This window comes from Anthonomus grandis, chromosome 10 (assembly GCF_022605725.1).
Source record: "Anthonomus grandis grandis chromosome 10, icAntGran1.3, whole genome shotgun sequence".
NCBI classification, from domain to species: Eukaryota; Metazoa; Arthropoda; class Insecta; order Coleoptera; family Curculionidae; genus Anthonomus; species Anthonomus grandis.
The window spans coordinates 16,913,279-17,433,430 of NC_065555.1; the positions used below are offsets into that span (position 1 = coordinate 16,913,279).

A 520,152-nucleotide genomic window follows, 5' to 3' on the forward strand; every position below is an offset into this window, starting at 1 on the left:
AGCAATTCATATGCGCAAGTGGATATAATATATTACATAAAAGATATTACTATAGTTGATGGGCAATAACGTTTTTGCTTTAAAATAAGTAAAGTTATTTGGTCTATTAAAAGTATTACTCGATTACAAATGTCACTATCTTTTTCATCCTCTAAGTTGTGTGAATTAGACCTTTCCAATAAATTTAACGCCTGTTTTACGAAATCTGAATTTCGGTTATTGAAGTCATGAAACTTCTATAGAGATGAAGAGTATGGTTTATTAAGCTCACAATAATCAGAAGACTTATACCTTAATTAATAGATTTTCGAGTTGAGACTACCTACTTAATTTCAATTCAAAAGGTAAAATTCATTTTAGGTCATTTTGGGACAACTCATTGTTTTTAAAAAGACTTTAATATGTAGGTCAATACCTATTGATAGTTAATTAATAATATTTCAAGCATCATTCAAGTTTAAAGTATAGAAATATAGTTTTGTATTCTCAACAATTTTTACATGCCACAGGTCAAATATTAGAATTTTTTGGGAATAATTACTCATAAGATCTTGAAAATTTGTTATGAAATCAAGTTGCTCAAAGGCTTCATTGGCAAGTTCATTACGTTTTTGTTGTTCACTATTTCTTTCGTCTCAACTTTCTCTAGAAAGAGGCACTGTTTTTGTTAAATATGCAGGTTATTTTGGGAACATTTGAGGCAATGGTGAGCAAACTAATCTTGCTTCAACTTTAATCTTAGTAAGTGTGCGATCAGGTAAAAAATCCACAAACTACTCAATATTCTGTGGCACAAACCACAGAATATTGAGTAGGAACCCAATTATCTCTAGGTATGTCTTTTAGCCATTTAATTTTAAGTTGTTCATCTTTGGGGAAGCCAAAAACAGAAATACTTGCCTTCCTTGCTCTTAAACTACTTTTGTAAATAGATTTACATCCGGAAACACAGCAGGGACTTGGCATATGTTTCAAAAAGCAAAAAAATTCTTCAATCAATTCCTATATATAAATAAAGCTAATAGATTTACCTATACTTACTAATACTACATTTTTTGATGTGAATGAAGCATTAACCTTGGCTTTTAAGCATAAGTGTCTAGTTTTAGTGACAAATCACACAGTTCTGTTTACAAACAAGGTGTTTATCTTTATAACCATTTATCACAGTTTTTATAGTAAATAACACACCGACACTGGCTGGGAGATGTTACTAAGACTTAGTAAGTTTTTAATAATAACTACATTCATTTTCCTTTCCGAAATTTCACTTAAAAACTCAAATTTAAAAGAGGAATTCAAACGATCCATTAGGTCTATGATTAAGTCCCATGAGAACTGAAATGAAAACGGATCTGAAAGCCATGTTGCCGATGTTATCATTTCGTGGCTTGAGTAAAGTCGGCTGTGTAAGAGTTTTTTTCATAAACTGACCGGAGAAATATGATTTTAACTTTAAATCGCTTTTTTATTTATTGTTTAGATAAATAAATTAATGCCTGAATTGATTAATACGCTATTGCTTTTCTGGGCTTTAAAATTAAACTTTTTATATAAGGCGCCTACAGACGGATGAACATACCTTGAGATATGTATGCGCGTAGAAGTATGCGCGTACATATACGTTTTGTCGAAGTTCCCTACACACGTAAAGATAATTTACTATTTAGTTTGTTTTTAATCATGTGGACCGTCAGTAATAATGATATAAATTTATTAGCAGTGGCGTGTGTGTGCATAATAAAGAAAAAACAAAAACAATTAGTGTATAAACGAAAGCCAAGAAGTAAATGGGTGAAGAAATGGTTGTTAGGGCGTGATCGATGTTCACATATAAAGCTACTAGAAGAACTTCGTTTAGAACCGGATGATTATCGAAATTATTTCCGCATGGATGAAGAAAGCTACGTATTACTTTTAAAATTAGTAATCCAGAAACAAGACACGTGCATGACGTCTGCCATATCACCACATGAAAGACTATCAGTTACATTTCTGGCGCGCAATTGGTGCAGCCAGACATGACATGTTTGAGTGGCTTTCCCTGTTGATCCCACCACTAGTGCGCCAGCTGACACACACAAGACTTCACTTCACTTAAGACCCCCATAAAGCGTTCTCCAAGACATCAGCCGGCAGGAAATTGAACACCCAAACCTGTTACTGGCTCCCGTACCAATAGAATATATTCCAAGCCAAAACTGTCTTAATAATTACTTATATAGGTTCAAGTATCATGGTTTAAATTTAGTTATAAAGCTGATAACGCTATCCGTTTCGCACACTTTGTCAAACTGTTGTAGATCGTTATTCTTAGAAGAACGTGTCTGAAGTGACTGAACAGTAGGTATCTGTTTTATTGGTTGCATATCTTGAGGTTGTGGTGTTTGAAATGAATAGGTATTAAATAAATTTTGTGACACATTTTGCTGGGGTGGAGCAATCTGCGATAGATAAGTATAACTCTGAGGATAATAATAAGTACTAGTGGAGGTACTTGTGTTTAAGTTAACATTGGAATTATTTTCTGCTGAATCAAGAAGCAAAACAATTTTTGTTGCTTTGGTAACATGACCCATTTCTGCTTCAAACAATAGGTCATTAATAAACTTTTCTGTATATAACTTAGTCTCTCTTGGAAGAGTTCTCAATTTCGCTGCAACATTATTTCCGAAAATCGTGCATTGACCCTCATTATTGCGACTTAGCCTTTCAGTAACAAGAGCAAGAACTTCGTCTGTCTGAGCATCTGTTTTAGCTTTACGTTTCTTCATAGAAGAAGGTGTAGGTGGAATTAACGACTTATTTCCACCTGTACGGGACCTACTACGAGTACTACTTGCTGTGGAATTCAAGGTGCTCTGTACCGAACTACTAAATTCTTCAGTATCACGATCCGGTCCGTGAGTTCCATAATTAGTACCTGGTCGGGAATCCAATGGACTTTGTTATGAACTACTAAATCCTTCGCTTTCTGGTTCTAATACGATTCCAATTTCCTGAAATAAAAACGTAATAAATTGCTTGAAACAGTTTCTATTTTTTGAGACTTTAAGGATAAGGTATATAAATAAAACTAGATTTTAATGCATCAATCTTCTAAAGAAAAAAAAGTATTTGCTTATACTTATTGGTAAATGCTTATCCATTGATCTAATGTAAAATAATAAGTATTTGCTTAAATAAACCCGAGTATTTACTTACTAAAATGCATTTTTTTTTAATACCACCCATTGTTGCATCATATAAATAAATTTTATTAAAAAAGCTAATACTCAAAATCTCAAAAACAGTTTATTTTATCAGTTTGGAACAGTTGTTTTTTAAACACAATCAATTATGCCTGTATGCACCGCCAATCAGTAAGCACAGCTTAAGGCTTAAGCCATGATTTTTGTATGTAAAATAGCGTCGCTTGTTTACATACGGTGCATACGCAGGTTTGAATGACAAAAAGAGTGTTAATTAATTTATTTTTTTGCAGTTTCCTACAACAGAGAATGAATGGAATATAATTGCAAATGATTATGAAACAAAATGTAACTTCCCAAACTGCGTGGGAGCCGTTGACGGGAGATATGTTAATATCCTTCCCCCTGCTAGAAGTGGTTCATACTTGAATTGAATTGACGAAACAGTGGGCTGCCAAGGCAGTTGTGCATATAGGTCTCCTGATGGACCCGTCATGCCCCACCGGGGGTTATTAGAGCCCAACGGCCTTAGAGAAACCTATAAGGCTCTCTGGTCTGAAAGACTTAAAGTCGCTCTGTACACTGTGTTACCCAAGTAAAGTGTTACCCAAGTATTTGAACCTGGCGCGCGTGAGTGCTGGGCACTCCCCGACTACATGGTCAACGGTTTCATCCTCCTCACAGCACCATCGGCATTCCGGGTTGTCCGCAATACCGATAGTATGGAGATGACTTCTTAAGTGCCAGTGACCGGTTAAAAGACCTGTCACTAGCCGAATTTTGCGTCTTCTTAGGCGTAGTAGATTTTTGGTGAGACAGGCAGAGGGCCCACCTATGTGCGCTTTGGCCTGTCTCATACCAGGGGACTCAGTCCATCTTCGGTGGGTCCACTTGTCCAGCAGACCCTGACGCGACCGCAACGCATTTGGCGATACCAACTATGGGTTCCGGCCCCATCGGCACATTCGCGGATCCCAGTCTGGCGAGAGAGTCCGCTTCCTCATTACCTGCATGGCCTGCGTGGCCAGGTATCCAGACGAGCTGGACCCTGCATCCAACCTGTACCAGTTTTTTCAGGACTTTTATGTACTCTAGTACAAGCTTGGAGCTTACCTTTGCGGCAGTGATAGCCTTAATGGCAGCTCTGCTGTCCGAGCATATTGATACGACTGTATTGCGGTGTCCGTAGCTTAGGATTTTCTGTCCGCATTTTAATACAGCGAATACTTCGGCCTGGAAGACAGTGGCGTGCTCCCCCAGCGAGTATGCCCTACTGGTATGTGGGATCCCACCAATAAGCCCTGATCCAGCTCTGTTATTCATTCTGGAGCCATCTGTGTACCAGATGGCCCCCCTATTTAGCAATGCAGGTCTGTTGGAATGCTGCCACTCCTCTCTGCCTGCAATATGCGTCACGAATCCCTCGCAGGCCACAGTCACTGGAGCCATGCAGTCACTGCCCATCAGAAGGAGAGGACATACCTGTATGGCCCGTGACCATGGTTCATACTTCTATAATTACAAAGGAGGGCACAGTTTAGTGCTTATGGCTATAGTCAACGCAAATTATGAGTTCATTATGGTTGATTTTGGGGTCGAATATCTGACGGAGGAGTTATTGACCACACTATATTTTACCAGAAACTAAAAAATGGAAAATTATCTTTACCACCTAAAACAAAACCTAAAGGCAGTAAAAATACAATGCCATTTGTTTTTATAGGCGACGAAGCATTTTCCTTGCGCTGCGAAACCATTTGGACAGAACGAACTTAATTATGACCGAAAAATTTTTAATTATCGGCTTTCGCGAGCTAAGATGTAGAGTTGAAAATACTTTTGGCATACTGAGTGCCCGTTTTAGAATATTCCAAGGAGCAATTTCCATTAGTTTAGAAAGCATCGAAAAAGCAGTCTGCATATGTACCGGAAGATAACGTTTATAGGGAAAATGTACAGGATGGCAAAATAGATATAGGATTAGAAACTACTGGAATGACAAAACTGCAGCGCGGCTACAATCGAAGAAGTAATAATTATGCAAAAGAAGTAAGGCTATTGTTCACAAATTATTTCTATCAAGAGGGTGCTCTGTCCTGGCAAGAAAAAATGATACTGTTACAGTAGTATAAAACAATACCCCTGTACTTCTTATCAATCAAATATTACAATGTTACCTACATAGTTCATTTTTTACTTACCTCTCCTTGGTCTTAATCAAACTGTTCATTTATCACTTTATCTGGTACGTTTGATACAGATGATCTGGGCTCCTCTTGATCTTTTAAAAAAAGCAACAAATCATAATACCATAAATGGGGCGTATATATGTCGTCCTGCCCGGCTCCTGACCTTTTGGACTCTGCAATCTTTTTTGCTTCTCTGCGGAATCCAGCACGTAGACTATATATTTTAGTTTTTACCGTTTCCTTTGTAGCTGTTTTTTCTATTTCTTTCCACTTATCTACCAGTATCTTATAGGCATCGTTTTTTCTATTCCTATTCATGTAGTCCTTGGATTTAGTTTTCCATAAACAGGGGTAAGATTTATAAAGCTCAATAAACTCAATTAAAAATTCTTTTGAATAATTTCTGCTATCGGCCATGATTAGACACACACAGTTACACCACGAACTGCACTGATTTTATTCCTGATGCGTAAGCCCGTTTAATCTCGTTTCAGATGGACGTCGAGTATTATAATTCAAATGTAAGTTTTCACATGGACCCGTAGAGCGTATGGCTGTGAGCGCGCGTTTATTCTTGCGCGCGGGAGTCGACACTGCCCGTGCGCCCCGCGTAGGAACGCGAGGCTCAAATTGCTCGGATTCAATCAGTTGCTTTCAGACGGTACGACGCGTACTGTCTTTTATCTGTGTTCATAGTTGCCGATACCGACAAATATTTTGTTTCTGGAAAACAGAAAATGGCTCATAATAATATGGATACTGAACTTCTTATTGGAGAAGTCGAACAGAGACCTAAATCGTGGGATGTTTCAAACGAAGGGTACAAAAACAGAGACCTAAGGCAAAAATCTTGTGAAGATATAGGAACAAGTTTAATTGATGGTTTCAATAACTTATCACAGGCAGAAAAAAAACAGATATGTAAGTATAAAATATTTTTATTAACATAGCTTCTGGTATTCAAATACAAAAACTTATATGCTCAGATTTAATGTATTTTACTATCTTGCCAAGAAACCTTTCCATCACCTATGAAATAATTAGCAAACACGTCTCTAACTGTATTGCTAATAACAGGATTTTGAGATAATACTGGTTGTGCAGTATCCAGAAATCCGTTTACTGTTAATGTATCTTCAAATTTAAAACCGTCTCTTAATCGAACCACATTGTGTAAAATACAACAAGCCTTTACTATTTTCACCGCAAGAGAAACTTTAACGTTTAGTGGCCTGTGAAATATTCTCCACTTATTTGAAAGTATTCCAAATGAGCATTCGATATACCTTCTAGCACGGGTTAATCTATAGTTGAATATCTTTTTTTTATAATTAAGATTCTTTCTTGCATATGGACGTAATAATTGTTTTGTTAACGGAAAGGCTTCATCACCTACTATAATGTATGGCAATTTAGTGTCGTCAGAACCAGGTAATGATTTTCCACTAGGAATATTTAAAGAATTATCGTTAAGTTTTTTCATGAAAGATCCACTTTTGAATACTGTCGAATCCGAAAACTTGCCATATGCCCCAACATCAATAAAAGTAAAACAATAGTTTGCATCACAAATTGCCAACAAAAGAATAGAAAAAAAGTGTTTGTAATTGAAACACAGCGACCCACTTTTTATTGGCTTGATTATTCTTACATGCTTCCCATCAACGGCTCCGATGCAATTGGGAAAATTGGCACGTATTTCAAACTCCATAGACATCTCCTCCCATTTTTCTTCAGATGGCATTCCCATAAACTCGTTTTTCAGTTGTTTCCAGATAACAGTACAAACTTCATTAACAATTGTACTTATGGTTGATATACCCAGTCTATATGAATAGTGTAAATCCGTGAAAGTATTCCCACTTGCTAAGTACCTGAAATAAATATTTTATTATAAAATATCTCCTTTTTCCTTTAAGTGGAAAAGCTGCAAAAACGATGGAAAACATCCAGAGATGCATTTATACGATGCCGCAATAAAGGCAAGACTTTAAAGAGTGGTTCAGCGGCCAAGAAGCTGAGTAAATATATCTATTACGAGAATTTGAAATTTTTGGAGAAAAGTTTAGATCTAAATAAGTAAGATATTTTCTCATTGTTATTTTGTTGTGAACTTTAATACGTGTATTGTTTTAGCACTCAGACAAATTTGGAAAATTCTGAAGATGAGGAGCCAAATGAAGTTGAGAACGATGAGGTTGATGCAGATCTAGAAGAAACTGACAGAGTTGAGCAAGTGGAACGCGCTGAAACAACGAAGCGAAAAAAAAAATCAGATAAGCTTGAAGAATGCGATTTTTGGAGAGGAGTCAAAATCAACACTTTGATGAAGATAAGTCGTTTCTAGAGTCTTTTTTAACAATACTAAAAAAAATTTGACGACAACCAAAAACTAGAGTTTCGAATAGGAGTTCTAAATCTAATTAAAAAAATTACAAAACCTCTGCCAACGATACCACAATGGGAATATACATATAATTATCAACAACCTTATAACAACTACGGCAATTGGCAACAGGCTTCCGGATCCAGATCCACAACAACAATATCAACGCCCGCGGTTTCACCCTCATCTGGAAGTTATACATCGATTCCACGTTCTCCTGCGCCTCCCTATCAAAATACTGTTCTTGGTGATAATGAGAATCAATTTAATGACTTGATTGAATATAGACAGTTGAGGTCTGCATCTCGGATTTTCTATTTCCTATTAAAATTTTGTTAAAAACTACTTGTAATAAGTACAAATATATTTGTGTAAATACGCAAAACCCATATGCTTTTCTTATTTTAATCGACACCACTTTATCACACTATTTATCATACTTTTGCGAATGACATGATACTAATAAATATAGAAAAATAAATGTATAGTAAATTTTTACTTGCCTTAGAGTCACACATAGCCTTTCCCTTGTTGAAATTGACAGTCGAACCACATTTGGATGCTTCAAATTATTTTCTATTTTACTATGTAATTCATCAAACGTTGTTATTGACATACGAAAATAATTAAAGAACTTTTTTGGATGTTCACGTAATTCCGAATACATTGTAACGAATGCACCTTTAAGTAATCGCTTTTCAACAATGGGGTGTACCCATATCTTTTTCTTTTTTTTACGCTTTTTTAAAAGGTAATATGCAGCAATGGCAAAAACGCTAGATGTTTCCTCTTGCATGTTCATTTTTGTACTGCCGTCAGCGCTAGTCGTTACGCGCCATGTGAAATTAAAAACGACGCGTAGTCATACGTGTGACCTTAAGACGCGCGCGTACCAATACGCTCCATGTGAAACGGCACTTAGTGTACACACAGAGAGATATGTACGCGCAACTCGTACGCGCGTGCAAAAATTCAAATAGGAATACATCTTCTGAATATACTGAATACATCTTCGACGGATTTTTTAGAGAGATTTTGTCTACACACCGGCGGATATGTACGCGCGTACATATCTCAAGGTATGTTCGTCCGTCTGTAAGCGCCTTATGAAAGCAGATCGTCGTCTGAGTCAGCTGTCACATGTCAAATTGTCGGCCATTTTGTTTGTTTACATTTTATGTGATTATCTTATTTTTTTTTGAAAAAATAAATAAAAACCTTAAAATGACCCTTTAAGGTTTTTTTTTTTATCTTAAAGTAGCTCTCTTACTACAAAAAAAACTTCGTATGTACCTTCTCAGTCAAAACACACTCTTTAAAAACATTTTTAGGACCTAATTCATATTTTTTTTAAAACTCATATCTTTAGTTTTAATTATATGTTTAGCTCTCAAGCATGGATCCTTATAAGAAATTATCCTCTCTACAAGAAATCTCAAAAGCCCAATTATCAAAAATATTCTCTATAAGTACAAACAAAAAGTTTTTAGTGATCGAGACTGCTTTGATAAAACCTCTCGAAAGAGTATGTGGATTGCAATGGCTTAAGTGAGTACAATTACATTTCCTTTATTTATTTATCAGAAATCACACAGTAGTAAGACCTGTCTTCTCTAGTATTAAAAACTATCTGGTCAAGGATACACCAATAGAATTTAAAGGTTATTATGGTCACATCTGGCAACATGAATTACATCAACTGTGGGATACATAAATTAAAATAACAATTTTTAATTTTAGAGCAAACATTAAAGGGCAGATTACAGGAACTTTATAGAAGATTATTCTTGTGAATTTGTGACCAGACATTTCATATTAGAAGTGGTATATTGTGGGTGTATTGGTCAATTGCTGAAGAAAACTATTTATTTCTAGCCAACATTTTGAAATATTAATTAATTCATCTTCAGGGATTTAAAATAGATGGAAAGATATGGTGTTCAACATTTTTTCTTTTTTTTTTAATTTGTCAAGCTCTATGCATATAATAGAGCTTCAAGAAGAGAGGGAAAAGTAAAACTTTCAAAAACACTTACTGAAGTCGTAGTTCTCTCTCTTCAAATTAAAAAAATACATTTCTTAGGGATAAAAATGTACAAGTAAAAGTATTTGCCCACATATGACTGTTTTAAAGTTATAACTAAAAATAATAAACCCATCAGTTATTCTTATGAAACGGTTTATTTATAACAAAATTAACATAAACAATACATTTTTCAATTAATTAAATTTAAAAAAATCAAATTTTGGATTCATCTACCTCCTCATCCACCTCGATTTTTAATAGCAGCTTCACAGAGTTTCGGTAGTCTTCTAATTAATTTGTCCAAAGTTTCCTGAGGTATCTTGTGCCACTCGTCTTGGATGATCCTCCACAAGCCTTTTGATGTGGGGCATGATTTTCGCACTTGTCTATCCAGTTCATCCCACAGTAATTCGATAGGATTGAGGTCCGGTGATTGTGGGGGCCATACCATAACTTTCAGAAGATGTTGCCTTCGTAATTGACCTAAATATTGCTTGCACAATGTCGACGTGTGCTTGGGGTCATTGTCATGTTCAAAGATGAAGTTTTCCCCAATTATTCGAGTATCAGAAGGAAGTACATTGTCACTTAAAATTGTTTTGTAAGCCTCTTTTCGAAGAATTCCCTCTATTCTAATTAGATTGGTCCATTCTTTGTGTGATTGGGCCCACTCAAGTCTTTTCTAAATCTTTTCTAATCTCTTTTGTTAATAAGAAACAAGCTGTTTTGATACAGCTAAACGTCCTTTAAGACCAGCATCATAAAGTCGTCGTTTTATTGTCGAAACACTGACCGCTTTTTTACGGTCCTTGTTGATTTTTGCTGTGATTTCAGGGGCGGTAAGGCGTCTATTGCGTTTGCTTGTAATTATAATATTTAAATCCTCCTTTGAACTTGTTGCCTTTGGCCTTCCCGATCGAGGTTTGTTGCTAATAGTCCCTTCTCTGGTGAATTTCCTAACATTATAATCGACAGTCCGCCTTGGAATTCCCAAATCCGTCGAAATTTGACAGTTGAAGTCCAATGATAACTCTTTTGTTTTAGCCATTTTAAAGAATGTTGAAAAACCAGCAAAGAAACGGTGACAATCGTCAATAAGCAAGTGAAATTATTTACCAATGTTACACAAAATCAACTCTTGAAGACTAAACACCTTTAAATGTTTCAAATTTCATCGGAAATGAGAAGTGCATATTTTCACTACATTGTTTGTTATTTGCAAGACTATTTTTAAATACTCAGTGTTTTTCAACGAACCATAGTTGATAGGTATGCTGTTTAAGCATATATGCAATTTACAAAAGAGATACAATCTAAATATAGGTATAAAGATAAGATTTTTGTATCTAATTTAAAATATTAAAAAGAATACATGGTGGGCAAATACTTTTGAGCGGTAGTGTAGATAACATTAAAGGGAGGTTACATAGAAAATCTGATAAAATATATAAAATGGAACAAACCGGTAGACTATAGAATTCTACTATAAGTGTAAAAACTACAGAAGAGAAATGTGTCTTTATATATATATATATATACATACATGTGTTAATGAAAGGGTCGCTGAGAACTGTACGGTGGCCTCAGTTAAACACGGTGGTGGTTCGGTGATGGTGTGGGGTTGTTTCGGAGGATCTGCAGTGGGCGATCTAATTAGAATAGAGGGAATTCTTCGAAAAGAGGCTTACAAATAAGGTTTTCAATGTCGCATCTAAAGTTGAGAGTATTATGTTTTTTTTGCCTTTTCTTTTTTTTCAGTTTTATCTTTGATGATATGAAATATGCTCCTATGTACAAAAGGGATTCTGTATCCTGTTTTAAGCTTAACCAAATAACTACTAGTATTGTAAATTCTAGGAAGCTTTCAGCACAAGTATGTAAACTTAGGAAATAAAGTATATTTTGACTTTGACTTAATATGTAGCATTTTTTTTTAAATTTGACAAGAGGGAACTGCGAGTGTTTTTGAAAGTTTTCCTTTTTCCCTCTTCTTAAAACTCTATGATATGCATACTGTCATTGTATGTTAACTTATATTTTTTATAATTTTTTGACAAAATATAAGAAAAAATGTTAAACACCATTTTTTTCTATCGATTTTAGAGCCCTGAAATGAATTAAATATAATTCTGTTGTTTTTTAACAAAAATCAAATCTAAATATTTTTCTACCGAAGTTAAACTAACAATGATCTTAAAAAGACATACCTAAATAACATAAACATAAATAGTTAAACTAATAATGTAAATAAACATAAAATTTCTAAACAAAAAATAATTTCTAGATGATCTTAGATGAATTAAAATAAAATCAATAAAAATAAAACACTGAATAACTAAATAAAAACTTCAGTTTCTAGTAAATTATAAAAAAAAAATATTTAGTCAGTGTCGCTAGAATCTTCGTCTTCGCTATTTAGGGTAAAAGAACTGAAGTTATCAGAAAAACCTAAATCATTGAGACACTCGTCAATAACGTATTCTTCAATTTCTGAATAATCACACCTTTTTTTCAATTGATTTAATTTGTCTCAGTGATGCTAGTTCCGGGTCCGAAGACATTAAAAGATTTCTTAATATGTCTCTATTAGCGTCTATTCTAGAAGATTTTCGGTTGTTATGTAGTCGGATTTTTTGCATATCTTTATGCCTTCTTCCTTTACTTACCATGATTTAATTGGTAAATCATGGTAAGTAAAGGAAGTAAAGTAAGTATCCAGCAATGTAAAGTAGAAATGCCAAAACGATAGTTTGCAACTTTAGGAGATTTGGCTAAAACCTTGGTTTATTTCTTTAATGATGTGGCTCCACAAATAATGCATTTTGCAGATGAATTTGTTTCAGACAATATATTAGCGTAATGTTGCTAATATCTTGTCTCAAACAAAAAAATCAAAATCTTGTATCAAACATGGTAAAGAGCATCTCAAAAGATATTTTAAAATATGCATCCTCTACCAAAATTTCATGCTATTTGAGAGCTTTAATTGATTCAACGATGTGTTTTTCCTCTTGACGAATCATGTCAGCACATGATAAACAGCTCTTTTATAAATGAAAATGTTATGGGTCTACCAGTAAAATGTTGATGAAGCTTTAAAGTTAGACCACACAATATTATTTCTGCTATCGATCAGTTGAATCGGAACCATAGCTGTTAAAAATATGTATTCATCAGTAGCGGAAGATAATGCAAATTTTTGCTTGTATTGATTGTGTCCAGAGCTACCGTCAAACCCCCACTTACAAATAAGTTTTAATTCACCAGTTAAACATTTAGTTATATCTGAAATATTTAATATACTATTTGTTGTTTTTTCTAAAAGTTCTTGAAGTTGAACTTCAGCTGATATCTCCGTTACAAAAATATTAACAGGCAAATATTATTTTTCTGTTTTAAGTAGGGAACGATAACTTGAGAAACACTCAGGATGTATTACGTTTACAACGGAACGTAACAAATTGGACAGTCAAATTCTTCAAATGCTTTTTGGGGTCTTCCCATTGAACTACAGGGTTCCTCTAGATCAGTTGGGAGTTTATTTAAACTAATAGTTATATTCCCACTAAGCCAAACAGCATGGTCTTTTTTAATTTTTTTGCGTGACTGGGAACATTCTTGCCACCATCTATTAACTAGACGACAAAAACAAATTCAAATTTATTAGTATACAATACATCTTGTTTACAAATTGAAGGTTAAATCACTACCTAACAGTATTTACCAACACAATGAATTTTTAAAAATTTGTGCGTATTGGTTATCTACCTATTCTAGTTAATTTCTTCTTTTATTTAAAGTTACAGCTTATCTTATAAATAATATTTGTACTTTTTTGTATTGAACATGTAAACATTATAAATTAGCAATCAAAACATACCCACAAGAAAACAGTCTAAAAATTCAAGCAAAAGCTACTTTCCAATATCCACTTACCTATTTTGTGTTTGACAACCTTAAATGGTTTATTCGTAATGAAGCCAGGCAACACATTGTAGACCGCAGGACCATTATAACTAATATGCCTCTGAGTTGCAGAATTTCTGGAGAATGTCAATTTTAGATTTTGGTTCTTAGCATTACGAGTATTTTGATTATGCGTCATTGTTTGTCTGTAATACTGAGTATTAAGCATAAAGCGTATTACAGCCTTTATGTATAACTGTTCTAATGTCAAGATTCTCCTGAAAGAGTAGGTTCGTGGTTCTTAAACATGTTCGTTATTCTTAAACATCATGATCTTTATAATGTATTTTTGAGCTATAAAGAGGTTAGAATTTGTTATTTTACTTGCACTGCCCCATATTATTATTCCATAATTTATAATTGATTTAACCAATGAATAATAAACCATTTTAAACATTTTAAGGGTCAACACATTTCTAAGCTCATTAAATTTTTAAATGAGTTTTCTAATCTTTTATGTGACATAATCGACATGTTTTCCAGTTAAGATTTTCATCTAGAAAAATACCTAAATATTTTAAAGACATTACCCTCTCAATTTTGTCAGAACAGGCATACTGCATTACATCTAAACAGCTATTGCTGTGAATCCTAAGAGTCTGCACACTAGGAAGAGTTCTTGCTGTTAACCCAAATGTGATGAACTTTGTCTTTTCGATGTTTAGTGACAATAGGCTGTGATCTAATCAACACTTAATTTTTTTAATAGCAGCTTTTGCATTCCTTACCACAGCTTCCCAGGACTCACCCTGCACTATTATTGCAGTATCGTCAGCAAAACAAAACACTATATCCTCATTGGTGCTAAGAATAGACTAAATATCATTTATGTAGGAGTGGACCCAGCACCGTCCCCTGTGGAACGCCACAAACCACCGTTAGAGACTCACTTACAATATCTCCAATCTTAAGACATTGTGTTCTATCATTTAAGTAGCTTTCTATTAATTTATATGCAATACCTCTAATACCTATTTTATAGAGTCTCTGCAGTAGTATGTGATGCACCACAGTGTCGAATGCTTTCTTTAGATCCAGGAAAATCCCCAAAACTCTTTTTCCATCATCCAAGCCCCTTAGGATCAACTCTGTGACTGAACTCAATGCATATTGATTCCTATAAAGTAAGTTTTTATCATCAAGGAAAGACTGTAGCTTGACTTATATGCATTTTTCAACTAATTTACTAATTGTACTTATTAAATTATATTAATTGGTCTATAATTGGAAAGTAATTTTCTATTACCACTTTTAAAGACTGGGACTATATTTGCTTTTTTTAGAATCTTTGGAAAGACTTCCGTACCAAGAATGCAATTAATAACATGCAGTAAAGGTGGAATCAAGTAATTGTGATTCTGTTTTAAGACTTCTGAAGTAATGTGATCCTCCCCGCTCTTTACATTATTTCTTAGTGAGTTGATTATGCTGATTAGGTCATTTGCGGTTACTAGTGTAAAATAGCAAGACTTGACTTAGTGGCTACATGAACATTTGTATCAGGAGATTTTATTTTTTCTGCCAACTCGGGACCTACGTTTTAAAAAAAATTGTTATACTCAGTGAATAATCTCGGATGGTCTGATTTTCTTTGTTTACTATTGTCTTAAGGTTATGTCCCATATTTTCTTGAAATTATTAATGGTATTGTGCAATTAAACTTTATAAAAATCATATTTTGTTTTTTTTTATTAGTTTGGACAAAAGGCTTCGATTTTCAATATTGTTAGGATTCTGAGTACATTGTTTTCATATTTGATTTTAAGAGACCATCCAAGGGTTCAATTTATATTTCCTGTTACTAGTTTTAACATGCTTAGTGGATTTTTGAATAGCACTGCTTAAACAGACAACAAAATTTTTCAGTACAAGTTTCAGCGTCATTCACATTTAGGACACTATCCCATTCTAATTTTGATATAAGATTAGAGAGCTTAGCATAATCAATTATCTGCGTTTGTTTTTTTTTTGTGGTGACTTAGTCTCATAAGCATTAGGTTAAGGAGAATGGGATAGTGGTCTGTAAGGTCAAATTTTAGAATTCTGGGATCTATTGTATTAAAGCATTTGTCTTTACACTTAATAAAGAGATGATCAATACAAGTTGCAGTATTATTTGTTTCCCTTGTTATGTCGTTAATTAAACTAGTAAAACCTAGGCTATTCATAACAGTTAAGTAGTAATTAACCTTGGCGCAACTTTCATCCAACAGGTTGATGTTTACATCACCTGAAAAAGTACAAATTTTACCAGGATCAGATGAAATATTTCCTAACAAGATTTGTAAGCTGACTATGAAGCTATCTATGCAGGGAGACCGATATAAGGCCAATAGATCAATCAAGTTATTGCACTTAACTACAGTGACTTTTAGGCACTTCACTTCATTATCTTCCAGAATGACACATTCCTGGAAAATATCTTCTTTGACATAAACTGCATAGCCATCAAAACTAGTATTTATGCTTTGGTTCCAAAAGGCGCAATACCCAGGTATGCTAAAATTTCCAATGTCATGGATTGTATGAGTCTCTGATAGTACTATAAGATCAAAACTTTTCTCAATAGATTCCAGGAACAAAATTTTTGTAAATACTACGAATATTAATATGAATGATCTTCAGATCACAAGAGTTACCACAAAATAAGGGGATTTGGCTAAGGATATCACATATCTTTATTTTTTCAAAATGATGCTATTTTCTTCTATTTTATATTCCACATTTTCGACTACATCTAATAGGCAGGTACGATTTTATTTTCAACAAAACTTTGATCAGTCGTTCATTTTTTTCGCAAGAACACCACTCTTCAAATAAAGCGCTCCTTGGTATCTCATAGGAGATAACTAAAAAAATACCATATTTTAATTCATTGCAGATATTTTATAAAACAATGGAAACTATAATAGGTCAAGTACTTATTTAAAAATCTTGGATAACATACGATCACTTTTTTTTAAACAGCATAGCTTTCAAATTTTAGTAACCAAATTTTTATAAATCGTTTACATATAAAAGTAAAGTGACTCGAGAAGGAAAATGAAAACCAATAAAATAGTTGTATTAAATTAAATTAAAGCATCTCTCTTTTTATTGCTGCTATTTACCTAAGTCAACTTTTAATACTGATAAGGTCATTTATTTAAATTCTCCTGGTCTAAAAATACGAACAGGCAAAGAATGACCAAATATTGTAAGATAAAACAAATACATATTTTGTTATAGATTTATATATTTGAAAGCATACAAATAATATCTGCATTTGGGACTTTTGTCCATTGCTTGCAACATTGTGCGTTGGCTAAAAACAAATAAGTTTTCTTTAACAATTGACCAATGCACCCACAATACAGCTATTTTTTTCCCAACATGCAGATTATTAAACATTATTAAATAATTGTAATAAAACTAATATTTCTAGACGTCCATATTCATAATATATTCTAATCCACCACAACCCAACTATTTACGTAATTGAAATTAAAAAAAAAAAATAAAAAATTCTTTTGTGCTTTGCATTATTTCAGATCCTCCGGTGTAGACCGAATCTTCAAGCTAGAACCTTTAGCACCAAACTTTGAGGAAAAAGCTGTGTTTTACATGATTTCATCAAATCTCCAATCCTTCACTTATGTACTAGAACAAATAAGAGCCCAAGTAGATATTCTAAATAACCCTCCAGCAAACAAGTTCCATATTATAGTAATTCCTCGATACATTCATCTATTTGAAGAAGAACTGGAGCAATATGGTCTGCTGGAAAGTGCAGTAAAGCTCCACTCATTTCAATGGATGCCTCTTCATTTGGACACCGGAATTCTGAGCCTTGAAATGCCTTTACTGTATAAGACTGTTTTTGTGGAAGAAAGTTACAATTTGTTCCCCGAGCTGCCAAAAGTCTTATGGCAATTAATGCATGTAATAGGTATAACCAAATAATAGGAGAAGCTTTAATGAGTTTCTGTTTAAAATACTTTTTACCTAGGAATTTCAATCATTTGTAGGTACACCAAATGTTACCATAAGCCTGGGACAACATTCAAACAACATACTGAAACTTCTCGATGATATGTGGGATTCTAAGGGCAACACTGATGTAATCAACTCTGATTTTGGGGCCTTAGTAATTATTGATAGAAACATTGATTATCCCAGTGCCTTACTGACACCTGGAATATATTCTGGACTGCTTAGTGAAATCTACTCAGTAAGATCTGGAATATGTGATGCCAAAAACCTTAAGGAAGCTGAAACTGGTACTGAGCAAATACTGGATGAAAAATACATCCCTATCAAGAAAAAACAACCTGTTAATATTACTTTAAATAGCCAGCAAGATCCTGTATATGGAGACATAAAGAATAGATACTTCACACAAGTAACTGCTGTACTTAGTAGTTTGACAAAACAACTTAAGAGTGAACAGTTAAGTTCACAAGAGATGGCATTAGATGAGATCAAAAGGTACGTACAGACCCAACTGCAGGCCACAAAATCGAGAAAACAGTTTATAACAAACCATTTGCTGGCCGCCGAGAGTATTATAAACATCTTGGGACACAAATATGAGCGGCAAAAGGACGTGGAGATTAATCTGATGAAGAACTCCAATAAAAATTCCAATTGGAGTTATTTAAATGAGATTCTTCTCAGTGAGAATGATATGCTCTCTTCATTAAGGCTCTTTTGCCTCATTTCTATCACTCAAACTTTATCAGAAAAGGAAGTGAATAGTTTTAGGCGTAAGTTTATACATCAGTTCGGGTTTTATGGTTTCGCTTTTAAAACGCTCGAGAAATTGGGGATTTTAAATGAGCCAAATCTCTCATTAGGATCTATCAATATTTCTGGCAAATTGAATTTGAAACTTCCAAAGTTTATCTCTAGTAACTTTTATGTAAATGCGAAAAATTTGAGGCAAATACCCACTGATCCGGATAATATCAATTTGCACCATCCAACGTGTGCCAGTTACGTTTTTGGAGGTGCTTATATCCCCCTTATCACTCAAATTGCTGGTTTGCTACTGAACTCTGTCCCACTAGAAGAAATTAGGCTAAAGCTGGAAAATGTTGGGCCATTAATTTTGAGAAACGATAAGGGTTATCCTTTGCTTTGTAGGAATATATTGATTTTTATGGTGGGCGGGGTGACGTATGCCGAAATTGCCGCCTGCAATTTGCTAGAGACTCTTATGGGAAGTAAAATTTGCATTTTGAGTGACAGAGTAATTACAGGCAATGATCTGATGGCTGACATTTTAAGTGTATGAATGATTTATCTTAAAGCACGGGAGTAACAAAAAATATTTATGTAAGAATGGCTGTGATAAAGAAGCTTATAAGTAGAAAAAGATATTTTATATTGTGAGGTACCTTTATATAGATTTCATTAAAAATTATGTTAAAAGATTCAGAAGTGTTTGTTTCCGGCGAGTTTGGTTGTTTCGCCTTATAAAGCATGTCCCAATAAGAGCGCACGTTTTGATTGGTAAATAAAAGTCATCATTTATTTTAAACTGAGTGTTATTTATATTTTAATGTAAAGCTAATACACTGCAATTAAACGTGAAAAATAATATCTACCAAAAGGCCGCCTCGACTTTCGTGACAGACTCTCATTCGTTTTGAGAAATTTTCAATTACATTTTCACATAATTGCGGCCCAATTTCGCTAATAATACGTCTAATTTCGTTTTTCAACTGTGGAATTGTTGTTGGGTTATTAGCGTATACGAGGGATTTTAAAAAACCCCAAAGAAAAAAGTCACAAGGCGTTAAATCGCATGATCTTGCGGGCCAGTTCTGGTCTCCATACCGTGAAATGACACGACCGGGAAACTTTCTTTGCAACAATTGAATTGCTTCACGTGTAGTGTGACATGTCGCACCATCGTGTTGGTACCACATACCGCCCGTATCCATACCATCCAATTGAGGCCATAAAAACTCAGTGAGCATATTACGATAGCATTCGCTGTTCACGGTAACTGCATTTTCAGCCTCGTCCTCGAAGAAGTACGGTCCAATTACTCCACCTGTCCAAAGTCCGCACCAAACAGTGACTCTTAATGGATGCATTTTCTTCTCATGAATGACTCTAGGATTTTCTTCGCCCCGAATTCGGCAATTTTGTTTATTAACAAAGCCATTAAGGTGAAAGTGTGCCTCATCGGCAAACAATTTTTTTTTCGAAAAATCGACATCCATTTGTTGTTTTTGCAATACCCAAGAAGAAAATGTACGGCGCGTCGCATGGTCCACTGGCTTTAATTCTTGGGTCAATTAAATCTTATAGGCATGTTAATGAAGATCTTTTGTTAGAATTCGGTGGGTAGTGCTCTTCGAAATGTGCAACTGCTGTGCACGATGACGGATAGATGTTCCCGGATTCTCGCCAACACTTTCACGCGCAATATTTTCAACAGAACGGCTAGTACGGTGACGCACTGGTGTTTTTACATCCACGACAGAACCATTTTGTTCAAATTTATCAATTAGTCTTAACAATAATATGTTTTAACAATAATAAATCGTTGTTCGACCGTATATCGTTCCATGGCTACTAATCGCAAACTGTTTACATTATTCTTTTCAGTTTTTTTTTTGACATACTGCGATAAAAAAAGAATGCTGCGCAATTCAAAACGTGCGTTCCTATTGGGACACCCTTTATATAACCCAAATCCTTAAACAAAAACGTCTCGAACGATAGCGAGCTAAATTTACCCAACCTCTTTTTCCCCCTTTAAAATAAAATAATTTTATTTAGAAAATGACCTATCGGCTCATGTGGAAGAACAATATCCTCTCGCTTTTTATTAAATTGTTTAAGCTACCTACCCAAGCAACACACGATAGTTAAATAAATGTTTATTTTTGGTTTACACCAGGTGTACATTTTTGGTTGAAGTTGTGATAAATATCGGATAAAATGACCGCGTGATTTACGTTGAGGAGTTTAATATTACGTTTATGTTATTCACGTTTAACAAGAAGGCTTATTACATGTTAATAATATATAATTATTACTTCGTAAAAATTAAAAGTTTCAGTAGTATATTGTATACTATTTAAAGACATTTAGAAAATACGTTTAATAGAATGAACTTCTACACAAATATACTTACCATCAACCAAAATTGAATTTTTAGTATAGAAAACCAGTATAAACACTTTATTTGAATCGTTTTATATAGTTGTTGACATGGAATTTACAATAAATGTATCTATCTAAGCTTAAATTGTGGTAATATACCACAATTTATACCGGATATCCAGGAACTCTACCGACAAACATTACAGGGTGATTCTGCAACAAAAAATTAGATATTTTTTTATATGAATGTATGTTCTAAACATCTTACTTTCGGATCTACAGAGTGTTATACAACTTAAAAGTTTTTTTTTTAAAGAACTACTACCAATGTAGATATTTTTTTTGTTAAATTTGCAGACGTGTTTTATGCATCAGGGGGCATTTTTCGACGTACAAAAAAAAATTAATTTTAACTAGGGGGTTATCGTAAATATTTTTTAAATCATTAGTTTTGACAAAATTTATATTGAGTTTTTTATATTTGTATATCTTATTTGACATAATTATTGTATTATTCATACACGTTAATGTATTTCCTACTTTCTTCTAAATAAACTTTTTCTAGATTTCCCTATGTATGATATTCCATTATTATACTATATATATATAACTGTATGAAAAGTATATTGTATGCTACACAGTGGCATATAAGTGATATCGGTATCGTTTCATCAAATATTTGTAGTAATCGAGTTTAAAAACTAGATATCTAAATACCTTGTCAATATTTTCAAACGGCATAAATATAGCAAAACCAAAAATTTACTAAAAAATCGTCGAATAAACATATACTCTATATAACTCTCCCAAGCCGACTCGCCGACTTGGTTCGCGGACCTCTCCGCGACCTTAAGACTTTGCCTATTTGGGGTTTTGTTGCTTCATTTTAAAATAATTTAGGGGTGCCTTTTTTGGCAATTACCGCTTTCAATATGTACTTCTGATGATAAGATTATGCTAAATGTTTCAATTGATTTTATTGAAAATACGTAACACATAAAAATAAAACAAACAAATGTTAAATCTTTACTCATTTTCCTAAAAATCACTATATTTACAGTCTAAGACAAAGTACCACTTAGTACTTTTTGTATATCATAATAAAATTTATTGATTCATAACATTAATGTCTGATAGCTCTTATCTTCTATAGTCATTCCTGTAAAGTCCATTTTAGAACCGAAGATGAGGTTTATGTTGGAGAATATGCCTGAAAACATTTTTTTTAAATAAAATATTGAAATGGAATGAAACAAGACTATACGAACCGATCTAATTTTTCCCAAAATACCATTAAATGAGCCCTATCTAAATGCCTTTTTGTCCTCGACAACTGGATAACGGTTACATTCCACTTTTCCACGTTCGGATCTAACTTCATTTCGTCATACTTGATATGGAAGGCAGAGATTTTATCGAAGATTTCCACAGGCGATTCCCACGGGTATCTAAAATAATTATAAATTATGATTCCAGATTTATGGAAAATAAAAAATACAGAGTTCATTTTACTTATGTGCAGTACAAATAATAATCTATCACCCTATGTCCAACGGATTTTACCACCTTATTAAAATTATTCTAACATAAAATACAAAATTAGCCACTTGAAAGTAAAAGATTTTTAACAGTTGATGAAGTAGTTCTGTAGAATATTTGCGTCTTTAAAGAGGTCAGTAGTAGAAAAATATTTACTTTTTTACGTATTACCTTTAATATATATTTTTGGCTTATAATTAGTGGGTATCAAATATCCCAAGATACCTGTACCCGTTAGTACATTTAATTTCCAGAGAACATTTGCATTGCAGAGCACCATGACCTTTGCACTGACGAACCTTTAACCGACTGACTGACTTCTACCAATTTTGATAAGTTAGTGGTGAGCGCCACTGGTCGATAGTTACTTAAGACCTCCTTGTTTCAATTCCTTTATTCTCTAAGGATCTCTGTATTTCTTTTTTCCTCACTATATGCTTCATCAGTATTTTGTATTGTGCTAATCTTCTTTAATTTATTTCTTCTTCTAATTGAATTTGAAATTCCTTGTGTTATCCAAGGCTTCAACTTTCTACTTTTTATAATTCAATATATTTTTCTTCTTTTGCTAATTCAATATTCTATTTTATTTTACTAACAAGAAGATCAGTACAACCGTCAACCTCTGCGCACTGCAAAATGTCCGACCAATCTTCCTGCTTTATCAATAAGTCTAGACGAAAAGTTAAACTAAAAAGAGGATTTAAAATATGTGACATATCAGAAAATGAATCTTTAAGTCTTGTGAATTGAGAAATATATTACCATTGATAACCTTTTAGAGTTAGTTTAGAGAACGATTTACTACGCACTTGTTAAGTCTGTGATCTCTTATGGGATTGTAGTTTGAGGTAATGCAGGACCTACAGTACATAATTTCCAAATTACAAGCTGTAAAAAAGTGGATAATTAAAATAATGCTTTTTAAAAGCAAAAGGTATCCATCTGAACTACTGTTTAGAGTAATTAGTTTATTAAATATTAACCAAATATACATAAAAGCGGTAGTTCGATTTATGCTGAAATCCAATTACTATAAAGAAATGTTGAGCCATTTCAAAAACACAAGAAATACCGCAAAAAAAGATAGCTCTGCAAAATCCCAGGCATGCTCTCTATCAGAATCATACTTATTGTGTGGGGCCAAAAATATTTAATGATCTCCCAATTAATATTAAAACCAATAAATACTTTAAAGTAAAAAGAGAAGTAAATAAAAGGATAATTATTAATAATTATGCAATATCATATTTAATATAATTAATAGAAAATATAATCTCTAGTTATGACTAGAAAGAGGTATATTTTATTTATTGTTTTGTTTTTGAGGGCTATTTTGTTTTGTTTGATTTATAAACGATTATTATTATTAACTAACCTCAATTAACCATTCTGCATCGAGTGGTTAGCAATAACGCAGGGTATTGATATTAAAATGACTGTTGAACCGATTACTGATTGAGTATTTACATTAAGTTGGAATTTTGGACTTAGTGCTCTGATTTGTGATTGGAATATAAGAAGTTATTTATTTCATTATTTGAGAAAATGTTTATTTAATTTATGGGTATATGTTTCTATGATTGTAAACGATTGAAATGATATTTATTGCTAATAAATTTACTATTATTATTGTTATTATCATTATTATACCCGTTGTTGTTGCCCTGTAAGAGAGTTTATAAAAAAAACTTACATGATACCTCATCAAGACCTTGATATTTTAATTTTGCACGTAGCAGGTCGTATGTTATAATTGTTACATTTTTAATAAATTCATACTAAAAATTAAATCAAAAGCTTTTGAAATGGATGGTCTGAATATAACATTAATTTCAGATCATCCATTGCTGTCCTTTTATTATTCCATTCTTGACCCATATCATGAACTGCTGTTTGAGCAAATCATATTTTCCCAAGACTTGGAAGCTTGCAAATGTGCTTCCTTTACCCAAGGTAGCTAAACCGACTGAATTTAGCCATTTTCGATCCATTTCAATTTTGCCTGTACTCTCAAAAGTATTAGAAAAAATAATGGAATATCAAATCAATTTATTTTTAAACAGAAATAGAATTCTTCCAGAGAAACAATCTGGTTTTAGATTGGGACTTTAGATTGGAACTGCTCCTTGTGACATAATAGATGATATAGTCAGTGCTCATGATCAAAACAAGCAACTGCTTTGGTTCTATTAGATTATACTAAAGCGTTGTAATATGATAAATCACAAGTTGCTACTCGCGATTTTAAAATATGTTGGTTTTGAGGAAACTGCTTAAAATCTTGTTTCTTCATATTTAACTGATAAGTTTCAAAGGGTAGTTGTAGAGGATATATTTTCTGACTTAGAGCGGGTAACGGTAGGCGTTCCTCAGGGTTCAATATTGGAACCTTTGTTTTATAGTATCTTTAGCTCAAATATCGTAAAATCCCTGCAATACTGTCAGTATCATCTATACGCTGATGACACGCAAATATACAAGTTTTTTCCCATTAGTAACTCTATTAATGCAAATGCTGATATCAATTATGTTTTAAACAAATTAACTGTGTCAAATAATAATTTAATGATTAAAATAAATCCCAGCAAAAGCGTGGCTATATTATTTTGTCCTGCAAATTATCGCACGATTCTCATGGATAGACTGAGCATTAAATTAGGGGATGATTATACAGGGTGTTCATTTGAAAACTTTCCACCACGGATTTATCGAAAACCACTGTTTAAAAAAAAAGCCGAAATACGTCAAAAGGTTTGTCAAGGGGGACAACTTTCTAAGCTAAAATTACTTCACCCCCCTTTCACCGAATCTTCTATCTTTATCTTTATTTTCCTTAGCAACTATAAAAAACTAAGCAGGTATAACAACAAATCCAGTTCGCCCAGGATATCTGTGTTGATGAAAAGAATGCGGAAAAAAATTCAGGTTGTTATTTAGTTTTTTCCACGTCTAATCTTCGGAATTGCTGTTTATGTTGGTAGTTTCCGTTTTAAATTATAAATGAATTGTAGATTTGGCAAACCCTAATGGGCAACATTTTAGACACTTAATGAAATAAATTGATATTTTCATGTTTTTGTTTTCTATCTGAACAAATTAAGATAAACAAAGATTTTTCTAATTTTCTCGAAAACGAATCGACCGATTTAAAATAATCAAACGTCAAAATAAGACTTCGAAAGACCTTTTAAACAAGCTATTACTCTATACCCCTTGCCACTTAAAATTTTTAAGAGGATGACCCTGGGGGGTAATGGGTGAAAGAGGGTGAAGTAATTTTAGGTTAAAAAGTTGTCCCCCTTGACAAACCTTTTGACGTATTTCGGCGTTTTTTTTTTTAACAATGGTTTTCGAGAAATCCGTGGTGGGAAGTTTTCAAATGAACACCCTGTATATCTTTTAAGGATTCTGCGAGGAACCTAGGGCTCATCTTAGATAACCGACTTAAATTTAAGGAACATGTGAGTCTCTGCTTAAAAAAAGCATTTTCAAAAATAAAATTAATTTATGCACAGTCATTCATTGACTTCTAAGACTAAAGCCTTTTTATTTGAATCTCTAATACTATCAAATTTTAATTTTGCGGATTTGGTCTATGGTCCTTTTTTGGATGCCGTTGATATAAACCGTATTGAAAAAATGGAAAAATCTTGCTTACGTCTTATATATGGAATACGACGAAGACAACCCATCTCTTATAAGCTAAAAGAATTGGGGTGGCTGAGCATGGTTAAAAGACGCCTTTTGCACTATTTGTGTTTATTTTTAAAATAATAAAATTTAAAAGTACTTGTATAATAAGATTAGATTTCGGACGGATGTTCAAAATTTTAAGTATTCGACGACAATACATTTTAACAGTGCCAAATCATAAAAAACAACTTTTTAAGAAGTCCTATTCGCATCAGCCATCAAATTTAAAATACATGATTTTGCTGGATCTTCAGGGTGTTTTAAAACTATATGAAACAAAACCTTCCCTCTGGTCCCTGAGAAGTAGTTTAGATTTATGATTATTATTTTCTTAATAATTTTTTTTAGCCCTTATTATGTATTAATTTATATTAATAGTATCTAGTGTTTAAAATTTTATAGTGCTAATTTCCATAAAGTATTATTAAATATTCTATAGCCTTTTCTTGTCCCAATATTTGATCAGCAGTGCCAATGTATATACCGTTATTTATAGAATCTTGTCAATTCAAGGCTTCAACAGCCCTTTCTTTGTGTAAAGAATGGAAGCTGAAATTGCCTTTTATTCCATGGAATTTTGTTTTTGTTTTTTTTTTGTATACAGTGTATTATTATTATTGTTGTAATATTGCATTGTTTTTATGGAATAATAAAAGTATTATTATTATTATTATTATTCATGAGGAAAATTCGGATCATTGTTCGAGTTGAAAATATTATTCCAATTATAATTATTCAGTGAATTTGGAGTGTTTTAAACGTTAATTTATATTTACAATAATGATAATATCTAAACCGTATTCTTACCCTTTAAATTGCCATGCGGGTCCCATTACGAAAACGGCCACGACCCTGTCCCAGTCGCTGGGGCTGAGCTTGGCAGGATTGTCCACAACTCTATACGGTACCGTCTGATTTCCCTTTTGACGTTGGATTAGTACTTCGTTGTCTCTTTTACCGCCCAAGGCTTTTTTCTGTTCTTGCGTCACGAATTTCATATCTTGTAAGATATCCTTTACGTTGTACATTGAGATTAAGCAATTTGTACCTGTAAGGGTTAAAAAAGGAGATTAAGTTAGCTTTTTGGAACGTTACTATATATTATTAAAATCAAAAGGCCAGTAGCTATCTTAATATGTAGGGCCAGTAAATATAGTACAGTACTGAGAAAATTTGAATGAGAATTGGAAACAACTGTTGAGTTTGTTTTAAAATTATTATTAATTTATTAACGCAGTCCATTTACATTGTAATTATAAAAATATAAGTTACATCCAAGTTTAGTAAAAAGTATCACACATCATATCACTCAATATAAAACAAAATATACATCATTTAATGCGGCCACAAATTACTAACAAGACTACGATTGAAGAAATAATAATTTACAAAATTTGTTTCACTTCTTGCTTAATAGTGCTAAATTTAATTTAGAGTCAGATTTACTTGTCCTAGCAGGCCACTAGCGCTGCAAACCAGTCCTGCCGTAGTTGATTCATTCGTGCCATAGTTAATGTGGTGAAATTATATCAGAAAAGTTTCAAACTCTCTGATATTTCGACAAGGAATTCTAAGTTTAAAAAGTGACAACAACCTGCTGCTATAGTCTATAGCAGCATTTATTACTTTATGTAGAAACCATAAATCTAGTAAAATTCTTCTTAGCTCTAGAGTAGGCAAATTTAGACTATCCCTCACCCAATGATAGTTATATTCGTCACTGTAATATCTTTTTTGAGCTACTTAATGTAACATTTGTAAGATGGGAATCAAACAACTAACCCTTACTCCAAAATTGGTCTAAGAAGGATAAGAGGAATAAAGTGTTCTAAACGCAAAACATAGGCAATTCAATGCTTCCCTCTAAATCAAACCAAGCACCTTCATTGCCCTATCAGTTAAATGACTGATGTGGTTCTCAACTAATAATTTTGAGTCCATCCAGATTATCAAGTCTGAATCGTCTTTTTTAAAGCTAATTGGAAGGTTATTTATTGAGTAAATAAAATATATAGATTTTTTTTAAACATTCTTTAAAATCATTTGCCATAATGTTTTTATCTTGGACTTCTCTAAAATTTTTGTCAACAATATAACATATTTTACCTTCAGATTCGTTCAAATTGCCTGAAATTTTGATTAATTCCCAGATTTTTTTAGGGTTATTTTTATTATCTTGAAATTTATTGTTAAAATGGTCTGCTTTAGCCTTAATTACCACTTTACATTTTTTAGGATATTCTTGAAAGTGAATTCTTGGTTATAGTTGATGTGCTTATCATACAATTTAAAAAAGCAGATTTATTAACACCGGTAGTTTCATTCACTTCCCCATTGGAGAATCCAAACTCTCTAATAATTTTAATATAATATTATATTCTAGTTTCTTAAGATATTTATTTTCAATGTCATAATTTTTGATAACTTCTAAATTAACATTTATGATTATTGGAGAGCGATCTGTCAAGTCATAATCCATCTATACAAGGACCTGTAGAGTTGCTAATTTTCGGGTTACTTTTTACTCATGAAATTCAGATAGTTCCCCACTAACAGATTGTCCTTTTCCAGATTCCCAGAAGATTCATGTTTGTATCCCCAAAAACAAAATGTCCGGCTTTAATTCTTTGTCGGTCAATAACTGCTCAAGAGCTTTAAGAAATACATCAGCATTCAGAACAGGAGATCTGTATGTACATATCAAGCCAACATTCGTTCCACCATTTACCAGTAAAATATTAAAAAATTTAAATAAAGCATATTCTTTAATATAAACCAAACAACCATAACACGTATTGTACTTGTACTCCTTGTATACAATTTTATAATGGTTGATATTAACATTTTCAGCATATGTATAACAAAATATTGATTTCTGCGCACTATAATATCAGAAGATTTGTCTAGAGATTCCAAAAGGAACATCAGATCATCAAAGTTCTTGTTTAAACCTTTAATATTTACATGTATTAATTTTAAATCTAAAAGAGTTGTCAACTTGATCTATATTATCACATAATTTTAGATCATCACATATTGTGTTTAAAGCTATTTTAAATTCAGAACCACAAAAAGAAAATACAAAATATCCACATATCAAAAATCTAAGAGTAGGAAAAAGAAAATATATACATTTATAGCCTGTCCAAGCGTTAGTCTGGTAAGAACCAAAGGTTACTGTCAAAAATGTCAAATGACGTCATGGTTAAGGCTATCGCTTGGATGGGATGTTTTAAAATTGCGGTCAATCGGTTATTTTATTTATTTACATGTTGATTTTGTGGCGCTGGATTGTGCTCATGGACGTTGTTCTGAAAACTTCATTATTCCTTTGGATGGAATTTGAACAAAACCCACTTGTGGTTTTACAATTCCTAAAAAAATTGGGCCTAATACATTTTTGTATATTTTGACAAATATATACAGGGTGATTTTTAAGTAGATACTTTTTTTTAACTGTGTATAGAACTCGGTAAAATATAAATTTTTTGCAAATAACTTTTTTCGATACACTCAAAAACAAGGGACATACAGAATAAAAAAAGTGAATATGGGTTTGTTTTTCATCGTCTGTTTATGTTTAGTTTTTGCTCGAATTTTTGTATTATCGATCACGCATTGTACGGATCAGTTAGTCTTAGACACTTTTGGTTTATTGTTGTTAATTTTAAATTTGCAAATCCTAAAAATGGCACATCATTATGAAAACAATGAAGGATATGTTGCTTATTTATGGAGAGTGTCTTCAAAGTGCTGCTGCTGCTTCGGTATTATACGCAGACCGCTTTCCTTTGCGGAATCATCCTACACCCAGAAGTTTCATAAATCTTATTCAACGGGCTAGGGATACTGGCGATTTACGGGAACATCGTGGAGGGCATGCAGAAAGAGGAAGGAGACCTGAAAATGTTCATAGGGAAGAACAAGTTTTAAATCTCATCGAAGAAGATCCAACAACAAGTACTCTAGTTGTTGCAGGGCAGGTCGGATTAAGTCAAACAAAAGTATGGACAGCATTGCGCGAGAATCAATTTAATCCCTTTCACGTTCAACGTGTCCAAGCGCTACTGCCTGAAGACTTCCCCCGCAGAGTTCAGTTTTGTGAATGGTTCCTACAACAACATGAAAATGATCAACATTTTTCGAACAAAATTTTAGCCATGGACGAGGCAACATTCACCCGAAACGGAATTAACAATTCTCGAAATACGCATGTTTGGTCTGTTGATAATCCCATGCAATTCGCAGAACCAATTTTCAACATCGCTTTTTGCTAATGTACCATTTATCTTACCAGACCGTTTGACGGGCGATGTTTATTTGGACTTTTTGCAAAATAATCTGCCTGTTCTGTTAGAAGACGTGCCACTGAATATCAGACAAGCTATGTGGCTCCTGCAGGATGGAGCACCTGCCCATTTTAGACGAGAAGTGAGCGAATTTTTGGATATAAGTTACCCAAATCGGTGGATTGGCCGAAATGGACCAGTTGCATGGCCACCAAGGTCGCCAGACCTAAATCCATGTGACTTTTTTTTGTAGGGGTATATGAAAAGTTTAGTTTTCAAGACGCCTATCGACACACAAGAAGAACTAATAGCACATATTGAGCAGGCTGCGGCAACAGTTAGACAAAAACCGATTTCTCTATTGCGTGCCGTTACGGAACAGTGGTTACGTCGAGCAAATCGTTGTGTTGAAGTTAATGGTGACAACTTTGAACAACTTATTTAAATTAGAGAGGACCGTATTGGACTCATTTTATAACATTTTGGCAATGCAATTTTTTTATTTTTCGGTTTTTTGAATAAAGTTATTTGAAAAAAATGTTTATTTTACCGAGTTCTATATACAGTTAAAAAAAAAGTATCAACTTAAATATCACCCTGTATATTATTATAAATATATATATATATATATTTTGACGGCCGGGCCATTCTAGTATGTCAGTGTGTATGAACTGTAGTTTTTGTTTGTTTATACAATCCGTTTTCGATTTTTTTTATTTGTCAGCTGTCAACTGCTATAACAATTTTTGTCCTAAGCAGGGTTACTGGCGGTTAAACCGACGACGTCATTTGACGTTTCTCGGTAAATACCAAATGTCGCTTGTATGAAGCAGTATTTACTTTTGGTTTTAACCACCCCTTGCTTGGGCAGGCTATTAGGAGGAAAGTTATAGTGGTTAAGTTATAGTGGTTGAAAGTTATAGCTGAGAAATAAAAAAATTCGGAAACGGATTATATAAACAAACAAAAATTACTATAATATTATACATATTTGTCAAAATATACAAAAAGGTATTGAGCCTAATATTTTTAAAGAACTGTGAAACCACAAGTGGGTTTTGTTCAAACTCCATCCAAAAGAATAATAAAGTTTTAATAACAAGGTCCATGTACACAATACAGCGTCACAGAATATACATGTAAAGAAATAATCGCTCGACTGCAATATTAAAACATCCCATCTAAGCGATAGCCTTAACCGTGATGTCATTTAACATTTTTGACAGTAACCGTTGGTTCTTACCAGACTAACGCTTGGATAGGCTATTAGTTATAACTTAGCCGCTGAAGGTCAAGTATATCTTTAATCTTATTAGCAATCTGCCTTTCTATTTTTGACCCTCTCAAAATAGATTATATGAAAATATAGTTATCTCCTCGTTATTTCCACCTTGTATACCACAGTAGTTACTAATAATTCAACGCTTGTCGCTTTTTCTTCGTCATGAGTCGTGAGATTTTTGTATTGAGCATATTCAGAGTTACTGTCATTAGAGGTTTCATTTCATTTCGTTTTATTTTACACTTTCCTCCATAGAGTTTAATATCTTCAGTGCAATTCTCAGATAATCCACCTACCACAACATTATCTTTAATTTTCTGTGTCTCCTCCTCCAGATTTAATTGCCTCTTAATATGATCAAAATTCATCTTCAATCCTAGATATTCCTTCTTAATCTCATCCATCATACTGTTGCGAGTTTTCATCATCATTTCAATGAGAACATTAAAAAAATGTTCATCTCTTGTATCTCCTGTCTTATAGTCAAGTTTGAATCTTTTAATTCCTTCTACATTTATCTCCAAACCACCACTGGCTTCTTTTGTTGATGTATGATTGAATTGACTAACTAAATTTTTGCCTAGTGATTGAATTGTTCCAGATGGCCGGCAATTGATCTAGGCGAGCAACTGATGCATGTCCATGATTTTTTTATTTTCTTGATGAATCATCTTCAAATCAATTTCGTCAAGTCCTACACACTTAAAATGGAATCATATTTTGCACACCTGAATTTAGTATTAAGATTTTGGAATATTTTTAGAACATTCTCCGCAATTTTTTTTGGATCCACCCATTATTTTAAAATCGTAAAAATATCGACAACGCACAAAACTAACACAAGCCGGCAGTATCGTTTCGATTTCATTATCGAGCTATTCTTTTCAATACAAAACAAGGTTCAGCCCAATTCAGCTACAACATTTAGATCATTGCGATCGAAGCCGAATTTTTGACCGTGTTCAAGTTGACGAAAACAAAGAAAATACAAAGTCACGGTCTCACAACATATAATTACAGGCTACACGTGTTTCGCTCTAGCTAGAGCATCATCAGGCCTAAAATAAAGTATTAGTCAAAACGAAACTAAGAATTTAAATAAAAAACACTAAGAAATCTTTAAAAGCCATAAAAAAACAGAAAATAAAAATTAAAAAGTAGACGCAACATAGACTCATTAAGAATCGAACCCGGTACCACAAGATTAGAAGTATGGTTCTAAAACGTATCGACTAAGTAGACCAAATACTAAATCACTTAAATGTCAACAAGTTAACCAATATAAGCTGAAGATTGTGATTAAATAATAAATAATGGTAGGAAAATGATAAAAAATAAATACTTAAAATTAAATTTGGTTCGAAAATAAAAACGTGGTTCACACACGAGAACAGGACTCTTTTTTGGCATTGTAATTTCCATTTTCTCCAGAAGGTTTTGGAGAAAATTTATTACCTTTAGGGCACTCGTGAAGCAGTTCAGTTCCCACCCAAGTCCCCATATAGGCTGCATCAGAACGTTTAAATTCGACTATTTTTAAATTTATTCATTTTTACAGGAAGAACATTTTTTTATATCATTAGGTAAAAACCTAGTTAGTAGCCTAAACAGGAAATGGTTTATACAATTAAATCCAATTAAATATTTAAAAAATTGTATAATTTATAGTGATCAAAACAGAACCATTTAGGCAACGTAACTAAAACGCAAATAAATTAATTATTATATTATAATGTGCAAACAGAACATTGGAATTTTTAAAATAATGTTTCAACAAATCAATTAAGAAGAGGTAAAACAAAACAAGGCCACATTGGAAACACACTTGAGTTCTACTTCCAACAAACTCAGATATACACTTAAGAAGAGGATTAGCAATACCAAAAGCCTTCAGTTTCCCCATGACCCGATCAAAAGCTCTAGAGAAATCTGTATAGATCGAGTCAACAGGGAATCCTCTTAATAAAATAAAAAATTATAAATAAATTATTAAAATGATTATCCACTTACCAGCTGGTATAATAATAATGGGAGTCCTAGACACTTTTTTCTGCATACCACCGGACGGAGGTCTCGCTTGGCTCACCGGCAACGGCGTCTGAGTGGGATGTTGTGGGGTCATATTGGGTTTAGCCTTGGCCTGACCTTCCGTTACAGACTTCAACGTCATACCGTGGTACGTGCCCATGGTGTCAATTTTGAAGCCTTCGGTTTCCTCTTTTTGTCTGTTAAAACGTTCCTGATCGTAACGATTGTAAACCGACTGTTGGGCCGGTATCGGACGTTGGATCGCCGGACGAGGTGTTGTTATTGGGGGTTGAGCTGGTTGAGGCCTTTGTCTACCTGTTTTATTTATTTATTTACATTATTTATTAATTTATTACATTACATTTTATCTATACAGAAGTACAAAAAACATAAAATGAAATGACGTCCAAATAAGAGTTGCATCAAACCTCAGTATAAGCTAAAATTGATATATACCAGTGTTACTCAAACTTTTTTCGTGACAGAACCCTTTAAAAAAACTAAATTTTCAACGGAACCCTAAACTAAAAGCAAAAGCAGTTATATGTGAATTGTTTATTAATAATCATACAAAAAAAGATAGATACAGTAAGTAGTGAGTTAGTAAGCAAATGATAACACTAAGTTCATTTAATGCGAGGCATGTAATTGTTTTTAATTCCTCATCAACTGGGTAATGTCAGGCTTGATAGAAGAAAGTTGAATTCTCATGTCTGGTTCGGCATCCAGTCTATTGCGGTATTTTGTTTTTGTAGCTGTATATGCTGAAAATCCGGTTTCACACAAATACGTTGTTGGGAACGGCAGAAGAACATTCAAAGCTTCTGTGGCAAGTTGTGGATATTCATCACGAACCCTGCACCAAAAATCATTTAGTGAAATTGTTTTAAACAATGATTCCATGCTTGTATCCGATGGCATTTCTAGAAATGATTCATAAATCTGATTTGACATATTTTCAGGCTTCTGCAATTTAGATGAAAAAGGGTTTTGAATCCATGAGTTTATTTTCAGTTTTGTATTCTGTTCTTCAGGAAAGTAAGATTCAAAAGTCCCTTGCAGATCATTGAGATATTGCACCAATTCAAAAAATATTTCATTTTGGAATATTTCTGTATCACTAAGACTATGGTGACTAAGGAACTCATTTAGCAATGAAAAGATGAAAAAATCTAATTTCTTTTAAAGACAGTAATTTTGTTGCTAACATTGAAAACTGTTGTCTGTTTTCCTGGTAGTGACAGATTTAATTCGTTAAGTTTTCCAAACTGACTTGATAAAATTAATTATTTTTACTGACTCATAAAGAACCGCTTTTAGATTTTGTGGCATTTTCTTAACCGCGAGTGATTGTTTATGCAGGATGCAGTGGCTGGAACTACAATTTTTCGCTTTTATTTATTATTCGTGATATTGCTCCTGCTGTTCTACCTGTCATTGCCTTGGCTCCATCGGTACAAATATCAATACAATCATTCCAATCGAGTTGGTTTTCTTCAAAAAATATGTTAATCGTGTTAAAAATTTCTTCTCCGGTTGTGTTAGTAGGCAGACATAAGCAAGTCTTCTTCGAGTGAATGTTTATATGGATATCGTACAATTACTAGCAAGATGGCCAGTCCAGCAACGGTAACTAACCAAATACGATGCCTCCGTGGCCTTTTCATTCACAGTCTATGAATGAAAATCGAGTCGCATAGTCATAGTTTTTTGGCTTCTTAATAATTGTTCTATTTTACATAGAAAAAAATCTTTACTTTTGTTTTTGAAGTCGGGATGTACAGTTTCTAAATGTCGGCGCATCTTAGCAGGTACCATCGAATTTTATGACAAATATTATAGTATCTCTGGATGCACGAAATACAAGATTTTACAACCACTACGAAAAACAACAAGACAAGCGAACATAAAATACTGAGCGTGGTGTGAGTAAATTTTGCGGTACGTTGCTTGATTAATAAATTCTCCGCGCCAAACAATCCTCCTTTATATTATAGCAGCAACCATCGAATCATCTCGAATTCCTCAGAAACTTCGGAGAGTCAGACGATTTTTCCGAAGTACGCGTCGACGAACCAGCTCGAGAAACAGCGCGACGATCCGAGGTCATTCGATTGCTTATAGTCCGGGGGCGAATGGTGGCGTACGAGTAACGCTGTAACATTTCGATGTAATAGGTCGGACATTTTACTTAATAATACATATATTAAATTTTCGTATATATACCAATAACACCTATAAGTAGGCGTTTCGTTTTGGTTGTTTATTTTTATCTTAGGCAACTTTATTCTTATAGGGTCCACTTTAATACATGCATTTATTATGACTCCTGGCGGAGCCCTACCGGAGGTTTCGTGGAGCACCGGGCCTCCGCGGAGCACACTTTGAGTAACGCTGATATATACAATGCATAGTTAACTAGTGTTTAAGACTCTAAATCGATCGTATACTTCTTTAATTTCTGTTAAAAATGCTCTTCAATGGTCATACTTTTAAAATTATTGTCTAAATTGTTATATAATCGCATTCCCATAAAATAAGCACCTTGTTCATACAGTGTTAATCTATGTCGTGGGTAAGTAAGGCACTGAGTTCCTGTCGTATTATAATTATGATTAAGATGGAGATTTTCAAATTTATTATTGTTCTTAAAAACAAATAAAATTACTTCAAATATGTATTTATTTCTATATGTTCCTTTGTCCTAAAAATACTTCTACATGATTGAATTCTGAACATTATTATAAATTGTTCTTAAGATACGTTTCTGTATTACACCAATATTTTGTTCCTCTAATACTAGACCAAAAAATTATGGCATAAAGTCCAGTGCAACTATGTATTAGAATGGTCACCCGTCAAAACACCAGCATTCCACCTGCCAAACAATGTCATCCACCTTCTATTTACATTGTTTGAGAAGTAAAATGCTGGTGTTTTGACGGGTGGCCATTCTAATATATCGTTGCACTGGACTTTACCCAGCTATTCCTTCCAAAGTCTGCAAAGTACAGGGTTCTCAAAGCTGTTACATCAAGATAATTTGAACTGTACGCAAACAGTAACAGATTTTATTACAAAGATATGAAATATGCAGAAGTACACAAATTCATCTATATAAATACCTAGGAATTTAATGCTATTTAATATATTAAAGTGACTGTTATAGTATAGATTCTGGTTTTTGAATTTCATTAAGTTTTATTTATTATTTTGTTATTCATTATAGTGTTAAATTTACTCTTATTTAGGGAAAGCTGGTGTTGTATAAACCAATTATCAATTGATGAAAATATTATGCATGCAGTTTTAGTTAATTCAGAAAAAACTGAGAAGCCCACTAGCAAATTTGTATCATCAGCATACTCTGTGATGCAAAAATTAGGATGATTTAATTAAATAATATTTACATCATTTAAAAAAATTTTAAACAAAATTGGTCCCAGAATACTGCCCTGAGGAACACCCAATGCACTTTTCAACATATCTGATTTATAACAAACAGCTTCCTTATATACAACTACTTGCTGAGTTCAGTCACTTAAATAAGGTTTAAATAACTAGCATGTCCCTTAACTTTATAAAGCCAGAGCTTTCTAAAAGGAATATTTCTATCTAAGAAGTAAAATGCCTTTGATAAATCCAGGAATATACCTAGTGCAATGTGGCCGTTTTCGAAGTGCTTGAAATAGCCTGAGTAAACTAGAATATAGCCGTTTGTGTAGATCTTTTTCTTTAGAAGATAACCATGCTGATTGTTAGAAAAGAGATTACAATCGTTCAAAAATTCAATTAGTCTAAGACTCATTACAATCTCAAATATTTTGGAAACAGATCTATAAGACTTCTTATAGGTCTGTAACTATTAAAGGAATTAATATCTTCCTTATTTTTATAAAAAAGTCTAATGACTGATAACTTTAACTGATTTGGGAACAAGCCCTCCGTTAATGAATTATTTATTAAACAACAAATGACATCCACAATATCCGGGGCAGCCTGAGGAACAAGACTTTCGCAGGAATTTCTGTTTCTTTATTCTTCTTTATTGTTTCTCATTTACATCAACGACCTAGCGTCTATCAGTATTAATGGATCCTTTACGTTATTTGCTGATGACACTACTATTTTGTGGCTAGGAACAAAGAACAATACATTGGAAGAAATAGTAAACAATGATATTAAACGTATTAAAAATTGGTGTGACGCAAACAAACTTTCTTTTAATATTTACAAAACGAATATTGTGACATTTAAGGGTATTACTACAAATCCTTCATTGAATGGGGAGCCTATAATGAATAGAGATTGCTCCAAATTTCTAGCAGTTTTTATTGACTCAAAATTGAAATTTAAGACCCACATTGTTGCTTTGAAGGGGAAGATTGCCTCTGCTTGTTATGCTGGTCCGCATTGAGGTGGGTATAGAGGTGGCTAGAAGTGTGTACTTTGCCCTAGTAGAGTCCCACTTAAGACATGGAATTCAATTTTGGGGCTCAGCGGGGTCTGGTTCAATCACTTTTTGTCTTACAGAAGCGTGCTGTGAGATATTTGTATGCAGTAGGCCTTAGAGACCACTGCAGGCCGCTATTTGCTAGGGAGTGAATACTCACATTAACTTGTATTTTCATACTGATGACGGTAGAAATGACTCATAGAAAATACGAGAGTACAAAGAGTACCCTTACAAAATATTCAATTATATATGAGGGTATTAAAATGTATCTATCTATTAAAATGTATCACTTGCCCCTGGAATGCAAAGTCGTGAGTAGTAGCAAGCAGCTTAGCTGTTCTGTGCAGGATTTATTAATTAAAAAAGTATATTACTGCCTAGAAGAGTTTTATAGGGATGTTTTGTAAGTCTTGAATATTTGACATAGTTTTTTTTTTATCGGATCTTTTAACACCTGCATTTTAAATTGTATATATTATTGTCCATTATTATGCATTTGTTTTTGGTTGACATATTGTTACTTTATACTAAAACCTTTATTTTAGCGACTTTTATTTCTTGTGACTATATCCGTGAAATTTTTTTTCTTAGATGTAATTTTTTTTTCTGTATTATTATATTTTTGCTTTGTTTATAACTCAAAAACAATAAAAATTTAATTTCATTATTACCAAAACTATTCTTGTTACTGATTTTTAATACGAATAGTTCTAGGGTTTTTTTTTAGTATTTATTTCAGCAGTGATATTAAGAATATCCCTAAGTGACTTTGGTATTGAGTATAAGTGTTTACTATATTCGCTTGCCAGCTAGTCAGGTCACCCAACATCAATGTGTCATACAGTTAACATGACAATTGGCCACATACATTTATTTTGATTATCACTACTTTTAAGTCTCTGTTTATAATTTTCTGACATCACCTTAATCAATAATTGATTATACTCTGTTTTAACAGTCTTTTACTAAACATTATAATTATTACTGTAGATTTTAAATACTATAACCTTATAAGTGTACAGCAGTTTGGCTTTCAGGCATCCCTAAGCACGACTGATGCTATTTTCGATTTTTTTGAAAAGTTATATCTTGGACTAAACAATGGTGATTGTGCTGCCGCAGTTTTCTGTGACTTTTCTAAAGCCTTTGACTGCGTCAGCCACGGTACACACTGGTTAAAGCCTAACGAAGGTTTCTTAATATCTGATTATATTCCTATATCAATTGTTTGTCGGCAACACTCCATCTATGGAGGAACAGCTATTTTAGTTAAACAAACAATTGAAGTTTTTGTCTGTAAAATTAATAAGTATGATAGCTTTCTGTTGGAGAAGGTTTTTGAATTCTCCCTTTGTTTTTGTAAGCGATTTAATTTATATGTTCTTTGTGTTTATAGACCACCCACAGGAGATATTGGTATGTTCCTGGACAAACTTGATTCTCTATTATCCCAATTGTCTCTACACTCCATGGTTATATTGACTGGTGACTTTAATATTAACTTCACTGATGTAAGCTTGCTTTCATATCATACATCCCTTTTAAGTATATTGGAATCTTATGACTTAAAGATGCATGTTCTTTTACCCACACGTATAACATCCTCATCTGCAACTACTAATTGATTATATGTGTACAATTAATTTAAATGATGTGTCATGTAGTGTACTCTCATCTGGTATTTCTGACCATGAAGCCATTCTCGCTAGGATTCCATACAACACTGTATTTCCTTCATCTCATTATATAGGAAGAATTTTCAGCAGAGCAAATTTCAATGCTTTTTCTTCTACTACACTTTGGTTAATTGGAATGCAGTTGAAATGGCTCCTGACCCGTTTACTTTGTTATTTCATGTGCTATGTGACAAGATCAATCAGTGTTTTCCTAAAAAGAGGCTTAAAATGAAACATAGAAAACCATGGGTCACAGCAGGCCTCAGAACTTCAGCTAAAAACCTCCGTTTTTTGGCTAAGTTGTGCAAGTATACAACTAATGCAAACATTATTCTTTATCATCAGAAATATCGTAGTCTATACAGAAAGACGATAAAAGCAGCAAAGGTTAAATATATATAGTTAAATATTATATATAGGCAGAGCAACATTCTGGTCAATTATAAATTACTTCAGGCATTCTCACAAGAAAGTTCCAGAACCAGAAGTAAGACCAAATAGTTTAAATGATTATTACTGTAATACAAGGATGTGAATACTAATATTGATCCTTTGCATTATATTCAACAGGTGTCAGTTCAAAATTCTTTTTTCTTTTATCCTGTTAGCCTTACTGGCGTTAAAGATGCAATTAAAAGCTTAAAAAACCAAAAATCAGCTGGAGCTGATGGAATATCATCAAAATTACTACTCCTTCTGCCTGACTCAGCATTGAGTGCCTTAGCTTCTGCCATAAACAATTTTTTTCATAATGGCATCTTTCCAGCATGTTTGAAAGAGGCATTGGTTATCCCTCTTTATAAGGGTGGAGATTTGAGTGAGCCTTGTAATTTCCGTCCAATTTCTATATTATCTACCCTCTCCAAGATAGTTGAAAAACTTGGAAAAATCAGAATTTCAAACGGGAAAAGGGACTCATGACGCTGTTTTCGGCTTTTTGGAGAGTGTCTACGTGTCCTTAAATTCTGGAGAGTCCGCGGCGGCAGTGTTTTGCGATTTATCCAAGGCATTTGATTGTGTAGATCATGGAATACTGCTGTCTAAGCTCAATAATTATGGCTTTAGAGGTGTGGCATTGCAATGGCTAGAATCCTATCTGTCTAATCGTACCCAAAGAGTTACAGTATCTGGATGTTTATCCAATTCCAGATTCATTAAAACTGGAGTACCTCAGGGTTCAGTGTTAGGACCACTATTATTTTTGCTCTATGTAAATGATTTGGGTTCATTAAAACTGCAGGGCAAAGTGGTTCAGTTTGCTGATGATACCACCATTTTATGGAATCATAGAGATTCTGATAATGTTAGAGCCCAGGTTTTTAAGGATCTTAAGATTTTATCGGAGTGGTGTGCTGCAAAAAGGCTTGTATTTAATGTGGGCAAAACCTTTATTATGGGATTTAAGTATGACGTTCAGGGCCTTATGTTTAGTGAAAACTCCCCCTTGCAATACAAAGAAAGCTGTAAGTTCCTTGGTATTACCATTGATGGTCGCCTTCGCTTCGAAGATCATATCCTAAATCTTGCATCAAAATTATCCTCTGAATGCTTTGCAGCAAGAATGCCGGGGCATGAGCTGGGAGGGGTAGTTGCACGTTCAGTGTACTTTTATCTTATTGAGTCCCATCTTCGTTATGGCTTGCCTTTTTGGGGTTTAAGCAACAAGGGATTATTAAACATAATTTTTGTGATTCAAAAAAAGGTAGTTAGATACCTATGTTCCGCTGGATTAAGAGATTCTTGCAAGCCTCTCTTTTTATCTCAAAAAATCCTAACTCTTTTTTCTCTTTTTATCTTAGAAACAGCTACTCTTATTCATAAATATCCTAAACCTCCCTCTAACACTGGTCATATAACTCGCCAGGTAAACGATTTTCCCTTACCAATCCCTACATCCTCCCTCACCAAGAACTCACTTATATACCTTAGCCTTAAAAAAATTTACAACCATGTTCCTCTATGTATCAGACAAATTTTAGAAGTTAAGAAATTCAAAAAGAAATTAAAATCACTTTTATTATCCAGGGCATATTATAGCCTTGACGATTTTTTTAATGATACCTTTTGACCTGTGCTCTGACATCATTTTAGTGGAGGGTTTTAGTAGGAGAATTTATATTAACAAATTTAGATAAGTTTTGCTGTTCCTTTAATGCACAAATATCGGAATAGCAAGGATCTTTTTCAACTTCCAACACCTTTATATACTGGATCATATTCTTATTCATCTTAGTATGTCTTTAATAAGGTATTTATGTTGCAAAAGAGGGCTATTAGATGTTTATTTAGGGTTGGTCCTCGAGAGACTTGTCGTCCCTTATTTGTTAGACATAAAATTCTTACTTTGTACTGTATTTTTATTTTGGAAACAGTCAGTTTGGAAATAACAGTTTTAAAAAACATAATGGTGAACTCTCAGGTGAACTAAATGTGGAGAATATAGGTTATAATTCCCGGCATGCCTCTTATATCAGATGCCAATGAATGCCAATACCCCAGTCTGAACAAGTAAAAAAATCAGTGGTGTATAATAGAAAGAAAATATTCAATCATCTATCCTTATCCATGCGCTAAAGTAACAGCAGCTTGGAATTTAGGAGCTCTACCAAAGCTTTTTTGTTAAAAAAGGGCTACTAGAGCCTCACAGAATACTTTTCTGAAGTATTTTAATACAACTTATTAAATAGGTTTGCAATTCAAATCTTTCAAATTTAATTTTATTATCTTTATTTCAATGTATTCATGTATTATTTTTTTAGTATAACATTATAATTTTATTATTTTATGGAACTAAAATTTTTAAGTATGTATATTTTATGACCCTTCACTCTGGTGATGGTTTTACCTGTGTTTGTTTTATGACTGGCTATTTGTAGCTTGTTTTTTTGTTGTATATATCAACTAGAACAATTTTTGTAACACCTTTATTTTATTTTATTTTAACTGTATTTCTTAGGCTTTGTTAACAACAATGCATATTTTGTTTTGACATTAAAGCATATTTTGAATTTGATTTGGAGTTAAAAGGATAGGTAACCAATTTACTCTCTTAAAATTACAGAGCATATTTGTAATAAGATTTTATTGTATACTTTTTGATTTTGATTGAACAATTTTCTGCGAAAACATTAAAATTTTTATTTGGTTAAAAATAAGTAGAAACGTATTCATAAAATTTGACCATTGTTCATTTAGATCTGATGTTTCAAAAATGTGTTGTTAAAAAAAACTCTTCTCTACTCATTTTCTCAAAAGATCATTTATAATATAATGGTTTTAAAGCATCAACCTTGCAATCATAAATAATTTTTTTGAGCTGAATGATTAGATAACACTATATGAATTAAAACATGACATATTAACTCTTACAAATAATACGAACAAAGCTTTTTGATGTAGGTCTGATTCTGAAATATTCAGAATAGAATAGAATTGTTGGGTATATATTAAAAGAGTCACTCAATACACGCATATTCAAAAATATCTTGAACTGACAGTTCCTCTATTTTTCTACCCCTTGTTAACTTCATATTTTTATGTAAATAAATAGTGAACCCCTTATAACCTTCGACTCAACAAAGGTATGATGCTAGTTTAATATTATTTATAGTACTGTACTAAATGTTACTAACTATAAGTGTTAATTAGCGCTTAACTAAGTAAAATAACTGTTTAAATGACCATAAAAAGGCTAACCCCAAAATGTTAAGAGTCAAGTCCCTTACCTTCTTCTCTAGCTTTAATGCTAGTTAACATTGCCAATATATTTTTGGCAAAATTCTTTCCTGTGCTCTGTAAAATGGTTGTCCTTGTACGCCACTGTCGCTCTCTACTAATGATATCTTTAGTAATATCCACATCTAAGTCAATGATTGCCCTTATATCATATTCTTGTCCAATATCATCTATTCCTGCAGGCCAAATTTAATTTATTTTATGTATTGTTTGACTCTAAGTTTCCTATTTTACCTTTAATGGTGTTTCTTTTCTTGGCCAAACGTTTTGCTTTAATAGCGGCGATTTTTTCAACCGACATGGCCTCAGAAAGGGACTTTATATTGTCCACGGTCACGGAGGCTTCTTTTGGGGCATCCAGTCTAGCAGCGAGTTTTTCTCTGACTTTTTGGACATGAGTGTCTTCAAATCTCGGCTTCTTGGCAATGACTTCTGAGCCATCATATTCTGCTGATCTTTTAACCTGGAATTTAATAAAATAAGTCTAACTGGTTAGATTGGTTATTGTGTGTTTTTTCGCTTATTTTTTAGCTCTGTGATTGTTAATTAGTATTGAAGAGCCATTTACTTTTTGATGACACCAACACTTCATAAAGAATATTGGTTATTGTTAATGCATTGCTGCAAAAATCATATTTAAATTGTGCATTTATGTACTCTGAAACATTTTTCAGAAATTTTATGGAATAGTAAAGGTTTGGATGTTGGAACATAATTTTGTTTCCACTTCTTTTTTTTTAACTGGTGTCATGTAACTTGTTTTCCAGTTTTTGGGAAAAGTGCAAAATAGTATTGATAATTTTTGCATTTTTCAGCAGGATACAATTACAGGTGAGAACTATTCTCATTACAGTAGTAAAGACGCATGGAGGTGGGATATTGATTGCTGTGAGAAAGAACATATCTACTAAGGTAAAAGTTCCTTCTGTAGACACATATATTTATTAGGTTTATGTAACTTTTCAGCTAAAAGTTCAGAATATTATTGTCGGCTGCATATACATACTATCTCCATCATCTCTGCAGGCCTATGGAGACCATTGTAAAACACTTGAATTTTTATATGATCAGTTACCTGGAGGTTCCTTTGTCTTGGTAGGGGACTACAACTTACCTAGGGCTAAATGGAATAATGTTAGTTTGGGGTTGATTGTGGAGTGTCCAGAAAATGATTTGTGACTATGCTCAGTGTATACCAAATAATTTTAGCTTTTATAACCTTTTCCAAAAAAAAATCTGTATTGAATAGTAATGGTGTTCAGTTAGACTTGGTTTTTTGTAAGTTTGAAAACCTTGAAATTTACCCAGCTGTAGATCAAATCTTTGATAATAGCTTACCTCATTTTTGAACTTTTGCAAGATTCATTAAAGTCACTGAAATATGAGGAATACTCTTACAATTTTAGAAATGGGGATTATATTTCAATTAATAATTAATTAGCCTCTGTCAACTGGTATGACGTATTTCTGGAAAGATCTGTTGATATGGTTAATCAGTTTTATAAGATACTTTGTGTTGATTGAGACATTTATTCCATTAAAGAGGTATCCCTCATCTACGTTTCCAGTGTGGTTTAGTTCTGAACTCCGTAAATTAATTATTAACAAAAAGCTAGCTTATAAAAAATTTAAAGAAAATAAAAATCAAGCTGAATATATTCATTTTTCAAATCTAAGAAAACAATGTGAGTTACATAAGACCTGTCATCAACAACCTATAAATAAAATTAAAAATAACTTGACAACATCTATGACAACCTTTGTGGTGGTCATACATAGTCTTTGTGTCTGGTTATACATTAATCGTAAGAGGAAGGGTAGTGATTTTCCACAGAGGATGATCTTATGCAGATCGAGCGGGTAACAACCCAGAGAGTGTCGCAAATTTATTTGCTGAGTATTTCTCTTCTGTTTATGTGCCGTATTATGGGGGATCAGTTGCCAACTTTCAATTTTGAAACTTCAGTGGGTTTGAGGAAAATTCACTTAACATTGGAGGAGATTTCTAAGTCCATTGAGGGCTGCAAGGGTAATATCAGTGCTGCACCAGATGAGATCTCTGCATTTTTTTAATGTGTACTAACCCCACCCATCTCTCCGATATTCAACAAATCTCTGGACACTTGTTATTTTGAAACTTTCTAAGCTTTTTAAAACCAATATTTAAGTCTAGTTCCAGGGAGGAGGCTACTAATTACCGAGTAGTTTGTAATCAGTTAGAGATACCTAAATTATTCGACTTCTAAGTCAGTAAAAAACTTTCTTGCTCTTTTCGAAATATTAATAATCCAGAGCAGTTCGGCTTAATTAAGGGTAGATCTGCTGATTCAAACTTGCTTTTATTTGTTAATTTCATTTTTAAAAGCTTGAAGGGGGGCTCTCAGGTTGATTCGGTTTATGCAGATTTTGCTAAAGCATTTGACCGGGTCAATCATGATTTCAATTCAGTTTATTGATGTCAGGATACAAAGTATTCACATAAGTCAGATCGGATAAAATACCTAGTTAAACTTAACTCTATACATATACAATAATACACATATTAAAATGTAAAACATTACATATAAAATACTTAAAATATTACAGCATTAGAACAATTACTTTACTTAATGGTTGAGATCTATCTAGGAGTTTCATCATTTAAAAAAATATATATGAAATTATAAAACACAGGAAAGGAGAACAGAATATCATTAAGAGCTGGCAGACCATCACAACAAGGAAGCACAAAGATACTCTTCCTGGGAATAACATGCTTCAAGCAATCAAAGCAAGCAAAGTTCTTTGGCTTTTATTTTAAATTTAGATATGGGCAGTTGTCGAATTATTAGGTGTAATTTGTTAAAGAAATGTACACCTAGACATGATGGGCCATCTCCACATCTCTCCAGTCTATGATAATTCGGGGCTATGTTCTCTCTAAAGCGTGTGTTGATATTATGTATACCTTCATGGGTTTGAAATTTGTGCTCATTGCATTTCACATAAACAAGATTAGTATAAATATACTGACAGGATGTTAATATTTTGTTAATTTTTGACCTGTCTGCAGTCTGCTCTGTATGGTAGACCTGCCACAATACAAACAGCCCTTCTCTGCAGTCTGAAAACGTCCCCTCCTCCCCTACTATGGCCCCAAGCAAGAATGGCATAGAAGATGTGTGAAAAATATGCCCATTTTAAAATGAAAATGGAGACACAGGATGAAAGCCCACGAAGCAAGAATGTGTTGCTTGAGAGCTTTGCCACTAAGAAGGTGGTATGAGTATCCCACAGCAGACCAGGATCCAGCAGAACACCCAGGAATTTAGCACTGGAGGCATTTTCAAAATCTTCAGGAATATTTCTGGTTGAAAAAAGGAAGGACCGGGTTTTGGCTGTATTAAGGAACAACCTATCTGAATGGAACCACTGCTCTGCCTCCAATACTGAGGCACACGATCCACCCACCACTGTTACCAAATCTTTATTGCTGCATGATTGTTGTGTCATCAGCAAAGAGAGTGAAATAATGGTGCCTGTGGATCATGGTAATTGTGGATGGTGCCCTTTCAAGGGAGCAGCTTGTGACTCATGGTGTTCCTCAGGGTTCAGTTCTTGGGCCACTTCTATTCCTCATTTATATTAATGACATGGCCAATCTTAGGATCTCAGGTAAATTCATTCAGTTTGCGGATGATTCAACAATTTTATGGCGTGACACGAGTATGATGAATCTAAATACCACAGTTAACAGAAATATTGTTGAAATCAAGAAATGGTGTGATTCCAACAAACTGTGTTTAAATATTTCAGAAACTAGTGTTATGAATTTTAAATGCAATTTAAATAATGTGTTTTTGGAAAATTACATTCTAAACAACTTAGACGAAAATAAATTTTTAGGTTTATTTATTGATAATAAACTAAAATTTGAGGGCCATATCACGCAATTGTGTAGAAAAATATCAGCAAATTGTTATGCTCTTAAAGTGGTCGCAGGAGAGGTTGACTTTGACATGGCGAGAAATTATTATTTTTCTTTAATTTAATTGAGTCCCATTTAAGGTATGGTTTGTGTTTCTGGGGTGCATGCACACATTACTTATTTAATAGTGTTTTTGTTTTGCAAAAGAGAGCGATCCGACGTCTGTGTAATGTGAGTATGAGAGAGTCTTGCAAACAGCTATTTATCACTCATAAAATCCTAACCCTTCCTGCCTTATTTATAGTGGCGGCTTGCTAATAGGAGCGCAAGGGCGCGCGCCCCCCCAGTAATTTCATTAAAAATTACTTATTTTAAATTTCAATCTCGTGTGCAGTAATTATTAATTATATTAGATATATTTTTTTATCAACCCGTGTTTAAACGTATAACACAAGCGCCCGTACTATAGGAGATAATGCGATATTAAATCAACAACCAAAGTGCTCCTGGCATCCTACGTATACCGCTCTCTGTCTCGCGCAAGGTACAGCTCATCTATCTTCCTCTATTTGTCGTGGGGCGCGCTCACATCCGCGTCCATAATTTGGCCGAAAAGCTACTCTCGACGACCCATCGTCTCGGCTTTTATCACGCTCGTTACCGATAGCAAGGCGCGCAAAAATTTAGCGCCCCAGTTTTATCGTGGATTCGGCTTTTGTTTTAATGTTTTGTAAATTGGACCGCAGGCGGCAGGAAGACGTTTTTTGTTGTTTATTCGGCAAAATTTTGTTTTTAATCGGTTCCGTGATCGGTGGTTTGTGTGTGTGTGTGAGTATTTCGAGAGTGAACAATACAATAATTATTATTGAAACTTAATAATGTTAATGAATCGTGTAAGCTTTTTAGTTAACTGTAATTTTTCAAATCTTTTACTGGAAGAAAAAGTAAACATTAAGACTTAGGCAGATCTTTGCCGGATTTAAATATTACTCTCTAAGATCTGTCGATATTTGAATCAAGCATTGCCAAAATAAGAAACGACACCGATAATATTAAGGCTAATGTAGAATTAAACTTTAAAAGTGCCAAAAGAAGAAGAACTGACGATAACTTGAGAAGTATTATTGCAAAAGAGGTATGTGATACAGTTGTTACCCAAGGGAAGGACAGATTTTCCTATCGAGGTCATCTTCAAGCAGCTAACTTGTTCGATAAAGATGCATATCCAAAATATAACAAGACCTTTCCAGTGGATATTTTAGATAATGTAGTTACTTTTTATCCAATGTTATGTAAAATTAGATTAAGAACTGGACTAGCAGTCATTTACTCAAGACCAGATTTCTCACAAAATATTGGAGCTATGAAATTGCTTTCATTTACTTTAGAAAACAATCTTGGCGAAACATTTGCCGAAACAATAAAATTATTAAATATCATTGTGACGACCCCAATGACAACTGCAGAGGCCGAGAGCAATTTTTCCACCCTTAAGCGAATAAAGACCTTCCTGCGAAGTACTATGCTTAATGAAAGACTTAATGCTTTAGCCATGATCTCCATCAATAGAAATTTAGTAATGGAAATAAACAATTTTGATGAAAAAGTAATGGAAAGATTTATAAATATGAAAGACCGTCAAGCACTTTTTACTTTTAAGAAGTAGCTTAAGTACCTATTGAACATTTATTAATAAGTATAATTTTTCTTCACGTTTTAAAGTTACTTGTTATTGTTTTTAAAACCGCAGAGAGGTGGCAAAAATATTTTCGTGCGAGGTTTCGTGATGTGTAAATGCGATTGTTTTGTAACAATGTTCTTTATTTTTGATTGCCAAATTAAGACATTTATGTGCAAACTTTTTGTGATTGTACCATGATGACTGCAAACCGTCATGTCTCAGATATTATAACATATACTTAGGTACGTCCAGTTATATTTTTTTATTTATTAGTAAGTATATATTTATTTGGATTTGCGCGCCCCTCCATAGTCAAATGTCACGAGCGGCCACTGCTTATTTATATTCGAATCTGTTTGCCTCGTTCATAAGAAATTTAGAAATGTGAACACAACTAATAAGCATGAATATAGCAGTCAACGAGCTAATGATGTGCTTTTGCCTATGCCTACAAGTTCACTGATCAAAAGAACTTTTATATTTGATGGTAAAAAACTCTTTAATCATCTTCCTGCAGTTTTGAAAGGTATAGGTAGCTGGAAACTTTTTAGAAAATGTGTTAAAAAACTCTTAGTTGCAAAGGGCTATTATGAAATAATTGAATTTTTGTCGGATAGATTTTAGTCATTTTTACCTTTTTCTTGCAGGACTTTAGGTATATTCTTAATATTTTTTACACCATATCATTTCGCCTAATTTATTTCTGTGATTCATTTTTTTTACAGTTTTACATTTAATAAAATTGTATATTTCGGGAGTGAATAATATCTGTTTGTGTTATACATATTGATACTCTTGACATTACATTAGCTTTGTATGTTTTGGTTCAGAGTCTTGGAGGAGTATTTCTGAAGAATGGGGATGTTGTTGGTTTTACCGGTATAGGTAAACCATATTCATGGAAGCAGAATGCCTTTAGGATGATGGACCATAGCATGCTAAATAACCTTTTTACATGTTTGTGTATATGTTTTCCTTTTTTACAGCTTTGTCAACAAATTTACTTTTATGACAATAAAGCATAAAAAAAAAGAAATGTGCAGTTTGACATGATATTTTTTTTATTTTTATTTTATTTGTTTCCTAGAAGAAACTTCTAGAAAATATATTTATTTTCAGAATATATCAGTTATTACAATAGAATGATATTATTTAATTATTTCAAAAATTAAACTATAGCTATATCTAATACAAGTCTTAGTACTCAACACCTAGATGTAAAAACATCTGTATGTGCGTAGTAAAGTTTTCTAATAATTTGTTACATTTATTTGTAATATTATTCTACACCGTGAAAACCAAAACAAAAACAATTCTACTATAACAATTTGCATATACAATCAAAAGATTAGTAATGTTAACATCATAGATCTCCTAAATCTACCCAAATAGACATAAAATCACAAAAACTAGTTAAAAATCCTTACAAATTGATGGTGATTTTCAAAGATTACATTCTTTGTTAGTAATTTAAATCTTTTCATTCTAGAACATATTTTTACCTCTCTTGGTAATAAGTTATAAAGTTTTGGACCAAAGTAGTTTATATACCTCAGATTAAGATTATTTAAACTTGTCGGAATTTTTATGTGCTCGTGATATCTAGCTCTTGTTTCATAGGAATGATCTATCAAAATCTTTAAGTTAGGTTGAGTGTGTATATAGGAACATGTTGTAAGTATATATAACGATCTAATATCTAGAATATCTTTATTAAAAAGCAAATGAGAAGGATATAAACGGTTTTTCTTAAGAATTATTTTTAAAATGTACTTCTGTATTATATTTAACTTATATAAGCTGTTATTATAAAGTCCTCCCCACACCAGTATTCCGTATTTTAAAATTGACTCTACAAATGCTTTATAAATGATAGTGAGTGTTTTTTTATTCAAAAATTCTCTTAGCAAGTAAAATTTATGAACAAGTTTTCGGACTTTGTTGGAGACATGATCAATATGTGTTTTCCACTTTAAATTTTTGTCGATTATAATACCGAGATATTTTGTAGATGAGGTCTCCTTAATGCAATCATCATTAAATAAAATCGAGGTATACTCAGGTCTATTTACACTAGTCAAAGAAAAAGCTATGTAATTAGTTTTTGTTAAATTCAAAGTTAGTTTAGAAGTTTCTAGCCAGTTTTTTATTTCTACCAATATGTTCATGGATTTGTCCCTTATGCTTTCCCAAGAATCTCCCGAAACAACAATTGCCGTGTCATCAGCATAAGATACTATTAACCCATCAATCTGTAATTTTAAAAGGGAGTTTAAATATGTTATAAATAATATCGGGCCTAAGACCGTTCCTTGAGGAATGCCAATTTTTATTTTTCGTTTTTCACTCAACACATTATTTAACCTTACCATCTGATATCGCTCCGACAGATAACTAGAGAAGAGCTGAAGGGCTCTTCCCCTTATTCCATATCTTTCAAGTACATTGAGAAGATCCCTATGAGGGACGGTATCAAATGCCTTGGCAAGATCCAAAAATACCGCTAAACACCTTTTATTTGAGTTTAAATTATTTACAACCTCAGTTATTAACCTATGCATCGCATCTTCTGTACTACATGCCTCAACAAATCCAAATTGGTTTGTGGATAAAACATTGTTTAGTTTAAAAAAGTTTATTATTCTATGTTTTATGCATTTTTCACAAATGTTTGAAAAGTTACTAATGAGGCTGACAGGTCGATAATTATTTATTAAGGTTTTGGTACCTTTTTTGTGAATGGGAGTTACAATTGTAATTTTAAATTGTGAAGGTATTTCACCTGTTTCTAAAATTAAATTTAGTATATGTAAAAGTGGGTTTATAATTTCTAAATGGGTCTTTTTTATAAGATCGGCCCTTATACCATCATGTCCAGGGGAGCTATTCGTTTTTAGTTCTGAGATGTATTTTATTAGTTCATTTTTTGTTATTGGGATTAGGTAAACGGAGTTTGTTATTGGAGGCTCCAATTGTTGAACATATTGTGGTGGTGGAATTGCTTTTTCCATGTCAACCCCTATATTAATGTAGTACTCGTTACAATAATTAGATGCCTCAAGTGGACTACTGAAATTTGCATTATTTTTATTCTTTATATTTAGAAAAGTGTCTTTGTTATTACAATTTTCATAAGTGGCATCTTTGATTATTTCGTAAAGTTTTTTCATGTTATTTTTGTTAATTTCTATTTGATTTTTGTAATATTGATTTTTTTGTTTATGTATAAGTTTGTTTAAAATATTTCTGTAGTCTTTATATGTTTTTTCTAGAATGGGACAATAATTTTTTGATAATTTTTTCTTCATTTTATCCCTTGTTCTGATTGAGGTAATAATACCATTAGTAATCCATGCTTTAATTTTTTTGTATTTTGGTTTTTTTAGAATGTAAGTTTTTGTTGCATCTGCTAACAACTGTTGGTATTTTTCTAAAAAAATGTTTGTAGCAATTTCAGAGTTATTTTCATTTAATACAATTGACCAATCAAAATTCTGTAGAAGCTGTTTAAATTTAGAGATATCAATTTTACTTCTTTTTTTCTGTGTTGATGTTAAATTTTCCTTTGGTTCTTTTTGGCTTATATGAAGCATTATTGGGCTATGATCTGTGATGTCCTCTTCTATAATATAAGATTCAAAACATAATATATTGGACTTTAATTTTTGATTTATAAACAAATGATCAAGGCAACTTTTTGAAATATTTCTTGTTACTGAATTAATGTATGACTGAAAACCAAGAGCATTCATCATAGCATGATAACTTGCTACTTGGTTATCATCTTTTTCTAATAAATTTATATTAATGTCTCCCACAAAAATCTCTATGTTCGAAAATTTTATTGTTTCCAGAAAACAGTGTAAATCACTTATAAAATTAGACTTAGGAATAGGGGGTGGTTTATATGTTGCTGTTAGGCCAATAGAATAACCATTTATTTCAAAATTTATTCGGCTTACTGTTGCCATAGAATTCGGCAATAGAGTAAAAGAAAACTCCACATTGAAATGTTCTTTGACAAGTATAACCACACCATCATTTTTATTGTAGTTTGCTTCATTATAAAAAACATTATACCCCGGAATGTTACAATGGTCTACTGTTGCGATTTGATAGGTTTCAGTTAGTACAATGACATCTATATTTTGCAATTTATAAGTTTCTAAAAAAGTAATTAGGTTGTCAATATTCTTATATAGGCTTCTAATATTAAAATGAATTAAACTTATTAGACATTTTTTATTTTTAAGACATTCTAACCTCTTTTCGTCCACCATTTCCCCTTGAATGTCACTTTCCATACTTAGTTCCTCTAAAATAGCATCTTGGTTGTTAAGTACCATTTATTTATGAATAGTCAATTTTACTTCTCAAAATTCCTATTTGATATTTCAAAGTTGGGCATTCCTGGTCGAGAGCTGAGTGATCCGTTTTGAGTTTAAGTTTGTATTTCTGGTTAGCAACCATCCAATTTATACATAGTTTTAACTGTTGGTTACATTCCCGTGTGCTATGGTTTCCAGCACATTTTCCACACACTTCGTTTGTGGTGCATTTGGTGCTTTTATGCTGAAAACCCTGGCACCTGTAGCAATGTGAAACGGTCAGATCTTCATATACTGGCAGACGCTGCCAATCCATGAATATTTTCCCATAATGTATCATTTTGTCCAACAATCCCCCTGAGCATTCCGCATAAATTACACTATCCTTTTCTTGATTGTTGTTCTGCCTGATGTATGTTACTTTTAAATGGTCGTTTGCGTCTATCCATTTATTTTGCTTCCGAATTTTGGCTTCCACTTGGTCCAGTACTTGTCCACCAGTGTATCCCACAATTTTTATCCTGGGTGAAATTTTTTTTGGAAGCTCAACAGTAAATTGTTCCTTGAGCTTTTCTTCCATCTCGTTTTTCAAACGTTTAATGTCTTTCTCTGTGTCGCATTTTACCACAATATTTCCGTGTTTGGCCTCTTTAATGTTTCTTATACCAACCCTTAACTTTGAAGGGTCTATTAAAGTTTGAATGTCCTTCCGGCTTTGTTCCGAACTTTGTTTTTTTTTGGGCTTCATAACAATTGCAGGTAATCCTGCTCTACTGCTGCTTTTAACTATGGGCTTGTGTTGTAGAATTGCTGCATATGATTCTGCTTTGGGTGATTCTATTTGCGATTTTATTGTTTCTATGTCTTTTCTCATTTCCTCTATTGTTTTAATCATAAAAGGCATTCTGGCAATAAATACCCTACAATCATCACATATTAGTAGTAAAACTCTTTTTTGGAGGGGCATGCATTTTACGTCCGATGGTGTAATATTTACGCATTTTTTATGGATTCGATTTAAACACGAATCACATTTATAATATTCTTCTGAACATTTCTGTTTTCATTTTATGCAATTTTCCTCCATAAGGTTCGTCCTCCTCGGCTTCTGCCATACCGGAGTATTTATTTATTTCACTGTGACATTCCTCACAATAAAAACAAACACACAGAAAAAAAAACTCACTTGCCGGCGTCGATAGTATGGAATTTCGGAATTTTACCTATTGTCTCTGCTATTGTTTAGACATTTATGTCGTTTTAAATCAGTTATATTAGATTTAGTGATTTAATTTTTTCAAAGTTCTATAGAATAGTACACAACACTCAACTGTACCAAAAATTACAATTCTCCGTGCACAAAAACACTAAAATATTTCGGTCTTCATCAGGAGCAAAAACAAATACGCGTTTACGAACTCGGTTTATATGAAATTCCATATATATTGACATTCATCATTGATATATATCAAAAATATTTGATTTGAGGGTTTTGGATCCTTTTCTTTCCTGGATCTATGATTATATAAGAGGCTACCTGTTATATACCACCTACCAGGTGGTGAAAATGGGAGAGGTTCTTTCTGGGGAGATAGAGGTTGCTTCTGGGTGCCCCAGAGTTCCCATTGCAGTCCTGTACTTTCTTGCATTTTCCTGACGGATTTAAGTAAGAGAAGTAAAAACAGTACTTCCTAAGGTCTGCTAATGATGTGAAGCTTTTCAGGGAGGTTAGGTCCCTCAATGATACTATTGACCTCCAGGAAGATGTTAAGGTATTTTTTGAACGATGTGTAGAGAATAAAATGACTTTAAATGTTGGGAAGTGCCATAAAATCACATTTTCAAGACGAATAATCCGATTAACTTTGTGTACTCTGTGGATGATACTCCACTCAATATTAAAATGGAGACCTCTGATATTGGCGTCCTGATGGATTCTAAGATTACTTTTTCTAGTCACATAAACCAAATTACTTTAAAGGCTATGAAGGTAGTGGGATTTATCCAAAGATCTTCGGCCAATTTTTCAATATTTACATTTAGGAGGTTATACTGTTCTCTTGTATGTCCCATTTTGGAATACTCTTCTGTTGTGTGGTCTCCTTCATATCACTATTATGTCCATCAAATTGAGAGAGTGCAGAATAAATTTTTAAGAATTGTGGCTTTTAGGTGTGGTTATCAGACAGAGGAATATGATTATGAGTGGGTTAGATCAAGTCTGAATTTACATACTTTGGTAACAAGGAGAACCCTGATTGACATTTTGGGTACTTGTTTTAAATTATGAATTATTATTGCCTGCTTCTGCAATTTTTTTTACTAATAAAAATGATGCATTTCTTGCTTAACGTGATTTTAAATGAAATGAGATGGAGTTTAAATATAGAGTGATAAGTAGTGTGATATTTTTCACAAGTTTAGATATAATTTATTATACAGGGTGTCCGGAAGCTAGATGCAATCCTTTAAGGGGGTGATAGCTGACTTAATTTCAAACATTTTAAGCTAAATATGTGTAGGTCGAAATTTGTTTATAAATTTTTTATGAATGGTTATTTAGAAATAACCATTCATGCGAGTCGGCCCTACAGTATATTTGTGCGAAGTGGAGAAAAGAAATAAACGATGAAAATGTTGTGCTTAGTGTTTTTATTGACTTAAAACGGGCATTTGAGACTATAGATCGGGATATCCTCTTTAAGAAATTAAAGTTATATGGAGTTAAGAGTATTGTTTTAAAATGGATTAAGGATTTTCTAAGTAACAGGTGTATGAGAACTAAAGTAGGTGATAGATTTTCAAATAAGGTTCCAAGTAAACTGGGTGTGCCACAGGGCAGTGTTCTTGGGCCCTTATTATTTATAATTTACGTAAATGATATAAACACAGTTCTGCGAAATTCATTTATTAACTTGTTTGCGGATGATACTGTAGTATGCGTGGTAGGTAGGAACTTCAAAAATATTACCAGAATAATGAACTCTGAGATGCATATTTTGTATGATTGGTTGTGCAAAAATAAATTAAAATTAAATATAAGGAAAACAAAGTGTATTGTGTTGGGGTCAAAGACAAATTGTAATAAATTTTATGAATCAGGCTGTACAGTAAATATAAACGGAGATCAAGTAGATTTTGTTTCGGAAATTAAATACTTAGGAATAATTATTGATCCACAGTTGAATTTTTCATTGCACATAGATTATGTTTGTAGAAAATTAGGTAAAAAAATTTCATTCTTATCTCGTATTTCAAGTTCTCTGTCATTATGGTCTAAAAAGTTAATATTTAACACTATTATATTGCCTCATTTTAATTATTGTTCTGCTTTACTCATATCCTGTACACAAGAAAACATAAATAGGCTTCAATTACAACTAAATAAAGCTATGAGGGTTATTTTGAACTGTAGTAAATATACACCAATTGAATATATGCTTTCTACATTAAATTGGTTATCGGTAGAAAAAAATATTAAAAAGGCAAATTTAACATTAATTTTTAAAATCGAACATGGTCTTTTACCAAACTATTTATCAACGTTTTTGGAAAAAAGAGAAAATTTCTATCAATACAACATTCGGTTAAAGCAGAACTATAATATTCAACATGTTAAAACCACTGCTTTACAAAAATCACTGTTTTTTGAGGGAATTCGAATGTTTAATAACCTACCAGTAGAGATTAAAGAAGCAACATCACTGAAAATGTTTAATAGAAAGGTGTTTAATTTCTTAAAGAATCAATTATAATTTAATTTTAAGGAATTTATTATATTACACACATGTATATTAAATGTTTGTTATAGTATTATGTACTAGCCAGGTGCTAAATAAAGGATTATTATTATTATTATATTATTATTATTATGGCAATTTTTGCATTTTTCTTAAGAAATACAAAAATTTCACACTTAAATGATAATAGAGCGCAAGTTACAATTAGTATCGGAGTTTCAAAGTTTATTTTCTTTTGTCTAATGTGTATTAATAAAAATACGATCAATTTCAAGCTTCTGTATAAACTTATTAGAAAAAATAGAGATACTGAAACGTAAAAAATAAATATGGAGTTAAAATAAAAATGTTTTGTTTTGTTTAAATAATTGTTATGAAAATGCTTTCGTCGTTCAAACCTCTCTAAAAATATGCCTAGCTTCTGCCCTTTATTTTAAGATATCACTCATGCCGATGCCTGGCCAATTCTCAGAATTATGGCCTCTTTTGTGCGGCAGGTCATGTAAAAAAAACTTACTGGATTGGTTTTCTATTATGGGACAGTTCAGGTAAATAAAAAGTAATAAAAACAAAATTAAGCAGAGGTACCTAATAGTAGATACTGTAGGGTAAGGGGTACCTAGTAGGTACTTTGGGGTAGGGGTTACAAGTTAGGTACACGCTTAATAAATAAAAACGTGTGATTTTAGCCTCTCGTTGTTTAGTTTCACTCTCGCCTCTAATTTTGTAAGATTATCAACTTCGTACTGACTGCATCCACTGTTTTTTTAAATCGAGTTTCTGCCTGTTTTATTAAACAGTATTGTAAAATGGAATTTACCAACCAAGAGTACGCTGACATTGTCTTCACATATGGACGCGCTAACGGTAATGGAGCTTTAGCAAGACGCTTGTACCAGGAACGTTATCCAGATCGGAGGTTACCAAACTTCAGGGTGTTTCAAAACACCTTTCATCGTCTTACTGAAGTTGGCATTGGGAATAATCCGGCACGTGGAGTCAACCCTGGCCATAATAATGTAGAGATTGAGGAGCAAATACTGGAAGCTTTTACCGCAGACCCTACTGTAAGCGTCAGAAAAGTAGCTGAAGACCTTGGCCTTTCTAGATGGAAGGTGTGGACGACCATGAAGAAAGATGGACAGTATCCCTTTCATGGTACGGGGTGCAGGGCTTACAAGAAGACGACCCTGCAAGACGAATTCAGTTCTGCCGCTTTTTATTGAACATGGAAATCGAGGACCCGTTATTCTTAAGAAGTATCTTGTGGACAGACGAGTCCAATTTTTCAAGGAAGGGTATTACCAACTTCCACAACCTCCACCAATGGGCTGCCAAAGATGCAAATCTGCACTGGAAACAGCAAAAATCATTTCAGAACAAATTTTCGGTCAATGTGTGGGCCGGAGTAATAGGCAGGACTATTATTGGGCCACATTTCCTACCAGAGAATTTAAATGGTGCCAACTATTTAGATTTTCTACAAAATGATATCCCCCAGTCTTCTAGACGAAGCTGGATTATTGGAACGAGAAAGACCAATAATCTTTCAACAAGATGGTTGTCCAGCGCATTGGTCCTTGGCTGTCAGGAATTACTTAGACGACTGTTTTCCGGACGGTTGGATCGGTAGAGGCGGAACCTTTCCTTGGCCTTCTCGATCGCCTGACCTAACTGCGTTAGATTTTTTCATATGGGGCCAGGCAAAGGAGCTTGTATACACCACCGAAATAAGAACAAGAGAAGAGTTGATTCGCAAAATAAATGAATCATTTGACAGGATGAAAGAAGATATGACCATAAGAGTAACCACCACCGAGGTAGCAAAAAGGGCTCGGGCCTGTATTAGAAATAATGGATTGCATTTTGAACATGAACAATAAATAGTTTAAACAAAATTGTGTTTTATTTAAAATTAAAACCTAAAATAACCCCACAATTGGGGCTCTAATGCTTAGTAGGCTTATGAGAGGTCTCAGTCTAATAATTTTTGTTTACATGACCTGCCGCACAAAAGAGGCCATAATTCTGAGAATTGGCGGGGCATCTACATGAGTGATATCTAAAAATAAAGGGCGTTTCAATGTCTCTATTTTTTCTATAAGTTTACACAGAAGCTTGGAAATTGATCGTATTTTTATTAATACACATTAGATAAAACAAAATAAACTTTGAAACTCCGATACTAATTGTATCTTGCGCTCTATTACCGTTTAAGTGTGAAATTTTGGTATTTCTTAAGAAAAATGCAAAAATTGCCATAAAAAATTTATAAACAAATTTCGACCTACACATATTTAGCTTAAAATGTTTGAAATTAAGTCAGCTATCACCCCCTTAAAGGATTGCATCTAGCTTCCGGACACCCTGTATATTTTCTATAACTACAAAGTACATGGATTCTATGGATAAATAAATAAATAAATTAAAGCATTGTACATTTAAATATAATACTCCTAGCATCACAATCTAGTTCCAAGACTTGAAGCTTTAAATTTTTAATAGTAAAAACTCCAAATGAGATCTCAAATTTATTGTAATATAAGGTCAAAGGATTTATTTCTGTATTTACTAATAAAAAAGGAAAAAGCCAAAAATAACTCTAAATGATAGTAAAGGTAGAAATTAAAAGCTAAAATGGATAAAATAGGATATAGACTAGTTACTATACCTTATATTATAATATATTTGAGACCAATGACTTGAAATTTAATTGATCACTATTTAATTTAAATCAGTTGCTTTCAGAAAAAATTGATAATTTATTATTGAGTTTAAATTGCCAATTCAAAATGTCCCTTAAATTAATTTGTACACTAAGAATATTTATGAAATAAATAAGTTATCTTGAGAATTACACCTGGAATAAATCTTAACTCCACACTATCCTAGATGTTAAAGAGGGAATCAAAATAATAATTATATTCAAGGCTATTCTAGAAGAATTTGCATAAGAAGATAATTACATTCAGCAACTCAGTAACTACCATCCTTGTCCTTTGAAAAGTGGTAATGGCAACCTAATTTGGGGGCATCATCTCACACTGGAGATTTTATGATGGCAAACAGTAATTCAGACTTGGACAATATTTATCTATGTATTAGATCAATGTTAATATAAAACATTTGATGAGTAATAACATGCAATAAAGCTAACCTAATTTGATGATTGTGCATTTCTTGATTTTTCCAGCTTATTGCAAAAGTGATGAAAATAATCTCTTAAACTATTAACAGTTGCAGAGATTCTATTAATTAGTTTATTTAGCAGCTGTTGTTTAACAAAAGGGAATATGCTGAGAATAATTATTTCTTGTTAAAGATCATTTTCGTAAAGTATAATATTAGTTTTAAAACCTATGAAACATATTTCATAGTCCCAACTATATCATTCGTAAAAAAAAAATTACCTGTGTGGGAAGCTCTAATGGGGCACTTTTATCAATAGCTGGACAACTTGCAGTTTCTCCATTGAGATATGCTAATAACTCTTTTCTGTCAGGACGTCGCACCACTGGGATATTTTCAGCAGCTGCTTGTCTTACATACACAGGATGGGTAAGGGAGACATTTTTTAATATAAATAGTAAACATTCCAATGTATAATATTCTTTAGCTGTCCCATCTTTACCAGACCTAAAATTGTAGAGATATTAAATAAGCATTAGGTTAAGGGTGATAACAGGAATATAGGAATGTTTGTTGGGTTTTGGCTGGAATTATAATTTTAGTTTAGAACAGCGTATTTTGCTGAGTAGAATGCTAAAAATGCTAAATTTGTTTCAAAATCTGGGCACTTTCAAAACGCCATAAGCTCGAGCGTAAATCTAGTTTTTTGCGTTAATTACCCACTACTTACCCCCACATAAGGTAGTTCGTTTTAACATTTTTCGGCCAGGAAAACTCTCCGAATATAATTTGTCCATCCCTTTCGATAATTTCCTTTTTGTTTACGTTATATTGACGAAGTAAACTCAACGGGTCCGCCATGTTTACATCACTATTAACACCAGAGTGAAGTTCGCACCTTGACACCTGCCAAACAGATGATGGATGAAACAAAAGGGTAGGGGTTGAAAGATGATAGCAACCGGTGTTGTTATATACATCTGCAAGGTAAATATGCAGCAACAATATAATTTAGAATCGCTAGATATCAAAAGCCAATTTTGTGGAAGATAGCCTAAACATCCTGTTGAAATAAATATAAGAAGATATTGCTCAAAAAGTGTTTCTTTCACATTAGTTCTTGTCTAGGAAAAATTCATTTAATTTAATTTAGAGAGGTGGCAGAAGTGATGAGCAATTAAGTGGATATATTTTGCAATCGTTTGACCCTTAAGGGTATAAAATTACTTCAAGAAATACCGTTGCTAAGTACTATAAGCCAATTTGTTGCTGTAATACTTACTTCCTACAATGTAGGTTAAACATCCTTTTAAAATAAAAGAAGATATTGTTCAAATACTGTTTCCTTCACGTCACCGATAGGTCTTTGTCTAAAGGCGCGTTTAGACGGTTCAATTTGGGTGATCATTTCGGATGAATCAACCAAAGTGATTTTGACAACAATGTTTACAGGAATCGACCAAATTGAATTATTCAGTTCACTAAAAAATGGCGCCAAATGAAGTTGTACGTACAGGCATTGTGATAATCAGTGAATGTCTCTTAAGTTATTTAAGAAAAATAAAACGTAGAAAAATAAGAAGATGGTGGATACGGCCATGGATAAATCGACGAAATATAATAGGTGCGTCAACTTGTTTGTTACAAGAATGGATTGCCAAAGATCAACCAATGTTTAAAAATCATTTAAGAATGTCTGCAGCTCAATTTGAACAGCTACTTGAAAAAGTGGCGCCACTAATTCAAAAAGAAAATACAAATATGAGAGAAAGTCTTTGCCCCAGGCTAAAACTGCACATTGTACTTAGATATCTTGCAGCAGGCGATTGCTTTGCAACACTAGAAGCATTATATCGTGTACCAAAATGTTCTATCACTCAGTATTTACCAGAAGTATTGGACGCTATTTACAAAGTTCTTAAAGTATATTTAAAGGTAAGTAGTAGTTAAAATATAATATAATAAAAAATATAATATTATAGCTATAATATGGTTATTTTACATTAAAATAATAAGGCACATACTTTAAATATAATCTGTGAATATAATGAATATTTATTTACTGGTAATCAATAGTAGACAAGGCTTGTGACAATATATCCTGGGATGACTGTTCTGGGTTAGTTTTGTTTTGGACAGCACTTTCTACAGAGTTCGGCAGGTTAGGCGATTGTAATAGGGAAGGAATGGGGGTGGCAGAATAGGAATTTAAATAAATAAATAAATAAATAACGCCTTTATTCAAGTATTTCTTTGCACATACAATGCAAAAATATATAAAAATGTACACTCACATCATATGCACAAGAATAGCGCAACTGGCGAAGTTTAGCCTCCTGGCCATTCTTCCACTCAACCAATTCTCCGGATATTAAGTTCACCATCTTTAAATGTTAACAGAGAAAGTCCAATAGAATGCTTTTAAGAGATAACACTGAGGATAAAACAGTTTTAACCAACCATAACAATACAACAATGCAGTACATATATACATACAATATATCTGTCACTAAAAAATTTCTAAAAATCTACTGCACATCTAATAAATACCTCTTGTACTTAGACCTTAAATAACCAGTATTGCATACCTTAAATTGAAGAGGTAAGTTATTATATAAGTTAACACAATTATAACTGAAGCTCTTTTTAAAAAAAGAAGTTCTATGTTATGGCATTGTTACATAATTTTTATCTCGCAAAAAGCGATTATGCACAGCCTCCCTATAAATTAGTTTTTTAAACAAATATACTGGTGGTTGACACATATTTAATTTTCTAGAAAAGTTAGAATTATACCAGTTATCACACTTGAGCCAACCCAACTCTTTTATATTTTCTGAGACATGATCAAATTTTCTTAATTTATAAACAAATCTACAGCATGTGTTCTGAACGTATTGTATCCGTTTTTTATTTACAACATGTAAGAATGGATAATATACTATGAAACAATACGAATAAATAGACATAATAAGTGACTCACATAATTTTTTTTCTGGTTTTAAAATTTAAAAGGTGTCTGCTAGCATATAAAAGCTTCATTCTCACATAACTTAACTTCTTTTTAGTAAAGAATTTAAATGTTGTTCAAAATTAAGCTATATATCTAAACACAAACCCAAATTTTTACCGCAGTTAGCAAAAGTCAACCGAGTATTTTCAATCTGAATATTAAGTCGATTCATGAGTATGCCCCTTTTCTTTTCAGAACAAAACAGTAACATTGTAGTTTTTGCAGGATTAATTGTCAGATTATGTTCCGTTGAGTATCGCAAAATATTAGTTAAATCTGAATTTAAAATCTCAGCAGCATTATCAGGACAGACAACAAGAAATCAGGACAGAAACAATAACATACAACAAAGGGCCAAGTATGGAGCCTTGTGGCACTCCCGAAATAATGTTTCTACTCTGCGATGTCTCACCACCTATCCTAACTACCTGCCTTCGACCTGTTAAATATGACCTAAAGAACAGTATTTCAACCTTCCCAAAACCATAATATGATAGCTTGGCACACATCAACTCATGATCAATAACATCAAAGGCTTTAGAGTAGTCTTTCAAAATCAATATAGCAGCCATTTGCCTATCTTGAATTTTTACAATGTCGTCAGTAATATTTAGAAGTGCAGCTGTTGTACTATGACTAGCTCTAAAGCCCGATTGATGCACAGGAAAAAAGCCATTTGTATTAAAGTAATCAGTGATCCGAACATGAACCACTCTTTCCAGAACTTTTGATATTACAGGAAGCAGACTAACAGGCCTCAAATCTGTAAAACTGACAGGATCATGTTTTTTAGGTAGTGGGGTAACAAGAGATTCTTTCCAGCAATTTGGGAAATGACCATATTCAAGACAACTATTGACAATATGAGTTATATGTAATATTATCACATGCAAACACAGTTTCACCATCTGAAGTGTTATGCCATCAATATCTGCAGCATTTGACCTAATACTCTGCACATATTTAAGCACATCAGAGGGATCGACTAATTTAAAAGTAAATTGTATGACTTCCCTTATTTTATTATTATTATAATATGCTACTTTATTATCACAGTTGTTTGATTTTTTAAAAACGCTGCAGAAATATGTATTTATCTCTTCCACATTTACCAATTCAGGAGGAATCTGACTAACTGTATTTGTAGGAACATAAACATTGAGGTCTCTTAAAGTTTGCCAAACTTTTCGTTGAGCCTTTTTGGTCTCCAAATATTGCAAATAAGCCAACTTTTCCTTACATAAAGAATTCTTAGTAAGATTTCGAAGCATTTTATAATGTCCAAAATTTTCTGTAGAGTTGTTTCATTTACATTTGAGCCTTGCCTTGTCCCTTTCCCTCATTAAACCTCTTATTGCATAAGTCAACCATGGTGCATAAGGCTTAGTCACTCTAATGGACCTTACGGGAGCATGCTTATCAAATAAATACTTTATATTATGAGTCAAATACTCAACTTTACTATCTATATCATGAAGGTAGAACAATTCATCCCACCATACTTCAGACTGAAGATCAAGTAAAAATTCAGGTTCATCGAAATGCTTAAAACCCCTTATAGTCAAAAATTTTTCAGTTTTTATAACACATGTTATGTTTATATAGCAAAATGTCAATAGGTGATCACTTATCCCATTTGAATCTAATGTCCCACTCTGAGTTACTATATTTTTATCATTAATAAAAATTGGGTCTAGTAAAGTGGCTGTTGTATCAGACGAGTTGGTTCATCAATTACCTGAGAAAAGTCATAGCTATCAAATAATTTGCTGACTGGGTTTTGAATATTCATTATATTGATTTCAGATAATATTCTATCCAAGATATTTATTTATAACATCCTATGTAATAAATTAATTTAATTAATTTATTACATAGGATGTTGTCGAGTTTAACATCTGACTATTCGGCGAAGGCGAGAAGGTCCATTGTGGAGCATATGGGGAAACATCTGTGGGAGTATTTTGCAATCGGAATAAATACATGCGCTCTTCAGTCATAACTTTTTGCAGCTTTTCCTGACAAAGTAAGGCACGATCCAGGGGCATCCGTTTCAGTTGTGTTGACAGACTTTTACAGAAGTGATCAAATTCATACCTACTCACTTTCTGTGGCAGAATTATATGCAGAAAGTGCAGATAATTTATCAATCGCCCTTTCTACATTCTCAACTTTAGAAAAAAGGCTCTTTTTTGAAGATGGAGCTTTCCAGTCTCTCTGGGTGTGACTCTGTATCTTTTGTGACTCTTTTATGTGCATCGTCATTTGCTAATGCTTCTACAGGTGTGGCATCTGAATCGTCAATATCTTGAGTCGGGCTTGATTTGCGTTGTGGAATCTGAAATAAATAGATATTGTTTATTAAATTGAATGGTACCTTTCACACACGTTCACACACATTTTTTCATTCATGCACAATTTTTTTTTAAAGTACAACATTTTTTACATCATTTATTCATTGTAGGTTGGCACTACAACGGCGTAGTGGGAAAAAGTAATGAAGGATTACTACACTCTTTGGAATTTTTCTAATTGCTGCGGGACTATGGATGGCAAACATGTTGCGATACGTTGCCCTAAGAAGAGCGGTTCTTATTTTTTTAACTATAAAAAAACGTTTAGTTTCATTCTTTTTGCAATTGTAGAAGCTAACTACAACTTTTTTTATATTGATGTCGGTACGAATTGTAGAGCAAACGATGCACTAGTATTTTCCAAATGCACATTTAATGAAGCTTTAGAGAATAATTGGCTAAACATACCAAATAATGGTGTCTTTGTGGGTGACGACGCTTTTCCTCTTAAAACCTTACAGCAAAAAATCATTATCCGACGAAGAAAAGATGTTTAATTACCGGCTATCCAGGGTGCGTCGCGTGGTAGAAAATGCGTTTGGCATTCTCGTATTGCGTTTTCGAATATTTGAAAAGGCCATTCCGCTGAAAGTAGAAACAACTGAACTATTAGTGAAAACAACACGTGTTCTTCATAACTGGCTCAGGACAACTCCTTCCCGACAAAACCCATATTTTTCAACTCATCTTGCGATCCTCCTAGCTGTTCTCGGGCTCCGATTCGCTTAGAGTTCGAGACTGCTAGAAGAATAATTACCTACGAGAGGGTGAAATGGGCAATCACGACATCCCCCCCTTCAAACCTCCGGGCATGGATGGATTATATCCATGCCTTTTGCAAAACAGGTTAGAAGCACTAACCCCACACATAGTCAGACTATTCAGGTCGTCCCTTGCTCAGGGCTACGTCCCAAAGTTATGGCGTCAAGTGAAAGTCGTCTTCATTCCGAAACCCGGAAAAAGCGATTTTACAGATCCCAAATCGTACCGACCTATCAGCCTTACCAGCTTTATGCTGAAGGCAATAGAGAGGCTGATTGATCGATACCTTAAGGAAAGCATCCTGGTCAACAAACCACTGCATGTGCACCTATACGCCTATCAGGCGGGCAAATCCACGGACCTGGCCCTACACCACCTCGTTAGGAAGGTGGAGGGTGCTCTGGGTAGTGGCAAGGCCTGTCTGGGTGCGTTTCTAGACATTGAAGGGATTCTAGACACCCCTTTTGCATTAATCTGCCAAGCACTCGAGAGCCGCGGCTCAGAATCCTGTTTGGTTAGCTGGATAGAGGCCATGCTCTCGAAACGTCATGTATTTGCCCAGCTCAACAACGAAATTGTCGAAACGTTGGCGGCTAGGGGCTGCCCGCAGGGAGGGGTATTGTCCCCTACCTTGTGGTGCCTTGTGGTCGACAGCCTGATAAATCTTTTAAACAATGCTGGCCTATACACACATGCCTACGCTGATGTTCGGGTAATCCTTTGCCCAGGGAAAGACGCCATCTCAATGCGGGGCCCTATGATGAGAGTCCTGCGTATGGTGGACATATGGTACCTCTCGGGGGGTCTCAGGATTAACGCCAAAAAAGCAGAGCTCCTACTATTCACGAGGAGACGTAGACTCCTGGCACGATCATGAAGACACCAGAATGAAGAAAGCCACCTGCGCGCTATGAGCCTGCAGGCGGGCTTTTGGCAATACCTGGGGTCTGTCTCCTAAGATCCTCCACTGGATCTACTCGCGCATTGTGAGACCTCTTCTCACATATGGGGCTATCGTTTGCTGGCCATGTACGGAGAAAGCGAAAATTCGTGCTCAACTGGACAGAGTCCAACGTCTTGCATGTCTCAGCATAACGGGTTCCATGCGGACGGCGCCAACTAGAGCGCTTGAGACTCTGCTGAGCCTTCCGCCTCTGGACCTCGTTGTGCAATTCGAGGCAATGAGGACTGCGTACAGGCTATACGTACTCGGCGAACTACGTGCTGGCGAGACCGGTCACGAAAAAATTTGGTCACGGGCCATACAGGAATGTCCTCTCCTTCTGATGGGCAGTGACTGCATGGTTCCAGTGACTGTGGACTGCGAGGGATTCGTGACGCACATTGCAGGTAGAGAGGAGTGGCAGCATTCCAACAGACCTGCATTGCTAAATAGGGGGACCATCTGGTACACAGATGGCTCCAGAATGAATAACAGAGCTAGATCAGGGCTTTGTGGTGGGATCCCACATATCAGTAGGGCATACTCGCTGGGGGAGCACGTCACTGTCTTCCAGACCGAAGTATTCGCTGTATTAAAATGCGGACAGAAAATCCTAAGCTGCGGACACCGCAATACAGTCGTATCAATATTCTCGGACAGCAGAGCTGCCATTAAGGCTATCACGGCCGCAAAGGTAAGCTCCAAGCTTGTACTAGAGTGCATAAAAGTCCTGAAAAAACTGGTACAGGTTGGATGCAGGGTCCAGCTCGTCTGGATACCTGGCCATGCAGGTAATGAGCAAGCGGACTCTCTTGCCAGACTGGGATCCGCGAATGTGCCGATGGGGCCGGAATCCATAGTTGGTATCGCCAAATGCATTGCGGTCGCGTCAATGAAGGGTCTGCTGGACAAATGGACCCACCGAAGATGGACTGAGTCCCCTGGTATGAGACAGGCCGAAGCGCACATAGGTGGGCTATCTTCCTGTCTCACCAAAAATCTACTACGCCTAAAAAGACGCGAAATTCGGCTAGTGACAGGTCTTTTAACCGGTCACTGGCACTTAAGAAGTCATCTCCATACTATCGGTATTGCGGACAACCCGGAATGCCGATGGTGCTATGAGGAGGATGAAACCGTTGACCATGTAGTCCGGGAGTGCCCAGCACTCACGCGCGCCGATTGCAGGCCATGCAGGTTCAAATACTTGGGTAACACTTTCAGTGTACCGAGCGACTTTAAGTCCTTCAGAACAGAGAGCCTTATCGGTTTAAGCTAATAAGTCTAAGGCCGTTGGGCTCTGGTAACCCCCGGTGGGGCATGACGGGTCCATCAGGAGACCTATATGCACAACTGCCTTGGCAGCCCACTGTTTCGTCAATTCAATTCAATTCAAACCCATATTTTAATGCAGAATTGGTTGATGCTAAACTATGGGAGCAAGGCAAGATTTTACCTGGAAATTGGCGGCAGCATGATGGTCTTAGAGATATTAAACTCACAATAAGTAACAACTCCAAGAGATCTGCTACAGACTTGCGTGATGATTAGGCAAAACAGTTTTGTTCCACAAAAATTGTTTCGTGGCGATGGAAAATGATTTAAACATTTCTTTATGATTTACGTTGCTAATATAGTTATTTAAGAATGAATGGTAGAGATTTTATTGGAAATCTCCGATAATCACACCTCTTATTTTGGAAATATTGAGTAGATAAAATATCATACTTACTTTAGTTGCTGTGCTACTCCTTGATACACATACTGCATTTAAAAAAGAATCTGCTAGTTTATACCAAAAAAGTTTTGGTACGTAAATATCATCTGACCCAACTCCACTCTTTGTTGACTGATTTACTTTAGCCAGCTCGGATGAGTATCTTGTACGGATTGTTTTTATTTTTAATTTAACATCTTCAACTGTGACCTCTTCGATACTTAACTCGTCGACGATTTCCTTCAAAGATCTTTCTCGGGCAGTTTTACTTTTATACTCTTCTATTTTCGTATTCCACAAGCACTGTCGGTTTTTAAGTAAGTTCAAAATGAACGGAGTCAAATAGAAGGAAGCGACTTGAAAACCATGTTTAATAATTTTACGTTGTAGAACGCTGATAAAAATGCTACAAACAACTATCCGCAGTAAATAACAGCCACCAATCGTCCTAAATTTTCAACCATTCACTAATCACTGTACGCCGCGCTGCGCCGCCGGGAATGTTTACATGAAACAAAGTAGAGCGGGTTCAATTTTATTTCATCTTCATCTTGGATGATCACTCGATGAATACTAGTTTCGACGATTTGCTTGTATTTCACTTTGGATGATTCATCCGAAATGATCACCCAAATTTAACCGTCTAAACGCGCCTTAAATTAACTCAGTTCATTTTATGATTGGGCGAAGGAAGGGATTTATTTGAGTCGATTTATCTCGCAATCGCACGACCCTTTAGTACGGGTATAAAATTACTTTATTTCAATATCGAATTCTTTATAGGTATATATTAATATTTCTAACCAATATCTCACGTTTAATATTTAATAATAGTTATTTTTTAATTTTTGTTAGAAGAATATAAATTACAATAAAAATGTAGCAGGAGGGATCTTGGAGAAATATTTTTGTTTAAAACTGTCATCAGCGCTCCCTGGCTTGACTCTACGAGTATATACACTCTTTACAAGGAGCGATCAAGCAAAACCAGATTTATCTGTTTTTGCTTCAGTTAAATATATATCGGATATTTTATAATGTAAAAGTGCTTGTTTTATTATGGGTATGTAGTTATTCACATTTATTAAGCTAAATATAATGTATTTATTAATTTATTTATTTAAAAAAAAACAAATTTTTTTATTACAAAAATGAAAGAATAATAAAAAATTGGGTTTTTAAATTTACTTGTCTTCGTAATGATACAAAAGTTAACACGTTTATTTTTTATTTTCTAAACACCACAAAAAACAGGGAAATTTTAAATATGCATTCCTTCGTCATCCTCGAGGCAATCACAAGCTTCGCTTTCATCTTGTTTTGGTATTTCTCTTTCGATAGCATCAGCGACTGGTTCAAGCAATATATTTTTGTACCACACTAGACTTTCATCATTTTCCCAGGTTGGTCCAAACTGTTGTGTCATCAGGTGAGCTAGGGATTTTTTCTTTTTTTCAGGTAGAGATCGCGATAAACATGAATAATTAAGAGGAAAAGCTTTTCAAAACAATAAAAAGACAGGAAAGTCTTTATCTGAAACTGGGGCGGAAATCACATCCAGCAAAACAAGCAATAAAAAGAGGCCAAACAGTTGAGCAGGCAAAAAAAGGCTGGTGTACCTGATCAAAAAGGGCATTAGTAAGGGGAGGCATATAGCTCTACACCCAATGGCTACAGACCAAGGGGCTGAGGCAGGACATGTCGCCCGGCAAAGTTCTGAAGAGGAGACGCCACCTGAACCACAGCCAAAAAGAGGGCCAAGGATGAAAAATCATCAACTTCGCGAGCTACAAAATCGCAGCAAACAAGCAAACCGGTGTCCACTCATAGGCGGCCCCACTGCCTCATACAAAGACATCACAAAGGGAGCCAAAACTGCGTTTCTAACAAAGGGCTATTCAAATAAGTCCCTCACGCCCTTACAAATTACCTCTATTCAGATTACTCTGGACAAAATTGTAGCTGGCAAGGATCAGGCTACAAAACCTGCTTTTCTGGAATGTGCCTACTTATAAGGCAGGATACCTAGCCCTGCATTGTAAGGATAGCGCGTTAGCTGAATGTGTGAAAGTAAATATCACCTCAAATCTTCCGACATGACACCATGGGAGGATGTCTTGCCGAATGCCATAGAGAAACACAAAATTCCTCAATCTCGCGTTGCAGTGGAATACTTTCCAAACTCGACTGCGCTAGTGACGAGCAAGATCTTGGATGTGCTAGAGCGGCAAAATCAAGTCATCTTCGTAGAAAAAAAGGCTCTCTTATTACATTGGTCCTTTTGATGGACCAAAAATTAGCAGCCAGTGATACAAAGTCAAACGGGAATCTAAACTTCCGGTTTGGCCAAATTATCTTCAGGCTCACTAGATATATGTACAGAAACATTAGTTCAGGAAATGGAGGCGGTAGTGTTGCGGAAGAAGAGAACGAGCCCCCTCCTTCCAACTCGGAGGTAACCAAATGAGGTGTGTCCAGGCAAATCTTCATCACGCTAAGGCTGCATCGATTGAAATTAGCAGAAGCTTTGCTGATTGCACCATCAACATAGGGCTTAAAAAAGAACTCTGGATATCAGAAGGCCGTATACGAGGCCTCAATGTATAAAACACTCAGATAATTCATGATACAGGAGCCCTTGGCTTGCAAGCAGGAGGAGGCAAAATTGCATCTAGATAGATATTTCCAATGGGACATTCCTTGAACTAGGTTTCGTCCTAGAGCCCACTTTCCTAACTGCAGGTTGGGAAACTTTGGATACTGCACTTAAGTAGCAGGGCCACATGTTCGGCGAAGGGCGACAGTGAAGGGGAACAGCGAGGAACCAGGTAGCGATCTTTAAAAGAGTGGAATGGGCTGTGAATTCATTCAGACCTTACAAGTCATCAGGGCCAGACGGCATTATTCCGGCACTTTTGTCAAGAGAAACTACTATAATCCATCGGGAAATGGTCAACATCTTCCAATCAAGCCTAATATTGGGATATGTTCCAAGGATTTGGAGGGCGGTAACGGTCATATTATACATACCCAATACATAATACATATTACATACCCAAGGGTGGGAACAGATAGTGAAGACCTTGGAGAAACTATTGGATTGGTACCTCACGATGGAAGTACTCTCCATGACACCGTTGCATTGCCTCTAATTTGCCTATCAGAAGGGCAAATCAACTGTTTCGGTATTGCATAAAATAGTTCAGGATATAGAAAAAGCCTTGGAATTCAAGGAAATAGCCCTGTGTGCATTTATGGACATTGAGCCTTCGATAATGCGGACGTCCTCGCAATGGAAACAGCACTCTCTAATAAAGGAGCTGATCCGGCCATAGTACAGCCAATCGGTTCTTAGCGCCCTGAGCGGTTGCACATACAGGTCCAGACTACCACTGGAATGCCGCAGACTACCACTTAACGACCTGGCTATTGCGAATCAGATAAAGACTGATCTGATTCCGACTCGTCGTACGCCGTAGTACCCAGACCCTTTTCTCTGGTACCCAGACCCCCTGGTTCAGGCCATGAGGAGTACGCCGGTATTGAGATGGACAACATCTACGCAAAAAAGGGGTTGAAGGGAACTCTATTGGCCCTAGCCCATCTTGTAGGTTTAACAAAGATATCCCTAAAGGAGTGATCGCGAAATGGACATCGTCCACGTGACATGACACCAATGGGTTGGTTCAGTCCAAAAAGTTCTCGAGCTTTGACTCTCAAAGGGCGGATCTAGCTCTAGGACTGGACAGGAAAAGCCTAAGGACGCTGAAAGCCTATAGGTGCGCTCACAGGCCACTGCACCTGCAATGGTCACCTATTATACAGAATGGGCTTATGCGGCACATACACCCGTAGATTCTGCGGCGAGGAAGAGGAGTCCATAAGATGGTCCATTTGATTGCAAATTGTAGAGCACTGGGCCACAGGAGATACAGGATTCTACACACATATCAATAAATCAGCAATGGTCGCCAGTGCAAAAGGCCACTCTGGGCCAGACTTCATTGCGCTATAAAATCACTTTATTTTGATATCAAATTTTTGAGGTATATATTAATATTCTTAATCAATTTCTCACGTTTAATATTAAATAATGCTTATTTTTTAATCTTTTGCTAGAGAGATATAAATTACAATAAAAAAGTATCAGAATGAATCTTGACCCTGACTTGTTCCTACGCGTATCTGTACATGTATTAAATGCCAACTTGTTGCTATGTAGTTTAAACATTCATTTAAAGTAAAAGCAGATATTGCTCAAATACTTAGAATATCTGCTCCTCAGTCAGCTGTCTGATTGGGGAATTAGATGGTCATTGGTCAACGATAAGTTGAATTTACAGCTTAGTTTGTGAATAAACGATTAATTAAACTGTGTGTGTATGCCTTATTTCACTCGCCGTATACCGCAAAGGCCCACATTGGTGACCCCGACGTCCACTGAAGTGCCCGACTGCTTTAGTGACTAATAATTGTGAATCGCTTTGAAATTCGACTAAAAATATCGAAATCATGCCTGACACCGAATCATCAGCAACCAAGACTTCTGCTACGCCTAGCCAAGCCGACAACTCATCAGATCAAACTATAATTACACGAGTTGGGATTAAAGCCCCGGAATTTTGGAGCACTGAACCCGAACAATGGTTTTTACGTTTAGAGGCGCAATTTCGTCAAGCTAAAATTACCTCAGATGACTAAGTTTGATCATACTGTTGCTAGTGCTAATAGTGATATTCTTTCGGAGGTTGCTGTGTTGCTGATATTGTAAAAACCCGAATACCGTTGACCATCTAATTCCCCAATCAGACAGCCAACAGCTGACTGAGGAGCCGATAGTCTAAGCTTCGCACCAACGTTGCCACACCGTCATATGTGGGGCGGATGATGTACGTAAGTCCGCCACAACTTCTTCCTTCACATCAGTCGATGGGGCCTAAATATAATCTGTCAATAAACACTGTTGTTAGTGTTGTTACGTATCAAATGGTTGCTAGGTAGCTTAAACATCCTTTTAGAATAAAAGAAGATATTGCTCAAATATTTCTTTCTTCACGTTAGCTGATGGGTTTCTGTCTAATGTCTGTGAAGCTAGCGTCTGATATCCAGCAACCAAAATTGAGAACGCAGCATATGTCGTTTGCTAATAACCTTTTTATTAATTACTTATTTTGCTTGGTATTACGACACTATTAATAAAAGGAATTAAATTGCAATTAAACTTCTAATTTACAAGGGATGTATATTGCAACAAAAATAATATAAAAAATACCTAAAAATGTCTTTATTCAACTTAGTTGCGTAGACAATGAGCTAAATCTAATCACACTGCCATACAAAAGCGGCGAATCCGTACAACAAAAATATAAATTTTTCCACTATATATGTAACAGCCCCACAGGGCAGTCTACAGGATCTTTATATGATGGATTATTATAGAAAATTATTGAAAAATTGGCAATGTGACGACATGCAACTAAAATGTTTTAATAGTTTCCGCAATTATTATATTGGAAGTAGATATCAAAGAAACCGTCAACGAAGTTCTTCCGATATAACCAAAAAGATATTTTAGTTGTGTGTGTCCAACCAACGCTGCTTTTTTTTTGCAAATTTTCAATATTATCCCATAAATTAATTGATGTATTTCCCTGAGGACCACCGTGGAAGCTGTACATAAATTGAAATTTTTTACTTATAATATGGTTAAGATCCTTTACTTATAATATCCTTAAGATGCTTATTGACTAAATTTACTACTAATAAGAATGAGAATATTACTTGAATCTCTATTTAACCTACAGCAATATTGTGGGAAAGCAATAATAATAAATATATAGGAGATACTAGATTTTTTTGGTGTTTATCCTGAGTGAGAATTTGACAGTATACAGACCTTAAAGATAAAAGTAGATAGTAAAGTATAGTAATATAGAATAAGCCTACAAATAAGATTATATAGTTATACTATTTATGCTGAGCTATATCTAGAAACAAAAAACATTGAAAACTACTTGTGTGCCATTTGTATAAAAATATGAACCTATTCTTAAATATGTAACTAAATTTGTGACACGTTTAAGAACTTACTGGAAATATAGGACGGTTGTAGATCGAACACACTCAAATTAATTTAAAAAATGAACCAAATAATGCTGTACTGTATTTAATTCTAAAAAGATAATGCTGAAGCAGTACTTAGTTATCACATCTTTTTAAATAATAATATATAATATATTATATTGCTTAATTTCGAAATAAAAAACAATAATTTTCGAAAGCTGCACAACTAAAGCTCGATCACAATTTTCCACATTCAAAAGCCCGCCTTAAGACTACAATAAAAAATTTTGGTTTAACGAAATACTGAAATTTTCCATGAAAAAACTTAACGGTTGATATGGTACGAAATATCACAACTATCATTGATACTTTGTGAAAATGAAAACTAACAAAAATTCCCCCTATCAAAATGATTAAGTCATTATCGGTAAACCCTTAATGGTTTTCCACGTCGTTTCCACCGCCGGCGCAGCACGACAGTCTACTATCTCCACTTTTTTTGGTGAGATCGACGGTGTCATTTATTACTGTTTCATTTTTATCTGCCCTGGATTCCAATCTGCAATATTTGAAATGATTAATAAATGTTTATGTAACTTTCATATATTTTAAAAACTCCCTAATATATTACTAAATACTTTATTTAAATTAATTCCAAAAAATCTCCTAAAGATACCTAAAAAAGAACATGTTTAAGCTGCTCACTTTTTTTTAGGATAGTCGTAGATAGTCAATGTTATTCACGAAGATCAACTTATTTATTACTCCTATGTGATAACTAATTTCAATTAAAAAAAATTGAAAATTTCTGGTCTACAGTAAGAATCGCCTCCTGGTATATATTTTCATATCAAAGACAGTTAAAAAACTGGACTAATTATGAGAACTTTTACAGTGTCTGTCCTTTTTTTGAATTATTAACTTGCAAAGTTTTCAATGTACGAAGAGGAATATTGTAGTTGACTCTGTCATGCTTTAAATAAGTCTGTATAAATCAAGTCAACTTACAACTTACAGGGCATGTAATATGTCTACAATATCAAGATAGCACTAACTTAACAACCAAACAATTTTGGTATTTTAGATTGTGAACATACAGCAATGTAGTTTCCACATCATCTGTGCTCTTTTAATTTTTTTTTTGTTTTTTTCGAGAGAGACTTTTACATAAGAGATTTATTTAAAAAAATAACCGTCTATATTTCCCGTAGAAAACAGCATCACACAATATTAATGAAAAAATTGTGAAAAGAGCTATGGTCAAAAATGGTGTTTTTGAGAATTTTCAAAGTGCTCTTATCCCTACAGATTAGCTAATACCCTATCATAACCCAGTATTTTTGTGATATACAGGGTGTCCGGAGAGTCTACGATAATGCTGAAGGGGCTGATGGAGCAACTCATAAGCACCCAGAAAAACATAAAATGGTTTTCGAGATGTTGGCATTTTAGTGCAAGTCACCAAAATCCTACTCATGTATCAGATTTTCAATTGTCACACCTTAAAAATTCATAATTTTTATATGTTTTTTTCTTAGCTTTTCAACACTGAATAGCATTTTACTGATCAAAGACAAACATTAAACTAAACAGCCAAAACATTTAATAGGACTATTCCAAAATGAAGTATTACTTATTTTTGTCTTTAATATCTCAACTTTGACCCCTCATACTGGACCAAAAAATTGTATTGCAACTTGGCTAATACCTTATAAAGGTGGCGGATTTAATCTACTTTTAAAGTTACCCAATATATTTAAAAAAAACGGTTTATTATTATTGTGATGGAGTGAAAGATAAATCTGATCTACATTATGAAAAAAATAAAACAAATTTATAATTATGTTATGTTCAAAAAGTATTTTTATTTAACTTTAAATTTGTAAAAACTCATATAATACGTTCGAACTGTCTACCACCAACACGAATGCAGGTGATGGTGACATCTTTTAATAAACGACCTTGATCCATCTTGCATTCCTGGCAGCATTAAGATCTTGGGCTGCATCATTTATTCGCTGCCGTAATTCAGCAATATTATTTATTGGCCTTGCATAAACAATTTATGCAACCCCAGTAAAAAAAATTAGGAGGTTTAGGTCTGGAGACCTGGGAGGCCATAAAATTTGACCATGTCGGCCGATCCATCTGTTGGGGTAGGTTTGGTTTAAATATCGACGAACTTCATGGGCATAATGTGCCGGGCAACCATCGTACTAGAACCACATTATTCGGCGATTGGCCAAAGAAACATGTTCTAAAAGAATTGGTAGATCGTTTCAACAAAAACCTAAGTTAGCCTGCGAGTTCAAATTTTTTTTCTGGTAATTCGAATGAGCCAATTAAACGTCCGTTCAAGATACCGGTTCACAAGTTTACTTTAAATCGGTACTGCGACCTTTTATCTCGAATAGAGTGGGGATTTTCCAACGCATAGGTGTGCAAATTGTGCATGTTCATAAAGCCATCCTTTTTGAAAGTCTCATCCGACCACAGTATATTATCTAAAAAATTCGGATCCTCTTGATTTTTTTGCAACATTCTGCGGCAAAATTGCAGGCATGGTTCGTACTCTCGAGGCAGTAGGCTTTGCATCCTTGAACATGATATGGGTGATATTGAAATCGCCTAGTGATGTCGTTTACTAGTTTCGGTGTCCCTGTTCTTCTTTCGATTGCTCGTGCCGAAGTAGCCGGATCATTTTCAATTTCTTCTAAAACTTGGTCAACATAACCAAAAAGAGGTCTTCTATTGCCAGGTACATATTTTAAAACTATATTTGGGGAATCTCTGAGCAACCCTCCTGATTATAAGTTTGATTACAGTCTGGATTTAAAATGCATTTCTTTTTTTTTGTTAAACATACTTGATGAAATTTTACGCCTTCCTAACAGAAACTCTTTTGACCCTGATGGTCATTGCAATACTCAACATGTGTGTGTTCAGTCTGTAATTCCCAAGCACTGTAAGAGATTGCTTAGTGATCATCAACATGGTCTTTCTCAGGGTAGATCTACGGTGACTAACTTGTTGACTTACCAATATGATTTGATCGGTGCTTTTGATAGGTCTGTACAGGTTGATACTGTGAATACAGACTTCTCAAGGGCCTTTGATAGGGTTTGTCATGATCATCTGGTTAGGGAGTTTGGGGCTATCGGCCTTGACTTTAGTCGAATTTCGTCATAGTTTTTTGATCTGATGTACACAGTTAGGATAAATAGTTATTTTTCAAATGGTATTGAAGTATCTTCAGGTGTGCCTCATGATGTTCATAAGAGATTCGAGGGATGTGATTTTGCTGATGATTTTAAACTGGGTAAACCCATTGAGTCATATCTTAGCGGTGAGCTACTTCAATTGGATTTAACTAATATTGAGTGGTGTAATAGCAATAATCTGCAACTGAGTGAAGAAAGAGTGAAGAAGAGATTACGAATTCTTCTGGTTTCAAGATTTGGGTAGTTAGAGCAGTTTTTGTGAAATCATTTATTTCTCTAATTTCCTTAGCAATTTTCAAGAGTTTTGCCAATTATTTTACAAAATAATTGTAATATTCGTAAACGCTTTATAAACCTCAACTGCCTGGAAAGATTTTATTTTTATTCCAGGCAGTTGATGGCGTTCTAATTTTCTTATTTAAATAAATGTTTATAATAGTTTTAAACATTCATTTATAATAGAATAGTTGCCTAGAAAAATGAAATAATGTCATACATGAATGTTTCTTGTACTTTAAAAACTGCCAGAGTTAGAGGGAATTTTACTAATCAAGTTCTAAAAGTCACCATGTCATCAAAATGTTTATTCATTAACTAAAAAACGTTATAGCAGTTCAGATTTCTAACACAGATTCTTGAAATGTTAAAAAAAAACAAAATTAAACTAGGAGCAAAGTAAGTTTCCTTACTACGACTACTAGCACCTGTCAATTTTTGAAAAGGTTTGAAAACAAATAGAACTTGCTAAACCACCATCTAAGCAGCTTTGAAATCTGGTATTTGCTAACTAGTTATTAAATAAAAAATGGGTCAAAAAAAATGTGTTTCATTTAACTGCCTGCTATTAATAGCAAGTTACATAAGTTCATTAAATTAAAAATATCACTGTGCCAAAATTTCTGACTGAAACATGCATAATATCTTTTTGAAAATTAATAGTGAAGTAATACTCCAGTCTTATTAACATTTTTTAACATTAAATTATTTATTTTCACGTGTTCTATAGAATAAAAAAATTAGGGATATTTGGAGACCATATCTACCGGGTGACACAGGAAAAAGGGAACACTTAATAACTATTTTACTATTTGTTTATTCAATTTTATCAACAAATAAAATTTGGTATACCAATAGAATTATTATAAGAGCATCTTTTGACATATTCAGCTGTTTTCGGATTATGTTTTAAATCGGTTTATAAATAATCCCATAAGGAGAAAAAAAATTAACTCATATAGCACTCCTGGGTCCAACACTTTTTAATATATATATTAATTCCTTGTGTGAACTAAACATACTAAACACAAAAATTTTTGCATATGCACATTATACCACCATTATTTTTTGGGGAAACTCGTGGTATGATGTTAAAGAAAAACTTTTGAGGTTGTAAAAAATTATTTTGACACATTTATACTATCACTTAACATAGACAAAACTTGCTATATGGCTTTTTCACTAACCGAAGCGAACCGTCCAGATTATAGTTCAATAGAAATAAACAACACATCACGAATTAAAGAAACGAAGTCAATAAAATACCTGGGTATAGTAATTGATTCACACCAAAAATGGGATTAACATGTACTATACTTACGGAATAAAATAAGAAGTTTAATTCCAAAATTTTATATTTTGCGTGAAATATTAAACAAAAAAACAACTATTATGTCATACAAAGCATTTGTTGAACCATTACTTGCCTATGGGATCGGTGTGGGGTGGTATGTACTCTAGCAATCTAGAACAGCTAAGGACCAGTCAAAACTATATTCTCAAAGTTATTTTTAAAAAAGCAAGACTGTTTCCAACCTTTCACCTTTACTTTACTATATTGGAACCTGCAGTATTCGTGCACTGTACATATTGTCTCTTTGTAAATTTACTTATTTAAAAGATTGGATTAAAACAAATTTTATATAACACAAACACAACACTAGGCAAAACATTAACAAGCACTTAAAAATACCATCATCAAAAAGAAATCTCAATCTCAGATCTGCCACCTATTTAGCACCCAAATTTTACAACCTAATTCCACTAGATATCAGAAATTTAAAAACCAAAAAACTTTTTAATAAAAATGTCAAACAATTCATTTGTAATAACTTAAGTCTTTTTTTGAAGTTTCTCTGATACATGAATAAGTATGTAGTACGCTATTTTCGTGTAAAGTAATTAAATTGTTTTTGATATTATATAGATGCCAATTTTGATCCAATTAGTTATACAATATTTATTTATTGCACACACAGGTATGCTTACCTAGGTGCAATCTAAACCTGTAAGAATTTATAATAAAAATTATGTTTACTAGTATGTAAGTATTGATTTGTAAATTTCTTGAATAAACTTTATTAAGATTTAAAATAAACGAGTTTAACTAATAGAAATAGCATAGAAGAATTTGGTTTCTTAAATAGGAGGCTGCGTTTTGACGCGTTCTTGAGTATTTTTCAATTGACATAATACATGACATCTTGTCAAGTTCAATTATTATTTGTTATTCAAATAAATTTGCCATAGTTTTTGAAAGAATTTCAATGTTTACTAATATTTGAAATGTTTGCCGACTGTATTTCTGAAAAACTGATTTAAGTAATAAAATACAATGTAAATTATTATTTCAAATTTTCAATGCTTTTAGAACACCTTATTTTAAAATTTAAAAAAAATAATTTTTTTCTATGAGCATAAAGCGGCAAATTTAAAATAAAAAAGTTAGTGTCACTTCCTGTTAAACCGGAAGTAACAAAAAATAATAGAATATATCAAAAAATGCTCCTATGACTATTCTATCAATATAGCAAATTTTATTTGTTTATCTTGAAAAGTAAAAAAAGTTATTAAGTGTTCTCTTTTTCTTGTGTCACCCGGTATATCTTTACACCATATCTAAGACATTTGATGTAATTTATTATTTCCCATTGAGTTAGTTTCCATTTCATTAGAGTAATTTTGTATGTTTTCCAAGCTCTTCACTTCATGTCCTCTTTCAAGATAAGTAGTTTTTAGAGTAACTTTTTATTTCTTCTAGGTGTATAATGTAATTTGTTATGCTGCGAAGGAATTTGTATTAAATAACATATTTTCCCGACTTTTGGAGACAATGTTGATTTCTTCTGGGAGTCATTTTTATGTCTTCTAGACATAGAAAACAATTTTTAATGCTTTTTAGACATTCCACTTTATGCCAGACATTTTATAGGACTGGAATGCATAAGAACTTTCCAGACAGGATTTAAAATAATTTCTCATGTTTTTTCAGACCTCTGGAGTACATTTCTTAAAGTTTTATTTCTTTAATTTTAATTCCTCCTCTGCAGTTTCTATAGTGGATACACTTTTAAAGAAAAATATATGGTTAGAGGTTAATAGACCCGACTGCCACTACTGCTTCAGATAATCAGACTCTATATGACTATAGTTTCACAAAAATACTAAACTTTTCTATTGCACTTACCTCTGCCAATGTTTCACTGCCAACTTAAAGGCCTCCTGCACATTACTGGCATTCTTAGCTGAAGTTTCTATACAAGAAGTTATGCCATTTTCATTGCCATTTCCATTTCCATCCATTTCCAGTTGGGAAACTTCTCGTTCTTCTACAGGCACATCTGACTACAAATAATAAAACATTCCAGTCTTGTAATTATAAAGCTGGGGCATGCTATACCTTATTTCCGACAACAATAAAGGGTATTTGACTGCTCTCTTTGAGATCGGCATAATAACTAAACTCTTTTCGCCACACTTCAAGATTCCTAAAACTTGTTTTATCATCTATTGCATATGTTAACATGCATATATCACTGCCCCTGTAAAAAGGGGTTCTTAAGGTTTTGAATCTTTCTTGCCCTGCAGTGTCCCATATCTACATAATATTATGCTGATTAATAATAATATAATAGGAAATTAAAACACTTACCTGTAAAGTGTACATTTGGCCATCAATATCTAAATCTTTGTTCAAAAATTCCACTCCTATAGTGTGAAATGAATGTTCATCGAACTGGTTAGAAACAAACCGATTCATGAGGCAACTTTTGCCCACACCTCCATCACCGAGAATGACTACTTTCAATAAAGGATTTTTTGTGTTTGATCTCATTTCAAAAAGTGATCTGTTTGTTGAATTTCATGTACTGTTGTCTGCCTCCCACATGTTATATCCCTAATAATATAAAAAGTTTTGTTCCAGTTAGAACCTTATCTTTTATATGTAATGAAATTGATATAAAGTTTGTATGTTACTATTATTGTTTGAATTGAGTCATCAATGTTTTGCGCACTATTAGATTTGTAATGCCTTGCCCTAAATAAGATTCCTTTATTGATGTTATTTAGCAATTTTAACAAAGTTTAGTGATAATTAAAATCAATTTAAACAAAGGTTCAACTTTCAAGGTTCCTAAGTTTGAATTACGAAATCACGCACTTACATTTACACAAAAAGCCTCTCATTTTATTGCTTGGAAAAGGGGTATTGAAAGCTTACCGATCAATACAGTTTTCGCCTTATTTCCCAGAAGTTTTCCTCGTGAATATTTAAAAGAAAACTCGATATTTTCCATAAATTGTGTGGAGTAATAAAAACCAAAATGTCATGTAAAATAAACAAAACGCCAAAATCATATGTTATCTTATTGGCCAATCGAATTACTTCCTGCCCCTCCCTTTATCTTTAAGATCTTGATTCCAAATAGGGAATAATCGCGCAAAGCGAGATCGATATAGTAGAGAGGTTGAGCGTATGCCGTAAACGTTAATTTACGTAATAATAATAAAATTAATTTGTGATTATTGAAATGTAAATAGAAATATTATATATATATATATATATATATATATATATATATATATATATATATAAAATGGTGTGGGTGTGTAAAATGGGTGTTTTAAAATTCACTACATATATTTTAAGGGCGTATTCCTGAGGTCAAAATAATACTTTTTTTCCTATAAACATGGGTCCAAAAATGCACCCCCTTCAAGCTACAGCCATCGCAAGAAGTGTAAAAAAAATCGATTTTTTATCGATTATAGACGAGGCTTTTTACATATCCCCAGAAAAAAAATCCAGAGGATTGCAGTCCAGGGAGCTTGGAGGCCATGGTATTGGGCCTGCTCTACCAATCCATCTCTCAGGAAACACAAAGTTCAAATAGTGACGCACTGTTATACGGAAATGAGGGGGGGCACCGTCATGCATAAACCACATGTTCGCTCGCACATTTAAAGGTACATTGTCTAGTAAACCATTTAAATGGTGCTGTAGAAAGTCTAAATAAGTGTCGCCAACTAAAATTCTAGGAAAAAAGAAAGGACCAATTAACTCATCTGCCACTAAACCTGCCCATACATTAACGCTAAAGTGCTCCTGGTGGTGAGATGCCTAATGTCGTGCGGATTCTCTGCTGCCTAAACATGCACATTGTGAAAATTCACCACCCCTTCCCGCGAAAAATGAGCTTTGTCTGTGAATAGAATACTTGATAAAAAATTGCAAACTGTAAGCGCCTTGGGAAATCTTGAGGTAGCAAAGCTTGAACTCTTTAAATATGGTATGGATACAAGCTATTTTCGTGCAAAAACCCGTCAGACAGTTGCATGAGAAACATCCAAATTCCGAGCTATTTGTCGGGTGCTTAGGCCAGGATCGTCGTCAATGGCATTCAAAATTTGCTCCTCTGTCACTGGGTTTCGTGCTTGTTGCGGTCTGCCTGGATTGTTCCTGGGGGTCCGAAAACTACCGTATTCCCTAAGATGCCGATGTGACTCTGAAAATGTTCGTACATTCGGGAGTCGGCGATTAGGAAACCTTAACTGATACAATCTTTGAGCTTCATACGCGTTACCATCAGCAAGACCATAAACAAAATGGATGTCTGCAAGGTGTTCGAATGAATAACGTTCATTTTCCATTTTAGCAATGTTAGCGTTTAGAAATAAAACATGGGAATAAAAACTACACTTTAAATCTAAAACGGGAAGTAAACCACTGGAATTAAACAAAGTCAACAATGACAGTAAATTTATTTTACACCAAATGTCAAGCAAGTTAAAAAATGTCTAAAACAAATACTCACAGCCTACTACTAAAACCTCAAAAATAAAAATGTCAACAATTGCGAAACACAGCCTACTTCCTAATTTTTTTTTTTGATTTTTAATTTACGATATTGCTATCCTTTTATTCACCGGCGATTTTCTCAAAAATAATAGTCGTATGAAAAAAATGCAAGAGACCAAAAATTTAAATTTTTGTATGGTCTATTTTTTGGTGTAGCTTAATTAAAAAAAAATGAATGTACACTTAAAATTTTGGCCGTCAAAAGTGTGCATCTCCTCAGTTTACCCCTTAAAATTAGTTTTACGCCTTTTCTAAGATAAAGAGTAAATAGACCGCCTAAAACAACGGGCGTATTCCAAATTTCGTTAAATTTGATGCAAAACTGTAGACACAGTTTTAAAAAATCGATTCGAGACAAACAGAATCTTAACACTGATAATAAATATTTTAGGAATTTTTTCACAAAACAGAAAAAACCATGGTTTTTATATTGCAATAAATATTCTGGTAGTCTAGATTTCGTTTATGGTATAGAGTTACTGCTTTTCAGTGTGAATAAAAAAATTGTGTTTTATCATGGAACGAAGTCATTTATCTTTGGACGAGGTGAATAGAGCTGTAGGACTTCTTCAAGGCATGCGGCATATCCAGCTGAACAACATCCAGGACGTGACCGCGCTACGACACTCCAATATCGACAATTTTGTCTGTGGACCATTTAAAAAAAAAGTACATTTGTCGCTAAAACAAATGTTGCGCACGTACGTAGGTTGCCTTTCTACTCTCTCTGCCATAATTTCACAGAATTGCACTCTTCGGTCAGGATCATCTTCAGTCAGTTGATGGACCATTTGAATCTTGTATGGGTGAAACTTATTTTTTTTTTAAACTCTCCATGCCGTCGAAGTTGAAACTTCACAGATATCAGCAACAGTTGGAGTAGAATGTTGGGGATTTTCTATTATTTCGCCAATTATTTGGACTTGCTTTTCTTCTGAAATAGACATATGGCCTGGGCGTTTTTTTATCCTGGACAGTACCAGTAGTTGTAAATTTATTTACAAGTTCCTTTAAATATTTACGGCAAATAGGACGATCAGGAAAACGTTCGTTGAAAACCCTTTCAGTCTCATGAAAATTACGCGTTGCTCCATAAATAAAAATTGCTTCTACTTTTTCCTCCAATGGACGAGAATTAACCATTTTGAAAAAAACAATAAATTCAAACTGCCAAACACACTAAACAATATCTAACAATGACCGATACAAGAGTAATTTACCGGTTAAGGAAAAATATGTTAAAATTTTTTTTCGAGTTTTTTTAATAGCTATTTGGTTTTTGGAATGTCTAAATAATGTTCAATAACCTTTAACGTGAAATGTGACATACGAGGGCGGTTCAGTAAGTCTTTAGAAACCAAAAAGTTAATCTTTAAATCCAAAATTCAAAAATTATAAATTATTTGTATATTATTATTAAAAACGTTAATAAAATCGCAACAGTGTATTTTTTTGGCTGTTACTTTTAGACAGGTCAAAACGGAGTCCACCGAGTCCATGTAATAAATATTAAAAGTACTCAATAAAACCTTTTAAATGAGGTAACACAAGATTTCTATTTAATGCATTTATTCAAGATGGCGCTTATGTGTTATTTTGACATTTAGAACTGTCGTTTTTATGTCAAAGTAAAATAGTGACGCATTTATTTTCGTACACTGATTTTTACCTATTCAAAAATCATAAAAATGTAAAACGTTAAAATAAAAAAAAATACTTTTTTATTAGGCCGCCATTTTGAAACGAGTTAAGATATGGGTCTAATATTTCAGGGTTATAAAGTACTCATTGAGACCTTTAAAATGAGGTACCACACGACCCCCTTTCTATTTAAAATTTTTTCTCAAGATGTCGCCAGCCGCCATCTTGAAATTTACAACTACCTAGTTTACAGTGAAAAATAGTATCTATAGACCAATTTACTTTTGCCAAGTTTCAAAAATTTTTTTTGACCCGTTCAAAAAATAAATGGGGGGGGGACTTCAAAGAAAAGCATGGTATATATATATATATATATATATATATATATATATATATATATATATACATATAGAAAAAAATCGCAAGGCATTAAATCTGTGGAGCGTGGAGGCCAAGAACATTATTTAGATGTTTATGAACTTCTTGTCTAAAATTTGGTGCAGCCCCAACATACAGTGACCGCCTAAAGTTCCGTATACATTCGATAAAAATTAGAGACATGATTTTTTGAGAAAACGCTCGGACCCGTCGATTTTTATTTTAAGTTGCGCGTTAGTCAAAGTCAAAGTCAAAATATACTTTATTTGCTAAGTTTACAAACTTGTGCTAAAAGCTTCCAAATCCTAGAATTTATAATAAAAGTATTTGGTTATACAGGATACAGGACAAAAACAGAATACAGAATCGATTTTGATTGTACATAGAAGCATATTTTATATAATCAAAGAAAAAACCAAAAAAGAAGAAAAGAAAAGGCGAAAACCAACATAAAACAAGAATAATAAAAAAAAATAATAAAATAAATCTGATAAACAGATATATAATTAATTTTAAATATTAAAATGAGTCGTTAAAATACTCTTCAATGCTGTAGTAAGCTTTTGGTAAGAAAAATTTCTTTAGTTCTCTCCTAAACTTTTTAAGGTCTGTAACAGTCCTAATCGAAAAAGGAACATGATTAAATATTTTACGACTAATAAATATAAGAGAGTTTCTCGTAAGTGAGGAGGTGGGGATTGGAAGAGATAAGTTGCCCACTTGACGAGTATTATGACTGGTGCAGGATGGTGGACTTACGGACTTATGTATGAGTGTTGCAGTTTCCAATATAAAGATTGAGAAAACTGTTAAAATTCTTTCAGCTACAAAAAGAGGTTTACAAGAAACTCTCAGACCAACACCACACAGATACCTTAATGCTTTTATCTGAATAGTAAAAAATATGTTAAGGAGTCCCTTAGAGCACAAACCCCAAAATGGCAACCCATAACGGATATGAGAGCCTATTAAGGCGAAATAAACTGAACGAGCAAACAACCCTCCCCCCCCCCCCCCCAACTCATGCCTGGCAACCCTGACTGCAAAACAAGATATAAATAAATAACAAGAAAACAAATAAGTACGTCTATTTACAAATTAAGGTAAAATCGAGGATAAAAATAATGTCATTCCGGGTGCTCAGGTCTCTTAGTTTCTATACCTATGTCTCGCCTTAGTGCACACAGCAAGTGGTGTGATACGAGCATGAAATAAAATAAAAAAACAGGCAGTGCAAACCTTATAAATCAATTCACTAAATGATGAAACACTCATGTGAAAAAAAGACAAAATAAATGTTTAAATAAATATGTATTGTAGTGTAAAGCCAGCAGTATCAGCATTATTAAAATTTGTGGAGAGAACTGATCAGAAGAAATTCTATGGCTCAGAGTCTTAATAAAATTTACATTGCATATCGCTCTCCATATTTTTCTTGTAATGGGAACTGAAGGAAATTAAAAAAATCTTTTATTACACTATGTTTCTCAGAACCATTTAAAATAAACATACTCTTACATCAAGGAAATTTTCAGGAAAATTTTAAATCAATTTTTAATTGTTGAATTCAAAATGAGAGGCCAGACATTTTGTAATATGTATTTATAATAATCAAGTTAAAAATTAAATATTCTAAAGGTGAAACTTCTTCATTGAAATCAACTGAATTTGATTTTATTAAAGACTAAAGATTGACAATACAAAAACATAATAGTAATAAATAAAATCAGATTTTCTTACCAAAAACCTGGAATTGCTTGCTGCAAATCAATTAAAACATTACTCCCAATATTGAAAGAGAACTTTTTAGAAAAAAAAAGTCATGAATTTAAAATAACATCCCTAAAACAAATAGCAAACTCAACCCACGCTTGCATTCTTTGAAATGAAAAACACTCTCAAATGGTATGACAATGAGAAATGATGTTCTATGAGTCAATGTCAACAACTGTCTGTCAGCTCCCTGTCAATTTTGCCAAGCAAGATGGCCGACATACGATTCCGATTTTCGCCATACAAGCTTCATACATGTGATTGCTTCTCTCACAAACTACGAGCCGCCACTGCATTACACGTGTATAATTTTTTTGTCAGTGCCGTACAGCTCTGTTGTGAATTCTAAAAAAAAAATCCATTGTTCTGATTTCTAAAAAAATCCAAAATATTTTTTTTTCTTGGTTCTCATCTGACTATAGGATTTGCCATTCTTAATACATCGTTTAGAGGTAATTTTAACTTAAATTCTATGTTTTAAAATCCATTTAGCACCCTTATAAGAAAATAACGATTTCTGCTAAGCCTCTCCGCTATTTTAACTACCACGCGGCAACTCCCTATTTCACCTGTTTTTTCCGCGGTCGGTCGCGAGATGTCGCCGCGATTCGTTTTTTAATTTCCATTGTTTTTACAGTTCCACAGAAGAAGTCAGACGGTTGCGTCGTCGAACTGTGGTGGACCCTGTTCCCGTTTTCCGTTTTTTATTTGCCATCGTTTTTTCCCCTTGAAAAACCGAATGAAAACAAGGAAATTACCGATAATCCGTCAAGTTTTGCGATTTCATTTAACTCGCACCGTTACAGTTGATTTTTCGAGGTGTGTCGGGGCTCCTTGTGGGATTGTTGTGTAGACGACGTGAAAGTGAATTATCCCGATTACTTAATACTGTTTCATTTTTTAAATTTGATTACGGGGAAATTTTGTTTATAATGGTTCTAAAAACTGGGTGATACGCACTTTTTCCTCAAAGGTAAGTCAATAAAAACAATAACAAAAGTTGTACAGGTGACGGGCAGGTGACCTTTCAATGCATTTTTTTTTGCTTTCTAGAGAGTGTACTTGGTTTGTAAATAAATAAAGGGTAGCGTTATTCCATTATAACTTCAATTTGTGCTGGAATTGTAGTGAAAAGGAAAACCGGGGTTTTTAGGGTAGTATAAGCGATATTTAGCGGCGTTGAAGTAGTAAGGAATTATAAGCCATAGGACAGGTAATTGCGGTCGGTGACTGTACTCTGGCTGGTGAAGGTCGTAGCTTGGTCGGGGGTCACGTGACCGCGCCAGGACCGCACTAGGAAAAACAATTTTTTCGTTTCTCTCACTATTGTGCTATTTGTGTATTTTGTAATTGGTACTTGATGTTTTATTCAAAAAATTGTTGTCAAAAAAAACTAAAGAATTTTGAGAAAAAATATTTTTGTGTGGACCTAATAGAAAAAATACACAATTAATTGCATAGGACTCTAAGGAAAAGGAAACCATTGACTTTGTCCAATAGCATAATATATCCTTGAAGTAAGGAAATATCCAAAAATGCCCATTTTAATATTTAAAAAAATGCTTCTTTTCGGTAGAAGACATTCTAAAATTCCCTTGAGAGCAATTTTTTTAAAATTTTTGTTTTAGGTTTGTGCTGCTCCTAAATATGTAATTTGTGATGATTGCAAAATTTTTCATTTTCACTGTTGGTTGTTAATTATTCACAACTGTTAAAATAAAGATCTATCATATATTGAATATGGCTATAGCTTTGTTTGTGCCTCTTAAGAGATTCAAAACCTCATCTTTTCCCAGTTGGTTTTCAGGGGAGTTAAAATACTTGATCCAGCAAAAGAAAATTTCACACAAAAAATATCAGTCTAGTCATACTGTTGCAGACTACGAAGTCTTTTCAGATCTTAGAGCTAGGTGCAAAACTCTAATGGAGACTTGTTACCAGAACTTTATTTCAAATTTGGACTAGTTACTTTATACAAACTCCAAAAGTTTTTGGTATAAGTTTAATAACAGGAGAGCAACGAATAGGCTTCCTGATTTGATGACCTATAATGATGGGGAGTTTGCAGGTTGTGAAGAAATTGCAGAGGGGTTTGCCAGGTTTTTTTCTACCGTCTATAATAGAGATAATAATGTCTTACCTTCTCAGCAGGCTGGTGTAAACATGACTATTTCAAATCCTAAATTATCTATTGGATTAATTTTTGATAAGATCTTTCGATTACCCCTTAAACTTAGTGCTGGCCCTGATGGTATACCCAATTATTTTTTGAGAAAATGTGTATGGGCCCTCTCTTATCCCCTCTTTGTTTTATTTAGTAGGTCTTTAGACTTGACAGTTTTTCCATCCGAGTGGAAACTCAGTTTTATTACGCCTATATTTAAATGTGGTGCTGCTAATGAAATGATCAATTACAGGAGTGTGTGTGTACAGTCTGCCATCCCAAAACTTCTAGACAGTCTTATTTATGACCAAATTAATTTTTATTGCAAAGAACTTCTGTTAAGTGAACAGCATGGCTTCAGTCGTAGTAAGTCTGCTATTACAAACTTGTTGCTGTATCAGGGTGCTCTGTTAAGTGCTTTGGAGAGGGGTGAATAAGTGGATGTAATATATACAGACTTTTCCAAGGCATTTGACAGTGTCAACCATAGCTTATTACTAGAAAAATTGAGACTTTTTGGTTTTTCAGATTGTTTGGTGGCCTGGTTTGCAAGTTTTCTTTCTGACAGATTTCAGCAGGTACATTGGGGATGCTAGGTCGCATCTTATCAGTGTGACCTCTGGGGTTCCACAGGGTGGTCATTGTTCTCCCCTGTTGTTCAATATTTTCATTAATGATATTTTGGTTTGCTTTAAAAATAGTAATTTTTTGTTATTTGCCAATGATTTAAAGTTTTATAGGGTGATCAGTTCAGAACAAGACATGGTTCTCTTGCAAGATGATCTGAATAGATTGTGTGAATGGTATGTTGGTAATAGTTTGGCTCTGAATGTGGGTAAATGCAGTTACATTAGTTTCTGCAAAAGAAACAAACGGGTAACTTCCTCCTATACTATTGATAATGTTAATCTTAGGTACACTGAAGTAGTAACGGACCTTGGCATCTTTTTTGATGAACAATTGAATTTTAATACCCATGTAAATACTAGTATAACTAAAGCATCTAAGGTCCTTGGTTTTGTCCTGTGCAATTGTAAGGATTTGTCGGTTGAAACTTGCAAAAGGTTGTACATATCACTTGTTGTCTCTTTGTTGGAGTCTGGATCAATAATTTGGTCTCCTCTGTACATGAATAATTGTATGGCACTGGAGAGGGTTCAAAATAAATTTCTACAATTCTGCCTTTATAAACTTTGCATTCCAGTTCCTAATGACCATTGTTATGATGAAGCAATGAACTTGCTGAACATGCGGAGTTTACTTAAGAGACGCACTGAGAATGATTTGGTGTTTATTTATAAGCTTTTGAATGGCCTTGTGATTTGTCCCGAACTACTTAATAGGATTTCATTTAATATTCCATACCGTAATCTGAGGGCAAATTGATTGTTTTCTTTGCCTTATCATCGTACCAACTATGCTATGAACTCGCCTGTCGAAAGGACCTTGAGGCTGGTAAACTCTACTGGAATTGAAGTTTTGGGAATTTCCTTATTGCATTTTAGGAGTCTTATTAAGAGTTTGTAGGATTTTGTTTTTTGAATTAATTTTGCTCCATGATTAATAATTTGAAATACATTTGATCATTGTCATTGATAATAATATATTTTGTTTTTTCTTAGCTAATTTTGCATTGTTAATTGTTCTGATTTTGAGAGAATATTGTTACTACTTGTAAAACGGTTTAATTATTCTTGGTATTAAGATTAAGTCTGATAATTATTGTTAATTAGTAATTAGTGGTTAGGTAGTATAGCTTTTATTTCTTTTTCAGAAATATATATATTTTTTGTAATAGGGTTGATCCCGTGTATAAATAAATAAAAATAAAAAATAAAGATTTTTGAGGGAAATTAATGTTGTCAATAATTATATTGAAATTACAATTTCCTTGCTAGGCTTGAAGCAAGTGGGGATCCTATCAGAACACTAGACTTAAACAATAAAAAACTTAATTAAAAATAAGTAAATAATAATAAATAAACCATTCGGACCTCCTAATAATGTCACTTTCAGGAAATTTAAAGAAAATTTTATTTTTGTATGATTCCTCAATAGGTCAATAGTATGTATTAGCACAAGTAGGTGCCTTGCATTTAAAAATGAATTTTCCTGGTGATAAAATTGATAGGGCAGTTTTAAAATGGTAAACAACAATTTTAGGTGACCTACAACATGGTGAAAACTATTTGATAAAAAAAATTGCACTTACCCCATCCTAGGGATCTGAAACCACACAATAAAACAACAAAAAAGCTTCTATATGATGAAATTACACGCCTTTATTCACATAATTATATATTCTAAGTACTAATTATTAGAGTATATGAAGATTAGATTAAACTTAACACTATTCTTAAACTAAAAGAAAATATATAACCAAAGACCACTATAGGGTAAGTTCACTGGTTCTCGGCCTTTTAACGAAAATTTTGACTTTGTAACCAAATTAAACATAGAAGGAAGCTTTGAATTTTAATTTTACCCAATGCAAAATTTTAGTCAAAGTGTTTTTAACAATTAAGAAATTTGTGTAAGTTTTTTTTCAAAGATTTAGCGTAAAGCCAGATAAAACTAAAAAAAGTACCATTTCACTGTTTCTTGGCCCCCCCCTCACAGTTCTCGGCCATTTTTGTATCGGTTCTCGGCCACCCCAAAACCTAGTTCATTTAAATAATATTCTAGATTTTTCTATGTAGGGTTACACATTTTTAAAAAAGTTTTTGTTAATAAATACTTACCCATCTTTAAATTAAAGAAAATCAGTGTAAAATTTTACTTTTAAACAAGTTTTATTAAAAATAAACAGTTTAATTTAAATAAAAAACTTTATAGATAAATAATTCCTTTTTAACTAAAAACAAACAAAACAACTTATTCTTAAATATTGAAGGTAAAATGAGCAATTATATTAAAACTAATCAGTCTCAACAAAACAGGATACTCTAGTATAATTATTCACATTAAAATGCAAAGTAATATAGTACGTTATAGATAAACTTATAATAAATATATGGAAAACTTAAAACCTAAATACTTCATTGCACTTGCATTATTAAGTGTCATCACATTCATCCCACTTGTATTCTTTGTCTGCAGCAACACTATAGGGAACATTATAGAATTCCGTACATTTTTTGTGAAACCATTTTGCGCAATAGTCACAACCAATATTTTTATGATCTTCCTCTTCCGTGTCACTATTAAGAGTTTCTTTACACATATCATGTGGTACCTTTTCTTTGGTTTTTGTTTCTTCTAAATCCGGTTTTCTCTTATTTTGTTTCTTATTGTTTTTCTCAATTTTTGTTTCTTCCTTCCTTTCCTTTATTCTCCTTCTTTCTTCTTTTCTTTTTTCGATTTCAGCCTTTTTAAATTCTTTTTTCTGATCTTTTTTTTTTAAATATTCCCTCCATTTGTCACTGCTAATTCGACTTGCTGCTCTTTCATTTTTCGGTCGGTTTGTATTTTTGCTACGTTTAACTGGTTCAGGATATACTAGATGTTCGGAAAATGCACCATGCATTTCTATCAATGTTTTCAGTACCTTGAACCGCAGTTTTTTTCGTTTTTCTGGTTTTTCCCTTCTTCTTTTGAATTTTTTTCTTCTGATTTATTTTGTTGGAAACTATTGTTTTCACCTTTATTTTCATTGATATTTCTCTCAGACAGTATTCTTTTGTGTTTTTCCTCGTGGCACCGTTTTTCTTTAATCTTTGAACTGCCTTTTTTGCTTATGTCAAGATTATTAGTATTATTTTCATTACCACATACGACGTTTGGGACATCCCCTACTTCAGTTTCAAAAACATCATCATTAAATGTTGTACCGCGTGTAGGAGCCGCTAAAATTTCAGAAATATCAATCAATGGAAGATCATCATCTTGATCATCTTTACCATTATTTAGAAAGGAGCTGGTCATAATATTTTGAATTTTTTCGCTGTCAATATTCAAATTAATATCAACAAAAGATGAAAAATTTACCTGCTGATTTTCGGAAAATTCAGTCTCCATGTGAATTATCTCCACGTTTTCAGAAAAGTGTGTATCTTTATCAGGAATATTGAGATCTGAGTTGAGATTAAATATTAATTTGTCAGTATCAAAGTCGTTGTTTTGAATAATAATATCTGATTGATTTTTGTCATCAATGTTAAGCACACCCTTACTTACATCTATTAATAGTTCTAAACTGGCTTCTGATTTATTACTCTTATTTTGGTTATCTTTTTTCGAGGTTGAAGAACATTGTGGTTCAAGTAAGTTAATTTCGCTTAACACTACGTCCACATTTATACCGTAGGATGTTAAATTGTCTTTTATTTTATTAATAACTTTTTTGCAAGAACTTATGTCACGCTTCGTTATATTTTCGATTGATTTTCTTTTACTTTTATTTATCGCTACTGCTTTATCAGCCACACATTTGCTGTAATCTACGGCATCGGAATTTAATGGAAATAGTCCCGATTTTCTGAAACCATTTTTTACTGAAGTTTCGAATCTCTCTGGTTCAGAGAGTATCTTGTTAAACAGGCTACAAAAATTTATTTTGGTTACAGAGCAGTTCAGATTTTCTGATTTTCTTTGCCAATTATGAACATTTTTTTTCCACGCCGATTTCATTGTGCGTATAGTGTTGGGAGGTAGAGCATATAGAATAATTTAGTTTGCGTCACACCATGTACTTATTGCCATATTAAGGTGGGATTTATGCCCATCCACAAATACAATTACAGGCTTTGGAATTTCTTCTTTAATTAACCAATTGTTAAAATCGTTATATATAAATTCAAAAAAGACATCCGATGTCATCCACCCTTTTTCAGACTTTCCCAAAACCCATCCACTGGGCATATTGTCAATGACAGACCTAGGTGGTCTTACATATGGGAATAGAACAAGTGAGGAGGCAAAATTTCCATTAGCGTTGAAAGTTATTAATACAGTAATGTTTTCTTTTTCGTTTCCTTGTTTAAGGAACGAAACCACTAGATGGACACAGTGCGAATCTGTAACTGCAGCTCTGGCTTTATTTATTCCCTCAGCTTCTCTGAGGGATATCTCGGTATTTCTTTTTAAGAAATTTGAGTACCACGTTTGTTTTGGTACACCTTTCTTAAATAAACACTTACCAGAAGCAGCGTTAATTTTTGACACTGTATCAATAAGCATCTGGTTCGTAATAGGGAAACCGCATTTTGCCAGATTAACAATCCAATTTTTAATTTTTTCTTCACCATCAACAGTTAATAGAGGAGGTGGTCCGGGTTTTCGCAGGACGTCTGGTACTCTCCCTTTTATCCTATCTTGGATGGTCGCCCTGGGAACACCAAATGTTCGACTTGCCTCCCTTATTGGCATTTTGTTTTCTCTAATTTCAAAAAGTGCATTTTTCAAAATCTCTTCACTGTACTTAAACAGTTTCCTTCGAACCTTCGATGGATTGGGTCGAATAATCTTGGTATTAGTGGTTCTTTTTTTCTTGGATCTAGCCACTGAAAAAAAAGTTAGGTTCAAAACTTTAGAATGTAAAACTAACAAAAACCTTATAACACTTATTTTTTACAGTTTTATTTAAAAATGAAAAATAACCTTTTAAACTAATTTTCGGCCCTTCTGGCCGAGAACTAAAAAAGTTAACTTTTTTTAAACCGGATCGCGGCCACTTAATATTTTAATTGTAAAATCATTTTTTGCTAAATTTTAGCAATATATTTACACGTTTTAACCCTTCCCTTATAATTTAATGTATATTACATCCACCTAAAACAAAAAAATTGTAAGAGACTTACTATTTATTTGATTCACACTACAACACTAAGCAAAATTGCACTTTTTACACACGTGTGCTCTTTTGCTTGGAAGGTCGACAACTAAATGATTTTTCGCGCACTTGTCATTTGCAATGTCATCTTAAGCCCCGGCGTTTTTGACAGAAAAAAGATGCGGGAAACGATTTTATCATTCAGAGTAGGCCAATAGCAATAAATTTCCTTAATATTTGGCTTTTAGTCACAAAAAGGCCGAGAACTAGTGATGGCCGGATAACCGGTGAACTGACCCTACCTGAGATTTTGTTAATAACAAGTACTTAAAATTTCTTTTGTACAATTGCATAGATATATTAAAAACAGGCTTGTAAGTGTTTAACATTTTAACAACATTATATGTAAAACAAAGCTTGAACAGAGTCATAGAATGATGTGGCATCGTTAAAGTATTATACCTAATATTTCATATATGAACATGGTTTTTTAGTACTAATTTGTTCAAGAAATATTTTAAGCTATTAATTTTGTGCAATGTATATAAAAAAGTAGTTGTATGGAGTTTATATAAAAAGGACAATTTGAACTGCTTGAAACAAAATACATATTCTGGAACATGACCAAACCTTCTAAGTTCTTCTAAATTTTCTTTTTTTAATAACATAAATCAGTAAGATAAAAAATAAAGCAACACGCGGTGTTTTGCACATGATAAAGGTGGTATTTATTGATTTGGTCCAAACAGGGAAAATATAAGCTTTTTTCTTGTTTGAAAAGTTAATTTATGTTTATTTGCTATATCTGTATTCTCTTGTAAACAATTGATCTCTTTACCAAAGCTGAACGCCAAATTGGCAACAAAAGATTTGATACATTTCATGTCAGGTGAAATGGATTCAGAGATGTATATTATCTTTGATGATTTTTATGGATCAGGGACACAATTTCTTTTATTATTTATTAAGAGCCTTTGATTATATTGAGCATGATTTTCTTCTACAAAAATTAAATTACCCACTACAATTTTGACTCCAGTAGTCCTCATCATTTTCTTCGAGACCTTGGTTCTTTTCAGCATCATTTATTATACCTATAATTAGTAGTAGTTTATTGATGCTAGTAACCTTATAGTCTTACACAAGTTACTAAGTTAAACCAAGAAAAACAGTGTATGCAGAAGTTAAAAATACAGTTCAATAACAATTGAGAGATTAAAAGAAAAAAGACTTAACAAGAACATAAATACTGTTGTATACTGTGTACAAAAGTACAATAAAATTTAACAAAAAAATCTGTCAAGATCTGAGCACATTTGTTGCACATTACTGGATAAGTTTTATTTTTATAATTGAAATTGTAACACTTATTTTCCATATTTTGATTTGTGTAAGAGTTTCTACTCTTTGGCATAGAACAAGTACATAAAAACCACAATCCAAAAATGCTCCCAAAAAAATGTATGATTCATAGAAACTACCATATACTACTCAAAAAATGACAAGCTTATGGTGACAATTTTTCTATTTACAAAACTATAAGGTATGGCAATACATTTTTTAAATTAATTGAGTTTGTTGTAATCAACTTTACCTCACACCAAATAGATGTAGAGGGTCTTTGAAGATAACATTGTTGCATTTAGTCTTACCAAAATCGTTGTATATTGCACGAGTTTCCTTTTCATTATTAAATCACTGGAAAATTGAATCATAAAATATAAAAAGGTTAGTTGCGTTAGTAAAACCATGCTGTTAAGGCGAGACTAATTGAGTAATATCTTCAGTGTTGCAGTCAATATGTTGGTTTTATGAACAGTGTATCAACTGACAGAAATATAAATCATGATGTTTCATGAGGTTATGTTCTTTTGAACATTTAAAACCAATCTTTTTTGCAGATATTAGTAATGTTATCCACTACTCCTCTTCTCTTATGTTAGACATGATAGGTGATATATATATATAGGTGATATATATAGCAATAAAAATATTCATGAAAGTTTTTCGCCCAATAGGCTTTCTTTAATTGCATTGAAGACCAAGTTAAACTTTAGCTTAAGAGAAATTCAAAGTTGGAGGAGTTACTTTAGATGTTAAATTATTATGTAAAGAACGTGTATGTAACATTAGAACATTAAATGCCTAGAATAAGTCTAGCTGCAAACCATAGGTGAGGTGTTTGAGTTCACCATCTCTTAGACAATGATGTCAAATCGATTTTCTAATTTTTCATAATATAGATTTTTCTTAATCTACTGAATATTTATACTTATGCCTTATAATATGTCTACAATGCATGTATCGAATGTTGCCAGTTTGTGTCTTTTTTCTAGATATTTTTGCATGTGTGTGCTATGGGTGTGGTATCTGATCAATATCTAGCAACCATATTGAGAACCCGGCATATGTTGTTTGCCAGTTTTAGTTCAAATCCTTCAAAAAAGTTTTATTCAAATCCTTTGGGAGTTTTGGGAGCCTTTTTCATTTTAACTTTCAACTTTTTATATTATATTGACCGGATACTAAGCTTCAAACACATTATTTTTGCGGCGTTTACTCATTACATATTTTTATTAATATTTTCACTATAAGGATGACACCTAACTCGTCTGTGACAGGAACGATTTGAATGTTGGTTTTCCCAATATACATGACCCACTTCAGACTTGATTAAAATTTAAAAAAAACGCACTGAAATCACTCAAAATATTCTTTTAATACTATACCAAAGGTACATCATCTAAACGTACACAAGCGCAGTTGCTATACGGATGCACTGTATAATGATCAGTGGCGAAGCGTGAACTTTTTTTTCGGGTAGACAATCAATAAAATTTGTTAATTAGAAAAAAATGTGTATTCAATATTATTCACTTTAATGAAATAGAGAATGAAGGCGCATTAAATATTAACTCAAAGAGAAAAATTATGTAGTGATATAAAAAAGAAAAAAATATTTACTACTAGCATAAAGAGATAGATGGATAAAAATAAATTCTACTTTCAAAAAAACACAACATAGGTATAACCATTACCTATAAATCCATAATATCCATTATTTTAAAATTAATTAAAGACAAATAAAAACACAACTAAAATACAATTGCCAATATCGAACAGTCGTTCATAAATAACCACTTAAATATCCACTAAAAAAACCTTTTCTTATACACCCAAAAATAAATAAATAAATAAATAATAATAAAAAATAAAAAAATTAATTTTATAGCACGCGCCCGCACCAATTAATGCCAGCCAAATGCAGATTCATCAAAACAAAACAAAACTGAAGATGTATTGCGGCCGACCAGATCAACCGTGTCCATAAACAATAACCCTCAAGAGCATAATAAAATAGCTGGTCGACTTCGATAGACAAAAGCTCGAATGTCTTTCCCGCGAGTTAAATTTCGCAGACACTGATGCGACCGGACCTCTGTCATCTGCTTGATGCGTATTTGGTTCGATTAGATGATCCAAATTTCGGAAGACAAATATCAATGTGTCTTTCTGGGCCTCGTATATAAACATTATATACATTAATTGGGTGTCAGCCCTGCACTTTTATTTTAATTGGTGCGTCAGGCCTTCGGATTAATCATGTTTAGATGCTATATAATAATAGTAAGGAGAGCGACTACGTTCTGTGTTAATTTTTTTAAAATTTTAACTCAACAAATATATGAAATATTATATACTGGATAATTTTGGGTAGACAGTGTCTACCTTGTCTACTCATACGCTTCGCCACTGATAATGATTAACTGATGAGTTTATTTTTTATAATAAAAATGGTCAATCTATAGCAGAAAAACTGCCAAACAGTAGAGAGCCCAGATTCATTAAAAAGATATTCCGCATAATCTTCAATTCATATTTTTGCACAATTGAGAAAGGTTACAGGATAGATTGGGATGCTGCACTCCAACAAAGTATACCATAATGAAGAAGAGACTATCAAAGCTGTGTAGACTGATTTTATTAAAATAGCGGGCAATATGTTTCTTAGTTCATAAAATTTGAAGATTGTTTTTCTTATTTTACTAGCGATATACTTAATATGTATATCCCATTTTAGGAATCTATCGAAGCAGACACTAACATATTTGCTAGTCGTAGCTTGTTTTATTGTATTTATACATTTGCTATCTTCTGAATTCACAGAGCATGTACGTTCACGGAGTCGCAGTAGTAATAAATAAATAATATAAGTCGTAATAAATAAATCGTTATAAATACCTGCAAAATTTACAGCGTTGCCGTTCTGTGTGGAAATTTGGCGATTTAAAGAATCCAAATTAAAAATAGTAATTATTATTAGTGATTAGCATAAACATAGTACGAAATAGTTTGGGTTATTAAACGAATTTCACTCTTTCTTTTGCTTCATAATAAAGAATGCAATTCAGTTTCTGCTAATTACAAAAAATGTATTATATCACTGTATTGTCGTCTGTCAATATTGAGTAATCACTGGCAACATTAAATACTAAGCATTTTAAACAACAACATATCCCCTCTGCCCCCTGTGTAGATGTTGCGCTCAATCCAAAACAGCCAATGTTTATTATTCTAGTGTATTCAATGTTCCAAGTACAACTTATCAGGCAAACTCATTAGAATACTTTTTGTGAAAAGATCCTTAAAAGCTACATTATTTTATTAATTTTCTGTTTCACTATTTTGTCTGCCTACCATGGTTACTTTTCTGCAAATATGTGGTATGGATTCTGAACTGGGGCCATTCTAGCCAAGTGTAGGAAATCTTTGAGCTTCAAGGGAGATATATGAGGAGAATGATTGTCCTGGGATATACATATTGTTGTAAGGCAGTATTTCAGAGACCTTAGAGACCTGATGTACTGAAATTTTCTTGCACCTACATCTATCAATGTTTAATTTGCATTGTTAATAACATATCACAGTTTAGAACTTATTCAGATATGCACGATTACCGCAGGCATAGGAACATTTTCAAAGACTTTCACAGGCTCTCTAGAATGAGACCAGGCTCTGACTAATATTGTGTCCAATTCTTTATTATTATTCCATGCTATAAAAGAAATATTGAAGCCAAAATATTTTTTAAGGAAATTGAATTATATTGGATAAATGGCGCTTTTGATACATACATACTTGAAAAGCAGTTTACATTTTTTTTTGACTTATGATTTTGAATATTCAACTTAGTGCGTTGAATTACTCTTTTATGTAATAACTATATATCCAAATATAAATTTTTATATTTTGGAATCTTACTCTGTTACCTGCTGATTCTGTATAAAAGTCTGTTTTCTTTAGGTATTCTGCTTGTTTTTTGAATCTGAATCATTTAATTTTCTAACTTTTTATATATATTTCTTGCCATTCAAATCAAAATCAAATCAAAATATCTTACATATAAGTTATAAATTACAATTCAATAATACCTCAAAACTTCATATTTATAACTATAACTAATGGGTATAATAATAAACAATATTTTACCCAATAATTAAAGCTAAATAAATCTAAATAAATACCTATATACCTACTTATTTTTTGTTTTAAGGAGATTGATCGAGCCTAAATTGATAATCAATTTGTGTGCACCGATTCACTCTCTGTTTACAAAATGATGCGCATGGCAAGATGGACAAAGTTGGCCAGACGACAGAGGTGCCAACAGTGAAACGAAAAAGTGGACATTAAATAATGTAATATTAAAAAGAACAAAAATATAAAACATGTTGAGATTCTAATTTAAAAAAAATGTACAAATGTTGTTATTTTGCAGAATGAATAATTTTATTGGTGTTCTAGTCTTGGAATCACCTTTCGTAACCAGCTTTTTAATAGAAAATGGCAGCATATTATATACTTTAGACAGAAAACATGTAATAAATCTACAGCAAAATGAATTACTAAACTTGCGTGTGCAGATTTTCTTTTAATTCATTTTTGTGGAGTAACTATGTGACATGAGGGAAAAACTGTTATTTAGGAAAGCACAACAAACAAGAAAATATCTACAAATTTGTAATGTTAAGGACATTTAACTCTTCATACAATAACAATGTAGAGTATCTATGAGGTTTCTTCGATACTATTTTGACAAGTTGATAGAACTTTCAGATTTGTATCATATAAGCCTCCCCAAAAACAATCCTGTATCTCAATATTGATTCAATTTATGAATTGTACAATATAAGCATAAATTTTCTGTTAAATATATCTCTAAGCTGAATAAATTTGTAAAATAATTTTCTAATTTTAGAGGTCAAAAAGACAGCTTCATACATCTCTGAACATCTTCAGACATGTTCATTCCATTTTAAATTTTTACCTATAATTATACCCAAATATTTTATTTTATTGACTTTATTAATTTTGACACAGTTACAGTTTTTGGTTTTACTACAAGTTGACCCATGGAGTATTAAAATATATTCATCTGTCAGTTGATCTGCATTTGTGGGGGAAAAAGCAATAAAATTAGTTTTTTCAAAATTTAAACTGAGTTTACTTAAATCTAGCCAACGGTAAATTCTGTCCAACTCCAACTCTGCCCGATCATATACTTCATTCCAATTGTTAGCTGAAAATAACAGAGCTGTGTTGTGTCATCAGCATATGATACTATACTATACATTGCAATTTTTTAATATCTTTCCAATTTAATTTATATAAGCTAGAAAAAGTATAAGACCTAATACTGTACCCTGAGGCACTCCCGTAGTAATGGTATAAACATATTCGCTATAAACATTGTTAATTTTCTGTTTCCTACCAGTTAAATAATTTTTTATTAGAAGCAGTGCCCTCCCTCTTATACCAACTTTTTATAAACTCTCAAAAAGAATATTGTGCGCTACCGTGTCAAACGCCTTTCATTAATCTAAGAAGATTGCTAGAGTTTTTTTTATCATTAGACATACATTTTAACTTGAACAAACACATCTGTGTAATGTATCAATAAATATTGCATTTGATATTCTATAATCTCGGAATGGACTTTCAACCAATGTTTTGTGACTAGATAATTAAATAGGGACTTATAGACCTGAAATAATATTGGAAAGTATTTCGTTTTTTAGTGAGATTGTAGCAGTGTTAGTATTCTTCACTTCTTTCATTCTTTCTATGTTTTTAAACAATCAAAAACTGATTCTACAATAATATTTGTATTTTAAGTGATACAAGAATGTTTTATTTGAAGCCAGCCTCATGGTTCTTTATAATACGGCCTCCAGACAATTTTTAAGGCCCTTAAAACGCCGAAGGACAAAGATAAACGCGTTCTTTACCACTCAGGTTGACGTTTTCTTCTTGAACAGGTAGCAACGAAGGGAGCCATCGCATTGCAACGGCGACGCCGATGCGCGGCGTGCATTTTAAATGGGGAGAGTTATCGCCCATACCACCTCTTTATAAACCAGTTAAAAAACTGGTAAATAATTCACTTTCCACCAGGTCATATCCAGAAACAGTGTGTAGTTTACTGATGAATTTCCTAGTTAAATAATAAACATCGAGTTTTGCCATTGCATTACACTGGTCGATGAGTAGGGGTCCAGTGGATCAGTTGAAACAGTGAGATCAGAGTTTTTGATTCCATCGAAGTAATGTTACAAAGGGTTCAAACTGGATGATTATAAAGTGTTCCAACGGGACATTTGAACGCGGCAATGCAAATATTCGCGAAATACCTTGGAAACCGTTCGACGGGTCGGCATCGCGAGCCTCGATCGTCGATCTTCCGATCAGTCAAAGAATACAATCGGTTGGTACGGGCGATGACGGAAACCGCCGGGCAGCAGTTTCTTTATTAAAGTTTTACGTGGAAAAGTTCATATTTATTTTGAATTAATGTCATTTTCCTTATTATTTTCACGCCATGTTCTTGGACCTATAATGTGTGCTATATAAGGACTTTTAAAGGCCATTAAGGAATTTGCAGAGTGCGTTCAATTGGATCTGCTTTAACAGGTATAAGATTATTTAAAATAGGTGATTGAGATAATTTACGACCCAACGATTTTTAATTTTTTTTGGTCTGTTTAGGATGCTTACCTTAAATCTAAAAATTTTTGGATCAGCCATTCTTAACAAAAAAAAAACGAAATTTAATATTGAAAATATACTATGGTATTATCGCCGGTTTAATCACTTTTATATTGATCTAAAATATTTTTACTTTATGCCTATTTTAAATAAATAAAATATAATGATTGAAAACCCAACACTTTTTTAAAGCTGTTTACTAAATTGCCTTATTAAATTTAGGAACGTTGAAGTAATGACATTTATAATTAACTGTCAAAATATTGACATTTCATACACATAACCTATTCAGGGAAATCAAACTAATGACTACAGCGTTGCCGGATTGTAAAGCTATTTTCTTAGGTTTCATTCTATAGATATTGTTTAATTATTTTATTTGTATAAAGTTGTCAGATGAAACGGTTTATTTTGTTTAAAGTTTTATTTTAATGTCTATTTTTTTATCCAAATACTTTAATAGTAACTAATGTCTCTCATCTAATATTTGATTCAATGATTATTTCGATGCATTTTTTAAATTTTATACTATTTTTAATTTTAAAGAAAATACAATAATGTTCGGATATAACTAACCCTAAAAAATCATTCAAATTGGTTCGTTTCATCCGAGGTTCGGTATCTATATACTAAGTGACACAGGCAAAAGGGAAAACTTTTCAATAAATTTTTTACTTTTCAAGATGAACAAATAAAATTTGGTATATTGATAGAATATTCTTAAGAGCATCTTTTGACATATTTTGTTAGTGACAATACTTCTATAGTTTAACAGGAAGTGATTAGTTTAACACTAACTTTTTTATTTTAAATTGGACAATTTGTATATTATATATTACGTATTTTGATAGGAAATAATATTCTGAGAATAATGATACCGCATTTGCTACTTTTTGTTTTATACTCGTAGAAAAAATCATTTTTTTAATTTTGAAATAAGGTGTCATAAATGCATTGAAAATTTTAATCGAACCTAATCACGGAAAAATAATATTCATTGTGTTTTATTACCTAAATCGACGATTCGTCCGACGATGAAACGCTTGCTTCCATTCGGAGAAAGTTACTTGCTGGTAAAGTGCCTCAGCAATGCCCAGGAGCAAAATGGGAAAAAGGTGAGATCAGCTCACACACTCTCCAACCTCAGTAGAATTTCAAAATAAAGAACATTTAAAAAATCTATATAGTGGAAAGACTCCATTAGAAACTTTCTTTTTATTTTTCGACGATGAAGTTGTGAACCTAGTATTAGAGTTTACGCTAAAATATGCTAGAGATAATAACCGCCATAGCTTTTTATTGCGGAAAGATGAATTTTTAGGTTTTATTGGCATTCTCCTTTTATCGGGGTATCATAAGCTTCCACAAACTAGACTTTATTGGTCCAATGATGAAGATAAAGGTGTTGATGTAGTGAAAACTTGCATGAGTAGAAATAGATTTCAAAGTATCAAGCGAAACTTGCATCTTTCTGACAAGCTAGACAAAACTGACAAATTTTCAAAGGTGCGTTCATTTTTAAATATTCTAAACAAAAAAAATATGCAATTCGGTGTTTTTCTTCACAATTTATCTATAGATGAACAAATGGTGCCTTATTTCAGTAGGCACTCTTGTAAGATATTTTTGAAGAGCAAGCCCGTTCGATTTGGGTTTAAAATTTGGTGCCTTTGTTCATCTGGGGGGGTATCTTTTTTATTCTTTGCCATATGCAGGACATGACCCCAATAAAAAGTACTTTTCACTTGGACTTGGTGGCGATGTTGTTCTAAGTCTGCTGTCGGTAGTAGAAAAGCCTATAAACCACCAAATATTTTTTGATAACTTTTTTTCCTCATTTAAATTATTTGTACACTTGAAAAATAATGGCTTTTTTGCTACTGGTACCATCAGGGACAACAGAACTAACAAATGTCCAGTTGAAGATCCTAAGTCGATAGGAAAGAAGGACCGTGGGACCTACTCAGCGGCATATGACAAATTATCAAACGTCTCAATAGTTCGTTGGAACGACAATTCGGTGGTGACTGTTGCTAGTAATACTTTTGGCGTTGAGCCTATTAGTCGTGTGAAAAGATTTGATAGGAAAAAAAGAGTTGATAAGTCTGTTCCTCAACCCAATGTTATATCTGAATATAACAAGTATATGGGGGGAGTGGATTTGCACGATAATGGCATCGCCAATTACAGGTGTAATGTACTGGGAAAAAAGTGGTGGTGGCCTATATTCATCAATGCCATTGACAGCCTAACTGTCAATGCATGGAAATTTTATTACATTTTCAATGATACATCAATGTCGCAACTTGATTTCAAATCCTATATAGCACTTCGTCTTATAAAAACAGAGAAAATCACGGTAATTAGAAATCTTGCAACAGGAATCAACAAATTACGTTTCGACAATATAGGCCATGTGTTGACCCATAGTCCTGACAAGGCACGAAGGAGGTGTCGAATATGTCACAGTCAAACTGTATACTATATATAAATCTATTATATTAAAACAATTATATTAAAAAAATTTTTGGATGAGCCACATGACGATTTTCCTATGCTCCTATTTACTTATGGACACAAATTTAATATTGAAAATATACTATGGTATTATCCGGTTAATCACTTTTATATTGATCTAAAATATTTTTACTTTATGCCTATTTTAAATAAATAAAATATAATAATTGAAAACCCAACACTTTTTAAAGCTGTTTACCAAATTGCCTTATTTAGTTTTGGGAACGTTGAAGTAATGACATCTATTATTAACTGTCAAAATATTGATATTTCATACACATAACTTATTCAGGGGAATCAAACTAATGACTACAGCGTTGCCGGATTCTAAAGCTATTTTCTTAGGTTTCATTCTTTAGATATTGTCGTCGTCAGACTTTTGATTTAGTGGACTGTATTAGGTTTTTTGAGGTAGATTAATAGTTCGTTTTTTCAATAAATGTTCGAACGCACATTAGTGATGCATAATGGCTTACCTTGCTTCGTTGAAGTCGGGCTTGGTAGCGCTACCAGTTCATCATTCCTTCCATATCAGGCACTGACACTTTAGGTAAAGTTTAGTTTAAGTCGTTATTATAAGTTTAATTTAATTCGTTAAATAATTACTGCAGGAAAATCACCGGCGGTCAATATGTATAAGGCTGTTAGCGGTTAGCTGTTTTACAAAAACTACTTGCAAGTGTGTGTAGGTACTATTGCGCATACTTCCTTCCAATTTTTGGCAATTCATTTGGCCTGCATTGCGCCAGGTCAGTATGGTTACAAGCCCGCAAAACAATGTACGTATTTTCGCGGAAAAATGTATTCTAAATAAAATAGTTAATTATTAAAGAACCATCCTATGATTTCCCAATTTAAACAAAAAAATAAAAATATTCAATATTAATTAATCTTGGATTGATATCCAACAGATATTGTTTAATTTTTTTATTTGTATAAAGGTGTCAGGTGAAAAGGTTTATAAAAAGTTTTTAATGTCGATTTTTTATCCAAATACTTTATAGTAATTAATGTCTCTCATCTAATTTTTGTTCAATGTTCATTGCCATTCGTTTGTTGCATGAGCAGCAGGCGAATGCGACACATATAATGAATAAGGTAGGGGTTCCTTGGATTGGGTTGGACTTGGTTGGTTGGGTTGGATAATTGGACATTGAAAATTTTAATCGAATAATCACGGAAAAATACTATTCATTGTGTTTTGTTACTTAAATCAGTTTTTTAGAAATACAGTCTGTGAACATTTCAAATATTAGTAAACATAAGAATTCTTTCAAAAAACTGCGGCAAATTTATTTGACTGACAAACAATAATTATACTTGACAAGACGTTATGATGTATTATGTCAATTTAAAAATAATTTAAGAACGCGTCAAAACGCAGCCTCCTAGTCAAGAAATCAAAGCCTTCTATGGTATTTCTATTAATTAAATGCGTTTATTTATATATATGACTTAATTTTTTTCTTCTTATAGGCTTATTCATCCCCCGATTTAAAAAATAATCATACCAAATTATTGGGAGAAAACTTTATTTCAAAAGTGGTTGTTCGAAATAACGTGCTGTTTAAAAAAATAAAATAAAAGCCAAAATTACTGGTTTGGACATTTTAAATAGGCGTGTAAAAGATTTGAGTCATAAAATGCAATGAAAACTATTTTTCCGTGAATGGCACCCTATTTTAAGATTTAAAAAATTGTAAAAATCAACAAGTATAAAACAAAAAGTTTTTCTTACTCTCATTTAAAATAAAGTTAGTGTCACTTCTGGTTAAACACGAAACGATAGAAAACAACTGAAAATGTCAAAAGATGCTCTTATAGCAATTCCGTCAATATACCAAATTTTATATATTTATCTTGAAGAGTAAAATAGTTATTAAGTGTTCCCTTTTTCCTGTGTTACCCGGTATACAGAGTGTTCCGTTGATCATGTTACAAACTTCTAGGGTAGATAGAACACATAAAAAAAAAAAAGAAAAGTTCATATGAACATGGGTCCGAAAATGCTTCAGGGAGCTAGAACTCTTTGAAGATAACCTTTAAAAACTATAGTTTTCGTTTCATAGCTTCGGAACTACTTGAGCTACCGCAAGCAAAAGTTTATCCCTTTTAACCTACTAAACACAAACAATTTTAGCCAGGGGCGTGAAAACCAGGGGGATATTTGGTAAATTTATCCCCATTCTTTAAGACTTCAATTTTTGCCTATTTGAGTATCACATAAAAAAGGTGCGCTTAGCAAAAATCGTTAAATATCACCGTTTTTGTAAAAATTGACTAAAAGTAAACAATAATAATAAGTAATACAGCACCAGAATTAATTATTTTATTAATAAGGTTCAATTGCCGAAAACTATAATAATAGGATGCGTCCTAAAATACAAATCTTTTTACGGGTTGAGGCTTGTTTCTACTCTGGGACTGTATTAAGAAAATTTAATTAAATCTATTTATCATTAAATTTTATACGTGAAATTTTATAGGGGTTGAAAGAATTTTTGCTATGGTAAATATAAATTTATGTAATTTTTAAATTTACTTGATTGCACAGTATTGTGGGACGACCAGCAAAAAGTTAGAAGTTCAGTCTTGATTAATTCTCGAACCTTGTTAACATGCACTATCGCTTTTCGGCAAATGAACTTAGCGTTATTAATAAAATAATTAATTCTGGTGCTGTATCTTAACTTACTTTTAGTCAATGTTTACAAAAACGGTGATATTTAGAGATTTTTGCTGAGAGCACCTCTTTTATGCAAAAGGCATAGGAGCATCATAATCTAATACCCAGTGGCAGAAATTGAAAAGTCTTGGAGAAATGAGCTTAACTTTAACAAATATTCCCCTTGCTTCCTTCTTTAAAATTATTTTTGTTTAGTAGGTTCAAAGGAATAAACGTACTAACAATAATTTATGTTCCGAATCTATAAAACGCAGACTAGTTTTTAAAGGTTTTCTTCAAAGAGTTCTAGCTCCCTGAAGCATTTTCGGACCCATGTTCATATGAACTTTTCTTTTTTTTTACTATCTTCTATCTACCCTAGAAACTTAGATCATTGAAAGGCTAGAATCAGCATTGCCGTGGAACTATGGGCAGTTTGTTTGCTTGCAACATCGCAACGCCGCTCGATCGCATTGTTGATTCCACCGATACAAGTTCACCGGTACAAGTTATGAAATCTTTATGCGTTTTTTTAGCGTACTTCATTAGAGTAAAGGTACTTATTTATCTAATAAAAAGCATTTTTATGAAAATTAAATATTTTATAATTATTATAGATTTCTTAATAATTTTTTATTATTCTGCGTTTATGACCACGGTTATTCCTTAATATGATTTTATGACAATATCGGTATTTACTTGTGAAGAAATCGGCTTAAATCGCCTTTTTCCCATGGTGCACAAGTTTTTACTATCTTAACAGTTAACAACAAAAACACTGAAATGATTCAACCTTTTTCCTTTTTTAACCAAAAATTAAAGAAAAAACAGAACTTCTCAAATGTCGAATGTAAACACAAAGCCGTTTGTCTAGATGACATTTCGCAAGATGACATGATGATGGCTTTTGTCTGCAGTGTTGCCATTTCAAATTTTTTAGAAGCGGTTTTAGGAATAAAAATGTCAAAAGTCAAAACATGCTTTATTGTCGAAAGATTAACATCTCATTGACAAAGCTAAAATTAAATTATAAAATAACATAGATGGTTCAAAATTTGGAGTAGAAATAAAAATTTACATAAAATTGACATACCGTATAAATATAGCACTTGACACAAACAAAAAATAAAATAAAGTAAGGTGGGTACATAAATCTTAATATTACTTATGTTAGTCGATGGATTAAAAAATTCATCTAAGGTGTAATAAGCCTTACTAATCAAAAGTTTTTTACTCTGACATCGGAACTTTTTAAAGTTATTTAGGTTCTGCTAAGTTGTGAGGACAAATGGTTATACATTTTTTTGCATCATAGATAAATGATCTCTTTGCACGGGAATTTGTTTTAACCGCAGGGAGACTTTAGGAATAGTTTTAATCAAATATGAGCATATGATTAATTTTCGTCAGTTTCTCCTATTCCTTCCAAGACTGACATGCCAGTATAATCAAGTACCACGCGGGCGGAGTCGCGGGTTTACTCTAGTAACCAGTAAAACATAAATTATATGCACATATTTTGTGTACTAATATACAAAGTATCACTGTCGAAGTATGTACCTACCTCTTTTTTTTTAATTTTCTGGGTTTAAAACCATTTCAAAAATGGCACCCAACAGGCAATTTCAAAGTTCAGGATAGACCTGAGATATTTTAAAGTGCATAATCTCCGGTATCCTGAAGTATCCAAAGTTTTTCTGTTATTAGGGTTGTTCTGTGACTTGTTGCTTATAATCATCTCCATAATGATAATGTGCATTCAACAACGCTCAAAGAAATTAGCACCTATTTCCAGGTTTCCACTTGGTGGTGAATCTTTGGATAAAACATTGTAATTTTATCACTATAAATCTACTTAACATTTGTTTGGTTTTTTTGGACATTTATATTAATGCCAAGGTCCTTCAAGGATAATTGTTCTGTACACAACAAGTATTTTTTATTGTGTACAGAACATTTTATTCAAGAGATATTGCTAACTGGTGAAAACTTTCTAATTCCATAAACACTTCCACTTAATCAGCAATTATCATCCGTAAGCAGATGTCATCTTTACAAACTCCCCAAAGGCATTTCATAGAATCAATTAGTGTTTTAGGACGGGTTTAGGTGGGTGAGTAGCTTCTGACTGACAGAACTTCAGAATTAAATAATTTGAGATATTATTTCGCAAGCCAGTGAAGTGCTCTGCCTTTTTGCTGCTTGTTTTTCAAGTTTGTTGGTCATGTGTGAAGCTATTGATCTAGATGTAAACTGCCAATAATGGAGTGAAGAAATGAAAATGGAAGTAAGTGAATCTTGTTCCCTTTGAGTGTATTGGTGAGCAGCAAACTAACTTCTTAAGGCACCCATTATATAAGAACCATCACCTAAAACCCTTGGATTTATTACCTCCATAGGGGCTAGAGTTCCACCATTTAAGTTCAATAAAAAAAGACATCATACACGATATGTTTCAACTGAAGCTATATAACGAATTAATTTATATTCCTTACATGCCAGCAGGCTTTCTCGCTCTTACACGATAAATCCATATTCGGCGGTCGTCATTGCGAGATCTCTCGGGCGTACACAAGGGCCATTGCACCGAAAAGCCGGGAGTGACCTTGGGGTCGACCACGTGACTAAAGGGCCTTGACCTTTCCGCCCTTTTCTTCGTGCGCTGCCTCGTCGTCTGGCGCGATCCGCTTCCCCCATAATGTGTTAAAATGAGACGGGAATAGTCGGGATAGGGTGAATCTCCTCGATAAAATGATCGATTTAAGTGCATCCTTTTAGACTGGTGGTGGTGGTGCATTTATTGCACGATGATGTGTCGAGAGGGGCGTGTTCTGTGAACCGGGTTGAAGTATAGGGTAGGTTAGGGGTCGGACTTCTTTATTTTATTCAAACAAGTTTTTGGATTGAGACATTTCAGTTAAAATAAATAAATAATTTTTTATAAAACTTAAATCAAATGAGAAGTTAAATACTAAAACATTAACTAAAATTAATAAAATATTCAAGTCTAAATAAGCTTTATTCTTTAGAAACACAAAATATTTATAACAAAGGTATTATAAAAATATTGGATTAAGCAGTAAAACAAAACAACAATAATACACTCCAAAGAGAAAAAAAATCAGTTCGACTTTTAACCTCAAAAAAATACAGAAAATGCAACCGTCGAACTGACCAGTATAATTTTTAAACTCAAGGCAAAAAAAAGTATCTGTGTTTTTATGGACCTAGCCAAAGTATTTGATATTGGTATCAGGGGAACGGCTTTAGAACTTTTTAATTCATATTTTTTAAAATTTTTTTTTATTTATTAAATTTACGGGAATCCTCATATTACAAAATAAATGTACAAAATAGATTATTACACAATAGAAAACTTAACCTAGTGAGTTGATACAATGTAAATAAATATATATATATATATATATCTAAGAACTGAGTTGACACCATTACAGCCATAGTCTGCTCAGGCTATTCTTAAAAACGGACAGTGAACTACTACATAAATCAATGTTATGAGCGTTTAAGACACTCAGAGATCTATCGATAGGAGAATGACGGCCATATTCAGTTCTGTGCATAGGAACATGATAAAGGTCAAAATTGCGTAGAGTTCTATTTGGAACATTAAGAACCACTTTAGAAAGAAGGTCAGGAGCATTAATCATGCCATTAACCAGCTTAAAGACAAAACAAAGATCAGCGTTCACACGCCTTTTGGCCAATGTGTCCAGGTTAAGTCTTACTCTCATGTCCTCACGATGGTACTCGTCAAAGCTAATGCCCATTCTAAATGCAGCACACCTTAAAAATCCATCTTGCACTCTCTCAATCATATCTATTGAATTCTGATACAGAGGAGACCACACTACTGAAGAGAATTCAAGATTAGATCTAACCAGTGAGACATAAAGGAGTCTATAGGCTTGCAGAGAGAGATGTGAACTATACCTGTTTACAGCACCCAACACTCTTAGTCCCTTTAAAGTTATTTTAGAGATGTGATGAACAAATCTCAGATGCTCATCGAACCAGACGCCCAAATCCTTGACTACATTCACATACTGCACGGACTTACCAAGGATGCTATATGTAGAATTGAATCCCTTCGAACCTCTATGAAATGATATGTAGCAACACTTGGAAATATTGAGCCTCTATTCGTTCATCACTGACCACTCACACAAAGCATCAAGGTCTTCCTGAAGTTTGGCTATATCATTCACCTGCTTAATCTGCATGTAGTGCATCAGGTCATCAACAAACATACTTACAGAACTATGGTTGATCACATTAACAATATCATTCACAAATAGATTGAAGAGCAGAGGGGCACAGTGAGATCCCTGAGGAACCCCTGAGACTACATTAGTAGGTGCAGAAGTACAGCCATGCACCTTCACACTCTGAGTTCTTCCTATCAGAAAACTCTGTAGCCATTTTAAGAGGGAGTTATGAAAACCAGCACTTTCCAACTTGGCCAGCAAGAGACCAAAGTTCACCCTGTCGAAGGCCTTGGAGAAGTCGGTATAGACCACATCAGTCTGAACCCCCCTCTCCAAAGCCTCCAACAGATCACACTCGTATTGAACCAAACTGCTGGTTGTGAATTTTCCAGAAGAGAATCCTGACTGTTTTTCACTAATGATTCCTTTGCATTGCCATGTTAGCTTACCGCAAACCAAACTATCAAAAAATTTGGCCAATGAGTTTTGAATACATACTCTACGATAATTGGCAATATCCCCCCTATTGCCAGCCTTAAATATCGGCATGATGAAACTGTGCTTCCAAGCTTCTGGGAAGGTAGAGTCCTGTAAAGACATAAAGTCGAAATTATACCCATTTGTAATGACGTCATTTTTGTTTATCTTTGTTTAGCATATTCCAAACAGCGACGACAACAAACTTTTGAAAAAAATTGGTGTCTGATGATTATTCATCTTTTATATACTAGGTTATGTGAAATATCTGTCACTGTCAATCAAAAATATTGGTTTGTCAACTTGTTCTTGAACGTTATTTCGAAAAGGGTTAGATAATGCCTAAAAAAAGATATAATAGGTATAATGAACAATCGCAGCTGATGATTTTAAATATATTGGCTTTTTTTCAACTGGAAAAGGAACAAGTTCGAAACGGAATTGCACTTCAAATTGAGCACAACAACGATCGCAAATATAAAGAAGAATGGGATAAAATCAGATCAGGATGACGCAGCCCGTATATCTTCCAAGCAAAAGACAGCAAAAACCAAAATTACAACATATTTGAAACATAGAATTCGGGACACAATTTATTCTATGTACGCCAGAAAAGAATATGTAATATTGGCAACAATAAGAGAAAAGTTCAGGGAAGAAATTGAATATTTTGAGTTTTCCATTGACTCCTTAAGAAGATGGATCAATAGTATAGGCTTCAAGTGGAAAAAATCAAATAACAGAAAATATTTGATGGACTTGCTAAATATTGTTCATAAAAGAATCAATTTTTTAAGGGAGTATATCAAAAATAGAAATGTAGGTCCGGAAGGTTTTACTCCAGTTTTCATTGACGAGACGTGGATTTTTAGCAAGGAATCATTTCGTAGTAGCTAATACACGGGCTGGATAGTGTTCATTGCAAGCTACACAAACCCCATCAACATCATTTGACCAAACCGCCTCAGGTAGGTTGTAATCACCGAACACCAGCACCGATGATTGTTGGTAGCTTTCACAGTTTTTTTATGAACTGACATCCCATGTAACTCGTACTTATCGCGTGTAGCATTTCTTGGAATATACTCTCCACCAAAAACAAATGATTTCTTGCAAATATTTACTTCTACATATACTTGCTCCACTAAAAAATAGAATTCAAAAAGTGGTTCTGAATGATAGAATTTGTAGAACTATCGAGTTCCACATAGGGAACGGTATTGGGGCCTCTCCTCTTCTTAACTTATATCAATGATATTGGCAAACTTCTAGTTGGTTGAAAAATTGTTTCATACGCAGATGACACAGCAATAGTGTTTTCTGCAAGTAGTTGAAAAGCAGTATATTCTGAAGTAGAAGGTAATATGCAAGTTATACAAAATTGGTTACATCTTAACCGATTGAGCCTTAGTGTAGATTGTAGTTAAACCAAAGTTCATTTCCGTTTCCTTAACTTCTGCTGATCAACCACCAAATAATTTAATTAAAATTAACTGTGAAAAATGTAAATTTTTAAATTGTAATTGTGCACACATTAAAAAAGTCAAATTAAAAAAATAATTGGGCATAAAAATTGATCAATTTCTGAGAGCATATTATAGAAACTGCTAAGAAAATTCGAAAAATGTATTACAGATTTTATGAATTAAGAACAATATTAAATATGTTACTACGGTTTACTACTCCTTAGTCTAATCTGTGTTGCGATATTGTATTGTGGTGTGAGGTGGCTCTTACGATGGTGCCATTTCGTGTCCTAAAACGTGCCAAAACACAATTATTAAAATAACGTTCTATAAAGATCATTTATACCCAACAGAATTGCTTTGTAAAGAAACCAATATACTTAGTGTTCCAAGCTTGTTTATTATTATAACTCAAATTAATCAACCGCGCTACATCATTGACATTAAATACGAAACTAGACCTGTCACAAATGAACATGTAGAAACTCCATTTTTTAGAAGATCTTATTTGGAAAGAAATATTTGTTACCTTGCTCCCAGATTCTATAATCTTCTTCCTATTGAAATAACACCTCAAATAAACAAAAAAAAATTTTAAAAAGTAGTAAAAACATACCTATATTCAAATTATTTACTCTTTTATTCCGTGATGTTGTGATAAGCTTGATTTGTCTTTGTTTGATTTTAATAACCCTGTATAACTGTCTTTTGTTCTGTCTCTCTAGTCTCTCATCTCCATTCTACTCATTTTCTCTTTATTAATCATATTTGGGTTAAATTTATATTTTTTCCTTATTTAAACTAGAAATATAGGTAAGTAGTGTATTGCTGTGCAAATGTCAGAATATTTGGTGAGGTATTAAACACAGGGTATGCTGACCCTAAATAAGAACCTCATTAACGTTATTAACATAACAATTTTGTAGAAAGAAAATAGTGGCAGATGTCTTTATTTGATACAAGAGCCCCATCCCATTTCAGTTAGCCCAACATAACAAATTCTTAATAATTGCTGTATCACCAAAAATAGACAATTAATGTGGTTTTGTGCACTTTTTATTTATACGTGATAATTTTATATTAGTTTCAACTAAAAGGTCTAACAACAATAACCATAACATATAATATGACAAATAATCATACTTTTTGAATACGTTGCACAAAAAAAACATTTATTTATCACAAAACAACTGTTATTTATTTTTATTCATATTAAACTTACCGATTCTTATTAGGAGAGAGTCTCCTTAAAACAAATATTTCAAAATGATTAATAAAATTATATCATATCCTCAGTATATATTTTCATTTTAAGAATAAAGTCTAATACTAAAACTCGTATTAATTTGGTTTCAACTTCTTTGTATTTTAGTTTAAAATAACATATATTTTTACTTTGAATTTAATCTACTCTCAAAATAAAAACTGGTCATTTACGATTAAAATTACATATCCTTTTAAAAACGCATCCTGTGCATTTGATTGCTCATTTTGAGAATATACAGGGTGTTACTTAAAGGTATGTCATAATTTAAAAGGGACATTCCTGGAACGATTTTAACTCGAAAAGTTCATATAAACATGGTTCCTAAAATGCTTAGCTTTTAAGATACAGGGTGTTAAAAGTTTTATTTTTTTTCGTTTTAATTAAATTTTTCAAATACGGTTTAAAATATTGAACTGAATTTTGGCGCAGGATATTATGGCATAAAAACATATTTTTTAGATGTTCACCTACTTTTTTTTAGCAACCAGTGGCGTAGCTATGATGAATTTTTAATACAATTTTACAAAAAAAATACTACGCCATTGACTTACGAAAAAAATTATGATTTTATCTTAATTATCAATCAATTATAAACAAAAAAATTCCTTCATGACTTTTGCCGTAAATCTTACCATTTGGGTGTAATCGTTAATTAAAAAACGTCTTTTATGCATAAAATGCATCTTTAAAAATTATGGAAATAAATCAAGTTAGCTCTGCTAATTACCAGAAATTCTTTTTTGTTGTTTTAAACATTATGACACTTGCGTTAGTGATTATTCTTGACAGTTTATTTTTAGTACCCTTTGGATCTTAAAACGTAAATTGTACTAGTTAAAAAATTATAGAATATTTTAATTTGGAAATGACGCAAATGCATTTCCTTTATGGACTTGCCAATGGTAATGCTATGGAGGCGCGGCGTTTGTATCAAGAAAGGTATCCTAATCGCGCTATCCCAGATAGAAGAATATTTATAAACATTCATCGTCGTCTGGCTGAATCTGGGAGATTTAAGGCTAATTCTGCCGAGGGAAGGCCCTGTACATTTAGGACACCTGCAGTTGAAGAGGCTGTCCTACATGCAGTCGAAGAGGATCCGACCACAAGTACACGAAAAATTGGTATGGTATTGAACATCTGCTACAAGACGGTATGGGAAATTTTGAGGGATTCTTTGTTATATCCTTTTCACATACAAAGGGTTCAGGCATTGCTTCTTAGAGATTATGAACCGCGTACGCAATTTTGTAGATGGTATCTCCAAAAAGTAACACAAAATCCTCAATTTAGTGCGAACATCTTGTTTACGGACGAAGCTAATTTCTCCAGAAATGCAATAATCAATTTCCACAACAATCATTACTGGGCTCAAGAAAACCCTCATGCGATTACAGAGACACATTTTCAGGAACAATTTTCAATAAACGTTTGGATCGGTATCGTATCCGATGATTTAATTGGACCATCTTTTTTACCAGGACGCCTTAACGGACAGAATAATTGTAATTTTCTCCATAATGATTTGCCTTTGCTTCTCGAAGATGTTCCTCTTCAGTTACGGCAACAACTTTGGTTTATGCATGATGGTGCTCCAGCCCACTTTAGCATATTGGCTCGTGAGCATTTAAATAGAGTCTACCGAAATAAATGGATAGGCCGTGGAGGACCACAGTTTTGGCCACCTAGATCACCTGACTTAAATAGCCTAGATTTTTTTTATCAGACATGAATTGTGACATTAAAAGAACTAAGAAATAGAATTATTGACGGATGTGAAACTATACGAAACACGCCTGGAATTTTCGAAAGAGTTCGTGATTCTATGAGAAGAAGAGCAGAAGCCTGCATAGAGGCAAGAGGTGGGCATTTCCAACATTTGTTGTAAATTATGTATGTATGTATTGTATTTAATTGTTGCTTTTTGTTCACCAGTTTGTAAAAATAGCTTGAAAATAAATGTTTAAAAAATGTACCTAATAAAAACTGAAAATAAAATCAAACTTAACATAATCAAAAATAATCATAAATGTCAGTGTCATAATGCTTACAACAACAAAAAAACAGTTGCTGGCAACGAGCAAAGCTAACTTGATTTATTTCCATAATTTTTAAAGATGCATTTTATGCATAAAAGATGTTTTTTTAATTAACGATTACACCCAAACAGTAAGATTTACAGCAAAAGTCATGGAGGAATTTTTTTCGTAAGTCAATGGCGTAGTACTTTTTTTGTAAAATTGTATTAAAAATGCATCATAGCTACGCCACTGGTTGCTAAAAAAAGTAGGTGAACATCTAAAAAATGTGTTTTTATACCATAATATCCTGTGCCAAAATTCAGTTCAATATTTTAAACCGTATTTGAAAAATTTATTAAAAACGAAAAAAAAAATAAACTTTAACACCCTGTATCTTAAAAACTAATCATTTTAGGACCCATGTTTATATGAACCTTTTGACTTAAAATCGGTCCAGGAATATCTCTTCTAAATTATGACATACCTTTAAGTAACACCCTGTATTTGCAATATAATCGTTATATAAAGTGTTTTAAATTCGGAAATACTCATTTCTAGAAAGTCCAGAGTACATCGAAGACTCTGATTTGCACACGATTTACCCAGTGTCATTCGTGAGATTATAGGTCAGGGGAAGGTGTTACAAAAATGAAACTATTAAGTTTTTTTGATTGTCTGGTGGTGTGTGCCTGGTCAGTGTTTATACAATTACAAAAAGATCGCCGTGATAATGGGAATTGAAGGTAATTTGAAAGAATGGGGATATTTACACCATTAATATTTACACCATCATTTTATAAAACTATTGTTTCAAACATCAATTGGTGATAGATCTCAGTTGACACTCAAACCAGCTGTTTTTATTTAAAGAAACGTACTTGACTTAAACATGTTTCTGTAAAATGTTATAGAGGTTCTACAGTCATAAAGTGCTATATAGTGTAAACTTCATAATACATTTTTGCTATGGATAGTTAGAAAATAGTTAAAAATTTATCAATAAAGAAAAGTATTTCGGTTTTTTAAAGCTTTTGAAAATATAAGCTCAAATCATTGAAAAATCATTGATATCAATAGTTAATATTTTCATTTCAATATTACTATATAATTAAATATAAAACAAAACCTACTTATACAGATGATTTGTGATTGTTGAACCAAAGTTGAAATAATTAATTTCAGTATATCATATTCTTAGAAATACAAATTGTAGGCTTCATAAAACGTAAAAACACAAAATCTACAGCATCACAGAAACATTTACTAAAATAACAAAGGTTACATGTTTCACTCGACTAGAGCATTATCAGACCTATAATAATTAAGATGGTGTAACCCGAATAAAGGAAAATTCAACAAAAAATTACCGGAAGATACACAAAACACCTAACATACTGTGTGGTGACTTTAACTGGAATAAATTCAGTTAAAACTAATCAAATTTTATCTCGCAAAATTCCTGAGACCCGTCGATTTTTGTTTATTTTTTTTCACATTTCAAGATAGTTTTTGTGTTTTTTCACCTAGAGGAGGGGGGGTCCAACTTAACCCAAACTTTTTTTTTTCAAATGGAAAGCCACTTTTTTTAAACTCTCATTGAAAAGAGCCCTTTTTCCTGATTAAATTGCCCTATTTACTTTTGTGATTATCTAAAGGAGAAATATGAAAAAAAAAACCATTAAATTATTAAAAGTCTCGAAATATTTTGTGTTGGTAAATTTTTGGCGTGTTTGTTTATTTTATTGGTATCGAGACATTTCCTGACATTGTTGTAGTGTCACTATTAAAGTGAATTTCAACCAGTTGTTAAATAAGTTATAACTTATATTGAAAAAATGCCTTATTTATCCGAATCCCACAAGATTGAAATCTTAATGATGATTGGTTATGGGGACAGAAGTCGTACTCAGCTAGAGGTTGTCCACTTATTCAGGCAGAAATATCCAGATTTGCCACCTATTAACCAAGGTACGGTTAGTAAAATCGAAAGCAGATTTCGAGAAGTTGGGCACATGAGGGATGTTTCAAGACAAAGGTCTTCTAAAATCGATGAAAACACCCAATTAAATGTATTGTTAGCGATGGAAGAAAATCCGGTAACTGCAGCCAGAAGAGTAGCTCGTGAAAACTCTATTCATCATAAATCTGTGCTAAAAATTTTAAAAAGTGCAAACAAACGACCTTATAAAATGCAACCCGTTCAAGAGTTATTGGAAGACGCTCCAGATCGCAGAGTTCAGTTCTGTAAATTAATGATGAACGCCATTGACGAAAATCGCATATCTTCGGAGTGGATCCTTTTTTCTGATGAGGCTACATTCACCCTAAATGGCCATGTTAATAAGCAGAACTGTCGCTACTGGTCTGACGAAAACCCACACTGGGTAAGGGAAACTAATTAATACACAATATCCCCAGAAAACTAATGTTTGGGCTGGCATAATTGGCAGGCAAGTTATAGGGCCCATATTCTTCAATGATACTTTAACTGGGGAAAGATATCTAGAATTTCTTGAACATGAACTAGTTCCAGTCTTACGTGCCTTATATCCGAGTCAGTTCGATCCAGATTTGTATGATGAAAGAATCTGGATGCAACAAGATGGTGCTCCCCCACATTATGCCCGTAATGTACGCCAGTATTTAGATGAAAATTTTCCAAACAGCTGGATGGTAGAAGGGGTGCAATCGAGTGGCCGGCACGTTCTCCCGATCTCACCCCACTTGATTTTTTTCTGTGGGGACATTTGAAAAGTGAAATTTATATGAGCAAACCAGGAAACCTAGACGAACTCAAAGAACGTATTAGGCAAGAAATCCGACAAATATCTCCAAAAGTGTTAGAAAATGTCAGAAACGAATTTTATTATCGTCTTGGGCTTTGCCAACAAGTAAATGGTGCTCATTTTGAGCATCTTATACATTAAACGCAACTTTATTTTTTTTATTATTTAATGGTTTTTTATTTTTTTTCGTATTTCTTCTTTAGATAATCACAAAAGTAAATAGGGCAATTTAATCAAGAAAAAGGGCTCTTTTCAATGAGAGTTTAAAAAAAGTGGCTTTCCATTTGAAAAAAAAAAGTTGGGGTTAATTGGACCCCCCCTGTAGGTGAAAAACTACAAAAACTATCTTGAAATGTGAAAAAAAATTAACTAAAATCGACGGGTCTCAGGAATTTTGCGAGATAAATTTTGATTAGTTTTAACTGAATTTATTTCAGTTAAAGTCACCACACTGTATAAATAAACAAAGCTTACAATAAAGTGGCACCATCTATGTATCATTTACAAAGAACCTAACTAAACAATCAAATCACCTTATACATTTGAGAAATTTAACAATCATTTGAGAGTCTAGAATTATTTAGGGTTATTAAAAACTAGGTGGCCATCAAATTCGAACCTTTCATTAACACAAGACAGATCTGGGCTTCTAAAAGCTTTACTAATTTCCATTGTCTCCAGCAAGAAAATCATGTTTGTAGTCGAGAAGGTGATTAGCAAAAGCCGATCTGGTGACTGTGATATCGGTATTTTTAAATTTATTATTTTGAGCCTTGTGTTCACAAATCCTAGTAGAAATCTTCCTACTAGACTGGTCGACGTAAACTGTAGGATACTCTTTACACCTAATCTCGTAACCTTCCGGAGAAGATAGCGGGGCTAGTTTATCTTTAGTTTTAGTCATGTATAAGATTTTTTTTTAATTATTAAAGAATGGACCTGTGAGATCTCTACTAACCCTTTCAAAGTCATCTGTGTTTAGAAAATCAATTACTTTATTTATTTAATTGTCCCTTTTTAAGGCAAGTAAGTACGATCCCTTATCGGCTTTTATGAAAACTATATCGTTCTCCCTCATTTTCTTTTTTATTGATCTTAATATTTTGTTATTGTTGTGATTTATTCTTTGTTTATTGTTAAGAAAACAATTTTGATTTAAAAGGAAAATTATTCTTGCTCTTAAAATGTTCTTGTTTGAAATCTCCATTGACTGCTGAGCATTTTCAGCCTCTATAGCTAATGTTTCCCTAACACATCGGTCGGTTCTAGTAGGAAGATTAAATTTTAAATTGTTGTTACGAAATTTTAATTCGACTTTAGAAAAAGAAACACCACTAAGGTTCATAAATCTATCGTGAAAAACATGACTAAAATTACTTCTGCGATATTCGTGGAAATCATTGAGTCTAAATGAAGTTATATATTTGTTTTTAAGGCTACTAAGTTTCTTGTGTAATCTATTAAAAGTAGTAGAGCCGAAAGTTGTTACTTCATCTCTGAATTTACAATCCAAAGAAATAAGTTCCGCATAATGTAATACATTGTTAAGTTTGAAAAATAAAAGCTTTAATTTTCATTGACGTTGTCTAAGTTCCTGTAGTGGTCTTTGATTTCTTCTTTCAGCCATGACTTTCTATCCAGGTCTATGGCTTTTTTACCTGCATGAGTCCTTGTTTTGCATCGCAAAGAAACGAAATTTGGCGTAAGGTGAAAATGCAAGCATTGTTGAATAAACCATATCTTCAGTAGGGAATTCTTCCTTGAGATAAGGTTTTTCTGGTAGAGGCGGATGAGTGAAGCTTGATTAGCATTATTTAACTCGAAAAACAATGCTTGCGTTTTCACCATGCTTGTTTTTTCCTTGTATAAAAGTGTATGACCAGCATCTTGGGATAATGGATGAATTTTTCGAGTTTTATATTTAAAATACTGTATTTTATTGTAAATAAGTCGTAATTTTGCTTTAAGAGGTTGTTTTTTTTTAAATTTTAAACATACCAAAATTTCCGTACTTTCAAATTGGATAAAACTTTTAATCTAACCAAATTTTATATTTATTTCTAAAGACGCCTTTGATTTCAACTGAACTAGTGATACCTCTATTCTAAATATTTATAGCAACAATTTGATTCAATTGAATACATAAAAATGAATCTTTCACATGTTATAAATAACGATATGTGTATTTAATTTAAATAAGTTTGAATCAAGATTTTGTATTTTTATATTAAAAAAATATAGTCTTGGAGATATACAAAGCTAAGATAGCCTCATATTAATAGTATTATGCTTAAATTGAGTATTTTCTTTTTTCCGTGTGGTTATGATTAATTGAACTATCCTATCAATAATTTTACCTCTACTCTGTCATTAAAAAAAAAAACTTTACAGTACTATACAACGCTATCGCATGATTTCGTAGGGCCAGGGCCTACTCTACTGTTAGTGGATTTGAGTCCTTATATGAATAGAATCGTTCTAATTTAATTCTATTCTAAATAATTTATAAGATATATTATTTCTAAGCAATAGTGGAAGATGGTTAAATATCTCCTTACTGTGGTACATTATAGAGTTTTGGGTTTAAGACGTTGTGGGTTTTGGCAATTTCATAGTAAATGACGAACAAGTCGAATTTACATTTAGCGAGTGAATGATTGAAGAATCTTTTTATGCAATTAAGAAGCAGTCTCAAGTATAAAATCGACGGGAATGTTAATATTTGTAAACTGGTAAAAAACACACTATATCTTAGGTGTGAGTCAACCATAAGCATAATAAGCATCCTTGGCCACTTGAGTATTGACAATCCCCATAACTTCAGTATAGTTGATTAACTTTTAGAAACAGTGAAGCTAGAGTTTAGACATAGAAAAGAGAAATAATGAATAAAAACATAACCTAAAATTGTTCATAGGGTTTCAGAATTTGGAAGTGTACTTTATCCTATGTGCTGTCCTTTTCACAATCAATGAAAAGTCTAAAATCTAACTACAAATCCTGCGCAGTATTACCGTAACAAAGTCTAATGAACAATAAAAGAACCGAAAATTATTAAATTGAAAAGGAAGTGTCTCGAGATTGTAATCTTCCGAAAATTTCAATGAATCATCCGCATCTGTTTATCACTTTTTGTGTCGAGGTCTCGCTTGATATATATTAATTTCGAGAAGCGAGATAGAGATGTGTTATTGAGTCATACAGGTAATAAGGCAAAAATTCGGTCAGAGTGTTTGTTGCATATGAATTTGCGAGTGGAACCTTGAAGTCTACTAAAAAATAGCTGGAATTAATACTCATTTCTTGTACATTAATTTTTTTTTATGAGCAAGTCTTGGTTTAACGTCCTTAAATATTCGACCTTGCTACATCGGGTCCAAAATCTGGTATCAAGTTCCCAGAACTCTCCTAAAGAAGATAGAGAGAGAGAGAGAGAGAGAGAAAGAGACCATCGTCATGTTCACGAAATAAAAAAAAAAAACACGAAAAAACGATAATTTCGTTTGTTTCGGCATCCGGACGGACGGCTGAGGCACACACAAAAAAAATCTGCTCGGTTATCTGCGCGCGGCGTTGCCAACTGTTAACCGACGTTTTTGGATCGTTTGGTTTTATAAGATCATGGCATGCTAAAGATCAAGGATTAGCTAAAGTTGAATTATTGTTGAAAAAGTTGAAGTAATTGCCAGTGTAGTCTGAAAATCTAGATATATAAGGCCTTGTCAGGACTCTTGGTATATCTCTGTAATACATTTTTCTTATTCAAATTGTTTTCCTTTTTAAGATTTTCATGACTAATAACCATAAAAACAAAAGCTTAGACCCCCTTTCTGGATTTTTTTAGGAACTGAAGTTTTCATTTGGTTCTAGATTATGCATAAAACCACTAAAAACGGTGAATTTGATGCGGTTTCAGATGATAATTCAGGATACTGCCGATGCAAAAAAGATATTCCTTAAAATGTGTGAGTTTTTCGATTTGGCACCTCGAATGCGATCCTTTTTGTTCCACAACCATCTCAATCAAAATTGTAATTTTATTTTATTTTGCAAATAGTTGTATATTGAACACCCCTTTTAATTGTTTTTAGGCCTGATTATGCCCTGCTTATACAGGGCGAAACACGTGTAGCCAATAAACATTTGCTTATGAGACCGTGACATTGTTTTTTGTTTGTTTGTTTATATTTAATGTATTAGTTAAGTATAGATTATTAGAAGTACAACTATTATACACTGCGCACCTAAATTCACACATAATAATAATAAAACGTTTAAATTGCATATTTTTCCTCTAAATTACTAGGTTTATAAACATACATACATTTTGTTACATAACATTACCTGTAAAAATGATAAATGATGCTTTGATGTAAGTTTTTATTAGTGGAATTAAATAGAAAATACATACAAGTAATCGATAAAATTGTGCTTTCATTTAAAATTATTTTAAGAGGATTAAATAAACTGCGGCTATATTAAATAAATAAATAAATAATGTCTTTATTAAGAATAATAACACTATTACATTATTAAATCTTAAAGGGCGAATTCTACCATGTCACTAAACCGCTACTCTTAAATTAATCCTTAAATTATACACGCATTTGTTAATTATAAAAATTATTATATAATAACCCAGCTATAAACGAAAAACGTCTCTGAAACTGTATGTTTTGGCATAAATAACTTGTTTTTAACTCTCAAAGTGCGCTGATAGGTCTCATCCTTAAATCTTAATTTAGATCTTAAATATAAGACAAGTTTGAATCTAAAATTGTATAAATAAACATTAAAAGAAGATACTGTTGAAGAATTTGTTTAAAATTCTCGACATTCAGCCAATTCAATTGTTGTATCTTTGATGAAATGTGGTCAAATTTCTTGACCCCATAAATAAATCGACAACAGTTATTTTGCATCCTTTGAAGCCTCATTTTTTCAACCTGAGTAAGACATGGTTAAAAGAGAATTAAACAGTCAGACAATTTTGATAAAACATGTTTCACATAATTTTTTCCACACTTTAAAGTTCAAAATATGTTTATTTGCGTATAAAACTTTTAAACCTACATATGACCTTTTACTTAGTTTTGAAATATGATCGTCAAATCTAAGCCTTGTGTCATATACAATTCCCAAATTTTTAGCTGTGTTCGACTAGACAAGCTCGTGACCCTCCATCTCAAGATGAATGTATGCCCTGAGAAACTCTGAGTCGGGGCTTGATGTAAACAGCAAGAGCTTGGTTTTATCAGTATTTAACCTCAGTCACTGTTTATTTCAGTTTCTGCATCATTATAATATTTAGGATTAAGTGAGTCATCGGCCTAATACTGTATTTGAGAGTATATCTAGTTTTATTCATATCAAAGATGTATAATGGAAATAACAGAGGTCCCAAAATGGACCCCTGTGGGACACCACATTTTACAGTACCCATTGCCGATATTCCCATCTGTGTACGTACAACGGTTTAAAAAAGTAAACAACTCTATCCAAAAATCCAAAATACCCTAATTTAGCACACATAAGATTATGATCAACACAATCGAACGCTTTTGAATAATCGAGTAAGACTAGTATAGTAGCGAGCTTTTTATCCATGGCTGAAATTATTGAATTATTTAAATTCATTAAAGTACTTGTCGTACTAAAACCGGGACGAAAACCTGACTGAGTGGAAGGCAGCAAACCAACACTATCAACAAAGGAAAACATTTGTCTGTACCCCACTTTCTCAAGAAGCTTACTCAAAACAAGCAAGAGACTCACATGTCTTAAATCGGTAATTCGAGATGGTAGAAATAATATATATGGGTAAAGGAAAGATAACAGCGATCTTAATTATATGAGTAAAATGGTCCAATAGAATAGGGATGCTAACCTTGACCATTAAAAGTGTAATGTCATCAATACCCGGCGCATTTGCCTTTAACTCGTCAATGCCTTTGCGTATTTCTGCCTGAGTAGGTAACGAAAAGTCAAAAGCAGTCGAATCACGTCTATTTGACTAAAAAATCTATGAGACCCGGATCAGCTTCATTTTGTATAAATATTGATAAAAAATAGTCATTTATCTTGTCAGGGTCTTGCAGCTCTACAGGCAATTTCGCCTTTGACCCTGTCATGACTCCAGCTATCTTTAAACGTTTCCATATAGTTATGGTGTCCTAATTAGAGATATTTCAAATAAACAGCTTTTTCTCGCCTTACAGATGTTAGGGCAAAGTTCCGAAGCTCTTTACAGCTATTCCAATTAGTTGTGGTTTTGTTTCGTTTTAATTTAATAAAAGCAATATCACGCTGTTTTAAAATAAAGTTTAAGGCATCCGTAAGCCAAGGAGCTGACGGTCTGCTGAGTCTTACTATTCGTACAGGTGCGGGAAAATTAAAAATATTGATATGATATTGATGATGAACTGAAAACTTATCACTTAAAACTTATCACAAAAAAGGTAATTTTATCATTAATGTCCTAAATCTGATATATTTTGTTCCAATCTACGTTTTGCATATCTGTATAAAAAATATCTATGTTAAATTATTTAAAACATCTAAAAGTGTAAAGTCTTTGTACCGACCCAACAGCCACCCTAAGTTGACAATAAGTAAGGCTATGATCTGAAATTATATCTGTATTTATAACTCCATGACTAATAACGAGAGCTAACCAGTATCATATCCAGTAAAGTAGCTGTTGTTTCAATAAGCCTTGTTGGATAATTAATTACTTCGTTTAAATTATAGGACTTAAAACAATCGCGTAAAAGATTACCGACGTTTAGGAGATTGACATTCACGTCACCCGTTACCACAACATGATCAAAAGCCGGAGTAACCTCTGATAAAATGGTGTGGAATTGCGCAATTGATTCTGTTACAGATGTTTTGGGAGTGCGATAACCACTGCAATGAGAATGTGGCATTTTTAGCTTTTATAGACGTTAACAAGTATTTCATAGGACCCTAATCCGAATTTATGAGGTTATAAACATCAGAGACATACTCATTGCGAATGTAAGTAGCGGTTTACATACTTTCCCAACCTATTCATACGATCTTGAAACATTTTATGATTTTTTATATTATAAAGATTAGTAGGTATGTCAGGCCCTAGCCAAGTTTCAGTTATACAAAATATATCAAAACATCACGTACATAAGGAAAACGAACAACCAATGATCTTACATTTAGATTCCCAATTTATACAATTTTAGCGTTACCTGGCTTTTTGCAGAAAATATTTGCAGCCATTAAATCTATAGCACATTAGACTGATTTTTATTTCTAACCTCTGTTAGCACTTTCTATATTGTTACATAGATATCAAGAACAAGAAATTCAGGACAAAGTCAATTAATATTCTTGGCTAAATCAGTAAAAACTGAAAAAAGATTAATCAAGAAATAAATTATTTACGTGATTACCTTCGAAAATATTACTTATTCAAATATGTAAATATTAAAATTAATGGTCGAATCAAAGTCATGAAACTTTTTTGTGCCTATTTTATTGACGACATCAAAAGTCGCGTCATAATTATTCCAACACTTATCTAACCTTTTTAGCTCATATCTTACACAAAATATTGCGTTCACAAAGTTTTGTTTGCATTTGTATTTAACGATATTTAAGGAACTAAAAATTTCTGCGACATCTGTATTGGAAAAAGGCAGTACTATATAATTTGCACTTGCAACCCGATACTTTCAACTTCTTTCTAAAATTTTGTTGTGTAGTTTATATTTTCCCATTTATTGAAATTTATATTTTCTGCAAAATCATTTTTCAATTTCATTATCAGGTATGTTAATTTTTTTGACAAAAAAATCCCAATGTCTATATATTTTGATTAATTGTTTTGTGACTGCAATAATTCATTCATTTTCATTTCCCATTTTGATAATTCAAATATAGTTTAGGACTTAATAAAATTGCAAAAATATCTGCTTTTTTCCAGTTTAGAACAAATATTTTATTCCCAATACTCTTCATTAACATATTGAAATCGTGTATAATAAGCTCGAATCAACATTATTGATCTTTTATTAAGTTTTTGCACCTCAGATAGTATTTACAGGTGTTAAAAATAAGAGATATGCCAAATTTGCTTCTTCTTTATACATTGAATACAATAGCTCAGATAGCATTTTTTAGAATGACGTGATATTCTAAAAAGTGTTCTTAAGATATAAATTTAACATTCTGTTTGCAGCAAATTTAATATTTAGCCATTTAGTGGAGCATGCGCACACATTCTTTTATGGGTCTGCTCAATTATTTATTGCAATTAAAAGTTGTTTGATTATTCTGACAGTTTGCTGATTTACTAAACCACTTATAGAATTCTTGATAATGTTATCTTAGCCCCGTGAGAAACAGCTAATTGTAAGGAATGCCAGACACATATTATCAACATTAAATTTGGAATTTCGAGTTTTCAATGAGTGTAGTCACTGTTATTGATACCTATCATAATAATAACACAGTCTAACTTGAAAATCTATATACTTTGATAATAATAATAATTACACCACTGATCTTATATAAAATACCTGATGGAAAAAGTGTATTTTTTCAAACAGTACCCATTTTTATTATTTCCAAACATTTAACGTGAGGGTTAAGAACTCCACCCCATCCGACTTATCCATAGGTCAAATAAATGCTTCTACAGTAATGAAAAATACAATGTTTTAAGTTGGTCAAGAAATCTTTTAAATATTTAAATTTTCGTAAAATACATCTATTTTTTTAACAATATATTTAACGTGACTGTCCCATCGGAGATTTATTACCTGTTATTATTCCCAAGTACTTTATTGTTCTTCTTGCAGGTATTACTTGATCATTTCCTATTATACCTGGGCCCTTCATTGTTTTATCACTTGGAGAAAAGAACAAGTCTCCAAAAAGTTATATAATCTTCTTAAACAACAATTTTGTGGACAAAACACATATTTATTTTATAAAACTTTTATAAATACTATATGAATAACATTTTAGAGAGTGTAATAAAATATTTTTATTATAAACATAATTCTTAAAACTATAAAGTCACTGAAAGTAATTTGTTTTATAATAAAGCTACTAAATAACATTTTTGCTTAACACAACATAGCTATGTAAGATTGTTTTATAAATGCTTTATACCAAATTACTTATTGCATTATAAACATATTGTATTAAACTGTAACAGAGATTTCTATACAACCTTGTTATAAAATAAGGTTGTTTATAAGACCGAATTATTTTAATTAAAGGCTTAAGTTAAATAATATTTTAGTCTTCAATACGCTCTTAATATGGCTAATATAAAATAAATTTGATTCGTAGTAGACTTTGTGCGCTGCTTGGGCTCAAACCGTCCAAAAGAGAATCCGATCCACCAAAACCAAGAAGTTTACTGAGTAAGATCTCATGAATGATTCACCTTGTCAAATGCCTTGAAAAAGTCAGTGTAAATGGGATCAATTTCCTTACCGCCCTCCAAAGCACCTGCCAGTATATTAACATAAATGACTAAGTTCATTTCTGCTCAAGAATTCTGTTTGAAACCAAATTGTTCCTGAATAATTTCAGAGCCCAAAGAGGAAGTAAACCTTGTAACTAAATTTTAAAAAACTTTAGGGATAGTGTTTATAATACATATTGTCAGATAATTCTTCGCATCATTATTTTTTTTTCCAAATAAACTCACGAAAAAAAAAAAACGAAATTTTGCTAAATCGACCGAAAACCCCGCTAAATTGGCAACACTGCTCGCCGTTGCCCCCGCGCCGCCCCGCTCTATTAGCATTTATAATGAGACCGCCGCGGTCGACCTTCCGAGGACACGCTAACTGTTCCCCCGTCCTCTCTCCCGCCCCCCCTCGTGCCGTCATCCTCATGCGTCGAATCGTCTTTCTTTCTAGTCGTTATGTATCATCATCATTTAGTTGTTTTCGTTAGTCGATTGAATTGATTTGGGTAATTTTGGTTGATAATGTTTATTAATGTCAGTTTTTTTTTTTTACAAACAATTTGACAAAATCCAAAAATGGTATCCTGATATTAGTACACAATATTTGCACTTTTGACCTCAAGTCAAAAATAAGCCGTTTTGAATATATAAGCTGATATTCCTATATGCATCTTATTTTTTATTTTTTTTACTAATTTTGACATAGGCCTTTTAAAATGTAAGTTCCGTTCATTAATGAAGACTTATACCATCCTGCATTATTGGTCAATATTACCGCTAGGATCCGTCATGCCTCTAATCTTCCTGTCCCTAAAGATAACGGACCCGAGTTTAATTTTAGAAAAGCAGACTTTCCAAGCATGTATATTTTACTACAGGAGTCTGACTGGTCTTCGATATTGGATTCTTCTAACGTCTCAGATGCTTGCTGTACTCTTTATGATACACTCCAAGGCATTTTTGTTTTAACTACACCCCTTAAGTAACAAAGATGACGACCTTTTCCTCCTTGGTTTACTAAGGAAATAATAAACTATATTATTAAGAATGAAAAAGCTTTTAAATCCCATCGCACTCATTTTTATTACTCCAGATACACCTCGTTGCGTCGAGGTATCAAATATCACGTGGATTTAGTTTATCGAGATCATGTTAGGAAAGCAGAGGAAAATATACATTCTGATCCATCAATCTTTTGGTCATTTCTTCATAGTAGGAAGGGTACGTCACGGCTTCCTGCATCTATGAAGGACTCATTTGGTTCATATGATTGACAAATTGTGTCAGCCTTTGCCCGTTTCTTTAAGAACGTGTACAGGGACACTAAGCCATTAAATCAAAAGAACATTTATATAACATGTGACTCTGACTATGTCCACATTAGCCCCACTATCACCACAGATGACATTGATAGTGCTGGCAGATCCCCGAAAAATAAAATTACTGCAGGTCCCGACGGGATCCCTAGCTTTGTCGATAAGGATTGTGTGCAGGTACTATCATTACCTTCTAAATATCATTGATTGTCATAAGTTGGCCTACGCGGATGATTTTAAGATTTGCCGGAGGGTTACCACCCTCGAAGACTGTCCCATCTTGCAGCATAGTCTTATCTTGGTTAGGGAGTGGTGTGTTTTAAACATACTCGGTTTAAATATATCTAAATGCTTCGTTATGTCATACTATACAAACAAGAATCCCATAATATTTGACTATCAAGTTAGTGTTAGTGTTATCAACTTAGCTGAACGTCGGGCGTTACATTCAATCAGTTTTCTGTGGAAGGTCATTAAGAACAAAATCAATTTTGCCCCTTCCTTCTGGAACTATTATCTTTTCATATACCCCGACTGGAAGCAAGGTATAAGCCTGCTTTTGCTCCCGACCAAGCTAGATCGGATATTATGTTGCATGATCCCATTTTCATTATGCCAAAAATCTTAATCTCATTCTCTGATGAGGGTGACATAAACAATTGTAGCTTATTGCAACTTTTAAATATATGTAGAAATTCCCCTATATTTGTCACCTAATTGTTATGTTCTGTGCGCTGGAGGAAGGCTTGAGTAGAATTTGTTTGTTTGGAAAGACCAATTAGCAAGTATGTATGTAAAGGGTTGGCCATCTATTGGTCCGATTTCGACAGCCTGTCGATAGTGGCGCTGTCAACTTTAGCACCATATGTTGTTGATTATAGGTTAGTTCTAACCTTCCTCTGAACAAATATGAATCGGTTTTCTTTAGAACAACGCTTTGAAATAATGAAAACTTATTTTGAATGTCGATCTCCCATGAGTAAAACAGTGCGAAAATTGCATACAAAATTTGGAAGAAATGAAGCGCCCACCGCGCGTGCTATTGGAAAATTGGTGCGTAAAGTTCATGAAACTGGGATGCTGGTCGATGCCAGACGTGTGCCGCATACGCGTCCGGTGCGTACGCAATCGCTGCAGTGACCGAAAGTGTTCGTCAAAACCCCAGAACATCGACCCGGCGCAAGTCAACAAGTGGCCATTTCACAAACCACTCTGAGGAGGATTTTGCACAAAGACTGGGTATGTTTGCGTACAAAATTCAACTCATTCAGGAATTGAAACCGAATGACCTCCACAACGTTTACGCTTCGCAGAGTGGGCTTTAAATGAGTTGAACGATGACCTAAATTTCGCACGAAAAATCATCTTTTCTGACGAAGCGCATTTTTACCTTGGCGGCTACGTTAACAAACAAAATTGCAGAATTTGGGGAACGGACAATCCACACGTCGTCGTACAGAAGCCAATGCATCCAGCCCGAGTCAATGTGTGGTGTGGATTTTGGAGTGGTGATTGGTTCTTTCTTTTTCAAAAATGCGGAAGGAATTGAAACCGAATGACCCCTACAACGTTTACGCTTCGCAGAGTGGGCTTTAAATGAGTTGAACGATGACCCAAATTTCGCACGAAAAATCATCTTTTCTGACGAAGCGCATTTTCACCTTGGCGGCTACGTTAACAAACAAAATTGCAGAATTTGGGGAACGGACAATCCACACGTCGTCGTACAGAAGCCAATGCATCCAGCCCGAGTCAATGTGTGGTGTGGATTTTGGAGTGGTGATTGGTTCTTTCTTTTTCGAAAATGCGGAAGGTCGCGCCGTGACAGTCGATGGTGAACGTTATCGCAACATGATAACTGACTTCTTGTGGCAAGAATTGGAAGATATCGATCTCGACGAATTATGGTTTGAACAAGATGGCGCAACTTGTTATATTGCCGGGCGTAGCATCAACCTTCTGCGCACAAGATTCAACAACCATGTGATTGATTAGCCGTTTCGGCGATGTCCATTGGCCTGCTCGCAGCTGCGATTTGACGCCGCTAGAGTTTTTTCTGTGGGGTTCATTGAAGAGTGCAGTTTATGCCAACAATCCCCAAACAATTGATCACTTGAAACAGAGTATTTGTGCCGCAATTTGACCAGGAAACAGTGGACAAAGTGCTTGAAAATTGGTGTTCCAGGATGACAGCCAGCCGTGGCCAACATTTGAATGAAACCATTTTCCATAGTTAATCGGATGAATGAAGTTATACTTATTATATTTTATACTGTTTTTTGTAATGTACTTATTGGTTTAAATTTTATCTTTAAGGTAACTATACATTTTTTTTCTATACAATTGTAAATTACCATATATATTGTATTGAAATTGTATATTGATTTTCCTTTAATTGGGCATTAGCCTGTTGGACATAAATGCTTATTATTATTTATGGCGAAGCAGGATGCAATACTAAGGAACCTGAGCGCTTCCCTAATCGCCGACATTCTTCGCGAAAATAATTTTCTACAGTCCATCGTCAGCGAAATGGGCAGTTTTAACGTATCAGGAGATACAGGATATCACGAGCTGCATGAACAACTGCCGAAAGAACAGGTTTTAAACAGAATTGCTGAACAACCTAGCACCAGCACGCGTGAAATTGCGCATCAAGTGAATGTTTTCCACCAAACAGTGTGGCGGGTGCTTCACGAGCAGCAATTGCACCCTTACCACCTTCAAAAAGTCCAGGCAATAGGTCCATTAGGTTACCTGTCGCGAGTAGATTTTTGTGTATGGTTGGTTTTTGCAGCATATCGCAATTCAACCGGATTTTGATTCGATCACTCTATTTACCGACGAAGCCTGTTTTACCAAGGATGGTTACTGCATTAGTCGCAACAGCCACCTAAGGGATGCGGAAACGCAACATGCGTGAGAGCTCACCAACAGGCCTTTGCGATTAACATGGAGACCGGTATTGTTGCCGACTTCTCAAATGGTCCGTACCTACTTCCACCTTGGCTAACTGGTCTACTTACATTTACTATAAGACATACTTCCTCAGCTGTTGACAATTCTCACGTATCTCTAGGTCTACGAAATAGAATGTGGTGGATTCTCCAACATGACGGTGCACCAGCACATTTTTCGCTTATTCAATTAAAAGGATTGAATCTATCAGGTGGCCAGCGCAAAGTCCACACTTAATCCCATTGATTTTGTTTCTCTGTGGTTACATAAAGTCCTGGTGTATGGAAGTACTAAGATATTGACGTTTTTTTAGATTTAAAAGGCAACAACTCGTGCAAAACCTGACCGTGCAGCCAAATCGGCTCATTTCTGCCTTAAATTTGGCACCACCTTTTTGGAACACTCAGAATAATCTAATTTACATATTAAATGTGACAAATGTAATACTTACTGCAGTAACTTAATAAAATATTAAATGGTACAAAACAACACACATCCTTAAACCAATACTAGTACTAATTGCAAACTCTTGGCAAAAAAGTCTAAACTATAATGAGCACAATGCAAGTTGGCAGCTTTAATAATCCTTACTAAAGTAGTATTCTCAAATATTTTTTAAATTTTATTGAAGAAGTCCATTTTGGTCCCCGCGGAGTTAATGGTTAATAAGGAAGACTACTTTCTGAAAAGGAACTCTTCTATAGAGACTCGCATGCTTTGAATCTGTCTTCTTGGCTAATATTAACTTTGCCACAATAATGACTCATGACTCATTTGAACCAACCCATAATTTATCTAGTACCACAATACCTTCCAACTCTTTCCCGGTTTCATTTGATGTTTGTAACTTTTTTCCTAGCATTCCTCCTGAAGATTGTTTATCCCATATCCATGAATTGCTGCGTTAAATTCCAATTTACCTATCGATATTATTTTAGAAATGTTCTCCCTAATAGATATTGTTTTAAAACAAAATTTCCTCCAAATTAACGAAATTTTTATGCTCTATAATTTTTATGCCAATTAATGAACTTTTAAATTTTTATGCTCAAAGTCTGGCTTGACTATGGGTTCAAGTTTGTCTCTATTCCTTGCAGAAGCTTTCATGTTCTTTCTTGAGAAAAAGATATTAGAATGCCTCTCGTTTAAAAATTTCTTTACGTGTTGATACAGATACGTGGATGATATTTTATACAATCTATACCGGATCTTAAGTTCATTACCCTTTCTTGATTTATTGAGTAAAAGGTCAAGTACCAATTCACTTGAATTCGCGATTTATAGAAAACCTATACAGAAACTGATAGTGTAATTCGCTTTTCTTCCATCCATCCTATTTATTTACCTATATTTTTTTTATTGTTTCACAGACTTTTTAACATTTCTCTTTCTTCAAACAAAACTTCTTGTAGAAAGAACTTGTAGCTAGAAATAACGGATATCTTGACAACACCATCAATAAAATATATTTAAAACATTAACATAAATTGTTAAATAAAAACTTCTTTGTAGAGACACTAAAGAAGTAGAATACCGAAGTATCACTTTTTATGATAAAATATCAAGTCACGGGGATAAAAGCTTTTAGAGAGTTTGTAGTCGAAAACTAAATGTTTGTTTTCGGACCTCAAATTCCTTGTCAAATGATGCCACTCACAAATCAGGAGTTTACAGACTAAAATGTACTGATCTTGACTATAAAAACTGTATAGACCAGAACAGCTGCTGACTCTTTATAAGGCTCAAATACGCCCTTCCCTCGAGTATTGCTCGCATGTCTGGAGCTCTGCACCCAAGCATAGTTTAAAGCTGCTAGATTCTATACAGAAGAGAGCTATTCGTCTTATCGACAAACCAGAACTGACAAATAGTCTGGATAGTCTGGAGCACAGGAGAAAGGTGGCTGATCTCTGTTTATTCTACCGTTATTATCACGCGGTAAGTGCTCCTCTGAGCTGGCAGGCCTGATCCCACCCAGGGCTGTTCCGGTAAGAAGGACGCGTCTAGCAGTTGCGGCTCATCAACATCGAGTCCACCTGCCTACCCCAAGGACGTCGCTGTATCGGGACTCATTCATCTGGAGAACATCTTCTTTGTGGAACGGGGTTCCACCTCACATATTTCCCGACGCATACAACCTGCAGCGATTCAAGATAAATGCCCACAAATATCTTCGCGCAAGCACCACTCCAAGAGTGACATAGGACTTTCCTCTTGTGCTTGTGTTTACCATAAAAAAAAAAAATAAAAATAATGTGTACCACTTCGGTCAAAGCGGAAGGAAATTTGAAACTCGTATAAAAAAACAATATTAATAGAAAATAACTTAAATAGGTTTATTACTATAATATTTCTTCTTTTTTCGCTTATCATATTAAGTCAGATCGTATAAGTTGGACATGAGTTTGAACCTTAAGCGGATACTGAGGTGCTGCATGTTTGTCGGAAGCGGTTGGGGTTGGATCCTCTAGAAATTCTGGAAATTAATAGGGCAATAAAATGAACTGATTATCTTCATATCAAAGAACAAATTAAGTTCGAAAGCAACTTGTTTTTTAATTCTTTAAGTCACCCCCATTAACATACTTAAATTAAAAACCTTTCGTTTAAAATATAATCCTACAAAGAAAGGATTCTAATCTTTTAATTGTTAATTTGACTTTTGTACTGACTTTTAAATCGTTTACCATTTTGATTAGAAATGTAATTTCGAGTCCGATAACGATGGCATTTAATTTGTGGAAAAAAGATTTCCTTTCGAGAAAGCATCTTCTTTATTCTGATAATAATTAGTTCTGCCATACGGAATATAGAACAACTCATGGTTTCTAAGTTGGCGAACAGATACACTAAATCAAACCTTACTGAGTAGACCTGGATAGTTCAGGAGTGACAATATCCGAAATAGTATGTCTGTTTTCCAATTTTAAAATGTGAACGAGCATCAGAGTAATTATGATTCTGAATCCTTCAAGTCTCTCGATATTATTCTTGTATTTCTGACTCCAGATGACTGAGGCAAACTGGAGTCTATTAAATACATAGGAATAATAGAGAGTTATCATGGTCTTATGATTATGAAAGTCAGTCCACTATCTCTTAAAAACTGCAGCATTCTATTGAAATCGTTAAGTAGTTTATTAAAATGTAAATTAAAGGACATTTTGGGGTCAAATAGAACACGCAAATCCCTTATATATGAGATGCTTCCCAAGACACTAATTTGAGATTTAAAATGGGAGAATGATGCAGAAGTACAGAAATTTGTCAAAGTTTAAATATAGATGATTCTCATCACAAAACTGGATTAGGGAGTCAACATTTGCTTCAAGAGGCTCACAATTAAGCACATAGCTTATTCAGAGAAATGCTTTAAGGTGATCAGGATAGCAAAGGAAGGAATAAGATTCAAACAAGATTTTGATATTATTGATGTAATTAAGGACCAAGATGGAATCCTTAAGGGACTCCAAAAAAATTATGAAAATCTTTTAAAACAAAAGCCTAACAGGGCAACAAACATAGATCTGTTAAAGAGATAAGACTCAAACCAACTGAAAAAGATCACCGCCCACCCCCATCTCTGCCAGCCTGATGTCAATCAAGATAGTATGAGAAATCTTGTCAAATGCTTTGTTACAATCTGTGTAAATTACATCTACCTGCTGGAATGAGCCAAAAGATTCATATAGAAATTAGGGTATTAATTAAATTTAATTCTAAGTTTTGTTTCGGCAAAAAATCACACTGAATGTCCAGCATAATGTCGTTTATCACAAAGTTGAAAATATGTGGATAAATTAGTTTTTAAAAGTTTAGAAAGATGCACAGTGCTAAAAGGTCTATTTTTAATATTAATTTTCGGTCCACTTTTATTTATTGGAATTATAGCAGACGCTTTCCAGAAGTCTGGAAAAACTTCGGAAGAAAGAGTCTGATTAAACAATAAGGTTAAATGCATGAAAAGTGCGGCCGGACAATCTTTTGCGAAAATATCTGGAATTTCATCTTTCATTTTACTCATCTAAACTCTACAAAGCCTTGAGAATCTGAGTAAATATGACATTGTACAGAGATTTGTGTTTGGTTTGACCATAACAATTGGTTATTTTCATAGTAGATGTGTTTGGAATAAATAATACACTCTTAAAAAATTACAAAACAATTTACAAATCCCTTGCCACTTTACCAACACCATCTCACCAGGAGGTAAGCAAAATTAAAATTTTTCTAGCATCCTCGAGGGAAAATTTACTGTTTTAAGACAGTTAAAATTTCAACATTTACCTCGCATACCAAACTGCCACGTTTAGCGCCATCTGTTGGTGGAAGCCTTTTATACTCGTAACAGCTACTAACGTAAACACATACATAATTATTATGACATTTGTGCATACGTGCCTTTTGCAACAACCGTGAATTAGCCAAGTCAAAGAGCAATCTGCGAGTACATCCGATTAATACGGAATCTCTGTTCGGCTTCAAGTTTATGAGGTTATCTCTGTCCAACGTCAATTGTAAAATATGCCACGTATATATGTAGTTGAAAACGGAGATGGCGCCATAATCGATGATCCGCAGTGGTAACGCAGTAACGTCAACAGTCGGGTTGTACATCGGTGTTTTTTGTGTTTAATTTTAACTATCAACGTTCGACAGTAACCACCCTGACCAAGTCAAACCCTACAGTCAATAATTAGGCTTCAACGGGTTCTTTATGTGCCATTTTCTAATTGGTTCAAACAGATTATTGATCATGTGCCCATGTGAATGCAGGATCAACGTTTCAAGCAGCTCCTCCATGACTAAGATCATGAAACTTTGATAGTTTTTAGGTCATGATGAGCGTTAAAGCATGCGCAGAATCTCATTGCGCAAAGTATAGATTTGACCCGGGCACATATTAGAGATTGGTTGGTTTATCAGACCTCCATACACACACACCAATCTGATTTAGTTCGCATGGGTTTGAATCATTTAAAAGTACGGTTAAAGTACTACATACGTCGTACGCCACTGCAGATTCAAGGTAGGCCTGCATTTCTATCTAGGTGGCTTGGAATGCAGCTCGCAATCTGGGTGGAGTACTTTGAAGGGTCATGACACCATATAACATGGCTGCCACCAGCGTCATGGCTTCAAACCGAACAGCCAACTTACCGGTCGATAATGTCGGCTTGATATGGCGGTACGTTTATTTTCTTCTTTGTTGGTGATCTGTATTATGGGAAATTTGAAGAATCTGTTGGGAGAAATTAATTGGTGGTGATCTTTGGGTGTACAGATACGGAAAAGATGTGTTACGAAATTAATGAACGAGTCATGCCTATGATCAGCCTTGTAAGTCGTAAACTGTTTAAAAAAAAAAAATGAAGTGTTTAAAAAATGGATGAACCTTTAAAGGTTGAAAAGGAAAAGAAAGCTGACATTGGAAATTTTCAAAAAAATTGATATTAGTTTTAAAGTATCCTTTTGATATTTCCAGGCAGTTGGAGTTACTTTTCCTATTGTCGGAACCAATTAATTGCGTGGAAGTAACAGACAATTACGTTAAAAATTAGGTAATTTTGGCTTACAGGCAGTTGAACTCACAGTTTTCTTTTTGATAACACCATTTTTGTTATTTCCAGGCAGTTAAAGTCTTTCTTCTTATTCCTAAAAACCTTCAATTATCTGAAAGTAACGGAAATTGACTTTAAAAATTAGGTAATTTTAGCTTCCAGGCAGTTCAAATCACATTTATTTTACTGTTTGAACCAATCAACTTTAGGTAGTTAAATCAGTTTTCTAACTGATTGAAGACATAGATTACCTTGAAGTAATTTTTTGTTACTTCCAGGCGGTTGAAGTCTTTCTTCTTATTCTTAAAAACCTTCAATTGTCTGGAAGTAACAGAAAATTACTTTAAAAATTAGGTAATTTTGGCTTCCAGGTAGTTAAAGTCACATTTTTTTGCCTATTTGAAGAAATCAACTTTAGGTAGTTGAATCACAGTTTTCTAACTGATTGATGACATAGATTACCTTGAAGTAATTTTTTGTTACTTCGAGGCAGTTAAAGTATTTTTTCTTATTCCTAAAAATTCTCAATTGTCTGGAAGTAACAGAAAATTACTTTAAAAATTATGGAATTTTAGCTTCTAGGCAGTTAAAGTCGCATTTTTTCTGACTATTTGAAGACATCAACTTTAGGTAGTTGAATCAGTTTTCTGACTGATTGAAGACAGATTACCTTGAAGTAATTTTTTGTTACTTCCAGGCGGTTAAAGCCTTTCTTCTTATTAAACCTTCAATTGTCTAGAAGTAATAGAAAATTACTTTAAAAATTAGGTAATTTTAGCTTCCAGGTAGTTAAAGTCACATTTTTTTGACTATTTGAAGGCATTAACTTTAGGTAGTTGAATCACACTTATCTAACAGATTGAAGACATAGATTACCTTGAAGTAATTTTTTGTTACTTCCAGGCAGTTAAACTCTTTCTTCTTATTCCTAAAAACCTTCAATTGCCTGAAAGTAACAGACAATTACTTTAAAAATTAGGTAATTTTATCTTCCAGGATGTTAAAGTTACATTTTTCTGACTGTTTGAAGACAGCAACTGCCTGGAAGTCATTTTTTCTTACTCCTAAAAGCCTCAGTTGCCTGGAAGTAAGAAATTACTTTAAAAAAGAGGTAATTTTATCTCTGAGGCAGTTGAAGCCAATCTTCTTATTTGTGAAAGCTTTCAATTGCCTGAAAGTAACAGAAAATTACTTAAAAAATTAGGTAACTTTAGTTTCCAAGCAGTTGAAGTCATTCTTCTTATTCCTGAAAGCCTTCAACTGTCAGGAAGTAACAGAAAGCCTTGACAATCGTTAAAAGAATCACATTTTCCATGACATTTTATAAACTTCTACAATGCAACAGTTGTAATACACCTTTAAGGTTCTTATAGACGTATCAGCTCACATACTACGCACGGTCATATAAATTTGTTATGAATCACAAGCGGTCTTGTATCTTCTTAGCAACCAAATAAAGACGACCGAGAGAGGACGACCTAGGTGAATCGAAGCGATGAGAGTCCAACGTCCCGTTACCTCACTGTCGCAGGAACGTACTTAACACGTTTTAAACGTTAATCGGAAAAAACAAATTGTTGGTTATAGTCATCTGAAAAATACTTCAAAGACTACCAGCAAGTTGATCATGGTGAAACGAAACGTTGTAATTGACATATACTTCCTAATTATCAGGGTGGGGCCAAGTAAAACATCAAAAATTCGAATTGCATCAGACAAACCCTAGATTGAATAGTTTTGTCCTTATCTTTCTAACAGTATAAGACGTAAAAGAAAAAAAATTATTGTTGCGCTGCTTTTTCAGGCTCGACGTGATTCTAGTCCGTGGAAAATCCGGTTAAAATCGAGATTTGTTTTGGCTCATTATGTTACTTTATTAAATTGTTAAACGTTCTTGCGTATCATGATACGGGCAAGGTCAATTGCAAGAAATCTACTTTAAAAAAAACTGTAAAGTACTTTGCTTGTTTGAATAAGATTTTTATCGGTTGTCAGTTGCTTCTTCCAATTTCATTGCAGATTCCTTTTTGTCCTTAGTCGCCATCTTTCTCACCTCTGACTCCCTCAAGCTTGATGCTCTTGCTTTTGTGACCACCAGGTATGACTTTCCTATAGCAAGTTTGTGCAAGCTGCATCAATATTGAGTCAGTCCATACTGTTCATCTTTCTCTTGATAAGTTTCATGAACTGTTTTTGTTTCCCTTTCTCATTGCACTTGATCACTTGATCTCTCACGCCTATAATCTAGGAGAGTAGTTAATTTACATATATATAAGCTTCCTGGTCACTTTGTAGTTTGATGATTTTGATAATGAATTTGAATAACCCCGACACACGCCACTGACGTTCAGCAAACAAGAAAAAAAATCAAATCACCCACCACGTAGTTCTTTAGACTATTAAAGTGAGCATGTCGAGAGTGTAAAAATAAGAGGATTGAGTGTGTGTGTGTGTGTGAGAGAGAGAGATAGGGAGAGAGGCGATCGCTTAGGAATTATTGCAAAATATTACGCCAATTAGCGCCGAACATAAGACGGTGCATTCGTTAAGAAACCCAAGCCGGTGGTTTATGGGTAACATAACGAAGAGAAAAAATTATTATGACTCGGTGTGAAGAGCGTGACTTTTGCGTGTTTTGGTGGCCTTTTGCCTTTACCGACGCCGTTAATGAGAGGAAACCTGCATTTAAACGGTTAAATGAATGAAGTAACTTTTTTTTATCTTGTAAAGGCACAGATTTAATCTGATTTATGACCTCAATTAAGATGAGTATCCATCTCACTCTAGTACCAGTCCTTCATACATTTTACTTCTAATGTAATTTTTGTTTAAAGATGCCTATTTTGTTTCAGATAATCCAAAGTCTTCCATCAAGGATCCAAAGGGACCAAATACAATTTTACGGATGAAACCCGAAACTCTTTAGTAAGTATATTACAACAACAATGCTGCTGCTGAGTTCTAAGGAGAAAGGAGACGTACACATGCGCAGTCTCTAGTTCGGAGAATACAGAATCGCGAATTGAGCACTTAAGTCATTCTTATCAAATCATTGACATGCGTCATAGTGATAAATAAATACGTTCGGGCCAATTAATCAATGGTTCGCTAACTACTGGGCTACAAATCAATTGTCTGACACAACCTCAGATTTTATGAGTATTAAAACTGGTTTTTTGTCATTTCCAAGAGTCAATCCACGTCAATCGATTTATACCTCACTTTGTTACCCGTGAACCAACCTCTCATTACATGACACATATTTAACGTAAACATACTATGGCAACACTGGACTAGGTATCACAAAGCCAACACTAATAGAGAGGTTTCCTAAATTTTAAGCTTGGGAAAATGTGTAGCGTTGCCAGTGGTTGGGCCGGTAACTACAACATTCGGCGGGAAATTTGAATTGCTCATTTGCTTGCATTGATTTATTTCATCACATAATACTCTTCGTTTATGTCAAAAGACATATCGATAGAATAAATCGGTGAGTTTGTCGGTGAAAAACACGGTCTAATATGATAAATAAAAGCTTTGTCCAATAAAGTCTAAAATAATCAGAGGTTCATGTATTGATAAAAGGTGCATGAATCACGTTTAATTCAGACTTTCTTGGAATATAGCTCTTGCATAATGGTAGGTATAGCTTGAAGGGAAATGAAAGGATTTAAAATAATTAAATACATATCTTTATTTATGTCTGCGATATGCTTATACTAATAATAGAAGTGTTTCATTTTATTGCTGGAAAAAATTACAAGCTCTTAAAAACATTAGTTTTGCATATTTTCCAAAACTAATGTACTAAGAGTTTTTATAGGGTTACTTACACAAACATACAAGGAACTCTTACTTAACTTACATAATACATACATCTAAGTTAAGACTGCCTTACATAAGTCTTCCTTAAATATCTTGATGCAAGTAGCTATATTAATATAACAAAAAGACCTGCAAAGTTACTAAAGATATAAATTTGCAAGAGTGATGCTATGGAAAGGGTTGTGAGTGGGATTCTTGGTATTTCAGCATGTTAAGAAAAATAAGTATAACTAATATTATATGATTCATTATTCATTTATCCTTTTTAAATAATTTTTCCCACTTTTTTCATAATTTTCTTATATTTGTCATTATTTCTTTGTTAAGTATGCAAAAAAATATTGCATACTTTACAAAGTTATGAATTATATTATTTGTAAAATTAGGGTGGTTGTTGCAACATCTTTTTTTACATTTACCTTTTTAATTAAATATGTTTCTAAAGATATTGATAGGTTTGGTAAATAGCAATATCTTAGTAATCAATGGTACAATATACCAAAATACCTATTGGTTAAAAAATAAAAAAATGGCACCAAGTTGAGTAAGGGAGAAATTGGAATATTGCCTGGCCTTATAAAGACTTCATAATCAGTTTTTTGGTAATGTTGGTTAAGGTATCACAAAAAAATTTACATCAGTTGGTAATATTTTTAAGTTTTTTCACTCAAAAAACAAGCAATATAGTTAATTGTGGCAAGACCCATTATAGTTTTCCTATTACAAATTTCAGGAATTTCATTGATACCAATTTCTGGATATAATGACATTGCCCCTGGTATTACTTCTCCTGTCACAAAACATCTGAGCCTATCTAAAATTAGAGTACCTTCAGTTTGACGGTACCTTCCTCCTCACGGTTGGAATTAGATGAAACTATTAATGACATCAAAGATTTTTTTAAATTTGACACAGGTGGATAAATAATTCTCCATGAGGATGGATAAATAAACTCCATGAGGTGGAAACTAGGACTCCAAGCTGGAACATTTTTCTAAAGGATCTGGGTTTAGCCGTGTTAAACAAAGAGAAAATCTTGGGTTATCCTCTAAGATTACCTTTTTTATATAAATAAAATTTTCTAAGTTGAAAATTTAATTATCTATAGAGGGAACCACAATTATTACAATTACATACAATTTTTTTTTTCATTAAAATACTTCATACTCCTTAAAACGTTCATTTGTTCTATCCAGTGCTCCTGATGGTGCAATGAAAGGTTCGGATCACCTTTTAGGGATTTGCTGGATGGTGTTCCCGTGCAAGGTAAGTTGTAGCTGTCAAATAGCTTATCCAAGAAAATAAGTTCTGCGGTACCACACGCTTCCCTTGGTAAATTTTGTGGACCTTTGACATCTGTAAAACAAAATAATTTAATTGAATCGGTGAGTGAAAGAAGGGTCTAAGTGCGAAAATACACATTTTCCAGGAAATAAAAAAAATTAATTATTTCAATTAGGAAGGAGAATTTCATGATAGTGTTCACAGGTAACTTGTTTATTAATTAACTCGAAGTTGTTTTATAGAAAAATAACATTTACAACGACATTGAAAACTGGTCTTTTTGCCAAAAATATTTAATGATTTTGGACCCTTCTTCCACCCAATAGATGTTTTCGAAACTTTTAATTTTTTATTTATTTATTTATTTTGTTTTTTTGCATTATAAGAAATATAAGGGATAATAAAAGAGTTAGAAAGGTGAACTCAATAAATTTTATTCAATAGTTTCAGAAGTAGTAACATTCCATGAAATAATATGGTAATAGAATACTAAATCTTCACCACTAACGTATTGTAGAACTTTCTTGAAGTCCTGGATTTTTTGTCATTAATAGGTACTGCTTCGGAATAGGCTTTGTCATTTGGAAGCTCTGGCCTTACGTTCGGTTTAACCAGTTTAAAACTGGAGGAAAATGCACCGCCAATGAAGTCAGAAACTGTTACATGACCTGGAGTTATAGCATCAAACGTAAATTCACAATATTTTGAAACACTGAATACATTGTTATTTCTCTTTTCGATAGGCTTACAGCTTTTTTTGTAGTACTGTGGCCACCAGTTTTGTAGTCAATAATATCGTGGTACGAGATCCTTTTAAACTCAAATGGCTTGGTGATTCTACTTCTTAAAATCATGCTTTCGTATTCTTCTGGAAGATAAACCCTGTCGTGCTTTTTGACTAACCTCTTTAATGTACCAAAATCGCGGTCACAAGGAAGGAAAGACTGTCCTCGAATTGGGAAATAGTGATAAATTTTTGAAAAACGTCCAGTTTCCTGAAGAGCCAGCAAAAATCGAACCATAGTATTATTTCGGTTTTATCCAGGACAACCGTCTGAAAAAATATGCAATTCTTGAACTGGTATGTGGTTTTGTATATAATCATGTACAAAAATACACACTTCATTTGGCGACTTTTTAGCCTGACCCTCGTGATAGGTATAAAAGTATCCACTGGAGTCCGTTAGATTATGGATCTCAAATAAGTATATACATAACTGCCTATAGTAAAAAATTTCCTGTACTGGAATATTTGGAAGTGGTAGGTTTTGCATGTAGTCAAAAGTAACCGGCCACTTGGGGGTTATCTTGACATAATTTTTGAACGTCTTGCAACTTATAAAATTTTTTGGTACGCCTTTTGTGAACCATTAACTCGGCGGCTGCCACTCGTTTAGCATTGTCATTTAGATTGGGATTTCTGAGTTTAGTGTCTAGTTCTTCACAAATAGAACAGACATCAACTTGGGGTCGTCCGAAGCGAAGTTGAAAGTTTTCTTTAAAATATTTTAAGTAATATTCATATTTTACCTTATTTCCTAATTCTGGATATTTTTTAAGAAATAGGGAATGCATTGCCTTTACTGTGAGTGTTTCATCTAAGTAAAAAAAAGTTTTTGAACTATAATGTGCTTGTTTTTTGGGAAATGAGTCTATGTGTTCTTTAATCTTGATAAGAATATTCAGAGGTAATACATGACGTCTTGTATTATGTTTTCCTCTCATGTCACAAGGAGCTTTTCCCGTTGCGAATAATTGGCTTAATCGTTGAACTTGGTGATGAGAACGACCCTTTCATTCTCACTATTCAATGAATCAATGCGAAAAGGAGAATGTATTACTTTTTTTAAAAACATTACCTTCGGTGGGTTTATGTTTTTAGCAAGGTTTTACTTCTATAAGACCTATTAGGAATGTATCTTGCTCATTTTTAGGTTGACCAGCATATAACTTGGCAATAATATCGTTTTTAAATTCTTCAGAAAACTTCTCCGTGCACTTCAGCTTACATCTGAAAAGAAACGTATACATGTCAAGTACAGTTAGGTAAGTCTAGAGAGAGACATCTAAATAGAGTTCTATAGCGAGTAAGTATTTTATGAAATTAAGAAAAAAATAATAAACTATGGCACACAAGGAGGGCCAGGTTTCTTAGCCTCTTTAATGCTACCCGATGTACTACTGATGTAAGATTCACCTGCCAGACGTGCATGCTTATGTTTTGTGGCCTTCCATTTATCTACATTCCTTGATCTTTTTCTGCCTTGCGGTTGATTACTCTCGTCGCCTCTATCACTTTCATTTTCACTATCACCGCTTTCCATTTTGATTTCCAAAAGTTAAATATTATTTTCTTCGTTTTTCAGACCCAGTAACAGTTCAATAACAAATGAATAATAATCTCTAAAAACGACAACAACAAACAGCTGACGCAGTCGCACACATATTGCACACTGAGTAGTTCTTTCGCTTAGCCTATTTTGACGGGGCTGATTGCAGGTAACGGTATTGAATTTTGGACCGTTTTTGAGCTCATACGATGGAAAGAGGTCATTTAATAAAGATGGCTATCTCACTTGAAATGTCAATTTTGGTCACTTTGAAACTTCTTCCACTCACCGATTCAATTAATATTAAGGATATTTTTTAAAACTTACCCCCTTAGCAATCTTATCCATCAAACCAACCAACTTTATTGCTATATTAACTTGAGTGCAATTGGAAAATTTCTTTTTATTCAGCTTCTCAGAGAGAACATATGCCGCTGATATGGTGGGACAGACTCTGTTTTCCTCTTCTGTATCAAGATAATTAAGGTTGACAATGTGTCCCCGCTTCGCAATCCTTTGATTATGGATGTGGAAATATAAATTTCTAGTTAAAAGATTATTTTGTATTCCTTTGAAGATGTGAGGAATGCCATATATGTGAATAATCTCTTCTCCATCTATTAAATAACCATGATAGCGGTTCTCAATATTATCTATTTTGCACATTTCATTTGTATCTTTCAGAAGGGAATTTATGGCAGCTCGATTTGAGCCATGATCACATATTGAACAAATTACTGTTAAGCCAATTAAATTAATCTCTTACCATATTTTTAGGTTCATAAATAAGCTATTGACTGCTTCCATGTTTTATGAAAGCTAATTGTCAAGTATGAGTGGCAAACTCATGTTGCCTAGGGATCCCATGTCAACATACTCATCTATTTTATCATTGACTTTGTTATACACTAGTTGTTCAGTTAAAGATATTTTATCAAAAATTAATAAGCAAAACCTATCAATAGGTTTCATCTTCTGTACTCGTAAAGCCAGTTTTTTAAAAAGTTCATTGTCTAGCCAAAAGTTATACCCTTAAGGAGTTTCTGAAGGCTGCTTTTGCTGGGTAAAACTAATCCTGTTTTTAAAAATTTGCATGGTTTTGGTTCTCCTTTCTAAAGGACCAAAGCATATACTTTATTTCTGGAAAAATGATGCCTGACTGTTGCATCCATGCAATTGGAACCACTTTTTAATTTGCAGATGTTCTTTTTTTGGACTTTGGTAATTATATATCTATTTTTTTTTTGGACTGAGATTGACAATAAGAGTTTCATTATTATTTCAGCTAAAATTTTCCTAAACGGTTTTGGGGTTCAAAGGGCTATATTTTTTCATTAATTAATTGTATTAAAAGAGGGTAATTAAAATAAAAGGTTTTAGAGGTAATTGGGCGGGAATTGTTATGCAACATTAATCTTCTTGCTGAAATTTTCTTTGGACATGCAAACTTTACTAACATTTTAAAACATTTAGTTCTTATGGTAAAATACAAATAAAAACAATAACAAATTACACATTTGCCTTTTGAAATTGGTTTTCTTTGTTTTTCACAATTACAGGTAATAAAAATCTAAAATTAATATAAATAGATATACAAACATTTAGGATGTACTTACCTGTAGATTTGTATTAAAGATTTTCTTCAGTTTTTTAAGGAAAACAAGACTACTACATTTTGATTTATTTAGTGACAACTAAAATGTAATATTAGACTGATGATATTATAGTTTAGAATTAGAAACCTTGGAAATGGAGAAAACGTCACGATAGAAGTTCGAGCAAAGGAGTGACCAACGATAACATTGACTGTTGACTGTCAATTACGTCAATATCAGCTGTAAATGTCAAGTCCTAGTGTCGGTGGCGCCGCCTTCTAGCCCTTGGAACTACAAACTGTCAAGTGTAACAATAAGGTGTCTGAAATGTGCTATAATTTGAATTCCCTTTTATTTTACTTTCTCTATGGTCTAACATAACAGCATTAAAAATAAAAAATGGCTTGATAAATCACGTGATTGCTAAATTGACATGACAGCTGTCACTAGCGCCAGCCGCGGCTGGGCTGGACCCTACAAGTGGAACAATAGTTTGACAGCTCCATAAGGGAAATTTCTCTATTAGTGGTTGCTATGTAAGTTTAGCTTTTAGTCAAAATGATAATACTAGGTGTGACGCGTGACCACGAACTTAATAAATACACCTGGACTGCTAATTCAATGAAAAGTGAATGACCACTACTAGGGGGCCGCCATTTTGCGTGATTGTGTCCTTTCGATGTTGGTCACTCTGACAAATTTTAATTGTGCCAACTATAGGGAAACAAAACAATTAAAGTTTTTGAGAGGTTATGTTTACAAACATACAAAATAGAAAGTTACATATAGGTAAGAATTTTAGATAGTTGCGTTAGATCTGTGATTTTTCTTGTACTTCTTTAAGAATTTCGTTAAAATTTATGAAAGAAAGTAATCCTCACCTAAAATGAGACGAAGTTTCAATTAACTTGGAATAGATGCATGCACTTTAAAATATTTGTTTTATTATTCTGATAATCTTGAATCTTATAAATCCTAATACCATGAAAATTATGTTCTTCATTTAAATTTTTACTTGTATTTACTTAACAAATTCAGTTAAAAACACTTTTATTTTCTTTCTATTTTTACTATTACGAGTTTTACTTTCCTTCCATGTACAGTGTTCCCACATTAATAGGTACAACCATCTATAAAAATCAAAATATAGATGATTTTATGATGGTTTGTAATTAGCAATAAGGGTTTATACAGGGTGTCCCAGCGAAAACGAAACAGAGGTATTTTTGGTATGAAAAAAATAGAAAGTAGAAATAGCGAAAATGAAAAAGGTATTGTGAACTCTGTTTTGGATAATATTTTCAAAAGAATAAGGAAGTCCTAATTTCAAAGGGGTCACTTATTAATTAAGAGGCCACCGTAATACCTGGAACCCTTTATGAGGGATAGAAAGCACCCCTTAAATCTTAAATGGAAAAAGGGGTCGTGTCATTCCTTATTTTGAAGGCCTTTTTACTCTGAATTTAAATGGTGACTTCTGAGTGACTGATGGATATCTTGTGGATATAAAAATAGCAAGAAATACAATCTTTACTGCCAGTAAAAGTGGAGAGATAAGAAATACCTACCCATTTCCTTTTGTGTCTTTTAAATAAAACAAGTTTATTTAAATTACGTCAATTTATTAAATGTTCAAATTGTGCCCCGCCTACTTCCATGCAGGAATACAGGTTTTGCTCAAAACGATGCCTGACGTTTTGTAGAATTTCAGGTGTTATCATCTGACCCATTTATAATTCTCTGGCATAAGTCTTCTAGGGTGTCTGGTTGGGTAGCGTAAACTTTTGTTTTTAAATGCCCCTATAAAAAAATCTAATGGGGTTAAATCGGGTGACCTAGCTGGCCATTCAATAAAAGGTCCTCTCCTTCCAATCCAACGATCAGGAAATATCTCATCAAGATATTGCCTCAGACCAGCAGCATAATGTGGATGCGCTCCGTCTTGTTGGAAAACGACTTGATCATCATCAGAATGATTTCCACCTTCCATTATTTCTACTATTCTTGGATATACGGCATTTTCCAAGAGATCTCGGTACATTTCTCCATTCAAATTTCCGGGCAGAAAAAACGGACCAACAATGGAACCGCCCAAGATTCCCGCCCAAACATTAAACTTCTCAGGGAACTGGGTACGAAACTTCACGAAACTGGCCCGGATTTGCATTTGACCAGTAGCGGCAGTTATGACGATTTACGTTGCCATTAAGAAAAAAAGTACATTCATCTGAAAAGCAAATGTTGTAAATAAGACGCGGATTAACAGTTATCATATCACTAAGCGATTCACAAAATTGCACTCGTTTGTCAAAATCGTCCTCATTCAGTTCTTGCACCAGATGAATTTTGTAAGCATGGAATTTATTATGCTTAATTATCCTATGAACACTACTTTTGCTTACTCCTGTACTCTGTCGCCAATTTTCTGACACTTATTCCTGGCTCGGCATGAAGTTGACCTAGGACAGTTATTTGCATTGTTTTATTGACAACAACAGCATTTTGAACCTCACGCTTTTTATTTAAGACACTGCCAGATTCCCTAAATTTAGCAACTATTTCTAGAACGTATTTTCTGTTGACTCGTTTTTCTGGATAAAGGTCATTAAATTCTTGTACCGTTCTATTGGCACAACCCTCTCTCAACCTCATCATCATCTCACATCATCTCAACCCTCTCTGCAGTAGAATAAACCATTGCTAACAGTGTTTCAACACGTAAAAGACTGGCTAATAATTTAAAACTATTTAAATAAATGCTGCTTTATGAAAAAAGTACCAATGATATTTAGCAAGCTAAATAAATTCTTCAGATACTTGTGTTTGCATTTTATTTGGTATTTTGTTTTTATTTATGATATGCTGATAAGGTGTAATAACAATAATATTAACAATACTAATAAATTTTTAATCATGTTTTAATGATCCAATAAAAAAAATTGTAAGAAAGGGCATAAAGGTTTATTTAAAGCATTTTTTCCAGAATTTTATTTGGCTTTCATATCCAGAAGAACTCCATCAGTCACTCAGAAGTCACTATTTAAATTTAAAGTGAAAACGCTTTCAACATAAGGTATAACACGATCCCTCTTTCTGTTTAAGATTTAAGGGGTGCTTTCAACCCCTTGTAAAGGATTCCAGGTATTAGGTGGCCTCTTTATTAATAAGTGACCTCTTCGAAAATAGGATTTCCTTGTTCTTTTAAAAATATTATCCAAAAAAGAGTCCATAATACCTTTTTCATTTTCGCTTTCTAAGCAATTTTGACAAGCTGTTTTATCCAGAGAAATAATTTTAGCCACTTCAAATTTGGCAGTTATATTCAGAATTAAAAGACCTTTAAAATAAGGTATCATACGACCCCTCTTTCCATTTAGGATTTTAGGGGTGATTCCACCCTCTCGAAGGGGGTTGCTGGTATGAGGGTGCCTTGGTAAGGAAAAGTTATCCCCCTCAAAAATAAAATCGACGTGTCCGAGATTTTTGAAAAAAAAATTTTTTTCATACCGAAAATAGCTCTGTTTCGTTTTCGCTGGGACACCCTGTATAGTAAAAATATATTATTCTATCAACAACTCTATATATTATTTTATCATAAACACAGACATACAATTCGCAATAATTCGGTTTTGAGAAACAGTGAACCAAATACCTTTAAATAAAGATGGTGATACATTATTCACGTATTAAATAAGAAGGAAGATACATCGCCTGTTCCAGACGATATATCCAAGCGTCGTTTATAAATCGCCAAAAACTAGTCAATCCGCTATACTCACACGTCAAACGTCAGTGTCGTCAACTTCATTACCGTTATTTAATATATTTTTTGTTGGCAGCACTAAAAATATTCAGAGTGACCAACATCAAAAGGACACAACCACTACAGGCCACTGGCGGCCACCAGGCAGTGGTCATTTTTGGGTATCGTGGCCATATGCATTAGCAGTCCAGCCATATTTAATAAGTTCGTGCGCGTGAAATACATCTGACATTAATGACATATGACAGAATTAAAGACTTTGACAATAATATGTATCCTAATTATGGTATTTTCTACTAGATTAATTCAATTCAACTTAATCTGATTTTGTTTAAAAAAAGAAGAGATGGCGACTATAAAAAAAACTCTAAATTCATTGCTGAGTATCAAACTGAGCAATGAATTTGAAGTCACTTGCTCTATAGCTCATGAACATACCTAACCCAAATGTTTTCTGGCAACACTGGTATGCCTAAGTAACTTTAGCCTCTAAATTAAACGACATTGATGGCATTTTGTGTGTAGTGTCTTCAACTTGTACAGTTCAGTTCGAACGTACCGAGCAAAAGAGAGATTCGCTACATTACGCAGATAAAGAACCTTCTCTTCCTTATAAATATTCATAAAGGTCGAACCTGAAGATATCAATACCTGAAAACGATATTTCTTAACATAACACTCGGTGGGATATTCCACAACACCCGTACGACCTTGCCTGAATTTTTTTCATATTGTTCGAGTGCCAACACCATATTTGGGCGGCTATCGAACGCGCCTGTCAATTCTTTTTTTTGCATAACCGATTATTATTATATTAAATAGAATAATTATTATTGCGACGAATTAAATGTATGTAGGTATTTCGGTTTTTAGCTCTGTACGACACGCTCGACTGGTCGCGTGTATTCGGTTGCGCGATGAAATAATATATTGCAAAAACAACAACAAAAAAACAGGTAGTAAACCATGTTGATTTTTAAAGTAGATTATTTTGTTACAAAATCGTATAATTGATGGAAACAGAACGTGCATTAAAGTTTGATACGTTTCTAGCAAAATGGTGAGATTTAATGGGCTGGCAGATGTCCATCACCAGAACACCCCTTGAATTCAGTCATAAGCATGAATGTTCAGCTATATGCAGTTTTGTAGAAATAAAAAGTTCCAGATTTTTAGTACAAAATGCTTATAATTAGTAGAAAATTATGATAAGCACAAACAGGAATAAACTTCAAAATATACAGCAGAAGCAAAAAAAAAATGAAATAACATAATATTTAGTAAATATAATCACGTACAAGGACTGCCAACTACATGAAACTCGGAGTTTTTGATCAACTTAATAGCACTATGATTGTCAACATATAACACTGTAGGCTCCATAATTTTGTCACACTCATCTATGTCCTGTAACAGCATTTGAGGCAGCAATATGTTCAGCTTCAGTTGTAGACAAAGAAACACTGCTCTGTTTCTTGCTTGACCAAGTTACAGGTCTTCCACGCAATTTAAATAGGATTTTCGTGTCTCCTTATTTCCAGCAAACGCTGAGTCAGTGAATCCCACCAAAACACTTGGTACTATCTGCTTTTCATAAAAAATGCCAAGTTTTTGAGTTCCAATTAAATACGTAATTACTCTTTTTACCGCCGTCCAATGTGTTTGTGTATGCTGATTGACATATCTACTCAATACTTCTACTGCATAGGTAATGTATGGTCTAGTTACAGTTGTCAGGAATAATAAAGAGCCTATTGCTTGCCTATAAGGGACTTCATTTTTTGACAGCAACAGTTGGTTTTCCATCGCAAGTCATGGTTCACTTCCACGGGTGTAGAGCAAGGTCTTGTATTTGACATAATAAAACGGTTAATTATTTGCTTAATCTAGTTTTCTTGGCAAAGAAAAATTGCACCAATTTTTTGACAGTTTTTTTTAATTTCGAGACCCACTGAGTTCATTCATTTTGACTTCAAATGTAGATTTCAATTCGGGCAATACATTCTGAATGACCTCTTTTTCCCTAGCCATAATCCACAAAAATGACCAATTTTTTACATGTCCCTGGTAAACACATTAATTTGTCCGCATCATATCTCTTAATTATATTGGGCCAAGAAACTATGAAAACTTCCGTTTCAAAACCTTGAAGCTTGTTTTAGCCCATACATTGATCCATTTAACTTGCACAGGATATTCCCAGTATCTTCAAGACCTTCTGGGAGGCACTTTTAAAGCTCTTCTTCTAGTTTCCCATAGAGAAAAGCTGTTTTTATATCAAACTGCATAATTTCATAACAGTTTACTGCAGCTAGTGATAACAGTAGTCTTATAGAGTCATACTCTCTTACTTACTTACTCTCTCACTTTAAAAATCCATTTTGACTGTAAATTTTTTTTATCAGGAGGCTTTTCAATCACACTCCATGTGTTATTAGTTTTCAGAGCCTATAAGTCCTCTGCTATAGCCACCTTATTTATCCTGGTCACTCAAACTTAGGGCTTCTTTATAAGTTTGAGGAATGGCTACCTCTACAAAGTTTAATTCAAATTCATTAAATCCAGCTTGAGGCTTTATATTTTTTTAGACTTCAAGATAGTTTCCTGCATATTGTCAGGGCTGTCTTCAATATTTTCTTGTTTAACTTTCTCAATTTCACATTCTTCAACTGCAGGCGAGGCCTCAAGTGTTTCAGGTACATCTTGTGGCACATCTTGAGTATTCCTTAAAAATGGGAATTCAGAAATGTTATCACTGTCTAAATTTAGTTTATATGTTTGAGGAAATGTTTCCAAACTTCTTAGGTTTTCATTGAATAATACATTCCTAGATATAGTGACCTTTTTATCGACTGTTGATCATATCCTACCAACATAAACTTTTACTTTTCGGGTCCAAATTTGTTCTTTTTTTACCTGGGACATAGGCATAAGTATCACATTGAAAGAACTCGTCCCTCATCTCAAGGAGACCTACTTAAGTAGAGAAAAAATAAAAACTTAGTCTCGGTTTCAAAACATACTTAATATATGTCACGAAGGTTACATGTTTCGCTAATAAAGCATCATCAGACCTACAATAAACAGAAAAACACACGTAATTACAATAAAACCCTACACTAAAACAAAATCAAAGTTTAAAATTACCTTACAAACTAGATGACCTGCTTAGTACTGACAAATAAATTATCACAGCCAAAAACTTTCAAATGTCCTATGTATGGCTTTTGTCCAGACCATACCTCACATAGTCTGGATTCTGACTGGTGAGTGCCCTATTTAAAATGTATGTTCATTGCTTCTCCTTATAAATATTTGAGTAGCTGTCCTTGACACAACATAGAACGTGCACACTCAACAATTGTTCTCATGTGGAGTGTAAGCGTCTTCATTTTCTGACAACCGTTGGTTGTCCATCACAAGTAATGGCTTCACGATCTTAGTAGTTCTTAAAGTCTATTTTGCAAAATTCACCTTCATTGTCTACGCGCAATAATGTAACAGACTTACCAAATGTATTCTTCATTTTCTGGTTGTTAGTAGACGTTAACACAGTCGAAGGCGTCTGATTTATGCTTGATGAAGTACACTACACGGTAACCTGGTGCTTCATTTTTGAGTAGCATAAAGACTTTCCTGCACCACTAGATTTGTAGAATTGACAACAGCGCAAAACAGCATTTTGTAGATATTATTGATGTCCTTAACAGCTGTAGCCAATATTCCTGTTTCTCCAATAATCTCAGCAAAACCCTTTTTCTTCAACAATCTTAATCCCTGTTAAAACTCCTTCCAAAAACAACCTTTTCCTAAGCTTTATAGTAGCTTTTAACCATTCACCTTTCTGCAGCTTTCCTATGTTAACTGTGCCCCTTCCACAAACTTTCTCTGTTGCCCAGGTCACCAAGGTACTGAAAGTTTCATCCAACACTTAGAACTCATGAAACACATATGTGCAGATGCAACATCCACTATCCAGGACTCGCTCCAGGACGCATTTAGTACATACAATTCTTCACTTTGAAAAGCTGTTTGTTGCACATTAAATCCTGCTCCATTTTCAGGTCCAGATTCTGTATTTTTGTCCCTCTGGCTGCTTTTATTGGTGTTATCACTTTTCACTTTTTTACTTACAGTCTCGACTGTAGTGGCCTCTTTTTCTGCAAACAACCAACATTTTTCTTAAGATCTACTGACAAGGCAGCCATTGAAGAGTCTACATCTTCATACATTGTTAATCTTCTCTCTTCTTCTAATAATCTAGCAGTAATATTTGCCACCGTTTGCCTGATTTCTTCGAGAGACAGCCAAGGTTGTCTGAAATTCCTGTACTTTGATGTCAAGGTGCTAATAATCCTGGTTTCACCACACTCCCTTACAAGTTTTTTTTTAAATTGTCAACCTTTGTTGAGCCATACTATCGCTAGGATCCGTTTTGTACTGGTGAAATTGTTCATGTGCAATCATCTTGTTTGTCTTACTCTTCTGAAGATAAATTGAGTCTAATCTATTAAACATTTGCATCACATTGTATCACAATTTTCAACTAGTGTAATCTGATTCAGATCCATGGCGGCAGTCAATATAAACATTGGATAGACATCTTTCTCGGTCCAAGATTCTTCCTCTGTCTCTCTCTCCGGTTTTGGTGTAATATCATTGGCAATATGCCATAGCTCTTTTGTTGAGGGCAAAAGGTACACTTTAGCTGGAACTGCTAGATAGACCTGGTGATAGATCCTTACAGAGACTAATTAAACAAAATTATTCTAACAATGAAGCAGATTTTTCGAGTCAGTGGGTTTGAGGAATCAGGACCAACTAAGTAAGAAGAGAGAAAGAGAGAATTATTCATCAATACCTCTGCTAAGCAATAGGAGACTAAGAGGCCAGTGAAAAATCAGTGATTAACTAGAGAAGAACGGAGTTATGTAGACAAATAACATAAAATGAGACTGAAGTAATATAAAGAATAAGTCAATTTGTAGCAGAGAATGAAGAGTGAAAAGACAATGATAACGAACAAAATGAAAAACGAATGTTGTAAAATTATCCATAAGGAAACTTGTCAAGCATAATTAAATAACTGGGCCTAGGAAAGGCCAATAATAAACTAGAAAAGAACAGAGGTATGTAGACAATGAAGAAACAATAACGTAAACATGACTCGTCGGTTTGGAGTGTAGGTGAGTTGACGAAAAGGCGACGTCAAAGCTTATTTGGTATTCTCACTAATTATTTTAAAAATATGAACGAAAAAGAAAGTGGCACTCGATCGTACCCACATCAAAGTACCCGACAACGTAATTACCAAAAGCCAATTATTAAATTCTCCGAGTTAATCTTCGTGGCCGAGAACCACCCAAAAGAAAGAAACCGAACCGAGCCTATCCCAAAGAGTGAGCCAGTGTTAAATTTCAACACCCCACACACACACACGCAGGAGATTGAAACAAAACGAAAACAAAGGAGAACAAAACGGTGCGGGTCACCTAAAAATATAAATTATCATAAATACAAAACTACCTACGCAAGCTTGGAAACTAAAACAAAAAGAAAAAAAAAGAGTACCGGAGCGCATATATGTACGGTACCGACTTGAGGCGAGGTCACTTCTCGTCTGATGGGTGGTCCACTGACAATAACGGTTAAGTAATATAAAGAACAGGCGGTTTTTCATGGGAAAATGCATCAAGAATGGTTCAGACCATGTTACATTTACGATCGCGAGGTTTTAATTATAAAAATCCAAAAAGGATGAGCATCGATTACATTCTTGATTGATGCTTTTGACATTTTCAAAGCAAACAAACATGTTTATTAATAATAATAAAGTTTCTTGCCATGACAAAGCAACGTCAAAACATATGGGTACCAAACAATTGGACTGAACATAGTCATTTACATTTATACATTGCTGCAGGAGGACTATAGATAAATACACTTGTTTTGTAGACTTTGAAACACAAAAAAATTAATAGTAATACAAATTACAAAGGAAAAATATTGATACTCGTGATATAAGAGTAATAGCAAACTTGTACTGGGGGCAAAAAGCTACAGTTAGATTAGATAATTATCTGAAGATATAGAAATACAGCATGGTGTTGGGCAAGGCTGTCTTTTGTCTGTTCTGCTTTTCAAGGTTTATAGTGAAACAATCTTTGAGGAAGGTCTTGCAGAAGCAGACGAGGCAGTAAAAGTAAATAGTTAACAATTTATCATTTTGAATTATGCCGACGATACAGTAGTAACAACAGGCAGCATTGAAGATCTGCAGAATTTGTTGCAAAGAATAAATGACTCTTGTAAACGATATGGAGTCAGTATGAATTTGAAGAAAGCAAAGTATGTGGTTATCACAAAACAACAAAATATAGACGTAAACTTAACAATTGCTAACATTCCAATTGAAGCAGTCCAACATTACAAATATTTAGGTACAGTAATAAAGGAAACTGCTGAATAGTTTGAAAGTTTTTTTATTAAAGTTTTACTCTAGAAATTGAAAAATACAAAAAATAAAATCCAGAATTGAGATAGCTAGAAAATCTTTTACCGAACTCAAGAAGTTCTTTACAGCAAAGACATAAACTTAAACTTAAAGAAGACATAATACTTCGATGCTATCGTCGCATGTTGTGAATTTCGTGGGTCGACAGAGTTATAAACTTCAAAAAGTAGACTTGAATTTTTGCCACATATAATAAAATATATAAGAGGCTCAAAATTCCAATTACTGCAAAATTTTATGGAGGGAAATTTTTAGAGAAGACGTGGTCTGGGAGAAAAACTTCATAGCAGAGAAACCTTTAATAATGATTTGAGAGTTATTGAGATGACGGCCATTGAATTGTTTCGAGCAGCTGCAAATAAATTGCGCATTGCTTGCGTTGATAGCCAACCTCCGCTAGGAGATGGTACACGAAGAAGAAGTAAAATAACATTTATAAGGAACATATAGTTAAAAGAAATAGGGCCCCAATAAATATACCATATTTTATTAAACATTTAATGCATCCAATGGCCTAAAAGAGCCCATGAGGAGCTCAGCTTTGATATTTACATGAATGCCCCAGTTTAAGTTATATCACAAATTTGAGAATCTCAACCTCAGGAAATAGACTTATTGTAAAGTTTAAAGTTTTATGTAATTCTGATGTAGTATGAATCTTAGAAAATTGTATTAAGCTAGTGTGCCATGTATTTAAAGCCAATCCATGCATGCTGACATCATTTGGACTTTTTTCCGAAAGTGTTTCTACAAATTGACTGACCAGCACAAACAATATATATTGGTTTTCATCCAGGGGTATCCATGTCAGTGATACTATTTATATACAATAGAAACAATGCAGGTGCCTAAATTAAGCCTGTATTTGGACTGTCTGTATTTATGCCTATTAGAGACGATCTTAGTAAATTACCGCCGTTCCCTCTCAAATCAAATCGATCCAACTTATCGAAGAGTGACTGATGATTTATAGTGTATATACTCTATGTTTTGGACTTCATTCTGTAGTAAATGGTGCCACAAGAGTCGTTAATAATTGTCTGGACACAATATCTTCACAAATATTTCTATCCATAATTATAATGTAAAAGTATGTGATGTCTCTTTGGCAGATCATTTGAAAATTGCTTTTCAGTTCGGAGTGAGTCGCCACATAGTAGGTAATGCTACTCGTATCTGCTATATACCGATCACGGATTGGGACTTATTTAATTTTTACCGAGTTTTACCTGGGACAATATAGTCATTGATGACAAGGTGAACTTCTCTTTTAATTGCTTTGTCCACTCAATTATTGTTGCATATACCTGAGCTGTTCTCCATTAAAATCTAACTCAGTTAGACTTACTCAGTTACTTTCTAAGTCAGTACTGCCAAATGCGGACGGTCCTAAGCTATGTGGAAAGTGATTAAATCGTTGAACCCTAATGTTAAAAAAACCGAGCCTAGCCAAATCAAAGCTTGCCCCTTCAATAATTTATTTGTTATTGTTCGTTTGTTGATTTATGATTTAAAAAATTGTGAAAGTACTGAAGTACTTTTGATTTAAACACTTTCAATTTTTCGGATGTATTGCCCTGAGTTTTGTTTATGACTTGCCACATAACATGCCCAGGATTATTAGATGTAAGATGATTAAATAAAACGGTCATTTATCTGAATTTTTGTTTTTTTTTGTTGCATTGTTATACCTATTTGTTTCTATACTGACTAAAGACATTTTGATGATAAATATCCCCATATTCCAGAAACTTCTTTTAGATCATCAGTAAATCAAGAAATATTAGATTGATCCGATTTCGCAACATACTATTTTATGGGAAAACACTTTGACCAGGTATCCTCCAAAATAATTAGAAGTCTGGTAACCTTGTCGTCTACTAAAACATTATCAGACACAAATTGCCAAGATGTACCTGAAATATATTATGGAAATTTAATAGACCCTATTGTGTTATTGGCCTACAAACTTGTTTAGTTTGAATTACACTAGTGGACATGTGTAATGAACCAAAACCTAGCACATTGTATTTTTCTTTGAGATCTTGGTTCTTTCCAGCATCTTTTGATGGTAACTGTAAATTTCTTTGGCATCATTCTTGATGGAGATTTGACGTAGCTAAGTCATTTTGAAGAATTATCATCCAAATTGTCAAGATTCATATTTCTTATCGGTAATTTGACTAAGGTATTTGCATTGCAAAGAAGATGTGTGAGGCCTCGTTTGGGCTATAAAGAGTATTGGAAATTCCACTTTAGGAAATTAAAAATTCTCACTCTATCCTGCGCATTTATTCTAGTGAGCCTGTTATAGGTTAGGAGAAATGTGGCTAAGTATGTGACATATACTGGTACCCACCAGCATTTTTCTAGAAATAATAACTCCTTAATTGTCCATCGACTCTCCAGATCAAGAACTGCAATGGAGCTGTGGAGTGGCATTTTTTAATGCACTGCCAGCCTCTGTAAGCAGGGTTCTGCCACTTTATATATTCAAAAATAAAGTTAAAAACTTCTTCATTAACAACCCTTTTTACTCATTTGAGTACTTTCTTCACTCCACTAATGGCTTTTTAGAAATATTATGTGGTTTAAGTATGTATTATATTTCTGTTAGAGTTGCTTTGTGTTTGTTGTATTTTTCCTTTAATTTTGGATTATTTTTTTTATACAGGGTGTCTCTAAAAGGTTTGTACAAAATCCTAGGACATGTTGTCTTGTTGCTTCCTTTCTTAGATGGTGTTAAATTGAAAAGAAAATCGATTTTATTTAATTTTTTTAACATTTTGCGACATACCAAGTTGGTTTGAAAGTTGGTATCTAGGGGTTTTTTGGTATGAGAAAATCGAAAATGGGCATATTTTTACTGTGGCCGATAGAGGGCGCTCCATACTGCTCAAGGGAAACAATTTCCCTAACATTTTTGAGTAAAAAAGCTACTCTTGTTAGAACCCGCTAAAATTAGCCGTTACCAAGATATTTCGTGTTTTAGTCTTTGATGCCGCACTGGAATAATAAAAAATTGGAATGAAATTTGTTGTGTTGTTACTTTTAAAGTAGTTTATAGGAAGATTTTTTTAATTTAATAAAAATAATTTATTTAAACTAATTTTACTTATTACAAACTTTTAAAAATTGTTCAAAAGGACCTCCGTCAACATGAATACACATATTAACACGGTGTAAATTACTCTTTACATTAACTGCTCATCGTTCTTCAGTATGTTGGCTGCATTTTGAATCCTTGCCCATAACTCTTCTTCTGTTTTAATTGCTCTAGAGTACACCATCGTTTTTAAAGACCTCCACGAAAAATAATCTAATGGAGTCAAGTTGGTGAGCGTGGTGGCCAGTTTACAGAAGCGTCATTTCATCTATTTGGATCTTGTTGATGCAAATAATTCCGAACATTTAAACTAAAATGCAGTGGAACACCATCATGCATGAACCACCTATCTTACCGAAGTTGTAATGGCAATTCTTCTAATAAAGCTGGCAGCGTATTTTGTAAATGTTCTAAATAATTCACACCAGTTAGCCTTGGTGGTAAAATTACAGGACCGATTATAAAATTGCCAATGATTCCCGCCCATACATTGACCCTAAGATCATGTTGAAAATGAGTGACATTAGTGGCATTGGGATTCTCATCAGCGTAAACAACATGTTCATTATGAAAATTAGTTACACCACTTCTTGTAAAGCATGCTTCATCTGTAAACGAAATTTTCTTAGCAAAATTTAAATTTTGTTGTCTGTTTTCATTGACAAATTGACAGAAGCCCACACGTTGTTCAAAATTCGTAGGCAAAAGGTCTTGTACCTTTTGGATGTGGTATGTATAAAGCTGCTGTTTTTTTAATGTTCTTTGAAGTACACTCTTAGATACTCCTACTTCTAAACTTCATGGATTCTTTCCAAAATTTGTTCCTACATCTGAGGAGTCCTTATCATACGGTGCCGTTCATAATTCACACTTACAGGAGTAACACTACTGCTTCCGCGAAGGCGTCTAGTTTGCAAATCATCAAACAGCATATGTTTGATGATTTGGTATACGCCGATTTGGAAATCTTTACCCATATACCCTAACAATTTCCCAATCAGTTCCTTTACAATACCCAAAAACTAATAACATATCCGTCATTTCTGAAAAACTGTATCTTTCAGCCATTTTAACAAACTAGAAATTTTATTTTTACTAACAACCTTAAAACATCTTATTTATTTTCGCACTAGCAAATTCTCACTGAAACACTTCAACAACACAACAACGACTGAAACACAACAACGAAAATTCTTTACAATAAAAATATTTGTTCATTATTACTTTCTACACATAATACAAGACCTAAGGAAAAATCATTTGGCACTAATTACTGATTGAATTTCATTACTAAAGCTAATAACTCCTAGGTACCAATTTCAAACAAACCAAATAGTATGTCGCAAAATGTTAAAAAAATTAAATAAAATCGATTTTTATTTTTTAAATTTAACACCCTATAAGTAAGAAACGAAGCAACTTGGGACTAAGGTAAGTTGCTTTAAATCGGCTTATTTTGACCTCAGGAATATGTCCTAGGATTTTGTACAGACCTTTTAGAGACACCGTATATAATTTCTGGATAAGTTGTATTATTGTAATTTTAATTAAATATTTTTTACTATATTTTGACTTGTGTAAAAGTTTGTACTTTTTGGCATGAATAAATAAACAAACATACTGTCAAATGCCTTTGAGAGACTTAAGAGCAGCCATCTTCTGATTATCATCTGGTTGTTGAAATTGCATTAAAATTATAGATAAGAGCGATACAGAATGATAGTTATTTTACTATTGTCTTAGTAGAACGCTTTCGGCTTTTAAGCCTTCATCAATCCCAGGTCTAATTCCAGCAAGTAATCTCTAGGAATTACAACCGTTAAGATTTTCTTAGATTTCTTATAAATTACATGACATTCCTTTTTTAAATACACAAATTGACCTTAATAGACTGTACATTCCATTACATAGAAGACTGCACTTAATTAATTAAACAGTTTTTTCTTCTCTGCGAATGTCTCTCTCCGCTCTCAGGCAGCTTGAGCTAATATATTTGATATAAAATTTGTGTGTTATGTTGTTGTCTTTTCCTCTTCCTTCCTTTAATCAAGATCTGGGTCTGCTGTAATTAATTATGCTAATTTGTTACTAAATCCATAACATTTACATTAATAACCGAACATTGTTTTGGTTTCTTCGTCGCTTTTCACACGAATTACCCAACTATTAGGTAGCCTATCCCGTGAAAGAGATAATTACGGCTTTTCAATAACGAGCGTTCCACTTGTCTTATTATAATTCAAAGTAATTCATGAATCATCAATTCTCTTCGCTATCGCCTTAAAGCAGAAAAAGTTATCTAACATTTTTGTTTTATTTCTTTTCCTGCGACCGGACGCCGGCTTACCTTGGACTAGCCAACAACAATCTTTTGCAGCTACACGACCGTATTTTATATCTCGAAACAAATTGCGGCAAACTTGAAAGGAAGAAGAATATTAGACGTTGGTCTGTGTTTGACTTGTTCTACATGATTTTGAACAATTAATTTAGCAGTGAAGAAATAGTCCATACTTGCAGTGGAGTCGTAGGTTAAGGTAAAATGAAAATCCTGCAGTCTCCCTCCACTTATTTATTAAACATTTAGTTATTTAAAATTCCCTACATGTTTTGGACACAGTGGTGTCCATCATCAGGGGGTACTAAAAGGAAATAGTTCCGAAGAAAAGACAAACAGACACAGAAAAAACTTAAAAAATTGATATAAGGTACACTTACAAAGGTTTAAAATTGGTATTAGATATACGCCCCAGGGTTTGATTCCATATCAAAAAAAACCCCTATTTATTTTTTTTTTTTTAATTTATTTACGTTCTGCTGTTGATAAGCACCGAACAGTATGCCAAAAAATATATATTCTAAACTCAAACGTAGGTGACATCTATGGGAGAAGTTCTAAAAGTACCATGGTACCTGATGGTGTTTATGTCAGACTTGGAAAATAAAATAAAAAATAGTACCCTCTTTCAACACATTTTCTTTATCAAACAATATGTGGATGATGTTTTTGCCATTTTTAGGGGTAGCCCCTCCGACCTTCAAAATTTTATCACGTTCTTAAACTCTTTACACTCATGCATTAATTTTACTTTGAAATTGAAACCAACGAATCTTTAGCATTTTTAGATCTTAAACTAACACGTATAAACAATAAGATCAAATTTTCAATATTCCGTAAGCCTACATCCACTGACAGGACCATCCATTATACCTCAAATCACCCTAATAGCCAGAAATTCGCAGCTTTCCATTCCCACTTTTCTCGATTCCCCTAGATAAAGCTGACTTCAACATAGAGTTAAATATTATACAACATAGAGTTAAATATTATAAAACAAATATCTTCTAACAACCATTTTCCCTTAAAATTAATCAATAAAATTTATTTCAAACATTTAAATAAAAATCTGATAATCAAACAATCAGACGATCAAAGATATTATCCAATCCCCTTTTGGGGTACAATTTCATACCAAATCAAAAACATATTTAATTCGCATAACATCAATACTAGCTTTCAAACTAAACATACATCAAGATCTTTTGTTATCAACTGTAAGGACAAAATCCCGCCAGAACAAAAATCAGGAGTCTATCAGATGGGGTGCTCGAGTGAAAATTGCAATGCATTTTATATTGGACAGACCGATAGAAGGTTTTCTACACGTATCAATGAACATTGAGAAGAGCAAGAACCGAAATATTTGCCCTACAAGCATCAAATCTAACTTTGCAAGATATGTTTATACTAACAACCACAGTTTTAATCCAGCTATTGACATTTATGCCGAAAAAGCAATAAACTTGATCTGTTGGAAATACTCGAAATAAATAAAGCTACACAAAACAACCACCATTACTGTGTTAATGATCAAGTACATAATTCTTGTATTCACTTTTTCAACTCACTGTGTCTTAACTCTTCATAGTCTCTTAATACATCATTCTTATCACGAATCACGTTAACCGCGCCATCTAATATGTTCTCTATGAACCTTCTGCTTTCCTCTTACTTTTACTAAAAAAATTGTAGTAACACACCATCAGGTACCATCGTACTTTTAGAACTTTTCCCATAGATGTCACCTACATTTGAGTTTAAAATATATATTTTTTCGCATACTGTCCGGTGCTTGTCAACAACAGAATGTAAACAGATAAAAAAAATTAAATAAAAAAAAAACAATAATAAATAGAGGGTTTTTTTTATATGGAATCAAACCCTGGGGCGTATATCTAATACCAATTTTAAACCTTTGTAAGTGTATCCTGATGATGGACACCACTGTGTCCGAAACATGTAGGGAATTTTAAATAACTAAATGTTTAATAAATAACTGGAAGGAGACTGCGGGATTTTCATTTTAGCTTAATTAATTAAGCTTTTTCTTTTGTTAAAACGGTTTATTTTAGTGTCAAACTTAATTCAAAAGTCGCCAAAGAAATCAATAAGAAAACTCTCCAATACGTCAATTTTCCACAGATTCCTAAAGTCTGCCAATTTAAATGCAAAAGTTGTGATAATTGGAGTATATTGGGACATTCAACTATAAGGGAAGGTCAGATTAACATATGAGCATGAGGAGTAAAGATCTAAAATAGGTGCCTTTTATTATGTATTATATGTATTAAAAATATCAAAACCTCTGCTAACATTGTTTTGTGTACTGCACATGCAGTTGATTTGTTTTAGCTCTACATAAAAAGAATAATAAATTTTGACGTGGTGATTGGCGAGGTACTAGAATTTTGGGTAATAGCTCGAAACAGTCAAGTTGATTGCAAAGAACACTTGTCTTCTGATTAAAAGGGATTGCATATTAAACAGTTTAAGTAAGTCTTTCTCTGGGTATCCTTGAGGAGGATCAGAACCATGAGTTTTAAAGTAGATCAGGTTTAAGAACCTCTCTGTTGCGAATCTGAATGTGTTGCTTATATTCAGGTGAAGGGGCTATCGAGGCATACTCCAGCCTAAATTTAATAAAGGAAAAGAAACTACAATAATAAATTCACGGCTCATCCTGGAGATAAGGCCAGGAAATATTATGGATTCATCGTGCTTGGTGAAGGATATTTGACTGTCATGTCACTCCAACCAAGATCCTGAAAAGAGGCTGGTCTAGATTATCTTACACAAATCTATAACTGCCAAGCTGATTGAATGCCATTTCCTAATACCTTGCTGTTTTTCATAGAACAATGATTTGAGTTCAAAATACCATTCAATCTGTGCCTTAAGAAAACATTCAAAGATCTTTCCAAATATAGAAATCACCGAAATAGGGCGATAATTTTCAATAAGGTAAGGAATTACCTTGGCAGTGTTAAATCAATTAGGAAAAACTCTTAAATCAATTAGGATGAACTTGCCAAATTGATTAACTTGGTTAATGGTGCTATAATCAAGTTTTTTATGGTTTTTATAAGTCTTAAGTTTAGATCAAAAGGATCAGTACTTTTACTGTTTTTCAAACCATCAATCATTTGACGAACTTGAGCATAGTCATCTCAGTAAAAGAAAAGCCTGGTCCACAGCTTGTCATGATTTATTATGAGCCAAGGGAAGCACCTATTTCAGTTTAGTAGGAACATTAACAAATGATTTATTGAAGAGGTAAGCATTGATTTGGTTGGCTCTTCTTTAATACTAGAGTTAAGCGATCTTATCACCTAGCTTTCTAGCTTGAGACCGATTACTTGCTTGAATGATAAAATTATCATTTGAACCAATCTCGAATTTCCCTTCGGTATCTACTTCGGTTAGTGCGAACAATTTCAGAAGTAACTAAGTTTGGGCATCGTGTGTTAACCTGTCTCAAGAAACAAAGCATGTCCTTCATAAGGGGAGATATTTGAGCAGATAGTTAAACTTCCCTCAAAGCTTTCTCTGCTTCAGAGGTGATTCATTCTCATTTTTGGAAAAACTCCGAGATTGCATCTGCAATAGGTATGTTGATAATGTGTGAACCATCATAGACCATAACATTAACTTGGTATTCAACTAAAACAAGAGCGTTTGGAGTTTATACATGTATGTTAACAATTTGTTTAGTTCTTCTCTGATTTGTTGTTCACTTTCGCTTCCCTATTGCTGATGTAATATCACGTTTAATTTTTGCTCATAAAAGTAAAACCTCTTGCTATGTGAGAATGTCTTGATTTATCTTTATTGTCAAATTTTAAATAATACAAAAGTCTATTGATATTTTTTCCCACTATTTGTCACCCAATTTTTTATTAAAACTGCAATACCTGAAGTGAGGAAAGCCTTTATTTTCCTATAGATCACAAAACACAAATATAGGGAAATCCCGCATTTCTAACGCCTCGTTAACAGGAAGAATTTCTCTGGCCCTCTACTGAAGGTGCAGTACTACGAACTAATTAATAACCAATAAGATTTGAAGGAAAGCGTGATCAAATCCGGCGCCAAATTGGAATTCAATTAAGCGTGGGAAATTCGAATTCTACGACGGGCTCAACTTGAGAAAACTACTAAATATCACAGCCTACGCGTGATCCGCTCGATTGAAGCAGATTGTTGTCAATAAATGTTCTGTCCAACACATTTTCTTTTTTAGTTACAAAAAAATAAAGAGAGTTTGCACAAAAAAAATTCCCTTATACAAATCTATTTTAACCAAGCAGAACCTTTAAATTTAAGTTTTGTAACCAAAAGAACTAAAAAAACCTTTGTACCAATTAAATAGTTTTATTCTTTTTCTACTTCAAAATCGGGTAATATTGACACATATATGTCATATGCAAAAGAGAATATTTCTTCAGTAATGTTTATTTAAACACCTCTGTATGATTTTATGTATCTGGGAAACAAAAATAAAAATACATGTTCTGTTTGTATTCCAAAGACTGAAGTAAATAAATGAGTTCTTCGTACGGAATTTATAATAATTGTAGAGGTTTAATTTCACATCATCATTAAAAACTATAGTATAAATATAAAAATAAATATAGAAACTAAATCTATACTCTATAAATAAAAAATAATTCTTAATATAAAAAATATAACTCCTATAGAGGACATTGCTTATCACTAAGGTGATGCTGTAGTCTCAAAAGTATTAAAATTTAAATTTTCTTCAGAGAAATTTTGGATTGTAATTTTTTTTTATCATGGGCTTCCCTAATAGGTTGTTCTTGTCTAGTCATATGATTCTTGTCTCTTAAATATTTGTAAATACTTAATCGAGTACATGCTTTGACTATAGATTTCAAAATTGAAAGGGCAAAGGCTTTGTCTTTCACTGACCACCTGCAACCAGAAGGTGGACGATTTGTATTTAGCAATTAAGATTTAATGAATTCTTTAGTTATTTCATTAAGATTCTCTTCTATAAACTAAAACCTTCTTTGACTTAGAATAGTTTCTAGCACTGAACTCACCAAAAATTATAATCTTTTTTGATATACTACCATTAAGACTTTTGCTTGTTGTAATAAGTGCAGCTCCGGTAGGAAGAGAAGCCTCTAAAAGTTCTTCCATCAATGAAACAGTTTTAACTGGATTAGTTAGAGGTGGTTAGAGTATTCACACTTCAGTGGAATTCTGTGAAAATAGTGTAATTAATGAGCCTACTAATTCAACCAGATACTACTTTTCTCAACCCATTGGTCTCTTATGTATAAGATCCTTTTGTCATTTCCAATATCCGAATAGTGGAGACCATTACTGCTCAGGTCATTCAGATCTTTAATTTGCTCCTTACACTCACATATTTCCACACAGTGTAAATCCTTTTCAAGTCAGACATATTTACTTGCGGTGCGCCAAATTTTCGTGATTTCATTTCCAAAGATTCAATTAATTTTTTTTCTGAAGCCCAAGCTGCCCATTCACAGTCTTCAGTTGCACCGTTGTTTTTTGTTTAAGCTTTTTTCTCGAAAAAAGCAACAAAAATCATTGCAATCCTTTGAGCAAAGTACTTTTAGTTGGCCAAATTTTAATTGAGATTTAAAATCTCGATTGTGACAACTTTGATGCAAAAGATTGTAACATTTCAACCTACATTTTGTATCCATTTTCAGTCAAAAGTATTATTTCAGGTAGAATACACGTTCAATAAGTTAATCTTAAAATTATCGTACATTCGATATATGTACGATATTATCGTGGTTACGATATCCTATATCATGTCGTACAAAAACAATAATTTTCGTACACTTGGCAACGCTGTGCTAAATAAACCATTTTTCATTATAGCTCGCCGAATAGGACACTACCCACCCTTGAGGATGCCCCTCCCCATCATCCCCACCACAAACCGTTATTCGTCAGCTGATCCACGGTAATTATAGCCCGGCACCCCTCGACAAAGCCGGGCTCCCAAGTGTCTGATATGTCGACCGAGATGCGCTCCCCAAACGTCTCGGTCACGCCCATTAACATGGAATACACGCCCCCAGGACAGTTTGACAATGGGGGAGTGGACTCGGGCGGTACTAGCACCGTTATCAGCACCGTAGGTTCGGTGGGGGGCGTGGTAAAGTCGGTGGGCGTGGCGGAGCCGCCAAGGACACGCAGCGCGCCACACCCCGCACTGATGTTTAGTAACGGCGTTACGGATGTGGACGGTCCTGATCCGGAGTTGGCGAGGATCGAGATGCAGAGTGTACATATGAGGAGCAAGAAGAACAGGAAGGAGGAGTTGCCCAGGCCGATGAGTTGGGAGGGAGAGTTGAGTGATGGTGAGAGAGATGGTAAGTGATTTGGATAACAGGAATTAGTTGTATTACCGAAACAAACTAAATAAACTCATTGATAACATTTCTCCCTCTCTTACACCAAATGAGATGAAAAGCCTGAAATACACAAAGAAAATATGTGACAAAGAGCTTTAAAGCTTATCACACCTTCATTTTCACAACAAAAATATAAATAACGTCAAAACCTTATTATTCCATACGTCAAAAATACAGTAAAATAACTATACAGTAGACAAAAAATGTCAACACCCAAAGAATTATAAAATGGTGTGGTTTACAAAATCCCATGCTCAGGCTGTCAAGGTGTCGATATAGGTTAAACAGATTGTTGTTTAAAAACTATGATAATGGAACACAAAAGAAGCGTTAAACCTGAAATACTATTAAGGTCAAAAAACAAAACAGCTCTGGCAGAACATTCTGACTTAGAATTACACCAATTTAATTTTAAGGAGGTTAAGATCATTGATATCCAAAATAACTCTAAGAAAAGAATAATTTCAGAAATGGTAAACATCAAAAACGTAAAAACAATGTAAACAAAAAACTAGATACTGACAATTTAAGCGCATCCTCATCTCATCAATCTAATAGAACCTAAAAATTAAGTTTAAACACTCTTCAAATATTCCCTGTATAACAATTTAATAACATACATGTTATACTTATGTTATACTTATCTCAAAATATTAATAACGATAATTTAAAAAAATGAAAAGAAAAACCTTATCTTCTGTTTAGATTTACATCATCTAAACACTTTAACAACAGTCATTAAAAACAAGTCACTTTCCAAATTTTTAGACAATTGTGTCTCGTGATGTGAAGAATTATCGACCAATATGCATTTTAAACATCATCCCTAAAGTTTTTGAAAGTTTAGGTAAATAGTTCATTATTACCTCTTTGGGCTCTTAAATTGTTGAGGAGCAATTCGGTCTTTAACAGAGTTCATGTATGTTGGCATACTGGCAGGTGTCTTAGAGGGCTGTAAGGAGATTCATTCCATTAACACCGACTTCTCCAAAGCATTTGGCCGGGTGAAGATGAGATCTTACACAGTAAACTTCTTGGTCTTGGCATATTGGCTTCTCTTTTGAATTGGTTAGGGAGCTACCTTACTGGTCGAACTTTAATTGTGTGGGTTAATAACTCACATCTTCCCCATTAGCAGTCTTCTCAGGTTTGCCACAGGGATCTCACCTGGGTCCTCTGCAGTTCAACTTTTTCATCACTGATATAAAATGATTTTGTTTGACCATAGTCATTTTTTGCTGACATGACCTGTTTGCTGATGACCTTAAGTTGTTCAGGAGAGTGGTATTATGACTGCCTTGCACTTATGTCCAATAATCTGGCACTTTGGTGCCACACCAATAGCATGAATCTCAACATCTCCAAATGCAAAGTCATCAAATTTTCTAAGGTAAAACAATCATGTAAGTTTATGTATTATATTATAAACACAGTCCTTTAGAGGGTATAATGCTACGTGATCCCATTCTAAAGTTGCTCTAGGAGTCATTGAACGTAGTACCAGAAATTTGAATCATAGTACCTCTATTAAAACAGCATAGAGAGTGTCTTCTCTGTCTTAAGCCCAAATTATACACTTCACATCCACAAACTGGAACGTGTGATTTTTTTTTGGCTTCTATCAAAATTGTTGGCCAGGAATCTCATAAGCGACGTACATATGTCAGAAAGATGGTCAAAAGTAGAAGCAGCACTGCAAGCTGCTTGTTCCATTGTTAAATTTGAATTTTCAAGAATTTTGTATGTGATGTCAAGGCACTACAGTCAACGATATCTTTATAGTTGTTGATGGACGAACGGCTTCAATACTAGTGTTCCATCTACTTGAAGATATTGCATGAAGAGCGAGTTTTGCAGTTTCAGTTGGAATTTTTCATCTTCTGCTGATGGCATACATTTAAAATTATAACGCTGACTCCAGAAAGTTTGTCCACTATCGCTTTCTTCAGTTTGGAAGGGATAGTTAGTCCATTGGTATCATATTAATTATTGTAAATATGCATATTTACGATAATTTTCTAGGCATACAACATTGTTCTGTTTTTTAAAGAAGATGGTAGAACTGATTTCAAGCAACACTTTTTCTATTATCATAGTAATTGACATTGCCATGAGCATAAAATATATACAAATGTTTACTTTTCAATTTTTTGTTCAAATTTGCGGATAACGTAATTATTCACAATTTTTGCTAAATTTTTTTGAATTTAAAATGCAACATGTGTAAAAGGCTTCAACATGATATAATATCTGAAGCTCATTCGGAAAAAATGTTCTCAAGCATCTTCAAGTAAACTTGTTTTTGAATAATACATGTGCGCAAAAATAGAACCCAAACATATCCCCAACACTAATCGGCGTCTCTCCTCTGCCAAGAGCCTTTCCTGGTTTTTTCTTTTTTGCTCCTTTTTCCTCTCTGCCTATTCCTACTCTCCTCCCTTAAATGCAGAGCTTGGGGCAACTGAACCTCCCTTTGTGCGCCACTGAGGGATGCATTATTCAACTGATTTCATTTTAGGGATGTGCATTGATGAAAGCAGCGAACCACCTCATTTACCAGAAAACTTAACAGTCTCAGCTTCCAAGCAGTGTCACAATTTTAACCTTAAGGATAGCCCTATCCTGAGGCTAAAGCAGCCGCCCCCTGTGAGTAGTTACTCCTTACACAGCACTCCTTCCAACTCGCCATTACTGAATCAGCGACATCCAGGGACCGGTGTGCCAATTATTAGCCATAAAGTAAGTCAACGTGATCTTAAACCAGTTCTTTTCTGAGAATTCAGTCAAAACAAACATTTTGTAAAAGCATGTAATAAATGGATTTCAATTGATAAAGGGTCAGAAATATTAATATTAATTCTTTAGGATCTCATGCATAAAGCGTTGAACGTACCGCCGACCCCGAGTCCAGATTCGGCCGTTCATTCGGCTTATTCGGTGTTCAGTTCGCCGAATCAGAGCCCGTTGACGCAGCGCCACATGACATTGACGCCGAACTTGAGCAGGAACAATTCGGACGCTTCCCATTCCAGTTGCTGTAGCTATTCGAGCGTGTCCGTGTCTGTGTCGCCTACGCAACAGTTTTCGCCCACGCATAGTCCTATACAGGTGAGCACAAGCAATTTGACAAGTGTTTTATCAAAAGAACCTGTATCCTGAAGGAGAGTTTATTTTAAAACATCATTTCGGAAGTGTATTCTCTTTAAAATGACGTGAATATAACTCGTTTTAAAGTTTAAAAAATAAGCATCATAATCGTCAGACAATCTGTAAAAATTCTCAATTAGTAAAAGGCTGGATAACTTAGGAAATTATAACTCGATGATCTTATGACCTAGATAAATTTTATGAAGCGCTTTTTCAGTAATCCAGTGCCCTTTATTAGACTTAAATATCTCGAGCGGTTTTGTAGTTATGAAACTTGCAAGTGTGAGTGCGTCGTGTCAGGATGAATAAGATTTTGATCTGTGAAAATTGTTACTGGATGATCTTGTAACCTCAACAAAATTTATTAAGCACTTTTTTGATAATCCGACGCACTTTATTTCACTGAAATATCTCAAGCGGTTTTGGAGGTATTGAGGTTAAAGTGGTAGTACGTCGGGTATTTTTTTATACACCAATCAATAAAATTACATTACATTACATTACCTTGAATTTGAGAAACTAGAAGAGGCTTGACAACAATGAAAGATTTATAAGATAAATTTTTAAAAAAATCCTTAAATGCCCTGAAGGTAGAAAAAAATATCAAAACGTTGGAATTAACAAAATATAGAGAAACTAGAGGTCTGCGGTAGAACTTTATAAGAAGAAAGTTTACTATAATAGTAAAAGAACAATTAAAGCATGAGACCATTCAATTTCAATGTCTTTATACTGTTTTGAAACAGTCTTGATCAGGAAGGAGTAGAAATAGATAAGTACCTACTTAAAATTAGATTGACAATATATGCAGTGACAATATCCCCAAATAATTAAAGTTTAATTGATCTCATAATTGCAAATAAGATAAACATAGTCACAAATCAGAGAATTCTACCTTGTGATCCAATTGTAACTGATTATGAAGCTGAATATTGAAAATTAAAATGCGATCAACAAAAAAGTAACAAAAAGGTGATAAAAGGTACAAATTTAAAACTGGCTAGTACTAACGAATTTAGAACAGAGTTACAGCACATTGATTAGCATGGCATTTATTAGTCTAATGACTTAAGTTCAAAAGTTGATATTTTTATTCAAATCAAATTCAAATGTTTACATATAATTAACATAATTTAAGGAAAATTAAAGCATTTAAAAAATATTTGTCCATACTAAAGTAGAAGACCATGTAGAAGTTGCTATAAAAGCAGAAAAAAACTATGGTTTTCCAATAAAGTAAGTGTAGTGTAATCCGATAAAACCAAAGAGTTTTGGAAAAAAAATCTTATAGCAGAATAACTAATAATGCACAAGCCAAAATGCCAGCTGATTTTAGGTAACCAAACCATATTAACAATAATTTCTTGGATAATGTTCCGCACTTGCAAATTGACCCAATGGATATAAGTGATTTTGTCAAATCTTTAATTGCTGGTTTACCATTTATTTTCAAATTAGTCACAGAAAATGATGTACTGAGAGTTGTAAATAGTATAAAGAGCAATGCAATAATAGTAGATAAAATAGCTATAAAAATGTTAAAAACTTGTGTTGCCCAAAAACCTTAGTTCACAACATGTCACTCTTCTGGTTTGCTTTCTGACATTTTAAGAAGAGTCTTATAACACCTGTGCCTAAAATAATTTATTCAAACACTATTAATGAATTAAGGCCAATCCGAATTTTACCAACCTTATCTAAACTGTTAGAAAAATTGTGGTAGGAATTCAAAATTTCAGTCAGGTTTTTGGCCTAATTATAGTTATACAAGAGCTTTTTTTAAAAATAACCAGTTATATAGCTTTGTCTATGGATGATGGAAAGTGCCGTCCCTTCTGTATGAATAGCTATGACAAAAGCATTTAAGACAGTTGACATAAAGTTATTACTAGTGAAATGGTTCGTTTGATAGCTATTTCGATAACAGGCAGCAGACTGTAAGATGGACCATTGATGGTGAACTAGAGCAACTTTTGAGTGGATAACTGCGATCAGAGGATCCCGCAAAGTTTTTCATTACTCCACTACTGGTTGCAGCTGACTTGATTCAGTACATAGCCAAGTGTCAATATCAGATGTATACAGATGATCGGTCAGTTCTCTTCCTGAGGTCTTAAATTTAATCAACTATGACTTGCACCAAATCTTAGAATGGGCTAATAAGAATTCACTTTCTATAAATCCTAGAAAGACCCAGGCAATTTTGTTCACAACACGTTATATCCAATGGGGTATTATAACACCAAGTAAGGTGAAAATTAATAATGAGAGTGGGTAGAGCAAATTAAAAGCATGGGTTTTTGCATGAACGACAGGTTGTCCTTTGATGCACATATAAATTATATTTCCCAAAAAGCATAATATAAATGGACAACGTTGAGATCCCAAACATTCGATATTTTTGTCTAATTTCACGATATTTATTTTATTTTTATTTATAATCGATAAAATTATCAAAAATAGCAACTTTATAACCGTTTAAAATTATCTCTGTCAATATTTACACTATTCGTATGGTTTTTGCGATATTGCGCGGAATATTGCAAAAACCAAACAAAAACACAAATTTGTTTTATAATAGTTGTTTTGCTTTAAAATAGTTGGGAATAATTTGTTTTACAAGAATACATTTTTTATTACCAATTTATCTTTTAGATTATTCTCGATAGGTGTTATGAAAAACTTATGGTTAAGTCGAGACACACCGAAAAAAAAACTAAAAAATAAATTTAGCGACGAACTTGGCTTTCAGCGTAGGCTTTATATAGGAATATGCTTAACAATAAAAAATAAATTAAAATATAACATCTATAAGACTAAAATTGAGGAAAGTAAGGGTAATATAAAAAAGATATTCAGCATTATAAATGATACCACTTATGCAAAAACTAAGGACAAATCTTAATAATTTAAAATTTCTTGACATAGACAATAGACATTTTGCAAATAATAATGACATGGCTGATTTTTGCAATAAATATTTGATAAATGTAGGCTTGGAAATGGAGGAAGCAATTAATACCTCCTCAATTAAATAAATCACTTATATGATGTTTGAACCCTATTACATAAAAAGAGCTTATTATCTGCATATCTTCCTTAAAAAATAACAGTGCTCTCGGTAAATATGGCATTGGTGCATAACTAATTAAATATGTTAATATATGTAGATAGAGTCATTCCTCTGATCTATATTCGGAATAAAATTTTTAACCCAAGTAAAATAACAACCCACATTAAATAATCTATTCTTACTTCTAATACTAATCTATAAAACTAGTGAAATTATTTTTTTAATGTCTTGGATAAAGACGGTACGGACTGGTTACGTTCTTTAAGGTTAAGCATGTACTTTCAGAAAATCAGTTTGGCATTTAAAAAGGCTTGAGTACTATAGATGCCTTTTTCTGTTCTAGCCTCTATGCTATTCTCTAGCCTAATATATTACTGACAGTATGAATAACAATAAAAGCTATAGCAGCCTTCATGGACCCTGCAAAAGCCTTTGACGCTATTCTTGGCCAAAAACTTCTTGATGTATTTTACATTATAGAGTACAGGTTACAGTGTTAGATCCTTTAAAAACTACCTTTATGACGGAAATCAATAATAACAAATAATTCAAATAGGCGTTCCACAGGGTCTTGAGACTTTTTATCATATACATAAACTTTTAAATGGGATATCAATGGTAAAATTATATCTTATGCCGACGATACAGTCGAACCATAAAGAAAACATTGTCAATGGATTTAATGTTGTCAAGAGATAGTTGAGCTCCTACAAACTATCTGTAAATCTGTCAAAAATTAATTTTATGACCTTTTCATTAACAAGTACAAACAGATCTGACTTTTATAGAATTATACTGGATGACGAGGATAATGATTCAATTTTTTTTACTGAGAGAATATCTCTGTATCAGACTCCTAACAGTACTTATATTAGAGAACACTGATGAAGTTCTTACTCCGGTATGGATTACCTTTTTGGGGAGGTTCTTACAAAATAAAGTGAAACCTTGTATAAGTGAATACCTGTATTGTAAAAATTATGTTTAAGAAAAGCATGCTATATCCAACAAAACTTTATTATATAATATAGAAATTTGTAAAATTGAATGTCATACGTACACAGTCTGTTCATACTTTCACAGGAGTAAAAATAAAAAAAAAACAACAGAGCCAAAGTAAACAGCCCATGTAAACAAACTTTTAGGAATACCTAACACCAAGAAAACCATGTATTTAAAATGTGTAGATTATTTAACTTCTACATTTTATAATGAAATCCCCCAATGACATTAATCTATAAACGAAATAAAAATGTTCAACAAAAAGAGCAGAGCCTTTATTACCAATAAAATAACATTTATACTTATGGAAGTTCAGTTTTCAAAAATTACCTGATTTTGATAGTGCATGCAAATGTCTTATTACATTCAGGCCTCATAGTAACTGTTAGTAAGTTAAAATAATCATACAACGTGTATATTTAAAGACTTGTATCTGTTTGTTAATAAGAAAAATATATATTCCTAGTCGTTGGAAGAAGAATTTAAGGAATTTTAAAAGGTTCGAAAACATCGAACAAAAAAAATCGAAAAGTAAATTTTCAAATTGCTCCATACTTGGAATTACTTCAGGGATTCATAGAAATCAATAAAAAGTGATTTTATTTTACTCAAATCATTTTTAAAATTATCAAAGGTCATGCCGCTACCGTCAATTCTATTAATAATTATCTTGAAAAAAAATTTAATTAAATTTTCTATTCTGTTACCTAAACATTTTTCAATCTAATGCACAATATGTATACTCACTCCCCTTTGATCAATCTTTTGAAGGATATTCTGAAATCAATCATCTTGAGAAATAAATCAACCGATACCTATTTTGATCCAATCAAAGCTTTTGTTTGCAAAAAAGTAAAATTAATCTGTAGAAACCAATTATTCAACAATAGGCAAAATTTACATATCTATTTCTAAAATGCAGGCAACACAGCATTAAAAATAATTAAAAGTATACCCACACACGTTTACTTAGCCAACTAAGATAAAAAAATGTTTGATTAACAGATTTTTTAGTTAACAAAAAGACAAATACTGGAATTGATGCCAAGCATATACTAAATCTTAATTTTAAATCTAAAGATAAATACAGTTCAGTCCATAAGAATGCTTATCTAGTTTCTCTGTTCCCCAAAACCTATCGAAGAATTTCTTGAAACTCTCGCTTTCCTTGATACATTTTGGAAAACATTAAAAACTCGGCATAAAAAAGGCCCATCATATTTAAAAAGAATCTATTCTATACACGATTTGTCATAATTACATCTAGTTCTTATGTGATGAGTATAATTTACCACTTTTGTAAGTAATGTACTCTTATTTTAAAAAACCTTAATAAGTATTTTTTTTATCACTAAACTGTTGTAGAACCTTGTCGTGCCCTGACAAGGGATTCTCTGTATAAAGTGAAATATTTGTATCGTTTACCAAAGATAATTCTCTTCTGAATAAAAGATTTGAACTCAAGTTACAAGAAAAGGATTTAAATGTAACAATGAATACAGATAATTTCTGGAAGACCACGAAAGAGCTTAAAGTTTTTGTTTGAAAATGGTACAAAAAGGGAATGTGGATTTATTTCAGAACGAAAGAGGTTGATAATCAGTGAATTTGGATAATGGATATATATGCCATTGGAAAAATGTTCGATATATATACAACTACTTAAAGATCATCTAAAATTGTTCTATTTTTACTGTCACTATTGGAAGAACTTTTTTTGTACTGTAGTTATCATTTTCAGCCCGTCCAATATCTCAGTAGTTACCTTTCATTCAATGCAAAAATTCAAGATAGACTACTGATGCCTTTGGCAGACTGCTAAAATGAGCTTACGATAACCTTGATCTTAGTATTCTAGCTAAACTTGTCTAAAATGACAACTTTAATATATGGATGTCTCAGGCGGGATTGAACAAACATAATGATGCCAATGATAATGACAGGCAGAACTTTTATTTATTCTATAAAAAGAAAATTACCGAAAAGTTACTTGAAGTTTGTCATTTTTGCAAAATTCCAGAACATTTAGGAGGCAAACTAAAACGCTTCTGAAATCATTCAGGGAAGAACTTACTATTATGTATGAGCTATGGATATACATGAACGTATTTCCTTGTAAACAGCGTGAATTTAATTTAATTCTCCCTGTATAAAAACCTGTCCGACATTCCACATATCTCAGAAGTAAACGGGGCGCACCTAAAAACCACTTATATGCAAAACAGCGCGGCCGGCAAAAAAATTACGACCAGATCTATCGGGTGCAAAAAATCGGAACAGCCTTGTATCTAATAGTTGCCGCTGTTTTTTTCTTTGCTTCTTTTGCTAGTTGGGAACTGTTAAAGGAATGCTGATTTTTTCACCGAGTGTTGGTTGAGGCCATTTTTCTCTCTCGATTGGTCTGTTGAAATTTGTCGGTGTCTTTTTTTTGGTTGTATCCTGTTGACGACGGATAGTGTTGAAAAAAATGATAAGTTGACAAGGCTAGCTACTAATTGGCTCGATATAAAAAAAGGATTAAACTTGAATGTGTTAAGAGCTAAAGTTTTTTTTTAAAGGAAATTGACCACTGGAAGCCATAAAAACTATTCGAATATGAAATTCGATGGTCCCAATGCTCTCATTGTTCTTTTAATATTATGATTAATAACCTTCTTGCCTATTGACTGATTTTTTACAAGTCCTATTAATAAAATAAATTGGTTTTATAAGCGGAAAGTAATATATTTAAATTATTTAATCCTAAGGAAAACATTTCGAAACCTACATCATCGTCAGGATTGATGACTGACAGTAAAAAAAGTAGCCGGGGTTTCGCTTTTTCGCAAGTCACTTTTTCTGCTCATTTAAACGGGATTTATTTAAATTTCGCCTTTAGACCTGCATTATCAACTTATTTGGACCAGAGTTTTTTTATTTATACATCTCTCTTTAATACACTACTGTACTGCTTTTTTTGCAAAATATTTTATTGAAACATTGTTGTAAACACAAAAGCAAATTTCTGCGTTTTCTCTTCATATTAACTGAATATCCTACTTAAGCAACCAGTTTTTAGGTTACGCTAAAATAATAGTCAAAAAACTCCTGGTGAGTTAGTCGCGCCCTCTAGCCCCACTTACATGCTGCTCCAATTTGCAAAATTGATAATAAACATTAATAAAGTTTACACCCTTAGTGTGAAATGGAAAGAAAGTGTCGCAGCTTTAAGGCTTTAAATAAAACTTATCTTATTCCAGAAGAAATTCCGACGTTTCGGCCTTTATTTAGGCCATCTTCAGGGCTGGAAATGACACGTTACATTTTACAATTATTTAATTTAATGTTTATTTAAACAAAAATTAAAAAATAAAACAATATAAAACAGGCAGTCTTATTTTCTTACGTCATATTTATATGGATTTTAATTTAGAAAAAAAAGGAGGAGAAGGCATGTACAGGGTGCGGCAGAGGAATAGGATGTTTTTGAAATAATCATAAAATCATTAGTTTTTGCTTCAGGGAAAATTTAGTGGTAGACCAACATACACAAATACATAGCATTTGATAATACTCTGATGGATTTTCAGTTGTGAAAAAGAATATCAGGCATATGGTAACCGTTTCCATCGACGTATTTTTAAAGGCGTTCGCGGAACTAGCCTCGACTGTTTGCAACAAACCTCTATTGATTTTACTAATTTCCTGGCAGATTGCATCTTTTAATACATCTAATTTACGAGGATTATTTTCATAGACGCTGGACTTGAGAGGTACCCCCATAAAAAGAAATCACACAGGGACATGTCCGGGGACCGAGGAGGCCATAAAACGTCACCGAATCTTGAAATTAAATGGTTGGCAAAAAAAAGGACGAAGAACAGCCATGGATGCCCTGGCGGTGTGTGCTGTGGCTCCATCTTGCTGAAACCACAAACGGTCACGGTCAATACGTCTTCTTTCTAACTCGGGGATAAAGAAGGTATTTACCATATTAACGTAACGTTTAGACGTTACTGAAACGGTAACTCCATTTTCTTCAAAAAAATAGGGACCTATCAAGCCGAATTTCAATTGAATTGAAATGCTTTGAGTCAAGGCACCGAATGTAATCTGACGCACACCCCTCCCTTCTCTAATGGCCAATCTCTCTACCTGTCCTAAAAACGTTCGCTCTTTGTGTCGCATCCTGTATTTCAATCCCGAATATGGACAGCAAATGGCAGTGTTAAGATGTACATAAGTTTCTGTTTAAAAAATCAGCCAGTGATGAAATGTCCAGTGATGAAAAAAGAAAACATTATGAAGTGGTGAGCTTTACCTCTACAAAAATCAATTTAGAAATTTTTATCTCACACGCTTAAAAATTGAAAAGAAGAAGAATTTTTTTTCCTCACACGCTCAATTTTAACGATAACAAATCTTAAAAAGTAAAAAAAAAACACTTTAAGGGATAAAACAAAGCAGCTTGTAAATAAAATCGACGGAGTATAGTCAATAGAGAGACATTTCGCTTGAAAAATTTACTTCCTTATCCAAAATCATAACTTAAATTAGAAGACAGTTCTTTAGGGTTGCGGTCTTTTGATTTAGTGAAAATGGAACGTATTAATTTTGTATTATAAAGTGCATGTTTAACATTGAGTGCTTGTTTCATGATAGTATTTCTTACACTTTCAGAAAGTCCTTTGATATACGGAAACTTAAATTATTTTACTGGTTCACGTTCTGTGGAAGAAGAAACCTGTTTATTTGTATTAAAATTGGTAAAAACTATTATAGATTATTACAGACTTATGGACTGTGAATTAGAAGTCAGATAGTTAATCACCCTCCCAAAAGCAGGTTTGTTATACCACTTGGTAGAAATTATACTAGTGGTGTTATGAATAAGCATATCATTATAATAAAAATGATATTTTGTTATTCTGTTCTAACTCTATAATGAATAAAAGACGTGGCTGGTTATTATTAAAGAAATAACATTTTCTTGAAAACAGGCTAAAATCGTATCATCCACGTACATACAGTGTGGCAGACGGATCTGAAACACTTCGGCCTGAGGTAAGAGTAATGCAGTAGTGGAGACGACATGGCCGACTTCATTCATAAAATGGACAGTGGCGTGTGGTATTATGTGAAACTATTTAAATTCGATTTAAGGAAAATAATTGTAAAATTTATCAAAATAAATTTTCCTAATTAATTATTCATTTGTATGTTTTATGGTTTTAGAAATAAGTTCTTTTTTTTTGGATACAGGGTGTCCCACAATCAACGTCACAGGCTATAACTTTTTTATCTTTAACTATAAAAATTTAAAAAAAAATTAATAGCTATAGGACCACTACCCAAAATTACTTAAAAAAACTACCCCCAACAAATACATCCCCCAAAAATGAATTTGTCGGGGGTAGTTTTTTTAAGTAATTTTGGGTAGTATAGCTATTAAAAATATATTAAAAAAAAATACTTAAAAATAAAAAAGTTATAGCCTGTGACGTTGATTGTGGAACACCCTGTAGACAAGGTTGCACGCAAATATCTCTGTTGCTAAGCCGAATTTAAAAACAAAGTTTAAACAAAAGTTGCTAAGGTCACAGGGGGCCACGTCACTGCAATAGTACGTGTATTTTGAAGGTCATTAAAAAAAACAAAACAAAAGTCAAACGTCGACTAAAATGAGCCACCTGGTATAGATTATAAAAAACGAACAGCATAAGCGTTTTGGCAATGATAAAAGTTCGGTTAAACTAGGAACGGGAATTTTTATGTTTTTTTATGCGAAATTTTCACTCTTTTTGGTATTTCCGAAAAAGTAAGGTAATTTGAGAAAAATATAAGGTAACTTACCTAATTTTTCGTTTACTGTTATTTATGTTAATGTTTTTTTTAAGTCTCACACACTTCACTTAAACATGTTTTTATTTTCACTGGTGAAATAAGCGAGCTCGTTTTCTTTACCTTCAGCCTCGTATTCACTATCGTCTTCACTACTACTGCCATTAGTGTCATTGTCCTCATTTCTTCCATGATTTGATCAGTTTCCCAGAATTTATCCTCCACAGTTCTGACGTACTGGCAAAATTTCTGCCAATCATTTTCGGAAATCGAGGATATAGCATCCTCAGTAACCTCATTTAAGGTTGTAATGTTAAAATTGCCAGTAGTATTCCGACTTCTTATTAAAAATTTGAGTATTGCCCAAGGTAATTCAATTGGGTTTAACTCGCATAAATAAGGCGGTGTTTTCTTAATGGAGTATGCCCATGGGACCTTATAATCAGATCTACTATATAATTTTTTTGGTCACCAGGTGGTTTGTGGCGTAAAACCAAATCGAAAATATCAAATTTTCTGGCACTTGCATCGTGACTTATACCTATAACATATAGTAAAAAAACGATCAAAAAATGATCATCAAAAAATTTTTTTAAAGAAAATATCTGAAGAAACTGGGGTGGAAAGTTTTCATTAGCTCACCGTGTATGTACATATTATGTAGGGACATTTATATATTTAAAATTTATCAGTTCAAAAGGCTTAATTAAGTTGTTATAGCTACCTTTCTTAGTTAACCAGGCGATTATATCTCTTTTTAAAGAGGATTTTGTTGGGGTTTTATCCTCCTGCACCGAATTATAAGGAGCATTGTCTAACACTATTACCGAATTGGCAGATATATTTGGGAGACGTTTTTCCGTGAGCCATCTAGTAAAATTTTTCCTTTTCATTTGGCCATGGTATTCACCTGTGGCCAATCCGGCTTTAAATATTAAACAGGCATTGTCCACAAAACACTTGTCGGAACCTGCATGAACAATTATTAGCCGACCTAAAATATCATTTAAAATATATATATTTCTCAAATTTAACGGGTCCTTGCCCGTGAAAAAATATATGACTGTAACTGATACACACTTTTTTATATTGTATGCTTACCCGTTGAACTAATATTTTTTAAAACACCAGTAACCGTATCACTCTGCCAACATTTCTTGAACGTCAAATCATTATCCACCCAAGTTTCGTCCAAGTAAATAATGTTTCGGCCTTCTTCACGATATTTTCGTATTTCGCGAAGATATTTGTATCTCCAGGAAAGAATATTGGGCCTCTCCATTAAGATTTTCCTCTTATTTTGACACTTACTCCAAAAAAAGCCATTTGGCTTTAATAAAAGCCGAAGCGTTTCCCTGGAATAAGAAAAATTTGCCTCTTCTTTTAATTATCTTAACAACTTTCTAGTTGTCGGAACCACTTTATATTCCAGGTAAAATCTGGTGATACAATGCCTAACTATTTGGAAATGAAAACTGTCATCTTTTTCGACCACAGTTTTCCGTGGCCGTTTTTTCCCTGGACTGGCAAACATTTCATCAGGGTTATTTTGTCACCTTTCTTCATCTTCCTTGTGAATTTTTCTCACAGATGATACGGAGACTCGGGTATAAAGGGAAGCGCGATCAAGCTTACGCTTAAGAGGCAATTTCATCGAATTATTTGCAGCTTCTTCATCGCAAATCCTAATAACAACATTTTGAATGCATAGTTGGTATACAAAAAGCAATAAAATATAATATAAACTACTGTTTGTTTAAGAGGCACAATGTATTTCACTTTTTTTTTAAATAAATTATTATAACTTACCTGTAAACGTTTGCTATCACTTCCCTCGTTTGACTATGAAGGACCTTACCCTTTGTAATAAAACAGTGAAACTCCAAACCTACGAAAATTACACTACCTACTTATAGGTATACACAACACTAATATCAGTTTTTTTAATTAATAGCCACAAATAAAACAAAATAATAAATAACATATAAAATAAACGGAATCCAAAAATCAACGATAAAACCTACGCCACTGTCCACCCTTCAATAGTAATCAATGTTTTGAAACGGCAGCAAGCATTGTAAACAGGTGACAAAGACGCTGTCCAATGAAGTGTCGAAATAATTTATAACAAAAACACGTGCGGCGAGGGAAACCAATCACAAGCGTTCAGGTTCATAATGACTGACCCCTATTATACAAAAAGTAGAGGAGTAGTAGTAGGAATCTAGAGGTGGAACGTAATGTTGCCATGATCCATTTTGTGGACAAACATTTAATTGTACCATATTTAATGGTAAAACAATTACGTATCAAAGCCAAAATGGAATAACTATTTAGATTATAATTCTTAACATTTTACCCTCCATATTTTGTGATTGTAAAAAATCTTATATTGCATATTATTAGAAAGTAAGTGTCGCATAATTACGTTTTGGGGTTAAACGCGGCAAGCAAACCAGAGATTTTAACACTTTGGTTATAAGTTCATCCATTTATACAATGAACGAATCAAGTTGAACGTAAAACTTACCATTAAATTGGAAATAACTATTTTCAAATAAATTTTCAATTATTTCACATAATAATTCATGTAGCAAGGTAGTGTGAGGCAGAGATATAACGCCATCTAGAATTAATAATATCAATTACTAATTTCTTTGGTATATTAGTAAACAAAAATACTATGTCCAAAGAAACAAGAACATAACCCTCTGGAAGAGAAGCACTATGTATAAAATTTATGATATTAAATCGAGAAGTTGAGGAAGCGTCATAATAGAATGGACAAATCTAGCTATAGAGGGTAAGCAGGCGCTTTAATGCGCAGTTGGCCTAAATAAAGGCCGAAACCTCAGCATTTTTTCTGGAATAAAATCAGTTATTTGAAGTCGTAAACCTGCAACACCTTCTCTCCATTTCACACTAAGGACGTTAAACTTTATTAGTGGCTACTACATGGGAACTTTTTCAACATGTGCATAGCATTTATGGAGCTGACTCATTGCATCTACCTAAACCTTGATTGATTTTTTTTTGCTACAATGCAGAAGGCAGTACGCATACCCTAATCATATTAACAAAAATATTGTATATCTTCTCGTTCTTAAGTCGTAAAACCACCTTTTTTTAAATATTTAGATGTTCCTGTAGATAGATTTAAGAAATAATTTTTAAATATAGAAATAAAAATTGGGATTTGGAAAATTCACAGCATACTAGTTTTAGTAATTTTTCAAATATAAAATTTAATAAGACATTTTTTATAACTATACTAACACAAATTTGCCCTTCCCATTAAACTCTAATGAAATGCCGATATTCTTTTTATTTAAAAGTCATGAGTTTGATATCCAATCTTTGAGTACGAGTAAAGAAGGTCGAAATTGTATTAGAGGCTTTGCAGTAAATAATATTGTAAATTTCTATAAAAAAAATTATAATTGTAACTACGCTAAAACTGACTGATAATACTGTTCTTAAAGATTTAAAATCATGTTAATCGTTTTTGCAATCAAATCCAAATATCATTATTGTAAATAATGTAATGTAAGTAATGAGGTCAGATAAGGGCAACTCTACGGTTGTCATGGTTAGGGATGAATATTTTGCTGAAATGGAATAAAATAAGAAAATATGTTAAAAGGCCCCACAACTTACAAACCTATAAAGTCTGACCAACTTCTAAATTTCAAACAAAAATCAACAGTCTTATTAAGAGATTGGTAGCATGTAAGTATATAGATAAAAATACTTATAAGAATCTCACGGTAAATAATGATGTCTCCTAAGTTGTATGGCTTAAGAAAAACTCATAAAACGAATTTAAGTTTACGCCCTGTTGTCAGTTGTATTAACGCGCCTGCTTACCCTCTATACGTAGATTTGTCCATTCTATTCTGTCACAAATTACCTCAACTTTTCAATTTAATGATAAGTTTTACCGTCAAAATGATGGCTCAGCAGTGGGAAGTCCAGCTAGCCCAGTCTTGGCCCACATTGTGATGAATGAACTTATAACCAAATTGTTAAAATCCCTGCCATTTAGATTGGAAGTTGTAAAGTTGTATGTGGATGACACGAATTTTAGCCTGTGCCCAAGAAAATGTTCGTCACCTTTTAACTTTCTTTAATTATTACCACCCATGTTTTCAACTCACTATGAAGTTAGAACAGAATAACAAAATATTATTTTTAGATATAATGCTCCTTCATAAATTATATCACTGGTATAATTTCTACCAAGTGCTATAACAAAACTACTGATTCTGGAAGGGTGATTAACTATCTGTCTTCTCATGCCACAGTCCACAAGTCTGCAATAGTCAAGGGCTTACTTTATAGATCATATCATATAAGTAGTCCGGAAATGTGAATAGAATTTTTACCAATTTTAATATAAATAAGCAGGTGTTTTCTTCCACAAGACGTGAACCAGTAAAATATTTTAACTTTCCGTACGTTAAAGGACTTTCTGAAATTCTGAAAGTGTAAGAAATACTATCATGAAAAGAGCACAAACAACACAAACTAGAACACACTAAACAATGGAACAAAAGAGTCGGCACAAATACGATTGCAGTATCATCAATAAGGACAAAAAGGAATCTTTGGCACAACATAATTTGTCATTGGGTTACAATTTTGATTTTTCTAAAATTATGATCTTGGATAGGGAAGTACATTTTTTCAAGCGAAATGTCTCTAAAACCTTATTCATTCATATTAACGATATTGTAGAACATTGTAGAACAGACATCGAAAACTTTAGTACCCAATATAATCAGTCACTGTATATCTATAAACACGACATTAAACCCCCAATATCGCTTAATAACATTACCGCAGTTATTCCTCAACCAACACATTCTTGTGACTCCTATTAATAAATATTAGATTTTTTGCTAATTAAAATAAACTGCGAAACACCCTGTATTTAAATAGAAAAAAAAACTCGAGAGGGTTCATTTCTGGGAGCCGCGATGGTCAAGAGATTCTTTTACCCCTTCTATTCAGTTTCAAATCTACACCAAACGGGTAAAGGTATTCTAATATAAGTTGTTGCTATAAATATCGACTAATACTGCATTATTTAACTAATGCCAAACGTAAATTACATCATAAAACTCCCCCTCGTCCTTCTCGAAGGATGTCAATATATTAAATCGCACCCACGCCACATCAAACGAAATTTTACCGGCGATAATAACTTTATAAGCGAGCCGGCAATTGCAATGACACAATTAACGTTTAACGCTATTGCGTAACCCTCGGTACTAAAAAAAGGAATTACTGCAAAATCACCACTAAATGTAAATATGAACCAGCGACCTAGAATAATGGAAACGGTCTTGAAATAACGAGAGAAAAAAATGCCTGAATTATTGTTATCTAACGATCAATCTTTTGTATGACTTGTTAAGCGGGAATTAATTTACAGTTTTAGCGACGGGTTGCGGTACTGGAATTAGTAAGTGAATGTCGAGCCGCATGCACGTTGCCGGATACGGCCGTACCGTTTGATGCATCGTTTCAGAAAATCAATCTGTTAAAAGGGTGGAATTTGTAGATTAATCAATGTGAGTGGACGATTTATTTCTGCGGATCGATTCCGTTTCAGATTTATTATCGGGGAAGTATTAACTTGCAAAACGAGAAATTATGTATGAAGAACCATTTCGTAGTAAATTATAACTATCAATGGCATCGATATGATCTTCAGATATCTACGCAAAATAAAAATCACTGGCATTTTTTAAGGGATAAGTTTGTATCAGCGTGTGCAATGAAATTTAAAATGTCGAGGAAGTCTTAAAGATAAATTTCAGACATACCTAATTGTAGGTGCAAAATTGATTGAGCTGGAGCAGTTCTGGTCCAGCTGTATGTGATGAATCTCACTTTTGTCCATCATGATTCGAAATCTAGTTTAGGCCTTATAAGGATTTTGCTTGAAGTCAATGCGATTTTAACCGAATAATTTTGTGTATGCAAAATTCTTGCAGCTCAACAAATGCTTGAGTTAGACATGGATTTTTTCAAATCAAATCAAACACTTATTTGCGTCAGTTACAACTTTACAGTGTTCGCATCATCACAAAGAAAAAAACAAGAATCTAATCAAACAGGCCAAAACATTGAATTTTTTAGCCTAAAAATTAATGTGTAACATAAGAAAAATAACATTAAAAGAGGTCCAAACAAAGCAAATTTTTCAAAAATTATGCAATTTCGAGTGGTCAAAAATTCATATATATTCTTTACCCTTATTTTAAATTTTCGTAACTAGCATTAGCTTAATGCTATCTCGAAGATTGTTATATAATTTAACAGAAGTAATTACAAAACTGTTGTGTGTTTTATTTAAGTAATGTTGAGGTGAAACTATTAAAGACTTTGTCCTACTATTATTCAACAGTAATAAATTTAGATAGGTTTTTTGTAGCATATAACAAACATTAAAAATGAAAAGTGCATGTACTGTTAATATTTGGAGTTTTTTAATGTGAATTACACGCATGATCCCCTGTATGACAGCTTTGCATATGCCCTAATTACCGCTTTTTGTTGCTTAAAAACAGTTAAAACATCTGTAGAGTACAATGCTACTCATAAAAAACAAAAATATTCAAACAAGTTTACAATACGTTGAAAGGATATTCAAATAGATGTACTATGAATTCATAGAATTTGGATGTGCACATATTCATTGATTTTTAGTAAAAAGGAATTAACCTAAGTTAGCCAGTAACAAAAATTAATAACAATCTAAATGCTAAATCTAATATTATGTTAGTTTATAACTTTAAAAATTTTTCTTTAAAAAAGTTTAAAATTTTTTCGTTAAGATTCAATAAGTTAAGATTCAAGCATGTAAAGATTTTTTTATCCTAGTAAATTATTTTATTTCTTAAATGTAATGGGAAAGCATTAAATAATCTGGGAATTGTGAATAGCAGGCTTCTTTAAACCGCTGCAAAATTAATGGTTTCAGTTATCAACAATTTATTTGAAACAAATCGGGTTGTATATCTGCTATTGTAATAATTTCTCGGCTAGAAGATATTGATAATTTCCTGATTAAAAAGTTTGCAACCTTTGAAAATAGTTTGTTCTGCTGTTCTGTATTAAATTTTAAACACTATCAAAATTTCATTCACCAAAATGTAAATACCAAGAAATTTAAAAGCATTCCGAGGAATGTTATTTCCAGGCCATAAGGAGAATTGAATATTATTATATTGTTTTTTCTATATTTAATAACAATGAATTTGCAAAAAAAACCACTTTCTTGTTAGCTGTAGTCCCTTTTGTCACCCTAAGTCTCAGAGTCCACATGGGACTCAATGTGGTATCATCCGCATATTAAACTGTAGTTGAAAAAATAAGCCTATATAAAATTAAATGAAAATTAGAACACAAAAACAAAACAAAGGTTATATCTGATAAAATAAAAGTATATAAGTATTAAAATATAAAAACTTACTATTATCACTATTTTTAACTTAAACCTTATACCAGAAAATAAAGCATTACGATTGATGTAAGTTGATCACAAAAATATTCCTCCGCATTATGATATGGTTTGCTAACTAGAAGGTATTTACATTGGAATTTTTTAAAGTCTTCCAAGTTTCGCAACTTAAGGCTTAAGTGGTTGTACAGTTACTTTGCGTCATAAATAAATGATCTCTTTAATTGATTATTAGTGGGTAATGGTCCTCATATTTTGTGACTGTCGAGTGAGAATTTCCCTTTGCACAATTAAATACCTATACTTTCTAAAAACAAATACACACTGTCAAGAATAAATAAACGAGGTAGTGTCGTAATTTTATTTCTCAAAAAGACAGACTCGCATGAATCCCTCAATCTAATATTGTACATGATTCGAATTGCTTTTTTTTGTAAAATAAAGTTAGTTTGAAATAGGTAACCACTGCAACTACCCCAAAAGGAAAGACCATATCTCAGGTTACTTTCAATCAAAGCAAAATATGCCATTCTCATTGCACTCTGATCCAAACCCCCGAAAATAGCCCGTAAGGCAACATAACCGGAAGACATTCTTCTTAACTAGGCAACACTGGGATTTTTAAAGTTAAGTGACATGGAACAATGGGACTGACCTCTGTGGAACACAACAATTAATAGTCATGTTGAGTCTGAGTCACAATCTGAATAGGAAAAGCTCTGAACTCTGGCAGAAAGGTGGTATGTTCTAAACCCATTTAATGACGCATCTCTAAAACTATATATTTCATGCTTCCGAAGTAGAATTCCATGACTGACATAGTCAAAAGCTTTTGTCAAGTCACAAAACACCGCCCCGATCTAGATAGATATTCTAGAAAATAAAAGAGAGCATCAGTAGTACCTTTCTTCTTCCTAAAACTAAATTGGTTTGAATTTGGTATATTATGTTTACTCAAAAAACCAAGGACAAGTTTAACTGGCCTTTCTATGATCTGAAAAAGTTGGAAGAAGGGATATGGGCCTATAGTTTGCGGGACATAAATGTACAATGGAACAACTATAGCCCTTTTTAGTATAGTAGGGAAGTAGACATTCAAAAAAGAAGTATTTACCACATCAACTAAAGAAATTCAAAACAGAAACATCTAATCCCGGAATATCCTCATAAACATTCCCACCCTGAAGCTTTCTTGTTTTTTATTTGAGAAAATATGGATTTTAATTCGATGTCTCCTGGACGCTTACACTAGACAGAAACTTGTTTACATACCAGTTATTGTCTAACTGATTCAAAATACTATTAATCGACAATATTGAAATATTCTTTTTTTTCTTTAGAGCCGTCACATACACACGTCAGTACACGGCAGCCCATTACACCATGGTGTTCTATACAGAAGTCTTCCAGAAGATTCGTCTTCAATTCAGTCGCATTACGAGCAAAAGTACGACAACGATCCTAGCGGCGGTAGTAGTGTCGCGGGCGAGGATAACGATGACAAGTCGGGGTTGCTACATGCTGCTCTGCCTGCACAACCAGGAATATCTAGGTGAGATGGACACTAGGGGACGGGCCGAAAAATTTTTTTTTGAAAATGTATTTGGTATAGTGTTAAAAAGTTGAAGGACATGAAAAAATATTTACCTGTTTTTTTTTTTAATTTAATTTCCTCTTATTTTTTACCGCGCCCCCCGGCCCTTAAAAGGTTCAAAATTTCAAGGTCATATTTGTTTTTTGGTATAGTAGTTAAAATTTAGGTATTGACGTATAAAGTATCCACAAAAAAAATTAAAGCGAAAAAATGACTTAAGTATATAAAAGCAGCTCTTCACTTGAGAATTTGATGAACCTTTCTAGAAAAGTTTTATTACAGGTGGCTTTATTTGGTAAAGTATACCATATTTCATCAATTACTCAACCCAGAACGCACCACGAGGAGGTGGCTGCTTAATCGAGTTCCACCCCCATCCCCCCCTCCTCCACACCACCGTGTCCTTTGGTTTTTTAATAATCTAAAAAAGATGCAATTTACTTAGTTAACTTTACTTTTCTTTTATTTGTAATACTCTTCCTTATTTTCATATGATGGAAGATCACTTCTACCTTCAAATTTTACTCGAATGTAGCCATCTCTTTTGTCATGGCACAAACTTTCCCTGATGCTTCAGTGATAATTTTAACACATCTCTCCACAGCTTGAGTGTGACATGGAAATTTATTTAACATAATGACCGATTTTTGCTGTATTGCTTCCGTCAAATCCTCATTTGAAATGTCCATTAATAAACGAGGTTCGGTCACAAAGCATTTGTTCCAGTCTATAAGATCGGTGTAGTCTCTGGTATTCCAGTTGAGAGCAGGTATTTTAAAAACTCTTAGATTTTTTTGACCTTTAGCATTTCTTGACTTTAAAATTCGACGAAGCCCCAGTTCTCGTATATGACTCCGCGAGTCAGTAATCATTCCTAACAGAATGTTCTCGGGATGGGCAAAGTAAGCGTTAGTGCTTATGACATCATCAATTATTTTCTCTATGTTTTCGGGAAATTCTCGAGACAAAATTATAAATTGGCAATGTTGCGCTCCATACTGGCACAATGGTTTCGTTTTGATATGAAACCACATTGGTGCTTAAACCTTCATAATAAAGCTTGATAAAACGACCAAGGTGTCAGAAGGTTCACTGGTTCATATATATAAACGTAATACCCTGTTAGCCATTGTTAACCATCGAGCATGACTTAATTTTCCTGGATTTTTTTTGCTTAGAGTATCCGAACAAGTTCCAGTTTTAATGGCACAACATATATGATATAAGTACTGCTGATCAGTACTTAGATCTTCTTTATTTATTTCAGGTAAATCAGTTTCAATTGAATGAAATTTTTGAACAGGTCGTGACTCGCAAGTTGTCAAAAGTGATCCAATGGGTCCTGAAAGTGAATGTGGCCCTGTAGTTTTTCCATCCAAAGCTTGCAACAAATGTCGAAGAGGTAATTCGTTGGCGTGAAGCAAACATATCAGCCATTGGACGGGTTTTCCAATCTGCTTTTCCATTAATCTAATCACATCACCTTTCCAGCCCGTATTAACATTTGTACCATCACAACCGATTGCCCTAATGGAGTTTAAACTTATTGATTTGGCCTTTAAACAAGAAATCATACTTTTTACAATATTGGCAGATGTTCCAGATCCTTTAATTGTTAAATGGTCAAGATACTTGCTTTTTGGTTCTTCTATAAGAGCTATGTGTTCTTCTTGTCTGATAACACGGCGTCCTTCACTTAAAACCATAGTCTGATCTTTTCTTCCATCAAAATAAATTCCTTGTATCTTAATTTCGATATCACAATTTGATTTAGTTAGCTATCTTTTCTTCTGTAGGTCCCTTCTAATTTTTTTTTTGTCAATTATATTGACTGGGTTATCTGAAGAAACTAATCCAAAATCTTCAAGGGTAGCAGTGGCAATTTTTGCCACAGTCCTATTCGAGGCACCATTAGATAAAGCGACTCGCATTTGGGTTTTATTTTTATTTAAGGCACTTAATACTAAATCATTTTCTAGAGAATAGCAGTGGCGAAGCGTACGAGTAGACAAGGTAGACACTGTCTACCCAAAATTATTCAGTTATTTGTCATTAATTTATGATGTAATTATTTTATATAATTGTTGAATTAAAATTAAAAAAAAATTAACACAAAACGTAGTCGCTGTTCTTACTATTATTATATAGTATCTAAACATGATTAATCCGAAGGCGCGCCCCGCCTGCCGCAACGATTAAAATAAAAATACAGGGCTGACACCCAATTAATGTATACAACCCAGGAAGACACATTGATATTTGTCTTCCGAAATTTGGAGCATCTAATCGAACCAAATACGCATCAAGCAGGCTACAGAGGTCCGGCCACATCAGCATTCAGCCTCTACGTATGCAAAATTTACTCGCGGGAAAGACATTCGAGCTTTTGTCTATCGAAGTCGACCAGCTATTTTATTATGCTGTCGGCCGCAATACATCTTCAGTTTGTTTTCTGCATTTCGGCATTTGGTATTTGGTGCGGGCGCGTGCGATAGTAATTTAATAATTAGTATTTTAATTTTTGGGTGTATAGAAAAAGTTTTTTTAGTGGAAATTTTAGTGGTTATTTATAAACGACTGTTAGATATCGGCAATTATATTTTAGTTGTGTTTTTTTTGTAAGTAGTATTTATTTTAATCTATCTAACTTTTTATGCTAGTGGTAATTATTTTTTTCTTTTTTATATCACTACATAATTTTTTCTTTAAGTTAATATTTCATGCGCTTTCATTCTCTATTTCATTAAAGTAAATAATATTGAATACAAATTTTTTTCTAATTAACGATTTTTATTGTTTGTCTACCCGAAAAAAAAGTTCACGCTTCGCCACTGGAGAATAGGACCACCTAAAGTTTTCGTCTTGTGATATATCATCATATTCTTCACTAGAGGAACTGTCTTCTAATGGTTTTTCTGAAGTGGTATCTTTTTGGTAACCTGAGGGTGATTAGGCTATGCGTAAATATTAGTGGACAGGGCCGGCGTAAGTTTGGTTTATTGATGAAAAATGATTTTAGGTTGGGGCGCGGTCAAATTTTATTTTAAAATTTTGAAAAAAATACAACATTATTTTTAAACCATTCCATAAGTTTTTTTCACTTTACCAAATAAAATTTCGAAAAAAAAAATTTTCAGCCTTTTTCGGCCCGACCTAAGGACACATCAATTAACATGATAAATGTTGTACTCACTAAGGCCACTACTCCCTTTAGTTGTCACTTAAGTTTTTATTACTAATTTTGTTTTAATCGCAGACAACAACTAATCAACAGCCCTTGCCCGATCTGCGGTGACAAAATATCCGGTTTTCACTATGGCATCTTCAGCTGTGAGTCCTGCAAGGGCTTCTTCAAAAGAACCGTTCAAAACAGGTAAATATTGTGCATAAATATTGTTATTTGTTTGATCTTGTTCATGCCAATATACAAATTTTACTTAATAATTAATTGATTAACATTTGGGTAATGCATTATACTCTGGGATAACATTTGTTTCTGTTTTTCAAAATAATAATAATATAACAAATTACAATATATTTTGACTCACAAAAAGGGCGAAGTTTTGTTGATTATGACAAAAGTCTTCCATTTAACCCTTAGTTCATAAATTTAAATTAATAACACACAACAAAAAATTTTGTTATAAAGAAATAAAAATTGTCATATACTAATCACAATTTAAGGGTACCCTAAATTATTTTAAAACAAAAGTAGCATACATACAAAATTAACTACCCAAAGTGTTTTTATCATTTTTTGCAAAGTAAATATAAATTTAGTTACTTTAGTTATTCAGCAAAAATTTAGTAATTTTTTGATAGATAATTCCATGAATACAGTTTAAAAATAGACTATTACGTTATTGATCCATATTTAGCTAATGTAGCTGCGACATGTAAATGGAGATATGGTCATATTTCCTCAAACCGAATATGAGTTTTGAATTATTTCAATTTGTCTTTATCTAAAAATCACAAGTAATTTGTTTAAACTTCAGCATTAAAAAAGGAAAAATGGAGTCGCAGATAATTCTTTTTATTGTAATATCAAGTGCATATCTCTTATTGAGATGCATAAAGTAGTCTCAGAGAGAGGTACGCCTCAGTAATAATTAAGTTGATATGCTCTGTAAACTTTAGTTTATTATCCAGTATTTTGGCAAGATTCTTACTGGATTTTTCTGCTTTTAAAACTGTTCCATTGATCTGAATCTTTAATTCTTGTGAAAATTCCTCATTCTCCATATATTTATTGTTTCCAAAGAGCATCAAGTGACATTTATTTGCATTAAGGACCAAATTGTGTTCTGTGTAAATATATTTAGGAGACTTGCTACTGCCAACGCACTATTGGGTGCAAAGCTGGTATATATTTGTGTGTCATCAGCAATTAGATTTTTTTTTATTTGAAAAACATTAACCTTATTGGGCGGTAATTACTACTCAATAGAATCACCTAAAAAGGGCATATTCATTAATTTAGATTTTAACTTAGAATTGTTGTAGCAAACTACTTTTCCACCTCGACTTTTTATCGAAAATAAAACCAAGAATGGATAAAGTAATAAATAAAAAGCCTGTTGTAAAAACACGTACCAAGTATCAGATAAATATATACCTATAAGATAACACTATAAAGTTAAATAAATATTAGTTTTATTTTTGATAATCCTTAATGAAGAATTGTTTAGGAAAAATTATGTTTGCCTACGAGGAGCCCAATGTCCCGTTACGGTGGCGACCAGGAAAAAATGCCCAGCTTGCAGGTTTGACAAGTGCCTGCAATGTGGGATGAAATTAGAAGGTACGAAGGTTTCACTGATAAAAATAATATAATTTCTATAATATTTTAACATTTTAGCTATAAGGGAAGATAGAACGAGGGGTGGCAGATCGACATACCAATGCTCTTACTCCCTACCGCCTTCGCTGGCTTCGCAGACTGAACTTAGGGCTAGTACGACAGATTTAAGGTCAATTACACTAAAAAATTAAAATAATAATATATTCGAAGTTTCCTTATGTTTAGGCAAGGCTTGGGAGATCACCATCCAGGTTTCACGATAAAACTGGAACCGCCCGATGGCCTGCCGTCACATCACAGGAGAAACAGTAACTTGCCCGGCTCCAAAGGTGTCCCGCCATTATTGCAAGTAAGTAACGCCATTATTGCTCTAATGTTAATGTGGAGATATGATATATTGAATGGCATATTTGCCGCACACATTCCTCTTAAGCAGCAACGTAAAAGAAGATTTCCAAATTATTATTCTCGAGAATTGATTAAGAACATTTATAGGAAAGAAAAAGCTTTCAAGGACTTTAAAATGTACAATTCTCCATTCTTTCAAAGTAAATTCCATTCTCTTAGACGCCTTATTAAACTACAAATACGCAATGAATATATGTTGTATACAGGGTGATTGATGGTTGATGGTACCTTAGACTAGAACTACCTTAGAATATTTAAAGGGATGCATATTATTGTCGTTCAGAATTCTTTGCACAGAATAATAAGTTAGGCCTAAATCATCTGCTGCACTCCGGATGGAAGCTTGTGGATATGCGTGAAAGTAGGCTAAAACATTCACGATGTTGTCCTCATTAGACGTTACAGGCTTGGGAAAACTTGTATCATTTTTAAGTTGTGAACCAAATTGTATAAAGTTATTTTGTATTCGCAAAAATTTTCTTTTATCGATTTTTTGTAAATTCGGGTACATTTCTTTGAACTTTCTGCATGTTCTTGCTACAATTTTGTCACATTGTCCATGAATAATAAATAGATTCATCAAAACTTCATTTGATTAACTATTTCTTTCCATTTTAATGAATTTTTAGGTCACTATTTTAAAAAAAACACTTAAGCGTATTTACTATTAATCCACTAAATGTCACTGTCAGACATCAATAGCATAGCATTGTTTCATCATGACCTTTCATGGCCAACTAAAGCAAATATGTCAAAATATTCCGATTTTTACAGAAAATTGCTTTTATTTCCGAAACCGAACTACTTCGATATAGGAACATAATACCTCTTTAGACAGGGATTTTAATTTCCTTTTAGAATATGTTATAATATACAGGGTGTTCTATTTAAAAAATGCACTTTTTACCATGTTTGTATCTAGCGGTAAAATCACTAATTTTGAGCAACCCTGTATAGCGTAGAACAAATTTTCATAGTGAAAAATAATGTACAATACTTCCATAAATTACGTTTATAATTTCAAGGTTCTGCGCGTTCCAGTGCCGTAGTAATACAAATTTATTTGGATCTATGTTTTCGTCAAAAAATAAAGAAAATAATTAATTTCTAGAAAACCACTAAAGATAGGTATAGGAACACCTTATACAGAACCAATCATAAAGTGATAGCGGATCGGAAAATAAAAAAATATACAGGGTATTCCATTTAAAATAACAAAGTTGCTACTACTTTTTGGTATAAGCGGCAACGCTGCATCGCTAAAAATATTTTTAATCGTTAGATCATCAGCTAAAACCCATGTTGCCAAATTTTCAAAAAAAAATTATTTTCCGTTCTCCGTAAACGTCTAAGGTACCATCAACCATCAATCACCCTGTATATCAATTACCGAAAGGAATATTTCTTTGGATCCATCTAGCTTTTGGAATCTTATTGGTTCTAAGAAGGCTAGCACCAGGATTCCTGGTATGATGAGGCTACCCGATGACGTGGTAATTAAAGACCCACAAGACATAGTTGATGCTTTTGCACTGTTCTTTGGTGTTTCCATTCGTCTACGTCTGATAATGTGCTCCACTTTGACATTTCCAACGTTGATGCTTCCCAGATTATTTTGGCTAATAAAAAACTCAAAAATAAGTTAACATCTGGTGTAGACGGTGTACCTAGCTTCTTGGTTAAAGATTGCATTGGTGTCCTGGCTGATCCGCTGACCTACATGTACAACTTAATACTGCCAACAGAACAGATTCCTGAAATTTGGAAGACTGCTAAAATAATACCTATTTTAAAAGCTGGGGACTCTGATCAAATCGTGAACTACAGGCCAATCTCATTACTCTGTAACTTGTCAAAAATTTTCGAAATTATCCTGAATCGGTCGCTATTTAGTCACGCAAAAGAACTCATCTCTGTAGACCAGCATGGATTTTTTAGCAAGCGATCTTGTGTTACTAACTTATCCTGTCTGTCTAGCCACATCTGTGAATCACTTGATGTTAATACTCAAGTCGATGTTATTTATACCGACTTTCAAAAAGCCTTTGATCGGATAGATCACTATATTTTGCTGCATAGAGATTATTTAATTTATTTCATTCCTACTTGATTGGTAGATCTCAATATGTCGAATATGAGGGTTTTAAATCGAAACTTTGTAACGTAACGTCGGGTGTGCCACAGGGTTCGAACCTGTGTCCGCTCCTGTTTAGTTTTTTTTATAAATGTTTTGATTGAGTCACTCACTTCTCATAGGCTTTTGTCGATGATTTGAAGCTATATTTAAATGTATATGGTTTGGAGGATTGTGTTTTTTTTGAGAACTGCCTAAATACATTGGAAGTATGGTGCACTGTTAACAGGTTAGGCTTGAATGCTGCTAAATGTAGTGTGGTCAGTTACTTTAGATCAAAAACACCCTTAAATTTTGATTACTTTATTAATTATACTATTTTGAGTAAATTAGAGCAAATTACTGATCTTGGTATCACCTTTGACTCTGAATTTACATTTGTTCCACACTTCAACAACATAGTCAAGTCAGCCCTGAGAAGGCTTGGGTTCATAGTTCATCATACATCAACGAAGTTCTCAGAGTTTTACTTTATATTACTCTATATTAAGACTGCTTACTTTACTCTATATTAAGACTGCTTTTCTGTTACTTTGTGAGATCAAAACTGGAGTTTGGCTGCATTATATGGAACCCACTCTATCAAAACCATGTTGGTTTCTTTGAATCTGTTCAGCGTAAATTTGCTAAGTGTTTGGCCTTCAGGCAGGATGGCATATATCCAGTTAGAGGGTTTGATCATCAGCAACTATTGGAACGCTTCCATCTACATCCATTACATCTCAGAAGAATGATCTTTTCTGTAAAATTCTTGCATGGGTTACTGAATGGATTCATTGGTACATCCCCTAACATTATTTCTGCCAAGGCCTCATACTAACATCCTGTTGAAATGGCCGATATAAATTTCTCTCCGGTTTATGTGGTTGTCGATATCTTGGTGAATCATTGCTCTTGGGATTAAGACCCATGTGTTTAAGTTATAGTTAGTAGGTATATTGCAGTTAATTTAATTTAATTTGGTTGAATATGTGATTATCTTGTTAAACTTTTATAATTGGGTTTTTATATCATATTAATAGTTATTTGTTCTAATTTTTTGGATAACTTTTGAGGTTGTGACTTTACTTTTTTTCTTTTCTTTTTATTCATTCTTTTAGGTTTGTTTTGTGTTTTTTTTCTTTAAACTATATTTTCCATTATTTTGCAACTGTTTCCTGTTATTGGGCAAGTTGTCTGCTGGAAATAAAGGCTTATTATTATTATAAATAAGTTTTTACAAAATCAAACTTTTTCGATCACAGGTTTTTATCTAGTATGGACTTACAAGAATAGGGAATAACATCTTGAGATCTACGAATAAGATCACAAGCAAGTATTCGCAATGCACTGTTGAACTTGTTTCATAGTATTTACTTCTCCATCATGATATAAACATCAAACGATTTAAATGGCCCCATCACTTAATTACTAATTAAATTTATAGTATAATATAGTATAATATAGTATAATAGTTTTGACGTATAACCTTAAATTTTCCTTACTTAGGAAATAATGGACGTGGAACACCTGTGGCACTACAACGAGTCGGAGCTAACCAAACTTAGTACGGACGGTCATTTAGGCAAAGAGGGCGCCACTGGGGCGGTTCATAATCTGTCAAACCACCCTTTGTTGGCCGGCACCGCCCTCGCCGGCTCCACCGACACCAATCCGGATTTCGTGGCCAATTTGTGCAATATCGCCGATCACCGACTGTATAAGATCGTCAAGTGGTGCAAGAGTCTTCCTTTATTTAAGAATATCTCGGTAAGTTAACAAAGTATAGTTTTAGAAGATAGGAAAAGGGTTTATTAATGTTTCATATACGGTTTCAAATAAAAAAGTAATTTTCATACAAACTTATTATAATTTCATTACTTCCAAATTTATGGAGCATCTCCTATCATTATTTCTTGATAACAGCTTGATGTTATCTACACAGATTGCGAAAAGGCGTTTGATAAAGTCACCAACTCTTATTTTGTTGGATAGATTATTGAATATGGCATTTCTAAAGAGGGATACCTACTTATTAAGTCTTATCTGATGGATAGAGGACAAAGAGTGAAAACTTTTCAGAGCCTTATGTAGCCAAATTTGGAGTGCTACAAGGTTCAAACTTAGAGCCCTTACTTTTTATTGTGTTTATTGATACACTTGCAGATGTGGTGAGCAATTCAAATTGCCGATCGCATATAAAATAATTCGATCGCAAGCTGACATCCATCAACTGAAAAGTGATTTGGCTATTAATGTCCAGGGTACAGTTAAGGCTGTTACTGACTAAAAACTAGCAATTTAGGTTGTAAATAGTTATTTCTTTTTGTTTTTTTTTTTTGATTTTCAATGATAATTTGTCTTTGTATTAATTTTCTTGTTCCCTTTCTACTTTACATGTAATTACCAATCTAGTGTCTTTGGTGTTTGTAAAGCGTATCATTAAATAAATAAATATATTATTGATGATGTTTTCACCATATTTAACAGCAATCATATACAAAACTGTTACCATAGAATTCTTCTTCTTATTATGAATAATTATTAATTATTATGAATAATAATGAGAGCTGCATGATACAGAAGCCATTTGATTCAATTTTAGATGAAGATGCAGTTTTTGGTTGCCAATCCATACATTTTAAACGAAAATGAATAACTTTAAAAAGGCAAATTTTATCGCTTTATACAATGCGTTTACACAACGTGATTGGTCATCATTGGAATCTTCATTATCTGTTGAACATGGACTTAAAGCTTTTTATGATACAATTTTTCACATACTGCATAACTTTGTACCAAGATATCAAGTGATTCCTACGAGAAATTATACAGGGTGGCCCATCGAAAACAGTCCAGCAAGGTTTGGAGCCGTTTTTTAAAAAATGCTCGGACCCGTCGATTTTTGATTTTAGGGGTACAATTTTTTTAAATACTTTTAACCTTAACATCAACCCCTTCGCGGGGGTGTCAACCACCCTCAAAATCCTAAATAGGAAGGGGGTCACGTGATTTTAAAGGTCTTTTTATTGTAGTTACAACTGCCAAGTTTGAAATTGCTAACTTGAGTTTTCGCAGTATGACAGCTTCTCAAAGATTTTGAAACAATACCGTTTTATTAATACTTTTAGCGCTAATTTTTAGAGGTTCTTGATTTACAAAACAAAAACGCTGGCACCCGTCGATTTTTGTTTAAATTTTTAACCCCACAACTTCAACCCCTTAGCGAGAGCAACATTCACCCTTATTTTTTTAATGGGAAGGGGTGTGTTGTGATACATCTTTTGAAAGGGCATTCAATTTTCTTTACAATAGCGTTTTGTTTTTTAAATTTGAGCTACGCATCGCCAAGCAATGGAATTCTAAACATTTTACTGGATATTTTAGGTGTGAGTAAAAAATTGTTTTTAAACTATCAAAAATCAGTCAACAATCCGACTTTATCTTCAGTAAACAAGTTGAGGTGAATTAGTTATTTCTGTGCTTTTCTCTCGATTCGATAAAGATGGTTTATTCTATTGCGGAGAGAGTGGAAATTATTGAATTATAGTTTATAAACAATCAATGTGCAATACTTATGGCATTTTTGTTTAATGATAGACATGCAGATAAACATCATTATGGTTACATCCTAGTAGCAAAATTTCGGGAAACTGTTTCGGTGGCAAATTAAAAACGGTATATTGAAAAATTCAATGAGAAATGAGGCAGTAGAAGTCGGTGGTCTCGGTGAAGTTAGTATGAACCCTACATCAAGTCCCAGAAAACTTTCTCATGTAACGGGAGTCTCGCGGACCACTGTACAGAAAATTCTAAAACTTAATAAATGGCACCCATATAAAATTCAACTTTTTCAAGAATTAAATGAAGATGATAACGACCGCCGTTTACAGTTTTGTAAAATAATGTCCGAACTAATTTTAAATAATCCCAACTATCATTTAAATGTTTGCTTCTCAGACGAATGTTTATTTTTTTCTAAATGGCCACTGTCAACCGTCATAATTGTCGGTACTGGTCCGACACGAAGCCAAGGATCTACCATGAGGTTGATACTCTCAAAAATTAAACGTTTGGGTTGGTATATTGGGTGATCACATAATTGGGCCATTTTTCTTACCGGGAAATTTAAATGGAGATATGTACTTAGACCTTTTGGAGAATGCCGTTAACCCAACATTGATTGAAATTATGGAAAATGACCAACGCTACCATGAAGAAAATGCGATATTTCAGCAAGACTCTCTCCTCCCCATCATGCATTACCAGTACGTCAGTGTCTGGATGAAACGTTTTCTGGTAGGTGGATTGGGAGAAGGAGTGCTATCGAATGGCCCGCGAGATCACCCGATTTATCTCCTCTTAATTTCTTTTTGTGGGGACATCTGAAATCGAAAATTTATGCCACCCAATCTGAATCGTTAGAAGATTTACGCAACCGCATCATTCATGAATGCCAACAAATAACACCCGAATTCTTCACAATGTCCGGGAACACTTTGAACAGTTGCTGTACAATTGTATGGAGGTTAAACGGCGGAAATTTTCAACATTTAATAAGATAATGCGTTAAGTACTAATCAATAAAATTAAATTAGATTTCTCTGGAACCCGCAGCTCAAATTTAAAAAACAAAGCGCTATTGTAAAGAAAATTGAATGCCCTTTCAAAAGATGTATCACAACATACCCCTATTTAAAAAATAAGGGTGAATGTCGCCCCCGCTAAAGGGTTGAAGCTATTGGGTTAAAATTTTAAACAAAAAATCGTTTTTCTAAAATTAAAAATCGACGGGTGTAAGCGTTTTTGTTTTGTAAATCAAGAACCTCTAAAAACTAGCGCTAAACGTTTTAAACAATGGTATTGTTTCAAAATCTTTGACATGCTGCATACTGCAAAACTCAAGTAAGCAATTTCAAACTTGGCAGTTGTAACTAGAAGAAAAAGACCTTCAAAATAAGCTATCCTTTGACTCCCACTCCTATTTAAAATTTTGAGGGTGCTTGCAACCCCCGCCAAGGGATTGATGTTAAGGGGTTAAAAGCATTAAAAAAAATTGTCTCTCTAAGATCAAAAATCGATTCGTCCGAGCATTTTTTAAAATTTTTTAAAAAAGGGTCCCAAACTTTAGCTGGACTGTTTTCGATGGGCCACCCTATATTACTATGTTATAGTTAAAAAATGGATATTACAAAAAATATAAAAATACAGTAAGATTGATGATTTGACGAAAATAATCTATCTTTTAAATTACTTTGAAGTATATGGAAAAAAGATATCTCAAAATTCTCTTTATATAGTGAATATTGACAATAATGTTGTAAATAACGCCAAGTTAAGAGCAGAAAAAATACTCAATGTCCATAAAAATATGTTTTAATCTGAAACACCATTTTGTAATACTACTGAAATATTACATTCTTTTGCTTACTATTTTTAAAGATCTTTGTGAAGACAAAATCTTAATATCGATAGCAAGGAGTTTGTAAATAATATTCCTACTATAAATAAACATTTTATATTTTTCTGAAAGGGAGATATTTATAGTATTAAATAAACTGAAATCAAAATTAAAAATACATCTGGTTCAGATCTCATTTCTGCATTTATTATTAAAGATTGCAGATATATTTTCGTTAAGCATTGTTTTGTTTAACTTATATCTTCGTACATATTCTCTCCCTGCTTTATGGAAAGTCGCCAAAATATGTATGTATGATGTGTAATTTCTGTAATTTTTTTTGTGATTTTAATTCATGATAGGCTTTTTTCTCTAATCAAAAATATGATTATTTCACAACAGCTATGACAACAAATCTTATGATAATAACTCAGAAAATCTCCGAAGCCATAGATAGTGGTGACCAAGTTGATGTCATCTACCTTGACTTCACACAAGCTTTTAATCAGTTGGATCATAGTTTACTTTTTAGTAAACTAAATCATTATGGCCTTTCAAATTCTATTCTTGCTCCTTTTCCATCGTAACTGTGTGAACGTAATCTTTTCCGACGTCCCCCAAGGGTCTGTGCTTGGGCCGTTATTGTTTAATATATTTATTAATGATATTGGCGGTAAACTCGACCGTAGTTTTTTACTTTACGCAGATGATATTAAATTATACACACGGATTAAAAACATTTCTGATTGCATGAGGTTCAAAATAATCTTAATTTAATTAGCAATTGGTGTCTTGATAATGGTTTTTAAAGCCAAATCTAGGAAAGTGTAATTTTATGACTTTCACTAGTAAGTTAAAACCGAGAGCCTTCAATTACAATATAAATCAAAATGTGAGTTCTTTTTGGGAATCTCGGAGTTTGTTTCAATTCAAGACTGTCTTTTAATATTTAGGAGATTTCTTAAATGTTTATGGTATAAGTGTGATCAAGTGTACCCACCTCTGGGCTCTCTACATGAAGATTTACTTGTAAGATTTAATGTTTTTTTCTCAATTTGCTCTTATGCTTTTATAAATAAAATTCTGCTTTTTCATTTGAACGATTAATGTTTCGATTTTAAGAAATTCTATGTAAGGTTTTTTATATTTTGTTACATTTACCTTTTATTTAAGTTGCATTATATATTTGTGTATTTCCTGCTTTGCAGATGGTTCTGTTTGACCTATAAGGGCTGTCATATACATCGCGCCCCCGGATGCGTGGCGTTCATAAAATAACACTAAACAAATATAAAACTTCTTTTGAGACACCTTGTATATTCTGTAAGTAAAAAAATCCAGATCAAAATCTTCACATTGCACATCAGTTGCCACACACATGCTCTCAAAAATAAGGCAACTAAACTATTTATTAAACCACATCCAAAACCGAACACACACCATTACAGGATTTGAAATTTTTCAGGGGGTCAGGATTTTACATTGACTAAATCCTAGTTAATGATTTTGCTAAGACTATTTGGATTGGAGACTAGTGTCATCAATGAAAGATGTATATTGCCCATGTGTGATTACCAATAGCAAGTCATTAAAATCAATGAGAAATAAAAGTAGAACAAGGACAGAGTTCTGTGGCATCCCTACCGCGTCACAACACTATTCCAATTCAGGAACTCAACTATTTTGAAATTGTGCCCCGGAAGTATTTGACTTCAAGTTGTTGCAGTATCATTTTAAGAAATACACAGTTAAAGGCTTTGACAAAATCACAAAATACAACTGCAGCTACCTCCCCATTGTTAAGATATGGGGATATAATTAGCAGAAGTATCCTCCCCCTGTTTAAAAATCAACAGTAAATTTATTTATTTGTTAATTCACAAACTGATTACAGAGTGACATATATTTTGTCTCAAATTATAAAAAGCACAATAAGCAAAAAATAAAAATCCAAGCTATATACATAAATTCACAAATAAATCTGCCTAAAATATTAATTTATAAATTAATTACATACAGATTAAAATGTTTAAATATATACACAAAAAAAACACACAAGACACACCAGTAAAACATGTTATAAATATTATCAAAAAGTGAAAATTTTTTTGACTTCATACAAAATTGATAGAGAAAAATTTATTTCAATTATAAATTGAGTTTTTGTAAAGCCAATCTAATATAAATATAAATCTAATATAAATATAAATCCCAATTTCACTTCAAATGATTTTGGGTTTTTAGTTCTTTTGACAGAAGATTATATACTTTTAATAAACTTTTATTAGTGGCAGTTAAACGGACAGCAGATATATTTATACTAAAATTATTTCTGAGTCAATAGTTGTGTAAGAAAATAATTTAAATTTGTTCGAATATACACTGCACAATATAAATAGAACTATCTGTAAGCTTTTAGACTGGGATATAGTTGACGACAGGATTACCTTGAGCCCTTTAAAAAGCATTGTTCTGATATTTTTTTTGTGCAATTAGCACTTAATTTATTTTTGTGCAAGTACCCCAGGATACTATGGCACAATTAATGGGTAAACATTAGCATAATAATAAGACAACATTTTTTTGTTGAGCACACTTCTCAATTTCCAAATAAAGTTCTAAGTACTCAGTTTACCAAGTACTTAATTAATGCGAGTACTAAACAGCATTAACTGAGCTCTATTTAAATTCGATAGAAATTCTTTGTCTTTGTAAAAATCAAGCACCTACTCAATGCATAATCCTGCCAATCTCTTAATTTCAGTTAAGGAACTACTTAATACAATATAAGTCATATCATAAGCATATAAAATATTGAAAGCTTCTTGAAACAGACGACTACTAGCATCAATAATTATATTTTATCACTTATCTCATATTTTACTTATTATACAACTTTTTCTGTTCATTATAATATGACGAAACATATAAGATACATGCTATTACTTGAAAAACTTTAGAAAAAAAATCTTAAATTTCAGATCGACGATCAAATTTGCCTCCTGATCAATTCCTGGTGCGAACTTTTACTATTTTCCTGCTGTTTTCGATCGATGTCGAGCCCTGGCGAAATCAGAGTATCATTAGGGAAAAGCATAACCCTCGCCCAGGCCAGAGATATGGGCATGCAAGCCTGCATAGAGAGAATGCTAAACTTCACCGAACAGCTGAGAAGATTAAAGGTGGACCAGTACGAATATATTGCTATGAAAGTAATCGTGTTGTTGACTTCTGGTTAGTTAAATTGAGTTTGTGATCCAATCGAGTATATATTTAACAACTCTTGTACGTTTTAAGATACTTCGGAACTTCGAGAGGCCGAGAAGGTGAGAGCGTCACAAGAAAAAGCACTGAAAGCGTTGCAGGATTACACGTTGTCACATTATCCTGAAAGTCCCGCGAAGTTTGGGGAGTTGCTTTTGAGGATACCGGAGTTACAGAGAACTTGTCAGGTAGGTTTAACAAAAATTTGTGAGGTGTATCAAGGTAGCACGAATTAGTTTGATTTTGGTCATTTTCACAGCATAATATAGTTTTTAGGTTTTAGATTTTTTGTCCCCTAATATGTTATTATATCAGTAGTTTGCTGTTTTTAACTGTAGCCAAATCGTAGTCATAATTTTGCTATTTTTGGTTAATTTTGGCTTTACTTGTCAACGAGTAATTTTAGTATAATTTTAGAGTCGAAACGACTCTAAAATTAGAAGTTGGCTTTTTATGACTTGTTTCCAATTAATAGTCAAAAGTTGCCTTTAATTATGAAAAGATTGCAATTATGTTACTGGCCAAAATTGCTGCAGCATTACAAACATAATATCTTATGACAATTGTTAATAACTAAAAATGTTAATCTTATTTTTATTATTTATCGATAATATAAAGTATTTTGTTAATTGACGCATTTTGTGTTGAAATGTTTAATGAAATTTTTAATACTGTAATCGATACCCTTAACCCAATTTTTTGATTGGCAACCGCATTAGTACCCGCCATTGCAGAATAAAAGCATGTGCAATATGTAAGCATTCCCTCTCTTAATTCGGTAGTGTTTAGCCAGACTTCATACCAATAACCTAGGGTAGTGTATTTATAAATTTCAAAATTCGATCTCCATCTCGTTCGCAAAGGGGTAAATTGAGTAGCCCACCAGAGAGCACCCTCCTCGGTATACCAAAAAGAACATCTCAGGTAAACGGTCTATCTTTTTTTCTGTTGGATTGTGCGTTTTTCTTTTATTCATTTAATTTCTCTCATTCAATGTTTTAATAATTCCTACATCATCCTTTTTTTTCTATCCTAGCCTCTATATTTTTTCTTTTTTTGGATGGCATTTTTAGTGCTGATGAGAGTTGAAGTGGGAAGGGTTGGGTTAGGGAAAGGAAAATAGTTGATCGTTGTAGATCCGAGACGAGGCCAAGCTTCTTTCGGCCCTGTCCTCCATGAGGAAATTGACCGTTCAGTTCTCCGCCGGACCTATTTGTTATAGAATATGTAAAATGTATTTATACTTACCTTAACTGCGTCTGTGGGTAGATAAGTGAGGTAAATACGATCGCTAATTTTTAAGAAAATAAAAATACATTTTTAAAAAAATTGCTGATTTAGGTATAACTTGATAAAAATATGAACAATATCGTGTTATACTAAATCATTATTGTTCATTTTATTTTGTCATACGTTTTAGTATCACCAATATTTTTAGGTATAGACAGGTAAAATCTCCAAATCGAATCGATTCAATCGACAGAAAATCATTAATAATACAAATCTTGCAAACACAATCAACGATTAATAAATGCTGCCGCATCTGTATAATTGTTGTGGATCGCCTCCATGCACCACCTATTAATGGTGGAAATATTAGTTGGCCCTGCGTCAAATCATTATCATTCGGATCGGAGGGGATAAACAAATAAATGAATAATTTTTGCACGTTACGGAATAGATATTAAAAAAAAACAAAGAATTGCGTATGTAGGAAATTGATTTAGCAACTTTGCAGAGGAATATGTCACGCCCTATTAATTGCTCTCTGCGAGACTCTGTTCGTCGTTGTCCGACAATACGTGCTACAATACTGGGGAGTTAGATTTCATATAGATAACTATATTTCAAGTGACTTGCACAATTCGCATTGATCGTAAAAGACGGAAAGTAACGGTGAATTTACAAAGCGCCCTTCACGTAGGGTCGAAAGTCGCGAGATTAAAACCCGTCCGACCTAAGGTTTGTTCTCACTGCAAATTTCTTACAAGATTGAAACTGTTTCCAAACCATTCTTGATGCGCATGCGTAAAATATTACATCTTCTGATCGATTTGAAACCGTCTGTGCGAACATCAAATACGGGTTGAGTGGAGAAGAAAAATAACCTCACTTTTTTATGCCAGTGGGAAATGAGAAAATAAATAAAACATAAACAAAACGAAATTTACACTACAACCTTAAAATAGCTGTATATTATTAATAGATTTTAAGATTGTGTGATGATTTGCTACTTCAGGGCTTACTCTAAAATGGTCGAGAAATTCTATTCTATTAAATTGAGACACAGTTTCATCAAAATAGTTTCGATTTTTGGGCCTTATCCTCATATCTTCTTTAAAAGTCTGTGTCAGAATCAACAAAATTCTGATAAAATTCTTCCGACGATTCAAAATCATTTCCTTAAAGTGTATTATTAGACTAATCCAACAATTTAAAATACAATTTTTCAAAATGAATATCAGGGACTTTACAAAACGACAAAATACAAACAACAATTTAGAAGTTATGTTCATATTCCGAAGATCGGCGTTGACTGGCTACACGAATTCTCTGACACTTTGCTTGAAATAAATCCGAAAACAAGTCTGACTATCAGATGACAATCAGAAATTTGTGTAAGAACATCAAACTTTTGATTTGAATCCGATCAGAAGCTTCTGTGCGAACGCATTTTACTCTATTGCGCATGATTATTTGTCGAAAACTTGTTTCTTACTGCTGTGAGAACAAACTTCTACACTTGCATCAACAATTTACCTGCCCCACATATTTTTTATTGTTTTTTAGAGTGAAACTTTATTAAAAAAGAACTTATCACCATATGTGATTACAAACAAATCATTGTCTGAAAGAGGTTCGCATCAAGTTTTCGGTCATCCAACATCTTTTTTATCAGCCCTTTTCTGTTGTTCACTCCTGGATGTAGCCCTCCTTCATGTTTGTCTACCTTGTACTGTCCTGTGGTCTTCCCACAATTTGTTTTGTTTGTCTTGATCGCCAGTGTGTCAATTTTGATTGATCCTATCGAGCTACATGCCGTACCCATTGCTATTTTATTTCAGTAATACCCGTTTATATATTCATGATTTTGGTTCGTTGTCGCATTTCGCATATTATTCTATCTTCCAACCTCCCTGATGACATAAGAGTTGTGTGTCGCTGGCTCTTAGGCTATTAACCAGTCTCAATTAATTGATAAAAAATATCCTAAACTGAATGGGAATTTGTAAAATAATTTTTATCTTAAGAAAGAGCAGTGGAATGCATATTTTGTCGAAAAATATCAGATACCAATTATGTACCAGAGACCACTGGTTAAATTTAAGAGAAAATCTTATATATAAAACACTGAAAATCTTATAATAAATTTCATAAAAATATCGAGCAGTTAAGGAAAAAACACATTTTCTAAAACCGCCAAATAATTCGCCTCCCTCAAGAATTAAGTTCTTATTCTAAAACAACCTGCATAGGTAACTTATTTAACAATGATTTTGATGAATATTTCCTTAAATACTTGTTTTATTTTAGGTTGGAAAAGAAATGTTAACGATCAAATCAAAAGACGGAGACGGGCCAAGTTTCAACTTACTTATGGAACTCCTCAGGGGAGATCACTGAAACACTAGAGACTTCAACGTGCCTTAGGATTGAATTATCCACGGGCAATAGTTAGGATTAAGGGGGTTCAACCGGTGATAGAAACAACGAACTGTACATAGCGTTATTTAAATGGGTTTCGGTTAATGGGTGCTACGGTAGGAATTTGTTTATATCCGTCCAATTGTGTGTACTTTTTAAAACAACATTTCATTTTGAAAATTTATCTTTTAAGCCATTATGTGTATATTTTTTTACGAATTAATCCTAACTGTTGTCACGTGCCGTATTTGATCCATAATAGCTTATGGTGGCGGGCTCATACTTAACAGACAGTATTTTCGCTTATTATTGTTTTAATTACTTTTTTTTACATAGCTTTAAGTCAGATATTTACGTACTTAGCGCTCATATGTGCAGGCCACATGGCGTATATTGATCTTTTTTCGGTTCGTACAGGGTTGGAAACTCTCATGCAGTGTTTAATGATGAAATGAATAAATTATTTTAGAATTTTATTAGTTTTTTTGCAATAAAAAATCTGTATACAGTTGGAACATGACGTCAGATTTCAGGACTATCTTCAAATACCCAATGCGTTCTGACGCTATGGTTCCTACTTGAAACAGAATTCTCTAAACAGAATTTTTATTGCCAAAAAACGCCCTAGGAGTGTTGCAAACCGCAAAACCCGAAATTTTAAATTAATATCTTCCTTTCACAGGAAACCTCCCTGTATATTTTTTATGTAGTTTCTTTGAGGAATTTTTAATTATAATTCGTAGTAATATAAACGTAACTCTGAATTGCAACTAAAAACTTGTCAATGGAAGCTACACAGGACATTCTACTGGACATGTTGCTTGTTTGCTTTTGTTTTTTAAAAGCTGGCAACGTCTAAAGTTAAAACGTCGGAAAATTCAATATTTTTTTGTATTGGAAAATGCCACCTATTTTTCGATGTTTATTGCAGAACAACAATTTACAGTGAGCGGCAAAAAGGTGGTAATAAAATACAACAATTTGCCTCATTGTTTATTATAGATTTTAATTTTTTAGTCCATTTCCGAATTACTAAGTATACAATCTTCAAATCATCAACATCAAAACATCGAATTTCCAAACTAACTTTGTTTTATGACCTTTTTGCCGTGCCCTGTTATCTTTATTATTATTATCTTGTAAATATAATTTTTAGCTTTATAATTTGATATTCTTGACTATACATTGTCGGGCTATATATATTTATATTATTTTGTTTTACACTCTGTCACATTGTGTATATTTTTATGTACTGTTATTACCAAGACACTTTCAAGAAATTCCAAAAAAAAACTACAGGGTATATGATTGTCGTGAACCAGCCGTGACAGCTGCGTTTATAATCAAAAATTATATATACAGGGTGTTCTTAAAGGGACAAGAAGTTGATATTTTTTTAAGCAATATTTTTTTTAATATCTTTGGTTAATAGAATTTTCCAGTCTAAAGTGACGTGCAGGGTGGCGCAACAAAGTTTTCTAATGCATATGGCGTCCTCTGAAATATACAATCAAACTGTGAATCAATTTTCAATAGTATTTTCTCAACTGTATTTCCTCTATTATTAACGTAAGTTTTGTTACTACTCCAGTACAGACAATTTAAGGACATGCTGTATAATTGTGCATACGTAAGCCAAATATTTAATTTAGAAATGAATTGAATTCATCTTATACCCTATGCATTTTGGTATAATATAAGTAAGTGTTTTTTATGAGAAAGTTTACCCCCTTCACCTGATGTTCTTCAAACAATACGTTATTTACAGGGTTTACTTGTAGGTCAACAAAAGAATGTTAGATGATAGGGTAAGTTTTCTTAATTTCAACATACTGTGATAAATCATACATAAATCAACCCTACAATTTAATTCCTTCATAAAAAAATTAAGCTTTAAATGTTGTTTTTTAAAGTTTTATGTGGATTTTCACAGTATAAGGGTACAAATAATGCTTTGTTCTCCGCGTTAATCAAACAGGCTTATATCTAATATAAGCCATAGAGCTTATATATTAAATCAAAGTTCATTCCAGTAAATTAATAAGGAAATGTATTAAATGCACTAATTTCCCCCCAGAAATAAAAAACAATCATTTTAGTGCAAAATACTTTTCCGGATAAGTGATGTTTATTTCGGTTCGTAAGGCGTAGTGTAACTACAAAAAAATGAGACTATTGTTGTAAATAGTCCCGTATGACGGTTATTTATTGACATTTTTGTATGTGGTTGTCATTCTTTTAATCGTACACATGAAACTAAAATCAAAATTTAGTTGTTAGATATTGTTAGTTTGTTTTTTTGGCAAGTCCGTTTTAAAATTAATATCCGTACTTTTTCCGTTGCAACTTAAATAATATTATTAATAATTAAAAAGAAAAAAAAAACATAAGACTTATAGGGTGGCCTTTACACGGCCGTATTATTGTACGGCCCTAAACCCTAATTTAAACGTTTTTGTACTCAATTTTTAAAGCAAATTTATACAGAAGAAACTTTTGTATTGAAATATATACTATACATATAGATCGTTTTTTATTAACGTTATTTTCAGTGCACCAGGAAGAAATAAAACGACCATTGATCTTTTTTTTTAATAAATATTGATCGCAGGAATTATAGTTATAATAATTGATTCTTACATGTAGTTTACATTTAAAATTTGGCAAACTGTAAGGGAGCATGCTGTTGCAAATCTATTACAATTATTATCGGCAACAACATTTTTATACGTATGGATAGAAAGGTAATGAGCAAGCGTAAACAATGTAGTAGTGCCATTGAAAACTAACTGTGCCAAAACTAGTTTATCTTTTGGACCAAAGTTCTTTTTAAACTAAATTAGTAGTTAAATGTAAAACTACAAATTATTTTTACATAATATGCTATATTTTATACAAGTTCAGTCATATACAAACACAGATAACTCGAAAAATTGGAGCGCGAGATCTGCTTCTGATCCCAAAACTTTCAAGGACAAAACTCGTCTTCAAAAAATATATAAAAATGGAATTTTTAAACCTAAAACTAAAACATTTTTTTGATTAATAAGATTTACTTTCGGAAGTTTACCCTCGGTGAGCATGAAATGTGATGATATGCAAGCGAAAAAATAGCGATGATATGACGATGGCAGAATGTTAAGCGACCCTTAAAGGTCAACGAGCGGCAATTCCACAGTTCTCATTTTTTTAAAGCAACAATATTACCGATTAATGGCAAATAATAAATACATACAAATGATTGATAATATAAAAAATCTATAAAATATATATTGTAGGTATTAAACTACTAAAGTTATATTACAAGAAGTGTTTAAAAAAATTGACACCTATATAATAGTTTAAATTATTACATTACTGAGCATATATTTACAGTAATAAAACCTACAGGGTGTAAAAGAAACTGTTTGAAACTTAAAAAGAAGGGACGGAAAATTAACTAAAATGACAGTTGAGATGCGGTCATAATGATTTTTAGATAAGTCAGAGAGCATTTCCGCATATTCTATGGTTACCAAACTGAAAATGTCAAGTTTCAAGACTGTCGTTATGCCCGCATGATCACTATCTACTATTGTTTCTAAAGAAAACGAAAATATGTACACACCCTATAGATTTAAAATATGGTCTCTAAATGCAACATTGAAGCATTTTGAAAAGGGCATTTTAATTAAAATAAGTGCCTTTAAAATCGGTTAAAACATAACTAAAAACTTCATAATTTTTCTCAAGAATTTCATATGTATGGTTTTAATTAAGATGCCCCAAAAATTGACATACAGTGTATGCAAATATCAAAAAATTGAGGTCTTGCTTAAACTACAGAACTAAATAAATTAATTAACCAGTATCCTGGTACAAGGGTTGCTATTTATATTTCTGGTGAATGTTGCCAGGCGCCAACGGATGTTTTCATTGGAACTTGACATTGTTGAACATAACCTTCTTTAGAATATGTTGTCATATGAGTACAGTGACTTGAAAAATTAATCTCGGCCAAAAAATGGAATTTTTTGCCCGCCCGAGAACTTGTGAAATATTTTTTACAACTTTCGACGTGGATTATCAAGACTAGAGCGTATCGACGAACTGAATTCTTTATACAGCCAGAAAGCACGATCTTACAGGAGTGTAAAAAACTGGTATAACGAGTTTAATCACGTCCGACGTTCGCTTTAGGACGCATTTCGTGAAAGTCGTCCAAAATCGGTTTTAGTCCTGGAAAATATCACTGCTGTGCGTGAACTGATAAAACAAGATCGTTATATGACATACCGTAAGATTGATGCATATTTGGGCATTAGTATGACAAGCATCAATAAGATGCTGCATGAACATTTATCCGTAAAAAAAACTTGTTCACGCTGTATCCCGCATAACCTGATAATCGCTCAAATGCAAGCTCGTGTTGATTGGTGCAAGGAAATGTTTAGAAAATACGTTCAGAGCCACCAGAGGCCGTGTATAACGTCTACATAGGTGACAAATCATGACTCTATGCATATGAGCCTGAAACAAAACAACAATCGACTGTATGGATTTCCAAAATAAGCCAAATCCAACAAAAGTTGTTCGCGGAAGAAGCACATCACAGTAGCCTTAGAAAAACGTAGGACCGTCAATTCTGAATGACCACTTCTTCAGTGATCGGAGAAATTCAGAAAAAGCAGAAGAAGAGGCGAATCATTTTTCATCATGACAATGCGAGCTCTCAAAGGAATTTTTGACTGGCCAAATCATCGAATTGATGGGTGCTCCGCCGTACAGTGCTGATTTGGCATCTAATGACTTTTTGATGTTCCCTCATATCAAAACTTAATTACGTGCTCGACGATTTTCGACGACCGAAAAAGCGGTTGATGGATTCAAAACGCACGTTTTGGAGTTACCTCAATCGGAGTGGAAAAAGCACTTAATGAGAATATTTTGAAAAAACAATAAAATTAATTTTGATTATAAATATTTGTGTTTTCATTATTAGGCCGGAAATATAAATAGCAACCCTCGTATCCTGATATTAATTAGTATATAACTTTTGTAAGTATGTTTTTCAGAAACACTTTGAATATTTAGTTACCTAATTTTTTCTTAGATCTCCAGAAGAAGATATTTGCGCAAACTGTATATTTTTTACCATTATGATCAATTGTGCTAAGCGAAAGGAACACTACTGCCCCCTTTACTAAATCAAAAGAAAATATCATAATTTTGATCATTAGTGTCTGAAACTGTTCATAAATATGAATTAAGACGAGGAATGATTTAATAAACCCAAATTACTCTCTGCAACATAAATTTCGCACCTTTATAACATTAAATAACAAAATAAACATGTGTCGATATGCTTTTAACAAAAAAAAACCAATATAATAAATATCTATTTTATATAATACCTTTTACCCAAGCGAGGTTTGCGTGGGCCCATCTCATCGTTCCGTTGTTTGCCCATAAAACTATGTATTTCTTACAAAAAACATTTCACTAATATTGCAACAGAAGCTATAGCTTATAGAATAAGTCTCTCACAAAACGCCTTATACCAGTTGAGACAAAAACACTAAAATCGTTCCAGTGGTTCAGTACTCCTCTCCTCCAACACTTAATTACGGTATACCTATTAGACCCTGATGGTGCTAGCACCGAATTTTAGGTATTAAACAAGGAAGTCTCTATATACGACGTGGGCACGAAACCTTCTTCGTATTCGCCGTTTATTCGTCTGACGCGGGTCCAGCCGTCGCCCTGATCCAGTTCTATTAAGTGTAATTCTTCGTCCTGTGCCATTGGTATACTACCCTCGCTAGTAGCTGTAAAAATATAAGATATTTACTATATATGTTTTCATGAATTATTAAAAAAAAGGGTCAGAACATTCCAAAATTGGTAGAACTTTGGTGGTACGTTATCCGACCACGTTACGGTACGTTATCCGACCAGAGATTAACGAATCAGGTTAAAATGAAATACTCATTGTACCTGTTTACAGTACCCACATCTTATCAAATGCTTCTGGACAACCGCAGTAAAATTCTAGAGTATTTAGAGATTATTTCGTGTATTTATAATGTTCTATAACTATTGTTTAACTGCTGTATTTGAAGAAAATTGTTGTTATCTTCTTTACGTTTTAATCCTGATTAATATGGAATTTTATTCAAAGTTAGAAGGCAAAGTCTTGTGTGGACAAACGCGGGAGGTTATAATAGCTAATAACATTTTTTTAATGCAACGAGAAGGGGCAGAAAATTGGCCTCCTAAAGATTTTAGAAAAGTTAAGGAGCTGCCTTAGCAAAAGTGGGAGTAAGTTTGAGTTCTATTAACCAATAATTAAAAATAACTAGAACAAAATACATAATTTTAAAAAATTGATGGAGAAGCCTGAGGAGACAATTTTCTTAGGAGCATTAGGTAATATAGGGAAGGAAATTGCCCACAATTTACATGGATGAAACTTACCTTAATTCCTTTGATACATAACCTACTCATGAAAAAACTGGGAAGACAATAATAACGAAGGGTTTCATTTCATCTAAAGGTTTCATTAAAAATGTATATTTAAAATTTAAATCTGGAATTAAGTCAGATGACTTAATTCCTATATATTCTTCTATTTCACTATCGGAATAGAATATTATATTCCTATATTCTATTCCGATAGTGAAATGCATTTTACCAACTTCAAGAAAAACTCATTTCCAAGATTCCAGCCAATAGTGTGTTGATTACAGATAATTCACCATACCATAATTTTCAAGTGGAAAAATGTTCCGACTATCGACTCCAGAAAAGATGTAATGAAGAACTGGTTGATACAATAGAATATTTGATTTGTGAAAGAAATGTTCAAATCGGGATTATATAACTTAATAAAAATAATCATGCTGTTTTACGACTTCCTACCCATAAAACCCGGACTTAAATCAAATTGCATTGGTATGGGCTGAATGTAATGTAGAACTTTAAAAAGGAAAATAAGATTTACCGCCTGACGTAAATACTGCAGTTGACTGGAATTTGACAGAACCTCTTTTAAATAAGAGCAATTTATAATAAACAATAACAATATATAAATAACGCGATAAATCTATATTAAGTTGGGTACTACGTCACTATTTCAGTAAATATTAATTTAGAAAATACTATCTTATCCGCTCAACTATTGAGAAGAAAATACACCTATTTTCGTATTAAGAAGAAATATGAACTTAAATGTTTTACGACCTTTCGTTATATTTAATTTAATTCAATCTAGATCCAATAATTACTAAATACAATATTTTACTTGAACTATAATATATTTTTTTATATACCCAGCAGCTGAGGTTTTTATCTATCCACTTCTGAATTCGTTTCTTCTTTTCAATATCATACCAAATTTTATTTTTTATTGAAATTGAAAAGAACGAAAAACTTGTTTATTGAATAAGCTAATTTAAACCAAGGTTTCAGTAGTTAAAACTACTTATCTTTTATGTATCTCTTTCCTGCTTCCTAAAACACTTAATCAAAAGTAATTTTTTTTCAATTGACACTTCTCAGTCTTTGGTAAACTGTTTAATAAAATAACAAAGAAAATACTAAGGTTACTTTTTTATAAAAACTCAAATTTGGCAGCTCTTGGACCTTGACGGAGAAAATTACGTGATACCCAACAAAATAAGCTACGATAATTATGAATTCGTCGCAAGAATTTAGATTTTACTTAAAGAATATAGCATATGCGTAAATAAAAACATAAGCGCGTGGTCTATATAACAGAATAATGATAATTCTCGTACTTAAAAGAAGCTCTGTAATTTGTGCAAAAGAAATATTTTTCAATATTTAAAAATATATCAATGTCAAATCCGGATTGATCAAATACAGGGTGTCCGAGACAAATCAGTCCACCTTAAAAATCTTGAAAAATAAATTGTTTAGCCAAAAACGACCGGACAGGTCAAATTTAATATTGAGGGGGACATTTATTGACAGAAGTTGCGGTTCTCTAACGTTATCCCCTCACCTCCCAGAGTCCCCATTTCAATTTTTTTAAATTAGAATAGGGGTCGAGTGAGACCTTGAATTAAAGATAATTGTATTATCTACATAGCCTTATTTTTGCTTTATTAATTCGTTTTCCTTCCAAACCTTATTTTAAATGAAAAAATAAAAAGTATCTAACACCTATTTTATCAAATGATGAAAATGATCTCCGCTGCCCTCCGTACAAAAATATAATTGTTATTCAATACGTCTTCACACATAAGCGAACATGTCGGGCGTTATAACTGACATTCGTTAATAATTCTATTTCAAAGATCTTCAAGGGAGTCATGCCTTGTGGCAGACTTTGGTTTTTAGATGACCCCATAAAAAAATCCAAATGGGTTAGATCCGGAGATCTAGCAGGTCATTCTACGGTACCTCTCCGGCCAATCGATCGTCCAGGAAATAAATCGTTAAAAAAATGACGAACGGTAGCCGTATAATATGGTGGTGCCCCATATCGTTGAAATATCAGTTTATTTCCTAGAAGGTTATCATCTTGTTCGAGTAACTCAGTTATTTTGAGATTGATGGCAGAAGTTCCAAGAAATTTTCAGCATTGAGATTTGTATTAATAAAAAAGTTCCAATACGATCTCCCAGGATACCAGCCCATACATTAAGTTTTTGAGGTCGCTGCGTATGTGTTTCTCGGAATAAATGAGGATTAGTGTTGCTCCAGTATTGACAGTTATGTCTATTTACTTCACCGTAAATAAAAGGAGCATTCTTCCAAAAAAACATACATTTTACACAAAAATTTCTCTCAGGATTTAATCATCCCTAAAGTACACAGACAATTGTACACGACGATCAAAATCATCTTCATTTAGCTCATGTACAAGTTTGATTTGGTAGGCATGATATTTGCGTAATTTTAATATTTTGTGTATATAAAATTATATTATATTATAGTACTTTTAAACACGCCAGATGCGTTAACAATTTTTTGATGTATTAGGGTCCATCTCAACGTGACCCAACACTGCAATTTCTACCACTTCATTTCTCACCAGATGCTGAACTTAATTTTTTCTGTTTTGTACTGACCCTCCTTGAAACTTCCTCGTCAAATCCATTACATAAGGATGAGTTACCACTTTATCTGGAGGATTACCATTAAAAGCACGTGCTTCAGCTCTAGCAGATTTATTTTGTTGATAATAAAGACCCACCAACTCAATTCTTTCTAGCGTATAAACCATTGTTGTCAATACTATTAATATCAAAATACTATTGTTATTGCTCACTTCAACAAAACACCTATACCAACATAAAATTAACTAAACCCACAAAAGTCTCGAAATATACATGTATTTACTGCATATCTTGACGTCAAAATTTTGCATATTTTGTCAAAATAACTTGAATTTTCATAATGAATTTTTGTTTTGATTAGAGATAAATAATGACAAAAATATCCCCCTCAATATTACATTTTAGGTTAAACAATTGTGTGATACAATAGTGGATTGTTTTATCTCGCATACCCTGTATGTGCATTCAAATTAATCGGTCTATCGATCGCATAACTACTAACAACGGTTTAACAAACTATTTACTAACCTTCAAACGGATATAGCGCCTTACAAATCCCGATCGCTTGTGGTAGTTCGGCCTCGTAAAACTCATTGTCTGGATCAGCGTGATGATTTCCATCGTAATGGTCGGCGTCCTGATCGTGATCCTGGTCGGAATCCGCGTGGTGCAGGGACGTGTGCGACGTACCCAGGCCGCTCTCGGGACTGTTTGAACAACTAAGTCAAATACGAGGCGACGGTGAGTTTTAAACAGCAGGAAGCAGGATGAAAAACAAACCGATGAACGGGTAGGATTGGAAATCTTATTGTTGTAAGATCGTTAATTTTTTATTGTAATTAAACTGTTGGCCGAAGCAAGTTATATTTAGTGTTTTTGGAGAGTAAATTACCCTGGTTTGCAGACGAACTTACTATAAGAAGTACTAGATGACCAAGGAAGAGCCTTATTAGTTAGTTTTAGGGCTATATATTGTGTTGCTCTATATGTAGTATTTAGGTTCTATTTAAAACAAAATAATTGTTTCTCTTTAAATATTCAGCATATTGAATGTTAAGATATTTCCAAATTGCTTAGAAAAGTTTGGTATTTAGGTTCTATTTAGTATTAAATAATTTCTCTATAATTTTTGGTATATTGAGGGTTAAGATCACGTTACAAGTACACTTTTTTACTGTTTTTTTGTTTAAGTTCTTTTAAGAATAAATTAATTTCTAATTAGAAATTTTCGTCGCATTGAGTGTTAAGATCACGTTAAAATTAATCTTTTATGCTCATTTTAAAATAATTTCTTTTATAAAATGTTTATTATTAAGTGCTAAGGACACTTTATAGTCCAGTAATTTTAAATATAAAATTATATGATAACAATAAATAATTCGAACACGCAATTTTTTTACGCACTTTAGTAAACCTCCATGTCGAGATGCTAAACCCGAGTTTTCCAACAAAAATGTTATGAGCGACAATCTAAATTGTTAACTTCTTTGTTTATTTGGTTTCTTATTATTATCTCCGTCATTTTTTGCATGCACAATAGCTTTTAATATATTAAACTGTAGGTAACCACCGTTATCTATAAGTCTAAATGAATAAATTGTTGGTTTGTACCTATTGTTTATTTACCAATACTATTCGCTGTTCCGCAAGATATGCAATCATGCAGTTTTTCAACTTCTTCGTTTTAATAACTTGCGGTATTGTTGTTTACGTCCCAATAAAATTAGTAGATAATGAAATATTCTATTAAACAATTTTTTTGTTTGACTCAAAATTTGGGTTGGGGCATGCGTAAAAATGCAAACGGAATATCAGGTTCAGCAATAAGCACCGAACATTTAATTACGTTATTCGATACAGCATTTATTTGAGATGTTAAATTTATTTATTACTTTGCTTAATTTTTGCTTTTGTTGGATATGGGTCAAAAAACTACTTCAGACGAACAATTATAGATATATTTTTTCAAAGTTTAGATCTCTATGGGATCATCCAAACAATGCAAAAACCGCTCTTGCTGAGCACTTTGAAAAGTTTCAACATCCATTTGCCATTTGATTTAAAAAAAAAAAAAAAAAAACAGAAATTCCATCTAGACCGCAAAATTATAAAAAGAGACTCTTAGACTCTTAATGATTCATATTATTATATTATCCATAAAAATTTATAATAACAAACCTTATCAATGTTTTGCTTTTTTCTTCTATAAAGAATTGAATTAAGAAGATTAGCTGCTTGAAACGATTGTCACACAGATATTGCTTAAATTCACCAATATATATATATATATATATATATATATATATATATATATATATATATATATATATATATATATATATATATATACAAAATAAAATAAAACAAATTAAAATCAAAAACTTTAGAGCACGAAAAGACCTATGAATTTCTTATGTGATATTACAGTTATTATTATTAATGCAGTTTTTCGTTTTGATAGAATCTTCCTAATGTTATCTATTGTGACCTTTTGGTTTTTAAATTTGGAATATTTAGAAATTATGTTAGTTTCTTTTTATTTTGGTTACATAAGTTTTATAACCAATTTTTAAAAATAATTAATTCTATTCAATGTGATTTTAATTGTATAAAATTTTCTTAATGATTTTATTTGTTTTATGTATCTTTTAGAGTTTTGAGGATGATCTCATAGATCGAAACATCGACAGAATATATAAATGATCATCTGAAGTAGTTTTTTTTTGACTTATATGCAACAAAAGCAAAAATTAAGCCAACTTATAAACTGAGGTTATGAGAAATAATTCACATTTAATTATTACGGCCATTTGTTTACAATAATTTTTTTAAATTATTTTATACACATTTTTTATATAGAATCGGACATAACATCAAATTGTACCGGGTTGTCTTTTATATTTAGACAAAGCCTAGCTCGGTTATTATACGAGGTGGAAAAAAAAGTTTTATATAAAAAATGTAGGGTTTACCTTAAATCGCCAGGAAATGTTATAAAATATAATACAGGGGTATCGCAAAGTTATAATATATATAATAAAAAATACACAGTTCATTTTTTTAAAATGGAACCTCTTGTATATTTTTACATTACATAAAAGACATTTTTTTTCTGATTTCAAAAATATATAATATGTTAATATTTGGTTTAGCCGTTTTCCCAATATTTATCTTTAAAAAATTAAAAAATAAAACAACTGTTTACCCGAATCCCCGTTGCTATGGTGTTTATCGGTAACAATAAAATAAATAATGTTATTTGTTGGGCTGTCACTGTCAATGTTTCTGCTATTTCTTTTGAATATGGGTTATACCGAAGAAGAAAAGTTTGAAATTATGAGGTTGTTTAACAAAAACAACAATAATGTTGCTCGAGCGCAAGCTGAATATCACCGTATTCATCCCGAAATGAGAGTTCCTGCTAGGTCCACTTTTTATTACACTGAAAGGAGTATGAGAAACCACAAAAATCTACAAAGAAAAAAACGAACAGTTTTAGCTAACGCGGATGAAGAACTACAAATTTTATTATATTTTCAAGGTAAAAAGTTATTTTATATTTAAGAGCCTTATAAGAATTATAATTTATGCTTTGATTTTTGTAGAAAAACCATATTTATCAACCGTAGATGCTAGTAGACACTTTCAATGCTCTAGATCTAAGATTCAAAGAGTTCTTCAGAAATATGGATATCATCCTTACAAATTGATGCCAGTACAAAAATTAACAAATAATCATGAAATAAGAAGGCTAACATACTGTAATCAGATGTTAGATATAAAAAACGTAGATAACGATATCTTTAATAAAATTTTGTGGAAGGATGAAGCTGTATTTACAACAGCAGGGATGTATAATAGAAAAAATACTCACATGTGGGCACCAGCAAATCCTCACGCATACGTCGAAATAAAAAAACAGGGCAGAATGTCATTAAATGTGTGGTGTGGTATCCTTAGAAACCAAATAATTGGACCCATTATATTTCAAGGATCTTTGACTGGAAATAGGTATTTGCGGTTTCCAGAAAATGAGATTGAAGCTTTATTAGAAGAAATACCTTTAAGAGAATATACCAATATTATATGGCATCAAGATGGCGCCCCGCCTCATAACTTTAGGCCAGTAAGGATTTTTTTAAATAATCGTTTTATTCAGTGGATTGGAACCCATGGTACCATTAACTGGCCACCAAACAGCCCTGATTTGACTCCTCTAGATAATTTTTTATGGGGGTATCTTAAAAATGAAGTTTATAAGGAAAGAAGTGAAAATTTGGAGGAATTAAGGGAAAAAATTCAAAGAAGTATAAACTCCTTAAATGAAGAACACCCTGAATATATTTCAATTGCTCTGTTAAAACTGGACAAAGATTATAGAAACTACGTTGAAAATAATGGCGGCTATATACAACATTTGTAAATATTTAAAGAAACAAGGCTCAAAGGTTTTTTTTTCAAAAAACCATTTTTTTTTTAAAATGATGAATTAAATATTAACATTTTATATATTTTTGAAATTAGAAAAAAAATGTCTTTCATTTAAAGTAAAAATATACAAGGGGTTCCATTTAAAAAAAATTAACTTTGTGTTTTTTATTAACTTTGCGATACCCCTGTATTATATTTTATAACATTTCCTGGCGATTTAAGGTAAACCCTATAACTTTTATATCAAACTTTTTTTTCCACCTCGTATAGTAACCGAGCCAGGCTCTGTCTAAATATAAAAGACAACCCTGTACATGATTGGATTGAAGTCTTTTATACATCAATATATTTATTAATTTAACGCGTTAATGTTATATCTGAAAGTTCATTTTAGTGCTCTGGAAAGCATACATGAATGCTTCATTCTTTATTCAATTCTTTAGCTTGAATATTTTATGCGGACAACTAATTACATAATTTTTGGAATATCGAGTTTTGAGATCACGTTGAATTCTACTTGGTTGCTATTGATTCTACTTTCTTTATGTTTAACATTAACTTTCTATTTTGAATAAAATAATTTCTTTTTATCAAATTTTTGTCATATTGAGTCTAAGATTATTATACTCAGTACAATTACACTTTTTTGCCTTGTTTTAATTTACTTCAAGTTTGGTGTTTTGGATCTATTTAGAATAAAATATAGGTCCTAAACTAAGTTAGGGTAGTTTTATAATATTAAGGAATATAAGACAAGTCATACAGTAAAACATTAAAATTTTAAAGCTTTTTTATGGCGTTAAAAGTAGAAACTTTAGATCTAATAACTCAAGAACTATCAAACCCAGCTGAATAAAACAAACGCCCAAATAAAATCGATTTTTTTTTCGACAAACCTTGTTTAAGATCTAAATATCTTTCAAGGAAACTTTTTGAGATACAGAGGTTTTTAAGTGCCTTATAGAATAGGAACATTAAGGTATACAGCTTCATTACAAATTTATTCACATTTAATATCTCAAAAACTTTCAAACTCAGGAAAGGAAATAAAAAAGTAAAAGTATCTAGAAACTTCAGTTAGGCTCTAAAAGGCACTTTTTGAATCCCATGGTGAAAACTAAGAACACCACATTGAATTGTTTACACTTTGCATATCTTCCATTTTCATACACTGTTGCCGATCTTTGCCTGTTCTAAGAACATTGCTAATGGTATTTTTATTTTTACTATTAATACTGTAAATAAAAAAATTTTTGCTTCATAAATTGACTCACCCCAAGGAAGATCCACCTTATCCAAAACCAAAGTGCTTGGGTGAAAAAATATTACAGTTTTCTCTGTGATATGTTTTTACATAAGTTTCCAGTAGTTTAGCTATGTTGTTAATCAAAAACAGAGCATGATAATTTTCGGGCAAACATGTTTTTTTCCTTTGTATATGTATAGATATTACTACCAACTTGCAATTAGCATAGAACTTTTGTGCAATCATCAAGCAAATAATATAAATATCATGAAGCAATTCAAATATGGGTCGAGTATTTAATGTAATGTAATTGAGTATTTTATATCTGTTAGGGTCTTGCTAGTAATCTCATCAAGTCCCGGAGCTAAATTATTTTTTAATCCACTTATATTTTTAATTAATTCTCCCTCTGTTACAGCTGTTATGAATAAACTAGGAAAATTTGTTAGGTTCCTTTTTGTAAAGTAGTTTGTCCACAATATTTATAGAATGTTTTGTAGCGTTTTATTTTTTAGACTAGTTTTTTTAAATTGATTTATTATTTATTTTTTACATTTAAATCCTTTATTCCAGTCCTACTACAACGTCAATATCTAAACTCTCATCCTAACCCGTACTACTATCCAGTTTTGAACCATCAATACGAAGGTTCGAGGTCATTTCAAGTTTTAGAGTTCTGATAGACACATGCCTTGCCATTTGTCACTCGGTTGGACGACGTTTTAACTTGAACGGCTTCTTTCTTTTCACTATAGGGGGCACGTGAAAGACACACCTTTGAAGACCTTTTCGGGTGTTTTCTCTAAATGGCTCAATTTTAGGGCTCTTTTAATTTAATTATGTATTAAACAAGTATCATCAACATTTATTACCACCGACGAGTGATTTTCTTAAAATCTTTTAAATACAGTTATAAAAAAGTTAAATTCGATAATCACGTGTTCTCAAAACTTTTTTGCTGCAAAACCTTCATGGTTGAGGTAAGTCTTTTATCTATTTTTATTTAAAACCTTTTTTATACACCTATAATGCCGGTGATTATAAGAAGGCTTTTGTTCTTCTAGGGTTTTTTTGATTTATGCAAGAATTTTTATCCGAAGAGTTATTTTATATTTTGTGTATACGAGGTTGATTAAATTAGAGAAAAGTTGCGCACTTTAGAGCCTAACAATACGCCGTTTAGAAAGTTTTAAAATTTTGAGTAGATCCGGAGACATTCGAGATAAACCGAAATTTGCCGATTTCGTTTTTATTTTTTTCTGGCGTTATTTAAAGAGATATGGAAAAACAAAAGACACTTTCTCACTTTTTAAGCTCTAAAAAATAACATTGCGAGATTTTTCGTACGACGTTTCGTTTCGAAGAAACCATCATCAACTTAATTTTTTTATATGGCACGTAAAAAAAGTACACCCTGTATAAAATAGCATATTTTTTTACGATTACAACGATGTATGACACAATATGTTTCTACAATATTTAAATTGTAAAAAATGATTTTTTATTAAATTCCGATAGTTTTGATGTAGTAGGCTGTGGAATAATGACGTTGAGAAAATGTAAAAATTAAATAAAAATGTCAAAGTAGTTTTTATTATAACCATTATTTTTTATTCTTTTTAACTTAAGTGAAGTAAATTAGTTTTAATTATTTAATAAATTTAGTTGACATTGTGTTTCTGAACTCTGTTTTTGCGACTTGTTGCTAGTTTTTTTGTTACAAACTGGAAGACGCTTTTTTACCCGAGGAAAAGTTTGATATGTTGAAATGTTATATCCTATGCTACAGCAACGCCGTTGAAGCTGGTCGTATGTATTTAAATAACTATCCAGACAGGAAACAACCTAGTACAAAAATTTTCGGACGATTGGTTTTCAATTATAAGCAGTATGGTGCGTTTAAGAAGCCAGTATTGTCAAGAAATAAGCCCTGCAATGAAGAAAAAGAAAATAATGTGGTATTAGCTGTAACTGAAAATCCGGAAATATCTGTTAGAAAAGTTGAAAATACCACTGGAATACCAAAATCTACTGCCCATTTCATTTTGAAAAAACATACATACCAGCCGTTTAAATTCAGAATCTGTCAAGGCCTCGGACCTGGTGACGAAGAAAGGCGTAGAACATTTTGTGAGTGGTACACCAGGAAGTGTCAGGAGGATGAAACATTTCCCCATAGGATTATCTGGTCCGACGAGAGCATAGTTACAAATAATGGAATTTTTAACCGGAAGAACACCCATTATTGGTCAAGAGATAATCCCCGAGTACACCGAATGGCTAGACATCAGCACCGTTTCGATTTTAATATGTGGGTTGGCATTTTTGGAACAGATTTAATAGGCCCCTTTTTTTATAACGATTCCCTTACCTCGGAGCGGTATCGCAACTTATTGGAACGCGATTTGGAAGAATCCTTGGACAACTTACCGCTTGCCAAGGTTAGAAACTGTTGGTTTCAGCAGGATGGTGCGCCGGCACACAATGCCCTAATCGTGCGAGAGTATCTATCGAACAGATTTCCAGAAAAATGGATAGGAACACATTCAACAGTTCTGTGGCCTCCTCCTTCCCCAGGCATAACTCCGCTCGACTTTTTTCTCTGGGGCTATTGCAAAAATTATGTTTACAGTCGTGTTTTTGAATCTGAGGAGAATAGTTCTTAAAGCATTTGAGAGCATTACACCTGATACGTTAACACATTAGCTGCCGCATGTACCGCCGGCGGGCAAACGACATGTGCAGTTGGTTGCCGAACTAATCGACAAGCTCATTGATATCACGCCGACGTCGGCCTCCCACTTTTTTCTTGTCTGAGATATTTAAAGGGCTTAGAAAAGTATATTTTTTTTTAGTTTTGTTGAAATAGTGATTTGTTTGGGGTAAATATTTATTTGGCCGCCCGCGTCCACGTAGCGTCGTTATAATACGCGTTTTCCATATTTGCCAAAAGACAGCCAGCTACCAAGTTAATTTTTTTTTGTTATCGTGATTGTGAAATATTATCAACTTATAACTGTTTTATAAAAGGTATAGTGACAATTATGGTATTATCGTAAGTAACTTTTTACATATTTTTTTAAGATTGGTGCTATGGATTTGCCTGGTTCATCAGGTTATAAACAAAATTACGACAAAAGAAGACCTTTGAACGATGAGGAGTTACAGTGTTATCTCGATGAAGATTTTTCTTCGGATGAATCCGATCAAGACTTTGACAGCGATGATCGCGATTATGTTGCCTCAAGCTCCGAAAGCGAAAGTTCTGCTTTAGAGGATATAGAGGAAGTGGTTACGCTAGCTTCACGGGATGGAATCCCTACACCAAATAACATCTCTACCGAATGGAAAGGAGTCACTGGCGATAACCAAAAAATCTTTATTTTTAGTGGTAGCCATGGTCTAAACTCCAATATTGATTTTACAAATATGTGTATTATTGACTTCTATTTTCTGTTTGTTACTGATGATTTGTTGGTTGTTGGAAATAATAAATAATGGTGTTGGAAACAAACCGAAATGCTGAGCAATGCATTCAAAAAAAAAGTCGGCTTAAACCCAAAAGTCGTTTAGCAGTTTGGAAGCCGGTGAATAAGGATGACATAAAATCATTTATGGGAATCATCCTCTACATGTGTATGGTGGTTTATCCTTCCATAGAAGCACATTGGAGTCAGAAAAAAATTTATAAAAATACAGTCGTTCCGCCTGTTATGTCCCGAACCAGATTTCAGGCAATACTGAAGTTCTGGCATTTTTCAAATAATGAGGATCCTTTGGCTCAAAACAATCGTCTTTATAAACTTCAGCCGCTATTGGAACATCTAAATTCAAAGAAATTATAAAGCCAGGATGAATAATTGCTGTCGATGAAAGCATGGTACCGTTTCGAGGTAGGCTCAATTTTAGGCAATATATACCAGGAAAGCACAAATATGGAGTAAAACTATTTAAAATGTGTGACCAAAAAGGATATACACATTCTGTATCTGTATATGCAGGAAAGAATGAATGAAAATGCAGTAGAAAATTCCTTACCGAGAAACAAACATGTTTGTCGGTAAGGAATTAACAAACATAACGGCAGAGTAGTTGTAAATGATAACTTTTATACAAGCTTGCCTCTTGCAAAAAAACTACTTGATCGAAAAACATATAACTTGGGAACACTAAGAAAAAACAGGAAGGGGTTACCCAAAGAAGTTGTAAATGCAAAAATAAAAAAGGGTGAAATAGTGTGAAGAGAAAACGAAAACGGAATAGTGGTGTCAAAATGGAAGGATAAGAGAGACGTCTTAATGCTTTCAACATACCATGATCTAGAAATAATACCGGAAAGAAGAACAGAAAAAAATGTTTTAAATTCGACGTGTTTTAAATTCGACTCTTGAAAGATGTTATCTGTGTTTGGAGAATAATTGTAATTTGTTTGAACATTTATTACTATGATTTAAATTAGTATTTTTGGGTTTCTAGTAGGTATTTTTTTAAATTTAATAATGTGTTTAATTCTTTAAAATAATCACGTGATCTAGCTACGTGACGGTATATGAATAAAGTTTTTAAGTTGTCAATAACGTGATTTTTATTTAGTATCTCAAAATATGAGTAATAGCAGCCTACTACACCATACTCAGTCATCATTTCACCGCCTACTACATCAAAACCATCGGAATTTAATAAAAATCCAATTTTTAACATTTAAATATTGTAGGAATATATTGTGTCATACATCGTTATAATCGTAATAAAATATGCTATTTTATACAGGGTGTACTTTTTTTACGCGCCATATAAAAAAATTAAGTTGATGATTTCTTCGAAACGAAACGTACGAAAAATCTCGCAATGTTATTTTTTAGAGCTTAAAAAGTGGCCAGGAGAAAGCGTATTTTGTTTTTCCATATCTCTTTAAATAACGCCAGAAAAAAATAAAAACGAAATCGGCAAATTTCGGCTTTTCTCGAATATCTCCGGAACTACTCAAAATTTTAAAACTTTCTAAACGGCGTATTGTTAGGCTCTAAGATGCGCAACTTTTCTCTAATTTAATCAACCTCTTATAGCTTCCGAGATCTTTATATCTTTAAAAAAAATGCTACAGTTTTTTTATTTTAATTTTGAACAAAAATATGGTTCTTATACTTGATTTGGCAACAGTTTAATGTAAATCCCGAATAACAAATTATATAATAATACAAAATAAAATAACGACATAAAAATATTTCTGTCTAAAACGGAAACACTGATGGGAGCAAGATGAAAATAACAAAAATGTGGATGTTACAAGCTACCACGGACACCAGAAAGCGTATTTACAAAAAAAGAAACATACCCATCGTTTAACTGTGGCGTACTTCTTTTATTGTGATTCATTGTGGGATTCGTTACGCTACTATCACTGGCAGACCTAGAAAGTTGCACAAATATATACTTGAAGAAAATGTACACTATTGCCCATATCTAGAGCAACTTTGGAGAAATCAAATCTTTTCCCTCTTTTTAATTCGTTTCCAAAAAAAAGTCTGCTAATTTAATAGTTAATAAAACAACTTTAATGAGAACTCAATTTGAATTTTCTATACCCTATAATAAATACTAAAAGTAAAATATTTTACAAAGTGTATGACTCACAAGTAAAGCAACTTAAACAAAACAGATTTTCCTACAATAAATATAAATTTTATTTAATATCTAGTAGGTAGTATAGTCCTTTACTTTTAATGACTCCTTTACATCTTTTTTTCATTGATTTTTAAAAGTTTTTCAATATAGCCTTGAGAAATTGATTTCCATACGGTTTGAATTACTTCATACAATTCATTCGTATCAGAGAGCTTTTTCTAATGGATTCTGCTATCAATTTCATCCCAGAAATTCTCATTTGGGTTGAGATCTGGGCCTTGGGCTGAAAAAAGCATAATGTCAACTTTATTAGCTCTTAACCGCATGTTGTTTTCTGTCCAAGGCAGCATCTCGTTATATAATATGTTTTGGTACGCAAAACGATATATAATACCTTCGATTTTGACCAATGAACCTATACCAAAGCAACCTCAAACCATGATACCAACACCGTGTTTTATTGTGGATTTAATCTTTCATTCATTGGTCTCCAAACACAGCCTTAATGCAAATGCCATCTGATATAAACAGTTTAAAACGACTTTCATCTAAAAACACTACCGTTTTCCATTTTTCGTAAAACCAGTTAACCATGCTCTTTGGCAAATCGAAATCTGGTTTCTCCGTTCTTCATTGAGATGAAGGGTTTCTTCACTGACTTTCTACCGTATAAACCAGCTTCCTTTTAACGTCTTCGTTTTATAGTGCTTACCAATATTGAAACATATCCCAACTGTTGTTTAATTCCAGAAGTACTAATGAATGTACTAAATATTTATTAGTTTCTCCAATTTTTTTGCTTTACAAAACTGAACGAGAGATAAATATAAAAAATTTAATTGCCCTACATACGAATTGCTTAAAAACGACAAAAATTAGCAGCAAAGAATGTGGTCTCACAAGATTATCAAAGACATTTCGATGATGGTACTTGTTTACTACCAAATCCTATTTATGTCTGAATTTATAAATATTATGTTATTAAATAGTTTTATAAGTTGTTCTACTTATGGGCGATAGTGTATATTAGCTAAAATATCCGAAAACTATTGCTTCTTTCCTCGTTTCTTGAGTGTAACTTACCTACTGAGACTATCTTCCTCTGCCGCACTACCTCCACTGTTTCTATGACTTCGAGTACTACCATTTAGTAACCTGGGGCTACCTGTTACCGAATTCGTTTGATTACCTACAAAATTAAAAAAAAAACAGATTTAAAGAACTAAACATGCTGTTTCCAGAAATTTATTTTTAAACTAAGCAAAATTACCTGACTGAATACCTTTAATGACTTCGTCAAGATATCCCTGGTATCTCACGACGTCCTGTTGCAATTTTTCTAACCTATGACTACATTCATTTAGTTGGGCTAGAACAAAAGAACATTATATAAAAAATTTACACAAACCAATTGTCGAAAGCATACTTTCTATTGTCCTGGGGTCTCCCAAGGCAGGGTTGGCCTCGTAGACGGTTTTCATTTTCATAAGTCCGTCTCTGGCCCCCGTCTCTTGACCCACTTTTGTTTTTAGTTCTTCAAGTTTCTGCATTATCTTTTTCCGTCTCTGGTTGGGCGGCAGTTCGCTTAGGTCCTCCTTTCCATCGGCAATGGCGGCATTCTAGAAGATTGATAATAAATAAATAGGAGAAATAATAATGGTATTAAGGAGACTTTACAGACTAAACTTTGCTGTATGAAAATAATGTTGAATGGGTGTTATATGAGTATATACAATGTGTATGAAGGGTTTTAGAGTAAATTTGTACTGATCTGGAAAACTTGGAAAAGTTGGACAACGAGGGTAAGTAAGTGGTAAAATTGCAGAAATTTGCTCGTGTACGTGTTATATTTTGGGTTATTATGGTATATATTATAGACCCGTTCATTGTAACGAAAATTGCAAAGAATGACTGGAAAAAAAACTGAAGGTTTAGTTAATAATCTTAACTAGATATTTCAAATTTTTTTAACGGTAAATTTTTCGTTAGAGATAGTTTTTGAGACCTACACCTTTGCCATATACAGGGTGATTAATTAAGAATGGGCAATTTCTGAACTGGATATACTATACACCAAAATATGGCGATTAAGCTTAACATGTCTTATACAAATGTTGCAGATTTACGAGATGCAGGGTATTTAAAGTTGGAATTTTAATTTGAAGTTTTCTAATAATTTTAAGCAGTATCGTCTTGAAAATTGGCGACTTTATGTGTTTTGACATGAAAATTACGAATTTTGTGGTGAATTTAGCATTATTTATACAGGGCGTTAGTTACACCCTGTTACTTAGGTAAATTACAACATATCTTTTTTGCCTAATCAGTTATGGCTAAAACGGCTAGAAAATCTAAAAGGCAGTTTAATTTTGAATAAAAAAGGTACTCTTGTTTATTTTATGTAACTCTCAGTTTTTCAAGTTATTTGCATTTTAAACAACATTCAGAGTAAAAAAATCCTAAGCCACCGTTATTATATTGGCTTAATAGGAATTTATTCTTTTAAATTACTACTATGCTGGGTAACAACAGTAAAGACAACAAATAACAATCAGTAACAATATTAAAAGAAAACTTCAAAGTAAATGCTCAAAATGCCCGCCTTCCACTTTAATACACTTTCTAAGGCGTCTTCTTAAAGATCTTCGAATATTAAATAACATTTGTCGATTATTTTTGATAATATTAGCAGCTTCTTGAATTTTCTGCCGTAATTGTTCGATGGAATTAATTCTATCTTTTTAAACCATGTCCTTTATATGTGACCATATTGAGAAGTCTAGAGGGTTTAAGTCTCGACTAGATGGCCAAACAAATTCACTGCCACGCCCAATCTACCAGTGAGGAAAATGTTCATTCAGGTATCGCCGTACTGGCAGAAAAAAATGTGCCGGCACCCCGTCTTGCATAAACCACATGTTCCGCCTTATGGCTAGTGGTACATCTTCTAGTAGTGGGTTTAACTGTTGTTTAAGGAAGTTTAAATAGAGGGGTCCGTTCAGATTAGGAGGAAGTTTAAAAGGACCAATAAAAAAACCAGATATTACACCACACCAAATATTTACTGTAGGCGAACTGGTAAATCTTGAGGTAGCAAATTTTGGACACGAGTATAGTGATATGGACGGAGATTCCCTTTCTTTAAAATTCTCCAGATAGACGATTGACTTATTCCTGTTGCCGTACTTAACCGACGAGTACTGAGATCTGGATTTTCCGAAATACGAGCTAAAACCTCTTCTTCATCATCGACGTTGATATTTTTTGGAGCATCATTTAAGGTCTTAGGACGAAAACACCCTGTTTCGCCTAGGCGGTTATAAGTACGTCTGAACAGTTTGTGATTGGGTTGTCTTCGATTTGGGAATAATTCTAAATACTTTCTGGCTGCACCAAGTCTACTATAATTTGACTGAGCAAAAACGCAAATCATATCACGCATTTCACTTTTGATATATTCTTTATGACGTGATTTTCTTATTTTAGAATTTTCACTACAAATAATACACTTTTACTTAGTGACAGTAAAATTGTCATATAATTTCTTTACACGAAAAACGGATAAGTGCTGACACAAGCCTAGTTGAAAAAATGTCAATGTAATAACGGTGGCTTAGGATTCTTTACGCTTAATGTTTAAAATGCAAATAACTTAAAAACTGATAGAGTTACATGAAACGAGTATCTTTTTTAATCAAAATTTAATTGTTTTTTAGATTTTCAAGGCGTTTTAGCCATAACTGATTAGGCAAAAAAGATATGTTGTAATTTACCTAAGTAACAGGGTGTAACTAACGCCCTGTATAAATAATGTAATTCAAATTAAAATTCCAATTTTAAATACCCTGTATCTCGTAAACCTGCAACATTTGTATAAGACAATCGTCATATTTTGGTATGTAGTATCTCCAGTTCAGAGATTGCCCATTCTTAATGAATCACCCTGTATATTACAGTAAAAAAATCTAAAAGTTGTAAAAATGCGTTTTTTAGATTTAAATGCCAAAAAATGTTAAAGTGAAAAATAAATCGTTTCATCGGAACTTAATTATTAATTTTTTAACCTTAATTAAGAGGATTGAAATTCCTAAAGAAAAAATCCGGTTCCGTAAAGTGGTTTTTTAATTTGTACCTTGAAATTTCGATATTTTTTTTGGGGGATGTTTATTTTTTTATACGGTATTTTCGGCCCCAATGGTTTTCTTGATTTATTGAAAATTTTATTACATATTCAATTTATCCAACCGATGGATATTCAAAGCAATGAATATTAAAAATAGCAGGATTCTTTCGTTCGGGAATTTTTAATCAGGAAATTGAAATTCGGGGGGTTTTTTCGTCGCGTATTTTTTATTTGCGAGCTTGAACGTAGTACTAAAAATTCCAGACCCTAGAAAGGACGAGGTGCTGAATAGAATGGTAGAATGACGCGTGATGGTGCTCAACGATACAAAAAGTAGCATAGAGATTTCTTATATAAATTCTGTCTAGAATAATTTAGATGATATCACTTTAAATTCTTGGAAGAAGTAAGCTATGAACTCAAGTGCCTTAAAGACATTCCTTCAATTACTAAAAAAAAATTTTAAATAGCTTCGAATGCCATGAATAAAATTAAAATGACTTTAATTTCCTAGAAAAAAATCTTAACTGCTTTAAATAAATGAATGAAAGTGTCTGGAAACAACATGAATTGACCTCAAATGCCTGGAATAAATTTTAAAATTTGTCTTAAAGTCTGGGTCATAAAGCAAAAACTTACGTTAAATTCCTGTTAGCATTTAACCATTATTTCAATTTTCTCGAAGCAACGACTTCGAAACGAAAGACGTCAGACTTCAATTGCCATTCTGCTATGGAATTTAGCATCAACGGTTTTTCTGATTTCTTTAAAATTTTGTTCTACATATAAATTGACGATGAAAAAACTATTGAATAGAAATTGGGAAGTACTCTCGTCGGGAATTTTGAGTCAGGATCTTTAATGTATTATTGAAAAATTCGGCACGTGGAAAATAGAAGGTGCTGAATTAAATAGCATAATGGAAAGATGTGCTTTAAGTGGTCACCAAGCCATAGATATTTCAGATACAAATTAGCGAAAATACTTCAAAACTCTGGGAAACATAATTTGACCTCAAATGCCTCGAATAAATTTAAAATTTATCTTAAAGCCTAGGTAGAAAAAAGGGAACAATTTAAACAAAATTCCTTATTTGCTACTCTCACTCTGTAGCTCATAATTCCATGATTTCATTCGAGAAATAGGTCTCTAACTTAAGCCTCAATATTTAAAAAACACCCTGCATATTTGAGCTTGTTAACATATATAGTATCAAATTCGTAAGTTAACGTTCGACTTAAGGGAAAATTGAAGGCATTTTTACAAACAAAAAAGTTAAACTTAAGGTTATTTAAAAAAAATCAATTTTTTCACATCTAGATTCGTTAATAATTATAATGATTTATATAACTTCTACAGGACTTAATTATAAGGTTTTTCATTTTTATTAAATATTTAACCGTTGGATGTGTAAAAATAAAGGGTTGGATTGGGATTTATGATCGTACCGTTATATTAAATTGCTCTATTTTCATTCTGTCAAGCTCGACCCAAATCTTTGTCTCTTAATATTAATTTAGGTTCAATTACAAATAAAAAAAAAGATCTTAAAAATATATACCTAAAATTTATTATTTAATTTTTTTTAAACAAATTAGGTTTGATAGGGTGTGTGGTAAAATAAGTATTATTATTACATATTTAGTCAAATAAGTCTATAGAGAGAGCCACTGATCGCAATACAAGTGTTCAGAACTGTTGCAATCAGGGAAAAGATGTAGTGAGGTGTTTCATAGATTACGAAAAAGCATTTGATAGAATGCAATATCATAAAGTCGTTCACATGCTGAAGCAACTTGAATTTAGATTAAAAACAATCAAAATCAAAAAGGCACAGAAAATCCTTAGAAATATAAGACAGAGATGTGACCTCCCTTACTTTTTTACCCATTTAGGGCCGGTATTATAAAACTATTTTGACAGATAACTTAAAGTTAACTTGTGGAATAACGTCACATGTCACAGTTATCTTCAAAATGTAGGAGTTAACTTTATCGGGTGGATGGGGTATCAGTTAAAGTTAAAAAATCTTAGTTTTTGACATATATTCTGTCAACAATTTGAAATGTACCCTAAAACTAAAAGAGCTTCTATTCCTCAACATATAAATAGATGTAAAAAGCCGAAATTATCTTCTCGAGACTACTATCTGACTAGCATCCGATATGTCATAGAAAATGTCGTCGGCATTTTTCATAGTTCTTAAGCTTGTAGAGGCTGTATTTCTAAAAGTATATCTACGGCCAAGCCAAAATAAAAACACGAAAAATTCATCTTTTGACAGTAGCACATGGCCCTAATAACGTTTCAAAGACGAAGAAGAAATGGGACGTTTTTAAAATTGACATTTTATTGCTAAGGGTAACTTCATGGTTAAAGTTAACTTGTGAAAAATATTTATAATACCAGCCCTTGTTCTGAAAACATCTTCAAAGAAGCTCTCGGTAAAGTAAATGGAACTTGGATCAACAATATACGGTATGCAGTTGCCACAGTATTGATAACCAGATAATATGAATGACCTCCAAAGGCTCCGGGACATAGTGGAATGCATGGCCGACCTAAAATCACCAGCAAATTAGATGAGTTCCAGAATGCAAGATTACCATACCATAGTGAAGAAGAAAAAGTAAAAAAGTTTAACTATCTGGAGAATTGGTTATGCGGTCCTCAGACGTAGAAATCAAAAGCTGAATACAAAAGTGAGGAGCTCATTTATGAAATTTAAAAATGTCTTAAGGAACTTTTACTTAGACCTCAATCTCAGAATAATATTCACAAAATGATCCAAACTGTTGTATCACATCGAGGTGATGTGAATCTATCAAAGATATATAGCGAAGAACCTCAAAATTTCGTACTTGGGGCATGTGTTGACGCAACGAAAAGTACCATTTGCTTCAACTATTAGAAGGAAAAATAGAGAGTTGTTCCTTTAACTGATTTATTGTTTCCACTCACTCAGCTTCCAATCACTTGCATTACTACTGTGAAATAAAGTGTACTAGTCACTGAAGCCTTAAACAAGTTGAATATTTTTATGATTTTGGGAATGGGGATTTTATGGGTTTCAGCTAGTTTCTACGGAGATTTAATTGGCAAGAAATGTTGACTTACTTAACTGTTAAAGAGGAGTCATTTCGTTGGTGTTGCATGACATCATATATCAGAGAGTGTCATTGTTTATATCTGTAAAATGCTCTAATTTTTCAAAATACTTTAGTGCTGAAATCTCATTATTGAGAAAAAAGTAGCTCACAGATCTTTTATGCAATCTAGACTTCAGGAAGATTATGTTCATTTCTCTAAACTGCGTGCTACTTGCAGGGTTCTGACCAATCGTGATTAAAGGTTATATTTGAGTAAAATAGAACAAAATGTTTTTGAAAACCATCGTAGTTTCTGGAGATTTGTTAATGAGCACAAAAGGTCGTTTGATCTCCTTGAATGCATGTTTAATTGTGGTAAAATGGCTGATGATGGCCAATATCTGACTTGCTAAATTTTTCAGCTCTGTTTAAGTACACAATTTTAATGCTCAGATACCGGATTATGAAATTGGAACATTATGAGCTATATTGTTCCAATTTTTAAGGTGGGAGATAGATTGGCAATTACAGAGGGGTTGCAAAACAGCTTTACCAAAATTGTTGGATGCATTAGTTTGTGATCAACTTAGTTTGTTATGAGAACGAATTATTGTTGATGACCATCATGGCTTTGTTGCGAGATCTACGAATTGCTGCTTTATGAGACTGCTCTGTTGAGCACCTTGGAGAGTGAACATCAGGTTGACGCTATATACACGGATTTCTCCAAGGCGTTTGATAATTCATCGACTTCCTTTAGCTACGTTAAAAGCCAAAGATTTTAGTGAATTGTCGTGGAAATGGTGGTAGAAAAATGGTTAAAGTTGAGGAATTCGTATCGACCATGATCAATGTATCACACCACCTTAAGATGGACACTATGCACCTCTCCTTTTCAATTTGTTTACTAATAATAGAGATTCACTGCTCTTGCAAGTATTTGAAGTTTGCAGATGACATGAAAATATACAGGATTATTACTTCTGAATCTCCTCTTTCTAAATTTACGTAAATTTTCTTATATTAGTTTCTTTTGGAAATCAACGCAGGATTGACACATATTCTATGCTATAAATGGTGAGAACTTAAAAATGTTAACTCTGGGCATCTTGTTTGACACCAAAGTCACTTTTCGGGATCATTATAGTGCAATAATATCAAATGCAATAGAAAATGCTGGGTTTTATTTTATTGTAAGGTTAACGCATGATTTTTCATTTTCAACTTTAATAATTTTATACGGATTTTTGGTAATATCTCAATTAGAGTTAGCACCTGTGGTTTGATCTCCATTCTATGCTGTACATATTGATAAGTTAGAAACAAGTCCAGAGGAAATTCATAAACTTTTGCAATTTTGAATTTAGTAATCAATATCTAATAATCTTTATTTCAGAGAAGAAAGGTTAATGATGTCTGTTTTGTCTATAGGATTATTATTGTGGCTCTCACTGAGCAAATTATGGAATGCACAGTCTATTGGGTCGATCATTAAGTCTTCTGGATGGACATTTATCTCTTCATCCATTTGGAGGCTCAGCAAATTTAAAAGCAATGCTATACATGTGTTGGTGCAGGATGCAGGTTAGACTGTAATATTTGTTATTATGTAAATTTTGTATTTTTTTATTTAATTGTATTTACCATCTTCTGCAAGTATTTAAATTATTATGTAAAATATTCAATGGAGTTTTCACGGGGATATCGTGAATCCGAAATATTTATATTATAAGCATTGTACAGGAATAGAAACTATTAGACCACCAGAGATAGAGGAAGAATCGTCAGAAGTGATCGCAAACATCCATTAATGGATAGCAGCTGAAGAAAAAGACACAGGATATGTATAGTCAAATCTATACCTTGGAAAATAAATTCCTTTACAATGCTGAAAAATCGTTCTTGGGTTCAAAACTGTTAGGTGGTGATTTTTGTATATTAATTAAATAATAAATGTAAAAGGAATGTTGTATATAAAAAATTTCGAAAGGCAACAGACATACTAAAAAAATATGTATGAAAAGGCCTATAACGTACAAACATTTAGTACATTTATCCATTATACCGAACGGATTTAATAATTTTTAAATTATTAATTTTTTGCAATGATTTACACAAATAGTGAGATGTGCGATATGCATTTTGTTTATGGTTTGGCCAACGGCAATTCATTAGCAGCCAGGCGTCTTTATAAGGAGAAATATCCTAATCGTGTTATCCCGCATCATATATCGGGCAAATATCGTTGCCCGTGTCCACCAACGCCTTTGTGACACTGGAAGTTTTCAACAACAAACTACTGGTAACATGAGACCGCGCACAGCAGCAACTCCACGAGTAGAAGAAAATGTGCTTCATAAAATTAAGGAAAATCCTGCAACAAACACTAGAAAGATTGCTTTAAACTTAAATGTAAGTCCTTCTACGGTTTTCAGAATTTTAAAGAATAACTTTCAATACCCGTATTATATCCAGCGGGTACAAGAACTATTACCGTCTGATTCTCCGTTAAGACTAAATTTTTGCCGTTGGATGCAACAAAAAATTGGCGAAAACCCGCAGTTTTTAAGACAAATATTATTCACGGATGAAGCAAATTTTTCCAGAGAAGCCATAGTGAACTTTCACAATAATCACCTATGGGTGGATGAGAATCCACATGCAATTTTAGAAGGCCGTCATCAACATCAATTTTCTCTTAGCGTATGGGTTGGAATTATTGCAGACCTTTTGATAGGTCTATTCTTTTTGCCATTGAAGCTTACTGGAGAAGTTTATCGTCATTTCCTGGAACACGAATGGCCCATACTTTTGCAGAATGTTTCATTGCAGTTAAGATTGCAAATGTACTTCATGCACGATGCAGATCCACCTCATTTCAGTTTAGTTGCGCGTGAATATTTGAACATAGTGTATCCGAGCCTCCCAGATCTCTAGACATTAATTCCTTGGACTTTTTCCTTTGGGGTCACCTTAACATTTGGTTTATACAACCCCAATAGATCCTGTGGAAGAAATCGCATTATCGCATCCTGTGAAACAATTAAACACACACCCGGAATATTTGAACGAGTTCGCCAATCGATGCGTCGTAGAATAAAGGCCTGTATTGCAGTTAGGGGTTTTGAACAACTGTTATAACTTATGTTCCACCAGTGGCTTTTTTAAAAGTAGATATTTGTCGTCAGAACTTGGTAATTTTTTTTTCACTAAATGAAAAATATTTTGTAATTAAAAAATATAAAATAAAATTAATAAAATATTGACATTGATTTTGTTTAAGCTTCAAAAGAACATTGGATAGTGAATAAAAACTCCAGATTTCATATTTAAAGCTGATCATATCTCGAATCTCAAACGCTAAAATGTAATGAATTTATTATTTTAATTCTCAAATCTGGAAAACGCTGGCTCGTAGCGACTTTGACCAAGATAACTTTTTTACGTGAAAATGATAGATACATTTATTTTTTTTGTAAACAAAAATATTTAAGCAACCATAAGAAAATTATTACGCTTTAAAGTATAAAAAACCGTGTATGTAGCGCCCACTACAAGTGAGAACCCTCGTAACATTAAATTTGAATTTACCATATCAAAAAACCCCCAGATTCCAATTTTCGTTCAAATATATGCATACCTATCAAAATTATTAAGAAAAAACAAAAATAAAAATAAAGCTTTAACACCCTGTATCTTAGAAATTAAGCATTTGCGGACATAGGTTTATAGGCACTTTTTTATTATTTTTAAGTAAGGAAACTCCTCCTGAATTTTTTCGCAATATTAATGAAACACCATGCATATTTAAAAAAACTAATAATTTTGCGACTTTTATTGCAAATTTTATTCTTTTATTTATATGTTTCCCGACGTTTCGACACAAGACATAACCATCCATGGACATCGTTTTTTTTTATGATGAAACGCTAAAATTAGGTTTAAATTTCTAACAATTAATTAAACTTATGATATTTATATGAAGACTATTACACATATCTAATCTAAAAAAGACAGATCTAGATGTCAGGTTCGCACTGAGGGAAAACCCCTGATGATGTAGAAACGTCTGGAAACATATGAATGCTGCTAAATACAGCATTTTAAAAGGAATAAAAAAATGCAGGACCGTATTTAAAAAATAAAGTTGAGAGGTCTTTTCAAGATACCAAATGTCTTGGCAAAATTTTGTATTTATTTACAATTATCTCGCTATCGAATTTGGAATTTATGTACAAATATACAATGGTCAAATATTTAATTAAAATTCAAAAAAAATCCTTATCATGAGAACTCATCTATAAGTTCCCTCTATAAATTAAAAACTGCCAATTTTTAAAAATAATATACAATTTTTTATTTAAAAAAAAAAGTATTTCAAGTATTTTATTTTAAAAAAATATCCCTCAAACAAATATCGAATTATTAATTACTTAATGTACGACATATTCTGGTACAGTTTTTCTACAAAGAATTATCACCATCAAATAATGGAACGTGTTAATCATCAAAAATGTTTTTTTTCAAATAGAACTTGCGATAAAACGAATACATTTATATCAAGTGTATATCATTAATTAAAACAAATAATCGTGACCAATTTACTAATAAAAAAATAATATCTTAGAATTCGTATTTATCTGTACGCGATAACAAGAACAATAACCTTGTTTTCAAACAAAGCCGAATTCTTCCAACTCACTCCCATCTAAAATCGTAATTCCGCAAAGTCTTTTAAAAACCATTTTACTTAACGTAGTTAAACAACATTATTTTCATACAGAGTTCGTAACAAAACGTTTCCTGAATGAGTGACGCCACGAATGACCTTAAATTTTACAGCTGTGCATGTTTACATTATGCAGAAATAAGTAAACTGCAAAATTTACCCATAATATAAAAAAAAAAATTTATTTTACACATCAAAGTCGGTTAAATTATAAACATAAATTGTTTGAAATTTGTATGAGAACATTTATTGACAAGGACACTGTACTGTACACATGACACACGTATAAAGCATTGTTAAAGCGACATACCTTGATTGCCATACAGACTTCGGTAAGCTTCTGTACGCATGAAAAAAAAATCAAAAGCCTATATTAGCTAAAAGTGGTAAAAGTTTATTTAAAGAAAAAAAGCGCCAATTAATTTATCTACAGAGCAAAAATATATATACAAAAAAAAAAGTTTTAAATAAATTGTGGCACACTTTTATTAAAACGTAACAATGCAATATAGCATCATGCAATCATGATTGTGCATTTATTTGTTTATTGCAGTAATGGATGTCTTTGCGGTTAGGGCAAGACGTGAGAAAATGACTGTGCATATTATAACAGATTCAAAATAGAGAATTACTTAATGTTATTACGATTTATTAATAGTTTTTCATATTTAAAGAATTTTTAAGAAAACTGACAAACTGGAATTTTTTAATGTGAATTGTTTCTTAATTGCATGCCAGGACAGGACAGAACATAAGAAAAAAAATCATAATCATGCACAATGCACAAGTCACGATGCAGTAACTCTAAAATTTACTTACTAGTAAAACACAATCGGTACCATAGCACATTTGGTGGCATCAACCAAGATAAGGATAAATAAAAAAAAGGAAAAACATAGTGAGTATTTTAAAAACCATATCATAATTATATTTATTTAAATATCAGAAATGTAAAATGATTCGTGTAATATGTCATTAGATATATAAAAAAAGCTTTAACTACGTATTTTTGAGGTTAAATTAAGACTCTTTTCAAAAAAAAGTTAAACTTCAAGGGGCATACAGTAGTGAAAAAATGTAGAGCAACATTTAATAAGTTGTTAAAATAAAATATTAGATGATGACTTTTAGCATAAAATTTCTGTAGATAAAAACATATGGTACTTATAAATGGTTTGCCAATAAAAACTGTTAATTGTTATCTCGTTTTACCAAGGGACACAAAAAAGAATACTTCAGAATGGAAAAAAGTAAAGCAACATTTTTGAAATATTTCTCAAATCATGCAAAATATTTTACTTAGTGTTAGTTTAAACTGATAAGTTGATTGGTATTTGGCTGCCTAAGATGCCTCGCGGTAAACATTTATCTGTCGATATTAAAAATAGAATTGTTGATTTATACAAAAGTGGTCAAAAGCAGATTGCTATTGCAAAGACATTTAGGTTACATAGATCTATCGTGTCTCGTATAATTAAGCAGTTTCATATAAATAGCGCTTTATCTGTTAAGAAAAAGTCAGGGAGACGTAGAAAAACCGCTCCATATACCGATAAACAAATTATCAAAATTGCTAAAAATGAGCCTTTTCTTATATCCAATAAGATAAAGCACCGCATATCCGAAGAGCTTGGAGTGAACGTAACTTCGAGGACGGTGAGAAATAGACTATTAGAGGCCAAGTTATTTGCCAGAAGACCTGCCAAAAAACCGCTGCTGTCAAAAAAAAATAGACGTTCCCGTTTAAGTTTTGCCAAAACGCATCTACATTATACAGAGCATGATTGGAAAAAGGTAATCTGGAGCGATGAATCCAAGTTTTGTTTGTTCAAAAGTGATGGAATTGTGTATGTTAGACGCCCTGTCAATGAAAGACTCAACCTCAAGTATACCTGTCCAACAGTGAAACATGGTGGTGGAGCAGTAATGGTTTGGGGATGCTTTTCGGGCTATGGTATGGGGCCCCTGTATAAAATAGAAGGTATAATGGACCGGTTTCAATATAAGGACATATTAGAGAGCCAAATGATTCCATATGCTGATGATACTATGCCCTTTAAGACATTTATTTCAACAGGACAACGATCCCAAGCATTCTTCTCGGTTCTTAAAAGCTTGGTTCAGAAAGGAAAACATTAATGTAATGGAATGGCCTTCACAGTCCTCTAATCTCAATCCAATTGAGAATCTGTGGGACATATTAGATTCCAAAATCAGAAGAAAATCTTATAAAAATCAGCAAGAATTGTTTGAAGCATTGAAGGAAGCATGGGTGAATATGGATCCAGGGATTATTTCTAAGCTAATAAGATCTATGCCAAAACGTTGTGAAGATGTAATTAAGAATAACGGGTACTTTACAAAATATTAACTTATGTTTTTTTATTAGAAATGGAATAAAAACGAATATTAAAAAATGTTGCTTTACTTTTTTCCACCTAAAAAATAATTTTTTAATACAAAAATACTAAGGACAAGGAAACATGTTTTTTTTTCTTAATATTAAATTGCTTGTGTAATAATAAATTACTGGAATTAATTTTACTTCTGGTTTACATTCACTGCTTGAAAAAATAAAGTATTTTCAAACGTTGCTCTACTTTTTTCCACTACTGTAATTCTTGCACAAAAATAAGGCAACGTGTTAACTTACACTTATTAACATGGATCATTTTTTTGCAATTTATTTTATCATAAAATATCGAAATTTCGAGTTTTTTCTAATCGGATTCTGACCTAAAAATTCCAAAAGTTAAATGAAAGACATCTCAGACATGTTTAAATGGCTCTATTTGTTTACTGATTGATTGGAATTTTTTACATAAAAAAAGGTATTCTTAGTTTCAGTCGTTCGGAAGTACCGTTTGAGAGAAAATTCACTAAAATTAATGGAATATTAATTATAGACTTTGTTGTTAAAATTATTGTAAATAAAATTGCTTGAAACGACAAATCTGTACTACTCTCAGATTTTAATACTATTAGATTGACATTTTTTTTTCGAGCCCTAGTGATGGTTTTTAGACGGACCGAAACGTATGCAAAGACCCTTATCTTAAGTCTTATTTAGTTAAAGCCTCTTCATATTTAAGTCAAAAATACCTTTTTAAAAATTCTTTTTTTTTTAAGAGGAAATTTGGGTTTTCATTCTCATAAATGCAAAATTGGTTAGTATTAAAACTACCTGCAGTATCAACTACAATATTCTAAAAGTACAGTTAAAATACCAAACATGTTAGAAAAGGTAATATAAGTGCTATTAGAAAACTACTTTCTGCAATTAATTATTTTTTAAAAATAAGTTCTCATAAAGTATATTAATTAGAAAGTCAAAATAGTACAATCATCCAAGGATCTCGGTAATATCATGAAATAAAAAATATTTGAAATGCCTGAAAGGCATCAAAATCACTTGAAAGGCCTGAAATAAAATGAAAAATGACTTCATATATGCATAAACAATTGATAAAAAAATATTTCAAATCGCTGGAAGATATGAAAAAATTATCTCGAAAGCCAGCAATAAAATAAAAGATTACTTCAAATGCCAGGAAAATATATTAAAAATGACCTAAAGAAACCAGACCTAAATTTAAAAATTATATTAAATGCCTGAAAGACATTAAAAAAACATCAAGTGTGTCATATATGGAAGACATAAGAAACGAAACCAAAAGCTTGGAATAAAATTAAAAATTTCAACAAATCTCTATGTGATAACTGTCAATAAAGTTTGACGTCCTTGTGTTAAATAGAGAAAATATAGCATGTCTAGGACCTCAAATAAAAAACTAAAGTGAATTAGTGTCTTTCACCTTTCTACCATAAATGTAGGAATTATAACATCAATACATAATTACGCATGTATTGATGTAATGTATTCATATCTCGTTATTGGTTACTGCTAATAGGCTGTTTTTTTGAATAGAAATAAACCTGAAGATGATCCAAATAGAGCTCAAAACATGAAAAGCTGGAAACAGGAAAAGCTTGAAAAATATTTAAAGAAATATCAGATTGCTGAATCACGGACGATCTGAAAGGTTTAAAATATTGCATCAAAAACTTGAAAAATATGACAAAATATTTTAAATCGCTGGAAGATATAAAACATAATCTTAAAAGCCTGGAACAAAATAAAAAATAACTTCAACTGCCAGGGATAAAACCAAAATTATTGGAATATGTATTAAAAATGACCCAAAAACCTGAAATAAAATGAAAAATTGCAACAAACACCTGAAAGGCATAAAAAAACATCAGATGTCTGGACTATTGGACTACAGCTACTTTTTCGGCCTAAATAAAGGCCAAAATGTCGCAAAAGCTGGAAACAGGTAAAGCTTGGAAGATATTTAAAAAAACTGTCAGATTTCTGGAAGCCTTAATACGAGATTAGATCAAATGCCTGTGTTACACTGGTGTTACACCAAGTGTTACACTGTCTGGAATAAAATTAATTTATTATTGAAATGCTCGAAAAATATATAAAAAGGACGTTGAATTTCCTGAAAGTCTGAAACAATAAAGAGAATATTTCCATTTTTTTTAAACCTCTGGAAGAAACAGTAACTCTTAAAAAAGTGTCAAACTTTACATTACAAAAATTCGTCTTTTATCAGGCGAAGAGGTGTATATCAAAAATTGCCAGATTTGAGATAGGGCCATAATAATCACAAGTAAAAAGTATATTTTTCCATGACAAATACTATATATAGGGTTGGGATTTAATAACGGATAAGTTCAATAAAAGGGATCTTCGATTTTATTTTTGGATCGGGCATATTTTAACATCAAATGTAATATACATGGTGTCGCAAAAAAATGTGACAGAAAACATATTTTTCCTAAATGGAACCTATTGTATATTTTTGCATTTTCTGATTCTCCATAAAATTCTTCTGAATATATTTTATTAAAAATGTACAGCAATAATTTATCGATCGTTTGGGGTACTGCAGAGCTGTTAATGCCGGCCACTTCCAACATTTCATAAAATAAAATTTTAGAATGTGGAATGTAATTTATGAATTTATGCTAGAATAAAGTGTGATAATTATTATTTAAACGTAGTTACTTCGTTAACAGCTGAAGATCCAAAAATTCAAAAATATATACAGGCGGTTTCGTTTAGGAAGACAAAATTTATGTCACACTTTTCACGACACCCTGTATATTTACATTTGATATCAAAATATGCCCGGTCCAAAAATAAAATAGATGTGTCCGAGGATTTAAAAAAAATACTCCCATTTTATTTAATTTATCCGTTATTAAATCACGATAAATAATTTATAATAAATTGAATTTAATGTTTTCTTTTAACGATCTGATAATTTTTCTGGTCCAGTTAGTTGATTCGTCGGGTTCAAAGATTGATAAATAAAAGTTAAGATTTCTTTGAGTCAGCAGACTTTCCATCAAATATATTTGGAACAATGTAATTATACAAGATTTTTTTAATACAGTAAAAATCGAAAAAATTATTAAAAGTGATTAGAGAGAAAAAAAATAAGTCAATAAAAATTGGTTTTCCTCTAAAGTTATGAGAGCAAAATTTTTTTTTTTGAGGCACTACAATTTAAACCTTTATTATAATAATACAAACAAACAAAATTATATGTTTTATGCGAATTTTACTTGGAATCTTTGTTTTAATTTGTTCACTTTTTATTCTCACTTATATATTTATCTTTTTAACCAATTTCAATAATTTATTTTGATGTATAATTTTTTTTTTTGTATTATCACATGGTAATTAACTGCTTGGATTAGGGCAAACCCTAAATTAATAAGAATTTAATATTATTTATAGAATAATAATATTTATAATAAGTCCGAGTTATACGGGTTGGAGAATTGAAGATTACGCATTGTCCAAAATAATGGCAACTCCAGCTCCTGTAAGAGTTCAAATTATTAAATGGTTTTATGGAAAATAGATTTCTTGCAAAAAACATTTTTTAACTGTGATTTCGAATTTTGACAAAAGCATCCAGGAGCAAGAACCAAATATTCCAAAACTCAGGAGATATTTCCCAAAGACGAGTAGCGAACAATTGAATGTTGTGAAACATGATGGAAAAAGCAAATAAAAATAATTTTTTTTTATGAAATATTCAATTTTAAGATCAATCTTATTTTCAAATAAGACCAATCCCTCCGTTTTCAATTCCGTACTCAGTATCCTCAAAAATTGAATGTTTGGGCTAGTATTTTGAACGACCATATTATAGGGTCATTTTTTATTGTTGGTCTTAAAATACCTTGAGTTGCTGCAAATACCAAGTTCTTCCTGTCACTCAGATCATCTCTAATTTAGAACTGGGATCGGTCTATTTTCAACAAGACCGCTGCTTATAATGCTGTTATGGTAAAATAATTCTTAACAAATATTTTTCATAACTGTCTTATTAGTGGGACTGACAATATTAAATGGCCTCCTAGATCTCCAGATTTGTCCCCAAATTACTTTTATTTTTGGGATTGGCGGATCCTTTCAAGACAGATTTTTTTTCATATTATGATGGACTTGCCAAATACTATTGGGCACGAGTTTTTTAAGGACTGTTGGGTCACAGAGTATTGCTAATATCGCCTTAGACTGTCCCATTAGTCTAAAATGAGTCGTCGTTAAAATTCTTAATTTTTTTTGTTTTTAGGCTGTGTAGTATGCGATTTTACTAACCTCATTTCATGTACACGCGGTAAAGTGCCGACTTGTTGGTTGTTATGATTACTTATTTGTTGTTTGTGCTGTTAATAAACATATGAAAAATGTCAAAGCAAGTTAGGGATAACTGTATTCCGTGCGTTTTTAGAAAGTATATGGTTACAATAAATCAGTGACTACAACTGAGATGGAAGATCTTGCAGGCAGTGGATCCTACTATCAACTAGAGTCAGAGGACTCTAGCAGCGATATTTATATTGAGCCAGTTTGGATGTGTTATTGTTAGTGTGTTTGGATGAATATAAATAAGGTACTTGTTATGAGTAACCGTCATCAAAACACAATCAACAATGATCACTACGCATTAATTTTCAAACCGAAACTAGAAAAATATGTTGCAGATATGGTGAACTAAAAATTGAAAAACGAACAAAAACTATTTCGAATGCTTGTTCCATAACTCCATAGAAACTTCCACTGGGTCATAAACAGGGTTTCCGAGACAACAGTCCACCCCGAAAATCTTAAAAAATTAATTGTTTTGTCACAAACTGCCAAACATCAAATTTAATAACAACGAACAAGGTTGTTTACAAGATTTTTTGTTAACAAAAAAAAACAATAATAATAAATAGAGGGTTTTTTGACATGGAATTAAACCCTGGGGCGTATATCTAATACCAATTTTAAACCTTTTATCCTCTGATAATGGACACCACTGTGTCCGAAACTTGTCGGGAATTTTAAATTAACTGAATGTTTAATAAATAAATAATAAGTTCGGGAGATCTAGCAGGCCATTATATATTATTATATATATGATGGCGCCCTGCAGATGTTCCAAATAATTTTCAGCATTAAGATAATACACCGATTAATAAAAAAAAAGTTCAACAATATGATTTTCCAGGATACCAGCCTATACATTAAGTGTTTGAGGTCATATGTGTTTCTCGAAATAAATAAGGATTAGTATTCGCGTCAGTATTGACAGTTGTGTCTAATGACTTAAGGAGCATTTGTTGGATTTGTGCAGCAAATTTCTCTCAGGATTTAACCTATCAATATAGTACTCACAAAATAGTACACGACGATCAAAATCATCTTCATTTAGCTCATTTACTAGTTTCATTTTGTAGGCATGATATTTGTGTAATTTTAAAATTTTGTGACGATACTCTTAGTCACACAAGATGCGATAGCAATTTTTCGAGCAGATGTATTAGGTTCCATTTCAACATGACCCAACAATTTCTACCAATTTGTTTCTCATTGGATGCTGAACTTCATTGTTTCTGTTTTGTACTGATCCTGTTTCTTGAAACTTCGTCATCCAATTCATTACATAAGGATGATTTACCCTTTTATACGGATGATAATCATAAAAAGCACGTGCTGCTGCTCTAGCAGACTTATTTTGTTGATAATAAAGACTCACCAACTCAATTCTTTCCTGCAGCATATAAACCATTGGTATCAATACTATCAACATCACCAGAACTAGATGAAACCAATACTTCGTGCTACTGTTGTTATTGCTCACTTCAACACAGATACCAAAATAAAAATCACTAAACCAACAAAAGCTTTTGTCAAAATAATTTGAATTTTCGGAATGTATTTTTTCCTTAATTACGGATAATTAAAAAAAAGAAAATTTATGCAGGTAACAAAATTGCAATATTTAAACTTTTGAAGAATATCAGACTAAGACGCTTAATAACGTACTAAAAAACTACGATGTAGCAGAGCAGTTGCAGAGCGCATAAAATGTACATTGCTTTATTTCGCCTTTAAGAACTTCTCTATGCGTGATCGATTCCCCAACCTGTATACTGAGACTAATGTAACTTTAGGTCACTAATAAAAAAAGGTTGAGTTTAATTAAAAACCTTAAAGGTGTAATTACTCAAAACTAGCAATTTTCACATATACCTCCGCATGTTTGTAACGATAAATTATGATCCTCCGAGAGCATAATAAAAGAGATACTCACCCCTCTACTTCCAAAAATATTAAAAATATTCGCCCGCCTCTTGGCCGCCTTCCCAGTAATCGTCCCTTTAACCGTATACCCGCCATCTTTTAACTTCCCGCCGACCTGTATATTGTTTATGTTATTGGCACTACCGGAATCGCTGCCGCCCTTCGACAAATCCTCAAACGGAAAGTCATCGGGCGGTTGAAAGCCCGATTTGTACTTCTCTATGACCAACATGGTATCCTAAAAAATTAAATTGGTACAATATAAAACTACTTTTCCCCCTTAAAGAGAAATTCACCTCTTTTTCGTTAATTACGTCGGCCGCCTTCAAAATCCCATCCAAACATTTGTTAATAATGGGGAAAACATTCCGCTCGATCGTCACACTGCCTTTGATGAAATTTTTGATGTTTTTGATACGTTTCTCGTCTAGTTCCTGTAACTGTCTGAAGACTTCCGGTAGACCGGACCGGAAGTGTTGCCGTTGAAGCCGATTGGTCTCTTGTAACTGAACTGCATACTCGTTTTTGGCTTGGTCGCAAGCTTGCGTTTTATGCGCCATCGTAGCACGGTGTTTTTCCACCTAAACGATTTTGTGAAATAAGTGAAAAGAGAAAAAACGATGGATGGTAAATCTGGTGAATATCTGGGATATAAGAAAAAAACCACAAATTATGTAGTCCAAATGTTATAACAGATAATAGTAAATATTTGAATCCTAAAGCCGGGAATTAAATGAAAAATTACTTCAAATGACAGACTGTGAATAATGTATATTGAATACCCAAAAATTACATAAAAAATGAATCCAACTAATTTTCTAAATGAAACAAAAGCTCGTTATTCAGGTGTAGGCGTTTCAACCTTTGAAATACCATCCTCAGTACACTAAATGTTAGCTTTTTGTTTGATTTTCTTCTATACATTACTTACAATAATAATTTAAGAAATGGAAATATTATTCGCGAAATTGCCCTTTTTAACGCCCAAAGTAATGCGCCCAAAATAATGCCGAAAGGTGAAACGTTGGATTTTTTAATATAATAAAAATATACATTAAATGCCCCATATTCGTTTAATTTTCTTGCATACATTATTTACAGTAATTAATTTAAAAATAGGAACAATATTCGCATACGTATAGTCAATGCATTTTTAAAAATGCTCAAATAAAGGAGGTGCATATTGTTTCTTATTTTAAATTAATGATTTTAAATAATGTATACCGGGTGACACAGGAAAAAGGGAACACTTAATAACTTTTTTACTTTTCAAGATAAATGAAATTTGGTTTGACAATAGAATAGTTATCAGAGCATCTTTTGACATATTCTGTTATTTTTTGGTTATTATTATTATTACATTCGGTTTAATGGGAAGTGACACTACCTTTTTTATTTTAAATAGGACAATTGGTATATTATTGCGTATTTTGATAGAAAATAATATTCTGAAAATAATGATACGGCATTTGCTACTATTTTCAAAATCTTAAAAAATATTTTTTTTTAAATTTTCAAATAGGGTGCCATGAATGAATTGAACATTTTAATTATTAGTCAAGTAATCACAGAAAAATAATATTCATTGTATTTTATTTTCTAATATACACGCCTATTTAAAATTTCTACTGTTTTTTGCATTTACTTTCTTTTTTTAAATAGCACGTTATTATAAATGCAGTTTTTTAGAAACATAGTCAGTAAACATTTCAAATATTAGTAAACACTAAAATCCTTCTAAAAAACTACGGCTAATTTATTTGAATGGCAAATAATAAATGAACTTGACAAGATGTCATGTATATGTCAATTGAAAAATAATTATATAAACGCGTCAAAACGCCGCCTATTTAAGAAATCCAAGCCTTCTATGCAATTTCTATTAATTAAATGCGTTTATTTATATGACTTTTTTTTCTTCTTATAGACTTATTTATCCATCGATTTAAAAAATATTCATATCAAATTATTGAAAAAAAAAGCCTTATTTCAAAAGTGGTTGTTCCTAATAACGTACTATTTAAAAAAATTAAGTAAATGCCAAAACTACTGGTTTGGATATTTTAAATAGGCCTGTGCAAGATTTAAGCCAAGTGTCTCATTTGAAATAAGAATGTTAGTTCCGCCACTTCCGGTTAAACAGAAAGTGACGGAAAACTACTGAATATGTCGAAAGATGCTCTTTTAACAATTCCATCAATATACCAAATTTCATTTTTTTATCTTGAAGAGGAAAATAGTTCATTAAGTGTTCCCTTTTTCCTGTGTCACCCTGTATATTAAAATACGTTTTAGTGCAATTAAAAAAAACGTTGATAATGACCGCGGAGAGATGAAACGTTGACTTTTTAATGTGATGCTTTTTATAATTTTTGACCTCCTGTATATTTTAGGATGTTATACGCATAACTGTCAAATATTTCTCAATCCAAAATACTTTTGAGAAATTTACTTGACAAAATATTTCCTGTTTTTTTCTGAATTATTTTTTATTCTCCAGTATAATAATAGAACATGTGGAAATATTTTGGGTTATTTTTGGACTGAATGCATTGTTTTTCCGCATTGAAGGTTGACGTAAAAAAAAAGTGTGTGATATACGTATACTTTGGAAAATAAAAAAAGTATTACAGGATGCAACACTAAACATAGACCTATTAAATGTTAGCATAAACTCCGTGATGTCCTGATCCGTGGTTCGCAAGTTATTTTTAAAAGTATGGTTTCAAAATAAACAATTAATTTAAAGTTGATATTTATCGCATTTTATGGTCCGATAGATAATTAAAAATATAATCTTTTATTGGCATGTTAGATTAAGGTTTTTTTTATTGAAAAAAGATACACATGCGATGTTTTTAAGAGTAATACCCACAATCTTTAATTGCGATAAATATTTAAGGACCATACACTGAATGTCAATTATCACATCTGTAGTTCTATATGTTGCGTAAAGAATGATCTTTCTTTGGTTAAAATCTTTTTAGGAATTTTCTTAAAATATTCTGAGAATAGTGAAAACTTGCAACAAAAATTAGCAAAAAATTCTCTCATAAAAACTGAAATAGAAATTATATAGAATTATATATAGAAATTCTTAGCCCAAAATCATGTTTTTACCCTCAAATCCATCCTCAGGAACCTTTCTATGTTAATCTAAAAAAAGTATGAAAATACTTAAAGTGGTTCCTAAGTTATGCCCAAAAATATGTATTGTGATAAAGAGCAAAAATCTTGATGTTGCAATATGCGTTAAAATTCGGTAGCTCTGGGACTTTGGTTGGCAACATTACCTCCATGGTACCTACCTTTGGTAGGTACCATGAGGCTTCCTGAAACTTATCCAATTTGAATAAAAGCAAGCAAATAGTTACACCGTTTATTGCAATTAATACTTTCGTAAAGCTCCTTAGGCAGTGATCTTTTATATTCCCCGCTAAGGCATTTAAACGAGAAAATCGGTAGGTTTTCTCCTAAAAACAATGTACAGAAAATTAAATTACCTCGATCAGCTCAGCTGCATTTCACTTTGTAATAATATAACACCTTTGTAATTTATGTATTGAAGACCAGAGGCAATTAAAGAGAAAATATTGATTTAAGTCTAACTTTCCAATATGTAAGTATTGTCTGAAAAGTCAACTGTATTATATCCAGGTTTTTAATGGAATGGTAACTCCTAAGCATTTAAAGTAATTTAGAAATTCGTCCAGGCAGTCGAGTCTAGCATTTTACGTGTATCCTTTAAATGGAAATCACTGATAGCGTCTCTAGTTTAAGATAAAAAGAAGTATTCCAGTTCAGTTTTCAGTCCGTTTAGTATTAGCTTAGTATATTGCTCATTCAAGCTAAAGTTGACCTCGTATAAGATTTATCTTTTGTTTAAATTTATCTAAAATTATAGCAACCACTAGGAACTGAATCTTTAGCCTTAAATGTTTTCTTTCTTTTTTGACCCTACCCTTTTCCCCTTTTTTACAATAATATTTTGAGAAACAACTTCCACGTGTTCACTCATTTCGACAATTAACTAATAATACAGTTATTTATAACTTCAAAATTTCGATTACAACAATTATTAACCAAATGGCAATAATGAGTTACTTATTTTATTGGGTATTACGTCACTTAGGGGAGAGTGGGACAAGTGAATCATAGGGGGCAAGTGCGTTTCTAGAAATATGTCGAGCAACCGGCACCATAGCACGACAATGATCAGTGTAGTGTACATGTCTATTAGCGCGTATTGTGTCCTTAAGCATTTAGCTGAAAATTACTAAAATTAAGGTAAATATTAAAATTTTGCGTGTTGTTTTATAATATTTTAAGCGAAATAAATAAGGATTTTCCCTAATTTAAATTTCATTTCATTAATATTGTATGCATTTTCTTAATATTGTATGCATAACCTTATATTTACTTAATACCGCGTTATGCTTAGAATGTTGCCACATTTATCTGTCTTTTCAAGATTTAAATTTTTATATTTTAAGAACGATTGGGGTAAGTGACTCAGGCATGACTCACTGTAGTATAAAAAATTCTTCTAAATATATTTTATATATTGCAGAGGAAAAATGGTGCGTAACTACGTGCGCAAAACCCAAAAAGGATCATCCTCAGAAGATGCCATTCGTGGTGCCTTAGAAGCGTTTCAAAATAAAGAGATGTCAATTAAAAAAGCTAGTGTGGTTTTTAGTATTCCAAGAACCACCTTACAATCACGATTAAAGCGTCGACAGCTCACTCCACTTGTAAACCACGGCAGGTTCAAACCCGTATTCACTGAAAAAATGGAAAAGGAATTATGTCAACACTTAATTTTGTTAGAAAAACTGTTTTTCTGGACTTTCGACCACAGATCTTCGAAGGATTGCATTTCAATTTGCTGAAGCCAATTAAATAAGTCATCCTTTTGATAAAGATCGAAAACTTGCAGGAAAAGACTGTGTGAGCTAATTTTTAAATGGTCAGAAAATCCTCTCCATTCAAAGACCTGAAGCAACCAGCATTACAAGAGTAACAGGATTTTCCAAATCTAGGTTTAATGAGTTTTTTCAAAACTTAAAAAAGACCTTGGACGAGTTTAATTTTCCGCCGCCTCGGATTTTTAACTGTGATGAGACGAGGATTATCTGCGTTCAAAAACCGTGAAAAATTTTAGCTGAAAAGGGAAGAAAGCAAGTGGGAAGATTAACTTCTTTAGAGAGAGGAAAAACACAACTTTATTAGCTTGTGCCAGCGCTACAGGTACGTTTATTCCACCATTTATGGTCTTCCCTCGTGTTCGAATGAATCCTGGTTTTTTGAGCGGTTCATTTCCTGGAGCCGTAGGATTTCCTGCTCCATCAGGCTGGATGGATGCTGACCTATTTATCAAATTTCTAAATTATTTTAAAGGCTGCACCAAAACAACAACAGATTGTCCAAGTCTACTGATACTAGATGGACATTCAAGTCATAAGTCCATTAATTTAGTAAACCTGGCTAGAAAATCAAGAGTTTCTATTATAGAGGAGGTAAGGCCTCACACATCAAATAAGTTGCAACCGCTGGACGTAAGTGTCTTTGGACCATTTAAAACCTATCTGGCAGGAGAAATGGATCACTGGCTTACAAATCATCCAGGCTCTAGAATCACAGAATATGATATGGCTCCTATTATTAAAAATGCGCTTATTAAGGCTTTTACACCAATAAATATTATTAAGGGTTTTAAAAAAACAGGAATCTACCCATATAATCCAGATGTGTTTCAAAACAGTGACTTTGCGCCAGCCGAGAACATTCTTTAAAAGTAATGTAGGACAGAAAACATTAATCCCGTCGAGGGTCCCGTAATAAGTGATGAAGTCTTGTTGAGAAAAAATGATATCCAGAGAACTTCTAAAGAATTAGTAAACAATTTTGAACAAGATCAACCATCATGTAGTTATGTTTCAGTTTCAACTTTAAGCCCAGTTCCAAAACCCTCTCAAAAGAAAGAAAATGTCAAATCCAAATCTAGGCGCATAGAAGAATCTAAAATAATAACTAGTTCTCCTTACAAAGATCAATTGGAAGAAAGATTAAAACCAGTGAAAGCTAAGCAAGTAAAAAAGAAACTAGACGACAAACCAGGGACAAGTACTAGTAATGGAAAAAAATTAAAAGAAGGGATTTCTAAGCAAAGAAAGCAAAGTGCCACGTCAAGAGCAGAAGGGAAACAACACAACATAAAAACAATGCCGGACAAAGAGAAAAACACATTATGCATTTACTGTCATGAGACCTATGAAGACACTTGTTATGAAGAATGAATAATGTGCATGCAATGTGGTGCCTGGTTACATGAGGATTGTTCCGATAATAAGCCAGGTACTAATAATTATGTTTGTGACAATTGTCGTTCATTAGCATTCGGACTCACTTGCCCCATGTAGGTGAGTCACTTACCCCTATAACTTGGGGCAAGAGAGTCATTTTTCTTTTTTTGTTTTAAGTTTGATATTTTTCCTAAGAGTTAATGTTTAGTTTATTTTTAAGGTTATGTTAGTTTGAAACCAATTAAACTCGTGTTACAAATGATGAAAGTTTTTTATTTCTAAAACTAAGTTATACACCGCAGAGCCTTAAGGGGTCTCACTTGCCCCATCCTCCCCTATAGCAAGAATCAATTTAGAAAATACTATCTCACACGCTCAAAAATTGAAAAGAAGAAGAAAATAGACTTATTCACGTATTTAAATGAAATATGAACTGAAATCTATAATGATAGCGTTCGATATACTTAATTTAATTTAAGTTCAATAAGTTTTAAATACAATAATTTACTTGAGGTATAATAAGTTTTTTTTATATACGTAGGAGCTGAGGTTTAATCTATTAATCTCTGAGCTCGTTTCTTCTTTTCAATATCCTACCTAACTTTGTTATGAATATATATATATATATATATTTTTATAATTTTACGCTTGATTAATTAATAATTAATAATTATTAATAAATAATATTATTTGACGAACTGTTTTGAAAGATAACAAAAAATTCAAAGGTTACTTTTTTAAAATTAAAGCGGTGTGTTATTTAATCATAGAAAATATATGAATATCAAATATTTTAAATTATTAATTAATTTGAGAATGCCCTGTTCTACCTCTCTTATATATAAATATATTTCTTTTCTTTTTTCTTTGCTAAAAAGAGAGGTAGAACAGGGCAATCAAATGGCAATAAGACAGGTTTTCCGTATTATTGTGGCCCAGACTTAAACGTAGAGCCATCTTTAAATCGAGTGTTTAATGTTTTTAGTTTCGCAACATAGAAAAGGATTGAATGGAAAGATACCAGACACGAGAGGGCCTAATGCAAAACGGCTGCTACATTCGCCAATATATCAAGAAATTAGCTCAAATTTTAACAGAAGAAAATAGATATAATAAGTTATTATAATTAGCAGAAACTGAATTGCATTCTTTATTATAAAGCAAAAGAAAAAGTAAAATTCGTTTAATAATCAAAACTACTTTGTACTATATTTACACTAATAATAATTAATATTTTTAATTTGGATTCTTTAAATCACCAAATTTCCACACACAGCGGTAACGCTGTAGATTTTGCCAAGAAATATTCTTGCGATAAAGGTATTTGGAAACTGCGCTCGTTGTTTACTTTCGGATGGTGCACCTTTCCTACAGTATTAGTATTAAAAGGCTCTTTTGAGTGGTTTCAGTGCGTTCTTTTAATTAACATTAAGACTAAAAACTCCCTTTTTGCTGAAAAATGATAAAGAAGTCTGAAGTGGGTCACATATATTGGAAAAAAGGAAATTCAAATCGTTTCTTTCACAGGCGAGTTAGGTGTCAATGATGTCATCCAATGTCAATATCTAAACGGATTTGAGATGGTTGCAAATCTCTACAAACGAAAGTTTTTTGATTAAAAATTATTGAGTTAGATGTTATAAAGGGCTATATCTGCCAAAGGATATGGGTAATAAAACTTTTCCTTATAGCCTTGAGGAGTTACATAGCCCTTTATATTTTTTAACATCTAACAATTCAATAATTTTTTACCAAAAAACTTTTGTTTGTAGAGGTTTGCAACCACCTCAAATGCGTTTAGATATTTATTATACAAAAAAAAGATTAATTCAAATCCTCTGGGAGCCTTTTTCATTTCTTTAACATTCGACTTTTTAAGTAATTTCCACAAAAAAACTTTAACATTCCAACAAATTATTAACATTCCTTGGGAATTTCAGGAGATACGGGCATTATATCGATTAAATAACAGCGGGCGCGGACTATAAATAGGTTGCTGGCAAACGACATATGCTGTGTTCTATATTTTTTGGTTGCTAGATATCGATCGGGCGCTAGCTTCACAGATATGAAAAAATATCTAGAAAAACAACACAAAGGGGCAACATCGGAGGCAAATAAAGGCAACATAGAGATATTCTACGTTGCCAAGTTGCTTTTTTTTTCATTATCTTTATTGTCAGGAATCTTTCTTTTTATTCTGAAAAATTTGTTGATTACTCTCAAAGTATATATTATTTGTCAGCAAATAAACGAAACTTTTAAAGAGTACACTTTTTACATGTTACAAAATACAACACAAAAAAATATGTAGTGGATTAAGAAAATTATATATTGAATGAAAAACTGGAAAGTCGATTTGACATCATTGTCTGAGAGATGGTGAACTCAAACAACTCGCCTATGGTTTGCTGCTAGGCTTTTTCTAGGCATTCAATGTTCTAAAGTCACACAAGGAAAAAATATGAAAAACAAATTTCATTCCTATTATGAGAGCTGCGAGGATCAACTGGTAATGTAACTTCTTTACAAAATTATCTTTTTTCTCTCTAGTATCTTACCTCTGCCCTAGACAAGTTAAAATCCGCGTCGGCCTTCTGAAAACCCTCTATCGCCTTTTCCGCTTCCTTGAACGCCTTATCGTATGCCTTCTTCGCCCTTTGTAACATTTCTATTTGCGCTTGGAGTGCCTGTGACAACCTCTGACCTTCTTGTAACTGTTTCTATTAAAAAAAAAAGATAAATATCAATTACATTCATCTCAATATTTACATGGAAAAGGTGATATCATTCAACCGCAATTAGAACGTCTAATATCTTATCTGATAACTGCGGATACAAATTAGACAAAACAAACCGTATATTGCTCAATAGTCGAAAAGGGGGATTATTGAGGAAATTTTGATATTTACCTTTCTTTCTTCTCGTAAATCTTTTGCTAAGGCGGTCAGTTCTTTTATCACATTTTCTTGTAGATCCTCAGCGACGACCTCGTGTTGTCCCGCCAGATCGTTGATCTCGTTCATAAGGGTTTTGAATGCTTTACACGATGTGAATCTATTAAAAAGAGACAAGATTATTGTAAACGGGCTTACGTAATTACTAATGCTGTGATATAAATAATTCAATTAAAAAAAATTAAATATTTAAACCCAGTTACAATAATAATATTGTTTGTCATATTATGGCATGAATAAGAATTTATTTCCTTTCAGTTTTATGGTGTATTTCTTGGAGAATACCGTATTGTGCCTAAGAAAAAGTTAATGTTCTTGCAGTTAAAATGGTTAATTATATTAAGAAGAATGGGAGGCACGGTTATTATAGCGGGAATCTCGTTGAACAATTAAAAAAATATTGTTTCGAGAATGTTTGAATAAATTAGGCTTATGTGCAAGGAAGATTGCATTGTTTTAATTATATCATAGTAAGATTGGTATAACGATGTGATAAAAAGGTAAAAATTAGAAGAAAAGTAGCACATAAAGCTCAATAAGGTTTTAATTTAGATGTTTGAATTTATGGTACATTTGAAATAATCTTACTATTGCATTTATGGCGCATATGTTGCAAATTACTACAGTAAAATAAGCGTGAAATACACGATTGAATAAAATCGACCTTCCAACTGCAAGCTGCGTTTAATCGCATTTTGTATGCTTTTAGAAAACCCGATTACAAGACTCGTCTAACTAATCCATTATGTCACTTTTTGAGTTACATGAGGATTTAATAATAATTGCGCCATATCGAGAATGTTTTATGGAAAATGTTCTCTGCAGGTGTTAGAAATGACAACAAGAAAAAAATGAATAAATCAAACAATTTTGTATTTATCTCGATACGGTATTTAATAAATAAAGCGTATTTGATTGGCACAATAAAAATATGTTCCAGATCGCGGATAACGTACCGTTAAATAACAACTTAGCGATTTACTAAGTGGGTATAATATAGTGTGATAATAAAGCTTTAAGTGGGTCAAGAAATAAGTATCAGAATTATTTAGAAAAAAACGATAAAAACCAGTATTTGAATTGCTATTATTCGAATTATTAGACCATTTATAAGTAGTTGACAAATTATTTCATACTTTATATTTTTGTATGTTTTTTCGCTAGAACAGAAGCAATTGAACTGTTTCACTTTTCCTTGGATTTAAATGTGTTTTTATGTTTTTATGTAATTGAATGCTTGAATACAGAAAAATATTGAATTATTTAATTTCTTTGGATTTTTTAAATGTATTTGATGTGTGAAAATAAGATTTTCTTTAGTTTTTAATTTCTCTATGTTTGTACAATTAAGTGCTTGAACTTACAATAAATATTTAAACATTAACAAAAAAAAAGTATTTTAAAATTTAAAATTTTGATTACCGTACTTATACATTCCCGCCTTTTTATTTGCTATTTTTTTTTAAGAAAGTTTAACATGCATTTTTAACACATTAAATATCTGTAATGTCCTGGAGAGGACCTCATAGAATTCGAAACATTGACATAATATAAAGAAGTAGTTGTCTAAGAATTTTTCATATTTGGTCTGAATTCAAATAACATTGATTGTGCAAAATCCTTCTAGAATTAAATCTAAACGAACATTTTTAACAAATTTTTAGTGATTTTTTGACATTTTTACAAGCCGTTGGAGTAATTTCTAATGAATTGAAGTTCCTCGAACAAATATTAATTTCTTCAAGAAAGTTTCGTTAGTTTTTATTTTTTTCCAAATAGTTCAAAGTGCTTCAAACTCCTGGAATAATTTTTCCTTTTTCCAGGCACCTGAGCTGTTTCAAATTTTTCCAGTGTAGCAGTTGTAAATTTTTAACATTTTTCCAGAGAGTTAAAGTGATTTTTAGGTGTTCAAGTTCCTAAAATAAATAATAATTTTTTTCAGTTAGTTTGGTTAATTTTTATTTTTTTCCAGATAATTCAACTGATTTCTCATGTGTTATCTTTTAAATCATTTTTCCTTCTTCTATAGAAAAAATATTGAATTATTTCATTTATGATTGGATTTTATTATGTGTGTGTATAATTTAATGCTTGAAAATAGGATAAATATTATATATTTTTAATTTTTTTTTAGAATTAGATTTTTCTTATGTAATTTGATATTTGAAAATAGGAACCCTATTGAATTATTTTACTTTTCCTTGGATTTATATTTTTTTAATGTATAGATAATTTAATGTTTGACAATAGAGAAAAAACTTCATTTGTTAGCTTTTTCTTGTTGCATTACTTTTGTAATTGGATGACTGGAAGTATGATAAACATTGAAATATTTTAATATACCTTGGATTTGGAGAGTAATTTGATTTCTCAACTAGTGGAAAGAACCTGGTAAATCAAATGACAAAAAAAACTGTTTTTTTTTTAAATGCAACTATTAGTTTATTAGAACCAACAGCCTTACAAGAAATTAAAAAAATGACAAATGATATAAAAAATAAGAATTTGAAAGCTTTAATAAAGAAATTATACTATCAGCATTTGATATAAATGGACCCAAAATAGTCGAATTAATAAATAAAGGGTTGACCAAAGGGATCCACAAGCACTTAAAATGGTTAAAATTATTCCAGTCCTTAAAGACAAACTTAAAGAAAATCCTATCTCTTTAGTTAGTACTTACAGCAATACTTTAGTACTACAGCAAGATACTAGAAAAAAAGTTTGACACCTATTTTTTGACAAAAATCAATATAGCTTCCATTTTAAAAGCAATAGCCTTGGAGTAACTGTTGACTTATTACAAAAGAAGTTTGATATAATATTCGCTTTTTTTAATCAATTCTACAGTCAATAAATTCTAACGAAATAAATATTTTACACATGTAGAAACGGTCTTAAATGTCGCGATCTTGCTTAGTAGCAAATTCATATTTTTTTTATCCCTAAGGATAATCAGCTGCTTGACCGGTGAATTAAAAGATCCAATAGCATTATGTAAATGACCACTGAAATGGAATTAAGTGGTTCTGAGGTAAGATATTTCTTAAAATAGAGAAACTACTGAATTGCTAAATTTTTCCTCACATTTTTCTTGGACCCAGATTTTTCTTATGTGTGCGTGCTGGGGGTAGATAAAACTCAGATAAAACAAAAAGTAAAAACTTAATGTCCAAAAGCCTTAATGTTTAAAATAAGAGAATTAATACTATTAAAAGACTAATATTGCATTATTTCACTTTTTTTTTGGATTTGTAAATTTTTATGTTTATATATTTCAGTACTTGAAAACATAACATAAATTAATTTTTTCTTGGATTCGGATTTTTTTTTATGAAATATAATGCTTAAAAATATAAAGATTTTTAAATTATTTAAATTTTCCTTGGATTTGTATTTTTTTTACGTTTATATACAGTGGTGACCAAATAAAATCATAATAATTGTTTACTACAAGCTGTTTAACGGTACAATTTTGTTTGAGTGAAGACAGGCATCATGCCTAAGTGTAAATACTTATCTAGTGATTTAAAAAGTAAAATAGTTAAACTATACCTACTATAGAAGGGTCATAAACAAATTGAAATAAGTAAAAATTTAAACATTTTAAAAGGCACTGTTTCAAAAATAATTAAAAAATTTGAAGAGAGAGGAAATGTTTCGGTAGCCCACAAGCAAGGAAGACCAAGAAAGTTGTCCAAAAGGGCTATGAAGGTAATGAAAAGAATATCGACGAACGACCCAAAGAAAACTTCTATAGATATTTCTGGAGAAATGAGTGAAATGGGGATGTCTGTGTCTGCTCGCACGGTGAGAAGAAGGCTAAATGAAGTGGTGCTTTTTGGAAGAGTTGCTGTAAAGAAACCACTAATATCAAAGAAAAATAGAAAGGATCGCTTGAAATTTGCACGAGATCATCTTACCTGGTCTCACCAAAATTGGAATACTGTATTGTTTAGTGACGAAAGTAAGTTTGAATTATTTGGGAGTGACGGGAGACGTTATGTCCGGCGACCAAAAGGTACAAGGTACAGCCACAAATACCAAATGCCTACGGTAAAACATGGTGGTGGAAGCGTAATGGTGTGGGGTTGTTTCTCCCGATCAGGTGTTGGCCCCCTGGTTAAAATTGTTGGAATAATGGACCGTTTTCTATACAAAGACATATTGGAGAACAACATGTTGCCTTATGCTGAGGAGGAAATGCCATTGAGATGATTGTTTCAGCAAGACAACGACCCTAAACACAAGTCCCAATTTGTGAAAAACTGGTTAAATGAACAGATCATTGCTTTAATGGATTGGCCTTCACAGTCCCCAGATCTGAACCCCATATAGAATTTATGGGATCATTTGGACAGGGAGATTCGAAACCGAAACCATTCGGTTTCAAACAAGGTTCAACTGTGGGAAATACTGCAAACTGAGTGGGCTGCCATTTCCAGTGAAGACTTGTCGATTCTATGACATGAAGATGTAGAGAAGTAATAATCGGAGGGATATGCCACAAAATATTAGCAGATTTTGATTTAGATGTAATTTATATAAATAACTTTCTTCAGTTTCCAAACTTTTGGCCAAGAAAATATTAATTTTATTTCATTTTCTTTTTATAATACGTTTAATTTCAAATTAATATGTTAAGTTAGGTAATATATATACTTTATCACAATATGAGTAACTTTATTATAGTTCCTGGTTTCTTTAAAAAAAATAGAAATTAAAAAAGTTTCCATACTTTTGGCCACCACTGATTGTTTGAAGATAGGAAAATAAAAAAAATATAAATTATTAATAATAAATATTAAATATTTTAAATTTTTACTCAGATTTGATTTTTTTTATATAATTTGATGCTAGAAAATAAGCAAAACGTGGAATTATTTTACTTTTCCTTGGATTTGGATTTTTTAATGTTTATGTAGTTAAACGATTGAAAATAAGAAAAATATTAAATTGTTACATTTTTCCCCTAAATTAAATATTCTTTGTTAATTAAATGTATGTTTGAAAATGAGATAAATATGAAATATTTTCACATTTTTGTTGAGTTCAGGTTTTTTTATCATTGGATAGTAATTTAGTATTTAAAAATAGGAAAAAATATTGAATTACTTCACTTTTCCTTAGATTTTGATTTCCTGTTTATATAATTGGCTGTTTGAAAATGAGACAAATATTAAATATTTTCACAGTTTTTCTTGGATATGGATTTTTCTTCAGATATTCAATGTTTGAAAATAAGAATATTTTCTTACTTTTATAATTGGATTGTAATTGAATGACTGGAAAAAGGATAAATTTAATATTGTTCAATTAATTTATTACAATAAAATTTAAAAAATTTCCCTTTTTTTCCATTTTTCGATTACCTGAGTCATTTGGAACTTTTAAATGATTAAATTGACTTTTTTTTAAAGAAAAGCCAACATGGAAGTTTACAATAACCACAAGGACAACTTTGTAACAAAAATGATTTTAACAGAGCAATTAATTTAACTTTTTAAACATTTTTATTGGCAATGGTATCGGAAGTTTCACAATTTTATTTTGAAAACAAATCGTAAATGCGCATAATGTGATTTCCCCGTAAAACTTGAGCTTAATGGTAATACGCGTTAACATTGAAGAGGCGATATAAGTGTTTTTGTGGGCAGAATGCTGAAAAATCAAAAATAAAGTTGCTCGTAAAAACAAGATCGCCACGGTTACCGGTGGGATTCTAAAATTAGGAATGTACGTGCTAAAAATACTTAGGTTGACCATTTTGTGGAATTCAATATTTTTTATTAATTATATGCTAGCGATTTTTAAACAAATTAACGAAAAAACTGCCAAGAATAAGAAAATATTTGTTATGGCGATTATATACAGTGGTGTTTAAAAAAATAAGAGTGCCTGGTTTTATTTGAATATTCCTAATAATATTGTGCTACATAGAGAAAAAAACAATAACGATTTCATATTTGTACAACATATGCCATCAGTGATAAAAAAATAAATACACGTTATTCTTTGTCAGTTTAATTATAAATAAATAATTTATTTCTTACACGTTTCATGCTGGACAAAAAAATAAGAGTAGTTTTCAAAAATGGCCATAAAAATTTATAATTACAATGTACCGCGAAACAAACGACAGCATTAGATAAGTGAGTCAGTAATTGGTAGAATCACCTTTTTTCTTGAGAACGGGTGCGCATCTTCGTGGCATCGAATCGATGAACTTTTGGCATGTTTCAACTTGGATGGAATACCAAGCTTCTTGAACTTACTTCCATAAATCTTGCTTATTTGTTGTTTTTTTACAAGCCACTCGGTTTTTCAGCTCCTTCCACAGGTTTTCAATAAGATTAAGGTCAGGCAATTGTGATGGCCATTTCAGAACCGAAACCCTATTTTGTGTAAACCATTGTTTAACAATCCGTGCCGTATGTTTAGGGTCGTTATCTTGTTGATACACCCACCTTAAAGGCACGTTTTTTTTCGGCATATAGTAGCCACGACTCTATCCAAGATATCCAAATAAATTTCTTTTGTCATGGTCTATTTAATCCAAAATATGGGACCTACTCCATTGTAAAAAAAACAGCCCCACAGTTTTATATTTCCACCTCCGTGTTTAACTGTGCCTATTGTGTTTCTAGGATTAATTCTTCATTCTTCATCTTCCATCTGATCTGAATAAGTTAATCTTCATCTCATCACTAAAAAGAATGTTGCACCAATTTCTTTGAAAATTTTCATGAAAATTATTCTTAATAAATGCCAGTCTTTGTTTTATATTCTTTTTGCTTAGAAATTGGTCTTTTCTGGCCACTCGACCATATAACTTTTGGTCTTGCAAACGTCTTCTTATCGTCCTAGTGCTAATACTTAGGCTTAAGTTTCCTTTTATAGAGGTAGATGTGGAAAAAGGTTGGTTCCTGACTTCGCGTACAATAAGCTTATCACTCTTCCGTGTGGTTTTTCTTCGACGGCCTCGATTTTCAGAAACATTTTCCGTTTTATTTTATGTTTTTAAAACTCTGGAGATTTCCCAAGGTGCTCTTTTAAGCACATTGGCAATAAATGCATAGGATTTATTTTAACTCTTCAATTGCAAAATTAGACGCCTTTCTTCGGGGCTACAATGCTTTGGTCGACCCATATTTACCAACGCGATGCAACGATCTTGTTGAAACTGACTTGTATTTATGGAAAATATCACAAACAAATCTTTTACCTGACTAAACAGAGACCAAATAGTTACAATAAAGAAATATTCTTATTTTTTTGTCCACAAGATTTTTAAACAATAATGCTGGAAGAAAATGCGTTGTATTTTATTTGCATATTCCAATATATAGGGAAGCTAATTAAGTATGATTTGAAATTTAATATGCACTCTTATTTTTTTGGCCACAACTGTATGATCTAATATTGCAACCACTAAAATTCAATTAAATTTAGGATTTTATCCAAAGCTTTTGCCAGTTCTGCATTTCATAGCAACAACCTGCGTGACAATATTTCATAAATGACATATTTTTTAGTGCAAAACTCTAGAGCTAATTGATCACCTGTCTTACTAGCTATATGAAAATTGAGAAATGATAAGGGATGAGAGTCAATTTTTGTTCTTTTATTTCTTCAAATAATTTAAGCAGATCAGTGCGATGTTTCTTAATTTAACGCATGTACGGTTATTCGGCAATTTAATATTCAGTGAAAGTATTTTTATTTCTTTTACTTACTTTCATACCGACGTGTGTTGAGAGACAGAGAGAAAAAAGCCAAAATCCAATTAAAAAATTCTAATTAATAACCCAACCATAATGTTATTATACGGGTTTATTGGAACGTATCGTCAAGTAATGATTTTTTTCTTTCTAATTAACATATACTTACTGATAATCATCTTCGTCCTTCTTCTTCGGCTGGTAACTCTTCACCAGTCTCCTGAAAGCAATAAAATGAAATTTAAATGTTATTCAATACATTAAAAAGGCAAATTTGTATTTGGCGCCACGCATTTCTGTTACAAAATCACTTCTTTTATAACGGACGCACGGCTTGCTGCACATATCGTATCACATACAGTAAAATGTCTCGAGTTTCGCTTATTTACAATATGTAAATGGTATGTAAATTCTTTTTTAATACAATTTTAATTCAGAAAACGGGTAAGTTTATGTAATACCCCGTGTACCGTATGTTAATAGTCGCGAAGGTATTAGTGAAATTTAACTTTCCCTTTTTATCAGTTGTTTTTATCACGTGAATTTTCACAAGGTGTCATGCAAAGAGAGAGAGATAATGAGAGAAAATCTATCCAGAAAAAACGACTTATTTTAACTTCTGCAGTTCCCATATGTCAACAATATGGACATCATAACCACTTTTATTTTTTTGAGTTTACCCTCTTGTTTCAAGAGGAAAATATTTTTGTGGTAGTAACGGAGGAATTGAAATGAATTTTATTAAAAGATCCATCTCTTCATCAGTAACTTTAGTTTTTCAAAACAGATTTCCATTTTTAAAGTAGGTTCCATGTTCCACTGTTTATTACTAGACCATCAGCTACTAAACTTCTCTTGACGTCGATACATCTGCAAATCTTGAATAGTCCTTCTTCGGCAGAGAATTGGGACATAAGACAAACCCTTTGAAAGTTGATATTTTCTTGTATGCATTAAATACAGAAAACCAGAAATAATGACGAAATGATAAGGAAGACAAGAGAAACTCCATGAAAGTCGAATTTTCTTTTTGTATGCAGGAGATGAGTTTAAGTATTAGTTTTATGGGATGGTTCATGAATTATTCTGGTGCATGATGGCAATGCTGAGGGGATGGAAACGAATAGTTAGATATATAGGGTTATTCAATAAAAATTGAGATTTAACACCAGATATCTTGAGAACGGTTCAAGATATTGCCGTAGATTTTGGTATTTTATTAATCAGCGTAAAATTCTCTATGCACTGGTGTACACATATCGTGGGCCATGCACAACGGAAAATCCACTAAGTGCGGAAATAGTGAGAAATAAATACTCAGAAAAAATGGAATTTATTTTTGAATGAAAATTAAAAATAGGGCTTTGAATCAACACGCTTTTGATAACCATTTTAAAATTAAAGTTATTTATAAGGTACAAGCAAAGATAAGAGATACTGAACAAAACAATAAATTAAGAACAATGTGTCAAAAAATATAGACTTAATGGATTCTTCCTGCGGCTTGTGGGAACAAGTAGGATTTATGGAGATAATGAGAGAACAAACAATGAACTATCTAAGTCATCGGTAACGCTGTCTTGTATGAAGGGTTCCAAGGTCCTTAAAGAAGTTGGTAGAGATTTATAAGAGCGTGGAATTTTTAGTTATAAGTGGAGGTTTTAAGGAGGAAAATCTACAAAGCTTTGAAAGATATTTTTTTCTGAACATGGAATCTGTGCTGTGCATGGAATCTACCTGCACGAGTGCCCACTTTCTAGAAAGTTATGCTCTATGACGTGAAGATGAGTAACTTCAACATAACTTCAAGAGCTGCTACACGTTTATTCGGGTTTTGGCTTGCATATGTTTCAGACCATAAAGCTTCAGTCACACTTTTAGACAGATTAGAATAATTAAACAACTACTACCACCAATATTAGAACTCTACCTTCTTTCGTTTATTTTCGTCCAACAGAAGCAAAAAGCATCATTTGATGGCACACTATACTAAACGGTTAGATTAAATAGAATTTTCCGGGTGTACTACATTAGGCTGACGGCAGATGATGGTGTATACAGAACAGACTGCAGATCAAATGTCGCGGTTACAAATGACTTTCAATGCTCTTTCTTTGTTTTTTTTTTCTGGCATCATAACAATCTTTTTACTCAACAAATGCATTTTAAAACTTTCATTATACTTCTCTTGTTCTTTTGCAGTCCGGTCTGTTTCACATAACTAGCAAAGATCTTTCTTGCTTTTAAGCTTAGAACATTGAAAGGCAACAGTCTTTCATTGTTCTAAGGGTTTAAAAAGGAAAAATTATAAAATATTTTTAAATATTCTTTTGTACGCATAATACTTTTGTACGTATAAGTTTAATGCTCAAAATATTATTTGTATTCTTTTTTTTTGGACTTTTCGTTATTTTCGTAGGTTAGCGTTCCGTTTAGTTTTGACATTAAAACACTCTCAGTAAATTCATTCAGAATCAATAGTGTGTTTTTCGTGTTGTAATTTTTCGCAAAATGATCTTAAATACGAGGGCGGGTCAATAAGTCCGTGACTTTTTGGATAAAAGACAGGTTTTTATATAAAAAGTTATTTTATTTTTCAACATAGTCTCCTTTGAGTTCTATACACTTAGTCCAACGTTTCTCCAATTTTTTTATCCCTTCAGAAAAATATGATTTGTCGAGGTCATCAAAATAGGCATTTGTTTGAGAGATGATTTCGTTGTTGGAGTCAAATCTCTTTCCGCCGAGCCATTTCTTTAAGTTTGGGAATAGGAAATAGTCACTGGAGGCTAAATCTGGAGAATAGGGCGGATGAGGAAGTAATTCGTAACCTAATTCATGGATTTTTGCCATGGAAACTGCACATGTGTGGACCCTTGCATTGTCCTGGTGGAAAAGAACTTTTTTTTGGCCAAATGTGGTCTTTTTTCTTTCAGTTCCTCATTGAATCTATCCAATAAGTTGGTATAATATTCTCCATTGATTGTTTTCCCCTTTTGAAGATAGTCAATGTGGTTTATACCGCGTGCATCCCAAAAAACAGTCGCCATGACTTTATTGGCTGACAGGTGGGTTCACCTTTGCCTTCTTGGGCGCCGATTCACCCCGAGAAGTCCACTGTTTTGACTGCTGTTTGGTCTCCGGCGTGTTGTGGTGGATCCACGTTTCGTCCACGGTGACGAAACGACGCAAAAATTCATCCATATTGCGGTTGAATAACGCCAAACACTCCTGGGAAATTGTCACACGGTTGCGTTTGTGGTCGATTGTGAGCAAACGCGGCACCCATCTTGCGGAAAGCTTTCTCAAACCCAAATGATCATTCAAAATTGAAACTACTGAACCATGTGAGATGCCTATGGCTTCCACAATCTCTCTCACTTTCAATCTCCGATCGGCTAAAACCATATCGTGAATTTTTTCGATTGTTTTGGATGTAGAGACCTCGACTGGGCGTCCAGAACGTTCGGCATCTTCCGTGCTTGTACGGCCACATCGGAATTCAGTAAACCACTTCTTTACCATGGAAATGGATGGTGCAGAGTCCCCATAATATTTATCAAGCTTAGCCTTGGTTTGAGTGATGGTTTTTTTCCGTAAAAAATAATGCTTAATGAGCACACAAAGTTCACTTTTTTCCATTTTCTTCTCAAAACGAGTGGTAGTCTGCTATCAACACCTGTCAAACACAAACTAAATGACGCAGCTTGTTCAAATTTTGACAGGCGTCAACTGGCAGTTCTCTGTTGACAGGAGCAGAGTTGTCATTTCCATTAAAGGGCGGGAAATTCAAAAAGTCACGGACTTATTGACCCGCCCTCGTAGTTAGGATCGAATTTAGTTTAAGTACACCCTGTACGGTATGTCTTATGCAGTATGCACATAGATTTTTTCATGCAGCCCAACCACTCCGTCTCGTTTCGTTCTCAAGAAATTTCGTTTCATTAAAATTTAGAGATTTAAAACTCGATATCTTGAGAACGGTTAAAGTTAATGCCACAAAGTCTGGTATTTTATTAATCAGCGTAAATTTATTTATTCGTTGGTGCAATTGGACGTTTAAAATATTAAAGAAAAAAATTAATTGTGTCCCATTTTGGATGAGATTGCCCGGTACCTCTGTAATTTTTTTGAGATATAGCGATTTTCGCGACTTTGTATCAGTTTTTTCTAAAACTTATAAGACCACAAGCAGAAATATTCCAACTACTTTTGTTCCTGAAATACAGGGCGAAAATGAAAATGTTCACTTTTGGAGATGGTATTATTTCTCAGGTCCTCTATAAAAGAAAGATAGAAAAAAAATTAAAACTGCCTATAATAGATATTTTTATATAGAAGTCAGTGGCGTATTTAAAAATGTTTTTAGAGCACTATTTTTCAGATTGTGCCCAAACTTGTTATTTATTAAAAGGGATACCCTGTATATGTTAACGTCAAATTTTTGCATTTTCTTTTCTGTATCACAACCTAATGTTTAAGGCCATGAATTATTTCACACATGTTTTTAATTATTACTTTTTTAAAATACCATGTGATTTAAAAAAAATAAATATTTCTGTTTGTGGCTTTAAAAGTTTCAGAAAAAATTGATACAGGGTCTCGAAAATCGCAAAGCTATATCTAAAAAAATGATAGAGCAATCTCATCCAAAATGGGACACAGTGTACAGTACACTCTGTATATTGTTTTAGTCAAATACATTATTTCATGGTGATGACAATGAATCCAAATACTACGTTATTTTCTCAAGAAATTTCATATTATTAAAACTTATATACAAGGTGAGTCAACCAAATTTGAGGTTTAAAAGACCGATATAATAATAATAATAATAATAATAATAATAATAATAAAAATAATAATAATAATAATAATAATAATAATAATAATAATAATAATAATAATAATAATAATAATAATAATAATCATAATAATAATAATAGTGTATATACTGCTCGTTTAAAACACATACGCCTGTTCAGTGCTGGGCTACTCATTTGGTCTAATTACATTGAGTAGAATGGATATTGCGAATTTACAAAGGAAAATGAGAACCATCCTTACTAAGTACAAATACCAGAAGTGCGGTTAAGAGAACCACGCTAGCACGATGTGAGGGAGGAAGAGGATTTATCGATCTAGAAAAGCAATTGGACCAACAAATTAATGAGTTTACCCCACTTAAACTGAAAAATGAAAAAAATGTAATAGACCATCAAACAATAAATAACAAAATACAGAACTGGAAACAGAAAATTGCGCGGAAGACATATTAACGAGCCCATGCAAGAAAATGTTGACAAATGTGCGTCAAACTATTGGCTAATCTCAGGACAAATATTTCCCGAAACAGAGGGTTCACTCTCCGCCATCCAAGATCAAGTTGTTCCAACGCGTAATTATCTAAACTTCTTAGCAAAAGATCCAGCTATTGAATATGACCGATGTAGATATAGATGCCAAACATCTGAGACAATCCAGCACGTAACAGGAGGTTGCCAAATACTTGCGCCCACGGAATATAAAGAGAGACACGATGCGGTAGCAAAAATTATACATCAAGAACTCGCTCTAAAACTGTTGATGTTTCAGAAAGAATTGTAGAAAATGCAAACTTTAGGCTTTATTGGGATCGTACTATTTTAACTGATCAAACTGTAAGTAGTAACAGACCTGACTTAGTTTTAGTGGATAAACCACATAAGATAACATTTCTTAACGAAGTGACTACATTCCCAATACTAACAATTTACTTCAAAAGCACGCAGAAAAAATTTTAAAGTATAGTAAGTATTTCAAAGTTTATACCGCTACCTAGAAGTACGGCTACAGAGGCAATGGCAAATGAATATTGTTAGAACGATACTAATTATAATGTCGATTACGGGAGTGATACCAAAGAACCTGGAAAGAAGCATTGAAAAACTAGGTCTCAAGATATATGCAGAGAACTACCAAAAGTCGTGCTATTAAATACAGCCCGAATTGTAACGCAATTTCTGAGAACCAACACTATTGATCGTCATCACGGGCCCGAAAACTTGGTAAGGGCAATTTTGGCTGAAAATAAAAATAATAATAAAAATAATAAAATAATAATAATAATAATAATAATAATAATAATAATAATAATAATAATAATAATAATAATAATAATAATAAAAAAGTCATTTATTATGCAAAATTCACAAAGTGTTCTTCCATGTTACCTTATTTATTTAACTTATGTTCAAAAATTAAAATAAAACCAAAAATACAAATACACAAAAATAAAACTACAGGGAGCACAGCATCATTTGTTGTAGAATCCGTGATTAAAGGTTTTAAACTGAGACCGATAATCCAATAATCTATGTCCAATAATCAATAAATAATTGGTATTTAGAAAAACAAATGCTCTATATGCGAAACAGCCCTCAAATTTAACCCCCTAACGGGAACGAATGAAAATGGTTTTCTGCCTATGGTTAAGATTATGCAGGGTACTCCTTAGAACCAGACAATCAAATAGGGTCTAGAGCCATTATAAGGTGAACGTGAAATTTTTATTTTAGGATTTTATATGGTACATAAGTAGGAGTGATCAAACTTTTCTCCTCCGTATAAATACAAAGCGCATGCAAGAATTTTGAGTCAGTTGAATTTTTCTCCCAAACTCTGCTTTAAGGAAGTTGTAGTATACTTCACAGTAGTCAAGCTGAGGTAAAATGAGAGATTCAACCAATAAATATGTAATGTGTTGAAGAAGTATGTATTTAAAAAGGTATTGGAATTTTAGTTTAGTATACACAGAGGTAAACTTCTATAAAACATGCAGTTTGAAATTTAAGTAAACATCAAAAATAAGCCCCAAATTTCTAGCTTGTTCATTCACAGATGGAATAATTTTTCCATTTATATAAAGGCAGGAAAAAAGCGAACACTCTTCTTTGCATTGACCAGCAAGCTGAAATAGCTGCCTCAACAACACTCAATCCCAGGCCCGCATCCTCAGACCTAAATGCAAACAGAAGTTGAGTGTCATCAGCATAAAGGTGAATGGAGGTAAAGCGAACGTGGGATGACAGATCTGACTTGTAAATAAAAAAAGAAGTGGACTAAGCATGAAACCTTGTAGAACTCCATGAAGAAGCAATCGACAATTTGATTGCAATCCATCCACTTTCTAATTTTTTTTAATATAATATAATAACCATCTAATTGTTTTTAAAGGAGTAAATTGGTCTGAGAAAAAGAACTGAGTCAGTTCGAGATTAAGCTTAACAATGGTATCCTCAATAGATCCCTGTCTTGATACTGAGTTGAAGTCTATGTAACTCATACAATAATAAAACAGCACTCTATTGAAGTTACAGAAATCTCTATAAATAAAAGATTGAGTTTAGGTTGTTCCAGTATAACATTTAAATTTAAATAAGAGTATACAACATGCCTATGGTGTGTCGTGCCATATAAGTCTATATGGAACCCGATCGAATCAATTCCAAACTAAGAGTTCACTCGACCACACAAATGACTTCAACCAAACTTACTGAGTCCTGAGCCACTCGAGTTGTCTCATTAATTACCTGGAATAGATTATGCGTCTGTAAAATCGAAGTGAAAAATCGCATCGAAGCACTACAAACCGCCAATAAATTCAAATTTATATCACCCATCAAAATAACAATGCCATACATAGGAGACAGTGCTGATATCAATGTATCAATTACACCCAGCTGCTTATAACTGCAGGAAGGAGGCCTATCCACAATACCCAGCAAACAACGGACTGACTTAATTTTAACAGACAACCAATAATGCTGTCAGTGGGATCATTAAAAAAATGCTGCATAAGCACACAACCCTCCACCTCTTGGCAAGCGATCACTACGAAACAGATTACCAGGGATAACAATCACATGATCAGGGTAATGGTCTCAGTTAAAAGAAACAAGCTATTTACTAGTTCTTTTACATCACTAAAAGAGAGAATTAGAGATCTTATGTTAACATGTAAAATTTAAAAATATAATAAATTATATCTAATGACTGATGTTTCATTATTCTGTTTTGAAGTGTTTAATGGTTTACATTTTATGTGCCTTGAGTTGGAAATACCAAAAAATTAAAAGATAATATAAGGAGGTGAACATTATTAGTGTCAATTCGAGAAGGAGGATCTGGGGCTATTTCATTATTTATAGAATCTGGCAGAAACACATTTTCTTCAAAGCTTAAACTAATCTTTTCTTGAAATCTATCTATGATGCTATCCTTTACACGAAAGTCGGCTTTGGTTATGTCAATGAATATCATCAAATTCTTATTACTAGTAATACGTCTATCATTCTATCTATCAGGACATTCACAAAATTGGTCGTATAAAAATCTATACAGGGTGAGTCAGGAGTACACGTGAAAATAACTGTTTTTATGCGATTCTCATTTGTTTTCAAAATATAGCGTAATTACAAGCAAACAAAATTTTCTATATTAAGATAGTTTTAATTATAGTGCTGTTTTAACAAATGTTCAAAAATACCGCCATTAACTGCTTAACATATTCTACTTCGTCTGCGAATGGCCCTTGCTGTGATCTACTAAGATCACCTGATCTAACATTTGATTATTTCTCTTAAGTCTACTTGGAAATGGTTTACATCATCATCATCATGGAAATTAAATATTTGTATAAAATCATCACCTTCAAAGAATATTTAGCTATACAATAGATGCATTCACTACATTATTTCATTATTTTACGTAACAAAATTGCGAGTGCAAATGCAAGAAGTTGAATGAAGGATAGTTAAGAAACAACGCGTCTTTTGTGCGGGACGTAAATTATGTCAATAGACTCGAGGTAGAAATAATTGGTACAATATAAAACAATGATTAAATAAATATTTAATGCAGCCAATCAACAAAGAATATATAAGTATGTAGCGGCTTTACTCATTGGCCATGAATTTAAACGCTCCTTATCACGACCTACTGCAAAATTAATTACGGCCATCAATGCTTTATTTATCATTATGGCAATTAAAAAATTAAATCGCGAAGAGATAAACGCGGATGTTTATATATATAAATCTGGTTCATTACAGCTGATCGACGTTTCTATGTCTTGGTCAGATTAGGAGGGCAATAGCAAGAAAATGAGATTTATTTTAATTAAATGCTTTTGCTGCTTTAGGGCATCCGTAACCGTTGGAAATTGGAGAGAAACCGTTGATTTGTTTTATGGAAATCATTTTAAACAAGTATTTATATTGCAGACTGAAGATCATTTACACCGTCGATCACCTGGGGTGCTTTTACCCTAAAAGTCTTTTTAAATAATTTTTTCGAAATTATTGCTTTAACTGGTTTAAACCCTTAGTAACATTGCTAGAGATTACTTTTCTGAATGCATATACATTGCTTGCATAAATCGTCCAATATTTCTGAAAGTATTGCTTGAACTGGTTCGAACCCTGAACAAAATTGGTAGAGAATATTTATGCTCTTTATTTTATAAGGGTATTCCCAGTATTTTTCTTAAATTTCAGTATTTGAAACTTGAACAAGGGTAGCGCCAGAATAGTTAAAAAAATCCAAATTCCTTAGCCACAAAATTTCTCACATGTTTTTCCTCGATAATATTATTCAATTAAATCTATTTCAGGATCGGAACAAACATTGCCGAGATAAACATGCCGTCTTGAAAACCAGCTCGTAGGCGTCCGTTCAAAAAAACAGAAAATGAGAAAACGTCGATTTAACTGCCATTACCTACGTTAACGATAATAAAGACCAGATAAGATAATATTCATGTCGGTCCTCGAAAGTTTAAATTTATGTCCCACGAGAGTTAAAACTCATTATGCTACGACTTACCTTAATTTGTATGCATATTCTGATTCTATCGTCGCCCTGTCCTTCACAAAATGTCCGTATTTTTCTAGAAACTCGATTCCTTTTAGCGTGTGTATGGACAAGTTATCGTATTGATCCTGAAATCGAAAGGAAACTATTAAAAAAGGAGGAAAGATATGAAATAAAATCAGTCAATAAAAAATAGGGATTTTCGTTTAAAAAAAAACGTTTAACTACGTCAATCAAATGTTTAATTTTCCTTTATTTCGGGGGAGGGACAGCTGTCAAATATATGACGTCATTAATAAAAAATGGTGTTCTTTCCAAACGTTTAAATACGGAAATTAACTTTTTATTATTTTTGTACTGACAGCTGTCAAAAATATGACGTCAACAAAAAATTGGGGCAGAGACAAACTGACAAAATTAAGACGAGCAACGAGACGCGCAACTAAGCTCAAAAATTGATGTCAAATATATTTTTCACTTTATCTCAGCCATTTTCCTATACAGACATCCTTTTTTAGCATTACGGAAGGCGTCTTGTATTTTGGATTGAGTCGTTCGTGTAGTATTGTGTTTTTTTGTGAATTTTTAGAGTGAAACTGTTATAAGAGACTTTTGTTTGCAAATAGTGAAACATTTTGTGCGTAATAAGAAAAAATAAAAAGTAACCCAGTAAGTCTCAAAATTAATGGGAAACTTGTATTTTTATTATGCTATTTTCAGGCATTGTTGTTGCAAATATGAATTAATTTATATTTATTTATAAAACATTATTATTAATGAATATACAGCCAGATAGTGAGTTGGTTGATCGTGAGTTGTTGGTGGTTTATATTGAGCAACCGTTTTAATAACATAATGAATAGGATGAATTTATGTTAATTTTTTCATCCATTTTTTGTTCTCGAGAATTTTCAGATGTTGTAATTTTGGTATTATAGGGTGTCTCCGTTTTCTGGAGCAGAACTTTGTGGATTAAATAGATTTACATTTAATAGGTTATAAAACATTATTTTTAAGAAAAAAAGTCCATATGAACATATAATAGGTACAATTAACTAGTTTTTGAGGTGACAATGACTTAAAATTTACTTAAAATGTCAAGAAGTTAAATACAGAAAAGATAATTTAAAAAATCCTCAATCAAAAAAGAATCAATCGTATACAGAATGCAGTGTTGTACCAGTTTGTTGCTAATTTTTATATATTGTGACGACTGAAATAAATATAGCAAATGTATTTTCGTTAAAAAGTGTGTATTATTATTATTATTATTATTATCAAACATGCCAAATGTCAAAAAAAAACAGAAAAGTAGTTTTCAAGTTATGATTAAAAACTATTTTTTTTTCTGAAACTTTGACACTTCGATCTAGAAATCATTTGAACTTATGAACTTCTAGTCTTAAAATCAGTTTTTCTATAACCTATTAGAGTATACGGTTATAGTAAAATCAGTTTTTCTATAACCCCTAGAGAGATGTAACTATTAGAGTCCTGATAAACCACAATGATCAGCTGAACCCAAACAGCCTTAAAATAAAATTCAAATTTCCCAGGCAGTTTCTGTCAAAATGCCTGTAGCGCCATCTGCCTTCTCCTTTCTTGAAGCTAAAAAAGAAAAGATATAAGGATAATAATACTTCACATTTTAAATAGATTGGATTTTTAAAATAAAAAAAATTATCATTCAATTTAAAATAGGAAAGTTACCCTCCTCCACTTTGGAGACAAATGTCAAAAATATCATAAAATGTCACCAAAATTTTAAAAAAATCAGCTGCTTTTGACATATTGCATTGCAACACTTAAAAAAATTCACTCTGTAGATGCTTTCAGTCGATCAGGAAACTTGGACCTAAGAATCAACTTAAACAAAAAAGTGATTGGTACGACAATGAAGTCAATGCATCCCTTAAATTTCTTTTTCATTAACTTTTTGGGTTTTAATTTTCCAATATTTCTGACATCTTCTGTTATTACTGAAAAATTAAAATACTCTTGATATTTAGTGTGCTATTTATTATTGAAAATGTAATAAATATAATTTTTATCATGAATCATAGAAAAAAACGTGTATTGCCTAACAAGCCCGCCAAAAAAACTGGTGAATTCTCACTTTGACACAACAATTCATATATTTTAGAAAACTTGATCAAAGGAGACTGGTTGCAGTTAGTTCTTGACAGCTGTCAAAAATATGCCGACATGAATAAAAAATTGGCGATTTTTTTCAAACGTTTAAATACATCAAATTTTTTTATTTTGAAATATGACGTTATCAAAAAATTATGATATTTGAAAAGGTTTCAAAGGTTTCGAAATATTAATTTATTTATTTACTGACGGGTGAAGCCCAATACAAAATTATGTAAGTAACTAAATATAGGCTTAAGTAGCATACATCAAAATTAAACAAAAAACAGATCCAAAGATTCATTGACAATCAACTTTGTTTATAAATGAAGGCCAGATAAGGCTCCCAGAAAAGGCTTCAAAGATTGAAAAAAACTAAGGCTATGTAGTTTATTACTTAGTTTTAATGCTCAAGGAGTGAATGTATTTTTGGCATAGTTTATCCTGTAAAAAGGTACAAGGCAAAGGCAAGTTTGGATGAAACGTGTATTGCCAGATGGTATTTGTAAAGTGATTTGGGAAGTGACATATGGACAATCTATGGTTCTTAAAAATTTTTAAGGCTTTCTGCTTTCTTCTAGCTGATACGATTTCAAGATCAAATATTGAGCATAGAGTCTTATAATGAAATCCTTGATCATTGTAACACCTATAGTGAATGTACCTGTAACATTTACGCTGAACTCTTTCCAGTCTGTGGATATTACATGTATAATTTGGATATATTATATTGTCTATTAGATTGTCTGGAGTTATTATTCTAACTCTAGACAGAGGAGACTTACTCCACGTCAGTTATGACAAAGGCAAAGTACAGTGTTTTAATGGAGGTCATATGTGCAGTAAAGTCTAGGTTGGAATCAAGTAGCAGTGCCAAATCTTTTATCTGTTGCACACACTCTAAAAGATTATTGTTTGTATGATAAATAAAGTTACATGATTGTTTTGCCTTAGAAAATTTGATGTCTTTGCATTTGGAGATGTTGAAATCCATGCCATTGACATGGCACCAAAGTGCCAGATTATAGAGGTCCTACTAAAGTGCAAGGCAGTCATAAGATCATACAACTCCAGCAACTTAAGGTCAAAACGGAATTTGATAACATTGATAAAAAAGTTGAACAGTCAATGTCCCAGGTGAGACTCCTGAGAAGACTGCGAATGGGGAAAATATGAAATTTTCTACCAGTAAGGTAGCTCCTCAATCCGTCCAAAACAGAACCCGATATGCCAAGAGAAAGAAGTTTACTGAATAAGGTCTTGTGATTCACCCCGTCAAATGCCTTGAAGAAGTTGGTGCAAATGGAATGAATCAGGATTTCTGAATGAAAGGAATGGAATTGAGTTCTGCTGATGAATTCTGTTTGAAACCAAATTGTTCCTGAATATTTCAGAGCCCAAAGAGGAAGTAATGGTCCTTGTAACTAAATTCTCAAAAACTTTAGGCATGGTGTTTAAAATATATATTATATGTTATCAGGACCAGATCCTTTATGAGGGTCAACACTTCCTAACTTTGGGTAAACATCTGAGACTGCAATAGAAAAACTGCTCAAATAGTGAGAATTGAAATTATTTGTTGAGGGTATGTTCATGGCTTGACTACAACAGATTGCAATGCCATTACAACCGTTCTATCATTGAGAAAAAAAACTAGGTGGAAGCTTCACAGATCTCTGTAAAGAATTAGTGTAAGACCAAAATTCCCGGGAATTTTGATACAATACTGCCTCAGTATCTCTAACATAGTCCTTATAACAAAGCCTAGTTGAAATTTTACATTGGTCTGCAAATGGCAAAATGTTGGTAACTAGAGGAAGTCTAGTTTTTTTGTATTTTTGTAAGCAGTATTTTTTTGAATAATTTGTGATTTAAGTCTTTGTGAAAACTATCTGAGGAACTACCTCCTAGCAATCTTTTTAAATGATACAAACATCCAAAATGTCTGTCTGGTTTTTCAAACTCATGGTGAGAAGTTATCCCATGGTACAGATTAAATATATTTATTTATGATGGTAAAGTGTCCTGCTTGGAAGTCATAATTTAGTCAGTTCCTTATGGATTATTATTGATGCAGTTGCGAAATGTATTCAAACTGCAGATGGTTATTATCCATGGGAAACAAGCACAGTAGTTGGTGGTACATAGTTGTTGACTGTTGGACTGAGCAGTAGAGCAAATATCATCATCAATAGTTTGTGTGGCTTTAGGAAGATTGAAGTCTCCCAAAATGCACATTCTGAATACACATTCTCTAGACTGACAAATCTCACCTAGGTTATGACTGAAATGTTCATTTTTCTCTATTGGTGAGTTGGGTGATAGATAAACACATCCTAGGCGCATCTGATGCTTTCTGGTTCCAATTTTCCCTAAGACTGTTCAATGTTGCCCTGAGATACCCCTGACTAAGACAGTTTGCTACTGATGAACTGATATTAAGACGCCTCCATGACGTTAAGCATTACTTTTGGCAGCTATCTGGTCATAGCCATATATATTGAAAGAGTGCTCAGCTCACTATCATGGAAACTATCATTAAGGCCAGTCTCCGGCAGAATAAATACATCAAAACATTGCACTGTAGAGGAATCAGCATGGTCCTGCGACCACGAACATTCTAACAATGCACATTCAGTTTTGACTTTGGGAATATTTCAATCAGATATTCCAGGAGTGTTCATTTTGACTTACTGTATATTATAAGAAGATTCTATAGATACGATTTACTGAGATATTCAGAATATTTGAACTGAAAGTGTCCTTACACTCCTGGAGTGTCTTTGTGCTGTTAAGATTCTTATGTGACATACTTCCTCTTCCAGTCAGTGGTAGAACAATAAGATCTAACCAAATTTTGAAAGAATTGACCTTTACGGTTAGACCGAAAGGGGATGATTTCACCCCATATAAGCAACACATTTCAACTTCCTGCCCAAACGTCATACAATAACCGACTCGTATCGATTACCCGAAGTTTCCCTAAAACGATTTCCAACTAAATTACCGACTGCCTTTAATGTCTGACAGGACGTCATAACAAAACAACTGAAAAAAAAAATGACGGGCTTCTGGTTTTCCATGCACACAAACACACGCGAAGACAATGCGTCGTCGAGGTAAAATAAATTTTAAAAACGTTGACCTCTCGGGCCGATGCAAATGTGCATTCTTGCATATTACCTCGAAAAGGTAACCCGGCGTGTATGTGTGGTTGTTGCGTGAGGTCAAAGGCGGATTTGAACCTACTATGCCGCCATGTTCTGATGGTCTATGTTTATTACCACTAATATAGTTGGAAGGGAATATTGATTGTATCAATAGAGCTAATCACTTTTGAATGTCTTTTCAGAATGCAATACAGGCACTAATGATGTAATTATTCGTTTGTTAGAAATGTTCTACCTGAGGCTGCTTAGTACGTTTTTGGTCATTTGGCAAAAACCTTTGATTGGAAACTAAAAATCTTCATTCAAGGTTTCCCAGTAGTTAAAGACAAGATTTCCACTTTAGGACATTTTCTCATATTTCACTTTCGTTGCTGATTTCATTAATTAATCAGTCTTCGACCACTCTATATCGATATTTTTGAAATGTTGCTTATGATATCCCCAGTACTTAATCGAAAAACTCCAGGTAATTTTTATTTTTCGGAGGGCCTAGAGCATCGAAATTACAAACAGTTCCTATTGTTTTTTTATGTAGCTGATGATATTCGGGGGGAGTTAATGAAGTGTCGGATAGAATTTTCGCGATATAATGTACTATATTTATTTGAAAAAAAACTTAAAATACAAGGTATAATATCCCAGGCTTAATTAAGAAGCTTCAGAGAAAATAAACTTGCATTTTTTGCATTTTTACAACTTTACAATTTGTATAATTATTCTGATTATGATGTTTGGGACTTAATACGGCACTTAAATAAAAGCGATATAAAGATCCTGATAATGTTTATTTTTTATTTAACTTATGATACTTTGGACTTAATTAGAAACAATCCCAAAAAAAATTTAGACCGTTTTTTTATGTACTTTATGATATTAGCCATAGATGTATTACGACTCTATTATAATAGAGAGGTCGATATAGGAGTAATCGATTCATTCCAAAAGGTCCTAATAATGATTATTTCTTGTTTTGCACATAATATTTTGGACCTAATCTATTTCATACTTATTCAAAAGTGCGGGTAATTTTTACTTATTAACAGCTTACGATATCCGGTACTAATTAAGTACTCTCAGAGATGGGAAATGTGCATTTTTTACAAAAAACTGACTTAATTATTTTCTTAACGTATTCCAAAATTTTTGTGCATGTTTTGCGGCTACCTATCACATTTGCGACTTAATTAAATTAAAAAAAAAAGTTTTATGAAAACACCTAATCTCTATGAAATTGACTTCGGAAATTTTTGTTTGGTTTGAAGAATTTTCAGATTGGAATATTGACCTAACCTCAAGTGATATTTCCTCAACTTCTACTTTTGCTACTCGCTGGATTACGTGTTAACTGGATATTCTGCCGTCCTTATTTAAAAGATCCTAACTCGCAAAACGATAAAGCTGAGCAAATTGAGATTTTATGAAAACTAATATGCAGTCCTCATATTTTGAAATAATTATCTGATTCTTTTTATACGCTTAGAAATTTGTTTTTTACATTTGTGGGTAAAGTTTAGTAAAAGACTAGATTCAAAATTTGGTGAAATTTTAGAAAAAAAAGTAGGACTTTTTAACTTAGTAAAGTAAATATAATAAAAAAATATATCTGTTTTTGGACTGATATTCATTAAAGACATAGGAGTTACATTTCAAATTAACATTAAACTAAATTACTAACTAACCAAATATTAGAATATTAAAAACAGTATGAAAGTAAATCTAGAAATTAAATTTTGTTTTCTTTGTAATTTTACACCTCTACATTGTGTTCGGCAAGAAGGTTTTGGTAACCCATCCTTATAATATTTAGCACTTAAAAAATTCTAGAGCTTAAATTCTTCCGAAAAGGCATTTTTGTAGTACAACACATTTTCTCTCCTTTTAAAGTGCAAATGTCCCGTATTCTGCACTCTCGTCCCATACTCTACATTCTCGGAAGGTTTGGAAACAATTTTTTGAAGCTTAAACTTGGATGAACAATCTTTCCATTCAAAAAAGTTTTGTATGTTCATCTCTTTTACATGGACCTTAGATGAGTTTTCTACAACCGATTTAAAATCATTAAAATCGAATACTTTTTCGTGCCTTTTCAATGATTGTAGGTGATGGAACGAGTCCGCGGACATAAAAGTGTGACTAGATTGAAAGTATTTAATTTCGAAATTCTCCGGTTCAGTCCCGGTAGAGTTTACAACGTAAACAAAATAAGCCCAAATTTTTGTTTTGAGCTGCACAGTTGTCAAGCCAGATCGTAATATTACGCATGTCTCTGTTATATAAAAAAAATCAAAAAAAGTTGAAATTAAATCTTCCTTATTTCGACCCGCAACTCCTTCGTGTCATATTATTGCCACCGGCTTTTCGAATATGCCCCTACTGGCACAAATGAATATTTTACAAACGGAAGGCTACTTAGGACATTTTAACTTAGAAAAAGATACATAGGACATTTTAATTTGGGATTATCGTCTTTCCTGCACATAGGACAATATATTTAGGTGAATTTAAGGCATAAAAAATGTAGTTAGGACTTTCTAATTTGGCCAACTAAGGAGGGCAGTATTGTCCTGGATCATTGATCGCCGACAGCTATACCCTGGTTTAGCTCATGTACCTGACTAAAACTCAGCTACCTTTTTCAAAGTGACCACATGGTATCACCTAGTTCCAGTCGTATGATTTTTAAGGCCAGTTATCATTTCATATATTAACATTCTGTTTAAAACATAATATTCACCAATTTATTTAAAACTTTTCTACTTATCCATTCATCTTTTTATATATAATTAATCTTCTTATGACATTATTTTATAAATCTTAATATTTAATGTGAAACAATTCTGATTACTAGCTATTCAATATTTTGACATTATTACCTTTCGCCTTGTATATACAGTATCGGACAAAAATAGAGCGACGATACAGTTTTTTTCTTTTATTAAAAAAGCAAAAACGCAAGAAGAATTAAAACTCAATAAAACAAATACACTCATTAATAAACATATATTTATTACATAACATACCAAAATTCTTCCGTATAAACAAGATCATAAAAACAAAAAGAAAAGTTAAATATTTCTATACTACAAAAATTAGGCGACGCTTACAATAAAAATAAAAGCAAACATTATCAGATTGCGCGCTTAATATTCAGTCCACAAGCCTTTATTTGCGATTACCTGGCGGCACCTTTGAGGCATGGAAGAAATTAAATGATCAATTATATCTTGATCAATATTTTTCCATATATTTTTAATTTCTTCAAAAATGTACTCTTTGTTTTTAAAGGTTTTACTTTTAAGTTGCCTATCCACAATTTCCCACAGGTTTTCGATCGGGTTAAGATCGGGCGATTGGGCTGGCCATTTAAGAATGGCTATTTTATTTTTAGTAAACCATTCTTTTATACATTTTGCTGTATGTTTTGGATAATTGTCGTGTTGGAAAACAAAACGTAGTGGCATATTCCATTCCGCATAAGGTTTCATGACATTTTCAAGGATATAATGGGTCTACCAATAGAAGTGATAGAAGTTTAGTGGGCCATGTACGCAAAATGGTATGTGTCAAAACGCGGATCAAGCGTCAGTTGTGTTAAGTATACTTTGACATTTCATCATGAATCTATCGTCTGCTATCTGTTATCTGCTATCGTGAAAAGGTATTACGAAAATGCGCAATCGGTTAGAGCATGTTATCGTGCTCTTAGAGAAGATTTTGGCCATCGTGGACGGCCTTCTGAGCTAGCAATAAGGCGCACAATTAATAAGTTTGAACGGGAGTACACACTTCTGGATAATAAGCCACCAACGCGACAAAAAAGTGCAAAGACCGCTGAAAATATCGCCGCTGCAAGAGAAAGTGTTGACGCGAATAACAATGTGTCTGTTTTCCGCCGTTCTCAGCAATTAGGCATTTCACCAATGTCTCTGTGGCGCATTTTGAAGAAAGACTTATGCCTACATCCATATAAGATGGTTCTAACTCAAGAATTGAAGCCTGCTTGCTGACCATGGTTTGCGAAGAACGTTTACTGACTGGGCCCTGTTGCAGTTGGAACAAAATGCCGATTTTGGGAAACAAATCATCTTTTCAGATGAAGCCCATTTTTGTCTTAGTGGCGTTGTCAATACACAAAATTGCCGCTTCTGGTGTCAGAACAATCCCCAGAAATTAATACAGGTGCCATTACACCCGTTAAAAGTGACTGTGTGGTGTGGTTTGCATGTCGGTGGAATTATCGGCCCATCCTTTTTTGAGGATGCAGGGGGGCATACTGTGACAGTCAACGGAGAGCGCTACCGCGACATGATAACAAACTTTCTTTGGCCTGCAATTGATGGTGGAGAGTTCGAACAGAATTGGTTTCAACAGGACGGAGCAACATCACACACCGCCTGAGCCGCAATTATTTTATGAAGAGAGCGTTTTGAAGATCGAATAATTTCGCGACATGGCAATATCAACTGGCCACCAAGGTGATACCTGTGATCTTACTCCCCTGGACTTCTTTCTTTCGGGGTATGTGAAGTCGAAGGTGTATTCTAACAATCCTCAAACCATCAATGAGTTGAAAGTTAACATAACTAGGGTTATTCGCGAAATTCAGCCCAACTTGTTAGAAAAAGAGATTGAAAATTGGGTTCATCGTCTAAACGTCTGCCGCCGTAGCCGAGGTGGACATCTTAATGATATTTTGTTTAAAACATAATGTTACATAATAAACTACAACATGAAACATCAATCATAGAAATTAACCCATTCGTTTTTATTTTTTAGCAATTTAAACTTATATATCATTCTTATTGGTAGACTCTATATTTATACTTAAACCTATCCATAATGCCCTCAATTTGGTAAATTGGTCCCATTTCATAGCCAGAGAAACAACCCCACACTAACACGTTGCCACCTCCATGTTTTACAGTACCTTGGACATACTTTGGGTCAAGTCTTTTACCTGCAATACGACGAACATATTGAACACCATCACTTTTATACAAATTAAATTTTGACTCATCACTAAAAAGTACTTTTTTCCATTGCTCTGGTGTCCAGTGAGCTGTTGTTCTGCAAACAGAAGACGTGCTTTAATATTCTTCTTACTAAGAAGCGGTTTTTTGGTAGGTTTGCATGCTTTTAAGCCTGCTTCAACTAGTCTGCGCTGTATCGTTCGCGAGGAAACATTAGAGCCCCCATCTTCAGCCAGAATTTGCTTTGCTGACAGAAAAGGATTTGCCTGGGAGAACCTTTTAATTTTTCTATCCAGTTTCTTTGAAGTTTTTCTCGGTCTACCCGTCTGTTTTCGGTTAACTACTTTTCCTCTAATTCGATAGTTCTGAATGGTCCTCGACACAACAGATTTTGAAACCCTTAGTTCTTGTTTTATTACGTATTGTGGTGTTCCCATCTTATACGATGCAATAATTCTTTCTTTAAGATCAATAGAAAAACTTTTACCACGAGGCATTTTTAAACAAAATATAGATTTGATACCGACCAAAACCGATGTTTATCTACTAATGGTATGAACAATATCGATCAAGTCGCTTTATTTTTGTCCGTGAAAAAATGCATAAAAACATACAACAATTTATTAATCTCTTGCTATTCATCACAAGAGGCAAAGAATGTTTAAATGCGATTAACAAAGGTATGTACTGATACTACCAAATTGTTCCTAATTATACAAGGTACAGTCACAAAGTTTTTTAGGAATATTATAGTGTCGCTTAATTTTTGTCCGATACTGTTTTAATTGTACATTAAAATACAGTATCTATTTAATCTTTGGCCACTTTTGACAATCGATATTATGCGGTATAAAACATAATAAAAAGGGTTTCAATGCAATTTTAATTTGGTTTTTATTTCGGAATTAGAAGAGTTATTTCATATATTTTGTGTACATATTTAATTGGGAATTTTTATAATAATAAACCTGACACAAAAGTGTTCTATTCAAAATACCTTTTCAGTACTTAGTTTTGATTCATGGCAATGTGGTAAGTATCAACCTACCTTAACTAAGACCCTAACCTTAGAAAAACAAACCTTTTTACAACGTTATAATTTATACATTTATTCCAGTTTTTGAAACTTAATTAAAAGTAGTTTTAGATAAAAAATTGCATTCACTGAAGAAAAATTCTACAAGAAAAAATTAACTGAAATACTTCTAAATTTATTAAAAAATATCCTCTTGTGTAAAATGCGATTTAATTTTTCAGGTAGCTTACGATGTCGGGTACTTAATTGAAAGTGGTCTCACAGATACGAAAGGTGCATTTTTTACAAGGAGCTGACTTATTTATTTTTTAATTAATTCCAAAAATTTGGGACTTAATTAAAAACGCTTTTTATGAAAAAGCTTTATCTCTATTAAAATGACTTCAGTATTTTCAGATATTTTTTCTGAAAAATATGTATTATTTTTCAGGCAGTCTTTAATATCCGGGACTTTATTAAAACAGTTAATTAATCAGACTTCTTAATTTTCTAAAAAAGGCGAGATGAAATTATAAAGTCCGCACCAACGTCTCTTTTCAGGTTGCTTACGATATCTACTAGCACTACAAGGATCTTACGGACTTAATTATTTTATTAATTTATTCTAAAAATTTGGAACTTAATTAAAACTGTACGTGCGATTTTGTAAGGAATTACCAAAAATATTTCTACATTTTATCTGAAAAATGCATGTTATTCTCACGTGAAGAAGCTTATGGTATACGGTGCTTAAAAGTGATCTCAGTTTAAAAAATACAACATTCGTACGAATGGACTTTTGGAAAAATTGATCTAAGAAAATAAAATACCTTACTGTACTTTTGATATTTTTACTTTTTTTTCTAAAAAAAATATTCGTATTTTTATTATTCGGCTTTCTTCTGAATTAATTTTAAAAAAATTGAAAAAAGAAAAAAAAATGCAGGTAGCTTATGATATCCTGCATTTATTAAGGGATACGAAAGATGCATTTTTACTAGGAATTAGCCTAATTATTTTTAAATTTATTACCAAAATGTGCAATTTTTTAGGCTATCTATGACATTTGGGACTTAAAAATTCTATATCTTTATGAAATTTTTTCCGTTGTTTTTTTTTTAGGTTGCTTATAATATTTCGGACTTAATTAAAAAATTGATTTACTGAAGCTGCAAGAAAGGGAACAGCTGAAATATTTCTACAATTAATATAAAGTTCGCACCAATCTCATTTTTTCAGGTAGCTTATGATATCTGCCGATAAAATAAAAAAAATTGTGTAATTTTTCCGAGTAATTGAATTACATATTTGTTAATTTGTTATAAAAATTTGAAACGTAATTAAAACTATAGTTATATAAAACAAAAGCATTTTTCCAGGGAATTAACATAAATATTACTCCAAAAAGTGTGCACTATTTTCTGCACCTGTAGGAAACTTATGACACACAGCGCTTAATTAAAAATGATATTAGATTATAAGCAATTAAATCTAATATCATTAAATATAAGCGTAAGGAATGGACTTTTAGAGAATTTTTACATTTATTCCAGAAAGTTCTGCTTTGTATCACAATGTTTAGCTTGCCTATCAGGTTTTGGCCGTAATTAAAATTAATCATAGAAAATGAAATTTGAAATTACTTTGATCTTTAAATCTTTCTAAAAAATCGTATTTTTATTATTCAGGTTACTTGTGCCATAATTTAAAAAAAAATTGGAAAAAAAATGTGTTGCAAATTTTCCTGACATCTTCCATAATTCCATATTTTTTAAATTTATTTTGAAAAGTCCTATTTTTAAAATTGCTTATGATATCTCGGACTTCATGTTCTTAATTAAGTGACAAACGAACTAAAGTAAACGGGTGACATTTAACGAATTTTCTGGTGGTGGGTAACCAGATAACATTCCGAATAAAATACGTAAACCAGTTCTTTATTAATTTTCTACACGACCACATTAAGCGCCTAAGAAATATTAATTTCAATACATAACACGTGATTTTAATTCCTACGCTAATTAAATTTAATAATTTTAACGCTGGTACATTTATATTATTCTAGTTTAACCGGTTAGAGCCGGGCAGTTTCACTTTAACCGCCGACTGTTTATAGAAATATTATTCAAAATCATTTATAAAATTTAAAAAAAAATCTAGTTTTTATGTTACCGCCCTGTATAGCAGCTCTGGTTTTTCTCACGGCCAACCAAACATATAAATAAATAAGAAAACAAGGGAGCCTATTTATAGTCTTAACTACACTTTTATTGAGTATACGAGGATCTAATAATGAGGCCTTTTAGTACTTGCCTTTCCCCTTTTTTTATGAGGGTTGAAGTACCTCCGGATCGTATTTAACGGCTTTTTAATGGGGCACAAATATAAATAAAACCCAAAAGTCACTCCAGTACTTTTTGCATCAAATGACAACAGCGATTGTCAGATCAGTGGATTCTAGATCATTGAAGAAGGAGCAAAGCTATGTTGCCATATTTATGTACAGTCTCATTTTATTAAACCTATATATTTGCATTAATAACCAATCCGCGGTCTAATTAACATGCAACGGTCGTGTCTCGTAACGCCTGTCGCCATATCTACAACATACCAGCGCACAAGACAATAATAACGACAAAAGAAAATAAAATAAAAAATCGTTTTGGTATTTCATATACGTTTAAGCCGTGCAATAATTTAGGTAGAAATATTACCGGTTACCGGACTTGTAGGTTATCGGATACAAGGTGAAATGAAATGTGTAGTAATTGGATTTTATACATATACGCGTGCCTCGTTCTTTAGTAACTTAAGACCTCGACTTGAACAATGAATGTCTTCTCTTTTGGGGGGATTACATGTAAGTTGGTCAAGTGCTGGTATATGATGGTTATGAGATGAATGTAAGTTAGACGAGGACGCGTATGATTCATATAGCTTAGAGGATGTCGATTTCGTCAGCATAAAAATAGACTTGCGATCGAATTTATTGTAATCAAGAGCTCTTGAATACTTATAACAATGGCTATCTCAGTCTGGGATATCGTAAGTTTGTATGGCATCGTATTGAACATAACCTAATAAAGTAGTCCTTTTGCAATACCCAAACTATATGCACAGATGTTTCAGGGCCTAGAAAACTTGGGGGATTTACGGAACACTAAAAAGCTTCTACTCCTCGAAATTTAGATGGCACTAAGAATGCAAAAGTAGAACTACCGCTTTAACCGATGCTGCACTGACTATCAAGCATCCAATTATGTCATGCATAATGCGGCCATTTTTCTTAGTTCTTTAGCTTGCACAGGCTTTTTTTTTACTTCTGCCGAAAAACTAACTTTCATTAACCAAATTTTGCGAAAATCTTATCAAAATTGATCTGTTCTCATATTTCGCACAAAATTTTTCCAGTTGTTTAGTTCAGTGTGTTGGGTTTCAGCTGTGAATAATTTTCATTTTGGTGTGCGGACACCTGGGATACAGCAAAATTTCTAAAAAAGTAGTGAATTATATTGTAAAGATAAAACAGTAAAAACTTTGAATCGAATATAGACATTGGCGACATTGCATTTGCATAAATAGTTATCGCAATAAACTTTTTTATGAAAATAACAAGTGCAGATGTAAACAACAAAAGTCAGAAATGGATTTTGAAGAAGAACCTGTTGTGTTAAATCTGTGGAGAGCAAAAGACACAGATTGTCCGGTTTTTTAACAGGCCCAATATTTGGGTTTAGAGTGAAGCTCAATATGGAGCAGAATTCAAGCAAGATGAATTCTGCCCATCATCAGAAGAGCAATTTTACCAGTTTCAATGCATGAGCAATGTTGGATCTTATACAAATCTTGGAGTCTGAAATTTTTAAGGGCAAATAGAAAAATGGTAACTCCTGTAAATTTTAACATATTTACCTATTGCCTCTTTCATTACTAATTTGTTGGTAGTTATTTAATTTATAATATTTACTAAGGAACATTACTGGTAAATTGAATATGCAGTTTTTTTTTGTGATTTTATTAAATTTAAATTTATTGACCTTTATACATTAACTAAAACATTTTGTAACACCCTGAATAAACCCTAGCTTACAAAGTTTGTTCTTCATACAACAAAGTTTCTAATTAAAGTTATAAGTTTATGCATTAAGAAATTTGGAAGAATTTTTATATTTTATTTAATAAGGGTGTACAACTGTTAATTTTTATTGTATAACTTGTGAATTTTTTGCTATAATCTCTTCTCATAATATAGTAGTACATTTTGTAAATATTTCTTGTTTAATTTCTGAAACCCAGACCTATGCATCTAGTAGGAAATATATGGGTCTTTTAGAAATAATTATAGGCAATAATTATAGTACTTAGGCAAACAGAAAAAGGAATAAATCAAAGAATTTATTTAATATGGGGACAAAAAAATCCCAATTTAACAGTTTTTCAAGCAGATTGAAAAAGTCCTCGATTTGTCACTTTTTTTTATTTTCGTACTATAATTTCTGAAAGACCCTCGCATTTCCCACTAATTTTAAGCGCACGGTATAGTAGAGCGAAATTCAAATTTGGCGCCATAATCAAATTTTAAATTACCTGCTATTATGACGTCACCAACCCATTTTCACTTTCGATTAGTACTACTCCTCGAAATTCAGAGGGCGCAACAATCAATCGACGTTCAATGTTCTATTGGCTCTTATGGGCGTATCCTATCTAAGTAATATTAATCTATGCTTATGTTCCTCTATGAAAAATTATGTGAATCAGATAATCGGGACTTCACAGAAACTGTCCAGGGCTGGTCTTAAGTTTGACACCATGACACAATCACAAATAGTGACGCCACAGCAAAACAAAGAAAATTGATAAAGGTAGCGAAAAGGATATAATTTAATATATAGATCAGCAGGATTATAATATGTCAATGTTTAATGAGAAGTTTTCAAACAGAAATAACCAAAACACAGGCAGTGAGTTCAAAAATAGTAGAGAGCTGTGGACAAAATAAGCTAACCAATGTAGGCAACACGGGAATATTCTGCAGGGGAAATACTAAATGTCTATTTTTTTCCTAGTTTAACCACAAATTTCTTGTCAGTGAGTGAGGTTTTGAAGAAAGGAAACCCTGTGGAATTTGAAGAAAATTGATGTAAGGTTTTACAACAAACATAGTCACTTTGTATGGTTTTTCTGAATGATAGTGTGTACAAAATAGATATATCTAAGGACTTCTTGGCTAGACAAGCAATGGCACAAGAGCTTAGGCCATATTAATTCCAGTTCCTTGAATAAAATGAGAGATGGTTTTTTAGTGGGACTTACCATCATTTTAAGGTAGAGTTAACTATATCTACAACTTTTATTTCAAAAAGATTGCACAATCTGCTGTATAGGTAAGCAAACCCGTGAATGTTTTGAGCATCAAGGTTGTAAGCAACAGAGTTATTTAAGTTACTACTACACACTGATGTTGCAGGACCAATGGAAACATTGCATGGAATCCATTAGAAGTTCCAAGTATTTTGTGCAGTTCCAGGATGACTATAGTGGGGATGTGCTTTATGTATTTCATAAAAAAAAGGATGAAACCTTTAAAATATTTAAGGAATTTTAAAGTTTGGTCGAGAAACAGTCAAACAAAAGAATATTGGTGCTTCTCTCAGATAATGGAGAATGAGAATGAGTATGCAAGTAATGAGTTTTAAAATTACTTAAAATCTCAGGAAATAATCCATCAAACGACAATTCCTTATACACATGACACACCTGAACAAAATGGGGTATATCAGAAAGAATGCTACTGTACTCTTTAAAGCTGGTTTAGGTACGCGTTTTTGGGCAGAACCTCTAAATACTGCATGTTATTTAAGGAATAGGTCTTTATTATCTATATTAGAGAAAACTCGATAAAGAGATTTTTTTTAAATGCAAGTTGGGTTGGAGAATCTTTGGAAAAACAGCTTTGACTCATATACATAAAGAAAGTAGAAGAAAGTGGGACAAAAAATCAGAGAAATTAATTTTTATTGGTTTTTTCAAAATCACAAAGAGGTATAGGTTTTACAATCCTTTAACTGATCAGATATATACTAGCAGAGATATTTGAAGTAACCATATTCATTTTGTTAGGTAGTTAGTTATATTTGAAAAACGTACAGGAAATAGAGTCACTAAAAACTACCATCAGCTATCAAGAACATTGTTACAATGAAGTCCGGCCACAGGAGCAAATTACTTCAATCTGTAAAAAGCTTAGAAAGTTCTGTCACAAAAAATGTGTCTGTAGGACCTGTTAGTTGTAATCGCATTCCAGTACCAAACAAATTTGAAGACTATGTTATATACAGTCGCGGTCATATAAATAGCACACTTTCAATTTCTTTTATATTTGCACTAACTTAAAATATTTAAACATTCCGATGATTGTTTATGTTTATATAGTTATATGTATGCTTATTTTTAGTACGAAGAATAAAAAACACAAATTCTTATCTAACTGTGTTGGTATATTGGCACACTTTTGTTTGTAATAATTTGTTGCTGTTCCATCTTGTTAAAAGTAAGTATTATTTCATTTATATGTATTTTTTTATATTTTGCTGTTTTTCTGTGGTAGAAAAAAGCACTGTAAACCTAAAAGAAGAGCACTTATTGTGAAGATCAAAAATGATAAACTCACGGTTTCCAAAATTGCCCAAAATCTAAAATGTAGATAGAAAGATAGTATACAACGCTCTTAAGCTATATGTATCTTCACAGAGTACACAAAGTAAGAAAAGAGCTCCTAGAGAGAGAAATACTTCCCAACATTTTGATCAACTCATAGTGAGAATGTCTAAAGCTAATACTTTTTTTAACGCTGTCGCAACAATTATTTTTCCGCGTCTAAAGTTAAAATTTTATATTTATACATTGGCAATACTTGGTTGGCACCTGGATGCGCAGACGACTTAGCAGTCTTGCGATTGAAGCGCCACCAGTCGTCTCTCTCTCTCTCCAAGCATATTAAAAAAGTAATTCTCAAAAGGTAGTTCTTCGCAAGTTCTTTTTCGCAAAAGTCTACATTGTTTTTAAGAAAATCTAATCTAAGTGAATACTTTGAAACAAGCAGAATCCAGTCAAGTTCTCCAGAGGAAATCAGGGATCCCTGCGACACTCACATCCAGAAATTCCAAAGGTAAGGTGCCATTCATCATTTTTATTGCCAAAGTATACCCTTTTCGCGTCGAATCTCAACAAAAAATTTGTCTTGGTAATAGGAACCACCTTTTCGCGACAAACGCATTTCAAATAAGAAGGGAAATATTGAATCGTTATGACATACAACTATCAGTGAGAACTGTTAGGCGAAGATTAAATGAGGCCAACCTTCAAGGATGTATTCCTAAGAAGAAATCATTGGTGTCAAAAAGAAATATTCAGAAAAAGTTAAAATTTGCGCGTGACTACCAATATAAAATATAAACATTTAAATTTTTGGAAAAACGTACTTTGGAGCGACGAAACCAAAATTAATCTGTTTGAAAAATGATTTGTGAGAAAATGTACGTAATAATGTAAGACGTCCTAACTGCGCTCTTGATACACGTTACACTATAAAAACTGTAACCATGGCGGTGGGTCTTTGATGACTTGGGGAGCAATGTCATGGCGGGCAGTTGGCCCTATTTATAAAATAGACAGAATAGTAGATCAGTTTTTATACAAGAGGATTCTAGAAAATATAAGGAAGCCATATGCTGGCGAATTTCTTCCAGTAAACCATAAGATTAAGAACTATAAGTTAATGCGTGATAATAACCCAAAACATTCATCCAGGCTGGTAAAACAACTGGCAAAAATCCCGACCTGAATCCTATCGAGAACCGAGACTGGGACCGAGTAAAACGGGATCTTCAAAGTCGAAACCCCTCAAATATAGAAGAATTGTGGGTCAATGTAAAAGAAGTTTGGTCTTGTATCCCAAATAGCTATTGTCAAGCCTTAGTGGAATCTATGACAAGGGATTGCAAGCAGTGATTAAAAATCAAGGTTATCCCATAAAGTATTAAGAATTTTGGTTATGTTTATATATTTGCTATATTTTGAGTTTTTTTTAGTAGTGTGCTATTTATATGCTCTGCTTTTAAAAAATATTTTTCTATTAATTTGTTATACTTTTTTAAGGATCATTAATTTTTTGTTAAAAAGTTTTACTCAAAAGTTTCTTGTTTTGCTTAAAAAAATATAAAATAATAAAAATATGCTATATATATGACCGCGACTGGACCTACATATGTGCCAAGAGGGATTTTGAAGAATTTGGTGCAGATGATGTACCTTCTTCAGTGACTGAAGCTTTATCAGATCCGGATGGTGAAAGGTGATGGTGTGCTAAATTCCTTTGATGAAAATGACTCATGGAAACTTTCCAGACATTTCAAAGCAAGGGACAGTAGTGGAATGCAAGTGATAGAATAGTGGAATGATAGTGAAGAAAACCAAACTATCGTTGGTTGACAAAGACTTAACACCAAGAGAAGGTATAGCCTATGCAGAGGCATTTGGCACATGAAAGATTTAGTACACTTCGATTCGAAAAAAGAAATGTTTGTGTAAATAATTAAAATTAAATACATAGAGCAAAATTATGATTTACTTAGATCAAGAGCATTAAAGATATGAAAGAGGACCGAATGCAAAATTGCATGCATCCCAATAGATACTAGGACTTCAAATGGAAACAATAATGAGAGATGTAATAAAGACTTGCCTTATCATAGATTTAAAGGTAGTTTAATGTATTTAGGCATTTGGCTGATTTGGCATTTACTATAAGTTGTTTGTCACAATTTAACAATTGTTATACTGACTGAGCTAGAAAATGATCTTTATTATTGGTGTCAACAAAATGGTCTTTGTTTTAACAGGGTAAAGACCAGCTTTATCCTTTTTACATCTGTTCAAGTTATCTAAGATAGCAGCTTATTTATTGCTCAGGGAGGGTTTAAATACCATAATCCAACAAGACTCATCTAAATTTTTGGGCATGATCATTGATTGAAGTCCTGGGATGAGCAGCTTAGTATATGGCAAATTAGCTTGTACTAACTATGCAATTTTTCAGCTTAGAGATTTTGTAGATATACTGACACACTTAAGACTTTTTAATAAACTGCAGTATATTCTACTTTGGCCTATGTTTTGTTTGCTTGGGTTAACTCTTGCACTATTAATCTTTGAAAGATGCATGATCCTTATTATGTAGAAACCTTTAGAAAGGAATAAATTCCTACCATCATAAAAGTCTATATCGTCCAGTGGTCAAGTGAAATTATTAAAAAATCCACAATTTTCCAAGCTTAGTTAGGTTTGGAGATATTAATCATTACATGACTTAAAACGTATACAAATTTTATATTCCTCTCTTATTTATTGCAGGTGCAGGATGGCCCTGATTACCGTTCTGATGATTTTTTTTTGCCAAACCAATTTTAATATTTTTTCTTTTTTGTATACACGTATACTTATTATTTAATTGACAATTCTAATGCATTGAATTATGACTATGGAAATAAATAAATTAAATAAGTCGTTTTATAGAAAATTTAAGTAAATATCACCATTTAAACCCGGCGGAAAAACGGAGTGACCAATCAATTATTTGAACTCGAACTCACCCTGCCCATACGTTTAGACTAAATTGTTGCAGCTGATGTATTCGTCTGATTTAGTGTGGATTTTCCAATACCCAAAAATGTTCATTTGCAATTACTGTAGCTCTGAGTTATGGAAAAAAATCTTATTTTGACCTCGACAATACGCTCTTACAATATTATATACTGAATTTTGAACACCCTATATAAAAGGTTGCCATGTATGGTGGCCTTGAGGCTTAAGATATTCACAAAAATAGACATTCGACTTCAACTTTTCGGCCTCTCGGGCGAAACGGGTTATAAGCCTGCACGTGGGACGGTTGTTTGGTTTATACGACCGAAAAAACAACACAAGAAAAAAACACTATTTGCCGTTTTGGTCATATTATGGGAGAGGAAACATCGTTTTGTGGGCCTCGTTAATGTGCCAAATGTTCAAGCAAAATCGCTTGTCAAGGTTTACTTTCGTAAGTAGAGAAGTAAATGCATGTATTATAGATGATGCGAACATCCTATGAGTATCCTGAAATATTTGTGAAAATTGCTGGTATGTTCCCTGAACGATCAGATATCCTGTAACGATCAAACCGCTTTATCAAAGCCACCAATAGTAATCAAAGATTGTAATAAAGGAAACCACTAGGTAATAATAACATATGCTATATTTACGGCAAATAAAACATAAAAATGATCGACCGGTCTAATTGTTCCGGCACTTCTTTGGCACGCTCGCCGATTACCGATGAACAGGCAGGCGATTCTCGCGCAGAGTAGAGTTAGTTGGAGTCAATTTGTTGCGACCCACTTGCTCCTCAGAATGATATTACATGGTTTAAAATACACTTGACGACTTGTTTATCCAATTTTACTACAGTAAAAATGACGTTTTTGATTTCGGAATGATTATTTGGCTTTTTTATAATTTAAACGGGTGGTCGTGACCCCGCTAGTTTCCCAAGCAACTAAAATGGTTCTCAAGGGAACCTAGTCAACCCGCGGTGAGAATTTGTGCGATTTTCTCTCTCTCGGAACACTGATTTCTTGATTTCTTTTCCCTTGTACGTCGTTGGTGTAATCACTGCCATACATTTAATTACTTTTTGGAATTAGATGGTTGAACGTGTTAAAATGACGATTGAATGGAGAAACAAATGCAATTTTCTGAAGAATACGGTGACGTGCTTAATGTGAGCTATTGTTTGGCATAAAAACTTTCTGCCCTGAAATGCATTACATATATTTTATTATTTAACGACAATTTATTACACCATTTTTAGGCAAATTGCGTAATGCTTTGTGGTATTATGTAAGGCGATCTGACGTTGTGTTACATATTGTAAATCAGGTTCAAAAAGTGGCCTTAGATTATTGATTTTCACTATCGCTCCAACCCCAACAAAATTGTTTCTTTGGGACTGTATCTGCTATTAAGCAAGAAGCTGTAAGAAAAAACTTAAAATGGCTTTAAATGCCTGGAATTAAATTAAATTTGAGAAACAAGCTAAAAGATTTGGTAACTAAATATAGAATATAGAGTTTAAATAGGGGGTGTATTTCTGTGGGAAAGTGGATACATATTGTGGGGGTTACAAGCAAAACGCATTAAGACATTTTTCTCCAATTTCCCATCTCTGCACTTCATGTATTTTCTTTGTAGTAAAATCCGCCAAGTCGACCGAGATTATATTTCCATATGTATCATTCATTATTATTTAAGTCACATTATTGACAAATGAGCTTTTTGAATTGTAGAATGAACAAATTTTTTAAATGAAAAATTATTTGAAATTCCTTAGACATCAAAAATTACTCTAAAAGACTGGAGCAACAATACCTTTACATATTAGAAAGAAACCTAAATTCCCTTAAATTCCTGCAATAAAATTAAAATTGGAATAAATTACCCAAAAAAATTAGTCTCCATAAGACAAAAATAGAAAATACTGCGAATAAAATTAAAAATACCGAGTGATATAAAACATTATTTTTAATGCCTGGAGACACATAAAACATGACTCCAAAATCCCGAAAACATAAGCATTTATTTGTCATGCTTCGAATGCATAACAAATTATGTCAAATGCCTGCAAAAAATTATTTCAAATCCAAAAAGATGAATATGTTTGGAATGCCAAGTATAAAGAGGTAAGGGTGAGTATTTTAAGTTTGTTGCTATTTTAAGTGAGGTCTACAGGAGGTTCTCTAGGTCATGTTTAAAAAACAACGAATGATCCGCTTTTGCATTCTAAATATATCTAGAATTCCACTTGAAAGAAATTTCTTTCTTTCAATTTTTTTCCCCAGAAATAGATACCATATTGTAAGATCGACTATACCTGTACAATATAAAATAGGCAAAGAAAGACATCAGACACAAAACCCATAATCTTATAATTAATCCGCACAAACTAGTTAATCTGGAATAAAGGTTTAAAATATTTCTCTTGCAATTTAAATTAGGATCAATGTTTAAGAATGACTTTACTAGAGTTCAAAAGCACTTTTCTCTCTAGACACCAGGCACCCATGCGCTCCACTGCAGTTGAGCAGCCCTTTGAGAGAGATCTACCATTGTTTTTCTGGTCCCTATAATTTGATGTATCTTCCACGAATTGGCAAACCATATCAGAAGGAAAAAGCCCAGGCAGACCGAGAGACAACGCGGCCATTTGTTGGTGAGCCAGAATGTGCCACACATACTGTCTGTTCTCTATAATCTAGGTATGAATTAAGTAATTTAGAGGAGGCCATACCGTCCCAAAATTAGTAAGGAATGGTCAACAATGTTAAAAGCTTTAGAAAAATCGAAATATAGTCAAGCTACTGTAGCCTTTTTTCAAGATTCTCCATGATAGATTGTATTGCACTGTAAATTACCATTTCCTTCGATTTTTTGGGAACGAATCCGTGCTGATATTTTATTTATTATTTGGTGAGTAGATGATTCCTAATTATTTGCTAGATAACCCTTTTAAATCCTTTTGATGTAGATGATAATACAGATACTGGCCTAATAAATAGTTGACAATATTCCTTTTTTTTCTTTCTTAAACACATGCAGTACTTTTGGCCATTTAAGAGCAGAAGGGAAAATTTGAGTGGCAAGATTCTCATTGCTGACGTGGGAGATAGGTCTGGCTAAGTGAACCCTGACAAACAAATACCGGAATTTCATCCAACCCAGAGGGACATTTATTAAAACACTATAGTTTCTTCAGTCTTGGTTCTCTTCTTACCTTCATAATTCTCGGCACGTGTATCCGTTGTCTCTGACTGTTCTAAATATGAATATGTGTCATAGGGGTACCTGAAGAATCAGTCTTAGGCCCAATACTTTTTCTCATCTACATCAATGATCTTGCTATTCTTGACATACGAAGAAAGATTGCTTTATTTGCTGATGACAGAACAATCCTCTGACATAATCCAAATGGTAAGACGTTATCTGCAACAATATCAAATAACCTCCGTAGTATAAAACAGTGGTTTCAGTCAAATCTTCTCAGTCTGAAGTCGGAATTCCCAAAACACAAGACTTTTGTGTTTCAGAGGAGTGCTAGAGGATATTACCGTTGATTGAATATTTGGATATTCAATCAACCCAAATATTCAATCAACGATATTACTATTGACAATAAGCCGATAGAACAACATGCAAGTATTCTATGTTGTACACAATTTTATTTATGGATTTGTTGACTTACTGTATGAATGAACCATATGTTTTGCTTTGTTAAATACAGTTTCTGTGTTAACAATAAATTTTCATTTTGACTTATTTGGAAGGTTCTACAATCTTAAAGATATCTTGTATCTTAAAGATATCCTGAGGATCAACAGGGTTAAGAAATATGGTTGGATTACCTAAGTTTTCTACTCGTATATTAAAGTTATGGGTTTGTTGATAGTCAAGAGTTAAATATTGAGCAAATAGTTCGAAGATTAAAGCTGTTTTTTGACAGTCCTACCATCTTCCCTTAAAACAATATTGTTATTAGTTTAATTTTCATTTGACTCAAATTTTATGATTGACCATGCCGATTTTACTTTATTTTTAGAATTTATTCGATTCGATTGATACGTCAAATACCGAGAATAAAATGGCAAATGATTTCTATACAACGTCCACCATCATCCAAAGATCGAGACCAAACGGTGGATTGTCACTCAAAGACCGTCAAGTCAAAAGTAAACAACAAAAATGACTGTTTATAGTACATAGCAAATCCATTAGCAGAAAACCACGAATTCCGTGGGGAAAATAGGAAGGAACTCACTGTAAGTCAATGAAACTAAAAGAGAACAGCCCAAAGAACAATAAGCTCTACATTTCTCTCCATATGAAAAATATATTTGTAGCTATTTCTTCCTTCCTAGAGCTACATCTTCCTTGTAAGCCCAATGCCTAATTTCAACTATTTCTGTTATCAAGCCATATTGGATAATGACGTTATCAGTGCACTAAATAAATTAAAGGGAAATAGGGCTATTGGCTTTGATGGTTAGCCATCCTATATCCAAGAATAAATATTGTTTCCTATCCCAAAAATCTACATTATTTAACTTAATGATTTTCTCTTAGTATATCCATAATTCCATCCATTATCCACTAAGCAAAGCGTCCCAAGTTGATTTTGTATACACTGATTTAAAAAAAGATTTTTTAATAAAATTAAAGATGCTATCATAATCAATGCCCTTCAATGAATTAATGTAGTTCCTGCTCTTATTATGTTGTTAATGTCATACTTGTCAGAAAGGCAAAATATTGTGAAGATCAGTGGTTTTAGGTCGAATCCTTATCCTAGTGATTCAGATGTATCCCAAGGGTCAAATTTGAAACCATTACTTTTTATTTGCAACAATAAATAACACGTGCAAATCATGCAAATAATCTATGTCTATCTAATCTCCTTCTGTTTGCTGATGACTTCAATGGGTTAAGTAGTGTGCGGGAAATAATTTTTTCTTCAATAGAGAGAAATACACCTCCATGAGTTTATACATTGAATAAAAATGTTCATAGACACATGTACAAGATTGATGTACTCATATGATGGTTCACCTCTATGTGCTACCTCTAGCCAGAAAGACCTGTGCTGACCATATTGGTACCAAAGCTAAAGAAGGCATTATGTTATTTTATTATCAATTGTTCTTGAGCCAATATTGTTCCTAATTTAGATAAATGACCTTGCTAAACTGAATATCTCTGGAGAATTCACCCTACTTGTAGACAACACATCTATCCTGTGGAAAGTAAAAGAAACAGTAAGGCTCCTGAACTTCATTAATCTTAGTCCTTAATGATCTTAAAATCATTAAGGACTGGTTCACATCTAACGGTCTTTGTCTAAACCTGAGTAAAACTCACATCATTCGGTTTACATGTGACGTAAATGGTCTTCTCTTAGATGGTCATGCATTGCCAGAAACTACAACATCTAAGTTTTTGGGTATTTTAATTGACCAGAAATTACACTTTAAAAATCATATATTATCATTAGGAAGAAAGCTCTCATCAGGATATTTGCTGTGCAAGTGGTAAGGGAAGAAAGTTCAAGTCTTAGTTTTTGTTCTTCAAAAAAAAGTAGTCCACTTTATTGTCAATACAACACAAAGAGAATCATGTAGACCACACTTTGTGACTCAAAGTATTTTAACTGTAACATCTCTTTTCATACTGTAGACATGTTCCCTTATCTTTAAAAACCGTGATGAACTTCGAGGGCCTAATCCTCAACACGAGACACGTCAAATTCACTTTCTTCCTTTACTAATTCCCAAATCTTCATTGATTGGTTGTTTAGAACCACTAAGAATATTAACCAAAGTCTATGTGTTTAGTTGTTTGATAGTCCGTTTTATCAAAAACAGGTGGATAAAAACATTTTTCTTTTTAAAATGATTAGAAATAAAATGAATTGTCCGAAGATTTTATCTGAAATTAACTTTTCATTTAAAGCCGGAAGTACTAGATATACAATATAAAATGTGTTCCCTATTCAATAAATATGCCTCTGATATTTATATTTACCAAATTTCCCTGAATCAATTTAAAATTAAAATTACTAATAGGCTTTATAAACATCAATCTGCAATGTTACGTTAGAACTGTGATTTAATGATTGTCGATGATTTTCTATTCCTGGCTTATATAGAAGAACTTTTAGTCTTGTATTATTAGTTATAACTGAATATTCTTACTGTATTATTATATCCTTTTCAATGCAGTGTTATAATTTATCTGTATATGTATCTGTAATTGGCAATCTGTTTCAATATTGCTGTTGACACTGCAACAAACAAACTAAATAATAAATAAATATTTCTCAAGGACTCAAGATCAACAACAAGCCACAATCTTGATGACTCGTTCCAAATGATATCTCGGGCTTTCCCAGACCGTCAATGTTCAGAGGGCAAAATTAGAGAATAAGCAAACCAAAAAGTCGACAAAAACAACCAATTCAACTTCCAAAACAAGCTCTAAACACAAAGGAAATCAAAGTAAAACAAAGTTTTTAGACTTCGATAACAGCCTACAATTAGTGGGTAGGGTACTAATACTCCACAGGTATACAAGAAAAATGTGTGAAAATTATAGTAGGGGCATACAAAAATATATACAAGAAAAATCACAGGAGCAGGATGCACCATTTCTAGTACATTTGGTATTTCCAATGGAATTAATTATAAATAATTTTATAAAGAGTTTAATAAATATATCATACTACGAGCAACCAAACTACATTTTTAATCTAATAAAAATTTGAGTTTAATGCTTTTTTTTTCAAGATGGTTTTTCTATTATTAACAAACCGCCTGTCTGCCAGTCTCATCAATTTCTAAAAAAAAAAACAAACATTAAATTGCCTATTAATAAATACATTGATAGTTTTATTGTTATTAGACCGCGGTAATATCTGATTACTCCTAACCACTCGAGCAGTGATATCACTTTATTGAATCATTGTCGGGTCTTTTTTTTCTTTATAAATTTCCATAAAGTTATTACGTTTTAAACGAAAGCCTTGATTGAGGAAAGTGTGGGAGAGGTCAATGAAAAATTATGAGTGATTACACTGTTGGGGCCAGATTGGGTTTTTACTTTGACCTTAGTAGTATTAAGTTGTAACTGTAAACACGACGAAAAACATATTTTACTCTTTCTTGTACAAGAAATGCTTTAAACGACCGACATAAATAACAGAGATATGCATCTGTCTAGAGAGTAATTAATTTTAATTCAAGCAAGAATCATCGAGTTAAAAGTAATGTTTTTAGAGTGTAAGACAGCATGCAACATAAAGTCCATTTGGCTGGTCGTTATAAAAACGAATAAATTCCAATTTTATAACATAGTAATCTAATATTATGAGTCAATCATGCGTTGTCCCTATTTTATTATCATTGTTCCGGTGTTCGATAAAAACATGCATGTTTCCAATCATACACCAAGTAAAATTATTATTAAAAAAAAAGATTCCTACAAAGGTCAACAAATCCTTGTCTACTCAGGAAATGGGATCATGTTGCAGTCAGCGTTTGTAATTTTATGCATTGTCTGTGTTTTTACGTTTTCACAGAATCATTCGTGTTTTCAAACAATAGTTGGGAAAACAACGTTAGGACAAGATTATAACGGTCTTGAAGTCGTAATTTTGGTTTGGAGACAATTACTTCAAAAAGAATATTATTGTTGAGCCTAAGTGTTCTCATTGAGGTCATTACATATATTATCTGAAGAAATATTGCATACTGTAAAACATATTTTATTTTTATCATTTTATTATATTATATATTTTTTTATTTTATATTTTAATATATGTATTCTCATTTAAAACAAAACTCTTTTAATGATCTATAATAATTCTATCTCAATTTAATTAATTCCATAATCAATTAATAACTTGATATATTTAAAATAACGTATATTGCTAAAGATCTCTAATATTCATTGAGTTAAGGGGACACCCAAAAATATTAATTGGGAGTCAGTCAGAAAGCAACGTTTGAGAGAAATGTGTGTAAGGTGGTGTGTTGGAAAAAGAGTTGTGTTTACTGGTTAAACCAGGCTGCTAAATTTAATAGTGGTGAATATGTGAGAAATAGTTGATCTTGAGTAGATATGTGGCCATTATGAGAAGTTTGTACACATCTGTTTGCGCATCTTGAAGATGCCCACACAAGTAGGTGTGAAAGCCTCTGTTCAATTAGGAACGAATGCGCAATTCCTCGAGTGCTGTCTGGTAAGACTGGGGGCCTTACCTGGGGCTCGATTGACACGAATAAACAGAAGGATATAGTAGAAATATATCCTTTGTCTAATTCGTTGAGATGCTTACTGTTTAGCGGCAGTGGACCGTCTGGGAAAGCCCTTACTATTTTAGGTGACACTAGCTAGTCGTCAAATAAAGGAAGATAACATGTTTGAAATATGTATATATTGAAATGTGACAGTGTGTAAATTGATGTTGACTGAGATGATGCAAGGGAACGGAAGTTCCCCGGTGAGTATATTTTATTATTGCCAAAAGTTGACAGAACAGTAAATATTGTTTTTTTTATTATTTTTATGTGATGTTCGAGTTTATGTCTAACAATATGAGAAGGATGACTGTTGAGTGAATTTGCATTATAGAGACCCATTGGCTAAGAACAACTATGACAGGTAATAAACCACATTTTAAAGAGTATTTTACAATACTGAAATATTTATTTATTTTAATATGTATAGGATATTGCCACTTATAGTTTATTTTTCCTTCTGATCATTGTGATTCCTGATTCAGTTGTAAATTCTATAGTGATCTGCATAAAGAACTAGGAATGTTTAATAGTATTGGAAAGGTCATTAATGAACAGATTGAAGAGAAGGGATGAAGGACTACCTTGTAATACTCAATGTTACATGAGTAGCCATTGATTTTATGCTATTTATATTAACTACCTGATTTCTATTAGGCAGATGACACCTGAACCAACACCAAAGAGAGGCCCAGACACTCCATAATTGATAAGCTTCTGCAACAAGGTGGGATGGTTCACATTGTCAAATGCCTTGAAGCAGTCAATGTAAATTGCCTCTCCAAATCTTCGATGAGGTATTCTGTGTAAATCAGTAAATTTGTTATAGTGAATTGTTTCTTAAAAAACCTGTTGTTCAGGGCATAATTATTGATAAAATGAGGAATTTGATTAACTTGATTGACATTTCAAACACCTTGCCAAAGAAAGACATTTTACTTATAACCCTGTACTTTTTATGTCATTATGTAATTGTTTTATTTATTTACTTATTTATTTATTTATCAACAGACAATAAGCCCAATACCAATAAGATAAAAATTAAATATATTAAAGTAAATTAACCTAACCTAACATTTTATAACACAAGGCATATAAAAGTTACATTTTAATTCAGTGTTCAAAACACTCATAACTCAATCTAAACAACAACAATATGCAAAAGATAATAGCTGAATGAAGCTTAATGGGAACTCTATATCACACTCCTTCAGAAACTGATGTCTACCTACAAAGCAGTCTAGCTACGCTGAGTAACGGATAGCTAGTTTGCTGACTCTAATGATAAAAGAACTGCATCCATAATCTGTTTTGTGGGGGGTACCTGAAAAGAAGCTCCATGTCTGGTCGATCTACCAGGAACATGAAGTCCAATTTTGTGGGGTAAATCAGGAGGTGAATTATTAGAGTACGGAGACGTCATAGAAGACGGTCACATCATCATTTCTTGATGACAGACGAGTCTGAAGACTTAAAAGCAATATACCCTTAAAAACATATGCTGGACTAGTTCAATGATTCTTGAGGTTGAGGTTGTTATAATGTGGTGACCATACACAGGACCCATATTCAAGGGGACGACGAACTAGACTACAGTAAAGGAGTTTTATGGAATTTATATCTTGAAAATCTCTGGTGTATTGATGCTTGATGAAGCCCAACATTTATAGGGGCTTGGACAGAGCTGAGATAACTTGAAAGGAAAAATTGATCTAGGAGTCTAATGTTACACCTACATTCTTTATAGTAGTGACAACTTCCAAAGAGGTTCTTCAATAGAACAAATGTAACCCAAATGGTTAACACTTCAACTATAAATCATAGAATGACATTTCCTGATATTTAGGTCCATCCAGTTAACTTACACTATGCAACAAGCTGTACTAGATCATGCTGCACTTTAAGACAGTTACTAGAATTTAAAACTTTGCAATAGTACTTGAGATCATCAGCAAACAATAGAAACATACAGTATTGAAAACAACTAAGAATGTCATTAATGTGGAGAGTAAAAAAGAGAGGCCAAGTGGGACCCTTAAACACCAGGAACCCAGAAATAATTAAGATATCATTAGAGTTGTAATTACACACTATCTCAATCAGCTTACATTTAGTTAAGTAGCTTTGAAGCCAATCGTATAAGGAACTACAAGAGCCAAACTGAGATAATTTATTTAACAAAAGAGCATGATTGAACATGAACAGAACTAACAGAAGCTTTTGAGAAATCAGTATGGACTGCATGTACCTGACCTCCCTCTTACACCAATACCTAATATTGGTATTGGTGTGAGAACACTAATCTTCCAAAAATCAAGATATTTTGCAGAAGTTGAAGAGATATTAAAAATCTTAATAATATTGGACAAAGAACAAAGTGACAGTTATAAACAAAAGAATAAAGTAAATTATCCGGCTCTTATTATAAATTTGCTTTAACAAATTCAAAAGCATCATACACCAAAAAAACAATACATTCCGGGTAATCAAAATTCAATTGTCTATTAACTGGAGAATCATTATTATCCATATACAGAGACTCAAAAAATTTTGCAAACATATTTGTTATCTCCTGGAGAACACTCGAAACCAATTCTTACAGACACAAATAATTGTTCCCAAGACAAATTTTTTCCATCTAGCAGTATTGAAGAATATTGCTTTTTTACTGCTATCCTCCACCTCTTGTACCTTGTATCTATGTTTTTGTCACAAAGATAGATTACATAGTCATGAAGCACCATTTCTTCATTCATGTGTATAAATGGAAAAACATCATAGTTATCCACTAATGCTAACTGAAATAAACCATCTTGTTTATTAACTAGACTTTTTACATTCTGGTAGTATACTCTTAACTCAGTAACTTGTTCTTCAGTCTTCTGTGGCCCATTACACTTTTCAATTTAGACTGTTGATTGTTGGACTGCTACTAGATATAGTGTCTTCTATTTTATATCTTGTCCTTAGATTGAAGTATTTTACTACATCATTGGAAGGCCAAAGCATTGCATCCATAAAGGTACTAATATGTTATTCATTGTTAATGCATACTTGGTGTACTATGGTGTAATATCCTTGCTTTAGCATTTTGACTATGCACACCATTTTGTTATTACATCCTAATTTTTTTAAATGTATTTCTGTATTACTTTGATGGAAACAAGTGGATATTCATGCAACATAAAACCAATAAGTTTTAGTCGGCACTCACACAGTGAAACAGCCCTTATAAAAAAATTAGTTTTTTTTGGTTGTCCGAATTTGCTGAAAATTGTTTGATTTATTGAATGAAAAACTCCAGAAATTGATTTTTTGTTTTATTAGGATTCCGCAATCAGATGTTTGCTTTTGATGTCAGCTACTAAGTTTAAACGTGACATTAATGCGAATTAGAATAAAAACGCTTCGGCATGTGTTTACACGACGGTTTTAAGAAGATGTTTTAGCTAACAAGCTGTTTTTTATTGCCAACCTAAATAATTTATTCATAAATTACTTAGGTTAAGGAAATTGAGTAAAAATATATATAAAAGAATATAATTCTTTAAATTTTGCGAAAAAACGATGTGCCTTCACCAGAATAAAATCAATGCGAATTTTTTTTCTCCCTGTCTCGGTTTTCAATTTTTTTGTTATTTGGCTCACTAAAGCGGAACCTTAATGCGCTTTACAGCGAGATCATCCACATATTTATAACGTTTTAAAATAACGTGAATTAGGAACGCTAAAACGGTTTACGGGTGTCTACACATGCGTTTTATCTTAATTCGCATTTCGCTAATGGGCATTAATGGTTGCGTGTAAACGTGGTAAATGAAATCTGCATTGTCACCTGTCAGATTATCAGCTGTTCTAATGCGGTAACACATAATGATAAAATCGCCATCAAAGTCTAAAATGGGAAACCTCTTACGTTTATATATGTAGATACAAATAATATCGAAAACGGCGACTCTCGTGGAAACGTAGTAAATATATGGGTTTTTGAACAAGCAAGAATCCTTAAAAACTCAACCACAATTCAAATTCCCAATTTAAATTTCATGGCTTCACCTTAGTTTATTTTCCTCACGCCTTTAAGCTGTTCTACCTTTTCGATCCCCATTAAAGGGAGGAAAATTAACTTCCTGGAAAAGTTAAAAATAGGATTTTCCCGGGCGAGGGGGAACTTAAGGGCTTAAGTTAATTGGTTACTATCAATTAACAGGATCGGATTTTGTGTTTTGTTATTTTAATGAGTCACGTTGGTAAGATATATGGGTATTTTGGGTGCAGTTAAGAGGTTGGAAAACGGAAGGGGGATGTGGTAAACTTATGTTAATTTTCAGTTTAAAATACATATCCCATATTTGAAAGCTTAACTGCATAGGAATGTTTAGAACGTTTATTTACCCAAAGATTGTATAAAAATATTTTCAATGAATGAACGTAAATAGCCTTATGAATCACGTTATTTTACTAGGAACCTTGTAAACATATACTTTGTTTTAAAATAATCTGTTAACACTTTAGTTAAAAATTAATCTTTAACTGAATCATCCAAGTTCATGAATCAGTGCTGATGTTGCAAAGTGAGAGACTTTTATGAGGTAATTCGTTATCCTTTTAAAAATATTTCCAATGCAACTAATTAGAACGCATTAGTCCAATCACCACTCATAAGAAAAAATAATTATTATTAATTGCAGATAATTTAACCATTTAACAATTTCTGGTATGCTGAAGGCGATAATTTTTGTTGCAATGCATAATTAAAACTTATATTTACTGGGCTGTCTAACAATATGCATTTCTAGGTGAAATGAATAAATTAATAAATCTATACGAGAAACTTCGTAGTTACGAAACAACAGCTTTTAAATTGCATATTTTATCGCCTATACCTTCCTTTGTATGCGAGTAATTTATCTCTATTGTCTTAAGCTTATCTATTCTTTTAACTCTTTTATTATACAAAATTACATACATTACTCTTCCAAATATAATTTTTATAGGGCTTATTAAAGTACAGGGTCTTTCCCCATATATTGACATCCCCGCTACAGTGGTTAGGTGAAAATTTAGAAAAAAGAAATTGATACAAACAAGTTTTACTTATAATTTTTGAATCCGATGTAATTTTTTTTTCTCTTTTAAAAATGTCAAATTTTGACAGATGGTTAGTTTTTTCTTATGGTCAACACCTTGTAGATGACTTCTTCGTGAAAAAGAGAGGAATTTTCTGATTTCAAATATATGTGGTTTCACTACTCTTAATTAAACCGTTTTAGTTAGCACCAAACTTCAAAAATTTAATATTAAAAGAATTATTTTTTTCCTAGTTTTTCACCCCCTACCAAGACCTTCATTATGTTATTTTTTTAAAGTTTGGAGCCCAATATTTCCAAAACGATTTGATTAAAAGTAGCTAAACTCTATATATATATATATATATACCCACTTGTACAAAAATAGCATAAATTACAATATTTTATAACCTCAAATGATTAATACTTGATATTTCATACAATTCACAATCTGTCACTATCACAGTAATAAAACAAAATAGTAAAAGGAGAAAATAATAACAAAAGAACACAACATATTGAATGAAATATCTCAGATTAGATTCTACCAATAAACACCAGTTTGATATCCCACAGGAATTGATTTACACATAATAAACTAGAATGATAAAAACCTTATATATAGTATACCAAATCATATGTGAAAATCCTGAACAAATTTAGCAAAGCACCTTACATTTATATTAAAATCGAGGTTTAAAGATGTTCTATTATTTGCCAGTCTGGCTGGAGAATCTATAGAAGCAGTCAGAATGTTATACAAATGTTGAAGTCCTATAAAGAAACACCCTAATAATCACTCTGTCAATTGTTCCAACCCTACCTTAGCAAATATGAGAGAAGTATTAAATTTTTTAAATGATCAATTCTAGGGATCATAAAATAGGCACTTTAAGAAACAGGTTTAGACAAGAATCCAGAAAAGCTATACAAAATGTCTATTGTAATTTTATTATAAATTCTGATACCAAATAGTCTTATAGGTTTGTATTACAGGCAGCCTCTGAACGTTCCTTCAGAATTGTTGGTTTTATAGAGGTGAAAGATGCTATAAATAATAATCTAACATTTAGGAATACAAAAGATGTCTGGTTTTAATACAAATTTAATAAAAAAATTAAAAGATTATACCTCTAACCCATCTAATAAATAAAATACACTTAATAAATATCTTGTATAAGTAGTGTTGTAAAATTTCCGAAAATATATGGAAATATTGGAAACATTAAAAAAGAACTTTAAAAAATATAAGAAAGCAGAATATTTATTCATAAAAAAACAAAACACAAAATACCATATACTTGAACACAAACAAAGAAAAATTATAATAAATTTAATTAAAAAAAAATATCTTCATCGCTTTCATATCGCACTTAACATCTTCATTGTTCACGTCTACTGCCTTAAAATCTTCAAAAGATCCCGAAATAAAAATTGACCTATCGCCCTTTTTCCATTTTCTTTAGCAAATTTTGATTACGAGATACATAGACTAGTTTGGCAGCTCTGTCGTTACTTATTACAAGTCTGTTTCTATTTTTCGAATGAATGTGACTGTAAACGCTAAAACTGCGTTCCGTTGCTGCCGAAGATGCTGGCATCATCAAAATTCATGTCGCTATTTGTGGTAGTAAAGATGAAGAATAAAGTCCTTTTCAGTAGGCAACTGAGGTACTTTTCCATATATAGTCATTTCCAAAATAATTTGCCACTCTTATAACGGTAATTTGCTGTCATCTATTATGTCTTGCTCTTTTATACTGAGCTTAGTTTTTGTTATATTAATTATGCACTTTATGGCTAAAAGAATTTGTGTTTCATCAAGTTCAGAACCTTGTGATTTTGGATTAAGTAATTCTGCAGCATAATGTATAGATTTAATAATAAACTTTTCTCTTTTGTCAAGAAACTCTAGCAATTCAAATGTCTCTTTATCATTAAGTGGGGACAATTCAAGGTTGTTCTGAATTATCCTTTTAATATCGCTAAATGCTTTTACAGCAAAGTGAATAGTTAGTGCCATAATCTCCTTCGACAACTGTCAGCCATTTGCCAATAGGTTCAAACATGTTAGTTAGTCTGGAAATTAGACCTCAAAATACTTTATCATCTAATATCTACTGTTTAATATTTTTATTAATAATTTGTGTTGCTTCTTGGCTTACTGCAACTATTTGTAAACTGAGCCTAGTATTGTATACTTTTTAGTGTTTAAAATTGAAGACCAACGAGTTTTTACAGGCAATTGTATGGCTCCTGCATTTGGCTCTACATTTTTATTTTCTGTTTGTTTTATCCACAAAAATTCATACAAACATGTTTATTCTTAATCTCTTTTGCACTTAATCTGTAACTTCATCAATCAAAGTCGATATAGACGATATTTCTTGACTCAAGAAAGATCGGTGCTCTCTCTCAATCTTTAATATTTGAAAATTCTGCTATTGTGATTTTATTGCTAAAAAATTAAATGTTCACATATTTTTGAAAAAAAAAACACTTTTCAGCAATAAACAATTTGGGTTTAGACATCAAAGATCGACTGTACCAGCGATAATGTCTCTCATGAAGTATGTGGTCAGATGTTTTGAGCAGGGTAAACATGGAGGAGCAATCCTCTTATTTATATAAATGACCAGAATCATTTGTCAACAATCTGTGTGTGCACAATCACCTGGTGCTTTTTAAAAAACAAAAATCTGGGGTTTTTAGTTAGTGAAATGAATAGTTTATTGATCTCAATGCAAAACTAGGTTCAATACAAATATGTTATCATTAAACAAAAGAAAACTGAAAGTTACTAGTTTTAGTCTAAGAACAATTGAAATATAGACTTACAAATGAACTTTCCAATACAAAATCTGTGAAGCTTTTGGAGGTACATATAGACAACATTTTAATTTTAAATGAACGGATTGATCACACTGCTAAAAAATTCTTCCACTTTCCTTCTAAGAAGTATGATACCACACTTGTCAACAAGTCTAAACTAAGAACAGTTTATCATGCACACTTTCAATCTTACTGTGATTATTCAATTTTGGCTTGGGAGCACAATCCTCAAGCTAAGAGAATTTTTTCACTACAGAGGAGGATGTGATTCATGTGATCCAAGGTCTGGACTACAGAGCTAATGTAAGGAGATCTTCTGTTGAATTCAAAATTTTTACTCTTCCCTCATTAAACAAACAAACTGAGGTGTCTGGTTTAATATGAAATGCAAAGTAACTGTCATGATCACAAACTTAGACTAAATGAAGACTTATGAAAAATTATTTTACAACTGTGTGATACAATATTTGTCCACTACGGGATTCTACAGCTTAAATGAATTTTTAGATCTCGACCAGTCAAATATTTTACTCAAATTTACATAATTATAATTTTACTTCTGATGTATTTTATTTAGTATAGTTGTTTTGTGTAGGATTTTGTCTCAATGTTAGGTGTTACTAATGGTTAATTTTATCATGTTTTAATTTTGCAAACTCTGATATTTTAGACCTTTATATATATATATTAGATATATATTTTCTTAGCATGAATAAAACAGTATCAGTGTCAGTAAATCCTTTTGTTCCCAATAAACAACACAGAGTGATACAGAATTCTGTAATTGTACTGGTAGTTATCATAAGAATTTCAGGACTCTCTGTTGCACCTGTGAATATAACATCCATACTGAGAACTCCAGACTGAAGACGCATATTCCAGCAAAGATCAAATTAAAATACAGAAGAGTAAGGTAAGGGATATTTGTAAAATATCTTGTACATCTCTTGAAAAAACCTGTCATTCTAAAAGCTTTGGATAAATCTTAAATTATAGAGATGAATCAAATACAATTCCAAGAACCCTAATTGTTTTCATAGTCATGCAATTGATGCAAAATTTTTGATATACAATAAGCTTAGGATATTATTATCATTCACAATGACAACAATTAGATCTAACACAAGAATTACAGTAATTCCCTGGAGAAGACCCACAAGAGAACCCATATGATCTTGGTGATATTGGAATTATTATCAAATAGGAAAACATAGGCATACAAGTTGGAATTATATAAATATAGTTCACATAGTACATATTTACTTCCCAAAGCATCCACTAGAATTTTGCTCGGTAGGTTATGCCTAGGGTCAACATTTTATCCTAATAAAGAGTAATTCTTTTGGAGGTAATTATAATATAATAAGCTTTTTCAATACGATCCATATTTCAAAACATTTTGATATTCAAATAAGCCAAAATTTCTTTCCAAATTTAGCCTCAATTGAGTAACCTTATCATCTCTATTTTTGATTTTTTTTGATGGTGTTTTGGCTTTGCCGAAGCATTTTACCACTTCTGGTCTAAGTAAGTTTCCAAAAAAGCTTTATGTAGTCCCTTTAAAATTCAACAACGGATCTTCTTTTTTTGTGAGATGTTTCTGAAATCCAAGGTATTCCTATTATGTTCCAAATACTAACACTATGATATTATAGTGTGTAATATACACTGGCCAGCAAAATTAAGGCACCACTACATTATTTCAAATTATTTTTGGAAATTTCCAAAAAAAATGGAAATATTTATTTTATTTTAAACTGCCATATTACAGACATTCTAAATTTATACAGGTGTTTATTTTACTCGAAGTATATTTGTCTCATTTTTATTTTGTTGGAATTCTAGATAAAATTTGAATTAACATACCTTTTTTTGCTTGTAAGTTTTGTTGATAAAATTTATCATCTGTACTGAAAATTTATATTTGTGAGGTATAGTGAAGTATAGTGTTTATTATGGAACGTCAATCAAGAAATTTGACGGCCGAGAGAATGTGCGCAGGCAGTCATTTTACTGGAAGAGGGATGGAGCTTTCGAAAAATTGGAGAGAGATTTGGTGTATCGCATACATCCGTTTCCCGTATGATTGAGTGTTATAGGGAGCACTTAAGAAGACCTGGTCAAGGCAGACATCGCATAACTACACAAGTTCAAGACCGTTTCATAAGACTCTCTGCATTAAGACAAAGGTTTGTGACAAGAAGATACAGCAGACACAGCTACAGGAAGCAAATGGACTCAGAATTTCAACTGGGTAATTCTGCAGTTTAGCGGCTTTTGTTAAAACTAACGAAAAATGGTCGGGTTTTTTGCAAAATGGGTAGATTTGGATATATATTTTTCACTAAGAGTGGCGGAAAGCCAAATTTTATCACGAAGAGGGTGTTATCGCGCACTAAATCACTCACTATGGGACATGAATAGAATAACGTCATTAGAATAACCCTGTATTCGATTAGTTTTGACAACAAATAGGTTACAACTAAGGTGAGGTTAGGTGTGGTGTTGCCAGTTCTGTCATCTACTGCGTTTTGTCACTCTGCAGCTTCAGCCTTGTCCCCAGTGTGGCTGACTCATGAGTGCCTTCTCTAAAGTGGCGAATTCACTCTATTATTAGTCACGTGAAATGTTAGGTATTATGCGTAAAATAAATTCACAAAAACTGTTTTTACCTTTTCTTGGTGGGTTGTCGACTCTGGGAGTATCTGTGCAGTGTTTTGGTTTGTTCCGTTTCTCTATCACCGCGAGGGGAACATAAGGCGCTGCGCACAGACCATAGATATACCCAACCCAACCCAACTCAATCCAACCCAACCCAGCTCAACGCAACCCAACCCAACCCAATCCAATCCAATCCAATCCAATCCAACCCAACCCAACCCAAACCAACCCAAGCCAAACCAACCTCCCAACGGGTAGCGTTCATTAACACCCAAGAGTTCATCAACATGGAATGGGATGGGATTCGAATACAGAGTGAATTCTCCACTTTAGAGAAAGCCAGACTGGAGACAAGGCTTTAGCTGCAGAGTCACAAAACGCAACAAAACTGGCAACACCACACCTAACCTCAACTCAGTTGTCACCTATTTGTTGACAAAACTAATGGTATACAAGGTTAATCTAATGATTAATCGCGTCCTATAGTGTGATTTAGTGCGTGATAACACCCTCTTCGTGATAAAATTTGGCTTTCCGCCACTCTTAGTGAAAAATATATATCGAAATCTACCTACTTTAAAAAACCCGACCATTTTTCGTTAGTTTTGACAAAAGCCGCTAAACTGCAGAATTACCTTCAACTGATACTGTTTGTCGACACCTAGCTGACTCTAATCTGAGACCAAGAATCCAGGCGCGAGGACCAGCTTTGACTCCAGAGCATCGTAGAGCACGGTTAACTTTTGCTAGGGAACACATCGATTGGGCTAATGAAGACTGGAAAAATGTTCTTTGGGCAGATGAAACCAGAATTTTCTTTACAACTCAGATAGACGTATAAGAGTTTATCGAAGACCAAATGAAAGATATGCCCAATGTAACTTCCAGAACACCAGATCATTTGATGGAGTGTCAGTTATGTTTTGGGAAGGAATCTCTTTAACTGCTCGTACTGACTTGGTGGCTATTAATAATGGCAGTTTAACAGCTGATAAGGTACATAAGGTACATAAGGGGGATTCCGGAAAGAATATGTGATACCATTTGGCCCTTACATTGGTGAAATTTTTTTGTTTCAGCAGGATAATGCTAGACCGCATGTTGCTCAGATTGTTTAAAATTCTTTTAAAGATGTTGGAATTGAACTATCGGTTGGACAGCAAATAGTCCTGACATGATCTACAGCCGTTTTCAAGAACTTCCTAACCCTCCTAACACTTTACATGGACTCACTGGCGATATTGTCCAAATATGGAATAATTTGGATCAAAACGAGATAAGGCCCATAATTTAAAGCATGAATATAAATGCTTATGGCTGCCGTGCTGTTATTCAAAATAGGGTAGGACATACCCGTTATTAATTATTTTTATTAATGTTAATATTCTTTTTAACTTTTGAATTTTCTTGTTTTTTTTTTTCAATACTTTTTTTACGTTCTTTTGACATTTTTCCTATTTTTAATACTTTTATTACGTTAGAATAAGAATATACTTAATTTAGACACACAAATAATTGATCTATATTATGATTTTTTTTTCCAAAATATAGTGTAGTGGTGCGTTACTTTTGCTGCCCAATGTATATAAACAAGCAATTGGTCAAAAGCATTATTATTAAATGAAACCACTGACTAAAAATATTAATTATTTAAACATTTAAGACGGGATATTCTCTTCACGCTTCTGGGTTCTTTCCGAGCGACTTTGAATAACGACAAACAAAAATATTGGATCAGGGTTTAATGGAATTACATATAAGGATTGGATTGAGGATATTTATTAGAGATTTATCTTTCCGTCTAAATGGCTATTAAAACACCTTTAGATGCACTTAAAAACAACATCTGTATGGGATCACTATATAAATCACCCTGATAAAAGACAGTCTATAATTAATTTCTACAGAAATTTATTATGTTTTTTTTTAATTTACAAGACCATTTGATACCTAAAATGAATTTCTGTTATATAAAAAACATTTTCACAAAAGCCAACAAACAGTATGTCACCTAACTAATGTAAAGGAAGTAGGTGTGCGGTTTCACCCCTCGGTGATCATTGTGAGGGTTTTTATAAAACGTTAGTTCATGCGTGACACATATCAACCCAAAAAGGTTTCATATTTTTAGAATATAAATTGGGGACGCTCAAAACATTATTATAAAAAGCGCCCCCTTTTGGAATTATTTATGGTCTATCTAACATTAAACGACTTTTCGTTTAATTTTAGATTAAATTCGTCCTATAAAATTAATATGGGGCTTTTTTAATGCGGGATAATATTATTTCTTAACGGTAATGACATGTAAGTAGACTACGCGGTGAATGTACAAGCCAAGTTATTGAGATCTTAATAATAGGCCTAATCAACGTTAATATACCCAATCTTGGATTATACAGTGTTAGTCATAAGAAAATGTATGGTATTTAAGGAACAATGCCTTGTAAGGTCTTATATTATTAGCTTGAACCGGCTGTCTTTGATCATTGTCATGTTTCCACAGAGAAACTTTCTTGGTTTAGAATAAATCAAGTTTTGAAATTAATTTTAAAACAGTTTCAAGATTTTGACACCTAACATAAACTGTTAATAATAATTAATGTAACAGATGTAATTGTAATGTTCTCAATGAATGAATTTAGTCCTTTTTTTATCTTTCAAAGGCATTGCAAACTGACAAAACAAACTATGATAATCCTGTTCATTATCATAATATCTCTTTACAAAAGCAAAACATCAAAAATGCACAATAAATCAATAAAAACTAAAACTACAATAATAATATAGAACTATAAAAAATATTTAAACCAATTATATTCCAAAAAATAGACAATAGAGCCATGCTCTCGGTTAAATCAACTCTTGCTCACAACCTTGCTTAATGTTTAATCCCATGGAGATTATGCTGTTGTATTTAGAAAATTTGTGTCTATGTCCTAAGTCCATATGACAAAAGATATAAAAAAGTTGGACTGAATTTGACAATTTAAACAGGCCCATGTCTAGTTGAAAACCATATGCAGAACTTTGCCTGAAAATGATTTACAGATCAGATTACAGAAGATGATGTCAAAGTCAAAATATGCTTTATTATCTGAAGAATACAAAGTTCCTATAGATAAAGCTTTTACATATAAACTGTATTATAAACATATACGCCAGTACTTATAAACATCTAGAGAATAAAGACTTTTCGCTATCTGGTAACTTTGAATGTGCTGCTGCTCTTCTCCAGGCTGTAAATAGTGTTAAGAATGTAGTTTTTTATCATCCCCCTAGCTCTGATTTTAAAACTTTTAGTAAATACTTTGAGAAATTGTTAAAGCTTTTATATAAACCTAATATTTTAATGTGTTTTTGTGGTGATTTTAATTATGATTTTATTTCCAGATATAAAGAACCAGTACATATTGTGGACGCATTTAGCTCATATGGTCTTAAACTAGTTTTTTCTGAACCTTCTAGAACTCAGGGATCATCTTGTACTTTGATTGATAATATATTTACTAACGCAGTTTCAACTGAAACCTTTGAAGTGGCGTTTTCTGATTTTGACTTGAGAAACCCAATCAGTCAAGATTTAAGCAAATTTTAAATTTTCTTTCTAAATCCTTTTCTGATGAAAACATACACTATTTTAACAACTTGTTGTCCAAAGAACATTGGCTGTCAGTTATTGAGACTCTGGATTTTGAAAGTAAATTTTCTTACTTCTTTAACACATTCCCCAGTTTATTTAATATGACCTTTCCTGATGTAACAACACAACAAATTGAAGCCATATCATAGAAAGTCTCATAAGTGGATAACACCATTGATAATTAATGAGGACTAACAGTTGAGACTACTTCATATTCAACTAAAGACTGTTCATGACCATGAGTTACTGACATCCTATAGGAGATTGCAGGTACATAGAGAAAATATCGTAAATGCTAAAAAAGCCTATAATTCAACAAAGTTGCTTACTTCTAATAATATAACTTGAGCCTCATGGGAAAGTATTAACTCAATCACGAACTTCTTAAGTCGCGGAACAAAGTGTGTTCCTAATTTGGTTACTGATAATGAAAAGAAAGTTACTGGCAACCTCAATATTGCTAATACCTTTAATAATTTTTTTGTAGAGTCAGTGCGAAAGATCACAGATAATTTTCAGGCACCCATGGGTATCCTATTCTATTCCCTCTCACTGAAGGTGAAACACTTGAGATTATAAAATCTCCCTCCAGGAAAAAGTCATCCGGTGTAGCCGAGGTACCTTGTTACTTATTGCTAGCATGTGCTGAGCATATTATCTCTTCACTTACCTATCTTCTGGATTTATTATTTCAGTTTAGATATTTTCCTAAAGACCTAAAAACAGCTGTTGTCATACCTCTTCATAAAAAGGGGGAGACAGCAGAAGTGAGTAACTATAGGCCTATTGCTCTCCTGGCTGTATTCTCAAAGATCTTTGAAAAATCTTTTAAAAGAAGACTTATTGCCTCTTTAGATTCTTTTGCTATACAGTCATGTCATCAGTTTGGATTCAGGTCTGGACTCTCTACATCAGATGCTATATCTCTTTATACAAATATATTGAATAATTTTGAAATAATTGAAATTAAAATCTGTTGGTATCTTTTTTGATCTTACTAAAGCATTTGATACCATTAATCATGCTTTACTATTAAATAAGATCTTTCATTATGGTATAAGAGGTCCGGCTTATAAATGGCTTGAATCATATTTGACAGGTAGAACCCAGTTTGTTAGATTGAAAGTTAGTGGTCAGGCGACCATATCTGATTGGGCAACTTTAGTCACTAGGGTTCCACAGAGTAGTGTTTTTGGGATCATTTTATTTTTACTTTTTATTAATGACTTGCCTCTCCTGTTGAATGACAGCTACATAACACTTTTTCCCGACGATACATCAGCAGTTGTCTCGGGTACTGACTATCCACTCAAAAGCCACCAAGTGTATAGCTGATATTGCAGGATGGTGCCAGAAAAATGGACTTTGTTTGAATAGTTTGAAAACCAATTTCATTTTTTTTCACTCCGATTTGTGCTATTCAGGACCAGAGCTTACTCCTTAGAGAGAAGTCATCAAGTAGCCTCATCCAACAACAAGTTCTTGGGAATTGTTATTGATAAACATCTATTGTGGGATCCTCAGGTGGAATCTGTGTGCAATAGATTGTTCCGCAGCAATTATGCCATCTTGCAGCTTCAAGACTATGTGGTTCCATATACACTTAAACGCTTTGTCAATTCTGAGAGATGCTTTAGAACGAACATATCCTGAAAAAACATTCACAAAAAAATCCACCGACCCTAATATAAGGTAAGCTGGTTTACGGATAACATTAAGAGAATGAGAGAGACATCTCGTGTAAGGGAGATACGCAAGTGGTATGATAGGTAAGGGAAAATGATTGGCAATATTATAAAAACTTGAAAAACCAATACAGGGTTTCTATAATGAAAGCAAAGAAAGTATCGAATAACTAGGCAATTAGAACATCATAAAAACCCACAAAATCAATGTGGAATATCATAAACACAAAACGTGCAAATGAATCTAAAGATCTGAATTGTACCATGAGTCCTGGTACAATTCAGATCTTTTTGAGCAGTTTAATACTTTCTTTGCGACCATTGCAGAGAAGATTCTGAAAGATCTTCCATCAAGCTATTGTGACCCCCTTTTTAATCGAGCTTTGGTTGTGGAGATTTTAAAATCAAGTGAGCTTTAATGATATTAGAGAAATTATTAATGGTTTGAAACCTTGAAAAGAAGCTGTGATATATATGGTCTAAGTGTACATACCTTATTATCAATTAAAAACCAAATTATCTGTCCATTAACTAAGTTAATTAACATGTGCATACATGAGAACACCTTTCCATTTTGCCTTAAACAAGCTGTAGTTTCACCAATCTTTAAAAGTGGAGACAAAAACTCTGTAAAAAACTACAGGCCTATTTCCTTGCTTCCAATTGTGCCTAAAATTTTTGAAAAAGTTCTTTCTTTCTTTCAAGTACTTTATTGTCGAAAATTTGGTACATGTACACAAATATTTTATTGACAAAGCTTCAGAAAATAAATACAATCAAATCACATTTTACAAAACAAATATAAAAAATTTATACAACATATAAAATGCCTAAAAAAAAAAAAATGCAAGAGAAAAATGTTACAAACAAAATCTTTATAAAACAAAATATATGCATGTAGACAAAGGTAGCAGAGATAAAGGGACACATAAAGGTATGTTCAAAATTAAAATTAACAGATTAAAAGCTTAGCATCTACTACAAAACATCCTCAGCCTTAAAAAAGTCTTCAATCGAATAAAAGGCTTTTAGAAGTAAATATGACTTCAGTTTACAACGAAACTGGCGCAAAGACTGAACACTTCTTAATTCCACGCTAATGTGATTATAAATCATTAAACCGCGATATATAAATGAATCTTTGATAGATGTAAAATGAGGAATAGGAAGGGGAATATTATTTATCTGTCTGGTAGGATAACTGTGATGTCGGATTGGAAAACTGTTCTTATTTTTGAATATTAAACATGCAGTTTCCAAAATAAGTAATGATGGTAGGGTCAAAATACGGCTCTCTTTGAAAAGATTACCACAATGCATTCTAGAATGGGCCTTAAATAAACTTCTGACATCCCTCTTTTGCAGCACAAAAACAGACTGAAACAGATAATTTGAACATGCACCCCAAAATGGAAGAGCATACCTTAAATGCGACTCGAACAAAGCAAAGTACACATCACGAGCAACATCTCTCCCCAGTTCATGAACGGTTGCCCTCAGAACAGAGAAGCAGCCAGAAGCAAGTTTTTTATTTAACTTTATTATATGGTCAGAAAACTTTAAATCTTTATCAATGACTAAACCAAGAAATGCAGAATTGTCTACCATGTCCAATGCGTTCTCACCAAAATCAAGCCTCTCAGCTTGAAAATTGAAACCAATAATATGGGACTTTGACATATTTAAGCAAAGTTGATTGGAATCACACCATTGCTTTAATTTCAGGAGATCGGCTGCAACATCTCTGACAAGCTGCTTGGGACCTTTATTCGACCATAAAACCGTTGTGTCGTCAGCAAATAATGTAAAATGTCCACATATGCTAAGAGTAATAAGATCATTAATGTATACAAGAAATAGAAGGGGACCAAGAACTGACCCCTGTGGAACACCACAATCCACAGACTCCCTACCAGAAAAGTCACCATTAAGGTACACAGACTGCTCGCGACCAGACAAATAGCACTCAAACCACTTCAGTGCAACACCCCTAACTCCATAAGCAGAAAGCTTCTGAAGCAGTATCCTATGACTCACACAATCAAAAGCTTTGGACAAGTCACAGAACACCGCCGCAGTCGCCTCTCTTCCATTAACACCCTGGAGAAGTTTGGACAAGAAATCAAACATAGCGTCAGAGGTGCTTTTCCCTGATAGAAAACCAAATTGTTCATCTCGAAGAACCGCTTTCCCCAGAAGAAACCTTAAAAGACGATCCTTCATAAGTCTTTCAATTAACTTAGATAAAGTAGACAAAATTGAAATTGAAATAGTTGGATGGACTAGAACGTTCACCACCCTTATAAAGAGGCAAAATTTTTGCTAATTTTAGGCAAAGAGGAAATGTGCCCGACTGAAATGAAATATTAATAGCATCAGAAAGAGCAGCCTGAATAGCACTCAAAGGAAGTTTTTCCAATAAATTCACTGAAATACCATCGTCACTAAATGCCCTTTTCTTTTTCATCGATGCTATAGTGCAAAAAATCTCCCTGGGAGTAGTGGGGCTGAGGTAAAATGAGTTTCCACTAGTGGTAGGTAAAAATTTGAGAGGGTCATAAGTGGAAGAGAGACCCTTTGTGAGGATATCAGCAACCGAACAAAAGTACTTATTCAATATGTCAGAATCAATCTGCACTTCTTGAGAACCATTACTTCTGGACACAACCTCATTAACAATTGACCACGCTTCGCGTTGCTCATTGGAGGAATATTTCAAACGTTTGGAATAATAGAGTCTTTTCGCCTCACACACAACTTTCCGGTAAACTTTTCGATATCTTGAGAATAGCGACAATACAAAATTATTTATCGGGTAGAACTTTTTTAAAATACCAAAAAATCTAAGATTACGACCGGAAATGCGAATACCAGGAGTTAACCATCTTTTCCGGTCCCTAAATCGATTTTTTAATGGGTGAACAGGAAAGTATCTATCAACTAACTTTGAAAGAGATGCGTGAAATGAAGCAAGAGCATCCTGCTCACTAAATATTGAGTCCCAATTAAAAGACCGACATCCTGCATCAAAAGACCGGAAGTTCCTGGTGCTGTAAATTCTACCCAAACCTCTGGATTTGTATCTTTTTCTGAATGGCACCTGAGCCAGGATGGCATTATGATCAGACAAAGCTGGATCAAATACATTACAAATTACATTCTCCTGTATATTGGAGGCAACATAGTCAATGGTTGTTGATGTGGTACCTGTTACACGCGTAGGGCTGTTAACATGCATAGAAATATTAAAAGCAGAAGCCCTATTCTCCCCATCTTCAAAAGCCCTACAGAATTTGGAAGCTACACAGTAGCCAGGAAGGGAAATTGGTTCCTCATTTCTTAACCAGTGCTCAGTAAGTAAGACAATGTTTGGAAAATTTAAACTGTCTAAAAGTATATACAAATCATCAGATTTACCGCGCAGTGATTGAATATTCAAAAGCATAATAGAAATGCATGCGTCAAAGTTGCCTACCCTAAAAAAGAAGAATTAACCAAGGCATCAGCTGAAGTAGAGTTAAGAGTAAGAGGAGAACTATCAGAGTTAGAGCCACTGGAATGCTTATCAAAATTAACATTAGATAATGGAACGGGGGAGAGTACAAAATTTCTTTTTAACGCATAACTAACAGTAACAAACAAAACCAGACGAACACAAAGAGCACTCTTACTAATTCTAAATTTATTATTTTGAGAGTTATTGCTGAAAATTCTTACTGAAGCCCTTTGGGACTTAAGAAATCTCTTACAAATAGATACCACATGAAAATAATTAGCCATACCACATGAAAAGTTATAGCCAATCAAATGGTAGGTTTTTTTAAGTGCAATAACTTGTTTTCTCTCAGTTTGGTTTTTCGGTGGACCGCCTTTATCTCTCTGCCTTATTCTGTGATCTTAGCAAGGCATTCAATAATTGTATGTCTCACAATTTATAGTTAAAAAACTGAAATACTATAATTTTGATGAAAGTACCATGAATCTTTTATCGAGCTACTTGCAGGATCGCTGCCAGATGGTAAAGGTCAATGGTAAATTTTTTGATTGAGCCAAGGTAAGTGTGAGAGTTCCTCAGGCGTCTGTGCTGGGGCCTGATCTTTATTAATGATCTTCCCCTTGGAAGGCAAACATGGGGATTTGTAATATTTGCTGATGATACCACTGCCTTTGCAGTTGGTGGGTCTGAGGCAGAGGCCCTAGCAAAACTGTCTGAGGCTAAAGAGCGGGTGAAGGAATGGTTTTAAGCGAGCGGGCTCTTGTTGAACCAGGAGAAGACCCAAAATATGACCCTCACATTAAGAAACACCTCTGGCATTGATAAAACATCCTCTGTTAAATTCCTTAGTATTCTTCTGCATCCAACATTAAAATGGGAAGTGCATGTAGAGAGTGTTTGTAAGAGACTTGGCAGCAGTGTCTTTCTATTGCGTAATCTGTGTGGGTATGTTTCTGCTGATACCCTGAAAACCACCTACTTTGGCATTTTCCACAGCATTATGGCTTATGGTGTGCTTGTATGGGGAGGATCCTCTTATGCACAGAGGGCTTTTGGTCTTCAGAGACGGGCCATTAGGATTTTGTGTAGTATGGGCTATAGAGAGGACTGCCAAAACTCTTTCCCTCGGTTGGGAATATTGACACTCACTTGTCTATATATCCTAGAAAACCTTCTTTACATCAAGAAAAACTGAGATATAGTTACACATCAGGACATACATACTCATGACACCAGAAACAAGGCTAGCTGTGTTCCTATGTTTTGCTGTTTGGGAAGGTGTCAGAGTAGACCTGACTATTAGTGTTAAGTTGCTTAACAAGCTGCCTAGTTCTGTAAGGGAAAAAAATTTAAAAGAATTCAAATGCCACATCAAAAGGTTCCTATTGAAAAATCCTTTTTATAATCAAGAATATCTTGATTTCCAGTTTTAATCGTCCGCCATAGCATCTCAATGCACTCTCTATTAGCGTTTTAAAATTTAGTACATATATTTGTATTTTAATGATTTTAATATTAATGTTTTTTTTGTTTATATTTTAGTGTATAGTTCCATATTTTAATTGATTATGTGTGGTGTAGTATCTACTATTAATGTTTTATATTTAGCTGTAAGATTTTTCGATTTATATATTTTGACGAGTGTAAACATTTTTTTGTAGTGACACAATAAACCATTTGATTTGATTTTATTATGCCTCAGTCCATTCCACTCTATTCTATGCCTTATTAGCTTAGGGTAATTCCTCCAGTATTGGGAGAGTGCTAATAAATCAAAATCGCATTGTACGTACGATGTTTAGACTTTCCTTCAGAGAAACTTGCCGTGGTACTTTTAAAAAAGAAAAAATCCTAACTACAATTAACAACTATATCTTGGAGTGCGCATGTCAAGTACATAAAAATCTTTTCGAAATGCAGATAAACTATACATCCCTTTTACCTGGTTGTCGCAGGTACAGGATGGTCCGGAAATCTCTCAAAATTTTTAATGATCTCCCATGTAGAGTAAAGAGAGCTAAGACTTTTCCAACTTTTAAGAAAGCTCTTAGGACCATGTTAGCTGACTGACCTTTTTACTTGTTGACAGACTTCCTTAACTGTAGATTCCTATACCCCCTTTAAATGTAGAGCGAGTAACAATAGTATTCTGAGAAGTAATGGCAGTGGAATATTTTTTATGCACTAATATTGCAGAGGTATCTTTGGGCGCGCTTTTGCAAAATAAAGATAGTTCAAAACAAGTAACCTGAGCAACATCCCCAAAAGCAGATGAACACTCATAAATTTACTTTGAACTTACTTCAGTGACTTCGGAAGTACATCATGACTCATAAAAGACTAGGACCAAGGTAAAGCTCTGCATTGTCCATAAAATGTCAATCTTAAAATCATACAAAAATTTTAAACACTAAATTTCTACCTGTTTTAGCTAAATAAAAGGCATAATGGCAAGGGTTTTTCCGCTTCAGACATGTGGTCATTAAAACCTACTTAAAGGGCAGAAAACAGCCATTAAATGCCTATTTTCTATCAAGAATCTCTACCTAAAGAAATAAACGGTAAAGTTAACATTAGCCAGCCTCTAAGACCATCCTTCAACGTAAGTAAACAAACAATGAGGCAACAAATAACAAAACCGATCGACTGTTGACATTTTTAATAGACATGCGGTATCTAATCTTTGCGCAAGCTTTACTTATTGTCTGTAACATGGAATATGCATTTTCGAATGGAACAATTAGGACGAAATCCGTAAAAAACGAAACGGTAAAAACACTTATATCCGCGTGATATTAGATTAGGTGTAAATCCAGTCTGTGTGCACTTTTCTGTTCCAATAAAATTTTATTGCTTTTAAGGGATGAGTCATCCAGGAACAAGTGGTGAATCTCACCCTCTTAGCACGCGCGCGATCAATTTTCTTGGAAGTTTCTGCCTTAAAGGGCACGTTTTTTTTAGGGTGCAACTCTGTGAAACAAACCCTAAGGAAATTTTAATATTGCTTGTTTTATTGATGTAATTGTGTTGCAAGTATGGTCCTGAATTCTTATATATTATGGGGTTTGAGTTGTTTGTTATCTATACAGTGTGTCCCAGGATGAGCGAATTTATACGTAAAAATGATTAAAAAAAAATTGTAGTTGAAATTTGACCGTTTAGCATCCAGCTCTGGTTGATCAAAAAATTAAATTTAGCATATTTTTATTTTTTTTAAAATCAAGCATGCCTTGATGAAAGCATTTTTTAAATTTTATGGGTAGGTAAAGTAGTATTTCTTGGCAAGATATAAAAGAAGTTTATAAGAAAAAGTTGTTTAGAATGCAAAATTATGCCCGAATACCGAGTTTCATAATCATAGGCCTACTTTGATTTTAACGTCTTATGTACCAATTAATTTTTTTATTCATATTTAATTATTAGAGAAAAACTAACAAATTTATTAATCTAATAGTTAAATCACCGATCTAAGAGTTACAAACCATCCTCAAAAATATGTTTGTAATAAAATGTACATAGTACGTCTAATAATCTGTGTTTTAGTAATTCCCTGTCATTTGCTTGCGTGAGCCGGCCCCATAAATAGGAATCAGAAATGGTTAAATCAGGTGATCTTGGCGGCCACTCAATTGGGCCGCGTCTTCCAATCCATTGATTCGGAAAAGCTCTATTCAACCATTCTGCTACTCAAATAGTGGAGTGCACTGGACAGCCGTTGTGTTGAAAATAAAGATTTATTCTTTGATCAAATCAACTGGTAAAGGTTCTATAGTAAAGGTAATACTGGTACTGGTAAAGGTAGTAAGTATTCTTACAAAAATCTTTCCAAAATTTGAAGATACGTTTCTTCATTTAGAGATCCTTCAAAAACATACTTTAACGACATACTATTTCCACTACCATATGATTGCACAATGAACATTTTCTGCTCGAAATTTAACGTTTTTCTGTAAATTCTGATAATATTATTAATAGCTTTAAGTACGTTTGCCGTACATAACTTTGACAGTGACAATGTTAATAGCTGCCACATTTAATTGAAAATGTTTACTAAATGATTTAAACGTAAAAATCAAAGTAGGCCTATGGTTGTGAAATTCGGTATTCGGGCATAATTTTGTATTCTAAACCACTTTTTCTCATAAACATTTTTTATATCTTGCCTAGAAATACTACTTTACCTACTCATAAAATTTAAAAAATGCTCGTATCAAGGCATGCTTGATTTAAAAAAAATAAAAATATACTAAATTTTATTTTTTAATCAAGCAGGGCTGTATGCCAAAAGGTCAAATTTTAACCCCAATTTTTTTTGTCATTTTTACGTATAAATTCGCTCATTCTGGGACACACTGTATACAATAATTATTTGCAAAAAAATATATAATTGCATTGCTCCTTATTGGTTAAAGGATCAGAATATGTCTTTGATTTTGGTTGTTTTGATTGTCAGGCCAATAGAAAAATACAAAGCTTATAGAATAGATAATTATAGACCTATTTAACTTTTATCACTATTTTCTGCTATAGCTTCAGAAAGCTTGACTGCAGATGCATACTGTCCTTTTATAATTGATGTTCAGTCATTGAACAGTAAGTTTTCTGACATTTTGTATGAGCAACTATTGGGAAAACTTGAGAGATATGGTGTGAGGAGTATTGAAGTTCTTATAGATGTACCAAAAGAGTACTATGCAATTTCTCCCTAATATTGTTCAGATAGTTTTATTGTAAATTTCACTTATAAGGATTATATTACTGTCACTGTAACGGTGAAACTAATATAAATCTGGATATAATTATGTAATTAATGTAACCCAAATACTACTAGATTCTTAAAAAAAATGCTAAAAAAAATTAATTAAATAAAAAAAATTAAGTTATTTTATAGTGGCATTGGGTCACTGCTTTAGCTAGTTAGCTACAAATTATTACTTTAATTTTAATCTTGATCTGTGTCTTGCTTTGGTGCAGTATGGTAATAACAGTTTTTCAAAGGACTACAAAATACAGTAGGTCTTTAGTTTGGTAATCCTGTTATAAAAATGTTGTCAATATTCAGTATATATTATGGTAATTAACCAATTTACAAAATAGATATCGTATATAAAATATTCAACAAAATAAGATTTTATATCGCAATAAAGCACTTGAAGTATTAGTACTATCATTAAATATCTAGCATAAATAACAGGTAACATCAGTAAAATTAAATAAAATATAAGGACAACAATGGTTTAAAACAGAGTAACTGCAATAGAAAAGTCAAGATATAAAATTATATTGCACTTAAGCAGATTTTAAAACTCGTTGAAGTGAACTCAGAGAACAATGAAACAAATCTATACAATTGTTTTGTTGAATTGATTGATTTTTTTTGTTTTGATTAGTTTTATGAGTTTTAATTAATTTTTATGAGTTGCAAATAGCATTGCAATTGATTCATAGTTTAGATTGCTTGGTTTGTTTTGCAATTTAGATTTATATTAAGGCAAAAAAAAAATATCAGCAAGTCCTCGCACAGAGTACTAGCTCCTGAGGGCATTATGTATTTATTGCCGATGTTTATTAAATTTACTTGTATTTCTTTTGTTATATTGCATTTAAAAATAAACATTATTATTATTATTAAAAAAAAAAAATTGGACCAAAGACAATCCTTTTGTCAGCCTCAGTTGAGCCAAAACTGCTTTTCTCCTATTTATATAATGGTATAAGCCAACATAATAAGTGCTGATCTAATTTCTAACTATTCGAAAATAGTGAACTTGGACTATGACTAAGACACTGTATAGTAGAATAAAAACAGTAAAACACATAGGTTTACATATTACACACTAGGATATTAAAATAAATGTAAGCACAGTTCAGTAGGAAGTTCTTAATTATTTTGTTATATTTTATTTCTTCATGCTTCCTAACATGTGAGGCACCTGTGAAAAAACCTGTGGGACCTAATGTACCATCTTATACAATAAAGAGTCTTTATAATAAGGATAGGATTTTTTACTGAACCACTAAGCATATTATGTAACATTTCTTTAAGGCTAAACCTTTCAAAAAAAAGTTTAATTTGTCCAGTTTTCTTAAAAATAAATCAATGTCTACCACATTACACAATATAAGCAGATAACGCAGATAACCTGAATAAGAAATTCCAAGTAGATGTTGTCTGCACAGATTTTACAAGGGCTTTTGACAGGATCTCATACAGTGTTCTTTTAGATCAGTTAGACAAAGAATTTGACTAATCTAAGAATATTGTTCTATTATCTGGAGCCCCTACTACTTTACTCATAAACATGCCATAGAAAAAGTTAAAAAATTATTAAGATATATGTATTATAAACACACTGGTATGTATCAGCTACCAATTCCCAAACTTAAAAACATTGGAAAGTGAAGGAACTACAGCATGCTTATTATTTTTGAATAAACTAATCAAACAAGAAATTATGTAGTGTTGTATTTAAATTATGTTATTATTTAAATTCTCCTGTAATTAATATATATAAGTTGTATCATGAAATAAAGGAGGAATATGATATTTTTAATATTGGATTCAGTAATCTTAAAAATCTACTCAAAAAAATTCTGTAATTTTTTATATGTTTAGGAATTGTGTATGTGTATTAAGTTATTTTGCAAAATCCTCCTCCGCTGTAAATGGACATATATCTATAAAGTTTTAAAATAAATAATGCTTTACCGTTTTATAAGATCTTAAATGGTTTATATCATTGTCCTACTGTCTTGGAAGCAACTCCTTTTAACACCTGTCAAAAAAGGATCAACTCTCTTATGTTTCATTTACCCTTTCATTCGGCCAACTATGGATTTTTTTCTCCATTGACTAGGATTCTGCATTTCTTTAATGAAAATAGTTTGGATCCATTTTCCAGAGGCTTACTGTCATTGTGTACATACATGTTCCTTCGATAGTATTAAGTTTTTAGCCTTGTTGATGATTGTTTTTTCTGAGGTTTTAATTTGGTATTATATTTTTTTTGTTGTAATTCTTGTATTATATTTGCATTATTATATTATCTAGTATTTTGTATTATCTATTATTATTTTTGTAAACTGGCTCTGCATTTATTGAAGTAAATAACTTATAGGTTAAAAAATATTTAAAAAAGTAAATAACATATAGGTGGAAGTCTGACATTAGTCCTCCCTGAAACCCAGTACAGCCATAAGCCTTTTGCACCTTGGCTATGAGGAGAATGACCTTATTCTAAGAGTGCATATACCAACCACCAAGAGACACTTAATGGAAACACAATGTGACAAATTTCTAATCAGGTACAATAGTTTAGAGAGTGTAGTACAAACTTGTTCTATTTTGTACTTCCAATGCAGTGTTAAGCATAGGTAAACACCCAAAAACATAATTAAAATAGTACTCACAAAGTTTAGAAACTGTGTCTTGTCCTAATTCAGGCACAGTTTGTTTGCAAGAAAACAGTTTGTTTGTAAATGTTGGAATCATCTGCATTAGGCCTGCAACATCTTGTAGGCAGACCAAAACATTTACAAAAATTAGAAACAGAACTGGCCTGATACTCTTGGGATATTCATCCTTGAAGAATATAGGTCTTAAATTCAGAGTAAAAACATTACTCTGAATTCAAGATTTGAATAGAAAGAGCATTTTTGGTTGCCCACTTGTTTTTGTTAATTTTTTTACCGATTTCACAATATTATTGGAAATATTTCTATGAAATAATTGGAATGAATGAATAATTTTTTTTTAAATTACATATAAGAAAAGTCCAGTTATTTTTTATTAATTTCATATATAAACAATTTTGCCCTTTAAAAACTTTTGAGTTAAAGGAGATTTTGTCATCCAAGGCACAAAAGCCACCAAATTTGAAAATTGGTTTTAAAAATTGCCATTTTATGATTTTTCTTTCTTAAGAGACATTTTTGGTCATAACTTGGGACCACTGGAAATATTTTCATAATTTGTTTCAGAAAATAGTGGGACTCCTGAGGATGCGTTCGACCGTAAAAACGTTACTCTGAATTCAAGATTTAAATAAAAAGGGCATTTTTAGTTGCCTCACTTTATTTTTACCAATTTCTCAATTTTATTGCAAATATCTCTTTGGAACAATTGGAATATACTTTAAAAAATTACACATATAAAAGTACAATTATTTCCAAATAATTTTATATATAAACGTTTTTTGTGCCACAAAACCTTTTTGAGTTAAAGAAGATTTTGTCATTTAAATTCTAGAAGTCACCAAATTTGTAGATTTTATGACAAAATTGTAATTTTATGAATTTCATTACATGATGGACATTTTTTGTCATCACTCGAGAACCACTGATAATATTTTCATAATATTTTTTTCTCACAAGAAAATGGTAAGATTCCAGATGATAAATTTAAGGGTAGAAACATCATGAATTAAAAATTTGAACATGAACATAAGAACTTATTTTTTTTATAAATCAGTGTATTTATTATGTGTTTGGAAAATCCTTATTACTTTATAAGGTACAAGATCATCACCAGTAACAAAAAAATAGGCTAAAATTAAACAACTGTGATATTCTCTAAATTTTAACATATTACAAACATCAAATTTATAAATCTATATACACACATCATACTATCCCCAACAAAAAAAATAAATAAACAAGAAAACACAACCCTGAACATTTTAATATTTACTAATTTTCAGCCAAATAACTATGCAGCTAACACTTTTTTGAATTTTGTAAATTTCATAATTGTCTTAATTTCTGTAGGCAATTTGTTACATTCTTTTTAAGCCTGATAAAAGGGATTATAAAGTCCTTTATTAGTTCTGCTAAATTCCTGATAAATATTGTTGTGGCACTGTGTAAAATAAATTTGAATAATTTCTGTAAATTAGAGTTTGATTTTTGGTTGTTATGTATTATTTGTTTATTTATTTTATTTCATCTATTTATGTATTATATTGTACATAAATTTATATTAATCAAAATTCCTTTTTAAATCTAAGTGCACAATTCCCAATATTCTGTGGGCATTAACTGATCATAGTTGTGTGGTGGCAATAAAAATAATAAGAGATGGAAAGAGAAAGTACTATGAAGATTTAAATATATGGAAATAGGAGAAATGCAAAAGAGATGTGGAAAACTTTGCAAGAATTTATACAAAAAAATAAGCAAGTGATGAATTTACAGGAAGTGGAAATTAACAGTGAAGTTATTGATATGGAAAATTTGATCACTTTTTTATAGACAGTATAAATGAAATTCTATTAAATGTAGACAGAACTGATATTGCAGAGGACTTAGTAAACCAGGATCTTCTCATTTTAATTTAACTAATTATACAGAACTTAAAGAAATTTTGTTTACCATGGCGAATAAAACAAGTCCTGATGAAATTAATATATCAACCTACTTAAGAATATTTTTGAGAATATTAAACAACCACTACTTAATTTAATAAATTGTTCTCTTGAAACTGGTAAAATTAACAACAGTTATTCGGATACCAAAAGTAAATAAATCTAGTTTAGTTAATGACCTAAGACCAATAAATATTTTATGTGTGCATTAGACAAAACACTGGAAAAAGTGGTTGTCAACTATCTAACCACATAATCAGTGACTTTCAATCTGGCCTTAGAGAAAAGTTTAACTGTGAAACTGCTGTTCAGGGTGTGTTGGCTGATTGGCAAAAAAAAATATAAATTGTACTGTAAATTAGCTACTGGTGCCATTTTTCTGGATTTAAGAAGAGCATTTGAAACGCTCAATAGATAATAATAAACGATTAATAGAAAGAGATTAATAACAAAATTAAAAAGCATAGGTTTAGAGGGGATTGTTTTGGACTGGTTTAATATGTATTTAAAAGAAAGAAAACAGGTATTAAAAATTAATGATGTTTTATCACAACAGTTAATAAATAAACACTGTATTCCACACGATAGTGTATTAGGACCATTGCTATTTGTATTATATTTTTATGATGTAATAGATTATGTTAAAGAATGCATCTTTTGCAAATGATGCTTTATTTTATTTTACTACATTAAACACACATGAACTTCAAGTTAAATTAAATAATATTTTAAAATTGGTCTATGGTTGTTGTAATTTAAATGATTTAAAGGTTAACATCTCTAAAACAAAATATAGCAAAGGAATGTTTTTAGACACTTACCAGCACAGTTAAATATAAAAATAGGTAAAACATTTAATAGAAAGTGTAACAAAAATTAAATACTTAGGCATATGGATAGATCCTGACTTAAATTTTAAAGGTCATGCACTTGAGAGGTCATTAAGAAGATTTCATTCAAGGTTTATTATTTATCTAGATGTTCACCTTACTTAAGCTTATAGATAAAAAAAACTATTTACAATGTTCTTATCCTGCCTCACTTTAATTATTGTTCTAGTGTATTATTTTTATTGAAATAAAATGAGTTGTCCTGACTTCAAAAGTTGCAAAATAGGGTCATGCACATAATAGTAGGTAAACCAAGAATGAACCCAATGTTACAGCTTTTAGAGTGATTAATAGTCAGAGAGCATCTGCTACTCAATACGCTGACAGTTGTATATAAGATTAAAATTGGTCATGCTCCCCAGTATCTAACACAAAAAATTCATCCCTTATCCCAAAGATGCTGGTTATCCACTTTCGTAAAAGGTAAAAATACACAAAATCTACAGCATCACAGAAACATTTAATAAAATGACAAAGTTGAGAAGTCACATTCTCTGCCAAAATACATGATCATAACATGAGATCGAGAAGTAATTTTTTTATGAGTTTTCTTGAGTTTCTCAAGAATGTGCTCAAAATTCATTAATTGTTAATGGTCTAAACCTAAACAAATACAATATGTTGCCAATAGAAATAAAAACACTGGAATGTATAAAGTTTTTTAAAAGGGCTTGTAAAAATGTTTTAGTTGTAAATTTAGTATAATAAACCACATTAATTTCTAAAAAAGTTTGCATGTTAGCACAGATTTAACTAGCTACGCTTGAGCGTAGCTAGTTAAATCTGTGATGTTAGTTTGGTTTGTGTTTTCATTTTGTTATAATATATATATGTTTGCGGTAATTGTATAGTGTTTATAAGTTATTCAATTTTTTTTTAAATGTAATATGGTAATTATTAAATAACTTCATTGTATAAATTGTATTAGTTTTTGACTAAATAAATGACATATATAGTTAAATAAGACTTAATTTTAGACAATATTTTGTTTTCTGAAAGTCTCTGAACTCTTTGACATTTTGTCACATCACAGGAAGCCCATACTGGAATCTGTGATAGAAAATAGGCATTGTAAATATTAAATTTGCTTTCACAGGATAAATAATTATACAGCTGATACCATTGGTATTATTTTATTATAAATATGTGTAATATGTTTCTTCTAGTTTAAGTTCTCTTTCATAATTAGGTTTAAATATTCAATGGGTTGAACTTTTTTTAGTTGCACATTATATTATAATTTAAGAATCAGCTGTTTAATTACTTTATAACTTTTTGGTTAAAACTGATGTACATACTTAGTTTTTGAAATGTTAATTTTGAGTTTATTATTTAATAACCAATTGGGGTATTTCTGGAGAGTAATTTATTTGTTGACAGTTTTTTCACAATTTCCATCCTTTAAATTAAAGCAGTATCATCAGCAAATGTGTAGTATCATGCTTTTAATCCAGGGAGTGTAATGTCAAGCACATATATTGCAGATGGTAATCATTTGTTGTGCTATAACTGAGGCTAATTTTTATTCTAACCATGGTGGTTTCAACAAAAACAAAACTAAGAAAAAAAATTGCCTGTGGTGAACCAACAAAACTAAAAGGATATTATGCTTATTACCAACTCGGCGGAATATTTAATGGCACCTGAACAGGTAAAAGACTTGTTAGTCACCTCTTGAGGACAGGTTTTCGAGATTTGACCGTCGCTCCGCCGAACCCAGACGGTTAACCTGTGACCGACCCATTTTACCACTTTTACATCTGTAAAACTTCAAGCGATTTTCTACGCACATTCACGGAAAAACCGACGGGAAATATTCACATTTTCCGTCGTGCGGCGGCAATGATTCATTTCCCACAACCAAAACCAATTCAGTAACACGGGTAGAATTTTGATGACTTTTTTCCTTCGCTCCTATGCCCGGATTGTTTTTGGCTGGAAAATCGTTAAATTCGGACTTACCCAGAGTTCTGTGCCCCAATTCCCTTTGTCCATATCGGCGGCCATGGTGCGGGTAATCCAAAATTAATAAAAAAAATAAACACTGTACACCACAGACACTAAATGGCGAAAAAGTCGAGTTTTTATTTTACGTCAAAACACTAATTTCGCCGACACTACCCAACATGGCTGGTTGCCAGAGTTAACTGAAAGAAAAGAAAAACGAGATTGAAATGAACACACGAATGAAGGGAAGAGAGATGGTAGATTGAAGAATTGACGTCTCATGTGGCGCCATCTTGTAGCTTTAAAGGTAAGCGTAGGAGTAAACAGTATATTTCTACGGTAGGCAACCGATTTTACGTACTGTTTAGCTTACCGGGGCTTAAGAAAAAGTAGGATGAAATAAATAAAATACGTCTTGATAAATATTTAATTTATTTAAACAAAAATGTGTAATTTAATTTGTTTACACCTTATATCGTGTTGTTCAGCAGCAGATCATTGCATTTTCGTATTGAAACTCCTTATCACCTATCATAAATATAGTGAATTAATGATGGCCGGTTAATTTTTGAGGTGAAAATGACCTTTCTAATTTTTTAAATGGCTGAATTGTCAAATCAAAATGTTGGGGTAAAGAGCATTTTGAATTGAACTGAAATGAATATATTACTGTACAACAGTTTTTACAAGTGTCAATGGAGGATATACGATTTATAGGTATTTTACATTGGCATAAGACCCATTAAATACTAGGATAATTGAGGGGCTTAGATGGTAAGGGGTACAAGTGTCAAAATAATGTTTTTGAAAAAATTGAGGTAAAAGTTATTTTTAAATAAAAAATTCTGCATTAAAGCAATTACTTAAATTTTTTTTTTACAATATTTTCGTACATTTTTTTTATTTTACGGTAAAAACTTTTTGAAATTTGGTATTTGTTTTCATAAAAAAAATTTAGAATTTTGAAAAAACGTTTGCACTTGTACCCCTTTGCATAAAAATTAATACTTGTTTCCCTTTGCCACTAAAATATTTTAAAACAAAAATAAAATTAACTCAAACACATTTATTTTTTAAAAAAGAAACATTTTTTTAATCGTAATCTGATTCCAGGTCTTGTTCGATATTTTCTTCATCCTCCGAGGGATCATTCACCTGGGCTTCCTGAGAGGTTCTTTCAACTTGAAGAATATTATTGCGTTGGCGAGTTAGAACTTCGTCGTGTCTTAGGTTGCGGTAAAAATCGTGGTGTATCGGGGGTACAAAGGGTAAAAGCTCCAATAAATTCTTATATTTTGGAAGCTTTATTTTAACGGGCCCTTGGCGGAGAGGCGGGAGTTCAAGTGCCGAGGCAATTTGTGCCGGTCGTCCTATCCTTTTCGTCTTTTTTAAGTCAACAATAGCAAAAGGACATTCTTCTATCAGTGTGTCCTTAAAAAACAAAGTATAAGGTGTCTGCTTTTCAAAGTGAAGCCATTGCATTTTTCGTAAGCCCTTTACATTATCATTCATAATATTGCACAAGGGAGCAATACTTTTGAAGTAATTTTCATTCATTTTGGTAACCAAGAATTTCTTACTAGACTTTGCTACAACATCCATCCATTCAGTGGGGACAAAAACAAACGATTTTTTTTTCTTTGCTTTTTCAATGAGGCCAAAGTCTTGGTCACATTCCATGAATGAGTGACCTGACACCAAAAATCTGTGATCTATAGTTTCAATTTAGGTATATAATACAATATAGTTCCAAAATTTAATAGTGTGCTTGTTTTTGTTCTGTCCCCCTGCATTGTTACTAAACGCATCAATGTGTTTGACGGTGCGCGGTAAGCTTAAAATAAACTTTAGGAGACATGAAATTATTTCCCCAGCCCCTCTTCATGCCTCTCCTTTATGTCACATAAACATCTGTCCTTGACCTTTAGCAAGGCCATGTATACCAAAATTATAGGTCCACAACTGTCTTAGGTAAAATACTTTGCTATTAGTCAGTAAAGGCGTCGGTAGGGTCTTTTGCAGATCAAAGCAAATGGCTACTCGATCAGCAGAACTTGCAGCTTCAGCTTTTGCTCTATTTTTAGCCTGTCGAGCTTTCTCTGCTTTCTTAAGATGAACTTCTTTATTGACTTTTGCAACCGCGGTAACCTCTGGTTTTCCGTTTTTTATTGTATTACTAGGCTGGCCACATAATGTACAAGTATCTGTATAAGGTCTATGGAAGCTTAAATTAAAGCAAGTATTAAAGATATGGCGATAATAGCTGATCTTTACAGGCGTTTTATTGTGTTGATTACAAAACTCTTTGTACATGTCATACATGCTGCATGCATCATTTTGTTGACATTTAAAGCAGAATCCAGATATTTTCGATTTGGATTATAATGACTTGTGTAATGGCTCTTAAATTTGGGAAACGAGGTAATATGTTTTTTTAGAAAGTTTGTTACAGAAATATCAAACTTGTTAGAAGGGGAACGTTTGCCTCTTTTGTCAGTGTGTGCTATACCAGTGGGAGAGTCAGATTTTTTTGTCATGGTAATCCGTAAACGTTGGTAATCCGTTTGTTACTTATATTCAAAGTACGCAAAAAAAACTGTTTGCATACACGTTTCCCAGTTAATTTTATTGTTGTGCTGACCGTCTTATGACTTATGGCTCCTTGAAGTCTGCGGCGAGGAGCACTTACTCCAATACATGAATACAAAAAAGAAGTCTGAAGATTCCAGTTTTGCAATTCCCAAAATTTTGTAAAATAGCAAGTCGCTCATTTTCAGAAAAGTCCTTGCATTGATAACGACAGGAATGGGGGTAAGGTTGCACTTGCTTACAAACGTGAATTTCCCCTTTTTGTCCCACATACTCTAGGCCACTATTTCTTCTTTTTTTAGCTTGCAAACGTTTTCATTGTTCCGGATTTATCCTTCTTTTACTAGGTTTTCTGGTTTCCTCCGAAATGGTTGAATTGTCTGAATTCGCTTCAGTACCGTGGTCAGAACTACTTGAACTTGTTTCATCCTCATCAGAGCTGTGTGGTAGGAAATTGATGTCGCGATCTGAATCATCTTGTTCTTGATCACCTAAAAATATGAGACTACAGAAAGAAATAGCAAACAGCAGCAGGCAAATTGCTAACATACAAAAAAGCGAAATTATGCATAATTGCATAATGTACCTAAGTATTATTTTATAATATTTTTCTAGATTCAAAAAATCAGTGCTTTTTTTATATCCAAAATTTTGATCCTATATTACTTATAATAATAAGCTTACTATACTAATAAGTTTACTTGCAAACTAGCATATGTATAGTCGAATAAATTCTTAACTTGCGGGTCCAAGAACATTATTGATATGAATCAAGTTAAAAAGAGTGCCCTAAAATTCTGCATAAAGTAAAAGAGGTTCCTGTTTTGCCAACAGGAAAATTTTGCTCTTATTTTGAAGAAAAAGTTTCTTAAATCTAACACCACAGATGTAAATAGCTCCGCTCTCGTGCGGAGCTATTTACATCTGTGCTAACACCATTTGCATAAGTTTAAGCCCTAATTACAAATTAATAAAATCTGACTAACATCAACATGTCAATAAAAATATAAAATATTAACTCTGCGAAAATAATAACCCAACTTTTTTAATATTTATTGCAATAAATCTAATTTTGAAATCACATCAGTTTCTTAGACTAAGGCAATAATAATTTTCTTTAAAAATATATAAATAGGTACTTACTTGAAATACGCGTTATTATTTCACTCACTTTAACAACTTTTTTATGAGCTCGATTTGCAATGATGCTAAACAATTCACTAAAAACAATGCCTAACACCTTACGGCAAAGGGGTACAAATGCACTTGTAAAGTTCAGTTCAGAGATCTGTTAGAATCTTTGATGTGCCGCGAATAGTCCGTGTGCCGGTGTTGCTTGAAATGTCACATGGCATGCATGTTTAAATCGCAAAATTTTATGTGGAAGAAGTCATAAAGTAATATTCTAAGCGATATTTAATCGTTCCATTAAATAAATAAATGTTTTAAATTCTTTTTTTTTATTTATATATTTGATCGTAAAATTTGACTACAGACGCCCACATACTATTTTGTTAGACGTCCGACCTCAGTCCCAGCCACTCAAGCGTGAAAAGTTGCACAGGTCCGGCATTAAAATTTATTTGTATTTAAAATTTCATTATTCGGGATTTCTGGGTTTAGTTTTATTAAGTTAGAAATTCAGGATAGTTGATAGCAAGATAATATTTAATTTAAAGATAAGATTTAAGTACGTAAAATCACTATAACCAAAAATTTTAATTTAATAAGTTTATTTTTTAGCGCCATCAGTGGATTAAGGCATTAAAGATTTAATTTTTGACATAAAAGGGTAAAATATTTTGGTTTGTCTTAAAATTTTATATATATCCTTTTTTTTGGGTATTGAGATTTATTTTTATTTGGTGGTTATAACTAACAGGAATTTTTGCTGCCACATTCAATGTCCTGTATTATTGTTTTTTTTTATTTATACATATTATTATAATAACTTACTCATGAAAACCCCATCTCTACATTTAGTACGATAAAAAGTAATTATGTAGTCAGAAAAGTATATTTTTTTAAATAAACTTTTACATTAAAAACCATCTATCTGTCTCTGGTTTGAGTAACTATTAAAGGTGATAGACCCATCCTTAAAGATCTCTTTAAAAACAGTCCAAAAATTTATCTGGGTACGGCCCCGTAATCCTTAAAATCTGTGGGATAGACAGAGATACATAATGAATTGCACAGCCTGAAGTAGGAATCGCCAGAACGCAGATGTTTTATCTTTGTTTAATAGGCTAAAAAGAGGTGAAATGTCTGTGAGTGCTGGGAGCTTTAAAATGTTTTGTAAGATGCTTAGATTTTAGTTTGCGGTCAATTTTTTGATATTATTTTCTTGTAATATTATTTTCTTTCTAAAAATTGACATTTTGGAAATAAAATAAAAAATAGTGTAGAACATGGGGTTTTACGTATATTTAAAATGATTTCATAGGTAAATTATATAAAATTTTGCGCGGACTATTTAGTGCGGCATGTGCGATACATCAAAGATTCTAATAGATCTCTGAACTGGACTTTATCTTGTATCCCCTTGCCACTAATTATTTTTAAATATTGTTTGAGTAGGTATTGGTTTGAGGTATTTTTAAATATTGTTTTAAAAGGGATTTTACGAGATGACGCCACCAGTAGCAATATTCACTTGTATCTCTTTGCCATAAAGTTTTTGGTACTATGAAGATTTATTTTATGAACTAATTTTTTAAAATTTTCTCACTTGTACCCCTTAGCATCTAAGCCCCTCAATTACAAACACAGTTTAAAATTTTTTATGTTAAACACACAATAAGTATAAAATTAAAAAAAAAAATAGTGCGCTTGAGAACACACGTCTAAAGTAAAACTTCATTTCATATTCATACCCACTGACTATGAGAGTAAAACAGAAAGAAAAATGTGCGCGCGCACTGTTCTCTCTTGCCCCTGCAGGGTGAGATATACAGGGTGTTACAAAATTCGGTGCAAATATTTAAAGAGCGTATTGTTGGACTTAAAATAAGACTTTTTTTCCTATAAACATGTATCCTAAAATGCCTCCCTTTAGAGCTACACCCCGCGCAAGTTGCTTCAAGAAAATCGATTTAGGTATCTTCTCTACTACCGTTCGCCTCGCTCGATCACACTTTTCGTAACGCATTCGACAGCGTAGAAAAGTTTTACTTCAAAAACGATAATAATATTGTTACAATTTAAATCATTTAAAGCCACATTACAAGCTAACATTTCTGACACACTATAAAAACATTTGACAATTAAAAATCTCATCAAAACATTTTGCCATCTATTTTACACAGCCTTAAACCTATTGGTTACCACCCAATAGGTTCTTCACAAATTTCTCTGGGTAATCTACTTGTAAAGATAAATAGGTGCATAGTGAAGTGTTGCATTCAAAGAGGTTCTTAGTTTAAGAAAAGGCACACAGAGATCACTCTTCCAGTGAGTCTCCTTAAAAGTCCCATATTGACTCTTATTTAAAAGCATACAAAAACGTGATTCATAAATATACTGTGATTGTTTTGCATCATCTCTGTAGGCAGTACCAGCAATTACTCGCACTGTTCTCCTCTGACAAGCAAACAGTCTTGCCACATATGCAGAATGGCCTGTAATCATTGGTCCAGGAACTCTGTCCCTTCTCAACCTAAAACCGCTGTCACAAGCCTCTCAACTCCCGTCCCACCACCCAACTCCGCCTCTACCGCAAATCTTCAGGCACCCCTAAACCTGGCTTTAGAAGCCTGCCACCACCTCAACCCGCTTCTCAAGCTCCAAAAAGAGAGAGAATCCCACCAATAGTCATCAGGGATAAGTCCAGATTTGATCAGATAACAGCCCATCTGAATCAACTAAAAATCAACATCGGTCACGCCGTTAACCAGAGGGACGGCATCAAAATCAATCATCTCCAAACCATTGAGGAATACAGGAAAAACCCAGTCTCTCCTTGAAAATCACAAGGAGCAACTCCATTCTTTCGCTCTTCCAAAAAAAAAAAGAATTTATGTCGTTCTCCGTGGAGTCCATGAGCAATGGCTAACCTCAAGAATAGATGAAGAACTAAAATCCAAAGTTTGTCACCCTTTCTCAGTCTCTCGATGGTATAACGCCGACAGGAAACCAGTTCGAATGGTCCTCGTCGTACTGCCCAGGGAAGAAAAGGAAATCTTCCAACTACGTGCCCTCGGAGCCGTGGTGATATGTGTTGAAGCTCAACGAGCTAAAGCACGCAGTACCATCGCTGTCAACTTTTAAGCCATGGTCAATCTCGCTGCAACGCGCACCCCAAATGCGTGAAATGTGACCATCTATCGCAGGAACGCGAAAAACCCCTAGCTCCTCCCCCGACATGCACTAATTGTGGCGGTGTCCATACAGCCTCTTATCAAGGATGTCCCAGAAATCCTAAACAAATTACAAAAGCCCGCGCGCCAGCGGCAGTCCCTACTAGGGACTGCCGACTACTACCAAAGGGTCTCCTCATACAGGAAATGGCAGAAGCCATTCATTTAATATATGGCATTCCATTTAATGTATGGCCCCCCCCAAGAACCTACCCACGTCCCGACAAATGGTGCCCCAGAAATACTCGACATGTTCTTCTTTAAAAATATTCCCATTCCTACACAAGTCCGTGTATTGCATGAACTCTCGTACGATCACCTTCCCATCTACATGGAATCACCTCGCAAATAACCCCGCCCCTTCTAGACCCAGATTCTTAATAAACTGGGCTACTTATAGGAATCACCTCCAATCTTGCCCCCAGCCCCCTTCCTCGAAGGCGCCATAAACAGGTTGACGCTAAATATCTTTGAAGCTTTATCATCTGCTAAGAGAGAGCTGGAATTTTAATAAAACTAATATCCCAGACGATGTTAAAGAGGAAATTATACTTCGTAACCGTCTAAGAAAACTCGCTATAAGATCTGGCGATCCGTTCATAAAACAGCAGTTTTATCGTGCAAATCGACGAGTGCAATCACTTCCCGAAGGCTTTATCTCCGAGAAAAATATTGAATATCCTTCGGAGCTTTTCCGAAAAAATCAACGAAAAATTCATTTGAAGGGCAATTTTCTCCCCCCCCCCCCAAAAAAAAACCCAGCAATGGCTCTCAACATCACAAATGCTGTCCAAACAGCCCTTTAAGCTCCTACCACAGCCCCCGTACCCCAACTCGAAACCAGTGTAATAATTAAAGCCACCAAAAACAATAAAGCTCCCAGCGCGGATCGTATCAATAATCCAGCCCTAAAACATCTAGTTGACACACAGGTTAATGATCTTACCATAATCATCAATGGTATATTTCAATTCTCCTATTTCCCCACCCAGTGGAAATCCGCTGATGTCATCCTTCTCCCCAAAAAGGGAGAAACAAACCCCTCGAGCTATAGGCCAATAAGTCTTCTCTTAGCAATGGGAAAAATTGCCAAAAGAGTTATCCTCAACCAGCTCACCACGTTCTGAAACAGGCACGAAATAATCCCTGATGGTCAATTTGGTTTTAGAACTTTCCACCACCCATCAAACGACCAGGCTTGCTTTCCACATTGTTTCAGAAGCAAACCGTGGATTGCACACCGGGGCTGTTTTTCTGGACATAAACAAGACCTTCGACAAAATGTGGCACGACGGTTTATTGCATAAAATAGTCTATACCCATTATCCCGACTGCCTTGTAGAATTTGTCCACTCCTTCTTGAGCAATCGAACTTTTCGTCTTTGTGCTGACGGTTTTGTTTCCACTCCCCTCCCAATAAGAGCAGGTGTTCCCCAAGATTCCCCTCTATGCCCCCTCTTGTTTAACGTTTTTATGCGCGATCTACCTCCGTCCCCACACAACACAATACTCCAATACGCAGATGACACCGCAATACTCACCACCTCTCCCAACAAAGAGCATATTAAAATTAGGACTCAGACATCTCAACTCACTCCACTCCTGGATGGATCGCTGGAGATTGGAGGTTAACCCCAGGAAGACCCAGCTGGTGTTCTTTTCCAGAAGGAAAAAAGCACCTATTATAGTTTAGTTGGGGCGACACGAGATTTAATTTAAGTTTACTGCACAACAATTGGAGACTGGAAATATTATTCTATATTCGAAAACAAACAGATGAGGGTCTTTTATTAAATGGGTATTGTTCCGGAGTACAGTATTCTGAGTCCTGCTGTGTAAGTTGTTGAGTCTGACGCATTATTTCCTCTACTCTTTTTTGTACACTCTGGTTCTTGTACCTCCGATATATTCCTTAAGCCGGCCAATGTCTTTCCTAATATCTTAAATTTTTTTTGTAGTCTCCTTTCCAATGGCGGTGTCGGTCTTTCATTACGTATAACACTTTGTTTTGTTGCTTATTTATTATTTTTAATCAGGGTTTTAATAACAGCGGTAGCCGCACAGTAGATTATCAGATGAAGCCATTCAAGTGTCGTAACTGTAAGAGTATAATTAAGTATAATTATGTTGGCAGCAGTAAGAAGAATGGCGAATTTGCGGGAAGAGTTAACTCTAGGAAGAGCTGGTCTTGTTGAGGGGTTTGTGCCTTCATACTTTGCCATTGCCCTTCTAAACTCTGTTCTAAGTTTAGAATGCACTTCATCATTATATTCATTATTCTGGTCTTCATTTTGGGTTTTTTCATTTATTATCACTTCTGGTAATGCTGCTTGGTCTGGAAGGTGTAAGTTTTCTTCAGCTTCTGTTCTCTCTTGGTCGGCATTGTCCTGAAAATTATCTCTTCCTTCAGTTAAGGCTTGTTGATCATTTAGTTCTGCTGCAATTTCCCCTTTAATAGAGTTAATTCACGTTTCTGGGATCAAGTTGTTTAAGAATGACGCGGTATTGGTCAGCGACTCTCTGCTCGGTCACGTTCACATTTGGATATTGTCTGCAGAATTCGGCATGTAGCTGTTGTCTGTAGCCAATCATTTGTTGCCCCAGATTTGTTACCTTAAAGAAAATACGCATTATAGATTCATTCATGGCAGATGTCTATTTTAAGCGCTGTCTCGTTGCTTGAGTGAGCACTGGCTGAGTTTCCAGCGCAACACCTTCAGCAGGTTGGGTCTTGGTTGGTGTTTGATGACCCTGTGCAACTGGGGGTTGTGGTGGAGCTGTAGTTTCTTGTATGGCAAGAGCCCGCCCCCTCAGCACCTGGTACGCATGCTGTCATGTCCAGCGCCACTCCAGACATGCCCTGGCAGCGACATGGTTTCATGGGTGTATGTCACCATTTAACCCTGGTGGCCCCTTTAGTCGCCTTTTACGACAGACAGAGCATACCGAGGGACTATTCTTTGATCCCGGTCCCCCACGGGGGTTATTATTATTATTATTATTTAACACACGCCAAACCTATAACTTTCCGTACTTGGCACATTTAATTTTAAAAGCGACATCAAAATTCCTGTCAAAAAAGTAATGAAAACCGTTTACACTTTACTTATTTTTACTCAATTTATTTTCCATACCATACCATCTATTTTACCCTTTAGAGAGCATGACCAATCGATTAGAAGGACTAAAGATGCAGATGATGATTCATTAGGTATGATTCCTACAAAATTATATTATATCACACTGTACAACTAACTACTTTTATCTAATCTTAGTATTGATTGAAGCTTACTATGGATGTCTAGGTGATTGCAACATCACCTTACCCAAACCCAAAAAAATAATAAATCCTTATAAAGAGCAACTGAACAGCAAAGTTCCACCGAAGCCATTTGGAACTTTTTGTATAAGATGTGCAGCTTGTCTTGCCGTAGCAAACGAGGCAAAATCCGCTTTATTAAACTGATAAATTTCTAATAATCATCCTCTAATAGGTTCAAGTGGTTATAGAAAACGTAAATCAGGAATGCGAAACAGACCCGGAAAAAAGAAATCAGCTTACTTATGAAATAGAGCAGCAAATTAAGAATTTGTGTGAAAATGGTTTTAGGAAGCAAGTATAGCTCCTGTAAGATATAATATATTATAGGGTAATATTTTCTTTTTAGCTTTGATCTTAGGTTGTACAAAGAGCACGAAATCATCACTAACAACTTCCAATGCACCAGTCATGTAGCTACAGCGATGGATGGAAATTGGACGAAAAAGTAAGCTGAGTTTTTTAAAAGTTTTTGTCATCTTTAGACCTATTGTATTTTGTAGATTAAGAGACATATGTGGCCTTTATATATCCAGAATCCATCTCGAGACAATAACGACAAACGTACTGGATTCTATTGGAAATCTAACAGACGTTTTTTGCAGGTAAATGTTAGCAGTAAGTGTACCGATTAAATTTACTATATTCCTTAAAAGTAAAAGGTCATTTTTTGTCACTTACAGGCAGTTGAAATTTACAATTTTTGAATTTTAATATGAATATCAATTCAACATTTATTTTCCTGATGTTAGACATTTTTTTTAATTTTATTCCAGGCAGTTGAATTACTATTTATCCATTTCAAGTCTTAGAAATCGTTTTTCAATTGGCTATTTAAAACTACACACTTATATGTTGCTTCTTTGCTTGGTTGGGCCATTTTTTCTCTTTCATACAGTCTAGCTTGGTCCTAAGCTTCCCTTGGTAAATAAATAAAATACAACTTGTATTCAGCGTATAATAAATTTTAAAAAATCATGCCTAGCGCTTTCGGCCGTAGACCATCATCAGGGCTTAAGATACTATAAAAGATATAAATCAATACAATGTTAAGATCAATTTACTTGTCAAAGCAACAACACTATTCGAAAAAACGATACACAACATATTGCCGCATTGCCATGCATCGTTTTTTCGAATAGTTTCGTTACTTTGACAAGTAACGAAATTTAAACAAAGACTTAAGATTATATTGATTTTTATATTTGTATCATGTCTTATGGTTTTTCGTCCCATTTTGTGACTGACACAGCGTACAACTGATACGCTCATTATTTCCCCTTGGTAAGTTTAACCCATTTTAATGCTTCAACTGCCTGTGAGAACTTATCAAAAAATGTATATATTCGAATCTTAAATTTAATGTTCTCTGGATATCCAAAGAATATATGCGTTACGACTTAATGGTGTATAAACAATTTTAGGGGTACTGGTGTTTTTCGAGACTGTGTTAACATCAATAGGCACGAAAATATCACATTGCCAACGCAACCGGTATTTTCATGTGAATAGTTGATAAATAAATAGTCTAAGGGGTATGCGAAGTATACAAGTATAATATTAAGTTTTATATATATGTATTAATTGTAATATATATAGCCATATGTGATTATAGTGATTTTCATTGTGTAAAAATTCAAATTACTGCTTGATAGTTCTTTTCGATTTGTTTTTTGCAGGTAAATTTTAGCTTAACACTATATTCATTAATTATTGATATGGATTAAATTCACTATAATCCTTAAAAGCAGAATGTTATTTTCTTCATTTCTACTGAATTTCAACTGCCTTTTAAATTAAATATAATTTAAATTAAAACATGAAAAAATTAGAGTTTAATTAAAAGTTATCTCCTCTAAGCGATTTAATATTTTTTTTTAAATAATTTACTTCAAAATTAATTTATTTCACAGGTATTAGATATTGTTTTTTATTTTATTCCAGCTAGTTGAATCATTACTATTTATTTATATATTTCGAGCTCTATAAATTATTTTTCAATTCTAAGCTTAAATTATTCCTTGATTCCACTTGGTAAGTTCAATGCATTTTAAGGCTTCAACTGCCTGGAAGAAATTTTCAAAAAAATGTATGTATTCAAGAATTGTCTCCATGTAGTTGAATTAGTTATTTGTTTCTTTCATGCAGTTATAGTTATTTCTATTTTAAGGCTTAAACTGCCTGGAGGAAATGTAAGTAAAATATATTTTCTATATAAAAAATTGAATGTTCCCTGGATATCCAAAGAATATGTGCTATGGCTTAGCAGCAAAATATTGTATATTTTTACACTTTAAGGTAGTGAAATGAGCTAAGGTTTAGGTTGGTAGTACTATTGGGAATCTGTAAGTATCCTTTAAAATTAAACCTGGTAGAGTCAGAATAATGACTATAACTACTACATCTATTTCAGAGTTTTCGTATATAAAAGTACTTCATTCATTCGTACTTTCATTCATTTCAAAAGTTGCAGTTCATTTAAAGTTTCTCTAATCATAAAATTTCCGAATTAATTTTTTAATGTTATTAGTTAACCTTAACACATGTTGTTTTTATTTAAGATTCTGATCAATGAATACTCCTAAATATTTAGTAAATTATATATAATTGTTTTATCTTCGTTATTTCTCCTTTATTTTAAAACTTGAAACGATCCGCATTTGTTAATGAGAAAGCTATGTCAACATTTAACGTATGTTTGATAGTCTAGCCAGTTTTTGATGAAGTACATAAAGATGTAAAATGTAAATGTATCTGTTAAAGAATCTATGTAAATTAAGAAAAGTAAGAGCTTAAGAACAGTACCCTGAAGTACTGCTGCATCAGAATCTCCGATGGATTACTCTAGATATCTTTGCTTTTGTACATGAGGCACCGTGTCTTGCTAAATCAACAAATGTTGCTAGGCTCTTTTTACCTTTATCAAAGTATTTTATTAAGGTTAGAACAGGTTGTTAAAAAAGAACTAGAAAGAACACATTGCCAACGCAATATTAGTGGTAAGCTTCAGATACTTATACATTTAAAGGACAGATTATTAATTAGCATTAAGTTATTAGAATATAAATGAAATCATTATATGTAAAATATATATATATATAATATATATATATACTAAACTAAAATCTAGCAATATTTCCATGCAACAAGATAAATACACAACTTACCTCTTCCAATTCCCCACTCATCTTTTAAGAGATCTATAATCTATGAAAGTATAATAAGGTATACAATAACATTCCAAATAGTTTAAAGAGCTTTCATTTAAAACGGTTTAAAAGAGAAACTTGAGCACTGTTAGTTGGTAAGGCTTATACAATTAACCGAGTTTTATTATACTGATCTGTTTTAATTTCTTGACTTAGTATTTATGGTTTTTTACTAACAATTTTTATTTCTTATAAATATATAAATGTTTGTTGCGAACTATTCTGTCCTCAATGTTTATTTACAACTTTTTATATACAGGGTGTTCCGTTGAGAATTTTACAAATTTGTAAAGTAGATAGAAAACGTCAAAAAAAAAAGAAAAGTTCATATGAATATGGGTCCGGAAATGCGTCCTCAGGGAGCTAGAGCTCTTTGAAGATAACCTTTAAAAGTTTTCGTTTTACGGCTTTGGAATTAGTTTAGCTACCTTAACCATTTTCGGGACATAAATTATTGTTAGTATGTTTATTCTTTTGAACCTAGGTTATCTTCGAGAGCTCTAGGAAGCATTTCCGGGCCCATGTTCATATGAACTTTTCATATGAACGTAGAATTGGGTTAAAAAAGGATTATAAATTCTGGGAAATGTACAAAACTGAAATATAGCGCCGAAAAAATAGGTTAAGAGGCTTATGTACCTGAAAGGTAGACACCGTAGATTTTATTAGTATTTTTAATTAAGGCATATTTTCTATATTTTGGGTCAATAGTTAAAACTCAAAAATATTTATCTAATTACGACTATTTTGCCGCATAATATAATAAATCCATTTAAGGCACCGAGAAAAAGGTTGTTTAGTCTGTATTTCACGGGTATATCGTCGAAGCCGCTGCTTCATAAGCAGAATTTTATTAAGGAAACGAAATAAAGAACTGTTTTGTTCGGTAAAAGGCTTTGAGATTTTATATCGAATAGATTTTTTAGTATTTTTGTAGTCGGTCAAGAGTACACAGTAATTTTATAGAACACTTTTTATGTATCTTTTTTCGGTCCGGGTTTTTTTTTGTTTTTAATTTCGCTAGTTAACTTTTGTAATAATCCCTTGTTTAAATAAAGCATCTTAGTGACTGTTTTACTGGGTGTTTTATTTTTATCGAACCGTCGTAACCACCTAAAGCGGGTAGCTTTCCGTTGGCGCGACAGTGATAACTTTCAGGCTATTAATTAAATTTACTTTGTGATTTTTTAATTTTTGAATTATGGATTCGCAAGAAGACAAACATATTGCTAAATATCAGTTTCTATCTTCGGGTAAACGTAGTTTAGTTTTAAAAGTACAAAATTATTTTAAACAAGAAAAAATAACATGGAACCATTGACATGTGATGCATGCCATATCTCAAGAAGCACTTTACATAAGATTTGCAATATGGACGAAGAAGAACTGGACAAACCAAATAAAAGAATCCGTCGGCATCCAAAAAGTCTGGACCTACCCCAAACAATTAAGAGCGAAATTAGAACCATAATTTATAACATGTATAAAAGTAAACAACACGTGACGATGGCTGCCGTACTACAAATAATAAAGGACAAAGAACTTTGCGATATTAGTTTAACTACTTTGGCAAAAGTTCCAAAGAGTTTGGGATTTCGTTACAAAAAGACGAATAATCGGACAGTACTGTGTGAACTTTCCCATGTAGTGACAAAAAGATTTTTCTGAGAAAATATCTAAAAAATAAAAACTCAGAAGATCCCAAATTCATGGCAAGATGGTAGCACGCAATGCTATCCGAGCAGCAGTTCTAGTTGTGGAAAAAGGTACATTGTGCTACATGCAGGAAATGACGAGGGCTTTATCTCCAACGCTAGTTTAATTTTCTCTTCGACGATAAAAACAGAGGACTACCTCGGAAATAAGGATGCCGATATTTTTGAACATTGGTTTGAAGAAAAACTCCTTAAGTGGTTGGAAAATCCTTCTATTATAGACTTGGACAACACCTCATACCCATCCAGAGTAGAAGAGAAATTTCCCACTAGCAGTTGGAAGAAAGAGGAAATAAAAACGTGGCTAGAGCAAAAAAATATTGCTCATGACGATATATTTTTAAAGGCTGATTTGCTGCAGAGATGTAAAACGTATAGGTATAATAAGAAGTACGTGATCGATGAGATAGCTCTTAAATATGGACATGAAGCCCTGCAATTACCGCCTTACCACTGCCAATATAATCCAATTGAGTTGCTTTGGGGCATAGCAAAAAGTTATTATGATAAGCACGCTTCCAAAACAACCGATGAAGCCAGTGTCCTTAACTTATGGAAAGCGTTCTTACATCAAATAAAGGAAGAAACATGGAGAAAATTTATAAATCACACAGAAAAAATTATAGCCGAAAACTATCAAACTGAGCAAGTGATAGACGAGGTACAACCCCTAATTATACGCCCAGACGACTATTTAAATAGTAATGAATCTAATTATTCCGACATATCTTCAAAATGAGACTAAACTTAGTTTAATGTATTTAATTTCAGACTAAACGTCCTTTAATGTCATAATTGTTAATTTTTAATGTTTATATTTTTGCTCCTCTGTTTATATTTTTTAACGTTTTTTATTTGCTCATATACATCCAATAGCTTAGCATCGTCAAAAAGTATAGACTGTCAAACGGCAATAATACAGTGCATAAAGGGAGACATTAATGTATCAGAGTTTTACCTACAAAATATAGCAAACAAAAAACTTACATTTTGTTCACAATCAAAAGGCATCTAAAATTTTAGACAGGAAGAAAAAACAAAATACAATTTTGGTTTGCATCAGAAATGCTCACTAAATATATATGAAACATTTGTTATACAGGTATGAAAGTATAATATTCGATAAATTTTGATAGACTAGGTTAAAAACTATTGTAGAATTCGTCCAATGAGTATGGACAGATCTCCAAAATCAGGTTTTTCGTTACTTGCTTAAATCTATTTAAATGTAGTTGTTTTGTGGTTTCGGGTATTGCATTAAAAAGTTTTATGGCATTAGTCATATAGCCCTTATGGGTCAGACTAAGCCTGTGTTGTGGAAGTAAGAGATTTCCCCCATGTCTGGTGACATATAGGTGCCTACTATGTACTGTGCTAAATTTAAAAAGAGTGTGTTCTAGCAAACATCAGACATTGGTGGATGTATAGGCAAGGCATTGTCATGATTTTTAAATTCTTGAATAAAGGTCTACAACTATCTGTTGGTTTTTTGTTTTCTAGAATTCTCAGTGCCGATTTTTGCAACTTAAATGCTCTCTGCCAGTCAGCCGAGTTACCCCAAAATAACAGTCCATATGACAACTTTGATTGAAAAAGTCCTATATACGCCGTTCTACATACTACCGGAGGCGCCAATTGAACAATTCTGCGCAACAGAAAAAGAACCGACGAGAGTTTTATTGCCAGATCTATTATATGGCTCTTCCATGATAATTTATTATCTAGATAAACACCCAGAAATTTGATCGCGTCTATTCTCTGATGTCTTTCCTTTAAAAAAAAATTAACCACCTCTATTTTATTTAGATTCACACATAGATTATTGTCAGCAAACCATGCTTTTAACTTGTGAAGTGTTGCACTAGTTCCATTCTGTAGGGAAATCAGATCTGAATGCCGACTGAGAAGAGTTGTGTCATCCGCATATTGTACAGACATCACCTCTGAGAAGTGGGCGGGTAATTCGTTTACATAAAGTAAAAACAGAAGAGGAGCCAAGATTGATCCCTGAGGCACCCCTGCTGTTATTGGAAGTATGGAGGATGTTCTTCCTCCACAAGTCACCATCTGCTGACGCTCACAAAGGTAGGACTGGATAAATTCCAGGCAAATACCCCGGATACCATAAAAATCCAACTTGCTCAACAAAATATTACGCGAGACAGAGTCGAAGATATACCATACGCGGAATGCTGGTGTAGTAGTTGTCATGATATAAGCGAAAGTTTTGTTGTCGTGGTATAATTCTTGATAATCTGACCACAATATTACCAGTAGAACCCAGGTCAGGTTCATTATTCTGCCTTTGTAAGTTATCCTGACCTGTGTAGATTTCAAATCTAAATGCATAGCCTGAGATCCTTGCCAATACGAAAAATTTGAAGCCCCATTTATGAGGCTTCATAGGCATATATTACTTTATATAATGCCTTACTTTGGTAGAGCACATTTGCTCATCAATACTAAAATGCTGCTCTAGTGATACAGAGAAAAAATTTTCAAATAATCACATAAAGATCTTATTTTGTGAAGTCGGTCATGACCAGGTTGATCTCTAGGTACAAAACTTTGATTTTCATTGAAATGAATGTATTGGCGAATCTGTTCAAATTTATTTACACTCATGACATTTCTCACTTGTGGAAATTCTAAATCTCCACTCCAGAATGACCGGGAATTAGGCATATGGACTAAGGACATATATACTAGTATTCCTACATACTGCCGGATGTCAACATCTGTAAATGTCGGAGGCCTTTCTGGTTTTGCTTGAAAATTATAAAGATTCGTTTGTTGTACAATCTTGTTTATTAGATCTTCAGAAAAAAAAATAGCTAAAAAATTGATAGGTGTCCAGCTGCATGATGTTATCATCAAGTTTTGAATTTCCGTGAAAGCGTAACTGATCCTCATTTAGCTCCAAACACTTCCGCTTCCAGGTGATGTTTTTTTATGTTTTACACCTTTTACTGGTTTTTTATTAGGGGGTGGGTCTTGCTGCTTGGAGCAAGATGGCAAGCTGAAATCAATATTGTTTGACTTATTTTCTATAGTTATCTCTTCTTCGCTGTCGCTTATAGACTCTTCAATAAAATCTTCCTGAGGGTTGTAGGTTCTATCCTCCAAGCTTTCCGAGTCGCTCTCAACTTCATCGTCACTTTCCAGACCTGTAAAGTTTTCCCAATAATCATGCAAGGCTTGCTCTGATAGAATCTTTTTGAAACGTTGTTGATCACTCATCCTGTAACAAAAAAAAATTATATCAATATCTGTACCCAAAATCCATACCGTTGCCGAAACGCAACAAAGCGTGATGTCAGATTTAGTTCCCGAATGCATAATGTAGAAAAAACCAACATAAGAAAATCGCCTATTTACAAGAAATATAAAAACTATTTTGAAACTACGCACTTATGGAAATAAAATACATACCTGACTCTTTATAAAACACAATTTTTGAACAGTGTAGCTCTTATTTTTCTCAAGTAAACGACACACTAAATTCTATTTACTAAGCGTCCTGCTGAATACGTCAAACAGCTGATTATATTCCGCTACAAGTTACTTAGCTTTACCGGCGAGATTTATATCTGCCTTTTGACCTTTTTAGACTTTATTTATTATTATTTATACACACATGAATATAGTGACTTTAATTCTGTAAAAATGAGTTACGGTTGCTTAGTTCTCTGCGATTTGACCAACTTACTTCTGAACGCACATATAACCAAACAACATCATGTATAATAAAATGCCAATTTATTATTCTAAGTACTGACAAGAAAAAAAATGAAAATGTATACAATTAAGTGAGAAAATTTTTATTATTAGATATAAATACTAGATCTTCCGAATACCAGCAGGAGACAAAATACAAAAATATTCCTTAAATTACCTTAGAATTAAATAACTAAAAGTACCGGTACTAAACGTTTTTATTTTAGAATCGAAACGAGTTAATAATCGCTAAAACAAGAAAGTTTCTGACATTTTGCTTAAAGTTAAATTGGAAATGTACATTCGAACGGAACCGATATATATTGTTTCCAATTCAAACGTTTATGTTTAGTACACAAATTCTTATAAATTATTTGTCCTTAATGTCAGTTTAATCTGTCTCATTCATTCGTTTGATCCTATTGGTATTTTTATTAAACAATGGCTGACATTAAGGACCAATAACTCCCTCAATTTTTGTAGGTTACCAATCTTATAATGGTAGCTTGCTGGTGAAGAAATTTAAATTAGCAAAATATGAACTGAAACTGTATATTATACAGGGTGTTACTGAATGCCCTAATATTTAAGCACGTCAACGTATAACGTTTAGTTTTAAAGACACGACAGTTAAAGAGTTGCTTTCACAGCTAGGTAAGTCATTAAGGAGCACCATGTTACCATATACAGACAGATTTTACATTTAAGTCATAGACTTCTCGTCCCAGAAAATTATGACTGATAATCAATACTGCGAACTTGAGTTGACTACTGAAAAACGACCGATCCCAATAATTGGCTTAAAAGACTCGAAATGGCTACCAACATAGTTTCATTAACCTAACAGTGATAATTTCAAAATTTATTTTACAATTCTTGGTGGCTCATGGCCCGCGCCTGGGCCTTAACTCGTTTCTCGTATTCAAGACGGTTTTGACAGTAGATCGTGTATGCTTCTGCTTGTGCGGGATCTTTAACGTTCGGCTCGTTGAGTAAGTCTTGAATACCTGGAAAATCGTTTTACTTTATTAATTAAAACTAAGTTAAAACATATATTTTTAGGGACATTGATTACAATAACTGACCAGAGACATCCTGATGAGATTAATCTTAAACTTAATGTTTAAGTTATAACAGTACTTTGTATGTCAAATGATAGTTAAATGAGAGCACATATAAGGCGTGAAGAACCAAAGCGGACCATCCCAGAAATTCTGTTATATTGAGATAATCGCTAGTTAGGCTTGGTCACTAGGCAGTGATGAATGAATTGAAAGTCCAGTGGTGGTAGTAGGAGTAATAATAATAATATTTTTATTAATTTTTTTTAGTTTTTAAATCCCTTTATGTATACAGAGTATCAATTTGAAAAGATACTACCCTCTATATTTCTACCTATGTATAAAATTTTAAAAGACACGTCAAATGTATTTTTGAGGTTAACATTTTTTAGGTTAGTCTACAATCAAATTGCAGCAGCACTCTGGCGGGGGCGGCCATAACCTCTATATAAAATCTTAAATGAAAAGGGAGGTTAAGTAATACCTCATTTTAAAGGTCTTTTAATTATCTTTTCGAAGATGCCATATACTTTATATTTTTGTTAATACTCTATAAGAAAAAAACTAAAACCGTAAAAATATCAATATAAGTAATAACTATTGTAATAAAATAGAAAATAAAAAAGTAATAAAAGGTAACTTCATTTATAAAATCTTCAAAACAGTAATAGTCTGCTTTCAATCTACTTTCTAACATTTTGAAAAACTTCTACCTGGTTTTCTCTACACGCAGCTGTGATTCTTCTTTTTAAATGTTGCAAATTACTATGTTGTTTTTTAAAAACAATTGATTTTAAATGCCCCCATAAAAAGATCTAAAGGTGATAAATCGAGTGATCGTTGTGGCCATTCAATTACTCCCCGTCGACCAATCCGTCTGCCAGGAAATCTATTAATGTAACCGCTCTCTAACCGGAAGAAAAGGGTGTGGTGGAGCCCCATTTTGTTGGAAGTGTATTAAATTTTCTTGAAAAATCATATTACCCGCTGCATCAGTTTGATTTTCTAAGCTAGAGTTAAGCTGTTATTATTAAGAGGTCTATTGTGTCTTCCAGCAGATTAAGGTAAAGTTGACCGGTTAGATTTTCTGCACTCATCAGTAAAGCAAATATTCTGTAAAATATTTCGGTTTTTGTCTATAAAATTAGTCATTATTTTACAAAAATCTTTTATCAAAAAGCTGTTGAAGATTTTTCATTTTATACAGATGATATCGATGTAACTTTAGTGCTTTTCTTACTGTTTCGTGAGACATTCTTGCGTGGCGTGACACACTGCGAAGTGATGTAGAGGGCTCTGCATTAAAGGTGCCTAAAACTTCCAGGTGTGCAGCTTCATCCAAAACACGACGATTACTTCTTTTTTTGTTTGCAACCGAACCGATTTAAAATTAATTGCAAGTTTCCATAAACTTAGCAATTAATTTTAAAACAGATTTATGATTTAATTGCCTATAAGGATCTTTCGTTAAACAATGCTGCCGTTCTTCTTGCACATCTTTGCTTTACCCATAAATAAAAATAATTTACGTTCTTTCCTCAAGATTTCAAGATTCAAGACCATTTTTTCAAAAATACTTAAGAGCGCACAACGCTTGACTTTTTTTAGTTTTTTTTTGACAACTTCTCTCTCTTTCTATTTAAAATTTTAGAGGTTATATCCTCCCCTCCAGAGGACTGCTGCAATTAAATTGAAAATTAACCTAAAATATCCCCCTCAAAAATGAATTTGACGTGTTTTTAAATTTTATACAGGGCAGATATATAGAGGGTGGTACCTTTTCAAATTGACACCCTGTATATAGTTGAATCCTAGGGGTGAAATATTAAATGTATTTAAAATTCAGGGATTTATATATGTATATATAAAGTATTCTACAAGTTTATATAAAAAGACCTTTGCGACCTTTAATCTAGGCTTTAATCAACATAATTTATAAAATAATGATGATGTTATAAAAAGGAAAATTGTATTGAAATGGAGTAAGCATTAGATTTTTTTATTTATTACACGTGTATCTCACCTTTAAATACCATTCATTTCAATTCATTAGTTCAAATTCATCAGTTTCAATTCATTCATTAGCAATACCTTTCCAGGTATTGCTAATGAAAAAACTATAGTTTCTCTATAAAATTCAAAAAATACAGTCTTTAAATAAAAATTAATTAATTCAATGGGTTTTCTTATAAGTAATTATTGTAAATTACATAATATATTCTGAACTTCTAACATATTCTAGCACTGTTAATCCAGAGTCTAATAAGGTTCAGATTCATGAAGAGTTCAAGTGAATGGCAGTTCGGACAAGTATCTGCCATCGAAGTTATCAGTAATACGGATACTGCACAGCTGTAAACGACGAACTTGGACGAATCATAAATCGATGACAAACCAAAGGTAAAAAAACAGACAAACACAAGTTAATTCGAGAGAGTGGCGAGAAATATAAGTGTTAAACTACCTACTTTTTCACACAAGAGATTCACCCTAATAAGCTCAGGCTGTAAATTACAGTGCCCAAGGTATTTATGTAGCTCAGGTAATCAAGAAGAGCTATTCAGAAGGTTTTATAACTGTGGCAAAATTATATTGCCTGTGACACACATATTTAGAAAATATTAATTCGTCATATAATAAATCCAAAAATTTGAGTCAATGAACTCTGCAAATTTATTGAAAAAATACCCTCTTATATGCCACACTATTCAAGGCAAGAAACTGGACGAAAGTACCTAGCACCAGACCTAAATATTCGCATACCTTATAATGATTTTAAAATCAAGGTCTATCTCAATTTAAACTTAGAAATATTTTTAATATAATTTACATTTAATCCCATCGTTGACTCTTGTAGAAAAAATTGTTTGGAACAAGTCACGTTCCAAATTTACAAGATTACAAAAATGAACCCTATGCAAACAAATTTAAAATGCTTGAATTTGAGAAAGAACTTCATTTGACAAAAGGCGCTTAATTAAAAGAAGCAATGCTGCAGAATGCTCACATTTTTATAGATCAACACGAAACTACTGTTTTTGCGTTTGATCTAATGACAAGTTTACTGACTCCAGTAGTTTGGCATAACTTTCTATAAAAAGGGAGTTATGGACTTAGTGCATAATCTACAGAGTATTGGAGCTACCATGTTTGTCTAGGACAAATCTGTTGCATTGAGAGGTGCCTAGGAGGTTGGGTCCTGTCTTTTGTATTAAAGTCAAAGTCAAAATATACTTTATTTGCTAAGTTTACAAACTCGTGCTAAAAGCTTCCTAATCCTAGAATTTACAATATTAGTAGTTATTTGGTTAAACTTAAAACAGGATACAGAATCCATTTTGATTGTACATAGGAGCATATTTCATATCATCAAAGAAAAAACTAAAAAAAGAAGAGAAGAAAAGGCAAGAACTATCATAAAACAAGAATTAATAAAAATCTGATCAACAGATATATAATTAATTTTAAATATTAAAATGAGTCATTAAAATACTCTTCAATGCTGTAGTAAGCTTTTGGTAAGATTAATTTCTTTAATTCCTTCCTAAACTTTTTAAGGTCTGTAGCATCCTAATCGAAAAATGAACATGATTAAATATTTTACGACTAATAAATATAAGAGTTTCTCGTAAGTGAGGAGGTGGGGATTGGAAGAGATAAGTTGTTTACTTGACGAGTATTATGCCTGGTGTAGGATGGTGGACTTTAAACCACCCAAACCAAACCACCAAAGTCCACCATCCTGTAGCTGTTTCCAAAATAAAGAAGTGAGAAAACTGTTAAATTTCTTCTCTCAGACCAACACCACACAGATACCTTAATGCTTTTTTCTGAATAGTAAAAATGATGTTAAGGAGTCCCTTGGAGCACAATCCCTAAAATGGCAACCGGATATGAGAGTCTATTAAAACGAAATAAACTGAACGAGCAAACAACTTCCCCAACTCATGCCTGGCAACCCTGACTGCAAAACAACCAGAAGAAAGCGTAGCAGCTAGGTCCAAATCATGGTTGTCAAACCTTAAACTCCCATCAATGAATAGGCTGAGAAATCGACAATAATCCCCACCATGTAGTGGGATCTACTCATCAAACAAAAAACGCTTCACATTACACTTAGAGCCCGGAATAAAAGTCTTATCAACATTGAATACAAGCTTGAATTTTGTGAAAGTCCTCTACTATAAGAGATCTAGATACGATACGAGTACTTTTTGATCCTTGTTATGCCACAGAATTGTAGCATCATTAGCAAACTGAGCCACTAGTTCATGCAGTGGTAGAGAGCTTAACAAACAATAAAAATAAAATAGAACCTAACACTGACCCTTGAGGTACACCACATTTAAGGTGTGCTATCTCTGAAGAAAATCCAGATGCAACCACCCTCTGGGTGCATCCAGACAGGTATGACTTCAACCACCTCAAAGCCACTCCCCTAAATCCATAAAAATCAAGTTTTGACTGCAGTATTCCATGATCCACAAAATCGAAGGCCTTGGACAGATCACATAACACCGCTGCTGCAGCCTCCTTGCAGTTCATAGATAGATACACACCCTCCAAGAATCTGAAAATGGCATCCTGTATGCTAGATGACTTAAATCCATACTGATAAGGAGACAGCACATTGTATTTGGTCAAAAAAGACACAATTCTCTTTTTTGCAAGCCTCTCAAGAACCTTGGAGAGGGTAGACAAAATTGATATGGGATGGAAGTTTGAGGGTTGGTCCAAGCTACCACCTTTATGAAGAGGGATAATTATAGCGTCCTTTAAGCAGGATGGGAGCTCTCCCTGAAGCAATGACTGATTGATTGCCCAAACCAAAGTACTTAAAGCGCCGCAGGCAGAAGTGACGGCAGACGTGAAGAGATACCATCGGAACCCAAAGACCTATGGTTCTTCAAGCACTGAATTGTTTCAAGGACCTTGGTGGCATCTACAGGGTGGAAGGAGAATGATTGGTTGATAACATTCCTATTAAGATACTGCAATGGATCACCATCACTGGGAACTGCTTCCAGGTACTTCTCCGAAATATTTAAAAAATAGTCATTGAAAATATTAGTTCAAGAATTTTGTGAAAACCAAAATAGCTCTGCTTTGCACTCACGTAATACAGTTTAATAAATTTTAGATTACAGAAATCACACCACTATCTTAGTTGCTATTCTTTTTTGTCCTGTGACAGGGATCCATTGAAAAAATTAAAAGCTTCCCCCTTCTTACATTTATGTTCCTGAAGATTAAATTAATGTAACTGCAAGAAAGAAAAATCCCATTTGAAGTCATTGTGATCTAAAAAAAAATTTCTTCTCAACCAGTGCATTAGAACGAATTATTGCCTATAGAAAATGTTATGTTCAAATTCTTTAAAAGTTGAATGGTTAAAGATGCACACGCAGCATCTTAGTAAAAAAGGACGGCCCTTTTATGATTTATTTTAAGTATGAAGTAAGCGATATGCCCGAATTTTAAATATTTAACACCCAGAAAAGGAATCTGCCACTTTTGTATTCTAATGGAATTAATACTACCATTGCCCCAAAGAAGGATCTTTTTGCAATTAATGTGAGTTCATTCCACCAATCTATTACAACTTTTATGAAAATCTTAACTGTTCTACTACAGGATAATGCATCAGTTAAAGAACCTGAGTTTTTCTATTGTATATATCATTAAAATCTAATAAGTTTTATGTCATTTACTTAATCTGCTTTCATTTATACATATTTTTTTGTCTATTTATTTATTTGTAACTATTAAATCAACATTTGGAAAAATTAGTTTACATTTATATTTATTATAAAAAGAAATACTAAAAAAATCATGAGTTACTTATTTTGTTGGGTCTTACGTCACTTATAGTAAAAATCAATTTAGAAAATACTATTTCAAATATTGAAAAGAAAGAACTTAAATCTTTAACGATACCTTTCGTTATATTTAATTTAATATAAGTTTAATAAGTCTTAAATACAATAATTTACTTAAGGTACCATAGATTTTTTTATACCCAGGAGCTGAGGTTTGATTCATTGATCTCTGAGCTAGTTTCTTCTTTTCAATATCCTACCTAACCTTATTATGAATATTGAAATTGAAAATGATAAGAAAACCTACTTATTCAATGAAAATACCTCATTTCAACCAACGTTTCGGTAGTTATCTCTACTACCGTTATAAAGGTAAATTAAAATAAAAATATTATAAATATAATAAATTAAATTAAAAATTTGAAAAAATATATAAATAAAATAAAAAATAAATAAACGTTTATTATGCAACAACAAAATATTACATAAAAGGTAAGATTCACATAATGTGTTCTTCCATCCTAGCTGAAAAATACGGTAATAGTGGACAGTTTCAATGCAATACTACTTTATACTAAACTCGTTTCTTAAAATTACTTAACATTACAATAAAGGTATATGTGAATCTAACAGAAAAGCCTTGTATTTCTTCATGAAAGTGAAAAGTGAGCATGATCTTATTAAGTTGTATACTTTAGAGTTTAACAAAAATACACCCTGATGGGCAAATGAGTTTTAAAACCTTTAGTTCTATGCACTGGTATTTTAAATCTTAAAATGTTTCTTAGACAGTGACTATGTAAATCTTGTCTTGCTGTAAAATAATCTGAAAGATATTTAGGGTACCTCGACTTGTAAATTCTATAAACAAACTGACCAAAATGTAAAGCTGCTCTCCTTTCATATTTTAGTAGTTTATTGTCAACATATATTGGTGTTATGTGATCAAATTTTTGTATGTTGAAAACAAATCTCATAGAGGCGTTTTGAGCTAACTGAATTTTGTTCTTCATTTCAAGAGTGAGATAATTGTAAAAAACATTGCACTAATCTAGCTGTGACCAAACAAGAGCCTCCACAGGCATTAATTTGATATTTTTGAGCAAATAATATTTAAATTGATAAAAACTTTTCAAGTAAAGCATACATGCACGATAATTTTTTATTGATATGTACCTGAAGGTTTAGGACTTCATAAAAAATTACATAAAGATTTTTTTCTGATGCTGAACAAGGAAGGAAACTGTTATTTATATGCAAAGTAGTGCAATTAGATTGAAGAAATTGTTTTTTTAATATATTAGAACCTATGAGTAAGTATGTGCTCTTGTTAGCATTCAAAATCATCCCATGCTGTCTTGACCATTTAAATATTGAGTCTAAGTCTTCATTAATTTGCTGCATACATTAACATGCATTATCAGGAGGAAATCCGGATTGCAGCTGTGCGTCATCTGCATAAAGATTTATGGAACAAAACCGAATCTGCTTGGGAAGAACGCTAGTGTGGATGCTAAATAACAAAGGTCCGAGGATACTACCCTGGGGCACTCCATAACCAGTGACAACAGGTTCAGATCTTGCTCCATCCAGTTGCACAATCTGTGTCCTCAATTGAAGATAACTTTGGAACCATTTGCGAACACTCACTGAAAAATCGAAGAAGCTCATTTTAGCCAACAGCATCTCATGATTTATTAGGTCAAAGGCCTTACTGAAATCTAACAGTACCAGGCAAGAAACGCAAGAGGAGTCAATATTGGTTGATATCTCGGAAGCTACTTTTGTCAGGGCTGTGGCTGTTCCATGATTTTTCCAAAAACCAGACTGTACTGAGGGTATAATTTCATGCCTATTTACAAATTCAAGCAGCATATCCAACACTAATTAATAACATTTTGTCCCAAATTTGGCACCTACGCTTCTTTATTTTCAATTAATATTGTCGCCGCCTAGCGCTTATTTTGTGAATTAGGACAGATCTTGTTTAGCCGCCGGCATCCACGTGTTACAACGTTTATTTACAAAGTTGAAGTGATCATAAAAATCTTTTTTGTTTGTAAAATTATATATGTTTTGGTAAGTATTTATTCATGTAATCTGGGTATAATTATGCCCTTCAATGCATATAGTTGCCAATTTTTTGTCATTTATTTACTTGTGCCATATTTGACGCAACTTGCAGTAAAGGAAAAAATCATTTATTTTTTCAGATGGATCCAAAATGGTTTTACCGTACCAAAAGTGTTGATATTCCAAATCAAAGTGGTAGTGAAGATGAAAATTTGTCAGACGACAACCTTTACCAAAACAGAACACTATTTTCTAAAGTTTTATTGGAAGAATCTAGCGAAGATGAACAGATTGAGAGAGAAGTTGAGGATGTCATAATTTGTGAAACCGATTATTCTGATAGTGAAGATGATGTTCCCCTTTCAACCCTAGCTGCAGTGTACAAGAAAAAGAAAACAAACAAGGTGGTTTTTGAATGGAAAAAAAACATATGAATGAAAAAAACATATATATGTAGCTGAGGAAGACAAAGGAACTGAATCTTTAGGAATCAATATTTTGGTGGTATTTTTGATTTTTTCAAGTTTTTTTTTACTGATGAAATATTGGTGTATATAGCGGAACAGACTAATTTATATGATATCCAATGTAGACCTGAAAAACCAGCAAATATAAGCAAGGAAGAAATAAATATTTTTATCGGAATTTGCATATACATGTCTGTAGCACACCTGCCATCTATTAGAGCGTATTGGACCAGTACCTTGGGTACTACTGCAATAACGGAAGCTATGACATGCAATAGATTTGAAGAAACAAAACGTTTTATTCACTTCAATGATAATACAAAGCAGCAACACAATCGTGATGAACCCGACTATGATAAGCTTTTCAAAATCCGTCCCTTTTTAGAAAAAATGCGAGAAAGATACTTACTTGTTCCAAAAGAAGAACATCTTGCAGTTGATGAACAAAAAAGCTCGATCAACCCTAAAGCAATATAACCCGAAAAAACCTCATAAATGGGGTTACAAAGTTTCTTTGTACTAAGTGGACTATCAGGCTTCAGCTATGATTTTGATTTCTTTTCTGGACCAACTAAGTTGCAGGCTCATCAACCAGATCTTGGAGCAAGTAGTAATGTGGTGGTAAAACTGACAGAGTCAGTTCCAAGGAATCAACTACTTGTTTGTACAAGCTACTTCCACTACTTGTTTATCTCAGCAAAGACATTTTGCCTTTTTTTTTCAGGCATTTTGCCTCTTGGTACTGTTTGCAAAAATCGAATTACAGATTTTGATTTTCCTAAGGAATCTGCAATGAAAAAAAAAGGAAGGGGCATGGTTGTTGAAAAAGTTGCTCGAGTGGATGATACAGATGTGTTTGTAGTTTCGTGGTTTGATAATAAAATAGTTACTACAGTATCAACCTATGTAGGCAGTCAACCTATTTCTGAAGTGTAGAGATTATGTAGAAAGGAAAAAAGCACATTATGATCCTTGGTCCAAAGTGTATAGAAGTATACAATAATTATATGAGCGGTGTGGTTCTTTTGGATTCCATGCTAGGCTATTATAGGATACTTATAAGATCAAAAAAATTTTACCTAAGAATTTTTGTTCATTTCCTCGACATGTTATGTTGTAACAGTTGGATATTATGGAGAAGATCGGTCATAAGTACGAATTCTGACGAATTTTATTTGCCACTGGCTAAGTTCAAACTTGGATTGGCGGAAATTCTAACAAGATCTAATGTAATATCAAGAAAGCGGGGCAGACCTAGTTGCGCAAATACCAGCCCAAGAAATTAGTCGCGATAATGTGGGCTATTTTCCTGAGTGGTATGAACATTAATTTTTTTAAATATTTTTCTACTTAATCTTGCGGCATAAACTATCACATATTTTTTCAGCTTAAAATAAAAAATCATGCAGTTTTATAAAGGGGTTAATTTAATGATTTGCTTTATTGTATTGGTAATATAACGCTTGTACTTTTTCTTAATTACTGAATGTTTTAGGAGAGCATGCTTATTGAAGATCTCATTATCGGTAATAATCTCCGAAGAGTCACTTTATCATTTAAAAATGCTCGCTGCAAAATAGATTCATAATTTATATGTTGTACATTGAGCTCAAACTGCGTCTTATCAAAGTTTTCTAAATCTCTATAGATTAGAGCCTTATTACTTATTTTAGGAAAATTAGTATCAATTATTGAGTACACCAGTCTATGATCTGTAAAATTGAGCATATCTAAAGTAACTGAATTAATGACATTTACTTGCTTATCAACACATATCATATCAATTAAAGATGAACTAATTCTACTAATCCTTGTGGGATCAGAGACAACTTGTTTTAAGCTAAAAAGGTCAAGCAATGATGCCCTATAATAATTTTCAACAGATTTTACAAAAAAATGTATATGTAGACATAATTAGACAAGAAGGTTTCTATATTATTCAAAAAAGTGTAGCTAACCCGTGGGGTTTATACAATGTTCCTACCAGAAAAGATTTATTTTTATATTTTATATCTACTCATAGTTGTTCAACCATCTTTTCACTATTCTTGCTATAGGAGACACTTTCATTCAGAACTGTACTTTTCAAACACTGAGCTACATACAAGCACACATCCCCATATATTTATTTTTTCCAATCTCTAGTCTGCACTATGTTTAAAAACTGTTATAAACTTGTATTTTCTAAATTAATTTTTACTATAAGTAAAACCCAACAAAATACGTAACTTATTATGATTTCGTCACAATACAGATTTTACTTAAAAAATCATATTATAAAACTGGTAATATCTCCATGAAAAGTAAACCGGGGATGGTCCTCTCTGCTACTTAACGCGTCATATGGAATATCCTTCTTACAATTTTTGTATATTAGGAAATATAGAGTATCCATATTTGGTTTCATATAGGGCAATGTTAGAAACATTCCAATTGCAGATATTATTAACGATTTTATCATTCCCTGTAAAAACACTACTTTCCTCGTTATGACAAGCCCTTGTTTTGGACCAAGTTGCAATGTTGTATAGAATAGCAATCTGTCATTATATAAAGCTTTCCATAAAAACAACATTGACCTAAGTCGAATACTTGAATGCAATTATGCTAATCATTTTGCTGATTTGGCTTGTATATTACATGGCCACATAAAAAAATATTTTCTAAACCCACTGCATAATTCTAAGCATCTTAAAACTAAATAGATCACCTAATTTTGTCGAAAGCGTGAGAACTGCGTCTGAGCGTGTGACTGGTTCTGACACTTTTTTATAGATTGATTCTGAAGGTTGCTCCCTTTCATTCAACTGCAATATCAAAATTAATGCATTGTAGTGCATTTTTATTAAATATTCAATCCCTTCGGAATAAGGTGGATGCGCTTCAACTTCTGCTTGCTAATTTTAATTTCCCTGACATTGTTATATTAACAGAACATTGGCTTAGACCTAGTGAATGTTTTTGTATTGATGAGTATGTACCACTGTCAGTTTATTATAGACAAAACTCTCTGCATGGAGGGACTGCTGTTCTAATTAGGAGATATTTTCAAAACTTTTTCTGTACTGTTGATAAGTTTGGTGATGCATCAGTTGAACGGGTTTTTGAGTGTTCGGTGTGTTTTTGTTAATTGTTTAATATGTACGTTATTTGTATATACCTCCCGCCCTCTGGGGATATCAGTGTGTTTCTTGACAGGTTAGATTGTCTTCTGTCCCAGCTCCCTATTTACTCGCGTGTCATCTTGGCTGGAGATTTTAATATTAATTATTCAGAGGTTTCCTTACCGCAGAGAATTTCCCTTGATGGAATCTTCAAATCATTTGCACTCACCATGCATGTTAATGCACCCACTCGTATTTCGTCCTCTTGATCGACCACTATTGATTACTTCTGCAGTAATTCGGACGGTGTTACCTGTTCAGTGCACTCAGTGGGTATATCGGATCACGAGGAGGTGTATGTCCAATTCCCTGGTAAAAACAAATCTGGCTGCCTCATTGGGAGAGTGTTTAGTGGGAACAATTTGAATTTATTGTCTCAATCCATTTCGTCTGTTAACTGGAATACAATTCGGGCTGCTCCACAACCATTTTCTTCCTTTTATTATGCATTACGTGATAAAATAAATATCTGCTTTCCCTTGGTTAGACTTAAATCCAAGAGACGAAAACCATGGATCACCGCGGGACTAAAAACATCTGCCCAAAATTTACGATGCTTAGCAAGACTTCGCAAATCTATTGACAATCAATTCATCAGGTCTTATTTTCAGGATTATCGGAAAATTTATAGGCGTCTGATAAAAGTCAGAAAGGAACTGTATTACAATGAGCGCTTAGACTCGTCCGGTAACAGACAGAGGGAAAGTTGGTTAATCATTAACGAATGTATGCAGTCTTCTCGTTGGCGGTTGGTTGAATCGGACTTGGGGCCCGATGATTTCAATGACTATTTTTCTAATATTGCTGAGAAGTTACTAGAAGCAGTTCCCAGTGACAGCGATCCATTGCAGTATCTTAATCGGAATGCTATCAACCAATCATTCTTTTTCCACCCTGTAGATGCCACCAAGGTCCTTAAAACAATTCAGTGCTTGAAGAATCATAGGTCTTCGGGTTCCGATGGTATCTCTTCACGTCTGGTGTCACTTCTGCCTGCGAGCGCTTTAGGTGCTTTGGCTTGGGCAATCAATCAGTCATTTCTTTGGGGCGAGTTCCCATCCTGTTTAAAGGAAGCTATGATGATTATTCCTCTTCATAAAGGTGGTAGCTTGGACCGACCCTCTAACTTCCGTCCCATATCAATTTTGTCTACCCTCTCCAAGGTTCTTGAGCGGCTTGCAAAAAAGGAAATTGTCTCTTTTTTGACCAAATACAATGTGCTGTCCCCTAATCAGTATCGATTTCAGTCATCTAAGGGCACACAGGATGCCATTTTCAGATTCTTGGAGAGTGTGTATCTATCTATGAACTCCAAGGAGGCTGCAGCAGCGGTGTTCTGTGATCTGTCCAAGGCCTTCGATTGTATGGATCATGGAATACTGCTGTCAAAGCTTGATTTTTACGGATTTAGGGGAGTGGCTTTGGGGTGGTTGAAGTCATACCTGTCTGGCCGCACCCAGAGGCTGGTTGCATCTGGATTTTCGTCAGGAATAGCACACCTTAAATGTGGTGTACCTCAAGGGTCAGTGTTGGGTCCTATTTTATTTTTATTATACATTAATGACTTAAGCTCTCTATCACTGCATGGACTAGTGGTTCAGTTTGCCGATGATACTACAATTCTGTAGCATAACAAAGATCAAAAAGTTGTCAGATCTCTCATAGCAGAGGACCTTCACAAAATTAAAGAGTGGTGCATCTGCAATCAGCTTGTATTCAATGTTGATAAGACTTTTGTTCTGGGCTTTAAGTATAATGTAGAGGGTTTTTTGTTTGATGAACAGAGCCCACTACGTGGTGGGGATTATTGTCGATTTCTCCGCCTCTTCAGTAATGAGAGTTTAAGGTTTGACAACCACGTTTTGGGCCTCGCTACTAAACTTTCTTCTGGTTGTTTTGCAGTCAGGGTTGCCAGGCATGAGTTGGGGGGGTTGTTTGCTTGTTCAGTTTATTTCGCTTTAATAGACTCTCATATCCGTTATGGATTGCCATTTTGGGGTTTGTGCTCCAAGGGACTCCTTAACATAATTTTTACTATTCAGAAAAAAGCATTAAGGTATCTGTGTGGTGTTGGTCTAAGAGTCTCTTGTAAACCTCTTTTTGTAGCTGAAAGAATTTTAACAGTTTCTCACTCTTTATATTGGAAACTGCAACACTCATACATAAGTCCGTAAGTCCACCATCCTGCACCAGTCATAATACTCATCAAGTGGGCAACTTATCTCTTCGAATCCCCACCTCCTCACTTACGAGAAACTCTCTTATATTTATTGGTCGTAAAATATTTAATCATGTTCCTTTTTCGATTAGGACTGTTACAGACCTTAAAAAGTTTAGGAGAGAACTAAAGAAATTAATCTTACCAAAAGCTTACTACAGCATTGAAGAGTATTTTAACAACTCATTTTAATATTTAAAATTAATTATATATCTGTTGATCAAAAAATTTTTTTTTAATTATTCTTGTTTTATGTTGGTTCTCGCCTTTTCTTTTATTCTTTCTTGGTTTTTTCTTTGATTATATAAAATATGCTTCTATATATAATCAAAATCGATTCTGTATTCTGTTTTTTATCCTGTATAACCAAATAAATACTAGTATTATAAATTCTAGGATTAGGAAACTTTTAGCACAAGTTGGTAAACTTAGCAAATAAAGTATATTTTGACTTTGACAGACATGTTAACAATTTGTGTAGTACACTGGCATTTAAATGTTTTAAATGAAAAAGTCAAATTAAGAGATCCTTGTTCATCACAACTTAAGAGGTTTAAGGGATACACTCGGTTTTCCCTTTTAAGACTTTTATGCAAGCATTTAGAATAGATACATACATTATTGGTTAGTGTTAGTTTTGTATTGTTGTTATAGTTATTAATTTACTTTCTTATTCAATACTTTAGTGAATGTAATTACTATTAGTTTATAGTGTTTATTTTCAAAATAAATAAATGCTGTTTAAAAATAAACAGGGGCCCATGATGCTTTTAATGGCCTGTGTTTCATCTATTTTGAACTGAAAAAAGTAAGAAAAAGACAGGTCCAAAATAAGAATTGAATTTTGTGATGAAAACCTTATCTAGAAAACGATCAAACAATTTGGCTGCTTATCCCCTCCCCTTGCATCCCCCTAGTGGGGTGGTAATAAATTTAATATATACCAAGGAATATAAGTCAGGATTGTATTTGTGATAACTTAACAAATGATAATGCTTCATATGCAATAAAAATAAGAAGTAATAAAAATGTGATACATTAAAAAAGTGAAATAAAACATAAACTTACCTAACAGGATTTGTTTGATGGTAATTGCTGGGCGCCAATCCTTGTCTTCATCAAGAAGAGACAAGCATACTGTCCCAGAAGGGTAGACATTAGGGTGAAACAAGGGTGGCTCAAACTTGCACTTTGGTGGACTGGTGGGGTAATCTAATAAGGTGAATTATTATAGTTAGTTTAAGCTGAATGACAAATGTAATGAGATTTACCTTCTTTAAATAGCATTCTTAATTTATAATGTCCCTCTTCCCAGGGTGTGCCTTTCTTTCCAGGAATAGAGCATTCCCAGTTCATCAGATTCAAGGATCCGTCTGCGTTTTTGGACGGACGAGCGACGAATCCAAAGGGGTGATCTTTGCGCCATGCTTTCCTTTCTTCTGCAAGACGTGTAGCTGCAATTCCGGACATGTTTTTACTGTAAAATAGAACAAACATATATACATTGCTCTATCTTTAAGTCAGGAGAAAGAATTATAAGGCCTAAGGCCTTTGAGACCTGTTTCACCAAATTAAAAATCTTATTTTACCGAATCGGCATGTTTTTTCCCAATGTAAATCAACAGTCACTAATTTGACATTATATCTGTGAGGCTTTAAATTGTTGGACCACAGAATTCTTTCCAAAAAGCTTTATAAAAATCTAGTAGAGGTTATTTACTTATTAGATAAACTGCAATTTATGAAGTTCAATGTGTTCAGATCATCTACCTACATTGCCTCAAGGCACCATTTTTGTTTTTGATTGTTATCAATGACATTTGCCCGAGTATAGGAAGTAAGTTTCTAGTGTTTTCCGATAGCATGAATAGTTTTTTGTCTTGTAAGAAAATGTCATTTCTTTGCTCAAAGATGAGATTGACTTTGGTTACATAATAAATGATGCTACACTTCCAAATTGCAACTATGTTCGTGACCTGGCAGTCTGTACTGATAAAGTGGTTATCCTTAATGCTCATATACATAGATGCTATCATAGGATCATCTTTAAAGATCCTTGGATTCCTTATAAGATTAATAGAACTATTTTTTAATACTTTACGCAGAACAATTTTGTTCTCCCTAGTAAAATCACCCCTACTGTATGCATCTTTATTATGGTTTCCTAATTATGCTGGGCATGTTAACAGGTTTTATTTATTTATTCATGTTATCAATGCTACAAATATACTTCACAGACATCACAGTTAGTAAAAATTTGGTCATACAAAAATATAAAATTAAATAGTGCCTACTGATACAACAACTTTCTTACATACAATAAAATTAATTATTACCTAGAAATTGGATCAGTTCAACAAAAAATCTCATGGGATCAGTCAGCAGTTATTGCTTCTTGTGGGACTTTAGTGCTTATATTTAAAATATGCAACAATCAAATTCATGCTTCAGATCCCTTATCAGCCTGGAATGTTGCTGTCCCCTGCATCCATACACAATGTATTTTATCATGAGGGCTCATATATAGAGCATGCAACTGGTTCAATGTAATGTATCAGTTATGGTTTGATGTTGATCTGCTTGACATGACTTTGAATACTTTTAAATCTGTACTTTGATAAAATTAGATTGATAATTCTCTAAGCACTTAACATACTACGTACTATTAGTTTTATTTACCTTCTAGTGTACCTATTAGTGAGTTTGATGTTTTTATTTGCTACATTACTGAATTGATTGTATTATCTGTCAATATTTAAATACTTGTCTCATTATTGAGATTTGTTTCCTGTTGAACAATAAACTTAAGAATTTGAATTTACAACTATTGCAGATTTTTTTATCTGCCTAATGTGAAAATATAATACTTGTGATATTAGTGTGATTGACGTCTATAATTTGTAGTTCAAAATATCATTAACCTAATGGTCCCGATAACATGCAGAATCTTGGCTTAAGTGGTTATGCCACCTTAAGACTTAAAAAATTATTTTTTTTATTTTTACTTAAATGTTCCCTCCAAGGATTAAGAAAAATACAGAATGCATAATTTTAACACCAAAACTTTTACATATCAATTACAAATGTAAAGGCATTTTCTCTAAAAAAGTCTATAATTTGAAAGCAAATCAATATTTCCTTAAATCTCTCCAACAGATCCTAGATAATACACCATACAATAAAAAGAGTTTATGTACACACACAGAATTGGTATCCCACTTGTTGATGTGGATATTTATCAGATCTATTTGACTTTTACAATAGACAATCAAAGCTTTGTTGTTGGTTGCATTTATATACCATCTCCATCTCCACTTCAAGCCTATTTAAGCCATTGTGAATCCGTTGAATATGTATATAGTAGATATTCAAGTAGTTTGTTTGTCTTGGCAGGTGATTACAATTTAGCTAGATGGGAGAATGATGATCTTGGTTTGGTCGTTGGTGGCTGCCTGGAGAATGACAGAGAGTCTGTGCTTTCTCTGGCCAACTGCTTTAGCTTCTTTAACTTTTTCCAGGTAAATGGGGTTTTAAATACCAACGGGGTTGCCTTGGATCTTGTATTTAGTAGGTCAGATTTAATTAGTGTTAAACGTGCAATAGACAAGATTTTTGAGAATAGCTTACACCATACAGCAATTAGTTTTGACTTTTGTTGTGCAGAAAATTCTGATGATATGATATATGAGGAATATTTTTATGATTTTGGTAAGGGAGATTACATAGCAATTAACGATTGTCTTGCTGGGATAGACTGGAATCAATTGTTTTTGGGAGAGACATCTGTTGATGTCATAGTTTCAATTTTCTATAATGTGATCTACTCCTCAATGGAAAGGGGTATTCCTCTAAAGAGGCACAAAAGTTCTTCTTTTCCATCTTGGTTTTCTTCAGAGCTTTGCAGTTTGATCATAAGAAACAAATTCACAAAAAGTTTAAAATTAGTGGTCAACAGCAGGATTATGATGAATTTGTATTGTTGAGACAACAATGTGAGTACTTAAGAGAGTTGTGCAATCAACAATACATTAATAAGGTGGAAATGAATCTCGCTGGCAATCCAAGGTACTTCTGGTCATATATTCAAAATAAAAGAACTGGTTTTAGTCTTCCCTCCAGAATGACATACAATAACAGGATTAGTATGAATATCTCTGATACTGCGGATATGTTTGCAGAATACTTTTCATCCTTCTATTCGGATGAGCAAGTCAATGACATACCATCTTTTGATAAATCAATTTGTCTGAGCACTTTAACTCTGTCAACGCAGGATGTTTATGAGGTTATTACTTCCTTTAAGAATAAGCTCTGCTCTGGACCAGATGGGATTCCGGCATTCTTCCTAAAGAAATGTGTTTTTGTTCTTACGAAACCAATACTGTTCATTATTAACAAATCTCTAGGTACTGGTTCTTATCCCACTCTCTGGAAGAGAAGTTTTCTAAAACCCATCTGGTAGTAGAAATGAAATTTCCAATTATCGGGCTGTGTGTAACCAATCTGAGTTGCCAAAGCTGCTTGACTGCCTGGTCAGTCATAGGTTTGCCTGGAGTTTTAAATCTTTATTTAATCCTGAGCAATTTGGATTTATAAAAGGCAGATCTACTGATGCTAATTTGGTGCTGTATGTCAACTACCTCTACCGCTGCTTGGAGAAGGGACTTCAGGTTGACTCAATATATACAGATTTTTCCAAAGCTTTTGATCGGGTTAACCATGGGGGTACTCTTGTAGAAGCTTAGGGCTGTAGGTATTGTGGGGCCTCTTCTTCAGTGGATCTCGGGATTCATCAGAGGTAGAACCCAGATTGTTAATCTTGGAGGTACATGTTCCTCTGAAATTTTGGTGCCATCTGGGGTGCCACAAGGCTCTCACTTGGGCCCTGTTTTGTTTTGCCTCTTTTTGATTAATTTAGTTTGGAAACTTGAAAATTATTGTGTGCTAATGTTTGCTGATGATGTGAAGCTATTTAGGCTTATCACATCCCTTTCTGATGCTGTGCTCCTGCAAAAAGACCTCAATTTGTTCTTTGATTGGTACCACTTGAATAGAATGTCCCTTAATATCAATAAGTGCCATAAGATTACTTTTTCTAAACAAAGAAACCCTATAGCTTTTCTTTATAAAATAAATAATGTAGCAATTGGTGTCAAAACAGAGGTTTTTGACTTAGGAATATTTATTGACTCCAGGTTGTCTTTTAAAAGTCACATCAATCAGGTGACTACTGATTTGTCAGGTCTTCAACTGATTTGTCTTTGTTTACTTTTAGATTACTTTATTGCTCTCTTGTTAGGCCCATCTTGGAGTATGGCTCAATTGTGTGGTCCCCATCATATAACTGCTACATTGAGCAGATTGAAAAAACTCAAAATAAATTTTTAAGGGTGGCAGCTTTTAGATGTGGTTACCGGAGACAGGAGTATTATCAGTGGGTCAGGGATAGCCTGAACTTACCCACATTAGAGTCACGAAGAACATTACTCGACTTATGTTTTATTCATAAGGTTTTAAATGCTACTATAGATTGTCCCGAGTTATTGTCTCTTTTTAAACTTAGGGTGCCTTCCAGATTGAATAGACAATCAGAAATATTTTCAGTCCCATTCCACCATACCAATTATGGCATTAATGAGCCAATTACACGAATGGTTCGAAGTGCTATTGGTCTGTCAGGACAGATAAGCTTTTTTGACTCTAGGATTACATCTTTTAAGGGGCAGTTAAAGAATATTATTTCATAGGGGCTTTAATTAATTAACTCACCTACACCTTTCATTGATTTATAGATAGTTTTGTATCTGAATATATATGTTTGTATGGGTATGCTATGTAACACTTTTTTAAATGGATTCCATAAATAAATAAATAAATAAAAACTGTACATTTTTTTTTTCACAGTGGGATAAGAATTCAACAGTGCATTAAGAACTACACCCCGAACCAGGTGTACATGTTTTGCAAGAAGTGCTATATAAAATAAACTGCATTTTACTGTCTCCAACTTGCATAAATCCTTAATATACAAATTAATAAATGGTGAATAAGATTTTCTCATTTTACTGAACACCATTCAATGATTAATGTGAAAACCCAACATCAGTTAGGTATGTCAAAAAGACATTTGGTGTGGTATTGACATAAGTACAGTTAGTTATACATATTTATGTTCTGGCTTTTGCTCTTTCCTAAGAACAGTTATTAAAACAGTTAGCACCAAATAGAATGTCAGCAGGAGGAACATCCAACAAAAAGGTCAAAGAAGACAATAAAAAAATCCAAACAACAGCGAATAAACAAACTTATTGTAAAAACTTGACAAACCCTGCAAGCAAGTTTTCTGTTCCCAACTGCGAAGCACAAATACAAACCGAGGGTGTAAGAGATACCTCTGGGGGTGAAAGACTAAACAGTTCCAACAGTAGCCAGGAAGGTTTTTATTCAGCTCAAAGCAGCCCCAGTCCAAGTGTTTTAAGTAATAATGAGAGTTTTACGAGCGCGTTATCGCACAACGATTTGGGACATCAAAGTTTGGAGGATTCGGGTGCTACAAACGGGAAATAATTACTTTTGAGTGTTCTATTGTAATGAAGCCTTCTGCTGATTGTAAAGTCATAGACATTTTTAGCGCCAAAACAATACGTACCTTTGCTACTTATTTGATAAACATGTGATAAATTATTATTAAAGGAAACAAGACTTTCTTGAGTTTACCTGTATTTTCTTAATTTAAAATATTTTGTTCTTTCCTCGTTTCTTGGTTTTTTTCAGGAAATGGCAAGCAAAATTGCAAAAGCGACGCCGCACACCGATGGATGAAAAGGGAACTCTTGTCCGTCACTGTCAATGTCAAAGCTGTCACTGTCTTAATTGTCACTTGTCACAAATGTCATTATATAAAGCACATTTTGGGTGTGGTCCAAACGTGTGATGCACCTTTCGGGCATTTTATATATAAATTAATATACCATAAAATTAAAACTATATTTGTATTCTGTATAATAACCGTAACTGTCCTTTATTCTGGTTTTTTCAAGCTCTTAAATTTAAAATAAAATTATGCAAATTATAAAAAAAAAAAAAATACAAATTAAAAAGACTGTGCTCCTTTTAATAACCTTCATGGACTGACCATAGAATAATATTGAGGGGGTATATTGATGGGACTGACTAACCATACTAACTTCCGTTAACGACGTCATTAACGGTAATTCACAGAAGTGAGGTTAGAATCCAAAATTTGAATTTGAAAATTCAAAACAAAACTTGTTTACATTTTGAATTATTACCAGAGTTAATAAAATAAAAGAAAACCGACCGTTTTTGTGATAAAAACTCGTAAAAATGCCTCCCAAACCAAAACAGACTAAACAGAAAGCAAAGGACGGCGGTGTAACAGCAGATCAGGCCGAACACGCACAAAATGTAGTAAAGGACTACTGGCCCTACTACCCAATAACTCGAGAGAACATCATGCAACCCACAAAAGAGTTTGTTATGAATCTATATGAAGAATGCGTTAAGGATATCGAAAAAAAACTATCCTTCCTAAACAGAAATTATGTGGCTCCTCGCTACCCACCTAACTTTGATCCAGAACAAATTCTATTTGATAAGCTCTCAAGAAACATTCCCTTGCTACAAAATTCCGGTTTTCGCCTGGGAGACTTATACGTATTCGACCCAAAACGACTAAGATGGCAAATTTTGCTTATGATGCATTTCCTTATGACAACTGAGAATCGAATGGACCAAGTCGCTGTACTCTCTGGTGAAGTATTCGATTGCCATGAGATGCTACAGACAAGCAAGGAGAAGATTAAGGAGCAAAAGGAGCTTAAGAGTGAGAGAATGAGTCAGGTTACTTTAGCAAAAAAAGAACATGAGACATTGCAAGAAGCAGCTGTGCCTATAAATGCCAATTATGAAAAAACTTTGAAGGCAATAGAGGAAACAGATAAAAAGTGTACTGGATTAGTTTTGGAGGTAAGAGTTTATGAAGTCATTTTTTCATAATGATATAACTTAAAACAACTTTGAGCTATTTTTTCTAAACTTTATTTCTCAGACTTCCTGTTTAATTAGGAATCATTTTGAACAACTTAAAAAAATAACAAGTTTCTTTAATAACCAACTTGGTAGTTGGTTCTGACTAATCATAAACTTAACTTAAAATCAAAGACTGTTTTAACAGATATTTCAAAACCTAATAAAATAAAAGAACTTTCTTTAACAAGCCACTATAGCTAATTATAAACTTAACATGAGATCAGAGACTGTTTTACCACAGATATTTCAAAACTTAATAAAATAAAACAACTTTCTTCAACAACAAATTACTAATACTAAAAATAACTCAACTTGAGATCAAATCTGCAATCCAGATTATAAAAGAATCACTAATTATAACTTAACTTGAGATCAGACGCCTTTACCACAGACATTTCTAAACTTAATGAAATATGACAACTTTCTTTAACAAACTACTAAAACTGAAAGTAAATAAACTCGACTTGAGATAAAATCTCAAGTCTCACTAATAGTGAAGTTTAAGATGTCTCAAAAACTTTCCATGTGTTCCACTATAAAAACTACAGTATAAACACTTAATGCCCTCAGTAGTGTTATGCCCTTGTCTATGAGCTTTCAAATGATACTTTCTCTTGGCCTTAAATGGACACTCGGTACACTCAAACCATTTTATTTCATCCATAGTCATATGGATTACAATGTGTCTTTCCAAACCCGATTTCTTATTGGTAGTATAGTTGCAAGTGGTACATGCATGTATTAACTTTCTTTGTTCCACAGGTGCTAACACTTTTCCATCATTTTTATGGACCATCATATGATGGTTTAAGGCATCCTTTCTGGATGTTGAGTAGCTGCATGTTAAACATTTGATACTTTTATTTCTTAAAGGTTTCAGGTGAATAGCTGCATGTCTTTTCATATGCTCAGATATTGATGTTTTGTAGTTGCAATGTTCACATTTAAATTTTGTTTTATGTACTGGTTTTTCTTTTTTAATTTCATTTTTGGCCAAACGCTTTAGGCAACTCTGAACATGCCTGGCTAAGCTGTATTTGTGTATAGTGGAGTACTTACATGTGTAACAGTAGTACTTTAAATCAGCAATAGATTCAGAAGGTTCATGTTGCATAGAGTGCCTATTAAAATGGTGTTTTATCCTTGTAAAATAAGCACACTTTTCACATTTGTACAAGTTCACATTGGATTTTCCATGAATCCACTCATGTTTTATCACAACTCCCTTATGTTTACTTGTAAATGTACAGTACTTACACTTATTAGGTGCATTTATAAAATGGAATTGCATGTGATGTATGAGTTGAAATTTTTTGGACACTCTAAAAGGACAGTTGGCGCAGTACACATAGTTTTTTATGTGCGAATGAGCAGTTTTCATATGAATGGCTAAATTCCTCTTGAGTATTGCCGAGTAAGGGCATTTCTTGCATTTGTGGATATGATACTTGTGAAATTCGAGAATGTGGTATTGTAATTTCTTGATGTCGGCACCAGTGTATGTACAAATGGAGCATTTTAAAGGATTTTTTTTAAGGTCCTTGTTTTCCATAGCCAGTAATTTAGACCTAAAATTTAATAAGCTATTTATTATTATATTTAGTAGTACTTAGGTCTTATATAGTAGCTGTAGTACTTATTGCCTTATATTTATTTAGGTGATGTATTTTAAATCTTATTATATCATTTATTATTTTGGCTAACTCGGTTAAACTCACTTTAACTCAGGCATTTTTTGAACTACAACAACTCTTCATATGTCAAATTATTCCTTAGGAATTGATTTAACTTTTAGTGAAAAGCTGACCGGGAAGGGACCTAATATAGTTTTTGTGTTAATATAAACACCTACTTTTTTTGGAAACACTTTAGTCATAACTTTTAAAATGTTTTGCTTGAAAATCGTTTTTTCTATAAAAAAGAATTATTAGGAAGCCCTCTATACTGTTCTACAAAAAATACACAAATATCTTAAGAAAATGTGAGTGTCACTCAAAAGTGTAACTTAATTTGTTGAGATATAAATATTCTTTATACATTAAATTGTAAATTAAGTAAAAAAAAATTCATCATAATCTATGCCAAAAATTGTGTTATATGTGAATATTTTGCAAAACAGATCTGTTAAAAAAGAAAACAAACAGTTTACTTGCCTTTAACAAACAATTTTTGGCACCCAATATCCACATCAGTATTGACTCCTTCTGATGCCAAACTTCATAAGAAATGTTCAAAATGCCTAAAATTTCTTCGCTATTAAAATAAAAATCTCAAGATCGTTTGTTTGTTTATTTATTACGGCACTGCATGGACCGTCAAACTGGACTGATCTAATGGATCTGATTTGCGGGGTATTCACCGGCGGCACCTGTTTGCTGCCTATGAAAACCGAGAGAATCTATCACGTGATTAAGTTTTGGTGGAAATCATGGAATTTGGCGCGTATTAGCTCTTTGAACTTTTTCATGCGCATTTATTATGTATAGTATGTTTGTTTAAATGTATAGTTTGTTTATTTATTTATTTCAGTTCCTACGATATCAACAGATTGAAAAAATCTAAAATATGTCTATATATTATTATTATATAATCTCTATATTAAATGTTACAAAACATACAACCTCAAACCAATCTTAGAAACTTATATTTAAAATTATCTTTTAATAAATGCAAACTCTTTGCAAAAAAGTCTAAATTATGATGAGTAAAATGCAAGTTGGCAGCTGTATTCATCCTTACTAAGGGAGCATTCTGATAATAATTAGTTCTGCAATAAGGAATAGGTATATAAATCGTATACGATTATCAGCAGAGAAAGTGAATCCTGCAACAAATGAATGTCAAAAACTGGCTCTATATCTTAAGTCTGTCAATATTCTTCTTAACTCCGCAGTTGACTGAGACAAACTGGAGTCAATTAAACACATATAAATATTAGAGAGTTATCAGGGTCGTATGATTATGAAACAAACAAACAAACAAACTGTCTCTTAATAAACCCCAGCATTCGATTCCAATCGTTAACTAGCTTATCATATGCAAGTTAAAGGACATTTTGGAGTCAAATAGAACGCCCAAATCCATTATATGTGAGACCCTTCCCAAGACACTACCATTAAGTTTGTAGTTAAATGTAATAATTGGAGATTTACGGGAGAATGCTGGTCGAAAACGTGTCAGAGTTTAAATATACTCGATTCTGATCAGAAAACTGGTTTCGGGGTCAAAATTTGCTTGAAGAGCCTCACAATTATGCACAAAGCCGATTCGGAGAAATATTTTTAGATCATCAGCATAGCAAAGGAAGGAGCAAGATTCAAATAAGATTTTGATATTATTTATGTCAATTATGAAGATTAACGGTCCAAGATGTTATCATTGAAATAAAAAGGGCAACCAATATTTATCAATCAAATAGTTGAGCCTCAAACCAGCTGAGAAGATCTCCGCAGACCCCCACCTCTGATAGTCTCTCAACCATGATAGTATGAGAAATCTTGTCAAACTCCTTACTTAAATCTGTGTAAATTACATCTACCTGCTGGAATGAGTCATATGTAAAGTTGAGAGTATTCAATTAAATTTAGTTCTAAGTTTGTTTTCTGCAAAAAACCACACTGCTGCAGCATAATGTCATTTATCACAAAGTTGAAAATACATGGACTAGTTTTTCAAAAAGTTTAGACAAGGTGCACAGTTTGCAAATAGATCTTTAATTTTTATTTTTGTTGGTTTGACCATAACATTTGGTTAGTTTCTTAGTGGATGGTTTTGGAACAAATACACTCCTAAAAATATTAGAAAACAATTTACAAATCCCTGTGCCATCCCTTGCCACGTCAGTTTTCCACATCACCTCATTAGAAGTTCTTGCATTGAATCCTCTTTTTGACACAAATTGCCAAAATTTTTTATTATGTAGAATTTTTGCTCTCTATCTTAGATATGTATTTTCTAGATTGTTAGCTTAATTGTATTTGTGAAGAAATATGAGGAAAACTTATTGTTGATGTTGTTAAGATTTTTTTCAATCAATTCAAATTGAGAAAGTGCTTTATTGTCATAAAATATAAATTTTGTTGACAAAGCATAATATAATAAAAACCTGAGCAGTACATACATAAATATTAAGACCACATACATTGTAAAATGGATTAAAATTTACTATACAAAACATATCTAAATTAAATCATATTACTAAATAATAACAAGCAATCAATATTTAAATATTAGAGCTCATCCACACTATAATAAGGCCTATTTAAAATTAGTTTTTTTAATTGACAGCGACAACTTTTAAGAGAAAAAGTTGTTCTTAAATTGATTGGCAAATGATTAAACATTTTTCGACCCTCGTAAAACAGAGACTTTTTACCAGTGAAGATTTGGGAATTGGTATAGGAAGAAAGTGAATTTGACGTGTTTCGTGTTGAGGAATAGGCCCTCGGAGTTCATCACGGTTTTTAAAGATAAGGGAACATGTCTCCAGTATGAAAAGGGATGTAAAAGTTAAAATTCTTTGAGTCACAAAGTGTGGTCTACATGATTCTCTTTGTGTTATATTGACAATAAAGCGGACTGCTTTTTTTTTAACAAAAACTAGGTTTAGTAGGTAAGCCCTGATTAACAACACCCGAGAATGGTATACCATACCTAAGGTGAGACTCAAATAATGAGAAGTAAACTATCCGGGCTAGTTGTTGACCTAATTTTTCCCTTACCACTCGCACACCATAACATCCTGATGAGAGCTTTCTTCCTAATGATAATATATGATTTCTAAAGCGTAATTCCTGGTCAATTAGTATACCCAAAAACTTGGATGTTGTAATTACTGGCAATGCATGACCATCTAAGAGAAGACCATTTACGTCACATTTAAACCCAATGATATGAGTTTTACTCAGGTTCAGACAAAGACGGTTAGATGTGAACCAGTCCTTAATGATCTTAAGATCATTTGCTATAAGTTCAAGAAGCCTTACAATTTCTTTCATTTTCCACAGGATAGATGTGTCGTCTGCAAATAGGGTGATTTCTCCAGAGATATTCAGTTTGACAAGGTCATTTATCTAAATTAAGAACAATATTGGCCCAAGAACAGATCCCTCAGGGACTCCACAATTGATGTTAAGGGCTGATGATCTCCCACCCGAATGCACAACTGATTGGCTTTGACCTTCAAGGTAGGATTTAAGCCATGAGTGTGCCACTCCACGAAACACATATCTTTCCAACTTAGACAGTAGAATTCCGCGATCCACGCAATCAAATGCCTTTGACAGATCGCAGAAGATCGCTGAACACACTCGAGGAAGCTGTAAATTGCATCCTGAGTATTTTTAGATGATTGAAATCCGAATTGTCTTGGTGTTATAATTTTAAGAGATTGAAGATAATCACAGACTTTTTTTGACTAGCTTCTCTATGACTTTTGATAAGGTTGGAAGTAAGGAGATTGCGCGATAGTTCGACCGATCATAAACGGGAACCACCAGAGAAGACTTTAGGCAAGGAGGAAACACACCTTCAGACCAAGATTGGTTAATAGCCATAGAGAGAGAGAGTCAAGGGCCTTATCAGGCAGTCGCAAGAGCACTTCCGGAGAGATATCATCTTCGCCACTAGATTTTTTGTTTTTAATTTCGGAGATTATTATCCTAATTTCTTGCCGATTTGTATCATAAAAAGCGAATGTACGAGGAACAGAAAGATCTTTAAGATAAGACAGGGGATCTGAGGTAGATGTCATACTTTGGGTTAGGTTATTACCTACATTACAAAAAGCTACATTATTAAAAGGTATTTAAGTGGTCTGGATTAATATCAAGGTTAGAATGAGATGAGTTTTTGCGAAATTCATTAATTAATGACAGGCTTTCCCTTTGTTAATTTTTGGCCTTATTAAGTCGTTCACTGTAGTACATTCCCTTAGCAGACTTTATGAGTTTCCTATAAATACTACGATAACTATTACAATAATTAATAAATATTACGTTATCGGTGAATTTCTTCAAATAGTTTAAAGAGAGTAGAGTATTTTCTGACTTTTTCAAACCTTTAGTAAGCCAGTGCTTATTCTTTCTCGTGTTTTTCTTAATTAGTTGTATGCGAAACGTCTTAGTAAATACATCAGTTAACATCCTGTAAAAGTCAGAAATAGGATCTGAAGTAAGACTCAAATTCTGCCATTCTATTCTGTCACCCAATCTCTGAAACTTACTAAAATTAGCAGTACTAAATATTCTACCAGGACTACGCTTGGATATTTGTTTTGACACTTCCGGAGATATTTATAGTGGAACTAACAGCCTCATGATCAGATATGCCTGCATTCAACACTGAACAGATTACATTATCGCAATTTGAACAAAAGTAGTGAATTAAAGTTCTAGAATTATCTGTAATCCGAGTTGGTTCGTTAACATGCGTAGCAATCTATATGTAACAAGCATATTAGTAAGAAGATTAGTGTTTAAAGAATCCTTATCATTAAAATTAATATTAAAATCGCCGGTCAAAATAATCTTTGAAGAAGATGGAATATTTGATAGAATATAGTCCAGACGATCAAAAAATTCCCTTATTAAGCCTAAAGGAGAACGGTACAAACAAATAATATATAATCTCTAGCTGCTTCCAATAGGATATTGTGAATTCGAATGTCCTTTCTTCCGTCAAATGACCATACTTTTTGATTTCAACAAAAGGGATATCTAGGCTAAAAGACTTTTTTACTAGTATAATTGTTTCACCATGTAAAAACTTTTCTCTCTTTAAAATGCTTAACAATTGGTACTCAGGGATACAGAAACATTCCCCTTAATTATTTAATTTATTTTACTATGACATTTATTAACATTATCATTTATATTTTGGGAGTTAAACAAAGAATCATGCTTAGTTCTGTTTGTATATCATTCATATCTGCCTGTTTAAAGTTTCGATATTGCTTTATTTTGCAACTTTATTTTAAGTGAGAGTTAAATTTACTTTAATAAATCAAAGTCTAGGAGAAAATATTTTCCCAGATATATTAAAAATTGCTCCAGTTGTTCTCATCTTTGAAAAGGGAGACTCCAATTTAACGGGTAACCACAGGCCTATCTCTCTATTGCCCATTATCTCTAAAATATTCGAGAAATGTATGTCTAGCAGGATAATTCACTACTTTGAAAGTAAAAACCTACTTAATAACTGTCAATTTGGGTTTGAGAGTAGCAGAAACACTACAATGGCAATTCTGGACCTTGTATCCCACATTTCAGACTCTTTCAACAATATGGAGTATGCAGGTGCTATTATTTGAACAGCAAGGCATTAGATTGTGTCACTCACTGCATACTACTTAAAAACTTAAAAAGTACAACCTTTCTGTCTGATAGTAGTGTGTTATTTCTGCAGTCATATCCTCTTCTTAATCTGTATGAATGACTTACCCCTTATCAAGCCTAGCGCGTTATCTCTAAAATATTCGAGAAATGTATGTCTAGCAGGATAATTCACTACTTTGAAAGTAAAAACCTACTTAATAACTGTCAATTTTGGTTTGAGAGTAGCAGAAACACTACAATGGCAATTCTGGACCTTGTATCCCACATTTCAGACTCTTTCAACAATATGGAGTATGCAGGTGCTATTATTTGAACAGCAAGGCATTAGATTGTGTCACTCACTGCATACTACTTAAAAACTTAAAAAGTACAACCTTTCTGTCTGATAGTAGTGTGTTATTTCTGCAGTCATATCCTCTTCTTAATCTGTATGAATGACTTACCCCTTATCAAGCCAAGCGCGGCGTTCACTTTGTTCGTAGATGACACCACTGTGTCCGTGTCGACAGAATCCCTAAAAAATACTTTGTCTGAAGCTACCAGATTGCAGAATACTGTCGAGAAGTGGTTTTGTGCAAACAAACTCCTTAATGTGGGCAAGACTAATAGAATGATATTTTCACTATGAAACATGGACGATACTATTAACCAGACCCAAAGTGTAAAATTCTTAGGCGTTCATCTAGATGAGGTTCTGCGGTGGGACATTCATGTCCAGGAGATGGCTACGAGGCTGAAATCTGTTTTATCTGCTCTACGTTCCTTACTTGGACTTTTTTTTCCTATCTTGTCTTATGCCATATTATCCTGGGGACATGCACCACAAGCAATTCGAATATTTAAAATACAGAGAAAAGCTATCAGGGTCTTGGCAGGTCTAACTATAGAGAGTGTTGTAGGGAAGGTTTCAGAACTCTTGGTGTACTATCCCGTCTCTCTATATACTTGAAAACTTACTATCTGTCCATAAAAATAGACAGGGTTATGCGACTCATGCAGAGGTTCACGATCATAATATCAGGTCAGTCTTTTCAATAGAATACCTTTAGAGACGCAGGAACTGCATCATTTTGAGTTTAAAAATAAAATTAAAGAAGTTTTAGTTCAGGGATCCTTTTGTTCATTTGAAATATTTTTGCATTACAATTTTTAACTTTTATATACTTTTACTTTAAACAGCACAATTTTAAATAGTACAGGCAGATTTTGTATTGTACTTTGTACCTTTTGTATTGTGACTTGTGTAAGTACTACTTTGTGCGTTTACATTAATAAAGAATTTAAATTAAGTGACAAGAAGGACATTCAAATAGAAACTCAAGAAAGGGATGGTTAATGTTTTCAGTTAAAAAAGGGCTGTCACAATGACAAAAACTATTACAAAACATTAAATCATAAAACACCATTAGAAAAAGATTCCAACAACTTACAGTATTTAGAGGTACATTAAAGGGTTTAAAATAGCTGTTAGTCCCAAGTCAAATGACTGTTAAATAGTTGAAATCTCCACAGATCATCATCACTCTTTAACTTTTTGTAGACTTGACCTTAGTTTTGTTAAGAAACACATATAGTTAACATCCTCTTGATGCGGTAAATAAACACAACACAAATAAAGTTTAAATTGACCGATAGTTAAGGGAACCCTCATATCCTCTGCATCACTCTTAAAACTGCTAAAAGCCAATGGATTAAATTTCACTGCTGTAAAGACACCAGTACCGTTCTTTTTTTGAACATGTTGATATTAGAACTCATCGAATAATTGAGTAACTTTATGGGTCAATAGGCCACATCATTTAGCCAGGATTCTGTTCTAAAAAAATATCAAAGAAACAGTTATCAAGTGAGAGCTCAACTCCTTTAATTTCGTTCTACAACCCTAAATATTTTGGACATTAAGGGCCAATGAGGACGGCATTGTTAAATGTATGAATCTTTATATAGTTATTGATAAGCAGAATTTCATGAGCACAGCAATCATAGAAGGATATCCTCGTTTAATTTTAATTAAAGCCGAAGTAGAAGATTTCTGAACATATGAGCATATGACTGAGCCATTAAAAGTATAAGCAGTCCTCAATAAAATAAATATTTCCACCCTGAAGCCCACAGGACTCCGGAGTTATCCTTTCCAATTCTTTACTCCTTCTGCCTAACCCTTTTTCATTCTGTTCCTGTTTAAGTTCAGCCATGACACAGGAATTTTCTTTATTATTCAATGCAATGCAATGTTGAATTTTTAGGGATTCGAGGTTCAAACGTCTAAAACTAGTTTTCACAGTCTCAGAGAGATCCAAAGTGTTCATTTGAAACCAGAAATAACTACATTCTTTTCCCTTTCCTTCTGGTCCGTTGATAGTTTAATTTAAGGGTATTATTTTCTTTTTCAATTTTCTTTTGTGATCTTGGTCAAGTCGTTCTTTTGTTCTTCGAAGAAATTTGAGATAAACTGTTCTGAATCCTTAATGTCGCTAATCTCTTTCTGCATTGAACTGGTTGCTCTTGATAAGGCTTGAGCATATGATTTAGTGTAAGAGTATGTATACTTGTATACTTTACGTGTATACTTTGCTGTCTATACTTAAGCTGTTCAATATTTACTGTTTCATGTTCACTACAAACAATTCTCATCTAGATCACCGAACTTATTCTGTAAATCTTCAGGAGCCCTCTCTCTGTGTGTTACCTACTTGGTTAATGGTGTTTAAACAGCCTTCTCAGAAATACAGAACTCTGCATACAATGTTTCGTCACCGATCCCTTCAGAAAAATCTTTAATAGTCCAATCCTTAGTAACATCGACGTACGCGCAGGAACTCGGACACTCAAAAGACAGACGCTTCCATTGTAAATTCTGCAGAATTTGATGAAAACCACTACTTATTAACTCTCAAATTAATACCAGCAAATCACGTATTCGTGTACACCCTTCTTGCTTACATAAAGCTTTTTCCTAATATTTTAATTAGCTCTTAAGTAATGCCTAAAAATATATTAATTAATGCAACATTTTCTAATTGCAGGTTGAACGGCTAAAATCTCAAATAGACAATTTTCAAGAAGAAATTGAAAAATACGAAAAAACTGAAAGCGAATTAAAAACCCAAGTGGTAACTCAAGAAGAGTACGATCATTTGAAAACCATCCAGGATTGTTTAGTGAAAGACCTGGAAAAATTGGAAGAAAATTGCAGTATGAACGGCTTGTTGGAACTAAAAACCAACTTTGAATATTTAGGAAAGTGCTCGCAAGAATTACAGCATTTGGACTTACCAGAGGAACTTTTAAAGTTGTCAAGCTCCCGGGACCAACTGAAAAGGGAACAGAATGACCTAACCTACGCACTAACAACAAACAATACCAGCAAAGCAGAAATTAAGAAGCTGGAGCTAGAACTGGAACAGCAAAAGCAAAAACTCACTCAGGATATTAAATCTCTGCAGAATGAGCTACAGATATTAACTGATGACGCCATGCTAAAAGAGAAAGAATTAAAAATGTCTTATCAGGAGGAAGAGGGAAACCTTAATAACCAAATCGATCAACTCCAAGAGGGTTTAAGGAAATTAGGAGCTGATTTCGTTAAATTAAAGCAGGGAATAATAAACAATGTTAAAATGTATTTGGATATGAAAGATGCCCTGTTGAATACTTTAAAAGATTAACTTTTAGGGTGTTTCTCTTCAATGTTATGATCTTGCTGGTGTAAAAGTTTATAATATTTTTGGTACTTGCTAAGTTAATGTCTTATATATTAGTAAAAAATTGCAGATTATGTGGATTCTAAGGTAAAATAGATGTAATAACTCTATAGTCTATTTATATTTTATATTGAAATATTCTGTATAGTGTACTCAAGTCGACTAAATTTCAGCTCTGCAAAAATTGTAGTTTTTATGGATATAATAAAGTTTAAATTACAAACTTTATATCGATGTAAAGCAAAAAAAATCGTAGTATTATCGTTAGCAACATTGCTCGTCGAAAAGTGTTTTGTAGTTGCAGATATTCTTGGTACCTACAAGTGCATCAAATTTATACGCACCGAATTATAGAGTATATCTCTTGATCAAGTACCAAATTCTTTTCAATTGCTTTTTGTTTTGGTTTTGAATCCCGCTGCTTGAGTGGAATTTATACAGGGTGGCCATTTAAAAACTTGAAATGGCCATATATACAGGGTAAGATACGCCCCTAAAAACTTAACCACATGGAAAGGGAGGTTAAGTGATACATCATCTTAAAATTCCTGAAAAATGCTTTCTAATGATACTATAGAAAGCTACATTTCAGGAAATTATTCTCTGTTTATGAAGGAAATTAATAGATAAAAATACTTGAAATTTGTTTTTTATTATTTAATTAAATGTTGAAAACGATTTCCGTTATTTTGACGGCAATAACAAAGCCTACTTTCAAATTCTATACCTACAAGCTTCTCTGAATATAGCACGGCGTTCCTGAAATATTCTAGGCTGGAGTTGCTTTAGTGACTCAGGTTGCGTTTAAAAAACCACAGATTTTAGGTGACCCCACAAAAAGAAGTCAAGAAGTGTTAAGTCTGGAAATCTAGGTGGCTATTCAATAGGATCTCTTCTTCCAATCCACTGGTTAGGATAATGATCATCCAACCATTGCCTAACGGGAACTACATAATGAGGAGGTGCTCCATCCTGTTGGAATTGTAGTAAGCGTCCTTCTAAAGATAAATGTGCATGTATATCCCTCTGATTTTCTAATTCCCGCACTATTAGTGGGTCGATAGATTTCCGAGGCATTTCAGCCTACCAGCCCAGACATTAATTTTTAGGAGGTAGGTACTGGGTATGCCCTTCTATAAATACGTGTGGGCTCTCATCATTCCAGTAATGACAGTTTTACACATTAACATGCTAATTTAAAGAAAAGGTCCACTTATCACTGACGCACTGATTTTTAACTAGTCGAGGTTCTGCCGTAATTCTATCTATCATTATTTCACAAACCTGGATTCGTCTGTCCGGATCTCCGTCACCAATTTCTTGCAGTATTTGCAGTTTTTAGGGATAAAACTTATGAAATTTAAGTACCTTTCCTATTGATTCCCGTGATAGTGCAGTTGCTACAACTGCTTGACAATCCTGGGAACCATAAATGAAAATAATGTCTACGTGTTCAGCTATGCTATACGCTTGTTAAAGATAAGTGCTGCTTTAAAAAGGGCTCTTAATAGAATAGTACTAGTACAAGTTACTTTTAAAGTAAATTCTATGGTAATTGGATAAAAGGGACAAGGAAATTTATAATAAATAAAAAAATGCCATCTTCTGCAATAATTACTTCATAAATATTCGAAATGAAATGAAAGAGTAAATATAAATCCTGAAAACGAAATTTTATAACGGATATCCTCTAGAACCATCAAAGAGCTGGGTATTTTTAATCCCAGTAAATACAAAGGAATTAATTAAACACATTTCGACACTAAAAAGTACCTCTATACCACGGGCCATAAAAATAACAAATAATTACATAGCAAATTCCCTGAGTCATTAGGTATAGATCTTATTTTTACAAGCGGCACTGTACCTAAATATTTTAAACAGTCAACTCTCACACCATTACGCAACAAAGGACCTACAGCAAAATTACTGCCCAATTAGTCTCATAAATATTTTTGCAAAAATTCTAGAAAAATGCCTTAAGGATCGGTTAAAAATACTTCTGGATTCGCTCAGAGTTTTACCTGGAAATAAATTTGACTTCTCAGAAGAGATTAGCACAACACATGCAGTATATAAATTAACATCAGAGATCAAATAGAACCTAAATTATGGAAAATAAATTATTCCTTTTTTTATTGATTTTGCTAAAGCGTTCGATACTGCTCCCATAACATACTTTTATTAGGAACGCTATGGGCTATGGAGTTGGAGGCTTGGCAAGGAAGGTGTTTGAGAGTTACTTAGAGTTAGAGAAATTTCAAAATGGGGTTTTAATGAGCACCAAATTGCGCAATCTTGCCTCAATATAACCGACCTCGTATCCATAACTATTCGCTACAGGATAAAATGATTTTCACATTCCTATCTATTTAAGATCTATCTCCTGATATACATTTTTAGCTAGGATAACCATAATATTTTTTTAACATTTTAAGGAAAAAAAGTGATATAATAGCATTTTTTTCTTTTATTATTAAACACATCTTAAAAAGTTAAGAGAGGAATGTAAAACTCATTTTAAACTATGACAGCTGTTATGGATCTGTAAGCTCCTAAAGTTTGTAAAAACCAAATTTCAACTGTCTCTAATTCAAAAACTACTTGATTAGAATATGACATGCATGACATTAAATTTGTTAGAATTTTACGAAGAATCTAAAAATCAAATAATATATAAAGTCCTCCACTTAAAGAAACATAAATTTCTACTGCCACGCCTTTACACCCTGTATAAGTCAAAACAATATTAAAATGTAGCTTTTTTCATCTCTTGTAAACAAAGAAAAATTGAAATTGAAAAATTGCTTCTAAAATATAGCCACAATGGAGGAAGGGAGTAGGTACTAAATGGACATGCTGTATAATTTTTTTTTAATATACAGGGTGAAAATATTGTACGAATTTTTTGGGAACATATTCAGAAGATCAAAATTAGATAAATTAACCCAAATGTTATGTTTTAATCCGATTCTTAACCGTTTTTGAAATAATCGGCTCTAAAGTTTTTTTTGTACATTTTTGAAATAATTACGTTCTCTGTATTTCTAACTCACGTTGCGGGTATTTCATCATGTTAATACCTATTTTAATTGACTGGTAGTTTTGACAAGCATGGTTATCAGTTTGATTGATTCTGAGTGTTTCATTTTGAAAAGAGCAAAGTTTCCATTACGTAATGCCTCACACATTCACCCATAGGGAGTATGCTGACATGATATTCGTGTATGGTTTTTGTAACAGTAGCGCATTACGTGCTGTTGATGAATACCGACGTCGTTTTCCAAATCGAAGAATGCTGAACTGGTCGTTCAGCAGTGATTGAGAAGGTTAGGTATTTACGCTTTTTGGAAGACCATTTAATACACATGTTGGATGATATTCCGCTAATTGTTCGACACCGAATATATTTTCAACACGATGGTGCCCCGCCCCATTTTAGTCGCCGAGTGCGTAATTTCTGAGACAATCGTTTTCCTGATCGTTGGATTGGCAGAGGAGGACCTCAAGTTTGGCCACCAAGGTCGTCAGACTTAAATCCACTGGATTATTGCCTGTGGGGGTGGATGAAAGCTCTAGGGTACGAAACACCAGTAGAAACCGTAGAAGGACTCCACAATCAAATTTTGAATGCTTCAAATATTCTTAAAAACACTTCCCAAGCAATTAAACGTGCAAACACGAGCGCAACAAACGTGCTGCAGCTTGCCTTGAAGTTGGTGGGGGTATTTTCGAAAACATTTTAAATTAGTGGAATTTTGTTTTTTTACTAGTATTTATTTGTGTTGCTTTTAAAATAAAAAATCTTACAAAAAAACTTCCGAACTGATTATTTCAGAACCGGTTGAGAATCGGATTAAAACATGGGTTAATTTATCTTATTTTGACCTTCTAAACATGTTTCCAAAATATTTCTCTTTCCTCCCGAAACACCCTGTATAACTCTGCTCAAACTAAAAATACCGGGACAAATAGTTAATTTTGCAGATGATGTGACCTTAATATTTAAGGGTGACACGTGGGAAGCAGTGGAAAACACCTTATGATTGGGTTTTCGACAGGTCAAAGATTGGCTGTGTAACCATATAAAACTAAATATCTTTGAATTATAATTGACCAACATCTAAAATGGAAAGATTACATTAATTTGCTTTGCGGCAAAATCCAAAACTTATATTACTTATATTACCAACCACATCTTATATTACTATTCGGATGTATGCGGTGTGTATATGTGAAAAATTGTATGTCCTTAAAAAAAATGGATAACAAGTTATGATAAAGGTATCGAAGTCTTCAGTCGAATGTTTCCTTTCTTATGGCATAATAGCATGAGGTGGGTCTCACAAAACCATCAATCTTTAACCCATAAGAGTTATGCAGAATTATATTCTTATGGTAATTCACAAAAAAAATAGGCTCTATTCAACTAATTACCTGGATAATTGATAAAATCATATGTGCAAAATGTAAGCTCTTTTGTACGTAGAACTGACTTCTCAAAAAGACATGCAGTCAAGAAGTCATGCATACTCACAGCACCAGGAATAATATGCAAAACAGTTTGGCTATTCCACGGAACCATAGGCAGGTGCCTGAACCTTCAATTTATAGATTACCTATGGCCAAACTTAATTCCTTAAACAATAATGAAATGTTTAATGGAAAGCTATATTTTAAAAACTATATTTTCAAGAATTTCGATCGCTGATCTAGTGTTTGATTTTGCCTTTTTTTTGTTGCTGGTTCTGTTGATTTTCGTGTTTAAGTACCAAGATGATGTATATTTTCTAGTTATAGTTGTTTGGTTATAGTTATAATTTAATTTACTTCACTTTTTAAGGTTTGTTTAGGCGGGTTTAAGTGGGGTTAGAATTTGGTCATTGTTTTGATAATAAATGAGAATTTAAACAAATATTGAGTATAGAGAGTGTTTTTTTTTAAATTTTGCGTCAAAATTCAGGGACGTGTTTCTTGGACAAAATCAAGCAAAAAAGTTCTTATGAACATACGTCCTAAAAGTCTTATCGACCTTACACTAGAGGGTGGTAAAGTTGAAAGAAAAAAACTTAATATTCTTAATAAATTTGATACATAGATGAGGCATGCATTCAAATGTTTTACCGGAAAAACTTTTTAAAAAAATGCTGAAAATAGAGTTATAATAAGTAAGTTATATTAATTAACATAATCAGATTTAGGCATTATGGCTATCCACAATAACGGTTTTTATTTTTTAATGCAAAACCTGTACATCGATCAAAAAATCACCTAGATACAAGATAAACTTTAAAACAAACAAAAAAATAATTTTTTATTACAAGAAAAACCCGTGGCGTACCCTTTTCTTTTAGAAAATATTCAGTTTAAAACTCGCTCGTGCTTAGGAAAAACGCTCCGGATACTTAGAAATTGCATACTAATTTTCAGAACAATATCTTCAGGAATATCAAATTTATCGAAAAAAGCATTTTTTTTAAATTTAACTTTACACACTGTAGTGTAAAATCTAAGACGTTTAGGACATGTTCATAGAAACTTTTTTGCTTGATTTCGTCTAAGAATCACGCATTTGAATTTTGTCCCAATATTAAAAAACACGCTGTATATAAATCGTATATACAATTGTTTATAGAAATGTAAGTGGCACAGGAAAAAATAAACACTTTATAACAGTTATACTTTTCAAGATGTGGAATCAAGATTTGGTATACCCATGGAATAGTTATATATGAGATAATCTTTTGACATCTTCTGTTATTTGTTATTTTTCGTTACTTCCGATTTAACAGGAATTGATACTAACCTCTTTATTTTAAAAGGGATAATTTGGTATATTAATACGTATTGTGATACAAAATAATGTCCTGAGAATAATGATATAATTTTTAAAATTTTGAAATGATGTGCCATGAATGCGTTGAAAGTTTTAATTGTTAATCAGGTAATCACATTAAAATAATATTTAAGATTTCCAGACCAATATTTTTGACATTTACTTTATTCTTTTAAACAATATGATAAATTATTGACTTCAGACATATAGTCCGTAAACATTTTAAATATTAGTAACCACTAAAATTGCACTTGACAAGATGTCAAGTAATAATTGAAGAACGCGTCAAAACGCAGCCTTTAATCCAAGCCCTTTATTAATTAAATGCGTTTATTTATGTGACTTGGTTTTTCCTTCTTAAGGGCTTATTTATACCAAATTATACGCAAAAAAAACTGCATTTCAAAAGTGGTTCTTACCTATTAAGTGATAGTTAAAACAATAAAATAAATGCCAAAATTACTGGTTTGGACATTAGTTTGCACATAAAATGCAATGAAATCTATTTTTCCGTGATTACTTGATTAAAAATTTAAACTTTCAACGAATTCATGGCATCCTATTCTAAAATTAAAAGAAATTCTCTGAATATAAAACAAAAAGTAGCAAATGCAGCATCATTGTTCTCAAAATATGATTTTCTATCGAAATAGGTAATAATATACTAAGTGCGTCTCATTTAAAAAAAGAAAGTTACTGACACTTTCGGTTAAACTTGAAGTGACGGAAAACAACTGAATATGTCAAAAGATACTCTTATAACAATTCCATTAATATACCAAATTTCATTTGTTTATCTCGAATAGTAAAATAGTTATTAAGTGTTCCCTTTTATTTTCCCATTCCCGGTATACCTATATAAAAAAAAACTTATTCTAATGATTAAAAAAGGAGTGGAAAATAGAAATTATGAAGAAGTAGTTAGTAATCTAAAACATACAGGGTGTTCCGTAAAGACGTGCTAATATTTAAGGGGATGATTTCTAGACCCATTTTAAGAAAAAAAGTTCCTATGAACAAATATCCTAAACCTCTTAACTTTTGAGATACAGGGTGTTAAAGTTTAAAAAAAAATCAGTTTTCTTCTAATAACTTAAACAATAATAAAGACATTTTTATGAAATTTGGTACATGTATTCTTTGCATCAATATGTATTTTTTGATATGCAAAAAAAATATTTTCTCTGCCAGTGGCGGACGCCTATAGGTCTTCTATATTAAATTTTTTAACTTTTCATACTTCTTGTAACAAATCTGATCCCTTAATTTGCTTGCAATCGACGAATAAACATTTTCCCACCGCATCAGATTTTTAGAGTAAAGTAAGTAAAATTGTTTTCATTTTTTTAAGCAAAAACCATGCGTCGGACAAAAAAAAACCAAAAGATCAAATTTGCTAAAAAGTGATTGAGGATTAAAAAAACAATTTTTATTTAAAAAAAAAAGCAGTGGCGTAATATTTTTTTCACTAAAAATATTCCTGATTTCTTTGATTCCTAATTAAGACCTGTAGGGACGCCACAGGCAGAGAAAATTTTTTTTTGCACATCAAAAAATGCATCTTGATGCATAGAATACATGTACCAAATTTTATAAAAATGTCTACAATATTGTTTAAGTTATTATTAAAAAACTATTTTTTTTTTAAACTTTAACACCCTGTATCTTATAAGTTAAGACGTTTAGGACATATGTTCATAGAAACTTTTTTTCTTAAAATGGGTCCAAGAATCACTCCCTTGAATATTAGCGCGTCTTTAAGGAACACGCTGTATGTAAGACACTTATAAAATTCTATGGCAAAATGATAAGCCGAAATCGCTAAAATTAATTCTTAACCGAATAACATTACATTTGCTTATTAACATAAATTTAAAAAAAAAATCTATAGGGCTAATAACCTTTAAACGAATTTTTGATTATTTCTGCATGACTGCTCAATTAATTTCATTAAACAAGAAAAAATCATCTCGCCAGGTGATAACAGCAGCACAGCCAGATAAAAATGTCATTATTTTGTTAAATTAAAACGTCTTATGCAATAAAAAACATGCATTACTGTAGATTTTCAGAAATTCAAAGAGTATAAAATTGAAAACCTGCCATCCGTAGTCATTCAGTTCTGTTTTTGTAAAACATCATCAATATGAAAACCTTAGTGCTTTTCACCCTTTTCACTTGGGCCAGCTCGGTTCCATTGGGTTGGTCTCCAATAGGTAAGAAACTATAATAATTCTGTTTCAGTTTATTCAATTATATTGTTGTTTCAAGGAAACTGGCACGCCATACCAAGTGTACCATTAAGCAACCAATGGCCATTGAATAACCCATCACCTGCCCAAGTAGCATCCCACGAAATTGCCCAACAAATCAAACTAGCTGAAATTGAAAACGCCAACTTACTCCAAAGTCCCAGAAGCTGGTGGAGTGATGATGTGAATATTTTAGCTCAACAAGCGGCCCAGCAAGTGCTTAAGGAAGCTGTTGAAGCCAGGCAAGGACAAGCAGTAGAAGGTATCGTAGATATTGAGAAGCAACTGCAGCAGAATGTCTTGGGAGTACCTCAGCCAGTGGAACAAGTAAGGATACGTAAGATTTGTATTATTGAGTGATATATATATATTGGTTTATAAATTAAGGTTGTTGCTGCAAAAGCCATTAACGAATTAAACAAAGAACTGCAAATGCTAGAGTTGGCCAAAGAAAAAATCCTGCCGACCACCCTACTGTCTCAGTCTCTTGAGGCAGCCATAGCAGCCCAATTGGTTTCTGACAATGTTGCAATTGGTAATGGTCAATCTATTAGCAATGTGAGACAACCCTCTGGAGTACTCGCATCCAGAGTGAAACAGCTTATTGATCAGACCAACATTGAGGAAATTAAAATGTAAGTAAAAAGCCAAAACCACATAATTTTGCCTTGATACCAGATTTATATATACTTTCAGGGAAATTATCAATCAGCAAATTATCATCAAACAACTGTTGCAACAAAAGCAATTCATCTCTCAACAACTGCAGATCATACTTGCCGAGTTAGTGATTCTTCAACAACAAGGTGCCAGTCTCGTTCAGTTGCAACAGATGCAGCAGGTGCAGCGTCAACTTCAACAACAAGAGAAGCAAATAGTTGTGAGCATTCTTGCACGTCAACAAGTGATTCAGCAATTAGAACAAGCTCTTGTTGAACAACAGCTGAATTTGCAACAGAATGTTAAAGCTGAACAGGTTCAGCAAATTCAGAGATGGTCTGCCGGTCCATGGTTGCAACGTGTAGGACAAACTGGGCCAGTTTGGGGTCCTTGGTCTACAGTAGGAAACATGTGGCCTCAAGGAAACTGGATAAATTAGGTTTATTTAGATAAGGGATTGGAATTATAATATTTTTACTTATAAGAGTTTTGAAATAAATGGGGCATTAGGAGAAATGTGTTAGTTTTTGTTGTTATGAATCCTAAGCAGGGGAGTCTTTACATTGTTTTCTGTAGTATTTAAAAACATTGTCTGAAGGAAGTAATAAGAAAACTTGTCTTTCGTTAAAATTTGGCTACAAATTAGAAAATCGTTGGTGTTCAATATTTTGGAAATGCATAAAGTCTTTTTAAAGCCAGAATGTTTTCACTGGACTTTTTCGATTTAAGTCTGATGGATAGTCAATGGCTGGGTATGGTAACATGCATTTGTCCAAGAACTTTGTGTCAGTCGAGTTTGTGGCACGTCTGATATGCGGGCATGAGTTAAAAGTGCCCCTAGTTCTTTAAACAAATGTTATGGCTTTGTTATAACTTTTAGGATCAAAATTACTATATTTTTAAATCTAAGTCTAGATCCAACCATTTTTTGGTTTTTTGGGCTGTTTCCAAATATCATTAAAAATTAATAGAATAAAAATTAAACTAAGTCAAAATAATAGTGTAAAAGATAACAATAGGGATTCTATTCCGTTAGCAGTACTTTTTCAATTCTCAAGCTTCTAACTTATCATGTTACATATGGCCACAGTCTAACAAAATTTGAAATCTATATACTTTGATATGGCCTTCTGTGTGCAGAGATTCTTCTGCCTTTAATTTAACTTTATGTTTTTTTCTTAAATCATTCAGTTTCATTTTTAACTAAACGAGACTTATTTTGCCGACATTGATCTTAAATTGAATTATTAAACTTCAACCATATGGCGTGCTAGTGTCTTTGTTTTACGCGTGTTGCCTTAAGTTCAAGCTTATTGCACTAATAGTTTTCTGTTTTAAATATATTTTTTATTGACTTTTTCCTTTTGCTTAAAATGATTCACAATTTTAAATGTTGCCAAAGAAAGAAGTTTTAAAGTTATTGCTGCCTTTTTTGTATGTCTGTGTTAGATCCAAGTTGTTTGGTGGAAAAAATGCCACAATAATGATGGATTTTAATGAAAATGATTATGAAAAGAAATGTTATGAGCAGAAAATTCATGACTTGTTAATTGGCTTAACAGAAAAGGATAGACATATAGAAAGAATGAGAAGAAACAGTTTGGTGTTTAAAGAGACATTTTTTTCATCCCTTGATAATTTACACAAACAAGAACGTAAAATCAAATTAACGGATTTAAAAACTAAATTAGGTAGTGCCGCTATTGAAAGTGTATGAAAACGAAAAATTTAGCTTTAATATACAAATTTATGAGTTCAATCAAAACATTTGAAAATGACCCAGGTTACAGACTATAAGACGGAAATTAATTTGTTAATGATTTAAATAAGATCAACAGAAAGAAGATAAAGTTCATTAAGCCGTTGGAGTTGAAAAATATACTTGCTATTTCGATATTTGTGGATTGAAGAAACAGCAAATCTTATTTAAATTTGATCATCTGCTAAATTTGTTATTTTGTTGACAGCAATACTTCAGTTTCCGTGTAGACCATGGTTGCACTGACTTATTAAGACTGGGCCTTTCGAGCAAATCATGAACTGATGGCGGGCCGGCCGCCAGAAGAACAGGTAAATAAAAACAATAAATAATTGATAATATTTTATTAAAATTGAAAAAGAATTTCTTAATTTGAAGCGTGGCAGTGCATAGTGATTACAATCTTTTTTACATTTAGCTTAAATTTACTTGTAGCAACACGTAAAACTGCTTCCAAACTTTCATTTGCAAGGCGGTTTCGATTTTTTGTTTTATTATTATTTAGTATTGAAAAAGTTTGTTCACATATATAGGTAGAACCAAATAAGCTGGCACATTTCAGAGCGTTTACGCACTCTTGTACATATACATAACTCTTTGTTCATATTTTTATCAATGCAATAGTAAAAGTTCAGCAAATCTCCTTCGTTGAATTTGTTGCGTAAATCTTGGTCGTTTTGAATGTCAATAATTTCTAACTGCATTGACTCTGGCACATTTTCAACTGAAATTGTGAACACAGAAGTTTCACTTTTTTAAACTCCGCTTTTCTTACTGAAATTAATCGCAGTTTTGTTCAATTTTTCAGCGATTTTCTTATAATTTGGAAAATGATTGTAATTTTCAGAATTCAATTGTGATCTGAAAAGTGTCAGCTTGCATTGAAAGGATGATACATGAGCGCAGAGCTGGGATATCAGTTGATTTTTGCCTTGAAGCCGTGTGTTCAAGACATTCAGATGATTTGAAATGTCAACTAAAAAAGCCAAATCACACAACCAATAAGAATTTTTAAGTTCCGGAACATCCCTTTGCTTTTCTGCCAGAAATATTCCAATTTTTTCTATTAAATTTAGAAATCGTTTCAATGTCAATCCATGACTTAGTCACCTTACTTCTGTATAATACAGTAAATCTCCATATTCGCTTTTGATGTTATCAAGGAATTGTTTGAATTGTCTGTGATTGAGTCTTCGTGATTTTATGAAATTTACAGTCGAAACTATCACTTTCATGACATTTTAAAATTAAATTTTGTTAGCACAGAGGGCTCCTTGGTGTATAATGCACTGAAACTGCATGACATCTTCTGCGTTTATGTTTTTTCTTGCAGATGCTTTTCGAGCAAAGTAACTAGCCCGGAATTGACACCAATCATTGAAGGAGGACCGTCGGTAATTCCCGATAATTTTGAGAAGTCCAAATCAGTTTTTGAACACTCATCCTTTATATGAGTATATCAACTCCTTTGGTTTGACCTTTCAATGAACACATTCCTAATAACTCTTCTAAGACTTCAAAATCTTGAGTAACACCGTATAATTGAAAACAACGTATGAATATGACAAGTTCAGCAGGTTGAGCAGTGCAACTAATATCAGTAAATTCGTCGAGTGCTAATGAAAAAAATTCAATGATTTTAGTTTTTTCAATTAATTGTTCCTTAGTAACCTGACAAAGACATAATTCGTCTGAGGGGATAGTCATAGGATTCAGTTGAATTTTCTCTGCACATCTAAACTTTTTTGCTGCTTCTGGACACATTTTCTTATCGGCAATTTCTAAGCATTCTTTCACAAAATCGCCATCATTGAAAGACTTTGCTTTGCTATCATTCGAGAAATTTCATAACTATTTTTTGTATAGCTGTTTCTGAATCTTGAATGGGTTTTGTAAACATAGCTTGCTGACAAATAAGCTCCCGTTTTAAAGACAACATTTTGTGTTTAATTCGCTTGTAAACTTAGTAAAAGAAGAATGCTGCGTTTCATAGTGCCTGTTTACATTATATTCCTTTGCAATCGCAACAAAATTCTTGCAAATTAAACAAGCGACTTTGTTATTCGAGCATACAAAAAAGTATTTCTCAGTCAAAATTTCTTGAAACTGCCGATTTTCATCATTAACCTTACGTTTTTTACTAGGTCCTGGCTTCTTCATGTTGCGTTCTAATTTTGGGGGATTAACAAAGCACCTAAAAACAATTACAAAACCTACTTAAATTACCCATCCTTTTTTAATTTATCAAAAATAATTGATTAAATAGTATTCCTCAGAAATTTTAATATTTTAATACAGATTTTTTATTTGAAATAATGATTTCAATTAAAATTCTGAAAAACAAATAGTAATTTATTTGTTTTATTTTAATATTTGGTCAACATTAAAGCTAAATTCGATTAAAATCGATTAAATAGGTAGAGAAACACTTATTAATAAAAGAGTTTTACTTACGATTTCACAATTCAATTATACACGGCACTTGACGGGTTAACTCTGCAACAGGAACAGGAAATCTAAATCTACGTTGATTGTGGATCAAAATATATGACACCGGCTAGTCGAGTTAAAATCTACACTAGAACTATTGCCTCCCCAAAACACTATTAAACTGCGCTTATTCTCGCTTTTTATTTCTTTTTGTTGACAATTCGCTCAAATTAAAACCGAACTGTCATGTTGGTCGCTGCGGTTAGCGTGGCTTTTATGCCGCGCATACGACTCTGGAAGCTTCAATTTAGCACATAAAATTTAGATATACCATCTGAAAGAGAATTAAATTTGCTATCAGATGGGTATATTTAAGTTTTTCAGTAAATTTTTATACCGGGTGTTATCAGAAGTTTTTCCCAAATGCTACATTTAACTTCTGATAACACCCGGTATAAAAAAATACTCAAAAACTTAAATATACCCATCTTATAGCAAATTTAATTCTCTTTTAGATAGTGTATCTAAATTTTATGTGGTGGTAAGAATAACGGAGATATTCTTGTTTATATGAAAAAAAACAAAGAAATTTGATAATATCAAGAAATGTAAAATACCAGAAGAACAAACAACTTTTCGAAAAAATGTTATACGACTTTTTTGTTCCAAATGACTTGTGTAATCACCTCCTAAAGTTTGGCGGTTTTTATAGGAGACACCCTGTAGAAAGTTACATTTCAGGAAATTATTTTCTGTTTATGAAGGAAAACAATAGATAAGCACTTGAAATGTGTTTTTTATTATTTAATTAAATATTGAAAATGATTTCCGTTATTTTGAAGGCAATAACAAAGCCTACTTTCAAATTCTTTACCTATAAGTTTCTCTGAATATAGCACGGCGTTCCTGAAATATTCTACGCTGAAGTTGCTTTGGTGACTCAGGTTGCGTTTAAAAAACTACAGATTTTAGGTGATCCCACAAAAAGAAGTCAAGAAGTGTTAGATCCGGAAATCTAAGTGGCCATTCAATAGGATCTCTTTTTCCACTCCACTGAGTAGGATAATGATCATCCAACCATTGCCTAACGGGAACTACATAATGAGGAGGTACTCCATCCTGTTGGAATTGTAGTAAGCGTTCTTCTAAAGATAAATGTGCATGTATGTCTAATTTTCTAAATTCCGCACTATTAGTGGGTCGATAGATTTCTGAGGAATTTCAGCCTACATGTCGCCATTTCAATTTCCAGGTAAAATTTTTGGTCAATAATAGGTACCGGGTATGTCCTTCTATAAATACGTGTGGGCTCTCATCATTCCACTAATGACAGTCTTACTCATTGACATGCTAATTAAAAGTAGACTTATCACTGACGCACTGATTTTTAACTACTCGAGGTTCTGCCGTAATTCTATCTATCATTATTTCACAAACCTGGATTCATCTGTCCGGATCTCCGTCACCAAGTTCTTGCAGTATTTGTAGTTTTTAAGGATAAAGCTTATGAAATGTAAGTACCTTTCCTATTGATTCCCGTCATAGTGCAGTTGCTACAACTGCTTGACAATCCTGGGAACCATAAATGAAAATAATGTCTACGCGTTCAGCTATGCTATACGCCATTGTTAAAGAAACGAAGTGCTGCTTTTCGTTTAAACTAAGCCGAAAGTCAACGGCTCTTAAAAGAATAATACTAGTACAAGTTACTTTTAAAGTAAATTCTATGATAATTGGACAAAAGGGACAAGGAAATTTATAAGAAAATGCCATCTTCTGCAATAATTATTTCATAAATATTTTGAAATAAAATGAAAGAGTAAATATAAATCCTGAAAAAGAAATTTTATAACGGATAGCTATCCTCTAGAACCATCAAAGAGCTGAGTATTTTTAACCCCAGTAAATACAAACAAATTAATTAAACACATTTTGACACTAAAAAGTACCTCTGCACCACGAGCCATAAGATTAATAAATAACTAAGAAAGGTCATACAGCAAAAATTAGAAATACTGCCCAATTTAACAAATAATTGTCCAAAATTCTAGTAAAATGCCTTAAGGATCGTTTAAAAATATTTCTGGATTTGCTCGATGTTTTACCTGGAAATAAATTTGACTTCTCAGAAGAGATTAGCACAACACATGCAGTATATAAATTAACATCAGAGATCAAATAGAACCTAAATTATGGAAAATAAATTATTTCTTTTTTTTATTGATTTTGCTAAACCGTTCGATACTGCTCCCATAACATACTTTTATAAGGAACACTATGGGCTATGGAGTTGGAGGCTTGGCAAGGAAGGTGTTTGAGAGTTACTTAGAGTTAGAGAAATTTCAAAATGGCGTTTTAATGAGCACCAAATTGCGCAATCTTGCCTCAATATAACCGACCTCGTATCCATAACTATTCGTTACAGGATAAAATGATTTTCAGATTCCTATCTATTTAAGATCTATCTCCTGAAAAACCATAATATTTTTTTTTAAATTTAAGGAAAAAAAGTGATATAATAGCATTTTTTTCTTTTATTATTAAACACATCTTAAAAAGTTAAGATAGGAATGTAAAACTCATTTTAAACTATGACAGGTTATGCCTCTGTAACCTCTTAAAGTTTGAAAAAACCAAATTTCAACTGTCTCTTTCATTCAAAAACTACTTGATTCAAATATGACATGCATGACATTAAATTTGTTAGAATTTTACGAAGAATCAAAAAATCAAATAATATATAAAGTCTTCCACTTAAAGAAATATAAATTTCTACTGCCACGCCTTTTGTGAACACCATGTATAAGTCAAAACAATATTAATATGTCACTTTTTTCATCTCCCGTACACAAAGAAAAATTGAACTGAAAAATTGCTTCAAAAATATAGCCGCATAAATTTTTGACAACATATTTGAAAGAAAAAGTCAATATTTCCTCCAACTTGATTGTTGCCTGGCAACCCAAAATAACAGTAAGGAAATATTCATTTCTGTACTGTAAGGAAATGTTATTTCCATACAGTAAACTTTAGAACATAAATGCGAACAGGCTTTTTACTAAACAATTTTATTTTTAAAACTTTCAGCACAAACAAGGTTAACATTATATTTTAAAATTATTACTTATTATTTGTTATATTTACTGTTATTTGACAATTAGTACAAGTATTGAAAACTGGAAGAACTTGGGAACTAATAGCATTATTTTGTTGAATATTTTCCAAACTAATAATTTTATTTGTATGACAATAACTATTACTATAAATGATCTTGATGTATTGGTTTTTGAATCCGGTATGGTAACTAAAAGTTTAGATAGTAGGTCTTGTATATCTTGTACAGTCATTTTAACCAGCTCGTCCATTCTGCAAGCTCCGGAAATTCCAAATATTACAGCTACCTACAACAATAAATAAGCATGTAAAGAATCCAAATATAATTTGAAGTTTTGTAAGTTACCTTAATCATTAAATATTCCTTGTCTGGAGCTTCCTGAATAAATTTGTTTATTTCTTCTTTAGTTAAAATCTTGGATTTTTTTGGCTTATAGGCATGTGCTTGTTGTTTCAGGAATGCCCGAAGTTTTGAATATTCAGATATATCCACATCATCTCTAATTGCAAGGGTTGCCTTCAGCATTGAATAATTGGCCCATAAAGTTGAAGAATTCATCTTGGAACCAAGCTCCAAGAAGTATGCCATTACAACATTTTCCGAGAAAGAAGTTACATTTTTATTCGTACGGTAGTCCATGAAGCGGTTGTATGCATAGTTATACTTATTTCTAGATTTTATTGGTAACAATTCCAATGATGCAGCATTCATTGCCTCCGTGAGTTCTGGGAGGGTTTCAGAAATGGAACAGTCATCATCACTCATCATTTTACACGTTACTTTGGCTTTTTAAAACGTTAAAAAATCAACACTCTGGAAAGACGCCACAAATAAACTTTTCACTCGTCAAGTTTGACAATTTAAAATTATGTACTTCGTTTCCGTAGTTACAAAACAATGTTTCATGGCTTCTTTTATTTAAGGGAAAAATAATAATGTTGATTTAAAATTTTTAACATGATTAGTAATAATTTACCGTAATTTTAATGATTCCCGATTTTCGGAAAAATAGTATGTAGACCTCGTAGGAAAAGCCACATTCCCGGACTCCGTATTGCCAGTCTCGGCTTGCGCCTCGACTGGCAATTTTTACGATCGCCCGGGAATGTTAAGCTTTTCCTACTAGGTATACAATATACTATTATTTAGCGATGAAGCTCATTTTACCCGCAATGGAATTAATAACCGACACAATGAACATCGGTGGTCAGATGAGAATCCTCATGCCACGTTTCAACGAAACTTTCAACATCGATTCAGTGTTAACGTGTGGTGTGGAATGCTGAACGACCAGTTGTTTGGTCCTTTTGTATTAGATGAGCGTCTTACTGGAGAAGGATATTTACGCTTTTTGGAAGACCATTTAATATACATGTTGGATGATATTTCGCTAATTGTTCGACACCGAATGTATTTTCAACACGATGGAGGCCCGTCTCATTTTAGTCGCCGAGTGCGCAATTTCTCAGACAATCGTTTTCCTGATCGTTGGATTGGCAGAGGAGGACCTCAAGTTTGGCCACCGAGGTTATCAGACTTAAATCCACTGGATTATTGCCTCTGGGGATGGATGAGAGCTCTAGTGTAAAGACTCCACAGTTAAATTTTGAATGGTTCAAATATTATTAAATAAGTTGAATTTGTTTTTTACTAGTATTTGTTTGTGTTGCTTTTAAAATAAAAAATCTTACAAAAAAAGTTCAGAACCGATTATTTCAGAAACGGTTAAAAATCGAATTAAAACATATGGGTTCATTTATCTTATTTTGACCTTCTAAACATGTTCCGAAACTATTTCCCTTGATTCCCAAAACACCCTGTATAACAGTGCTCAAACTAAAAATACCGGGATAAATAGCAAGTTTTGCAGATGATATGACTTTAATATTTAAAGGTGACACGTGGGAAGCAGTAGAAAACACCTTATGATTGGGTTTTGGACAAGTCAAAGATTGGCTGTGTAACCATATAAAACTAAATATCTTGGAATTATAATAGACCAGCATCTAAAATGATCACAGGATATATAGATAGATAACAAGTTATGATATAGGTATCGAAGTCTTCAGTCGAATGCATAATAGCATGAGGTGGGTCTCACAAAACCATCAATCTTCAACCTTTATCGAGTTATGCAGAATTATATTATTATGGTAATTCACAAAAAGAATAGGCTCTATTCAACTAAGTACGTGTATAATTGAGATTATAAGTAATATTAATCTATCATATGTGCAAAATGTATGCTGTTTTGTACATAGAACTGACATCTCAAAAAGACAAGTCATGAATACTTAGGGCACCAGGAATAATATGCAAAACAGTTTGGCTATTCCACGGAACCATAGGCAGGTGCCTGAACCTTCAATTTCTAGATTACCTATGGCCAAACTTAATTCCTTTTGAAATTAAACATATAAACAATAATAAAATGTTTAATGGAAAGCTATATTTTCAAGAATTTCGATCGCTGATTTTAGTGTTTGATTTTGTCTTTTTTTTTTGTTGCTGATTCTGTTGATTCTCGCGTTTAAGTACCAATCAATCAATCAATCAAATATGCTTTATTGTCAAAAAATTTTAAAAAAAAGTAGACAAAGCTATACACAAAAAGCAAAACACACAAATATATAAATCAAAATACAAGTACTAAATAAATATATACAAAACTGGGTACAAAAGACATAAATGAAACTTGGTCAAGTTTCTTATACTAAATGTAAAAAGTAAGAAAATAGGATAGTAAATAAAAATAGTAACAAGAAAGTAAAATAAAAAAGTAAAAAAGTAACAAAAACAGTCAAAAACATTAATACAATGTTTAAAAAGTCATAAAAATTGTTATAATAATTTAGCAACACAAAATATTGCTATTCTACATCATAAAAAATTTATAATAATTAGCCAGTTCGTGCATGATACTCAAAAATTAATATTACCAAAAAAATCATCTACTGCATATAAAGCTCTCTCCAGTAAATATAATTTCAAAGCATTGCGAATTCAAGGAAAAGATGTCAATGATTTAATTTCCAAAGGCAGATGATTTTTTTAGCTCCGTAAAGAATAGAGCTTTTTATTAATTCTGAGCTTGGGATTGGCACATAAAGATCATGCTCTGCGTTTCGAAGTGGATAATTGTGAGATGGTCTATTAGGAATTTCTGATATATGCTTGCGAACCAAGCAAATAGATTCAAGAAAGAAGAAAGATGGAAGAGTTAATATTTTAAATCTTTTAAACATTTCTTGGCAGTGAGCTCGACTATCAAAGTCCTAGTAAATAGCAAACCGCTCTCTTTTTTTGTAGTTTAAAAATGCGCTCAAACTGGGTCGCACAGCATGTGCCCCACAATGGAAGGGCGTAACGAAGATGGGACTCAAAAAGGGCATAATACACTGTTCTTGATGACGAAAGATTTAATTCCCTGGAAACTGATCTTATGGCAAAGCAAGCTGAACTTAATTTTTTAGAAAAAACATCAATATGTAATTCCCACTTCAAAGAGCTGTCAACAATAAGTCCCAAAAATTTCACAGATTCAACAACGTCCAAGCTGGTACAGAGATTGGTGAGATGTTTAAGCAAAGAAGATTTGAATCGCACCACGATTTAATGTTGATAAGGTCTTTAGCAATAGTTACATGAAGTGCCGCAACATCCGGATTGCTCCATGTAAAGCTAGTATCATCGGCAAAGAGACAGATTTTTCCGCTAATGTTAAGATGGGACATATCATTAATAAACAGCAGAAATAGAATTGGGCCCAGAACTGAACCTTGAGGTACCCCACATTCTATTGGTCTGATAGAAGACATGGTTGTATCAACCTTTACAAGCTGACTTCTGTAGCTAAGATAGGGCTTAAACCATTCGAGAGACGTTCCTCTGAACCCATAGTGCTGTAATTTGTTGATCAAGATAGTATGATTTACACAATCAAAAGCCTTGGAGAAATCACAGAAAATAGTTGCTGTTGAATGATGATTGTTTATACTGGAGTAAACACTGTTAAAAGGGAGAACATAGCATCATTAGTGCATTTATTACTCAAGAAGCCAAATTGATGGGGAGTTAGTATTTTATATTTAAAAAGGAATGATAATAGCCTTTTTTTAACCAATCTTTCTATGATCTTCGATAATGTTGGAAGGAGAGCGATTGGACGATAATTTGAAGCTAGCTCTTTATTTCCCGTATAGCCTTACATAATTATGAAAAAATATGCTGTCCGAAAATTTTTTTAGGTATGATAAAGAGCGCATGTTCCTTGCAGACACACGTAAGCCTTTAGTGGACCAGGGTTTATGATGCTTAATTTTGATGGGTGTATAAGGAAAGGACTTATTCGCAATACTTGACAAGGTCTTTACAAATCTAGAAAACTCATCAGAGATAAGACCCCAGTCAGCCGTTTGGCATAGATTCTTAAACTTCAAAAAATTTTTTTTACTAAAAAATACGGCCTAATTTATGAAAATTATTTTTGCTTAAAGTGTCAATAGTAAATCTGGCCAAAACAGCTTCATGGTCAGAAAAACCTAAATTGAGAACAGTACAATCAACGAAGTTCAGAGTAAAAGATGACACGATATAGTCAATGGTGCTGGAAATACTCTTAGTTATTCTGGTTGGTGAATTTACATGCATTAAAAAACCCATTGAATCGAAAATAGACTGAAGAGATTCTTGAGCAACACACACACACTGGAGTAGTCAATATTAAGGTCGCCACACAAAATTAATTTACTTTTTAGAGGCATGGATTCTAGCAAGCTTAGAAGTTTTAGACAGAAAGTCTGTACAATGTACAATCACTGATGTACATCAGTGTCAGGTGTTCTATAAACACAAACAATATAGAGGTGATATAACTTATGGTGAACGATGGAAAATTCAAAAACTTTTTCAGATAATAAGTTAACAAACTTAGCCACTGGTGAAAAATCGGTGATTGTAGACATTATCATAGTACCTCCATGGAATAAATTACTTCTGTTAAATCTTGCTATTGTAGTGTAATTTTTAATAAAGACAGGTTCATCTATGTTTAACTAATGTTCAGTTATAGCAACAATTTCTGGAAAATTAAGCTCTTCCAATAAAAGAAATAGATCATTAGTTTTGTCTCTTAAGGACTGAATATTAAGTAGAAATACACTAAGCTTGCTATTGTCCGATTTATCAGAGGGTGCTTGATCCTCTTTTCGCGTCACTTTATCTAAAAATTTTTATTTCTAGATGGGGAACCGTTAGAAAAATAGTTAGCATGACTTTCCCTAACTTTTTGAAGTCGTAAAAGTCTTTCAGATGAAAAAAAGGATTTAAAAGCAGAGAGGTCTTCTTCAATTTCATCCGAACCAATACCATAGACGTCGTGGAAGCGGTTATAAAGACGTCGCAGGAAATCTAAGTCAGTAGGTAGTCCCTCAGATGCCAGCATTAATTTGACACTGGTGTTGGTGTGCCCTTCAAAACATGCATTCGAGGGTTGGTCGTGGAGGTATGCCAGGTAGAGCCTCAGGGTTTTTAAGATAGATGGGTCTCTCAGTCTAGTCAGCAAGTAACGTCCATTATCAGCATCCGAACTTTGGAACAGCCACACTATTGGTGGAATCATCGGGTCCATTTGTAACCCCTCATCGTCCTTGGCCTTCTCCACAAACTTGATGGTGACATGCTCCCGTCCTAGTGACTTGAAATTTCAATTCAATTTTAGTGGTTACTAATATTTTAACTTTAACTTTATTACTGACTATATTTCTAAAAACAATAATTTATCAGATTATTTAAAAAAATAAAGTAAATGCCAAAAATAACTGGTCTGGAAATTTTGATTAACAATTAAAACTTTCAACGTATTCATGCCACATCATTTCAAAATTTAAAAAATTATGTTATATTTTAAAATATTATATATTATGTTATATCTCAGGACATTATTTTGTATCATAATACGTATTAATATATAAATAGGTTAGTGTCACAAAAAATAAAAACCATTATTGTGGATAGCCATAACGCCTAAATCTGATTATGTTAATTAAGTATTACTTTCAAGTTTTTCCGGTAAAGCAATGGAATGCATGCCTCAAATCTATGTATACATGTATCAAATGTATCAAAAAAATTAGGTTTTTTTCTTTCAACCTTACAATCCTGTAGTGTAATATCTAAAAGACTTTTAGGACGTATGTTCATAAGAACTTTTTCAAAAAGCTTGATTTTGTCCAAGAAACACGCCCCTGAAATTTGTCGCAATATTAAAAAAAAAACACTCTGTATACTCAATTTTTTAAATTCTCATTTAGGTATTATCAAAACAAAGACCAAATTCTAACCCCACTTAAACCCGCCTAAACAAACCTTAAAAAGTGAAGTAAATTAAATTATAACTATAACCAAACAACTATAACTAGAAAATATACATCATCTTGGTGGTCAAGAATCAATTTTTCATTCGATCAGGGACATGAAGCAAGAAATTTTTAACAGCTCATCAATACTCATGGGAAATCACAATGAATCTGTTAAGGTTCAAATTCACGATTCCTCTAAGCAAGATTTTCTTAAGGAAATGGAGGATCTAAGCCGGAGTGTCAATCAAATGGCACTTAAAATAGAAAAAATAGGCGTAAAAGATATACCAAGTGTTACCAAATACATCCCGCCTATAATAAAAAAGTCCAATTCCACCCAGACCGACAAGATCACGGAGCTTTCTACTTCTTCACAATCAAAATCTCCTACACCTCATAAAATCATTGCTAGAAAGGAATGACATTATGTAGTGGCATCCAACATTCCATCCCACTACACAGTAAATCAACTTGCTCACTCCATCAAAGAAAAACTTAGAACTGCTAACTTTATCCGATGTTTTCCGAAGAATAAGAACAATTTAGACTCCACTTTTAAAATTGGTGTTCAAAATGAGAATTTTTTTATCCAGCTGAAAAAGCCAAATACTTGGCCAGCTGGTACTGTAATTGATGGTCTTGAAGTGTGTCCATTGTCGCCGATGGTTATTCGGCCGATTGGCTCCGATAAAGAGGCGATAGCTGCAAGCAAGTCACTAGGACGGGAGCATGTCACCATCAAGTTTATGGAGAAGGCCAAGGACGATGATGGGTTACAAATGTATAGTGTGGCTGTTCCAAAGTTCGGATGCTGATAATGGACGTTACTTGCTGGCTAGACTGAGAGACCCATCTATCTTAAAAACCCTGAGGCTCTACCTGGCATACCTCCATGACCAACCCTCGAATGTTTTGAAGGGCACACCAACACCAGTGTCAAATTAATGCTGGCATCTGAGGGACTACCTACTGACTTAGATTCCCTGCGACGTCTTTATAACCGCTTTCACGACGTCTATGGTATTGGCTCGGATGAAATTGAAGAAGACCTCTCTGCTTTTAGATCCTTTTTTTCATCTGAAAGACTTTTACGACTTCAAAAAGTTAGGGAAAGTCATGCTAACTATTTTTCTAACGGTTCCCCATCTAGAAATAAAAATTTTTAGATAAAGTGACGCGAAAAGAGGATCAAGCACCCTCTGATAAATCGGACAATAGCAAGCTTAGTGTATTTCTACTTAATATTCAGTCCTTAAGAGACAAAACTAATGATCTATTTCTTTTATTGGAAGAGCTTAATTTTCCAGAAATTGTTGCTATAACTGAACATTAGTTAAACATAGATGAACCTGTCTTTATTAAAAATTACACTACAATAGCAAGATTTAACAGAAGTAATTTATTCCATGGAGGTACTATGATAATGTCTACAATCACCGATTTTTCACCAGTGGCTAAGTTTGTTAACTTATTATCTGAAAAAGTTTTTGAATTTTCCATCGTTCACCATAAGTTATATGACCTCTATATTGTTTGTGTTTATAGAACACCTGACACTAATGTACATCAGTGATTGTACATTGTACAGACTTTCTGTCTAAAACTTCTAAGCTTGCTAGAATCCATGCCTCTAAAAGGTAAATTAATTTTGTGTGGCGACCTTAATATTGACTACTCCAGTGTGTGTGTGTTGCTCAAGAATCTCTTCAGTCTATTTTCGATTCAATGGGTTTTTTAATGCATGTAAATTCACCAACCAGAATAACTAAAAGTATTTCCAGCACCATTGACTATATCGTGTCATCTTTTACTCTGAACTTCGTTGATTGTACTGTTCTCAATTTAGGTTTTTCTGACCATGAAACTGTTTTGGCCAGATTTACTATTGACACTTTAAGCAAAAATAATTTTCATAAATTAGGCCGTATTTTTTAGTAAAAAATTTTTTTTGAAGTTCAAGAATCTATGCCAAACAGCTGACTGGGGTCTTATCTGTGATGATATCGATGGTGAGTTTTCTAGATTTGTAAAGACCTTGTCAAGTATTGCGAATAAGTCCTTTCCTTATAGACCCATCAAAATTAAGCATCATAAACTCTGGTCCACTAAAGGTTACACACCTGGTTACTAATATTTTGAAAATTTTGACAATTGAAAAATAATTGAAGAATGCGTCAAAACGCAGCCTTCTTCCTATTCAAGTAATCTAAGCCCTTTATTAATTAAATGCGTTTATTTATGTGACTTGGTTTTTCCTTCTTAGGGGCTTATTTATCAACCGATTTAAAAACTAACCATACCAAATTAAAATTATTACGGAAAAAAAATCTGCATTTTAAAAGTGGTTATTACCAATTAATTGATATTTAAAAAAATTAAATAAATGCCAAAATTAATGGTTTGGACATTTCAGATAGGCGTGTAAAAGATTAATTCATTAAATGCAATAAAATCTATTTTTCCGTGATTACTTGATTAAAATTTTAAACTTTTAACGCATTCATGGCACCCTATTCTAAAATTTAAAAAAAAAATTTTTCATGAATAAGAAACAAAAAGTATCAAATGCAGTTTGATCATCATTGTTCTCAGAATATGATTTTCTATCGAAATAGGTAATAATATACCAAGTGCGTCTCATTTAAAATAAGAAAGTTAGTGACACTTTCAGTTAAATCGGAAGTGACGGAAAACAACTAAATACGTCAAAAGATGCTCTTATAACAAATCCATCAATTTACCAAATTTCATTTGTTTATCTCGAAGAGTAAAATAGTTATTATGTGTTTCCTTTTAATTTCCCGTTCCCAGTATACCTATATTAAAAACTTATTCTAATGAGCAAAAAAGGAGTGGAAAATGGAAATTATAAAGAAGTAGTTAGTAATCTAAGATATATATAGACAAGATGCCATACAATTTTAGTGTCTAAATTGTATGGCAAAATGACCAGCCTAAATCGCTAAAATTAATTTTTAACCGAATAACATTACATTTGCTTATTAACATAAATTTAAAAAAAAACCATACTGTCTTAAAATCTATCAGGGCTAATAACCTTTAAACGGATTTTTGTTTATTTCTGCATGACTGCTCAATTAATTTCATCAAACAAGAAAAAATCATCTCGCCAGGTGATAAGCAGCTCAGCCAGATAAAAATGCCATTATTTTGTTAAATTAAAACGTCTTATGCAATAAAAAACATGCATTACTGTAGATTTTCAGAAATTCAAAGAGTATAAAAATTAAAACCTGCCATCAGTAGTCATTCAGTTCTGTTCTTGTAAAACATCATCAATATGAAAACCTTAGTGCTTTTCACCCTTTTCACTTGGGTCAGCTCGGTTCCATTGGGTTGGTCTCCAACAGGTAAGAAACTATAATAATTCTGTTTCAGTTTATTCAATTATATTGTTGTTTCAAGGAAACTGGCACGCCATACCAAGTGTACCATTAAGCAACCAATGGCCATTGAATAACCCATCACCTGCCCAAGTAGCATCCCACGAAATTGCCCAACAAATCAAACTAGCTGAGATTGAAAACGCCAACTTACTCTAAAGTCCCAGAAGCTGGTGGAGTGATGATGTGAATATTTTAGCTCAACAAGCTGCCCAGCAAGTGCTTAAGGAAGCTGTTAAAGCCAGACAAGGACAAGCAGTAGAAGGTATCGTAGATATTGAGAAGCAACTACAGCAGAATGTTTTGGGAGTACCTCAGCCAGTGGAACAAGTAAGGATACCTAAGATTTTTATTATTGGGTGATATATATATTTTGGTTTATGTATTAAAGGTTGTTGCTGCAAAAGCCATTAACGAATTAAACAAAGAACTGCAAATGCTAGAGTTGGCCAAAGAAAAATTCCTGCCGACAACCCTACTGTCTCAGTCTCTTGAGGCGGCCATAGCAGCCCAGTTGGTTTCTGACAATGTTGCAATTGGTAAGGGTCAATCTATTGGCAATGTGAGACAACCCTCTGGAGTACTCGCATCCAGAGTGGAACAGCTTATTGATCAGACCAACATTGAGGAAATTAAAATGTAAGTAAAAAGCCAAGCCCACATAATTTTGCCTTGAATCCAGATTTATATATACTTTCAGAGAAATAATCAATCAGCAAATCATCATCAAACAACTGTTGCAACAAAAGCAATTCATCTCTCAACAACTGCAGACCATACTTGCCGAATTAGTGATTCTTCAACAACAAGGTGCCAGTGTCGTTCAGTTGCAACAGTTGCAGCAGGTGCAGCATCAACTTCAACAACAAGAGAAGCAAATAGTTGTCAGCACTCTTGCACGTCAACAAGTGATTCAGCAATTGGAACAAGCTCTTGTTGAACAACAGCTGAATTTGCAACAGAATGTTAAAGCTGAACAGGTTCAGCAAATTCAGAGATGGTCTGCCGGTCCATGGTTGCAACGTGTAGGACAAACTGGGCCAGTTTGGGGTCCTTGGTCTACAGTAGGAAACATGTGGCGTCAAGGAAATTTGATAAATTAGGTTTATTTAAATAAGGGATTGGAATGATAATATTTTTAGTTATAAGAGTTTTGAAATAAATGGGGCATTAGGAGAAATATGTTAGTTTTTGTTGCTATGAATCCGAAGAAGGGAAATCTTCACGTTGTTTTCTGTAGAATTTAAAAAAATTGTCTGAAGGAAGTAGTCAGAAAACTTGTCTTTCGTTAAAATTTGACTACAAATTAGAAAATATGCATAAAGTCTATTTAAAACCATAATGTTTTCACTCGACTTTTCCCATATAAGACTGATGGATAGTTAATGGCTGGGTATGGTAAAATGCATATGTTCAAGAACTTTGTGTCAGTCGAGTTTGTGGCACGTCTGATATGCGGGCATGAGTTAAAAGTGTCCCTAGTTCTTTAAACAATTGTTTTGGCATTGTTATAACTTTTAGTAGTAGTATTTTTGCATCTGTTTAGATCCAACCATTTTTTGTTTTTTTTTGGGCCGTTTCCAAATATAATTAAAAAATTAATTGAATAAAAATTAAACTAAGTAAAAACAATAGTGAAAAAGATAACAATAGAGATTTCATCCTATTACCAGTACTTTTTCATTTGTCAACCTTCTAACTTATCATGTTACATTTGGCCTTCTGTGTGCAGAGATTCTTCTGAATTTAATTTAACTTTATGTTTTTTTGTTAGATCATTCAGTTCCATTTTTAACTAAACGAGACTTATTTTGCCGACATTGATCTTAAATTGAAATTGTTAAATTTCAATCATATGACGTGCGAGTGTGTTTGTTTTACGCGTGTTGCCCTAAGTTCAAGCTGAAGTTCCTGCACTAGTAGTTTTCTGTTTTAAATATATTTTTTATTGATTTTTTCCTGTTGCTTAAAATGATTCGCAATTTTAAATGTTGCCAAACAAAAGAGTTTTAAAGTTATTGCTGCCTTTTTTGTATGTCTGTGTTCGATCCAAGTTGTTTGGTGCAACAAATGCCACAATAATGATGGATTTCAATGAAAATGATTATGAGCAGATAAATCATGACTTGTTAATTGACTTAACAGCAAAGGATAGACATAGAAAGAATGAGAAGAAACAGTTTGGTGTTTGAAGAGAAGTTTTCTTCATCCCTTGATAATTTACACAAACTTAATGAAGAACGTAAAGTTAAATTAACGGATTTAAAAACTAAATTAGTTAGTGCCGCTATTGAAAGTGTGTGAAAACGAAAAATGTAACTTTATTATACAAATTAATGAGTTAAATACCTTGAATAAAAACTTGATTGCCACAATCAAAACATTTGAAAATGAGAAAGTGAGGTTACAGACTATAAGACGGAAATTAATTCGTTAATGATTTAAATAAGATAAACAGAAAGAAGATAAAGTCCATTAAGATGTTGGAGTTGAAAAATATACTTGCTATTCCGATATTTGTGCATTGAAGAAACAGCATATCTTATCTAAATTTGTTGACAGCAATTCTTCAGTTTCCGTATAGACCATGTAAGCCACATACACATGATGATGGGCCAAACAGTCTCTTTCTGGGTGGAAATTGTAGCATAGTTTTCCTAAAATAAATGCGTTTGAAATTGATTACAAAGTACTGGTTGCTGAAGCTAGGCAGTACAAGCAGTGAATTGCTAAAAACAGCACCCTCTTTAGTTAAAGAACTTACAAAAAAAGATATCTTAATGTTAGTACTAAATGGCATTTGCTCCTTATTTGATGTTTTAAAGAATGTTATAAATAAGATTACTAATACTCTTGTGATGACAAACCCTTATATGTATTTAAACCATAACGGTATTTATAATAGTAATAGGGCTCTCTAGGATTTTAGAATCTAATCAGGCAAGTAACTTTGAATAAGATTTGGCATCATTGTCGTACGCCAAATTTTAAAAATTATATTTCATCAAGTAATTCAGCTAAGATACAACAAAGTAATCGGACTAAACTTATGGATAATACTGACTGTAATGCGGATTCTTTTTTATAAAAAAATCCACAGAAGCTAAAGCTCTTTTTTAAGCTCGGATTTTATTTATAACATTTAAAATAATCATTCAAAAAGTTTCAGCAGTTTTATTTTAAATATACAATCCCTTAGAAATAAGATAGATGAGCTTCACCTATTACTTGATTCATGTGATTTTCCCGGTATTGTAACTAAGTACTGGCAAAAGCCTAATGAATGTTTTTTTTTAATATCTGCTAGTTTAATTAAACAGACCCTTGAAACTTTTTTCTTGTAAAATTGTGAAGTTATAATTTTTTGCTGATGAAATCAGCATCAGCAAAAAAAAATAATGAAAGTTTTTGAATTCTCCATTTGTTTTGTTTTAATTTATATGTTATTTGTGTTTATAGGCCATCCACTGGAGACATTGGCATATTCCTGGACAAACTTGACTCTCTATTATCTCAATTTTTTCTACACTCGAAAGTTATACTGGCTGATGACTTTAATATTACTTTCACTGACGTAACCTGCCAATTTCTCTTCTGCTATAGCCTTGGTTAATTGTAATCCAGTTGAAATGGCTCAGTAATAAAAAGCCATAAAAAAAGTATATACTACTAATAAATAAAGTATTTTTTATCATGAGAAATACCTTAGCCTATACAACAGAAAGACAATTAAAGGCTAAATATTTTAATGATATTCAGTATTGTTAATACCTAGAAATAAGCAGATTCTCCCTCTACGTCAGTCCTGAATGACACAAGTGGCAAGCCGCACGACGTCTCAAAGGACAGCGACTCTTCCGGAATGGTCAGCCGAGTATATCAGTCGTTGAGAATCAGTTGTCAGTTTAGTAAAGTAAATTTCAAAATATTAGCGCAAGATTTAAAAGTCGCTTAAGTTGTAAATAAATTCAGTAAAAATAAATAAATCTTATACTTGTGAGTGATCGTGCTTTCGTAGTGAAGTATGTAAATAAATTAGTTGACTATTTTTGAGTGTCTTAATTTACACCTATAACGAACGGGAAAAACGCTACAATATTATAGTGACCGCTTAAATGTGTCGCCACATAGGCAGAGATCGTGTTGGTCAATTATATTAACGATTTTAGGCGTTTTCATAAAAAAATTCAAAACCAGAGGTAAGACCAAATATTTTAAACGATTAATATTGTAATATTTCTTATTTCTTGCTCAAGGAAGTGAGTAATAATATTAATTGCATTATTATTAATTTATTATTTATTAATTTATTAATTTATTTATTTATTATATTCAACAAGTATCAGTCCAACATTCTTTTTTCTTATATTCTGTTGATTTTACCGAAGTTGCAATTAAAAACTTAAAAAACCATAAATCATCTAGATCTGATGGATTATGTTCAGTTTGCCTGATACATCATTGAATACCTTAGTTTCTACTATAAACAATTCCAGGGCAGTGGTAATCCGTCTTTATAGGGGTGATGATTTGAATGAGCCTTGTAATTTCTGTCCAATTTTTATTCTATCTATCCTTTTCAAGATAGTTAAAAAATTTACAAAAAGCAGAATTTTGTCATTTTTTATAATACAGTGGCACTTTATCTGCAAATAAATTTGGATTTCAAACTGGTAAAGGGACTCATGATGCTGTTTGCGCCGACAGCGTTTTGTGACCTATCCAACACATTTGATTGTGTAGATAATTGAATATTGTTGTCTAGGCTCAATAAATATGGTTTGAGGGGTGTGGTATTGCAATAGCTATAATCTTATTTATCAAACCGTACTCAGAGTTACAGTATCTGAGTGTTAATCCGATTCTAGACCCCTTAGATCTAGAGGTCCTCTTAGACCTCACAATACCTGAAGGTTCCGTGTTAAGACCACTATTGTTTTTGCTGTATGTAAATGACTTAGGCTTATTGAGAATGCAAGGCAAAGTGGTTAAGTGTGCTCATGATACCACCATATTTCGGAATCAGAAAGATTCTGATTATTTCTTTTCGGTAATATGTTTTTGAAAAAAGTTATAGTTTAGAAATATGTATTGGTTCTTCTGTGTGGAATTTAAATAAATTTGTATTTTCCTTCTTTCTTTCGTTCAATATTCACGCACATAAGTCTAGTAGAAAATCATTTCAAAAAGTGAGCACTATTTTAGGATTTTAGTTTGGAACGTACTTATAAATCAAATTTAATGTAGGGTTGACAAGAAGGTCTAATATTTACATAAGCTGGATAGCATGGAAAACCATTTTTTTCTCCATACAGTCTGATCTTTATTACAAAGTGAACAGAAAATGAACCCTCCCAATGAAAATGAAATAAGTCCTGAGGTAATTAAACGTTTCGATAAAAGACCTTGTAAAAACACCATTTTCTTTTAGAAAATCCCTTTTCCAAAGGGAGTGTTCTTTATATTTGCCCATACATTCTTAGAAAGATTTGCGTTTTACAGCATTAGGGGTAAGTCCAGCTAATCTCAAACATATAACCAATATTTTCTAATAATTTTTTAGGAGTTATGGCTTTGTACTTTACCAACATCTTAGGATACCAAGAACCGATAGCAAAATCGATTTACCATTGCGCGGTTGTCTGCGCCTATTTTTTCCCTTTGGTGGGTGGCCTGATATCCGACAGCTGGTTGGGGAAGTTTAAAACCATTTTCTGGATCATGGTCTTTTATACCGGAGGAATTCTTTTAATAGGATTAGCATCGATCGATCCATTAAAGTTACCAAAACGTCCTTTAACCATTTTCGCTTTTGTTATTATCGCTTTTGGTACTGGAGGAGTCAAACCGTGTCAGTCTGCTTTTGGAGGCGATCAGTTTATTCTACCACAGGTATTTCTTCTAAAATTTTTATATTTGTCCAGTATATACTACTTAAAGCTATCACCACTACTTGAAGATATTATCACTAGTATGAACAAGTTTAGTAGAAAGTCAAATCATGATGGTAGATGTGCAGATACTTGTATACAGTAAATATGAAGAACTAGGACGGATGATTTGACCATCCACTAGAGTTATTTTTACACCCAGTTTCTTAAAGAAGGTCAGTCTAGACTTATTCACATATATTCCAGCAAGACGAACAATCCAAGCGTTACTTTTCCATTCTCTACTTCTTCATCAATGTGGGCAGCTTCAGTGGAAACTTCTTAAGTCCTTACTTGAAAACGGAGCTTACATGTTTCAATAATACCAGCTGTTATCCGCTGTCCTTTGGAACTTCCTTGGGCTTGTTAGTGCTTTCTCTAGGTAATCATAGAAAATTCCAAAATTAAACTTTAAGGTACCGCCTGTTTCAGTTATTTTTGTCCTGGGCCATCCATTTTACCGCATAAACGAGCCAGAGGGAAACATTCTCGTCAACGTCACTAAATGCATAACGGTAAGCGATCATTCATAAAGTTTTTGGTGAACTAATATCAATATTGTAGTATGCCATCTTCCATAAGAAGCACGACCCTCCAGTAGACCATTGGTTAGATAGGGCAGAACCGAAATACGGACGTCAGATTGTAGATGATATTAAATCACTGATGAGAATCCTGCTGCTATTTATACCTTTACCGCTGTTTTCCGCCCTGTTTGATCAATTAGGTTCAGGCTGGACCTATCTGGCAACCAGAATGGATGGGGATATTAGTGACCAGTACACGATCATCCCTGACCAAATGCAGGCAAGGTTTGACATTTAGCATCTGTATCAGTTAATATAGTTAAGCATCATTTCAATATCGTCTTATATATTCCATCATCAAACCAATAAGCCATCATTACAATAAGAATTCCCAGTTGTCAATCAGAAGGATATATGAAGGATATATGAATACGCGAAGAAAGGATTAATGTCGAGGGAATGTTTAAAGATATATCGAGGATCATGAGAGATGTTGTGGAAGTACTGATTGAACTTGAGTGGCAGATGCAGCAAATGTGGTCCATCCAGCAAATGACGGTCCCTAGACGGTCAATAATTTTGCGCAATACTGTGAATTGTGCAATACTATTGACCGTTTAGGCCTAATATTGAAGTTTGCGTGGTGATTGAGCAAAACATGGAATGAGTTTGAATTTTATTAAGCAATATGTTTTAATTTGGAGTTCCAACGATATATTTGGATATCCATGCGATTTGTGCAAGAATGTGCTGTGTAAAAGTTTATGTGTGTAAGGATTGCTCTTTCAAGCGTTTGGAATTTGGCTCCAATAAAAGTAAAGAAGAGGTAAAACACTTAAATGTTGATGTGATGATACCACCCTTGCCAAAAACTTGGTTGGTCAGAAAAATAAAAATGGAGACAGGTTCCTTAAAATCGAATTAAGTAGCAATGAGGAAGTAGTTAGGGTTCTGAAAAGTAAAAGAAATCTGGACCAGACTGCACGGGTCTAGATTGAAGCTTATCTTAGACTTCAATAGAGAAAAGATCTAAATAATTTAAAGGGCAACTTAAAAGAGAGAGAAAGCAAAGGTGAAAAGGGTCTACTTTTTCAGTATTTTATAGGGATGCCTAAAATCGTTTCTTAAAAACCTTTAAAAAACTGAATGTGCCGCTTCCTCAGTTTAAATTGATGGTTACCAAAACATGAAGGGTTAACGAACCAAGCTTAACTTGTTGCATCAGAATAATAATAACTCTCAATATCACATATTTGTAAGTTAAATCTGATTAACCAGTGAGTTCTTTGATAATGGACTCCAACTATATGATTATAATGTATACAGAAAGGAGAGACCAGCTTTTACTAGTGAATGTTGTCGTGGCGAGGGAGTGCTGATTGTAGTGCCTAAGAGTGTAATCAGTCGGGTTTTGTCATCAAGTAAAAAAAGTGAGGCACTGTTTGTTGATGTAGGCTGAGAAAGCTATCAGCTATTGGTGGCTACTTCATATTTTACGCCCAGAAGCCACTCTAACAAGCATGCTATTTTTGTGTATGGTTGATGCACTTCATCATTGTCAATTGTTGGTTATGGGCGATTTTAATCTACCTCACTACTGTTTGTACGAGGAGCTCTGATCAACTGCTGTTACTTTGCCCTCAGCATCATCTGGTGAAGTCGAATCTATTCAGACAGAGTAAAGGCCAGATTTATGTCATAATTTATTCCAGTTAAACCATATGAATAAAATAATACTGGCTCAATAATAGGGCTTTATAATATTAATACAAGGCTTTATAATATAAATAATACTGGCTCAATTCTGGACTTAATTGGCACCTTCTTCAGATGTAACTATTTCCATGACAGATTTTCAATTAGTTCTCGATCATCATCCTCCAGTATCGGAAATTCAAGTGAATTGGCGGACTGTGGTTTCTATAGAGACTTTCATTTGGCCACTAGGAGGCCATTTTGGATTTCCTATCGCAGTTTGACTGTGAACGATCTGTTAAATGTGTTCAATGAAATTTTATATTTAGGTATTGACTGCTGTGTTCTTTTAAAGAAATATTCCGCTAAAAAACTTGCACATTGATTTTCATCAGAGTTAAAACAGTTAATAGTTGCAAAGAAAAGGGCACATAAGAAATTGTTGAACTCACAATTAGAAGCTGATTGCTTTTTCGGTATTACGGTCAAGATGTAAAATTTAAAAAAAAACATTGCTTGAATGGATATGTGTTTCTTACAGAGCAATCTCTAAGGAATGTTTTAGCGAAATTTTTGAAAATTTCTAAACAATGTAAAAGGCATTAGTGCAGTCCCTCAATAGATATTTTCGGGAAACTTTAAATGCTCTTCTGGTATTGATATTGTCAATCTGTTCTCTATAGTAATGCGCTACCTAACTGTAACGATTCAGTATCTGTGAATAAGTTACAAATAATTTGAGTGTTTTTAGTTTATTATAAGAACCTCTGAAATTTATTCTGAGCTGAATACACTCATTTTGAAGACAGATTGTTAAAGTGTGTAATTTGAAATTAAGTACGGGGTCTATCTGGTGTTCCCCAAGGATCCTACTTGAGGCCATTAGTTTTTACCATTTCATCAATGATATTATAATATATTATATTATATATATTAATATTATAGACTTTTTTTATGAATAGCTACTGTGTGAAATTTGTAGACGACTTCAAGGTTTTTCTTTGAGTCTTAAACTTTAGTTTGGCTTGAACAGGCTTGCTGCTTGGTGCAGCTTGCTACATGGTGTGACCTCGGTATAAGTTTAGACTCCCATTTAAATTTGTCTCTTCATATCATAACAACTGTATCAAAGGCTATGCAAATGCTGGGTTTCATTAAGAGGTGCACCACAGATTTTCCAGGATATTACTTCTAGTAAGTTTCCTTAATGTGCACTAGTTCATTCTCACCAAGAGGATGGTTCATGTATTTGATATTTGATTACCTAATTATAACAATCACATTCAGATGATTAAACACGTTTAGCACACATTTTTAAAATACATTGCCTTCAAAAGAACTTGAATACTCTTCTGTTCTATGGAGCCCTTACTATGAAATTCATAAGTATTAGATGGAAAAAATTCAACGAAAGTTTCTTAAGTATCTATCCTTTCAAGTTGATGGTTTTTATCCTCCACAGGGTATTTCATATAATTTACTTTTAACTCAATTCTCCGTGGAATCTCTTGAATTTAGGAGAATTCAGTTGTGTTAGAGAAAAAATCAAAAACTCCAAGTCTCAGTCTGAGTACAGTACAGAGTACTTAGCAGGTCATCTAGCTATAGCTATATAAGGTCTGATAATGCTTCATTAGAGAAACAGGTAACCTTCGTGACATATAAAAAGATGTTTTGAGACTGAGACTTGGAGTTTCTTATTTTTTCTCTAGTAACGGAGGTCTCTTTGAGATAATAGACAAGTTCTTTCAATTCTGTTGTGTTGTTGCATAGAATGCTGCGTAGGGATATTGACTGTTCTGAATTGCTAGATAAATTAAATTTTTGTGTACCACGATTAAATTCTAGGAATACTAAAACTAACGAATATACTCTTATATTCACCCCTGTATGAAATGTGCAATAACGCTAATAGAGTCTCACAATCTTGTGATTTATTTGTATGCTCTGGTGCTGAAGTTGTAAGAGCGTTTTTGGGATTATCCAATTAACTTTGCTGTTTGTATTGCTTATGTTTTTTTCTCTATTTGAGATTTAGGTATAAGGTTATTTTTTTTTGGGTTAATAATTTGTAGTTGCTTATTTTTATATAGGAAGCTTAAGATTGTTGCTATAAATTGTTAAAATATAGTTTATACTATGATGTCGCGGAGAATATTTTAGTTTCTAATTATGTATGTCTTTATTATATCTTAAAAATTGTTAAAACATTATTGTAACCCTTGGCTCTGTAAATGGTTCATACTGTTGGGCTGTATTGCTAAGAATAAATTAAATAAATAAATAAAAAAGGAATGTTCCACTTCTCATTATCTACCACGAGTTTGAGTCTGAACTTAATATCCATACTCTCCAAACCCATCGTAAAAATCCTGATCGGTCAGTCTTCTATGACATCCTCCATTCTGGATCTTACTGTTCTCAGATATACTCGGTAAAATTGCTCTTCATGCTCCTTATAGGCAGACCCGTCAGACACCTTCATCTCATATTCCATTCCACCAAATCAGTTATGGAAATAATTCCTTTGTTACCAGGCAAACTTGCTAACTAGTACTCGGATCAGTTGGATTGTTTTACTAATAGCCCTAAATTTTTAAAACTGTTAAAAGCCAGTGTTCTGTGAATTTATTACCGGGATGTTAAAATGCTTAAGTCAAATTCTATCCTATCTATTTTTAAGGTTTTTATTTAGTATCGTTATAATGTTTTTGTAATGTGTAGTGTAGGTTATGTTTTTCTTCTCTTGTAAAATGTTTTATATTTATGTAAAATGGACAATTGCTCGTTGGAAGAGAAAATAAATAAATAAATGAGAGTTATCAAATAAATGTTGTAGGTACTAAATCCTGTCCTGGCCTGTCTTCTGATACCGTTACTGAATTACGTCATATATCCGCTATTCAAGAAGTGTAACTTCCTCAGAACCCCCCTAAAGAAAATGGTTGTTGGAGGAATGTTGGCAGCGGTGTCGTTTTTTATGTCTGCTGTCATCGCTTTAATCGTGGAAAGTACTTTTCCAGTACCACCTGGAACCGGAGAAGCGCAATTGCGTATTTATGACGTTACAGATTGCAGCTACCAGTAAGTTTTGAGCAAAATGTAAGAAAAAAAAAATTAGTAATGATTGTTTTTATAGGTTTACGTCCACACATAGTAACTTGCCAAAAGTAAATATAAGTGAAGGCTATTATGTAAATAAGCATGTATATATGACTGGTAGCCGGATTATGGTACGTATTAATCAGACCTAAGGAAACCTTATAAATCTTGACACCAGAGGGAGTATATGTGGCGGCCATATGAATTGTTATCATTGATTTGAACTTGTTGGTTCATATTTTCGTTAAAAAATGACATTAAATAGACGCATATAGTTATATAAGGGTTACTAATAATAACTATGCTTTTTGAAACTTCCATATATAACCAGTATTTCCATATTCTTGGTCCTGTATAAAAAATTTAAAAGCTGATTTTCATATCATCATGGCTACCAACATATTTTTTTGTAACAATAAAATATTTTAGATAAATTTCACATTTACTCCTGCTACAGACAGTTGCGACTCACAGACTTATTCATTGACTATGAAGGAACAAACAGCATATGGCATTTACGTAAAAAGAGGTGTAATCTCTCACTTTATTGATGACGTGGATAAAAGCACGTCAGGATTCCCTTTAGTGAGGTACCACCTTTGCAATTATGAGCTTATCCATCTATTCTCTATGAGAACTTTAATCGTAGGACTATGATAACAGGAAATGGAAATTTTCTCACCTACAAGCATATTAAGCATGGCAACACTATAAAGGTGTTCGATGGCATCCTCGTTAAAATGCCTTATGCCGGCAACCATGTGATATCCGGTTTTCATGGAAAACTTGTGAATTTTAAGTTAGGTGGCACCTACACCGTTATTGCAAAAAAAGTAACTAAAACTATCTTAATAAATAATTTTTTACTGAAGACATAAAATTTCTTTCAGGAACCACAAAGCGTCAAAGTAATAGTAGTATCGTCGCCAAACTCCATACACATTTTATGGCTACTGCCTCAATACGTGGTAATAACGCTAGGGGAACTTTTCTTCTATGTTACTGGATGGGAGTTCGCTTACGAGGAATCTCCCACTTCCATGAAAGCAGTCGTGACGGCTTGTTTTCTCCTTACCAGCGCTTTTGGTAATTTGATCATAGTGATTATTGAATTGATTGGAGTTTCTGAAAAACAGGTAAAGTTGAAAAGCATTTTATCAGCATTGGTCATAATCTCTTTATTAAATATCGTCTGACTCCTCGCCTTACAGGGGAATTCTTATTTCCTCCAACATATAGACGAATCAGATTAGGATATTTGGAATTCCACCTGGAGTAGTCTACCATAGTCTTTAAATTTTGTCATTGGCTTACTCAGTACATGTTTACTAAATTGTCTTATTTTTTATAGTCTAACAACTTCTTTTTATATGCGGGACTAATGGTGTTCACGATGTTGGTGTTTATGGTTTTATCAATGAGATATAAATATACGAATGAGGAATACGCCGGAAGATCCAATCCAGACTAATAAAGATTTCAATAGATTTATTGAAATTCCATTGTTTTTAACTTATAGTATTATATTAGCTATATGCAGGAATATTTAAGATTTTTTATTTTAATTTTCCCAGAAATTCGGGAGAAGAGCTGCCTAAGAAAGCATACTAAATCATTCATATTAGTGGAAATACTGACATCATATTGGATTGAGATAATAGGAACGACTTCTCTCTTTTACCTTTGACGGATACATGAAAATACAGCCTAAGTAGGCTTAATGTAGACCAAAAAGGTTATATTCAGGAGCTATAATGTGGAAGATGGAACCGCATGTGCACAATTCCATTTTGAGTTCACTGAATATAATAATAATAATAAGAAGGCCGCTTTCTTACGAATTTCAACCAATTGGTGTTATGTCGTATCGATTATCATAAATCGTTCCTATTGATTAAAATTCCCCTTTTTATTGGTAAGAAATGGTGACCAATCAGACGCTACTATTTTATCCACTAAACACGTGGTTGCATTGTTTGACAGACGCATAAAAATCAAGCTTAATCCGGTGGACGTACGACTAATTGAGAATTTTCATACCAACAAACAAGATGCGCACAATGTCAAATTTAAAATAACAATGATTTAGACTCTTAGTGCATTAGCAATTGAAGGATTGAAACATAAATTTGTGAACGGTTTAGGAAACAAGCGATTAAGGCTGGTTTTTTATACATTCGTCATAAGTCGGCTCTTCAGATGCTAGTATTTCAGCCAACAGGAGAGGAGCATTTTCGTGTAATTTGACGGATGCATGAAAACCCAGTCTGATCCAGGACGCGTACAACCAATTAAGTAGGTAAGAAATATTAACCAATCAGCCGCTAGTATTTTAGCCAATAGGAATGTTTTCGTATCGTTTGACAGATGCATGAAAATCGAGCTTCATCTGGTGCGCGTACTACCAATTGGGCATTGAGGTCTTTATGCGCTTACTAACAAACCAGATATGCAGAAGGACACATTTAAAGATGTAAGATACTAAAGGGCTTTTAATTATAAGATGTAAGAATATATAATTTTCCCTATTGACACTGTTTATTTATTTTTTTCGAAAAAACAATTATAATATTTTATTAAATAAAAATAATTAACAAAATAAGGTGATAACGGCCTCATATTGATAAAGTGTCATTATGCCAACAAATGCTATCTTATGCAATAAAAAATATCCGTTACACGTACTGGTAACTGCATTAGGAAATTTCCAGTTTGAAAAAGAGTATAAAAATGAATTTTTACCATCTGCAGTCATCCAGTTGAGTTTAGTCTGTTCTTGTAACACATTTGCTCAATATGAAGACTTTGATGCTTTTCACCCTTTTCACTTGGGCCAGCTCGGTTCCACTGGGTTGGTCTCCAACAGGTAAGAACTTTCTTTAGCTAATACACTTCATCTACTTTCCGATATATATAATTCTAGGCAATTGGTACAATCAACAACCAATAGTTCCTGGCTTAGGTAGCCAATTGCAATGGAATAATCTCTCACCAGCCCAAAAAGCATCCTACGAAATTGCCCATCAAATCGAAGTCGCTGAAGCTGAAAACGTCAACAAGGTGCAGCAAGCCCAACCAACAAACTGGGTTAATGGAGAGCAATGGAAAACCAACATTTTAGCCCACCAAGCTGCCCAAGAAGTGCTTAAGAACGCCGTTGAAGCCAGGCAAGGCCAAACGGTAGAATCAATTGTCGATATTGAGAAACAGCTTCAGCAGAATGTCTTGGGGGTACCCCAGCCACTGGAGCAAGTAAGGAAATGTACCCAGGATATTTAATTGTTATTAAATATTATCTGTTTTTATAGGTTGTAGCGGCCAAAGCCATAAATGGATTAAATAAAAAACTGCAATTGCTACAAATGGCCAAGGAAAGTATCCTTCCAACCTCTCAATTATCTCAATCTCTTGAAGCAGCCATTGCAGCCCAGTTAGTTTCTGATAATGTTGAAGTTGAAATGGAACATCAAGGACACTCTCTTGGCAACGTAAGACAACCTTCTGGAGTTTTCAGATCCAGAGTGGAACAGCTCATTGACCAAACGAACATTGAGGAAATTGAAATGTAATTCTAGCAAATTTTACAACTGCGTTTTTTTAAACGATTTTTCATTACAGGGAAATCGTCAATCAACTAGTCATTATCAAGCAACTCCAGCAACAAAAGCAATTTACGTCTCAACAATTAGAAGTCATCGTTGCTGAGTTGGTAGTTCTTCAAAAGCAAGGAGCCAGCATTAACCAGTTACAACAGCTGCATCAAGCTCAGCTTCAACTTCAACAACAAGAGAAGCAATTAGTTGTTAACATTCTTGCACGTCAACAAGTCGTTCAGCAACTGAAACAGGCTCTTGTTGAACAACAAATTAATCTTCAACACAACATTATGGCCGAACACGCTCAGCCAATTCAAAAATGGTCTGTTGACCCATGGTCCCAAAGTTTAGGACAGAATGTTCCAAGTTGGAGATTGTCTCCATGGTCCAGGATGGGTAGTATATGGAAGCAAGGAAACTGGATTAATTGAGTGAACGATTAAAATGATTATTTGGTTATGTTGTAATTTATATTGAAGCAATAATAAAGCAATGAAGGAAAAAAATTATGTGGTTCAATTATTCACTTATGCTAAATTGCAGATGGGTGAAGCTATATATGCCCAAAATACAACAAATACATTCTGGAAAATTACATTTAGAAATGGTCTTAGTATATATTTTCTCTTTTCCCATGTCATCATCAGCAATGACGTATGGAAAAAAATTAGTGCATGGATTCATGTTTCTTCCATGTTATTTTTTTTATATAATGCGGCATAAATTCATATTTCTCATACTATCATCAGAAGCATTGGCGTACTGAAAAAAACGTTTTATAAAGCATCCATTAATAACCTGCTTAGATATTTCCCGTTTTAATTGACATTGACATTTCAATAGACAGTTTTTGTAGATGTCTTAGGCATAAATTCATGTCCTCTCCACGTCATCAAAAGTATTGGCGTACTACGAAAAAATATTTTATAAAGCATCTATTAATGACATGCTTAGATATTTACATAGTCTAATTTGACATTGATTTTCAACAGACTGATTTTTTAAATTTCTTGGGCATGGTCTATTTCCATAGTATCAACGTATCCCCTAACATGCTTACCCATTTCTAAAGTCTTAATTTGGACTTTTAAAATACTACGTTTTCCTTATATGTTTTCCCTACGTCAATGCTGATGATGTAGTGAAAAAATGATTTTTTAATGCATCAGTTCTGCAATTTTATAATGATGGTCGTGCGGTTAAATCAACTCGCTTCTCTCTCCCCACCTCTTTTCTAATAATTTTTATTGTGATCGACTTTGTTTCCTTTATACGGCGGCTATCATATACATATGTATACATACCTTGAACATTGATAATTCAAAGTATTGATAAGAAATTCCTAATAATAATAATGTAAATTATCAATTGCACTTGACGAACGCTTCAAGTTGAATTAAATATAAATTTATTTGAAAATGTTTGTTTTATCTTAGATTTGATTATATTATATGGGTGAAACATCGCTGAAATTTAATGAAATTCGTTCAAATTCCTAAATTTAAATAATTAAAAAGTGATGTGATTCTTTGGTTTCAAGGTTTAGGATATATTTTTTAAAAGTAAGTGTTCAATTTTTTGTCCTATTTTAATTATTTTTACAGAAGCAAATAATTTATTTTATTCATGATGAAGGGTTCCGAGTAAACCATTGTTTGATGTTTTTAAATGATTACGTACATCCTTCCCATAATTCATAATTATAGGTATGATTATTAATAGGGACATTTTTTTTATTACGTATGAATGTGAATATATATGTGTATATAATAGATAATTGAGGCGTGTCACAGCAAAAGTGCCTATATCCGATTTAAAAAAAAATGAGCTAAAAGTCAATTTTATATCTATTTGATCCGCCTGATAGGTGGCTAAAATGTTGATACACCAAAAATGCCTTTATCCCATATAAAACTACTAGTAAATATCAGGTGTCGCGGCAAAGGGCTCCATATTAACCGACTTGATCGCGTCAAACGGGCCTATATCCAATGAACCAATGAAATGGCTAGAAAGTTCCCGCGTAAATAAAAAGTTTCTTCGAAGACCGTTTAGTTGTTGTTTACTTCTTGTCCCAGGAAGAGCTTATTAATTAATTTGCTCCTGCATAAATATTATTACAAACTGTTATAAATAATTAAGTTTGTTTAGTTTAGTGACCATGAATGAGAGTATAACTCCATCAGAGCCAGGAAAAGCTAGGCGAACTGCTGGAGATCGTCGCAAGTGGAAGAGAAACCTAGCAAAATCTAAAAGGTTGGTTATTTTTTTTCTTTAAATTAGCGATATATAAATTTAATATGTATTAATTTAAATCAGGCATTATTATTTTAATGTTTAAAATTTACAGATAATTTAATACACTCTAAACATTAACGTTTAAAAAAGAATTGATTAATTTTATATAGGTTTTTAAAATTTGTTTTTTATTATTTCAGATACGATCCTCCAGGGCCACCAGAATATCCTCGTTGCGACCATTTGAACAAGTCTTATAAATGCAAGGGGCTAACAATGAGGATCAAATGACATCAAAGAATTTCATGCAAATTTTTACGCAAATCGCGAGAAGAACTCCCAGGATGCTTTTACCATCAAACATGTAAAGGTAACAACTGCAAAAAGACCACGTCCTAAAAAGAAGCCTACATCTACAAAGAAAGTTAGTACAAACTACTACATTAGAGTTTCCGGCATGGAGAAGTTTTGTTTAGGTGTATGTCAGCAAACCTTTGTTGATATTCTTCAAATCTCACGGAAAAGAATTCAAGTAGAAACGTATCATCCATTTTTCTCTAAGAGACCAAACGAAAACAAAAACAAAGGTAATGACACAAAGTCACGGTCTCATCAAATCCAAATAATTTCTTAAAAAAGCTTAAAAGCTACACTTGTTTCGCTCCTGTCGGAGCATCATCAGGCCTAGACCTACACAGACATTACAACAGAGTTGTAATGAGATTACGTGTAGCGAAACACGTGTAGCTTTTAAGCTTTTTTAAGAAATTATTTGGATTTGATGAGACCGTGACTTTGTGTCCTTACCTTTGTTTTTAAAGAATTCAAGGCTTAGCTCGAAAATTTATAAATACGGGTAGAATGCCAGTGGATAGGAGAGGTGGAGCAAGACCTAATCATCTCTATGACAGGAAGAAAACCGTTATTAGAGGGTTTATAGAAAAATTGAAATGCTGTGAAAGTCATTATTCTCGAGGTAAGTCTGCAAACCGACGATATTTGTCTGGATATTTAAGTATTAATAAATTATATCGAATGTACAATAATGAACAGCCTGACGAATTATTAAAATCAAAAAAAAACATTTTTTCAAAAGATTTTTACCACTGAATATAACATTGGCTTTGGCACGCCGACCACAGATGCCTGCTCTAAATGTATTGAATTTAAAGGTAAAGTTAAAAATGAAACCAATGCCCAAACGAAAAATAAATTCATGACTGACATGGCATTTCATAAAATGCGATATAAAGCTTTTTTTAGAAAACTGCAAGAAAAGAGAGAGGATCTTTTAACACTCAGTTTTGATTGTCAAAAAAATTTAGTTTTACCCAAAGTTCAAGATCAGACGCCATACTATAGTCGACAAATTTATATTTACAATTTTTCCATTGTGAAGGGAAGCTCAAAAGGCGGTTTGTCTCCTGAAAATGTATTTTGTTATACTTGGATGGAGCACGAGCATAAAAAGAGTGCTAATGAAATTGCTTCCGCGGTATTTCATCAATTGTCGATCCTCGAATTATTGGCATCTGTTTCTACAATAAGGTTGTATGCTGATGGATGCGGTGGGCAAAATCGTAACTCGATTATGATCGGAATGCTGCACTATTATTTTTCCTATTACTGGACACTCGTTCCTACCCGCTGACCGCGTGTTTGCTTCTATAGAAAAGGAATTACGTTACCAGTGATAATAAATCCAAAAGAATATGAGACAGTTTTTTCAGAGCATTCTACTATTTTTAGGCCAGGACCTGACTTAAATATTTATGATTGGAAGACTTTCGCAGAAACTTACTTTAAAAAAACTGGATCCTGGCACTTTAAATTTAATGAAGCGAAACGTTTTATCCTTACCAAATCTGCACAGCAAAATGTGTTGCTCCGGGGAAAAACATCTTATAATAGCGATATATCCACTGGAAAATTAATGGTAAAAAAAGGGATAAAAATTAAATCTGCTACATTGCCAGGTCAGATACCTATAGGAGTGGCACTTAAAGCAGTAAAGATTCAAGATATTAAGAATCTTCTGAAAAAACACTTTGGCGAAACCTGGACCACAATGGAGGAATGCTCTTTCTACCAAAATGTGTTGGAATTGGAAACCATGACAGCAATTCATGAAGCAGAAGATCTTGAAGAAGATGAGTTTTGTGAGGAACATGAAAATGAGCAACTTGCTGATCCAGTGTAAATTTGTCAAAATATTATTATGTTTCTTAATAATTTAGTTTTGTTTTCATTTTTTGACAGTTTTGTTTTTAATTTTTGTAAACACCTTTAAATAATAAAAATAAAAGGCGTTTTGGTTATTCATTAAAACTGCATTATTATATAAAAAAAGCCTATATCCTATGTGGCTGTGGCAAAGGTTCCTATATCCATTTGGTTACAGCAAATGGCCCTATATCCAAATTTTAAAAATAAATAGCATTCTTTTCATGAATTTTCGAATTATTTTCGCTGCTTATTTTAGTATTATGAGTTGCTATGAATTATTTATAATAATGATATAGGTTTCGCTACCTATACTTTAGTTGCTACAGTTTTTTGCATCTCCTGAGAAATTAGCGGAAGTGGATATAGCCCCTTTTGCAGTGAGACGCCTCATATATACTATATGGTTAAGAATTTTATAATTAATTTATATGTTATCACTATTGTAAAAAAATCCTGACAAAAACAATCTTATCTATTTGAAAAAATACAGATTTAAAATCATTGATTGAGAGAATCACATTTTTTATCATTTATAATCTGTATCCTTAAAAGTTTATTATTAAAGTAAGTACCGGATATATACACTCTAGTTGGAATCTAATAGTATTTTATTTCCCTTTTAGTCTTTTAGCTGAAACAACAAATACTGCTCTCTTTAATCAACTTATATAAAGACTGTATTTATCTTTTCCTAGTTATAACGTATTTTTTCTTTAAATTCAGCCATAGCAACTACAATGAACGAATCTCCCACAGACATTCCTGAAATAAAACTGTTTAAGGACAGATGGATTATATTGACGATATTTGTACTTGTCGCGATCATTAACAGCATGCAGCTTCTGCAGTTCAGTATAATAGCGACGACAGTTTCCGAGTACGTTTACTGTTTTTACGACCACGCTGTATATAAACGTTTCATTGATTCATTCATATTTTAGGTTTTATCAAGTTGAAGATCTACTCGTTGACCTAACCACTTTGGTATTTTACATGGCCTACATAGTATTTTTTATTCCTGTGAGCTTTTTTATAGAAATATATGTAAGTATCCGTATATACTATCAAAAAACTAAAATTAACTAGTAGATGTGTTGAATATGAGCCAACACTGACATCGCTGGTCCAGACTATTAATGGAGAATTCATTTTTCTCGTGGATTTTAGAATTTAAAAGTAACTGTGATAACGGGCACAGGCCTAACCCTGGCCGGCAATATTATGAAAGTATTCAGCGCGAAACCGGACCGATTCTGGTTGATTTTGTTGGCACAGGTGCTAATCGCAATCGGGCAAGTGCAGATCTACAGTCTACCCTCGAACTTGGCTACCGTATGGTTTGGATCCGAAGAAGTTTCCACGGCATGTGCAATTGCCGTTTTGGGAATGCAATTAGGTAAGTTCTCCAAATGCGTTGTCCAACATCCACCTCTCGACTTGACTGTATCATAGGGTTTTTAGTATAAAATAGCCAACTGATTTATTACACACTTATATAACACAATTATTACATACGCAAACACTGAATACAATGGCTTAAGAGTAGTCAAAAGATTTATTTACACTGTATTTATTTCGATTTAAAAATCGCTCCAATATTCAGATTTGAACTGGCCGCCTAGTGTTGAGGGCTCCTTATTAGGATCATTGTTCCGGAACATTCGCCAGTCTTCCACGTGTGCGCTGAGATGTCTTGAGTTGTGTATGCCGCTAGTTCCATCCTTGTCGCAACTTTGAAGGCAACGAAAAGAGTTTTTTAACGTCTGTTGGGGTTGAATTGGATAATATGAGAAAACAAGTGAATCATCAAATCTTATCCAAATGTCCCAGAAATCTTAAAACGAACCAAGAATTTACAAGGATTATTGGTCTGATACCCCAGGAATGTCTTTTTTTATTGTTACAGACACCAATTGATTAGCTCAAAAAAAACTAAAAGTTTGGTTTTGCAAATGTTGAAGTTTTATGGAGATGACATTTGACTTTTTTGATGAAGGTAACAGCCGCCCAGAGTATCGAAGAAAGAATGCAGAAGATCGAGTCGAGCATAATAATCGAAGAGAAATGGGTAGTGATCAAATTCGCACTTCAAGAAACACAAACAAGATATTGGTTTTTAAAGACACACGAGAAAACAACCCGGGATGACTGACGAGATTTTAAAAATTATGGAAGAGAAGATGGAGCACAAAACAAAAAGCGAAGATAGATACAAAGACTTAAATCATTATCGTTGATCGAAAAATAGAAATAGAACCTAAAAACAGAAATATAATCAATCAACGGTTAAACAAAATTATTCGTAGGAAATGCAGAGAATACTGGGTGTCGGAGAGATGCTGGGAAATCAGATATATATATAATATAATATAATATATAAATAATATAAATATAAATAATATAATAATACAGAAAGATGGAAAGGCTGTGGGTAATCGCTGAAAACTTATAACTTTTATTCCACGAAGAGAACACATCTATAGAATTGGAAAAATATACGCCTGCTTTATAGACTACCTCAAAGCGTTTGACTGCGTGCAATATCAAAACTAGCAACAGGCGTAGGTGAAGGCGACTTATAAATCATTACAGAACTTTACTGTCATCAGACAGCTCAAGCACGGGTGAAGAACAACGTGACAGAGGAGAGAGCCGTAAGGAAAGGAGAAGCAATTAAAAATATAAGATGTGCCGACGATACAGTCTACCAGCAGCCTATCTGAACTCCAACTATTTGTAAATATTATTGTTAAGTACAGCGAGCGTTATACGGTCTACATATAAACATCCCCAAAACACAACTTATGGTTTTCTCAAAAGTGCAAACACCAGCTGCCCCACAAATACACAATAAAATCGCTGAACAAGTATCATCCTTCATATATCAAGGGGCACAAATTTAACAGGCCAGGAAAACGTTTCTCGGCATAAAGAACTTCTTTGTTAGGCGTGATTTAAGTCTTAGAATCCGAATACTACGCTGCTATGTATTCCTCAATCCATCGCTAGAAAAACGCATTGAGACTTTCGAAATGTATCTTTATAGGAAAATACCTTGCACATGCTGGATAGAAAAAATAGGAAACACCGAAGTTCTCAATAGAATGCAGAAAAACAACGAGCTGTTGGTAACAATCAAAGAGCGCAAACTAAGGTATATTGGACATATAATGAGAGGAGATAGATATGAGATATTTCGGTCGGTCATTGGGAGAAAATTGAGGGAAAAGGTCAATAGGAAAAAGACAATAGAAGCCATGGCTCAAGAACCTACGCCGATGGCTCAGTAAATCATCATCTGAAATCTTCAAAGTAGCTGTTTCACAAGTAATTACATATTGCCAGTTATATCATCAACCTTCAAAGAAAGATGGTGCAATGAGAAGAAGAAGATAGTATCGAATATCTGAAAAATTTCCTGAATGTATATTCTTCCATTACCTGATGTCAGTAAGGTACTGCATACTTAGCCTTTAAAAGATATATCCCAAGAATATCTTCTGCTGTTAGAGGGATCTAGGATGAGATTATCCTAGAAAATACAGAAAGGTTTGTTTTGGAATTCTTCAGAAAACGTAATGTATAGAATTGTCTAAATTTCATAGCACGTTGATTGATTTCCCAGAAATGTACTACCCTATTGTAGCACTTTTATACTATTCGTTTCGTATGGAAGGTTGTTTTAGAGAATGATCCAAATCTCTGTTTGCTTCACATGGGTTCGAGGTATGCTAGGGAATATATTATCAATGTCAAATGACACTAGGAGAACCTGATTTGGAAGTTTTAATCCATTCAAATCTTGTACTAATTCTAGTATGTTTTTAATGCTGAATTGATTCCGAACCTTGAGGGAGCTTCTGAGAAAGTTGTTCAACTAAGTTCAAAAGCGGATTCCATTCAACTTTTTCTATATAATCGATTTTTCTAATAGACCATACAAGTACCCTTGTTTGCTTTTCCTATTACCAAATCATTTTGTTCGATTTTAATTACTCAGTAACTTCTGATTGGTAGTCGAGATTATTTTTCTCGATCTGGAAATATAGGATTTGAGATTACGGACTTTTTGACGGCAACTTCCTCTGATTGGGTTGATAATATCATTTTGTGTAGTCTGCAAGGCGAGCTCGATATCTGCGAGGAGAGATGATGCATCCTTTTTACTTGGAGTATATTCAGGGCTGAACTTGAGACCCTTAGAATAAAGTAGTGCCGTTTCTTGTCTCCTGAGTTCCTTTATTGAGAACTTTAAGCTTTTTCTGAAGTTCTTGGTAGTGTCTTCTTTTGTCTGCATCAACTCTAGATTTTAAAGAGGCAGTACAGTTAGTGAGCCCCATAGGGTTCATTTTTTTTAGGCCAAGATGGTAAAAATACAATTGCGAATAGATCTTCCTTTTCTGAACACCAGCATCTTCTTTCAATTTTTTGGATGTGGTTTTTCAGGTCATTAAGCTTATTTTTGGACGTATAAGAAATCCGGTACTTACTTTTAAATTTATTTTCAATGAAGTTGGAAGTGAGTTTATTTTTCAGACATTTAGTGTTAAATCTTCTGCTTCAGGAATCCTATGTAAAATCTGATCATATATCTGAAAAAGTACTGAAGGGCATTTCTCAGTTTATTGAGTTTGTCTCCAGGGTGAAGTGTGTGATAGATAATATGGAAGATTGTTTTACAATAAGATTCAAATGTGTACAATTTCAAAATAAATGTATATTGATCTTCATTATCAAGAACCGTTATTTCCTAATAATTTCATAATATAAAGAAATATAATTTACCAGATAAGCACAAGCAGCAGATACACAACACATCTCATCAGACGGCCTCTTAAACCGAAAATGTAGAAAATTACAAAGAGATATAATTTCCCTCCATAGGCGAGTCTATAGCACCTTGGCAACAGCCTAGATATCTATCTTTAAACTACATAGGTCCTCTTTTAATTAAATTTCATGAAAAAATGGCGGGAGACGACGTTTCAAGTGCGAAAAAATGTGAAAGTTGTGAACGTTCGGCGACTGCAAATATTAAGTGCAGGGTGTGTAACGCAATTTTTCATGTCGCGTGTGCCGTACGAGTAAAGGGAATACGCGTTGTGAGTTTTAACGAACTTCCTGCCGGGATTGCGATTCCCATTCATAGAAAAGCGATTTAACCTTACTAAATTACTAACCTACCTACAGATAGCGCTGTTACTTTTTAAAGAGTCTGATTTTAGAAATTCAAGATAAGAACCACCCACCTCTTGGTTGAAAATAAACACCTGCTTACGGAAAAAGTTGTCTTCCTTGAAGAAAAACTACAACGTTTGGAAAAATCTAATTCATGGCGGGAAGTACGCTCTAAAAACATAAATAAGCAAAGATCAGCTGGTCCTGATAAGTCATTGTCAGATGTCATTGCCTCTTCTTCTTCTTACAGAACAATGGCTAGCAACTCCGTAGCCGTTAATCATACAAACGTGGAGCAAAGAAGTAACAGGGATCCTAATATTTCGAATTTGAATATTAACGCGGCAGTCAAAACGCCGCACGAAGCTTTCACAAAGACACCTAATACAAAGTAACATTTCGTTAGAGGTACTGGAACATTTTCTAATAACTTTGGAGCTGAGTTTAAAAGCAAACCCTCTCCAGATAAAGTCTTCATATATATTGGTAACATTAAACTTGGTGTTTCGCCAGAATTTATTTATGACCATGTTCGCAGCCGTTGGCCACAGGTCAAAGATGACATTCTGATAGAAAGTTAACTTACAAAAGGCCGTAATTTGTCCTTTAAAGTATCTACAAATTTCAGCGAAAAGGATTTAGTTATGGATCCTACCATTTGGCCAACAGGAGTGATCATCAGGAAATGTTATATCAAAAATGATGCTATGTCAGCAGGGTCACAGGATTTTCCTTAAGTAGCGGCAGACCAAAGAGGAAAGTAATCGATAATAATACTAATAAACGTTCTTGTTCTATATTATCAGAATGCGGGTAGTTTTAAATCCAAATTGCGATCGTTTCATCAGGCAGTTAATTTGGGTGTCTATGACATTTTGGCTTTTAGTGAATCCTGGCTGAGTGATGATTTCTCAGATGCAGAGCTCAGTTTGGCAGATTTCAACATCTTTAGGGTCCAGAAAATGCTTAAAAGTTAGGAGTATCGAGCTGAAGGAAAAAGGCATAGAACAAGTATTTGTCCTGATAGAACTTGGCACAGAATCCTGGGTGTTTGGGTGTTTGTACATTCCGCCGGCTTCAAGAGAGGAAATCTATCAGAGGCATTGCGACAGCGAAGAAGATCTAAAAGATTCATATCCGGAAGCTAAGATGAACATCATTGGTGATTACAATCTACCCGAGGCTTAGTGGAGTTTGGATGAGTTCCGTCTTATTGTGGACTGTCCGGAGACATCGGGAGCCAAAATTGTGGCAAGTAGTTATGCCTTTATGACTCTTTTACAATATAATACAATTTTTAATAGTAGAGGAGTAATGTTAGATTAAGTGTTTAGTTATTTCGACAGAATAATCTTAGCAGAAGCTATTGATAATATCTTTGAAAATAGTCTTCATCATAATGCGATTGTACTCGATTATGTTTGTTTTATGCAACAACTTAAAAATATTATTTGTGACAAGTATGTTTACGAATTTAGAAATAGTAATTTTATGTAAATATTTATGTAATATTTTATGTAAATCAACCTGGGTCCACATTATTTTTATTATTATAAGGCAAACAACAATTAACTGTGCTTTTAATAAATGTGGCAAGGAAATAATGCTTAGGTTAAGTCTAGTTTTAATTTATGGTCTACCTCTGACAGGATATTTCTGGAACCGGGATGATGTTTCTGGATTACCGAGACCATCCATGGACAAACCGGAGTGTCCTGATACAGTTATAATCAACTTACAGTTTTAGTTTATTTTTCATTTATGTTTTTATTGAATGTAGCTTCTTGCTAAATAAAGATATTATTTATTTATTTATTTTAAATTAATGACGGCTTAGCGTGGATGGATTGGGATGAATTCCAAAATGAATTCCAAAATAAAGTGGAAAGCAATACTTATCATATTGAGTTGACCGAGCTTTTTAATGCAATCTCGGTAAATACTACATAAATATGTATAAATAAATAATAAGTATAAAGATTTTATATTGCTCTTTGGTTCGACCTATAGTAGAATACTGTTCTGTAGTGTGTTCTGAACCATCCTATCAGGTGCATGTTCAATGTATTGAAAGGGTGCAGCGGAAGTTCATTAGAGTGGCGGCCTCTAGGATGGGTTTAGTTAGAGAAAATTTTACTTATGCGGAATTCTGCCCTGCTAAGGCAAGTTGCCCTAACTGCAAAAAATGGTTTTTAAGGTTAAGACGGTTTTGCACGTAAATGGCCTATTTCGGCCTACTAAACGAGAAAGTCCTATGTGTATTTGAAATACCCGAAATAGTACTATTCATTTTGGCCTAATACAAAAACTGCAAGGATTCCTAAAACGAATTGTCTTAAATGGATTTTACTACGTGAAAATGTCTATCTGTACATATAGGACATATTTTTGTAGCAAAATAACTGATATCTTAAGGTTCAATGTCCTAACTGCTTCACCTAGGACAAATTTGCCTAGCATGACAATTATTTTTACGGTTGACAGATTTCCAAACCAAACACGTCCAAGCACGTCCATATAAATGAGATACGTGACGTCACCAATTAGCCCTTTATACGTCATCAATTTGGAACAGTAATTACCCACGTCCGGAGCTGTTTTCTGAACGTCAAATGTCAAAGATATTGAAATAAGTGCGAGAAAAAATAAAAACAAACAACAAATTATTTCCTTTTTCTTTAAATCATTTTGTGTCATCTTTATGACACAAAATTTATTATGGCTAATAAGTTTTCTTTTTTGATATTTATGTTTAAGAACTAATTACATATTATATTACTGGCGTCTGGGGTATTATTTAAAAACAAACAAAATAATGATAGCGACAGCTGACAAATTACGAAGTTACTTCAACCAAACACGTCCAAGCGGACACGATTGGTTATGTTATAAAGGGACTGTTCAAGGTGAACCAAGGGCCTAACCGCCGTTAAAACCGATAAATCGCTTGGAATCGGTTTATGTTAAACCAACTTCGCGAAAGTTTAATAGAAAATTAAAGGCATTAAACAATAAGTTGGATATAAGTAAGTGTAAACGAGCAAGATATTTATATAATAAATAATAGATATTTACGGTAAGTAATTAATAGCTTAAGATTTAAGTATTACTATTAATTATTATCGACATGTTTTTTTTTTATAAATGTTTTAGCCAGTTGCAGTATTGGCAAACTTTACAGAATAGAATACAATATACAATAGTATTCTATTCTGTAAACTTTGGTATTGGTAATACCAGATCGAAGCTTATGTTAACTTTGTCATTAAATAAACAGCTTCTGATAAGATGTCTTCCTCAAAAAAATCAAAATGTGTTAAAATTAATACTGACGATGATCCAGAATATCTTTCTGAATCATCTGATAATGATACAGATTTTTCTTTTCTATCAAAATCATCATCAAATGATGATGACGTTAAAATTCCTCCTAAAATTAATATTCTCCAAAATATTGTCATAAAACAAGCCCAGGACTATCAAGACAATACTAATATTAATATAAATGATGATTATTTCGATAAACCAAAATTAATATCAACCCTAGTTTTAGAGATAATAGACAATGCAATTAATATAGCTGAGGGGAAACTGTACACGAAAGATGGCTCGCTACAAAAAAGAAAAAAATATGATGAAGGACCTGCGATGCGAAAATTAAATGGAGCAGTATGCAGCATCTTTGTCCAGGGATCTTGTAAATGTCACTTAAAAGGCTATAAAAACATAACTTCTGAAAGGCAAAAAAATATTAATGAGCAATTCTGGCAAATGTCAAAAAATTAACAAAACTTGTTTGTTAGGGGCTGCATTAAAAAATCAATAAAAAAAGAGGCATACAGCTAAATATAATGATTCAAAAAGAACTTACACATATACCTATTTTAAAAAAAATAATAATGGTGAAGCCATAAATGGGTGCAAGGTATTTCTTTTAAAAACTCTTGGTTTTTCAGAAACAAATGACATTTTAAAAAACGAAAGAAGCGTTAATCCTCCTAAATTAAAACCTGATGCTGATAAAAGAGGGCACCCTGCTTCCAATAAAGTTGATAGAGTCACAATAGTTGAACATATTAATTCGTTTGGAGCGACCATATCCCACTATCGTAGGGAGCATGCACCAAACCGTAAATACCTACCAAGTGACACATTTCATTTGCAAACCTTGGTAACGAGGAATGTTGGAGTTGTGAAAAATTTCAGATCCATAAAGAGTTAGTATCTCACCCTGAAAGTGATTCCGATGAAAGAAAAAGAATATGATAGTGATACATAAAGTGAAAAAAACATTGAGGAACTGATTATATCTGCCGATCTTTAGAAGGTGTAACTTGGCTGGATTTTAATGGTTCTAAATATTAACATTTTTAGGTAATTATGCTGCCTCGGTTGGACACCTTTAAGGAAATTGTATTCACCCCACGTATCATTGCCTTCAATGAAAGTTTCGTTCCTGTTGGTAGCAAAAGTAGCTATAATCCATGGGCTATCATATGGCATGAGGGCATTGCAGGACGGTCAATGCATGAGATTATATTATGAGATTAATGCATAGATTATTATGATATGAGATTATTTCTATGTTTTATGCTTTTTTTTTGGCCAATAGAGATTTAAAAAAAATTGTACTTTGCTTGGATAATTGTTCCAGCCAAAATAAAAATTGGTCGCTATCATCATTTTTCATATATGTTATTAATTCTAAGGAACTTGCTTTGGAAGTACTAGAGTTGAAATATTTCGAACCCGGTCACACGTTCATGTCAGCAGACTCATTTCACCACCAAGTTGAATTGTCCCTTAAGAAAAAGAAAAAAGTTTATGATTTTACTGATTTTAGAGACTCAATTCAAAATGACTATGAATAATTTTTTAAATTTTACTGATTATACTTCAAAGCCATAGCCACAGAAACTTAATGACCGCGTTTATTTAAAAAATATAATTCAAATAAATTTTGAAAGAGAAGTTTTTATATTATAAAGAAAAATTTTCTGATGAACTTAAGCAGTCGGACAATATATTTTTAGTTATAAGTTTTGCAAATATAAGCTAACTACCCCAAAATAAAGAAATGCTCCTAAGGGAATTAATTTAATTAGAAAAAAACAACTTAACCAGTAAATTAAAGGTTCATATACCACCAAACAGGCTTTTATTTTGGGAAAATCTACCGATTTCAATAATTGATGATTCTGGTGACATGAACTGAAAATGAATAGTTTTAAAAATTACAGGTTATTTGGTGCATCATTTGGCAAATTTAATTTGCTGAAAGAAGAGTTAAAAAATGTCTTCTTCTTTCAGCTAATTCAATTTAGCAAATAATGAACCCAACACTCTGTATATGTACCTTGTCATCTATTTTTGTTTAAGTTGTTTTAGGCTCTAGAGTTGCTATTATTTGATTTGGTATTATTTGTTTTTCACTTGTGATATTTGAGCTTAGGATTTTGTATTTTTCTGTAGTTTAAATTGTCCTAACTACAAATATTTTAGAGAATAAAGTTAGTTAATAAACCTAACCCTAAATTGACGTATAGTGTTATTTTTTTTACCATATATTTCAGAAAAAAATATTTGGATTAAATAAGTAAACAAAATGCATACAAATACACTAAAATGAGAGATTTCTCAAAACTACTATTTAGCAGTTAGGACAACTTGCCTAAACAGGACAGAATTTCCATACTCAAGCTATACACATTATAACATAGGCGGGATGTGCTGGACATGTGTTTTCTACATGGTGTGCTCAATTCTCGTATAGATTGTCCTGAGATTCTGGGCAACATAAACTTTAATGTTGCGACCAGGCAAAATCGTCACACTTGCATCTTCAATATCACCTTCCATTCAACAAATGATGGGCAAAATGAATTCCTTACATGGATTTTGCATAAGGCAGATAACTTAACTTTAAAGAATAAGTGTTGCTAAGTGTTGGATGAACCGTAGATGAATATAAATAAATAAATAAATAAATATTCTCCTATAAAATCTCGAAAATAATTAAAATCAGCTATAAATCCAATTTCCAATTGAAGTCTATATTTTTAAAACTCCAAGACAAGGTAGCAACAGGATGTAAAAGTGGCATTTATCACCTTCAATATAATGATTGTGAATCAACATATATTAACAAGACTCGGTGCAATTTCAAGACTACGATCAAAGAACATTTGCTTTCACTGAAATCAATAAATTGAAAACAAAAACAACAATAAATTGGAATTTGGAGTTTACTTAAAGGACAAAAACGATTCATACAATTTTCAGAAAAAACTTCAAAATGGTGCCGTTTTGTTTCTCCGATTTGTTGAGAAAATGACGTAAGTTTTAGAATAGGTTTTATTTCATCAGACTAAAAAAAATCTTATTGATTTTATAGATATACTAAAACCTAGATATACTAAAAGAGTTCTTGATAAAGGGGCTACCCCGCAACTCGTCGAAGTGATTAAATAAATATAAATTTATTTTGACATTGCGGATATTTACATCTTTTCTAAAACAATCTTCCATATTATGACACTCTGGAGAAAAACTGAGTAACCTGTCCCTTTCAGAATAAATTAAAACTTTCGATGCATAAAATTAATCAGTTGTTTTATTACCCACATACACTACACACGATTACTTAATACTACTAAAAATATTTATTTACTATTATTTATTTCGATTTAAAAGTCGCGCCAATATTCCGACCTGAACTCTATCGGCGAGGGTTCCTTATTATACCAGCTAGACCACTGTTACGCAAGATACACTAACGTTCTCCAGGGATGTCGCACGTTATGCCCGTCGATCGTATCATCGAGATGATTCCCGAATGACTGAAAACAGCTGGTATATTGGCGGCAACGGTTAAGATCATTACACTATTTTTTCCCCTAATCATTAATCATTCGTATGGATTCCAAAATATGGTGGTATATACAGTGCTTTTCTTTGAAGTCCCCCTCCCATTTATTTTTTGAACGGGTCAAAAAAAATTTTTGAAACTTGGCATAAGTAAATTGGTCTATAGATACTATTTTTCACTGTAAACTAGGTAGTTGTAAATTCCAAGATGGCGGCTGGGCGACATCTTGAGAAAAAATTTTAAATAGAAAGGGGGTCGTGTGGTACCTTATTTTAAAGGTCTCAATGACCTGTCTAAAAGTAACAGCCAAAAAAATACACTGTTGCGATTTTATTAACATTTTTAATAGAATACAATGAAATACTAATTTACAATTAGCAAATAAACAATTTATCAAAAGAAAAACAATATTTAATTTAAAAGATGCTGGAAATGATTTCCTTGTACCTCTTGACACATAAATAACCTATCTGAAAATTCACGTCGAACATTTTCAAATACATCTGCCTCAATATTTTGACAAATGTTAGTGATTCTTTGTCGTAGCTCAAAAATTGAGGCAGGTTCTGTTTCGTATACCTTTTGCTTTAGGTATCCCCACAAAAAAAACTCTATCGGCGTTAAATCTGGTGACCGAGCTGGCCATTCAATAGGACCCCGACGACCTATCCAACGACCAAAATAATTATCATTTAAATAATTTCTCACATTCCTGGCAAAATGCGGAGGAGCACCATCTTGTTGAAATGTAATTTCCATGTCAAATTCATGTACATTAGCCTCAACAATTTCTGTTATGAGAGGATCGATAGCATTTTCCAGCATATTTAAGTACAATTCACCTGTTAAATTTTCTTCTAAAAACAGCGGCCCTACGATATGATTCCCTAATATTCCTGCCCATACATTGATTTTTTGCGGATACTGAGATCGGGTTTCACGAAAAATGTGTGGATTGTTATCACTCCAATATCGACAATTTTGTCTGTGGACATTACCATTTAAAAAAAAAGTACATTCGTCGCTAAAACAAATGTTGCGCACGTACGTAGGTTGCCTTTCTACTCTCTCTGCCATAATTTCACAGAATTGCACTCTTCGGTCAGGATCATCTTCAGTCAGTTGATGGACCATTTGGATCTTGTATGGGTGAAACTTATGTTTTTTTTAAACTCTCCAGGCCGTCGAAGTTGAAACTTCACAGATATCAGCAACAGTTGGAGTAGAATGTTGGGGATTTTCTATTATTTCGCCAATTATTTGGACTTGCTTTTCTTCTGAAATAGACATATGGCCTGGGCGTTTTTTATCCTGGACAGTACCAGTAGTTGTAAATTTATTTACAAGTTCCCTTAAATATTTACGGCAAATAGGACGATCAGGAAAACGTTCGTTGAAAACCCTTTCAGTCTCATGAAAATTACGCGTTGCTCCATAAATAAAAATTGCTTCTACTTTTTCCTCCAATGGACGAGAATTAACCATTTTGAAAAAAACAATAAATTCAAACTGCCAAACACACTAAACAATATATAACAATGACCGATACAAGAGTAATTTACCGGTTAAGGAAAAATATCTTAAAATTTTTTTTCCAGTTTTTTTAATAGCTATTTGGTTTTTGGAATGTCTAAATAATGTTTAATAACCTTTAACGTGAAATGTGACATACGAGGGCGGTTCAGTAAGTCTTTAGAAACCAAAAAGTTAATCTTTAAATCCAAAATTCAAAAATTATAAATTATTTGTATATTATTATTAAAAACGTTAATAAAATAGCAACAGTTTATTTTTTTGGCTGTTACTTTTAGACAGGTCAAAACGGAGTCCACCGAGTCCATGTAATAAATATTAAAAGTACTCAATAAAACCTTTTAAATGAGGTAACACAAGATTTCTATTTAATGCATTTATTCAAGATGGCGCTTATGTGTTATTTTGACATTTAGAACTGTCGTTTTTATGTCAAAATAAAATAGTGACGCATTTATTTTCGTACACTGATTTTTACCTATTCAAAAATCATAAAAATGTAAAACGTTAAAATAAAAAAAAATACTTTTTTATTAGGCCGCCATTTTGAAACGAGTTAAGATATGGGTCTAATATTTCAGGGTTATAAAGTACTCATTGAGACCTTTAAAATGGGGTACCACACGACCCCCCTTTCTATTTAAAATTTTTTCTCAAGATGTCGCCCAGCCGCCATCTTGGAATTTACAACTACCTAGTTTACAGTGAAAAATAGTATCTATAGACCAATTTACTTATGCCAAGTTTCAAAAATTTTTTTTGACCCGTTCAAAAAATAAATGGGGGGGGACTTCAAAGAAAAGCATGGTATATAGTGACCTGATTTTTAAAATGTTTTTTTTTGTTGTAGGTAGATGAAAAGATATAAAGCCATGCCAAGATAGTGAAACTCAATCTTTCAGAGCTAACAATAAATTTCTACCTTTTAGGCGCAGCATTGGGATGTGTGATATCACCATTTGCTATCTCAACCGAACAAATGGATAAAAACGAAAATAATTTCTTTCAAATGTATCTATCTGAAGCCATAATTACTGGTGTAATATTTATACTGGTACTGATATGTTAGTATTTTTTGAAAGTAAAATATCTTTAATAATCATCATTATATGCTTTATAGTCTTCAGGTCCAAGCCAGCAGTTGCTCCGAGCCAATCTCAATTAAATCTAATTTCCCTTGAAGATAGCGGCAGCTTTAAGACTTATAAAAACCACATGATCGAAATATTTAAAAATAAGAATTTTTGGTGGATCGTTCTCTCTTTGGGTCTCGCTAATGGGGTGTGGAATTGTTTTGGGGTGGTCATGAACAAGATGTACTTAAACTTCTTTCCGGTAAGTTCAGTTTTAAGTTCCTCTCTTGAATGTTTATTTTTTTTCTCCTAGAATGGACAGAATGACATTGGAGTGATAGGACTTCTATCAATAATATTTGGCGGATGTATTGGTAGTCTTGCATTTGGAGTATTACTGGATAAGACTCATCATTTTAAGTAAATAAAAGGCAGTCTTTTGAAGTCTTGATTTGACTAATTGTTGACTTATTTTAGGCGTATTAGCTTTGCAGCTCTCGCATTTTCAGCTGCCATGTATATCCCAGTAACAGTGTCTATTGTATTACAAAGTAGAATACCTACCTTCATAATTATGCCACTGTTTGGGTAAGTTTTGTGAACTACTTATCACCATCGCCTTATATAATAAATAAGAGTGTGAACCGATTTTGTAATTTTTCAGGTTCTTTATTGCCCCAGTATTCATTATAGGATTAGAATATCTTGTGGAAGTGACATATCCCATACCCGAAGGCTGCAGCTCTTCGGTTTTTAATGCAGCCTATTATATATTAGCTCTTATTATAACTGTTTGTGCTGAACTTGCATTTGATAGTATAGGTTATGTATGGACAAATGTTATATTTTTTATTCTTTTAGTAATATCTTCTGTTTTTATTTTATTGGTTAATTCTGATTTGAAAAGAAGGGATGCCAATCTAAGACACTCAGAAGTGTCTAGTGAAAGAAATAATGAAAGTGAATCTAGTTAGTGGATATTTTAATAAAAATGTTAATCCTTAACGTATTTTATTAGTTATTGCATGGCCTACCCTGCAAACAAATATGGAGGCATACCATATTTTGCAATAAATTTGACAAATGACAAAAGCAGATGACTTTGACATCTGAATGAAAGAAGAAGCGATATGAGGGTGAATGATGCAATAAATTAAAAAATTAGACATTCTAAACGTTTAATACTCAATTTTTTCCTATATACTATATCTTCTATATACAAGAGAAACAATATTCATGACAGTTGACATGAGTCAATAGCAATGTGAGCTGTTAGCCACGATGACAGACCCGCCATTATTATAAGGCGCGAAATATTAATATCTTAAAATAAATACATTTTAGGTTCTTTATGGCCAAAGTATTAATTATATGCTTAAAATATCTTATGAAAGTGACATGCAACCCTGCAAACAAAGATGACTGCATTTTGCAATATATTTGACAAATTACAGGTAACAGTTAAGTTGATTTTGACATGTGGCTAAAATAATAAAAGGTGATTTGAGGGTGGGTGATACAATAAATAAATAATCTGGCTAATCTAGACGTTTACCATTTTTTACTATACAGGGTGTTTCCTAACTACGGTACGAAACTATACAGGGTGAATCGTTAGGTCGTTTTATGAAAAAAAGTTCCTATGAACGTATGTCGGGAGTTGCTTTGTTTCTGAGATACAGGGCGATAAAGGTTCAAAAAAATAACGGTATTTTAAAAATACTATAACTATCCTTAAACCGATTTGGTTGAAATTTGGTGCAGTTATTTGAAGTTATAAGACGCCTATTTAGCTGTAACTAAATTGAAATTATTAGGTCCAGTGGCGTGTCAGTAGGAACCACATGCTTATTGTTGAGAAAAAAACAAGGCCAATAATTAATTGTTTTGCAGCTTTTTATTTATTTTTGTATTCAAGCAACTAAAAATACAACTTTTTCGTATCTTATCTTATTATCTTCATATCTGGCTTTGTTTTCGAGAAAAAAATTAAAGTATCTTTAACTCATTCTAAAAATTATCCATGGACGACAACATGAAATAAAAACCAATTAATTCGATAAACAATTTTGACCTTAAAGTACATGAGTAAAATGTGCACCCTTCAATGCACGACTTTTTGGTCTCTCGTGTCTTGTTTACTATGATAATTAACATTCAACTTCTACGATTTTTATTATCAGATTTTTGAAATACAACAAAATAACAAATACATTGCTTCTTATGACAAATAATTGGCAAGTCCATTCAAGTACCTCCTTTATACCTACCTGCTTTGGAGACCAGCTGGCAGTGATAGTCAATTAGCAGTGATTCATTACTCCATCATGAATAATTTTACTAACCATGAAATGACCGACATGCACTTTATTTATGGATTAGCAAATGGAAATGCGGAAGAAGCACGAAGAATTTACCAGGACAGATATCCTAACAGAGTAATTCCATGTGCAAAAACATTTAGAAAACTACATGCAAGATTATGTGAAACTGGGAGTTTTAATAAAAATATGGGTGGTGGAAGACCAGAAACTATAACAACGCCTGAACTGGAAGAAGCTATACTTGATGCGATAGAAGAAGATCCTTCCAATAGTATCAGGAAGATTGCACTGCAGCTTGAAGTCAGTTCAAAAACCGTTTGGAAAGTTCTAAAAAGAAACCTCCTGCATCCATATCACATACAGCGTGTACAAGCTCTACTGCCTCGGGATTTTCATCCAAGATTAATGTTTTGCAGGTGGTTGATTCATACGATGGCACACAATAATAATTTCCTACCAAATATTTTATTTACGGACGAGGCAAATTTTTCAAGAGATGCTATTATAAACTTCCACAATGATAATTTTTGGGCTGACGAAAATCCCCACGTTATCAGAGAAACTCATTTTCAGCAACAATTTTCGCTGAACGTTTGGATAGGAATTATTGGTGACTACCTAATTGGCACATTTTTTTTACCGGCCAGATTAACAGGTGAATCCTACACGGATTTCTTGCAACACCATTTACCCACTTTATTAGAAGAAGTACCCCTACAAGTAAGAGTCAACATGTGGTTTATGCACGACGGGGCTCCAGCTCATTTCAGTGTTCTTGCTCGTCAGCATCTCGACGTCATCTACCCTAATTGCTGGATTGGACGTGCAGGACCTCAAAATTGGCCGGCTTGCAGTCCTGATATGAATCCTCTGGATTACTATTTATGGGGCCATCTGAAGGCTCTTGTTTATAAAACTCCTGTTCTAGATATGAATGACTTGAGGAATCGGATAATTGTCAATTGCAATATCATAAGGGATACTCCAGGTATTTTTGAGCGTGTCAGACACTCAATGACAAATCGTTTGCAGTCGTGTATTTTATCAGAAGGTGGGCATTTTGCTCATTTACTTTAAGGTCGAAATTGTTTATCGAATTAATTGGTTTTTATTTCATGTTGTCGTCCATGGATAATTTTTAGAATGAGTTAAAGATACTTTAATTTTTTTTTTCGAAAACAAAGCCAGATATGAAGATAATATAAGATACGAAAAAGTTGTATTTTTAGTTGCTTAAATACAAAAATAAATAAAAAGCTGCAAAACAATTATTGGCCTTGTTTTTTTCTCAACAATAAGCATGTGGTGCCCACGGACACGCCACTGGACCTAATGATTTCAATCTATTTACAGCTAAATAAGCGTCTTATAACTTCAAATAATTGCACCAAATTTCAACCAAATCGGTTTAAGGATAGTTATAGTATTTTTAAAATACCGTTATTTTTTTGAACCTTCATCGCCCTGTATCAAGCAACTGAACAAAGCAACTCCCGACATACGTTCATAGGAACTTTTTTTCATAAACCGACCTAACGATTCACCCTGTATAGTTTCGTACCGTAGTTAGGAAACACCCTGTATAAGATAACGTTTCTCCTACGACATCACAATAGCAATTTCAACTATCAACCACGATGACGTCATAGGCAGGCGCCCCATTGTTGTAAGGCGCGAAATTTGAATATTTTAAAATAAATAAATATTTGGAATTTTATTAGTTATTAATTTCCAAGCCTCACGAATAGTACACGAACTTAATAAATATACTTGGACTGCTAGTGCATATGGCCACAATACCCAAAAATAACCACTGCCTGGTGGCCGCCATTTTTATAGTGGTTATGTCCTTTTGATGTTGGTCATCTGAACATTTTTAGTGTTGCCAACAAAAAATATATTACATTACGATAATGAAGTTAACGACGCTGACGTTTGAGGTATAGCGGATTGCCTAGTTTTTGGCGATTTGTAGACGACCCTTGGGTATATCGTCTGGAATGGGCAATGTATCTTCCTCCTTATTTAATACGTGAATATATCACCATCTTTATTTAAAGATATTTGGTTCACTGTTTCTCAAAACCGAATTATTGTAAATTTTCACAGAACTACCTTAAATTCTTATCTAAATGTAACTTTCGTAAACATAACCTCTCAAAAAAAATTAATTGTTTTGTTTTCTCACAATTGGCACAACTAAAATTTGCCAGAGTGACCAACATCGAAAGGACACAATCAAATATCCATAACGCACATATCTCGGCTGAACAGAATCCTAGGTCCATAGTTGAGACTGTCAGAAGTCAATGTGTGGGCAGGTGTTGTGGCTAGGATAGGACTTTTTTTTAGGATCTGCCATTTTACCGGGTAATCTGACCCATTGGTGATTCATTTCTGGTGTTTCTACAAGAAATACTACCCGATTTGCTTAATGATTTGCCTCTAAATTTAAGACAAAATCTTTGGTTTCAACTCGACGGTGCTCCAGCTCATTTTGCTATAAATGTTAGGAACTATTTATGTCAAGTATTTCCTAATCGCTGGATTGGTCGGAATCGAGATGCTCCTGTTCCGTGGCCTACCCCGTTCGCCCGACCTTACACCTTTGGTTTTTTCACTCTGGGGATGTATGAAAGACTTTCTGTATATGGTTCCGATTTCAGATTGAAACCAAGTATTTTTCAAAGCCTTAGATTTTCTTTAATAAAGAGGGCTCGTATGTGTATACAAATAAATGGAGGTTACGTAGAAGAAATAATTTTGGGGTCATTATTCTATGATTTTTATTATAATAAGTAATTTAGCATTAATTTAGAAAAAAATACTAATTAAGTTTATTTTGTTAACTTGTTAAAATGTATCTAGATTTTAAAATTAAGATATCTAATAAACGGATTCTCAGGCCGACATTTACTAAAAATACTTTTTTACAAGAAAAGATTGGATAATTAGATTTTTTTATTAGAACTTTATTATACAGGGTTACAAAAGCGTTTTGGTATTTTTAACATGCAATATACTGCAGGTGGCCAAAGGTATAGCGAATCCGTAAACAAATTTGAATTTCTCGTTCTAAAAAACCCCCTCACCTCAATTTTTAATTTAATATCCTATGAAACACTCGACTCACTTCGATCGAAAAACGATTTTATATTTCTCATTTTGACGCCCTGTATATTGAATACCGAGCGCCCAATTAAAAAATGGCATAACGAAAGTCGCATTATTTTGGTCCACGCTATATGTGGCCGGCGGATTGACTTCCTTTTTCCGCACACCCTGTATAGAGTTGTTTATTCTTACTGCATGAACCCTTGCTAACTTCAAACACCCATAAAATCTTCTATATTTTGATTTTTATAGGTTGTACCTATTAAAGTGGAAACGCTGTAGATAGAAGGAAAGTAAAAGTCATAAAGTAAAAATAGAAAGAAAATAAAAGTGTTTTTAACTAAATTTATTAAGTAAACACAAGCAAAAATTTAAATGAAGATCATTATTTTTATAGTATTAGGATTTATAAGATTCAAGTTTATCAGAATTTTAAAACAAATATTTCAAAGTGCATGCATCTATCCCATGTTAATTGAAACTTTGTCTCATTTTAGGTGAGGATTACTTTTTTTCATAGATTTTAACGAAATTCTTAAAGAAGTATCAAGAAAAATCTCAGATCTAACGCAAGTATCTTAAATTCTTATCTTCAACTATCTTAACCTCCCAAAAACTTTAATCGTTTTGTTTCCCTACAATTGACACCACTGAAATTTGTCAGAGCGACCAACATCGAAAGGACACAATCATGCAAAATGACGGCCACCTAGTAGTGGTCATTTACTTTTAATTGAATTGGCAATCTAGGTATTTATTAAATTCGTGAATAGTACATTTTGCGTTATATTTGACAAATGAGAAATGATGGTACGTAGACTTTATTTTGTTTTCATATTAGGCAATCCAAAAGTAATTTGGATTGCCTAATATGGAAACTTTGGTATCCCGTAAGCGGTACATATAGAACGATATCGATTTTCGATTTCGTACTTAAATTAAAGAGTTGTTAAGGGTTAGGCATCTTGCAACCCTGTAAGGGATCTGTCAAAAGTGTCAATACGTCAATAGTGGCGTCAAAGGTCATTAATTCAAGGGTGTGTTTATTGCCAAGTGTGTTTAGTTGTGTTCTCTTGCGTTTTATTGTGTTCTTGTAGTTTTCTTTCGAATTATGGCATTCTAACACAATTGGTGGAAAACATGGCATACACAGATAAATTATCTACCTGGAATGTTCCTGGCCCATCAAAAGTACCTATGGTTAAAATAAGTGAGATAAGCTAAAAAGAAGAAAAACCGACAGTTTAATTGATTCGAGCAATATCCCACCAGTTAAAGGGAATGAACTATAATAGTGAATATTATATATGTGTGTGTTATAGTGAATTTCCTAGAAGCAGTGATAAGTGATGGTGAAACAGAATATTGCGACCATTTTGTATAGAACTGACATTTCCATAACCCATAGATAAAGTTGGTATCCAATCAACATTCATATAATCTTCTAATTGAGCTGCCTGACCTACAATATAAAATTGGTTCAATTGTTTAGTGTAAAGATTAAAGCAAATAATTACAAGTTGTGTTACATGTTTAGTGGCAAAAGCATACAAGCAAATATTATCAAAAATTAACATTTTAAAATTATATGTTGAAAGTAAAACTACAAAATTAGTGAATGTATTAAATAAGGGACCATATTAACATTTAACATTAAGTTAGGTCTGGATTGGATTGGGAACCAAATTTTGACAATATCCAATAACATTCTATGAAACCCTGAACCCAACAGCCCCATTACAGATTAAAAAAAGAACTGACCACTTAGGTACCTACCAGACAAGAAATGTTTGCTGTTACACCTGACCATAGGCTAACAAACTTTCTGAGATAAGTTATTTCTTTTAATTGCATTTATCCATTGTTGGCGTCTCTTTTTGAAGAGTTCATTAAGGTCTAGTCTATGCTTGAAACTTAGTTCTTTGGGAATCTTATAAAACTTAGTTAGATCTCTATTACTTCTGCTACCACAATTCACAACATAAGTCGTTGGCATTTTCCTCGCCAAAATAAAACAATCGCATGAAATACTGTCTAAATCAAAACCAAAATTAGTTCCTTACAACAACTGTTGGAAATGACCAGATATTTCTAATAAAAAAGCAAATGAGGACACAAAATAGAAATTTTCGGTTTAAACTGCAATGTAAACAAAGCAGAACAAAGACAATGTATGCCTACAGGCGGCCACATTGAATTTATTTTGACAGAATGCTGATTTGTCCAATAACATAACTCAACTCAAAAATACTTAAATGCTAATCATTAAAAAATTCACTTAAACTATAGTACGTTTTACTAGCAAGAAATATTTTCGTCCTTATACGTAGGCTTTTTTCAGTCTTAAGTTGTCTTATTTCTAATAGAAGTTTATTAAACAGCTTTTTACCTCCATATATAATAGAGCTACGGACAAGTTCAAAATGAGGAATGGGTAGCCTCAACAAATAATTTTGTCGCGTATTATAGTGGCTTCCTAAGTGGAGTTCCTGTTTATATTTTCTAAAAACTAACCAAACTGTTTTCAGAATAAAAATACAACACAGGGTTAAAATATTATGACTTACAAAAAGCGGGCGACATGAGTCACGAGGCTTGGCCCCACATAGATATCTAATGGCCCTTTTCTGGAGTACAGACACTGAATTAAAAAGTGAATTTGAACATGAACCCCAAAAGCAAATTCCATATCGAAGGTGCGACTCGATAATCGCGAAGTATGCAGATCTGGCGATGGAGAAATTAAGACTGGTGGCAATAACCCTTAGGGCGTAGCAGCTGATGAGACTTTTCTACATACATTCACAATATGGTCTTCAAATTTAAGGAACTTGTCTATGAAAGACCCAAAAACTTACTGAACGGTGGCATGGTGATGGCTTCATTATTCAAACATATATCATTTGTATTACATTTAAAATTAAGGATATTTGTTTTAGAAACATTAAATGTCAAAAAATTTGCATCACACCAGTCTTTTATTTTAAACAAATCTGCACGTATATTGGCCTCCATTTGAGAAACATCAGAGTCGTGCCAGAGGATGGTGGTATCATCGGCAAATAATGTAAATTTGCCAGTTACCTGCAGTTGTGGCAGATCGTTCACATAAATGAGAAAAAGTAGAGGACCAAGTACTGATCCTTGCGGAACACCCACATTTATATTAAGTTCCTTAGAGATATCACCATTAAGTTTGACAGCCTGGACACGATTTGATAAGTAGGAACGAAACCCCTCAAGGGCAGTTCCTCTGAAACCATAGAGCTCCAGTTTCATCAGCAGCACTCTGTGACTCACGCAGTCAAATGCCTTGGATAAGTCACAGAATACCGCTGCTGCAACTTCACCAATATTCAGTCGGTTGTACAGATGCTCTAGAAAGCTAAAGATAGCATCATTTGTGCTCACAGACTCACGAAAGCCAAACTGCTAAAGACTCAATAGGCCAAAACTATTTAAAAATAAAACCATCCTCACCTTAACGAGCCGTTCCACTATCTTGGCTAAAGTAGGCAATAACGCTATAGGTCTAAAGTTAGAAGGACAGTCGCGATCACCACCCTTGTAAAGAGGAATAATCATTGCTCTTTTTAAGCACTCTGGGAAAACTGCAGACATAAATGAAAAGTCAATTGACTCGGCCAAGACTTGCAAAGCAACAAGAGGTAAAGCAGAAAATATTCTAAGAGGAAGCCCATCCCAACCTGATGAACTCTTATTCTTAATATTAACCTTTAACTGTATAAGCTCTTCCACACTTGTGGGGGCAAAAAGGAAAGATTCGGCTACTACCACATTGCTGAGATACCCCTGGGATCTATTTTTTGTGAGATATTGGCTGCAAGGTTAGTAGCAATATCACAGTAGAAGGAATTGAGGACATTGGAATCTAAGGTACTTGGAACAACCAAGACATTATTTTTGCCCCTTAGCTCATTTAAAATCTTCCAAGACTCTTTTGCTCTATTGGAGGAACTATTTATCCCCCTTTGAAAGTAGGTCCACTTAGCCATTAATAACATCGCTCCTACGACATCACAAAAAACGTCATGAAGAACAATATTTATGACAAGGGTCAATCGCAATCTGAAATATCAACCACGATGATGATGTCATGGACAGGTCCGCCATTGCTATAAGGCGCGTAATTTGAACATTTAAAAATAAATAAATAGGCTTAAAATGTCCTAAGAAAATATATCTTAAGCCTATTAAACCACTCCAAGTGGTTTATTCTTGTATAATTTTCAAAATGATGCATGGGTTGGTGAGAGGTAAACGATGTTGATAGAAATTTGGGTCATTTAAGAATATGCACTGAAAATGCATTGTGCGTGGTCAAAGGACTCGCACCATCATGAAATTGCGCCAGTTATCACAATCTTCGCATCTAAATTGAGACTCTCGTGGTTTTTTTCTGAAGCTAGCAGCTTCAGAATTAATTTAAAATTTTACGTGCAGTACATCTTGCATCTAAAAACTAAAAATGGATTTTTTTATTGGTATGATTTTAGAAGAAGAACAGGATAATGATGATGTATCTGCGTTGTTAGAAGTAGGCAATGAAAATAGAAAAGTTTTAAAAATGTTCAAAAATAGCAGTAAAGAGAGAGTTGAATAAATTGTTAGTATTAAAGCATCTTTCGGATAACGATACATAGTTTAAAGAATTTGTTCGTTTAACGCCGCAACTGTTTTATACTGTACTACATCATATAAAGGACGAATTTAGTACGCAACCTAATATTATAATATTATAATTAATTTTAAAAAAATATTAAAATTAATTAATGCAAATATTATCCTTAATTTTCATGTCCTTGTAACTTTTTAATTTTTTTGGATATAACGGAGGATTTTCTTTTACTTTTTCGATTAATATGTCATCCTCTAATGCAGAAAAGTCTAATTTATGGTACTTTTTAAGCACATACATTTTTCTACTAATATATCAGTATTCAAAAGTAATTTTTTAAGGAAATATTGTTGTCTTAACGCGCAGTCGTCTATACAATAACAAACAAATCGGCGAACTGGGTCGTTTAAAATCGTTCAAATCAAAAACTGTTTGTTTTCGACGAATTGCTGTCCGCACACCTCCCCGAAATTTTGTTCCGATCTTTTATAAAAACCACTACTATGTATTCCGCATATCCTGGGTTTCACCGGAACCGCTGACGAACTTTTCGTTCCATGTCGCCGAAATATTTCGGACCGATCTGGTCAGAGACACCAGGCCTTAACCCAACTCAAACCATCCAATCTAATCCAATCCAATCCCGTTCGGTTCGGTTTGATTCAATTCGATTCGATTCGATTCGATTCGATCCAACCCAACCAGACCCTAACCAGTTTTTATTAGTCAAATCGAAAAAATATGTAGGGGAAGTAGTGTATTTTCAAGTATTTTTTTTGTAAACTTTTTTGAAGACTTCGTTTTCTCTCCCAACTACGACTCATCTGCTGCTAGTAAGCAAATTTTTTTTTTGTATATCTCAGTTTCTATTAGTCAAATATTAGTAAGAACTATAACTCTTCTTATATATTATCAAGTCTGCTTCTACAGGAATCTTTCAAAGCACTTTTCTTGTAAAGTTAATATTTTGAAGATTTTTGCTTTCTCTCCCAATAAGTCCCAATTACGACTCATCTGCTGCTATTGAGTAGGTTTTTGGAAAATATCTCAATTCCCATCAATCAAATCGAAAAAAATATATTAAGAAAAGTTACAGATCAAGTTTTTTTCTGTAGGAATGTTCATAGTAAGGAAAGATATAAATCAGATACTCTTTATAATAATGTTTTAAGCATTTTTCTCGTAAACTCAATATTTTTGAAGAAATTTTAAATTTTTGACTTGTTTTCCCAATCACGACTCATCTGCTGTTGACGAAGAGGTTTTTCAAAAATATCTTAATTTTTATTAATCAAATCAAGAAAGGTGTATAATAAAAAGTTTCAGCCCAAGCCTTCCTATACAGTGTGGCCCAAATTGGGTGTACATGTACGGATATCTTGGAAACTATAAGAGATAAAAAATTGGTTAAATAGGGAAAGTTGTAGGCCATTTAGTTACCAATTAAGTGCTGCTTTCAGAACGATTTTATCTTTTTCCGATTTTGAAATATTCGGAAAAAATCAAAAAGTTGTATTATGGAAAAAGGGCTGTATTTTTTTTTTTCAACGTATTTTTAAAATCTGTAAAAACATTATTAGGACAACTTTTTAAAGACAACGCATACCTGAATTCAGTTTTTGTTTTCGACGTTTTGGTTCTGAGTTTCCATCCTCAACTTCTTTTTTTCTTATGGCGGCCATTTTGTTTTTTTACTGAATTAAAAAGATCTTTTTCTTCCCTTTAAAATGATGTTTAACACTTTATGAAAATATTTTGTGTTTAGGTCAAAAAATTAGATAGTTTATTTTTCGCTGAGTTGGCCATGACTTTTATTGGCATTTTGTCATACACACAATTTTTATTAACTTACTAACTTATACTTTTACGTAATTTCTAACTAAAACAATTAACTACTTGTAACAATAATATTACATTAAACTATTCAAAATGACGGCCATTTTTGTTAAAATATTTTTCACATTTCTTTAAAACACTTCTAGTTACCTTGCGCAGGGTGTTTCTATTTATATTATTTAAGACATTCCGAACCCTATCCTCTAGTTGTTCGAGTGTCGCAGGAGGTTCAAATTCGTAAACTTCATTTTTAACATATCCCCAAAGATAAAAATCCAGGGGTGTAATATCTGGAGACCTAGCTGGCCAATTTACAGCACCGCGGTTCGCGATAAGTTTATTATTAAATGCTTGCGTTAACAAGTTTTGAACGTCCCGAGTATTATGTGCGGGACACCCGTCCTGTTGAAACCACACATCACTCCATATTTGTTCTTCAGGTATTATAGCTCTCACGGCAGGTAATATCTGCTCTTCCAAAAGATTTAAATATCTTTGACCCGTCAGTGTTTGGTTATAAATAAAGGGCCCAATAAGGTGATTATCTAAAAACAATTATAGCAATTTACTTGAAAATTATTTTGTGGAGTGGGTAATAAAACTTACCGTACATACCACACCATACATTAAATCCAAATCTTGCTTGTAGCCTACGTTCAGCTACTTCATGAGGATTCTCAGTAGCCCAAAAGTGACGATTATGCCTGTTAAATACTCCGCAGTTGCTAAAAAACGTTTCGTCGGTCCAAATAATTTTCCTGCTGAAATTAGGTATTTCTTGACATTGCCTTACAAACCAGTTTGAAAATTCTAATCGTCTTGGGTAGTCTGTATCCCTTAAACCTTGAACAATAGTAGGCTTATATGGATGATATTTATTTTTTTTAAGGACTCTTTGAATGGTAGTCCTTGGTATATTCATATCAGTTGCAGCTTTTCGGGTCGATGTTTTCATGATGTCGATGTTTGGCATTAAAATGATCTAAAATGTTTTCATCGCGAGCTTCATTGTCCCTTTGATAATTTTCTGGCGTCGGTATTTCAAAACTTCCATGAGTTCTAAGGTTCATGACAAGCCTAGCGAATAGTCTTGGACCTGGCTGTTGTCTCTCAGGATACAGTTCCAAATACCTAGCGATTGCAAGATTTGCATTTCTATTACATGTAATATAACATTCCAATATGTCAAATTTGTCTTCACTGGTATATCGCATGGCTATTTTCGGAAATTAAAAATTTAAACAAAACTCACTAAAGACAAACGAAAACAACTATACTCTATTTCAGAAGTGTGTAGAGCAATAAAACCTCATTAGGTATGCAAAAGTGGTACCTGGTGATCCACCAATATTTTATGCCACTACCTTAGTTGGGTATTAGTTTTAATGTAAAATTCTTTCTTTTCGTTGATTGCAGGTAGTGCCACCCGGTTTTGGGTCAATTTATGAGTTTTGCCCATTGGTACCCACTGATAAACATTGAAAACGGGTCGCCAAAGGCGTGCAACTGGGACTTGTTTTTTACCTTATAATTAATGTACTTAAATGCTATTTTATTTTAGAAAGTTACTTTTGTTTAAATGAAATAATATATTTTTTTCACAAATTTATTGAACATAATATGTAGAGTAAAACAGTTGAAAATGTCACTTTTGGATCTGGCACTTTTTGAACAGTGTATAACAATTTTAAATTATAATAGATTGTAGTCTTCTTCGTCATCTGACGAACTGTCATCACCTCTTGACATTATAATTAAAGGATCGACTGTCTGATCGATGAGGTTGTCAAGATCCCACATTTTGTCCTCTTGCTTAATTACATGCTGGACTGCTTTTCGCCAATTCTCTGGTGTCGCTTCCGTAATGGCTTGATCAAACAGTAGCTTAACATCTTTCATTTTAAAAGTCGTGTTTTGTCTTGCTACAAATCCTTTTACCTGCGCCCATATCAGTTCTATAGGATTTAGTTCGCAATGATATGGCGGTAAGCGCAGTACAGTTATATTATATTTTTCGGCTATATCTTCCACGGCGTATTTCATGAAACGAGTTTTGTGTAAGTTTGCTATTGCCAGCAGTTCTTTTTTTATCAAATTTGCTTCAAACGCAATACCTTTTGCAGTCAGCCAATCGATAATTTCTTGCTTTCTCCGACTTGAAGTTGGCGTCTTCTCTATTCGCCGTGAATGATAGCTTGCGTTATCCATAACCACCACCGAATTAGCCGGAAGAAATTTTATCATTTCACCAAAATAGTCCTCGAAAACGTCTGAGTTCATGTCTTCATGGTAATCTCCTGTGCGAGTCGACTCAAAGGTTAGCAGACCTTCTTTTAAAAATCCCTCTTCGCTTCCAATATGTGTGAATATAAGTCTTTTTCCTTTTCCCGAAGGTACTTTAATACCCGTAGACAGGCCTTCTATGAAAGCTTGGCGAGCACTGGTTATATTTTTGTCTTGCCACATTTTTTGGACTATATAACCTTCGTTAATCCACATCTCATCAAGATAAAAAACTTTCTTTTGCTCCCTGCGGTACTGCTTGATACTTCTCAAGTATTGTGGTCTCCAACAAACAATTTCGTCGCTCTCCAGTAAAAGTGCTTTGCGGTTATGTTTTTCCCAGGCAAAATCCATATTTTTTAAAGTTTTCTACTTATCAACGGAATACTGTCATCTCGGCCAAGCTCCATTAAAATTTTGTCTAGGGTGGGTATTTCCTTTTTAAAATAAAAAAAGTGAACTTTTCTTCGAATTATACATTTAGCATTTTCATCAAGGACTTTTGTAGGTCGTCCTGGCTTTTGCTTGGGAGATTCCACTTGACCTGCTACTTTTCTTTCCCGCAACAATTTGAAAATGGTGGACTTTCCAATTCCACTCATTCGAGAACATTTTTCAACATTATTAGATACGAAAAAACTATTTAACACTAACAAGAACAAGAACAAAAAATTAACAGATAAGAACTACTAAACAAGATAAAAAGTTAAATCAAATAAATAATATTTTGCAAAACTGTCAGTAAATGACGCTAAATCATTAAGCAATAATAATTGTTTATACGACAAATCGCCTCCGTAGTCATGGCCTCCGCATTTATGGCCAACTCCGCGAAAAATGAACTTTGTAACTTTTTGACATAAGAATGAAATATTTTCATAAAGTATTATACATTATTTTAAAGGGAAAAAAAGATCTTTTTAATTTAGCAAAAAAACAAAATGGCCGCCGTAAGAAAAAAGAAGTTGAGGATGAAATCTCAGAACCGAAACGTCGAAAACAAAAACTAAAATCAGGTATGCGTTGTCCATAAAAAGTTGTCCTAATAATGTTTTTACAGATTTTAAAAATACGTTGAAATAAAAAAATTACAGCCTTTTTTCAAAAATGCAACTTTTTGATTTTTTCCAAATATTTCAAAATCGGAAAAAGAAAAAATCGTTCTGAAAGCGGCACTTAATTGGTAACTAAATGCCCTACAACTTTCCCCATTTAACCAATTTTCTATCTCTTATAGTTTTTTATAAGATACCCATACATGTACACCTAATTTGGGCCATACTGTATATGCCAAGTCAAGCCAAATGAAGCCTATCCTGGAGAAGTATCATATACTATAGCGAAACCATGGTGATACTTCGATTCCAAACTGCATATTTTAGAATATGAGTTTTATTTAATTATTATTTATAAATATTTATAAAATTATAATAATAATATAATAATATATAATATATAATAATAATATAATAATTATAATAATAAAAATAAATATTTATAAAATATTTGTCCAGTATTTTACATATTTGACAAATAACAGGTGACACTTAAGTTATCTTTGATATTCTCATGATAGAGTTCAAAACTTTATGATATTTGACAAGGGTTTATACCAACCAGAACCAACTGTCAATTACAATGATGTCATAGACAGGTACGTCACTAATATGAAAGGGGAAATTTAAATATTTTAATGCAACCATTCGCAATTTCGTTCTTGACCGAGACCGAGGTTGTCCACAAACTCTACAATATTCAATACAGACCCAGTAAAAATTCCCCAAAAACGATTACGTTAATTACTTGTTAATGCCCATGTGATTATGTTTTATCTTTTAAACAACTACAATCATTAGTGTGTTTTTGATAAATATTTGTATATTTTGAAGAAATTATATTTGCCAAGTAAGAGCCTAACTGATAAAAGTGATCAGTGACACGTCTATTCGTTTAAAATGTTCGATATATTTAAGCCATTGCTATGTAATTTTACAGTATTAACCATATTTATCTAATGATTAAGCCGCGCCTTCCCCTACACATCACCTTAAAAAGCCATTATCCAAAGTGTATTATCAGACGGATTTTTATAAAATAACATGTTGGGCGCCAAAATTTATCTAACGAAAACGCTACTTGTTGCCATTAGACCCATTAGCAGATAATAAAAGTGGTAAAAGACTAAAAAAACGTAAAATAGACCAGAAGCCCTATAAGTTGTGGTGACAACGGATTTTCGAGATATGGCCTCATAATTACATGCATCCCTTTTAAAAGGGTGTTTGTTTAGATGGTGGCATCGGTTGTTTGTAAATAGAAAATTGGTTTTTTGGATTAAGTGGAGTATGTAGGTTACTAGTTATTTCAATTTTATGGATTTTTGATTCAAAAAAGACTTGCTCTTTTGGTGGGCAATGGATACGTTATATAGAACACGATTTTGCTAAACCTTTATTTATTCAAGTAAAATTCTCCAACCAGTTGAATAGGTTGGCATAAGGGTTCGGTTATTTATCTAATCAGTGCAAATAAGAGAATAATAAACGTTTATAGGAACGGAGGCAAACCTTCAGCCATACGCCGTTGTTTACCGGATCCGAAAATCGGCCCGCCACTTTGTGTATAAATCCACCATTTCTCGGTATAAATATTTTTTTGGAAACCAGAAGAGTAAACAACGGGGGAAGCGACAGAAATTTCGCAGTTTGGTGTTATGGGGGTGCGTGTGGTTTCCGCAACTATACGTTTGACAAGTTTACACAAACAAGGCTGGTTTATAGCGTTGATACGTGATTTACTTTTACATGTGGCGGTATATGGTTCGGTTAATTTTATTTAATCATTACATATTGCCATTTTATGGTAAATTGGGAAATTAAATACAATTATATCATCAAAAATGCTTGGATTTGTTCCCAGACATTGTAAAAATGTTTGTTCGTTCTAAGCTGAAATATATCTCCATAGTTTCGTCACCATATCAGGCAGGACACACCCAATTTGTTCAGCATAAATCATTAGCCTTAAGAAACTTGACATAAGGGGTATTCTCAGCGTTAAACTCTCGAAATTTAGGGTAATTTTAAGCTGGTTATTATCAATTTTCCATTAGGTAATTAAGGATAATTCTAGGTTTGGAATATATATGTATGTATTTAACATATTTATGTATTTTTTATACATATCTATCTATTTAACTTATTTTCTTAGTGAATTTATCCTTTCTATCTAAGTATTTCAATTATTTATTTCACTTTAATTTTTCCAAAGAATTTCTTATAAACAATTTATAATTTGCTTCTTAGATTTCTTAAGGATGAGCTGCTATTAATCCTGTACAGGAAAAATTTAAATGATCATAAACAAGTATAAAGTCAAATGGCATCTTAAAAGAATAGTATTAGATTTAGAAAAACAACACCATAAAATATAGAAAAATAACATAAAAATAAATTAAACTCTCATTATAAAGGGCAAATATGTTTTTATGTACAAACAACAAGATTGACTACCTGATGGTTTGTAGCATAACAACCCAATGAATGACTATCCCATTGTCGTACAGAAAAACAAGGCAATAAAAGTGGCCATGACTAATTACCTGATTCGTAATTCGTGAAAAATCTGTTTTCGAGTTTTCAGTAAAAAAAAAATTTGGAAAAAAACATTAAAATTTGTACAATTTATTAGTAGAATTACTATTAATTTCTTTTACCTTGTGATAAAGGGGATTAATTTTTGTGTTTGGCTTCCAGGAAAATTTAAACATATTTTGACCAAAAACATAAAAATCCATTCAAAAACATGGAGATTTGTACCCCAAAGGGTGGTTTATTTATAAAAACTATCGCACAGCCAAAGGAGCTATAAAATTGAGTATTTGTATAAATAAACTTTGTTAAATATTTTTTAGCAGTAAAGGGGGTTAATTTTGTAGTAAATAAACTGCTATTTTTATCCAAATCAGATAATAAGTTATTACGCAAAAAATTATTGATTTAAGGAATCGGTTGGAAATGGTCGAAGAATTTTTCAGTTTTTAAGCGTGAATGCGGTTAAATTTGTAAACTATTCCCGAGGAGAAAAAACAAAACTTTCTTTTAAATTATTCCTCAACTTGTCACCCTTGAAATGCGATTTTTTGTCAAATTCGCACATGTAAACTTAGTTTTTTTTTTAAACTTGTAACCATGGCTTTTTTGAGAATCTTCAAATGTTTCATTAAAGCTGATGCCATTTTAAGGTCTTGGTTTGACCACAAATTGTACGGAAAATGCCCATTACCTGTGGTGTTTAAGGTATTGTAAAAACTAACATACAAATATATGTGAAGTTACGTTGTCACAAGTTGTGTAGTTACGGAAAATCATATATTTCCTGATGTATGCAGTCGGTCCTTAGGGTGTCATTTATGATACAAAAAAACTTGCAGAATTGGTACTTCTGATATCATAGATCACAATCTACTTTCTTCTAAATTAAAATTTTATGTACGTGTTTAGTGATATTCCCAATTAGGTTTTTTTGAAAGTTATGTGTACGTAGGAAACAGAGTGTCCTTTTTAATAAGTTATCAACCGCTTCTCCTATTTGTACTGCTATACCGCAAGGTTCAATACTTGGACCTTTGTTGTTTCTATATTTTTAGGTAGTTTGTATATATATTTTTGATTTGTTCTCTAAGCTTAATTCATGTTTTGTCATGGATATGCTGATGATATACAACTTTATTACAATTTTCAATCAGGGACGTAGAGCAAGCCACTTAAAATCAAATTTTAATTGTAAAAGATTCAAATCCTTATATTCTTACACTAAACTCTAGAAAATCACACTTTTTACTCTTCGGCAATTGTTATCCTTCTATAAGTAATGAACAAAATCCATATGCGTCATTAGGGGCCATCCATAAATAAGGTAACGCAAATTACAAGCTTTTTTTGACTCTCCCTCCCCCCGGTTATGTAATGTCACAATAAAAAAATATACATTTTGATGGTTTTCGTATGATTTATTATTCCAAATACATATATTAGGATAAACTAGTAAGAACCCATTCAAGCTTTTTCCCATCGGCAATGTGAAGACGTTTAAACATCAATAATTGTAGTTTTCATCAAATTTTTATCCTCTTCACACTCTTTAATCGTAGACATATCAGTAATATAATATTCTTCTTCATCTAACCACTCAACTTGATTATTCTTCAAAATAGCCATCATTTCTCTTTGTCGTTTTGCTGCAATACGGACAGGTCGAGTCTTTTTTTCAGTAAATATAACGTTTTTATTCTTCTTGTATACAATTTGATATTTTTTTAAAATGACCTTCGAGGCAAAATAGATCTTGCAGGATTTGCAAGTCCTGTCGTTGATTTGTTCTTGTATAGACGGACAATGAAAATCGTATGGCAAAATTTTTGGGAGAACAACTGAAGACATGTTTTGCAATTTTAAATTCTTAGAAACAAAAATTGATGCAAATTTTGCCTTAGAAGAGTATCTGGTCAGTACATTCGATGAAAGTAATAGCCCCTGGTCAGTTTGCTTCAGTGCAAGAGGTGGAGGAAGAAATCGTTCCAGTATTATGTTGGATAGTGAGCTAGGTCATTTCGAAGAACAATTCGAATTATTACATTTAACAATCTGCATAAAATTCAGGCTTGTTCTTACATGCTCCAGCATCCAAACTTTATCTTTTAGTAAAATACTGCTTCGATCAATTTCAACATTTTTGGGCCTGATGTATTTAGCTTAATTGGGTGTTTACCAATATCAACTGTATTTTGTATGTCTGCTAATGTCTCTCCACAGTGACGAAAGTTTTCTTTTTGAAGGTCTAAATCTATAGTCCGATTTAAATCAAGGTGACTTCCATAATGTTCATGGGGTAAAATTACACCAGCGAGTTCTTTGCTTAAAGCTGCCATTCTTCTTTTGACTCTGTTAAAGGCGCTTCTTCCAGGAGCGTTAGCGGTTATAAATATGGCGTCGAGGTTATGTGACAAAAAATTATGAATGCCAATATCAAATACTTTTTGATAACAGGGATTTTCATCTGGGCCGCCGTCAACTGTTATTATAAATATTGGCTTCACGTTGTTTTGGAATTTTGTTATAATATCAAAGTCTTTTAAGATTAGGATCGTTTCAAAATCCATTGCATGAGAATATGCGGTCGACGAAGTATGTTTGCCCGATCTTATCGCTATAAAAGTAGGCCCTGAATAACCTACAGTACTGATATCTCCATTCTCATTTTGTTTTAAACCCTCTCTAAGATAGTTGAAAAACTTGCAAAAAGCAGAATTTTGTCCTTTTTACATCATAATGGCATTTTGTCTGCAAATCAGTTTAGATTTCAAGCCGGTAAAGGGACTCATGATGCTGTTTTTAGCTTTTTGGAGAGCGTCTATGTGTCCTTGAATTCTGGAGAGTCATCGGCGGCAGTGTTTTGTGATCTATCCAAAACATTTGACTGTGTAGATCATGGAATACTGTTATCTAAGCTCGATAAATATGGTTTTAGGGGCGTAGCGTTGCGATGGCTTGAGTCCTATCTATCAAATCGTACTTAGAAGGTTACAGTGTCTGGGCATTTGTCTGCTTCTAGATCCCTAAAATGCGGCGTTCCCCAGCGTTCAGTGTTTGGACCACTGTGATTTTTACTGTATGTGGATGACTTGAGTTCATTGAAACTGCAGGGCAAGGTGGTTCAGTTTGCTGATGATACCACCTTACTATGGAGCCATAAAACCCATTCTGATTATATTAAGACTTGTATCCTTGAAGACCTTCAGATTTTATCAGGGTGGTGTGCTTCCAACAGGCTCGTGTTTAATGTAAGTAAGACGTCTATTATGGGGTTTAAGCGCGATGTTCAGGGTCTGATGCTTGACGAAAATTGCCTCTTGCAGAATAAAGAGTGCTGCAAGTTCCTAGGAATTACCATTGATGGTCGCCTTCAGTTTGAAGATCATATTTTACATTTAGCTGGGAAATTATCTTCTGGATGTTTTGCAGTAAGAATGGCAAAACAAGAGCCGGGAGGGGTGGTTGCACGTTCAGTGTACTTTTCAATTATTGAATCTTATATTCGGTATGGCTTGCCTTTTTGGGGTTTAATCAATAAGGGGCTACTTAACATTGTCTTTGTTATTCAAAAAAAAGCAGTTAGATACCTGTTTTCTGCAAAGTTAAGAGATTCTTGCAAACCCCTCTTCATTTCTGAAAAAATCCTAACTCTTTTTTCACTCTTTATCTTAGAAACAGCTGCTCTTATTCACAAAATTCCCAAACTACCCTCTGACACTGGCCTATTTAGAAATTGATTGTTTTATTTAGTTATCTTTAATTCAAGTATGTTCAAAAAGTTTTGTTTTCTTGTGTTTAAATTTGTTCATTGTTTTGTCAATTTTTAAAATTGTATATTTGTTTTGTTTTTTTAGCTTGTAGAATGCTTGTACACAAGATTATTCTTACGTAATATAGCACATTTTCTTTCTTTCTCTCTTTCTTTCTTTCTTTCAATACCCGCATAGACATACGGAATTAGTTTATGTTAATTGGCCACGACCCAGTCATGATCAGGCAAAGAGACTTTGTATTCGAGGTGCATGACAATAGGAGATTGATGATTTGCTGCTGTTAAACCTATAGGAATGCCAGATTCATTACCTTGGCTAAAAAAACAAACTTCGTTAGGTCCAAGGATTCACCCTATTTCTTCCAATGATCCGATGATTTATGGTTGCTTTACAAAAAATGCCGTCAACATGTTTAAAGTGTGCATCCTTCTGAGGTTTTATTAGTCTCACTTGGTTTCTAAGTGCTTTTTTCCCTCCGAAGAAAAACTGCGTTTAGGTAGCAAACGCAAATATCGAGCACTTTTACTCAATACAAAACCTTCGGCCCTTAATGCAGTAGTAAGCTCTTGCAGAGATTTGATACTCCTTAGAGATTTTCCTTGTCATCGTTTGTATGCCGCTGATCCATACATAGCTAGATTTACAATTGCTTTTAATAGACGGGGTTGACTTTCATCAATTCTGGGTCTTCCAGGAGCATCTTTCATTTTTAATGCCTTGTTCTTCGCAAAGTTCATCTAATTTTTTTCTTTTATTCTCTCCAAATTTTTTTTGCCGTTTTTCAGCATTTACCTTATCAGCTAATAATTTTTTCAAAGAACTTTTTGTTTCTTTTTTCCCAAAATCCCCAAAAAATCCCCAAATCTCGTTCCTATTTTTCGCTGATTTGACCACAGTTTTTTCTTTTATAGAGACCAAATAACTCTAAATTTATTAGATTAATTTCTGTTTTCAGCTGATCTTGTGCAGTTTTTGGATAATTTTTCTTCTTACAACCAGCTTTTGTTATCGGTATTTCATCAGTTTTTCAAATTCTTTTGAGTTTTCCGCCATATTCCGATGATCTGTCAAATCTACAATCATTGTATCAGAAGCTGCCATTGAAGTTATTTATAAAGTTCAAATTCTGTGACCACAATTTAATCAGAGAGCCTTTACGTTTTAGTGCGAAGGACTCATTTTCTTGAATCATTTGAGTACCTCTCGCTATCAAGTCATGTAATCGTTTCAAACATTCACAGCTCTTTGTTGCAAATCTGCTTTTTTTATTTGGATACGTTTTAATGAACGAATTGAACAAAGCTTTATAAAGTTTATTTTTATCCATTTCTGTGATAAAAGATATATATTATTAATTATTGCTTACTATGAAATACATAAGCGAAAACGAAATACGGGACAAAAGTGTACGTACCGAATTTCCTTAGATGAACATCAACACAGTCGAATTTTATAAATATACTCAATACTCAAATATTTATTTCCATAGACTCATACAAATAGTATAAGACCTAAACATACAACTTTTAGAAGGCCTTAAAAAAATAATAAAAAATCTACAATTAACTAAAAACTAAGAATATAAGAAAACAGTACCATACTGCAGCTTTTAACAAACAAATACGAATTATGGACGTAGAGCGAAGCCACCGTAATATAGATCTATAGAATCTATATTACGATGGCTTCGCGTAGAGACAAGACGCTGCAATTTAAATATTCTGTTACCGTATAAAAGGAATTTTTAATTAAAATCCTCTTCAATGAAGTTTTGAATTTGAAATTATTAATTACAATTTTTTTTCATTTTGATGGGAAGATTATTGTATAATTTAATTGGCAAAACTAATGAGCTGTTTGCCACTTTGATTAATTTATATTTGGGTAAATCCAAATTTAAGTTAACCCTAAGTTCATAGTGGGTATCTCTAGACAAAGAATAGTTAGACAGGTTACGCTTTATAGGCACGACCAAGTTGAAAATAAATAGGCGAGGAAATGGCATAATTTTCAAGTCTGGAAAGAGTATTCTACAAGAAAATGTATAAGGCTTAAATAAAATAGTTCCCATTATTTTTTTTCTGGCTATTATGCCATATGACAAACATGACTGGACATAACCATATGACTGCCAGATTACATAGACATAATTTGATAATTTCCTTAAAACCATATCTACATGATAAGACCAATTAAGATGTTCATCGATTAATATTCCCAAGTATTTTACAACTTTATTTTGTTCTATGGTTTTGTTATGCATTTTAACAAGCATAACTTTTATGCAAATCGATAAGACTAAAAAATATCATTTCAGATTTTGACTCATTAAGCACTAAGCTGTTCCTGCTACTGATATTCATCATTCGGTCAACTACCCCGGTTGAACCTGTTAATAGTTCTTCTAAGTCACCACTTGACGTTGATATGACAACATCATCTGCAAAATGTCGCTATATGGTTGCCAGCAAAAATATGGTGACCTACTCTGATAGCTTTTGCAAATTTTTACAAGCCACCCCATATAAACATAAATATTTGATACATAGAATTGGCTGTACAATATGACACTGTAATATGTCTGGAGGACTTTAACGTGGATTTTTTTAATTTGGATAATCCAGTATTGCATTGCTTTGAATCATATAACTTATTTCAGATTTTGGATGAACCCACACTTATTACAGCTCATGGTGGTAAATTAATAGATCCTATTTTTGTCTCAGATAGGCAGATTGTTCTAACTTGTGGTACACAATCGGCGGATGAGTTTTCTAACCATAGATTGGTGTATGCAAATTTAAGGCTAAAAATAGAAAAAGCACAACAAAAATTTGTTACATATAGGTGCTATAAAAACTTTGATAATAACGCTTTTCTTTCTGACTTACAGTCATTACCGTGGCATAATATATCATACGAAAAGGTTATAGCAAAGTATATAGATTTCAACTTTTTTCAACAATTGTTAGACTGTGTGGTTATAGAGAAAAAGTTATTATATATAAAGCTATTAAAGGTATTATAAATAAAGAATTATTTAATGAATTTTTATTAACAATATTTAATATTCATATACCAATAAGAACTGTAAGGGTAACTAAGCCTAGGGCACCTTGGCTGACGCCAAATTTAAAATACCTCATGAAAGAAAGAGAAAAAGCCCTGCAGAAATGTAAGCTATCAAAATCACCTGTTGACTGGTCTCGAAACAAAGAACTACGTAACTATACACTTTCAATGGTCAGGGCTGAAAAGAGGGCTTGTATTAGCTTCATTTCTAATAGGAAATCGGACAAGGATTTATGGACCGCACTACAAGATTTAAGTGTCTATACTAGAAAAAAACAAAATATGGAGCTACCAGAGGAATTTTCAAATCCAGAAATAATTATTCAACGCTTTCCATAGTATATACAAAATATTTCAAATTATGATAATAAAATATTTTTTTATAATAATAATAAATTTAATTTTAGCGATTTTGCTTTTCAGCTATGCACAGTTGATGACATAAGTAAAGCATTTCAAAGCATTAAAACGAATGTCTGTGGGACTGATGGTGTAACGGCCAATATGATTAAACAGTGTAGCCACATAACAGTAAAAGAATCTATGAAAGGATTCTTTTATTACAAATATTGTAAATTGTTGTATTGAACAGAGTTATTTTCCGACTTCTTGGAAAAATAGTGTAGGTTTGCCTTTACCAAAAAATAAAAATCCTACTACATATAATGATTTAAGAATTACATTGTATATCTATATTGCCGGCTATGTCAAAAGTTTTGGAAAAAATATTACATCAGCAAATGTATAATTACTTTAATTTAAATGCGATTATCCCATACTTCCAAAATGGTTTTCGAAAAGCACACTCGACGGTTGGAGCTTTGGCAGTTGTTATACATAATATAATTCAAACTTATGATGAAGGTTTATAGAGCGTTCTAATACTTTTGGACTACTCAAAGGCCTTCGATACGATTAATCACGAACTTCTAATCGCCAAGCTAAAATATTATGGATTCAGTGCTGACTCTCTGGCTCTTATGACAACATACATTTCAAACAGAACACAGCGAGTTAAAGTGGGTGAAGAGTATTCAGAGGAGTGTAGAGTGTCATCCGGAGTGCCACAAGGGTCAATATTGGGTCCACTTTTATTTATCATTTACACTGCTGACGTCTTAAGATCTCCTCAGTGTTGTAAAGTTCAAGCGTTCGCTGACGACACTCAGCTTTATTGTCATTTTAATATTTAAAATCATAACCAAACAATAGAAAACATAAACAGGGATCTTTAAATAATAACAAACAATTCACAGGAACACTCTTTAAAACTTAATTCATCAAAGTCTAAGCTTATGTTTTTTGGCCGAAAAAAAAGTAAAAATGTATTTTCAGTTGTTAGTAATATAAAAATAAATGGTGAAAAGCTTGAATTCTGCGAAAAAGCACGCAATTTAGGGGTAGTAATAGATACTGAATTAAATTTTGAAAGCCATATTAAAAACCTTATTCAAAAAGCATATATTTCATTAAAACAATTATATAATAGTCGTCAAATTTTAAGCATCGAATTAAAAAGAAAGCTATGTGAAACCCTTGTTTTGCCTCACTTTAATTATGCAGACATAGTTTATGGCTTGTGCCTCAGATAGTGTGACAAGTTTCGAATACAAAAAATCCAAAATATGTGTTGCCGTTTAATATTTAATATTGGAAAATATGAAAGCATATCTTATAAAATTAGTGAAACTAAATGGTTAAATATGACAGTTCGTGATTTCTAAACACAGCACAGCTTTTTTTCAAAAAAGTTCTTCGTATACCTCTGTTCATCTTTATAATTCTTTGCCCGATTATATGAAAGTATTTACAACAAAAAAATTTAAATCTGTGTAAGTATTTAAGTTTAATTTAAAATTTTTATTTTAAATTTGTAAGTATTTATTTTGTAAGTATTTAAGTCTATAATAATGAGTAAGCAAGTACAGGACTATAATTTGACCCACCGCTAGTCTGTCGCCTGCTGCCCGGAGCGTGAAATTTTCTCAGTAAAGTGACTATTTCTTTTTGATGTTATTGTTTATTTATTTATTTATTTTTTGTTGGGTATATTACGGAAAAATTTTCAGGTTTCTTTATATTTCCTTTTTTGTACATATTTTTTCTTTAATTACTGTTAACTATAAGTTAAGAAACATATTATAATACAAATATTATGTAATGAATTTTTGCAAATAAAAGTCGTTTACTATTATTATTATTATTATTATTATTATTATTACTGTCTTTATTATACTTTTTTATTTGTATTAAAGTAAGCAAATAAAGGCCGATAAAATAACCCACACGAAGAACCTGACAAAAATACAAAAAAAGTCATATTATATTGCACTTACCGAAATATGTTGAAATATAACTTAAAAAAAATTAACATTTACCTAAAAGTAATGAAAAATGTGAGAATAATCAGGACACCGTGTTGCTCAGCGTGAACCTTAGATTGATCAGACAACTTATGTGGAACAAAGAAGAATTGTTGCCAGGTATATGTGTTAATGAAAATATATACTATAATACTTCGAAAATTAAAACGTTTCAGTTGGTTGTGCACTATTACGCATAATCATTGCAATTCTATATTGATATTGATACAAATATTGGCGACAGAGAAGGAACATTACACTGTCAATAGAGGTTAATGCCCATGTATTTGATAATAATAACAATTATATGCGTTTATGTCAAAAATGTAGTTACACGAGTGAAGCAAAATAGCGACTTTATCCATAGTCGTGACCTGGCGCTATTGTTAGGAATTCAAAAAATCAATATAAAAATTACGTTGTGAATCCCCTCGAGCGCGCTACATAATTTATGAATAGTCCCTCAGCCAAAAATCTTGATTTACTATTTGAGTCGAATTTATGATTGAGGGAGCAGGTCTCCGGGTTATTACGAACATCATATTCTACTCTGAAAATTTATATGTAAATCAAAATGTACTTAGTTCCAATCTAAGAAAATCTCTGTGTGAGTATCCCGTATTTTAGGTATTTAATTACGGCTGTACTATTAATGGCCCTTGTCTGGATGTTGCTACAATAAACCGAATGCAGCGAGTGAAAGAATTTGCGGCAGATTTGTATTTAACATTGAAAAATATAAACCAGTGTCTTTAGGAAGGACAACTTCTAGTCCTTTACTCATCGTTTCCTCCGTGTACTCGAGTACTTGAGACAAAAGATTTATTTTCGGTCTAACATACATCAGATACCTATTCGACGGCCTAATTCAATTGCCATTCTTAAATTTAAAAACTGATCTTTCAAAAGATGTAAGATTTTTATCCTCTTAGTATCAGAATAAGTCTAATATTTTATTACTTCTTGTTTTATACTCGATAAAAATGGCTAAATGGCGGATTTACTAAGAGAAAAGAAAATATATCTTTTTTTCTAGAAAACCCATAAAATTAAAAAACTTATTAAAAATAACAAAATTTTTTTTTTAATAAGGCGGCGTAAAACAGCTTTATATAAATTTTTTCTAAAAATACCGCCAAATTGATAAACCTCACAAAAACAGAAAATAAAATAAATTGTAGTTTTAAAAAAAAAGTTAAATAAATAAGATACAGATAAGTTCATCAGTTTATCTATAGATATCCTACTACTAACAATAAAATGTATGTGCTACAATAATCTTACATTTTATTAAAATACTTGTTATTTTTCAGTTAATTCCTTGCTACCAACGTTTCCAACGGAAAATAATGTACAAATAATGGCCTTTATTTAATTGGTCCGACAAACCTTAACTCTCCCTGTCGGCAAATTATATTGCAGGAATATTACATCTGCAATATTACGTCTTGCAGCAATATTGCACGTATATTACTAGTTCATTATACTCATATTGCAGCAATGTTTTAATGTCCGCTTTTTTCATTGCATCCGCAACATTGTTGAAATATTATGGCAATATTTCAGGGGTTATGTTACTGTAATATTGCATTTATGTATGCGCTGTATTGTAGTGACATTACTTATATCAGTAGTAACACACTTATACATTACACGTAATATTACTTATATCTTTATATCATTTATATCGCTGCAATATTTTATATTGAATTTGCAATATTGATAAAATATAACAAAATTAATATTCTTAAACCAAGATCGTTATCGTACTTGAAATATTGGAACAACGGAATTGCGTTCATTCCTTTTGTATTTTGGGCCAGTGGTTTTGAAGAAAATTCTAGGGAAAGAATTATATGAGCCTTTCATTGCCTTGCACATTGCTATAACTATTTTAGCGAGTCCTACACTCTCTAGGAATAAATCCAATGTTGATTACGCTGAAGCATTGTTGTCCCATTTTGTATCGGAGTTTGATGAATTGTATGGCTGTAAATACGTCTCTCATAATGTGCATAATTTATGTTACATCTTGCCGATGATATTAGAAAACATGGAAACATCGACAACTTTGATGCCTTTCGTTTTGAGAATTGCATAGGTACTCTTGTAAGATTGGTTAGGAAAAGAGAACGCCCACTCCAGCAAATTCATCGCAAAATTAATGAAACCAATAAATTTGAGAAAATGCCACTTAAAAAAGAGAAAAATATTATTCTAACTAAGCGTCACGAACTAGGAATTTTACCCCGAGGAGAAAAATTTTCGAGGCAATATCAGGTTATGGAAAAAGATGGATATGTTGTTAGTATTATGGATGAGAAAATCAATTGTGATCGTATGTATGATGGTACTGTTGTAGATATAATGAATTTTGCATGTAAAGAAGATAAAAATTTTGTAATTGGCAAATAATTGGAAGTTTTACATAGTTTATACGAACTTGGCAGTTTTAAATCTTCTGATCTTGGTATCGACGTATGTAAAAAAAGTAAAGAAATACATTTATGGCCCTGCGAAAATGTACAATGTGAAATTTTAAAACTACCTTTCAGTGATACAACTTACGTCACTTTTCCCATTCTTTACAGTGTGCATGAATTAAGTTGTATGAGTGCCAATTAGAATATTATTAATTAGTTTAGGAATAAAGTTTGTAAGTTGTGTAATATAAGTAATTGCGTTTTTTGTTGAATATGTATGTATATTTACAGACCTGGATAATAATAAATAATTGTACTATCTATATATTTCGATTATTAGTATTCTATTTCATTGAAACTCACTTAATAAACATTTGTTTGCAAAATTTAGCAAATACCTGTGAAATTAATCAGCTATTTAATCAATCATTAAAAATCTTACATAAGGTATATGGCTGCAATATTACACATCAAATTTCAGTGATATATATCACATTTGCGACGGTTATTAAATATTGCAAAAGTATTGCAGGTGCAACATAGGTGCAAATAAAGTTAACAATATATACGCAATATTGCAGATGAAATATTAAAATATAAATTGAAATGAGATATTGCTAAATTTTTATATAAACAATATTACAGCAATAGTGTGCTTGCAATACAGATGCAACATTACACTAGCATTTCACTGATATATTGCATTTTCAACAATAATGAAATATTGCAACAATATTACAATTACTACATATATGCATTATTATTACAATATATGTACAATATAACAGCAATAAACATGTAATATTATATTCGTTATATTTTAAATGCAATGTTACTGTTATGTTGTAACGATATTGCAGAAGTAATATATTAAAAGGGTTATTGCTGCGATATAACGCACGTTGCTGCAATCTAACATGCCGACAGGGCTATAAGCTGCGAAACCCAAGACAGATAGAATCTACAAACCCATGAACTTTAATCAAATCAAGCTTGTGCTCGAAAATTATTGAATTATGGAAACCGTATTTTCAAAACCAACTGGGTGAAATGATTAATTTTGGACTACTGAACTGATGAGTGCTAGTGAGGATACCGCTGTTATCATGGAGATTGTTGGATTGTTTTATCCTATTGAATTGGGATCGTGATAAAAATTTAACATCTCTGAATCTGGATATTTTAGAATGGTTCATTACGGTTTTCTCTATATATTATATTTGTTTTTTTTTTGGCTGTGAATGAATAAAATTCTTAATTATTTAGCATATTGTAAGTGTATTTATGGACATGCACGGTTAATGTCAATAGAGTATAAATTCGGTGGCAAAATGCTATTTGTGGTACTGTTTTGGGTTCTGATATTGTTCTTTACATAATTAGTTTTTTCTTTCCCTAATAATAGTCATTTTTATTGAACCTCAATTCCTTTGCAGGTAGGTTGTATCAAATATCGTCTATATGTATAAGTTGTATTTTTATTTTCTCTTAATAAAAAAATTATTATTATTGTTAAAAATATGCAAAAAACATCTTAGTAATTTAAAAGAAAAATTGTAATTTTTCCTAATGTTTTTCACGTTCTTATTGTAATCTTATCGATGCAGATCAGGTAAAAACTAGTTTAGACTTTGATCGGCATATTTACCAGTGAGAATAACAATTTTAAAACCTTTTCGGAAGTTTATTGCCATGTTTTTCACTTTGAATAATGGTTCGATGAGTCATTCTATAAGTTGCTATTTTCTTGGTTTTGTTATTATCAGTTGTTTGCCAAGACCTTTATTAACAGATGTTCAAAATGTATTATTTTCTTTTCGATAAGAACCTTCATGGTATGCCCCATGCACTGATTTACATCTTACAATTTTTAGGTACACATTTGAATAAACATGTATGTAACAATTTAATTTTGGTAATGTATATGTATATGTTTGTGTATATATGTATATATATATATATAAACATATACAAACATATACATATACATTACCAAAATTAAATTGTTACATACATGTTTATATATATATATATATATATATATATATATATATATATATATATAAACATGTATGTAACAATTTAATTTTGGTAATGTATATGTATATGTTTGTATATGTTTATATATATATATATATATATATATAGTTCACTACACGATAAAATGATGCTCGCGATGGAAGTCGCCGTTGAGGATGTTGTACAGTTAGTATATATATATATATATATATCAGCTCATATATATATATGAGCATCATTTTATCGTGTAGTGAACTACTTAATAAAAGATGGAAGTGTGAGAACCATAAATCAATCACGAAAGAGAAGCATTACCAGTCAAAATAATGAAATTGCCGTCTTATTTGCAGTTGCCCATAATCCTGGAGTCAGCTCACGATCAATTTCTTCTGCTTCTGGAATCTCCAAAACAAGCTGATGCTGAGAATTTTGAAACGCCACAAGCGTTGATTGAATAATAGGTTCTAATAATATATAGTATATATATAATAGGTCCTATTATTCAATCAACGCCACAAGTTTCATCCGTATCACTTGTCGTTACATCAACAGCTTCACTGGAATGATTTCCAAAATCGAGTGTTGTTTTGTGAATGGGTCCAAAATCAGTTGCATGAAAATAACAATTTCTTTCTGCGCGTCTTATTCACCGATGAAGTTTCATTTATAAACTATGGTGTAGTTAATCGTCATAACATGCATTATTGGCAGTTGAAAATCCCAAGTGGTTTCGAGCGATAGAACATCAGCGGCCATGGTCTGTGAATGTCTGATGTGGCATCATCAATAATAAAGTCATAGGACCTTATTTCATTGATGGTGTCCTTACAGGCCAAAAATACCGTAATTTTTTGCTGAAGATTCTACCAGTATTTTTGGAAGATGTGTGTTTTGAAGTGAGACTAAATATATGGTACCAGCATGATGGTTGTTCTGGACATTATTCACACGTTGCGTGCCATTTGTTGGATCGTGACTTCAATGGACGTTGGAGAGGTCGCGGTGGAGCAGTCCACTGGCCGCCACGGTCACCTGATTTGACGCCCTTAGATTTTTTTCTATGGGGTTGAAGGAGATCTTATATCGCGATCCACCAACGACTCCCAAAAATATGAAGCTGCGAATCACGGAGGTTTGCGGCAGATAACTCCACAGATGCTGCACTCTGTTCATCGATCGTTTAGAAAGCGAGTCGAAAAATGTATAGAAGTGGAAGGTCAACACTTTGAACATTTATTGAAATAATTTCTGACTTTTTTTGTTTCAATTTCTTTTATTTGAACTTTGTACGTTTTATTTTCAAGTTTTCGATTCTGTTGATAACAAAATTCTATCATAAGATACTTTCACTACTTTTGATAGATCATCAGAAACTACCTACAAGGGCAAATGTCATTGTCAAGGAAAAAAATCGTAAAAGAATCAAGAATTAATATCTTGAAAAGGAGAGGTCGCATGTAAAAAAGTGTCACATGAAAGTTACTTATTTTTTAACAGTAGCTTCACATGAAACATTTTCTGGATACATGTTTAGTTTTCGAAATATTGCGATGTCTCAAGTTAAATAGATGAGTATTGTGTTCATTTTTTAAATTATTGAACATCAGTTGCACATAAATATTATAAAAAATATGTATTTTTTAATGTCAAATATTTCATTAATCTATGACGTCAAATTTGGCAAACCTCTGACTTTAGCCATATGGTTTGCTACACACGAATTGTAAAAAGTCATGATATACAAAGTGTTCCATTTAAAAAAATTAATGTTGAAGCCATAGTCTCTACTTGAGGTACCCTGTATAGAAAATTTTTGTTTCAAGTAATGCATAAGTGATAATCCGAAAAATAAAATAAGAAAAAAACACCTAAATTTTAAGTGAATTTGTTGCTTTCATCGTGAATGCACTGTTTAATGACTCGTAAATATATAAGTATCTTTAATTTGATCATTTCACAAAAAATATTTTTCCAATTAGTAGTACGGCACAATTGGTAAAACTTATTGTAGTTACGTTTAATGAAAATTATTCCCACTCTAAAATTCTTTGGTTTAATTGCGGGAATTATATTAAAATTTTAGGGAATCGCATGATGATCAGACAATGTCGCATTTACCACTGAACAGCATTATAGAGAGTTAAGTCCAACAAACAGAATAAATGAAAGTGGATGAAAATTGTGAAATGCGTGTGAGATCTTTGATGTGCATGATTTATCAACCTAGTTGTTCCAATTGACTTTGTATTCATAAAATTTACATTAAAATCTTCTGCAACTATCACAGATGAACTTGTTGAAATGTATTTGTGTGATAAGTTATTTGTCTTTAAATGAACTTTTAACTAGCAGGTTATTAAATATGTTAATTTTAGAAAATAAATGTGCACTTAAAAATAGATTATTAACTAATATGAACTAACATCCACCATGAGATAACGTTGATCTGCACAATGAAATTAGATTTGTATAGAAGAATATTAACTATTTCTTTCTTTGAATTAATTAAGTCTAAACTGAAAGTGTATTAATTAAGTCCTTAAAATAGTTGGAGCAAGTTGAATTTTTAGAAATGAAAGTGTAAGGAGAGATCTTTTTAGGACACCTAGATTAGGTGTTTTTGGTATTGAGGCTATCTTGCTGAAATCTTAATAGAAGTGGATGATTTTTTCCATGCAGTTTAGTGCAGTCTACTAGTTGACATAAACCACTAGGCTTCAACTCATTTACATCATTCTAAAAGCTTATGTAAATGATCTTTTAGAGCTGAGAGGTGTAAAATTAGAAATGTACCGATGATTGGGGATGAAGAAGTAGATGTAGAGATTGGGATAGAAAAACATGGCAGGTGAGGAAAACTCCTAACATTTTTTAAGGTAAATCACCTTGAAAGTCGAAGACTGAAAAAGAAAATGTGAAAACTCGAAAGTAAGAGGTTTTACAAATTAATGGTTTTCGATAGTTGGAGGAAGTTGCTTTGGGTTTTTTAAATGGATAGTCTGAGGATATTAAATAGATACTGATGATAGATTCCAAAGATTAAATGCTGACTGGTGGATAGTGTTTTTAGTATTGAGGATAGCTTAATAAGGTTTAGAGAAGAGTGGGTGATTTGTTCTAGGCAGTAAGTATTGACTACCAGTTGATATAGAGAACCAGGATCCAACTCAACTGCCTGGAAGAGTGTTTTTATTTCTTTTAAACAGTTAGGTGCATTCTTCTACCTAACATAAAGTTTATCAGACTCTAAAGTGTCTAGAAGAAATAAAAATATTTATAAATCCTATAAATTTGAACAGTTTTTCAACATTTTTTCTTCGTCCTCTAAATCAACTCTTGGTTTTTGTACAGGTTATTTTCTCTTTGAGTCATTACTCAGGATATTGCTATCATCAATGAAATCTAGATAATTTACTTGATCTTATTCTAGAACTAAGAGGTATAAAACTAGCAATCTAGGGATGATTGGGGATGTAAAAGTAGATGTGTAAATAATATTAGAAGAACATGGGAAAAGATTGAGTGTGTTCTGGTATTTTATTTAAATCACTGAACTCTGGTAAACAATGTTCAGTGATTAACTCAAAATAAGGAAAATTACATAGGTCAAGAAAAATTAGACTTATTTCTTAGTGACTGTTAAAAAAAATAAGAAAAGAATCATTTGCATGTTTTTAAGTTCCCAATAGAATTTGAGTAATTAGGTGTAAATTTGAATTCTCAGTAACTAATGCTGAACAAATACTTTTATCATTAACTTGTTCCTGATAATCAATAAGATTTAAATCACTTTCACATCTAGTGGTCGCATTTTGAATAAAGCCACCTTCTGAGACTTTCTGGTTCAGATCTATAAAAATTAAATTTTTGTTTTTTCTTTGAAAAAATATAGATAACATTTTCTTGCAAATACTTTTTTGATTAACATTGCTATTTTGATCCATATCCAAGAAATTAAATTTTCCTTGCACATAACCATTTAACCTACCTAAAAAAATTAGGGTACATACTCAATTTTTTAAGACTGATGATATGCCCAATAGAATCAAAATTAAGATTGTAACCAAAATTATCATTGGAATTTGTATCCTTATGTTTTTTGTAAGTTACAGAAAAATGACAGGCAAACAACTTAACTATATCCTGATCTTCCTAAGTTGTTATCATGTTTCCAAAAGTTATTTGGAAATTTTGTGCTACATCATGATTTATTTTAGCAATGTAGGATTTATAGCAATTATCACTTACAACTTTACACCTATCTCCTAAATTGGAAGTTTTTATATTTTTTATATGCTGTTTTTTCTCTATGATTAATTTATAATTCACAACTCAACCAAGGAGGAAATTTAGATGATTTATATTGCCTAACTAGAACAAATATTTGAAGAGCAAAGTAGAGAATACTAGAAAATAGTTGACACATTTATTAACATTGTATTAACAAGTCCTGTTCTCAAGGAATAAAGGCAAAAACGTTATATACCGCGTGGCGTATTTACATACTATACTACAGCACAGAGCACCATAGAACTCGGCGGCTCCGCACCGCAATATAATATGTAGTTGAGAAATGCGCTTATTTATCACTACATACTATACTACGCTACAGAGCATTAGAAAGAAAAATCTTTTTATGTGATTTGTTTGGTGCTGTAAAATTGGTAGTAACAGAGTGAATAAATGTGTTATGATTATTATTGGTTTTCGTTTCATTTTTGTTGGTGATTTTAATATACAAGATGAGGCGTGTTGAAATATTTAATGAATTCAATGCTACTTTCAAATTTAAAAACAATGTTTTGGAAGTGTGTTATTTTCTTTTTATTTTACTCATCTATCTAATATTATCTACCATAGATTTGACATGTTACCTACCTATAGACAATATTACCAAACTTAAGGAGTTCATACAAACACCACTGTTATAATCAGTAAGAAAAAGCTATAAGAAATCATTCCATAATTTAGTAGGTCTATTTTATATAAAAAAATAAAAGAGATGATACCTAGTATTCATAACAAAAAGATTACATTCAATAGTACCTATCTTAACTAAAATAGCCCTAGAGGAAAATATTGATGACATGTTTTTTAAAGATATGATGGATACTTCTAACATAGAAGTGATCACAAATGAAGATAACAGAAAAGAAAAAGATGACACACTTACGTTTTTTCAACAAGATATGGTTCCAAATTTGCCTTCATCATCTTCACATCCAGATGATCTACTTAAGAGAAAAGAAGTTGCGGTAGAATAATTAGGTCAAAAATTTTCAAATCTCGTACAGATGGTTAAAAGAAACTCGACTCCTGAAGCAACAAATATAGAATGAAGAATATCTTTCGTGGAAAAATAATTAAAGTACAGGCTACGTCCACAAGTAGAAGATCGCAAAGATCTGGAATAACATCTGGATCAAAAATAATTCAGGCAGGAAGGCCAGCAAAAATAAATAAATCATCCGAAGACGTAAGGTTCCAAGGTCACTGAATCAAGCTGAGGACGGCAATAGCTATAACGCCAAATATTATTAAAAAGTTTATTTTAGGCTAAACAACTATAATAAAATACTAATTTAGATACTAATACAACTAATTAGATAATAAAGTTAAGATACCAACATAAAGTTTCGTAGACTGGGATATTTTATTTTTTATTTTACGTCAAGTACCTGTATTTATTTTTAATAAATATTTGTTTAATACCTATAAATCTGTTTTATTATTCTATTAAAATTAATCTAATAAAATAATCTCTTATAGTCGTATCCTTACTTGGTGCACCTTCTAATTCTAAACAGTCTGCAAACTTTTCTGAAATTGAAAAAAAATTTAAAGCAAACTTTATAAGAATACTTAACGTAGTCAAGCTTAACCACTGAAGGAGTTTTTAATTTAGTTTTTAATTTATATGAATTGCAGATTAATATAAATCAACTTTTGCACTATTACTATTTTGTGGTTCAATGTGTGGCTACGTTGAACATTTTTACCAACATAACGACATTTTTTTCGCTATTTTAGAACCCACCCGTATTATCCATACAAGCAGATTAATGATAAAAAAAAATAAAAAATATAAATCTGTACATTCTGAAGCAAAACCTATATTTTAAAATTAAACCAAATTTAGGAATGGACCAAAGAAATTACGTTTTACGTGTACGTATTTACGTACCTTTAAAAACCCACAATCCACTATTACAATTTTTAAAGTACAACACACCTTCACAACATTAGGTATTTGTTTTCAAATTTTCCAGTCGCATTATATTCATTAAATATTTAAATATCCTTTATCTTGTCTTATATCGAAATTGCCAGAAAAAAATAATTAATAATTATTTACTAATTATTTTGTATATATTAATTGTAATTATTTAAATTAATAAATAATTACACAATAATTAAATGTGTTACTACCAATTTTACAGCACCAAACAAATCACATAAAAACATTTTTCTTTCTAATACTCTGTAGCGTAGTATAGTACCTATTAAGATAAATAAGCGCATTTTTCAACTACATATTATACTGCGGTGCAGAACCGCCGAGTTCTAGGGTGCTCTGTGCTGTAGTATAGTATGTAAATACGCTACCGGGTGACATAGGAAAAAGAGAACACTTAATAGCTATTTTGATCTTAAAGATAAAGAAATGAAATTTGGTAGGGTGAAAGTTGCTTTTCGTCACCTTCTGTTTAACGGGAAGTGACACTAACTTTCTTGTTTTAAATGAGACACATGGTATATTATTTACGTATTGTGATAAAAAAACAATATTCTAAGAATAATGATTCTGCATTTGCTACTTTTTGTTTAATATTTACTTCTAGAAAAAATAATTTTTTTAAATTTTGAAATATGGTGCCATAAGTGCGTTGAAAGTTTTAATTTTTATTCGAGTAATCACGGAAAAATTAGATGGGAACAATCACTTTCGAAATGCAGATTTTTTTTTGTATAATTTGATATGGTTATTTTTTAAATCGGTTAATAAATAAGCCCATAAGAAGAAAAAACTATCTTATATAGCACGTATTTCTTGAATAGGAGGTTGCGTTTTGACGCGTTATTCAATTATTTTTCAATCAACATAATACATGACATCTTGTCAAGGGCAAGTTTACTGTTTATTAATATTTGAAATGTTTACTGACCGTATTTCTGAAACTGCATCTCAAAAATGGTTGTTCGTAATAATGTGCTATTTAAAAAAAATTAAATTGAAGTCCAAAAATATTGGTTTGAAAGTTTTAAATAGGCGCATAAAAAATTCAATAATAAGATATTATTTTTCCGTGATTACTTGATTAAAAATTAAAGCTTTTAACGCATTCATGGCACCCTATTTCAAAATTGAAAAAAATGATTTTTTGAATTGAGGAAACTCTTCTACGGACTACGGACATATTAAAACATGCTTGCTTTCATGCTAAAAACACACATTTTTGCCTACAATAAAATTATTAACAAGATAATTTATTACAAGATAATTATAAACAAGACATTGGCACCAATAAATCAAAACACGCGCCCAACGACCATAAGTAAATAAAAAACGATAACCGAGGGAGTTAAGGGTTCCATATATGATCATTATAAACCAATCGGGTAGGCAAAGTACTATAGAGCAGGTAGCCACCCTTCGTGCGGCCAATGGAAGGACTTCTCGTCTCTAAGAGGGTGGTACCCTTAGCGAGTGTTACCTACGACTGTTATAAGACCCTATTTTCACAATTTGCGAATCAGTTTTAAAAGCGCAACCGGGGTTAGGGTTGATAAAGTTGGAGTTTTATATCTTTGTGGCAGATTTTCGTGTTTGTTTTTTTCTCGAGTGGTTTTGTGAAGGCTTTTTTTAATGGAGAATATTATGGAGGTTCCCATGGGGTTTAATAACTATGAAGGTATGATACTTTTTTGGATTTCTTGATAGCATTAAGGTTAAATATGTTTTTTTTTGTTATTTCTAGGTGCCTATTTGCCCAATAAGTGTAAAGTTACGCTTAAGAATAAGCAGCTATGGAATCAGTTCCACAACTTGGAAACCGAGATGATCATCACCAAGTCTGGACGGTAAGTTCAAATTTATTTTTATGTAATTTGGGAAATTTGTTTTTAAAATTTTCGTTTTTTTCACTGCATCACCAACTTTGATTTTTTTTTAGTGTGTTATATCGAATTTTGTCTATTATGATGATGGCGTTTAAAAGACGAAACGCAGTATTTTTCTTAAATCATGTACCAGAAAAGAAGTGACAGTAGAATCTTGAAAAATTACATTGAAATGTTTCGTCTTTTAATCCATCATCAATATTATTTTTTTCTTATTTGTACCATATTGAAAATCGTCGATAATTGATGATGATGGTTAATGAACTTATTGATGTATAAAAAAGGAAATGTCCCGTTAATTTTAAATAATCAAATAGAGAGAGCAAGTCGCATTTATTAATAAATTATTTTAAAATCGGTTAAGCCAATTTCCCTTTTTTTTTCTTGGATTTTGTAGAAATTATTGAAATTTTGAAGTTTTCGTAACTGTTTATTGGGTGCATAAGGTATCAAGTATTTATTAGAAAACGTTAAAGTGATCTGTCAATTAAAGTAAAATGAAAATGCTGTAGTCTGTCTGTCAACAGTCAAGTGTCAACAGATTTTAAAAGTCAAAAGGTCAAATGCAAAAAAAACGGTAAAACTATTCAACTAAAGAATTTTTTCGATAATTTATTAGTAGTTTACCTGTGACTCAATAATTAATACTCGGTTAGACTCGATAATCAATAATTCCAATACATTTCAATGAGGTAATTAATAAAACAACAGTTTATTGTGATTTTATACAAATTTGGGTTTGTTGGAGACCTTGGAGTTTTACGTAAAACGAAAAAAAACGTAATATACAGGCTGTTTTAACATAAATATTGCCCAGTATTTCAATATAATGTATTTTTCACTTTCTATCATCAGCAAAAAAAAGGATAAACGACCAAATTATAAATCCTACTGAAATGCTAAGAGCTATAAATCAAGCTATTGATTGAACAGTTAACATCCTTAAATCGAAAAAAAAACTTCAAGCTAAAACTGAATTAGAGTGTCAAACGACTTAAAGAAATTGACCTAAAAAGGATGTTGATTTGGGATAAAATAATAAACCACCGATTTAAGGGATACGCCACATGCGGTTTCGGTGCCAATACTTAATATAAACAATACTAAAACCACTTCCTGGATTTATATTTCCGCCTGAATTCATGGACCAATTTTAATTCTTAGGGTTTTAATGCGATATAAAAATAATTTTCCTGATAGAAAAGACCTTGATGGTTGTAATTAGTGAAATCCTCGACTGGCGACACAAAAATTCCAAATTCGTTAAGTAATGTAAACACCACTTGAGAATGGCTTTTGTCCCTTTTGGTAATTACAAAAGGGTACTTACTTAGCTCCGAGGCCCTTTTTGGGGAGTTTTATCGTTCCAACGTTATTTTTAACGTGTCTACCCTTGTTACGAAGAACGTTTCTTTAATAAATAGTCCGTTTATGCGAAAATTCCTTAAGACATAATACGGGTTTTATTACCGTCGGCACCTGAGATTTTTGACGCCATTTAGAAAGGCTCGAGTGTCAATAAATGGTACAGTAAAAGTCAAGTACTTTTTACTGTCTTGAAGTCGTAAATAACTAATAAATGCGCCCACCTTTCCGATATAATGCGATTTCCGGTCAGATAACTTTTAAAGTAATGTTTGCGTTTCCGTTTCCGCTGATACTGATTTTTTTTTTAATTTTTTCGAAAGTTTAATATCTATTCTTACTAGTATATGGTTTTCTAGGGTAAATGTTTGGGATATTTAACTACAAGTATGTAATGCATAACCCTAATGGATCGGATCCAAAATAGACTTTTCTATTTTGGCTGTTTTTTGTTGCATAAATTTTGATTTGAAACACTTCTTTGTAATTTTTAGCCTCAAAGTTGGGCTGTTGATAAGAATACAATTAATTTAATTTGGCTTTTTTGGAACTCTCAATTATAACTAGAATTTATCATCCTTTCAATTTTAGTTACAACTCAGGATGCATAATTTTAATGCACCCGACGTACATTTTTGAACGACCAACAGAATCACAAAATAAGCAAAAAGAGTTTTAAAGTATTATTAATGATAATAGGGGTAAAGGCCCTGTTACAAGTTCCTAAGCTCAGATGAAATGAACCATTTTTATTGTTCTATGACCAAAGAATGAATTTCTAGTTTAGATACCACCACAGAACTTAAGTTGTATGGGTAATATATAAGGATCCTCATTCTTTGTTCTTAAGTCCTACCATATTGAGATCAGAAGAGTCATTAGAGGAAGAAATTCTGGTTTGGATGGACTCTCTGCTAGACTCTTTCAACATCTTCCAGATCAAGCCATTGAAGCTTTAACTGAATGTATCAATAATTCTTTTTCTATTGGAGTATGTTCACAAGAGAGGCAATCTCGATAATCCTTTTAATTTAAGACCAATTCATCTTCTTTAAAAAATTATTGAAAAAGTAGGAAAATCAAGAACGATAGCATTTTTAATTCAATATGGGATTTTGCCAGCGGCTTGCGCTTTGATACATACAAGAATACCACTGATGCCATATATTCTTTTTCTATAAAAATATGAAATGGCTTTAGCGGCAGTATTTTGTGACTTAACTAAAGTATTCGATTGCGTTAGTAATGAGTTACTGCTGAGGAATGTGAAGAATTGTGGATTTAGACGGTGGCTTTGTATTGGTCTTGTTCGTATATTCCTGGGAGATCTTAAATTGTGCCTGCTTAAGGCAAAATATCAGAAATTTCGAACTGATAAATAGGCAGAGAAGTGGCAGGTTTTTTGAAGTACAAATTGATAATAATACGGGGGAAGCATAAATTGCTTACTTTGCGTTACTTGACTCGCAACTTCACCATGCTTCATATTGCTTTCAGGGTTTTTTTGTGGCCAATATTTCTTTCACATATTTTACTACAATGGAGCCAAGGGAACATACACAACTCTGCTTTCAATTATTTTTTAGAATCTATAGAAGATTATTTTTAGAATCTCTGTGCTTAACTCATAAATACAAACATTTATTATTTTCTACTCCAAATCCACACAGTTACAATACAAACTATTCAAATTTCCTTATATCTCCCGAGATTAAAATTAACAAGGAATTCTTTTTGATATAAGGAGAAGAAAATGTATAGCCATTTGCATAAAGTAAAGCTTTAATTTTTACTATAAGGGCAACGAGTTCATTTTATACTCCAGAGAAATACTTTCAGTTCGGTTTCACTTGATTTCTGACTGTGATATTTGTTCAAACTGTGTTGCTACTATTGCTTACTAATATTATTTCTGTTTCATTTATGTATTTATCTCTATGAGTGAAAAGTATTATTCGTATATTCTTGTTAGGGTAGTAAATTATTATACATTATATGCTTTATTACAGCTTTGTCAACAAGATGTAAAAATCTTAGATAATACAGATCTCATTGACTTGACTTAATATTTGCATATACGGAATGTTTTCTAGGATTTTAGAAAAATATGAAATTGTCCCATATAAAGGCCTCTCTTGGAGCATTTTAACTTTGCATACATCATCTTAATGAGTCTAACGTACGTTTTTTTTTATTAATTTCATTTTAGGAAGAGGTTGCTACATTTGAAGATACATAAATATTGATGCAATTTTAAATAATAATTTTTACAAAGAAAATAAATAAATATTTAAATTTAAAGTTTAACAGGTTCTTTCTACTGATATTGATTAGATAAACTGTCATGGGGTATATATTTTTTTTATTCTTAGACAATAATATTAATTAAAATTAAACTGTTCGCCCTTTTAAATTGAACTACAAGTCATAATGCATAATTATAATGCACAGGCGTACGTTTTATTTGTACTCTTTTACCAGCTTAATATTTGCATATACAGAATGTTTTATATGGGCTTTCTCTTTTGGGTTTCTTTTTAGTTACAAAGTTAAAATAATCTGATTTTGGAAGATGACCATATGAAGGCTCCTTTTCATATTTTTTGTGATTTCAAGTGTGAAAGCTCAAAATTTTGAATATATATTTTAATAAGGACTTTTTGAGTAGTTTCAATAACAAAATTTTTAAATATAATTTCTACTTTTCCTAAGGAAAACTATTTAAAATGAAATTACGTAATATTTGCATACGAAATATTGATATTGTTTTCGCGACAAAAATTATTTATTGAAGTGTAAAATATTTTTGGAAAAATGTGGAAATTGTTTTATAGCATTTATGGAATTAATAATTAAAAGAAGGAAAAATCTTTTTCTTTTCCATAAAGTTTGGTTTTATAACGTTTAAACGTATAAAAAACTGTTTGATCCATGAAATATAATAATTTTGACTCTTACAACTGACAATCTATGTTTACAAATACTATACTTTAGTAATACTTTACAATAGCACATCATATCCAATCATTACCGTAACTACACCACTAGGCGGGGTGGTTATATATTAGAATTGACTTGTTGGAACCTTGCAGAGAAGTCATTCGTCCGTAAACTATTACTATCCACTGTTTTATAACGAATTGCCCTAACATGTAAAGACTATGGTACTACCAGGTTATAATGTCATAAACACGGTTCTGCTGAAAAATGCTTTCTACAGCATTGAGTAGTTTTTGTTGTATGATTTCTCTATTTAAAATTGAGACCACCCATGTTTTATTCTTCAATATTGTTAATTGGTCAAATTTCTGTTTTTAACTAGTAGCCCAGCAACACTATAAGTACTAAAATTTTAACTTTTCACCGTAATTTTGTATAGATCGCCAAACTTATTAGCGCCGTCATGCATTTAAAATGATAAAATGATTGTCTTATTTGTAAATAATGTGTACGTTATGAACTTTAATTTGCTATTTATAATTGTGATTGTATATCAAATACTCGAAATCTTATTTCTCCTATCACCAAGTCAATACAGTCATCTTAGATGTCATGTGTTAATAGAAAATTTTTGAGGTAATCTTGCCAAAATGTCCATATGAAAGTGGTGAATCTCGATGGCGCCCTTCGTATGAAGCTTATGTAAACTAGGTACTTAAGGGCAGCAGAATGCTCCCTCACTTGTTTGTCGGTACCGGCGTAGACAAAAAGGACAGGAGATAAGCCGTCTATTGTGGCGTCGCCTTAACACTTGATTTCATCGGCCAAAGAGTCCGCAAGAGCTGTTTTACGAGGAACGAGATGAGATGAGAGACAGTCGACGGCCACCCGGGACGAAACTGAAAAAATTTTGAGATTTTTACGATGGAACCCCTCTCGGTTCTGATTTAGTAGTGGCTGGCATATTGGAAATTATAGCTCTTTTGGGGTGTGGTAAGCCAGGTGAATCTCTACCGTAGAAAAATGATGATTTACATTAAAATGATTATTTTACGATGGTGGGCATAGGACGAAACACTCGATAACGAATCGAAAACCTTGACGTGGCTAAGGAAAAGTTACGAGGAAAAGGTTTTCTCTTTGAAGCAATTTATGATTTTTAGGTTCAAACTGCACTTTCAGGGTGCATCATTTTAAGAGTAAAAAGTAAGTGCTTCTAATTTTCTAAGTCAGTATTCCACTGCCTCTAAGTACGAAAAATAATTTTTTTAACCATTCATTGAAAAAGGCCTTCAAGCGCCTAAAAAAAGTTAGTTTAATTTTATGTGTAACAATATCGATATACACCAATTTACATGCATAATTTAAATGGTTATGATGTGCTTTTGTAAAATATTACTTAAGTGTAGTATTTCTAAACATAGATTGCTAATGGTAAGAGTCGACATATAGTGTAAATTATTACATTTGATGATTCAAACAGTTTTTTTAATGTTTAGAGGTTATAAAATAAAAATTTATATAAAAGAAAACGATTTTCACTTTTTTTAATGCTCATTTTTTTATTCATTTATTTAGAATCATGTCAATACAAATGTATATATCTATACAAATATAGCATTCGTGTATAGGCAGTAACTAACAAAAATCCCGTATATAATACTTATTCAAAAAACAACAATTAAAAACATCTTATAATTTTTGATATTTCTAATTTAAGTTGGAAGCATATTCATAACTTTTGGCCCTATGTAAGTTGCAAATCTTTGACTTGCTGTTGTATGTTGATTTCGTACATTTACATTTCTTCTTTGTCTTGTATTATGAGTATGGTTTGAAACTATTTTAAGCTGAACATTTTTAGAGTAAACATGAGAGTAGCATGAAAATAAAGTAGACGTATGTACATTTAAAATTGAGTTGCTGGATCATATTTAGAAAATCTATCAGTTCTAAATATGATTCTCAATATGTAATTTTGCACTTAGTGCGTAAAGAGCATTATCATGTAATGCACCCCAAACAAGAATACCATATCTAATTAGTGATTCAACCAATGTCTTGTAGATCATAAGTTATTATAATATTTAGAACTTTTCTCAGCTCCTAAAATTTATGAATAAAGCATCTAAATATTTTACTGAGTGCCACAGCTTTATCAATCCACTTAAGTTTCTTGTCAATTTGTTCTCCTAGCCTATTATCTACCTTCTTAATACAAAATACGCTACTATTACTATTTTTAATAGTTAATTTATAGATTTAAATAAATTCTATTCAATTTAGGGAATGGATTGAGTGGTCTATTTCAATTTAGTGAAACTGTTACGATGTAGCCTATTCACCTTGTTTGGACTTTTCTGGTCAAACTTTTCTGCGTAACTAGTATATGCCTGTTCTCTCGAATTCATCCGATGGCAAATACACATATGAATTGACTTTCTCTCGATCGCAGTTCAGCATTAATTTAGAATTTTTCTTTTCCAAGCAGTTGATAATTAATTCAGACATTTGATTATGAGCGATTTAAATTCAATTCAATTAATTTAGCATTAATTCTGACACAAAATTACAGGAGTTCTACTGGCTTAACATGGCTACGAGACGCAAGCTTCATTCTTTGGTATTATTTCACAAGATGCTACTTACAAAATGTCCTCCCTATTTAATAATAAAATGTCGTTTAAATGGCTAATTACGCCACCACCTCATAAAACTGTCTTTTTTTGACGATATTTTACATACAATGTATTTCTAGCTATGCAACTATGCAATGCAAAATATGACATATTTCTGAATTAATTTCTTTTTTAAATTAAGTATTTTTATTAAACTCTTGTAGATCTAAATTTTGAGAAAATGTTGACATTCTTTTCTTTGCACAGTAAATTATCTAATCCTCTTTGTGAATTATATTCATGGCATCATCGGAAATTAAAAAAAATTATGTGTCATAGACGCTTACTAAATTTGTCAAATATCAAAATAGTGACATCTTGCATTTGAAACTAAAACAGATCGCAAGATGGCGACGTTTTGAATACAAATGTCATTTAAAAACTGTACATTGTTGTACCTGCCATATTACGTTTCTACGGTGGATATCTTACTAGCGGCCATAATAGGCCTTCAAAGGACCAAATTTAAAATAACAAAAGGTCATATAACGTACGGGCAAATGCTTCTGTATATTTTGGTGGTTTCGTTTACAAAGGTGCCGACATGGCGCAAATCCTTTCACTTTATGTGTTAACAGTAGAAAAGACACGAAGAGAGGCAACATCTCTTTTGTGCTACTAAATGGACGAATTTCATCCTCGGATTGCCACGAGAGTGTCTTCCATTGTTTGAAAAGTACCGCAATGCTTTTGTTTGGGGGATATTTATCCCGCTTACTGTTTGTTTGGATTAAAGATGCCGCAAAGTAGGACTCTCTTGATTATTTTGTTAGGCCTATTGAAACCTAATTAAAATAGAACCCCGTGTTGTGTCCGTGGGAACAATTTTAATATTTTACTTTTTTTATTTCAGACGTATGTTCCCATCTCTCCAGATTCAGATAAGCAATCTAGAGCCGCACTCCCTGTACTGTGTTTTCTTGGAAATGGTACCCGCGTCCAGATGCCGATACAAGTACTCATCTTCAGGTGGGTGGGCTCCAGCAGGTTCCGAAGAAGCTCAGAGCCCCCACAGGTTGTACTTACATCCTGAAGGACCAGCAAAGGGTGAATATTGGATGTCGCAACCAGTGAGCTTCGGGAGGTTGAAGCTGACTAATATGCCCGCCCCTCCAGCTGGACAGGTAATAGTTTTTCCTATTAGCACAGTTCATAATATCCTATAAATATGTCTATATTAACACAGATAACAGTAATATTTTAATAATAAAAAATTATTTATTTCCAGATTGTTCTGTCGTCAATGCACAAATACCAGCCACGTATAATCATCGCAAAAACCTCAGATCCAAGAACGTTAGCCTGGGCCCCAAGCAGTTCCGTAGTCTTTCCTGAAACTCAGTTCATCGCCGTTACAGCGTACCAAAACGAAAAAATCACTCAGCTTAAGATCGACAATAATCCGTTTGCCAAAGGTTTCCGTCAAAATGGCCAAGCGAAGTGCAAGAGGAAGAGGATTTGCGTAGAAGAAGACAAGGAGGAGGAGGAGCCGATTTGTGTTACTGACGATGATATGGAACGGATTAATGGAAGCAGCAATTCGATTTCAGACTTGGATGTTGGATCGCCTAGAAGCAGATCAGCATCCGAGAGTGATAAAGCGTCGGTGTGTTCCTCGCCATTGTCAAGACAAGGCAGTCCTACCGTTAAGTGTGCTAAGACTAACGATATGACCGATGTGGCTTCTGGTAGATCATTGAATTCTACTTCAGTAGCGCCGTCGTTGTCATCTCCCTCATTTTGTCCTTATCCTATGGTTCCGAATAATCCTTACTATCCCTACTTTTCGTTTCCTTACGGTTATGGATCTGGTTACTCCTACCCTCTGCCAGAGTATTACCAAAGGGGAGCAGTACCGCCATATTATTATGGTTTTACAAGGATGGAAGCAAAGCCGTCAAGAAGATTTACTGATTTTTCCATTAAAAGTATTTTAGGTTGTTAATGGTTGTAATTTTAATTGTTTAAGATGTGATATTAAATTATATAAATATTTTCTTTTATTATATGTATAATGTTTCGAATGTATAGTGTATAAATAAGGTTAAAGGTGCAATCTGATAGTAGTTAATGTTAATTAATTTAAATAAATATTTTTTGTATTAATAATAATAATAATAGTAATTTATTATATACATTTTCTTTGCTTTAATAAATAAATGAATAAATATTTATTTAAGAAGTTTCATTACTAATAAGGATCAAATCCAAGCTCTTTCATATCAGAATTCAAACTGTATTTACTCACTAGTTTAGATTTGTCAATAAGCGACGGTCATTTAGCCAAAGAAAATTGTACTTTTATATTGAAAAGAGAGGTTATTCGTACATGTGAGCAACTATGGAAACTGCTAATTCACAAAGAATGTTCTCTCAGTATACGAGGTAGACAGAGTAAATAAATTATTCTTAACAGCTTCCCTCAATATACCATCATGGGTCAATGCTGTCGCTCAACCTCAATTGTCAAATGTCATTTTAGACGTCAAAATTGTCACCTGATTGACCAAATAACAAAACCAACAAAATACGCTATTTTAGAAAATGACAACATATTCAATTTTTAAAAAAGGAGGTTGGAGGTTAGCATAGAATGTTGGCTTTATTGGCATATTGGCTTCTTCAGGTCATGGCAAAAAGACATAAGGGATTACTGATAGGAGCGAATAACAAAATCGAGCACTCAGCTCTAGTCGGAGACACTAGAGTGGCGTTTTGGAGAAAAAATACAGTATCTGCACTAAATAAGCACGTTAGTTACCTCTATGACAACTATAATCCAAGACCCAAGTCAATAAAGAGCATAGTTAATTCTGTAAAGCCAATATGATGTATGTATTCCCGACACACAAGTCTAGTGGAATGCCAAATCATGGCTTTAGGAAAGCAAAAATGTCATCGATAAATAAACTCGATAAAATCTGTCAAATGTCACCGATGTCGTCTTAGTCACAATCTGTCAATTTAAATTTCAAATTGGTAGAAGATTTTTTGGGACTTCCGCGTCACCTTTCACCCAGTGATAGTTCTTTGCCTTCAGTATACATACAGGGTGTCCGAGATAAAACAGTCCACCCTGAAAATTAAAAAATAAATTGCTTAGCCAAAAACGGACAGGTCAAATTTAATATTGAAGGGGACATTCATTCAGAGCCTCCCTGTAAATTTTTTAAAATAGGGGTCGAGTGATATCTTGAATTAAAGGTAATTTTATTCTCTACATAGCCCTTTTCTAATTTTTCTATTTTATCAATTTAAAATTTGTATTAATTAAAAAAAGGCCCAATAATATGATTTCCTAGGAAACCAGCTCATGCATTAAGTTTTTGAAGTCGCTGCGTATGTGTTCCATGAAATAAATGAGGATTTGTCTTTTCTGATTGATAAATGAGTTGTGTCTATTGACTTCATTATATAAATAAAAGGAGCATTCGTCCGAGAAACACTGTACATTGACAGCAAATTTCTCTCAGCACTGTCACTTAGACCATAATCGTCTTCCTGAGGGAATCTGGAGAACACGAAGGAGAAAGAAGATTTTTTTGATATTTGGTAACAAAAGTGCGCTACTGCTACACTGCTATTAACAAACGTATTTATCTAAAACAACACAGTCAAAAACCTTTTACGAACAGGGATTTGGGAATGAATGTCACTTAAGTGCGCCTGGTGTAAGTGACTTCCTCTGATTGCATAAAAATGACAATACAAGTGCATAATAGAAAAAGGCGATAACTCGGGGTATTGCCAATCGGCAGGGTCGGAAGTAGCAGACCGTCGAGTCTCAAGTCGAGGCGACAAATATCACGGGGTGGTACCAAGTCTAGACGGGGCTGGTGCCGTGGTTATAGTTGTTTGTTTTTCCGAAATGACGATGATGGGCGTTTTGACAAGGTTTTTGTTTTTGCGCTCTGCTCGATGACGCGACGTACTTCTGGTGTGACTCACTTTTTAACAGGTTGCTGTTTTTTAACCGTTATAGCTCATAATCTAAGGTATTGATAAAGTAAGAAATCATTTAAATAAAAATTTAAATTCCCTTCTCCTCGCCCAAATTGGGCAATTTATAAAGTTCAATAGCTTCTTGACAGACACATACAGTTTTTACTCCATTCTTTCCAATCGTAAAATCTGCATTATTTGAAATTACTGACGCTTATGGTTTAAAACAACTCATATAAGAGCCAACCGCAAGTTATACTATGGCAGAGAATGTATAGCGGGCCGTAAATTGACTCTTAAGGTTCATTTTTTCACACATCGATAATGCAGATATAGTCTTGCGTTTAGATAACCCCTAACTAAGGTTTATGCAAAAGTTTAGTAATAGAGTATATTAAAAGGCCGTAGAGAAATTATGAGTGAGTTAAAAAAATAAATATGCCTAAAAGATTTAATGTAATAAACATACACTTAAATAATAACAATAGGCTATTAACGATTTTATACATTTTCTAAGGAACACAGATTTTCTCCAGACATATATGATTTTGTGTTTAAATTTATAACCAGGATTTAGTAGGACAAATTCTATAATCTATAAAAAGCAAGGCACTTGAATCTGACAATTAAAATATTACGCTTTGTTGTCCTGCAATTATTAAACCCTCTTACCCATATTATAAATTGTTGTCTAGAAAAAAGCTATTTTCCGGAAAAGTGGAAAGAGGGTAATATTGTTCCCTTGCCTAAAATTAAAAATCTCACAGAATTTAACAATATTCGTTCTATTTCTATTATTCCTGTTCTTTGGAAAAAATTATAGAGCGCCAAGTTCTTGATTATTTACGTAACAGCAATCTAATTCCATAATATCATAGTCTGGGATTCGTAAGGGCTATAGCTTATTGTGTCACCGCATTATCTCAAGTTACAGACGATATATTTGGGGCTTTGGATAAAGACCAGGCAACCATTTTAATTCTCTTCGTCTTTACCAAAGCATTTGATATGGTTAATTATGAGATACTCTTATCTTAGTTACATTTTATAGAATTTTCTGAATCGGCTTGAATACTTGTTCTTTTCTTTCAAACCACAAACAAAGAGGTTTGTTGGAAATTATTACTCTCTTCTTTGTCTCTGTCGTATGGTCAAAGACACTCAATTGCCTAAAATTAAAGAAAAAAGATACTTCCAAGCGAATGAATGAGTTGGGTTCCCTTACTATATCTCTCTCTTACATGGTTAAATGCACTCAAGTTGCTTCAAAGTAATTAAAAATTCTTCGAAGCAGTTATTTTAGAGTTTCTTACTCTAATAGAGGGTTAGATGCACTCAAGTTCCTGGAATAGTAAAAAAAATATCAGACAGTTAAGTTGGAAATCTCTCTTCTCTTCTCTCTCTCTCTCTCTCTCTCTGTCGTGTGGTCTCATGTATCCAAGTGCCTGGACTTGAAAAAAAGATTCTTCGAGACAATTGAGGAGTACTAACTTTTTCTCTCAGATGATGCAACTTACCTACCTGGAATAAGTAAAAGGTTTCTTCCATTAAATTAAGTCCTCCCTTAATTTTTTTACAGATTTTTCTCTCTCTGTCATGTGGTCAAATGCACTCAAGTGCCTGCAACAGTAAAAAAAAAATGTCAGGAAGTTGAATTGAAATCTCTCCTTTTTTCTATCTCTATCTTCTTTTTGTCTCTCTCTGTCGTGTAGTATAATGTATTCAAGTGTCTGGAATAAAAAAAAATTCTTCCAGGCAATTAAGTTGTATTCTTTTATTCCATCTTTCTTCATGAAATGATTAAATGCACTTAACTGCCTAAAATAAATAAAAAGTTTTGATTAGTGGTAAAACCGTCTTGTGAATTTATTTAAGCGGGAGTCTACATAATATTTACATAGAAGAATAAAATTCTGAACCGATGTGCACAGACCTAAGTGTTAGAAGAAAAAATTTGCTTAAAAAAGTTTAAAATAAATGATTTACGTTGAGAAAAAAACATTTTAAAGTTAAAATTAAGCTGCTCCCTGCTTGGGTAATTATGTGTATATTAGTAATTTTATTTTTTTGAGCATTTTTCAATTATCTTTATAAACTAATTGAGTATCATATTATTTATGACAAATTAATGATGTTTTGAGGGACTAGAAGCAAAATTTTGACCAATATCTAGTTACTGGTGCTATCTTTTTGGATCTCAAAAAGGCTTTTGAAACTGTGAATCAAAAGCGCTTGACGGTGAAATTGAGGAATGTAGGATTGCGTGGAATTGTTTTTGAACTGGTTTGATAAGCACTTAAAAAATAAAAAGCAGGTACTTAAGATTAATAATATTTTATCAGAACCTATAGCAAATGGGTCGGGTTTTGGGTCCTGTGCTATTTATATATAATATATTTTATAGCAAGCGAATCATTTCGACCGATAGACCTAAACTTAAAGGTGGGGGAATATACTATAGAAAGAGTATCCAAAATCAAGTATTTGGAAATTTGGATAGATTTGGTTTTATCTTTGAAATTTGACCGCTAGAAGTAATAAAAAAAATGATTTAAAATATATAATTTGTATACAGGGTGTAAATAAATAGATGCGAAAAAATTCAGGGGCTGATTATTTGGAAAATTTTAAGAAAAAAACTTTATATGAACGTATGTCCTAAAAGTCCTAACTTTTGAAATACCGGGTGGTAAAGATTGGAAAAAAATATATGTTTTTTACAATAGCTGTGAAACCCCTGTAAATATTTTAGTAATATTTGGTATGCATGTTCTATGCATCAAAAGGCATTTTCTAAGGCTCACTCATTTTTTTAAATTTGTATCAGTGACGTTCGTGCAAGGTTTAAAGTAAATATTTTTGATAAAAAATATGGTACTCACTGTTTACTTAATCTTTTAACCTTTTTTGGTTTTTACTTAATCTTTCAAATAATGTATTAACCTATTAATCTGTATTAACCTGTTAAATGTCTGCTGATAATTGTTGGTTGTCAGTTCTTGCCTCCTTTAAAGTAGAAACTTTTTTGTGCAATTTTCATCCATTTCATCAAAATGGCAAATTATTTAAATGCAGAAATGACCGATATGCATCTTGATTATGGTCTTGCTAATGGAAATTCATTACAAGCATCTAGAATGTAAATATGGTGAAATGTACCGTCAACGAATGGTACCTCATCATACATTATTTGCACGCCTCCATCAAAGACTAAGAGAAACTGGAAGTTTTCAACCAGGAAAGCATGATTGTGGTCGCCAACGCGATATTAGAACACTGGAATTGGAAGAAGCAGTACTTAATTTAATTGATGAACCACCTGCCACCAGTACTAGGAAAATTGGTCATATGACGGTATGAACTATTTTATAGGATCAGTTTTCATATCCATATTACGTACAACGAGTCCAGACTCTATTATTATGAGATTTTCCTAGGCGTCTTGAATTTTCTCGTTGGATCTTAGAAGTCATTGAGCAAAACCCTCAGTTTTTAAGGCAGACTCGGTTTACCGACGAAGCAAATTTTTCCAGAGAGGCAATCATTAACTACCATAATAACCACATTTGGGCAGATGAAAATTCCCATGCCATAGTTGAAGCTTATCACCAACAACAATTTTCTTTAAATGTATGGGTTGGAATCATTGGAGACCACCTTATTGGCCTACATTTTCTACTACAGAGATTGAATGGGGAAACATACACTCGTTTTCTCCAAGACATACCCAGAATTCTTGAGGCGGTACCCCTAGATATTAGAAGAGTTTGGTTTATGCACGATAAGGCTCCTGCCCATTTTAGTTTATTAGCACTTCGTTATTTAGACGAAACATATCCAAATCGTTGGATAGATCGAGGCGGTCCTCGGTATTGGCCGCCTCGGTCACTAGATATGAATTCACTATATTTTTACCATATGGGGTCATTTAAAAACTTTGGTGTACAGAATTCCGGTACTGGATATTGATGACTTAAGAAATCGAATCATTAATTCATGTACCGTAATTCAAAATTCTCCCGGAATTTTTTATCGGATTCATCGACAAATGCGGCGAAATATAGGCGGGATAAAAGAAAGTCAAGAGATCAAATTTGCTCAGAAATAAATGAGAATTACAATAACAAAAAAAAAAGTGGCATACCATATTTTTCATCAAAAGTTAGTTTATTTTAGTTTAAACCTTACACGAACATCACTGGTATAAATTATAGAAAATGGTGAGCCCTAGAAAATCCCTTTTGATGCATAGAAAATGCGTACCATATTTTATTAAAATATCTACAAGGGTTTTACATCAGGTATTATAAATAAAACATATAATTTCCTTCAATCTTTACCATCCGGTATTACAAAAGCTACGGCTTTTAGAACATACGTTCATATAAAGTTTTTTTCTTAAAATTTTCCCAAGAATCAGCCCCTGAATTATTTCGCATCTATTTATTTACACCTTGTGTATGTTCATCTTACCAAAGTTCAACAGCATATCAACTATATACGTCCGTAAAGTAGCGGATAAATTCAATAAAAGATATACCGACATCAATATGTTTTTTGATGGAAAATGGAAACCACCATTTTTTAAGTGATTACATAAGCAATTTGGAACGAAAAATCATGATAAAATGTAAAATTAAAGAAATATCTATCTAAATTAAATGTTGGTATTTTGGTTTATTAGTTGTTGTCATCGTTGTTGCTGTCAGTGTGAAAAAGTGAATGTATTTTGGTGCAACTATTTTAAGTATTTTTACATTTGCAAGTGGTGTTTATACTTTTTGAGAGGCGAAAGCAGTGTCATGCTGCATTTTATTAGTAACTACACTTTATTACCTACTGTTATTGTATGAAATATGAGAAAATTAACCGAGCGTGAAAGAATCGAAAACTTGTGCATGATTGGTTTCGGAGATATATCGCGTACTCAAAAGGAGGTGGTTCAGTTGTTTAATGCACCTCACTCAGCAAAGTTTCCTTAATTCGGGCATGTTCAGGATATATTAAATTATTATCTAGATGAATTATTTACCTATCAGTTTTATACTCCATGATTAATTGCTGTAATTTCTTGGTGACTAATAAACATCTTATTATTATTATTATAAGAATTTTCCGCTAAATCGTTTATTGTTGCAATTTTTTTTAATGAAATGCCGATGTAAGGTATGTACCTCAGACTATTGCCGAGTTTTGTTACTGTTATACGCTGAAGTCAGACATCATTATTATTGTCACTTCAAGTTAATGATGTGATCGTGTTTCTGGCTGTTTTAGCTTCTAAACAGTAGCTGAAATATCTGGACAAATAGCGACAAATTCGAATTTCCCGCCAGAACAGCCGTCATCCCGATGCCATTTGCAATTTAACCATATCGAGACTGATAAATGTCAATTTTTACGGTTTTTTTTGGTAACAAGAACATACTTTTCCTTACTTAGCGGCACATATTTCGAAAACTTAAAGGGTCTACAATTGAACGCAACTCGTATTTTGGCAGTTAATGCTGTTTTAAGTGCCTTTTTTTATGAAGTCTCCATGTGGCATTTTATAAAACGTCAACTTACCTATAGCCAACTTGTAAGACTACAAAGGTACTGTTTATTAGTATTAAGAAGTAATTACTGTTTTAGTACTATAAGATGTTATTTTAACTAATTTATCACTATTCAAAGATGTCCATTAATAATTATTCAGCCAAGACAGATTATTTCAGAAAAGTACGGAAGTAGTCGCCGGGTTCAAAGTTAATTCCACATGGTTATTTAACGCCTGTCTGCCACTCTCTGGCCGGGAGTCAACAAGCCGGCGAATGCCGACCACCCTCTGACTTTATCAGTGGGCCAAAACACGCAATTAGCTTAATAGAACCAGGTCTGGGGTGGCGTCCGACGACAGCCCTCAAGAGATATTACTTTCTTGTCCGATGGTGACGTCGCCTTATGGCGGTGACGGTATGCGAATGTTATTTCACTAATGCCAGAGGACCCCCTATTTGATATTTCGTTTTTTTACAAAAAAAAGTGTTTAAGTTCCAAAAGTGAAAGCTACAAATTTTCTATAAAAGAACGTTTAAAACATAACGTTTTACACCTTTTATTGGTGAACAAGAAACCAAGAAATTTTGGATAGTGTCTAAGTTATCAAGAATTTTAAGTACTGAACTTTTACTCATTTAAGGACGTAATATTCTTAACATGAAATTACCTCATTTTCTCGTCCAAGACACGATGAAAAATACTCAGGTATCATAGCAGTTCCAAATAGCCTTCTATAGAGGGTGTTACAGAATAAGATGCTGATCTTTAGGTGCTTTAAAGTTTTGAGCTACACGGTGTTAAATTCTTAAGAAAAAAATATTTTCTTCATCATTATTTCTTTAACTTCCTAAGTATGTTTAAGAAATTAAGCACACACGCTCTGAGTATCAAGGAGATTTTTTCAAGCTTAAGTAGTGTCGTTCGTAGGTAGTCTAAATATTTCTTAAAAATATTATATATGTACGTCACTGCTTTTCCGTAAAATAAAAACTATTTTTATAATCCCGATTCATTTTGGGGCAAATTTATTTAATTTCTTAACTTTTTTTCGTCCGAAATGCGATAACCGCGGAAAAAAATAAAAACATTTTTATGCATGGCCAATTTATTAGTAAAAAAAAAATTAAATTTATTTATTATCGAAACATATGTACATTATTTTACCATTACGGTATACCAACTCAAATTATAAAAGTCTAGCGGTACTTTAACAATAAATAGTTTAAAAAATTTCATACAGGATCTCCTAATTTGATTCTAAGGATTACAACTTTCAACACTCAAAGAGCTCAAAGTTAAGATCCTTAAGAAACAGCATCTTATTCTGTAACACCCTCCTGCCTCGCCCCCATGTATATATGACGAGTTCTGCAGTTCATTAGATTACATCCTGAACAATAATGCCCATGATGATGCTCTTCTGTGTGGTGACTTTAACCGGCCTAATGTCTGCTGGGAGAATGATGAATATGGAGCTGTCGTCCATTTTCTCAAAGAGACCTGGTACCTTAAAAATCGACTACAAACAGTACATGCTTTACGGTTACATTATAAACACACTCTAAATAAAATAAATTCTTAGGAATGTGAGACGCCACAAGTTTGTCAAAAACCAAAACAACTAAATTAAAATTGATAAATTACAAAAATATAAAATTATTGTCCGAAAGCGAGAATTGAACCTACTGCTAGTCTCGAAAAACACGTCAGTTAAGCAATGTAAACTACTGTGTTACCAGATCCTTGGAGATATTTCTAGTAGAAGTGGAGTATGTCAGCCAATACTGTTAAAAATGAGTCCGGGTTCAGAATTAAAAACGCCATTAACACAGTCTAGGATTGGGCTTTTCTTGGCTTTGGTGTTTTCTAATTTTTCCAGAAGGTCCAGTTTTCTGCTTTTTTGGCATTCATGCACGACTGATACATTATCAGGAACAGTAAAATTGTGGCCCGAGGACAATAAATGTGTAGCAAAGGCCGACTTGATCTCAATAGTATCAGTGTCTCTAAGCTTATTCACCAGACACAAATGTTCTTGTATTCTAGTGGAAATTCTCCTTGACTGACCTACATAAATAGCGGGACAATCGGCACATTGTAAGCTATAAACCCCAGATTTAGATAGAGGGTCTTGTTCATCTACTGGTCTTAATAAATTTCTTTTTAATGAATTTGTTTTAAAAGTAACAGATATGTCGAGAGGCTTAAAGAACTTAGCCAGCTGATGTGAGATACCTCCAAAGTACGTTGAACATCTAAAGGTTTTGTTACGTTCCTTCTTTTCCTGGACAATATGATAAGAAAGTTTGTACTTATTGTAAAATTTAAAGTAAATTTTATTTATGTTTGAAATTGGGAATTTATTATTGATACCAATAGATTTTATGATGTTAAATTCTTTTTGAAATGCAGCGTTAGACAGAGGTAATTTAAATAATCTGTATAGCAAAGAATTAAATGCAGCAAATTTATGTTGTCCAGGAGAAAGAGAGTCAAATTGAATGATGTTGTCCGTTGCGATTGGTTTTCTATAAACTTCAAAGGAAATGCTATTGTCCTTTCTTCGCAAAAGTAAGTCCAAAAATGACAGACATTGATTTACCTCCCTTTCCAGCATAAAAGTTATATTTTTGTGAGAGAGAGAATAAACGTTAAAAATTCGGGCAAATCATTATCGTTACCTCCCCAAACGAGACAAACATCGTCAACGTACTTGTAGTCAATGATAAATTGAGAAAATTTACTAGCCATTATTTTCTTTCTAATTTTCCCATAAACACTTCGCTTAGGAAGGGAGAGAGACAAGAGCCCATCGCTAGACCTGTAGCTTGGCTATAAAACTTTTCGTTGAATTTAAAAAAGGTTTGATCTAAGACTAACGATGAGAGAGGAATGACGTATTTAATGATCAATTTTGGAAGGCTAGTTAGATTAAGAAGGTCTTCTACCAGGACTTTGCACTCTGACGAAGGTATACTTGGGAAAAGATTTTTAACGTCTAGGGAGAGCAAAATGGCATTACTGGGGATGTTGATATTCTTTAAGTAGTTAACAAAGTCTATGGAATTCTTAATCGAGGAATCGATCGAATTCTAATCTAAATCCAGTTACATCTCTGAGGGTGCCGTTTAACCAGGAAGATAATTTATAACAGAAGGAATTGACGTATGAAACCACAGGTCTTAATTCCTTCTTTGTGTACTTTTGGTAAGATTTTTACAAACTTGTGGCGTATCACATTCTTAAGAATTTATTTTATTTAGTGTGTGTGTATAATGTGACCGTAAAACATGTACTGTTTGTAGTCGATTTTTAAGGTACCAATTTTATCTAACTTTAAGGTTGTTATTGTATTCAGTTTCTTTGTTTTTAATTTTTAGGTCTGATGATGTTCTTAATATGAGCGAAACACGTGTAACCTACTGTTAAGACTGACGTTACAATGTTACAGAGTTACGTTACGTTAGTGAGTTACGTGTAAACTACAGAATTTGTAAATACTTTTGAGACCGAGACTTTGTGTAGTTCCCTTTAGATTAGATTTGAAGTTTGAAATGCCAGAGAAGCTTCACGAATTTCGATTTAGCTAGGCCTATACTGATTTTAAAAATTGCATTGATACCGTGATATTAATAATTATTTGTCCCATTTTGACTGGCAAGTTTTCTTAAATGAAAAAGATATTAATGGTACAATAGATATGTTTTATAATGTCCTTAATAGATGTTTTGATATTTTTTTATCTAAGGCAATAAAAAAAATTGAAAATTTCCTTATTGGTCTAGTCCTAAATTGAAACCACTGATTTTTTAAAAAAAGAGGGCACACAAAACTGAAAGTAACTAACTCTTTCGAAGACTATACAGTATTCTCTGAATTAAAAAATCATGCAAAGTTTTATATGAAAATACTTATCGTGATATCTCAGATGTAGTAGAATTTTTTGGAGTTCAAAATAGAAATAAAAAAAAATAAAATAAATAGAAAAAAGACTGTTTTCCTAGCTCAATGGTTCATGGTGATTCATCTGCCAGCAATCCTTCAGATATTGTAGATCTTTTTGGACTTTATTTTTCTCTGTCTATTGCAATACACCCTGTACTACTCTATGTGCCTTAATTACGATCTTTATAATATACTCTGTAAATGCTAGACCAATGTACTATTACGACTCCCAGATCCGTCTCACTATTGGATTCTCGAAGCATTACACATTTTTTGATATTGACGTTAAATGCATTTTCTTCATACCGTTCTATAACATTATTAAAATTTCTCGGTAAACTGGCACAGCCTTTCTCAGAACCAATTTCTATATATTATATCTTAAGACCATCTGCAAAAAGTAATGCTTCGGAGTTACCTCAACATATTGGTCCCTGTTTAATAGATAAGAAACAATTATAATATAAGAAACAAATAATTATCAAGCACATTATTTTGGTAAAGTCAGTTTACAAGAACAATATGCAGGGCCGTTCCGACCCGGTGGTGCACGGGGTGCGGGGCACCCGGGCGACAGGTCAAAAAAAACTAAATAAATATTTTTTTAATAAATATTTTTAAAATTTAATAATTTGTTTCAAAAACTATTATACACATATTATTTAAATATTATACATATGTAAATATTATTAATTATTAATTAAAGTATTAAAGTTACTTTATAACATTCTAAATATTATTAGTTATATTTCCGATTCAAATTTAATAGGTATACGCTTCAGGTCGCAACGAGTTGGAAAAAATATGTCGGGACGAAGATTTTTCAGGAAAATACTTGTGGTCAAGGCATATAAATGCGTGCAGTGCGTGCACTTGTTTCATTTTAAATTTTAAGCGTGTAGCCTGTAGTAGTGTAAATCGCAACGTTATTAAAAGCTTTTGTTTAATATTGTGGTAAAACAGACAGTAAAAATTAAAAAGGTAAGTAAGTATCTCTACACATACGTTAATTTGATTAATTTTTTTTTTGAGCTGTCATATAAAATTTAAATATCGTTTTTATATTTTTGAAATATATAGGATGTTTGGAAAATGGGTAGTTAAACGGAAATGGTGGATGATTGAACCTACTGCCTATTTATAATGCATAATATTTTTTTATTTTTCCTGAAATTTAAGGAGTTTTTTTTTTCCTTTTTTTAGACACCTATTACTCCTATTAGAAATCTCCCAATTTTTTTACTCTTGAGATTTTTAAAATTTTTGTTAACACAATTAATTTTATTTTAAAAAGTAATGTTGACTTATTTAGAGTCAAATAATATAATAACTAAAAAAAAATAATTAATTTTGAACTTGAGGAAAAAATGAAAAAATTATATCCGTTATGAATAGCCAGTAGTCGCACTCATCTAGTAATTCCGTTTGACTACTCACCTTTCAAATATTAGTTATTCGCTTAATAAAAAAGTAGCATTTAATCTTAATATTTATTATTTTTTATTTGAAACGTTAAAAATATATCTCTTTATTCATTCAGTCAAAATATAGGATAACTTGGATTTATTTTAATTTTGGATTTGTTTTATTATAGATGTCTGATAATCGAAAAAAGCTTTCTGGAGCACAGTACAGAAAACGAAAGCGTGAAAAAGAAGAATTAACTAAAAAGGCTTGCAGTTCAGCGTTTTTAATCCCAACAAGATCACATGACAAACCATCAAGTTCCAAAGCCCGAGATGAAAATGTGACGGAGACTATATGTACTATATGTATAATGGTCAATAGCGGAGAAGAGAAGGAGAACTCATCGAATACCAAAACTATAGTGGAAGGTGATGTTTTATTAGCAGAACAAGGATCTGAAGTAAGCTTTGAAAATATTAATGTCTATAAGGATTCTGGCTATTGGCCAAATGTTTTATTGGATAAAATTAAATTAACTCTGATAGAGTTAGGGCCTACGCAACTAACGGAGGCTGATATGACGTTTCCTTTAAATAAAGACAATAGAGGATTCTCATCTATTTATTATAAAAAAAAATGTGTAATGGAGAAATAATTCCGAGGGTTTGGCTAGTATATTCTAAATCAAAAGATTGTGTATATTGTTTTCCTTGCAAAATATTTGAAACTTTTTCTGGTGGTAGTGGTTTGGTTGAGGGTTATAACGATTGGAGACATTTAAGTCAACTTATAGAAAGACATGAAAAGTCAAAGGGGCATATTTGTAATACAAAATCTTGGCTTGATTTAAATTTTTCTTCTAAAACGACAACTGATTCACTAAACGAAAAATTAATAAACATGGAAAAAGATAGATGGGTTTCTGTTTTGAAAATTATAATTTATGTTGTCAAGTTTTTAGTCGGTCAAAATTTGAGTTTTAGAGGTGAAAATAACATGATATACGAGCAACAAAACGGAAAATTTTTAAAATTAATCGAAACAATTGCCAATTTTAATGAAACAATATGCGATCACATTAACAGGATTAAAAGAACTCCATCAAATATGCTTCATTATTTAGGTGTTGATATTCAAAATGAATTAATTTTCCTTCTGGGAGAGCAAATAAGACATGACATTATATCTATGCTATGTTAAATGCTAGTAAATATTTTTCAATTATTTTGGATACGACTGCTGACATGAGTCATCAAGACCAACTAACTATTGTAATAAGGTTTATTTTATTAAATAATACATCAAAGCAAATCGAAATTAGAGAGCATTTTTTGGGATTCATTTCAATATCAGATTCGACAGGACAAGGCTTAACTAATGTTTTATTGGATTTTTTGGAGACTCACAACATTTGTTTAAGCGATTTAAGGGGTCAGGGATATGATAATGGAGCGAATATGAAGGGTCGCAATAATGGTTTACAAAAAAAAATTATTGAATTGAACCCTAGAGCTTTTTACGTGCCTTGTGCAGCCCATAGCTTCAATTTAGTTGTTAATGACGCTGCAAAAGCATATTTAGAAATTACAAGTTTCTTTGCTATTGTGCAGGAACTTTACGTTTTTTTCTCCGCATCAACTAAACGTTGGCAAGTTTTAAAAGATGAAATCCCAATCAACGTTAACACTAAAACCTCTTTCTAGTACTAGATGGGAAAGCAGAATAGATTCTCTGAAAGTTCTTAGACATAATTTAGGAAAAATATATGACGCTTTATTTGCACTTTACTCTGATAATAACAGGGACTCCGATACCAAAACTATGGCTAATTCATTACTCTTAAAAATTAATTCGTTTAAATTTATTTGTTCCATTATTATATGGTATAGTGTGTTAACAAAAATTAATATTGCAAGTAAAGTGATGCAGGAATCCGATGTTGTCCTACCTAATATTATTTTAATCTTAAAACAGACTAAAACATATATATCTAGTATTAGATCAGATGAAGGTTTCACTGATATTTTAGAGGAGGCCAAAAAAGTTGCCGAAGATATTGGTTGCGACCCTTCGTTTCCTCCGATTAATATTGTTAGACCCCGAACAAAAAAGCGTTTATTTGACTATGAGTGTGTAGACGAGGCCCCTAAAAATCCAGTTGATCAGTTTAAAATTAATTTTTATTTTGTTATATTAGATACTACATTATTAAAATTGGAAGAAAGATTCGAGCAAATGAAGCAACATGATACGTTGTTTAATTTTCTTAACAACCTACATAGCTTTCTCCAAACAGAAAAATCAATTAGGTTTGCAAAATGTGAAGCTCTTGAGAAAATTTTATATGATCCATCAAAAAATGAAAAAGATATTTTAGCTCAAGATTTATCTGATGAAATTGATAATGTTGCAGCCTATATTTCCCCTGAAATGAATGCCTTAAATGTTCTTACCTACCTATTTGTAAATAATCTCATCTATGTTTTTCCCAATTTAGTAATTTCCATTAGAATTTTCTTAACATTACCTGTCACAGTAGCTAGTGGAGAAAGAAGCTTTTCTAAAATCAAAATAATAAAAAATTATTTACGATTCACAATGGGTCAAGAGAGGCTTTCTGACTTATCAATAATTAGTATTGAAAAAGAAATTGCAGAAAATATAGATGTGTCTAACATTGTTAAAACATTTGCATTAAAAAAAGCGAGAAAAGCAAACTTTGTATAATCATTGGATATGTTAGCTACCTGCCCCTTTATGTATACATAAAGAGCAGGTTGCGTATGTAAATAATATGTATGTATGTATTTAATTACAACTTATTTGTAAATACATTACATTACAAATAAAATTATGATTTAATATAAAATAAAGTGTTTATGTTTCTAAAATATTGTTTTTTTAACGTTAAATTATTTCAAGTTATTTATTTACAAATGTTTATCAAAGGCCGGATTCAGTGGGGTAAAGGAGGGGCGGCAAAAATTTTTTCGCACCCGGGCGGCAGATACTTTAGGCCCTGACAATATGCTTAACCCTGTGAAAATGCCTTTTCCATGTCCGTGTAAATTACATCAATTTGCTTTTCTTCATTTAAAGTAATATGAACAAATTATTATCAAGATTTGTAATTGTGAACCTATTTGGTAAGAATCCATATAGCTGTGCAGATATATTCTACTTGACTTGATCATAGAATCTACTTAAACAAAGTTATTTGAAAAATCTTGGATACAGCAATGAGAATTGTAACAGGTCAGTAGTTTGTTGTTTCGTTTTTAGCACCTTTCTTACCAGGTTGTGGAATCAACTGAAGACCAGAAATTAAAATTAAGATAGCAATAAAGGGTCTCAAATCCCTATAATTCTTGCTAGAACATAATTGGCATTATCTCAAAAGCCAGTATTTTAGATTTACAAATACCATTAGAAATTTGACGCAACCTATATGTATATTTCGTACTGAAAGAATTTGAATAAGCGTAAAGAACAATCTCTAAATAAGAATTTTTGGAGAGTATTGGAGTTGTATAGAACCTACTTAATCTTAAGATTCTTCCTTGAAATATATTGTGTTGATAAAAAACTTCTCATCCAAACGCATCA

General features: G+C 32.8%; 15 protein-coding genes and 2 long non-coding RNA genes across 33 annotated transcripts; 11 read left to right on the forward strand and 6 right to left on the reverse strand.

Annotated features, from left to right (window-relative positions):
- Nucleotides 1–6,161: 6,161 nt before the first annotated feature.
- LOC126741322 (uncharacterized) lies at nt 6,162–7,645 on the forward strand. Its single transcript, XR_007662164.1, has 3 exons — nt 6,162–6,301; nt 7,300–7,459; nt 7,517–7,645. It is a non-coding gene; the product is annotated as an uncharacterized LOC126741322 (long non-coding RNA).
- Nucleotides 7,646–8,950: 1,305 nt separating this feature from the next.
- On the forward strand, nt 8,951–19,173 carry LOC126741369 (vacuolar protein sorting-associated protein 33B). Its single transcript, XM_050447759.1, has 3 exons — nt 8,951–9,314; nt 17,289–17,686; nt 17,766–19,173. Exons 1-3 carry the CDS (start codon nt 9,163–9,165, stop codon nt 19,031–19,033), a joined length of 1,818 nt encoding a protein of 605 aa, XP_050303716.1. The 5' UTR covers nt 8,951–9,162; the 3' UTR covers nt 19,034–19,173.
- A 2,699-nt stretch (nt 19,174–21,872) lies between these two features.
- Nucleotides 21,873–61,241, reverse strand: LOC126740964 (parafibromin). The gene is made up of 8 exons (XM_050447172.1): nt 61,076–61,241; nt 60,627–60,852; nt 43,795–44,023; nt 43,551–43,736; nt 33,676–34,008; nt 26,902–27,142; nt 22,128–22,307; nt 21,873–22,069 (listed from the first exon to the last, which is right to left on the reverse strand). Exons 1-8 carry the CDS (start codon nt 61,204–61,206, stop codon nt 22,033–22,035), a joined length of 1,563 nt encoding a protein of 520 aa, XP_050303129.1. The 5' UTR covers nt 61,207–61,241; the 3' UTR covers nt 21,873–22,032.
- Nucleotides 61,242–65,132: 3,891 nt separating this feature from the next.
- Nucleotides 65,133–83,072, reverse strand: LOC126740965 (ras-related protein Rab-9A). Of its 3 annotated transcripts, none has more exons than XM_050447175.1 (5): nt 82,917–83,072; nt 82,347–82,592; nt 82,095–82,292; nt 81,882–82,039; nt 65,133–65,696 (listed from the first exon to the last, which is right to left on the reverse strand). In XM_050447175.1, exons 2-5 carry the CDS (start codon nt 82,527–82,529, stop codon nt 65,636–65,638), a joined length of 600 nt encoding a protein of 199 aa, XP_050303132.1. In that variant the 5' UTR covers nt 82,530–82,592; nt 82,917–83,072; the 3' UTR covers nt 65,133–65,635. The 3 variants fall into 3 exon arrangements, with proteins under 3 accessions (XP_050303132.1, XP_050303130.1, XP_050303131.1); XM_050447173.1 differs by lacking the exon at nt 65,133–65,696 and adding an exon at nt 74,404–75,756 and having other exon boundaries at nt 82,917–83,071; XM_050447174.1 differs by lacking the exon at nt 65,133–65,696 and adding an exon at nt 74,404–75,756 and having other exon boundaries at nt 82,861–83,025.
- A 5,903-nt stretch (nt 83,073–88,975) lies between these two features.
- LOC126741442 (nuclear hormone receptor FTZ-F1 beta) lies at nt 88,976–216,495 on the forward strand. 2 transcript variants are annotated; one of them, XM_050447847.1, is made up of 14 exons: nt 88,976–89,319; nt 143,905–143,977; nt 171,691–172,187; nt 174,748–174,968; nt 175,095–175,337; nt 194,083–194,294; nt 197,593–197,709; nt 199,028–199,140; nt 199,198–199,309; nt 199,366–199,489; nt 203,171–203,431; nt 210,044–210,296; nt 210,360–210,514; nt 213,861–216,495. In XM_050447847.1, the coding sequence occupies exons 3-14, from the start codon at nt 171,827–171,829 to the stop codon at nt 213,948–213,950; spliced, it is 2,262 nt and encodes a 753-aa protein (XP_050303804.1). In that variant the 5' UTR covers nt 88,976–89,319; nt 143,905–143,977; nt 171,691–171,826; the 3' UTR covers nt 213,951–216,495. The 2 variants fall into 2 exon arrangements, with proteins under 2 accessions (XP_050303804.1, XP_050303805.1); XM_050447848.1 differs by lacking the exon at nt 88,976–89,319 and adding an exon at nt 104,045–104,251.
- On the reverse strand, nt 145,964–149,304 carry LOC126741446 (uncharacterized). Its single transcript, XR_007662184.1, has 2 exons — nt 148,819–149,304; nt 145,964–146,233 (listed from the first exon to the last, which is right to left on the reverse strand). It is a non-coding gene; the product is annotated as an uncharacterized LOC126741446 (long non-coding RNA).
- A 341-nt stretch (nt 216,496–216,836) lies between the features above and the next one.
- Nucleotides 216,837–342,801, reverse strand: LOC126741443 (formin-binding protein 1-like). Of its 9 annotated transcripts, none has more exons than XM_050447850.1 (14): nt 342,604–342,801; nt 281,786–281,901; nt 272,091–272,141; nt 264,156–264,300; nt 263,805–263,966; nt 255,235–255,519; nt 254,949–255,176; nt 246,590–246,616; nt 235,765–235,957; nt 235,609–235,707; nt 235,422–235,527; nt 234,049–234,123; nt 223,565–223,755; nt 216,837–219,778 (listed from the first exon to the last, which is right to left on the reverse strand). In XM_050447850.1, the coding sequence occupies exons 1-14, from the start codon at nt 342,646–342,648 to the stop codon at nt 219,618–219,620; spliced, it is 1,884 nt and encodes a 627-aa protein (XP_050303807.1). In that variant the 5' UTR covers nt 342,649–342,801; the 3' UTR covers nt 216,837–219,617. The 9 variants fall into 9 exon arrangements, with proteins under 9 accessions (XP_050303807.1, XP_050303812.1, XP_050303810.1 ...); XM_050447855.1 differs by having other exon boundaries at nt 234,049–234,114; nt 235,621–235,707; nt 246,590–246,619; XM_050447853.1 differs by having other exon boundaries at nt 235,621–235,707; nt 246,590–246,619.
- A 9,771-nt stretch (nt 342,802–352,572) lies between these two features.
- LOC126741097 (uncharacterized) lies at nt 352,573–362,778 on the forward strand. Of its 3 annotated transcripts, none has more exons than XM_050447416.1 (6): nt 352,573–352,746; nt 352,811–352,977; nt 353,030–353,148; nt 353,204–353,302; nt 353,358–353,459; nt 362,558–362,778. In XM_050447416.1, exons 1-6 carry the CDS (start codon nt 352,620–352,622, stop codon nt 362,577–362,579), a joined length of 636 nt encoding a protein of 211 aa, XP_050303373.1. In that variant the 5' UTR covers nt 352,573–352,619; the 3' UTR covers nt 362,580–362,778. The 3 variants fall into 3 exon arrangements, with proteins under 3 accessions (XP_050303373.1, XP_050303374.1, XP_050303372.1); XM_050447417.1 differs by lacking the exon at nt 362,558–362,778 and adding an exon at nt 354,279–354,466 and having other exon boundaries at nt 352,574–352,746; nt 353,358–353,472; XM_050447415.1 differs by lacking the exon at nt 362,558–362,778 and adding an exon at nt 354,279–354,466 and having other exon boundaries at nt 352,574–352,746.
- Nucleotides 361,521–383,173, reverse strand: LOC126741098 (SUMO-conjugating enzyme UBC9-B). Of its 2 annotated transcripts, none has more exons than XM_050447419.1 (4): nt 383,015–383,173; nt 377,569–377,774; nt 377,366–377,509; nt 361,521–362,502 (listed from the first exon to the last, which is right to left on the reverse strand). In XM_050447419.1, the coding sequence occupies exons 2-4, from the start codon at nt 377,765–377,767 to the stop codon at nt 362,363–362,365; spliced, it is 483 nt and encodes a 160-aa protein (XP_050303376.1). In that variant the 5' UTR covers nt 377,768–377,774; nt 383,015–383,173; the 3' UTR covers nt 361,521–362,362. The 2 variants fall into 2 exon arrangements, with proteins under 2 accessions (XP_050303376.1, XP_050303377.1); XM_050447420.1 differs by having other exon boundaries at nt 382,947–383,056.
- A 66-nt stretch (nt 383,174–383,239) lies between these two features.
- Nucleotides 383,240–395,504, forward strand: LOC126741094 (golgin subfamily A member 6-like protein 22). The gene is made up of 2 exons (XM_050447413.1): nt 383,240–384,286; nt 394,710–395,504. The coding sequence occupies exons 1-2, from the start codon at nt 383,645–383,647 to the stop codon at nt 395,349–395,351; spliced, it is 1,284 nt and encodes a 427-aa protein (XP_050303370.1). The 5' UTR covers nt 383,240–383,644; the 3' UTR covers nt 395,352–395,504.
- LOC126741095 (zinc finger Y-chromosomal protein 1-like) lies at nt 384,585–386,661 on the reverse strand. The gene is made up of 2 exons (XM_050447414.1): nt 386,503–386,661; nt 384,585–385,917 (listed from the first exon to the last, which is right to left on the reverse strand). The coding sequence occupies exon 2, from the start codon at nt 385,899–385,901 to the stop codon at nt 384,837–384,839; it is 1,065 nt and encodes a 354-aa protein (XP_050303371.1). The 5' UTR covers nt 385,902–385,917; nt 386,503–386,661; the 3' UTR covers nt 384,585–384,836.
- A 7,768-nt stretch (nt 395,505–403,272) lies between the features above and the next one.
- Nucleotides 403,273–404,651, forward strand: LOC126741529 (mediator of RNA polymerase II transcription subunit 15-like). The gene is made up of 4 exons (XM_050447981.1): nt 403,273–403,439; nt 403,495–403,802; nt 403,863–404,110; nt 404,172–404,651. Exons 1-4 carry the CDS (start codon nt 403,370–403,372, stop codon nt 404,572–404,574), a joined length of 1,029 nt encoding a protein of 342 aa, XP_050303938.1. The 5' UTR covers nt 403,273–403,369; the 3' UTR covers nt 404,575–404,651.
- Nucleotides 404,652–421,063: 16,412 nt separating this feature from the next.
- On the forward strand, nt 421,064–422,382 carry LOC126741054 (protein elav-like). The gene is made up of 4 exons (XM_050447332.1): nt 421,064–421,169; nt 421,225–421,532; nt 421,594–421,841; nt 421,903–422,382. Exons 3-4 carry the CDS (start codon nt 421,639–421,641, stop codon nt 422,303–422,305), a joined length of 606 nt encoding a protein of 201 aa, XP_050303289.1. The 5' UTR covers nt 421,064–421,169; nt 421,225–421,532; nt 421,594–421,638; the 3' UTR covers nt 422,306–422,382.
- Nucleotides 422,383–426,450: 4,068 nt separating this feature from the next.
- Nucleotides 426,451–434,001, forward strand: LOC126741050 (peptide transporter family 1-like). Its single transcript, XM_050447327.1, has 12 exons — nt 426,451–426,582; nt 426,634–426,712; nt 426,766–427,094; nt 427,340–427,514; nt 427,565–427,647; nt 427,697–427,939; nt 432,194–432,438; nt 432,494–432,587; nt 432,886–433,046; nt 433,106–433,289; nt 433,347–433,592; nt 433,808–434,001. The coding sequence occupies exons 1-12, from the start codon at nt 426,547–426,549 to the stop codon at nt 433,925–433,927; spliced, it is 1,995 nt and encodes a 664-aa protein (XP_050303284.1). The 5' UTR covers nt 426,451–426,546; the 3' UTR covers nt 433,928–434,001.
- A 1,153-nt stretch (nt 434,002–435,154) lies between these two features.
- LOC126741053 (uncharacterized) lies at nt 435,155–436,511 on the forward strand. The gene is made up of 4 exons (XM_050447331.1): nt 435,155–435,322; nt 435,380–435,708; nt 435,765–436,021; nt 436,075–436,511. Exons 1-4 carry the CDS (start codon nt 435,253–435,255, stop codon nt 436,481–436,483), a joined length of 1,065 nt encoding a protein of 354 aa, XP_050303288.1. The 5' UTR covers nt 435,155–435,252; the 3' UTR covers nt 436,484–436,511.
- Nucleotides 436,512–437,408: 897 nt separating this feature from the next.
- On the forward strand, nt 437,409–456,173 carry LOC126741051 (uncharacterized MFS-type transporter C09D4.1-like). Of its 3 annotated transcripts, XM_050447328.1 has the most exons (12): nt 437,409–437,614; nt 438,204–438,308; nt 438,491–438,877; nt 439,112–439,266; nt 441,240–441,393; nt 441,458–441,560; nt 441,684–441,912; nt 455,025–455,159; nt 455,216–455,430; nt 455,482–455,588; nt 455,646–455,756; nt 455,833–456,173. In XM_050447328.1, the coding sequence occupies exons 4-12, from the start codon at nt 439,152–439,154 to the stop codon at nt 456,140–456,142; spliced, it is 1,479 nt and encodes a 492-aa protein (XP_050303285.1). In that variant the 5' UTR covers nt 437,409–437,614; nt 438,204–438,308; nt 438,491–438,877; nt 439,112–439,151; the 3' UTR covers nt 456,143–456,173. The 3 variants fall into 3 exon arrangements, with proteins under 3 accessions (XP_050303285.1, XP_050303287.1, XP_050303286.1); XM_050447330.1 differs by lacking the exons at nt 438,204–438,308; nt 438,491–438,877; nt 439,112–439,266 and having other exon boundaries at nt 437,412–437,614; XM_050447329.1 differs by lacking the exons at nt 437,409–437,614; nt 438,204–438,308; nt 438,491–438,877 and having other exon boundaries at nt 438,970–439,266.
- Nucleotides 456,174–494,486: 38,313 nt separating this feature from the next.
- Nucleotides 494,487–503,656, forward strand: LOC126741425 (T-box transcription factor TBX6-like). Its single transcript, XM_050447830.1, has 4 exons — nt 494,487–494,520; nt 494,587–494,689; nt 502,565–502,835; nt 502,940–503,656. Exons 1-4 carry the CDS (start codon nt 494,487–494,489, stop codon nt 503,654–503,656), a joined length of 1,125 nt encoding a protein of 374 aa, XP_050303787.1.
- The last annotated feature ends 16,496 nt before the right edge of the window (nt 503,657–520,152 follow it).

Excerpts from the sequence above, each read along its gene's own strand:
- LOC126741369 (XM_050447759.1), top strand. The coding sequence starts at position 9,163 with ATGGATCCTTATAAGAAATTATCCTCTCTACAAGAAATCTCAAAAGCC. Across the intron at positions 9,315-17,288 it reads TGTGGATTGCAATGGCTTAA|ATCCTCCGGTGTAGACCGAA; the intron begins GTGAGTACAATT and ends GCATTATTTCAG. Across the intron at positions 17,687-17,765 it reads GCAATTAATGCATGTAATAG|GTACACCAAATGTTACCATA; the intron begins GTATAACCAAAT and ends AATCATTTGTAG.
- LOC126740964 (XM_050447172.1), bottom strand. The coding sequence starts at position 61,206 with ATGGCGGACCCGTTGAGTTTACTTCGTCAATATAACGTAAACAAAAAG. Across the intron at positions 27,143-33,675 it reads CATTATTATTATACCAGCTG|GTACAAATTGCTTAATCTCA; the intron begins GTAAGTGGATAA and ends TAACCCTTACAG. Across the intron at positions 22,308-26,901 it reads CCCGCATGGCAATTTAAAGG|ATACCCGTGGGAATCGCCTG; the intron begins GTAAGAATACGG and ends TAATTATTTTAG.
- LOC126740965 (XM_050447173.1), bottom strand. The coding sequence starts at position 82,529 with ATGAGATCAAACACAAAAAATCCTTTATTGAAAGTAGTCATTCTCGGT. Across the intron at positions 82,293-82,346 it reads GCCAAATGTACACTTTACAG|ATATGGGACACTGCAGGGCA; the intron begins GTAAGTGTTTTA and ends AATATTATGTAG. Across the intron at positions 82,040-82,094 it reads TTATTGTTGTCGGAAATAAG|TCAGATGTGCCTGTAGAAGA; the intron begins GTATAGCATGCC and ends TATTATTTGTAG.
- LOC126741442 (XM_050447847.1), top strand. The coding sequence starts at position 171,827 with ATGTCGACCGAGATGCGCTCCCCAAACGTCTCGGTCACGCCCATTAAC. Across the intron at positions 199,141-199,197 it reads ATGTGGGATGAAATTAGAAG|CTATAAGGGAAGATAGAACG; the intron begins GTACGAAGGTTT and ends TTAACATTTTAG. Across the intron at positions 210,297-210,359 it reads AATCGTGTTGTTGACTTCTG|ATACTTCGGAACTTCGAGAG; the intron begins GTTAGTTAAATT and ends GTACGTTTTAAG.
- LOC126741443 (XM_050447849.1), bottom strand. The coding sequence starts at position 342,648 with ATGGCCGCCGATATGGACAAAGGGAATTGGGGCACAGAACTCTGG. Across the intron at positions 235,958-246,589 it reads AAGTCTGTATGGCAATCAAG|AATGCCGCCATTGCCGATGG; the intron begins GTATGTCGCTTT and ends TCAATCTTCTAG. Across the intron at positions 235,528-235,608 it reads CATTAAAGGTATTCAGTCAG|GTAATCAAACGAATTCGGTA; the intron begins GTAATTTTGCTT and ends TTAATTTTGTAG.
- LOC126741097 (XM_050447415.1), top strand. The coding sequence starts at position 352,620 with ATGAAAACCGTTTACACTTTACTTATTTTTACTCAATTTATTTTCCAT. Across the intron at positions 352,747-352,810 it reads TGCAGATGATGATTCATTAG|TATTGATTGAAGCTTACTAT; the intron begins GTATGATTCCTA and ends ATCTAATCTTAG. Across the intron at positions 353,149-353,203 it reads TGTGAAAATGGTTTTAGGAA|CTTTGATCTTAGGTTGTACA; the intron begins GCAAGTATAGCT and ends TTTTCTTTTTAG.
- LOC126741098 (XM_050447419.1), bottom strand. The coding sequence starts at position 377,767 with ATGTCCGGAATTGCAGCTACACGTCTTGCAGAAGAAAGGAAAGCATGG. Across the intron at positions 377,510-377,568 it reads AAGAATGCTATTTAAAGAAG|ATTACCCCACCAGTCCACCA; the intron begins GTAAATCTCATT and ends TCACCTTATTAG. Across the intron at positions 362,503-377,365 it reads CATCAAACAAATCCTGTTAG|GTATTCAAGACTTACTCAAC; the intron begins GTAAGTTTATGT and ends ACGATTTTCCAG.
- LOC126741094 (XM_050447413.1), top strand. The coding sequence starts at position 383,645 with ATGCCTCCCAAACCAAAACAGACTAAACAGAAAGCAAAGGACGGCGGT. Across the intron at positions 384,287-394,709 it reads GTACTGGATTAGTTTTGGAG|GTTGAACGGCTAAAATCTCA; the intron begins GTAAGAGTTTAT and ends TTCTAATTGCAG.
- LOC126741095 (XM_050447414.1), bottom strand. The coding sequence starts at position 385,901 with ATGGAAAACAAGGACCTTAAAAAAAATCCTTTAAAATGCTCCATTTGT.
- LOC126741529 (XM_050447981.1), top strand. The coding sequence starts at position 403,370 with ATGAAAACCTTAGTGCTTTTCACCCTTTTCACTTGGGCCAGCTCGGTT. Across the intron at positions 403,440-403,494 it reads ATTGGGTTGGTCTCCAATAG|GAAACTGGCACGCCATACCA; the intron begins GTAAGAAACTAT and ends TGTTGTTTCAAG. Across the intron at positions 403,803-403,862 it reads TACCTCAGCCAGTGGAACAA|GTTGTTGCTGCAAAAGCCAT; the intron begins GTAAGGATACGT and ends TTATAAATTAAG.
- LOC126741054 (XM_050447332.1), top strand. The coding sequence starts at position 421,639 with ATGCTAGAGTTGGCCAAAGAAAAATTCCTGCCGACAACCCTACTGTCT. Across the intron at positions 421,842-421,902 it reads AACATTGAGGAAATTAAAAT|AGAAATAATCAATCAGCAAA; the intron begins GTAAGTAAAAAG and ends ATATACTTTCAG.
- LOC126741050 (XM_050447327.1), top strand. The coding sequence starts at position 426,547 with ATGAACCCTCCCAATGAAAATGAAATAAGTCCTGAG. Across the intron at positions 426,713-426,765 it reads TGCGTTTTACAGCATTAGGG|GAGTTATGGCTTTGTACTTT; the intron begins GTAAGTCCAGCT and ends ATAATTTTTTAG. Across the intron at positions 427,940-432,193 it reads TCATCCCTGACCAAATGCAG|GTACTAAATCCTGTCCTGGC; the intron begins GCAAGGTTTGAC and ends TAAATGTTGTAG.
- LOC126741053 (XM_050447331.1), top strand. The coding sequence starts at position 435,253 with ATGAAGACTTTGATGCTTTTCACCCTTTTCACTTGGGCCAGCTCGGTT. Across the intron at positions 435,323-435,379 it reads ACTGGGTTGGTCTCCAACAG|GCAATTGGTACAATCAACAA; the intron begins GTAAGAACTTTC and ends ATATAATTCTAG. Across the intron at positions 435,709-435,764 it reads TACCCCAGCCACTGGAGCAA|GTTGTAGCGGCCAAAGCCAT; the intron begins GTAAGGAAATGT and ends CTGTTTTTATAG.
- LOC126741051 (XM_050447328.1), top strand. The coding sequence starts at position 439,152 with ATGCCAGTGGATAGGAGAGGTGGAGCAAGACCTAATCATCTCTATGAC. Across the intron at positions 439,267-441,239 it reads TGAAAGTCATTATTCTCGAG|CCATAGCAACTACAATGAAC; the intron begins GTAAGTCTGCAA and ends CTTTAAATTCAG. Across the intron at positions 455,431-455,481 it reads TGTACTTAAACTTCTTTCCG|AATGGACAGAATGACATTGG; the intron begins GTAAGTTCAGTT and ends TTTTTCTCCTAG.
- LOC126741425 (XM_050447830.1), top strand. The coding sequence starts at position 494,487 with ATGGAGGTTCCCATGGGGTTTAATAACTATGAAG. Across the intron at positions 494,521-494,586 it reads GGGGTTTAATAACTATGAAG|GTGCCTATTTGCCCAATAAG; the intron begins GTATGATACTTT and ends TGTTATTTCTAG. Across the intron at positions 494,690-502,564 it reads ATCATCACCAAGTCTGGACG|ACGTATGTTCCCATCTCTCC; the intron begins GTAAGTTCAAAT and ends TTTTTATTTCAG.